Source organism: Cyanistes caeruleus, chromosome 3 (assembly GCF_971803275.1).
Source record: "Cyanistes caeruleus chromosome 3, bCyaCae1.hap1.1, whole genome shotgun sequence".
NCBI lineage: Eukaryota > Metazoa > Chordata > Aves > Passeriformes > Paridae > Cyanistes > Cyanistes caeruleus.
The window spans coordinates 97,845,303-98,318,557 of record NC_141703.1 but is presented as its reverse complement, the minus strand read 5'-3'; the positions used below and the strand labels follow the sequence as shown (position 1 = coordinate 98,318,557).

At 38.3% G+C, this 473,255-nt stretch overlaps 2 protein-coding genes and 2 long non-coding RNA genes across 27 annotated transcripts; 2 read left to right on the top strand and 2 right to left on the bottom strand.

Annotated features, from left to right (window-relative positions):
* Positions 1-19,922: 19,922 nt before the first annotated feature.
* On the bottom strand, positions 19,923-78,190 carry NECTIN3 (nectin cell adhesion molecule 3). 2 transcript variants are annotated; one of them, XM_086883284.1, is made up of 9 exons: positions 77,682-78,024; positions 55,126-55,464; positions 47,749-48,045; positions 45,865-45,982; positions 43,588-43,739; positions 29,680-29,818; positions 28,221-28,302; positions 23,380-23,442; positions 19,923-22,884 (listed from the first exon to the last, which is right to left on the bottom strand). In XM_086883284.1, exons 1-9 carry the CDS (start codon positions 77,884-77,886, stop codon positions 22,708-22,710), a joined length of 1,572 nt encoding a protein of 523 aa, XP_086739410.1. In that variant the 5' UTR covers positions 77,887-78,024; the 3' UTR covers positions 19,923-22,707. The 2 variants fall into 2 exon arrangements, with proteins under 2 accessions (XP_086739410.1, XP_086739409.1); XM_086883283.1 differs by lacking the exons at positions 19,923-22,884; positions 23,380-23,442; positions 28,221-28,302; positions 29,680-29,818 and adding an exon at positions 32,617-35,492 and having other exon boundaries at positions 77,682-78,190.
* An 81,024-nt stretch (positions 78,191-159,214) lies between these two features.
* Positions 159,215-223,904, bottom strand: LOC147654385 (uncharacterized). Its single transcript, XR_015285110.1, has 3 exons — positions 223,664-223,904; positions 161,082-161,135; positions 159,215-160,987 (listed from the first exon to the last, which is right to left on the bottom strand). It is a non-coding gene; the product is annotated as an uncharacterized LOC147654385 (long non-coding RNA).
* Positions 223,905-243,308: 19,404 nt separating this feature from the next.
* On the top strand, positions 243,309-436,596 carry LOC111940482 (uncharacterized). 22 transcript variants are annotated; one of them, XM_086883282.1, is made up of 12 exons: positions 276,978-277,740; positions 280,725-280,785; positions 308,044-308,119; positions 342,296-342,432; positions 353,293-353,371; positions 353,837-354,039; positions 390,454-390,505; positions 422,754-422,831; positions 424,547-424,626; positions 424,849-426,501; positions 432,244-432,498; positions 433,617-436,596. In XM_086883282.1, exons 1-5 carry the CDS (start codon positions 277,707-277,709, stop codon positions 353,348-353,350), a joined length of 366 nt encoding a protein of 121 aa, XP_086739408.1. In that variant the 5' UTR covers positions 276,978-277,706; the 3' UTR covers positions 353,351-353,371; positions 353,837-354,039; positions 390,454-390,505; positions 422,754-422,831; positions 424,547-424,626; positions 424,849-426,501; positions 432,244-432,498; positions 433,617-436,596. The 22 variants fall into 22 exon arrangements, 1 of the variants encoding a protein (XP_086739408.1); XR_015285090.1 differs by lacking the exons at positions 276,978-277,740; positions 342,296-342,432; positions 422,754-422,831; ... (2 more) ...; positions 432,244-432,498; positions 433,617-436,596 and adding exons at positions 243,326-243,417; positions 243,987-244,052; positions 306,452-306,596; positions 388,309-388,418; positions 394,018-395,946; XR_015285096.1 differs by lacking the exons at positions 276,978-277,740; positions 342,296-342,432; positions 353,293-353,371; ... (4 more) ...; positions 432,244-432,498; positions 433,617-436,596 and adding exons at positions 243,326-243,417; positions 243,987-244,052; positions 257,665-257,784; ... (2 more) ...; positions 306,452-306,596; positions 394,018-395,946.
* An 11,418-nt stretch (positions 436,597-448,014) lies between these two features.
* Positions 448,015-451,119, top strand: LOC147654384 (uncharacterized). Of its 2 annotated transcripts, none has more exons than XR_015285088.1 (2): positions 448,015-448,750; positions 449,011-451,119. It is a non-coding gene; the product is annotated as an uncharacterized LOC147654384 (long non-coding RNA). The 2 variants fall into 2 exon arrangements; XR_015285089.1 differs by having other exon boundaries at positions 448,025-448,750; positions 449,014-451,119.
* The last annotated feature ends 22,136 nt before the right edge of the window (positions 451,120-473,255 follow it).

Below are 473,255 nucleotides of genomic sequence, written 5' to 3'. Positions count from 1 at the left end.
CTTTACCATTTCTAATTTCGTGTTATTGATCCAAAAATGCTAGAGATAAAACACCGCTGGAAAACTTCCTGGAGATTATGTCAATACACACTGAGTATTAATACAATAACTTTTAAGAAGCCAGACACAATGATTAATCCCTTTTAACACATGCCTGGACTTTGCAATTACCTTTTATGACTTCCTTATCATTATTTACACTAACTGAAAAGCTTACCTTTCTCCCAAAATATTAATTTTAAGTTTTTACAGGAAAATCTATTCCAGCCTGAGCAATGGTTTTCCAAGCAGTTTCTCAAAGTGCCCAGATCTAACAGACTTTGCAACCACACAGGCAACTACATATATGAGTTCCACGTCTGGCATTTTTGGCAAGTTCCCCTGTGCTACAGTTTTCTCTTGATCCAGCAACACAATGGAGATCAGTCAATGCAATCTCTGGGTTTTATTGCCTGTGGAATGTCTGCCCAAGATAGCCTGGGAGGAGATTGGGGTGACATTCTACATTGGTGGAAGCCATGGTGTTTGGGGAGAGTTTTGGGCATGCTCTGGAGCCAGGGTAGCCAGGAGCTCTGCCTTCTTTTAGGGACTGCTTGTTGGCTGCTGAGTGGCATCCAAGAGGCAATATTCCAGCTTCCAGTCCTGTTTACAGGCATGTTTCACCTACAATTTGGCAAGGCAAATTGTCATCTGGCACGCCAAAAAGATTGCTGACCCCACGTAGAAGCTACTTTAAAATGCTTTTATGCCAGAATACTTTTTCCTCATTTCCATTTCTACCAGGGAATAATTTAATGCAAAGAGAAATATATTGCCCTACTATATTTCCAGAATAATTCAAATGGGGATTAAGCCAGCATCTTCACAAACATATCCTTGTTTGCAAGCCCAGCATATCAGCAGTACCTTCAGAGTGCCAGTGAAGTTTAATTGATGGCATCACCCTCCCCAACAAGGCAGGAAACCTTCAAAAAACCTGTAGAAATTCTGTGAAATCTAATTTTTCAACAGTTTGCTTTCAACAGCATTGATTATTAATTATTTTAGCTGATACTAATACAAAATTTTCTGTTTGCCAGCTCACATGGTATTAACTCCATCTACAAGAACTCCTAGCAGCCTGTGATACCATGATGAGCCAGGGCTGCCTGCACACTTCACAACAGCTTCTGTGTGCAGATCAGCCTCCCCAGGCCAGTGTCCTGAGCACATGAGTTTTGAATGCTGCCAATCATCACTCATGCTCAAATGATGGCACAAAACCTGTAAGAGCTTGGTGCTTTTTTCTTGCCCCCCTCTCCTTCAAACGATGTCATTTAAGCTCTGTTTTTAATTCAGTCCTTGGTGGTGGTACAAAGCTCAGCAGGAGGGTGATGAAGAAAGGTGCAGCTCAGTCCTGGACCTACCCTGCTGCAAAACACAGGAGCACAGTTTATGACACATTACTCAGGAGATCACCTTCCCAAGGGCCCCACATTCCAATATCTTATTTGAGACACACAGCAGTCTCTGGGACACATCTATACACTGTGGAAAATTTGTCCCTCCCTCCCACATGTTGAGTAAGGGAAACAGCATGAACATGCTTGATGTGCAGGGAAAATATATCATGTTATTCTGCACAAGTGACACACTTGGGCTGTTAAAATAGGGTTTAAAAGTTCTAATAGAAAAACACCCAGGATGACATTAAATGGACCTATTTTAAGTCCTAAAAAAGCAGAAAACTAGTCATCAGGTGCTGAGTTCAGCCCAAAAATTGTTGGAACAAGCTCACAATGACAGAACACTGGATAGGATTCACAATGGCAGCATCAATTTTATCCTGAAAGGCTTTTCTGTTATTCATTTAACAGAACTATCAGCCAGATCCCAAGCCATAATTTCAAGTGAGACATCAAATTTAGTTTTCATGTCGGACTTTATCTTTCACAGATGCTCCTTCCTCGGCTTTTCTCTGCAGCCATCACAACCACATCATGAGAACAGTGACACAGATCTACCAGCTCCTCAGCCTTTTGCAGGATCCAACACTTGTACAGTTGCTATTTCCATTCTGAGCCCAAACCCATCACTTCTCCACACCATATTTTCCTCTTGCCTTTCTCCCAAGTTCCAAAGGAGATGGGAGGAATGAAGATCTCCTCTTCCAAAACATCCTCTTTCCAAGGAATGCTAAACTGGATGTGGGCAGCCTGAGCACTTCCTCAGACTGAACTGTTTCCTTGACACATACATGACAGCACTGGATTTCAAATGAGCAGCTAAGTGCTGGAATTGAATAAATAATTCAGTAGGAGAGATGGCAAGTGTGTCATTTACTAAGATTAATTTTATTATGAAAGAAAAAGTTCACAGGAGAAAACTTCTTGGAGGAAGGATTTTCTACCAGCCAGTGGTTTGTGCAAGGACTGCATTGGTTAACTTGTATTTTAGAGCTGTTGACAAAAGTGGCTCTTTAATGTGCCTGGTTGCATGTTCACATTCCTAAAATGCTGCGCTGCCGCCATGAGCAGCACTCGGGGGTTCATAATTTCCTGTTCAACATGAGCCACATATCAGGTTGCCTTGAGCTCAAGAGATCATTCTGCTAAGCTTAAGGAGAGATAATAGCTGTTACAGAGTCTAGCCTGAACAAACCAAGTTAAGAGATTTATTTCCTTGGTAAGGGAGGAGATTTTAAATCAAACTTTTACAGGTAGCAACCTTATGTTCAAACCTGACATCTATGCATCAGAGAACGTCACCTCATGACACTATTGGACTCTAAAGAACTTTTCTATAATTTCCAGTGGGCTTTACTGTTTTCATGGGCAATAAATCTGAGCCACTGACCCATGTTTAAGTTTTCTGCAACTGACTCCTGTGAGAAAATGCAACAGAACATCTGAAAGGGTTCAGAATTGCACATGGAAAATTAATTTCTCATCCCACATCCAGCTGTCTGTGCATTGTGCAGTCTCTTTTGACTTGATACAAGGCTTTGCACATCCTGGCCAGATTCTCACCTTGGGAACAGCAACATGAACCCAAACTATTATATCAATGGAGCTGGTTTACTTTGAGTAAAAAGCTCCACTTTTAGCCCTCTGAAGGATTACCAAAGTATGGAGTGTTCTCAATTTCTAGCAGAGATAGATTAAGTCCTGAAAGTTTACGTAGATTAATGTGGTCAAGATCCTCCTCTATTTCTTTCTTTCAGTAATTACTGGTCACCCTGCAAGAAAGATTTTGAGGACCAATAATTCCAGTCAGGTTAATTAATTTGTGTCTGGTCTTTATCAAGAAACAGAAATAAAGTCTCTAGATTTACACTATTGCAATTTTACTCATTATATCTTTTCAGTTCTATGTGAATACATGGTGTTAAATTTTACTGGTTAGAGCTTTCACACTGAACATGCCTAATCCATCCAAACAGGAGGCTGCTGCCGAAGGCGTGGTCTGGCTAGCCAAATGTGCCTTTTGCTGCCTAAATATTCTATTTCCCATTGACTGGATTGAACAGTCAGGTGGCTGCAGTGCAAACCTTGATCCAGCCCGAAAAACACCACCTCCCTAAAATACCTATGATCAGCCTGGAGTGAGCTCAGCTGTCAGTGTTGGATTTGACCCCCAGTGCAAGGAAGCAGCTGGGGACTGGTGCAGCCTCTTTGAAAAACCAGTCACTACACAGCTGAGTTTAAACTACTGTTTTGTGTTGTGGCAAGTCACAAGGTGGAGAGGCACTGGGTGGGAGTAGGCAAAACAGGAGGATGAGCAAATCTTGCTGAGCTGTTTAGTTCAGGGAGAGATGAACCTGCTTGGTAAAAATGTGTTGAGAGGTTGGTCTTTGCTGAAGCTGCAGCAAGACAAGTAAACTGAGCAGCCAGAAAGCTCCATGGGCAAAGATGTTCTTGCTCAGCAACTTTTACTCCACAGTTCCTTTGGCCTAAGCAATTTAAATAAAAAAACAACCCACTGGAGAATACACCTACTTCATGAATATTACCACAGAGTAGATCACAATTGCACTTCATGTATCAGAAATTCTACATTAGAAGAAACTCCAACATTATTTTTAAAATGAAAAAATAGCAACTTCTATTAGTATCACACAGTCAAGTGAAATGGGGTATTTTCTCATAAATATGCAGAATTTTGAAACAGGACAGATAGGTGAATATCAGAACTGAGAAGCCATTGCTTGATCACAGAGACAAATACCCCAATGCTTCAGATCCACACTCGACCTAAGTACCTTTATCTTCTCCACTGAAAAAGCTTTTTTTGCTTTTCATAAAAAGGGGCGAGGAGAGGTCGATTATAACTGAATTAAAGATGACACTTGATAATGAAAATTATGTCAAGAGCCAAAAGAAATCACCCTGTTAACAGGGAAAAGAAACCCCACTACATTTGTACCTTAACATCTTAATGACTTCACCTGTTCCTCTAAAGAATTTCTTTCTGCTAATACCAAATAGCCCAGGACTCTCTTCAGCTTTCCTTGCCTGCTGGTACAAGTGTACTCCGTGCAGAGAACAGTCTTTGGAAAACATCCATGATGGAAGGCCAGGTCTAAACATTCTGATGGACTTCCAGTTCCTGAAGAAGATTTTTATGGGCCTGCTAGCTGCTTGAACTGCTTTGAGGCATGGTGTGACACAGGACAGGAGGTCCTCAGGAGATCACTCTGGTGATCTGCAGCAAGACAGTGATGAGCTCCTCTTAGCCTCTGGAACTCAGTGTCATGCAAACCCCTCAGTCTGATCAGGCAAGACAACTGCAGTCACTGTTACCTGCATTTGTTATTGTTCTATCATGTGGCACTGTATGACTTTCAGATTCAACCTTTCTGTTGCTGCTTTCTATTGGGAGCTCACCTGGTCTAATTCCAGCTCTGAATCCAACAGAGCTGTTCTGGCAGAGCAAAGGCTGCCTCTAGGTAAGTGCTTTCCAACATGACCTTGGTTGGAGCTCCTATTTATTTATTTCACAGTCAGTAGAAACAGTCTATCCTAGCAATTCAGTTTAGTACAGGTGCAACTTTAGTTTCCTCATTCCTCTAATCTATGCATATCCATTTCTATGCTAATTTGACTTTTCACTGTTCCTTAACCACAAGCAGCAGCCTCTCATAAATTTCTTGTTCTGTTATTTACTCATCTGCATTCAAACAGAATGTCTTATGACCAGAATACTCTCAAAGTGTTTCAATGACTACTAGTTTTTTCATTTGTTTACAAGTGCTACCCTTCTCAGTGTTATTCCAGGAAGGGATACATTAATGTATGAGCTCATTGCTACAGAGAATAAGGAAGAGGAATCCTGTGCAAATGCACTTCCATTCAGCCCTGCTGCAATAACTAGGCAAAATGAGCAGACAACTATCAGAAAGGAGTCTACTGTACTTCTTTTAAATGTAAAAAACATTTTTATAGAAGCAAGATGATCTCCAAGCAGGGAGGTCTGCTGTAAATGCCTGCTCTCTCAGCCTTTCCTCACTACAAATGCACTAGTTTTCCAAACACTGGTATGGCAGCTGGTCCTGAGAAAGCACCATTTGCCTCACCAGTTCAAACCACTGGTTAACCCAGCCCAGTAACTTCACTGCAGTGTCCAAACAGCAGCTCTGCCCTCCCTGCTGAACGTGCTCCCCCCAAATCCATGGGCTAATGGAGGCACAGAGAAGTCAGTCAGGAGCACACCCTCCTGCCTGCCTTCCAAATCACCCTTCCCCATGTGCTTTTAGCCAACACCAACCCACAGCACCCAGCTCCCCTCCTCGCCCGGCCAGGCAGCTCCTAATTGCAGAAGGGGGGCAGGAAACACAGCCAAGCCCCCTCATTAGTGCACTGCTTTCCTACTTAGAGCCACCAGAGAACTGGGACGGGCCAGCACTGTTTGCAGGGGCACACGCAGCTGGAGCTCAGGCAGACCTCATTAGGCACTGACAAATCTGCCTTTAGAGCCAAAAGTGAAGCTCAAACACTAAAGTAGCCACAGAAATGCATCTTCAGACACTCTGGGCAAATTCTCAACTTACCCAGCATTTTAAGGAGCCCTACAAGCATCCTACTCAACATGTCACACGGCACTGTGAAGGATTTGTTGTGGACCTTTGGATTAGTTAAAACTTTATTACTGAGTAGAAGGTCCAGATGTTGGTTTTCCAGATTCTGCCACAGTAATTACAGACTGACATTGCTTACTGAGGTGCAGGAGGAGACAGGCAAGTGATATAACCAGACCAGGACAAACATGACAGGTGCCACTTTAGACTTATATCCAGAAAGGACTCGTCCCTGCATTCTTCTAAAAGAGCCTCAGTCTTTGCTTCAGAGGCATTTCTGAGCACCAGGTAAAGAAATGCTCTCTGCCCTTTTCTGCAGAGACTGAGGAGCCTGCATGTTCTGAGCTGCAGAGTATACTGAAAGGGCATCCCAGCTGCCATCTGACACACCAGCCCACTGCTGTTTGTGGCATCTTTCATTTTCCCACAGCCATTGCAAAGGCAGGTTCCCTCCCATGCTTAAACTGCCTTCCTTTATAACTAAAAATTCATTTTCCAATTGCAAGCAACTTGATATTTTACCTCTTTCTCCAGTTGTTTGACATTCTTAATGTGCCCTTGATATGAGGCTGATCAATGCCTTCAAGCTAGCAAGATTTAAAGTAGCACTTTTATTTAAACCTTTAATAATGGTCTTTAATAATGGTCTTCAGCAAGCAGCCTAGGACAACAGATACAAGGCTAAGGCCTTTCCTAGACAAAAACAAAATGGGTAAGCAAGAACAAAAGAGAGGGAGAACAGTTATGTAGAAATCCCCTGGCAATCAGAAAGCTCCTTGCATCAGAGTATCATGTTTTTACTAATGGTAAAATATCAAAGAAAGGAAAAAAAATTCTGTATCTTCAGTTTGTGCTCCAAATGTGCATAAAAGATTCTTCATTTTCCTATACCCACATCTGCAGAAATGAAGGCAGAAATCAGATATATCATAACTAGCTGAGCATCCACATTCTTGGTTACACATCTATCAGTGCCTAAATTTTCATATCATAGTTGATTAGCCAGCACTACATTATGCTGAAGGAAATACTGCTTCCCTGAAAATGGCTATTTGAGTTTAATGGTAACTGTTTTATATCCCAGGGGAATTATCACTACTGCAGTCAGATTTCTGCAATTAATTAGTTCATCGTCTGCCCTTGATGACGAGGAGGCGCTTCTCCATGGCAACATCGATTTGTGAAGTTTAGTTTCAGAAGGAGAAGAAACCCACAAACCCTCAGATTTCATCTACAGCAGCAGTGAGAGCGCTCAGGCTGCAAATCCTACGAGCCAGGAGCTGCTTGTCCAGCTTGTGCTGTGCCTCAGTGCTCGGCAGCCTGAGCGCTGCCCGGTGCCTCGCTGAACCTCTGCTTCGGCTCATTAGTGTTCACTCATTATCTCAGACCTGTGAGAAAGCCAGCCAACAGGATACAACTTATCGGGTTCCATCCTCATCTAAGCAGCTGAGCTACTGGGGAAGGACCATTTACTTTTTGCTCCTTTACAGAAGGATTTGTTTTAAAACATTTAAATGTTTAAAACGTTCCCATTGTTCGGCTTGTGCACGCCCCTGAGATCTAATACTTTGCAGTAATAATAAGAAATAGAACCTAGGCCTCGGACTGCTTTTCTATGTTGGAAGATCCTAAGACTGTCTGTACATTTGGTGAAACACATTCAAGACATCTAATAACATTTCCAGCACTTAAATCATCCGAGTTGCAGAACAATAGAGGCTTAGCAGACATCAAAGCTGCCACAAAGCATTAAACTCACACAGCAAAATCAGACAGAATTACCACTACTCTACCTGGGTTGTAAAGAGTTATTAAGGTTGAAAAAGTAAAAAGCTGCAAATACTTCCTCATTAAGTCAATAAATTAGGGACCTGTTGCTATTTTGTAAGAAGACACAAAACCTCAGGAGAATTAATAATTAATATGAGAACATGTACTATGGAGTCCAAAATTTTCATTTTCCACACAACTTACACAAGTGTATGTGGTTGCTAAACTTCAGGATTCATAATGGCTACTCTGTTCTAGTCTGGCTCTGAACATCCCCTGCTGAAGATTTTCTGTTTTGAAAAATTAACTGGAGCATGGACAAAAGCTTTGCTTTCTGCCCACCAAGTAGCTTAATGAGGGTGGTTAAATTCTCTTGCCTGTGTAGCAAACATCCCATTATTTGTACAAAATAACAGATTTAGGAGACGAAACCTTCCGCATTTCAATAGTGCTCCTTGTAGCTCATCCCCTGCCCCTGCCAGGAGGAGCCACAGGATCCTCACAGCTCCTGGGAGCGCTGGCTAACCCCTGGATCTTCACTGGATGTACCTCTACTGTGAAAAATGCTGGGGCTGGGGAGGGCCATTTAGATCCCCTGTGCACTGTTAACAGCAGGGCCTTCGAAGTGAGTTTCAGATCTTTCAGACTGAGTTTCAAATCTCAGTGAGTTTCAAATCTTTCAAATTTCACAGTTTCAGATCCTGCTGCATGCTCTTGAAGTCAAGTCTCCTCCAAAGACACCGTTGCTGTTAGAACCACCAGCTTCCCATCCTCATTGCTGGTGAACAAAGTGTATCTATAGAACTACAATCTATTCCAAATACAAAACCATGCAGGCTTTAAAAGCAGCACAAATCAGCGAGTAAGCCCCTGGCAGCAGGTGCCTTGCAGGCCACAGAAGAATGTTGGGTGGGGGCAAACAGGCAATGACAGCTCCAGCTGTGCCTGACTTAAGGTGCTGTACTGAACCAGCAGATCACCAGGCAGCGACAGGAGCAAGGCCCAGAGAGCTCACAGCACTAATTGGTAGGATTTCAAGTGCACTTCAACTCCGCTCTGCAGGACTTCCTGGCCACTCTGATGGAATAATTTCATCCTGATGCCTCATTGTTCACATTATGTATCCTCCTCCTCCAAATATAGCATTTCAAATGATTAAAGTCAGGTTAATTACTCTGTCAATCACTGGGAACTCCTAGCATGCCACCACATGTGGCAAAGGAACTCCATGCAGATAAAAACCTCATACTGCTTCCTGTGTGTCTGGAGGGAAAAAACCCTCACCCTTTTCTGCATTTTAATAAATAACACTAATTACAGCATGGGTGCTATGTGTGAGATTTGATGTGGTATCTGGTGTGATATTTAAAAGCCAAAGTTACATGCTCACAACAAAAGAGGCCAGCCAAAGATTCAGGAACTCTTTGTCTTTTAGGGAGTTACATGAAATAGTCTGGGGATGCCAACAGAGAGCTGAACTTCCTTAACTCAGCCCTGTGAAGGGCAAGGGAGAAATCCAGCTGCTGGCTACAGAGGCCATAACACCAGGAAGGAAGAATTCAAACTGAAGACAGTTCATCATAAGAGCAAACAGTATGGATTTACCAAACACACCTGTATGCTGGAAATCAGGATGTCCCAGCCAGCAGAGCCATCACATGTTTGAACAGCCTTCCACAGAACAACAGCTTTACACGTGAAGCAATGCCAGACAGTGGAAGTGAATATACGAGCAGCTAGAAGTGACAGTAGGGAAGCTTACTTTCACAGCCTGAGATATCCTTCTAGTCTTAGCTTTACGTTCTTAAGAACTCCATATGTCCCAGCAGATTTACTGGGACATTTTTCAGACACCAATGTCTCAGAGCTCAGGCATTTAACAACAGGGAAGCACTTCATTCTCTAGGCTTTTGATCTACCCATCATCTAAACCAGAGAGATGAAAGCATTTCTGCTCTCCGGGAAGCACAGCTACTACTTACTTAGGATTTCTACAGATAAAATATCTGGAACTACACAAAAAATTTCAAAGTCACAGTAAGCACTTTGTAGGGCTGGAGAGGTACATAGCGCAACATCTGTTACACCCAAAGCAACAAGTAGCCTGTGTTCTCTCTACTTTCTTTATAGCTTGGGCAATTCAGCAGCCACGCTTTCATTTGCTGCTGTCAGTTCAGACAGCATTTGTTCCCAGGTTCATAAATGTTACCTAAGTGAGTTTCCAACAGAAGTCTGCTTGGATGTTTAACTAGTAATCTAAAACTAATCCTTGTCCCTCTTTCCCTGTTCATCACATCATTCCAAAGCTTGTTTGCACTGTCACTTTCATGCAGCCTTAGTAAAGTCTGGCAAGAGCCATCTTCCATGGCTAGCATTACAATTGGGATGAACACGTCTCCTTAGACTCAGCCACTCACCCAAAGTAGCAAACTGCACCTCTTACTCTTCCTTTGCTGGTCAAAACTTGTGTTCCAGAAACTACAGAATGGATCAACTGTTAAGAATAAAAAGCAGTTCCAAATTCTACACTTTTTTAGTGGACCCTTGACATAATTATCTATGAAGCCAAATAGCATACAGTTTGTTCCCCTACTCCATCATGTTGCTTTCGGGGGCTGTTTCCTGGGACTTGGGGTGTACCATATTGCTATTTATTATTTTTTTTTTCTACTAGACTTTGCACACACAAAGAAGTACACCAGTCTGTATTCTGAGAAATAGTGAGCTATGTCCATTTTCCACTCATAGCCCTTGGACTTCCTTTTCCATAAATCCTGAATCTGGGTGTTGCAGTGACTCTGAGAGCAAAATCCACCGGTGGCTTAGCCCAAACCAGATTATATTCAAGTTCTGCCAATAGGGAAGGATATGTAGAGGACACAGCAGAATTCATTGGATCAGATTGCTTTGCCTTTCAAGTACCTCCACCTTTTAGATCTGAGCACAATAACCAGGCAGATTGTGTGAAAGATGATTTCATTGTACAAGGAGCTTAATAAGCCTGCAAGTTAGAGACAGCTTCCTGAACACTGGGAAAAATTGGCTAAAGTATCTAAGTTACAAATTAATTACCTAAGATGTGTGAAAAAGGTAAAAGACCAGTTTACTCTTCATATATTCAACTATATATATATATATTCAATAATATATATATTCAATACATATATTAGAAGCTATCCCTGTTATGAACCTCCATGTAAGTCAAGCTAGGTGATCACTTGCTAAAGTGATTCTGTCTTTACAACAGAACTGCAAAGAAATAAGGGCAATAAATTACATCATTGCTCCTTTTTCTATCTACAGATAATGATTTATTTTTATTGTTTTGAAATACAATATTTTTATTGTATACAGTTTATTGTATTTTTATTGTATTGAAATACAATCTCCAGAGCAGGTCTCTGGAGATATTTAAGTAATATTAAAAGCACTATAAGAGACCAAGCTTGTAGTGCAACTACACCTACCACAACTGCTGGGTCGCTGACAAACTTTGATTCATTACCATGGCAGCAGAGTAAACCATGCCCCTGCTGTGTGGCAAGAAAACCACAAACCCACAGTGTGACCAAACACACAAAGAAAAGTTTCCCTTTATGGGAGTCAACATTTCGATCAATGTTGAAGTTCAGTGAACACTACCCATCAAAACTATTATGCACAGTACAAGTGTATCAAACCAGAAGCTCAGGTTAATCAATACAATAAGAAATGCAGGAACTGGAAAAGCCCAGAGAAGAGTTGGCCTCTGCAGGAGAACATCTGGGTATGCTGGTGAACTCCACCTTGCAGCAGTGTGCCCTGGTCAGCAGGCCAAGGGAAAGGGACAGTTCCTCTCTCTCTTTGTGAAGCCCCTTGTGGAGCATTCTATCTCGGCCAACACAGAAATTGGCAAGTGTCTTCTAGTGACTGTGGGTGACAAAAGATCCCAGACTTCCAAAATGAAGCAAGTGCACAGTTGGAGCTAAAGTAGGACACTTTTTTTTCAGAAAAACCTTCCCCTCATTTGAAAATTCACACCATCAGTTCAGTCTTGGGAGGCTATTCTGGCACCATATAGGATTCTATCTGAGAAAAGGATCCCATCAGTTTCTCCTGTGTTCACTAAGATGATCATCATTATATTTTAAGCAATTCCTTAAGCAGTCAGGGAATCTTTAGTCATTTGGAGCTGCAAGCAACTGCAAAAGCAGTAGTGCCTTAATTGCACTCACACTCCATATGGTTTAGTTTCAAAGGCACAGGAGCAGCCTGCCAGAGCTGACAGCTCATCCTGGCGTTCAGCAGGGACGTGTGGGGTGCACAGGGCACGTTCAGTGCTCGCACTGGTGACATGCTAACCAAAATCACCTGCTAAGCCACCAGCTTCAGACAGAGCCACTGAGCTGTCTCACACAAGTGTCTCACCTGAGACAGACCACACCACACAGAGGAGTACATTTCTGGGCACAGAGAGTCCCTTGCAGTACCATTTGCAGCTGCTGAAGGTGCTCATCCTGATGCTTTCCTCAGTGCACTCTTGCATCTCAAGGTCCACTCACACAGACAAGGAGAAGTGGCATTATCAACAAATATGTAATTAAAGGGAGATCTATTCTTTGGCTAGACTGTAACTATCATTTACCAGAAAAAAAAAAAAACAACTTATGGAGAATTTCAGAAAGAAACCCCCTTAGTTATTAGGAAATATTATAGCTGAATAAATTTCTGAGACACAGCTATTAAGGGCAGAGACATGAGTGATGGAGGATACTGATGAAGAACACAAACTTGATACAGCACAGAAATAAACCTAAAACCTACTTGTGTTGCAGGACATTTTTTTTTCTGGTAATCTGATACACAAAATTTGCAGAAGACTGCAAAATGCAACTAGGTTTCACTTCACAATAAAAGCATGCTTTTCAGATTTTACAAAGGCTGAATAGAAGTGTAGGTTCTCTTGAAAAACTTCAATATCAGCTCAAATTAGAATTTCATCTGTGTTTTTTTTCCAAGGTTTGCAATTTGGGAAACAAAGAAGTGTTTCAGTTTTGTCTAAGCAGCTTCACTGTACATGGAGTGCTCTCTCAAACAGGAAAAAGCAGGAAAAAGCTGTTTCAAAAGAGAAAATTCACTTGAAGGGGCACAGCAACATTGCATCACATCATGAGGGTCACATCATTTTATATTCCCCTGTATCTTCCAGATGACTGCACAAATGTTAAGCTGCACAATAATTACTCCAGGCAATCACAGACCTAATGAGGGCAGCAGCACTGACCACCTACCTGGCAGTAACCACCAGCTTTCTTCTTTGGTAACCAACTGCACAGGCCTAAGGGGAAGCACAATCACTGTGTCCTGACATTTATGGTTTTAATTGAAGATACATAAAACCTATCATAGGCAGCCCCACGTGTTCACTGAACATATTTTGTGAACAAGAAGCATTTCAGTAACAGCAGAGCAATTCATAGAGGGAAACACACAAAAAGGTACCTTTGATATTTTTATCTAAACAAAAGACTTCAGTTTGGGCACCTGCCCAAGGCAGGGGAGATCCAAACAGCAGGACAAGCAGCTCACCTGTATTAATGTACCAATGGCTCAAATACATTTTACACCTAGGCTGAACTCCATCTTTAGCCCTTCACCAGCTGACTTCAAATGGTGACTTTCTAGAATTTCATCCTTATGGAAGAGCTGGCCCTACTAACCTTAGTCTCTATGAATATCCAAAATGCATTTACAAAATGCATTTACAAAATCAGTGTGTACTTATCCTGGTATTAGAGCCAAACATGCATGCAAAAAAAAATATTGGGGACACAGCATTATTCTTTTATTTTATTTACAGGAACATTCAGTTTTGAAGACAGTTATTTGACAGTTTTCAAAGTATTCAAGAACATTTCTAATGAAGAGAGCCTGATTGTACTTTAATTATTTCCTGCTGCTAATCAGGGTGAGATACAAGCTCTTAATACAACGGAAGCTATCTTGAGATAGGCTGAGTGCTATCCAGATGCAGTGTAGTCCTCAACAATCACTATTCCCTTCAGCCTTATTTGTTTAGTGCTCCAGCAAACAAGTAGGACTTTAGTAGCAGCCCTTAAAACAGTCTTTTGGCACTTAGGTGGTACCATACACCAACATCCAGTTTGGTAACTTTTTCTGATGGGGGTTTTTATTTTCCCCTTTTCAGTTTCACCTCCAGAAATGTCAGGTGTGTAAGTCTAAATTAACTGTAATTCAAAACCAATACACATGCTAAATGCATAGACTAACAGAAAATACAAAGCTCAGTAAAAATACTTCAGATTCCAAGTCACAAAGGGAAGGGGACAGGGGACAAGCTTGAGATTGAGTTGTCTTGTTTAGAACTCGTTAGTTATGTCAGTCAAGCTTGGGCAAAAATGGCCTTATATTTAAAAATTAAATTTCCATCTCCAAGTAAACAAAGTAATGCTTAATTAAGTGCAAAGGAGTAGCAAGCCTTTGTAAGAGGAAGTAGTAAATAGACTTCAGAAGAAATATGAAAAATACTTAGATTTCCTAGAGAATACCAAAATTCCAGTTATAAAAGCCAGCAAACATTTTCTGTTGGAGTGTGCTATTATTGATACAGTTAAACTCATAAGAAATGTCAGGATAGAGTTTGTGACAGGGAACAGACGGTTTCCTGAACTGCATCAATCAACATGCATCTCATCATATACATATTGTGTGTAGGAAGCTTACAAGAATTTTCTTCTGCTTATTTCCCTGAATCTTAAAAAAAACAAAAAGGGAAAAAAAAAAGGAGGTTACTGTGTGATGTAGTGTGACATCAATGAAGTATTTTTTTGCATAAGCAGCAACTTGGCCCACTGGAGTTAGGGGAAGTTCAATGTAATGTAATTTAAAAAACTTCCAGTTTTTTGCAAGGTTTGGAATCTCTATAGCTTGGCACATAATGTTAAGTGCCCAGCTTGTCTGAATTTTGTCTAAACTATCAGTGAGCTTAAGCATATAAAATGTTTAAGCATAGCCCTTAAGGTGTTCATTTCAGATTCAAGTTTACTTGCATATCACCTCAGTGGGTTTTTTTCCCCTCTTTACCGAATGTCTACTCAGACATGAACTGCATGTGATCAAATTAAGATGCCATCTGCCTGTGAGCTGTAATCAAACATTAACAGTGGAAAAAAAGCACTACCACCTCAATGATTCCATGGGGTTTCCTAAGGAAGCTCTTCCTTTCAATGCATGTCAGGACTGTTTCAGACAGTACTTGTCAAATGGTGCTGGAGTAGGTCCATAGCAGCTCCAAACATTTCAGGGCATCCTTTAGCCTGCTACTACATAATCACACCATGGTCTGCTATAGTTTGTCTAAGTTACCATCTCAGAAGCTCACCAAACATCAGCTCCTTTAACTCTTTGTCTTTAGACACAAAAGGTTGATGGTTTTTCCAAGCAAAGGCTTGCAAAGCTCTGAATCATCTTTTGTCTTCTATCTTGCTGTCTTCTTGCAAGAGGAAGACTTATCTGAAAACTGAAGCTTCCATTACAAGAGAAGCCAATGCCACCACTTGCTGTGGCTATTCAGTTGTAGTTGTTTTCTACTTTCAGCTGGCACTTTGTGTTCTGGGTTGTCAATAGCAGCTTATTCCACACCCCTCCCTCAGCATTCTTTAAAAGAATAGATTTTCTTAGTTAAATTTTCTTCGGTAAAAAGGCTAAATTATTTCCCAATACAGTAACTCAAACTACTTAGTGTATAATCAGTGCTTTTAGATACAACTATCCACCAGGCATTTTATTTCACAGATACCCATGGGGTCAGTTACACCTGCCGTGCAAATCACACATTTGAGTGTGATCAGTGACAATAGAAATTCAATTATCTTTGGCTTTCTAGATGAATCTTTGGATGGACTAGGGCACAGCTATGTGGCTAATTAATCTGTATGCAGATCCCATGTTAAGCAGATGGTGAAAGTTGGATGTGATTTCATAGTAACACATTTGAAAGTGACAATTCTAAATCTCTCACTTTGTCTCTGAACTGGCTTTGGAATAGCCTACTATTACCTGCAACAATCAGCTAAGTAGCATCAACATCCAAATTAACCAGATTCTTCCAGCTATTAGGACACATCTGAAACTGAGAAGCTTTCTAGACAGTGGTTACCTTTTGTTCATTTAAAAGTGTTTCAGAAAACAGAGTCACTGCTTTGACAGAGAACAACATTTTTCTGTTTGTTTGCTGATTCCTAGCCCTACTATTATGTTACTATTATACTTGATTATCACCAGCTATCCTGTCTCAAGAAGGCAATAGGCAAGTAGTCTAAATGTCACCTTTCTGTATATGCAGGAACTGTTTCCTCCAAGCTCCATTCCATGTTTGGCTTTTTTCTTGATTACTCTACATCACGTATCACCTGAAAGTCAGGTGATTCAACCATCTGCAATGCCACATCATCTTCATTTGTCCAGCTATAACGAGACTACCTGATGTTAAAAAGTTTCCCATTTTCCACTTTGAAAATTTCTTGGAGTTAAACATAGACACACCACATCCCTCAAACTGTTACAGAACATGAAAGAGGAGAAAAATAATTCAGCAACACTGAATCTCAACCACTTCCATATAGAGTTGAAAATTAACTAACACTGTCCCAAAAAGCCAGAGCAGAAAGGTTAAGAGACAAATATAGAACAAAATATTACCTACTCTACATCTTAGAACGGCATTAGGCATTCTCTTGTTAATAAAGCCCTGACTAGGTGCATTAGTGAGAAATAATTTACCCAAGAATATAAAAGTGAAAATCCTATGGAAGAGATTGCTACCTCTCCCAGCTGGAAAAGAGGGATATGAGATGACTGAACAAAGGAAAACCCTAAGGACATAGTAGGAGCAAAGGTATAGGGAAGGGATAGGAGACAGACAACCTGCTGAATTAACAGAAACAAGCAGGCATTTTTAAGATGCCTGACAACTTTTCAATGGGAAATACTTTCATTATTAATCCTCAATAGAACTGAATGAAACACACTATGAAAGAACAGAGGCAAGGAGAACTTGCAAGTTCTGGTTTATACCATTGAGTGTACAAAGCCAGAGGACACCAGGGGCTTTGCTGGCTGATCAAGTAACAATCCCACAGCGAGAGATTCTGGAAAACCATATTTCTGTCCACACAAACCTTGGTAATGGCCACACCAATTCTAGAAAATTAGAGACTGCTCAATTTTGTTAGATGCAGTAGATACATCTGTGCCACGTGACTTAAGGTGTGAAGTCCACCCAGGAAGAATTCAGGGTAGGGGGAAGTGTAAAGCAGAATACTTGACTTTTTAGTTAAAGCTAGAGGGACTTAAGAACTAATCTTTTAGTACTCAGTTTTAGAACTTCTTGAAGAATCAACACAAAACACATCCAAACAGGTGAGATGTTTTGCCTTGCCCAATATTTGTTTCTTCTGCCACTAATGCAGGGTCATTAGCGGTATTTATGGCCACAGGAAACGGATCCAGATGAAAGTGAGCAACACACTGAGATGTCACAAGCATTACTAACAAAGCACTGCACTCTGAAACAGTGTGTTCCTTCCTCTGGCCACCTCTTAAGCCTTTTGTCCACTTGCTTAGCCTAGCTAGATAAACCAATCTACATTTGATGCTATCCATCAATCTGAATTTTAAAGCTAATACAAAGACATTTTATTTGCCCATAGCCATTTCACTCTTACCTCTCAGTTCACATCAAAGAAGCAAAGAACTTTGTTAGCTGTGGGATTAAAGTCAGGCTCCTTCAGTTTTTATGCTTAATAGGTGCAATCACATCAGTGGCTGATGTTTGGTCTTACAAGAGCCAGGTTAGTCAAACACAACACAGAAATCCAACTGCTCTACTTGACAACGAATTAAGCTTTTGCCACAAATAGTGCCTGAAAGCAATTATTCCCAAATTATGACAGCAGTTCAGAAAAGTTATTTATATCTCTGAATTCTTTTTCTTGTGAGTACAAAACACAGTAGAGACCACACCTGGACAACTGTCTGCTGCTCTGCTGACCAGCCAGAAGGCAACTGGCAGGGCTGAAACATCTTCTGTGGGTACGCTGCTGCACTGCACACAACCTCCTACTGCATATAGCCATATGTCAGCAGGGAAAGCATCATTTTCTGGAGTTGGTTATAAGCTGAACTGCGTAAACAACACTGGCCCAAAATATTTTGCTGTCAAGGAATGGGAGCTGTTCAAACACAGAATATCTTGTCAGACAGAGGGCTGTAAGACTTCTTAATAAGACAGACAAGATGAGGTGTCAGGGAAACTGAACCTGCAGGCACACCTTCCTAGGAACAGGATCTAATGTGGCAACACTATTAGAAGTGATAATTCAGAGATCCAAGACAGTAATAAAGAAATAAAATCTAACATTGGGAAAAGGACAAAAAAAAAAGACAGTGGAATCTTTTATAGCATATCTTAAACTTCTTCCTCTGACAATCAGTATTGGATAAGTTATTTCCTGTTAGATAATATATAAGATAATAATATACCTCTGTTAGATAATAAATCTAATTTAACCTAGTACATTTCAGACTGGAATATAATAAATCTGTGGCTAAACTCAGTCAAATTGAAATGATGTTTTAATATATTTAGCACACTCTATGCATTCTGTGTGTAGCCCTGCACAGAAATGCAAATTTATCTCAGTTGATGAGGAAGCTGGAGTCTGCTTGATTTTTCAACTTGGTCTCAAAATAGTGAGGTGAATTCCAATTTACAGCCTTGATTAGTAGTCCCACAAAGGGGTAGAATAGTCACAGTTTTACTTGTAGGCTTTTAAATAAAATTTATTTCCTAGTGACAATTGAATGATCTAGATTTAGATATAGCATAAAATCAAAACTAGGATCACAAAACAAGTACAGAAAAAATTTCACTGTGGGGCTGTCAGTGCAGAATAAAATGCTTAACACATCCTACTTGAGTTTCTCACGTTTGAATAATTACTACTAAGATTCACAGTGTAATTTTTTGGCATTTTCAATATAATTCAGCTATTAGTATGAAGCCATTCATCAAGAACCATGTCATGCCTTTTAATAAATGTGGAAATATCACATCTTTACCTTCTGTCAGAAAGTCAAACCCAGTCTCCCACTACTCTGAACATGTACCACAGGTGGACAAAAAACCCCAGGCCACCTCCCACAGGGCAGTCAAGGAGCAAACTACACAGACATTTCTTTTTTCACCTGGAGCTTTACCTGTCTTTGTCAGCAACCCCTGAAGTGGCCCAAGTTGTCAAAACAATGTTGTCTGCTCTGCAACTATCTGTTGGTACAGCACTCACTCAGCCTTCACACAGCACAGTGGTTCAGATAGAGTAGTTTCAGTTCTGTGGCATTAAAAAGTTACTGTAATAATATGGGTTTTAATCACCTATATAACAACATAGCACCTGAACCTGTGTCCCTCAGAGGACAAAAGAGAAGTAACATTGCCAGAAAGAAGGAAAAGTTAACTCAGAAGGTGAAAAGTTTCCCTTCATTTTTCATGAATTATCACACATTTTTATTTTGCTTTCCTTGAGCTCAATACACAATACAATAGATCATTTGTGACTGAACAGTGGGAGTCCTTTAATAATACCTTGTTAAGTGTTTCCTTACTTTTAGTTGTACAATTTCTTAATTTTAATTTGTATTGTATCCACAGTAATTTTGGACATATGCCAAACATTAAATTTTTATAATTAGACTACCTTGTAGAATGTAGAGATATTGGGCAGAGGACAATTTACATTTACCAATGCTAGAGATGAGAATTAATCTTCCCCTCCTTCCCTACCTCCCTCACCAGTGATTCTGGGTGTTCAGTTCATCTAAGTGCTGGATTTTCACAGTACTATATGCTTCCTGCTATGTAAGATGAAAGTTGAGAGGATTTCAGCATGCAACACCACACTATCCCAAAGTGGTACAGTTAGGAAAAAAAGCATGCTCTGCATATACAACCACAGATGAGACATACCACCAAAAAAGTGTATGCATTTTACCAGACTTTGCATTTTAAAAAATCTTAAATCTAAACAACAGAAGAAAATTTTATATTTTGTATGTTTTTATTCCAATCAAATTACAAATAGAAGCATTTGAAAATGTACAAAAATAAAAAAAGACATTTTCTACATCTTAAAAAAGCAGATCAAACTTACTTCTATATGTACAATCCTTTCAGTGAGAAAGCCTAATCAGCAGACATTTTTTCTGTTCTCTTCTGAGCAATCTATGCCAAATCCCCTTCCCCCAAATCCAGCCACATTTAAAACTAAAAGCAACATTTCAAAAAGCTAATACACTAAATGTCCCTGAACAGATTACAAAGAAACCATTTTTCACAGGTAATAAACCTGCAGGTGATAACGTATTTCCCTAATGACTTTAGGACAAACTACATCCTGATGAGTAGTTTGCAAATCAAGCTTTCTGTAGTTTGTTGATATATAACTTGGACAACACACTCAGATTACATTTTTATTTTTAAGCTATTTACACAAATTAAAAAACCAATTATAGCTTTGTTGATAGCATTCTTCATTCCCCCAAAGTTTTAACTCTTCCAAGAAAGGAAAAATAAAGTATCTGCAAATAATTATAAAAAGCAGTAGAAGAGGTCTGAATCCAAAATAATTGTTTTCTTCAAAAGGGATTGCAATGATCACCTGCTCAATACCACATTGTACTAATGAATGCCGAGGAAGCGCTGCCACACCGAAAGTTTTGAACCATTCTATAATGTCTAGTCAAATATTTTTGGTATCAAGTTTTGCTCAGTAATATTGATCAAAATATCTTAAGCAGTATAGTTAATCTCAGTTAATCTCTGTCACTCATTTGGCCAAGACACTGTTTTCTTTCAGTGTTCTGACAGCTGATGCTTTTGGAGCTGCAGTAGTGTAAGGATAGGTGAGGCAATGCTCGTGTAAAGAGGTAGCTACTTAAACTAACATTATGGAAAAACATTTTTGGGAGACATAAGCCCTTCTTTAGGTCTCAAATACAGCAGGAAATTTTAAAATTGAAAACAGTTTCTCAATTTACATGAATGTGCCCAGTTCCTCAGAGAAGAAGCAAGGTGACCATGCTTCAAAGATAGCTCCCACAAAGCAGGTTTTGTCCAACCTTTCTTTTTGCCATTCCTTCAGTTGTCAACTTCAACCACACCATTTAACAGAAAGCTGCTTAGCAAGAGAATAGTTATTACCTACTTCTACTGTGTCCAGAATACAGGCACCCAAGCCATAATTTCCTAGCTGCTACCTGTAACGAGCTAGAAGCATTTAATTTACCTGGCCCTGTTGTGGACAGGGATCTCATTAAATTGTACTGTGATGGAGATGAATGCAGGTTGAATACAGGTTTAACAATGGCTCCCTGCCTGCAGCACACTCACCTATGCTAGCTTTCAATTCTGCTGCTTCTAAAGCTTGACTCTTACCTCTAAAAATTCCAAACATCTGCAGAGAAACACACTAATATCCCAGAAGTAATGCTCAGTTCTGTACAACAGATAGTTCAGCATGATACAGCCATTCTTAACATTTGGTCCTTCACATCATCTGACTGAAAATCACCATTCAGTACTTGTGTGCATATGTACTTAAAGAATACTCAAGTCTGTTAAGTTTCTCTGGCAAATTTTAGACACAACACATTTTTCTACTGTCTTAAAATATTTTAAGATTGTCCTATAAGCTCATTTCAGCACCAACACATTATAACTAACACATTATAGAATTTTTTACTTGCTAAATAGTTACTTTTTAGTTGAAAGGAAAAGTTATTTTTCTGGAAAGATCCTGAGCACAATTTTAAGCATTACTACAGACACACAAAGATTCATGTGGGACACTGTTAGCACTGGTAACATCAGGACATTCTCCAGTTACTTCACACTACTGGTTAAGATTAAAGGATAGTTCTGACAAGCATTTGAAGTTGACTGAAGTTTTTCTTTTCTTGCTAAGACATGATGCACAGCTTTGTCGCAAACTGAGAAAAAAATAGGGAATGTATTTATTACGAAGGAAAATAAACTCTGCAGCATCTAAAGTAGGAGTCACTTGGGAAAACAGCTAAATAGCTGTTTAAGGGTAAGATGTAGCTTCACAAAAGACACAAAAAGTTCTGTCTGCCTAGTCATCTACCTCCTTTAACTAAGTTTCATGTAGACCTAACTGTAAAACCAAAGCCAGCAACAGGCAGAACCAAGAGACAATAATAAGCTTTTGATGTAAGGCAATTGCTTCACTTTTAACAAGGTGAGAAGACAAACAGTGTAGTTTATGGACCAGCCAGTCAGTATTTGAGAGGTAGTCTAGTCGTTCATTTGACTGAGAGAGGTAGAGATGGTTGAGAAATCAATAGCAAAGGCCAGTCAAAATCATATCTCAAGTTTTCTGAGATGGAAAAAAAGATGTCTCAGCCTGAGACTGCTAATGTCACAAGGCAGTCAGTTGTCTTGTTCATATGTATGGGTAAGATTAGTGTAAAATATCCAGAGATTGCTCCCAGAGATAGTCAGTGAAAAAGCTTAACTACATTTTGGCATGTGCCAACCAATTAATACAGGTTATGCATCTTATGACTGTGAAGGTTAATAAAGCTAAGTGGCTCTCCTCATTTGGCAGATCGATACTACTACAATAACAAAGACATACCAAAGACTAGAAGCAAGTCTCAAATTCCATATTGTTTACCTATATAAAATTCAATTTCTTCACACATGAAAGAAACCCAAATAATTTTAGAGATGAAAGCCAACAAGACGTGAGGGTCATACAGTCAACAGGTAATAAAACCCTTGTTAAAGACATCTGGATACAGAATCATACATAATGCTCCCTTGGATTGATGTAGACTCTTCCAGGTCCTGAGTTTTGTGGGTATCTGTTGCTCCAATTTTTGTAGTAAGTTTGCTGATAAACAGGATACATAGGCTGAAGATCCTCTTGCTCCTGTGGCTCTTCAGCCCCACAGGTAAGTTGCCTTCCATTCACACCTTTCTAAACACACACAAGCAGTAATAAGTTTCATAGTTCATGTATAGGACCTGCAATTACTATTCTTGGTAAAGCTTTAAGCAAAATCAAAGATACAAGATCTCCAAGACAATCCTAAGAGTAAAGAAACAGGAACTTAAAAATTCCACTAACAGACAGAGTTAACCTCATATGTTTGTTTCAAATGAAGTTGGATTCTAAAGCTCAATAAATCTAAAGAGCAAACCACCAGCTACAAAAATGTCTGTCAACACTCCTCTGCTTTATGTTACTCACCAAGAAATGAAAACTGGAGTGTTTAAGTATTTAAATTAGTCAGCAAACTACTATAGGATATTAAAATGGTGCTGCCATTTTTCACTTAACCCACACAACAGTTATTGACCAGGATGGACAAATATTTTTTTTTGTTCATGAAAACCAACATTATAAGTTTATTTTATGGAATAAGACGGAATCAAAGCTTCAATCAGGAATTCAAGCCATCTTATTATTTACCATGTGCTGCAAGTTTCCAGCATCTCTCTCTCCATACTGGCTCTGCAAAGCAAAATGTTCTTTCTGAAAGAAGAAAAGTTACAGGGGAAACAAGTTAAGATTCAACACTGCAGAACAGTTTTGGTTAAGACAAAAAACACCAGTCATCCCAAAATAAACTGTCTTAGGAAGTGTCTTAACTGATTCTCATTTAGAATCCTTCTTACAATCCAATGGCTGGTAGAAAAAAGAAGAAGATGAATCAGGGTCACTGTCACAGCTGTGTTCGCTCTCCAAATATCTTGTCTCCCTCCCAATCTCCTGTGTACACCTCAAACCTCTCTGCTGGCAGAATAGATCCTGATGCTGTCCAGCAATAAAAAACATTCCTGAGTCATCAACACTATTTTCAGCACAAATCCCAAACATGGCCCTATAACAGTTACTACAAAGAAAATTAGCTCAACCCCAGCCAAACTGCCAACTGTAAGGGATGAGGCTCAAGATCATCTAAAGAATCTGGAGGTGAACAAGTTCATGGGACCTGATGAGATACATTTGCAAGTTCTGAAGACACTTTCACAGGAAGTGACCAACCCACTATCCATCCTATATTAGTAGTGGCAGGCCCGTAGTTCCCATTGTCTGGGAAAGGGGAAGTAGGACCCCCATGCCTAAAAATGGAGGTAAAGATGACCTGAGAAATTCCAGGTCAGTCACACTTCAATACCAAAAAGATGAAGGAGCAGATTCTCCTGGAAACTATGCTAAGGCATTTGGAAAATAAGGAGGTGGTTGGTGACTGTCAACATGGTCTCACTAAAGGCAAATTGAGCCTTACAAATTTAGTGGCAGTCTATAACAGGATCAGAGTGTTGGTGGAAAACAGAAGAACAACTGATGTCACCTACCTGGACTTGTGGAAAGCATTTGATGCTGTCTCACATGACATCCTTTTCTCTAAACTGAGGAGACATGGATTTAAGGTGGACCACTCAGTGGATAAAAAACTGACTGGATGGTCACATACATGGAGTGGCTCAAAGTCCAAGCAAAGACCAGCGACAAGCATCATTCCTCAGGGGTCCCTATAAGGACCAGCACTGTTTAACATCTTTTTGCAATGTGACAGTGGGATCAAGGCATCCTCAGTGAGTTTGCTAATGACACCAAGCTGGAGGCAAAGGGATGCCCTCCAAAGGGACCTTGGCAGGCTTGAGAGGTGGTTCTGTGTGAGCCTCATGAAATCCAACAAGGCCTAGAGCAAAGTCCTGCACCTGGGTTGGGACAATCATAAACACAGGCTGGGCAGAGAAGCGATTGAGAGCAGACCTGAGGAGGAGGACTTGGGATTATTGGTGGATGAGAAGTTACTTCATGCAGAAGCATTGAAATCTCCCTTCTTTCAAATGTATTTTTATCTTCACCATTATGATAGAAAAACTTCATTTGGGCTGTTTCCACACATCCAGTTAATCACCAACTGCCTGAATTAATGGCTGATCTAAATCACACCAAGTAATGCCATCTAGGAATTATGATTTAGGGTACAGTTTGTACTGTCGTATCATCATCATCATCACTCCTAATTAAGTTCTTCATTTATGCCACACTTACTATAGGACCACAATAGGCTAAAGCAACATCTTTGCACAATTGTATGTATATTTTTTGTTTTGCAGTTCCTTCTTTTCCCAACAGTCTCACAGTGGCAGCAACAACACAAAGTAGCTAGGTTGCTGATCTTTCTGCAGAAGTCCCTCCACAACAAGTATTCATACAGGTAAGTAACATTTGCAGTGGTCATACATCCATATTCTTATCTTCAAGAATTATTTTGAAGAGAATCTGATCTCAGTAATATTTCATTCTTTCTTACTTTCTCCCCCTTCCTTAACTTTTTACCTTTCCACATTTGTTTAATTAAAGTTTTGAAGCAATTTTGAGTTAAGTTTTAATATGACCCCCAAATGCATTGTAAAATTACTTAAAAAATCACCTAATATTTCCTAACCTTCTCCACTCCTCCAACAGTCATTTTTCATCATCTCCACGGGTCTATTTTTCCAAATTTAGTTTGTCAAACTTTTTGTCTTGTAATTCCATTTAAAAGTGTTCCCTCCTGCCCTTAAAGTCACTGTGATTTTGTTTCTCAAGTCCTAAAATGCAGTCTGCATTTCTGAGAATATGTGATTTACCACTTAGCAGGCAGCACTGTTCTTTCATACCTAAGAGCTAAGAGCATGAGTTCACCACTCAAGGAGGCAAAACACACACGGGGAAACAAGAACAGTCCCATCTCCACCAAAAGCTAATGTTCTTTAAACAAAAAAACAAACCAAATCAGCAACAAAAAAAATTTGCCTTCTTGAAAAATTCTACCAATAGTGGATGTGGACTTGATTTAGACACACACTGGAAACCAGAGTAGCAAATTCCAGCTGGTTATTCAATTAAAACTGTTGGTCAAAGGAAATAATCTCTTGGCTAAAGCTAGTATTTAGACATTTATTTCCGTTAGATAAAATGAAACTCTTGCCTCAAGCATAACAGAGCACATACTGATTAGAGGCTGTACTGGCTAGGAAGACAACCTCCAGCTCCAGGTCTTTTCAGCTCTGGAGTTTCACACAGAGAAAAAGACAGGTACGCTAACAGTGTTATGCCAACATCCATTTCTTAAATAAAGCCTAGTTAACACCTAACCTGAAGAAGAATCTTTCTCCTCCCAAAACAACTTAAAACTCTGTTTATCCAACTTTAGGAAAACAAATATTCAATTCATTCTCTATGTTTTTTTTCTCTATTTACAAATACATTTTCACAAAACATTTAATTAAACATTCCAACGCCACAGTCAGCTTCAGCCATGTTCTTTAGTACCCATTAACAGAAGCCACAGTAAGCACAACCTAGAAAAAATTCAGACAGCAAAGTTCTGAAGAGGAAAGTAATAAGTTACACACTCTCTTATGCCTACCTCTTTTATAAGTTGTTCTGTAAAGGAAAAATAATTTAATTTCTTAGTTTTGTCATTTTACCATCCAGCAGCACAACATATGCACAAATATCACAATAGACCACATCTTTTGATTCTATAAGAGAATATTTTTTCAAATACTTTAAGCAGGAATATTAGAAGAAGAGTGATTCATCAAAAATTGCAGTTGTTGAGTACTGTAGAAACAGAAGAAATAGTTATGATGCCCAACCTGAGCACAGAAAAGCACTGGTTCTTATGTGTCATCTTTGATGCTATACCACCTTTTAGGTAAGAAGATGAAAACCTATTATTATTTATGCCAACAAAATGTTTCCTACCTTCCCAATGTTATAATCATCAGGCTGCTACTAAAGGCAGCAGTGGATCTCAGAATAGTTTCCCTACTTCACTCAGCAACAATACACACAAGTATTACCCATTAAAACGTTTACAGCATAAGGAATGCTTTAATCAGCAACTGGTATTTGGTGAGCTTTAGTAACATCAACCACAATCTACAAGGATATTTTCAATGTTATTAAAAACTCCATCAAAATTCTTCTTAAAAGTAGGTGAAGACTTTTTTTCCCCTTCTATGAGAAAGGACTTTTTTAGGTCTTTAAAGCTCCAAAGATACATCATAATATTGGAAAAATGGTATCTCTTATTAAAAAAATGATTGCTTTAATTAGCTCAGTGTTATAGTTCAGCACCGTAGTGGTTAGAATCACATTATATATGGTATGTACTGAAGATGGAACAAAAATTTTATTAAAAACAATTACAATTCTTACAAATACTCATAGGTCATGGGAGTTTTCTTCAATGTAAACAGAAATCTAAAAAATCTGACTGATTAATTTAATAGAAACACACACACAGAGAAAAGACACCTTAGGGCCCATGGCCAGGGTCTATAACTGACTAGTTTATTATATGAAGTGTAATAATCAATGATAGTAGCTTAAGTCATCTCTCAAGAACAGATCTCCTTTATAATGCTTAGTGCAAGAGAAGCCTGAATTCACCTGGAGTTTCCCAAGCAGTCCAATCCACCTCAAAATCATGCTGTAAAGAACGTAGCCTTACCCTTCCTTGCTCCCCGCTTATTCAAAATGTTTCATTTGCTAGAATCATCTTTCCATCTTTTCTTCTGTGAGCCTATTTGATCAGACTACACCCACACAAACACTAAATGCTAGTAAAGATGCTTTTTGCCTATTGCTGTCTTCTTTGGACAGATTTAGATAAGAAGCTACCCCTGAAAGTACACTAAAAATTCAACTGTTTGTCACAAAATTGGTATGGGTCTTTAACTGCTGGTAAATGCAAGAAGATAAAATTAGGACTTACATAATTGTAAGTATTTAGAAGTGATTTAGTCATCTTCAATGAGAATTATACTCATACTTTGGTAAATTAGCCATGTCAAAGCCCAAATCCCAATCTATCCCCACCCCTCAAATACTAATAACTCAAAAGAATGGCAGTTGTTACTAGCAAAGGAGCTGATGTTAAGTCACTTTTTATGCTTACCAAGCATAATTTTTCCCCCTTATGAAGACTGCTTTATAAAGCTATATATATTCTCTCACCACAGAATTTCAACTATAGGTTTTTCTAATTCAAAAGGAGCTGTGTCTGTCAAAGGCTGTTAGAAATACAAGATGATCTGTCTACCAGCTTCTTGACCTCTAGGATGACTTTAACATCACAGAAAGAGATTTGGATATCACATACGTAGGGAAACAGCTTGGTTGTGAAACCATTGAGAAGCTCCATATATTACCAGGAAACATAATCAGACCAAATTAACATAATAAAGCAAAGTTAACACTTTCCTTAAGTCAATTTAAGATGCACATGAACAGTTACTCACCTGAAGCATAACTTCTTTCTGTGGTACTGATAGTGTTCTCTCCTCAAACGAGGCTGGTTTGTGAGTGGGTGGAAGATCAATCCTGTAGTAAAGAGGGAATGAAATATGACACATCATGTTTGTGAAGTCCAAATGAATGATCAGATATTAACTGCCAAATCACCCAACACTCAGTACTCAGGAACAAACACTTTTCAGTCAGCAATGACTCAGATGTCATATATTGTAATGGACCACTGGCTATTATTCAGCCATACACTTTTTGTAGAAAAGCACCATCCAGAATTTGTTATTTGTTGCATCCTGTGTTAAGCAGGCTGGACTTTCCCCCATATACTCCAACTAAGGAGGATTTGACGCTACTGGTATCTAACATATTTCTAAGTTACAAGATACAGCTTGAACCACATTTTTAACTATAGCTTTTCTTAAAAAGCATTTGAGAAAGCCTTACTAGCAATTCTTACATGCAAGACTTATTCTATTTTAACTTTCTCAGTGAAAGCAAATGGGTATAAAATAATTTAAATGTTAAAGATCATTCACATGAATATGCTTCAGATACAGAATTTAAGAGAAACAAACAAGAAACAGCATTTCTACCCATGTTAGAAGTTGTTCAAAAGAAGACTCTTGACTCATCTTGCTAGCTCAATGCAAATGAGAAAACTTATTTTATGCTAAAGGCTCTAAGATATTTCATTCTAGTTGTCATTAACTATATATACAGACATGAGCAACATCTCTCATTCAGTTTAAGTATTAACTGTATATGGGATATAAGAAACTGTATATGGGGTGTAAGTAAACTCATATTTATAAATATTCTAACCTCTTGTCACTTTTTTATGCACATTCCAAACAGGATCTAACCACCATCAACTTTAACTGACAACATCTTTACAGAAATTTTTGTTTCCTTTTTAGTTTGATCACATTGAATAAAATAAACTGCATGTCTGTGCCAGACTTGAAGAAACAACCAACATTCCAGAAAGCACAAATCAGTAATTTCTAAGCATGTATCTGTAAGAGCTTGCCTAATTTTACAAACATTTCAGGATTAGTTTTCGGGGGTCTTTATATCTGCAAAGCATGGCCAATTTACTTGCAAGTTAGACTTGCAGTTACAACAAACTAGCACTAGTCACTGGCATCAGTCAAGAGGGAACTCTTCTTTGCCCTCCAGTTAAATCCATGAGTAGTTTTCTTTCAAAAACCCCCAAACTTCTCAAAAGATAAAGCATTATATTACTTCTGAAGTAATTCTTACCTTACTCATTTCTTTTTCAAATATGCAAGTGTGATTTCACATTTGTCTACTCTGAAAATAGAGCCTGTAAATTACAAAAGCTGAATAGCTGCTAAATAAAGTCAGACACTTAGATTCCTGTATAGAACAAATGCTTTCTGCATATCGCCTTCAGCTGAATAAAAAAAAGGTCCAACACATACTCACACTTTGTCAAGATAGGCTGGCCTTTTCTTCCTTGGGGTCAGCAGCACTGTCACAAAGATGGTAATGATAAAAAGAGCAAGGACTGCTCCAATCACAGCCCCTGCTACAGCAACAGAAGATGTCTGCTTAAAGGGCACATCTGCAATGTGATAGCATAGATTACAACTTTAAGAAGTTCATATACTTTCAAAACTCAGATAAGCTACTTCAGTGTTGGTCTGAGAAATATTTTTTTTTGCATTGCCAAATAGAAAGCCTTGTCCTGCACTAGTGCTTTTGCAGTATTGCCTCAACTTACCCAACTAAAAAATAACTAAAAAATGGGGAATTAAGAGAGCTCATGAAATCAAAATCTGATTTAAAAGATTTCATGGACTACTTTTATTAAGTACTAGCAGCATGCTTTCATTGTCAATTTGAAGGTAAGATGACATTACAAAACATATGGTTTGCACTTAAATGATCTAACAAGGTCTTAATTCAAAAACCTGGGCAACCATGGTTTAATGACAATCTTTCTTTAAAGAAACTTAAGTCAGCAGAAAGCAAAAAAGAAAAACTCAAAATCAGGTAAAAAAACTCAATATACTACTAGCAGCAATGAACACACAAACAAACATTAAACACTTGGCTAACACTTGTCAAAGTGAACCCCAAGACTACCTATCATCTTTATGACTTCACACTTCAAGCTACAAGAAAGTAATTTCCATAAATATATTTTAATAAGGGGAGAGAAAAAGCTGTGTTTTCTTTGTTTTGAAAGAAAAGACGTTAGCATTGTCAAATCTAATCCTGAACAACTCTCATTCTGATTTAATAAACTTGTCAGTCTTTAACGGCCACTCCTTTAATGATTCTTAGAAATCAATTTTTAAGTCTCAAAACTGAAAAAGCTGCTAACCTATTTTAACTTAAAATCATCAGTGCTTCAAACTTGTACCAATAGGATCAACAAAAATTTTCACAGTTGGAAAAATTCATATCAGCTGCAATAAACACTTACCTACAAAATTTAGGCAGTATACAATAATGCTCTGATTTACATTGATTACTGAATCAGAAAATTTAACAGCCAAGAAATTGAAAATTAACACAGTTCTGTACCTTCAATACATTTCTAAAGCAGTCTACTTCAGCTATTATCCAAATGCAACACAACCATTCTCTAATCTCTTATCCAAAGAAATTTTGAGAGCCTCTTCAGCTGTATGTTCTGTTCACAGATAAAAGCCCTGAAACTATGCAATGTGATTTATCAATTCCTCAGATTTCTAATGTTGTTCTGTCTGTATGCTGGAAAGCTGAGCAAAATCCCTCAATTAAAATAAACCTCAAAATACAACACTTGCACTCTAATAAAGCAATTGCTGTCTCCTCACTGCTTATGAAAGATCTGACATGAATATTCCCCTGGGATCACACTCACAAAGGTATATTCAAGTAACTTGAAAAAAATGGAAATAAGCTTTTTTTGTGCCTTTCTTAATGCTAAGGAATAAAGTAACTTGCAGAAGTTACTTCTCTCCTCAAGATGAAAGCAAAGTAACACTCTTGGTTTACATAACAGCTTTCCTGGCATAAGCTTCATGTGTCCATCAGATACCAGCCTGGACACTATAAGCTGTCTTGGCTTTGGCTGGGATAGAGTTAATTTCTTCTCTAGAGCTGGTACAGTGGTTTGGATTCAGAATGAGAATAATGCTGATGATCCACCCAAGTTTTGGGTTTTGCTAAGTTATATTTATCCTAAGCCAAGGACTTTTATTGCATATGTGTGTGTGTTTCATGCTCTGCCAGTGAGGAGCTGCACAAAAGAAAACTGGGAGGGAACATAGTTGGGACAGGTGACCTGAACTGGCTGAAGGGATATTCCACAGCACAGAACACCACGCCAACTATACAAACTGGGGAATTCCCCAGATGTAAGTATTGTGAATCACTTGTTTGTTTCCCTCACATTGCTTTCATTATCCATTACTATTATAATTATATTTTACTTTGTTTTTAATCATTAAATTGTTCCCATCTCAACCTGCAAGTTTTAGTTTTGATTCTCCCCCCCATTCCACCGGGGTAGAGAAAGCAAGCAGTTGTGTGGTGCTTAGCTGTAAGCTGGGCTTAAACTACAACACAAGCATAAATCATAATTTTTCCTGAAGAATGGGCACATGAATCAGTGGAAGTCTCACCTAATCACTGCATTTTAACTGGCTTAAGTTTAGCTTATACTGGGTGTCCTCTTCTTTAAGTGAGACAGTCTCAACTAACAAATATACATTCTTAGGTCCAGAATTCTTGAAGATGCTTTGGTCTTGTGATTATATCAGAAGAGTTTCTTGACTGCTTCATCCTAACTCCACGGTGCTTTTTCTTCTAGTAAATTCTGCTATAGTGTTAAAATATCATAAAGTATTACACTTTCAAAGTCCACCCACTGAGTCCCCTTTTGGGTGACATGACAATAAGCATCCATTTTCTTCTAAACACCAGGAAAAATAGTAATACCCCATCACACTGACACACAGGAACTGAATTTGGTTCTTTGAACTTCTTTGGCAATCAGTCTAACCAGCAGAATGATCATAAAGCTAGACCACCATGGCAAGCTGAACAAGCCAGAGAACACCTATGGTGCCACCTACAAAGCATTTTAACCACCAGATGGTCAGAAATAGATGGGAATTGATTAACTACAAGAAATATGGTTAAAGCAAACAAGGAAAATAGAATGAAAAAACAAGACTATTTTGAAGTATGCAATTGCTAGTTAGTTTATCAGCTGTACATGAAATGAAATGTTTTGGACAGCACTCTCTTCCATTTATCATTCTCTTAATCTTCTTAAAAGAGTTTCTGAAGACACTTGTTCTATAAGCTTAGGGTCTCCAAGGGGAAATACTGAACAGCCCATCTCAAAGAGCTTAAACACTTTAGTTCATTCTATCCAGCCTCTGGGTTTATTGTGCTTTTCCATCTCCACTTTTTAAGAACATAACTATGAAACATTTTTAAACACTACCTATGTTCCAGAATGTAAGAAAAAGTTTATTCACACAACAGCCATTTGTACGTACAATCAATTCTTTTTACAGTAGACATAATGTACAAAACATTGCAATGCGCGTAAGCCCTATCCCTATTAATAACTTCAACTCCAGAACATTTCAACTTCTTAACCCATAGGAATTAAATATATATATATATATTTTAAAAATCAAAGCAAAAAATCCACAGAGACAAAAGCAAGATATCCCATGTGGAAAACTGGTTTATGGTTATGTTTATTTCCAAGTAACACCATCTTTTAAAGATGATAGATCAAGTTTTTATTTGAAGAGAGGTATAATCTCTTTATTCCAGAGATAATTTGGATCAGAACCCTCTGCTTGAAATGTCACTCCTTTTCTTGTGTTTGCACTCAAACTACAGATAACCACAATATCACTTGCTATTGTTTTTGAGACTTTGGTCAATCATGTATCAGTACTCCATTAATCCAAACCCAAACTTAAGTTGTTTAGGGATGCTTTTCCATTTGAATTTCAAATAAAGCTGTTGCCTTAATCTTTTTCAAAGACATGCAGTCATATGCAATCACAGTGTATTGTCTACAACGCTCAATACAACTATTTTTGTGAAGCTCTAAATGCTGTAAGCTACCAAACATCATGAGGATAGAAAAGAACTTCCAGCATCAATGCTCATGAAGCAGCTGTAATTATGCAGCCTATTTCACGTCAATGGTAGCAGAGACTTTTCCCTTTTCAGGTTTCAAATACTAATAGCCTTATCAGCTTCAATTTCCTCAAGCTAAACACTTAAAAATGGCACTTCAAAAGATTCACTATTCTATTTATGAATTTATCATTGTTCTGCAAGTCATCTAATGGTATTTCATTCCTCCTCATATAATCAGCAGATTCAGTTTGGTGAATCTGCTCAGGACAAAGTAGAACTATTTCACATGTTGGACAAGATTTTCTACATATAATGTATACGGTGTCATTTTAAAGAACATGTAAAATCAGTATGGATTATTTGCAGGGAAAACAAATCCACTGCGGTACAGAGACTGCACAAATCTGAATTCCTGTTTCAAAGACCCTTTAGTTGCACCATTGAAGAGTGCTTTTTCAATACCTGAAGTAGCAGTGCAAATGTCCACTTCCCTACTAATAATCTGAAACTCTGGTTACCCTCTTCAAAGCAGGCATTGTAACTTAGTCAGAAGCAGCGTAAAACCGCTGTTTTAACTTCTGGTCATAGAAACTCTAATGCTTTTTGGCACCTGGGAAAATAAGCACATTCACATCAGCCTCCAGCTTCGGAATCTGTATGGGTGTTTTCTCCTTATAGTTGTGTCCAATTAACCAGCTTTTAAATTCAATGTTAAGATTCCCACAAAGCCTCCAGAACAGGTCTCAAAAATTGCACCCTGTGAATTTGCAAAGAGCATCTTGTATGCATTAATGAGTTTTGACATCCTGCCAATTACAGGCCTAACAAAACACCTTACTGTATGTATATATACAGACACTAGAATAAGCTTTAGAAATCAATGACTATAAAAAAATAACTTTTCATCTTATTCAAATACAAGCCTTTGACCTGTTTACAGTTACTCCTCAAAATGTTGTTCATAAGTTAGTTTCAGTGCAATGACTTAACTTTTAAGTATATAGTTACAAGAAGGCTCATTAAAATGCTAAGAGGTATTCATTTTTAAGCAGAAAAAACCCTAGAAAATAAAGCTCTAATTCTGCTGTAACTCATTTTAATTGGCAAAGTATTTGCTATATAGAAGCATCAAGTTTACCATGGATGGTACCTAGATTGGAGTAAGTCAAAGCCCCCAAAGATTATATTTGATCATTGCCTTGGGTAAACTTATTTTTAAATCAGAGAGCCAAGACAGTCACTTTTTATTCTTAAACAATATTGAATGGCAACTTTAATTTAGCCTTTTTTTTTTTTTTAAACTCTGACATAGACCAATATAAGCACTCTGTGTTAAAACTCAAATCTTAAACAGTAGTACAGCATTGGGAAAAAAAAGCAGCTCATTTTCCCCCAGATTCAGTATTTCCATTGTGTCAAGTCACAATATAAAAACCTTCAAAAAAAAGTTTCAAAAAGTTTATTCCTCATCTTGTGTAAGTATAAACAATCTGAAAGTGACCAGCCAATGAAGTGAACTGCAGGTACATGTTTAGTTTTCAGTGGTTACTACACATACCACTCCCTCCGAGATATTACCGCACCATCTAAGTGAGAAACAAAGTCATCATCCTCATAAAATTCGCCATGCATAAAACCCATTCCAAATGTTCCACCTTCATGGTAATCCATTGATCTTTCATGACGGTCCTGGTACCTGTTAGTATTGTCTATATTGTTCAACTCAGGTTTTCCAGGGTCTTCTAAATAATCTTTAGATATTAAGTTCATTGGGTGCTTTGTTTCTTTTTTTATACTGCCAGGGTAAGAACCCATATCATCTGACTGAAGAACATCTATTTGGGACTCTTTTTGCATATCTGATGGTGGAATGTAGCTCTTAGCAAAGTAGTCACCGCGGAACGTCTTTCTTCTCTTATAGTAGACAGCTCCAACCAGAGTACCAAGAAGTAACAGTAAAAGAATCCCACCCACCACACAGCCGACGACGATACCCCAAGTGTCGTCCTGCTTTGTTGGCAAGGTTGATGTTGGGAAATTTATTATTCTAGGTTCTGTTGCTAAACCTGTGGTGCCATCAGTCGAAGGATGCCAGGGAACCGTGGGCAGTCGAGTGGTAGTAGTAGGAGGATCTAATGGAAAGAGCAAAGAAGTAGACAAGACACAGAAAAGGCACAGAATGTCAATGCAAGCTAAATCAGTTAAGGGTTTATAAGAAAGCAAAGTTGATGGGTATGTTCTACAAGAATAGTTTTTCATTCTCAAGTTCATGGCACTATAAAATCTTAAATTACTCACAAACTTTGAACTAGCTTCCTTACACATGGTTTTGAGTTAAGCTGCAGCAGGACAAAGTATGGGGAGTGAACAAAATAAAAGTACCCCTCAGGTAGACAATTTGCTCTCCTCAAAGTAAGGAGATGGAGTTTTTCCACTCAGATGTTGACTGTTCATTATTTACCTCCTCCAAGGAGAGAAAACCCCAAGCAGTCCTCTAACTTTCCATCCAGCCATAGGGAATTCTGTATCAAATTGATTATGCCACAGAGTCAATCATTTCACATTAAATTCCCCCTTCAGAAATAGTTCAGGGCACTGAATATAAGAATGAAAAACTATGAGTTGTGTGCTCAGTCACATGAACTACTGAATTTTAAGCTATTCTCTCCAAAAACATTTGTTTCATTAATAAAACTTAGGCTCACCTTGGGATTAGTGAAAGAAGCATAGTTAAAAATGGCATGTATTAATCTCAAAGTAACACTTATGTTGAGCAAGGAGCCTTCAGGTTTTTAAAATAATAAAAAATGGAACATTTGAACCAAAAATTATTTCTATGCATTCCTTCTACAAGCCATTTGATCCTTCATGCACAAAGAAATTTCCATATTCATTCCTCAATATAAAATGATTTCCTGTCAGGTTATGCACGTAAACAAGAGACTGCCAGATACCAAGTTTCTCCAGCATGCAGCTTTTTCCTTTGTTCTTTAGGTCTACTGGATATGTATGCATCTGTATTGCAGACAAGGTTCCAAGTGATGGGCTGATGTCACTGAGATTATACCAGTCAATCACAATATAATACCCAACTCCACTTCTTATTTCTATGCCGCGCTGGAAAGAAATTACTTCTTGCCTTGCCCAATGCAAGCTAATTATTTTAAAATCAAAAAAGCAATTCTAAACATATTATTATAGCTTGAATCTTTCAGAGAGAATATTACATGGACAGCCAAGTAGCTCATTATATCATGTTATTTAGTTAAATGCCCATAAGCAAGATCCATGAAAGCAGTACTACCACCACATTAGAGGCACCCTAAATTTACCACCACAAAGAGTAAACCAGATAGAACTAGAGCTCTGTCAAGCTTTCAGATAGTTGACAAATCACAATTAAATAGCCATAAATATGATTTTTAATCTCACTATGCAGAGACAGACATACAATTTTCTCATAGTAGACAGAATTCTCACATTTGTTGTGATTACTACACGTCTTGCTGCTGAATGCAACATTTTAAGCATGACATAAGTAAAGTTTTACACAGACTTTCGAAGAGCATAATTGTATTCCTTAACTATGTAAAAAGTGATGGTTCGTTAGGGAACTATACATAAATGGAATTAATTTGACAGAAGACAGGAAACTAAACAAGAAAGATGCACTACCAAAATGAGTAAGAGGAATTCAGATTATGATTTTAGTAAAAATTGATTTAAAAGTGAGTTTGATAATTTAACAAAGAAGTAGAGATTGAAGTATCCAGGGTTCTGTGTCCCCCACATCCCTTGGTCATGAAGTTCAAATCCCTCTTCCTTGAAAAGGTATTTGCTTTAGATACAAGATTTGCAACGCTAAAACACAATTTCAAACAGTACCAGCAAAATCCTTCCAGGCTATATATACTTGTTTGGATTTAATTAGCTGGCTTTGTAATTGTTTTGCCTCTAATACTGAGGTCTTAAGTCCTATCCCTCCACATCCACAAGTATGTAGCATTTGCATCCTGGCAAATGTAACCATTGCATACATGAAATAAGCACAGTGGCAATTACAATCTTTATTTATAAAATTCGGTGTTTTACAAAGAATTTTTCCTTCAGAACTTCCCATTCATCCACCAGTTGTCAGGTTGTCCAGCTGCATTACCAACAAGCACTAATTAACATATTAAATCAATTGTAAACACAGGATCAATTAAGCATTTGTTTATATGTACTCCTGAAATACATAACCATGATACCTCTAAGGATTATTTGTTTCAGTACCTTCTGTTGTTCAAAAATGACAAAATGAAAACTGTCCCTTCTTGTTTATAAGGCAAATTGCAACTAAGAATATATGAGTTCACTTCTGATATCACCCAGAGTTTTCTAAATGTAATTTTTTTTTTTTTTTTTTTTTTTTTTTACTTCCTGTACCAAGCAATTTTCCCAAAGAGAGAACATGAAGATTGGGAGTGCCAAAATTTTATGTCTACCTCATAACATTTTGCTTGCAAATCACATCTCAAATGCCATCTCCAAAAGAAGAAAATGCCACTCTTATCTGTAGCTATGAAAAACATTATTATTTCATTTCAGTAAATTCTTTAACTATAATATTTCACAATCACTGATATGTGTTTGAGTTCTTAATTCTTCCCACAAAACATTAAGGCCATAATTTAAATTTTGTTTCATATGGCACTTTATTCAAAAGCAACAATTTCTTACTGATGACTTCCTTTAATACTTTACTTTGGATCCAATATTTAACAGCTCTCATCTCTTTCACTGATGTAGGCTTCTGTTGTTGCACAAAGCAAAGTGCATTAAAATATCCACGTGGATCAGGGAGCTGAAAGTAGCAGAAATTCTGGAAAATATTTGCATTTAGTTTAAATGCATCTTGATTTCAGTTTTTGTCTCTTACTATGTTCTGGGCCCTGTGCAAATCCTGTTGACATGTACCCTGTAATAATGATGAGGATGAGAAGACCCCAACAAAATTTCTTCTACATAGCTACCATCCCCATTAAAATAAGAGACGTAACTGAAGAAAGCTAAACCCAATTTTCTGCTATGAATGTAACAAGTGAATTGGCTCTTTCCATACAAAAAGAAGCCAAGTTTTCCTAGTTGGTTTCAAAGCCTTTGACACAGTTTTCTGCCAATAAAAGTAAGACTTGCTCTTGACTTCAAATGAAGCTCTGATACTACCTCAAATTAAAGGACCATGGTCCCTGTGAACTGATTAGTTTGCACACTCTTCATTATTTTCCAGATGTTTCCTATCAAAGTCAGTACCAATTTTCAACAGTGTCAACTTAATATTTCTGTTTTTCCCTTAAATTATATACTTTTCTCAGCTCTTACAATACCAAGAACTTATCCTAGGCAGGGGAGTTTCAACCATTAAGTTTAGTACAGGCATCCAACCAACATGACATGTTTCTTGTTCCAAACACTACATCCCCTTGCTTCATTCATCCTGCAGTACCACATCCTTCAAATGTCTGGGACTCACCTCTTCTTCTGGTGCCAATTCAAAACCAACAATAAGCCAAGTGTCAGAGAGATGAAAGTAGAAAGGGATGGATGAATCATCTCTGAAAAACCAGACCACTATCTTTAAAGTCTTAGGTTTAAGTCTTGTCTTGATATTTTCAGCTTATCATTGTAAAAAATCAACTACAGAACACAATATTCTTAAACCATAAACCATTTTGGACTTAGCCCACTATGAAGGATTTCAGAGGTAAAGTGACCAGCTCTACATCAGGTAAGATAATTCAATACCGGCACAATTTCCTTGGGTTCAAAATTGTCGTTTAAGTATTACGGAAACAAAGTTTTGGAAGGAAAGGTTCCCTGGAGAGCTGTTGTGTGTGTTAACATAGTTAAAGTCTGGCTGGTTCCAAAAGCCACAGAGTGGCCAAAAATAGCTCCCCCTATGTGAAAAAAACAATCCCACACCATTCAAGATAAAAATGTACCTTTTTTTGGCCTCCTACAAGACAAGGACCTGCTATCAATTACTTCTAATCTAAAAGTGAGTTGGCTTGGCACAAATTACAAGATCTCTCTTTGCACATGTCATTTTATTGAGTGGCAAGTATCTGCCTGTGTATGTATTATTTGTATATTTGCATGGATACATACATACTATAGTGTCTTAACTTGCTCTTCTTGCTAAATTAACCATAGAGGTTAACTTAAATAATAATTCTGTGCAGCTGGGTCTCAAAAATTGGCTCTTTCTTTCAACTGCTGAAAAACTTATAGTAGCAACTCCTTTATAACAGCAGGGAAAGTCAGCTTTCCATGGAAGAAGATTCTGAATATTTGAGAGTAAAGAATTTGGAAATTTATAATTCTTTCTTTCTTTCTCCAACCATTGCTACTCTAAGGTCAAATAATAGGTGAGGATACTGCATAACCCTCTCCCCACAGTGTCTTGCCTACAAAGATTCCACACTGGAGCTAAATATTTTCCTTTGGATTATTTTCAGTGTGTGTATCCCCACCTCTTATTTGGCAGCATAATACTAAGATTGGTACCAACAATTTCTTTCATCAATCATCCATTTTCAAAGTTCAGTGTGCTTTTGTGGTTTCTAGCTGGGATTTTCTTACACCAAATAAAAGATTTTGGTATTTTTTTGGGACACAAGAGAAACTTATTATTAACATAACCTCTGGCAGGGAAGAATATACAAGAAGACCACTGAAAATTCAAAGCCTACTAGCCCAGGGAGAAAAAGCACTTTGCTAAAGAGCAGTTTGTCCACATCCCTTCCAATATATAATTTAGCAAATAAAAGAGTGCCTGTATTCACAAGGCACTCTCAGAACAGAGGTTTATATACAAAGCAGCCAAAACTAAAACCAATGATCAGTCTCTGCTATGTTAATCCTCACAATGTCCACTCTACAAAAGGGTGACCCTGTACTTCCAGAAAACACCTTCCTAGGATTGCTGCCTAACAAAGTCTGGCTTTACTGTTAACAAAAAAAGTAATCTCTTCCAAAGGCTGTCATGACAGAGGCCTACCTTAATGCCAGTCTCCCAGCTCACCTCTCCCTTGCAAGGGGAGAAAGGGAAAGCCTCGGTAAACAGCATGAAGGTGAAGGAACACAGAGCCAAGAGAACAAAGTTCAATTCCTTGGGTAAGAAAACTGAGTAAATCAATGTTGTATGAGGAAGGATATCGAGCAGATAGCTTGTTTTGGAAAACTCTTATTCAATGCTTGAACTCCATGAGGAGCATGACTTGCTTTTGCTAGACAGCTATAAAAAAAGTTTAATTTTACATCACTGAATAAAAATAGCAAAGATAGCTGTGCCTTAAAAGCAATATAAAAAGGCGTATCAGGCTTCAAACACCATTTGAGTATTTCTCTATCCCAATAAAGATGTAGAATCTCCTGAAACTGAAAGCTGAATTCACCATTTAGTTCCTGTCAACTATTGCTCTTTCATTTCTGTTTTCGCATCAAGAATATTAACAAAGTTCAGAAGCACAACAGAACTTATTAAAAACACCTTTGACTTTTGAAACAGTGAATAGCAGGACCAAAACAAATTTTTTGCTCAGCTTACATTTCAAATCTACAACACATTTCAACTTAATAGGTATTTTTTTCTAGCATTTAAAAAGCTTAACAACTACCAGCATGGTGACTGTTCAGAAACATTAACTTCATAAATCCTTTTTGACAGGTTCATAATTAAAATTTGAAAGATGGTGCGGTCATACAGCTTTGTCCATTAACTTCCAAGTTTCACTTTACATTTTATGCCAAGATTTATACAGTGGACAAGATCAAAGACAGACAAATAATCTAATTGATTATTTCAGCTTTCTGTTCTACAGTACATCAGTGTCATGTTTACCATTGATACCTGCCAAGTTAAGTCAAATATTAAAGATGGTAAGTGGATTGATTACTAGTCACTTGCCCATCCTCCATCATTTAAGGACATTTCAGTTATTTAAAGAACCAATCACTCTGAAAAGTTAGTTCTTAAGAGTTACAATAAAATGTGCTTAGTATTTGTTTCTAAAAACAATACAGGTGTTACACTAATAATTGCTTCACCTCTCCTGCTTTTATCAAGTGTCTTAAATATGAATTATGTGTCTTAAATACACAGTGTTTTTCATCATTTTGTCACAGCATGAGAAACATAACACTTGAAAAGACTGAAATTTACTGTCAGCTAAAACCTTTACTGTTACTGATGCGCCTAACTGGCAGAACCATGACCCTGTATGATTCTGCACTGAGTAAGGCTCAGTTTTGTCACTCCCTGAAAACAGCTAAGGTTTGCTAATTGCAGTTAAATCGCCACAGTACAACAAAGTTGCTGAGCACAGCTGAAAAGCGGCACACATATAAACAGTGCCCATCAGTTCACAGCAAAGGCCAACTGCTGCAGCTTAACTATCTCTGCACTGAGCTGATTGAAACTCAAACAGAATGTAAACCATCACACCACTGCCCAACTAGCCTGTATGCCTACCCTGCTTTTCAAAAACTTGATTCATTTTAGGAAATATTATCTATGATTTCCTGGTTGGCCTGGTTTTCTTTAGTCTGTTGGTTGAAAATATAATATGAATGACAGCCTTGAATTTTCATGCATGACAGTCATGGCAAAAAGCATAAGGTCTATTTACAGCACATGATATTCACAGAACTGACAACATGAATAATAGTGGACTTGAAAAAACTTATCCCCACTCCTTAGAGGTAAATAGGGCTGAGAACAGAGTTATAAACTGCATTGTTATTTTTTGAGCAAGTGTAGTTGTAAGTTATATTCTAGTCAAACATATCACCCTATTTAATGATGATATTCTAATTTTTTGAATTGATATTACTTAAAATGTGACAGTTTTTGTAACTGTTTTGGGACTTTTATGCAGCCATGAATTCTTCTCCACAGAAGCAGCATTAGAACCAAAACACCCAAAATTAACTTGCACAGAAATAACTTTCATAACAATTGGCAGCACTTGAAGTCTTTTAAATGATATAAAATTCTAGCTATTAAGTTGTTTACAAGTAATTTGACTGTCTCAAACTTCATAAATTTCCAGTTAACTAGCTCATTGACTAGACAGTTAATTGTAACTTACCAGCTATCCACAGTGGCCTACAGTGTAGTTATATCACTCACTGCAACATTATCATTCATTATAAAGATGCAGACAACTGTCAGAATTGAATTCTGACTGGTGTGGTTTCAAACATCTTAAAGTTTTAGTCTTGAATTCTCATTTTAACTCTTAAGTGCTCATATGGAGTTTTAACAAAGTCATCTATGTTTGTATCCATCATCTCTGTATCCTCTAACAGGCTAACATGTGCTCACTTAATTTGCTTAATGAAATAACTAATGTCAAGAACTTACTGAAAAGCAGCAACACAATATTACAGAATGAAGTTTTAATTTTCATGTCTATTGTCTTCCTTAAAAATCCCTGTAATATTAGCATTTATTCATCAAGATAGAGATTAAGTTAATTTACTTAATTCCTTATGGAAATCTGAACAGCTTTATACAATTATACATTAGAAGTATTCACGCTTTCTGTAAGTCATGCTGCTCTTTCACAAAAGAGGTGTCACAGTAAAACATTAATTATATTGTGTTAATGATACAAGGATGTATGTTCCAATAGCAGTAGTGCTGCACAGACATACAAATTTGTGATATGGTACTAAGTAGATCAGCAAGAGTTCTGATGAGGTATTTAACTTGATCATCATTGGGTATCTGCACTTCGAGAAAATAACACAAGTAACTGGTGTAAAATGCACATATTCAGAACATAACCCTAACTTCTTTAAAAAAGAGCGTTTTTAGCTTTTTTCCACCAACATCCTGTTTTCTCAATTTATTACAGACAAGGTACCATTTATTGCAGTCAGTATGTCTTGTCAAACACGTTAACACTGCAAAAAAATGTTAATTTAACTACAAAGAGAAAATAATCATCTCAAACAACTTAATCATAACTATATTTCCACTGTATGTTGCTATTCAAGAGTCACTTTAATCAAAAATGGTGCTGTAGATTTAAAATCCACACTTTCAACAGCTTTTCACACAAAAATCATATATATTTCATATATATCATGCAGCAACCGGTTCTTCAGTTTTCTAATTCAATCACTGGCAAAGAAAAAGTTCCAAGTTAACATATTTTGCTAAGAAGCAAGCCTTACCTAATATGTAGATAGTCTTCTGATCACTTCTCTGACCAAGGGCATTAGTCACCTTACAGATGTAAGTCCCAGTGTAGTTATAAGTCAAAGGGCTGCTGAACTGCAGAGTATTGTTAACAGCCAACAATCCTTCAGGCCATTGTCCATCCAACCTAAAAGAACAGTTATATTTCAAATGTGTATATTTACAACTTACTTACACAGAAGTAGTTTAAAATAATATTGACAGTAATCTATAGAATTAATTTTTCACTGTGCTCTGACACTTCCACTGGGCTTTCTTTTGATATTCTCAGTGTACACCTGAAGGTTTACCTAGTATATAATTTCTGGGCCAAATCCTTTAAATGTCAGATCTTCTGGAACTAGCAAGCTGTAAAAATCAACACTACAACAGCTAAGAAAACAGCATCTCAAAACAACTTGGAGGAACAAGACAACCCAAGCTCTGAAAACTAACAGTCTAACTAAGAAGCATTTCTGCTGTCAGAAACAGCTGCCAGTTCATTTGCATCCAGTAAATATTTCTGTCCATAAATGCTTAATTTAGAGGACATTTTGACTAGAACTTCTGAACAAGAATTCAAGCAGTTTCTCCTCTCCTGATCTGCCTTTTCTCATCTACCATCACTTTTCTGTCTAAATTGGAGCACAGAAATGGAATGTGGTACTTGAATACACTTGAGGAAACAACTGGTTAAAAAAATTAGTTTTTATCAACTGACTTTTCCAAGTCTATCATTTCTCTATACAATTCTGCCTGAGATTGCAGTAACAACTGTGTAAACACGAGAAAAAGGGGAAAGGGCAAAGGCCCTAGAACTATTCTAAGAGCTCTCAACTGCCCATTAAACACCTGTGTCATTTCATGCCATTGAAACCCATTTTGATTTATCTAAGTACCTATTAACAGCTAAGCAGGCCTAAATTAGTATTCAAATTAGATCACTGGATGACAGTATCTTGAAAACATTATGCAAGTGTGATTTTTTAAGTAGTATTGAACAAAAAGGTACCCATCACTTTAGAACAGGTACTCAAAGAAAAAGAAACAAGCACTTCACAGTTAATACTAAATACAATCTTCAAAAAATGTGGTTCAAGATAACATTCCTACTTCCTTGCTGTGATTATTGCCCAGAATTGCTTCAGCTATATAAAGCTGATAAAAGTCATCAGGCACATACTTGATAATTCATAGTACCAGAAGTATTTATTTCAAGAAACATTATGAAACAGTCAATTGGTTTGAAAACTCTGCTCTAATAAAATTCTTATACATGCAGCATTTAAAAATATCACTAACCATGAAAATATCACCATCCCAGTAAATACAATGTCAGCTTGGAATCCAAGGGGTACAATTGGTTGGTAAGGTAGTTCTACAACTTCTTTTAATCTGCCACCAGTCAAACAGCACACAGTACTTCTAATTTCTCCAAGCTCAAGCTACACTTCTTTTACATGGATCTCACCCCTCCCTCCTCCACAAAGTTCCTCATTCACCAGTACTCAGCTTTTTGGATGGGTTTTGTTGTTGTTCAGAAAGGCACACGAGCTTTATTCCAGAAAATTTAGATTTCCTGTAAAGTTTGTTCCATTTTAAGTTTAAGAAATCCAGCAATGATCTCTGCAGTTTGAATGGCTTTAAATGTATTTAAATAGGTTTATTTCTTCTAGAATTGTGAACAGTAGTAGTATTGATTAGTTCTTATATGTGTTTCAAATTCAAATGAAAGAACTGAGAACTCAATGCATCTGAAGAAGCAAATGGTACTGCTGTTAGGGGTTTTTTTAAACATAGGAATGAAATGTGCTGAAATTTCTCATCACATAAATTTTGAGCTAAGCCTGGGATGGGCATGGCAGTCCACAGATTCATGAAATATGGATGCTATGTAAGCTTTTAATTTTTTTAATTTCATTTTATTTTCATTATTCTGTTAAATAATAGTTGGATCCTTACTAGATGTGTTGGTCTTTGCTCTACATGCTTCAACACACAGAGCTTAGTCTACCTTGAGTAACTAAAGAGACTTCGCCCTCAGAGTAATGACAAACTGTTTAGGCACATAAATTTACAAGATACCCACTCACTTGTATTCATACAAACATACATCTTGTATTCTCCTTTTCAAAAGCTGGATACAGACCAAAACCTGGACATTACGACCAATACAAATCATATACTCTTTGTTTTCAAAACATGCATGTACTGTAAGCAAAGTGATTATACCACTTGAATCATGTGGCAAGTCCCTTTTCATAAATATTTACCTGGTCCACATAAATTCCATAGGCAATGGATTTGCATCAGCATTACATTTGAGCTGAACATTTCCTCTTCCAATGAACCAATTTCCATCATAGCCAGTTACTGAAACTTCTGGGGCATCTGACAAAAAAAAGATTTAATCTATGAACAATCACAGTTTTTACATTAAAAGGGAATTGTGTGTAAGACCAATAGAACAGAAGGTTGCTTTTTTTCTGTTTGTTTTTTTTTTTAGGAGAATGTATGCTTTAGTTGTTGGTTGCCTTTTTGTTTTTAATTTAGAGACCACCACCAAAATATACAGAGAACTTGATACAGCTCCAAGCTACAACAGTAATATGCAGCAGTGAACAAATTGTTTTAATTGGTCCAACTTTCCCAGTGTGTTTTCAGCAACCACACAAGCACCCTGAGGAAGTGAGAGGACTTCAGAAAAAAGAATCAGTTTCATGTTTTTGGGAAGTGAGGAATGGTAACTTAGAACTACTTCTCACTAAAAAGATACAGCAAAGGATCAGAAACAACCTTGGGAGAAACCAGGCAATTAGGAAATCACCAAAAAGTTCACAAATGCCAGCTATAAAGATTAAATTACTCACTGGCATCAAAATGTAGAATTATCCAAAAAGCCAGGAGGTGATTTTAGAGAGGACTTGAAAAAATATTCAAAAGCCAAGGAACAGATGAACCAGTGCAATTTGGGATAAAATCTGAAGCTGAGATGGATAAACAGCTGCAAAAGCCAGTAAGTGTCAGGGAAGACTGAGGATCACACACTTGTTATCACTTGCTGTTATGCATAAACAACTTTGTTAAGAAATTCTGAAACGTGCATTAACACTAATCTCAGAAAAAAATGTTAATTAAATTTGCATCCTCAACTTCATTTTCAATAGGAAACAATTATTTTTATTCACTGTTTGAGACAATACAAATCCTCTTTAGTTTTGTTTCTGTATCACTGGTCCTTCAATCCAGAATTTCACTACAAGATCAATAAAATTAAGCAGTGCTAATTACTATTTTATGCCAAAATAAGTGATTCTTTACCAAACAGAACAAAACCAAGCCAAAATCAAATTCTAGTCAAATCAAAACAGCCAAGTCTATTTTTTCCAGCCACTACATTTGTTCTACTTGAACTGACAGAGTTCTGTGATTTAGGAACTTTAAAGCAGCACACAGCCAAGACACGACACCAAAGGAACAACATGAATATAGTTGGTTTTGTTTATATATGCACTAACAGAAAGGGACCACATGCCTAAAGCTTATTTGTCTTAACTGCTTTTAATTAAGCGACACTGTAAGCCACTTTGCTTTGTATTCATGTCTTTTAAAAGCCATACATTTTTTTAAAGAAGCCTGGTATAAATTTGAATTGTATGAGCAACCTGAAGCTGAATAAGAAACGCTAGGTATGTATATATTATGTTCTTGTTTCCTTACTCTAGTTAGAGTGGACAAAGCTTGGTGAAAATAACTGAAAAATAACTTATTGACCACCACAAGACTTGTTTTCAACTTAGCATTTCAAACATGAATTGTCATTAGCATTCTTTTTTAATACTGCTTAAATTGTAAGACACTATAAACAGCTTATGGATCAACCCTCACGATTACCCATGATTCAATATCTAAAACAGCAGAAATGTAACAGTATTCTAGCTTCATGAGTAGATTCATTCTAGCTTCTCTTTTCAATACAGAGACCCTAGGCTTTTACTCCTGCCAGACCTGCCTCTTATCACAGCTTTTCTATAGTTTCCATTTCCTTTATTTTCCTGAAGCAGAAAGTGCTCATCTTTCTGCATCATCAAGGTATAGAGATTAAGGGGGAGGTTGCAAGATATATACCAGGAGTAATTACCTCGCAGAATACTTACACTGTATGTCCAACACATAAGGGTATCGTATCTCCTTTTCAAAGGCAGGGTGCCTCACAACGCAAGTTATGTGTCTTCCTCTTGCAAATCGCGTAGGGACGATCACATAGTGGCTTACAACTGTCACTGTTTCATTTGGAAACAAAGTAGAGGTGGATTCCATTTCACCAAGGCCTCCTTCCCAGTCAATCTGTGCAGCAGGTTTTCCAGTGGCTGCTGTACAAGTGGCTGCTATTGTCCTATTTTCACCATCTATTAGTGGGTTTGGTCCTTTTGTTAAGCTCACAACAGGTTCAACTAAGGAGGGGGAAAAAAAAGAAGATTTAAACAAAAACTCCATATCTTTGAAATTGTCACTACTTAAAAGTTAGACAAGATCTAATCTATTCACAAATGCTCTTGCTCATTAGACATCCTAGATATAAAACCACACATATCTCAAGAGATGATAGCTCCACAAGGCTTTTGCCTGCTGACACTACCCCCCTTTGTCCACTCATTCAAGTTCAGTGTCATTCATTCTCTATATTTAATGCACTGACAGTGAATTCCAGAGTGGTTAGGTCCAAAATGTCAATTTCAGTGCTCTAGTTGCAGTGTCTGACAACAGAAAACTTAAAGTATTAGGTTGAAACCACACTGCAGTTTCTTTTTCAAAAAGCTTAGGTTCTGCTGCATTTTCAAGCATTCAAGAATTAATCTATACTGTCAGTTTGTGTCACTTGAACACCAAACATTAAGTTCAAGCTTTTCTTGATCACTACAATACAAATGACTTTCATGATGCATATTTATTATATATACGTACCACATATTATTATTTATACAGAATAAAGGATCTAATATGTACACAGAAATATGCAATTGTATATGCTGTATATATAAAATTTATCTAAGCTTTTGACATACAAAGTAACCTATATAAAAATAAAATTTCAATAAAAATAATCATTGATATATAAATAAAGTTTTGCCTATATATATGTATATATATACATTCTTGTGTATGAATCCATATAAAAGTTAAAGAAATTAAACTCAGTACTAAGTCTAAGACTAAAGAAATCTGCACATGGAAGGACGTGACCTCCTTGTAAAGCCACTGCTCACCCCAAAATTTTAAAAACCTGGGGAACACACTTCTTTCTAAAAGGAAGTTGAGTTCCTTGTGTATAAGTCTACTGCTGAGGGCCACAGACTAATAGGCTTTCACAAAATTTCCTTCAGATAGCAGATCTGTTTTGGTCCTGTACAAGCCACCCACCAGTTTCAGCCTAAGTCAGAAAAACTGCCTGGTGCTTTAGATACAAACCATGGCTGGGCTGTTTTAGAATGGCCCATTTGTGTCACAGGTCTGTAAGGGACAGGTTTGCAGTAGCGTACCAGCCTATTCCACAATCCTGGTCTTTTGCTCTAATCTGGCTACTGGAGTCCTCTGAAGGAAGGTCATTGCTACTCACCACAATGCTTCAGAATCTACCTCAGTAGATCAGCCCTCACTAATCACAAAGCAGAGACAAGTCTTGCAACTTCTGTGCCTTTCAGTATCCGAAGGAAAGAAGTTAGTTCATGGAATTTCTTTCCAATAAATTGAAGCTGACCTACAGGCACATCTTGTAACAGAATAGAGCAAAGTTCACTGTAGCTGGCAAGTTCTCCAACTACCTATACCTTCCAAAGGTAACTGGGTAAGAAATATTTTCTGCTTCAGCCCATTCGGTGCCAAGATCAGTTTTTGACTGTTTTCTGCTCAGTCTAACACTATTCATGTCTGAACAAGTTACTCAATTACACTAAAGGAAAAGGCAACTATTAAATGGATAACCCTATAAAAATGTGTTTTCTGTTCTGTGCTTAGAAGTGCTTGAAGAATATAAGTTGCTATGAAACTGAAGATTGTTTGGGCAGACACTGAGAGTAAATTATTTTCTACGTTGTTTCTCTGAATGCTTACCCTCTGAGATTTGTTAGTAACCCCACAAAATAAGCCAATAGCAGGTGTTTTCTGCCAAGCTGCACACTCACTCTTCTAGATCTGAAACATTTTTAACACCGCTTCTTTCAAAATCTGATTCTCTGATCTCCAACAGATCTAACCACCAGCAACAGCTAGAACTTTCTGCAGTAAGCCTGGATATCTGAATTGATGTACATATGAAGTATTATCTCATCTGCAAAAAAAGCCTTTAAATCCTAGTATGGAGAGTTTGACATTACATGGCTTTGTTATTTGACCCACAATTTGGTTCTCCTGATTTAACATGAACACTAGTGCCTTGCTCTCCCCAAATCACGGGCAGAGACTTCCTCAATAGCTTCTGTAATATTACTAAAATGCAGAAGTAAACACACAAATTTGTATTTAGAATTTTGCATGGATGAAAAATCCAATTTTTGCTGTATTCCTCCCTTCACAAGATTCCCAGAACAGTTAAATTCATTAAATTGCCAGCTATCATTACCATTTCATGCCAAAACTGTAGACTCCAATAATTTCAGCTGGAAATAAAAGCTTGACATGTTCTATTCCTTTGATTTTTCTTTAAAGAAAAATATGCAACTGTGCTAATTTTTCTTCCACCTCTTTGTGAAGGGTGAACACTTAAGTAAATAAGAACTCTTAACTAAGTTGCAGAGATGTCCAGATCCAAACTAGACTACTCAGTACAGTACTTTTAGACAAAGAAGTCTTCAAGTAGCCAGAAAGCACAATAGACTAATTTAAAAAAAAAACCTTACTTTCTCAATTGACACCTGATTTGTCAGTTTGAGCTCATTGTGCAATACTTGGTTTTATGCTTGTTAACTAGACACAAAGGTGAACTATTCAAAACTACTCAGCATCATAAAATACACTTATTCTCAGTCCTATGTATTTCCATGGTTTTTTTATGCATCATAAATGTTTAGGCTTCTACTGTCACATCTTCCCATAAACTGTGATTCTTGTACTACACACCAACTGCAAGATAACTAAATAGCCACACATGGAAAAATGGAAAGCAACTGCTGCTAGGATACTAATTTCCATAGTTTATCATTCAGGACTACTGTCCCAGCAACCAAAACAAAAACAGCAGAAGCCCAGCTACTTATTCTATGGCCTTTCTAGATGCTTCAGTCATGGATTAAGAAGTATCTGATGAATGAATCCGTAATTACAAGGGGCCATTGGCATCTCATCTCTCACAGTGTGAAACAGTTTTCCATTTTCAGTTGGAAAACAGATTAGCCAAAGTATGGGCTTTGGAATTTTTTTTGTGGTAGTCTTTTGTTTTTTGAAAGCATGACTTCTGTATGCAGTCCTCTTATCCCAGAACCATTCAGTGTGCCACATGAATGTGATTTTCACTTTCTCTATTCACAGTGGAGGATACAAGAGGTAGCTGGGACAGCATTAGAGAAGCTGCTACACCCAGTCAGTAGAAATGTTATGCTCTACATTCAGGCCAAATGAAAAAGATGGTGAGGATAATCCTTTGTGTGGAAAAGGAAGCCACTGATGCCCTAGGATCCAAAAGCAAGACCTACTTCCTACAGTATAAGAGTTCCATCTAAAACAACATTATGACATAAATTACACTTGAATATAAAAGACAGAATGGCTGAAACATGGAAGTTAGATGTGCAGTTGTTCAAAAGGTCTCAACTAATTTGCCAATCTGTGCTTCCCCTTTTATTGACTCATGACCACCACCTAATTTAACCCAGCTTATTCTACCTTCACCTTACCTTCAACATGGGTGTATCAGCAATCTCTTGCTGCTCAAGTCCTTAATACTTCTTTACAGGGAAAGAACATAATACAGCATGCACACAAGAGCCTTAAATCCTATGGCATTAAGTTTTGAGGCCAAAAAGCTGCTTCTTGGTTTTCATGTACTTCGTAAGCCTTTTTCAATTGCTTCTGTGAGTTTTAAAACTATTTTTCTGTGCACACTGGGCACAGGAGATCTGGATGAAGTTGGCATGATTGCAACACAAACAAGATTATTTCCTCCTGACATTAAATTTACTAATTCCTTAGCAATAGCAAGACACTGGGAATTGTCATCCCCTTCATCACAACTGTACTTAATTAACTTCTTTCCAAAGCAGTATTTCAAGTTTTTATTTTCTCTCACCTTAAATCAGAAGCTTTCTCCTTCTGTGTACTTTATCTTGTTTGCTAATTAATGCTTAATTAGTAACTTATTAAGGTTTTCTTGTTTTAGTAGTTTTGGGGGGGTGGTGTCAGGGGGGCTTGCTTGCTTGTTTTTTAAAGCCAGTCAGTTCACTAATTTGCCATCTACTTGATACTTTTTCTTAGCCCAGAGTATTCTGTAGTACTCAAGAACATGTACATCTCATTACCCAGCACTTCTTGACTACCATTACTTCACCAGAATTGTCTGATATGATCCAGTGTCTATAATGCCCAACATATATCATCTTTTAATTCCTAATTGGAAGGCTTTCTCCATAAGGGTGTCTGGGATCTAATTCAGGGTGACAGACCTACACATTTGACACTCCTCTGGACAATTTATTCCTCATTTCTAGTATTGGTAAGAGCTAGGCTGCAGAGGAACAACACCTACTTAATCAATACCCACAATGAGAAAGCCCACTTAGCAAGACAGAGTCAAACCAAACCAAGTACTTAAAATAGTCATGGACAGCACTCAAGTTAATGACATAAAAATTATGTCAGCTCTGCAAGCTACCTTGTGATAAGCCATTTCTTCTGCCCTGAGACACCAGTTTGCCTCATTTAGTCAGCTTCCTGGGATCTTGGGGAAACCAACTGCTTGACACAAAAATTATTTCCCATTTTTTGCACAAGATTAACAAGGTAAGTTTGACAAACCAAAGTTTTAGAAAAGTTCAATGTATATGTTTGACCCTATAAGCATTTGCATATCTCCACTGTCTTAACCTCTTTTACAGTGCACTTCCTTAAGACATGAAGCACTGAACAAGGTACTGGGAGTGGGCAAAGTCACCAAACATGGCTAGTTTGTTAAACTTGGGGCACATAAGAGGTTTTAAATATGGTCTTAAATGACCAGTGCACTGTGGAAAACCACAGGGCATTTTATCTTGTAGTTATTTTTTTCTTCCATTCGTTTTCAGTGTCTCCACTTTAAAGTGTACAAGCATCTAGTACATGACTAAGTATGTCCAGTACACGTGGGAAGGAAACTAATTCTTTGCTAAATAAAAACAGACAGGGACTAGGGAAAAAGGCAATCCTGCTTCAACTGGAAACAGCTTCAATTAGGACAGGAACTTTTTTCCTTAAGGGAGAGTTTTTAGACCAGTGGGAGAATGCAGTCAATGCATCATTGAAGAGGATTTTAAGTTACACCAAGATTTAAATTACAGCTATTGCATGTCTTAAGATTCTGATGAGTTTGGAATTGCTGAATTCAGGCCGGCAAAATTCACAAGTTATTAATTTACAAGCATATTCTGAAAATCATTACTTCCTCAGTATTTTGACTGTTTAAGCCTACAAGTCTGTATAACAAGAAGTTTCTAGAAGGACATAAAATACACCACTAAAGCAAAAAAACTCAAGTCCAGCAGAGGGCTGGCTACCTAGTGGCACATGCAAATGAAGCTTCTGGTAACTAGGATGGAAAAGCACCTTTACAAATAACAGCTGGGTTTTGCCACTTAGAGGTTGATACCAAGTCCTGAGAGACTTACAGCAATTGGCAACCATTTATATCAATGATGAATAAAGCTATGATCAGAACCACTGTATGCCTAATACTTCTTTGCCTATTTCAAGTGGATTTTCATAATGAATATCTAATGAAACAAGTTGTGGTCCTACTCTTTCAAATGTAGAATAATAAGGACATGGGACATACAAGTGCTTTCCAAGTTCCTCCAGAAACCTGATGAGTGCAAAATGGACACAATTACTCATGTTACCTGAAAAAAACCCCAATCTTAGGAAGAGGAAGTGACTAGAAAAGGTGAGGGAAGGTAGTAAGAACTTTCCACTGCTTACTGGTAAAGCAAAATAGGTGAAAGCCAAAAGACTGCTACAATAGCCACAGACATAGCCACTTGCAATACAGATAGAAGTCAGGTAAAAAAGAGAGCCATAAGACCACATGCTTCGTACATCACAGGATTTTGGTCAAGTTACTGGTTTTAAATTGGATTAAGCCGGTTGCTTGATGCATTTATTTTGCCCCACCTTGTGGTGAAAACCAGTTTACATACTGTGCTACAGCCATCTGATTAACCACACTGAGTATTCTACTGCTATGAAAAGCTGCTATCAAAGACCTAGAGAAGATCCTAAAAAGCACAAATGCTAACAGAAATAGTCATTGAAGACCACCTCAGCTACAGAAAGTATCATTTGACTCCTGGCAGGAGATACAGAAGTGCTTTACACTAGTACAAGAGGAATACTATTGTAAGGAGAGGGCAAGTTAATAACAGGCTTTCACATTTTAGGGTAATCATTTTACCTTACACTGCAGTAACACCTGAGTTACTCGCACTTCAGCACTAACTCCTTATGACAGCAATACTTAGCCCTCTACAAGAGGAACAAAACTAGCATAAACAAACCCCCAAAGCTTCACATTATGCCTACCCACAAACAGTCAAGAGCTTAAATTGACTATTTCTTCCCACAACAAACAGCAGTCATCAAGATAGTTTTGTTTTTCATTTACACTGTGCAAAGAACGGTTTGCATCACCAGACCCAAGCAGCTATATTAAATTATCACGTTAGCAGCACACTTATAAAAATCATAGAATTGCATTGGAAGGGACTTTTTGAAGGTCACCCAGTCCAATCCCCTTGCAAGAAGCAAGGACATCTTCAGCTATTCCAGTCTGCTGCAGAGTCCCATCCAAATGTTTCCAGGCATGGGGCATTGACCCTCAGTGGGAACTCTCTATTACAGATGATGGACTATTTCACTGAGACAACAGGGTTAGTTACCAAGACGGTTTAGAAATACCTGCTTTTTCTGAAGACCAGTACTAGCTGAGGGAGTTTAGCCAAGGTGATAGCTAAAGCCAAGTTCAGCAGCTTCCCAGCACATACACACAAGTCCCTGGTATCAGCATAGTCTGTCAGACAAAGCTCTAAAACACTGTACTAATTCAAACTGAATGTTTGTTTTAGCACAATGCCTGAATAGAAACTGGTTATTTATTTTTACTAACTAGACAGTCAAATAACAAGTTTTAAAGAAGTAAGGCCCAACAGAAGTCTCCTCTATGACATTAGTAAAAATAACACACCTGTAATGAAAGTCCTGCAAACACATATTTTGCATTTTCTTTGGGATAAATGGTAAAATACAACCTATTAATAATTTTGCAAAATTTTCTTTTCAAAAAGAAGATTACTTACCTAATACTGTTACAGTTGTTGATGACTGTGTATTTCCAAGTGGGAATGTAACTGCCTTGCAAACATATTCTCCTGCATCAGAAAAGCTTACATTTTTTAAGATGATTGTTGCATCAGTAAGTGAGTAATTTTTAAATGCCACTCTTCCTTGGTATTCTCCTTGAACAGATATTCCATATTCAGGGTGATGAACAGCAACAGTCTGTGAATTTTTACCATATATCTTCTCCCAAGAAACTTGTGTTATTGTTTCATTTACATCAATTATGCATTTCAGTGCAACCTTCTTCCCCCAAACTGCTGTCACATGTGGATCAACAACTGGTCCAGCTAAGGCACCTAAAAACAAAGCAATTGTTAGTTGCTACACAAGAAAGTTACATTGCTTGGTTTTCACAGTAAGCTTTCTTCCACAATTACCTTACCCTTCTAGAAGAGAATCCCTGTTTTTTTTCTGAATAACTGATTCACAACAGTGTGGAAATACCACAGAAACTCATTTCAAGCAAAAACATCAAAGATCAATCATTTTTTTCAGACAATACTACCACTAATACACAATTTCATATAAAAATGACCCGACAATTGTGTAACTGGTGTAAAAGTTTTTTGGGAATTTAACTAGATACAAACATTTAGTGAATTCAGATTTACCAAAAAAACAAGACAGGGTACTTTTCAGCAGTCTGGTAACTGATACAGAGCATCAAGCAAAAACTTAAGTTAAACTGCTGCACTTATGTGTTTGTCCTTAAATAATCTTTATTAAGTTGCGTCTTTTATAAGCAGAAATAAGTAAAACTTTCAGCACTTACCACATCAGTAAATATTAAATATATAAATAGTAAATGTATAAAAACAAACAAAAAGCCATTATCAAAATCCCACAAACCACTCCACGTTTACAGTGACAGTCACTCAAAGACCTCAACTTGAACTTTCCTACCCTAGTTCCTGATGAAGACATGTACCATCATACGTATGCCATCTTTCTGCTTCAGTGTACTGGGGTGTCATAACACAAGATCTTCTCTCAAGACAGCAAATATGCAAGAGTAGTCAAGTTCTTGCTTAGGATTCAGCATATTTCCGTTTCTTACCTAAAATGCCTTCCACACTAGCAACTGCATTCTGAGCTCAGCATTTTACTCCACCCTCCTTTCAAAAAGGGAAATCCACTAGGACAAAGCAGTTCAAAATATAGCACAGGTTCACAATTTCTTTTGCCAAACAGATGCTCCAGCAACTTCACTCAGTAGTTCTCTAGGAGCAAACTAACCTGATGAAAAGGAACCAAAGTCTTAGTCCACAATGTTATTTCTTTCTCCTGTGCTCAGATTTTAACAGAGCTATTTCAAATTCTCTGATTCTCTCTTCAGATACCAAATCAGTACTCAAGCTGTTACTGAGGAAGTTCACCGATGAAGCAAAAGTTAAGTAGAAATTTTATAAGCCCCATTCTCATAAGCATGAAGAAGTCATTCAACTTGAGACATGAGCTGTCTTTTCATTCACCAAGTTCACACAAAAGGCAAGCTATGTGTTCAGGAAAGAAGTCTTTATATGCCTTTATCTATGAGTCCATTGTTAAAAGCTTTCCGCTTCCCATCAATTGATTTTTCATTGTTCAAACCGTTTCTGAGTCAATGAAGTCACCCAAAAAAGTGATTTAGCTATGGATTTCTTCAGTATAAAACTACTGACTAACATCAATAGTATGAACACCTTAAGTTACACAAATAAGTCAAGCTAAGTCAGAAATTTAGACCAATATTATTGATACATCAAGTGCGCCTGGTGAAGAGACAAAAAATAGCAAGAAAAGTCAAAAAAACCCCAAACCATAACATGTTTCATATAGAGAATATCTGCCATGAGAAGTAGTGCAAGAACATTCTGTCTATTCTCCTCATGCCTCTTACTTGACACACTATTGTGACAGACACTGGAAAGAGGGCAACTATTTGCAAACTGACATGCACAGAGTTCTACCCAAGCTTTGTCTCCACTCGCCATTGCTACATTTAAACATAAGGTACAATGTTCCCTAAAAAGTATTTGACTATTGCTTTCTACCTCATAAATAAGGCTCACAGGTTACATTTGTGAAATGTATTTCAGAATGTACAGGATATAGCAATTCTGTAATGTAATTTAAACAAAAAAACCCCACACTTTCATTCAGGAATCAGCTTTTTGCAACAGTTAAATCTACAGAATCTTAACCTATATTAAACTTTTACATAGTGATTAGCTGTATATAACCCCAAACAACTTAGTATAGAAAAGCCCCATAAGTAAACTTACAAAAACTGCTCAGAGTAATGGTGAAGGTAACAAACTGAACTGAAAAAACATCCCAGTTAACTGAACACATCTCTTTTGCTTCCTTTTACTTTATTTTTTTGACAAATCTGCTCCCAGTAATTGGAGGCTTTAGTTACATAAAGATGACCATTGTATATTCCAAAAGTCAATACTGCACAATTTTCTCACCAAGGCATACTTCTAACAGCTCATTTGTGCCATGAGAACATTGTGCTCTCACATGAATTACATGAATATTTTCAGAAGCAAAACTTTTTCATTGCTACTATTTTCAAGATTTACAGACTGAACTGAGCAGGACCCACATATATTTATAGACTTAAACACACTTGCAGCTATAGAATGATGATCAGTTAGATATTTTTCCTTCACCTTCTCCAGCAAGGGAGGTAGAGCTAACAGATCACTGCTCCAAATTTTACATTTTTATCTCATCTTCTGATATGTGTTCAGACTCTGAAGAAAAAAAAAACCAACCAAAAAACCAACCAACCAACAAAAAAAAAAAAAAAATCAACTTATCTATGCAAATTATTTAACTTGAACTTACATATAGCTTATACAACAGTATATAGACTCCAAAGTGTTTAAAGTGCTAGAAATAGTTTAAACCTGAAGTGTTAACTCCACATATTTAATTTGGAACAGTATCTCGTTTTAATCTCCATCCATTATTATTTTACTAGCTGTACTTGCAGAGCAATCAAGCTAATAGTTCAAACTAGCAAGCTAATTATCATGCAGATATTTAGGGTTCTCCAAGGCTCAGCCTTCTTAAGGTAAGGATTTCCTTTGACATAAAGGCTTCCACTCGAGAGTCAGTATTCTGCTCACAGACTGTAGTTCAAGAACAAGTTACATGTCTCCTCCAAAATCACACATTTAGAGGCTTACAATGCTCAAGGTTCAAGACCAAGACACTTCAAGACCACACTAATCAAGTTCTTAACTGATCCAAAGCACTGGCACATAGGACATACATTTATTGTTTTAATGAATCCTAGCCCTCCTCCTCTTGAAATCTGACCTTCTCTGCTTCATGTTCATAATACTCGTCTGTCATTCTCAACAAACCTTAGGGATACACTTTGTATTTACTTAGTAATCAAGATGTTTCATAAATTCTCAAGGCAAACACAGCATCATTGCTTACTTTTTCCATATATTTGTCCAAGTTTTTACAGACCTGCCTTCCCTTTCCTTTTTTGCTCCCTTGGAATACATAAGATTGTCCTGTACTGTTTCACATGCAGCCTGATGAGATTGCCATCTCAAGCATTTTAACATGATTCAATTTCAGCTAAGTCCCTACTCACTAACTGATTTTTGATCACAGTGATCCAATGCTTGGCAATAAAGTCAAGAATCTTGCCTGTAAAAGCAAGGCACTGCCTCTACTCATGTAACTTGACAGAGAGTTTAAAGAGTAAACAAAACAAAAAGATCCCTAAGGCTCACTTGCAGCATTAAGAGCCACAGAACTAGGTGCTATCAAATACTGACCATGATAACAATCTTCTCAATATCAATTCTGAATTAAGTTTCTACCACTAACTGAAAAAAGGATACTGAGGAATTATATGACAACCTTCTTAACACAACAAAGTATTCATGCTATGGAATGACAGAATACTTTCCACATTTACATGCTTGTTATTTGTTGCAATAAATAGCAATTTAGATTTTCTAAATTAAGCAGCCATGCACAAGTCTAGTTATAAAAGAAACGCATTTTGTTACCCACTTAACAGCACAGTTTGGCAAGACAGAGTGACCATACTGACACTTTTGAGCCACTGATTTCCCACAACCTGCCAACTATTTCTGCAAGACAAAGCCAAACTACAGAAGAGCATAAAAGTGAATTTTCCCCCTCTATCAGCAAGTTATTCAGCTTATGGGTATATGTGGCCTTAGCACACACTAGTTGCAGGGAATTCAGCAGAATTCCAGTCAAGAACGGAGCAAAACAACAAGAACATCCCATGATGCTGACAGCAAGTTGCTATGTCAGCAGAACTTGCCATGGAACACTCTTAAGGTCATACTAAGCATTATTGTTTGTTCACTTTAATTTCAGCTGGTATCAGAAAGCTTATCCTCACACTCCTCCTCCTCCTGTGTCAGCACTCATCAGGTACCTAAAAGATCCCTACCTACAAAAACTCATTCGTTCTCTTCCTGATTTAACTTTCTGAATTAGCTCAGTCAATTACAAGTGGCAATGCAAAATAGGCAATGAACACAGCTCCATAAATCTAGTGGCATTTTCAGATTTGTTTAGCTGGAAAAACAAATCACTAAGACACTGCAGACAACAAGATGAAACCTCAACTTGAGGCTTTGTAAAAATATATGCCTAAATGACTGGGAAGAAGTCAGTGTGTCTTTTGAGCACCAGGGCACAATCAAATTACTATGTCAAAAAAAGATCAGAAGCAAGGAATGGAAGAGATTTAAGATTAAGTAGTACAAAATGCCTCAACACTAGCTTCCAATTAGAAGTGCTAAGCAAGTACTTGGGAAAAAACCACACTTGCATCAAAGAGATAGTACTATAACCTAGTGTTACTCTCACCCAAGGATCTGCTTTGTCACAATCCTTGCTTGAGGTGGAGTATCAATTAGTTTTTCTGGGGACAAGTGAGCTGGGATCAGGAACAGCATGAGATTAGCTTCTATAAGCATTGCATTTACAGGACTCGGCTCAAGTTCCCTTTTTTTTTGTACAGTACTTGCCTTATTTTTTTAAGGAAGAAAAACATTACTTCCATCTCAGAGAGCAAAACTTAAAGCCTTGTTCAGTGTTTAGCACACTCTATAATAGGCATACAAAAGCCTACCAGAATGTAAAAAGTTTTGGTGAAATGAGGCATAGCAATTCCATAGTCTGAAGCCAAGACTACTGAAATTCTCAGGCTTTCTCAGGTTGCTTTTTCATTTTACTTTAGCTCAAGGGATTCTACCTTCTAAACCAGAACTCAACCTAATACCAACAGGAAAGTAAAAACATTATCATGTAGCTCGTGCAAGTCCACCACTTGGAAATGGTTCTATTAACTTGTGAATGTTAACTTTCTGCACTTGCAAATGGCCCAAAATGTGGTTCCAATCTTGACTTGGTTTATCACATGAGCAGCTCTCCTCTAGGTGACTACAGCCTGACTTCTTACAAAAACCGTAGAAAGGGGAACATAATTTCCAGTTGAAAATTATACAATTTGCACAAGTTGTATCTTTTCCAAGCAACCTAAAAATCAGACTAACAAGAACTACATGAAGAGGTCAGTCTCAATTTCAGTGCTGTCTCAAAAGTTAGCTGTTGCTGAAGGGTTTTACTAACATCAAGCTCCAGACAGACAGATTCTCAGTTAAGTGCTATCACAGGATGTTCTGCAGAATTCTGAAACACTCTGAACCTCCATCTGGCTGCTCCTAAGTGTACAGCTGACAAGATATCACACCATTCAGCCAGGAGGCTTGTGTTACTCTGCTCCTTCATTCCCCACAGCTGATGGAAGATACTGTCAGTTATCTCCCTCTAGTCGCTGAATCAACATATACATCTACACAGAGGGAACAAGGAATAGAAATAATTGTTGGGAAGACTACAGTTACCATTCATAAGACAGCATATCACTGCCTGTTTAAAGGCCAGGAGGTAATGCAACACTGGACAAAGAACTGCCATCCTTGCACAAGGGAGTCATACAACAAAGTATGCAAACCTCTTCAGCTCCACAATAAATAATTATCTACAAGACTTAACATTTGCAACACAGAAAGCAAAGAAACTGATTTCAAAAAGACACCTTACTCCAATGCAACACAGAGTCAAAGTAGTTACAACTCAGAGTTTAACATTAGCTTGAGCCCAACTCATAGTCATAGGGAACTGAAGCTTTAGAAAAGCTCTGCCCTTGAAGTCAGACATGGCCGTTACCCACCATTCTTATTTCAGAATACCATTTTCTCATGTGATCTGGTGCTTCTGTTCTAGTTTAACTCCACATAAGACAGCACTTGTGCCCCTGCATACTCTGCTTCCCACCATGCTGCACAGAGCTTTAGTAGCAAGAAGCAGGACAATCCAAGACACCAGAGGAAGTTAAAAAGGAATGTTAGGCTCATGATTCAAATGGAATTGGGAAAGACTCTTAGAAAGCAAATTTTGTAAGGTTGAAACTTTAAATCAAACTACTCACTAAAATGTTTACAAAATCCCATGAAATTTAAAACTTCACGTAGAATTTCAACTTAGACCATATTAAAATCAATGTCTATTTTACATGTTCTTACATTATAATCTTTTACACATATTAACACATAGCAAATTAAGACACACACTTATCTTGACACTAAGATTTCAGATGTTTATAAAATATGTTGAACTAATAAGTAAGGCATGCTATGAGGCAGCTGGAAGTTCTGTAACAGTTTCACCAAATCTTCCAATTCCACCTCCTTTAAAAGGAAATAAGCAGGACACTGAGGTATTCTTTTTCCAATAAATGGGCCAGGCTCAAAAGGAGGAGAACAATATCTCATTTCTGGAGAAGAATATCTCATTTCCAGTCCCACTCCCTCAAAAAACAAGTAGTAAGAATAAGCAAATAGCTCAAAAGCTATCCATATACACACTACTACTGCCTAGCCACCACAGAATTCTTCATACTCCCATTTAAATAAATTCAAATCCCTAAGTATCAAAGCAATTGGCATAAATACACAGAAGAGATTGAAACAATCAGTTCTTAATGTAACTCAAACCTCTTAATGGAAAGTTTTTTGAACAGTTACAGATGATCTTAGAAATCTTTTGAAACACGTAAGATGAGTCAATAGTTCTCACAAACTAATCTGGTGGGAAAGGTTGAAGTCCTCCATGTGGCATCCAGCTTAAACACAAACAAAATATTTAACAGAAAGCTAGAGGTCAAAAGGAGAGTTGTACATCTGAGTCTTGGTGGGGCTGATGTCTAATGCATTACACACAGAGAAACAAGTGAAGTTATACTTAACAAACATTTCCCAGTCAGGCAGAAAAATACCTTCAAGCTGCAGTGGGTCCAAATTAGACTAGCAGCCGGCAGGAACAGGTCTAAGTAACACACTGAGGATGTAAAACAACTGGTTAGAGAGCAAAGAGTGTTCTGAAAGCTACAGCAAGTGTACAGTGATTACATTTCAAGAACTGAAAGTGACACTATAGAATATGCTAATAGAGAAGTATATGCTCTAGCCAACATCAGTGAGGCTCCATCTGGAGTTGTTCAGCTTGAACAGCACACATTATATATTAGCCATCTAGAGAGTCTGAAAGTGAAGTGTGCTCAAAGGCCTAGAAAACATGACCTACAAGAAAGGACTGGAAGAACTCATTATTATTCTCATAAAAGGTAACCTGATAAAGGTCTGAAAGTACTTACACAGCAAAAAGAGAATGCCTGCAAAGATTAGGAAGGAGATAAACCAGTAAAAGAGTAAAAGCAGTAAAAAAAACCAAAACAACAAAAACAGAAGCACAAAAAACAAGCAGCTAAGCCCACTGAAATAAAGAAAATCTTTGATGCTACAGAACATGAATTCCTCAAATGAACACTCTGGCCAAAATGACAAACCTCTACACCCTTTAGAAAGGTTTGGTATTTAGTAATTAAAAAAAACAAAAACTCCCTAACAAACCTAAGCTGATCCTGCACATGATCATTTTATTGGCCTTGTTACTGCAAGATTAACAGACACTTTCAGCAAAATAATAATCCAGTCTTCCTTAAAAATCTTGTTAGCTGATATGACACGCATACTGAAGGACTTAATGACAAGTTCTCATTTCAGGAACTTACTTGCAACATTCCATCCCATACAAAAATAACACTTATACGACCACTGGGCTCACCCAGACCTTGCTGCTGTGGGGAGACTTCAGAATACACTGCTTTTATAAGTTTTCCCAGTTCTCTTCCTAGAAACCTGATATTTCTTCAACTGTGTTTAAGACTATCTTCAACTTGCTTTGCAATTCAAGAAACCAACCAGCTACACATGAAGGAAGAAAACACAAAATAGAAATTAACACTGATGGTATCTAGAATGGCAAATCCATTTCATTTTTAATGCTCAGTACACAGAATTTGAAATATATTATGAAACAGAGCACCAGTACTTTCAGCTAACATGTACTTAGAGCACCTTCAGATACTTTTTTCATCCTCAGGTCAGCTTGCATCTGGTTTAACTTGAATATTGCAACTTGTTAAAATAAATAGCTACTTTCTTATTGAATGTATTTCTCATTTCCTTCTATTTGTATCCTTTAGTTACTATTTTTCAGTTAAGGTTCTCCTCGTCATCACAGCCCATGACCAGTCTCCTCTATGACTTATTATTTTTCATTCTGATCCAGAAGCACATATTCATCTTTTGTCACATATTTTGTAAAAAATCTTTTCACTTTTCAAAGTTGTATATTTAACTCCCCATGAAATCTCTGTTAGCCTCAGTTTGTCCTCAGCTGAGTCACTCAAATCACTCCTTACAAACAAGTCATATTCTCAGCAACAAATAAGATTTGGGAGAAAGGACAGCTTTCAGCCTTGAGAAAAGTAGCTCATTCTCAGCATGTTCAATAATGAGTTATAACCTTATGCTTAGACATAACTCTAATGCTGCTTGCTTAGAATTTATTTTAAAAGCTCAATCACTTCATTTATTTTCAGGGCTTGTGAGTTCAAGGTGATGAAACTCCATAAGATATACAGGAACACCTAATCACCTAATTTTAGTCAGCTAGTGCTTCAGCTTTTCTGACTTCTATATATAAACTGCCTCTCATAATACAGATGTCACACATTACACAAAAATTGACACTTTTTGGACATCAGTTTATTCTTAAAAGGTTTCAACTCTAGTACACTCTTCAGAGCTAAGAAATTTCAAAGCTGGCATTACTACAAATTCAAAGAGGATGCCAATACAACATCATGACAGAGGAAATGCTTCCCCAACAGTGCACTGCCTAGTTCAGACCTTGTACAGGCAGCTCCTTCAAACCAGACTTCTGGCAAAGCTCACAGAACTGACCCTTACATACTCAAGGCCGTCTTTGCAATTATACAAATATTATATATTTATAGTAGTTCATGCACAAAGTTCAATGCTCTCCTCCACAAAGGATGCCTCACGGACATCACTGAACAGCCATCTACACTTCAGCTTGCTTAACTATTCAATCCCTCAGTTTCTTAAGGTACTTCAAAACCCTGAAACTCATCTTTATTCCAATTTTCTCTCAGTAACTAGGAGCTATATATAATTAGGGCACCTCATACTCCAGGAAATGCAATAGACAATATCCTACTATTCTCCAGCACCACCTACAACTACAGATTCCACCACATGAATTCTTCCAGAAAAAAATCCCAGACCATGGTGACTACTCAATGGTCTGGTCAGATAAATACCCTGACACGTCCTTCCAGACTCCAGACCTCACCACTCCATATTTAGAAAAGCAATTTAATGCTGTTACAATAGCCACGTTTTTTGTTTTCCTTTTTTTTTTTTTTGAGGAGAAGAGAAATTGGGGATGAAGGATTGAGTACTAAATATCACAGAAGTCTGAGGAGTTACTGACCATCACTTCTGCTTCATTTCAAAATGTGGTAGTTACCAATGACATAGCAGCATATTCTGTTCCACCTAGCCACAGTTGCAAAAACATGGGTTGGTGCTCCTGATGCCAAGCCAGTCCAGAAAACAGCTTTCCTTCCAAGTTAAATGGCTGTTGTTTCAACACTACCATATAATAAACTTGCTGTTTCACGGACTAACAGAAAAAAAACCAAAGCAACTCAATCAGAAGCCAAAAATACAATACAAAGCTTTCAGTATAGGATTCTTGTCACTGCTGTTTGTTCTCTTTCATTATAAAGTATCAAGTCACTTTTCTGCTACACAGAGGTATTTACATAAGCTGCCATTCTAACCATGAGGGTAACTATAATGTGCATCTTGCTAGATTACCCAAAAAGCTCATGTCTACTCAAGAGACTAAATTATGAGCATTATTAAGATATTCTTGACTTAGTCACTCTGACTTCATTTGTCAGACTGAAGCATTCAGATGCATTCCAAGTCACAGGAATCACTATTCATCAGTACCAGAGGAGAGGGAAAAACCCAACCAACCAAATTTCCACAGAAATCCTGTGATATCTCCAAAGTGTTCAACAGGTCATGTCAAACACAGATATAAACTATAGGGATCATTTGAAACCAGGTCAATTACCCAGCAGTTACCACAAACACAAATAAACTCCTAGGCATAGGTTTCTTCACAATGCTAATGATAACATTAGCAAAGTCAAACAAGCTCTAATATTGGCATATAGAATAATAATTTCATGAAAGTAAAGGGGGAAGGGACCTCAAGAGGCCACTCAGTCCTGCTCAAAGTAGGTCCAGTTTTATCAGACTGCTTAAAGATTCATCCAGTCAAGTTTAGAGTATCACCACTGGACATCAATTCCTCAAATATTTTGGGTACCTTCTCCCTCACAGAAAAGTTCTACTTCCTTACATTGGCTCAGGATTTCCCACACTCCACTTTCTATTCCCTTGTGTGGGGAATCTCTGAAGAAAGTGTTTTTGATACAGAGCAGATAAGGGCTCCTTTCCTGCAGCTTTCTCTTCTCCAGGCTGATCAGACCCAGCTCTTGAGGCCTCTGCTTGCACACCCTGTGCTCCAGTCAACACAGTGACCCACTTTGGGGCTTGCTCTGGTAGCTCAGTGTCACCTTGGTACCATGAGCCACAAACTGGACACAGGGCTCCAGTGATGAAGAGAGGTTAAGGACCCCTTCCCTCAATCTATTGTCATGCTTAGCAGAGCCCAGGATGAGGTCTTCTTTCCTTGCTTCTTCAGTGAGGACAAACTGCTGATACTGCTCAACTGTTGCTCACCAGGGCTCTATACCTGCACCTGCCAAGCTGCCTTCCAGCCCCTTAACTCCATTCACCAGCATAGGTTATGGTCTTTCTCAGTCCAGATGTGGGACTTAAAAATCAGACTGGTTAGGCTGGAAAAGATCACCTAGTCCAACCACTAAGCAGACTGCCAAGTCCACCACTAAAATAAGTGTCCAAGTGCCACATGTACACATGCTGAATGATGGCACTCAGTATGATCTTATGCTCCATAACCTTCCCTGGCACTGACAGGCTTCTAAGTCCCCTTGGTCCTCCTTCCAGCCCTTCTTGTAGCTGGACATCGCATTTGCTAACTTCCAGTGAACTAGAACCAGGACTGCTGGTAAATGATTCACAGTGGCTTGGGGAGCACTTCTGACAGCTTTTTCAATAGTCTTGGGTGGATGGCATCTGGCCCCATAGTTTTGTGTATGTCTAAGTAGCACAGCAGGTCACTGACCATTTGTCCTTGGATAATGGGGGCTTCATCCTGCTTCCCATCCCTGTCTTCCAAAAGCTCAGAAGTTTGGGTATGCAGGGAACAACTAGTCTTGATACTAAATACTGAGGCCAAAAAACTAATTATGTACCTCACCCTTTGTCACTGTTTCACCCCACATTCAATAAAAGATGGAGATTTTAATTTGCCTTCCTTTTGTTGCTTGTGTACTTGTAAAAATAATTTTTTACTTTCTTTTACAGCAGTAGACAGATTAAGTTCCAGCTGGCCTTTGGCTCTTCTAATTTTCCACCTGCAAACATCACATCCTTGTAGTCCTCCTGAGTGGCCTGCCTCTTCTTTCAAAGCTCAAACTCTCATTTTCCTGATTTCCAACTCTCTGTTTAGCCACACCAGTCTTGTTCCAGCATTCTGGACACTCTTCTTCACCATGCTGGCCTGCCTTTCCTGAAAGACACAAATCGAGCTAATTGCATGATTCCAGTCATGAAACCTATTCCACAATATTGCTGGAATCCCAATGAGATCCTAAGTCTGCAATTCTCCTCATTTGTGCTGCATTCACAATGGAAGGGAGAAAAACAATTTCCCTCATATGTCCCCCTTGGACACTTCTTGACTGCTCCTTGCATCTTTGCTTTTCCTCAGATTAGAGAAAAATCAGAGGCCATCTCAACACACATAGTTTAAAACCCTCCTCACAAGCTAGCAATGCTTTTAGAAAAGAACCCTCAACCTTACTTCATCAGACAGACCCTGCCTGTGGTTCAGTAGTCCTTGTTCCTCAGGGAAAGTTCAGTGACTAGAGAAGTCAAATTAATTAATACCTGATCTTCCATGCATTTCACAGGATTTACACCAGGCAGCACGGGAAAGCTGCAATGGTCAGCCAGAATCTACATATTAATTATAAGACTGCACAGCACACATGCTGGAATGACAGTCAACCCAGCTGGCTGGGAGAAGCAATGAAGACATAAATAAAGAATTAGCATATTTCTGTGCCTGTATTTACAGACTTGTGCAGTGCTATATCAGTACTTAATTATTTTGTCACTCAGTAACTTAGTTTTTCATATGCATATACTTTCTGTTCTTCTGATACTACACTGCACTTCTCAGACTCCACCTCTCCATTCATTATCAAGGCAAACTTAAGTCTACCCAGAGAGCAAATTGTCAATTTCTGAGTTTCACAATTACTGTTCAACTCTATGTTCAGACATAAGGTCTAATAAAAACGTGATCACATTCAAGCTACATGTCCTAGAACAATGCCATATTTTACCTACTCAAAGGTAGGGGTGCAAAGAAGGATTTCTGAACTGTTCAGTTCAGATGAATGAAGTCAATGAAGTCAGAGCACACAGGTTGCTTTCCTTTGTCTTAGATCATCCAGTATAAACAAAACACAGTTTAAAAAGTCAACAAAAAAACCCCAAATTAATTCTGACAGATACCACCACAAATGCTGGCTGGTTTTGACAAGCCAGGACTACAGACATTTAAAGGTGTGCCATACTGAAAAGCAAGGTCTATGAAACTCCTAACCTAACGAAGAAGTTTTAAGCACAAACCTCCTGATTTGGCGTAACTTTAAATAAACAAAAAACCCCACCACAAAATCAGCTATCTAGGGTATTTCAGCCATTTTGAGGAGAACAAGGCAAATGAAAAAATACTGTTGTAGTAACATCTTTGGCTTTAGTAGAATATTACTTTTACATAGGAACAATAAAGTAAAAGTTCAAGTCACATAGAACTGAACATCATTTCAACTGTAAATGGAGAAAGGGACATGGCAGAATCAGAGAGATTATGACACTAAATGTCCACTGTATTTAGTGGTACATGGTCCACATAACTACCAAAAACTTCTGTACAAGCAAAGTTTTTGAATTGCTTTAAATTAACACTCTGTTATCAGGACTTTGGGTTCTGGCAGTTTCTCTTTTGGCTTTTCTGTGGAATCAGTAAGCAGTATCTGAAATTCTAAGCATTCAGTAACAGTTGTAAAGATGCAGCATTTCCTGCATCATGTACTTCCTACAGTGAAAGCCATTAAAAACTGGTCAGCAGCACTGATGTGTGTGTGACGTCCCTCTAGAGGAAGGAACAGGACCTTCAATCCCTAGGAAAGCCCCGACTGCCTTTAGCAGATCACTCCTTCCCGTTTAATATGCCGTCTTTCCACACTCTGGGGAGAATTGAAGTTCTGAGGGAAGAGAAGAGAGGTTGTACTTTGCACTATGTAAAACGGGAGGCTTTTGTACTTTGCACTATGTAATGTTGCAAAGTCTTAGACAACTTCAGAAGGACAGCTAAATATTAACTTCACATTTTCAATTACCTGTAAAGTTTTAGTGTTACCAGCCAATATTGAACAACTGTAGTCATACAATGAAATATAAAACAAACTTTTGTCAGGAGCAGCAAATCTCAGCTGTCCATTAAAAAATCTGATGAGTTACCAGTTACATTACAAAGTTATGGGATGCCTGCTGCCCCCTGCATTGCTGACACTGCTGGCTTTTTTTAGCTCTTAAGGCCAGCTCCATGCAGGCCATTCCAGAAAGTTAACCCTTCTTTGTCCAGGAACTGCATCGTGACAGTAAGCCTAGGGAATGCTGCTCAATAACTACTCAATTTACTGCTAAGCTACATTTTCAGTGTGTCTCACACCGTCACCCAGCTCTGTGCTATACAGGATTGTTCTTATTGGCTGTTTATTAACGCAATAGAAAAGCTGTAGCCAGATTTTCATTTGACAAATTCTCTAACAGACTTAATTTACATTAGGAAGTAACAATGAGATCAAATTTTGAAGTAAGTTTTTAGCAGTCAAATTGATTTATAGGAAAAACTTGTGTCAGACATTACTTTGACATTTTAATCTAAATAGACTTCCAACTACTTCTTACTTTTCTTCCAGGGCTAGCAACTATAGCATACTAGCTCCTGCCTGCCCATGCACACTGTGAGGCTCATTTAGACTGAAAGGGACTTCTGGAGGTTATCCAATCCCATCCCCAACTGAATGCAGTGCCAACTTTGAAGTTAGATCAAATTGCTCAGGGGTCATACCATAGTCAGGTTCTGAATATTTTCAGGAACAGAGATTCCACAACCTGTTTCAGTGCTTCATTCTCTGTGTGAGAAAACACACTGCTAACACATTAAAGTGATTTCCCTTGTTGTAGCTTGTGTCTGCTGCCTCTTATCCTTTCCCTGTACATAGCTAAGGAGAGTCTGTCTTCATTTTCATTTCATTTTCCCTCTCACTGCCTACTAAACAGTGCCAGCAGCAATTAGGATGCCCCACTTCAGACATTTCTCAAAGCTGAACAAACTCACTTCTCCAGCCCTCTTCATACATCATGTGATGGTTCCCTACCTTAGTGGCCTTTCCCAGGCACCTCAGCACCTGCCTCATATTTGGGAGCACAAAACTGTGCTGGTACTTTTGATGAAGTCTCATGAGCTCCAAATAATAGAGGTCCAAGTTGCTTCTGATACTTTAAACAGCTACACAGAACTTCATATGCTTCTTCCTATTGACCCTACCCTGGATAAATAGCTATATTACTCTTGTTAGTTACCAGAGGTAGATTTTTTTATACTACCTCAGCTACCAGTAACACATTGAAACTTTCAACAGGATGCATTTAAATTTCCCTAAAAGTGATTAACAGTATGGTCACAACCATCAGTTTCTCATAGTTGATTACTTTAGAACTACAGGGTATTTTTAAATGATACAGTGCCTTCATGAAGTCATAATAACATTCCTTCAGTTTCAAGGAAGTTTAGCAGTTGAAATCAACAATGCATTGAAGTGTTCAAAACACAGGAACAGCATCACTTGTAAAGGGCTGAGAAGTGGGTTTTTATAATGCAATTATCAATCTTTACAAATATTTTAAAAAATTATATTAAGCTTAACAGCTCTTGACTTCCCTATTCCAACCATTAGCAATCAACCTTAGCAGAGTTAGTTAGTCATTGTGGCAAGGGTCAACAGATGATGTTGGAGAAACTAAAGGAATTTGGTAAAGAAATTATCCCCAAGTTGCATGAGTCAAAAGCCTTGCTCCCACAGTTAATCTGTTGCTATGAAGAAGTTACTTGGTATTTGATGTAATTTAACTTATACTTGATTAAAGTTACTATTTTTCTACCAAATGATATACACTGAAAAGAAATTAAGTTACCCATCTAGAATACCTTCTTATTCTTTCTCTAGCATCTCTTCATCCGATAGGCTGGTTTTGGTTATGCCTGTCCCAGCAATAATTAATCTTCAGCTTATACCAATATAACACATGCAGCATGGGTGGTATTTCAAGTAAAAAAAGCAACAGAAGTGGGCAAAGAATGCCCACACAATACAGGATTAAGAAAAAGTAAAATCCAACACTAATCTGCAATCTTCTGAGTGGCTAATAATTTAACCAATAAATTGATCAAGCTAGCTCATTTGTTTTTTTCATACTCATCTGTACACATATCAGCTATGGAGACCTCCTTAACTAGTCTTTATTCACCTTTAGCAGGAGATTGCCATTTGAATGACCCCAAATTTTGTACATGCCACTGCATTACACTGATAGCACCTGCCAAGTACTCAAAACAAGTCATTTTTGGAAAACATTCTGCTCTGTACAAACTAATCCCAGGACTAGTTTAAGAGCTATCATGTTATACAAACCTTGACTAATGGAAAAGGAGAAAACAATGAATCCCTGTAGACATATAACGTTATCTTAAATACCAGATAATGAAAATCTGATGTGGGAAGGGGGTTGGGGAAGGGAATTGGGCAAGAGCTGTCTACTGCTGCAGATAATCTCAGTATCCCTGTCAGCTCAAGAGTTGTACTTGACTAGCCTTCACACAGAGTAAGATGGATGCTATTTCACATTATTAAAAAATTAAAATTGCTCTTACTCCTGTACACTACTTGAAAAACAACTGAAAAGAAGAAAAAATACAGAACAAAAGAATGCAGCTATGATAAAAGAGGATTGTCTGGAAGCTTGTTACTGCTTTTCATTACCTGAACTAGAAGTGACCTTGATAACATGATAAACTTTACCTGCCTTTACCATCCTCATACACTTGAAAAAGCCAAAGTAAAAGGATAGAGGACATCAACAGAAGCTTTAAGACCTTGAAGTTTTTTTCATTCCTGCTGCCAATTTTCTTGTTTCTGTCCAATTGCTAACTTATGGACAGAAAGAAAAAATTTTGGGTCCACATTTGAAACAGTCCAAAGTCTGAAAGTCAATTACCTGAAAAGTAATTCCTGAAGCATTCGTGTATGGGATAACACAAAAAGTTATGGCGTTTTCACCATCACTTGGAAGTTGTGCTACACCTCAAAGCCTTTCTTCATGAGCTAATGTACTAAGCTGTGTAATAAGCAACCATAGGCCAGCTTTTCTAGAATCAATATAAATATAGTCCATGAGCCCCCTCAGGAGCCTCACTCATACACACATCTACCTCCTTTTAACACACTGTTTTACACCTTCACCATCCAGGACATCCAACAGAGAAAGACAGGCTTTCACTCAATGGCTTTATCATCTCTCCCCATGACAGAGACAGAAAGACAATTATTATTTCCCCTCACACCACCTTTACTGCACGTCACTCTTTAATTTGCCTCATGTATTTACTTGCATTTTTCCCCATTCAGCTATTCCCACCTTTTCTTTCTTAGCTCTTCTTCCCAAATTTCTTGATTTCTTCCCAAACTCAGATGATACTCTTTTCTAGGCAATCCTTCAGCTTTCTAACCAGGAATAAAGAATGCTAGTAATGACCCCTTTACCTTTAACAAGAAAGCTTGATCAACCTATTTCATGCCTAATCAAAAATTCATCATCTCCATCCTCTCAATAAAAATACATCACTGCATTTCTGATACCTGTGAACCCTGTGGCACTGACTACAATTGCCTTTCAAATAAGTACTGCTCAAAAATCTAGTTTTAGACAGGCCAACCCCACCGAAAACAAGCCATAGGAACACAGAAGAGTTTTGGTAAAGGGTGGCTTTAAAGGCCGTACATACCTCCACCTCCAACAACCACAAAACCCAAGAACATGGGGCATAACAAAGTAATAATAATTAAATAAGCGCACCTATACCTATTTTTCACTTAGCAAATCTGATCACTCAATTCCAGTTGTCAGTTGCCTTAGAAAACTCCTGACAGAAACTTCTGCATAACAACCCATACACCAATCAAAAGAGAAGTCATCGGGAAAAAACAAACAAACAAAAACAACCAAAGTTCCAATAAACCTCATTCAATACAACACATTCATCCAAAGCATCATCTTGGAAACAAGAAGTAGAAACACAAACAGTGCCAAAGCAAAGCAATCTGTCATCACAGAGCCACCTTTAACCTCTTAAAGTGTATGGGGGCTCCAGATCAAGCAGACAATACACATCTCAGCATTCTCACTTCTTTGCACACATATCCAGGCAGTCTGCCACCGTACCTTCTGAGAAAGAGCTGTTGGGACAAAGCTGAATTCAGCCACCCAGCAGCAGGGCAGGCCACCTCCACAGCAACAGGCTGGTGTAACACCAGATGCAAAGTTTATTGCTCTTGAACAGATTCAAATCAACACTAAAAAAGGACAACATTTACCAACAGCACTGCAGGCAGCTGGCACTTTTGATTCCAACTTATTTTTCCTTTGAGCTCCACAACTGCTCCACTCACTAGCCCCACACACTGCTTTCTGAAGCAACACACTCCCACCTCCTTTTCCCTTCTCACATCAGATTGTGCTTACCTTAAAAGCTCTACTACCAGCACCTGAAGGGTAATCAACTGGTACAGGTGCTCTATAAAGGTTACATGTTTTTGCTTCTCCTGCTAAGGAACAGTCCTTTGTTTCTCAATATTACCCTGTCAGCAATACTACATAAAAGGGTTCAGAAGGAAAACAACCTAGATTTGACCATATTTCTAAACAGGATACTTGACTCTCTAATCTCACAAAAAATAAATCCTGCTAGAGCTACCTTTTGTTCACTATCAAACAGTATTCATATTCTGTGACAAAGTTAAGAAGACAAAGAGAAACACTGTTTAAATCAAGTAACTTTTCAACTGCTATGTAGCACAAGTAATTAAACCATAACAATTCTTTTATGATACCCCAAGCATTCAGAGCCTAACTCAAATAACATTGTAGTTCATTCCCATATATATAGAAGTTCTTGCACACCAAAAGCATCGCAGTGTAACAGTAGCATTGAAAATGACAGACTTACCACAACGAAACAGCTAAGAATTCTTTCAAAAGATCACACCTCATATTCCTACTAGTCCTCAAGTACAGGCTGGACAAACTTCTGGCAACTTTTAAAAAAATTTTTGTTAATTATCAAACAATCCAGATTCAAATCCTCCTGTTGTTCATACCAGTGCAGCTGCTATGTTTCTTCACACAGCAGTTTCATACACTGCCCAACATACTACATGGTTCACCACTATTTCATTCCTACTTTTCAAATACCTTCTGCAGCATTTCTATTCCTTCTTTCACTGTTGTCACATTGCTTCACCAAACACTTGTTCAAATGGGCATTTACTTCCATACTATTTTCAAAAAATAAATGCATATTTAGACATGGATTTCTAAACTATTAGCATAACATTTAACATGCAACAACAAAAAAACACATTCTGTTATCTTTCTAATCACTCTACTACATCTTCTCATTTACAAGTTAGTAACCTGCTTTGCTTGACATTCCAATCTGCCATGAGATAACCTGAAAAATTAGTAAAAATGTTTCTATTCAGATTGTTCTCGTCAATAATTACTTCGTAATTTTCTTGTTTTAAAATTATTTTTATATATGGTACACTGCACACTTATATTATCTACACCTTTATAACCCAATCTTTCCAGCTCTACTACTAGCCTGGAGTTCTGTATTCCAGGTGCCTTTAAGAAAAAAAATTCCTTGGGATCTTAAAAGACATGTACTTCTTTGTCTAGCCTTACTGAGAAACTTAACATAGCCAGCAATTTAAATTGAAAGAAATCGAATTATTCTTTGACAAAATACCTTAAAAATGCATCTTGTACACCTTCTCTTTCTATTCACCTCTCTTTATTTTTAATTCATGCTTACATTCAAAAAAATTTTGCAAAAAACTTTTCACTCTGTGCAAACTAACGAGGTACTGCAATGATGAGGAATTCATTATTTAGTAGCACACAGGTCCTCATTTACAGCACAGCTGAAAAATTTTTGTTACAATGCAAAATAAGTTGCTTTATAGATTAAAGTAGATTTGATGTTGCTTCTTATGGATGCCATACATGTCCCCTAGTCCAAGGTTACACTGTTTGATCACATAAGTTTAGTACGTCCTTTGTTACATCGTGCACTGTTTGACTGGGAAGTGGAAGAGCACTTGCACATATAACCTGAAGTAGTCTTGCTTTCATAAAAGAAGCAGCATTTATTAAAGTAGGTCTATTTTTACTCAAAAATAGAAAAGTTGCTGTTAGTTCAGATTTCTGATATATTTTCTCTTTCCCCCTTCAGTCTTTTGGTGCGAGGGTTGAGAGGTTTCTGGCAATATTTCTCTGAGGAACTACAGCTCAAATAAATCATTGTTTCTAACTGTCAATTGAAATGACTAGATAAAAATTGATTTGGTTTTGTAGTGACTTTATTCTACTAGGGTTGAGATTTTTTTTGTGGTACCATTTTCAAATCTTCCTTTTGCTAGCATTATCAGAATTGGCTGAGTAGCAGGAGAAAACACAACCAAAAGTAATATGCAGTTTTGGTCTCCACCAACATGTAAATATGCTCAAAATATATTTAAGTGCAGTCTTAAGAGCCACAGTAATAATATTTTTCCTTCACATGTTACAGGTACAGAAATAATGAAAACAACTGCGGAAAATTTCAAGGTGAAAAGTAAAACCCAAGATATTGACAAAAAACCTCTTCCCCTGCTGATTACCTCCAAATCCAGAAGTCTGTAGCAGTTTTTTAAGCTTTCCCTTTTATCCAGAGATTATACTTCAAAACTTTGTGCTCGAAGAAGAAAATTATTTCAACACAACATTGCCGCTTCTGGCAGATGTTCTGAAGTGTTATCAGTCAAGTTCACTTATGCAAAAAAAAGAATCTGAGAAGACTGACATCCGAATTACACTCATCAAGACTAAAATGGTTGAGTCGCTGTATGACACTAGGCACAGATGCTCTTAGCTTCATTGTTACTATTAACTTCACATTTAGATGTAAAAATAGCTTGTCAAGGTTATGTCAAGTCTGCAACTTCATTTTTTTAATTGCAAAAGAGCAGAAATAACCCTGAACAAAGGGAAGGGAGAAGAGTGCTAGTGCAAAAAGTTTGCCAACCATATGAAAACTAAGTCTTCAAGCCTTAAAGTTTGAAATGTGATGCCTTCTCAATATTTACAAACTTAGTAACAATCATCTTTTTTGAAAGCTACATCATTGCCAGAGGGGGGAGACTATTACATGCACGAGCACAATCCTAGAGCGCCTCAACTCCCTCCCTGAGAAAGCACTTCTCAGATACTACACCAGTGTTTTACGGCGGCATGGCTTGCTCGTTCCTGGGTATTTTTATCACATGAACCTCCAGAGACTACCTCCTCTAACTTGTTCCTCCTTCATTAAAGAGGGAAGGGACACAGCGTCTCCTATAATAAAACATCCTTGCCAACTATTCATTACTGCATTGGGAATACAACGGCAGGATGAGGGTTTTTGATTTGCTCTTGTCCAAGTCTACTTTTATCCCCTCTCATCTTCCACTGCTGTAAAATAAAAATAAAAATGACACTACACACACTACACCGCATGCAGTACAACACAAATAAATAAATAAACAATAAATAAATAAATAAATTCTTGCTCCGTTTCCAACTGCTACGTCGCTTGCAGTTCCCCACAGGAAGATGAACAGGAGGAGGAGGGGGGGGGAATCGGTGATGGCATTTTCCTGCGGGTGGTCACGCCAAGCCCGGCGGGGCCCCGCACCGCAGTGCCCCCGGCAGCAGCTGCTCAGGATGCGGGTGATGTAGATAGAGCAAGCACACGACCCCACCTCACAGCAGCGGAGAGTGACCCAACCCCGAAACCAGCCCGGGTTTCACCCTCAGTGAGAGGGAACAACAACACATCGCCTCAGGCAAAGCGCGTACTATTCCTCCCCCCAGGCGCACCCTGGTAACACCAAGATCCTTCTGTCCTTCCTACAAGACGGGAAAGGAGAAGGGGGGGAAGCGCCCGTGAATTCCCGCAAACAAGCGAAATTCCTCCGCTCAGGACGGGAATTACAGCGGATAACCTGCCGTCCGCCGGGGGAAGCCCCAGCCACGGAGAATAAACTTCCCCTGCTGCCCCACCCGGCCCGCGGTCACCCCAGCCCGACCGCCAGAGAAACTTGGCCTCCCAGGACAGCCGCTCTCCCGGCGGCGGCCGCAGCGGATGTTCCTGGGGGAAAGAGTCCGTGGGTCTCCGCGGTGAGGGCTCCGGTTCGGACCCCGCCTCGCATCCCTCCCTCTTCCACCATCCCGGCCACGTCCCGCCCGGTTCCCCCCGCGCAGTGCGGCCGGCAGCCCCCGCCACCCCTCCCCGCCGCCGGGCGCCACACAAAGTTTCCCTCAACTCGGCCGCGTCCCCCGGCGATGCTGGGGCTCGGGTTTCTCCCCTCCTCTTCCTCCACCCGCCCCCTCGCCCGTCCGCCAAGGGGAAAAGTTCCACTTACTGCAGCAGAAACGAGAGAAAACCAGACCCAGCAGCCCCAGCCCCGGCCCGGGAGGCACCGCCGAACGCAGCAGCCGCCGCCGCCGCTGCCACCACCGGAGAGAGGCACCGCCACCAGCCGCTAGGAAAAGTTCCCGGCGGGCGGGAGGAGACGGCGAAGGAGGGAAACCAGCAGCAGCCTCTGCAGCGGCTCCAGTCCCTGCCATGCTCCGGGCTCGGCTCGCAGTCGCCGCCGCTACGACGCCCGGTCAGTCCCGCCCGGTCCCGCTGCCCGCGCCGCCGGCGCCTCCCCACACGGTGCCTGTGTCACTGAGCGGGGCGGGGCGCGCGGCTCCCGCCCTCTCAGAGCGGGCCGCACCACCCGCCGCCGGGAGGGGGACCGGGGGAAGGCGGGACGCGTGTGCCGGGCGCCTCCACCGCGACCCCCACCACCTTCCCCCCGCCCAGGGGCGAGTCGCCTCGCCCCCGCCTCTCCCACCCCCCTCTGTGGGACTCCCAGACTCCGCCCGCGCATCAGGGGGTTCCCGTTGGTATCAAGGGCGCCGTGGGAGGCTGGTGGGAGGGGGCGTCACGGCGTCCTCCCCCGGAGGGCTGTTGGTACGTCCCGCCCCGCCCCAACCGCCACCGCCCGAGCGCGGTCGGGGGCGCCCGGCCGGACTGGGCAGCCTCGCCCGCTCTCGCCGCTCCCCCTCAGGCTCCCGCCGCCCCCGCTCCCCGCCGCCGAGCCGGGGTGGCTTGCTCGGCCACTGCCCCGCGGGCTGGGGACCAGCCAGCAGCGCTCTCCCCGGGCGGGGAGCGGCGAGGGACCGGCCGCAGCCCATTCTGCCAGTCGCCGGGCGCGGACATTCCCGGGAGCCGAGAGGTCCGGCCGGGGCCGCTCCCGGCGGCCGAGGGGGGCCGGCCCGATTCCTCCTCGGCGGGGGCGGCTGGCCGCTGGGCTGGAACCACACGCCGGGGCCGTTGGCCGCGGGCGGGTAGCCCTTGCCCCGTGGTTTCGCCAACAATAAACTTTGCCGGCGTTGTCCTCGCATCGCTTAGGCTGCCCTTGGCAGAGCCCCGTGCGGGGCGCGCAGCTTGTGCCGGGCAGCGAGGGGCCGGGCAGGGGCACCGCTACCACAGCACCTCCCGACGGGGCTTGTGCCGGCGTCTGGGCGGCACAGGGAGCGTGGAGCGCACGGCTCCCAGGCGGTGCCGAGCCCGCGAGAGATGGCAGGACCCGAGGGCTGGAACCATGTGGGAGCGGAGCGAGCCCTGTGCAGAGCTCACCGAAGAATACCAAATACGGCCCTGTGCAGCCCGCGCACAGGGGTCCGGGGGCAGCAGGCAGAGTTTCTGTCACGCTAATGCCTGCAGGGATTCTTGGCTGTGGCACAGCACATAGCTTTGCTTTGGGAAAAAGCTGCCCCGCGCGGAGCGATGGTGCCCCAGCCACGGGCGGAGACCAATGCTGCGAGTATTGTCAGGGCAAAGTGGCTTCGCTCGAGGTGAAGAAGGTATTCGTGCCTTTTCCCAAGGTCCCGGGAGTCCAGCTAAGGGCTGTCTCAGAGTTAGAGCAGTCTGTAACCAGGTCGCAAAAGTAAAGGTGACTTTTCTAAGAAATGCTGTTTCTTTGCTGCATCTCGGCGCTGATCATCAGCTTTTGGGTACGTGGTGTCAATGGGTGTAATCCCCAGATGAGACTTTCAACAGCAAAATACAGAACCTTAAAAGAAGTGGCTTGAGAGTCTTGCCTCTTTACAGTCTAGGTGTGCCTTTTCATATCAGATGCACTATTCTTACAAAACCTCAAGGAAAATACTGAATAGCTAAAAATACCATATTTGCTGCTGAAACATCTGTGGCGAATGGGTTTCACATATTCCCCAAAATAGTGTCATATTTCCTGATTTCTTCTGACAGTGGACATGAAGAGCAGTTGCTCTCAAAGATATGTATGGCTAAGCTTATCAGATGCTCACAATAGTATGTTCATTCGTTCTTCAGCCACACTCCCCATTAGCTGGCCTCATTAATTTGTAACTGTGAAACGAAACAGAATTCAGGCAAAGAGTTACTAGAGAAGCAAATTGCTGGCTATGATGGATGTTGGACATTCCTCAACATTTTGCTGTGAAAACCAACATAACTGAAAGGACTCAAAGTTTTATGAAATCAATGTAATTTTGCCAGTCTGAACCTCCTCTAGTGCAAAACTGTTTTCCTTTCAATTTGCAGTAGGGATGTGGCTCGGGTGGTACACAGGGTGCTGTCCAAAGGATCACAGACGTGTTCATAGGGCAAACCTTTTTGTTTAAAAAAGGGTTTCGCACTCTGCTGATACTTTTGATGCCTGGTCCTTTACTCTGCTGTTAGACTCTGCCTTTTGATTCCATGGTAACCAATGTATTCCCCCATGCCAATAAACCTGGATAAATATAATACTGAATTAATCATTAGAGACCCATTTTTATTTATGATAAGAGCCTTTTTACCCAGGAAAACTAATGAGAATAATTGTAGCAGAATAATTTATACTGCTATGGCTTTGCTCATGTAACATCCCAGGTAGATGTTTTAATTGGGTGTAATTATTCCATTTCCCTGTATAGACAAGCCCTATATATAAAAATCCCATTTTATAGTTAGCAGTCGAAACAAATTACATTTCATAATTACATTTACATTGAGTTTAAGGCATTCTTAGGATGGGTAGGAAATATAATGGGGCCACAGTGTAATTGAGAGTGCAACCTTAAAATCCTGTTTGTGACAAGTATATTCAAATTGCCATCTGCTATATTTTTATTCCTTCTCATTCCAAAACAACAAAAAGCATTAAGTCTGTTTAAAATAAAATGTTTTGAAGGTCTAGCACCAAATTATGTACATCGATTCATGCAGGCTAAGGAAGCAAATGCAATTTGTCATATTTAAGCGGTACTGTGCCCAGTCTGTAGGTAACATCTTCCAGTGCCAGATTCAGCACTGTTGTAACCAGGCATCCTGGGGACTTTGTGGTACAAAAGGAAATTTGACTTCATGATATCAAGCCTAAATTTGGCTCCCTGATGCTTAGAACACTCCTGAAGGCATGATGCTCCAAACAATTAATCTTGCATAATATGGAATAAATGCGTATAGGACACACTGGCTCAGTTCTTGTAAATCCGTTGTCACTGGCATATTTTTTCCATAAAAAGATGGTTTTCCACAGTTGGCAGCAGTCCTGTTCAAAAGCATCTTTGAGCTTTAGAAATACAAAAGATTGTACTTTATTTCCAGTCCCTGTTTCCCTCTCTCTTTCTGGCCATTGTCCACCCACCTGCACATCCCCCCATGCAAAAATAAAAAATTAAAAAAAAAAAATCCCTTACCCTTAGTTTAGACCAGGGAGTTTGGCAAGTGTTTCCTTCTCAGTTCTTAACCCTTTTGGTAGTTTGAAAACAAAGCCCTGAAGCAGTGTGAAATTAACTTATACGCATAACATTTGAAGTGACGGCACAAATTCCCACTGGAATGAAGGGCTATTCACTTCAGTGGGAATGGGCAAATAGATTTGTGGCAGAACAATGTGCTTTTCTCAACACTCTCGCCTCCATTCCAATGGATGGGACAGGGCCTCCCTGGCGATGCTTGTGCACCACCACCCGTTATGACCCTTTAAAATAAAACCACACCAAAGCACCCCCAAACAAAAGTTGCCTCTTCTTATTTTTTCATGTGCATCCAGCTGGATGAGATATTTAGCCTGTTATTGCATGGAGTTTCTGAGATTTACTAACAGGTGGTTGCGTTTCTGCGTCGTCCCTCCAGCTGAAGTCAGAGTAATTGTCTCTGGCTGTGCCTCAGCAAAGCTGCTGCCTGAGAGACTGTTTTCTGTGCTGTATGGAGAAAGGTGCCTGTCCAATTCCTTGTCTAGAAAGCAATGGAAAAGCATCTCTGTAGGCTGTGCAGCAGGCGTGACTGACAGCAGTGCCAGCAAGACCAAAGGACATGGTCTGCATATTTATGTGCATGCGTTTCCTGACCCAGTGGTGGACTCCTTGCTCTGATCATTCATGGATGTGTTTGGGAAGGGCTCAGACAACACCCTACAGCACACAGTTTGGCTTGGTAGAGTGTGTTTTTAATACTTTTGAATCATTGAGGAATTTTTGGGGGAAGTATGCTCTATAACCATGACTGTAATGCAGAAATTATTAAAACTAGGAATATATTATAAAGCTAGATTATTCTTATGTTTCCCACTCTTTGCATACAGTATAATGAAAAACAATATGTGTTGTCACCTCATAAAATATCTATCATAATATTTTGATGTAAATCATAAACTAACTTAGCCAAGAATAACATACAGTTGCATGGTATATGATATTTTTAAAATCTATTTGCCAATCCTATTAAAGATGACATACTTAAATCTTTTTTCAATCAAATGCTATCCCTTTAAGGAGAAATAGGAGTGTCTGACTCCTTCTGCATTACAAAGTACAACTAGAAAATTGGTTCTCTTACTCACAGAGTGGTCAAGCTCTCCGTGTGTCTCAGAAAAGTTCCAGACCTCAGGCTTTTTGTCACAAAAGAGTAATGCAGTTACTGACAGTAATCACTCTCCAGCATTGTGTTTCATACCAGTGATCAGGAGCACATATCATCCAATCTGCGATGCAACTGTGATTCCTGTTGTCTCAGCCAAGAGATTTAAAACTCACAGCCAGCTAAGTAAATTCCTTGTACATTTCTGGCAGACAAAAAAATAATAGGTGAGGAAATGGTACACTTTCTAGTTAGATCTGTTTCCACTTATCTCATTGACAAAGAGAACAGAAAACTTCAGGATTCCTCTCAGAAGCACATTTGCAAGACAATGCTTCCCTGTTATCTTTCTGCTCTGCTTTCCTTTACAGTGGTCTCTTGCTCTCCTTCTGTATGCTTGTTTTCTTGCCTTTCTTTCTTCTTCTTTAACTATTTATTTGTATTTTTATTGAACTGTGATATTTTATACTAATAAATACAAAACGTCCTTTCATCCATTCATACATGTCTATTTGGACAGATGCACAATTTGCATACTTGTTTCTAAAACTACAACCTTTCTGGGCACATGCATTATATACCTAAGATGAGCAGAAAGAGCGCAGGAAGGCAAGAAGAAGAAAAGTGAAGGGAATGGGTGGAGAAGAAAGGAAAAGGAGAGAACAAGTGAGTGAGGGCTTGTTATGGTACTATGACATTTTAAAAGCAGGTGTGTGGTTAGAAGTTAGAAAGAGGGGAAGAAACCCAAAGGACCATGCCCTGTTCTGTAGCTGGGAGTAGCTGATGCAGCAGGAGGAGGATGCTAAAGTAGTGTCATTCACCCTGGGGCTGCTCCTGGCTAAAACTATTAACCAGAAGCTGAATGTGTTTCCAGTCTGCTTGCTGCCAGTTGGACATACCTGTACTGCAGTTCCCTGCCCTTGGCACTGGTCTCTCCAGTGGCCAAGCATTCCTCCAGGCACACCTCCACAGTCTGGCTGACTTCCTTCACCAGGGAGAGATGCTGACCCTCTGCTTCATCCAGACCCTTCATCCAGACTCTAGTGGTGGAGGAGGGATGATTATCCAAGATGGTCCTGGTCCAGCTATGTAGGAAAATTATTGCTGTCTTCACAGAGGTTTCTCTCACAACTATAGATAACCAAAATCAGTCTTCTTTTCTACAGTGTCAAAAAGAAGAAAGATGACTTCCAAAACAGAAATGTATATTTCAATGAGGTCACAATTTTATAGTGCATACCTACATTTTGCAATGATATTTTCATTGTGCCAATTCACTGACATGATCTCAGCCCCAGCAGGAGGTTAGTTCCTGATTCAAGGAAAAGGAAAAGAGAGTTTTAACATTCATTTTAATGCGAACATTTATTCATTTTTAGTATCTGCACTGTTACACTAGCTTCACTTAATTATGGGAGTAGAAGCAGGTTTAGAATTCCCTGGAGGAGCTTGCTCTTTTTTCTTTTTAGACTTACTCTCTTCATCTTCTCAACTGCTCCTCCCTTAGTCTTTTCATTTTCCTTGAGAGTGCTTATTCTTACCCTTAGAAATGAGCACATCTTGGCAAGAATTTAACAGCTAAAAATGGTGTAAACTTTGTTTTTCTTCTTTTCCCCTCTCTTTTCCTCTGTGGATTGATAGTTAAATGCAGCAGGTTTTCCACAGTGTGATAAGTGGAGTGCATGAACCCAAAGGTTATGCCTGCCTGTGCCTTAGGGATACGTCTTGGAGATGTAGTGTATGAAAGATGCATCAAGGTAAAGTCACAAGGTAACTGCAGTAACATGCTGTATTCCTGCTGCTTACATCCATGTTTGATACTTGAAACCATCTTAACTTCTGTGGATATAAAAACCAGCATAAGACTGAAACATAGCGTGGTTCAGTTATAAGAGGTCACATTACTATACCTGTAGATTTCTACTGTATGAAGCCTGTGGACATTGCATTTTCTGTTCTGCATTTTTTTAATATCTAGAAAAATTGATGTTGCCCTGAAACTAAGTGGAGGTCTCAGTCTCTGAATCATTTTTGAGCACATTTTATCTCAGATCAAGTATTTTAAAACCTTGAGTGACAAAGAGGAGTGCATATTAATTTTAAGCAGCTTTACACTTTACTTTTACACTTTACTTTTACATATGTAATTGAATTCTGAATTTCCCCTTCAACTTTCAGTGTGAAAAGGGTAGCCCAGAATGCACCTACATACTTTTTGATCCTTTGAGAAAAAAAACAAACCCAAAAACCTGAAGGAACATATTAAACTTGAAAAACAAGTCTCTGTGCACACTTCATTTCTACACATCTTTTTAATAGATGCTGTTACAGGCAGACCAAAAACCTCAAAAACTCTGCTTTAACCTGAGATCTGTCCCAAGGTATGTCTTTGCACCAAGAGAAGCAATGCTGGTACACGTGAAAACATCACTGAGGCTGGAGTTTTCATCTGTGTAAGTATCTTGCACCTCTTTGATTATTCCCATATACAAGACAAAGCTGCATTTCTGAGAAAGCAAAAAGCCTGATACCTGTAAGGAAAAAACTCTGCCTTTATTGATAATAACTAAACCTAAATTGCAATTATGTAACTGTTTTATGTAGAAATCACCTCCTGATCAAAATCATTATGTAACAAGCACAAAATCTGAGTAGATCAAGAGCACATAATAGTGGATTTTTTTATTTGGTCATCCAGGGAAAAATGTAATTTGAGTTGTGCCAAAAAAGAACATTGCTCAATTTTTTGGCTTTGACAGACATTTCTGACCCCTTCAAATTAGGTCACTTTTAAACAAAAGCATAATTTAAATGTGAAGTATCAGTGTTTCATTTCAGAAATATTTACTGTTTCCTTGTTTCAGTCCTCCAAAATGAGACATTCTGCAAATTTCTGGAAGCTGTCCCAAATTCACAAATGTTTTCAGATTCTGCAAAAATGAGGTTTGGATTTGTAATATTTTAGCTGGTGGGAGTGGAGGGTGGAGTAAGGGTACACCTACACCTTATTTAAGTGTTCACAAGGCCTGAGGTTTTTCTCCCTTAATTTATAGCAATCCACTCAGAAAGGATTAAGTTATCCAAATCAGCCCATCCAGTAACAGAAATACAAAAGTCCTCTTTTCAACTTACATGAAATATATCAGTTTAAAGGAATATTCTACATGAGGAGTACAGTAACTGAAACACCTGACATTCTTGCAATGTCATCATTTATCAAACATGATCCATGAGGAATAGAGGCTTGAGTGGTAGAACACACTCCTATGTGACTTTAGGAATGAGAGGAGCCCACTTAAAACTCACTCTAAGTGACATGTAGATGTAAATACCTTGAGAAACACAGGCTGTAAAACATATTTCTCCTGCCCACAAACTCACACCTGCTAATGCCTCATAAAATTAGTTGCATCCTCAATACTATCCTTCAACAGCAGGTTTTAAGGCCTAGCTATATATTTAATTATTTATGTTTTGTCAGTTCCTTTACATCCAAGCACATTCAACAGCATATGGGATCAATTCTTCAGCAGTGATTTTATTATAGTTTCTATATAATGTCACTTTGGTATATCCACCCTGTTCCCACCCCTGAGCATATGGTGTCTCTTTTTTTAATACACATGAATTAGAGAAAAGCACCAACATTAAATACGAATCTCTTGGGTTTTGATGCTTGCCAGTCATCGAGTTGTTTGCAAATGTTTTTAATATCAATTTCACTTCTGTACCACAAATGTTTTGTTAACATCTGTCCTGCAGCAGATGATCATTTTTATTTAGTGATTTAGTTACGTATCTATATTTTGGTGTGAAAACATAATAGTCACTCTTGGGCTTTAATCTGTGGAAGGGATGGAACAGAATGAAATGCAGTCAGTCATGCTTTGCACTTGAAAGGAACAACGCCATTGTTTCTTTGTTTTCTGCTTTAATCCTAGGTATAATGGGCAGAATGGCAAAAATAAATTGAGGTCTTTGTTGCAATTCTCCCTCTCTCAGCCAAAGCAATGCTTTCTCTCACGTATGTGTACATCGTCTATCAAATATTTAAGGATCTTTTTGCACCAGCTGCTGTGCTGTTTCACTTTTTACTTCAGTTAAGCTCTCTAAATAGTTTGATGAGCAAGAAAAATGATGCCAACCTGACAAATTCTGCTCTTCAGATTTTTCTCCTGAAGTTACTTGATCGTGAAACACAATGGTGGCCATATTTCACTTTTGGGGCAATAGGAGCTGTCAGCCCTCTTATCATTGAATCATGGAATCACAGAATTGTGGAATCACAGAATCATAGAAAGGTTTGGGTGGTACAAAAATCTTACAGATCATCTAGTTCAAATCCCCCTGCCATGGGCAGAGACACCTAGAATGACAAATCTGAGAAAAGCCAGTACCTCATGGCTTTGCGGGGCAACCACATGGGTTTTTTTGTCATAGTTTCTTTATTTCTCACCAGTTTATGATAATATGATCACAAAAACTTGTTAATATTTTCAGTTTGGTTGTGTAAATGATTTAATGCGGTTCAGGAAGGGCAACATCCGGTTCATGAACTGTATTTCCAGAGAAGATTACATGTTCCACTATAGACTACTGCCACCAGCCTTGAGTGGGCTGGATATTTAACTTACCCATTTCAAACTGTAAATATTATTTTATGTTATTTTTAGCGATTCTTTATTTTTAATCAGTTATGTTCTTTTCTGGCAAACAGTTGAATGAAACTCACAGTAAGTAAAATGGGAAATACAGAGAAGTAGCAGATAGTCCTGGTCATCCTGAGCCCTTATCATGCCAAATCTGACTCTTTTGAACATAACAGAAATGGATGGTTTGTCATGAGCTGATAATGATGCAATGCTTTTATTAGTATGGGGTTTAAATAAACTGCATAAATAGTTGTGGTTATATCAGTAGCAGAGTGATTCTAACAGATCTTGTTGGGGAGAGGCGGTGTTCAAGCACAAATGCCAACAGCCCCCAAAAACATGTAGCTATTCAACAAGAAACTAAGCACATTTTCACCAGGACAGAAAAGTTTCTCATTTTGATAGCAAAAAATGTATAGCCAATTGTCATCAAATTTCTAAGGATTTTTGTCTGACTGATCTAAAATACACAGTCTAAACCCTGACAGCAATTTTTAGCTGCATTGTTTGTTGGTTGTATCACTTCAATTTCCCGTGAGGCACCTCCATCAAGGTTGTAAGTTCTCAGAAAGGCAAATGAATAAAAAAGCTTCTCCAAAGTGAGACTCACTTGTATTATTATTATTATTATTATTAGTATTTTGATTAACAGTCTCAGAAATGGGATTCATAGAATCATAGAATTCTGGCTTGGAAGGGATATCAAGGATCATATGGTCCAATCTTTTCTGGCAAAAGCATAGTGTGGAAAAGATGGCCTAGCTGAATCTTAAAAAGTGTCCAGTGTTGGAGAGTCCCTGGCAGGATTCCAGTGGCTGATTATTCAGTTTGTGAAAAATTTTCATCTTGTGTCTAATCAGAATGTCTACAGGAGTAACTTATACCCTTAAGGAACCCATGAGGGAAGAAAACAACTTAAGTGAGGCACTAATAAATAACTTCACTTGTAAGGATGTGAACCCTGCATGAGAACTGGGGTGTTTGAAATCTGTCCAAAAAGGTGATTTTGGTGCTTTGTTCAGTCAATAAACAGAAGACATTGTACCCTCCACTGTATGCATGGAAAATAGAATACATTATGTATTGAACAACTCCTTTCCAGGTGGAAAAATTGTATAATCCTTAATTTTGGTACATTATGTGCAGAGCTCTATGCCATTAAATATTTATATGTCCCTGACCAGTAATACATAAATATGTCTTTTAAAAGTTAAGGTCACAGAGGTAGAAGACAGACAGTAATTTATGGTTTTCTAGTTGTATGTTACCAGAGGAACATTTTTTGTGTTCTACGCAAAACAAGATTATAGTTGCAACCCAGCCATCATTCTCATATGTTGCATCTTTCTGCCTGTGAATGAATCTATTTATCTAAATAAGTGTGTTAGATGCAACTTTTCTTATGAGTAACCTGATCCTGCAAAGAAAATGCATGTGCTTTATTTTATATGCCTGGTATGACCAAAACAGTGGCACATGTAGAATTCAGCCTATGTGTTCATCTTAACAGTACAGAAGCGCTGATTTGACTTGATTACAGTGAATTGGGAAGTTACACCAAAATCTCTTGTTCTAATCAGAAAATGTCAGAAAACAAATCAGATTTTCTCACAAGGGAGCATACACCATTTTCAAAAAGGCTGGAATTTCTGGTGAGAGTGAGAATCACCAAGACTAAAAGTTATCTGAAACACGTAAACCCCTATATTAGCAAATCATGTTTACCACATTAAACATCTTCAGGAGACAGAGAATACACCATGGACCCTGATAAAAAAGAAGTCATTAAAGTACTGATGCAGGGATATGTATTTGAGACTCAAATGAAGACTCAGGCAAGAGAGGAACTTCAGCCTGGGAGATGAAAAAATGTTTTACATGAAGTGCTGGAAAGCTTTTAGATGTAGCTGTGGACCACTCACAACTCTTAAATGCACACAGGTTGGAAAATACCTACTGGATTACTTTTGTGAAACAGAAATATTTTTTCTTATTCAGCTGTTATGACTGTGTCTATTGTTCTTTCTCCATTTTGCAGAGAATATTTTTACATCCTTTATTGTTGTAACAGCAGGGAGAGGTATTTTTTTATCAATTACTGTGAAAGTCACTGAAAGTACAGTTTTAAAGTGACCAAAATTGTTCACACAAATGAATGTAATTTGGCAAATAATTACAGCTGAAAAAATATGGAAGCAGTGTAAAAAGATCTGAAATGTTTCATTTTAAAATCACCAACTGCTTATTTTGACATATTTTAATGAATCATTTTGGGTTTCTTCTTTCAAACAACTTTTTTTTACTGGCAAGTGGTCTATATTTTTTAAAGACAAAATAATTAGAGGCACATAATCTGAGAACAGAATGCAGCATTACAATGAAAAATACACAGAAGAAGTTCATTTCTATTTCAATGTAGAAGATTTTTCTATATTTCAATGCAATTATTGAACTAAATATAATCATAATTTGCTCTGATGTATTAGTAATAACTGTAGGTGTCAATAACCCAATGTATGGATATCAATTAAGACCCAGTTACATTTAGGAAGAAAAAAACCACCTCATAAATGTGTGACAACGCAATTAATTTGTCTTTCCAGTGTTCACAGGTAACACAATGGACTAGAAGTGTCTAGACCTTGTGTGAATGCATGACCAGCCTATCTAGGTCTTCAGAACTGAAGTATGTTAGAGCAAGGAGTGAGGTCAGGGCTGCAAATAGGCCTGGCTTAATTCAAACTGTCCTCTGAAAGATGTACAGGCTATGACCAGCCAGCTTTGCAGAAAAAGCCTGCCATGGTAAGAAGCTCATCAAGAGCCCACAGAGTTCCTTGAAAAACTGGCTTAAGGTCATCCTGCATAGCCAGATATAAGGGGAGGCATGAGCTTGCTTTATTTCCTGAATTCATGGAGATCTGCTGAAGAAGCACAATGGGACAGCACCAGGAGCAGAAAGCTTGTGGCACTCACAAGTGAACATCTACAAGATGTGTTTGGAACACACCAGACCCCAACTTCAGAGCTTTGGCATGGAACACACAGGGCTCATAAAATGGGCAGAGAAGAGTTAGGATACATGGCACAATTCCAGGGTGTACAAGTGTTAACTATTAAAAGAGCTGTGCTGGTGCAAAAGACATGAAGGATTTGGATCATGTTCTTTCACTTATTTTTTTCTGAACTGATGTAAAGCTGATCCAATAAAACCCCACCAAGCATCTGTCAGCTCCTGGGTGCAGCACAGAAATCCTCAGTACAAAATTCTCCTCGTGAAATGATGGGGTTCAGGCCTTTGTACAGAAGACCTCTGATCCACCAGTCAGTTAAGAGCCACCACACTACAAAGTTTAAACCTTTTCTCCTCCATTACAGCAACACTGTAATGGTTTTCTAATTGCTTATGCAAGTACCTTGCTAAGTTAAAATGGCTCTATATCCCCTTAGCTTACAACTAGTGAATTAAAGTTTGCATGTGCCAGCTTTTTCACATTTTTGTGAAAGAGCAACAGAGGGGAAAACTGAAGGGATTAGAGCTAAATAAATATTTACTGAGTTTGATTTTGCTGTCATTTCATGGCTAATGTTAAGTACAAGGTGACTGCAGGACTGCTGAAAGTGTACAAACAACATTTATCTGCTGGTTTTCTCCTCATTTTGAAATGTATCATAGAATCCAATTTCATGGCATGTTTTGCCTTTATATATGTATATCCCTTCCCAGGTGGAATACCCATTTTTTGTTACCTGTGACACTTTCATTTCTCGTGTATGCTTCTAAAATTCAAGGCTCTGTTTCCTCATTTAGATATGCCTTTATGCTAAACTGTGGCAGAGATTTACTGCTGCAGCAGCTACTTTTTGACTCTCTCAGGCAGCTAGCTATTTTCTACAAAATCCTCCCTGTTACAGGATTCCAGACTACCCATAGATCACTCCAAACAGGAATCTGGTTTGAACATTCAAAACCAGATCTCCTGCTAACAAAAGGAACTTTGTTGCTCTCTATGTAGAATTCAGCTGAAAGTTAATTAGATGCATTCAGAGTAGACAACTATATTAAAAAACCCATGTAGGTGCAAATATGTAACTTTCTGATATTTTATTTGAGTAAAGATTTCATGAGACTAATAAAAAAAAAAATAGAACAATGTTTCCTACATTGTTTGCCTCCATGCAGAGTAACTATAATTCACAAAAATTTGCAGGTGTAGGCGAAGATGACAAATTCATACACTGTTGTAAAGCGTAGCACCTTCTGCTGACTAGCTTCAGACATTTACAAAAGAGAGGTTCATGCCACTCTACTTTTTTTGCCTCCAGACCATTTCCAAAGTCAGCTGAAGGCCTTAAACTTAATCCTCAGGCTAATTAATGGTTGGAGCCCCAGCAACACAACAGATCCAGTTTCAGCCTCTGAATGGCTGAGGCAGATTCCTCTCCCTGGAGAGAAGCGCAGCACAGAGCTGGGGAAACTGCACTTACCCATGGACTGCAGCTCTATAGCACAACCAGCTGCCCCTAGGAAACCTTCTGAAGGTGCTTGGCCATGCAGCCACAGTTTATGGCTATTGGCCTGTTCACATGGTTGTGGCAACCTCCCTTGAAGGTATATTACATGGCTTTGTGGAAGTCATGTGAGAGTTGGTAGCTTCTTAAAAGTTTAATAATTCAGAAAGGATTTCTCCCCTTCTCCCATCATAACACTCCAGAATAAAAAATTCACAGCAGACAAAACAAAACAAACACAGACAAAACTCAGCTAAGGTCATTAAACTGTCACACAGATTGTACATAAAGACTGAGGCACAGGATGAACCTATGGACACCTAGAGGAAGTGTCTTTTACAAGATGTTCTTTGACTTGAAAAACATAGAGGGATTAATCTGATGAAAAATATACATTTATTATTTCCAGTCTCTATTTTCTTCAAAGACAGTGCAAGGCATCTTTGTGGTGCAGTACATCTCATCCTAAGTGCACAATCAAAATAAGGTAGATGAACATATCTTTGAGAGTGCTTGCTTCTAACTTTGAGCAATTAGAAAAGCTGAACTAACTAGCTCAGGTGAAGGCACCGGCATTGTAGACATGTAAATTAGGGAAAGGGAAGTCTTATGAATATATTTTGGGCTGAGATTCATCACAATTTGAGCAATTCATTTATGTATGAAGTTTGCACCTGAACAGACTTTATATGACTGGAGACAACCTCAGTGTCCTCTGCACAGGCATGAAAAGGAAATTGAGAAGTGTGTGAGAATTCTTTAAGTGAAAACAGGCTATGTTTTACAAGGCAAAAGGAAGAGATGCTGCACCCTCTCTGACTACCCCTGTTACAGCCCTCTCTGGTCATTGCTGGCTGTGTGTTAGCCACTGTGCTGTAATGCCAGTTGTTGGCACCACGCTGTCACCAACCCAGACTCAGAACAGCTGCAGAAGGGAAGGTGCAGGATTTATTGCCATTTGTGTCCCAGAGCTGAATCTTTGAGCAGCTCCATAGTGGAGTAACAAATCCACTAATTGCCAGAAGGGACTCCTGTTTTCTCACGGGCACAAGGAATACAGTAGCTCTACCTTTTTGAAGTTCTGAATTTCCTTACTTATTTCTTCTTATCTGAAGTGATTATATTCTTGTCAGGGTTATTTTTATTTTTATTTTTTTATTTTTTTACTGTGCCATAAGAACATAAACACTATTGGCATACAGGGAAGCTATTGAGAGCAATAATTTAATGGAATACACAAGAAGTAAGGAACAGCCTCTGTTGAAACCTTGGAGGCTCTAATACCATCAGTCTTCTTTCCATACTGAGGTTTTGGCTGACATGAATCCCAAGCATAACTGTGCATATGCAGATCTTGTACATGCATCTTTTAATGTGACACACATACAGGGACGTCAGGCTTTAAGGGACACAGAGGCTCATTTGGATGTTGGTATAATCTGTGCTATTATTCTTCTCTCCATGTGTATGAGGCCATAAATGTACACATGCGTATGAATTCATGTCTAAAAGCACTCTTTTCAAAGGTTTACCCTTGATTAATTATAAAAAATGGTGCTACAAACCCATTTTCCACTCTAGGACTTCTCCCTTCAGAGGCATCCATCTCAAATTTGAAATCTGGATGGTGTTTTCTCTGTTTTCTGGCACCCCACAAGGGAAGTAATTTGCAGAACATACCCTTACATTTTTAATCCACATGACAAACCCTTTAGTTCCGCTGAAGGATATAGTTAGAGAGAGCTTAACATTTTGGAGACCTATGCACACTAACACACAATCAAAGTAATTTTTTACCGACTTCCTACTGATTTCTTTTCCAGCTTACCTGCCATACACTAAAACTTCAGTCATGACACTGAGCTGTAGCTTCTGAACCTGAGCCATGTAACACTTGTTGGTATTATGAAATTATGAAAATTTCTTACCCATATGAAACAATAGATTCAGTATCAACTGACTCCATTGGCTGTTGTAACATCTCTTCTGTACTTTCCAGAGGGAACATTTGCATCATTTTACCACAAATAAGATTAATATAGAGACAGACAGTGATATGCCTTGATATTTTAATAGAGTGCAACTTTCTGTTGAAGGAAAAAAAAACAACCTACCTCCCAAAAATAATAACAGGAACCAAATACTAATTAAGATATCTTTCCAGATTACAATCAAACATGGTGATGTTTCACAGGTGCTCACAAGACTTCTTCAAAGTTATGACATATCGCTAGAGGACACTAAAGGATTCACATGAACACTCTGTGTCAGAACAAAAAACCTGTCACTTTATTCTCTGACTCCAGTATTTATGGATTCTCAACAATGACCAGGGATGGGACAATTAAGTTACCACCTTCCCAAGAACACTGCTCATCACGTCCATCAAAGATGTTTCTTAGAAGGAATGTGATAAACAACTTATGTTTATAGAATTTTCATGGGAAAGTAACTAAAACTATGAAAACATTATCAGAGGTTTAATTTTCAGGACGACAATGACTTCAACTTAACCGTGGGCTATGGGGTTATAATTGTTGAAGCTGTTGAGGCTTATGCTCACCAGAAGGCCCTGTGGGAAGGCCCAGCTGCAGGCTGCATGGTTGGAAGTGGGTTTGGGTTGGGAGGCAGTCATGGCTCGTGGACAGCAGCGCTGCAGCTGAGCCAGCCAGTGGGTGCCCTTCTTCTGTCAAGTCTGGGTTTGTCTGGTTGAGATTAAAAAAGGAGTGTTTTTTACAATAAAGTGATTTCCTTTGCGTGCACAAGGGGTCTGTGTCTCTTTGTTCCCTTTTGCTATACTTAACCAAGTGAAGGCAAGTGTGTTTGGAAGGGATACCATGGTTGAGATGTTGTAAAGGAGTGAAAATTAAAACCCCAATGGAAAATTTGAGAGGATTTAATGGAAACATATATTTCTAAAATATGATTTGGCCAGACTATTGAAATTTATGGGTGTAACTAATTCATTAGGCACTTTTATGATCATTAATGATCAGAAGCTTGAGTCCTTTGGATAAGCTTGTCTAGAAAACATGGTAAGTTAAGCAGAGATGATCTCCTGTTGCCATGATAGAATTAATTAAATACTGTCTCAGAATGATGTCTTGGTTGAACATCTTATCTGTACTTATATATGCTCTAACATATTTTATCCTGTTACTATTTATGGTCACTGCTTACTCAGAAACCTAAAAGATAGGCCAATAAAAAAAAAATAGAGAATACTGGTATATAAAAAGATACTGTAGTCACTCCAGAGTTCAAGCTAAATCAGTATCTTGACAAGGTGCATTAAAATGTTATGTTCATCACCCCAGATGCTTATTTGCATTACTTCTATTTGAGTCATTACTTCTCATGTATAGGAGGTAAAAATCTTTATTGTCTAACTGATATCCGCTTTAAATAAAAACATTTTTTTTTAATGTTTCTTACTGTTCAGGGTAATGATGGTACAATCTTCCACACAGGGATGCAAAGTGAAAATAAGAAAGTGCTCTGGTCATAAATATTATGGTGAATACCTCTGTAAAAACTGTGAGTCTAATTTGTGTTTCTTATGATGAAGAAATGTGTGGCAAAATTACAAAATGACACATTTGAAAAATGAAATTTAGTGTCTAGTCCTGCTTAATGCTCATATGTATTAGAGAAAGAAGTGCACTTCAAGAATACAATTTATGTTCCTTTTTGCAATTCTTGTGCAAAACAGCCATTGCAGTCATTAGGTTTTCAGTGTTAGAGTTACTCCTGATGTTTATCAGACCTTTACTGATATAACTCTGAAGCCCCATCAGTACTAAACATGATCTCTACCTTGGATATATTGAATTCTAGCCAGACTGTAATTTACATTGCCATCACTATCAATTATACCACAGGTGTGTCCAGGACTTCAGAATAAGCATAGGAAATATAAGTGCACACTCAAGCACTCTACATGAAAACATTCTATTATCTTGCCATTCACTGACACCCCGGAGATGAACAATGCAGCTTATACAGTGTGCAACAGTGATAATATTGGCAATATTTCCTGCATCATGGAAGCATGAGCCATCCTTTGAAATTCTCCTAGGAGACATAAATTTGATAGCCAATCAAAGCATCAAAAATCTAGGATGTGAGCCCTGTAACAGATCATGTTTTTGAAGCAATCCTACAGCTTTATATAGTCATAGAAAAGACAGTGCCCCCCACCCCTTCTGATTATCATTTGAATGATGTTTGCTGCAGAACTAGTACCTAAAGAAAGCAAACCACTTAGGTAAATTATCTGCTAGATGAAAGTCATTTATATTCACCATTCAGCATACTGTGACTCGATTTTCTTGATGGAACCTCCTTTACCACCTTTCTGTGGGAAACAGGATTGAAGGGAGGACAAAGTGGCCCAACATAAGAAAAAGTATAAGAATATATGGAAAACCTTCTCTTTAAGTTTTTCTGTACTGGAAGTCAGTGGGAGGGAGTCTGCATATGGTATACATACTCACATTTATTTATGCAAATAATGATGTAACTTGAGATTTCTCTTTCACCTAGTAATATTTGTATGTAATTCCCACATTTTCAGTATCCACACCATTGTAATACCATGCTAATTTGTACTCTGTCTCTGAGTCACTTCATTACATCTTACTGAAAAACATGACTGACCCATGTTTGCATTCCCATGACTGAAATAGCTTTGGAATCTGTGTGCAGGCTTCTCATTGTCTTTGCTTGCTTTTGTCTTCTTAGACTCCTAGTAAAGGACATTTTTGTAAACTGCTCATGGTTTCTTCTGTGCCTGTGCTACATTATGCCAATATTAGTTGAAAATTACAGATGACTTCAGTGAATGCATATGTACAGACTGCTAGGAATTTCTGGTCTTTGTCTTCTGCTGCAAAGTGAGCCTGTACAAGTTTGTGTGACACGTGAACTGTGCAAAATCTTTTCTGAGCTTTTTTTAAGCTCTGGTTTTATCCATGGGAATGCACGGCATTTTATTACTTCAAATCTGAAGCTCTTTGTTGTAACGAGGACAGAAAAGCAGAAACCAAAAGCTTAGTGAAAGAATTTTAGTTAAAACAACTAGCTAGCAAGGTCTCTGATCACCTTGAGTTATAGCAACTGCGAATATAAAACACATAATAGAAAATGCTTTTGTTCATAGAATACAGATGCTAAAATAATAAAAGCATATTTTCAGATACACATTTAAGTCGTCTGTGTTTTTCTGATATCATATTAGTTAACTCCAGCAAACTTCATCTGGTTATTTGAGGTGATTTGGTAAATGATGAATATAATTTCTTTATAGCTGGGCAAACACAGACATGTAGAAAGTGAAATATTGACAGTTCAAGTGACTTCTTTTGTGACTGTGTTACTGATAGGTTGAGATAAGAATCACTTCCAATAGGTTTGTATTTCAAATGAATGCATCCCATCATATGGTGCTGGCAATTAGTAGAAACAAGATGCTGATGTCAGGCTCTGTGAAATCCCAAATAACACTGTACACAGACTAATGTACTATTCAGGAAGTGATTGCTGATTCAGGAAGTGACTGCTGCAGGAGGAAGGAATGGAGTTATTCCCCAAGAACTGTATCAGGAATATTTTTATACAATTCCTGTGACAATTATTCTTGCTTTTTTTTTTTTTTTTTTTTTTCTTTAAACGTTTTATTTTTATTAGCTAACCCCAGAGTAAAATATCACTAATTTTCCAGAGAAGCTATTGGGCATTCTGATGAACATTTACATACCTGTAAAAAGACAGAGCTGTCTGAATACCTATAGTTAAGACTTTGTAATTTTGATACAAATCAATCATACAATTTTGAATAGGAAGTGTTGTTTGGCTATATGTGATTTACATGAGGTGTTTTAATAAGATAACAGATTCTGTGAGCTGCAGATCATTTCCACTGAGGAGCTGAGAATTGTAAATTCATGTGTCAATCAGTTAATATTGAGAATGTTCATGCATTTGCAGAATGTGGATCTAAGGAGAGAGGTTCATATTATTTCCCCTTTCTCTACATCTTTCCTCTCATTTTAGAAGATGACTGTCCCAAAGAACATTTACTGGAATATCTACTGTTGAATTATATCATTGCTGATAGCTTTCAGTGAACATTGCTGTTGTAAGTAAAAATCCTGTAAAGCTAGGATAAAAGCTTTGAAGATAAGAAAGATTACCATGGGAATGTCATTATTTGGAGAGAAAGAAGTAAATGCACTCCCATAAAAACCTTTAATGATTGTTTTACATAAATGCATATCAAAAGGAAAAGTGCCAGGATCAGTAAATGATCAGGGTATTTTTTCCCCTTGTTTTTAGTTGAGTCGGGCTTATATACCAATTTAATCACCTCAGTTTAGATTCTCATTTAGTATAAAGCATAGCAGTTTTCCTAGAATAAATGATAGCACATTCAAACATGTAGAAAATGTCTTCTCCTCTCCCTTCCTCTCATCTGCCATCCCTTCTCCCTCCACCCCTAGTTCCTCTTCCCTTCCTTCACCTTCTGTTCCTTTTCCCTTCCCTTCCTTTCCTTGCCCTCCCTTTTCCTCTCCCTCCCATCTCCTCAAACCATTTTCTGGTTTTACATCTTAGAAATGTATTCATTATGAAATATGAGTATCAAGGGTAATAGACTTTATAGGATATTGTAATTCTCAAATATGAAGAAGCTCACTTCATGCTAATAAATTATATCTCCAGTAGAAGAATGAAGACTGAATCTGAGTTTTCTTTCAGCCTGGCAGAGAGTTGAAAAATTCAGTATATTTTAATTAAAGCAGCCTAATCAAAGCCCAGATCATGCTCTCAATTCTTTCTTTTCTCAGAGCAGAGGAAATAACAGGTGTGCTAGAACTGTTGTCTTCCCTTCCAACTACAGAAGTCAGACATTCCAACTTACAGCTCAAAGTCCAGTTCCCCACAGCTACCCTGAAGGAGGGCAGGCAAATATCCAAGTGATCATCCTCCGCTTTGGCTGATAAAATTCTTTGCAAGTGAGACATTCTAATACAGACAATTGTTTATCATCAAGAGCAGGAAAACTATTTCACATCCTTACCCTCCCAGCCAGGACAACTAGATGTGACAAGAGCTATGGGATCTAATTTGTGAGTTATAAATAGGGAAAGCAAGCTTGTTCTTTAGTTATTATTGTGGTGCAGTTTGGTCACAGGGCGCCTGTGTGCACGCCAAATCACTAATTTCTTGAGGGGCTCAGGAATATCCCAGCTGTCTCCTCATGGAGGAGATAATGGACAAGCTTGAGACAATGGACCAAACTGAACAAAGGGATTAACTGGACCTTCAAAATGCAGAGTTGACTGATTGTTACCAGTACCCAGTGGGAATTGCAGACTGATCTAGAAATTGCCCTGCTAAAACTAATTTCTGTGCCTAAATGTGTTTATTAATATCCCTGCTGGAGTGTACCAACACATCCCTGCTGCTGAAGTGATTGGATTGTACATAGATAAAACATTTGGAAATAGACAATAGGAACCATTCCTCCAGAAATGGTCACTGTGGAACATCTTATGTCTGTAGCTATGATATTTAAGAAACATTTTCTTTGTAGGGTGTCAGAGTAGCAACAACTTATGCTGTGCTGGTCATGTAGGACCCTGGCCTGCTGGATTATAAGAACTGAGCAAAACTGGGGGTTCAAAGGTCTGTCCTGTTCCAGGGGATGATGACACTGCAAGGACCCTTGCAACAGGCACCCCCACTGCTGCTGGCCAGTGGCTCGTTGTCCTGCTTGGTAGATTTGATTGCCCATGCAAACCCAGCCTCATGCCAAAATCCCAGTAAATCATTTTTCTTTTTAGCAAGAGAAGATCTGCTTGTGTGCTAGCCAGGAACTGACTAAAGGAGAAAAAAGCTGATTTCCTGAAGTCCTCTGGCCGGTGAAGGATAATGAACCTGAAATAAGAATGGCTTCCAGCCACATGGAACAAAGTGAGTAATCTTAGGTCAGAGTTCTTCTGCCGCTTCCCCGCTGACTCAGCTGGCTCCCTTCTTCCTCCCCTCTCACTGCTGCTTGCTCTTTCCAGAGGCTTCTGGGTTTCAATAAACCCATCCTGCAGATTCTCCAACTTGCCTGCTCCTGTGACTTTGGAGCCAACTGTAAGAGACCTGATTTGATTATATAGGATCCACTGACTTGTAAATCTTAAACTTTGACCACTAAACAATTTCCCCAACTTAATATTTTCGTAGCCACTTTAATCTCCATAGACTTGGAAAACCTTTGAAGAGATAGGTTGTTTTGTAATGAGATCCATTTTTAGTCTCAAACTGAAAATATAAACATGGTATTTAATGGATCACAAGGCAGATTTTTGGTTTTTATTTAAATTAAAAAAAGGAAAAGGAAAGGAAGACAAAGCAGTGAATGCAGAAGTTGTCAGAGGGGATAGGCCCTGTTAAACAACTTTCATCTTTCAGCAGTCAACACACACAAGCTGAAAGTCCAGTGCCTCTCCCAGGAGCTTTACCACTGCCAGGCATTCTTAAAGGAAAAGTATGTGATTTTTCACAGCTGGGGGCAGAGTAGACCCCCCTGTAGATGATGCTTACAGGTTATGTATAACTGCATTTGTCAAGTACTTGAGGCTGTGGTGAAGTGCTATAAACTTCTGTTTCAGGGTAGTACTTTCTTTTCAGAACAATCTCTAAAATCACAAAAATACTAAATAGTGAAAATCAATAACAGGAACTGTTCTTTCCAGAAACTGATGTTTCACAGAAATAAATGATTTGGCATCTCTTTTTTGTTGTTGTTTAGATGATGAAGATGTGGTATACTACAGTGCTGTAAATATGATTGAAATTGAGATGATGAATTTGCTAACCAAGCTGAATCCTGAGTAATGCCAATTATGTAAATGTCTCAATTACTACCTCTAGAACAGCAAATATCTGTAACCCATGTGAGTGTCCCAGACTTGGGCACACTTGGTCACTGCTGAGGAGATGAGCAGAGGGAAAGCTAGGAAGTTTGCTTTCTGCTCTGCTGGAAATTATGATCATGCTAATGTTGAAGCCTTGGGAGTTTTGGCACTTTTTTTAGGAAGAAGTAGAGCATTCATGAAGAATTCTGTACCTAAGTCACAGGAGGGATTCAAAGGAGAGCCAGAAAGATGTGAAGTCAAAGCACTAGTGTTTCCTCTCCACCAGCTTTAGACACTAACACCACCTGTACCGGGGGCTTTATAAAACATTTGCCATGATCTTCCAGAAATTATTTAAATAAAATAAAATAAAATAAAATAAAATAAAATAAAATTTAAAATAATCTATTAACAAAATAGGAACAGAGTTAAAAAAAATATCTGGAGGAAAAAATCCCGGAGGACCTGATTTCCACATGTGGATATTCCCTGTTTTTACAGTATAAGAGGTCCTCAGTGTGCACTGGTTCAGTGTGCAGGGTGCAGACATCACAGCTCCCGTGTGTTGTTTGAGAGCTGATCTTACAGTCTTCTCTGGCCAATTTAATAAACAGTGAAGTGCAGAATGCTTGGCATAAAAAGTAGCACCATCTGTTCTCAAAGCATGGATCCTTGTCTCAGGGAAAGGAGCTGCTGTTATTTTTCATGAGAGGGTAGGTAGTTGCCTCACTGGAGGTGAGGCTGACCTGGAGTTCTAAGACTATTATTTACAGTAACAATTTTATCATTCTCCACACTGTTCCTCTTCTGATAAGCCCCAGAAGTTATTTACAGTTCAAATCATTCCAAGGTTGCTGGCTATTATAGTAAGAGAAGAGATTGTGAGGCAGTGCAGTTTGCATGGCGCAGCAGCAAGACATTTCTCCAGGTTACTGCCCTGTGGGGCTACATTCATTAAAGCAAAGGCTGGACCACAACTCCTACAGGGCAATGGGTCATGAGCTGTTTTCAATGATGGTGTGAATAAAGTCGGCATTTTTGGTGGGCATTTGCTCTTGTTCCACCTGAAAAAGAAAAATCCTTTCCTGCCTGGAACAAGGCTGGCCAATTTCAAGAATCTTGAATAGACATACCGTCTTAAAAGGTAGTTCAATTCCAACAAATGTAATGAAAATAAGGGGTCACAGGGGTGAACAAGACCCTTTTTGTATTTTTTTACGGTAAATCCTACCATTTAAGATCCAATCTTAATATGGACATGAAAATGCACACATAAAGGGTCTCACAAATTTCTGTCCATGGCAGAAATTTCACTTTGGTCTCAGAATGAAAAAGCCAAGGACAGTCAGCCATGAGACAACACTTCACAGAAAATGAAGCCTCATTAGTCTGGTGCTTGTGGAATCTCCTGTGCAATGGACTTTTCGCTGGGGACCTTCTTCAACCATTGTGAGTTTCATCTAATTTACAGATCCCGTGGGTAAATAGCCATGAATAAATGCAAAGATTGAGAGACAGCCAAGTGTTAAAACAACAGAATAATAACAAATGCTAGAATTTATGAGTTCTCAAGTTGTTTTTTTAAAAACTAGTAGCCAAGTTAAGAAGCCTGAGTGCTGCAGTCAGTATCTACATGGCATAAGTGAGTGGGACTTGTTTTGCCACCTAGGGTATCAGAGGGACTGCACATACTATTTTTTAAAGTGCTCATAAATGTAGGAATTGCTATGGTATCAATTGCACTACAAGATTACCAAGAGCCTTCTATCCTGAAGTGTTTAGCAAATTAATTAAAAGATCTGAATCCTCATGGGTCCAAAAATTCTTTATTGTTTAAAACCATAATCTTCTTGTTATAAATAAGGGGTCCAGTCACACAAAATAATCCAAAGCCTTTTGCAATGCATAATCCAGTGAAAAGACTGTTTTTGGTTCAAAGTTGGCTAAGCTATTTGTAGCAGGTAGGGACAATAGCAGGATTTGAAAGTGGTCAGCTGTTTGAAAGACCCTCTGATAGAAATCTATGAGGGAGAGCAGCAGTTCACTGTTTGGGAGGACTTTGTGAAAAGAAAGTTGTTCACATTTGTGCATTTAAAGAGAAGCATCTCTGGAATGAGGTTTTTATAGACCTCCTGTCAGAAACTGCAACTCCAATTTGCACCTCTATTTACATACATTTAAATACAAATAAAATTGCAAATCATCTTAGCAACAGCTGAGGATGAAGCACAGATAAGCCAAGGAAGGGTGGACAACTGTCATTAATATTCATTTTATCTATGTTGCTAAATCACCACTTTTAAAATAAGGGTGGGAAGTCAAACAGAGATGTTTAATTGGGTAAATAACTTCACTGCTTCCTCATGCTGCTGAAAGGAAATTCAAAGGATTTCCAGACATTAATCTTTTCATTAATCCAAAGGAAATCCCTGGATGATGAGAAACACTTGCAAAGTGGACCTCAGGGACTGCGTTATGTAAACTGTGGGACTAATCCAGGGATTCCAACGTGGATATCATGTCCTGACTGTCTATTCAACTGGTGCTTAAATTCATCTTGCAGCTAGTTACACTGAAGGATATTCAGTGTGGCTTTTAATGCACTTGTGTGGATAATGTCTCTATCAGAAACCTCTATCAGCTATTTACAGGACAGTTATACCTGCACTTCAGACTGCTTTGTTCTCTTCTGGTGTCCTTCATTTTCTCCAGCCCTTTTCACAAAGAGATGTTCAAATGCTGATATGTAAAAGAAACATGTTAACCTGGACCTTTAAAGGATGGCAGCAGATGTGCCCAGATGTAGAAGCACCAGTGTAGTCTGCAGTGTGAACGCTGCCAGCTTTTCATTGATCAAATGCATTATGCTCAACAAGGTACTCCTGCAGCTTCATAACTTCCCTGAGCTCCTTTATAGCACTGCCAGGAGCCTGTAAGTCAACTATCTTCTCCTAATTTGACAAAAGAATAGCTGTGTGCTCAACACTCCTTGTCTAGCACCGACCAATATTTTTTTTTTTTATCCCTCAGTTTACCTGTTTTTGACTTTAGGTAGCTGAGCATTCCTCAGTGATTTTCAGATAGATCAATATTAAAAAGTGTTGAGCTGGACAGTGCCTTTGGATAAACCTTAGAAATTCCTTAAAAAAAAGCTTCATTTTTTTTAAACTGAGGCCTTGTACTAATGAGGAAAATTCTAATGTTCTAATGGGAAAAACTCTTGAGTCAGCAAGGAGTGATGATAAAATCTTTCTTACAAATAGCTGTATCCTAGATTTGAACAACCCACAATTTAATGAGGTAGAATAAATCAATTATAGTTGTTTCAGGTAAACTACATGATACTACTTCTATCTTGTTTGGTTGGGTGAGATTTTCAATATTTTCACTTAATTTGTTAATCATTCCATATTGCAAAAAGCTTTTCCTTTTGAGCAGAGGAGAAACATACATGAACTTTCATTCTCCACAGAACAGTGTATGTGAAATTCAGGAAAAAATATTGCCATTTATTTCTTTCCTGAGCTGTTTGCTGCTCATCTGCATACAGAGAAACAGAAGAATATTTAAGGGAATATTAAGCCTTGGACCCCAGTGCAGGGCTCCACCCCCAGCCCAAGCTGCTTCTCACTCAGCTCTGGTTTCCCCTCTCCTCATGTGAAGCCTGTGAGGTGTGTCAGCAGCACAGAGAGAGTCTGGCCCATGGGATGCACAGCACAACAGTGGTCCAAGGCTGGCCATCTCCACCCAGCATTGTCCCCCTGCCTGAGCCCAGCTGTGGGGTGGGACCAGGCCGTGCTACTGGGGACTAATTTCTCTTGCCATAGGTGCACCCTGCGATTTTAACAGGCTGGTTTTAGGGTGACTTGGTGGGTTTGAGAGAAAACCCACTCAACAAGGGACAACATCCACTTAGTGATGAAGTAACACATAAAATAATCATCCAAACAGTTTAACAAGAAAAAAAGTTGTTGTATGTATGGTGTTCTTCTCCAAAGCTTTGCTCTGAGCTGTTAAGGTTCTCACAGAGAGCCCAGCACTATATTTTGTGGCCAGACATTTTGTCTTGGCTGACTATGGCCAGGCTCCTAAATCCATATTTTGGCAGCTAGCTGGGAACTGACAGAGCACCAATAAGCCCCACTGAAGTCATGGCTTTTGAAAACCAGTCTTCCTTCCTTTCTGTGCTGAAAATGGACTTAAAAGCCTTCATTTAACCACCTAAAATTGAAAATATTGTCTAAAAGTTTTGCACTGACCACAAATTAACTAGAACTGTCAGCCAGCAACAAAATAAATGGAACTCATTCCCTGACCTGACCAAAGTTGCTTTTTCTCTTAAGATCTGATTTTAAAAGTTCTGATTCCTTGTTTGGCATGTGCCCCCTGAGCAGTTCATGTGTTTTCAGAGCCCAGGCTTGTTCTCCTCTTGGCCCTTTCACAGCCACATTGGAGCTGTGCCATCAAGGAATCAGCCAGAGCTTATGCACTCAATGGCAAAGACAGGCAATTAGAATATAGCAATTTTCTTTTTAATCCTCCTGCCTTGTCATCAGTGTAGCAGCTTTTTAGCATTTTTGGATTTCTATTGTCCTATTCCTGTGGAAGGCATACCACATTCAGAAAGCTCTTTCTTTTCCTTCCTTCCTTCCTTCCTTCCTTCCTTCCTTCCTTCCTTCCTTCCTTCCTTCCTTCCTTCCTTCCTTCCTTCCTTCCTTCCTTCCTTCCTTCCTTCCTTCCTTCCTTCCTTCCTTCCTTCCTTCCTTCCTTCCTTCCTTCCTTCCTTCCTTCCTTCCTTCCTTCCTTCCTTCCTTCCTTCCTTCCTTCCTTCCTTCCTTCCTTCCTTCCTTCCTTCCTTCCTTCCTTCCTTCCTTCCTTCCTTCCTTCCTTCCTTCCTTCCTTCCTTCCTTCCTTCCTTCCTTCCTTCCTTCCTTCCTTCCTTCCTTCCTTCCTTCCTTCCTTCCTTCCTTCCTTCCTTCCTTCCTTCCTTCCTTCCTTCCTTCCTTCCTTCCTTCCTTCCTTCCTTCCTTCCTTCCTTCCTTCCTTCCTTCCTTCCTTCCTTCCTTCCTTCCTTCCTTCCTTCCTTCCTTCCTTCCTTCCTTCCTTCCTTCCTTCCTCTCTCTTCAAACCAAATTACCTTTAACATGAATTGCTGCCTACTCAATCTTTGTTTCACTTATCATCTCCTTTGTGTTATACCCCAGAAATGTGAACTTCTAATCTACATCTTGCTGTAATTCTATTACATTTTCTTCTTAACACATGTGATCCTAATTCAGTGCCCTTATTTTTGGAACTTTCTAGCTTTCCCATGCAACTCATTTAGAAGTCATTCATCATTTTCTGACTCAATTTCCCTCTTTATATCTTCTTTTCCCTACTAAAACTAAACCATGAACAAAGAAGGAAAGAAACCCAAATATTTTAATCAAAAAAGCCATTTATTTTGTCGTAGGTCTTAATGTGAAGTGGTTAGCAGAAAAATATCTGTTTTAAGTACAACATTTGTGCAAGTGAAGTGACATGTTTGTCTTGCAGTTGTCTCATTTTAACATTTCTTCAGTCTGGAAGAACAAATCAAAAGTGATATGTCAAAAAGAGTCAAAAAGCACCTTTTCCTTTGCATCCCTGTGCTGAAATGAATGATAAATACTAGTTCCTGCCTCCTGAAAGCCAGCCTTTAGCAGCCAGACAGCCATTTCAGAGAGCTACACGCTTTGTAACAGCAGCAGTAAAGCAGGGAAAGTTCTGTGCAGATCAAAACAAAATACCAAAATCTCTACCTGTGCAGGTTTATGTTGGTGATGTTGCTGAGAACAGTCTGCACCACCTCCAGCTTGCAGGGCAATGTGCCTTTTCCACTCAGTGCAGGAAACAATACAAAGAATGAGGCAGCAATACCTGAGTGCAAACAGGAACACCCACCAAAGCACGGGGAAGTGAGTGCCTGCAATGCTCACCAGTGCCCAAGGACTCTCCCAGCACAGAAACACTGAACATGGTGACACATGAAGGTGCCCGTCTTCTCTATTTTCTCTTGGGACTTAAGGAGAGCAAACACCACCAGAATAAGTAAAAATACTTTAATAATAATAAATTCAATTAATAATAATATTATTAGTTAATAATAATATTAAATTAATAATAAAGTAGAAATTCTCACTTACTGCTAATGAGTAATTATGCCTGTCCCCTGTGACTGCCCCTGCCTGCTGTCACAGCCCCTGAGCTGCCCTGACTGGGGACTGGTGCAGCAGGAGCTGCAGGGCCAGTTTGGCACAGGAGCTCCAGCATCAGGGAGACAGGGAAAGAGTGGCCTGGGAATGATCTCCCAGGGGAGCCATGGCATGAAACTGAACCAAGCTTTCCCTCTCACATTTCTTTTTCCTGTCTTGTGGATTCATCAGCTTCAAGTTGGAAAGGCTCTTGGTGCTCACTGGAGGTGGTACTGTGTGGATGTGCCTGCATGCCAAATATACTGAGATTTCCTGCTGTGGAAGAAATGAAGGAAGGAGAGGACAAAAGAGCACACATGTGTATTCCTAATAAAAATAAACACCACAAGTGGATGGCCTGATACATTTGGATCACATTGATTTGACAAGTTCCTGCCAGCTGTAAGAATGAAGGAGAAGTCAGCAAAGTGGCATGTGCATATGCTTACAAACCATTTTTTAACTACGTCAGATGTTAGTCCTCAGGCTACTCTTGTGAGGATGATTATTTTTTTTTAATTCAAAATGTGCCCAAAATGTTTGGCAGGGGGGATCATCTTAGCTTCACAACTTGCATCTTAACAACTGGCAACATCTTCAGCAGTTTCAGGTATAAATAGGAGATCCTCAGACTTCTTGCTTGTTGGGTTGCTTTGATGCCTTAAGTTTTAGCTTTCACATTTTCCAGATTCTGTACTGCATTAGTATGTAACTCTGAGCTTCATATAAAGTGTTAGCAAGTTCTCCTCACAGTTTAGTTAGACAAAACAATCCTTTTCCAGCCCTACAACCAAGGACACCACTGTAGCTTCAGGCCCAAAAAGAATTAACAACAGTGAATTGAGGAGAGCAAACTGGGATGGAACTTCATAACCTGAAGCTCTAATTGGACAATTAATCCCAATATTGAAATGGACCAAAACTTATAAAAGTATGAAAACTTGTGACCCCTTGTCCATCTTGGGTGTAGCCTCGGCCAAGCTCTTGTACTGCCCAAGGTGTGCTCTTGAAAGGCCTTTTTAATAAATACCTACTTGATCCCTTTAACTGTCTAGCCTCTGCTCAAGGTGGCCTCTCAAGGCACCAACTTGGCCTGTGAAGACTTACAACTCCTGCCCCATCACAGGGCTGTTTAAGGGTCTAATTTATATGTTTTCACTCATATCTGTTTTGCTCTGCTGAGCTGAAACTTGTAAACTTAACAAAAAACTTATTGTCTAGGCCCAAAGCTCAGCTTTTAAATCATGACCAAAACCATTCACCTGATTCATGCAATGTGACTATCTGACTTTACAGCTTCTGAAGACTGAATCTGGGAAAATTCTATGATGTCATTATCAGTTTAAATGAGACCTCTGGCTGATAGATGCAATGCCATTTATCTGATGTTCTGGGGTAAGGAGACCAACTCTGAAGCCTGTACAGGAAATAGTCTTGGGTTCAACAATGCTGTTGTCAACTTTCTGACTTCACAGAATTTCAGATACAAAAGCAGATGTGGGAAAGGACAAGATGAAACTTTCAGGTTTGGATTCAGTTCAAAACCTGCTTCAGATTGCAAATAATACAGAGCTTTATTTATAACTCCAGACTTGGATTTTTATTCATCTAAGGTGCATGGAAATATTTATTTGTGTATTGCTCTCCATTTTGAAAGATTTGTTTGTGTTTGCCACTGATGTAAATCATGTTCAAAATCCTTTGTGATGACATACATAAGCACTGACACACCCAAACATAATTCCCATACTTGTGCTCAAAGCTTCAGGATAAACCCCATCACCTTCAGAAGTGAGACATATCTTACCTGTGGGAGTTTGGGTTTTCTACACAACATGGAGAAAATCCTGTTGTGGATAGTTTTGTTAATTTTTATCTAAGCATCTCAAAGAAGCCATCAGCTCTCAGCATAGAAATACTTTGCAATCCTAAGGAGTGCCATCTTCCTGATGTCTTTGCAGAAGTCCCAGCAATATACCCACAGGAAACTCCATCAATACCACTGGTTTAAGAGACACTGATCATTTTGCAGGTGTTTGACCTTTGTTAGGCTGGTTTTGAGGTCTCTCTTGAGCCTGATGAAAGAACTAGAAAGCTCAACACAGCAAGTGTTAAGCAGCTAAGTGCTATTTGCTTAAATAAGCAAACTTTCTATGTGGAAGTCTTTAGTACTCCATACACTTGATAGAACTAATGGAACAGGCTGTGCTTTTGGATACCAACAGCAAGTCTCTGGAAATGATAAGCAGGCATTAATTACTCTGAGCATACTGAGCACATCTACTACCTTTTACAACATAAACATCAGAAAAATGAGAAATTAAGTAACACTAGATGAAACCTGACAATACATTGCATTTATGCAACCTTTTTTTCTGAAATACCTGTTGCATTAGAGATTTGTAAGTGAAATTCAGGCTGCTTTACAACTTTCTTCTCCTGACTCCTTGTGTAGTCTCTATCCCCTTAGAACCTGTCCCTCCGTGGCTGAATTCCCAGGTTATCCAGAGCTACCACCCTCCTTCTAGGTCTTCCTTTCTGCTGCCAGCCCAGAGGACACATCAAAAAAGAGCAGGATATCTCCATTTAGGGTAGATTCACTTTGCTCAGAAATGAGCAGCTCATGTTAACATCTCTGAGGCTATTCTGATGCATGAGGGTTGAGACCAACCGTGATGGCTCAGGTCACAAGGTAGGTTAAAACTCACTTCAAACAAGCTGAGACTATTCTCTCCTCCCTGCTGTTCTGTCTACAGCAGTTTGTAACTGCTTTGGAGGAGTTCTCAGCTCAGTATTTCAACCTTTTGAGCCCATTCTGGTAAGCACAGCTCATTTTTACTGTTGATAATATCACCACACACTGCATTAGAGGATGCTGGTTATTAGGACATGTAGTAGCCAAAATAAAATGTAGTCAAAAAATAAAACATGCATGTGCAGGTAACATGTGAATATTTGGAAGGCAAAGTTCATAAATGGTTCTGGATCTAGCACTACAGATAACCCTTCTACAGAGAGCTGGAAACAGCTGCCCTGACAACAGGACCTTATCTGATGGTGGTTGCTAACTGGTGAGTCACTTAGTGGCTGGTCTTACATCAAAGTGGATTAAGGAGGAACAATTCCAAGGTTGCTGATAGAATTGAGATGAGAAACAGTAATGAAAATGGACTAGATCAGAAAAGAATGGGTATCAACCTCTGAATCGCTGAGCAAAAGGCTGGACATGCACACTGTGTAAGAATCAGCTGGGAGGTGTAGAAACCCAGTTTTTCACACAGGGATAAGATAAAGCAGTTAAGACCTCATAATATTTGTTGTTTCTCTAAGAGAGAAAGATGTTTCTTTGTGGCTAATAAGGGTTCTGAGCCCTACTAGTATCTGTTATTACAACACCACAGAAAATGAGCCCCACCTGTCCAGCTGGGTTTCTGGCATTGCTTTATTATTGAGCAAAGAACACCTCCAAAGGCACTCTGCAAAGTGAGGTCTTAATACAGTATGGACTCAAGGAAACATGAGACTTGTCAAAGGATATAGCAAAAGTTAAAGTGTACAATGTGGATTCTTGAAGATCTCCCATCTCAGCTCACATCATGCCCCAGGCTGCCAGCCTTTGACATCCTAGGCCTTCTCACCATGGGGCACTGACAAAGCTGTTGCAAAGCTTTTGTGTTGCTGCACACCACGAATGAATCACAGAGTCTGGTCATTTGAGAGGGCTGAGTAAGGTTTTTTAGAGATATGGACTGCTAAACAAAGAAGAACATTTAATGAAAAACTCATGTTTTCTTAATATAATAAACACAGCAATTTGCAATTACATAACACTTTTCATGCCCTCCACAGCTTAGAGCTTCTTAACAGTGAAAGGTGATTTTTTTCCTTTACTTACATTTTAAAGGAAAAAATGAAGCACTTGGAAATGACTTGCACAGAGCTGAGTCATCTCTCTGGTCAGTCTCTTGCTGTCATTGTCATGTGTTGCTGCATCCTCCTCACTACCAATTCAATAGTTTATTGTTTGGGTTTCTTTGCTGTTTGCATACAGAGGATGAGTTTACAGCAGTTGTAGAGTGATTTGCTACTTCATTATACAGGTTTGTTCTGCAAGTTTTGGAATGTAAAAATTCTTCCTGTACTATCCATTGTAATTTTCAAATATTTAGGGCCAGCTTTATTAGAAGTAGTAAAGGATGAACAATGAATTTGGTGCAGCACATATTTTTGTTTTGGCATCACCACTGTCTTAAGTAGCTCTCACTTTGTTCCCTTGTATAACTTTTTCATGGTGTTCCATTTTTAAATCTGATTCACTGCAAAAACAGTTGTTGATTCACAACAGAGAGAGTGGTATGTAGGGAGGGAGTGGCAATGGGCAGTGAGAACTGCCCTCTCCAGCTTTGCTTGTCATAAAAAATACATGAATATTTCAGTGAATTAGCTGTGTCCTGGACATGCTGGATATAAAGCAAGTATGGATTTCAAATGCATAACCCAGATATTACAAAGGTTCAATGAAAAACATGTAAAGTCTTTATCTTCAGGTCACAAGTTCAAATCACAAGTAAAAGATCTGAGGTCCATTTCTTCGCAGAGAAGCGCTAATAGCACTGATTTTTGCTCTTAGTTCTCTTATTAAAGAGGCGAGAGCAGAGGGAATGCATTACCCACTCTGCCCTAAAGGCAGGTCAAGGCTGAGCACACCGGCAGGTCTGCTGCTAGCTTTGTCCCTGTTGAATAATGAGGAAATGAATCCCTTGGGGAGGGAATGTGGCACCCTCTGACACCACAAATTCAGGCAGATGGAGGGAAAGGATGCAGTGGCTCTGGATTCGTGCTGCATAAATCAAACGCCATTCAGGAGTAATTTGTATTGGACAAGCACAAAACTGGTGCAACACAGAGTCAGGCCAGCTCCTAGCTGATCAATAAGAATATTCAGTAAAGCCATCTCAAATGCCCAGCTTTTAATTGGCACATAAAATTTTATGAAACGGAATCATCACATAAACAGTGACAACATATAAAAGCTGCACCAAATACACCACCAAGAGCTTAATAGTAATTCTGGCTGAATGTATTTCATAAGAACCTGTTTACCAATGATATCCTTCATGAACTTCTATTGAAATAAAGGCTATTAAATTGCAGTCAACCCATGAAATTATTACTACAAACATTCATTATTTTATGAAGCAGCCTATTGATGTTCCTTAGCCCGCATGAAGAATTATGAACTCTTGTTACACTGGCACACCATGGCTTGGCTTTAGATTACAAATTCATCAATGTGTTCATAAGCTCTTGACAGTGTTTCTTTGGTTATGTGTAAAATGTGTACACATTTACCAGCCTTTCTAGAATCACAGCTAGATAGAAATGATTATGTTAAAATGCCAGTGTCTGGCACTCATTCATGTGCAAAAAATGAAGCTGTTCTACTGAAGATGAATTACAGGACTGCATAAAAACAAGGCATGCTTTATCACTATGTTAACAAATGAAGTTGAAATCCATGCATGTATAACTGTACTGTGCTGGCAAGTCAACCTATAGTCCCATGAGTTTTATTCACGGGTTTGAGGTCCCAGCCTGTGCTTACCTGAAGGGTTCCTAGGCTGCTGATGCTAAGTTTTCCAAAGTTCTCATAATCATCAGTAAAAAAAAATGACTCTAAATAGTCAAAAGTGGGAAGACAGAAAAAATCTGAAAGATCACAAAGATTCGCTCTGGCTCTAGGGAGACCTAAGGAAGAAAGCAAAGAATAATGGTGGTTCTGCCAGCCATTTACATTTTCTTTCCATGTTCTCCCAGAATAAAACTTCTTCCTAGACCTTGTGAGTAATCCCACAAGCAGTTCTTATTTTATCCCTTTTAGTGAAAAGTATCCTGCTCTGTCATACACTTCATCACTGAGTGGCAGGTGATGATGCTGACCAGTAAATTAGGCATTTTCCTTGTCTACCAGTTTCTTGGTTATGGTTTACACTAAGCAACATCTCAAATGAAGTCTTAGAAGAGTAGGGGGCTCAGAGTAGCAGTCCCTCTGCTGCAGCCACGCTGAAAACAGATGGATTGCTGCTGATGTACAGTAGCAAAATACTTTTCTCCTCTTGTGTTTTGTGAGATACCATATGTTCTCACACAGATAATAGAAGACAACACATTATTCCAGGATCCTGGAGACTTCTTTGATGTGAACTGATAAATCAGGCCTGATAAGAGCAAACAGCTCAAGTCCAAATGGAGATATTCAATTATGTGAGATTTTTCACTTGTCAGTGCATTCTGACAGATCCATTTATTATGTCAAATCTTTTTAAAATGGACCTGAACATTGCTGACAGCATAAATTACATTAAAACTTCTTTTCTGATTTGAGTTACTTACTTGATCTGTGTAAGTCTTGTGCATTTGGGGAGCTCTACTCCTGCTACTTTGGGAAGGACACTTGTGTAACATTTGTTTTTCACATTGTTAATCCAGGACATTAAAACAATATGACTGAGTTCAGCAGTGGAATATGGACTTTCCACATCTCACTGCATGGGTAAACAAACTTACATGTGCTTTGCATGAGGTCTGGGTGAGGTCCTTCCTACAAGCAAAATACAACATTGCTATGCTCCCATTATTACAAAGGGAGTCAGGAACTTTCTTAAAAAAATGTATTCAACTCTTCATTCTCCAAGAGTGTTCTAGTTTTTTGTTTGGATGAGGAATTCTCCTCCCATGATGAATCATTTTGTGATGAAAGAGTCTTCTTTCAATTTCTTAGTTTTTTCTTCAGTCCTGTCAATGAATGTAGTGTGCACTTGTTGAGATTATTTCTCTCCTAGGAAAGGACGTGCTGCCTATTGTACTTGTGCCCAGTTGACATTCTCCTCCAGTTGCACATGTTTAACTCCAGCAAAATTAGAGGGACAGAACCCTCAACAGGTAAAGTATTTTACTTATGGATAGATATTTGATATACTATCTTTAGAGAGGTAACAGTATATGACATTTTCTTCCACATTTGAAAATCATTGGTATAGTGCTGCTGACTTACTAGGGGAAAAACAGAATCCAATATTGGTTTGTTACACAATTTTCACACTTAAATATATATATAAAAGTTTAGGCTAACAGACCAGTGAGGTGCTTCTCATACCACTGACACCCCTGGATCTTGAGGCTGTGGTGGATAGTCAACACTCAGAAATGAGTGACACATCTGAGCTGGCTGGTGGAGACAGCACAAAATCACTGTTTTCCCTAGAAAATCAGAGCAGCTAAAACATAAATGACTCTGAGAGAATTCAGTGATGCTATATTTGCAAAATTATTTCCAACTGCTGCATTAATCAGAAATGCAACCCAGTTTTCTGACTAAGTAGTTATACAGTCATATAATATAAACTGGAGGTGAATTAGTTGGCTCCATGGTCTGGGTTCCCAGATGTAAACATTTCGAAATTCTGTGATGAGAATCTCTGCTCTCAGTCTGTTTGGAAGGTATGCTCTAGTTTGGGAAATACATCCTTCAAAAAGACAGAAATGTTACCAGAATCAGAAACATGTGTTGATTTTAGTCCCAACTTAAGCATTTGTTTGGGTACGTGCGTGTGTATAATTCAAAGACTGTCACAAAGACACTATAATTAATTTCCTTCTAATATCCTTAAAATATTTTCTTGTGCATTGTAAATTTTATTATAAGAACAACAAAGCTTCTAGTGAGATAGCTGCTTGTTCAAACATAAAAGTTTATTTAGAAAAAAAAAAAAAAGGAAAAAGCATTTTCATCCCCTGGAGTAAGAAAGGAAAAACATATGTGTGTGCTTCATTCTGAAAATATTGCCTAATTCTCATTGGAAGTCAGCTGATTTAGAGTAAAAAATTTATCCCAGCATACCCTCTGCAAAACTGTGCCTGTTTCATTGAAAATCAGACACAAAAAGAATAACCCTTTTTTACAGAACAGGTGTAAAAATCATATTTGGAAATAGAAGGGAGGAAAACACAGATGACTTCTTGTTCTTTTCCTTAAAAATTATCAATTTCTTCATTTCCCATTGCTAGAATTTTCAAAGCCTCAGTGTTAAAATCAAAGCTCCAGTGCACAGATTTGTGATGGGATAACTTTATTTCTGGGAGGGTTTGCATGGTGACCGGCCTTGGAAAGAGGTCAGTTTCTTTTCCTCTCCTGCCAAATGTTTTTCTTTCATTTTCTCTTTTTCTGGGGTGATGTTCAAGACCAAGATTCTCATACCAACACTGTAATGCAAAGAACAAAGTGAAATTCTTCTATTAGAAAAAGAAGGAATAGTTATTGGTTAATTTTTATTGCTTCATGTAAGCAAATGCTAATAAAATATAAACCCATGCAGTAGTTCTTTTGGGGTGGGGGATTAGATGATTAATGTGAGCCTCATGTGTAAAGTTATCTGGTGCTCCTGGCAACACCAGAATTGGAATTCTGGAATTATTGGAATGCAATAACAGAAAGAACACTGCTCCAGACCTTTCAGCTCCCTAAAGCCTTCATATTTTGAATGTATGGGGTTTTACTGTCTTTGATGGGGCATTTTTATTGCCATTTAAGTGATAGTTGTGTTAAAAGTGCTGACATAATATCTCAAACTTCAAGACTTTTCATGAAATGACTGTAAATAAATATTGCAACAGTGTTCTTGATAAAATGCTACTTTTGTTTGAAAGTGGACAATCTTACATGGTGTAATGGCTGACTTTTAACTGAAGATTTTAATTACAGATTTTTGTTTGAAAGTTTCAGGTGCCTCTAGAGATTTATGGTAATATATTAATATTCCATAAGAGATGTTGTTACTTGGTTATTGATGAGAAGTGTGAGCAATGAGCAGGCTTCTTCAAATGATCAGATTAAAAAATCCTAGAGAAAGCTCTTAGTCATAGATACCCTTCTATGTTTTTTTCTAACACCAGCTCTTTACAATTCTCTAATCTGTTCCACAATGCTCCACAGTGTCACCTACTACAGGCATGACTTTTACAAACTCAGGTATTTTTCAGTCATTGGTTATCTTGGTAACTGCAGAATAATGTAATTCTCCTCTTAAAGAGTGCTTTTGTCCAAAGCCTGAGAATTGAACGCATTTGAGCTCTTGCTAGTGTGTGACAAGAGGACAAAAGAGACAAAATCAAGAGGCACAGCAGTCAGGCAGGATGTGCCAGTTTGCTCTGCTCACCTGGAACACTGTTGAAGCCATGTCTGTGTTAGTGGGGGCACCCTGTTGGTTCCTCCATGGATAACAGACAGCAGCATTGCAGGTAAACTGAAAACTGATAAAAAACACCTGCAGAGAGGTCTCAGCTGCAGCCTGACAAAGCCTTTCTGCAACAAGGGTGACCAAATGCTTTCCAGCCTGCTTTAGTCTTAAGCAAGATGTCCCAGGGACAAAACAACAATTTATGTCTATTTAAAAAGGACAAGGAGCCCTGATAAACTAGGATGGATGAAGAGAGGCTGATTGTTGGTGGCTGGAAGGAAGAGCTTGCTAAATAATCAGCTTACCAACCACTGCATTTCTGCTGAGTTACACTCTGACACAAATGGAAAAATTTATAATGATCTTGTAGCCCACTACAAAAGAAATTTCACTATTAATAAACACCCCTTCCTCTTAGGCTCCCTGAAGTTCCCATTTCTTCATTTGAAACAGGGTGAGAAGCTGGTTTATCAGTGCTGGGAGCTGGACTATCAATACTTACATTTTTTTTCCATGAGACTGCAGACATGCAGTAAGCATAACTATCAGTGATATTTGATGCAAAAATAATTACATTGACATGGATGTTTTTAATGGTCATTTCAGTTCACATTGTTCATCTGGAGCATACATAATGTTGATAGCAAGGTTTGAATAAAGTGTGGTTAGCAGAGACAGCTGAATGATTATTAAGAGTTATGAAGATGAAGCCAAAATTAATGAAAAAACAATACCAAGCCCATAGAATTGTTCAGAGTGGCACTTTTTAATGAAAAGAACAAGCCTTAATAAAAGATAGTGGCCTTTGTCTGTTGTTTTAAGGAAACTTGAACTTCAACGTATAAGTTTACCTCTGTAAAGACAAACAAAGTAACATCATCAAGAGAAGCCTTATCATGATAAGGCTTTATTGGAGGTAGGGGAAGGGAAGGACATGTTATAGAGTAAATCAGTTAGGATTACACTCTGATTGCACCCATTTAGCACCGGAAATATGAAGAGGACTACTGTGATCTCACCGGTGTTTGCTGACTATTACTCTGACTGATTAATAGATATGCACCTTTACCACCTTCAGTTTTTCCTTACCCTCTTTACAGGCAGAAATTTTGATCCCATAAAGTAAAATTTGATGTTAATTCTCCTAGCAGCCAATAAAGATAAAATGTATACTTAACCTGTTTAGCCTCTTGCTGTTGAGTTGTCAAGACAGATTGCTCAGAGACCTGATTTGGTCAGAGCCAAATGGGGGTCAGCCTCAGAATGTCTGTGCATATGAAAATATAAGCTCATACTTCTATAAGTACAGGACATATTACATTTATCTCTATACATCCTAAGGGTGTGATCAGCAAGAAATACAAATGAACTTTCATTAGTAAGCTTTTCATGGCATGTTGTATGCCACAATAATCTCCCTAAAATTGATTGTCTCTTATATCAGTAGTCAGGGGTCAGTCCCACCAATATGAATGTTGGCATTTAAAAGGGAAAAAAATGTGCACAGGTTCACCATGGACCGTAGAAAAAGAAGTCCCTTTTCTAGTTTGTCATATGAGATATCTGCACATTGTTTTGAATGTAGTTGACCATTGAAGTGACTGTCTGAAATTCAAGACAAATTTCAAAATACAGCTTAATGCAGAATTGGTTTATGAATATCTACATTAGTGTAACAAAATTATATTGAGATTGTTTACCAGTGACCCAAATTACATCTCATCATTCTCTACAAAATCTTAATAATCTTCAAATTATGACAATTGGAATAATTTATGCATACCTATATATTTTAAGATTATACTCACTGAGCAAAACCCCGGTTAAGTTAATGCCTGTATTTATACCTCTTTCAAGAACTCCAAATGATCCCCACAAAGAGCAGAAAGAGGGTCTGTGGTTATTGATACTTGGCTTTGCCTGCTCTGTGTAATTTCCCTGTGAAATGCAGTACCAGAGCCTGCTCTCAGAGCAAGTCCCCAGGATCCTCAGTGAGTTTCCATCCTGACATGAAACATCTACTGATGCTGCATGAGATGTGCCTTATTTTCCTGCAATCACATTCTCTTTGATTTTGCTGTGTAGACCTAAATTCCATTTGGGTAGGAAAGCCTGTGGCAGGGAACAAAGTGACTCTTTCTTCCTCCCCAAATGGAGACTTTTTTTCTTGGTTTGAAGACTGTAGCTTTTTGTTTGAAAGACATTGAAAGCACTTGGCTTCTTATCACGCTTCTCAAATATGAGAGTAAGTTGTGACAAGGTGGAATGTAGAATCCACACAACTTGAAGCAAAAGTTTTCTGACTTGTTGTTAATTATTAATGCCATACATCTGGAAAATAGAGATCTGCTTGCAGGTGGCAAAAGAGCTTTAGAAGAGAGTATTTGTGTTTGTCTGTGCAGAAAAGGTTCCCTGAAGCTGCTGATGGAACAGAGGCACGAGACAAGTGATAGTCAGATGTGGGGGGAGGGATTGTTGGCTCAGGCTGAGCTCTGCCTTTGGAGTGCAATGTACCTGTCACAGGCTGCTCGTGGCTAACAGCTTAATAACCTGAAACTGCCTGCTCTAGGACAAGCAGGGCAATACAGCCTTCACTTGCTTTTTTTTGTTTTACTCTCCCTAGGAAATCACCTGAAAAATAGATTAGTTGTATTAATGGAGGACTGCAATTCTTAGCTAACTTCGGGAAAAGAAGATAGAAAAAAATTAAACTAGCTTCAATAGGTGACAAAAGCATGGTAATATGATGATATATTGCAAATATGAACACAATAAGATATTCTGTACAGATGAGGTTTTAAAAGAGGCAGTGGAAAAATAACTTTGCAGTGTGGTCTTAGTAGTCCCTGCAAGCATTAAAATATAGTACTATATTTAGATAGAGGTTAATTTCCTCTGGTCTAAGGCTTTCTAGGGCCAGAGAAGGTTACTGTGATTAAAGAAGAAATAGAATGATGGGTAAATTATATTAAAATTATGTAAAATTGTTGTTACTTACAACCCTGCTCATTCACTTATAGTTCAATGTCCACAGTGGTGGCTTCAGTGTACAGAAACAACCTTAAACTTCCTCCTTGAATAGAGGGGACAAAAAACTCCCCAGTGTTTCCTAGTATTGGAGCTACCCTAGTGTTCCCACCAGTGAACTCAGTGATGGGAAAAGGAGAGTGTTCATCATATATGAAGGCACAGTTGTTTGAAGCATTTGGGCTATAGTAAAAATAATACAATCTTCTAAAGACAGCACAGCTATTAAACAGTAATGAAGAACTGAAAAGCAACTCTGCATAATCACCATTCAGCTAAATGATGATTTCACAGATGGAAGAACAGATGAAATTCAGCCAAACGATTTTAAGGGCAAATGAATAGGCAATAATGTACTTAGGAAGCATTAGCCTCTCTTCATTCTCAGAGACAGTGACCTATTGTTCACAATTAATAAAGCCCTGAGGCACAAAGGGGACAGGGATAGTGGCTGCCTAAGATCTGTTCAAATTCACACAATAAAACAAGCGTAGAAAACCATATGCAGCACTATAAAGCAGAGATTCAAATTATTTTCATGCATACAGATTAAAATACAAGCCCTGCTAAGTTTTGGTAAGTCACAACTCCCCTCCTGCATGTGGTGAAAGTTACTTTTGCTGTTAGATGAAGGATTGTTGGTTAGGAGTAGCTTGGCCTTCCTTTGCTCACAGGCAAAAGGAAGGCACAAAGCAGCGTGAAAAGGAGTCACCAGCTCTCAGACACCAGCTTGTCCTTGAGAGCTGAAAACTCAGAAATAGTGCACTATCATCTGCTGGTAATAAAGCCAGTTAAAAACAAGGAATGTTTTGTGTGGGCAAGCACCTAAGCCAGTGAAAACCAGAATGGGTGGCTTCAAGAGATGAGTAAATCCTTTAAATTTGATAACTGCTGTACCAGCAACTTTGAAAAAGGAAAAACATCCAACTGCAAACAAATATCCTCTGTGAGGAACATCCAAAGTTAGCGAGTCCATTAGTTCATCTTCATAAATGAGCTTAAAGACATTTGTTACATTTATTCTCTGGGAAGGCCAGACATAAAATTTGGTCATTTGGGGGGGGTTTTGTTTGTTTTGTTTTGTTTTGTTTTGTTTTGTTTTGGTTTGGTTTGGTTTGGTTTGGTTTGGTTTGGTTTGTTTTTTTTCCCAGTGTAACTATTACTATTGTAATTGAAAAAATACATCATTACATTCCTTTTGAGCATATTTTAGCCTCCAGTATGTGTCAAAACCCAGTTTGCACACTAAGGCTATCAGGATATTTGTCTAAAACCTGCCTTTTATTTTATTGTGCTCTTTCCCTTGATGTTTTCTACCTGTCACCATTGTGTGGTGTTTTCTTCCTGGGCTTTTAATCCCATATTCAGCTGGGGTTGTCCCCAGATTTGGGGCATGGCATCTTGCTGGTGACTTTGTGAAGTCATTGCATTCACACAGTATGTGATGTCTGTGTCCTGTGGGAGTTTGGTTCCACCCTCAGAGCCAAGGAGGACACCAAGTTCTGCATTCACTTTTCATTGTAAGCTTGAAAAACACACACCAGAAAAGTTTGCACCCAACATCCTTGGTGTCTACCTTGGGGCACTAGCAAAGAGCCAGGAATTAGTTGGCTGCATACACTACCTTCAAACATTGTGTGTGACTCAGTCTCTCTCCAGATGTGAAGAATCTCTACAGAAAAAGTAAAGCAGCTGATGGGATGGGGATGGTGAGAGGGTGTGGAAGATAACCTCTGCATGCCCAGCACAGGAGCAAAAAAGGCAACAAAATGGCTGTGGCATTGCAGCCATTGAGCCAAAGCTAAATGTGGAAATACTCCCTGAGTTACTCAGACCTGAAATATTGCAGAATTGCAACAATGCTCATGCAAGTATTCTAATTTATTGTGCAAATATGGAAAGTGGCAAGCCTGTAAGTAAGAAAGCTTTGGTGTGCCTATTGTAGTCCCTTAGATGGATCATGACAGATCCATTACCTGAACTTCAGAAAGTTTCCAAAAGTCCAGAAGCATTAAAAGAATTTTGCTGGAACAGGGAGAAAGATCTTGGAGAAAACTTGTGCAATAACAACTTAAGACTCTCTAAATACTACAGCTAATTAGATATATTTCACATGCGAAAAAAGCAGATTTCTGAAATAAATACCCTAAACTTGCTTTGTTGTAGTGACAAATACAGTGTGTCATTAAGTGGATACCAAAGATGGAGCAATACCAAATGCCAAGATACCTAAGGTGTGGTTTGCTGGTTTTGAGTGATTTTGATTTTTAAAGAAATGGAGAAAAAATGCTGAGGGGGTGGAGGATGAGTTATTGATACTTTTGGCTATTAGACAAGGAGAGGTCATTATTGTAGGACCTAGAAATGGCATGAAAGTATCAGCAGAATGGGCATGCACATGACAAAAATAATCCTTTCAGAGATAAATGCTATTAAATGATCAAGGCATGTTAGGCATATTGTGATCTAGTTTGCACAGAACTGTATTAAAGATTAACAGAAAGTATCAGCAAATACTTAAATTTTATTGAAAATTCTGGGGCTGTGCTGTAATGAATGAGCAGTATTGAAATTCTATTTTGGTCACACCTGAACTAGTTGAAATTTGGATTTATCATGTTCATTATGCTGTTTTGTTTTTTTTTTTTTTTTTGACTTGAAGGCTTTTGAAACTTAATATTTCCAGTTACTTTGAGAGAATATTCCAATAAGCCACAGTTTCACCACAAAATAAATATCAGAAAAAATTTGTATTTCCCTTCCCTGAAGGGCATGAAAAAACAGATTAAACAGATTCTTTTTTCCTGTATTCTTGCATCTCTACAAGTAATAGAAGAACCATATGGTTTGGCTTTTCTGTTACTTAATAAGAGCAAAAAAATGACTGCTGCTGCTGCTGCAGTGAGAGGAGAAAATTGTATGCTTTAATGCCCAACAAAATGTCACAAAAAATATGACATAAGGCTGTAACAGAGGTTAAACTGGAAGTTTAACATTCATTGCCCTCCCATACCATGGAGCTATGAAATTTAAATGTGACTGTTTGTGTAGGCAAATTCTGGGAAAGGTTAAGAATAGAGCTTTGTGCATATAAGTAACACAAAAGCGAAACAAATTGACCACGTATTAAAGAGCAGGATTGAGGAGAGGGCAAACATTTTAAACTTCAGGATACAAAAGAGGAATTTTTGTCAAAGTTAAATTGCCCAATTTTAACTCTTGAAAATGACATACCTGGAGCACTTGAAAGCTGCTAACAGCCCTAAAAGCTGTACAGGGGGAAAAAAAAAAGTTGCCCTTGAGTTTATGCCATTAGCAAAACTAAAGCAAAATCCTTCAGTATAAACATTGCTGCATGTGAATAACAACTTCCTTAACATAGCTCAGAGGGTGGTGAGAAATCTATAAGAAAAATTAATGAAGACTGACCACTAATGGGAGTAGGTAGCTGACCATCTCTGGGGAACATCAGTGTCTAGAAACACTGAAATGGAAGAGATGATGGAATTTAAATTGTGGATCCTCCTGTCCAAGCACTAGCCCAGTCTTCTGGGAAAAAAGGACTGCCAGGATCTGTAGGCAAAGGAGCTCAGAGAGCTCTCCACACTGCTTGTCTTCGTGCTTTGAGTGTAATGGGAGCACCTCTGTGCAGCTCCAGTATCCTAACTTTGGCTGCAGTTTTCTGTGTCACTTGTTAGCTGTCAGGGCAGAATCCCTGGGCTGTGGCATGGACCCAAGTCCCTCCCCACCTCCCCCTCTGACCTGGAGGGCAGCACAGCCTGGAGAGAAAAAAACAAAAGATAAGGAATCAGGATGCCTATGGAATGTTCTAGTATCATCCAGGTTTCCAGAATTTGCCAATTATTGTCCTTCAATGCTCAGCATAAAAGCTGTGGGCTACAGCAAAAGAGAAAATTAGACTAGTTCTAAGGTGAGATGTTAAGGTTGCCACAAAAAACTAAAGATTTATGTTCTGCAAAGAGCCACTAATTTAAAATTGAATACTAAAGTCATTGCTCTAGGAAAACATTCATGATTCTGTAAAAAAGAAGTACTGGTCAGGTGTCAGACCACCAAACAATGCATATTCCACCATTGTTCTCTGGTTCATTCGAGTATGACTGATCCCATTGTAAAGTTTAGCACAAGAAGACAGAATAGTACTGCCAGAAAGAAAGGAAAGCAGGCTTGATCCTGGCTTAGTAACAGAAAAGTTAATCAATCAAAGAAACTGAAAAACTCGCTGAACAGGTTTTCTGGGGCACACTGTAAACCAAGAAAAGCAACAATAAATAGAAGAGCTGTCCTGGGAGTGAGGAGGACAAAAGAATTGAAAATGGAAACCTCCAGTGTTTATCACACACAGACTGCATGATTTGCAGTAAGATATTCAGCCCAGAAACTGCAATATTTGTGCACAAAGTACATAGATGTACATGGCATGCCAGGCAGGGAGAACAAACCTGGCAGAGACCATCAGTAATGTTTTCCTAGAGTGGTGCCCAGGGTTACAAGGGAGGGAGACAGGATGAGCCAGAGTTAGAAGGAAGTTCCATCTGCAGCATGTGGCAGGAAGAGTGAGGAAGTGCACCATTGCTGCTGTGTGGTCATCCAAGGCACAGAGAGCAGGCAGTTCTGGTTGTGTGCAAGAGTGAACGAGAGTTAATATATCTGGCAGGGACCCCAGCCTGCTGTGACCCTCAGAGGAAAGAGTTACAGAATAGGTGGCAGGATGGTCACTTAGTCATTTCCACCACATAATGATTAGAAATCCAGTAAACATTGAAATGGGTCTGCCAACAAGAGTAAGGCTTCTGCTTTTGTTTTATGTTTTCTGTTGAATGCACGAGGCTCCACGTTCATCCTTCATATAAAATGCTGAATATATAATTGTGATAGATTGAAGAAAAAAACACTTCTATGGAATAGTTCAAATGTACACATGGTATGTTTCATGTCAAGAACAAGGCTTTGTTGCTCAAAGGTGGTTATTTCCTCCAATCAGAGGCTACAAAGACACAGGTTTGAAAAGGAGGTTAAAAATCACAGCATGATGTTCTAAAATGGTATCTGCATTTGTGGTGTCCTGATAAACCTGAGACAGATCTTCAGTAAGACTCAGTTGATTTGTGTGCCACACTTCAATAGTTCAGAGTACTGTTTTGCTTAACAAGTGTCTACATCATGTGGGTGAGGTCTATTTGTCTGAGACATATCTAGAACAGATCTTATAATGAGAACCAGCTGTACATAAAGCTTTACACAGTCAGTGGAAATAGGCAAGGTAACTCATGCTGCAGGTTGGGATTACAGGAGATTTAAAGGAAAAATTCTTGACAATAACCAAATATTTGATACCAGAAAACAACTTGTATTGGAGTTTTAATATGATGAAGAATTCAAAACTGTACACTAACATATGCACTTACATAATTTGATTGACTGAGCATCATTTGCTTTGACAAAGTGTGAAATTTATTGGATTGACAGAATAAATAGTTCTTTAAAAGCAGCTTTTAAACTGATTTATACTGGTTTGTAAGGTAGTGCATAACTAAGGACACAAAGAAGAAGGTGAATGGAAGAGCAGCCTGGCAGTAACCCTCATATAGCCTTTGACTATGGGAAGCATTATAGTTCCAGACAATAGGCCATGCAGTGACCCCAAGAGGAATACAAAGATGTTTTTCCTCTGAATACTTTGCTTAAAAGACTGAAATAATGATTCACATCAGAAGTTTTAAGATTTATTGAGTTCCTATTAACTCTCTAAACAGGACACGAACCAGTTTATTGTTCTGTTTGAAGATGAATTATTGGATGTTCTTTATTCCTCTTGGGAAACATGTAATCCTTACTTGGAGGGTTTGATTTTTTACAGCACCTTGATGTTTCTGAGTTGCATGGAGGTTTTTCTTCACAGGCATCCAAGACCCTTTTATGAAGCACTTGTTTTGTGAAGTCTTGTATGAAAAGAATATGATATACAAATATCGTTTTAGAGAGAAATTCTACCATAAATTTGAGTGTTGTTATCAAAAGAAAAGTCTTAAATTCTTTCTAAAGAAACAGTAACTCCCCAAATCTTACCAAATAACCCACTGTCTTTCCAAGCTGGGTAAGAAGTGGGGTGGTAAAGCTGAATATTTGAAAGGAAGGTTTTTCAGGCCACTTTTGTGCTGCAGTAGCAAAGGAGTGAATTTGGGTTATTGCAAGCACAGGGCAGTTGTCAGCATGCAAGAAGACAAATCAAAGAAATCAAAATGATGTGGAGCAGAAGAAGATAGAAATTGGTAGAAGAGTTAAATAAGCAATCCTTACTAATGAGGAAAAATAGAGACTGTTAGAAATTTCAGAGGGATTTAACTAATTATGTTTAGCAAAGATCTGTCATGGGACCTTTAGTAAATATGTATAATGAATAAGATAGGCAAAAGTACTAAGAGCATGGTAATAAAATGCACGAAGACAAAGCTTGGGGGCATCTTTAATAGAAAGCAGAAGTTGAATATCTTGCAAAAAATTGATATAGTAAAAATGGAAAAAAATTCGCAGCACAAAAGGCAAGGTCTTGTACTTGTGATAGGGGATAATGTAAGCTGGTAGTCTCAGCCTATTATGGCATAAAGAGACAAAAGCTTGGCTCTAACAAAGGCTATTATAGTCAATTCTAGAATTGGCCAAAGGTGTTCTTGGTAGAGAATGAAGCAATAATGACACTGTACATTGCAGTTAGGAGACTTCTTCAACCTCATTTAGAGAAACTTATGCACTGTTGCTTCAAAAGGGGGTTCATTTACACAAAGATAGGGATGACCAGCATAATGCCTGGGAGTTTTATTTCATATACTAATGAAACCGTGCAGAAATAATAGGATTAGATGTCTCTATGTAATGCACAGGTACATTTAAAAATATACCACAGGAGAGAATATAAATGGGAAAGGAGAACTGGATGTTTTGTGCACTGTGTCTATGATAGTTTATGCTGAATTGGATGCCTGGAAGGGTTTTTTATGATGAACATGGTGTAGAACACATTTTTTCTCATCATTTGCAGGAAACAGGTGGAAAACAATGGGAGCACAGAAGACATACCAGTAATGGTGGATTGTGTAATAACCTGGGTGTCACTCTGCTCAGTAAAAGTGCATTGGTACTGCTTAATCCTTATTTAATTGTAAAAGCAAGGAAAAAAAATACCAAACATGGTTGATATTAAAACTGTGTTGTTTGTAAGGGGAAATTCAGAAGACTTCTGCCCTTCGGCAATGCCATGCTTGTGCTCTGTTTTGTAGGCAGGGGTACACATCTAGAAAACTGAAATCTTCAGCCCCTTGCAACAGTCAGCTTTGGCTTGTTTAGTTCCAGTACTAGAGAGGTATTCTGAAAACCAATAGGCATGGACAGAGCATTCAAACAGCAGCAAAACAAAATTCTGCTTAGATTTTTGTTCCAATTTGGTTTCAATTAGGCTGTGATTATGGATGAACAATACAGAATACATTGAAGCAGAGATACATTTTTTCAGTCAGCTGTTTGTTCTTTAGTATCCACACCACATGCTTCAAATAATACGAGTTTTAACTTTACTGACTAAAGTGTTCATTTGACAAAGTACAATAGAAAATTAAATCACAGGCATCAGAAGGCATTTACCTTTACCCATTAAGTGAGAATTAACACAAGCCTATAAGATAAAAATAGGAGAACCATGAACAGAAAAAGAGTGCTACTTGTTGAGAGGAAATAATTGGAATTGAGTAGCCAGAGCAGATATGTATTGAGGTGTGTCATAACAGCTGGGATGGAAGTATGAAATAACAATAAAGCAAACAATTGTTTTTAAGGAGGATTGTTCTTTTGTAGATGTTTGGAGCTGACTATTTAAATGTTGAGTGTCCTGCTGTATTGCCACTTCTCAGCTGAGCATTGCCAAACCAAAAATGAGGCAGGGTGAATTTAGGAAAAAGGAAGATAAATTCCTGGAGTGAAAGTGATGATTAGAAATACTTCCCAAGGAAATCTGCTATACTGATGTAGCTCTATGGTATAAGGTTCAGTTGCTCTGATTTCCATGTTCTTGCAGACCCCTGTGGTGGAAGGAGCTCTGGGAATGCAGCAGCTTAATGAACAGGGAGATGAAGGAGATAAATATCAGAGCAAGCACTGATGGTGTGCTGAGAAACTAATTACATCTGGTGTCTGTAATCCAGAATGGTAAAACTTTCAACTAGAGAATGCCAAATAGTCATAAAACTTGTTCTTGATACTAAAGTATGCAGCAGAGGAGCCCAAACCATCAAGCAGAGGATGGCTGTGTCTGAGACAGGGAAACTGAGGAGCACCAATGCCAGGAACGGAAGTATGCAATGTTTAAAGACAGTGGAAGAAACAACAGAAGAAGTTACTTGAAATACATTCTATAACAAGTTAAATACTTTGTGGTTATTTAAATTATTCTAAATTACTGAAAGATTAAGGATCACGCTTAAGCTGAGTACTTCTTTTGCACAAATACATTAACTCTAGCCAATTAAATTTGCCTAATCAAGCTTAACAATGTTACACACTGTTTCTCATTAAAAAGTAACTATTTAAAAAAAAAAAGGCCACTTGAAATGAAATGGTAAGAAGATTCTGCAGGGATCTCCAGCAGTGCACCCATCTGACTCACTGGCTTAAAGAATATGTTGATGCCACTGTCTAGCACTTGCCACAGGAAAAAATGTAATTTTGCTCTTGGTAATCTCTTTCTGCTGCTGAAATGCATAAGGAAAATAAAAGCATCTTGAGTAGTACTAAAATACTTCTGCTCACGTTCAGTTGACCAGGCCTCCAACTCCAGCCTTCTTAGGGTGGGTATTACTTAAGCCTCAGAACAAAGCTCAGCTTGAAACATGAGGTCTGGACCAATAGTGTGAAAATTAGTGGGAAATTCAGATAAAGACTAACCAAACTTAGGATTTCTGTGCTGAAATGATCATGACTTAATACAGAAATTACAGCTCATTTTAAAGGCCTGAGATCTTGATTTCAAAGTTCACCACTGCAAACACTGAAGGCTGCAGGATGCTTACTAAATGGCCTCAGGCATGGCTCTACTTCCCAAGAACATTTTGAGTGGAAGAGAGATAGATCTCTGCTTATTGATGAAACACAACTCACCAGAAAGACGGTAACTTCTCAGGTGTTCTTTAGGACTTTTACCATAAATGTATAATGCAAAATGGCGAAGTTGGTAAAAGTGGTTTTACCTTGTGCCTGCATGTTGGGAATACATCTCTGTTTCTCCCCAACCCTACTCTATGAAGTCACTCAGAGGATCGCTTTTCACATTTATAGCTCTGGTGAAGCAGGCTGCTGAGGGGCAGGGACAGATCTGTTAGGAGCAGCCCACCATCTTTATTTGTGTTCTGCCTGTTCAGAGCAGGGAAGAGGAGGGATATCTTTGGATTTTGTCACAGCAGAGGCTGCCTGAATGTTTCCTGGAATAAATGTTTAATTTAGTGACCAGATTTTTCAATTTGCTGATAAAAACAAGGATGTGTTTAGGGGAGCTAGAGAGCTGCTCCCCATGCCTTTTCAGAGATCCCTCTATGCTGCAGAGCCACAGGGGATGATGGAGAGACAGACTGAAGACCCAAAGGAGATCTTGCTGATATGGTATATGAGTAGCAACTACCTCCTGAAGTAAGGTAGGTGCTACTCATATAATGAGGCAAAGTGGATTTTAGGAAGAGAACAGCTGGTCTCATAATTTGATATAAGAAGAATATGTATATGAATACAAGGCAAATTTACATGTAGTGACAGTAGCATAAATTAGCACCTTAACTCCCTAAAATGATATAAAGCAGTCAGTCCTGACTAGTGTTTTTTTTTTTTTCCTTGAGTGTCAGATGTTTTTTCAGTTAAAGAAAAACCCAAACAAAACCCTGGCTCTGATAATGTGTTTCTTCATTCATTCCAACACAGTGTAAGGTGATGAAGGTATATTTTAGGTTGGAATCTACAGAAGAAATAAACATGTGGCCCATAAGCCAATAGCTGGAAAACCCTTCCTCACTGTCTCAGTAGTTTCAAGTTTCTTTCAAGTTGGTGGAAATTACTTGAGCTCATACACTAAGCTTACCAAAACCATGCTTGAACTAGGAGGGTTTATGAGCATGGAGCTGAAGGGAGGTGTGAAATAGCTTCTGGCACTATAAGGTGGAGCCACCAAAGCCAGTCATCTGTGAGTGCAGTGAAGTTCATAAGAACACATTCATCCTCTACAAATCTGCTCCCCTGATCCCAGGTTTTGCAAGAAAATTCTGCCTGAAACTATGCTAGCAGACACCAGTAACCTCCTGTCCTCCTCATTCAGTAGGAATCCCAAGATTTTAATGGAGAATCAACCACACAAAAAGATGAGTGATCACACCACACAACTGTCCAGAAAGGTCTGAGAGATGGAACCTGAGTCTTAAAACACAACGCTCCTGAATGAGTTTAGAGCATTTAGCTACATCAGACGAGATGCACAAATATGGTCTTGGTACCTAAGCAGAGGAGACTTTAGTGCTTTTAGCCATGCTTCTAACTACACAACTAGAATGTTCACAGTTAGCACTAACAGACAGTACTTTAAGTAGTACCTAAAAGAGGTGAAAAACTTAAAAGTTTGTGTTCTAACCAGCAAAAGTTAATAAAAGAGCAGGTTTTGTTTACTATGAAGAAACAGTAGTGCTTACTTTTTGAGACTTTGCCTAAGTGACAAGTGAGTAGTTGAAATGAAGATCAGAGTTATTAATGAGCTTTTATTTCAAAATTATTCTTGCCCCTTTCTGGAGAGATAAACCATATTTAGAGAGCCTCTAATTTCTTTGAAGTGGACAGTCCTTTAGGGTTTGCATTTTGTAGTGTTGGAAAAACAGAGAACGCTTACTGCCTGTCAATTTTATTTTAGTCTGTTTCCTACATTTACAAAAGCTTACAGTGAAAAAACTCATATTTTTTGCTAACAGAGAGAAAGGATTAGATTCTTTATTGCACAGATTAGAAAATATTGTCCTTCTGTTACTGTCAGTAAAATCATCACCTGAGGCTCACCCTTGGGTCTGGTGAGCAAATGAATAATTTTCTGACCTTTTCCCTGATCAGTGGACTGATGGACACTGGTATTTTTCCATGGCTATTTTCCTCTAATATAAAATTTACACAAAACTTTTGCCTGCGCTGAATTTCAGTGATCTCACCAGGTTCTCTAGTGACCTCCTGCAGTAAATCTTTAAAAGACCTGCTGACTGTGGACAGGAGTCCCCTCCTCAACCCAAACAGCTCTTCAGATCTCAGCCACACTCTAACCCTTTTGGATAATTATCCTGATTCAGCTCCTCAGAAATCTTGCTTGCAAATGCCCTAGGTTATTTCTCTGGGGCCGCTGCATCAAGGGTGATCCTGTTGACAGCAGTTGTGAATCAGTGGTAAGCTCAGGTGAAACTTGGAAGTAAAGCAAAGTCTGCTAATGTGGCAATAAGTCAAATGAGCCAAGAGCTGTTTATTGGCAATTAAAAGCTTAAAAGCTTAAACTAGGCCCATAATCTGTACTTTTCCTAGAAAGTGCTGCAGGTCATACAAAATGAAGCACTTGTTAAACAAAGTGGGGATAGTTAATAGAAGTGAGACTTGGGAAGCTCTGACTGCTCTGCAGCCATGGATGCTTGGCCACTTGCACCTTTAGCCCAGGCAGCCTTTTGTGGTGGTTCAGAGCCTCTCTGGGCTTTCAGAAAACTCCCTTTGTCAATTGAAAACAATCTGGATATTGGACGTGTCTGAAATAAACCCCATCTGCTTTCACTTTACGTCCATATTGTTGGATAAAGATAAATAGGTATCTTTTCTTAAATAAAGAAGCTTGAAGTCCATCTTGTTATACAAACAAAGCCAATTAGATTGGATTTAGAAAAGCCTGAATAGCCTTCATATAAAGAAAGCCAAGGGCAAGATCAAGCTCTCTTGTGCTAGTAGTACAGACAGCACCAGCTGCCAGAAACCTTCTGCAGTAAAATGTGTCCATATAGAAGAAGAGCAGAAGAAACCAACATAGAATTTCCTATTAACCCTGATGATTTAGGATTAATACACTGCAACCTGTGGAAATATGAGCTGCACTTATACAAGACATATTGGATAAAATGAGAATGTTTATAATAGAAATTTTGATATATTTAATTTAAAAGTCTGTAACTGCTAAATGTACTGATAAAAGTGTTAAAGTACTGGAAGCAAGAAAATAATTTACATGTGAAAAATAGAAAAAGAACCTTCAGTTAGTGAAATGTAACATAAAAAACTCCAGTGCAAGCAAGCAGGCACAGGATTGAAACTAAGAAAGGGTCGACAACAGCTCTGTGTATCTTTTTACAGGATAAAAGCAGTCTTGAGTCAAATTTTTAATAAAAATATCGTTAAAATAACTTTCTGCTTGTGCTCATCAATGTCTATGCTAGTTATAAGTTTTGTTATCTCCAGTCTCTCTCCAGTCTTCTCAATCTGAAGCATTTGCAGTTGGCTAAAAAACAAAGGAGACAGAGTAACTTGGAGAAGAAAAGCCAGGGTATTGTCCCACAGTTCCTCATTCAAATATTTTAATTGTCTTAATAGTGAGGTTTCAAGACATCACATCCACAAAATACTATCAGGTCTTTAAAGGAAAGAGGTTAAATCTATGTGCAAAATCATGTATGCAGGAAAGGCCATTCGCTGTATATGGCTTTTGATGATGAACTGTTTTAAATATGAGATGTATTGCTGTCATTTATTTTGCTATAGTGGTGATGAAACTAAAAGCCACATGCTGTTTAAAGTACTTTTCTTTTTGACAATGCTGTGATAATCTGGCCCAGTCAGAATAAAAACAAAATATGTGTGTTCTCATCCATATTAGAATAAGCAATAAGGAGAACAAAGGAGCTAGTAATCACTGTAGGATACAAGTGAATCAAAGGATATCTTGGATCAAAATAGTTTCTATGCCCTTCACTACTAATTTATAATTTCTTTGTAAAAAAGCTGCAGTAATGAACTAAACCAATTAAAAGCACAGACAAGCACAATATAGAGCTGTGTGGAAACACACTTGAACTTTTGACTTCTTTGATGCCTTTTGTTTGCTAATCCATGTGTCAGAAGAGCATCCAGGATTTCTGAGCAGAGTCCTGGGATTTAGGCACACCTGACTGACTTTTGGTCTGTGTGGCCACATGCTTTGCGTGCATGACAAGTCAGTATCTCAGTGTTTTATTTAGCCCTCTGTTCCACTGTGGGCACTGGTCTTCAGAGGAGCAGTCAGATAATTTGATAGTGGCTATCCTCTTACACATTCTTGGTCATGCTCGTGTAATGGTCCCCAGCGCACTGCAGCATACCTGCACTGATAATTTAGGCACAGCTAGGCCTGCCCTGTGCTGGAATCATTTTGCTCACAGGCGTGGGTGCAGCGGTAGGAGATGATGACAATAAAATCCATCGGCTGCAGGTGACTCGTGGACTGGTAACCTCCAGAGCCGAGACATCACACCCAGCTGTCCATCAGGGCCCTCTGGGGTGTGCACATTTCTATGGAGAAACTGTAGTGCCTCACCTGAGTCATTTATCTCTGCCACATCAGCAGGAGATCCTCATGTCAGTCTCACTTTTAAACATTTCCTCTCCTTTTACACCTAACATTCCAAAGACTGCAGCAGGACTTTCGGTAACGCTCTGAATACCAGCCAGTACTATAAAGTGCTAGAGATCAGTAAATGTTAGCATAAGTTGGAAAACAACAAACAGCAGCACAAGGGGATGGTTGCTCTTCTCTACAGAGGTTGGTGTGCATATGCAGTTGGTGCACCGACGAGTTCCCGCAGTGCTTCAGTCCCCGAAGCCAGGAGAGAAGCCAGCTCTGTGCTGCAGTGCAGCTACAGCAGTGGCTGGGTGCTGTCAGGAGCTGCTTATAGCCAGGAGTCCTTCCCATCTGCTGCCTCCTCTCTGATGTACCTACCACCTCTACCACCACCTTTCAGCCATAATAGCTTTATTTGCAGTACTGTTCGTTTCCAGCTCATCCTGAGCCGCATGAGAGCTCTTCTCTTTTCTTCTTCTGACACAAGACGCTCATTAAAAATGACACCAACAGTGAGAACCATGAAAGATTTTAAAAGCATGTAGCTTGACATTTACCCACTACCCAGTGTGTTTTTTCCCATACATGCAGAAGCTCAGGAGACTATCCTGCCAGAGAGATGCAGTCCCTCCTTCACTGTCCCATTACTTTCCTCAAAGGAACCTATCATGTCCAGAACTCTTTCACTCTTTCATATTACGTTGTTTCTTCTTTTTTTTTTTTCCCCCTTTTATATTTTCCTTTAATTGTCCCTGCACTCATGAATTCAGGGGAGAGTTTGAAAGGGATGTAATAAGTTGAAACTGCTTCTTCTCAACTATTTAAGCAGTCAAATAACCAGAGGAACTTTTGTACAGGTCTGCAAATCTAGAACATATTTGAGACACATTTGCTACATAAACTCTGCAATAAGCTAGTCTGCTCTGGTTTATTGATATTTCACTGCAGTACTATTCTGAAACAAAACACTAGGAGGTATTTCTGAGCATCACCAGACAGCATATTGCCTTCCTTCAGCTCCACACATCTTACCCTGTCTTTAGTGCACAGCGGCTGCATGAGCAGTGACACATCACATAACCTGCCTGAGGCTGAGCAAGACTTTGAATAACATTTTCACACTCTAATTTCATTCTGTAATTGACAGACAATTAGGAATAGACAGATAAGTAAATATTCAGGCTCTTTGCTTTTAGCTGAAGTGGGAGAAACAATTCAGAATTTACCGGTGAGATTTATTCTTGGCTTTCATACTTAGTAGTTTTCATTTATGGAGCTAGCTAATTTATTAGTTCCCTAGTCCTGTGGAGAGATTTAAAAAGAATACTTTTATGAGCCTGTGTTAGTGACAGGTATTATCTCTTAGTTTAATTTTCCAGCTAAAGAGATTTCCACTGCTGGGGCCCCACTGATCAGGTATCTGATCCTCAATATCAGCATCATTTGAAACAACATCACGCGGGCTTCTTTTCCCTGAGTTGTAAATAACAAAGAGAGAAATTGGGCTAAGCAGTTATGTGAGCCATGACTCAGCTCTATTGCCCAAATTAGAAGAGTGTTAGTTCCATTAAATAAACAAGGAATTTGGCCAGTTTTCATGAGCTCTCCCCACAGTTGAAAGCAAGTGTAAGAGTAAAGGATGAGGAAATAAAGCATACTTTGCTTCCTAAGGCAATATACATAACTTCAATCTGACAATCAGAACCTTGCTAGGGAAAGGCTGAACATTTCTCCCATGCCCAGATACAAGGAGGATTTTTCCATTAGAAAGGAAGTTTTAAGTTGGAATATCACATTAGAGAATTTTTTTCCTAGAATTCCTAGTGGGATTTGTTTTTTCTTAAATCCATACTAGTACATCCCCTGCAGTAATCCATCTATATCACCATTGAGGAAAGATTTGCATGATCTCACTGTGCTGACAAATTTGACAGACCTAATGTACTACATTTCTAGGGTTTTCTTCCCACACACACAAAAAAAACCTGGAAAAAAATTATTCAAACAATTTCAAAAATATTCTATGCTCCTGTCAAATTCAATGAATTAGCTTCATTTATACATTAGATTTTTCCTATATTTTGCTCTCAACTTTTATAACATATTTTTTATTAAAGGTAAAATTAATCTACATTTTCCATTCAAGAAAAATTGTAAACTGCACAGTTCTAAGCAACGGCCTCTTTAAGGTTTGTGATGGCAGAACTGAACAGGTTCGACTCAGATTTCCAAGATGCAAGAGCAAAAAGTGCCTTATATTCCTAATTTTAATAGTTTGCAAGTCAGGAACCTGATATTCAATTTTAGCTGCTACTTTATCTTGTCTTTTTCTTTAATACATAAACACAGTCACATGAATTAAATTAAGACTATTTTCCATTGCGCTTTTCAGACACTTTTCTCGTACTCTGTTGCTTAGACACTGGAAACAAGAATACCTTGTCCCAGTTAGGAAAATTTAATAGATTCAACTAAGCATTTCTTTGCCTTCCCTGCATCTGCTAAGAAATCAAATTCTTTGCTACTTGTTCTGAGCAAGCTGCACGCCTGCCTTGTTGGCAGGCTCAGAGTTACATGGCTCAGCAGTACACAGGAGGAGCTGGGGCCACTGCTTTTCCACTGCCATTCTGAGTCACTCGAGGACACCATGCAAACCTATTTATCCTGTTTGAAAGGACGGTGTTGAGTCTTCACTCCTGCATGTGGAAGACAGATGCCAAATGGAGGCAGTGGAATCAATTTAAGAACGCAGCAAAAAAGGACATTTGAAAAAAGCTGAAAGAAAATCACATTTCTGGGGCTCTGTCTCTCCTTTAATTGCAATCACCAGTCAAGATCCTAATCAATGCACATAAATTGTCACAAGACTATCAGGGATGAATTTTGAAGCTGCGGCTTGGGGTTTACAAGGGCTTAATAAAGAATTAACACTTATCATTATTAATTTTTTTCCTGAACTTTTCCATTAGCATTCCACCTCAAGGTTGCCCAATGCATTCATCTTCTTAAAAAACTGAAATATTAGACTGATAAAACCAGACAGCCTGTGTGCCCATTCAGAATCTTATGTTGTTTTTCTGATTCTTTTCCGAAGAACCCCTGGGTGATCTCACTGACCAGGTCTGTTGGATTCATGGCTGTGTCAGCTCTCCTGCACTCTTAAATAAGCAAAAGTTTGCCAGCTGCTAACATGGCCTTGGAAAACACAGCTATCTTATTCTACTTTTTTCCCACTTCCCTGTAAGTTTTGGCTCAATTTCAGAGTAAAAACTGTTTACCCAGCTTTACTCAAGTGGATATCCCTTCAGGTTGTTTCAACTTGCCAGATCTTTACTCTATTAATTTATCTTTTCCAACTTGAATTCTCAGTGCTATGCACATTTAAATACTTACTTTATTGCCGCCATCTAACAGAAGATATGTGATTCCTTTGCAATCTGAAGAAAAAACCATTTTGGGTTTGCTGCTGTATTACACCCACTTGGGAGAAACAACTCACATCTCCAGAGACCTAGAATTTCACTGGATTATTCTTCTTTTATCTTTCCTTCTGAATGCATTACCAGATTCTTATTGCATTAATTTTCACTGCCTTCCCCATAGTCATGCCTTCTTACAGGAAAGAAGAAATTATAGGTATGTTGATTTCGATGCAAATAGGTAGCACTTTCTAAATGTATCTTATCTTCATATTAAGGTAAATGCCCTCCTCATTTAGGAGGTAAAGCACATCATTTAGGAAGGTTTAATAGGTGAGGACTGTAAAGCCCATTTGAATTTCATATTTGTGCTTCCCCCTGAACTAGCTTAATTATGCTAACATCTGAAGGCAGTGCCTGCTTACAAAAGCTAGCTAATGAAATACTGATATTCAAACTCCTACAGAATAAGCAACAGAAAATTTCTCTCAGAGCAAGTATATAGGAAAATTTTAGTTAAGAATCTTCATATGAGCCCATTTCTGAATAAAAGCCTCCTTTAGTTCAGTGATTCTAGTCTAACCATACTACTTTAAAAGACCATTCTGTACTTTTCCCTCTTCAGTATTACCTTCAGATTATAGCCTTTATGTTCCGTACTTCTCACGCTTGAGGGAGTCACGGAATGACTTTAAGAAGGTGACCCTTTAGAAAGCCACTAAACTTTCAGAAAAGCCTTGCAGTATTATGTTAACTTCAGCCTGTAATGAAAGATTATAATGGTGCTTTAGCAGCAAGGAGGTGCTGTAAGATAGGATGGAAAAAACATACCCAAACTCTGCTGTTTTTCTACTGTGGCAAATAGCATGACCAGAGAGGAGGAGAAACTCTTTTTGGGGTTCATGTAAAGTTTTAGACAGTAAAAACAACACACAGGTAAATGCCTTTTATAGATTGGATCCAGTTTCTATTTTAGTTCAAAATCTTCAATAATATTAAGAAATACTGAATATTTTTGTTGCAATTAAAATGTCTTAAAACTGCTTCACTATTTATGTACTGTGTCCTAAAAGCTGACATTTTTCAGTCAAACAAAAGAAATAAACTTTTTCTTTCTAGCTTAAAAATGTAACTGATGTACCTGCCGCTAAATATTACAGAATTATCAAGATATTCATTGCCATTTATGAATATATCAAAATCACCTAAAATAGAGTACCTAGAAACCAGAGAGCTACCATGGATATAATCAACTGAAAGAACAGTGAAGCAATCCCAAGCATGCCATTAATAAAACATGACTTCAATTTTATTGTAAAAAATTGACTCATCTTTACTAGTTAGAAGATTTAAACAGAACTCAGGGAGGCTTAACATAATACAGTTGCCCATCAAAAAAGGAGGTTTTCAATCAAAACCTCTTCTTAGATATGATTACACTGATTTATAACCAGGTTGGAGCTGACCAGGAGTTGAAGGTAGGTCAGCTTAAGCTGTGGACATGCAGGAAGCTGCTGCAAGGCAAGTTAAGCACACTACCTTTGGCCCCTGTTATCTCAGGCACAGGCTAATTGAGCAGCACTTCCCTAAGCTCTTTCTCTTAGGTGGATGAGAAATATATTAAGGGTGCAGGGTTTCAGGGAGATAATAAGCCATTAGGTGTCAGACAACTGTAACTTAGAAGGAAATGAGAAAAAATATCCATACCATGAGAACACACAGTTATGAAGTGAAATTTTAAGAGAAAGGAGCCAAGGAAAAAAAAAAAAAAAAAGCAAAAAAAAATGCAAAAATGAGATGAGATCTATGGTAAAAAAGTCTTTAAAATGGTGTTAGTTACTCATCTAACTGGTGGTATGTTTGGCTCCTGTGAAAACTAGTAGACAAAGGAACTGAATCTCCTGTAAGAAGAGAAATATACCATGCAACTTGCAAATTGTTAATTATAACAGGAATGTTGTAGTGTCACAATGAAGTAGTGTCAGCTGTCTTCCTAAAAGAAGGTAAATGTGGGAAGTTGTAGCAGAATGCCAAGCATCCCTCTCTCTATGAAAGAGGAATCAGTCTCTGACAATCTTTTAAGAGTATTGCCTTGGCATACTAACACATGCCAAGCAGCATTTGAAAATCTGCCTGCTCCCATTGCAATGAAAACCTATGACCCCAGACAAATGGGAGCTATAAAACTGGAGCTGGGGTCCCACGCTAAAAGTAGCCCTCTGAAGGCAGACTGCAGTTGAGTTGGCCATGTATTTCCATGGCTAAGGGGTGTCTCAAATGGAAATAATTGCTGGAGATTAATGTTGGCTATATATTTAGGTTACCCCTAAGCAAGAAAGCACTTTGAGGCACTTTTGTAATGTTTCCAAGCTGTGATCAAGAACCCAGTCCCCTGTGCCCAAGAATAAACACAGCCTCAAGCGCGCCTGGCGTCCTATTACCTGGGGTACCGAAGGCAGCAGAGCCCATTTCACTGGCATTCACTGTTTCTGGAGAAACAGGAGTTTTGGAGAAAATGATCATTACTGCTTGCTATCCCAGACAATAAAAGAATGGCAAGGCAGAGGAGTTTTCTCACCCAGCTGTGCGAGTGGGTGCATTGAATGCCAGGATCTGGAGCAATATTTTTCCAGGTGAAAAACTTCCCTGTGCTGTCTGATAAAGTCAACTAGTCAAAAGATTTCCAGGAGGCAAGGAAACATCAGCTTATTCTCTGAGGACTCAAGAACTTCATGCCTGTAGGGCTTCAAGTATCAGTAGTCCACGAACAAAAAGCAATGGTTTAATTAATTCTTGTCTATTTCTTGATGTAGTTAAGTGGAAAAACTCACTGTCAGCAATTGACATTAAAGTATAATACTCTCTGGACAATGAAAATGAAGAAGCTTTGCAAGGTCTGGTGCTGTCTTTACTTCTGAAATAAACTATCCATGTGAAGCATTTTAAACAACTCCCTATGCCAGTTAATAAGCTGGGTTGCATAGTTGTCTGTACATCTCATAACTAGGTTCATAATTATTCTGCTATTTTGATACAGCTGAACATTATGTATTATGTGATAGATCTTTGTCTTGATTTAGTCTAACAATTTTAATAGCAACATAGATTTTAATGTATCATACACCTCAATGAGAATATAATACTACTTTACTGGAAAGTAGGTCCCAAAAAAGTTGCTAATGACAGAAGAAAAATACCAATTAAGTTCTTCATATTTTTATCCTATTATACTACTCTGCTTTTTGTGCATGTGTTAATGAGATGCTGGCTGAAAGAAAATTCTGATTTTAAAATGTTACTTGGTTAAACAAGCATACTCTTTTCTAACTGACAAAGTTCTTTTTATTAGCAAAAGATACCACTCAAATAACTGCAGGAAAGGACAATTTTTAGATTAAAGAATTAGGAAATCATTCAGACCAACAGAAAATAGGTATAGGTGGATTGCCTGGGGAATAATTCATGCACGTTCACCACTATTTTTGAAATTCTGTCCTGGTTATTTTCAAGTCAGCCTTAGCAACCTGTAATCACACACTCTTTTTGTAATAAACTACTCTTTTTCTACTCCACAGCCTTGGGTGAGAGTAGTTTCAAAACTCAGCCCAACATTCAGATATTTTAAAATTATGACTATAAATGTAAAGCACAATTTTGCTAAAGTATTGAAATTATTACAATTACTATCTTCAGGCTCCAAAGACATTAAAACTGGACAAAACACATTAAAATATATATATATATATTTGCGTATTTGAAAGTAATTTTTCAAAATCTACTTTCATCACAAGCACTTGGAAAAGGAATCATTTCAAAAGAAGGAAAATCTAATCTGAAAAATATTTTGGTGAAATTTATAAAGTGTAAGAATTGCTAAGCTTGGTATGCACTAGTTGAATAAGAAAAAATTGCCCTATTCAGATAAAATTAAAATTTGCATTCAGGCTAAAGAGTGAAAACTAAACAAAGTGACTTATACAAAGGCTGCTCACTTCTACAATTAGTACCACGTAGTAGATGCTACTGCCATGATCATGAAATGAATAAATGATGTCTCATTAACTGTATGCTTCTCAACAAGTAAAGTAAATGTGGAAAGACGTTCAGTTTAATGAAAACTTTGCACAAGGCAGAAGCCAAATGTTTACCTCTTGCAGCACAATCACATGTCTCAGAGACCTTATGTCCTGTAATCTCCCAGTGAAACAAGTGCAGTGCATAAAAATATATAACACACACAGCTTTAGGAGCTTTGGATCATGTAGAAGTTACAGGAACATTCACAGCAAGGAGCTGCTGAAGTGGCTTCCTTCCACCAGTTGCTCACTGATAAGCAAGGCAAACTAAGTATAAAATAATTATGATCCTTTTTTTTCCCTTTTCTCATCCTTCTTCGTTATTTTTATTGATTTGGTACCCACATATGATCATGGTCAGATACTGGATGCTGAGCAGGCCCTTTCTCTGAATTACTATTATCATGACTGTGGTCTTAGGTCTGTTGAATTATCTCTGTTGACTGAAGTCTGATAGAGTTTGTGTAACACTGGGTGCAGACTTTAAATCCATGGTTAGGCTCATGGACATGGTGTGTTCATTCAGTTTGTCACTGGAAGAGTTAAAGGTGATGCATTCAATGTTTTGTACTGAAGTAGGTGTGTAAAGTCTGTGTAGGTGTTCCCAAATCTGCTCTTATCCTGAATTGTGCCCTGGAGTAGCATTGTTTAGATTAGTATTTCAGTAATCTGTTGGTTCCTGTCAGGAGAAGTAACTGTGTTGAAGAGACTTTGTTTGTTTGGGAGACAAAGAAGCCAAAATAAATTTCCTACAGTACATGAATTTCCTCAGGTAGTTTCTAATTAGCATGACCTCTTTGATGATTCAGATACATGTGAAATTTGTGTGGTCAGGCCCTTGTAATTATGGCTCCAGATCTGGTGTTTTGGTTTTTTGGTTTTTTTTCTATAGTGGCTTGTACTAGCTGGACGTGCTTTAAATGGAAGAATTTCTGGTTTGGTAGGCAATTAGATAGCTATGAGATACCATCAGTATGCAAACTAAAGGGGACCATGATTATTTCTATTTTGGACAATCTTGCAGGGGGCAACCCTAGATTCTGAATGGAGAGTTCACTCTTCCTTTCAGCAACAAGAAATTACTGATGGAAGAAATGTATGCAAAACCTAGGGCTTTTCAAAAGTAGATTTCAAGCCTGAGGTGGAGTAGGCTATAGGGAAACTGGAAGGGCAGCGCAGTTTCTATTTTCTGTCAGGTAACTAGAAAACCACTGGCAGCCCTATCTAAAATTAATTGAAATCTCTCATAATGGAGGTTCTTGGAGATGAACAAGGATTGGAGCTCTCTCAGGGCCTCAGAAGTGAGGAGGGAATTCTTGGCCCCAGCTCTGCTCACTTATGTATTGCAGACATCACTTCTCATCTTGTTTGGCAGAGGCAAGGCTTTTTTTGGAGCAGCAGGGGCACAGATGCTGCAGCTCTGCCAGCCTGTGAGCACGCACTGCAGTCCCTGCCATGGGGAAAGCCCGTCTGCATTGCCCACAAGTGCAACAGATTTGCTCAGAAATGGAATCTCAGAAACATTTATCAAAAAGGCATTGTTTCATCAGGTCTGCTGGAGCTCCCAAAGCCCAAAATTTGGGCACTGTTGATCCTGTTGCCCAGTCCTCAAGCTGCTTGGAGCATAATTTTAGCCTGAGGGATGGCAGGAGAAGACATTCCTTGGGCAGCTGCCAGGATGTGTTCTTGGGGAGATGGGTTTTCACAGGGTTACAGATTCCCTGGCCAGCACCCAGGCTGCTGACACACCTCTGGGCTGGCCCTGGTGGAGGGGTGTCCCAGGGCAGCTTGCTAACACACCAGCCCCATGAAAGGTGACAGCAACTTTAATGAAAGGCTGTTTTGCACTTCTGATGCTGGTAGTTCGCAGTCAATCCCCCTGCAAGCTGATGCCACAGGCCTGATGTTGTCAGCTCGTGTTGGCAGATATTTGTTTAGTTACACAGATCATTTTTCTCCCTTTCTCCTCCTTCCTGTGTATATGTAGAGGCCCTAGGTTTAAATCATTTATCTCCAGGAGTATTTGCCATATGAAATCACTCCACTGGGAGGGTCTATCAGGAAAGATCTAGACAGAGATCTTTCTCCTGCAAACTCTTAACTTGTAAATTCCAGAAACAAAATCAAGAAAGAGAGGTGCAAACCAATAGCTAGAAATTTAAGACATGAATTATTCTCATGCCACAGAGCCTTGGTTGAAGCTTGAAGAGGTGGATCTTTTACATCATGCATGATATTTTCTTCTGAGCAATAGAATAAGCAGCAAAAAAATAATCAGTTCTGCTTCCAAATGAGGTGAGTCTTTTGATGCGAGGTGTTCTTAGCTGACTGCTCAGACATGTTCCCAGATGATAAGAACACAGATCAAAAATCTTGCACAGAAATGAACTAGAAAGCCCTTAGGACCAGAGCAAATTCTATCTGACTAGAAAATGAATTCTGATAGGTTCCTATCAACTTTAATTACTTTAAGACTATTATCCGTGTAAGAGGCTTCTCTGGCATTTCTAAGGAACAGGTATATTTAATAAATGAAGAACTTAGTAAAAAGTATTCCCTAATTACACTCATTAGAAAATTTAAGCTACAAGAAAACCAATAAAGCTTCTGCTGTATCTCACACAGACAGCAATTAATGAACAGTTATCTTAAGGCTGAATTAGCAAGCAACCTTTGCTTTCTTGAAAATGATACCCGAGGCATCGTTTTAGTGAAAGAGGATGTCTTATACATGTTCTGAGTAACTGTCCTCAGTCTGCAATTTGAAAACCATGTTGCCATTAATTAATGATGTACTGGTGTCAGAATTGTAACAGATGCGGAAATGAGCATTTTGAAATGGTACATGAACCAAAAGAAAGGCAAAAGACAAGCTATAGAAATGGGCATTTGGATTATTTTCTTTGAAGAACTCCACAAATTAAATAGTGCATGAAGTCACTTGCTGTCACACAACTTACCACATTAAAGTGGTAAGTGGTCTGCAGTAAAAATAGAGTTTTTTTGTCTGCTTTTGCAAACCTCCCTAATCATTGTCTTTCTGGACTGATTTCTGTAAATGCAACTCTATTCTCTGGAATAGATGACACATTGAAGAAATATTTCTATTGTACACCAAAGAAACCAAAAAGAATTAACATTTCTGTATTTTATTTCTTTACCAAGCTATACCTAAATTCTCTGCCTCTCTTAGAAATGGGCAGGCTCCTCTATTGCATCTTATCCTCAACCTAAGCTTAAGGCATGCAGGACTTTAGTGTTAATTAAATATGTTATGAAAACTATTCCCTATATGAAACACTGTCCCTAGATAGCAAAAAATATTTGACTGTTTTAAAGAAATGTTAGCTGTGTACAGCAAGAAACTCTTCAGTTAATCAGATACCTTATGTTGCAAATGCAAAAATAAATAACTTAGGTTGAAAATGCACAGCTAAATTCTTGAGTTAATACTTTGGTCAGTTAAATGCTGATAAAAAGTGTCTTAAGTAAACTGTTGAGACAATGTAATGCTTAATAGCATTTGAATCAGTTACACGTGTTTCCCTTCAAGCCTTAAAGTAAATAACCTCTCACCTTTTGGTTTGATAACCTTTCTCCTCAGTAAAAGGTCATTTAAGGTTGTTGCTTTTCCTCCAGTTTGGTCCTTTGGTCCCTCTTGGAAGAAATACAGACTTCAACTCTCCTTTTTGTAGGTTATCTAAGACTTGCACAGGAAAGGTCTGTTCAGGGCAAAGCAGAGGCACGAAAAGGTCATCCTAACCTTTTCATCCCTCTGCTTTGCCCCGAATGGAGTGGTGTTTTGTCACTGGGCTACATAATTAGGGCCTCCTTCACTTCATTAGATCTCAGGCACCCTGTGGGGCTAGTAACAAACTGAACCAAGTTTCCAAGGAAAGCTCTCTCTCCTGTGTGTAATGTCTTAATTAAAAAATTAAGTCATTCTGAATTCTGACTTGGACAGGTTTAGCTTTGATCACAAAGAGACATGCAAAAAGAATTGCCTTTTTCTGTAGGAAAACTCCAAAAAGTACTGGAAAGCCGTATCAATCTGCCCCACTGAGGAAAGGCTCCTGAGTGTTGAGAGAGAAAACTCTGGCATGACTGGGAACTACAGCATCACTTGCGTAGGCTTCACGGTAATTAGGGAAAATTGTGAAGAGAGGGAAAAAATAGTACCCTACTTCCACAACTGCATTTTCATAAACTGCTAATTACAAAATGCTACAGAGTGAAGAGGGAGGGCAGTCAGCTTTAACCAAGATCTCTTTTTGTCAGATATTGTCCTTTCTAGTTAGAGGCTGATTTTGCAGGAGAAATTGAAATGACGCTTTAACAAAGAGCAAGTAAGAGTAATGACACTGATTATGAATGCTATTGCTAATCAGTGCTGGATGGAAGTAATTTTTGTGCTTGTGTAGTTGACAAAATGCAGGTCTGGTCCAACAAAACCTGTAATCCTCCCTTGGGGAGTCCTGTGAGCCAGGATGGCAGCACTGCAGTGCAGAAACAGCACTGCAGTTTCCATTGCCTTCTTCACTCTCTCTCACCCACACTAAGAGTCAGGACAAATCTACCCTGAGTTATTAATAAAGAAAGAAGATACAATAATTGCAACCAACTAGAGACTTACAGATTATTACCCTTACATTTTATGCCTTTTTCCATAAATTGTTCTATCAATGCAAAAATATTTAATATTCAGAAGAACAATAGAAATTAATAGAAAAAAATTCCTCTTAAGAGAATACTTTGAAAAAACACTGCACTCACAAGGCCTGGAGGAGTACACACAAAGAATGAAGTAAAGGTTAATAGTAAAGGTTAATTTTTCAACTCCTGTCTGCTATATGAAAGAACACAGTAATTTACACCAAATAACTGGGAAAAAATGCCCTGAAAAAACAGAGTTAGGTAACATGTCCATGCTAAAGAACACACAGATTTTCTCCAGTCTAGATGCTGACGTCACCTTAAACAGAGTTGGCTATGAAAGGACTTGCTGTCAGTAACTTATTCAGCAGAAGATAATGGAGATTTACAGCTTGTGTACACATTTTTTGTGCTCTTCACGTGCAGCAAGTGTGATGTGGGAAGCATTGGGCCCACTCCTTTTGGTCATATCTGCACTGGAAAAGCTGTAAGGTTGAGCTCAAGGGTGGTAATGAATCATGTGGGAAAGGGGAGTGAGGAGTAAATATCAAAGTTATAATAAATTAATTGTGGCGAGCATAGAACAGAAATAATAGTAAAAGCTAGTCTAGGGCAAGCACCTGCAATCTGGGGAATTGCTACAGATTGGAGAAAAGGTCATGGAAATACTGAAACAAAAACTGTGTATTGCAGTACAAAATTTAAATATGATGTTTAGCTGTGGAATTCTAGTGCTTGCAGGACTAAATGTTTTACCTAGTTTAATCCAAATGTAATTAACATTTGGTTGGACTAATAATTTTTTCTTCCTTAACAGAAAGGTCATCTGCCTTCAGGAGCCACATTTTAGAAATTATATTCTCAGAATTTGTTTTAACAATATTGTATTATTTTTTAAGGCAAAGCACAGTTCTGAGGGAATAGGATGAGACAGAGGAGATAAATGTATGTCAGCTGAAACCATTTAAATAAGCTTGGCCCAGCTGGGGCGGATTAAATTCCCTTGATGCAATAAAACTTGCTCTCTGTATATGCTCAGAAGGGTTAAGTTTTGGTGTCATCAATATGACAGGCTTTATAAATCTAGAAATGTTTTTCTAAGTTCAGGATCAGAACACTGGGAAGGTAAGGGTTTGGTAAGATTCACCAAGTGTTTTTGTGATTAAGAGACTTTAAATAGCAGTTCTGATGAACTTCCTAATTATGACAAGGGTTTTAATTTTTCCCATTTTCCCAAAGACAGTGAGCAAGCTTTAGTAAGATATATATATGTAACATATATATAACAATTGCAACCCAGCAAAATATTTATAAGCATTTGGCTGCCAGCACAAGTGAGGAAGATGAGAAGGATTAGGCAGTGTACCTGTACAGACTGAGGAAAAGCTGGAACTCAGCTGGATGGATCCCAAGAGTATTTGCTATCGGTCAACTAAAGGCTTAGGTTTTAGACTACATCCCTATTTTGTTGGTCTGGCATTTCATCTATCTCCCAGCTAAAGAGAAGATGAAAGGAAAAATACATGAGTAAAACTTAGAAAAAGTTGAAAACAGGGCAATTAGGAAAGGCAGGCTATAAAACTGACTTCTCTGTGTCTATCATGCTGTGCAAATGTAGGTTGCTCCTGGATCTCTTGAAAAAGCTCAAGCAAGAGCATTAGATCAGATATTTCAAAGGATCACATATAAGAAAATTGTTTAAATATACCTAAATGAAGTTAGCTTTACTCTGTTTAAAGCTTGAGAGCTCCTCTTTAGGCCTGCATGGAAGCTTTAAACTGTGTCAGGTTGCTATGGCATTAGGCAGCAGTCACATCAACATCTGAGCCACTCATTCTGGTTTTATTTTTGGTTTTACCTGCTATGAGCAGCCATTTTTCTGCTTGACAGGCACAGATATACGAGAGCCAACAATCACACAGGGACTCTTAGTGAAACAGAGGACTGGGACATGGGTACACATGGCCATCAACAAGTTCTTGAGGTATTTAACTGGGGGACCTAAAGGTCTTAAGAGGCCAGGTCAAAGGGATCTAAAAGAAGAAAAACAAGTTATGGCATGGTTAATGTCACCTCTGCTCTGTGTGGCTTACCTGAAAATGTAGCGTGCTGAAATGAAGTGTAAGTGAATTAAGTAAGGCTCCAGCTGGCAGGGGGTGGCTGCTTTTCTCCTTTCTCCACCAGCTCTTAAATGACTCAAGAATTTGGCCTCATCTCTCAGGTTCAAATGCTGTGAACCTGAGTGGGTACGCATTTTACGTGAAAGTACAGGAGGAGCAAAGCCCTGAGTCATGACAGGGAGGCAGAGTGACAGGTGCTTGTTTCCCCAAATCCTTGCTGAGCCTTGTGTTTCTCACTGATGGGATTTCCAGAGGGGCTTCTAGGAGAGACCAGCAGAGACCTGGTGCAAGAATAGCAAAATATAACAAAAGGTAGTCCTCAGCTGTGGTGAAACTTTTACAAATGCTTAACACAAAAGTAAATTTTCTTTGTTTAAACGTTGCTATAAAAGCCATTGGTATGACTCATACTAGCCCCAAGACTTTCAAAAGCCCTTGGAATACAGCAATAGAACTCGCACTGCATCCAGAAGTTGAATCTTTGCTTAAGACTTCCTAATCCCTGCAACAGCTGCAGCTTCAGTGCTTGAGGGGGTCTCTTGTTGACCCACTGAACAAAATATTGCACATGAAATGCTACTTTTGCATATTTGTGTGCCTTTTATATTCACACCATAGGAGAGGGGCTGCACGTGCTTGACCAGTGTGCGACAAATAGCTGCAGAAGTTAGTTCAGCATGTAGGGAGCTGTGAAAATGTATTCTGGTTGGGAATATTGTGACAGCTACGATAAAGATGCGTTACTTAACTACCTTTGAGCATCTGGCTCTTCCCACAGGGTACTTTGTTTGGGAATATGATCTCTACAAACAGCTTCTTATTTCATGCCCAAAGAGTGGTAACAGAACGTGCTCAGACAAATTTACCATGAAAGTATTGTATTCCTTTTATCTTTGGGCAGAGGAAATTCTTCAGGCAATGTTTCTTTTGATGGGTAAATGCCAACCCAGCAGCCTGCTGCTGCAGCAGTGATGAAGCTGTAGGTATCTGTCTCTTCTGTCTTGACAGCATGGCCTAAACCAGAGATGTATGAAACTCGTTCTCCAAGTGCCTTGACAATGCCAGCCAGGCAGGAGGACAGTGAAAACAATTGTTGCAATGCTGTTGTCTAAATCTAGGGAGGGGCAAGGAGGCATGCTCATAGCACACAGCCTGTGGGACAGTCTAGTGGGACTGCGGTGGGAACCCAAATTAAATGGAAAAATCCTCATTGTCAGGGGGCACAGTTTGCTTGCTTTTATCAGTTCCCTGATAGAGCAGCAGCATTTCTGACACCCAGCTAAGACTGATGATGTAAGAGTAAAAGCAGCATGAATCACAGTCAAAAGTCTAAATAACAAGAATTTGGGATTAATAATCCCTGTTTCTCATGGAAATATGGATCTCTTTCTCCAAGGTCTGCTGAAGGCGTCCATCTCGTCATGACAAGCAGTTGCACTCTGTTTTAAGCATGATTATCCAAATTTCACAACTTATTCTTGATATAAAATATATTTTTCCAGCCTTACTCTAAGACACAGATATTTGCCAGGTGAGATATTCTATAGATGGGTAAAGTATTATATTATCCTACCTGAGTAATGAATATACTGGGACTGGTTACTGTTCTTCCTCGCACCAATGCACTGCTCGTACTGGTTAGGAAATTTTTCTTGAATTTACCCTCCCCAAAGGCTTCAAACCAAAGCTGAGTCACAGTTCTGGGTTTAGAGTCCTTGTAGACCCAAAATGTTTAAAAATCAAAAGGAAAGGGAGACGTGCAAAATAAATATATGCCATTAACTCTTAGATTACTTAATGCATTTTATAAGAGTTAGAGTGTATATCTGTTGGTAGTTAAGTGTTTGACAAGTGACTTCTAATGAAGATTGAAAATAATGATTTTCTGAACTCCTCTTTTGGGACAATGAAACAGCAATGCAGGGGAACATTCTAGATGGTATTTTTCTACCAGGTTTGATGGAAGTGGCAATATTCCTAACACAGGAAGGCTTCAGAGAGCTCCTGGCTGAGCTGGGTGGAAGGAACTTGTCTCTTCTCGAATGTCTCTTCTCTGCAGCCAGTCAGTAACTGTTGATCTGCTTCCTCAGTCACAAATCTGCATCTCATAAGTGTGCTCATAGCTAAAGCTGAAGTGAAATATTAGAAACTTTGAGATAACAGATGACAAGAATCAGCTGCACAACATGATTTTGCAGAGAAAATATCAGTTCTGAACAGATGGTGTTATGTCCTGTTATCTATACTAATGATAGTTGTCAGAAATGTATCAAAATCTGGTACCCAAAAAGATGGGAAAAGTGGTGGGCACACTGCTAAAAATCCATGAGGAGGTAGCATGTGTGCTAATTGTACTGCAGGAAAAGCAAACCTCTAATCAATAAAGAGATGCTAGTTCATTTCAGGATGAGCTGTGGGTCCACCAGAAAGACACCTCAACCCATACCCATGGGTGAAACACTTCTGTGCCACAGAGCTGGTGAAAACTGTTTGGTGTTGTGTCATGGAAAAGACCCAGGGCCTCTGGCTGGTGATCTCAAAACTTGCAGGAGAACTGGGCACTGGAAAATGAAACCCTTGGCCATCCCTCAGTATCTCACTTTAGCTGGGCATTTTAAATTTACAGTCTGTGTTGCTGGTTTTGAGAGATAACTTGCCATGCCATTGTCATAACGTGAGTCCTTCATATGCTTGGGTGAAAAAGAAGAGCACCTGTGAATACCATTTAAAACATTAAAATTATATTAAAACTGAATTTCTAGGCCAAACACTCAGCTCTCTATCACTTTTATTTCTTTATAATGTCAGACTGAAAACTTACATTTGAATTGATGGACCAGTACATTAAAGGTATTTTAGGATACAGAAGCTATCAAAGTTAGGAAACTCTTGCTCAGATAGCAGAATCATCACAGTTCAGACACCTTTGCAGAAATGGAAGTTGCTTCTTTTGGTTAAAGTCCTGTGTGCTATAAATACAAAAGATGAAAAACTGAATTTATACTGACTGTGAACAGAGACAGAGTGATAAAAAGGTTTATATTAATCTGGATTTCCCTTTCAGATTGCTAGAGCCAATGTGGCCTATTTTCAAGGACCCTGGCAAGACCTACTTAGCTGTGGCTGTAGACAAATATCGCTTGACACTTTCAGCTGTGATTATATTTCCATTTCAAAACAACATGGATAGCACTCAGTCACTCTTTTTGTGGTTCTCTCCCGTACTTGACATAGCCTGAAATCAAGCTGAAAGCTTAAATTTAAACACTTGCCATACAAGAATGCCCTATATACACGTCTGCACGTGACAGACCCTCCCTTCCTCACTCCAGCCAGAATATTGTCATCTCCATTAGCAGGAGAACGGAGAGTGAGACATCCTGTGTTCACTAGGTGGCTCTTGAACATTGGTGATCAAACACAGGTGGGAGCTGAACTTTCATGGAGCCAACGCAGACATAAGGACGTTTCACAGGAAGTGTAGCTCAGCCTTGGAAGGCTCTGGAAAATGGGAGTGCCAGTTTGGAGAGCTGCATATAAATTCACAGGTTTCTGAAGGGGAGCTGCAGCTCAAAAAGTAGGCAGCACTGATTGACCCCTTGTCAATCAAAACACGAGTCTGTAGCAGATCTATAGACTTTGAACTTTGTGAGAGTGGATGTTAAAGTTAAAAGTTATATGAAAGAATGCTGAATTTACCAAGTTATACCCTCACCCTGGTAGTTTCCAATAACATTAAAAAGTTTTGTCCACGGTTTAGCAGCAAAGATCAGGCTCTAAGGATGGCAAATTCTTTCATACCGCTTAAAGAAAATTATATTTATAAAGGCTTATGGTGGATAGAATAAGAAAGTGCACTCAGTCTTTTCTTGCCATACAAGCTGTTGGAAATTAGTGCTACCACTCTTGGTGATTAGCCACCATTAGTTTAAATTGTAATTAGTTTAATAGTTGAACTATGGATTTAAAATTTTGGTTGTAATAATAAAAATAATGGAAAAGCCTCACCTCTTTTAAATGTTGACTTAGAATTTGAGAGATAGAACTTAAATAGACACATGGAATTTCCTAATGAAGTTTTTATTCTACCTCAGTGCAAATATCTCTACACATAACTGTGCCAAAGGATAGAAAAACTTTGCATGTTTGAAAAATCATTACATGGAATCGAGACCCAAGGAACAATTGCACCTCAAAACAGAGAGGGGAACTCGCTAATCTAACTAATGGAGGAAAAATGTGGACACAGACTTAAATTTATTAAAGTTGAGTGGAAAAGTTTTAAAATGGTAATATCAGAAAGACAGGTTTTTGAATCCAATGTCCATCTACAAACTTGAGGAAGCAAAAGTTTCAACCCAGAGAGAAAAGGAGGCAACTGCTGTGGCTGCATCTGCAGCTTTTGTATTTACACTCCAGGTCCCCTCTGGCCTGTGAGTGATTTCACTTGTGGCCATGTTGTGCAGAGAAAGGCTGCACTGATACAAGAATAAAAATTTCTTCTGGCATTGCCAAACACAGGACACAGAAGGGGAAGAAAGAATGCAGTAATGAGAGTGCAGTTGGGGTGTGTTAAATGGGTTTGGAGCTGGGCAGGGAGGAACCCCCTTGTATTATAACATTACCTGAAGGCTAACCCTGCATATTGAGCTGTCAAGTCTGAGAGAAAAGACACATAGGAAGTCATTTTTCTACTTGATGTGCCATGGTAGGATTGAGGAATGGAAATGAAAAGCAAAATTAGATCCAACCAGCAGTATTTAGGAGGTAATGCAGTAAAAATTGGAAGGGTGCTAGCAGCCTTTAGGAAAAAGATGAGGGCTCAGTAACACAGGCCATTATTTGTGTTCCTTGAAATGTCTACATTTCTGTGATTCTACATTTTTCTCTGACATGTTTATTTCTATGGTACTTTAAAACACTAACTGCCTTTGTAGCTGGTAAGAATTGCTTGCAAACATAAAAGCATCACAATATCAAAGTAGCCATTTAAACAACAGATAATGAACAAGAGAAGCAAATCTATCTTTGAAGAAGTCAACAAAAGGTGAGAAAATTATGTTAATTTTGTGCAACTGACAGTACTTTTACTAACTCATAATGAAAAATTGGTATAACATCAATAATTACATTCAAACAAATGTTTTGATTGTTTCCTAGTTAATTGGTTGCCTTATCCAATGTTTTTTTAGGTTTTTTTGTTAACCTTGCAATGGTTGATACATTCTTAGCCATCAATTTGTTTTGACCATTCCTCATTTATGCAACTTCTAGACTACCACATAAAAACAAAATTTGAAATCTTTAAGATATAGAAAGAAAAGAAACATAATTTGCTTTAGGAGAAATAGTAATGAATGAGATATTTTATTTGATAAAAATTAAATAATATAGCTGGATCTCTATTTTTCACTCACTCAAGCCACCTTCCTTCCTAAACTGTGAAAATACTCTTACAAGTGATTTGGTCACATTGTTATTATGCATAGCCTTTCCCCACCTTGTTAATCAAGAAATGTAATCAGTATTTACTTTATGTTCTGGGGATTAACTACATACTAGAAAAAAATATTTACAGTTTGTTGCATTGAAGATGAAATTATTTAGATAAACTAATCATTGAATAGATAATTAGGGATTTCTGGTGAAGGTGAAGAACCAAATGCCCTTATGCTCACATTGTTCTGATGCATAGTTTTAATACACCTGGTCTCAGGAAAGTTTTCTGTAAGTATCATTCTGAAGTGAAAAATCAAGTAATTTTCTTGAACACTTTTATTAAGATGATGTCTTCACCATTCCCTTAATACACACAAAAAACCCCATCTGCTTGACTGTGCTTACATTATTTGCACTGAAGATGATTTCCTCTGGTTCAAATCAAACCCTCTTTTACCATGGATGTGATGGCAAGACACAAAAAAATCTTTCCTTTGTATAAGTGAAGGAGTGCATTATTGAGATATGTGGTTTTGCACATTTTCTGCAGTTTTTTGTTTGTTGTGAGGTTAAAAATCAGCTGCTTGAATCTGTGGTTGTGACTTGGAAAGGATAATAGAGTAGCATAGCGTGTGTTTTCAATAGATTTTCAATAGATCAGCTCATCTGCTTGTTGTTCAAGGCTGGGAAACAAGTAGTGGTAATCTGTTTTTCTGCATTTGTTCTCTGGTTTGTGAGGAAAAGTTGTGTCTGAAGGGTTGAACAAATTGCAACCATCTTGTCAGATAATGTTCTGAAATACGTGCAGTATCCATCTTCCCCCAGTCCCTCATGGTTTCAATGGGAACTTCAGTCTTGAGCTATTTCAGTGGATGCCCTATTTAAAGGAATATACAGCTGAGAGTGGGAAAAGAAGATGTAAAACCTACCAGTGTTAACCCTAAGTGGGCTCATTTGAAATTTGTTTTCTTCTAAAATGTAACAGACTCCACAGCTTACCTTGTATTCCAGGGATTTCTTATCTATGCTACTCTTTCTGATCACTTCTCACCAACTGTGATAAACAACTGAGGGGATATAATTAAGCTTTGACAAGGGAAGAAAGCTCCTTGAATTTGAAACCCAGAAAGGGAGAGACTGAGCTGAAAGGGGAAAGCAGACAAGATGTTTATTTCATTGTGCACAAGAAAGTGCTCATTCAGATGTATTGATGAAAGCGTGTACCTCACCACCCAGCCCTGATTAGGAGCTGCCTCCTTGCTTTTCTCTCTGGAAGCACTGCACACCTTGTGCCCCTCTGCTAGCTGGGGAGTGCACTGCCTGGCTCCTCAGTGCTTGTTGTTTCTGCCTTACCATGGCTCTTGGAAAAGAGATTAGGATTTAAACAGGATTCCTCTCAGTCCTGGTGTCAGCTGGAGCAGAGCTTAGGGGGGAAATATTTGGTACCACTAGCACTATTTACATAAGATTTACTATTTTTACAAAATAAATTGAAGATATTCAGACACCTGCACTTTTGAGCTTGCCTAGGTATGATGCTGGCCTTAAAGGATCTAAATTCTCTAAAATATTCAAATTATCAGTAGCTCAATTCTTGATAGGTAATCAAATAGTATTTACCAAAATGGGAACCCAAAAGATTAAAGGCCTTTTTGCATTTTAAAATAATATTTCTCTCATCTAATAAAATATTAACCAAGTTAGTTTTTCATTTTAGAGGCACTGGACCCCAGGACTTTTTAAAAAATATAAATATTTCAAGATTCAACTAGGAAAGAATGCCACTGGTATCAACTTCTTCTTACTGCCTTCATATGCAATACACTGAGACTACCAAAATCTGTAATAATTTTTTACACAGTGCTGTGTCTATAAAATATAAATCATTAAAATTATGCAGTTACTATTTCCTTTCACAGTACTATACTTGCAGCTGGTAGTAGTCACATCTATAGCTAACAGATTTAGAGCTTTAACTTTTTTTTTTTTTTTTCTTTAAAGGGAAGAAAAGGGGATTGATAGTGCTGTCATATGTGTTTGCTTAGTACTATCTGGACTGCCTTTATTCTGTCATGCTGAAGAAATAATGCTATTGGCAGCTCTGAATTCTGCTTTTCCTGAGTAATTATTGAAAGGGGTTTGACTGCCACCTTGCTCTGTAAGAACAGGAACAGAAATCTGGTGCTAAAAATTATTAATGGGAAACAAAACTCATTCTTAATGCATTTAAATGAGGAAGTGAGAAGCCATTTTGAGTAACTTTTAAGATCTCAGTTATTAGTATTATAGGAAGCTCCTCTTGATGTAAAAAATTCAAATCAAAGCTCAGTTACTTTGAAGACTGGAGTAATTGTAGAGCAGCACTTAAGACAACCTACAAAAGCACTTGTTCTTCAGTTACTTTTTCTGTAGCTTTTGAGCTATGATTCAGTTACAGCTGGTCTGCGATGGAAATAAAAAGTTGGCTCACTTTTTCCTTGTGGGTAGGTTTATCCAAAGCTGGTAAATTCCTAGGTAAAACTGAATTTGGGAGAAGTAGAAAGACATCACAGCCCTTCTATTGTGAGCAGTGATAGGGCAGGCTGCTGCAGGAGAGAGTTGTTTTTAACAGTGATGTCTGCAAACAACCCCTCCTTGTCAGCCCTCTGGAGCTGCATTCTGGAACGGGCTCTGAGGATGCCAGGTGCTCAAGAGCATTTCCTAGTTTATATTTCTCTTTCATTTGGCCAGCTTAACATGCTTCAGGCATGGACTAGGCTTTAGAAGGTGAAGGCATCTGTGCTAATTTCCTTATATTCATGAGGTTGGGATGGCTGAAGCTGCTGGGACTCCCTGCACTGGGATCAGCAAACTAATCCAGCTAGGGGGGAAGGAGCGTAAGAAAAAATAGTGGTCCATTTTGAATATTGCTGCCAATTATGAGCAACGAGGAGAGAGGAAGTTGTTACAGTCCTAATGAAATAAAACATATCCCAAACTGGGAGTGGGAGTCTCACTCTTCTTCCCAAGCCAATTTAGCTTTTGCTGCCAAGTCCTCTGTCTCATACCTCTGGTCAGCTTTGGAAAAGCAGCATGTCCATTTACTTTATAAAGGATGTTGACTCTCACTTGCAGGGAAAAAAATATTACCAGACCCTTTGGGCTGACCTGGCCAAGCACATCAACACGGTTTTAGTGAAATGGCTTTTGAAATTGCAAATCCTCTGCATAGACAAGAAATGTGGGTGTACAATTGGTAAAAATAGGTGAGTTTCTATTCTTTTGAGATCATATCAACCACAACAAAAAAAGCTAGGACAGAAAAGGAAATTATCTTGCTTTGGATTCATGTGACTTTTCTCATAAGAAGGCAATAACTGATAGCTACAGAAAAAGGAGAACAAACTTAAGCTGCTGATGACATTTCAAAGTTGTTTGTCAGTAAGAAGGTACATGCAAGCTGATCTTTAACAATTCTATATGGAGCAAATAATTTCAATTTGTAATATCTTACTGAGTATAAGATGTGCATTGATCCTTTTTAATTTTGTTTTTTATGGAATGGTGCAAAATTCTTTAACAGCTATCTTGCAGACATGTAAATTAAAATTAATATGTGAAATGACTTAAAGGATGCTAAGGCCACTATCCTGAAAACCTGCAGCTATGGTTTTTCTTAGAGAAAATATTTTTATTAAAAAATTTGTGCTTTCACCTCACTAAATTGTTAAATTTTAAAATTCTTAAGATTTTAACCTGCTTTTGGATATTTTATTCTGATGAAAATCAACTGCAAACACTATGCCAATTATGCAAACAATATGATTACAATAAAAATATTGCAGTCAAAGTGTAGTGGAATATATTCTAAAATAAAATCTTCTATAAACCCAGGTGTCATAAACTTCCAAAGCACACAAATAATTAACAACTAACAATGAGCTACTGAGTGAGTGACCTTGAAGTGGTTCAGCCTTGAGGCTGAAGTGCTGACAGACTAGCAAATGTGAAAGTGATTAAAATCAGCATCTTGGACTTCTCTGATGAGTGCTTCTGGTGGACCTGATAGATCTGCTGTATTTGAAAACATACATAAAGCCTTTCTAATTTGCAAGTAATATATTGTGCTTTCACTAGGTGAAAAACTGGGTTTACTCCTGCCCTTGTTCAAGCAAAACTATATGAATTGCAAATTTGTCAGTGACATTACATCACTGCTGCATTTTTAAAATTGATATAGATGTCACACATTTCTCTACATCTCAGGTCTACTCAATTCTGCAATGCGATGACCGGGCTATTCTTTTATTTTTTGCTTATTCTAATGTAGCGATTTTGCGTGCTAGGGAAGGAGAATGCTGATGTCTCTTTACTAATCTACTGTAGATCAACGTGTGTCAAATAATATGCATGTATAAATTAATAGGGACAAGACAAACTACTTATTGAATTAACAATCTGTGGGTTTAGATGAAAGTTTTATACTACAGGGTATTGAAACTTGTTTGAACCATCTGCCTGTCCTTGGCATGTTCAATCTACACTACAGAAATGACTCCTTTTGTGTCTCAGAGAGTCATAGAATAGTTTGGGTTGGAAGGGACCTCACAGATCACCCAGCTATAATCCCCCTGCCATGCTGACTTGCTAAGTCAGGTATTTTAGAGCCTGGCCTGAAACCCCTCCAGGTATGAGGAGTCCATAGCCTCTCTGGGAAATCTGTTCCAGTGTCTCCCCACACTCACAAAAGAATTTCTTCCTAATATCTAAACTTAGCCTAATCCGTACCTAACCTTCTTCAGCTTATAAGGCTGTTCTCCCTTGTCACTACCTGCACTTGTAAAAAGTCTCTTTTCTGTCTCTCCTGCAGGCCCCTTTAGGTACTGGAAGGTTCTATAACATCTCCTCAGCCTTCCAGATGTAACAGCCCCAGCTCTCTCAGCCTTTCTTCACAGGAGAGGTGTTCCAGTCCCCTCATCACTTTTGTGTCCTTCCTCTGGACTCATTCCAATAGATCCATGTCTTTCTTGTGCTGGGGACCACAAGGTTGGTGGTGGGATCTCACCAGAGCCAAGCAGAGGTGCAGAATCCCCTCCCTTGCCCTGCTGGCCACGCTGCTTTTGGTGCAGCCCAGGATGTGGGTGGATGGCTTTCTGGGCTGCCCGTGCACTCTGCAGGGTGGTGCTGAGCTTTCCATTCACACACAGGCACAGCCAGCCTGAGATCATGCCTGGGGCTGGCCTGACCCAGGTGCAGGACCCTGCAGTGGCCTCTGAACTATTGAAGTTTGCATGGGCCCAGCTCTCAGGCCTGCCCAGGTGCCTCAGGATGGCATTGTTTCCTTCCAGCACATGGGCTGCAGGACTTGGTTCAGCTGGCTGTTTTGTTTTCAAACAACTCTGCTCACAGACCCCTTATAGGTTTAATTTTGCTAAGATAGTAGGGGTTTGATTTTGCTTGGATAATCTGCTTTGCTTGACAGCATGGTTGAGTGAAAGCCTAGATAAACTCAGAATCTCAAGGAGTGTTCATGGTTAGAAAACAGTAACAATTGCAGGGAAAGAACTAAAGTATAGCTTCAAAAATTGTTATGAAAATCTGTTTTGATTATTGTTGCAAATTACTAGATAAACTGTACCTACCTAACAAAATGTAACCTTTGAACAGAGATAATTTCCTACCTTGATTGAATTAGTGATTCTGAAACCCATACATTGGAAAAACAGCACACTACAGACACCAGCTGTCAAAAGGAGTTAGCAAGAAACGCTTCAAACTTCCTTACTCTTAAAAAGCTCCTTACAGCACTCCTTACAGGTGCTATCATACGTAATTAGTTCTGCAAACTGTCCTACTGTCGGCATCTGATAGCTCATATCACAGTGGGTAGACTAACTGCTTAAAAAACATTCATAGCTTGTGACCTGAAAGCTTTCAGAAAACTTGCATAAATTCAGCCTGTGTTTTGTCACCCTACCTCCACAGCTATGGAGAGCTACACACATTTTAAAGAGACAGAAGGAATGGGAAAGAGGCAAGTGTGGGACTAAGCAAAAACAGTCCACAGATGAGGTGTGAAAAGCATTTATTTTCAGTTGGAAGTGTGGGGTGAGGTTTTACCATATTGTGTGTTTAATATAATGGGAAGCAGTTAAGTTGCAGCAGAGCACCAATATGCCATGCAATGCAGTTGCTGATACAAAAACACTTCACCAGCTTCTGATGGTACTGGTGCACTTTGTATGCATGAAGCCATCACTGTCTACATGTGTAGCATTCTGATAAAGCTCCTAGTAAACACTTAATCACCATCTGCAGGACTGTGAATAAATGGAAAGGTCAGTAAAGACCACAGGTGGAGGGCTAGCCTACCATAAAATGGGAGAGTCCTTAAAGCCTTGCTTCGTAGTGAGACTTTTTGTTTATTTGCTGTTTTACCTTGAAACATCCCTATCTCTCTCCCACCTTGGAAGCACTGGGGCTTTTGACTACGAGGACAGAAGCTGAGAGAAGAGGGGTAGTCTGCTCATTTTTGGGACTGCTGTGCCTTGTCCTGCCTGGGTCAGCCACACATGATAGATGTGAGGCTGCAGAAGAGACTCAGTAACAGCCCTGCTCTACCCCCTTCCTGCTCCCTCCATGGGGCCAGTGGGGATTGAGCAAAGCCCAGCTTGACCTTGCTGCTTCTCTTCACCAGATATTAAAAGCTGTGGCGTGTCTTTGCTCCTCTGGCAGCTGGCAAGGACCAGCCTGAGCAGGGAGAAACAAAACAGAACAAGATGGGCCACCCTATTCCTATCCCTGGAAAGATAGCTCCAAGATTTCTGGGACAAATGTAAAAACCCTAACAAGAAAGTCCCTAGAGCTTGGTGGCCCCGTTTCCACACCTGCTAAAGTGCCAGGTGTACCCAGATGCCTTGGCTTTTCCCACAGGAGCAACAGTTTTAAAATAAAGAATGGCTTGAAAATTCAGCAAGGATGAGAAAAGCTTTAAGGACTGATTGCCTTGACCAGTCCCAGATAGTTGAGGTGAGTTAATTTCTTGAACAATCTTTCCTAGCCTGAAATCTGTGCTTATTTTATAAAATAAATGTCAAACTTGAAAATTAATTATTAGGTTAACAAATGGAAGGATTTTTTTTTTATTTTCACTGTTTTATTTTGGGTTTTTTTCCAAGACTTTATTCTCAATATAATAAGTGGGAGAGAAAGAAGGAAAGCCAGGATTAATACAAATGAAAACGAAGGGGTTGACTGTGTACAAAGCTGGAATCATAAAAGCAGAAGAGATGTACCTTTTGGTCCTTACACTGTATTACAATAGATGAGTTGATAAGTCTGAGGGGTGGGGCCTCCCTCTTTCCCTGGAGCCCAATGCTGTGCTTAGTCCCTTATTTGTCTGTAAATACTTTAAGAATTGTGCCACAGTCCCACTGTGGGTTGACCCAGGCCAGGTGCCAGGCACCCACCCAAGCTGCTCTCACTCCACTCTGCAGCTGGACAGGGTAGAGAAAATTTAACAAAGGATTCAGGGTTTTAGATAAGGACCAGGAGAGTTCACTCACCAAATACTGTCATGGGGAAAACAGGCTCAGCTTAGAGATATGAATTGAATTGATTACTACAAAAATTAGAGTATGGTTAATGAAAAGTGAGACCCTTAAAAACACCTTTCCCCCAGCCCACCCTCCTTTCCAACTCTACCTCCTCCCAACAGCAGTCCAGGGAGAAATGGAGCTTAAGGCCAGTTCATCACATTTCTGCTGCTCAGGGAGAGGAGTCCTTCTCCTGCTCCACTGTGGGGTCCTTCCTGGGGGAGACATTTCTCCATGAACTTCTCCAGTGTGATTACATCCCATGGGCAATAGTCCTGCCCAAACTGCTGCAAGGTGGGTCGCTCTTCCACGGGGTGCAATCCTTCAGGCACAGGCTGCTCCAGCTTGGGAGCAGGGTCCCTCTCTCCACAGGTCTCCCACGGGCTCACAGCCTCCTCCAGGCATTCACCCACTCTGGTGGGGGCTCCCTCCACAGGCTGTGGGTGGATCTCTGCATCCCCCATGGATCTCCATGGGCTGCAGGGGCACAGCTGCTTCTCCATTGTCTTCACCATGAACTGCAGGGGAATCTTGGCTCTGGCACCTGGAGCACCCCCTTCTCCTCCTTCTCCAATGACCTTGATGCCTGCAGAGATGTTCCTACCACATGTTCTCTCTCCACTCTTCTGCTGCAATTACAAGTGTGCAGCAACTTTTGGTTTTCTTCTTAAATCTGTTATCACAGAGATGTTACCACCTTTTCTAATTAGCCCAGCCTTGGCCAGTGGCATTCACACCCATCTTTGGAGCTGCCAGGGACAGGCTCTGCTGGACATGGAGGAAACTGTGCCTGTGCCCAGTTCTGTTCCTGAGCTGTTGGTTTGTCTTCTGGGGTTGGTCTCAAAACTGGCTGCCTGGTCATCACCAGCTCTGCTGTTATCTGTCCTGCTCAGCTCAAATTCCCTGGGACAGTGCCCTCTTGGTGATGTTTTGCATTTGCTGGGGCTCCTCTCACTCCCAGTTCATCTGTGCTGGTGGGCTGACCTGCTCCTGTGCTTCTGTGATACTGTCAGCAAATTCCCCAAATGTAAGTAAGCTCCTGTGCTTCCTTTCCAAATATGCTGTGCTTATGTTTTGAAATGCATGTAGTCGGTGCTCCTGATCAACCTAAAAAAATGTAGGTGACCTCAAGTCTTCAATTATCTGAAAAATGATTTATTTGGGAGATCTATAGTCTCCTTTGGGCAAGTAGCTGCTCTGCCTCTTCAGATTCCTGAGGGTGACTGCATTAAGCATGTGGTTCTGACCATAGCAGCAGGAGTAGCAGCTCCAAACCAGTGCAAAGTTGGGGCTGAAGATCAATGGAGAGTGACTACAGGGGAGGAAAAGGCAGAAGCTGCATTATCCTTCCAGAGAGATGTGTCTGTGCTGTCACTTCCCTGTGACTCTGTACTTCCTTTATTTACCTGGTGAAGTGCATGGCTGGATTCATATGCTGTGGGACTGTGTCTGATGGACACCTGATGGGAAAAAACAGAGTGCAAATTAAAATATTTACACATATATATATTTAAATATATTTATATATAAAATATATGTCTTTTGGAGCAAAGTGGGTCTTTGATTATTTGGTCTTCCTCGGATGGAGGCTTTCTTTGCAGCCAAGGTTGCAAATCTGCCCCAGGTTGTCCTCTTTCTTTGGCCTGCCATTCATTTCTTGTTGACCTTGTTGGAATGAATAGTCTCCAGTATCATCATGAGGCAAATATGAAAACATATTTATCTTCAACCTCTTCACACTGCAGTTCAACTCTGTTGCAACTAATTTAAAATACAGTTGTCATGCTCATATGGATAAAAGGGGACTTACCAAGATTCCTTTTCTTGGAAGGAGACCTGCAGGAAAGATCTGCTGTCAGAAAAGACACGGAAAGTGTTGTCCTTTTGATAGACTTTAAAGAACATTTTTTTTTCTATATTTTTCTATAACCTAATCCATGCTGCTCAGTGCTGGCAGATATATTTAGTGGGGTTTTAACATCAATCAGAGGTAGAAGGTGTCTTTCCATTGGACAGCTAATGAATCCCATAGAAAAGGGGAAAATGAAACGTGTAGTGAGTAATTTCATCATGTCCTGATAGTGGTACACCAGTGAGGCACACAAACCCAGAAGACAAAGGAACCGATGAGCTGGGAGTAAACTTGTCACATGGTATCAGCAACCTGTGTGAGCTGTGGTTAATCAGGGCTGTGTGGTTGGAATTCTGGCTTTGTGCTTGATCCAGAGGCTCCCCTCACTCCAGCTACACCCTGGGCTCGGTGCTGTATCTAGACAAGCTGCACTGTGTTCATTTTTTTCAGGAGGCTGTCAGAATGCTCACCAGGAACTGCAGTGAGACACTATTTAGCCTCTATAATAATAGTTACATATATACTGGATAGTATGAAATTCAGAAAAGAAAATAATTTAAACATTTTGTATATGGGTTGCAAAGGTTTAATGCAAAATTTTGGCTGTGTGAATGCTTTAGGAGTGCAGGATGTATAGCACATATTTGAGGAAGTTAAATTCATGTAAATAATAGTTGTGACAATTTCCTGAGAATTCACTGCAGAGGAATGTGTACCTGTGTCCTTGTTTGTTGTCTTATACCCTTTATATGAAAGCTTTTATTTTTTCAAAGCAGGATTTTGAATGAAGGCCTTCAGGGAACCTCCAGTCCAATTCTATTTTCTGTGGACTGAAACTCTTGCAAGAGTTTGCTGTCTCATTTTCAACTAGAAATTTTATGAGGTTCTTTATTATACATTCTGAGAAAGCCCATTTTCTGTTTGCTTTTATTTTACTTAAACACTGTTCTGAAGCTGAGTTACAAGTACAAAAACAGAAGGCTTGGGAAGACAATATATTTTAACACATGAAGCCTCAAGCCTGAAATCAGATCCATTGTGTTTTTTCAGGTGTGTGATTTTTCTTAAGACACCAGCAGAAGTTCAACTGCTTTGAGATCTGCAGGGAGCTTTTTGTGAGCATAAGCTTCTTCAGGCTGAATATACTGCTTAATCATGTGTTGCATAACAGGCACTGATCTGCAGGGTTTGAACAGAGCTTTATCCTGTGCTGTGGATAAAAACCTGTAGTCACCATAAAGAGCTATCTTCAGTAGAGGCCACTTACAACTCAGGGTGGCTCATCAACTTTCTACTGTTTGAAATCAACCTATAATTTTATGCCTGTGAGGGTAGATGAACTGCAGAATGAAGGCCAGCAACCCTAAAATAAAATCCTTTCCTCTTCCTTGCTCTTAAACACAACTATTAACATCTCCAGTTATCGTTTCCCTTTGGAATTGCATAGTTCCTTTTTAAGTGATATGTTACAAACCTCTATTTTGAGAAAGGCATGTGTGAAAAAAAACCAAAAATCTACATGTTGATTTGTGTCCCTGACTTGGAAAAAAATTCTCCTTTTTTAAAGGCTGTCAAATTTTCAAACACAGCACAAATTATCTTTTAAAGGATGTTCAGGTATTTTTGTGCTGCAGGAAGAAGTGCCAGGAGGATGCTTTAGGAAAAAGAAAAATAGTACACTTGAAATTCTGTATTTAAATCAGATAAGCTGTAGTATGAGGAGTATCTACAAGGGTTTGTTACTGAAAGTCATATGAGTGTCCCATATGAAGGACCAAAAGGAGATATGCATCAACCTTCACGTTTCATAAGCTTTAAGTATCCATGGAATTGCGTGAGGCTGATGAAAATTATTCGCCACTCTGAATACTGTATACATGTGCAAAAGATTAAAATAGTTGCTTTGAACCTGCAGGAAAGGATATGCTGTGTAAGAAATATTTTGGTTATAGGTGACTTAATGAAAAATAACTTTGGTAGCTTACCTGCATTCTTTCAATTAATATTTTGATGAGTCTTAGATATTTTCAAGTGATCTCATACTCAAAAACTAAGAAGAAGTTTGTTTAGTACCATCAGTTTGGATTTCTTAGGAGGAAAATATTTTCTGTACAGCTATAAAGACACTGAGAATTGATTCTAAGTAGCATATTGATATATTAATATTTTGTTTCTTATATTGCAACAAATTTCAGTAGCTTCATGGTGAGCTTACTCACTTGTGATTGTCTCTTTACTTGTTCTAATTTACAGCAACCACAAGTCTTTGACTATAATTTTACTCATAAAGATAAATTAGTGATAAGGCAATTTCCAAGTACTAATTTTTTCAGCTTTGTGTGTAATGGTCTGGATATGTTCCAAGCCTTAATTCTGATAGCACTTACTGGTGTTTCATACTGACCAAAATGTCAATGTAGGTGAAGAAATGGATATCTAGGATTACTAAATGGATCTTCATGGAATCACATGTCTAATTCATGCAGTTAGAACTTACCAGGTAGAAAATTTTTCCTGGGGGAATATACTATTACAGATCTCTATTTTTGAAATGTCTTAACACTTCCTGATTCCACTAAATTGCTTTTATTTCTGAGTTTTGCAGGTAACTGCTAACTGGTTTTTCTCAAAAGTAAAACCACGGTATCTTCAGCTCTATTTGGGCCTGTATGTGCCTAGTTAGGCTGTGAAGTAATGAGTAAACAATGTCATTTTTATTCTGCCAATCCCAAAATTATTCATATCTGTCAATACATTCAAAACAAGCTTCTTCTCTCCTAAACCTTATTGATGACTTTTCCTTCGCCAATTTCCCTTTAAGTTTATATACATTACTCATCTTCATGTCTGCTAGAGGAATACTGTTAAAACTACAGTAAAATTTGTATTATTAGGTAGCTTAACCTTGAAGATATAATGTTCCCCACCAGCAATGAGTGCAAAGAAAAAAGTCATTTATGTGCTATAGACTGCACAATTGTTAATAATTGCAGATTGTTAAAAGTACCCGCCAAATTACATGTCTGTAATCTCCTTAAATGATCTTTATAAGTATCAAGAGATCACTATTTTCTAAATCTTAATTTGTTCAATTGTACCAAGGCAACAGGTATAATGATAGTTTTTGAGAATGCATGCTCACTGAAAAATAGACATGTAGTTTAATTCTTTTTTGCTAGTGTGTAATATGGACTTGTGAGTGCTGAGTGATGCTCTAGGGTCTGCTGTGCAAGGAACAGACTACTATGATCTTTTATTTGAAATTGGAGCAGAGCTATCTTTTCTCCAAGCAAATTTATTTCTCTATACTGATTTTTTCCTTGGGTCTTAAAATTTGATCTTGGTTTTGGAGCTTCTCTATCAATCTCAAATGAAAATACCTCTAAAACTTCTCCATGTTTTTTTAAATCCACTAGTACACCTAGGGATAGAATAAGGATAACTCTGTAGCAAAAATGTTAATATTGGACATGGGGGTTGCTGTAGGAATATCCTTTTGGCACTGACACCCAGCATGGTACCCGAGGCTGTCAACACATTTGGTTAATGGGTTTTGTAACAGGTGGTGTGCAGAGCACTGAGGGCTGAACCAGCTTGAGTTGTGCTGCTGTCCCAGAAAAGGTATTAACACCACACAGTACACAGTATTTTCTTTTATTTTTTAAAGTCAATAATAATAGAAATTCTTGAAGGTAAAACAGTGTATTTGTCTTTGGTTGGGGTTGGTTTTTTTTGGTTTTTTTGAGGCACTGTCAAACCTTGCAGGTCAACTTTATGTGGAGATGTCTTAAGGGGTGGGGCATTCACTGGGTGTAGTGGAAAATGCCCAAAGAAGATTTGATGCTTCAGCAGGTTCAGTGTGTGATTAGAGGAGCAGCAAGCAGACATTTCTGATGCAAAACTTTTGATTTGCCTTCAGTGGAACTGATGATTGCCCATGGATTTCCTCTTGTCCAGTTAAAATGTGAAACAGTCCTAAAAACAGCTCTTCATATCACAAAAGAAAAGAAACAGTAAGTCTTGTTTCTTGTGTGAAAATATATGAAAATATTCTTCTCTTCCTCTGACACTTTAATTCAAAATCCCAGAAAAATCTAAGTAAGAGCCTTAGTAAATAAAAATGGACATAATGACATGTGCATATCATATAGGCACATAATAATCACTAGCAGACATAAATAATGACTAGCAGAAATTTATATATGGTGGTGGTATTTGGTGGGTAAGTCAGTTTTCTAAAAAGAGCACATCTCTGTAGTATATCAATAATCCCCAAATTATTTGAGTATTAGAGGTAGCAAGATGAATTTGGGTGTCACGTACCAAGGTGACAATATGTTGTCTTTTTATCTGCAGCTTCCTTTTCTGCATATTAAATAGTTAACCAACAGTGTGTGTTTTTCTGTAGCTGTCATCCATTGTGATTGTAATATTTTTTTTACATAATTAATTTATTTGGATACCCTAAGCACATACTTGAGGTCCTAAATTTAATGCCATCACAGAACTGAATGCATTGAGAAGGGCACTTGGATGCTTCCCAGTTTGCATATTCACACCATGCAATGCTCTGTTAAAGAGAGCAGATCACGTGTGACGTGAGCAGAATGAGTATAGTCATTTGGACTAGAGGCTCTAAAATGTTTAATAGTCAGTCTTGTTTTTTAACCCCCAGTGTTATTTCAAGCCCTCTGTCCTTCCAGGTGAGCTACTAAGGTTAATAGCTTTCAATATTTATGTTTCTCTTTATAAGCAGTCCTTATAGCTGCGCTAGGTTCTAGAGACAAGGCAGGAGAGCACGGTTAGCTCTGTGTCAGGCTTGCTGCTGGGCTGGGATGAAGGATCCAGCTCCTCCAGGGAGACATGCCCAAGGCTGGGGTGAATCAGTGAGGGGTGGTGGGGAAAGCAGGTCAAACACCTCCATGATAACCAAGGAAATAGCACGGCCTTCCTAAATCCCAGCCTAGGCAAAGTGTCTAAAATGAGCTAACTGCTGTCCCCCAGAATTATATTAATAAGCAGAAGTTGTTCTGGTTGAAAGGCCATATCAGGCCTCCAATCAAGGGCTAGGACTGTGATCGCTGTATCCTCTGATGTTTTATGCGAACACAAAATCTTACAAACACAGTAAATATTTTGTAAATAGTTTTGGTCTAATGGCTTTTGACATTTCTTATGTGCAAAAGGAAACAATTAAAATAATTGTACTCTTGTTCATTTGATTTTTGTCAAGATGTTGATAATAGGATTAGTGTGTGCTGCAGTTGCTGGGTTTCAGTGGACGAGCATTATTTTCTTCAGTTCAGCCTGGTCTGTTCCTTGCCCTCCCAGCAGTTGGCTGGAGCAGTAGAGTCGTGTTTCCAGGGTGGGGGGAAACTGCAGACATCTGTAAAGAACAGGTGACTGCTATGGGAAGCTTTCAACTGTGACACCACACTGGAACACAAGCTTGTTCTGCACCTTGTGCCAGCTGCTGTTATGTTATTTGATGTGAATGCATCTTTTCCCTGAGTTCTTAATATAAAATTAATTTATTTTAATTAAATGCTTTATGATTTAGAAACTGGGACAGTTATATCAGTTGCTTGGCTGGACCTGCAGACAGAATGATGTGGAAATCCAGTATCAAGATGTAAAATCAGTATTGTATGTAATCTAATGCCTAAGCAAGTCTTATTCCAAAATAAAGCAGGAGGCTTCAGATTAAACACAACTTCGTGAAAGTATTCTAAATAGAAAGATCCAAAGAATTACAGAACTGAGGGTAATCCTGCATATGGCATTTAGTAGTACATATTAAATAATAGAATAGGTACACATGGGTGTATGACATGGGGAGAAGTGTTACCAAGGGCCTGGGTGCTCAGATTCCCTGAGGGAACCATGGCTGAATAAATGTGATGGAAGGGTACAAGGTCAGCCAAGTGGGGTGTCAGGGAGAAGGCAAAGAAGATGGAACAAAGGAAGCAACTGGAATTTAATAGGAAGAAGTGGATGACTTCCTACAAAAGTCTTGGCTTCTGCTTCAGGTTCCCTGAAAAGGTTGATACAGCTTCAGTAAGAAGGCAAATTAAATACTGAAGTCAGTATTTCATGAAATAGCAGTAAAATATATTTTCTATTTACTTTTTTGTGCATCATATTACATACCCTCGTTCTGAACCTTGTGTGCTCTTTGAACCCCCATTGTCTTGGTCTCTGTAAATAAAGTGCAGAAAAGGGCAATTTTCATATAATCAAGTGAAAGTCAAATGTAAATTTAAATTATAGTGAAATTGAGTCCCTTTATGGAATTTAAGTTATAAGTGCAGATGTTTTGCATATAGTTTTACTAGAGCTGCTACTACCAGATAACTATTTTCCTGGGAGGAGAGGTGTTCATAGCCATCATTTTATGTACAGGTATTTTATGTGCATATGCTATACTAATAATATTAATTAAAAAAATTGTTGATGGTTGTTATTGGAGTGATGCTCAATTGGACTTAATACAGATGTAACTATGGGATTACTGTGAACATGTGAGCTGCAAATCATTTACTTGATTTAGTTGACTAAACAGTGCTTGAAATTTCATAAAAGATATTTTTACTCTTTGTGCCAGCTGTCTAATAGCAATGTGGAAACTCTTCAAATACTAAATTCTTGTTAATCTGGGCTTGACTAATGAGTAGGAAACAGAGCAGTGCTCAGATTGCTCTAATTTGAGTGAGTCATTATAGCCAATTCGTTTGCCATTGCCTGTACACATCAGTCCTGCCATGGACCTTCAGATACTGAATTCAAATTTGCTTCACTCATAGATACTTTTACTTTCAGACAATGCTGAATCTTTCTTGATCTGACAGTTGAATTACTTGTTTTTTTCCCCCATGTTTTTGTGCCAGTAGAATTTGTACCTTATTGAGTCTATTATAAATGTTGAAGAATTAAATTATATCAGGGGATCTAAGATCATGAAAGGATCATTAGTAGATATTCCTTTAGATGGTTGGAACCAGTAACATTTTTTTCCTTTACAAAATGTCAGACTTAGTATGTGACAATAAATCTATTGGACAGAATACTGGCTCATAAAAAAACTGAGGTTTTAAATATTCTGTGTGAATGGGAACAAGTGTAATTGATATATGGCGTAGAAAAGCTATACTTTGGTCCAATATCAGAATTTATTCAGAATTCAAATTGAAACTGTTGTATTTGAAAATGGTTTTCTGGTGGGAGATTGTGAACTCTGTTTAGCTCTAAATGATTAGAGGTACTTGGGAGTTACTGTAGCTTTCCAGCCATATTCTAGTATGTTCTTATGTGTGTTCTAAAATGCAGAATTATCCCATGCACTAGAGGTCTGGAATGATTCTCCTGAACTAATAATGCCCAGACTGGTATTTGCCTTGTAATGCTGTAATGTTTTGTTGCTATGCAAGAGAAAGCAGCAACTTGCTAATTTAAGCCTAACATTCAGATACCATTCTTCTTTTGTTCTTAACATAGGTCCTTGACTAATCAGGCACAGTCAGATCATTTGACTTGGATGAAAGTTCCTGTAATTTACTGGCTTCTTAATTTAGTGCTATAAAACTGCATAGTACAAGCACTTGTCTCATGAATGTGTAGCCTATTATATTTCATAATTATTATATTTGATTTAAATAAGATAAATTTTTTAATTGAAACTCTTCGCTGAAGGCAGTGTGAGAAGCAAAAACAGTGTTCATGGAGGAGCTGTTACTGGAGGGTTTGTGTGACTCTCCTGGCCAGTGGGATTAGGTAGCACTTATCAAAGTTGTTAGACTAAATTACAGTAGTGATATCTATGATAAGCCAAATCTTTCAGAGTGGGTTTCTAATAACTTACCCTTTTTCTGTATTTCCTAACCCTTTGTTTAATTATGAAGGGTTTGGAAGCTCAGTTGTTTGTACATCACTATTCAAGTGGAGCTCTGAGACAGCATGTGATTAATATAGCTATGTTCAACTCTGGTCTTGATTACTGTTTCATGATAGGGCAGGAAATGTTTGGGACCAAATAAGCTGGTGGTCAAGTTCTTAGGAGGACTTCAGGCCCTGCATGAGATGTGGTTAAGTTAATCCAAGTTTTCATTTGAAACTAGGCCTCATGTTTTAAGTTGCACCTTCTAATTAGTCTGAAAGAACACAGCCCGTAATTAGGATGGCAATTAGAATTAAGCAGTCAGACTGCATGTTCCTGGTTTCTGTTCTGAGCCAATCTCTGAATTCCTCTATGTATCATGAAAATACATGGATCAAGTATGATCAAGTGAAATACTGGTAGGTAACAGACATTTTTCTGGTGACAGTCACCAGAACACAAAACATAGGAGCGAATAAAATAATTTTTGTTTATCTGCTTACCCCATACAGGGAGTTAGAACCCTACTTGTGACATTGGGAAGCATATTGCATTCATAGAAGGATTTGGCCTTGATCTTAAATACTTTCTAGTTCACTCTTCTGCCTTGGGCAGGAATATCTTTCACTAGATCAGCTTGATCAAAGCCCCATCCAAACTGACCATGAATATTTCCAAGGATGGCACATCCACAACTTCTCTGGGCAGGTTTGTCCAATGAATTTCCAATCTCATCATAAGCACTCCTTCCTTAGGTCCAAACTAAACCTACACTCTTTCTGTTTAAATTGATTGCTCTTTTTCCTGTTATTATAAGCCTTGGCAAAAAGACTGATTCTTATAAGGTCTCTTTTTATATTGGGAGGCTGCAGTAAGGTTTACCTGGAGCTGTCTCTTCTCAGGTTGGGCTGAAAAACCCCAGGTTTGTCCTCATAAAAGAGATATTCCAGCCCTCTGACTTCTGTGACTCTTCTTTGGACCCACTATATATCAGGTCCATGTCTGTCCTCTACTGAGGATGCCAGAGCTGGATGTAGCACTCCAGGTATGGCCCCACAAGAACAGAGAAATTTAAAGGGAGAGAAGTGGGGGAGTGTTACAGATAACTAACAGCCAGGCTACCAAGTGCAGAACTAATTCTAAATGTGTAGTAAATGCCTTACCATTACGATGCACAGGTTTTCTTGTGAGATGTGAACAGCCAAATTAATGAACAATGAAATGAAGCAATACCATTAGACTCCAAATGTTTTCCATTTTATTCTTGGTTTCTGGCATTTCCCCTATCCATTGGCCCATAATTAACTTATTTGTTTAAAATTCAGTAGGTGCCTAGGGATTTAAAAGCTAATGTGTCCTTAATCATGGTCAGTAATTCTAATCCTATTCTCTTTGCAAATGGAAGAAAAATGCATTAAATGTTATTTAAAGAAGAGTCTGCCTCCTTCCACCTTCCCTCCCAGGCACTTGTCCTGTGCCTATTGCTTTCTTCTCTCTTGTATCAGGAAGGTCACCTCCATGATAGATGGAGAAATGACTGGGGTCAGTTTTCCATATCCATGTCCATGTTTGTCAGGTGTGCTTTCTTTAACATGGATTACATTCCCAGCTGGATTTATTTGACTGTCAGAGTTGGCTGAGGAAGTGCAGGGGAAGGAGTGGAGGCCTGAGGGGGAGTGGGACAGGAAGAGAGGAAGGTGTCTTTCCAGGGTACATACTGACCATAATTGCTTGTGTTGCCTGTGCAGAAATAAACTGATATCTCCTGTCAGTTGTCCACTATTAAGTGACAGAGACAAGGGGATAACTTTTCATCTCCTTGTTTCTCACTCCTGTCACTTCTATCTCAGGTCTGTCGGTTGCCAACTGCAGGAATATTAATATGACTGAGTCTTACCACCTGTCCTGGGACATTTTTGGTAGGACAGACATGATTTTCCTTCATTTTGAGTAAAAATAATTCCCATAAGTATATCCTGTCCTTCAGCTAAGAGAGGTTTGGCTGTGCCACGTGGTGTTTATGATGACATGGCCCACTAAGGGTAAGGTGGTGTTTCTGAGGTGCAGGTTTGACTCCAGGGTGGGTATGTGGGCTTCAAGCAATCTGATTATTTAGAACCCATAGTTGCTGTCCACGGCATCCATTTCAACTGAGTTGAAGTTCCTACTCTCACCTCCTGTCTTCTTTCCACATGATGCTGATGTTTCCCATGACCATCAGGTAGTGAGGAAAAGAAATCAAGAAATCCCAGCTTGAAATCTTAGCCACGTGTTCAAAGAGGTGTAATAACATTGTTCTGTGTTGAGGAGATGTGTTGAACAGTGAGGACAGCAATAACTCTTTGATTAGGACTCCTTTCTGCAGGGGTCTGGGAGAAAGGACTGATGGGGTGTTTTGTCTGTTCTACAAAATAGGCTTTGGTCTGCCTTGATGTCATCCAGGCTGTGCACTAAGAGGTAACAGTAAGAGCACAGCTCTTCATTTAGTAGAGGAGAACTTAGAGAACATATCTGCAGCTCCCCAAAGGGCTTACAAACTTACTGAGTAAATAAAAGAATATTTAAATTTAGGCTTAAAGCTACAGTTGGAGAAAGACTTCCAGAATGGGACAGGGAGTACCATTTACTGATAGCAGAAAAGGTTGATCAAATATACATGAAGTCAAAAAAGAAAAATGAGATAGTAACCTGGGGATCTCCAGAGTTTTTCTAGTTCAGAGCCCTCCTCAAGACAGACCGGTTTCAGTTGTCTTTTGCTTTCCTATAATTTGTTCTGGAAATGATTAATGGGACTAAGCACAATTTAAAATGGTAAACTTCTGCCTTCCAATATGGGTAGCTCTTTCATAAAAACAGTCTCTGAAAGCTTTCACAGGCAACATTTTGGGGGCTTTAATCAAGGTGGCAGAGATCTAACTTGTGACCAAAACTTTCCACATGTACTTCTAAGAAGAATTTTTAGTTATTAATAATTTCAAAAGTTTTGAAAGACTTTTCCTTTTTTCCTATGAATCAATAAAGAATTTGGAAAGAGACTCTTCCACATTTTGTGATCAGATGTTTTCCATGTAGCCAACAGCTGCATCCCTTCATGCAGACCCAGCAGATGAGCATGTGTGCTTTACAGGGACGTCAGTTCCATGGCTGGCATTACAATGAAAGCAGGCACTAGTGGAAGAAGTTACAATGAACTACCAGCACACACATTTTTAAGTGACAGCATATGCATGCAGTGAAGTCTGTGGTAGCTTGTGCATGCTGTGTGTTAAGGAAGTTGCTTTCAATAGACAAATAGGTGCTTTAATGACAGAAATGGAGCAAAGTGTCTTGAAACCAGATAGGGAGACTGTAACAGCTGTTCAGCTATTTCTTAAAATGCACCCTTACTACTATGGAAGAAATGCAAGACACATGGTGAGACTGCAGCCACTATTTATACACGACCCCTCAATCCCTGGAGAAATTTCTTTCATTTATGAATATTGAAGGTTTGAAAAAAAAGCCAACATATTTCATGGGTTACATTTATGTATTCAGAGTTGTGAATGTGTACTATCATTGTGCAGTAGCTGCTAATCCTAGACTTAAAACTTCTGTTTCTCTCAGGTTGGAAACGCATTATTCACATCTGGAGCTCACTAGAAAGAGGCATTGAGAGTTTTTTGGCAACTTGCATACATAATTATTTCAGTACTGGGAGCTCCAGTACAGGAGCCCTAGTAAAAGGGCAGAGTACCTCAGACTTCCTGTGGATAAAGCTCATGTAGATGCAGTGAAATATCTTTTATAGCTTGTGTGGAGTATGAATAGCATAGCTGACATTTATTAAACATGTAAACTGTTATAAGTGCTCATATTTAAAATTGTCTGTCCTCTGTCGGCAAAAAAAAATAAGTTTTAATTTGCCCAAATTAGGACCAAGTAGTGAGAGAACACTAGTCAAGATTATTTTTCCTGAAAAGAATAGACTGGTTTAGATATGCTTATTATAGGTTATAAATATGCTACATATATATGTTATTATAGGCTATATATATGTTATTATATTCTATATATTATATCATTTCGCCTTCTGAAGGTACAGGTGTTTCAGACACAGCAAGGTCATTCAGAATGTAGCTAGAAAGACAAGTATTCTTTGAATACTATTGAATTTCCTTAGGAGCCTTCCTGAAAGAAAAACTGACTGTATTTTGTCCATCAAAGAGCATGTGGCTCACATGTATTTCAGATTCTTGTATATGCCCTCTTCCAGACATAATTTACTAGCTGCTTTAAAACTGCTTGGAAGTGCCTTTTAAAGCATTCTAGATTGCTGCTCTAAGTACATTTAAGTGACTGACTTCTGGATTTTATCCTGATTCTCTTTCCTCTGCCTATTTTTAGTGGCCCAATTAGACTTTTTTAAAATATAACCTCAGTATCAGGCTATTTATTGCACTGATTTAGATATTCCTTTGTATTTGCACCATTAATATTATAGGTCTACCTTTTAAAACCTTGACTCTTTGGTAACAAGTGTTGCAGACAAATTGAAAAATTTGCATTCTGCTTACATGCAAGAGAAGACTCTCCAGGAAGTATATTTTTCTGCTTTAAGTAAGATATTCACAAAAGAATAACAAGAACTTCAACACTTCAGAATTTAAGGCTGTGGTTTATAGGAAATAGTAATTTCCATTAATGTCTCTTGTACTGCAAGAGACTAGTCAATCATGGATCTCATCACTGTGCCTTCAGAAAGTAGACATGCATCTATTACCTATCCAAAATCCTATTTTAAAACTTCAAGGGACCTCCAAATAAATCTTAAAGTTTTGTCAAGCTTTTGTGCTTGTTGTGTCCACTGCAGTCCCTGAAGAGAGAAGGCTACAGGGTCACACCTGTTCCTTGAAATGAATCGTATAATTTATGCTCAAGTGGCCTTGGGGTCACAATACAGAGATACAAAATCCCCAAGGGACAAAACAAATTCTTTCATCTGCATGATTTAAACAGGTGTTGCCACCTTTTTTTGCCAGCTGCTAAATCTTGGCAGAAAGCAATGCTAAGGAATAGAAGATGAAAATAAGGCAGCAGTATATTGTCCTGAAGTGTTTGTGTCACTGCTTGGCTTTTATTCCACGTGGGACTTGTAGAAGTGCAGAGATAGGAAGGAGATGCCATTATATTTGAAATATACTTTTCTGACCCTTGGACATACTGAGTGATAGTCCTGAGCTAGCTGGTGAATAATCACTCTAGGCAAAAGAGTTCAAAAATGCTGTATATATTTTTGAGTGGGTCTCTTACCAAATTAGAACTGAGAGATAAATGTGGATTGGGACTAAAAAAGAGACCTTGGTTTTGTTTTCCAAAAAACAAACATAGGTAAAGGCAAGAGTTTGGCACAGAATTTGCAATGCTATGAAGTTATAAGTTCTAAAATCAGCTGGTGTGACAGGTCATCCTTATTTCCAACAAAAAGTTTCTATATGAATTGTTAGTTAGAAGTACTGGAGTAACATGGGTAACAAAATATTTTGTTTACAGTGTGCATTTATGAGGAATTGCAGATACTTCCTTTTGATCACAGAAACAGCACTGCCAGCTCAAATCCTGAAGAATAAGCAAATGTGATATTTACAGAGATTTAGAGCTTGTACAGCTGATCTATATAAAATTCTTAAGGGAAAGAGGAAAATCATAACTGTACAGTTAAACAGAAAAGAGACCTTTCTAACTTAATCATATGGTGAATTTTTCAAGGCAGAATTTGAAATTGGTATGAAAAATCTTAAAAATACATGTAAAATAGAAAAAGTAGGTAACTTTATTACTACTGTTGTCATCTACTAAAGAGTACATAATTAGAATTTCATGTAAACCTTGTTTATTTTTATTAAGAAAAAAATTCATTGTAACTGAGTTGGGTTTGTAACAGGAGCACTGGATGTAGAGGAGCATTATGGCTCCTCATGTGGATTAGCTGAGATGAAATGACAGCTAGAGATAAGCCCTTAAAGAGGATGGACAGAAGACAATGGTTTTTCAGGCCAGAATAGATGGGCCAGGATGAGTATGTCAGTACCAATGCACTCTGAACGGGCTAAATGTCAGGTTATTGATTGCTGGGAGAGGAAGTTACTTTGTGTGTGATGGGAATGTCATGCACTGAGAGGCTCAGTGCTGCTCCTGGGTTTGTGGTTGCAGCTGTCCTCTCCCAGATCACTGTGTTCTTGACTCAGTATGATGACAGGCACAAGCTTAAATTAATGTGTGGCTCAGTAAATTTCAGGTAGTTTGTGTGTGATGAGGGTGCACTTATGTTTCAGCCTATCAACAGGCCAGTGCTGCTCCTCAGCAAGCCCATGGGTGTGATAATGAAAATGAGAACACTACATGTCCGACTTGAATCAGGAAGTGAAGAAAGAAATTAATCTGCCAGTAAGTGAATGTGTTCCCCCAGAAACCAGGTAGCCTAATCACAGTTAGGAAATCAAACTTGACACCTTCATTTCTGTGGAACTTGATGTACATCATGAAGTTTGTGCTGGGTTAATGTTCCAGTCTGAGGTGACATGGGAGCCTGTCCTGTGTGACACTGCAAACAAGACTGTATCCTTCTGAGAGCTGAAGTTTCTACTTCTGTCTAATATGACTTCAGTGACTGAGCAGAATGATTGAATTAAAGTCAGCATTTGAAAGGAATAATAGAAACCTTTGATATGGACTCAAAACTCTGTGCACTAATTAAATATCATGTCTATATATATATATATACACACACACAGAGGTATTTAAATTTATATCCAATATGTGTGAATTACTCTCTTTTGCTTCCCAGCTCATGACTTCCTTCATTAGTTTGTAGAATTGAGTCTACAGAACATAAATTTAACAGCAAATATTCTCTGTAAAAGTTCTCATTAAAAAAAACCCAAACCCAACAAACATTTTATATAACAAAAGAGTATTTGAAAATAAAACAGTGATGCAAATCTAACACCCCTAGTGTCATATGTAGCTACCTTCATTTGCTAGTCTGTGTTGCCATTTCAAACAGGTTCATGAAAGATGGAAAATGGAATTTGTAGTTACCCTGGTTATTTGTGGAATTGATTAAGAAACTGTCAACAAATGACATCTCTCCAAAAGAAAACCAGCCCTATTTGTTATTTTGTTTTGAAAATCTTGTTTATTTCTATTATTTCAAAAACATCAGCTCTACCATGGTTTCCTCAGTTACAGAATGAAAGATGAATTTTTTTCTTCTTTTGAGCTGAGTTAGGCGAAGCTGATCTTTATGGTGAATTAAAGGAAATGGGCTTGTATACATGGGGGATTTTTGTTTTATGTTTTGGGGGGTTCTTTCCCTTAAGGGAAGAATTGTCATGATGCTGTTCTGGAGAAAATAAAAATCTTTGATCAGGCTGCAAACTCTGCTTTTCAGAGGAAATAACTAATAGGATTGTCTGAACACAGAAAGAATCTGGAGATGATACTAGTTGCTATATTGTTGGTTCCCAAACTTGGAGACTTCAGATATTAGCCATTCCAAGGCCTTACACTTGACACAAGTTTTCTCTAAATGTCATGTCACTGTCTTGGTACATGGAGTTCACCTTATTAATACTTTTGATGAGCTGCCATTTCAATCTTCAATTATTTCCTTGGGGGAGAGGGCAGAGTTGGGGGCAGGGAGGGAGATGGAAATTTCTGGTTCTGAATTGGCAAAATTCCCAAATGCATAAATTTGTATGAAAAAGTGTATGAAACCGTAAAGGATTTCTTTAACAGTATTTTAACACTCTTAATAGTCTTAATGTTGTATCTTAATACTCACTAGCCATGTTTCTCTTTTTCACTTCCAGTTTTTTGAAACTAATTAGTGTGACATCTCAGCCTGACTCAGTAGATTGACTGCAGAGATGTAACCTGAAAGAACACAGTTGCACTGATAAGTTTGCTGTCACAAAATAGAGGTAAAAGTTGCACAGTTAATGAATGACCTGAAGTTTGGACTTTCAGGGTTGCATCTCTTATTGACAGCCTGGATACTCAGGTGCAGAGCATAGCGGATCACGTAGCAGGCTTTAAACAAACAAGAAAAATGTGTCTTATAATATATAATTATATAAGAGTTTATATAATTATATGTAATATATTATAAAATATATTTTTACATCATAGAAAAACAAATTAAGACTTTTCTTTTGCTCTCTATAATTGAATTTTTTTCCTCCCGCCAGTCTCTAGGAAATATCATGGGGTGATGGGGGTTGAGTTGGGTAAGAATTCTGATTTCAAATGCATTGTCTTTAAAGTTGGAAACTAATTGGATTCACATTTTTTTTCTCCAGTTGCTTACAGCTCTTAAACTCTTAGTAATAATTCAATTCTTCTGAATGTTCTCACTGGAGAAGTGTTCAAAGGCTCTTTACTATGAATTAAACAGCATGGAGGCATTGGTTAAACTTTAATATTTTTTCATTAATTGAAATTCCTGATGCTTTCGGTAGTCTTGCATCAGAAGTAAAACTGATTAGCGGTTTAAAAAAAACAAACAACTTCTTTGTCTTGTTTAAGAGAGTTTGTGTAGAGGTTGGTGTGAAGATGACCATGATCTGGGCACCCTGCTTCTAGGAGCACTGCTGGATTTCTGACTGTCGATAGACAAGCCTTGGCACAGAGAGAAACAAAACCTGAGCAAGTCTGAGGAAAGCACCTCTGAGGACTGTTATGTAACAGAAAAAGGGTTTTTTGAAAATTTGCCTATTACATTTTAGGCTTTCTATATTGGAATTAGCAGAATTCTACATTCCCTGTGTGCTTCTTAAATTTGCATAAAACATTACTTTTTAAACACTGGTTGTAGTGTCTCATTGGAGCCTGCTATTTAACCACGTGCTAGGAGGGTGTGCTGGTACAACCTGTCTTCCCCTATTTCTTGCAGTAGGTCAGACATAGTTTTTGAATACTGAGTCTTTGAATTTCCTAGTTGTCCATTCCAAATTCTTAGATTGCATTATAAAAAATATCTTTAATGTTTCAAAACACTAGATGTAAAAAGTATTTCAGAGAAAAGAGGAAAATAGGCTTTAAACTATGTTACATCATTTGGTACTTCAGGAATGACCATAAGGGTTTCCATTTTTTTCAGAACTGAGGATAAACTATTAATAAGCTAAATTATATGAACCAAATTCCAGATTATTAATCAAGCTCTGATAAAGTGCATTTCACCTTCACCAACTTAGGCAGCCTACATTTAAACTAATACCTTGTTTAGGAGAAACTGCTAATACAGAAACCAGAATTTTATTCTATTCTTGATGTCTTAAGTGTCCCCAGCTGTATGATAGACAAGACCATATCTGTCTTTTGGTTTTACAATCAGATCTTAGAGACATTGGCATTTGTGCAGAAATCATCATGCTTACCCAGAGCTGGGGTTTTTTAGGTGCTTGAGAAGCTTTATCAAAAAGAAGTTTTGTGTTTTTAGCAAACACAAAGCAGCACCTTTATATGGAAAGCTATACAAGACTACTTTTTAGGCATAGCTAAGGTGCTGCTGGTGGAATTCAGAAAGTGACCTTTCACTTCAGTAAGAAGAGCATGCAGCCTCCCAACAGCTTGGAGAGACACAAGTGCCTCTTGTGAGCCTTTTGGCAACTTCACTCCATGTTTAGTCATGCTAGTTAGGCAGGGGTTTGGAGAAGAGAGGCATGGAGGAAGCTTGTATTAGAAGGAAATATACACTGTTGAACAACACTCAAAGGTCTCTTGTGTAGCTGCCTGGTACCTTTGCCATATAATATATCAGGTAAAGCTTAAGCTGTTAGGGAGAAAACCCTCACCATCAGAATGAAATTGATTTCATGTAATGCCCACACTGGCATTCCCTACATAGCTCTCAAACCCAACATGTAATTTTATAGGTGGGATCACCACCAACTAGACAGTGAGATCCACTCACTTTTCTAGAGATGGAGTGTGTATCACTTGAGAAACCACAGGCCAGAGGATCCAATGGTTTGTGTGTGCAATGCTTTGGATGGCAGTGTTGCACTTGTAGCTCCCTGCTGTCCTTGCCAAGTCTGTCTGCAAGAAGCTGGTTAGATAAAAGGGCAGGGAAGCTTCCAAAGTCTGTGGGAGATTGTCCTGTCACCTTCTACAACTGTCTTGGTTACTCTGGCCTGAGCTTGAGGCAGTTCTTGCTGGAGCATGTAACTACACACCTTCTTCTGGCAGCTCTGACCCACCACCCTGGCTGCCAGCACGTGGGCTCTTCGTGATGCTGGGGCCCTCTGCTCTCTCTAGAGCTGTGTACTGTTTCCTAACCCACTGTCTTCCTCCTTCCCATCACTTCTTGCAAGGGAGGTAAATGCAGCTCAAGTAGCCAGAGTCTGTGCTGTGTAACAGCTCTCCTTTTCCTGCCTGAAGAGGAAGCAAATTGTTTGGCATTGACTCATTTAAGCATTTAAAAATGTTTTTGAAGCAGAATTTTCTTGGTTGACCTTAGGTTAGAAACTGATCACTTAAGCATTGTTCTCCCTGCTTTGAAGTGGTTAGATCGTACTTTTAATAATATACACTTGGATTGCTACTGTACTTCAAGATGACATTGTGCTTTCTTGGAGGTTTATAGGTGTTTCCTATTGTTAGAAGACTGAAATGAGACAAAAATTCCACCATGTGCTTAATATGAAGTAAACACACTTTATATTTCATCATTTCTCAGAGATTCATTTCACCTGCTCAAATTTGCATTTCCAACAAAAAGTGTATGCATGGGCAATACAGAAGTTTTGCCACAATATAGCAATTCAATTAAAAAAATCTGTTTCTTCTATCACTTCCTGAAATTAGCAATTCCTGATAGTGGCATAAATATAACTATGTTTTCTTTTGGTTTTTGGATAGGGACATAGTTGATTTTTTTCAAATTGGTTTAATTTGCTTTAACTTGAATTTAATGAACTTTTGTGAAGTATTATAGAACACAGCTATGCCACCTTGCCTTCCAATTTACAGTCTTCACGAGTCACAACTTTCCAGTGTTTTGCTGAATGCTAATAACATTTCATTTGAGGTTAGTTGGAGAATATGTGGTGCTTTCCTTTCATTTATGATGTCTTTTTCATATGTTACATTTACTGGTTTTGTCAATAAAGCAGTTCTGTGCTCATATCCATAGATGCAGAAAACTTAAACATGCTGTTTAGCTCACAGTGGAATGGAAATGCAATTGCTACTTAACCACTGCTGTTATTGCTCATATATGAACTAATTCAGTGGTTATCTACATTGCATTCTTAAAAGGGGTTCAAGAAACAGAAGCTTCACAAAGAAAGAAGGAGTCTGATGGATAAAGTCAACCACAACATTTTACTCTGTAAGGTAAGGGGTGCAAATTACCCTTTTGTCAAGAGCCAGAAGGGCTACAACAAATTGCTCAAAAATAGTAAACCAGTTAATCAAGCATGTTGCCATTTTTTGAACAAAAAAATAGAACTTGAGTTTTGGCATGTGGACCTGGACATCTGTGTATTTCCTTACCATCTTTGAAACCAAATAGATTACCTCCTTCAGTGACTTTTGGACAAGAAACTATGATTGATTTTGGTTTTCTGATAAATATTTTACACGGTGTGGGAAAGAATTTGTAGCAACATAAGCAATCCTAAGAGTTAACCAGGAAAGCTTCTTTTCAAGTCTCTTAAATGGTGTAAATTGTTATCACATGTGTAGGAATAACTGCTAAGTTTTTAATCCCATAAGTGACAAATAATGAAACAACTGATGCTTTTCTATTTTGAAATGGGCAGATGGTGTTGTACATCTAAGTGTAATTGCAGTGTGGGAGACTTTGTTTTGTTTTTGGTTTTTCTCAGTTAGAAACTAATACTTCATACAGTTTTCAGAAGGGGGATAAAAAGGATTTTTGTCAGATTTTATTTTTATGTATCTTAGCAGTCATTGCTTAAATGCTTTTGTCTGTATAGCTATTATAGCTTGCTTTGACAGATAATGGAATTGATACAATGGCAAAGGAAATGAGTGGAAAAAAAATCCTGTGTGGGGATTTTTTTTAAATGAGAATTTATTATTAACTTATTTGCTCTTGAATAAGGCTAGAGAGTGAGAATTAGGCAGTTCCTCCATGGCTGTGCCAAGCTGAAGTTACCCTGCACCTCACATTGACTAGCTTTTGAGAGCTGCATTTCTGCTTTTAGGAGGCCTTATGACAGTCAATAAGTGCTAGGAACCCTCACTAGTAGAAATGAGTAATTTATTAGTTTGATTTTTGTTTTGATTGATCCTTACAAGTTTCAGTTGACATCAGAAAAGGCTTTTTAGTTGTGTCAAGGTGTGAAATAATTTGTTAACTGCTCCTTAGTGGTTTTGGAAGTGTGGAAAACGTATAGGTAGAGTCAAAGAAAGAATTCACAGTAAGTATTTGTAGTATAAGTATTTGCAAGTATTAGAAACGTGTTTTAGTGAAAATCTGAAATAGACCTGAAGTTTGAGGACTTGAGGAAAATTAATTGCAGGATATCATCAGCATGTGTGAAATACAGCTTGAAGAGAGAGGTTTTGACTGGAGGTTTACTGTTGCTGTAAAATGAGTGTCAAACAACCAGCAGTCCACCTTGAAGCTACCTCAGCTCTGAATCATTCAGCCTGATAGAGGTTAAGGAGAGTGAAGTATTTCTAACCCACACTCTTACTGAAGACAGTTTTTTTTTTAATTTTATTTATTTTTCTTTTCCACTGGCATACAATATTGATTTATTCCCAAAATAATTTACAGGGCTGTAGAACCATATCACATGATGTTGTCCATTTTGCTGACTCCTTTTTTCTACTTCCTATTCTACAAAATTGCTCCTTCTTTTAGGAGAGGATGTAAATATTAAATTTCCCTTTATTTAAGATGTAAATCTTTAGAGCTGTCAGATGACAATTACAGTAACAGCTGGTCTAATTGTTTTAAAGTGTGTGAAGTCACTTTAGCCCTTAAATCGTGTGGAATGTGTCCCTCTGCAGGGAAACAAAACTTATTGAAAATTATTTCAGAATCTCAGGAAAGAGTTCCTCTAAAGGGAAAAGGTGGGAGTGTAATAGCAGGAAGTTACTAATGAGGTTCATTGCTGGTTCCTGAGGGTGGTATAAGATAAACAAAATAACCCAAATAACCAAACAAAAGCCCTCAGTTTTTAATTTCTGAATGGAAAGTACTCTGTGTTTATATTTTTAGCAGTGTAGTCAGTGGAAAAATATTCAGTACCACTTCCTCCTCTTCTCAGGTGTTCAAACTGCCCTGCCTACTGTGGACTACATGTTGCATAGAAAAGAGACCTGGTGCTTATATAACACCCAAATGCTGCACCTCTGCTTGCCCTGGAAATACAGTTCATTTAAAAGTAATGTTAATTTTCACAGGATGAATCACTAACCAAGGAATGACACAAAATGTGGAAAGGCTCCTGCACAAGAAAGAGTTTCTCCATGCAGGAAGGAGATAACAGACAAGGTATAATAGCCTTGAAAATCCTTGGTGAAATGTGCAGGATGGGTGTGGGTTTCTGACACAAGAAATAGGGCTACAATCAAATGAAACTTGAAAATTGGTCCAGTATCTCAATAGAAGATTGGAAGACTACAGAAGATTGCTTTAAAAATGCAGGATATTATAGTCTCAGAAATTGGAAAGTAGTAGAAATAGAGTGAAAAGGAACTGCTACTGGTATCTGGACTGGTTTTAACAGTCTTGAAAAGCTCACCTTATCTCCTTTAGAAACAAAACCTACCATAAAAGCTCACTGATTTTCAATAAGGCAAAAATTCTGCATGTAGCCCCTTCTAAATTAAATACAACTGAACCTGTCATTCAAGTTCTGTGGCTTTACACCTTTAGAGAACTCCTGTCAAGCTACTGCTGAATGGTTTTTGCTATTTTAGACTTTTTTGTACAGCCAATGAATTTAAAAGTGCACAGTCTGGTTCTTGACTTTGTGAGTTGCAGCCCTGCCCATCGCTGCACCACACCTCTGAGATCAACTAATCTGTACAAATTGATACAAAATACCTGCTTACTGAATTGCAGTCTAACGTTTTGAATGCTTCAATCATGTTTTAAGGTGGATAATTGACTAGGAAATGGCTCAGTCTTTTGGTGGCCAATATTTTCTTGTGTGCCTTACATTTTTATGAATCCCTTCAGGAGGATTTTTCCTTCTTTAGAACTTTAGATAAGATAGCTGGTAATTTATCTTGTCTCCATTCTCAGAGTATTTATCTACAGAACTAGCTGATAGTGCTTTTCCAAGACTTGTCAAAAACTTGAATTAAAGTGGGATCTAAGTGATATTTCTCTTAAATAATTATTTTTGGGCTTTTGCACTTTATTTTAAGTTAATAAATGCCAAAAAAATATCACACTGAATGTTTTTGGTACTACAGTCTTAAAAACATTAGCAGGGGCAAGGCTGGGGAAAATACTAGAAGGAAACCAGTTTTCTGTGAAACAAGTGCTGAGAGACTTATTTCAATGTGTTTTCCTGCCTTTATGATTGTGCTGAAGGTGGTGGTACTCACTAGGAAACATGGACCGATTCCTGGTCTGTGGAGTGAGAAGGAACTGCTGCTCATGTATCTTTCTTCAAACAGGGGTGTCCTGAAGGGCTGCCCACAGCTTTATTTTTAAAAACAAATGGCAATTTGCAGGTATCAGGTGCTGTGTGGCTGTGAAGGGTAAGAGTCCTGTGCTGCAAACTGGGGCTGCAGCTCAGGGAGAGTGGCAGGGGAGGGGTGATGCTCCCTGGCAGGTCAGGTACCACTCCTGCATTCCTGCAGCTTTCAAGTAAGGCAGTCCTTGCTGTCATTGTGCACTTCACAGGGGAACAAATGTGAGCTGGCTGAAGTCAACAGCACACAGAAATAAAAAACAGGAGTAATTGTGATGCCTAGACAGGCTTTAAAACCTCAGAAATACTTTGAGCCTTAAAGAGCATCCATAACCTTAGATTTTGAAACCTGGCATTGTGTTGCTGATGAGTGACAGGGAAATGTAACAAAGCAGGACTGATTTGCTGCTGTCAAGATGTAGGAAATACCTTGCTACTATGTCTGGAAATACACTACAATAAGCAGAACAAATAAATAACTATAATTTTTGGTTGCCTTCAAAATGGTTCAGCTTATAGGCAAGGTCCTTTACATTGGTACTCCAGGTGGAAGCTGAAGGTGCCAGTTCAACAACTGCATTTGTTGGAAAAAAAATGACTTAGAGGCAAAGCCATACACTGAAAATTGAACAAAAAAGTTCAATAAGTTTTAAGGTGAAATTGATTTTTAAATGCCAACCTGTGTTACTGCTACATTGCGAAAAACTTCCTGAGTTCTACATGGTGAGGAGTGGGGGTTCTCAACTAAATCTAAACCTCACTTAAAATGTGTGATATGTAGATATGTTTTGTGTTGTTTAATTACTAGAAGGAAAATGACCACAGTAAATTGTGATAGGAGGCATCAAGAGTAATTGCCAAAATACTTTTCTACTTACCTTTTCATTTTTTTTTTCAAAACTGCCACTTGCTCTGAGGGGAAAATACCTTTGGTGGAGAACTTTGGTGCCACTGGTAAGCTATCCTAATTTAGTGCTGCTCAATTATGTCCTATAGTGTAATTCAAGAAGCAAAGTAATAGAAAATCAGATCATAATTAGACAAATGCCATAAAAAAATGTCTGTCTATGCATCAGCTTTGGATGATTTGAATATGTGAGGTGCACAAAATTGGAAAATATTTCCTCTGAATGAGCAAAGGAGTAAAAGAGGTGGAAAATGGGAGCTTCTGTGGATAGAAGAGTGGAAGGGCTGCAATGAATCAGGGGTAAAGCAGTCACTTTGGAACAGCTGGTTAGAAAGGGAGAGAGGATCCCCATAACTGATGACATTTGAGGCTAAAAATTGACCATAAAGATGTTAGACAGCCTTCAAAAGTGATTGTTATTGATATGACTCTTGGTTTATCAGCAGTAATAGAAGCCAGACTTAACTACCTCTACTTTCATCAAGAAATTTAATATGTAGTGGTAATTTGAATGTGCTGTTTTAGCTTAATGAATTACCTTGTGCTGTTCAACACTTGTGCCACGTCCTCAACAGAGTGTTACGAAAGAAGCCTTTAATCAGAACTATTTTGTTTTAATTTTTCTCTTTAGTCTCAGTCCTTGACAGCCAAATCTTTGCTGATGTAATTGGGAAATGTTTTAAGGCTGCTGTCTGTTCACCTAATTAAGAAAATGATTGTGTCCCCAGAGAGACACATCTCCCTAGGTGAAACAAATGAAAGAATTGCTCTCCTGCTGTAGAAATGCCAATAGGAACATTTTGAGAATATCTCTGAGATCAAAGTATAATTTTAATTCTCCTTTGTGCCCCAGCTGAGCTAAACCAAAGAGGAGAATAGCCCAAGATACATATTTATATTGAAGGAAATGAACCACTATGATAAGTCATATACAGAGGGGTTTGTGGCATTCACAATGAGATATTCATCCCTCCTGTGCATGATGAATAAAAAGGTAGTCACTGGTCTCTCAGACATATTATAGTGATCACCTATAGTGCTTCCTTTCACTGTTATTGGCTTGTTTTTCAGAAGATGTTAATGATAAAATGTAATTCCACCTAATAATCTACACACTGAAAAGGCAGGCCAAAATTTAAATGCTGTGAAATAGAGGAAAACTCAAATTGTTTAGTAAAAATTTCCAGAACTCTCACTGAATTTTGTTTAAGTTCAGGAAGTGTGTGCATTATGAAAGTAAAAGTACTAATATACCATTGAATCTCACCTAGTTTAAAACAAAACAAAACAAACAAACAAAAAAAACCCCAAACCAACCCAAACCCAGGAAAGCTAGTAACAAAAACCTCCATCTTAATCTCATGCATGAAAGTAAATTATTTTTCCTCTTTATCTCAGACCAGGACAAACTGTTTTTATCCATGTTCAGCACAATAAGCAGTTAAGGGAATAAAAGCATGCATGTGTTACCGTGATGTTGGGAAGATGGACTGGGAGAAATGGAAGTTACTAGTAAGAGCATTAAAGCATAAACAATGAGATTTCAGTCTCATATCACAAGGAAGGTTCTATAAACCAACATTATTCTTAATTGTGTGCTCAACACCCAGAGGTATAAAATAGCTATGGCATATGGCTCACGCTATGATTAGTCTCATTTCTTGAAATGCTTTAAAAATAATCAGCAAGATCTGTGTTCCCTCTATCCATCTGGATAGTAAAATTAAGCAGAAAAGCAGTCAGACCTATTTCAGGACTGTGGCATTTCTCAACAAGAAGGGTGCAGCTAAGGAGCATTAGGGATAATCAGTATTCAGTTGTTAACAGCCATCACAATCCAAGTCTTCATATTCATCCTAAAAAAAGAAATCCAGTCATATACAAACAGCATTACCTTCACCCTGTGTCATTGCAAATAAAGGTCACTTAGCCAGTTTCCAGCAACTCACTGGAAAGCTAATGGCAACCATGTTTAAATTCCCAGAATCTGGGAATTTAATTCTGTCCTTGCTTTTTGGCTACCTTTAATCTGACTGTTCAGATGACTGAAAATGCAGAGTCTAACTGTGTAAGCAGCAGATTTCCAAGAACATAAAATTATGTACTGGTTGGGAGCCTGCTCTTTCTTTCTCCACCCAAACAGCAAAAAGCTTTTGTCTCTGTTTGGATGGAACTGAAGGAAATGAATGTACAACTTCAGCTGGTGCAAGGCTGTATTGCTGTTTTGAATTATCAAAATATCATAGGGCCATCAGATTACCCTACTGATGTTGTTAGATTTTAACATTACTCAAAAATCTGCACTTGAGGAATTTAGTTATAGAACAAAAGAAACTGATTTGCAAATTTAAGCCTCTAGTGAAAAGAGACACTTTGTGAAACATGCATATCTGACATGCTAGGAATAAGCGAGTTTTATTCTGATTTTTTTCCAACTTGATCCCCTGGCACACTAGTCCTTAAGGAAGATGCAAGAAAATGAGAATTACTAATGAACAAAATATACAGGCAATATTCCTGCATAAAGTTTTAGGCTATTTTAGTCTTTAAAAGTGTATTTAAATATACTTCAGGGAAAGAGGGAAAAACCCCAACTCTGAAAGCTTCTATTTTGTTGGTTTTTTTTCCTAATTTTAATACCAAGTACAAAAAGAAACCTATAAAAAAAGTAAAAAAGATAGCTGGGAATCTATAGAGCATAATATTGTTCAGGGAAAGTAGTTTCACAAACCAGGTTCTTGTAATTTTTCTCTCTGACATATCTGGCTTAGTATCTTTTATGGTATAAAATCACTTCATAATTTTAATTATAATCTGCCATTTTGTGATAATCTCTCAAAATCATGGTGATGTAACTAAAGTAATTTTTTTTCTTTTCATGAATGCTAGTAATAAATACTTAATGTAATATCATCAAAAAGCTGGAATTTGCTGGTTTAGGATCCTACAGAATCCAGGTGTTGAAACTGTGGTTAAATGATAATGGGAACTATGTAAACTTGAATAAGAGTCTGATGGAGATGAATAAACAAAGGTGAATTGTGGTTAAAAGGCAATTAATGATGTATCATTCTGGACATAAAACAGGATTATTAGTATCAGCAAGTGGTGTGCTTAACATAATTTTCTGTTTATTTTTTCCTATAAACTACATAATGTGTTGGTTTAGATTGTTTACTCTCTTAAATTGTAAAGGAGACCATTCTTTAGAAACATGGTGGACTGGGGTGACAAAACGGTGTGCAGCTAATAGCTAGATAACTCTGAAATCAGGGAATTTGGATAAATCAAAGAAGTTATAAACATGTACCATATATCAGAACCAAAAATAATTTGTGTTCAAAATTCAGCTACTTGATTTTTACATAGTATAGGAGTGATTATTACTCATAAAATGTCTTTCAAGTCTCAGGAGCTTGAACTAAGATGGTTGCTCTCTCACTAATACTGGGCATAAACAGCCCAATGCAACTAGGTATTTCTATTTTATTTTGAAATATTTTTGGTAGCTTCTTTATTTCAAAACTTCTCATCTGCAACAGAGCTGCATTGCAGAATACTGAGATCAGCTAACTGCTGCATGATTCACAAGCCTTAGCTACAAAAACCCCCAAACAGATCAACATACCTTCATCTTGCTTGTTGACTGGAGTTGACAGCTCTGGAATTACAGGTTGTGCCTCTTCTGCTTCAGTAGCACTTTGTAAAATACAAGGCAAAAAACTGGGTATGGACTCTTTCTCAAATAATTTCTATTTCTTTGCTCAAAATGTACAGTGCTGGAGGCTGAAAGCATCCAATATCCAGAGGTTTCTAGATGGACTTGAGAAAATATTGGTGGATGAAGTAGGGCCTGTGCTTAAAGGCTGTAAATGCATTATTAATTCTGATCAGTATAAATCATGCTATATATAGGTTTTTTTATGATTATTAAAGAAATGGATTCAAGACAAAAAAAGCAACACAGATCAGTCTGTGAATACAAAACACTGTATTCTAGGTTCTATAAATGATTATTTTTTTCCATAATTTCAGTTATGTACTACTTCTAGCAGTCAGTAATTAGGCAAAACCTGTGGCATGGAATTAGCAGGTGTACCAACAAAGTCAAAGACAGTCCTGTTTGGAATAGGAAGATGAAAGGCAAGCAGTAGAGAGAAAAGTAAATATATTAGATAAGTCTGGAATGCATAAGGCAAGTCCAAAATGTTTAAATTCTGGCCTAAAATCCCTGAATCCCAAATACTGCAAGTAGAAATTTTAGGTTTAAAGCTGTGTGAAATTTTAAAAACAATAAATTCAATTTGCTATACAGAGGCACATTTCTGAAAGAAGTGCAGCAGAGAACACAGAATTGCTGATCCAACAGATACACATGGTTATCTTGGAAAGATAAGCAAGCTTGCTTTCTGAAGAATAGGTTTTTAACATCAGTGGTGATGTGTTTTGGGGCATGATCCCAACCAGTATCCAAAGGACTACTGGCTCGCAAGTGTGTTAATTACTTGAGTGGCTACTTCACTTTAACTGGATGTCCCATCTGGAGATTCTAAGTTACCCTTTTTACACCTGATAATGTTTGGCATGGATTGGGTCCTTCCTCCAAAGAATGGGCTAAACAAGAATTGGTTACCCCATTTGCTTAGAATTTAAGCAGCAAAATTATGTTGAAGGACAATGACTTGAGTAGGAGTTTTTTCTTTTTTTGATTTGTCTAGAAGAAGTTAAAGATATAAGCTGTCTGCCACCTTTCCCTGGAGGCAGGAGATGTGCCTCTGTTAAAACACTGGCAGTATAGGACAGGAGGAAGAAATTCAGTCTAGCCTATGCTCTGTAACATTGACATATTGTACTTGGCGTTGCTGGGAGGAGATTTGCACCTGCCTGTGTAGTCATACCTGCAGATAGAATTGTCTTGGCTGACTTAAAAACTCTTTGTTAAACATTAAGTGAAGAGTAAGAAGAAATGAAGACCTGACCATAAAAATTAGAAAGAAGCTGGCCTTCAGGGTGTGTAAGTGATGATTAGCTGCATCACTGCAAGGTGTTTTCCACACACAATTGCTGGTGAGAAATTCTGTGGTGAGTTCCAAAGGCTCTGTATAACTGGGCAGCTTGAGACACCTCCTGCTAATAACGTGGCATTTGTGTCGTGTCTACAAATTATTTGAAACATTCAATATTCCTAAATACAAGAGGTAAAGTGATGTTAAACTCAGCAATTGCTTAGTAGAAAAAGTCACTGATTTTGTTTTGCTTATCAAATTTTAGGAGCAGGTTCTGTCTCTCCAGTCTTTACCACATTTCATTTGTGCAAGAAACTACAGAAAAAGGGCAACATCTTCAAAGTTAAATATGGGATGATGGTGAGCCTCTGGTGAAATGGAACCTAAAATATAGATATGTCTCTGACACAGTTTGGAGTTGCTATGATTGTTAGTGAGCTCTTGATTTACCAGCACAGAATGCCTAAATTTTCTGCTGAAATGCACAGATCCCTTCTGATAAATGATGATGTTAGAAATGAGAAAGGGGGAGTAAGCAATTCAGCCAGTTGAGCCTTCTAGGAAAAAGACACATGCTGCAAGAAATGATGAGTGAAGGCTAATCTAAGGTGTAAAAAGGAACCCAGGCTTTTCAAATTTATCAGAAAGGAAAAAGAGAAGGACTAGGCATCCTATCTATCACATGTATAACTTGAAGACTAAGAGGCTTGGCTCATATTTCAAGCCTAATGAAGAAAGTTTGTTCAGTTAAGTGGTAATGAAGATCTTGAGAAGGTATATTACATAATGGTGAACACTAGATGAAGATAAAATGGGGGAGCTTGAAGATATGCAAATGGCTTTCAGTTTATGGCAGTGAAATTACATTATAGACTCATTAAGTTGACTTTGGATTACCTCTATGACAGCAAAATTAAAAATAAACAAGAAAAATAGTCTTATGCAGTACTTGAAACATCAGTGATTTAAAAGGAAGAGCATTAAATAGCCTTGTAAATGTCTTAGAATATATTGTGATTTATAGCATGGGCAAATTACACTTACAAAAAATAATGCTGACCTTGCTAGCTCTCAAGCTTCTAGGAGACAAGTAGGATCTGTGGAAAGTCAAAGCTTTTTTATACAATTAACTTGTTCTTCTGGCATATATTTTGGATTTTTAGTAGAGAAGTACCTACAAATCCTACTAAGTAAGGGATGTAGTCTTCTGTGGTGCTACCAGCTGCAATAAACAAGTGGGAAATTATGAAGCAGTTGAAGTTATTTGAAATACTTTTATTTGTGATTTTTGACCCTCTTTTAGAAGCATATTTATCTTTTGTTAGGACTGAAGAGAATGAAACTTGAACATTTGAGATACTTTTGAAAAGCTAGAAAAGTCTCTCTATAGTTCTATTCAATGTATAATAGTCAGATATGAATCTTTTATTTTCTTTTGAGGAAAAATATATGGAGGAGGAACACATGTCACTTTGTTACTAGTGAAGCAGATTATATCTTCCTAAATGCACCCTGAACTCAGAGGAAAAAAAGCTGTCTAGGAACAGTCAGAATGGGACACAGAGACTGGGAATTGGATAAATTGCTATAGTACTGAGCAGGCATATTTGATGCAAAGTTTCTTTGTTAGCTACCTGAATGAGTCATTATCTCACTTCAAAAGATGCTTCCTGAAAGCTGTTTGTCCTGTTAGGGGATATCACCACGTTTCAATCCCTGTGCTAAATTCAGCCTGGATTCAACAGGCACTCAGCTGCACGCCCAGCAGAGAGGTGAGGCTGGAAGATGAGGATGTGGTTACCTGTGCCATGGTTAGCCAGCTATTCAGACCCAGCAAGGTCCTGTAGATAAAGAAGTGGTGACAAAAAGACGGTTCAATCCATTTCATGGATTCAGTTCATCAGACAGTTCATTCCATTTCCCAGGGTTTTGTAAGTTGTTAATATTGGTATAGCTGGAACACCCACAGAGACAGAAGCCAAATGCTTCTTTCAGGCTGTGGAAACCTAGAAAAAGGTTTTACCATATTGATACTCATCTGGATAGAAAAATGTCTTTAATGGAAAGTATTTAAAAGCAGCTGTCTAATCAGTATTTCTAAGTCTAGTGAGTAGGCTTTGGATAGAGAAGAAAGTTAAAAGGGAAAGTAAAAAATAACAATGTTTATCTATTTTAAAGTTATGATTTGAAGTTGCAAGCTCCAGTGAAGATCCTTGTAGCCAAGAAAAGAAAGATTTAACTTAGAGGAGAATATTCTGTCCTGTGTTTACTTTTGCCCAATACTGTATGTATGGCGTTTAATTCTATATTATGCTGAGTCATAATTCTATATTGTGCTATTGCATACCATGCTACACATAGAAAAAAATGAAATTATCTGATGGTAGACCTCTACCTATCAACTTTGTTTGCCCAAAGTTATAGTGTATAGGGTTCATATTATGTCATTAAAGTAATTTCATAACTTGTGGCAAGTCAGAGGGAGGTTTGTAGAAACTTAGGGGGGTAGACAGTCATACGCCTTAAGGTGTGTTGAAATAATATTTATCTTCACATGCTGCATCAAAGAGCAGCAAAAAGCAAGAAAATAGGTTGGAACCAGTCCTATTAATATTGTTCAAATGGTGTACAAGTATCACACAGCATGAGCTGCATGTGAGCATGCCCAGTTAACATAATTTCTATTTGCAGCCTTTTTTTGTGGGGAGGAAGGGGGTGAGGGAGAAGGAACCTGAATGCAATTTGAGCTGTAACCAAGAGCATTGGCTGGAATAGCCCTCTGTACTTGCATATATCTTGTAAATCCACAAGCTTACCTGTTCTGTTAATGGAGCATGAAATGAACTGTGACTTCAGGTATTCAAAGCAGGATGTGCTTAAATACCTGCTGGTAAAAGGGAGGTGAAATTCAAATTGATCTGGACTGATGATATCCTCAGGAACCAGTGGGCTGCTTTACAATAAGATAGACTGAAGAGATGAGAGAGCAGTGGCCAATGCATGGCTGTAGTGCATTAAGCAGCGTCCTAGGGTACAGAAGGAAATACTATGGAAATTTTTGATTTTTAAATCAGCAGCGAATCTGGAAAATTCAGACAGTCAAAGTGTTTTCTGTGGTATCTCTGTTAGAGTGGCTTGTGTGAAGAGTGCAGCTGGATGAGGACCTTAACCTTGCACTCTTGAGTCAGTGTGATCTCTCAGTTGTGTGAATCACTGTAGGCAGCATCTAAATCAGAAATATGGATCGGAATGACCACACAGCAAAAAGGATTTCATCTTGCTTGGTGGTCTGAGACAGTGCAATGTCTCTGCCAAGGTCAGGCTTGCAGCAAATGAGTTGAATCCAAAACACAGACCTTATTTTAATGTTTCAAAAACTTAAATCAGCACCCTCCTTGGCATTGTGTACCTCATTTTGTGTTTATCTGATGGTTATGTGGGAAGAATATTCTAGAAATGGTCCACTTAGCAGAGCTTCATGTGATCATGCTCTTCTGCCTCAGTAGGAGCTCAGCAGGGAATTGCCCTTGCAATGTGACATTGTGCCATTTAACAGCCAATAAAACTAAAGAAAAATGAAAGCAAAGCATTTAGCTGATCAAGCATGCAAAGCTTCACACCTATATTTGGGTGAAGAATATCCTTGAGGGCCAGCTGCAGAACTGATGTGCCTTTGCAGAGCCTGAAAATTTATTTTAGGTGATCCCTTCTCTGTGTAGAGAAGGAAGTCCCTTCTTAGCATCTACTGTTAAGTCCTTCACAGCTCTATGGCTCTTGAGTACAATAAGAGGACTCAGTGGTACTTTTTGGTGGCTGGCTGTGTTCCTAAACTCCCTGAATATCAGAATCCTTTAATCAGGATGTTCCTGATGCTTAATGACCTAGTCCAACAATACCTCTCTTGCTAGTGCCTGTCAAGGGATCTTTTGCCATGTGTATTTCCATGAGCTGTACTGCTTTTTCCATAAATTTGCCTCTCTTCTGAGGTAGTCAGATTATTTTCTGGTGAGATAACAAATGTCTGGGAGATGTAGCTTATTAGGTTTCTGCTAGTATCTGGAAAGCAGACAGGTCAACACACATATTTGAGAAGGGGATGGTAAAATATGAACAAACTTTAAGAGACAAGAGGAATAGAAATGAGCAAAGCTAAGAAACAACAGTAATAAAATCATTCAAGTTCAGAATATAAAGGAGATGGATTGCAGGATTAGGTATCTTGAGTAGGACTGAGCATGTACTCAGCTTTGGGGGGAGGAATATGCAGATTAGTACTTCAGTTGTCACATTAAGAAATCAATATTATTATCAATTTTTAAAACTACTTGTTACAACTTTAATAAGGAGACCATTGGGAAAAGGTCAAACCTTTTAATGAAGCCTTAGAAATTGGTAACAAAAATGCTTTTTAGATAATAAGCTGTGTGTAAAGTAAGAGCATATTGGACCCTTTGAGTCTGATGTAGGCTAACCCATTTGTCAAACAGAACAATGACAGGTTTGTCACTACAACTCCATATGTGTGTACCCTGCAGGAACAAGATTAAGGAAAGGTATGAGGTGAGTGTCCCAAATTCTTAATGTCACTGAGCTGACCTGTCTTGCTCTTACCAAACCATATTTTGTAATTAAGGCAATACATAATTCAGTTTTCCTCTAGCCTTTTAAGTAGAAATGATGCTGGTTCAAATGCTGGACTGGCAATTAGGCTATGGAGACAACTTTGTAAGCATAATGTGGGACGAACTGAGTTTTTAGAAAAGAAGTGCTCTAGAAAACTTGAGTACAGATGAAATGCCTTTTTTAATTTTGCCACTCAAAGACACACAAGAGCTGAAGCCCAGGGGAATTAAGGAATTAAAGAAATTGAAAGTTTAAGCACATATTTGTCCTCTTGAAATATTGAAGATTTCTAACTAAAAGGTTTCATTGTTTCCTGTAACATCATTGAAGTTACCAAATAAATTACTAAGGCTCTAGGACACGGGAGAAGTCAGTAGCTATTTTGCAGACTTGAAATAGGATGTTCTGTAGCATCATGACTCTTTTGACCCTAAAAAGCAATGACTCTTGACCACAGATAAAAACATGCCACCTGACCTGTTAGGAAAACATTTACAAACAATCTTGTAACCCATTGTTGTTTGGCAGCTTGGACATGAATGGTAGAATATCAGATTATAGGAAAAAATGCTCATTACCATGATAGGGAAATTGGATTGTTGCCTGCCAGGCCCTGTGGAGGTCATGCTGTGTATTCTGAAGCCTGAATCATTGGCACAAGCTTTCTGACTGCCTGGGGTGCTCTGTGTGTGATGGAGTAGGAGGATGGTGAGTAGCTCAGTGGAAGGCAAGTGCCATTTACTAAAAATAAGGAGAAGAGGAAATACCTGAATGTTGTGTCAATGTCCCACAGCTTTGGCTGACAGTGGTTAGTATTTAGAAACACAGCTGCTTGTCACTTAATCCGTGTCCATATAGGTTACTGATGCTTCATGAAAGCCAAACCTACTTTTGCTGGTCATTAAAACATGTTTGTGGGGAGCACTTCAAGAAGAAACTATCCAAAAACCCTGCTCTGTGCATGCTGTAGGTTTTACAAAGTACTGATTGATGCAGCTCAGTGTAGAGCTATTGATGTGTTTTCCCAGAAGACATAATGACAAGTTGGAGTTTTTGGCACCTCTTTGCAGCAAAAGCTATGACATGAGGATGAAAATCTACAGATTAGGATATAAGCAATACAGTATTAGTCATCCTTATTACAGGAAAGTAGTACAGGTGGTAGGTTTTGGTGATGTCTTGCTGCCTTTGTGCAGTGCTGGATTCAGCTAACAGATAATCAGCAATACAGCAGCTCAGCAGGGAGAGACCTGCTGAGTAAAATACCAGTAGTGTGTGAATGTTGCAGTATGGATTTAATTCCTTGTGCTCAATAGAACTAATGAGCGAGGAAAGAACAACTAGTAGCCTCAAGGGAGTAGCAAGATTTTACTTAAAGTTATTTATTAGACACCTAAACTCAAAAAGATTAGTCAGTTAGAAAATGATTAATGCCATTTTGTAGCAGTTTTTCTACTACTGCAAAGGTCTGACTTCTTTCTATTCCCATATCCCTACTATTACTTTAGGTTATGCCGAAACAGAGACTTGCCAAATCTCTTTAGATTACTGAAAAATATTTGAAAATACTTTCTTTTCTGTCTTAAACTTTTTTGGTATCTTAGGTGAAAAATTTGCTAGTATTTTGCATTGTACAGCTTGAAAAAATTAAAAACTTGGAAATGAGAATTATTTCTGATGCTTAAGTATTAGAAGTAATGCACCACTCTTTATTCAGTTGATTTGTGATGGAAAAGAAGTATAGAACATCCTCAGGGGAGGTTTAGGTTGGATATTAGAAAAATGTTCTTCTCCCAGAGGGTGGCTGGGCACTGAACAGGCTCCCCAGGGCAGTGGTCACAGCACCAGCCTGACAGAGCTCTAGAAGTGTTTGGACAAAGTTTTCAGGCACAGGGTGTGACTCTTGGGGTGGTCCTGTGTAGGGCCCAGAGTCAGACTCGATGATCCTTGTGGCACCCTTCCAACCCAGCATATTCAGTGATCACCTCCTGGCCCTGCACAGGACAACCCCAAAGGGAAGCCCCCAAAATTACACCATGTGTCTGGGAGCAGAATGGAAAATTTTGAGGAAAATCCAGTGAAAAGCGAAAGTGATGATAGAGCCCATGGAATGGCAAACTTCAAATTGTCTTCTCTTTGTTCTTTCAGGGCATATTATGCTCTCTCCCCTACCCTTGCACTACAAGCATACTGTTAACTTACACAAAGCCAATGGAAAGGCAAGGAAAAGTTGCTTAAATTGCATTTTATTCTGTCAGTCTGACCTCTTCACAAAATCTGATAGATAAATGACTTGTGTTTTTTTCTGTCTAGAATTCCTCCAATCCTCAAATGGTGTCCTTAGAGAGTTTCCTGTTGCATTTAGTTCTGAAAAGTGCTCTTAAAGTGTTTTTACTGATTGCTGTTATTGTACTGAGAAAAAAGCTTTGACCACAAATAAGACTTTTTCCCTCTCAACAGGTTTCTGGCATAAGCAGCTATAGTAAAATTATTTATACCTTAATAAGAGGAGGTAAGAAGGGAGGACAGGGTAGGAACTACCCTCCCTCTGTTGGAAGCAGAAGTGTACCTTCTGATGGACAACATAAATAGTTCATTGTTATTTGTTACATGTAGAACCTTCATGTGCGATATCTGCTTGAAAATACACACTGAGATGATGCTGCTATGGCTCAGTTTTCATTAGAATGGAAGAAAACCTATGCCATTTGAAGATGTGTGTTGTGAACAGCAGTGACTGTGCTTAGATGCATGTGGAGGCCAGTGGGCCCATTAACAAAGAACCCACCAGTCTCCCTTGGAGAGAAAGCTCCTAGATGAGTTCCTTCTTGTTGGGGCAACAAAAGGAGTCACCCCCAGCATGCCTTGCAGCCCATGCAAATTTTATGTACCCCATGTAAATTCTATATACTCCATTGGTCCTTCCCTTTTGCTCCACCCCTGAACCCTCAGCTGACTAGTCTTGATGCTCCTATATAAACCCCTGTTTCCCTCTGACTACCCAGAGTCTTTTGTCCCTGACCCTTTTGTGGTAGCTGGAGTTCTCCTCGTCCCTGGACCGAGAACAAAGGCTCCTTGCAGAATACCACACCAGGCTCCTGTCCCTCCTTCCGTGTCACTGGACGTCACCCAAAGAGCTGCAATCACTCTCAGGGAGTGCCTGTGTGCCCAGGAGTGTCCTTCCAAGGCACCCAGACCACTGCCCAGGCTGTGACAGGTACAGATGTCCGACCTCTTCCACAGTTCATCAAAAGCTAAACATGTGTTTTACACGGGGCTTTTCCAGTCATCATGAATGCTGCCCCTGTACTCATCTGTGATGGGTGAGAGAAGGAGTTTGGTGTTGCACTCATATCTTTGGGCCTGCTGTATACAACAGTATATATACTTCATGTAAAAGGAACAAAGAACAGTTTTTTTCTCTCTATCATTCAGCAAGTGATCATTTAGATGCTCACTTTTTCTGCAATAAATGTCAAAAAAATTGCAGCCTACTGGAGCCTTGGAACTGCATTTATACATAGAATTAAACATTGATACTATCAGTTGTTCTCAACAGGATTTTTTGTTATATTAATCTTGTCAGTTCTATTTTGCCTCATGAGCTTTTGCAAGTAGAAGCTGGTAGAAATTTTCCTCTCTGATAGTTGAAAAGGTTTCTGAGGTTCCCTGAGCTCTCTGACCTTCCTATATGCCTGTGGAATAAAAAAGGTATAACAGTTCTAAAATGGAAAAAACAAACTGCTGTGTGATAAAACTATCCTTTTTCTTTGCCATTACCTTTCAATTGCTTTTGAAAAGCCAGAGGAGTGCAGATATAAAATAACTGGGCTGAAAGACAAAAACCTATGTTCTGCTACTTGGCCAAATTATTGTGTGCTAAAGGTAAATTTCTACTGTTTTGTTCATTTGAAGACTGATGGCTACAATTAAAATGCCAAAACAGCATTAACTGTAGGAAGTACTGTGAAGATGACTGTAAAATGTTTCCTTTAACTATTTACTGACACAATAGAGCTGTCCTATTAAAATGATTAAGACAAAAATAATCAGCTTTTGACAGTAGTGGCTGAGCAGAGGAGCTGCCTTGGATCACTGCAGTAAGGACAGCAGCTAGAAGTGGAATTGCTGCTGCCAGCTGCAACCTGAGCACTTGAACCAGAGCTTGAACTTGGCTCTCTTGCAAGACTTTTGCCATTAGACTTCAGTCATTAGGAATGACACTAGATTAGCAGTGGAACACCAGGTGAGGCTTCTTTATATAATTGAACGGGATTAGAGGTGTCTTGGAAGAGACACTTCCAATCTCATTAAGTTACATGAGGATATAATTTAGTGGGATTACTGGTTTACTAGGTTATATTCTGTTTCTTTCATGCTGGAGTGTTTATTGTCTTCAGCACAACCTTTCTGTATTTGCAGGGAGCCCAGTGCTCCAGCCAAGGGTCTCCAAGCTGTGTTCTAAAATAACTTTTTTGTCTGCATCTGATATCTCAGTGAACTCTCCATCAAAACAAGACCCTAAACAAGACTGAGGCCTTGCTTCAGTGGAGGGCTGCAATAATTGAATAGCATATGGAGGTTTTGTCTGGAAGGAAGGAGATGTGGATGTCTTTGATTGGGGTATGTTTCTTAGTCTCAAACCATTCTCCATTTCCCTAAAGACTGTGGAAGAATTCACTATTCCAATAAAATATGGCCTGCTCCAGCTTAAACAGTGCCTCTTCAGGGTAACACTAGGGTCTTTCCTCAATATCTGATATTCCAAATTATTAGTCTTTTGCATTTCTTCTTAAACTGGAAGTACTTTCTTTCACTGCATGTGACTTGAACGATTTTTTTGTAATTGTGTAAGTGTAATTAGCTGCTTTTCCCAAGTGGCTTGCCACTTCAACAGTTTGTGTGATTATGGAAGAATTGCTTCTAAGGTGAAATAATCCTCAAGGACAGGCATCATGCCACTGAGGCAGCTGGCTATAATCCCTTTATAGTCACTAATAGAAAAAAACAGTTGAAAAATGAGATTTGTCTGATCCTTACAGGCACACTTACCTTAGATGAAATAATCAATTCCTTAGAAACACCTATATTTTTTCTTTGGCTGTTAAAGAAATTTAAGTGACTGTCTAAAATTGCTAGCTATTATATCTACATTGTAGGTGTAAAACAGTTTGACAAAATTGTAGAAATAGTGCTTACCTGGAATGACTAAAATTCATTAGGAAAATTGTTAGTTATTAAAAATACACATAGATATATCTTGTATGATTAGTCTGAACTCTTTGTTACCATGTTAATAGTCCTAGCAAATTATTTCTATATACAAAGCCATTAGTGTGCAGCTAGTAATTGCTACCTATCAGCATGCTTTAAGACTTAAGCACTAGCATTTAGAAAAAGGTTGTATTTTTGCCTTTTCTGTTCCTCTGAAGTTTCCTGTGCTGGTCTAGTTTATCATCTGTGCTTACAATTCTCTAACGAAAACTCTTTCAAAGAATGTATAATAATTTTTATGCTTCCTTTTGATGGCATTGTTAAAATAGTTTTGGACCAAGAGTCAAGAAATAGTTCCATATTATTACTAGTTTCTGCATAAAATTTACAATTAAAGAATCTACTTGATTGTTTGGGTTTTTTTTTGTTTTTTTTTTTTGGGTTTTTTTTTAATCCAGTGTTCAGATCTTATAATAGTTTAGCAGTATTGAATATGGCTCTGAAAGCAGGTTGCATTTTCTTTGGCTCTCTTTGTGCTGGCTTCCCCCACAGGAATTCAGTTGTGAAGAATAAGCAATGCTCACATACTCTTACTGGAGTCTTTTCTCTAAGAATGGGTCTCAGAATAGTGTGCAGGAACTGGTATTTCTTAACTTTATGCTGTGGGGGGGTTTTGGTAGAACGAATTAAGTATGGTTATGTTGAACTTGCTACCTGTATTTTCAGGGGGAAAAAAAATAGTCTTTGATATGATTTATGGAAAAAAAAAAAAAGCACCATCTAGTATTTTCAGAGAACAGATGAATTTGTGTTATAAAATCACATTGACTATTGTGTTAACATGGAACTGAAGCTTTACAATTAAACATAAAGCCTGAAGTTGCAGGAGGTTTTTTTGTTGTAGTAACAACATTATTGCTCGTTGACCTGACCTGTAAATTACAGCGAGGGTAATGCAAAGCACACATTTAATTTAATGGTTGTAGTCTGAGTGTTCATTAAATGATGAATAGGTGCTGCTAACACAGCCAAAGCTTTATCATTTGAAAAGAGTTCATCTCAGATGCAACATTTCAAGACTTGATTAAGGTAATTGTTGTAGTTGACTACATTAACTTGTTTGATGTATTGGCTTTTTATGTTTCCTTCATCTTAATTAGAAAATATTTAACTATATCAACATTGTGTCTTTGAGTAATGGGAAGGAAGACTTGCCAGCTGCAAAGCTGTCTTGTGTTGCTTGCAGCTTAATTCTGAGAAGCATATGGCAGCAATCACACCAAAGGGCTTTGCCCCACTTGGGGTTCTCTCCTTACTTTAGACAACTTAAGATACCACAGAGACTCAAGGAAGGCCTGGAACTTATGCTGCCTCTTGGCACTAGTATTAGAGAGCAGGGGTGACTGTTGTGTTTCATGTGCAGTGTTGGTTTTTGAGTTTGTTTTGGTGATATAAATAAATATATTTAAGTTGGGTCACTTTTCAAGCCTGATAACTGAAGAAAATACTCAAACTCAAGGTGCTTGTATTATGGAAAATGTGTTAAATTAGTGAGCAGATTTTGTAGTTCTGTTTATATGCAGGCGTTTAGGAAAAAGAAAGTCAATTTTTGAAATGCTGCTACCAAGAAAATATATTTTCTTTTAACTTTTATTTATTTTTTTTTGTCTCAAACTAGGTGACACATTTGCTGCTGTGGCAGCTGGAGAAGAGCAAGGAGCAGGTAAGCAGCTAGTACCATATAAAGCTGATTAAAGAGTTAAACTGAACTTTGGATTGTAAAATGATCTCAAACTGGTAAGTACTAGAATTAGTGTAAGATTAAAAAAGTCATCCCAACATAGCAAAATAAGCTCTCTGGGGTACAGCTAATGTGTCATCTTACCCAAATGATAATAGCACCTCTGCAGCATAAAGATGTGTGCAAGAAAAAATGAATTCCCTCCAAACTTGTACGAACTCAGTGTTTTGAAGATGGGGAGCAAATGTGGGAGAAGAGCAATTTATACTCACCACAGAAGTATTCATGATGTTCTTCAGTTGGTGTTTCTGGGTTTAGCCACTTTTCCTTGAACAAGTGTGTCCTCACATTATAAGGACAAATTTGATGTGCTTGAAAAGCAAAAATAGGGCAAAAATATCCAGTGGTTTACCTGACATAAGAGAGAGCACTTGGAAAAGAGTACTACAAAGACTTATGGTTCTTCTGTGGAACTGTCTCATGGCTGCCAAGTATAAACAGTTCTTCAAATATTGTGTGAACTGTTATTGATAACCTAAAATCGTTGAGCTTAACAAAATAAGGCCTTTTTTAAAAGATGAAGTATGTCTGGAAGATAATTTTAACTGTAAAGCAAACCTCCAAGAGACAAAACAGGTCTCACAGAAAAAAGGCAATATTTTAGTTTTGCTGGTTTCTACCTCTTTACTGTTTCTCTGATCTTAACACAGAAGCCATTCTTTTCAAGTGCTTCTAAAGTGTTTGCTAAAAACAGAAATTGAGACTTGGGACCTACAGTCATATTCAGCCTGGACCACATGAATGCTGGGCTTGCTGTTTGAAAGTCAGGACAAGTTGGTGGTACAGTGAATTGCGTTTATGGGGTCACATTGGCTCGAGGTGAAAAGCACAGTGCATGTTAACATTGATGCAAAATGGGTCAGCTGCCACTTGCCACCTCTTGAAATCATCCTGGAGATAAAGCTATAAAGGAAGCAGAATCTGATTAAAAGCAAGAAAGCACATAATGTCAGTTTTGTTACTGGAGTCAGTTCTGCTCTAAAAGACGAAAAGTGTCAGAGAAGTTCCTGTCAAAGGTTTGAATTATACTGCTAAAATCCATCAGTAACAACTTAGGGTGATTAGAGACAAACTCAGATGGAAACCTGAGAGAACAGTTATTCAAATTTGTTCTCTTTCCCTAAACAACCCCTGTGAGAATGCTTAGTGAGGTAAATTAGGCTGTTACAGTCTGAACACTTTTGTACTTCACTTTTATCCAATTCTCCTTAACTTCTGCATAAGTAATACCTGTAAGTTGAGTTTGTGCAGTCATCACAGTGGAACATATGAATATCTAGCTCCTTAAATTTTCAATCTAATCAGCCAGCTAATTGCTGATGGAAAAACTTCTTACACTCCCAGCCTTAGGCTGTATGGTTTGAGCAAGGTATGAGTTATCTGTTCAGCTTGACTTGAAGTTTTATTTTCTGAAAAGCAAAATTTTCTTTTAATCTCTTCAGGCAATTGTATGATTAGATTTTATTTAATGAAAAATAAAAAGGAAATAATTTTTCTCACTGCTGTGAATTAATGTAAACTATAAAGGAAGAAGTTCTTACACAAGGTAAACTGACCAGAAAGCAAAAGCATAAGCTTTGTGGAATTAACTGCTTGAAAGAGTTCACCTACTGCTCAAAAATGCCAAGGAACTAGTTCCTAAATTTTATTCATGTTCATAATTCTTGTATAACTTAAGGAAGTGAGAGTGTATAACTTAAGGAAGACTAATAGAAGCAAAGCAATATCAAACAGGGGCCTCACAAAAGGCTAGAGTTCAGGATTTTTATTGAGGTTGATGACTATTTTCCTTTTGGTGTAACATCTCTTAATTAAAAAAATGGGAAAATTCAGTATGCAGTAGAAAACATGAACAGAAGAGACTATCCATGTATCCAGTTTTGTTAAGTGAAATAAAATTGCTAAAATTTTCACTGAGCAGCCTGAAATGAGGGCTTTTCTAAGAAAAGAGCCAGGCTCTTAAAGATGAAGGAAAGAGTTACGGATTTACAGCCTCTAGCCCTGGTTCCAATTGCAGTAGAGGACAGGTGGTCCTGCCACTGGGCTCTGCTTCACTCACATTATTTAATGCTTAACTCATTAAATGGAGAAGGCTGATGGAGCTGGCCTGTCTCACAGGCACTGGTGTACTCTGTGGTCTTGGCAAGGTGTTCCTGTGCCCAACAGAGCATTCTGGTTTTGAAACAGCTATTTAGAGAATATACAGACTGTTGTGTTCACAATAAGACTTTCAAGTTCTTTTTCTAAAATATCCACTATCTTAATTGATTATAAAGACATATCTGGTTGAAAATTCCATGTTGGGTGTTCACTAAAAACATTCTTGGTGGAGAAGAGGCATGCCATTTCCTAAAACATGTTTTGATATAGCAGGACAGATCTGGGCAACATGTCCAGAAACCTGCTGAGTGTACTGTGTTCTTTGGGGTGATTGGCACTTCAGGATGGATGAAGGGGGAGGAGATTCTTGATTTTGCAAGGCAAGATGAACACTGGGTACAGGGAAGGAAAGAAGAGGTCAAGATTGTCAGTGCTGTAGTGTGTTTTTTCTACTTTAGTCATAGAATTATAGAATGTTAAGGATTGTCTAGTCCAAACCCTCCACTAGGGCAGGCTGCTCAAGGCCTTATCTACCCAGGCCTTGAACACAATGTCTCAACACCTTCACAGTAAAGAATTTCTTCCTAATGTTGCACCTTAATTTCCCCTTTTTCTATTTATACCCATTACTCCTCATCTCATCACTGCAGTTCTGGATGCAGAGATCCTCTCTGCTTTCTCTGGAACCCCCTTCAGATACTGAAAAGTGCTAAGAGGTCTCCACACAACCACACAGCTCTGGCTTTCTCTGCCTGGAATACTGAGTCCCCTTCTGGGCTTGGGGAGTTGCTCCAGTCCTCTTACTAACTTTGTAGCCTCCCATGCACCTGCTCCAACAAGTTCCATGTCCTGATTATGTTGGAGATGCCAGAACTGGACTCTGTATTCCAGGTGGTTTCTCAGAAGGGCAAAGTAGAGCGGGAGAATCACCACCTTTGACCTGCTGGCCATGGTCCTTTGGATGCAGCCCAGGAATTTTTTGGCTTTCTGAGCTGCGAGCACTCACTGCCAGCTCATGGTGAGCTGTTCACCAACCATCACTTGCAAGTCCTTCTCTGCATGGCTGCTCTCAATCTCACAAAAAAAGTCTCTTCCCAGACAGGAGGTGTGCTGGGATTGCCCCTACCCAGCTGTGGTACCTTGCACTAGGCCCATTTGCATGGGCTTACCTCTCCAGCCTGTCCAGGTCCTTCTGGATGTCATCCCTTCCCCTTCCCCTTCCCTCACTGCTCAGTATCATCAGTGAATTTGCTGGGAGTGCATTTGGTCCCACTCTCCATGTCCCCTACAGAGATGTCACTCTGAAGCTTTTCACAATAGCTTCAGAGACTTGACTTATTGGAACAACCCTTCTCTGAGTTAGGAATGGACTGGGTCAGGAATTTAACCTGGAAATGAGGTCCTCCTACAAAGGCCTTGTGCAGCCATCCTCTGCAGGTCGTGTTGAACAGCAGAACAAGTCATGTAAGAAAACCTCATCTATTATCAACTCCCTCACAAATTTATTTTAATGTTGTTTTTTTTTTAGAGGGTGAATACTGATGAGCATGTCACAGATGCTTGCAAGTATAAATTAAGATCACACGAGGTCTAAAATGTTCTTCAGAAAATGAGTTTGCCAATAAGGCAGTGGAAGGCCTGTCTGAGCAGGAAAACTGTACAGCTAAGAGATGCACACAGGCTCCAAGTCAAACCAGAGACAGGCTATTCAGATAACAGCTTCTGCACAGAACAATTCAGTTTATTAGTAAGTTTTCAATTTAAAGTGTTAACCAGACACTCACCTTCACCTGTTCAGTTTATTCTGCTTGGCTGCAATTTTGTCCATAGGTAGTACACAGTCAGTGTTTGAGAATGCTCTTATATTCTTCCCATTTGGGAAGAGAAATAAATGTTTTTAAAGACCAAAGGACATTATTTGCCATGTAAATTGGTTCAAAAAATGCATAAAACAGAAATACAAATATCTTGCCATTTTGACAGAAGAAAACTTTATACAGGGCTGTGATAGTGCATTTTCCTCTATCTTGCACAAAAAACCCTCAGCCACTGGTATGCATTTTGCCACACACTTGTAAGAGCCCAGTTTCACCACCAATTCCAAGTCCCACACTTTGAGTGGTGTTTCTGCCCAGATAGCAGCAAAAAGACCAATTAGAAATCATGAATGAGGAGGAGGCTATTAGGACATACTGAAAAAACAGGGGTTTTGAATAACAAAAAGACTGAGGGACTTTAAGGCTTCAAATGAGTGTAAAATGCTTTTGGGGAGATGAAAGCAATGACCTACTCTTTCCCTGCACCCATGGGGTAAAGAAGTCATGATCTAGAACCGCAGAAAAGTACATCTAGGGTAGGACTGAGTTAAACTTTCTAAGGATTAAGCTAGTTACACATGGAATTAGGTTTTCCATGGAGCTGGTACAATTTCCAGTGGTGGGAGATGAGTTTAATTTCCATCAGCATGAATGATTTGGATCATTTTGGCCTGCCTTGAGGTGAGAGGTCTCCTGGCACAACTTCCAAGGCTGTGTGACATATCTTTTGCAGCTTAGAGTATCCTCAGCAAGATCATGGTGTCTGTCTTGGGCCGAGCTGAAGGGCTGCTCATGGTAATTATAACAACCACATGCATTGCCTTGCTTCCTACCTTGAGCAATATATCCTTATGTACGAGACACTGATTAGTTTTTTTCTCTAAGGTCTTCCCTTGTTCAAACCTTTTTTCCTGGTGACCTAAGTAATGTAACAAGTTAAGCAAAATCTCTTGCAGTGTCTGTGAATAATTGATTGAAGAAAACTTGACAAGTTCAGTAACTGCCATTATGTATAGAAGAAAGATAAGTGGAGATGAAAGAATTAAATTGCTATATTACAATGATTTAAAACATTAGGAGGGTCTGTTTGCTTGTTTCCATGAAATTCAAATAGGTTTGTAATCTAAAAAAATATTAGAAACTTGAAGTCTAGCTGAAGCTTTATTTTAACACTTCTTGTTGCATAACTTTTTTTCTTTTTTTTTTTTTTTTTTCAGTTATTAGTAGTAAATTTTACTGCTCAGTTGCATTTTCCATCCTTTTATGGATATGGTAAATGTTATGGATATGGATATGGATATGTGAATTTGGGAAAAACTTCAAGTTCAGTATTTAACTAAATTTCTTATAGTGACAGGGCACTTCAGAACCTAGCTGGAGTCTCAGTACCAAGTAAATGAACCAGTGCTTGAAACTTGAATGGCTCAGAGTGGGAATAACCAAGCCTGCATCATGTCTATTTGAGAGCTCAGTTGTTGCTCTGCATTCAGTGTATTAAAACTGGGAAATTGAGTCCTGCCTGGGACTCCTTCCACAACCAAGGACTGACCATGCTTTGTTTGGAGGTAGACAGATGAGCAGAACTAGCTGTCTGTGCCAGGGTTTGGCCCACAGTCCTCCCCATGTGCAGAATTCCTGGTTTCCTGACAGCACTGTCTTTGTCTTCCCAGCTCCTAACTTAACCAGTAGAACAAGGTCCTCAAGAGCAGGATTAGCCAGGACCATAACATCCATCCCTAACCTGTTAATACCTTGGTACAAACTGCCATGTACCTCTCTTGTTTTGTAGCTGGAGTATAAAACTTTGATCAAAGCTTAAGTGTACAAGTTAAAAACTCTTGCCATTGATAAAAAATGGCAATTGGGAACTATTGAGGTAGAAGCTGTGGATTTTTCTTCTTTGAGTGTTTTAGTGACTTATTTTCCTGCATCAGTTTGATCATGCATGAAATATGTTTGTGGTCCAGGTCAAACAAAGAAAAGCTCTTTTGTAGCCCTGAAATATAAAGGAAAAACCTTTGTTTTATGTAACACTATTTAATATTTCAGAATTAATATTGATGCAACTTTGTTCCAAATTCTAACATAAGCTTCTCAGGGATGTCTGAATTGTGCTGAATCCACTAGAATAAACCCCAAAAAACTTTACCACTTGATTATTTTTGTATCACTTTGCGAGAAATTTGCAACTCCTAAATAGATATTCTTGGCTTTAGAACAAATCTGAAATATGCATTGGTAGTGACAATATTTCTATGAAATAAATTATGCTGAATAGTTGATTTACATAGTCAATAACTTTTTTTTTGCTTTTAATCTTCAATAAGGAAGAGGTTAGGAGGCTGGATTTAAGGTCACAAGCCAGATCTCTTGGCTTTGACGTGCTTGTCATGTCTTTCTAACCTGAATTTCTGCATTTTTTTCATCAAGAAAAGAGTCCCCGTGCTCTGTTTAAAGTATTTAAGAAAAACATTTGGACTTTATTTTCCTCGAGTCGGTTTGCTGCATGTGGCCCTTTTATGTTGTATGTATTTCTTCAGATGCTAAATGTAAGGTGCAAATTTCATGTATTGGTTTGACAACGTGCACCAGGCAAATTTTAGTAACACAGCAGTGTTACTTTTAATAGTAGTACAGACAAGAGCATCATTGTCAGCAAGTCCAAGGGAATAATGTGGAAACACATGCTTCTGACTGTGTTTGCTTGAGGCAAGTGAGAACATTGTATACAAATAAAGCTTCTGAGGCTGTACAGGAGTTGAAAATGTGTGTATGAATTATGTTGATACTAAAGCCCAGCATAACTAGATTTTTTGAGTAGCTACATAACTTCTAGTGCCCATAAGGCAGACTGCATTATACTTGAATGAGTACATGGAGTACTTTGATCCTCTGCTACATTGCCAGCAGCCAGAAAATCTGGGTTTTATCTGTTGTATCTTTCTATGAAACCACTTTAAGGCCTGTTCAGTAACCAAACATTGAAAGTTTTGTGTCTTAGTTTGAGCTATATCATACAGACAGACTGTTTCTTTATGGGTTTTCCACTGGACAGCGTAAGGATAAATATATTTAAAATAATCAGAGAGAACTGTTCTGGTCATAGAAGAGGAAAAATGCAGGAAAAAAAGGAGAATCAAAGACCTTTATTTATGGGGAGGAAAAATTATTCATTGCTTTCCCGTCATTTACAGAAACACGCTTTATGTCCTGTCCTGCAGAATTTTATCTTGGTTTAATGCAATAGGCTGTGGAGGCTGCTACTGATTAAAATGAGAAGCATATTTATGGATAGCTAGGTGTAATCTAAGTGACTACTAAGAAATTCTATGCTTTCTATATTGATTCTGTGCGATGGAAACAAAATGTGAAAAGAGAAAATCAGCACTCCTGTACCTGGACTGTTGCAATGTAAACAGTTTGAATGACATCCTTAACTCAATTATTGACAGAATTAGAAATTTTGATAATGGCAAATAAAAATTAGATGAGCTTACAGCTTCCAAGTATACCAGAAAAATCATGCTTATTACCAGGATGTCTTCACACAGTTCCTTAGGTATGATTATTGGAAAATTATATTCTATTAATTGTTCCAAACTTGTGTAAAGCTACCTATCACCTAGTATAACAAATCTGCTATATTTATGGTGGTGGTGATTAGGTGTTTTTTGCAAAATGGCTATGGAGATCAGCATGAATGTATTAATTGATCTCTTTGTACATTCACTTCTCAGTTCAGTCCTTTGACTTGTATTAGGAACTAATAAGACAATGAAGAAAATGACTGTATTTCTAAATTTATGTCAAATAACTTTCCATGGTGACAAAGGTGATTTCTTTTTAGGTAGTGGCCCAGGCTGTTAGGTTGGCATCAAGTAAATCCAGTATTATTGACAACTGAAGGAATTATGAAATACTTCTTGTAGAGACCAGTGAGACAAAGCAGAGATATTTTTTATTGTGCTTCTCACTCTTTAGTAGATTCATCTAAATGTCTAAAGACATTTTTAATAAGTAATAAATTGTTAGCCAACTTGAAACTAGATTTAAGAGGAGGTTAAAGTTTGCAGATAAAATTTTTTCTTAGGTATCTTTTTTTGTTTTCCCCTGAAAAAGAATAGATGAGATAAAGCACATTTTTTGCATTCTTTCAGATGATTTTTAAATGTTTTATCTTCTTCTGGACTTCCTCAATATAATTTCTGGGGTTTTTTGTCTCTGTACAAGCTATTAATTTAACAAAGAGGCCAAAAATTTGACAGTTACCTGTAGCATATACTATATATATCAGAGTATATATATTTATATTTATATACTATTATCACAGGATAAGCACAATGTCAGGTTTGACTGCTTCTCTCTATAGCAGTAATAGTGTATACTGAAATAGCATATAATAAAATTTAAGTACAACTCAAGTAAATTATGGGGAGTGTAAACTAGACACTTGAAAACTCTTAAAGCTTATTAGTACAAAATAGGTCAAAATACTTGCATCAGGTGAACTTCCTTCTCCATCAGAGAATCCTGATATGAAATGACACATGGGAGTTCATTATTTCTATATAAGTGAATTTGAAAGAACAAATGTGATGCTCTAAATGATATTGAAATCCACTTTGAGAGGCCAAGCAGTTTTTTAACAATCTGGTTCTGATGCTGGGTGTGGTTTCATCTTGATGTGATTTAAGACTGCTTTGTCCCATGCTCCCATGGAGTTTTCCTAGTTGCTCACCAGTGAGGTAGTGAATTTTATTACTTTGACACAAATATATGTATTTTTAAAATTGTTAACTTTCACCTAATATAATCTAGTGGTTTGGCACTTCCCCTCTGTTTCAAATGGAAATATGCCTACAAAAGACCAGTTAAAAGCAATATTTTAATGCAGTTCTGCTTATTTGTAACTTAGTATTTTGTATCTAGGGATATAATTTACTTCAATGTTTTTTGTTATTCTTGGATGTTGAACATGGTGACAAAAACTCCCCAAATATCAAACAATTTCATTACAGTTTATATCACATAACATGAGGGCATGTTTTCCTTTTTGACAGTCTAGCAGGTATTGGTAATCCAAGTTTGAGGATTTCTACACAATGAGGATAATTCCTTGGAATTCTCATTTTTGATTTAATTTCTTTGCTCTTTTAAAACCCACACAAAATGCAATGGAAATGAATGAATGAAAGCAACACTAAAATTGAGAATGAAACATGACTAGTCTTGAAATACTGAAGTATAATAATACTGAAGTACTAATAATCTCATTCATTAGAATTTATTTTGATTAAGGCTTGTCTTTCCTGAGGACAGAGTCCGACCAACAGCACTTAATTTTAAAATCTGTTACATTTTTGGCTTCCTGGAACCAAGATATGTCCATGTTAATGAGAAGAAGCTGTCTGCTCAACATTTCTGTAGTTTTGTTATTTTTACTCTTTGAAATAATAGGCATTGAGTGGGAGTATATGAGATCCTGCTCAGAAAATAAAAAAATCTCAGTTACCCACATGAGAACCTTTTAAATAATAAATGAGATAGCTGTGATTCAAGGCTTTTTCTCCTGATGCTCTAAGACACCTTCCTGCTATCTTCTTTTTCTATCAAACAGATACTGCTTTTTCAGAATGCAAAGGCCCTTCAAGGGCACTTAGAATTTACTGACCCACTCCTGATTTAGGCTTCTGGATACGTCAGCAAGTCCTGTGTTGTTTTGGCTAGTAATTATGGAGTGAGGGAAGGAACCAGAGGTGTGCCACCCTCCCCTGAGGATGGAATGAAGCTGTGTTCTCTCAGTCTGACCCTCCCTCCTCTGCTCGCAGTAGGAGCAGAGATCTGTGGGGTCAATCTGGGTGCTATGGAAAGGTACTGATAGCCAAAGGGCTTGCACAAATGCTCTCATGTTTGGTGTGATGATGCATCAAGATGTGGCTCTTCTGATCTCTCCTGAGCAGGTGAGAAATAAGGGCAAGAGCCTGCTGTTCATGCTATCTAGTATAAATATCCATATGATTTAAATGGTATTACTACAGCTGAGTCCTAGATGTGACTTAAAGCAAGCTTCCTTCCTGACCACATCTATCTTTCTGAGAAATTCAAGCCATTCTCTATTTGTAGTAGCTGGTATAAAGTGAATCAGCTGGATTTAGCATGCACAAGTCTATAGATCAAATTACTGCTATGTGTACTGGAAAAGTAACAAAGAATGCATGGGCATTTTGGTGAGCAACAGGACAAAACTACCCCAAGCTTTCATCTGAATTATAGCTCCTAGTTTGAAATGTTCATACAATATGTAATACTTTCCAATATCCTGGTCCAAGAAATAGTCTCAGTTTCAGAAATAATACCATTTATACCATTTTATACAATTTATACCTTTTATACCATTGCTTCATACTGCAGGAAAAAATAGATAATGGAAGTACTTGCTTGTACTTACAGCAACATTAGTTGCTGTAGTGACATCTTAACTCATTGCTTTGGGACTATTTTATGCATGGCAACTATGATATTCAGCACTGGTTTTACTTTTCTACTGTGAAGTTGTTTGATACTGTTTAACTTCCTAAAGGATTATTCCCTTTCTATTATTGCAGGTTTGATATACTGTTTGCCCAGCTTTTAAATAGTTTCCTTCATTTGAAAAGAGTAGTTGCTGTTTATCTTGGATAGTTTCTCATGTTACAGTTTACAAAGCATCAGCTCTGTTACAAATGACCAGAGGACACAGGACTATTTAAATATCTTCAAGTAACCTCTTAAAATCAATATATTTTCAATCCAGGTGAATTTCTATGATAACGAAGGCAAATGTAGCTGAATATGGAAATGACCACAGTTTGTACTGTAAATAAGGGAATCTCAAATTTTCCAGGAACTTGTTTGTTTGGCTAAGAAGAAGATACCAGATGAGTTGTTGGGAAATGGAGGTTTCAAAGCACAGAAATAAGTTGCATGCTTTTGAAACTTTAAAGACTAACCTGAACAGAAATATTTAAAAACACGATGTGAAGAATTTAAAACTACAGAGGATGGTCTATGTTCTGGCTTGCTAGAATAAATCTGTTAACCTTAACTGGAATGGAAGCTTTTACAGAAAAGTTGATTTTTGGATACCATAATCTTAACTGTAGAAACTGGTGCAGAAATCTTTGGACATGTTAATATATGCTTTAACTGAGAGCACAGTGTTGTTAATTAGGCAGATGAATGAGAATGCTTAAATCCAGCATGTTTCACTGCATTTATTGTTTCCATATTTTTTAGTAGAATTTAACACCTTTCCAGTTACTTCCTCCTACAGATATTTCTTGTTTACTTAATTTTGAAAAGATATGAGTTGATATTGGGCAGGTTGAATACGTTAGTCAGCTGGGTATAACAGAAGGCCTTCAATAAAAACAATACTGAAAAATACCTTGAGCTTGGCTTACTTCAACCTTAATGTTTTTATAAAAACTCTCTTCAGTTTTGTGTAACATTAGCCATTACCACCCCTCATACTGGAGACCATAAATGATCTAACAGCACTTTGTTGATATTCTTATGATATTTTAGCTGAGCATATATCACTTCTTCACGAAAGATCTCAGCATTTTGCTTTCTTTTTTTCTGACTTGTAGTGGATATTGAGTCTGGAAAAATGATGTAAAATCTCACATGCAGTAAGTCTGCAATTCATGCACTTAGGTAAGTAAATGATACAGTAAAATGTGTGCACAGTTGGGTTCAGAGCTTAATGCTTGGGCTATTATGCCAGTAATGAGTGTCTGAAGTAACATAACACAAAGACTTGAAATACTGTATTGCTTTAGAAGGGAGGCTGCTTTTCTTTTGTAGTTCAGGAGTGTTGTCAGTCTTTCCTAAGTATCATAAAGCATCTAGTGCTAAATATAATCACAAGTAGCATTCACCTAAATAATGTCTTGCATGTTGATGGGGCTTTTGTGCCATGTGCCCAGGCAGGGAGCTAAAGATTAAGTTATATAAGTTTTCATTTCAAGGTCTGACTGCTTTGTTTGTATATCATTCTAAAGAATTATGAGTAATACATCTCTTAAGCCAGAGCAATTGAAAGGAGATTTCAGTAGCTTAAATCCTGTAAATTGTAGCTGAATAAAATTCTGATGAAGCCGAAGTGCCTCATCAGACAAGGGCTGAATAGCAAGAGCAGAGCAAAAGCTCGGAGTTGGGGAGGTAAGTGAAATAACTGATGGGCATGTTAGGTGATGACACAGCATGAAAAACTTGAACAATAATTTTCTACTTAACAAATAGTTTTTTACTGTCTGGTGAGTAAGCAGCAGTTTATTCTATTGCACCATCTCACAAAAAAAGGCTTTTTTGCCTTTTTTACAGGCAAAAAGGCTAAAATCTTTGGGGTTAAAATGCAATTTGAAACAAAATCAGCCACTCTGTCCTGTCATGACTTTAATGTAGCAGGAGAAGGTCTTTGTGCTTTGTGCTGTTGTCATAAGGGCAAAGAGGGAAGAAGCAGGGAACAAAAATAATAAAACCAGTGTAAGATTTGGGAGGTGGAATGATCTTGAAAGAATGGGAAGACATTTTTAGCAGCTTCTCCTCGGGGAAACTTGGGAACAGTGAGGCCAGGGAAGAATGTACAGAAGCAATCAAGTCAATCAAGTCTGTGGCTGACACTAAGGATTTTCCCATGTGACCCAGGAGAGATCTGGCTCTGAGTTTCCTGTCCATATGTGGTACAGATTCTAAAGAGCGAGATAACATTTGGATAAGGAGCCAGAGGGAGATACAAGGATAGTGACCACATTGGCTGTCTTGAGTTGTCATTTCACAGGATGGTTTGGGTTGAAAGAGGCCTCTAAGATCACCTGGTTTCCAACTCCCCAGTTTCAATGAAGACAGCTTCATCCAGGATGTTTCTCAAGTTCAAGCAGTTATAAAATTTGGTCAGTGCAGTCTCTCCATCTTCTCTGAAACAATCTCCTGGTAAGTACAAGTCTTTCAAGAATCTAAACTCTCATTTGCACTAGAAACCATGCAGATATAATTTTGATGCATAAATGTATTTCACTTCTGACTGCTGTTGGACTGCTTTGGATACCAAAAGTTCACAGGAGAAAAAATGAAATATATCATGTTTGATAAGTCCAAGGAAAATCCGGACTCAAATGGCAGGCTCTTTTAAAGGGACAGTCTGAATTATGAAATCTTACCTCAATTCCTACTCTGTGTTATTGGGGTAGTACTTAATTTTGCATAGTTGGTTTTTTTTATAAACTGTATAAGTAGTTGGATCAAAAATCTGTACTCAACATACTTCTAAAACTCATAGACCAAATTAGTCTCATTCTCTCCTGATTGTCCTGTTAGTAATTAGAATTAATGTTGAAATTATTTCCTGGATAATCATTTTTTATATAGCTGTAAGTTGATTCAAATATCTGTACTTCAATATAAAGAATTATTTTTTTAAGTTTTAGGGGATAAAGAAGTATAGCTAGTTTTTTGAAGCATGAAACAAATTTGATAAACTTTTGGATCAATTTTTAACAAGTCATGAAAGAAACACACAGTAGGCTGCTTCTATACCTAAAAGTTCTCTTTCCTTAAAACACTGCCTATTGATTTATGTAACCTGTATTTGGTTTGTGCTGTCAATACAGTATTTTGAATAATATAATTTAATTTCATCTCCTTAAGCTCAGATAGTTCAGCTGTAAGATCTTCAGACATCTAAGAAATATGCTGTAAAGAGCTGCAACATGACCTTTGGTTTTCTGCATTGCATAGACACTTTGTCTTGGCAAAAGTATGCATGTTAGTGAAAGGGACAGTTCTTTTTGTTTTAGATATTTTCAGATGTAAGCAATCCTTTTACATTCAGTATTCATTTAATTGTATATTTCAAGCTTGTTGTGGTAGCTGTGTCGTCCTCATCTCTGAGCTGATGCACTGAGAGTTCTGTATTGCTTAATTTTTCATGCCTTCAAAGCCTTCTGTGTGTCAGAATGAGGAGGTTACCACGTAGGGCTGGATTTCACAGTAATAAATGCTAGTAGAAAAAAGAGTAAGATATCAGTGACCTGACAAAGCAATTGCATAGTGCTTTTTATAAAGGAAACCATTAAATTTGTTCTATGATTTCTTCTCTAAATTAATTTCTTGCAAGTTTCAGATGAAATGTCCAGTAAATTGTAGTACAAGTACTCTTGAAAACAATTTGAAACACTTGATGAAGGGTTAGGGAGAGCTTACAAGAGTGATTATGGTGCAAATACTGTCTTTTGCTGAATGGAGGCTGAAGAGAGGTGGAACTCTGTCCATTCCCCACTGGTCTCACTGATATGTGAAAAAGTGCATAACATATGAGCAGCCCACTGCTCATAAAATACATAAATATGAGCAGCCACTAAAGTGCCAGCACTGTGCCTGCACTGAGATTATCACATCTCAAGGAACAGTGATATTGCCTAAGGTTTCCAGTTCCTCACCAATTTAATAAGAGTCAAGTCACCTGTTATCCAGGTGAAAGATTACAAAGATGTGTGGCCAACCTGGACAGACTGGGGATGAAACTCTGGAAAGCAGCGCCAAGTAAAGGGACCTGGGGTTCATGGTCCATGGCCAGATGGATGTGTGCCAGCAGTGCCTTGGCAGCCAGAAGGGCCAAGCGTGTCCTGGAGGAGCAGCAGGCACAGCATCACCAGCTGGGCAACAGTGGGGACTGTCCTGCTCTGCCCTGGGGCAGCCAGGGTGTGAAGAGCAGTGAACCAACCAAGAGCACAACCACTCTCCCCTGGATATGAACCCCACTGGATTCAGCTTGTCACCCTCCCCTGGGGGTTTCTCCCAGGTTAGCAGCCTTCCAGCTGTGGTGGGAAAAAGAGATCACCTCCCAGCATGCTGGCAGCCCATGTAGATTCTAGGTATCTCACTGGTTCTTCCCCCTTGCTCTGCCCCCAGCCCTCAGGGATAGAAACCTCTGTTTTCTCTGAATCCCCAGCTATTTGTTATGGATTTCCTGGAGGAATGAGCTGGCTAAAAACCTCCTGACAGATCTATTCCATAGCTCTGTCTCTTTCTCCTGTGTCACCTCAAGAGCTGTATTTCACTCAAAAGCCCTTCTGAGGGCTCAGAGCTGAATCACAGTAGTGGCTGCAGAGGTTCCTGGGCTTCCAGGATGTCCTGTCCTTGGGATGGATCCCTCGGATGGTCCTGGCACCTGACTGCTGCACCCAGCCGTGTCACTGGGGGAGGTTTTGGGAGCCACAATATAAGGAAGAGATAAAGCTATTAGAGACTGTTCAAAGAAGGGGTATGAAGATAGTGAGGGGTCTAGAGGAGAAGCCATATGAGGCATGGCTGAGGTCACTTGGCTTGTTCAGCCCAGAGGAGACTGAGAAGAACTTCATAGGAGTGGAAGTTTCCTCATGTGGAAACAGAGGGGCAGGCGCTGATCTCTGCTCTCTGGTGAACAGTGACACTCCCAAGGGAATGGTCTGAAGCTCTGTCATGAGAAGATTAGGTTGGATGTTAGGAAATGGTTCTCCCCCCAGAGGATATTTGGGCACTAGAACAGGCTGCCCAGGGCAATGGTCACAGCCCCAAGGCTGCCAGAGCTGAAGAAGCATTTGGATGATGCTCTCAGGCATCCAAGGGTGTGACTCTTGGGGATGGTGCTGTGCAGAGCCAGGAGCTGGACTTTGATAATATTTGCTGGTCCCTTCCAAATCAGGATATTCCATGATTTTATGGCATTTTTAAGATGTTATAATTTTTCAGCATAGTGTTTCTCCTCAGAAATGATCTGTAGGGATGTTAGAGTGGTTTCTATTCAATTTAGCCAGATACACTAAGAAACTGGGAAATAACTCTTTGAAGTGTGCCTTTAGCATATTTTTTAAAGAGAGAGGAAATTTCCATCAACTGGAGAAAATAGTTTCATTTCATTACTTAGAGCATTAGGAAGGTATTGGATAGGAGGCAATATAGGAAAAATCTGTAAATAAATTTCTTGAGAACAGTAGTAATTCTAGACAATATGCCTCATGGAAAGTAAATCTTATCAAGCACATGATTGTTACATAGTTGTAAATACTCTTAAGGCAAGGCTTAGCTCATCTGACTTTTCATTAAAAGGCAGAACAGGCTAGTGACGCAGTCCAAATTAAAAAACTAAAAATGTTTACATTATAAAGGTAATAAATTATTTTAAGGATGGACTGAAGTATATGTCTAGTATGTGGTTTTGTAGTAGATGCTTCAGCTGTGGGCTCTTGAATGGTTTAGATTATTGTTTGGTCTTTGAATGCTTAATGTTAGAAAAGCTTACAAACACTAGGCAGACCTGGGGGAGCAATAAGTAAATAAAAGAAAAAGTTTGTGGGACCCATCCACAAGAGTTGCTGTGGGACATCACTCTGAATTGGGCTTTGGTTTTTGGACAGCAATTGGAAGTGGCACCATCCAGCCCTGCAACAGTTGTTACAGGCTTCTGGAAGGACTAGCTCCCTTTTTTGTGCCACTACTGAAAGCAAAGGGCAACTCTGTTTTATATAACCTTGTGAATATCAATTGTGTTAGCTCTACAGGTACAACAACATCAGGAGCCTGGGGGGAAAAAAACCACCCAAGACACAACCAAAGCTGCAATGCATTCAAAACAGAATGAAAGCATGGTATGCCTTCCAATGTGGCTGAGATGTATTATTTGAAGGTGGTGAAAGATGAACTTGTTTTAATCTAAGTATTTTTGGGAGGAAGAGTCTTTTGATTGAAGACTGCTTTTTAATATAGCAGTAAGTGATGAATTCTGCCATTGAAAGGTGAACGTAGAAAAACTGTATGGAAGCAAGGAATGTATTTAACAGTGTGAGCAGCAAATCATAGAAATGTCTTAGCCATGGATCTGCTCACTTTAACATCATTTGACCTTTGAAAAATTGTTTATCTCAGACATTTCTTTGAGCTGCAGGTTTGACTTACAGGCTTCAGGCAGAAATATCCAAGTCACTTGGCTTGTACCAAAGAGGTCAGCTCAGAGTTTTGCAATGTTAGAGCTTTTAGAGTATAGGAATCTGTGTTACAATACATGGTTAGATTGCTTGACCCAGATCTCAGCTTGTATGCATCCCAATTATTCTTCTGTGCTCATCACTCAGGCAAGAAAAATTGACTTGGGCTGTTTCTCACCTGTGCAAGTGTTAAGCTTTTTTCCAGTAAAGTGTTCAAGGCTTTTGAGATTTTTATGGTTCATGGGATTGCAAAGGATGTCAAGTTACTCTAATGCAAGTGCTGAAAGAAGTCTGGCAATTAGTGCCATTATGCAATAAAATATGGAATATTAAATGAATCTGTTAAATGTTTATTTAAAGATGTTTATGTAAAGCAAAAGTCTATCATGACTAAATATGCTTCATGTAACTGTGTTTAAATGACTTTACAGAGCAATCAGTTCAGGGAACTAGCATGTTGATCAAAGAAATTCATATTGTCATGCTTTCTTGATGAATTGCATGAATAAATATGGTAGCTTGAGGAATGCACATAAAAATATTACTGATACAAGATAAAACCAGAATTAAATCAGTGACATCTCTGGTTTCTCACACAGTACTTTGTCTGCAACATTGCTAATCCATGGCAGTCTGTTAAATCCATACATCTCCCAAGGTTTTCACACCCACTGGCTTGCATTTTCCATGAAAATCTATACAGAAACTTGGAATATTCAAGTTGAATCCAGTTTAATTTTTAATCTGTAATTAAGTCTAAAAGTGATACAAGGGATTGATTCTTCCTCTGCAACTTGCAACTAAATGTTAAAATTACATGGAATAACTATAAACCTATGAAAACTCGGTATGCAAGCAATTTAAATATTCAGGTTTTTTCCTTGTCTTTAGAGTTTTTAAAATCAGGCCAAGTTTTTATTTGCATGTGGAGAAATTTAATAATTATAATAATCTTCATTGTCATCATCATCATCCAGTGGGATTTCTGCTTTTATACTGATCTAACAATATGCATGTCCATGAGTTTGACTTAAAAGCTGCTTTCAACATTTTTCAGCATAAGCCAAAATGTTTGCATGTCTCATGGTGACTGAAGTACTGAATGGCCCTCAGTCAAAAGATACAGTGTGAGACAGTCAAAAATACCAATACTGGAAAAAGTGAGATATTTGGTAAAGACTGAAAATGTGCATGTCTTAAGTCAGGTGAAATCTTGGCAGCTGTGATTCTTAAAATTTGTGAGATAGAGATGTCCCTCACTAGAATCTGTAATCATAAAAATTAGAGTTTTGTATCCCTTAGTAGTAGAGTTTGTATCCCTTTTCCAGCCTTAAAAGCATCTTGAGGTGAAACACTGATCACTGCTGAAGGCTCCCCAGGAGATCTGGACAGAAAGAACTTGAAGAATAAAAAAGAAAAGACACCAAAATATCCCAGACCCATAAGTATACCAAGGCAGATCTAAAATGCCTATTCCTTTAAGTTTCTCAAATTTTGCTCTATTTCTTTGTTTGGTACAATATAAACTTTAAAGCAGTGACATGGTTAATCTCATATTAAATGTACTTTAATTCTTGATAAGTGTTTCCTGATGACAATTCTTTATTACAAAACTCAGCTTGGTTTCTCACTGAAACCAACTTTATCTGAACAACAAAAGTAGCTTGATAAATTAAAAATTGAGCTTTAGGACTGGTGATTAATACCATTAACCCTGGTTCAGTGAAGATTTCTGATGAACAATTTCAATTCATTGGGTCAACTATCGTTTGATCTAAATTATGTGTATATTTTGTAATTGTCATTATAAAATTGTTCTGAAGAAAGTTGAAGACTTTGGTAGTAGGAATATAAATCTTAATGGAAAGCTCTTGGAATGGAAGCTGACATGTCTAATAAGAAGCTTAAAGAGGGCTTTCTATATCACAGTACCTTTTTGTCAGAATTGAGTGGGCTCACTAGAATTTCTAGAACACATTGCCTCAGTATGCTGTCAATTATTAGTGAATAATGAAAATACATAAGTGAAAAAATGTAAACAGAGTCCTATGGAGATTTTTTAGCCTAGAATTGATTTCTCCCCTTGCTAATGTAGGCTATAGTAGCACTCTGCAACATCACCATTACAGGGTGGGATTTTTGGTGGGCTGGTAATAAAAGGTGCTGAAAGAGATTTGTCTCCTAAGACCATTATCCACTGGCTAATGCACTGGGTTGTAGACAGCTAGTGAAAACGAGGTGTGGTGAGCCCTGGAAGAGGAAGAAGAACAGAGCAGAATTTTACAAATACGTGCATCTGAAGGAATTGTGCTTAAAAGAAAAACCCAGATTTGAAATTAATTGAAAATTTCTTGAGAGCTGTCAAATTATTGTTGATATATGTAGTCAATTACTGTGGAAATTAGCATGTTTCTTTTCTCTTCAGTCTAATTTTGGCCATCTCTTGTGTAAGTAGAAGAGTAAAGCTGAATCTTAATCTAAGAACATACTGCAAGTCAAAATAATTAAGCCAAAAACTTGTTTCTAAAGTGACTGCTAAATATTCATAAGTGTTGTAACAAAATTTTAAAAAGTGAATTTTTTACATGATTCTCAAACTTTTAAATGGCCTAAATAATCTTTGATACTGTGATTGGGGCACTTCAGAACATTTTCCTGTTAGCTAGTAATTACCTAAAGCTAATTATTGAATATATATTTCTATATATTCAATATATATATAATTATAGAATTATAGAATTATAGAATTATAGAATACCTTTAGGTAGAATACCTAAAGGTAGAAGCTATTAGCAGCTGCCAGCCTTAAAGGAAAAATATTTACCAGCAAATTGAGAATGAACTACTTGGCTAATGGACAGTATCTTCACCAGGATTGCCAATAGCAATTGTCTATCACATGTAAACCACAAACAAGATTAATGATGTTGAAATTGCATCATGATTGTTTTCAAAGTTTATAGAAATTTTAGGTTTTCCTAAGGGACATGTCTTTAGTGATTAGTGATTATTATTTTGGGGGTGGAAAAAGCTATTTTTCTGGTTCAAATATATTTCTAGCTCTTTCATTAGCTTTCAGTATGCAAACATGAGCATGAAAAGTTTTGTTTGGCTATTGCTCAGAGAAGGTACAGAACTAGAAGAGAGCTCTGTATTTCAGCATGACTGTGCCTTTGTTCTGTGTCTTATGAGATGAGCATCTTTTATCAATTAAATATTAGTTTATATAAAACATCTTTAAGCTATCTGGAATACAGTTTTGGTATATCACCAAATGTCAGACTAATAATTACTATGTGCATCTGGAGCAATTCTCATTATTCTTACTCATATTCAACCCAGGAAGAAATTGGCTAAACTTCTCCTTTTTTTTCAGACTACCTAAAAACCCTCCAAGTGTTAGATTGTTTCAGACTGTATCTAAGAGCATGCTAGATTGCCAGAGTGATAACTGAAATTTGGCCAGAAAAACTGAAAATCATGGAAAAAGTTTGTTTTGAAGATACTTAGCAAAATACTCAGACTTTTCAGACCATGAGGGATAACATAAAATACCAACAGCTGCACAGGTAATACACAGGGCAAATGCTGCTGTCTCTTTACAGGAGCATTTTACATCAGTGGCCATCACATTTGAGAATAGGGAGTTACAAGATGGGTGACATAAGATCTGTTGCATTTTGAGGATGAAAAGAGCTCCAAGAAAACCCTGTAGGGCAGCACTGCAAGAAAAGGACCCATGGGATGGGCTGGAGAATGTGGTTGTGTGGATGCAGGCAGATGTAAGCACAGACTCCTTGTAGGGTGGCTGTCTCCCAGAGCTCTGCTTTCAGTCAGGATCCAAAATCCAGGACTGCTTCCATGTGGAAAATAAAGGACTACTCTTTGAAAACCCTTTCTGTAATGCAAAATGAAGTCATGCAGCTTTCAAATTTGAAGGATAGCAACCAGGGGTGGTTCAAAAGCAAATAATTCCTACAGTTTTTCTATCCTGCTAACTCACTCCAGGTGTTAGAGCAGAGGGACCATTATGAAAAATATATGTCTTGTCACATTCTAAATCCTTTTTCACTACATAGTTTATGAAACAAATGTTTTCCTGACTTTAGGATGCTGTCAGGCTTTTCTTCTCATGTTCATTGATATTTTTCCTAGATGCAAATTCCAGTGACAGGATGATACTTATGCTAACTGAGACAGTTGAAAGTTCTGTCTCGTGGGGGGAAAAAGGAGTGATTTTTCTGTTGGGGGGAAAATTAGATCCTGAGCTTCTGATTAAAACCTAGTAAAGAGTTGTAGGATTTTTATTTTTGTTTCTCTCTAGGTAGAAATATAAAATGTTGAAAGAGAGTAGTCTGAAGACACAAGTGGTAAATATTCTGGAATCCCAACAGGAAGCAAGAAACCACAGTCTTGGCAGAGTGGTAGCAGATGGAGATCTGTCTTCACCTTTCAAGCTGACAATAATTTTTCTATTAAAGCAAGAATTGCATTGTAAAACCTTTTCAGAGTCAGACCTACCAAATACATTTCATATCTTATCTTAGTACTTTTTCTCCTTAATTTCAACATGGACAGAGTTGGATCACTTCAGCTGGCAGATGTGGCAGTACTATAGGGCTTTAGATACAAGGGATAAAGTAAAAGGGTCTCAGCTCACTACCAGCTTTTATCACTGTGATACAGAACAAAATGTCATCAGTTTAAACTATGTTTGCACTCAGTCTGATATTGCTACCCACAAGGCATCTGCTGCAAGATTTAATTTTGTCACACTGGTAAGTGTTTTTACCAGGGGAAATAGTTGAATGTGTGCAGTTAATGATAGGACACGTCTGCTGTTGTGCTGTCAAAAACATCCATCTAAATGTAAATATTTTACATAAGCTTAAAAAGACAAAGGCTAACATGATTTCTGCTGTTGGTAGACACATCAGCGCTGCAAAGGGTAAAACATCAGTCACGTTTCTCTAGAATTGGCTAGGGATATGAAAATCTCTAATAGCTCGCTACTCAGATTGCAAGCACATTTCTCCTGGCATCTCTTCATAAGAAAGATGCAATCTCTACAGGGGGAAAGAGATAAAAGACCAGAGAGAGTAGGAGATAACACACTCACCTGTTGGAGAGTCAGAGTTGGTCTTCAGTTTTTCTTATGTGCTGTAATGGATCCTGTTCATCAGACTAAAAATTTAATGGGTGTGTGAGGCATACAGGGAAATAGATACCAATTAAGTGAATAAGGCTTGGGACTGGAAAATCATTTGAAAAAAGGTAACATACTATTTAACTAAAGGAACAGCCAGAAAGTCCAGCAGAGAACAGGCTGTGTTCCTAAGTGACCATTTGCTGTTTAAGACGTGCAGATCAGATCACTCTGTGCTCTTGTTGAACTGTGCATTGGCTTTGTCCTTGGCACTTTTATTTTTTGTGTACTTCAAAAGCTTAAAAACTGAAATTATGGAAACAACTGGAATATGGGGCTTTTCTTCTTAGCCTTTCCATTTTCTGTGTATTTATATCTATATCTATATATTTGCCCTTTGCCAGTTAATTTATATCTGAAAACAATACAAAACTTTGCAAAACAATTTTATGTTTTTGAAGGTTTTTTTTATCATGAACAATTTGTTGTCATCTTTTAAGGGCGTATGGGCTGCTAAAATTTGAGTTCCAAGGTCTTGTGCTGGGATCAACTGCTGGAACTATTTTTAGGCAAGCCCCATGTCAGCAGGCTAAAGGGAGATGTGCACCTTGCACTGCAGCAGACCTTGGTGCACAGCAGCTGCCTTGGCAGTGATTAAACCTTCCAGGACATCACTGTGTGCTGCAGAGGAACACATTCTGGGAGGCATGTTGAGTAGGAGGTTCCAGTGTCCCTTCCTCCCTCTCAGATGAACCAATGCATCTCATACTTGGCTATCAGCACTGCAATTTTCTCCTGCTGAATGTTCCTAAGACAATTTTATTTTCACAGTAAACTGGCACTTTCATGTTGCATTTATTCTTTTTGATGAATTCTTGCAAGTTTTTTCCTTCTAAAACAACTACTTTATCTTGAAATAGCAAGTGTTAAGGAAGGTTTAAAAAGGTAAATCTAAAGTCAAGAAAGCTAGAAGCCTGAGAATTGTGTAAATTTGTGGTTTTGATTCTTTTAATATGCCCACTGTTAAGGAGAGAGAAAATGGAATTCTCCCACCTATTTTATATACTGGTAAAGATTTGAGACAAAACAATTTTTTATTTTTTTATTTTTTTTTAATGAAACTGAAATTTACAGACAAATTGAGGGCAGCTTCCTTCTTTCTTCCCAGTCAAATGTACTGGTTAATATGAAAATACAGCTTTGAAATACCTGTAACCACAAGACTCCCTAATCAGTGTGGTGCTCTGCATTGTGGTAAGGACTTTGTTGGTATAAAATAGGACTTTTATTTTCCTTTTCTGTTAGTTGGAAAGACACGTGTACTGTCCCGTAGGAACAGCACTGGGGGCCCTTAAAAGGATACATATATTCATGGCATCTGCCTGGTTTCAGGGTTTTTCTTTTTTTTTTTTGTTTTTTTTTTGTTTTTTTACTTTGTGAAGATTTTAGCACATGCCTTTCATTTCTGGATATAAAAAATGTCTGTTCTTGGCTCTTTTCCTTGACTAGTCCACTTTCATTCCAACATATTTTTGTGTCTCCCAAGGACATTGCATTGGTAACTTCTATTCTAAACCTCATGACTTTTTTTTTTTTCCTCCCCTATTGTTAGATAGTAAAAGGTTTTACATTTGTTATTAATTTCACACATTCCTGGTAAGGAAGAATGGCTGTCATTGTTCTAAACATGAAGTTGTATTTTTTATTTATTCTGCCTTTTCATGCAGGGCTTGGATGAATTAGTGTTTGTACAAGTGACATGACAGGAAGGATCATTATTTCTATTGCTGCCCTCTGGGGAATTCACAAAATTGGATGTGAAGATTGTGATATTTTCAAGCTCAAGTATGCTGTTCTCTTATGGCAGTTGCTTCTGCTCTTTCTTTCTCAATTTTCAGTTTTTTTCTGTCATGAATGTCTTTCTGTCCTCTACATGTTCTGCCAGAAAATGCATGTTTGCACTAATGTCATGTTTCACAGCATCCAAATATGTAATCATTTTACTTACAGAGCCCAGGCTTCTGCTTATAGCTCTGAAAGTTGAAGTTTTTCCTAGATTTAGTAGGGTACAGACTAATTTCTTAGCATTTAAACTTTCTGTTTGAATCACAAAATGGTTACGGAGTAATATTTCATCAGGTGACAGGAATACATCTTCCAGTACTTGAAGGGCAAGGGTTCAAACACAGCCATGTGATAATGTTTTTTGGGTTAGTTTGTGTTGGTTTTATATTTGTATTTCTGGTGGGTTTTTTAAGCAGTAGTTTCCTTTAGTGGTGGCCTTCACTAAAATGGGCTGTGGTAATCTCTGCTTCGTAACACTTTAAACAAGTCCAACCTTCTATCTTGGTTTCAGTTTTCTTTTTGTCTATGCCATGTGAAAAAATAAAGTCTAATAGGTCTGCTACAAAACTGGCTTCAATATCTATTTTTTTTTAATGCCACTATAATCCTCAGGTTCTTCTGGTTCCTTTTTTATTATGTATCTATAAATGTTTTCAACTTATTTGTACTGTGAAATAGAGGCTTAAAAATAAGTTAGCTTGAGAAGAATTCCCAAATTTAAATATATGCTGTCTGAGGGACATGGAAGTGTTTCTGCTAACTTTCTTGACAACATATTCACAGGCATGGACAGCAAATAATCATGAGCTGCTCTTGTGTTCAAAGAAATCCAAAAACAATCTATTGCCTTTGTGTCTTTCTTAATGGTGATGTGCTGTATGATCCTTGGCTCTTCTGTGTGGTCTTGGCAACCTTATGAAATACTTTTTTTTAAATAAAACCTGTATTTGAATTTAATCACAGACGCATTATGATATTTTAAAATTTTGCCATCCTTAAATGTGAGCTGTGTTTTCTTTAGTAATGATTGGTAATGGGCATCTGTGATCATGACATTAAAGCTCACCTTGTGGCTATGCTCTTAGATGCATAAATCAAATTGATTAAATACTTCCTCAAAAATAAAAGGAAAAAAAATACCCAAGCAAAACCAAACAAAAAATGTTCTAGCAACTCCAAGCCCACCTTCTGTGCTCTGTGACATAATGCCACAAATTGTTTTGAAATTTATCATAAATTAACATCCCCATCACTGGCCATCTTTAACTCAAGATCTGTAACATTTCTTAAGCTGAGCTTTACATTGCAAATTCAAACTGGCTTTTAAGGTTTTTTTAAACAAACAACCTCAGACAACTGTGTTCAATCTGAATAAGTGATTGTATCTTCTTGCTTTGTGCTTGTTCTACTAAAGAATTAATGTATCAATATTAGCATGTGCCACTTTCAATAGCCTGTAATACTGTTGTGATTGAAATAATGATGCTTGTAAAACAAGCTGCAGTCCCTGGATAGATTAACATTTTTATACTGACTTTTCTGTTTAGCTGTGTCATCCTTACTTGAAGTCCCCACAAAGGAGGTATTAAATTTCAACACTTGCCATTTTTTGCCATCACTGCCTATCTTCACTTAATCCTAAAGGTATTTATGGGAGATCTAAAGTTATGCTTTCTGAAGGAAGAATGCTAAATATTGTTCTGTCTAACATCAGTGAATTGTTGATTTGGGAATGAATTGAGAAGTTTTTAAGTATTTGCCATGACATTACTTTAATTACCAGAATTATGGGTAACTGAGCTTCTTGCAAAGTCAGCTCAAGCTTCTCCTTGGCTTTCTGGGACATTACAAGATCCCAGTACTTTACTGCCTCACTGGTAGTATCTCATGATAAAACTTCCTCATGGCAATATCTTGTGATAGGTTCTTGATCCTAGCATTACCTTGAAATAAAAGTGTTCTGGTGCCCTGAGCATCTTTTAAGAAAGGAAGCCCCAGCAGAGCAAACTTTCTAAGCGTGTTTCATGTCAAGCCTTTAGCATTTGTTATATCCACACTTAAATACCTAAATTTTGGCTAAAACACCCCTAGCTTTCTCTTGAAGCCCCTGCCAGGTGGGAAGAGGCTCAACACAGTGAGGAAGAGCCAGTAGCTCCTGGCTGAGATGCACCTTCTGAACTGTCCCAGGGAAGTTGTCACTGGGCAGCTGTTATTTCACTAGAGATGAGGAGCCCAGAAACTTGAGTCATCCTGTGATTGGTGCCTGGAGGTGGCAGAAGCTAAATTAACCTACAGAAACACTGATGTCTGCTGTATGTTTTTGTCTGGCAGCAGCTGGGAGAATTCCTCTGAAGATGTTAACTTTTCTTTGGAGAACCTTTTACTCTCCCTTGCACTAGCACGGCTCCAGGAGTGGCCTGGAGCAGGCTACTGCTCATGCACTGCTTCATGCCTTCTTCTCTTTTGAATGATGGTACAAAGCCATACTCATGGAGTAAATGCCATACTCATTCCTGCAAAGCTGACCTTGGCACATTGACGTGGAAAGAGATCATCTGGACTGAAAAAAATGTTTGTTCTCAAGTTATCTTTTTTAGAGTCTTGCACCAGCTGCAGTTTCTGTAATGTGTATGAATACAGGTAACATTTCCTTTGGTAAGGTCTTGCAAACAGCACACCCAAGAATTTTTTCTTGACTCCTGAAAAGATCTTTCTGTGCTTTATCTGCAGTTCTAGTTGCAGTCCCTTGTCAGCAGGCACATGTTTTCCATGGCAGGCACTTGCTGCTGCTTGCTGTCCTCTCTGACTGGGGTGTGTGACACCACCTGCAACCTGTACCTGTCTTGGAGGTGAGGTCCAGCCACAGACTAGGCCAACACACAGTGCTATTTGTGGTCTTGTTGATTTATAATAATGCTGGAGACTAATGCTTGAAAAGTTGTCTGTAATGCAATGGCTACATAATAAAAAAATACCAATATGATTCCTTGCAAGGTGACCTAAAATGGGGTGTTCTATTAGTCTGGATGGGATAAAAGCAGATTGAGTTTGGCAACGAGTCTAGAACTCTGTAGTTTGAAGCAACATCTTTCAGTCTGACATTCAGCATGGCTAGAAGTAGAAAATAAATAGATGCATTGAGGATTTAGGCATTGAGTACTATGCTGGATAACTTAAAGTTATAATTGATTCACACTGTAATTTTCCACCTGGACAACTAGTATTCTCTACCCTACTAGAAAACTTTGAGCACTCATCTGCCTGTGCTTCCCTCTCAGCTCTGTCCTTTGAGCATTCAGATGATGTGACACAAACTTTTTAACGTAATGAAGGTCTTGAAAAGAATATTGTCCTGAAATGCAGTTGAATTAATGCACGGAATACTTTTAGAGACAGCTGGATTGAGTGAGTAGTGAAATGAGAACTCAAGGGCTTGGACCATGTTGAATGAGATGTGTATCCTGCACAGTAAGTCAAGGTAATTTGATATTATCTCCCTTTGTTATTGCTGTGTTTATCTTTTCACAGGAATCAGTATTACACCAAGCTCAACAGATTTATGTAGTATAATCGAAAACTTGACAACATCTATATAGTCAACAACAAATTTTCAAGTGCTAATTAAATGGTATCTTTGGTGTCTGACTGGTATTTATTTCAACACCAGAGTTTTGTATGGTGATTGGTACTGAATTCCAGAGTAGTGAACCAGGGAGCACAGTTTTATGCAGACCTTGCCTGGTCTATGCAGATCTGTACCTTGGCTGAGTTCTGCTCACCCAACACTGCCTCAGTGTTTATTAGTGCACAGCTGGATGCTGCAACAGGGCTTACCCCCAGGCAGACAATTAATGAACTTGGTCTAAGCTCAGATTCATTGTCTGTACTAGAGAAATTACTATTCCCTGGTACGATTTTGGCATCTAACAACTAGTCTGGTCAAAAATTTGCTGTCTCAACTCAGATCTGAGCTTGGACAGGGATACTTTCAGCAGGCATTTAATGAGATTTGGAGCCAAAGGAAGTTTTCCAGTATAACTAGAGGATCTTTTATGCCAGCTGGCATGTTTAATTTATGTCCCTGGATATGTTTTATTTGCTAATATAGATAAAACCTTTTCATGTTAAAGTTATAACCCTTACCCACTAAAAATAGAGACTTACAGGTCAAAGTGTTTTCAGACTACCTGGGGCTCCACTGAGAGATTAAATTCATCTTTTTGTCAAGTTGGATGGTGGGTACATAAAACTTTCCTGTCAGCTGGGATGGGAGAGATCATGGGCTGAGGACTGTCAAGTCTGTACAATTGTGGGGTTTTTCTCCTTCTTCAGATCATATGGTTTATGTGTTTTTCCACTACACTAAAGCACAGGAAATAACTGATTCTTGAGGAGCCCTGAAATTATATGACCAGAAACTGGTGAAAGATGAACCTTTGGCTCTGAAAGTTCTTCTTATCTGTCTAAAGATCCCTTATGCTTTCAAAATCTTGTAGAACTAAGCACGTTCTTAACCCCTTGTTTTTCTGTCTTTGAAGATTTTTAGGTATCTACATTGTAGAGTGGCACTGTAGGAACCATCCCTGATTTGTTGGACCTTTATTTCAGAAGGTGTTGGTCATAACATTTAGGTGGTATTTGAAAAGCCAAAGGCTGCTGGTGGTACATCCATGGTCCACAGGTCTCTTGACATGCAAAAGAGCCGCTTGGTAGTCTGGAGGCTGGCAAGCTCTCTGACCGCGAGTGGCTAAGCAGAAAATGATGGCTTTGCCATCTGAAGGGGGGCAACTGATGATATCCACTTAATATTTTTATTAACTTTGTGAGAAGAGCAATCAGCAAAACAAAGCACCTTTGGAGTAAAAGGCCCATCCACTGAAGTATCTCTTTTTGGTGAAATTTTTTAATATTTTTTTCCTGAAGCTTGAGGGAGGGTTTGATTGAATGCATAAATGCTTTTCTTTGTGTTGGTCTTCTGTTCCTTTTGGTTTGGGATATTTTTTTCTTTTGTTAACATTTCTGACTGTCCACCCACAAATTCAGAAATGGCCAAATGTTTTCATTTAAAAAACTGTTATGTCACCTATCCTGACCAGCATATATATGCAGTCATATATGAAATTTGGTTAGTCTTCAGATAGAATGAATATTCAAAAAGTTCTGAAGATGTCTTAACTGTATGTAATTGATTAAGTGTGTTTTAACTTGTAATCAGAGCTCTGTTATTCAAATAAAAAAAGACAATCTTGGTTCAACCTATCTTTAACTCACCCTATGGTGTTTATGTTGCATGTTTAAAACTTTGGGCTTTTTCTAGATAATTGCATGACAAGCGAAAGAACTGTCATGAAAATAGATGTGTTGATATTTTGATAGGAATATAGTAATCTCATAATTAAATTATTTAGTTAATTATATGTCATGCTGTAAATGTATTTGTACTTGGTACAGTACCCTGCTTATGGAAAATACTTGTACCACCCCTACAGGCTACATTCCCTGGGGAAGTGTTTTCCTCCATAGTATGAAGTACTTTTGTTTTCTGTACAATATTTTCCTTTAATTGAACTATAAGTTTTTTATCAGCAGGTATTTATTTTTCAGTTGGCTGCTGCTGCTATTGCAGCCTTGAAGAACAAGCTAGCTCACTCAAAGCCTTATCTATTTTCTTGCAAATTATATATATATATATGCATATACATAATATTATATATTATATATTATATATTTATATTATATATTATATATTATATATTATATATTATATATTATATATTATATATTATATATTATATATTATATATTATATATTATATATTTTATATTTTATATTTTATATTTTATATTATATATTTTATATATATATATATCAAATTATATTGTAATCAAAGAGATCATCCCTATTTGCAGACCCTGTCTTCCATAGGGAAAAAAATCAACACTCCAATGCACCTAGGAAGTGTCACCCCTGAAAGTTCCAAAAGGTGACTAGAGTCATGCAGATGAAGAATTTACTTGATGTGTGAAGTTACTCTTGAAAGAATTTTGCCATTATGACCCTTTTATAGGTGAAAGTTCTGTAAAGAAATGGGTGAGGGTCTCATGTACAACATGAACGAGGGTACCAAAAATGATTTTGTGCCCAGAAAGAAGCCTGAAAGACAGGTAGTTATTTTGACCCTGCAAATAATGTGGGGGCTGCTTGATCTCCAGAAAAACAGCCAAGGCCTCACTAAATCCTTGTCTTCTGTATGATGCAGTTGGCATTTTCTGCCTCAGCTTCCCTGCTGTGGCTGCTAAAGGCACAAAGGTGTTTCACTACTGGTGACTGAGGGTGTAGTGAGAGATTAATTTCCTGCTCCTCTTCACAACAAGCTCTCCTTAGGGTGATAACTTAGAGGTGATACTTTTGTATGTTGGATTTAAACAGGCAGCTATGCTGCAGAAAGGTTAAAAAAAAAAAAAAAAAAGAAAAAGTTGGTTTGTGAAGTTAAACCTACTTGGGTACTTAATGCAGTGGATCAGTGAATGCACAGGCGAGATGAGGCAGGAAATGACAAGACAGCATTGGAGGTAGCTGAGTATTCCCTAACCATTTTACCAGCTGATAGCTATCAAAAAATGATGTGGTTTTTAAAAGTGATAGCACCTGACTTTTGTTACATTTATAGTGGTCTCTTAAGTGAACTGCTCCAAATCTATCTTGTATTTTTATATATAAAGTAGATTTATCTCTTTTGCTTGAGACTCACCTATTGTCTTAATTCACTTTTAGGGTAGAAAATGTTTTTCCCTTTCCTTTTCTAATAAAATATGGCATTCCTTCCTTATATAAAACTGCTCTTTTAGACCAATAAGTCTCTGCTGACCTCAATCAAAGTGGACATGCTTATTCAGAAATTCATATGGAGATAAAGTATTTTTAAATAGAAAAATATGCAGTGCTGGCTCTTGGAAAAGAAAAAAAATCTCAAATCTAATTCTGCCCGTTGGTATAAAATATCTTTGTGATACCTTGTCCTCTCTGTTGATGAAAACCTGAAATGGTATGATTGTAGGATGTGCCTCTGTTTGGATCTTAGAACAGGACTTCTCTGTCTGTAATCTCCCCAAACTTCACCCATTTGAAATAGAAGCTGAATAACTCATTGTGATGTTTTTATGTTCCTTTTCAAAAGATGTATTGCTTGCTGTTGTAAATCATTTATGGTACAAAAAAAAAACCAAATCAAATTCTTGTTTATAAGAAGTACTAAATAAGGTATCCAATATATTAAAATTATTTTACAACTGCTTATGAGTGGCACCTTATTTGGTACATTTTTTTGATTAAGTGTATAACAGCTGTGGATAAATATGAAATCAGTAGTCAAATAGGATAAGTAGGCAATCAGTAGTCAGTTATGGTATTTTCCTCTGAATAACATCTCCTGAAACCTGAAATATTGAGATGTAGTTTTATGTGTTGCAAAGTTTTATGAATAGGCTAGTAAAAAAAATTTTCCTAGGATAGCTCTTTAGATGATTGAAAGATTATTTTCATGATTTTAATGGTTTATTCTTTTTTATATATGCTTTTCTTTTATTAAATCTGGTGAACTGCAGAAACCACAGCATTTCAAGCAGCTAGCCTGAGGGGTTTAATATAAACCATAAAAAGAATAGTCAAAACTTTGTCTGCTTTTGTGATGTCATTGGAGTGCCCTATGTGTTGTGATTATAGCTATTTACGTTAGTCCAAATATTTATATAATGCACAATGTGAAAGTATGAGGTGCTAAGTAGAGAATTACCATTTTCTTCACAAGAGAGGTGTTCATTTCTATGAGCAGATGATGTCTGCATGTTTTTAGGGAAATGGCTTTCAAGCTTCCAAGATTTTCAGGAAAACATGCCTATAGCACAATATACAAGGAGAAGAAACATTTGCTCTTTCCTTTTAATTCGCTCATCTCGTGCTTGTCAGCTGGTCTTAAATGTAGAACAGAACCAAAAGAAGCAGCTATAATTGCTGTATTAATTCCTTTCTGTGGATTAGAGTGAGCTTCCCCATCTTTAGTGTAGTCCAGACATATTTCTGGAAGAGGGGGTAAAGCTGAAAACACCTGTGGCTCTGGTGGGCCAGTCAGCATGGCCAGAGAGCAGGGCACCACTCAGAGGCTCTTGTCAGGTGTTAAATTCACACCTGGTTAGAAGGGAGTTTCACTAACCCCTCTGCTGCAGTGTTTTAAAATCAAGGTAATCAATAAACAAATGTCTCTAAAAAAGCCCTGCACATTATTCAGTACATTGGAGCCTTATGGTTTTTAAATTTCCTTTCCTCTTTTATTTTCATGATCTCAAATTGCACTGCTCAGGCAATTATATCAGCTCTATCACACACCAGAAAACAAATTCCAGTAGTGGCAAACAAAATACATTTTAACAAAATCCTTTGTAGGTCAGAAGGGAATAGAAAACACAATAGCAGTGCAAACTAGGTCCTATTGGCAGTCCTTGCTTAGGGCAGCTGGGTCTTCCATTCCCTTCAAACACGTTTTTGATTACTAGAGCTTGCCTTTTGTTTTCTGCATTCCCAGACACATGTCTGAGCCTTGAAAGGTGGCCTTAATACAACCATTTATATACTCCTGAATTCAAATGTCCATTTGAAAATGCAGCAATAAAGCAGTGAAGTACATCAATAACTGTGTCAGAAAATGAAGAATTAGATGATTGTTGATGGATGATTATATGATTTCGATGACTTGTACGGAGATTGCCATGTTCCTGGTGATTCTTATTTCAAAATATTTATGAACAGGCAGGAACGATAGGCTTTGCATTTATGAGCAAACAAAAATGTCAGCTGAGTACTTTTAAGTTTTATTGCAGCTTTTTTAGAAAACCAAACTCACTGTCCAAGCTCTTTTTTTCTCTTTGAGGCTCCTGGGATAGAAATCAGGTTGCACCTGTTATGTGGGCAGGTGATGTTTGTGATGGGCACTAATTGATTTGATGGGCATATTCTGAAAGACAGAAGGCACTTTCAGGAATTTAGTGTTAGTTTTCATGCAAAATAGATGAAAAGACATGCACTGTTGTGGGATTTTTTGCCATATTGGTCGACATTGTTAACTTCAATGAATTTGACTGGGAATTCAAAACAAAACTTGAACAGACTCAGAATAGATTAGAATAAAATCAAAGACAATACTTGCAGGATGCCCTTTGAGGAAAATCTGTAAACTTTCATACAGTTTTAACTGACAGAAATCCTGTTCTCATGCTAATATAGCCAATAATGAAGAAATGTGGGAAAAAAAAAATACAGTGAATGTGTTGTACAAGCAGAATTGTGCTGAACCAGGCTGAATAATGGTGTTCTCTATGGGATGCCAGCCAGCCCCTTAACGCTTACTGCTGCTGCACAAGCTCTTGCTAATCCTGCCCCAAGAATTGTTTCTCTAAATCATGTGAGGACTTTGATTTCATTGTAATAGATGGAGGCAAGGGGAGCTTGTGTCTGAGGCTGGGGACAGACAGCGTGTCCCTGTGGAATGAGGGCGCTTTGTGATGGTGCGTCATGCTGGAATTGCAGCTGACAACAGCCTGCACAAGGAGCAGTGGCTTGCAGGAAGCACTGCCTAATTCCTGGGCTCTTCTCTCACCTGGGAAATTTGTCTACTACAGACCAGGCTAATGGTGATCTTTGGGACTCTCCTGACTTGAATGCCTTTTTAGTTGCAACACAAAAAGGTGACAGTTGTGTTAGCACTGTATGAAAGGAAGAAGGAAACAACAGCTAGTCTGGCTGCCAGCATCTTGAATTTCAGGATTTAGCAACAACATCTTACCCTGCCAGGAACTTCCCTCAGAAAGCCAGTTTTTAAGCACTGCAGATAGAAATATGCTGGTTTCATAAGTTAGATTTCGAGAAGATCTAGCAGAAGACATGCATTCAGAATAGCTTTATTTTTCCCTTAAAATCCACACTGAACTCTGTTCTATTTTGTTAATCAATAGGTAAATATCGGGATGGTGAAAGGAACAGTTTTATTTAGCACCAAATATGAAAACCTGTTTGCATATGTATCTTGGTGTAAGAACAGGGATTTCATAAGAGTGACAAATAAAGAAAAGCCCAAGTGTTCCCTGCTGAGATTTCTGCTTTTAGATTAGAGAACATTAAAACTAATGAACTATTCCTGTAAATATGAACTATTGCTGAAGACAACTGAGAAGTTTTTTAATAATGCTGAGTGCATTTGGAAGTACTTAGCTCTGTGGATGACTTGTAGGAATTGATCTCTCTGCTTAGTGGAAGACAGGGTGGTTCAGCAAACACGACTGCCTGGCAAGCTACCTAGGAAAGGCATCAGAATCCTTCTCCCAGTCCTTTCTTTTGTCCACTTCATTGCTTTTTAATGCCTGTTTCAAGGGAAGGTGATCTTTTGCAAAATTCTCAGCAACAAAGCCCAGCTGAGGTAGGCAATGATGAGCAAGTAGTGATTTCAATCAGTTTTAGAACACCAGTATAACTTTCTATTAAAAATATGAATCCATCTGAAAATCCCTCCCAAAGATTATTTTATTATATTTATTATTTATTCCCTGGAAATAGCAATCATGGGCTTCAAAAATCTTATTTAATTGAAAGCTATAGAAGTTAAGCTATTTAGTTTTTGAGAGATGTTCTGCTGGTTTGGGTAATTCCTGAGTGGCTTTTGCTAGTTTCAGTGTAGACCGTTTCTTAGACCACTGTTCATTTCTCATCAACTATGAATCCTCAGATACCCTTTTATCTGACTTGGGCATCTTTATCTTGTAGTCAGGCATAGAACTGTATAGCTAACATTATTATTCATAAATTGCTTTTAATTAAAAGTCTCTGGAAAATCAAGACTGAAGTATCTGCCTGTTATGATTATAGGTAAGTTAATAAATGTTCATTTGCCTTGCTCCTTAAGAGAACCAAGTGTTACTGCACAGCACTTTTATAATCACAGTCTGAAGCCCACAGAACTTCTTCATAAATCAGATTAAAAAATACTTTCTTATAAAGCTAAGTGACCTTATAGATCAATGTTTCCAGATAAGATCCAGCATAAGCTACTCCAAAGACAGAGAGCATCAATCTTAGGTGATTCATTTCCTCAGCTACTCCCAAAGCAATTTAGGGAATAGACAGTCTGCAATAAAAACTTTTTCCCAAAAGGCTGAATATTTATACTAAGATGTTCTTAATAAGTACAAAAATTGCATCATCTCATGTATAAGAGCTTTGTGTAATGCATTTGAAAAATCAAATAAGAAAACTTAATGAACACTGTGTTATTATTCTTTTTTTAATGAACCATTTCTCTATCAAAAAGAGAGTTTCTCTTTTTCTTCAATATGAAAATCATAAGGTAACCTTCTTGTTGTGGCATCAACTAGTTTTACCAGTACTTCAGTTTTCTGGGAGATCCTTATTGTCAAATTTACTGCATGCACATTCACAAGCATGTTTAAGAGTGATGACTTTTACGTGCCCTGGCTGAAGGACCAGGAAGTGTGATTTGCATGAAAGAACTGAAAGAACTAGAAGTCAGGAGTGATATTTTTTCTTTTTCTTTTTTTTAAATTTTTTTTTAAAATATCCACTACTGACTGCCTCTGTTTCCTGAGTAAAAGATAGGGAAAATAGTTATTTATATGTCAGGAAATAATTTTAGGAATTTGAATGCAAAGTGTTTTGGAAATCTGAACTCAAAACCTAAAACTGTGAAATCCCATGTGGTCATTTCTTTTTATTTTCCAAAAAGGTAGCAGAAAAAATCAGAAAATACTATGTCACTCTTCTACTGTAAAATGCAACAAAATTAGATTTGTGGAAAGAAGTGTGGTATCTGGGAGAATCACTGTTTGCAGTCTTGAGACTGAAGGTGGGGTTCAGGAGTAGGGAGCGCTTTGAGTGCAGCCCCTTGAAGATGGGCAGATGTGGCAGAGGGCAGCAGGAGAAAAGTTAGATTTCCTTTGGTCTGTATTTTGGGTCATGAAGGGGGAGCAGACAAAAGTATACGTGATTTAGGAACCAGGGTAGAATGAAAGGTCATGGAAAAAAGGCTGAGCAGTTTAGACATTAAAAGTTATTGTTTAACAAGGTAAATGACATTTTGTTAGGGTTTTTTTTTTCCTTCTCTAGACCACTGTGTCAGAGCACATCCAGTCACTCACTAGTATGGAATCAAATATACAAGGTAGCAGTTGGTATTCGCTAAACAGGCAGAAGTCTTTGCTTCTGAGAAAAGGCTTATTAACTACATTGGAAATCATGAACAAAAGCTGGCAAATGAGCTGATGAGCACAACTTCAAAACAGGAGCTACTCAATAGCAGTGATTTGATTGAAATGCTGGTATACATTTAAAGCACCAAATAGTTTAATGTTTGTCTCTGGGTAATCTCAATCCTTCTTACTGTGTTTAATTTCCACAGCCTAATTCAGAAGTTTCCCAAGTATAAATTAAGACATAATCAATATTTTGGTAGGTAACTGAGTTAGGGAGCAGTAGAAGCCATAGTTAGTCACTACACTGGGCAACAAAGAATTTCCATAGGTAGCCTGTGTCACTCAACAAACTCAGGTAATGGTTACTTTTACCTTATAAAGGACATTTTCCTACAACAGACAGAGCAAACTCACAAAAGCTGGTTAGAAGTGTGTTTGTGAGAGCAGCTCAGAAAATCTGCACAAAGTATGGGAAAAATACCAAGAAATGTAGGTGTTGAGTTAATTTGACAGGTTTCTTGGAGCTATCCTCTTCAAATAGCTAAATTGTTATCCTTCAACAGTTTAGTATTTATGTATCAAACAGTAAATATCCTACCTAGAAATAATACTTTGCAGCCTTTACATATCTGATCTTATTATCTATGATCAGACAAAAGATGTGCAATTTAGATCTTGATCAAAATAGAGGCTGGTGTGACTCTCTTGGCCTGTTCCTCTGTCCTTAGGGCAGAAACCAACCCTGGATTTGGTTGATTTACATTTGCTGTGTGTTGACTCTGGGGATGCTCAGAAAAAAATTAAATGAGAAATTTCTGAGGCTTGTGGCTTTTCAGCCATTAAGACAGCAGTTTGGATTACTCTTCCTTTTGAGACTACTTGTTATCACGAAGTGAAGTGATCTACATGCCTGTAAAATTCCTACCCCTCTTCCCCATTGGGCTGTACCAGCCCAGTAAGAGCAACAGTTCCCAGTGACCCTCTCAAGTTTGGTTTCCTTGAGTAGCCAGAGTGAAAATGGGTTCTGGCTTTCTGGAGTTTCATGAGTAAATTATATGCATAACAATTAATGTTTTCTGATAAACAAAATAACCTAAATAAATACTGCTAATTGCTCTCAGCTTTTGAAGCTGACTTTCTGAGCTTTGTTTTATTTTATTTTAATTTCCTTGGGAACAAGGTAGAATTGCTTTCTATGTAGTGAGTTGTTTTTTGTTTCCCAAGGTAGTCAATTGCAATGATGTAAAAAAGATTGGGGTATTTTTCTTCCTTTTTATCATTCTATTGTTAGCTTGCTTACGACAAGAATAAAAAAACAGTCGATATTTGGTAGTGATAATTGCTATGAAACAACATCAACAGACAAATGCATTGCAAGGTTTCATGCTAGCATGCCGCCTGTCAGTATTAGATGTGTTTACTTTTCAGAGTTATTGTCACCTTTAGCTGTCCAGAAGGAAAAAAAATAGCTGTTAGCTGAGGTAATTTCCAAGGACATAACAATTAAGAGGAGGTGAGTGTCAGTTTGTAAAAATAGGTTTCAATATACGCTATTTTTTTAACATTAGCTATTTCTCAGGCAAATTAATCATCTAAAGCACAGCTTTTGGTATTGAGCATTGCTGATTCAATGGTTATTTCCTATGAAGATGATCATAAATTGGGATGCTGGGGAACATGCAGTTTAGGGTTTCCAGTACAGAAACAGCTGTTGGCAGAGAGTGGTCGTGTACACCCTGTCAGGGAGCATTTACTGCAGCCCTGGGTGAGCTATTTTGGCATTCCAGGATATGCAGCTTAATAGCTGCCCAGTATTTAAACAAGGGGAACAGCTTGGATTTCAGGCCCTGAAAGCTCTAACATTCCTTTCTTGCACGGTCCCAGAGGGCCACGTGGTGCCTTTAATTGTGAACAAGTAAACATTAGTCTGGTGGCTAGAGCAATTCAGGAGATGAAATGAGACAGAAGTTGTCTCTGCAGGTGGGTTAACAGCTGCTGCCAAGTGCCTCTCTATCTTACTATCTCTGAGCAAGCCTCAGAGATGAGCCTGAATAATTTCCAGTGTCGTGTGAAAGACTGGCAAGCAGCAGGAGTGATTTGTTCTGATTCTTGTGAAAAAGATTGATGTAGTGTTTGTTTCTGAAGATTTGAAACTGAGAGAGAAAAACTCCACTATTTTGGTTCTCCAGTCATTTAAAATCTTAATATAGGTATGCAGATTCCAGCTCTTAAAAGTCTGGTAGCAAGCAGTAAGCAATTAACCCTCTAAATGCACGTCCCCATAATTTAGCTATCAATTAGCTTTGTCTTAGTGCCTCACAAACTGTTACAAACGAGATGTAGGACAATCTGTCAGAAACAAGTTGCTTGGAAATGTAATTACCTGGCTTATTTGTAGATGAATGTTTTTGACAGAAGCTTTAAGGAGGGAAAAGCAGAAATTCATGTGGAGATATCTCTGCAAAATTAAAGCTACTTCTCCCACTTCAATCTTATTAAAATATGAGGATCCTCCTACTCTCTCCTTGTTTTTATCTGCAGGTTTACAAAGTTATTGCCCCTGCTGATATATCTTAAGCAAAAAGACAAATTATGATATATTAAGTAGAAGACAAAGAGATTTCTTTGGGAAAGAGAAACTATTCAGTGTTTAGCTGAGTTTTCTTCCTTCTTCAAATGTCTCATGGCAAACTGACTTTTCCAGTTCACTTTTGTGCATCTCAGTAATTGAAAGAGGGATGCATTTCCCATCATCTATACCTTGCATGCATCAGTAGGCCATTTCTGTAGGTGCTGGTGCGATGGTAGAAAAAGGTTTGTTTTCTAAAAATCCATAGAAAACAGATCAAATATGTGTCCTCTATGCAACTGAACCCTGAGCTGGGATCTAGCTGGCTTTTATGAGCTAATGAGGGTCACTGTGGGTCAAGACTTGAATGAGAACTTCCAGGAAAAATAAAAGTGTAGTAGGAAGTACTCTTTACTGCATCCATGAGAGGTGCTTGCCCTTTGACTGAGTGATACAATATAGCTTGAAAGATATAGCTTGAAAGATACTTATAACAGTTTATGAAGTCTTTTGGGTTGGTGTCTGAACAGATCAGTTGCTTTTAGTGTGTGGAACAGCAGCTTCCCTCTGGAAGGTCTGGCACAATGTAATGAGTGACAGGGCATGTAAATATCTGGTACTTCCAATGGGCAATAACACAAGCTGGGAAAATAAAAACTCATCTAAACACTCCAACAATAAACCTGCTTGATGAAAAGATTTTTCTTTTCTTCCATAATTTACAAACGGTGAACATATATTTGTACAATTAAGAAGTAAAGAGTGGAATATATTCTAAGAAGCTGAAAAGGCCACAACAGCAAATGGATTGAAAACAACAGAGTAACTTCATGAAGAAATTCACATGTGGCAATAACATATGAGATTTGAAGGCAATGTCAGACCATGAAAACAGCTAGTTTGGCAAATCTAGAGAATACACCAGAAGAAGGATTATTCTGTTCATGCTTTACTTCCTAGGCTGGTTTTCCTCAGTGCCAGCTCTGAGACAAAATGAATTTAGGGGATATTTTCCTAACCCCACCCATGCAGCCATTCCTACAACAATATGCACAGACAACAGAAGGGCTGTTTATAAAGCAGAATGAACTTTGTTTTGTTAGTCCATAGCTTTGAATAAAACAAAGAATTATGAAGAGCTGGGAATTTGTGAACTGGCACTGGAACAAGGGAAGTAAAGAAAGCAGAAGGGCAAAACACAGCATGTCAGAGAAGATTTAAAGTTCTGTCAGTAGAACTTTATCTTCATCACAAATCCATTTATACCAGATAAAACTACATGTAATTAACTTCAGTTAACTTATATTGTAGAATAGATGGATTTCTTTTAAGCTTTAGTGGATGTCTTTTTTTCAAATCCTATTGCTGAAATGTTCAGTAATCTCAAACCATAACTATGGTTTCCTATTAATGCAGCAGATTTCCAGGTGACAAGGACCTGGACCAAGCCCCAGGTCTCACGTTGTAAATGCCATTCTGGCAAATGTGAGTGCCCCTCTGCATCTGAGGAAGAAAGGCAATTGAGGAGTGTTCTGTTTTGTCCTTGGTAATCATCCCTAGACTACTTCAATTTCCTGGCACCTTGAAAGAATTGCAGTGTGGAGTATGACTTTCATCATGTTGTGGTGTTACCAGGCCAGCATAAATGTTGCATATAAACTGTCAAAAAAAAAACCCCAAAAAACATTGAATGGAAGACTTGTACCTTTGTTTGGAAACAATGATTTAATCTTCATTTTTCATTCTTTGCATTCTAGACTTACACTTTCTCTTGACAGAGAGATTTTCAAAGTTTTAACTCAAAAATCTCTTCATTTTTGTATTCAAAATAATGCATGCTGAAGTGAAAAACTGAACATGGTGAAGACAGACACTCTGAAATTAAAACACTGAGATTTAGATTAGTCCAAGAAATTAGGCATGAATGCAGTTTTGTGAAGAGTGCAAGTTCTGAATTATGTGCTATTATCAAAAGTTCTGGAATAACTCAATCGTATCTTTAAGCAGTCTTTCAAAAGACTGTTCTAATTTCACTTGAAGTTACAGATTCCTATTTAAAATTAAATTTTTAGACTTCTCATCACTACCTTCAACATGTAAATGAATTAATGAAACAGCTTCTGGTTTTCATACAAATTAATTTTAAGTCACACATGGAATCCCCATGCTAGTCCTGAATTTTGTCCATGGCAATCTCTTCCTTCCCATCTCTTGCAACTCCCTATGAGTACTAATATGAATAATTGCATTAAGTTGGTCAATACAAATAACCCATGCATTAGTCTACTATGGAGCAGACTTACATTTCCCTTGGCAGTGTTAGGGAGCACACAGAGAGCAGCAGAAGCACTGATTATGTATTTACAGAGCTCTAAGTACAGAGGGAAGTTTTACAGTAAGTCAGCAGGAGCACTCCCCGAGAGCCCATCTGAGCTGCTGGGGCTGAAGGATGAGAGAGTTTAGCTCCAGGGGAGCAGGGCTGAAACTGATCTGTAGTCTTTAGGCTGAGGTAGCTTCCTAGTGCTGATGTGTAGAGGTGAGCATGGAATAATTGCCCACTCTCCTCCTCAAATAAATGCAGTGGTTAATGATATGGGCATATATCTTCTGTACACCTTCCTTTTAGTCACGTGCTAGGAGCCAGTGCTACCTGCAAAGAACAACCTTCTGGGGACTTAATAAATAAAAGTGGGATTTTGTTTGCCAAAGTACGGGTTAATGATGAATTCTTCTTCCTTCTTCAGAAGATAAACCTCAACCTTTAATTAAGATGGTGCACTCTTGCCCTTTGGGGCTTCCAAAAACAGGGCTTCTGTGGGAGGTTGTGGGAGGAAAAGGATATCGCTGAAGGTAGTCTTGCCCCTGGTGAATTGCAGCTGTGTTAATTACCAAAGAGTGGGAACAGCTATGTCCTCACAGCTGTGTCCAGTAAGGATGGAGTTATAAAAGAGTGGGTGGGGTGGTTGAGCTGGAGTCTGCTGGCCATGCTGTCAGGGGCACTGAATGTGCTGGCTGTTGTAGCAGGACTGAGATGAGTGCTGAGATTTGACCTGCCACCCCGGTACTGCTTTGGGCTTTATCTGTATTGTGGATTTTTGGGGGTGCCATCTCAAAACAGTGCTTCCACTGATGGACTTTAGAGGTAGTGTGATAGTGGACAATAAGAAGAAGTGCACTGTGGAGTCAGATGAGTTTTAAGACACCACCTATGGGTGCAATAAAAAGACTGGGGTGAAGTTTCTTAAAGATCTACTTTGTGTCAGTTCTGCTCTGACAAGGACAGGAGGTTAAGAAGAAGCTTTCTCAGACAGGTGTTCTGTTAAGTGAGAAATAAAAACTGACCCAAAGAGCCTCTCTTATGCTGGCCAGCTTCACTTAACATAGCTTTCTCAATAACATTTAAATAATGATGAAAATAAAGGACATAGCACTGTGGTAAGTGGAAAAAGTAGATAAGGTGTTTATTTATAGCTGCTTTGCAGAGCTTTTAATCTATTTTGTCAACCTATACATGCACAAATGTTCACCTGTACTTGTAGATTAAAAGTGCTGACACAGCCCTCTAGCTTTGCCAGCCCAAATTTTCATAGACCAGTATGTTATGTTTTGTTTTTCACTCTCTTTCCACAGCTCCTCCTGTTGTAAACAAAAAAGTCTTTTGGGGAAATTCTCACAGTACAGTGGAGAAAGCACTAGGTAAGGCACAAGGAGAATTCTCTTCCTTTTTAACATTGCCCACCTAGTTGTTAAGTGTTTGATACCTCACAGGTGCCAGAAATGTTTGCATAATAATTGTGTGTCTTTTGAGGAAATATAAGTACTTTTCATAAGCATGACATAATTGTAAATCCTGTGTTTGGGACAAAATGTACCTATATGTATATAAATATAAATTGAGTTTAATGAAAATGATTTTCTGGCACAGATGTATGTTTGCTTAGAGATGTGTGCACATTGTAGCAGAGGCTATACAAAAGTTAATTTTGTGCCATTCTGTAGGACAATTGTGTACATGGTTAATTTATTAAAACCTGTGTGGGGCTTTTTTAACTCTTATTTTTGATGAAGAGTCATGACCTCTCAGTGGCACATACAGTGCTGTTCTCTGTACAGATGAGTACTGAAGCCCTGAAGAAAAGAGGATTTAAACAAAAACGTTGCCACAGCAGAGCTAGCAGGAGAAGCTATGAAGTGACACATTTAAGATGCTAGTTTTCTCAGTTAGCAGTCAGATGATGGGGTCCTGCAATGGTATCTGTGGAGGGGAGTTAACAGCTTCTGTCTCCTCTTGGTGGATGACCATATTAGAGCTGATTCCTCAGGCACTGCTAATTAGTGTATACAGAAGAATGAGGTGCAGAGGATGGTGATGCTTGTCATTCTTGGTGCACAGCAATGTTTAAATCACAATTTGATGGTGGAATCCCCAAATTTATTTTCTGTGTGTCTGTGTTTGTGCAAAGCTATCAAAACCTCTGTCTCAACCAGATGTCTCTTACTGTTTCTTACCATACATAAACCCCAAAATTAATTTGTTTACTACTGCAGAAACAGCAAGAGGTATACAGAAATGTCTTGGAGAAAAACTTTTCATTCCAATTCTTGTGCATACAGAAAAACCCCAACAAACCTAAATAAATTATATGCTAGAAAGGCTTCTTATGTCCCCTGCTGAATTTACATGTCCATGGGTATCATAAAGAATTGCAACTTCAGTATGCATGCTCGATTGTGTATATTACAGTTCATTAACCAGCCCTCAGGCTGACTAATTGTGCCAGATGGTATAATTTCTGTGTGTACTTGACTTGCCATGAGTGTTACTATCTTGATTCTAATATTTGTCTGTAGTAAGTGTGTGTGAGGGGGAAGGGTTTCTAATTCACAAGCACCTTCCCTGAAAAGACCAATTGCAGATGGAAACAATTTAATGAGTTGTGATTCCAGATATATCAACATGAATGTGAACAGTCAGCATTCATCAGGGAAGATACTGAATAAAATTACAACCTTCAGAAAGCTTCTAATCAGCCTTTGAGCATCCTGCTTTGGAGGTGAGGGGAGGCTCATGGCCATGCTGAGGGCAGGCAGGAGCAAAAGAAATCATGTTTCAAAGTTTAATGATAAACCTCTAAAATACATAATTGTATTTTGTTTGGTGTTGATACATAGATATAGTCCATCCAACTTTTGCATTCTCCTCCAAGGAACATTGTTCCTTAGCATTTGGAAAATTTGTCCCTTCTTGCTCACCTTCTCTCCCCAGATTCATATGTGGGTAAATTTTGTCAGGATGAACATGAGATTGCCTTCCTTAGGGACTCAGTACAACATTGTGTGTTCCCTTCTGGCTCTTGGATGAGAAGTGTTTTATTTATGTAGGTAATTTTTCATAACAGATAAACAAGTCAAATCAATCCCAGTGAAATTTCTAAAGGCAGTGAGTGGAACCACTTCATTCAGCCTGAATCTCACTAAAGAAGTGAGTGCAAAACCTGGTAGGGCACTTTTGTTGGAATTACTCCTCCAGTGATCTTCACACAGTTCAGAGGCTGTGATTTCAGATGGAGAGAATGATTACTCAAAGGGTTCCTTCTGTAAATATGTTTTGTTGAGGAAAAAAGTAATCTGAGCCAGGGAAAAAGCCTTCAATGTAGAGTAGGTAATAACAGCAGGATGCTCCTCTGTTTCTTCAATCCTCCTTCATGTTTCTTTGGCTTATAGAACTTTATTTCCTGTTTATGAAATGGCTGTATTTTTATTGTGTAGAATATACTTAACTGTGTGAAATTCAAAGAAATCCAATGTTTTATGCTCTTAACTTCCTCCATAGGCTGTTTCTTTAACAATGTGTCATAGAGCTAAAATATTAGTATGCAAGACTTTGAAGCTGAAGAGGCAGAGAATTTTGGAAGCAAAGTTTATACACCTCTGAAGACACTGGAGACACTTAGAATATGTATTGAATAATCATGTCGATAGGCACAAGATCCTGAGCTGTAGTGGGATTGATTTTTACTAAGCACAAATAATCTCTGATTGTGATACTAAAATAAACAAATAAACTGCTGTATTACCACATTGTTTCACAAAGAAATGGGAGTTGCAAGAAAAAAAGTCTAAAATAAAAGCTAAACTCTTATTTTGCCTTCTGATGCCTGACATAACTACTTATACCATCAATAACTGACAGATACATAGATTTACAAAAGGCGTATTAAAAAGCAGATCTTCCTGCAAGCTTCTTTAATTGTGTCATTGCACAGCACTTATCGTTTAATTTTAGCGGTAATTAAACCCTTTCTCTAGTGCATCTGAACAGAAACGGCACATTCTTAACAGCTTCTTGAAACATGCTGTACTTTTTTTTTCTCTTTCTTTTTGGGTAGCAGGCAAGGCTGGATGATTTAATTTATTTAAAAAATGTGGTTTGGACTTGTGTGCTTGGGAGGCTTGTGTGCCTGTTGCTAGGTTTGCCTTTCAGTGCTATGGCAACCGCCGGGAAGCGCGGCGCAGCAGGAGCTGGCGGCCGCGCTGAGCATCCCGGAGGAATCCGTGTCCTTGGGGTTAGCAGACAGACCCACACCCAGGGGTTTGAGGGGAGATGAATGTTTTTAAGATCCTGCGGCCTCAAACCCACCTGCCAGTCTTGTTCTCACTTTTTCTGGGGGCTGGAACTGGCAGCAGAACCTAGGCAGCAGCTCCTCAGTGGAGCAAAAGACATGGGCAGGGAGAAAGAGATGGGTAGGATTTTTTTAAGCTCATCAGAAGTACACATAACCTTACCTGTCAGCACCTTGAATTGTCCAGAACTATGTGCAAATGCAGCTCATGCTATTTGTACAAGATGCCTTGATAACTTCCAATATTTATTCCAAATATTAATTACTGGCCTTCTGGCTGATTGAGGTGTTTACTTTTCTGAGTGCAGTCATTTTCTATGAAAAGCTGTGTTTTTGAAATTGTTGCCTGAAAAATAGGTCTCTGAGCTGTGAATGTGCCCCTGAGTGAATAAGGGACAGTGAGCTTGAGCACAGAGCTCTGGGATTCACTCACTGCACCCTGCCTTTTTCCAGGCTTCGGTGTTTGCCTTGGACATACTTTGATTTGGGTACCTTGCTCCCTTTGCTTTGAGCTCGATTGCATGACCTCATCCTGTTGGTAAATGTTTACATACATGCCATTCCCAAAGGAAATGTGGTTTTTACCCCTGCTGCAAAAGCACGTGAGCTCTGGTCCCCACACTTACCTTTGCCTGGCAGCTAAACCCCTGCAGGCCTTTCCTCTGCCCCTCTCTGATGGCACCTAGCAAGGTGCAGTCACTCCAAAGCCTGGCTGGAATGGGACACACAGCCATGGGCACTCCAGAGAAAGGATTGCAAGATGTGAGCCAAGGGGAGTTAAGCATTCCTCGCAGCCCCTCTGTCTGAGAAGGTTTTTAATTTAGAGGCAGTAATTCTTGGCTGAGTATGGATGATTGCATTGCTATATTAAGAGCACTTGTTGCTCCTCATTTTTTACTTTTGTGTGTGGTTTTGGTAGGTAAGGATCAGAAAGGGATTTGGTGCTATTTTGGGTTTGTTTGTTGTCAAAATATGTATGACTGGGTTTTTCAAGGTCCAAGATAATGCAAGCACTGACTTCTGTGATGTTTTTTTCACTTGGAAATAGACATGCATTTTTTCTACTTATTTAAGGTACGTGTCTGTTGTGGTTTGATATTGGCCAAACACCAGGCACCTGTGAAAGTTGTTCGCTCACCCTTTCTTGCTCTCAGCTGGGCAGAGGAGAGGATAAAAAAATAAACAATGGACTCGTGAGTTGAGATGAGGACCAGGAAAAAACACTCTAAGGGAAAAACAGTATAAATTTAATTTATTATTAACAGAGCCAGAGGAGTAAAATAAGCCTTTAAAACACCTGTTTTCCTCCCAGCCCCTTCCTCTTTCCTGCTGACAGTGTGGGGAGATATGGTGTGGGGATTTTGCTCATCGTCATTTTGTCACCCTAGATCTTTTTCTGTTCACTCAGCGAGAGGAAGCTTTCCTCTGCTATGCCATGGGGTCCCTCCCACAGGAGACAGTTCTCTGAGAACTTCTTCAGAGTGGCTCTAATTTCACAAGCAGCAGTCCTGCCAAAACTGTTGCAACATGAGTCCCTCCCATGAGCAATCTTCCCAAAACTGATACGACATGGGTCAGTCGTCCATGGGGTGCAGTCCTCTAAGGACAGGCTGCTCTAATTTGGCAGCAAGGGCTCTCTCTCTGTCTCTGGAAGCAAGAGCCCTCTCTCTCCATTTGGTCTCCCCCTGGATCACAGCTTTCCTTGGCATCAACTGGATCACAGTTTTCCTTGGCATCCACCTGCTCCAGCACTTTCCCCATGGACAGCGAGCGGATCTCTGCATCCCCTGTGGACCTCATGGGCCGCAGGGGGACAGTTTGTTTCACCATGATCCTCACCACAGCCTGCTGAGGAATTTTGGCTCTGACACTTGGAGCACCTCCTCTCCCTCTTTATTTCCCACTGACCTTAGTGCTACCATGATGTTTACTCTTACGTGTCCTCACTTCCTCCTCTGCTCTGACTAGAAGAAAAACTGCTGCTCACAGGTACCATTGTCAACAAGTTCCCCCAGTTCAAAGATTCCTACGGGATCCCTCAGCACTGAGAGTTAATCTCTCCCTCTAACTCTCTGTGCTGGAGTCACTCGCCACATTTTCACTGCCGGCCATGCGGCCCCGTCTCCACCGCTTGGGCAGTGGCAGCCACCACGGCATTGACGCTGTTTAACGCCTCTCCTCATGCAGGGCGCTGGGAAGGAGAAGCTGCTGCTGCTGCCCCTGCCCTTCTGCCTGCAGCACAGCTGGCCAGGGACAGCCAGGCAGGCAAGGCTTGCTGTGGGCCATGCTGGTGGCATGGTGGCAGCCACTACAGCATCTTCCCATCCCTGGAAAAAACTGTGTGTGCATTGTTTTGATTTTCCCCTTAGATATATCATCACAGAGGTGTTACCAGCCCCTCCAATTGGGCCATCAGCATGTCCATCTTCAGAGTCATTAGAGACTGGCTCTGTTGGACATGGTGGAAGCTTCTAGCAGCTTCTCACAGAAACCGCTTCTGTGACCCTCTCACGCTACCAAAAAACCAGGCCATGCCAAATCAAGTGTCCCTGTGTAGAAGAGGTTTCAAGTGGCTGCTGCAGCAATCTGATTTGAAGCTTTCTAGTTAGTATTACTTTTGTTCATAAGCTAAAAAAAAATCAAAATTCATTTTACTACCTATGTGTAAACTACTAGGTTTATATTTTCTAATACCTTTTTAGGTCTTAGTTCATAGTTGAATGTCAGCTCCTGAAAAACTTGCCAAATATGAGTGGCTTGTGGATTTTTTTTTGGGTTTTTATGTCTTAAAGCTGTGGTGTGTGTACCCCCATTCAATAGGCTTGGATTTTATTAACTAGGCTTATCTGTGTGTAGTCCTGACACTTGCAAACCCTCCATATGTCCAGCAGCTAACTTCCAAGGCATGAGAACAAGGGTTCCATCAGTTTTAAAAATTAATGTATAGCATTACTTTTAGAATTGCATATTCATCTTGGCTTAAATTTTGGGCAAATCAGCTGCCCATGTCACAGTCTTGATTTTGATTTTCTTCTCATTTGTCTATCTTGCTTTCCAAGATTATCTGGCCATTGTGAGTCATGACAGAGGCAGCAGGTATAAACTAGAAGGAAACTTTTCCTCACTTTGAGGCCCCTGGTTGGTACAAGGAACAGCACTGGCTGCTCAGTACTTTTTCCCTTGTTCATTGGACACTTATTGACTCGCAGCAAATTAGCACAGTTGAATTAATTCTGAGTTACAGATGAGGGAACAGTGTCCTTACACTGTTCCATTTCAGCCACTTGTAGGGGCTTTTAATCTGTTTTCAATACATGGTCAAAACCCCAGGAAGGTGATGCAGCCCTCTCTTTGTGCCAGGAGGAAGGTAATAGCAGCAGTGCCAGCAGTGGTAGCAGCTTGTTCTGTGCTGAAAAGAGCATCAGGGCTGCAATGAACCTGTGACTGCCTGATGGAGCTCCTGGGTGACTGAGGCCACCAGGCTGTGTGTGGGGAAGGACCAGGTGGCAGCAAGGGCAGACAGCTGTTGGAGAGAGCCAAGACACCAGGAAACAGCAGCTTTGCCAACCAGACCATCCATCACCAGCCATAATGCCCTGCAGGGGTCTTGAGCACTGGTAACATGCAGCCATGTCCTCTGTGTCCCCCTGTGCTATTAGTGCATACTGGGACTGAGGAAGAGACCCAGAAAGAGTTCCCAGGGGAGCATGCAGCTCTCTAGACTTCCAGATGCATGATGTGCCTGGGGTATTTGTCTGAGATCAACAATGACAATGTCTGTGGGAGGTGTACACAGGTAGAAGAGCTGCTCTGCTTGTTGACTGAGCTTTGGGATGCAGTAGACAGGTTGAGGAGCATCTGTGAGTCTGAGAAGGGGGCTGACTGAGGGAACCCTACTGTCCTCTCTGGAACAAAAATGTTAACTAGGTACAACACCTGAAAAGGAGTATCTTGTACTCTCTCTCCAGGTAGAAGGCACTGACTTGAGGAACTGAGGTAAAAGGAAATCAGTCTCTACTGGGGCCAGGGAGAGAACCTTTTCTTTGTCTCCTTGCCTCTCCATGTTACTCAACAGCTATCAGGCTCTGCAGTTGGATGGACTGGGATATAATCTGGTTGAAGAACACCTTCTTGAGGCGTCATCACAGTCAAGTTGGCTTATTTCCCTTGTTGAGAAATATATTCAGTGCAAGGAGATCCATTTGCAGGCTGTGGTGAGAGCCACAGTGTGGCACCAGCCAGCTGAGGGGACACTCAGAGACATGGCAGGAGCTGACAATCCCATGCACTTGGACTGCAAGGGTATGAAAAACAGGGTTGCAATTGTTTAATGTCCCTCCTCAGAGCCACCCAAAATGTTTGAGTTATGTTGTTATTTAGTTATTGTACCAAGATTAAATTATTTGAAGGATCTTTGAGATTCCACTATGGGAAACCTACAGTCAAATTGGTGAGAAAGCCTGGTCTGACTGTGAGTGTGGGGTGTGGAGCTGTGAAGGGGTTTTAATTCCATCTCAGATGGTGCAAGTGGTCCTGGGTTACTGGACAGACAAGTTTTCTTGACACCCCCATCAAGATTGCCTCCCTGAAGAAACAAGTGTAAATTTATGAGAGGACCATCAGGTCTGATCTATTGACCAAACCTACCTTTAAGAGAAGCTTGCAGCTTCTCTGGCACTTGTGTTAAAGATATTAACAGGAGACTTCCTAGCCTGATACATGCTTTTACATGCATGTACCAATGAAGTTGTAGTTAGAAGTCCAAAGGTTATCAAAAGAGAGCTCAAGGCCTTGGTTAGATTGGAAAAGGGACTAGAAATGCAGGTAAGATTTTCCTCTGTCCTCCCAGTTGTAGGGAATGACAATGAAAGAAACAGGTGGCCTATCAATGCCTGCATCCTGAATGAGGGTGTGTTAGTGTGGGCTTTTGTGCTGCACCATAATGCAAATGAGTACACTGGAGCAAACATACATGTTTGTATGTGAAGGCAGGCAGTATGTGGGACAAACAAAAAGATATGATAGCTTTGTCTCTGTCCCAGAGCTAAGACATCACTGTCATGAGTGAGACTCTGGAAGAGTCCAGTGATGAAAAGCTGTGGTGTTCATAGGCTCCTCAGGGAGAGGTAGGTGGGGCAGGCAAGGAGGAGGAGGGGTGCTCTAGGTAAAGGATGACTACACAGCACTCACAACTAAAGGTGATGTGGCTGAGAACTTCTGGCTAAGGACCAGCGAAAAAACTAATGAAACAAATATTGTCAGAGTTTGCCAAAGGTCCCTCTACCAGCAAGGTAACAACAATGTATTATTCTTGAAGGAATTAAGGCAAATCACTACATCAGTGACTCCTGTCCTTATGGGCAATTTTCACTTCACAGATATTAGCTGGGACTATCATACAGTAGGCATTGAAAAGGTTTTTCATCCTGAAAATTCAGGATTTTCCTGAAACACTTTGAATATTACTTTTTGATACAGGTACCAAGGGAGCTGATTAACAAAAACGCCCTGCTGGAAGTGTTGTTGTTCTGTGGATGAAATGATGTTTGGTGTCTGTCTTGGCTCCAGCTATCACAAAGTGGTAAAGTTTAAAATCTGTGGTGATATGAAAAAGCTCTGTTAGCAGAGTAAACATCCATGGCTTTTGGGACAGCAAACTGTTGGCTGCTCAAGGATTCAGTTAGTAAGGTCTCATCAGAATCTGCTTTTGAAGGAATTTGGGTCCAAAAATGCTGGTCAATATTTAAGACCACAGGAGCAGGTAATTCCAGTGTATCAAAGTTTACGGGCTTTGGAAGTCAGGTCAAGTTTCACAGGAGGATCACAGAGATACTGCCACTGCAGGCAGAAAATTCATATGGCTTAAAACTCCATTGCAATTGAAAATGGGCAGTAAGATGTGGGGTCACAAAAAGGCTTTAATCATGTTATCAGCAAAAAGAGGACTCAATAAAACATTGGTGTGCTACTTGAAGAGATTGGTTAGCTCACAAATAAGAATGGAGATAAAGCAGAGTGTACTAAAATAGTCGATGTTAGATGTGTCGATGTGCAACAAGCATCAGTGCCAGGTTCTGCATCTGGGGTGGGATCATCCTGGATGTGTGTACAGACCAGGGACAAGGGGCTGGAATGTTGCCCTGCAGGAAGAAATCCGGGGGTTTGGTTGATGGTAAGATCAGTATGAGTCAACAGTGTGCCCCGGTGGGTATAAAGGGCCAACCCTACCCTGGGGCAGGAGCAGAGGGGGAAGTGGCCATATCTCCCCTCTGATGTCTGGGGATGAAATGGCAGCACTGCACTGGGGGAAGTTCACATGGGATACTCTGACCACTGAGAGGCTGCTAAGCACTGGAACAATCTCCCTAGGGAAGTGATCAATGCTGTAAACCTGTTGATATTCAGAAGTGTTTGGGCAATGCTCTTAAACACAAGGTTTAACTTTTAAATTACTCTATGGGTAGCCAGGAGTGTGACTCGATGATCCCTGGGGATCTCTTCCAAGTTAGGATATTCTGTATACTTGTTTTCTTCTTCCAGCTGAAAGAAGATGATGCACATTATGATATTTATATAGTAGTGTAAATTACATTTGTTTGTTTTTTCCACATGCCTATATTTATGAAGCAAGGAAGCTGTATTTCATATTTTTGTTTGCAATATCATGGAAATAAGAAAGATCTGGAGAGAAAATATCCTGTTTCTAAGTTTTCTCACAATAGTTTTTAATGCTTTCATTCTTTTCTTACCCTCTGCCACTGCTTAAAAGAATAAAATCTGTTAACAGGCATATGTGATCAACAGCTCCTCCTACTTCAAATCTGTCTTTAAGCTTTGCTTTTTGGGAGTCCATCCTACATTAACCTTCTGCTAGAGTTTATATCAAACCAAAAATGCGGTAACTATGGTGCTTTGCAAATGTGTGTGTTTGTGAAATTGTGAACTTCTGCATTTGCTAGTCTGTTGATAGGGTATGGCTGAAATCTACTGGCAAAAGTACAAACATAGGCTCTGTGAAAATTGAATGAACAGTTACTTGGAGACGCACAAAAATTGAACTTTCATCCATTTAGGAAATAAAGCATTCTGATTTAACTGGTATTTTAGAATAAAGCGACATCTTCAGATTCTGAGGATTCAATTGTTTCATGATATAAGACAAATAAAAAGATGGTGCTGAATGAACTAGTGGCTTAACTGAAGAAACAGTGTGGTCTAATTCCATTCCTTGATTGTTAAAATTTATCCCTCTTTTGGATAGGGTTTTATGGAAGGTTTTGTTTGCTTCATTACTGGAAGGTTTAACATTGCTTTTTCTAATGCTGGTTTTTAGAATTCTCTTCAGATGTGTGTGCTCAAGGCTTTTAATGACTACTGACTGATTCATTCATTCTGGTCCATTTTCAAGGCTGTGCCTCTCTATCACAAATGTCAAATATATTTGTATCCTGAGGGATCTCCATCACTCTGAGATTTTATTTTATTTTTTTTATTTTATTTTATTTTTTTATTATCTGAAAGGGAAAAGGATGTTGAAAGCTACAAAAATAAAAGATTTAAAAAGAAGCAACATACCCACAGGCCATCTCTGAATGATAAGAATTCAAGAGGCTGAGCTTTTTTCCTAGTGAGTGACCAAATGAAGCTTTTCTGTTTGACATTCTCTTCTGCTTCTTCACCTGTGCCACACAAAGACTTTTAGTCTCCATCTGCTAAATAAAATCTATTTCTAGGTCAGGCACACCTCACACTGGAAAGGGAGAGATGTGGCAGAGATAAAGGAAGGTTCAAAGCTCTTCTGCTTTTACTCCCAGACATTATATGGTTAATCTGTTTACTAGGACAGGTCTGAAAACTAATGATAATTATTTACTTTCTAAAGTAAATGCTACTCCTCACCTTGAAGTCATATCAGAAGTGATTGAATATTCATGAGTTGTTCTTCAGAGTGGGATAAAGGCTTCTCCACCTGGTTGTGTTCTTACCGATATTCAGGAGAACAAGGAATATATCTTGCAGAGCAACGAGCACCCAAATTTATTTTCTGCAGAAGGAAATAGCATGCTGTGTGAGCTGACAAAAAAGGAAACCTTGAACAGTTTGAAGGCCACCCAATGTACATAATTCTGGAGTTCAGCTCTGACAGATGCGTGAGACTCACTGTAACTCGCTGGCTTCTAAACCCTTTTAAAAAAATGATGTAACCAAATATGACTACAGTGTAAAAATTATTGGTTTGTTGTTTTTTTGTTTTTTTTTTTAACTAACATAGGAAAGAGAAAGGAGAATTCTACATAAAATCACAGGGTGGTTAGGGTTTGAAGGGACCTTGCATATCATTTAGTTTCAACCCACCTGTCAGAGGCATGATTCACTAGACCAGGTTCTTCAGAGCTCCGTCTCATACAGCCTTAAACACTCCAGGGATGGGGTATCCACAGCTTGTCTGCACCACCCATTCCAGTGTGCATTCATGAAAATGAATTAATATTCCCTTACTCCAGATAGATGTTCAGATAAAAGGCAAACTGAAAAGAAGGCTGTGAACCTCTGCCCTTCTTTTTCTTTCCTTTTCTCTTTCCTTGTCTTTTCTTCCTTTCTATCTTCATGCTGCATATTCTTTCTTCAGCTCCACCACAGCCTGGTGCTGCCAGGTGCCATCCAGTATCATTTAACTATTCCTCTTTGTAAAAGATCAGGGTAGCAAATGCTCTAATATCTTTTGTAATCACGGATTTTAGTCAAGTTTAAAACGGACATAAAAGCAATGACCACAACAAAGAAGATTGGGTTGGTTTTTTTTTTTTGGGAAATCACACTGCTAATACCTGTTAAAAGTTATGTGCATTTCTGGCTTAGCATGGAGTCCTGATTCTTGTGCCAAAGACTGAGAGTGCAACTCTTTGGAGAAATTAAAAGGTTATCTTGAGTTTTTGATGTATGGGCTTAGGGAGGTTGAGTAATTTTTGGTTCTGTTTTGGAGTCTCTTTTACACATAACTGATACTCTAGGATCCAAGTTTGTCTTATTGTCTTTCAGGCTTAGGAACAACAGTAAATCAGTTCTGTTAATTCACCAAAAGGTGAAGCATTACTTTAGAGGATTCTTTTTTTCCTAATCTGGATCAAGCAAGGTTTATCTTATAGACATTTTATATAGATGTAGTTATACTTCAGTTAGTAGAGAGACATTGATTATAGGATTCTTAATTGTTTGAATTTGATTCAATCAGCTGTATAAAAGACAACCGTTGAAGATGGAATTTGCTTGAAAAACAGGGAGGTCGATTTCATTTTGAAAAGGGAATTCTATATTTTTTGAAGCTTCTAAAGAGTAAAAATATAAGAATTATGCCTTGTTAGGATAAGATGGTTTAAATGCATAGGACATGTGGCGTATGTTTTCAAAAGTGAGGACTAGGCACAGTTTGGGACTATTTAAAATAAATATTTTAAAACCATATCAGGGACTTACTCCATCCTGTGCTGGCATGAATTACAGTCCTATTTCCAAAGTACTCTTCCCAATAGTGCTGAATACTAGAGGCAGTTACAGAGGAATACTAACAGAAGTTGGATGTAATGTGCTGTCCTGGCTTCTGCATCTCAAGGCAGGCACAGGAGATTTAATTGCTGCTCTTGTAACTAGTCAAAATGACAAAGGGAATGCAGTAGCTGAGACAGAAAAATCTGTGACTCCAGTTTGCAGCAGAGATGTCTGTGGTGGGCTATGATTGAGGTTTATAAAATTGGTGAAGGCAAGAGAACTGCTATTCAGCAAATCTTACCACAGAAGAGCTGGGAAATGAATTGAAATAGATTTGAAACAGATAAGTATGCTTCAATACTGTGCATAGTGGACTTCTGGATGTTGTGGAGGTGGACACATGTGAACAGATGCAAAAAAAGATGGACAAACTGTGAGGGATGACTGGTCCATAAACAGATAGAGGATAGGTAGGGATACATTTTAGCATTCATAATCCATTTCTTGTAGGTGGTAGGGGAGCACCAGAGTGATGGACTCTAGGCAGTGTTGAGTATCATGTGTCCTCCTCCCACTGGCCAAGGCTCCCCATGGCTCTGGCCAGGTAAGGTGGGTTTTGTGTCCTTAACACAAAACAGTGTTAAGTGGAAAACAAACAAAACAGTGGAAAATTTCATGTAGTGATCACTGGGCTTTGCACTCCTCGGAAGGAAGGGGTAAAATCCAAGATGCATTTTGAACCTAATGTATAGTTTCAGCTTGGGCCCCAGCTTGCTTACCTTAGCTGTCATTACTCTTTTGAGCTGAAGCTGAGCTGCTGGCTTGTGGTTTGAAATCCAAGACCTAAAAGTGACATCCATTTTCATGAGCAGTACTGACAGAATGGTGAATTGCAGCTGTGGGCAGGGGCTACTGTCAGCCCTGTACCTGCTGCTGTCCTGATGTAATCAAAGTCAGGTTGCATGACTGGTTAGTCTCCTGCCCTTTTACTGGGCAGCAAAGGAAACCTTTGCCTTCTTTCAGCTGAGAATGATGTTGCTTGCTGCTCTCCTTCAGCCAAGGAGAGAATGAGGAGAAGTCCAGGACTTGGCTGGAAGGCAAGACTGCTTTTGCTGCCTCCCAGCTGAGATTTTCTTTTTTTTTTTTTTTTCTCAACTGTGTGAGTACATAGTTCAGAATTGCTCTCTTTCTGCTTTTAGTCAAATCACAGGGAATAAAGCATGATGGGAGAGGAGCTTTTGGGCAAACACCTACCTCACCTGATGATGATGATAAACACCAGTGGCTGGAAATCTCTGTTGAGACCAATGTCTGCTTGTGTGAGTGCTTTACTGATGTGCTAAACTTGATTGTAATTATTGGTTTGAGTGGAAAAGTTATTGCTGCCAAGAATAGTTATCTCTCAATAGACCTGACCTTGGCATTGGCTGTAATTTGGAGACGACATGGGCAAAATAATTTTGCAACATGATCAAAATTATAATATTTACCTAAGTATTTGAAAACTTTGAAGTCTCAGATTGAAAGGTATGCATAATTCTTGGGGTTTAAGCAGTTACAATTTTTTCTTTCTTATTTTTTTGGATACCCAGTGTAAAGTAACCTACGCACAATTTAGCTGCTCACAATGTTTATCGCAGTACCAAAAGATAGGGCCTGAACAAGGAAATATGAATTGCTGTTAGTGTAGATGATCATTAAAAGTCTTTCATCCTAACAAGCAGCAGCATGAATATATTATTTACTTAATTTTAAAATACTGATGTGTTGGTGAAGAAGTGTTTGAAATGTTGAGTAGAACTGTTTTTATTATCTCTTGTCATTGTCAGTTGTTGACCTGAATAACACCTTCAAATCTGTTGCAAAAATAATCACTATGTAGAGTATACCATGTAGATTGCTTGAACAGAAGAATATTATTTATTCAGGAACCCAAATATCAGAAGATATTGACGTAACAAAAAAAGGAAATTTCTGCTAAAATTGGTCAGAAGCAGAAAAGCTTACGATGGAATCATATAATTAAGGTGTGGAAATCAGTGCTGCTAGGTGTTAAGTTAGGTCTTCATAATGTAGAATCAGGAAATTAAATTAATATGGCTGGACCTATGAATTATGATATTTAGCTACAGTAGTAAATGACAAAAATATTATGCTCTCATTTCCATTTCTGAAAGTGCTGTTTGTTGGTGCTGCTTGTTCTTTGGGTGAGACTTGGCTGCTGGTTGTACTCTGTGTCTGCCCTCTGTGGTGACAAATTAAGAGTCGACCAAGGACAAAGGTCTGTCCCTAGGCAACATTGTTATACTCACAACTACATTTTATAGACAAAAGCAATTGGTTTATTGGCCCCAAGACACCTTTGTCTGTGTGGACGTAATTTTTGTAATTGAGATGTAATCTTCCACTTTAGAATGGTCTTGAGAACTGTATGCCATTTGTGACACTTCATTTAAAAAATAAGGTAAAGTTTAGATAAACAAGGCTGCTGGCAGTGGCTGGAACACAAAAATCCACACTGTGGATTTTGCATTAGAGAATTAATCCTTATAGCTGCTTTTTGTTTCAGGTTTGGTTTCACATTTAAGTACTCAGCTGTCAGATATTGATATGCACAATCCTGAGTAACTGTTTGTACTGTCCCTGTGTGACAGGGACTCCTGTTCTTTGCCAGCTCAACATCCTGCTGAAATGATTTTGGAAACTCTTGAAGGTTTTTAAAGTAATATGAAGCTTCAGTCTTCTTCTTCAAGTACCTTATATAGAAATTGTTATAGGGCTGCTGGAAACTAGAAATCTTGCAAATTGAAGTGGTTTATTTATTTATTTATTTCCAGAAGAGACTGTCACTTTTTTCTAAGGACTGAGTAAACAAAGCAACCCAAATTTTCAGAGACATTTGTAGTTGTAATTGACAAACTCAGCTTTTGAGGTGGATGCTATCTAGAAATCCTATATAGAACAATTTGGACATTATCGTACCCATGTTTTGGAAACTGAAGTAGCCACTATTCACCTGGGAAAAAGTCCCAGCAGTATTTGAGGTAGAGCTGATGTACTCATGCACCAAACAGAGGTCTTCTGCTGTGGTCTCTGCTTCTGTAGAGAAAAAAACCCACAAAAGTACAAAACATTTTTTGTAATGTTTCTGCTTATAGCTTCATCACTTCAGATGCTGTGATAATCCAGATGCAGAGAAAGGGAAGCAAGTTCAGACTGTTTTCAGGTATTTTATAAGCCCAAGATTTTCTGGCCAGCCATTGGCTCTTGCATATTCTGCATATTTTTGCATATTTTGCATATTTGCATATGAACCAACTGTATTCACATTAACCACATGTTCTCTTCTTTTTTTTTTTTTTTAGCAGCTTAAAAATTGGAGCTTTTAGGTTGGACTTGATGATCTCAGAGGTCTTTTTCAACCTAAGTGATTCTGTGATTTTTCTGATAACTGTAACATTCACTTCAGTTTCTATCTCTTCAAAAGTGTTGATATTGAGGCACAGCATTTGGGATTAATGATAGATGAAGTGTTTAAGTGTCTCTGAAAATGAAACTCACAGAAAACATCCAAAGTGATTTTTAGAAGTATGACCATTAGTCATGATGTTCTCATTCTCAAAGGTGTATATTTAGGAATTCCATTTGTAAAAAAAGGCTATTATCACAGCTTGAAATATTTGAACTACAAAGGATAATTGCTGGTGTGACCAAAGTTTTAAGAGGATAATAAGTCTGTCCCTATGATGGCAGCACATAAGCTATCCAAGATTAGTTGTAAAACAATTTATCAGCCTACTATCAATCTGTATTTCCAAAAATCCTACTTGATGTGAGAGCAGCTAGATACAGTACAGTGAGAGGAGTTGAAGTAACTTTGAGATTTATCCACTTTGACCTTAAATGTAGGCCATATATGCTAGATTCCTAAAAATAACTTTAATATCTGCATTAGACTAGTTGTCAGACTGTGTTCAGCCTCACAGCCTGCTATGTTTCAACATGACTTGAATAAGCTTTTAGATGATGGCTTTAATCCCAGAGATTTTGAAGTAGCACCAGTGTGTCTTTTAAAATGCATGGCTATGAAGCAGCTGTTGGAAATAGCATACCATGGATGAATAGACTTCTCTGTTACATATATGGCACTTGCTACCATTTTTCCTTGAAAATGCATTTCTGCAATGAGCTGGTACAAGAAACATGGATTGATTACAAGGCATGGCTTAAATCAACCATGCAGTAAAGAGTGTGACTATCAGCTAATCTATGGGTCCAACTGCCTGTAGATTAGCTTCTAAAAATCTTCAACATATGCTTATCACCTTCTCTTCAGTGTATAGCTTTTGCATGTGAGTAAGAGCCACACATACAGCTGGAGTGCAAAGTTGATACTGGTCTGGGGAAAGGAGTTCAGCTGGTGCCTACATGCTTTGTATCTCTCAGGCTGAGCCTGCAAGCAGGCAGGCTTGGGTCCACATTCCCAATGAGACACAAAAGAAATCATGGTATTAATAAATTCAGAGTCAAATTTGTCAGAAAATAAAATATAGGAACATGAATGTACAAGTAGATTTGGACCTGCTTGGTTTCCATTTTTCTTCACTCTCTGTCTCTTGTTATGAGCAGACCTCACACAGGATGAAAAGCTTTCATTTATTATTAGAGTCTTTAGATTTATGTGTATTAATAAAAAGGGGCTCTTGACTCAAAAGCTCAGTAGAGAATAACTTACTGCTGTTACTCCTAGAGTGAGTCAGAGGAATGACAAGTGCCTGCTGCTTTTGGGGGGAAAAAAAAAGGTTTATAGAGAGACATCATTATCTTGGATAAGCAGCAGATCATCAAGTGCTATCAGCAGTTTCTGGCTTTCTCTAGGTGCTGGTGGTTGCCCACACAAGGAGAAGGCATTATCATGCCTAGAAGGAGAATTCCATAATCATAGAATCACATAAGGAACAAGGTTGGAAAAGAACTTTGAGATCATCAAGTCCAACTTATGGCCTAACACCTCCTCATCAACTAAACCATAGCACTGAGTGCCATGTCCAATCTTTTTTTAAACACCTTCAGGGATGGGTGACTCCACTACCTTCCTGGACAGATAATTCCAGTATCCAATCACACTTTCAGTGAAGAATTTTTTTCTAAACTTCCCCTGGACAGCCTAAGACTATGTCCTCTCATTCTATCAGTGCTTGCCTGGGAGAAGAGACCAACCCCCACCTGACGACACCTACTTTTCAGGTAGCTGTAAAGAGTGATAAGGTCACCTCCTTTTCTCCAGCCTAAACAACCCCAGCTCCCTCAGTCATTCCTCACAGGGCTTGTGTTCCAAGCCCCTCACCAGCCTCGTTGCCTTCTCTGGAGGTGTCCAAGTGTCTCAATGTCCTTCCTGAACTGAGGGGCCAAAACTGGACACAGCACTTCAGGTGTGATCATTCATTCCCATTCAATATTTACCATGGGTATTGCAATCCCTGAGCTATCATGGGTCCAGTGTGTTCAGAAGTGTTTGAGACCTGACTGGGTGGCTGATTGAGCCCTTGGAACTATTGCAGGCTAGAGCTCCTGCTGGCTCACCCTAACGCAGGGCTGGGCACATCTTTGTGCTGAGTGACCCTTGCACCTTTGGTCTGACCTTCTTCAGCAAGTGTACTGAGCTGGTGGATGGCTGGGGCACAAGCTGAGAGATCTGCAGACAGTCTAAATAAGTGTGTGCTTTCTGCCTACCCCTTTCTCCTTTCATATCCATGCATGTGAGGGTGTCCTCTTTCTGTTTCTAGGCATGATGAGCAGGTCACATCTCATTCTATAGGTGTTTCAAAGCCATATGCATGTGCTGCTTGCTCAGCTGAGTCAGCCAGACTTGAAAACAGCTCAGAGCTCTAGTCATTCCCTTATTAGAAGCAAAGACTTGGGCTTTGTGTCCTCTGCACAGTATCAAATTTTCTCAGAACATGTAGGATTTGCCTCTTCTCTGACAAATGATGCTGAAATTTCCTAATGAGAGCAAAATTGTTGGAGAGATCAGGTTAAGGAGGAGAATTAGATCAATACTTCAGTCTTCTAAGTAATCTTTCCTTAGGACCCAGTCTTTAAATAACCTTTCATATCTTTCCCTCATCCTAGAGAAATGTGTTCCAGTTTTCAGTCTTGCAGCAAAAAACCACTTTGCTTTCATGCTGTGTATTGAAGGATTGCTTCAGTAGCATGAGTCCCTGTTGCCCAAAGGAAGGCCCTGGTTCTGTTTCTAAACTTCACAAATTAGGCAGGGTAGTGTAGGAGGGAGGAGGGGGAGTCTTCACAGGCAGACCTGTGAAGCTAGTTAGGAACCTTGGACTTGAAATCAATGACTAGAATGCTGAAATCTAAAAAATTCACACTTATTTTTGACATAAATTCTTGGATCCAGTCCACTTTTTGAAAAGCTTGATTCTGCTTCTGATTCCAAGATAAAGTATTTAAGAAATAAGGTAGGTACCAACATGTATTCCCTGGATAATCTCAAAGTGGAGTAATAAAAAAACAAAGGAAAGAATAAAGTTTAGTTCAGTTGAAATCAATACTTTTTGTGCCAGAAGGTTCAAATGTGCCTGCACTAGAATTATAATAGTTTTTTTTTTTGTTTTTTCCTATTGTATTGCCATGGGTTAATTGTGAAGTTGGCAGTGGAAAGTTTTGAAGTAAATGACTCTCATCTTAATTTGATTTTTGATATATTGTCTTCCCACTGACCCACTGTGAAACTTCAGGTATTTTAGGAAACATGGTTGATTAGTTCTGTAACTTTTGATCCATCATTTGTATATTTTTCAAAACCATTCATGCAGAAAGCAGATCACGCAGGCAAGTTTTTCCTGTTTTATCAACTCTAGTTTAAAACAGCAACAAAAATTAAGTTATGAAGCTTTGTTGATGCAAAACAGAGATGCTTGTTTCTGCTAGGTTAGACTTGCAACCACTCAGCAGTATTTGAAAATCAGGCACTTGAAAGTATGAAGTAAATTAACCATGAAACAAGGAAAGCTATGGCTTGGTTAATAATTCAACAACATAGTTTTGTTACTTATCATTTAACAGCTTGGAGGACAATGGTGTATGAGAAAGAAACATCAAAAGAGCCAATTTTGTGAGAAAATTCCAGATTGGTATATAACAGCCTGTTACATCATCTTTGTAAAATGAAACCAAGGGGTTTGCCAACTGTGCCAATAATTCCTGTTTCTGCTTACAGAGAATAAATAGGGACATATTTATTGTTTTTAAAAAATAAATGAAACAAGTGTATTCAAATATATTTTATTGCTTTTTAACTTTTTTGCAAAAGAGTAGCTAGATATGTGTGGTAAGACTTAATGAGACACAGTATCACAGGGAATTTCTTCTCATGACTTCACAGTCTTGTTGACCTGAACATTTGACCTTGACCAAGAAGGGTATTAAAAACCCACTTATATTTCGTTTGATAATTTGAATAATGAAGTTACCTCCTGGGCATCCTCTTCATGACAATGAACTACCCAGTGCTGCCCAGGACAGTCATGCAGCAGGTACTAGGAACACACTGGAACAGTGGGAAGGTGGATCAAGCAGTTAGCCAAAGCCAGTGAGCAAAACTACAAATTAAGAAAAAGCCTTACTGTGAGAGCTCTCTGGCTAGGGATCAGTGCTGCTTTGCACACTGAGCTACTCTGACCAGTTTGAAATTAGTGCTTGACATCCACACCCACTGTAAATACAAAACAAAAACTGTTTCTTTGCAAAACATACTTGCTCTATGTGACCCAATCATCTTGTGCATGGAGCTCCTGTGATAAGGAGGTCAATTACACCAGGTGTCTGTCACCTGCCCTCATTCAGGCCAGGACAGTGTGGGAAATTACCCTTTGAGACAATTTTGAAGGGATAGGGGATGATCTCTTGAGTTTTTGATGAGATGTTTACAAAGCTCTTTGAGTGTTTGTAAACTATTCATGTATTTCCCAGACAATCTTCCCTGACACATAAACCATCTATTTGTTTTCACAGTCATGTGAGCCTCAGAAAAGACAAAATGGATAAAAAAGAAAAGTATCTCTAATGGATTTTATTTGGGCTCAATTAGGCAGGAGTAAATCATAATCTATGAAATATTTAAGTCATATGCTACCAGATAATGGTATTACACTGCAGTAAATAAAATTAAAATAAGTCTGACAGTTTATATGCTGGTAAAAGTAGTGATCTTAATTTGTTTCTTGAGGGCTCTTTGTGGACCTGGATTAGCTTCCCAAAGAAAATTTAGAGGAACTGGCAGAGTAGCTGTTGGTCAAGTGTATCGAATTGACCAAACTTCTGAATGTAAACCAATAAGGAACTATAACTACTTGCTGTCCATTTGGTAAGGAAGCTGGAGCCTAATGCTAAGCATTATCTTAATGTTGTTTAGAGTGCTGGAAGAATTGGATGACATTTGGGCTTTGACTCCTGATCGTGACTCAAACTATCAAATTCTTTTTTAATATCAGCATCATACACTGTACATTCCCCATACATTCCTACTATAAATACTTTTTAGTTTTTTTATCATTAATTCTTGTCTGAATTAGGCTGAGTTCTCTTGTAGTCATTGTATACATCAGTGTGAATGAACACATCTGTTTTAAATGGACATGGGACATGCTTACATGGGGTTAAAGGGGAGGTACTACAGTTATTTCTCATTTTTTGTTAGAATTACATTTAGCTCATTGATTACATTTAAGTAGTTAGAAGCTCATGATTTAACCAAAGAAGTTTTGGTAACAGATAGATTGGCTAGAGAAAAAAAGAGTGTGTTTTGTAAGTAAGATGAAGTCAAGCCCATATCTTAAATGTTTCTATAATTTTTCTTGGTACAAAATAGTACACTTGCTGGGATTTTCACTTTCCTGTGAAAATAGGAAGGCTAACTCTAGATTGTCAGAACAAAATGGTAATCTATGTAACTACCTCAATGGAAATAGCTCTCCTTAGGTTTAATTTTGTGTACTTTACAGATTAGAGAATTCTGATTTTCCACTTGGCATCTCTATCTTTCTTAATATCCAAATCAATCTCAAAGGTTAAATCAAGCCTTTACTGATACCTCTTCTATTCCATTGTTACCTTTGTGGCTGTTTTTCATGTACCACTTGGTACAAGTCAGAAATGTAGTGACCAAAGTTACAGATGCATATAGAGACCAAGAATATTAAAGGCAAAATATGTGACAGTTTCACATGAATGTGATTTTCTCCTCCATACATAGGAGGACAGGAGACACTAATTAAAAAATCAGCTTGGTTCAGACTGAGTTGATGTTAGAACATGGGGGGTTTTATGAGGCAGAATACATGGGTAAAGGAGACATCTTTATTTGAGCTGCTGTGATATTGCTGAAATAAGCAGACAAATTTTTAAACACTTTTAACTGTGGCTGAAGGTTGAACATACAGGTTTCTTGTCTGGATGCTGAAGAAAGTAACTACGGTATTAATATTGCTGTGCAGAAGAGTTTTGCCAGCAAACAAGGAACTGTAGGACAAAAATAACAAGTAATGATTTTTGTACAACTCTACAGCAGACCCGAATGACTAGTACTCTATTCTAATAGTTTTTCAGAGAACCATCTGCTGCCAGAATCAATGAGGTAAATAAGGCCTAAGTGACCATCTTTCTCCAAAGTGTGTGTGTGTATGAACATGTGCACACACTGGTCATATTTGATATATAATGTGTTCATAGTCAGTGTTACTCTATTGGATATAAGTACTTGCAGTCAAAAGGTCATTGATACCCTGAAATTGTCTGAGATGTGGATAAAAAAAGGCTTCACTTAACTGATGCTTCCCTTTTTCTGAACAAAACCTGAACTGCAGATGCCTCAGAGGGTGGATCAGCACAGCCGTCGTGCATTAGCTCGCAACAGTGAAGTGGGAAGTGACAACTGACTGCGACTCATGGAAGGAATATATTTGTAAACTGTGGGGTTTTAAAACTAAATTAAGTTGATATTTGAACAGAACTCGACAATACCCTTGGTTATGTGAAAGAGCCATGGGACCTTTGACCGGAACAAGAAAATAGCTGTAAAAAAACCCTCTAAATGATAGCTGTGCAGTACTGTATAATATAGCTGCACTAGAAGAGTTGGCTGGAAACAGATCAGAGGTGGGGGAAGAAAAGCACTTCTGCAAAATTCAGCACCATGTGTGGAGAAGGATTGTTAGCTAAATGGCAGTTAAATAAAGCAACAGGCATTAGACTTGAACTCCTGAGAGAAAACTACAGAACAGTTGCAGCACCATTACTTTTACTCAGCTCAATATAGCATGAAGATTTTAGATCAGGAAATTCTAGTTAGCAAGTGAATTATTCATCTCACTAATACTTCTTAGAGAAAGATGGGATCAGTGGTTGAATTCTTCACTCAGCATGTATACGAGCATGCATGTGATAAAAGCTGAATTACTAGGAAATAAATCCAAAAAGGCTGCTTTTTTACCCATTTTATGTTAAGCATAAGAAGGTTCATTTTGGAAGTAGAGAAGGGAATATAGGGAATTTCAGTTCAAGTTCTAAACCAGTAATTTTGCAATGGAAAAAGGTAAAATCCTGAAATATGTCTGACAATGGGTCGCCTCAACAAAGCAATAGGAGATATTTGCATTTACCTTTTGATTTTTAGAGGACTTCATTTCTCTGTCAGAATTTTGTTGGGTTTTTTTTGTTTTTTTTTTTTTTTTTTTCAAATGGAATTCTTTCTGAAAGGCTTAATACTCATTTTTTGTGCAGCTGACTCATAGCCCAGTTCTGGCACAAAGAGAAATGCTCTGTTTTGAGTACTAAGGTGATGCATCACTCTTACCCTGTGCACAGAGCACACTGAATATTAATTAAAACAAATGATCTTATTTATTTTGCATTCTCAAAACAAAAAAAGGTGTAGGGGGGAAGTGGGGAAGAGAAATGGACTAAACTAAAAAATCTGTTAGCAGAATAATGATTTTCAGCCACTCCCAAATTTGAAACTTGGCACGCTAGTTCTCTGCTTAAAACGTGCTATGACTTTGGTGCTGAGAATCTTGTCCAAACTCCATTTTTCACAAATATTAAGTAATTAAAAAACGTATTTTAAGAATATGGGTGCCTTGAATTTTGTTGTGATTATGTGTGAAACCTGGTGGTAATGGGTGGCTTGAATGGGTTTTCCTGTAGTGAGGGGGCAGATGATTAGAATCCAAGGAAATGTTCGTCACAGCAGCCTGTGGACAAGTCAAAGTTTGTGAGTTAAATATAGCCCTGCATAGCCTTACTGCTTTTTACTTTTTTTTACATGGGTGGTAAACATATTTCTGTCACTATTTTGCTGATATAGGGTCCCCCTGAATAGCTCTGCAGGTGCAAATGAACTGGTACTTATGTTCATTTTACATTCTTCAGGAGTGTAAATAAGGAACAGCTCCAGCTCAGGCCAAAGACAGCAACGAGTGTTAGGAGTTGGAGAAGACCTAGGCCTTTAAGAAGGGCATCACTCATGAAGGCCTGAAAACCCAGTATACTGGCAGCAGATGGAGATAAAACAATTCTTGCCAATTACTTGTGCTACACCATGCTGGGAGAGATGCTGTTATGTGAGTGTCTCAGTCTGGGGAGGGGGTCACATGAATAAGAACAGATTTGTCCATGATGCTTTCAGCTTCTTGAAACAATGGACTTGATTTAAGATTGCTCTAGCAATTCTCTCCTTCCTCCCTTTTCCTTTTTGTGCCAAGCATCATTAGCTCTGTGGTTTTGTTTAATTTGGTTTTAGTGCTTATATAGAACCAGAAACATTTTCAGACTCTTCATGAAAAATGTGCAAGTTGAAATGCAGAGAAACTCTCTTAGTCAGTGCACATTGCCATAACTTGCCAAGAATAGTGATGTCTTGTGGAAAAGTTTAAGTCTCTTAATTGACCCTGGTTTGAGCTAAGGTTTGAACTCTATGACCTCCAGAGGTCCCTTGCAATATGAATTTTCAATGTTTTTATGGTTTTAGCAGTTCATCAAACAGGCCAGGGATGTTTGACTGGTTTGAGATGCAGGGTGTTAAGTAGCTGGGTCAGAATGTTCTGATCTGTCCCTTAGATACAGTCTCTGCCATGGGGTTCCATGGGGTTTGGTTGTCCCAAAGTCCTGGAATTATGTGGAAGTGGAGTAATTGTGTGGTTAATTATGCTTTCCAATACCTGCAGGTTACCTTTAGTGCACAAAGTTCTGTAAAATGTGCTGCCAGTCAGGATATTTTCTCCTCAGTGATGCCTCTTATATACTCTTGGAAGGAATTGATCCGCTTTGATATCTTCAATGTTTGGCCTGAATTCAGTGTTGTGGCCACATTTTTATTATTTGACTGCAGATGAGCAAGAGAAAGTAGTTTCTTTCCACTGGTTATTTCCTTGTGTTTCTAACTTTCTTGTTCCTCTGAAATTCATTGTTATTTTATTAAAGTGAGCTGACAGGAAGGATATGCTGAAATAACATTTGAGATAGGCACATTACAAACGTTCCAACTATCTATAATTTACTGGAATATTTTCTAAGCTGCTCATTATTGAGTAATGCAAAACTTGTGTTCAAACAAAATATATGCATTGTCAGTGAAGGCCTTCTGAGTGGTTTTTATCAAGATCCTTATATTTTATGGGAGATTTAAGCTATGTGGCCAAGAATTTACTAATGAACAGTAAATCCATTATAGTTTTCCATAATTTGTTAGGTTTTTACATATTACCCCTTTCTTATAGATGGTGAATGCAAGAACAAAAATAGACTTTTTTTTTTCCTTTTAAACATAAAGGTCATGGAAAGTTGGTGTTCTAATTCTTAAGTGTGAGTTAGCTATATAAAACACACAGTAGTGTTATGTACTTTATTCACATTGATATGCTTCTAATTGAGTTTGGCATAGCAATGAGTCGATCCTTTAATTTTAGTGATTTCAGTATGGCTCTCAAAAGAAACCTGTTTTACAGAGTCATGCTATCTTAGTCTCTCCTCTTCCTGGTAACTTTAAAATGTTTTGACCAGTTTTTTAAATTTAGGTGATTCATGACATTTTATAATGTGAAACTGGGTGGGAAGAAAAAAACCATTAAATATGTTAATCTGAAAAGCATACACGGCATAGTTAGCTCACAAGATTAGACAACCAAAGGTTTAATGAAGCTGAACATATTGAAACATGGCTTGATAGAAAACTGAGCTTTCTTAGGCTGGAGATTAGAATGAAATTCCTGGAGCAAAAAGATGTAAAGCTTTTAGTGAGAGAAACTGTAAAAATAAGTATGTGAAAGTGAAACTATGGCGGAATTGATTGGTAGTATTCAATGACTGTAGATTGTACCTACTAATCTACATTTTATTCCCCTTCTGATTTGATTTGTTTGAAACTTGCTGGTGCTATAACTCAGTGAGATTGCAGTGTGTGTCTATCAAGCCTGGGTAAATGTCTTCTGTAGATTATGGAAGCATTTGCATATTATCAAATCAGGGTGGTCTGTCACAGGGTAATTTATGTAAAATACATTCAGCCATAGAGAAAGGTTGGGGTTAGAGGAGACTTCTGAAGGTCATCTGATCCAAACCCTCCACTCAAGCAGGGCTGCCTAAAACACAGAACCACAGAACCATGCCCACATTTTCTGCAAGATTTAGATCTATTCAGTTTTATATGCGTTATATTTATAATTTATAAACTAATATATTTTATACATATATATATATAAATGCAATATTAATACATATATTAAAAGCATAATAAAGTCACAATTTTTGACTGGATGCATTACTTCAGGGAAAGTTGTTGGTAAATCTGGAAAACTACTTCAAGAAAATGCTAATTGCATATTGTTGTTGCAAGTAAACAACCTTCTAGGGCCTTCAGACCTTTTAAAGAAATATTATAATCACTATTTTTGTCTCTTTTCCTATTTTCCCTTCATAAATACAGCTAAGATATATAAAATTGCAGGGATCTCTTTCATTTAAAAATAGCAGCTTTCAGAAAAAGACTATTTTTGGGCACAAAGAATTGTGAAATATTTTTTTATAATGCATTTGTTAGTAGCAATTTTAATGCAATGAGCTGTGGGTGGTAACTTAGACTTCTTGTTTCTACTGAATACAAAAATAGAAAAGAATGTATACAAAAATGATGTTTCACAGCTGACTGAAGAAAAAGTACACAGAAAACAAAAGATGACCATAAAATTGCTTTTAAGGACCTTCTGTGCTGCCAGCTTCCAAGTCCAGTTTTCTTCTCCAGCAGGCTCCATAAATCTTTTCTGTAGCTATTTTGGTTCTTGTATGAAATAATAAAATTAAGGAGAAAGTATTAGCAAATGGGTTAACTGTAGCCCTGACACACTTTTTTTTTTCAGACTGAAATTTCTCTTAAAGACATTTCAATTTAAATCTAGAGAACATTCAAATTTTTTAAAAATCAACAATTCTCTTACCACCTTCTAAAACTTTATTTTTTTTTTTAAACCAGGAGGATTGTAAGATTTAGCACACCTTTCTGTTTAGTAGTAGAGAAGTGGAATGTTGGTCATCAGTTTAACGTGACAAGAAGTGTTGAGGTAGTCTTTGCTGGTTGCTTAATTTGAACAGTGTTGCACTACAGCTTGGCTTTCACAGAGTACCTGAAGGTGACTGCTCTCTTCTGAAAATATTTCTTAATTGCATTTATTGGGGTTTATTTTGTAATAGCAAAGTATGAAATTCTTCATCTACATTTTCCTGTGTTGTAAAATGGAAATTTCTTTTCCTGAGACTCAAATATATATATGTATTTATGCCCATAACTCATATGATGTCTTGAAGGTTTTTGCAATAAACATTTTATGGACAGCTACAAGAGGCTGTAGAGCACATCTCTTAAAAAGGACTTGAGTGATACTTGTAATTTTGCAGCCTGTTTTTTTACCGAATATCATGATCTGCAGGATAAAGAAATTGAAACCTTGCCTAAGTTAGGAGGGTTTGTTTATCTTAGTAATCAATCCTCTGATCTCCTTGCCCTTTACTTCAGTTTTCCTAGTTCTTCTATCTTGATAAAAGTCACATTAATCTACCTTGATACTGAAAGAAACAGTTGGTTTTGCATTTCATAGATGCAGAAACAAAGCTGAAAAAAATATATTTATCCATCAATGTTTTGAAGTATTTTGCAACACCAACATTTGCTGTAGTTGTACATAGGACTTTTGTAGCATTGCAAACCTTGAATTATTTTCTCCACTCAGAGTATCACTCACAGGTATTATATTAGAATCAGGAAATTGCTATTGCTTAGTGCAGCAGTTTTTCTTGATTTCAGTCATAAACTAGTAATGATGAAAGTGTACTCTGAAGAGCATGGTCACTGGGAGCTAGTGTTAGAACTAGTCCTGGATTTGTAGAGCTGTACTACTGTAATGCAATTTGTTTCATCTCATAGCTTTCTTACCTATAATTAGAGATTGGATAGTAACTGTTTATATAGTTTGTAGTTTGGTGAGGAAGAACTTAATTAAATGCATCAGACTGTCTTTTAACTACTTGGGTAGAAATAAGAAACAAGCTTATTTATTATTATAACTATATATTTATTTCCATTATTATTTCTATTACATTATAATTGTATATATTATATGTTATATAGAATATATATCATATGTTATCTATATTACATAGAATATATATTATATGTTATATATATTATATAGAATATATTTATATTATTGTTTCTATTAAATATATATTTATTTCTATCAAGCAAGTGACATAGAACCATAGATATTTGAACTTTTCTAATGGCTGAACTCACTTCAGTGTCCCTGATTTTCCCTGGAAGCTTATGTACTTTCACAGCAGCTTCTTCTGAAGAATTAACTTTTGCCTTTGGGCCAGAAAAAAATTAATTTATTCCTATGTTTCCATGTCCTAGCTGTGGTGCCCCATAAGGATGATAAAATGCCTGTGGTTGTTACACTGTGTATGAACTGATGGGCTTTTGGAACAGCTTTCATATATTGCAACTATTCCAGATTAGTTTCTAACAAACTCCAGGAATTTTTTATTTGCAGTCAACTTTCACAGTGTCATCAGGGATCAAAAGCTTAAGTAGACACTGATGAACTGATTATGTTTACAGTCAGCATGACTGATGTCGAAACTTGCAGTTTGAGTTTCTTTATGTTAACCTCCTAAAAACCAGACTGGATCCTCAAACTTCTAATTGTAGGAGTGACAGCACAGCTATGTAAATTGCCTGCAGTTTCACTAAGAGGTGTTGAATGTTACCTTAAATGAACTCCATGATAGGCCTATAATGTGAAAACTATGGTGGCCACGTGATTTTTCAGTATTAAATTAACTGAAGCTAAAATTAGGCAAGTGTGAAACAGGACTGAGGGAACATTAGTTTCGATAGTGATTGGTCACAGGCAAAATTCAGCTTTGTCTTTTTATGGAAATACATTTTAATGTAAATGATGTATTTAGATTTTTAATTTGTTATGGAGTGAAGTCTGTGTGTTTAATTTGAGTCCAAAATCTAAATGTGTCAGAAAAACACCCCAAACCAGAACCCAAAAGAAATAGAACTCTATCTTCCAAGTCACAAGAATTATCACTATTTATATGCATATACATGTGCTGCTCAGAATTGTAATGTCTTTTGCCACAGTTTTTTTCTCCCCCAAATCTGTCTGCTCCCAGTGTGGTGGATTAACCCTGACTAACAGCCCAACTTCAAACCAGCTGCCCATTCCTCCCCTCAGCTTCCCTTGACCTTAGCAGGATGCAGCAGAGAAAATAGGATGAGAAAGCTCAGAGAGATTGCTCACCAGTCATTAATTTTGCCAAAAGACTCATATTGGGGAAAATAATATGTTGCCCTGTAAAAGAGATTCAGGTAGTGAGAAACAAAAAAATGGGTGTTAAAGTATCCCCTTTTCTTCTGCCTTTTCCAGTCTCATCTTCTCTCTACTTTCAACTCCTCTACACCCAGGTGTGTTGTTTAGCAGAGAAAAAGGTGGGGTCAGTTCATAATTGTTTTTCTCTGCTGCTCCTTCTTCTTCCCGTTTTCCCTTTGCTGTGGTGTGGGATCTGAACAGACTTCTGAACTCTGCTCCAGTGCCTGGAGCTGCTGCTTCTCCTCTTCTGGAAAGTCATCTCCCTTCCCCATTGCTCTACATCCTGTGCATCCACAAGTGACAGACTATTTGTTTTATAAAACCCATAAGTCCTTTACCAAATGGGGAGAAAGGGTTTATTCAGTGTATTTTGAGAATTGTTATCATGTACCAGTTCAAGTATCAATCTTGTGTTTTGCTCAAGTTTCATATTTTATCATGTTAGTGTAACCTTCTACAGTGGTAAATTTGGGATCATGTAAACTGCTGATCATCTAAAAAACAAGCCTCATAAATTAATATATCACTTAAAGACTCAGTTGTTTCACAAAGCTTGAACACCAACTGAATTCTACCTAGTAGAGGTTTGCAGAGACTAATATTAATCGTAAGAATCAGTCATATAACTTGTGGGTCACAGATTTCTCTTAATGACTCGGAAATTGAACTGTCTAGACCTCAGGACAAAGAGTGTAACAGATGCTTTGTAAAATCAGAACTTCAGCTTTTCAGTAATTTCATACATAAGGGTTATAACATATCCATATAACATATCCATGTTATAACCCTTAACATCTTTTAAAAAAAACCTGATGGATAAAGCTTGATGCTGTCTTGAACCAAGCTTTAATGTGTTTCTGTCCCATTCAGAGCCAGAATACAATATTTTCACTATTGATAGAAAGTTCTGTAATTTGGTTATCTAAATAAGCTAACGTTTTAGGGGGAATGCAACCCCTTTTGTTGATGGTGATTGTTCTGAAGGACTTCTAAAGGGCAGAAACTGTTTGAATAGCCCCTGAAAGACACAAATTAATGTGCTGAGAATAGATTAGACAACTAAAGATGTGATAAAAAGAGAATTAATCACTAGGGTGTCTGTCTACTGATACACAGATAGAGACGTGATCATTGCCAGTTCTAGTCAAATACATTATCTCACAGACATACAGAACTCTCTCTACAAGGTAATGCCACATGCTAAGGACTTCCTGCAAAGATGTTTAAATTGTAGAAATCATTAGGCTTACAGTTTCTTTGGCATCCTCAGCTGCATTTGGCAGCTTCATTAATTGTTCAAGTTGAGGGAGAGGGATGCATGGATGCCCTCCTAGGCTTCAGTGCCATAGATAGAGGTTTTACAGACCCCAAATGCAGAGGGAATTTCTTTGGAAGGTTATACTGCTGCTGATGGGCAAGGAACACAAGCTTCTATTGCAGTGCAGGTAAGGGGATGATTTCCCACTTAGGGTTCTTTGAATTACATAAGTGGTAAAGAAAAGGAAAATTGAATACATTGTGCTGATCTACGAATGCAAAATTTTCTAGGGAACTTTTAATTCAAGGATCAGAATTGTTTTAAGGACTACCCATTGAAAGATGAAAAAATAACCTGCTATAGTTGGCCTGGGAACTCAGGCTGAAAGCTGCATTCACATCTTGTACCCTTCCCTCAGACAGTTGACATGGAGCTAAAAAGAAGCGGCCTTTAGCTGTGCAGGACAAAGAGCATCTCCAGAGTGCCTGGTGCTGAGATGGAAGACCCGATTATTTATCCACACTGAAGAGATGGGTGGATTGGCAGAAAAACAAAGTTATATTAGAAAATTTTTTTGGGTTTTAAATATTTTAAATCAGTAATTTTTATTTTTTTTTCACAGATGGATCTTGATCTCTTTCACCAAAACACTTTGCCAGGGAAAGACTCTGCAAATGTAACTTTTGTGTTAATAAATATTAAAGGCACTTCCAAAGTACATCAGGAGAAATCATTCTCTATGAACCACCACCAAAATTGTTAGAATTGGCTATATAACTCTGTAAGTTGGTAGGCTACTGCTGAAAATACTGAATTTCTTTTGTTGTACAGTCTTATCAACAACAGTCAGATAAATAGATTATGTGGAAGTTCTTCATCTTTGATTTTTAGTGCCAGAACATAAAGATAAGACCACCCACAAACTTGTTGCTTACATTTCAATTTGTCATCTTTTTGCTCATGTATCTTACTGTGTTTTTAATATCTTGAAAAGATAATTATGCTTCATAAATCCTTTCAGTAACTGAGAGTTAAATGCCCATGAAAATGAAGGCTTGTCACTGTACTTATCAAGTGGAAACTAGTGACATTGGGAGGAAAGAAAAAAACTAAAATTTTCATGAAAATTTTTAGAGAGTTTAACATTTTTTTCTGTCTCAGAGATTTCTGTGATAAGTATTTTTCCACATGAATCGACAAAGAATGTTCTATTTTGCCGATTACTGTATTCTTATTCTGTGGACCATAATGTCAAATAGCTGTAATAGAGAGTCCAGCATTAACTATTTGAGTCCTTCTGGTCCTATGAAGTTAGTTTTTGTATAGCTTGATACTATTATTTGTTTGGAGGGATATAGAGTTAATTGTTATTATAAAAGTCTCATATGAAGTAGGAGATTGCAGTGGCTGGGGTAACCCTCCCAAAACTGTCCGCAAAGAAATTGTGGCACCATTTTTCACTGCAGTAGCAAAAAATATAGTTGATCTCACCTCTACAAAAGCTTTAGAAAATGTTTTATCAATATTGTGTCTAAAACAGGAGAAGATATTTTCACCAGACACCTCCATTTTGTACTCTGCTTCTCTATATAGGTAGGATCAATTTGGGTCACGTATCACATACTTAGCATAGGAGAGAAGACTTTTTTTAACATAAGAAAAATATCTGGGTCCATAAAATTTTAAATTATGTAAATTGCAGTCACTTTGTATTGTATATTAAATTTGTTATTCTAGCATACATTTGACTTGAGATCTGGTAGAGACAGTTTTGCTTTTCTGGACAGCAGGAAAGTCTATTTTTCCCTTCACATCTAAACAACTTTAATATTTCATGTCTTTTAGCAATTGATAAGATACATTTGTGGACAGGTATGTTTTACTTGTTTCAGTGCTTGTGTCTTAAAATATACTTATGTAAGTACTTGTTTCTCATTCACTATAACAGAGAAGGGGAACCCACCAATGCACTTCCCGACTAGCCTTGTTTAACTTTCCCGTGTGTAGGAAAAATAATCAGGGCTTCTGTGCTGGTTTTGCATGGATTAACATTTGGGGAAGAAGTAAGAAACCACCAATGGAAGTGATTTCTCTCAGAGAAGTTGCTGGGAGCTTCCTCTGTGCCTAGGAAAAACCAACGGCTGGCTAGTTCTGAGACAGACAGCTGATTGAACCATTTGGAAGTTGGATCCACCTTTTGTGGGAGCCTCATTTTAGGGAACAGCAAGGCCAGGAAAGCTCTTCTTTTGCTTCCAGCCTCAGAAGGTGTCAGAGCTGTGGTGAGGCCGGCCCTGTGTCCCCACGACCTGTGCGGCCTAGAGGGGGCCAGGATGGACCCCAGAGCTCCCGGGTGAGGGATGGAGGCTGCAGGAAAGGCCCCAGGCTGGGCCGGGACACGGCTGCTGACATCTTGCTGACACTAAACCTCCCCAGCCTGTGCTGAGCCAGGGTGTGCTGGGCTCCAGGCTGAGCCAGGCCTGTCTGCCTTCCCCAGGCAGAGGGGCCCAGCACAGCCTGATATCCATCATCATGACTGCCACAGCCACTGCCCATGGCCATCTGCAGGCCTGGCATGATCCTACACTTCCACTACACAGATGAAACCTGCAGACTTGATCCTCTCTTCAGGGAGAGAAAAAGTGTGATGACACATAGAAAGACAACATGAAGACACCAAGGTCAGTAATGAAAGAGTCAAGCCTCAGATGGAAGGAGAATGAGAAGATGCACTAATAGGGCTGAAAGCTCTTTTGATAAGGCTGTGGAGATGGACAATGATACACTAAAATATCCCCTTTAATTCATGAGAGGGTATGAGGGGATAAAGTGTTCAAACTGTAGATCTGAGCAAATGCACCCATGACGAAGCCAAGCAGATGTTGGAGTAGCTGTGATCCCATGAGAAGCTTGAACAGAGAGATATGAAAGTTGATGAAGACCCTTTGCCATCAGGGAGAGAAGAAGAAAACCTCTGTTCCCAGAGATGATGATGACAGAGATAGATTAAGAGAACAACTCATCCTTAAAATAATACCCCATGAGTTCATGGCCCATGGACACAGCTGTAGGAGGTCTGTTAAAATGGGAGGAATTTCACAATTGCAGAACTTTCCCTGGGCACCTGCTATTAGTGGAAATGAAAAGCCAGGAGAGAACTGTTTCTTGTGGAGAAGTCTCCATGGCATGGCAAGAGAAACTCCTCTCCCTACAAGAACTGCTGAAAGACTATTGCATAGTTGGCAATTGATTTGACATCCCAGGTTTTGTCTCTATGTTGTTAGTTGGGAAATGAAAGAAGCTAGGCAAGGGGAGGAAAAAAGCATTCTGGAGGTTTTATTCTGATTCTCCTTATTCTTTTAGTTCTATTAATGAAGTTTCTTTATACCTTTTAAGGTTTGAGTCTGTTTTGGCCTCCTCCTAATCCATATCTCACAGCAAGAGAATGAATAAATACACTGGTGATTTTACACAGCACTAAACTCACCACATTACTTGGTGCATTGGCCAGAAAATTCAAATTGGTGAATCTAAACCACTACAGCTTCCCAGTGTGTAGAACTCAGCAACACTCTGTCTTTCAGGTTTTTGTACTCTGAATGCAGATACAATACTTGCGAAGTTGCTCATAATACAAACAACAGCAATAATCTGCCTGTAGTCTAAGAAATTAGGAATAGGAGATAGCAAGATTTTGATATGGGTCTTTGAAAAAAAAAATAGGAGATATGCCTTTAATATGAGGGGCATGATGCTTTAAGTTGAGGTATTTTTGCTGAAGGAAGTATGCACCCCAATTGTTCTATTGTGCTCAGGTTTTGTGGGATGCTATTGAAAATAGGGTGCCTGCCTGGAATTTGTAACTTTGGTTTTATTCATCTGCTATAAATTAACTTTTTCTCTAGTTAGCTTTTAAGTAGACATTTTATTTTGGTCTCGATTTTACTTTTAACAAAAGCTTTTTTAACTAGTAGTTTGCTTGGGTAATTTAAGTATTTTAAATATACTGAATTTAATCATAAAGCCCTCTTTATATTGCAGCATAATCTGGCTGATGAAATGCCACAATTGAAGATAATTCAAAAACAGCTGCTATACAAGAAACCTGGACAAAAGGCAAATGGGGGCCTTGTCTTTGAAAACAGGGAGCCACCAGATTATTAACCAGTCATAGCACTACTTGAGTTTCTAGAAAGAATATTGTGGCAAAACACAAAACAAAATTTGGACATGAGCTGGAGCCATTGTGTTTTTTTCAGGAGTTTGTGTTGGAGCAGCCCAGTCTGTTCACAGGATGACTAAAGGGCCTTGTGTGTAGAACAGTGGTAGATGTCTCTGAGTACAGAAAAATGTTCCATTGAGTACAAACTGCTCTCAGAAGAAAGATTAAGAAGCACTGGATGGAGGAATAGTAACCCTGACCCTAATGTAAGCAGGCAGAGAGAAGCACTCTGTCCAGTCTCCTGGTATGAGTGATGCAGTGGGCCACAGTGACAGCCTTGTCTGCAGAAAGGAATTGCTGCCTACTCTAAAATCAGAACGATGTCAAGCATGAGGGATAGCAAATGAAATAACCCTATTTTCCTCCTTTAAACCCAAATTTAAATCAGTTTCTAAGAGTTTCTCACTAATTTCTCAGTCCCCTAATATTTTAAATATAACTTTGCAGGTTCTGTTCTGACTTCTTAACTTAAAACTAGTAAATCAGCTGTGAAAGGCAGAGTCACGTGTCTTCATTTGCACTCAAGTGTTCTCCTGACCATTTTTTATTTGTTAGTTCCCCTCTATTTGTGTTAAGAAAGATAGCATATGTTTACTGTATCATACTCATTGTCCTCATTAATCACCATTTGTATTTGGAGAATGAGATTTCACTGTCCATCAGGAGGCCTGTACTGGGAGAGCATCTTTCCAATTTCACCAATGACGTGTGTGGTTTCAGATTAAAAACAATGATGAGTCACCCCTAGGTAGCAGCCCAGTGATATCCTTGGCTCAGTCTGTGGCAAGGGGACTAGAGAATTAATCAGTGGGTTCATTAAAGATAGCTGCTGTTGTATGTATCCCAAGCAGAGCTTCTAACTGCTGAACTCTGCAGAAATTTGTGCAATTTTCAGAACACTAATAATTTCTTACTGTAAGAACCACTTCTATCAGATTGACCTTAGTGACCTTAGGAAGGAACCTGCTTCTGGAAATTGCTCCATGTGAATGACTTGTGGTTGCTCTGACAGTGTCTTTGGTTGACCCATGGGGCTTTCAGATTATCCAGGTCATGCTTGACTGCCAGTTTATGTCAGGAATTTTTCTGGAGTGTATTGTATCTAACGCACTGACAGTACATTAGTACATTTGTACATGGATGAGATCTCAGGTAGAAACAAGGACTTTTCTCCGTGCCATGATTTAAAGTGGGCTTATCTAATATGCTTTCCAATATGCCATAAAGATTGTGTCAAATGCACAGCTGAAGTGTTTTAGCCATTTACATCCTCTGCTACTTACTGTCCATCTTCCTTAGAGATTGAACTTTCTGCTTTTCAACCAAGCTCTTACCTCGTTGAACACAAGTGTGCAGACTTTAAACCCAAACATAGAAAATGATTGCACTGATTTTGCCAAGGTTCGCTCAGTGCAAGGCAGGCTGCTGCTCACATGTTTGTCCTGATTTAAGAACAATAAAAATCAGTCAGGAGTCCTGAAGTCAAAATTATTTGCCTGTGTTATAAGTTTAGTAAGGGTTTCTTCTACATGTAACCCTTGTAATACTTTTCCAATACCTTGGATTTTATTTGCACAAAGGAATTGGCAGAGCAAGATGTCTCAGGATAGTTCCTTTGATGCAGAGGGTTGAAAGCATAGGTGTTTAAAGTACTGAAACATGGCTTTTGCTATAGAAATTTGTTTTGGCTGAAAGAATAAATAAAATTGAGTAAATAATTTTGTTTGAAAGCCTTTTGTATCAGGATTGGTTCTAATTACACAAATCTCAGCAAATATATTCTGTAGTTGTTTCTGGCTTGAAAATAATTATTTCTTTTTCTTTTGTTCTGTGCAGGTATGAGAACCAGATGCAAAATTTTGGTATTGATCAAGTCACGCACTTTCTTTATGCAGAGGTAATTTATTACTGCTATTATTTATTCTGAGACAGGTAGGGCAGAGTATCCAATTTGCATGTTTTCTCTGCTGAAAAAATTCAGTGTTTATCATTTATCTACTTTCTATTTTCATATATATGAAGGTGGTTCTATTTTTTTTTTTATGTGTTTGGGTCTAATTTTCTTGAATTACCCTTCTCTTCTAATTTCTTTATTCTGGAGGTTAGAAAATAAGTAAGAAATACTGTTTCTAGTTCTGTTTAGTGTACTTTTATTTGTATTTATGCTTTAATTTAAATGGAGTTTGGAAGCTCAGAAAAGATACAAATTCTGTAAGCAATGGTAATTCTTCACAAAGAGGCTGCCTGGTGGTCATAAGTCTCAAAGGAGGTGGCATTCTTATTATTCTATACTAGGAAGTGAAACAGCTCCAATTCTGGAATTTGTTCTTCTTAAAATGGGAAAAAAGAAGTATCCTCTGTTAATATCTGACTTAGTAGCAAGTATTTAATTTATTCTTTTTCCTGTTTCTGACTTTTCAGTCAGCTCTCAAAGCCAGACCAAGAAGTAACTTCTGAACAGGTTTACTTACAGAAGAAATCCTAGGGCAGAGTTTAATAACACTTGTACTTAAAGTATTGAGAAATGCAAGGGGGAAAAAAGCAAAAATATGAAAACAGGGGCTGTCAGTGAGTTTTACCTGAACGTATAAAATCTTGTGAAGAACAATAGGGTAATGAGATGTGAAGTATAACCTGAGGGGCTAGAAAGCAGAAGTCAGGTAAAGAAATTTTCCATATTCTTACTTTAAAGTATACTTTCTATATCTTTATTTTACCAAAAAGAACCCAAACAAATGCAACCACACAGTCTGTGTATTTTTATAGGGAAATGGTCCTCCCTCCAAAACTGTTCATAAAATCTCATGAAAATGGAGCCTTTATTTGAAGGCCAGTTTTTGCTAGGCAAATACACACAAATTTGTATATTCTAACTAACTTCAAGGACCATAACTGGTGACTCTCTATTAACTATACATAGAAAGTCACAGAAAATAAATTTTAAACCTTAATAGCTTTGAGCTTGATCTAGGGTTGGCTCAAAAAAGCTGTAGGACTGAAATTAGATTAATTAATCTGTTAAAAACTAACAGATGAATCTTGTAAGGGAAGACTGAAAAAAATGAGTTAAAAACTGTATTTAAAGGTGGTGTTTAAATGTAATTTAGATTACAGAGGAAAACCTGTTGGCTTTAAATATCTCTGCTACAACTGGGTCTCAGCTTCCTTATAATTTAAAACAAAAGTGGTGAGTGGGGAAAGGTTTTGAGTTAGTTTATTTGGTTTTAAATCCTAATGAAAACCCTGTAAAAGAGTTCTTTCTGCATGACTAAGTAGGCTGAGAAAGCCTCTATGATCTTGTGCTAAGATTTGCTTGCCATGTTAAATGTGAAAATGACAATTTAAGATGTCTTCAGAGCTTCACTTTGGAATAATTAAAGTTAACTAAGACAAGGCGAATTCCTCCTCCATGCTCCCTGACAAAGGATAGGTGCTTGGTTTATAAAAATAAGAAATAGTAGTAATTATTGGACTATGCTGAAGGAATTTTGCAAGAGTGATTTGTGATATGGAAGATTTCAAAATCTTAAAGAAAATACTGCTTTTAAAGCAGCACAAGAAGACACTGAGAAGAAAGTTTCAGAATAACAACTGTGCTTACTAGAAAGAAACCCAAAATTCATTGAAATGGAAATTCAGTCATGTTTGCTTTTGCACTTGATATGAGGGTGTCTCTTACTATGCTTGATGTCATGATTTCATTTCAGTCTTGGGATAAATATTCATAATGGACTAATTTTTCCAAATAGGCCCTTTTTTTCCCGAAAGATACATCACTTGAATTTGATATGGCAGATGAACATTAGTAACATACCAGGTCTCTTCCCTCATGGAGGTGTGTTATTGTTTCAGCATCTGTAAAACTGCTGGAAAATGGACATGAAATACTTTTCTTTCCTCTTAGGAAAGTTAAAAGAGTCTTCATTTTTACTTTTTCAGTGCAACTCTTTCATTGTGTAACCAGCAGCATGTTCAAGCTGTTCTCAGAAGTTTTGTACAAATTTTTTGAACTTCTGCAGAGTATCTAAAACCAGTTTTTACAGAACTGTTGTCTGGAGAAAGCAGAGAATATTGCTTAGAATTGCTGCTTATCTGATTAATTTTGTTTTAAGATAAATTAATGAAGTGCAAAGACCAACTGTATGAAAATGTCAATGTCCCATGTGGTGACCATATGTTAATTGCTGGAGTAGACTCACAAATACAGATGTCTTAGAGTAGCTTTCCTGTACTAGAGAGCTAGAGAAAAACAGTACTTGGGGTTAGCAAATTCACACATTACTAGCAGTGAGTAAAATTCCAGATTGTCTTTAATGGGGATGGTTCCTAGCTTATTTTCTAGCTGATTACTTTCTCGATTCTGATGTGGTTGACTTTCAGCCTACTTCTTTCACATGACTAAACCAAGACATTGTGTTTGCAACCGAGTAATTCTGCCACTTTTCTTTTTTAATGTCACTAAGTGTTCAAAAGCCTAGACTACTTGAATGTAGTGTTGAGTGCCACTTAATGATTTTTTTTTTTTTCTTCAGAAGTATATCAGATCTATAATCATACTGGTAAAATATTAAAACACTCCTGGGAAACTTATACTGATATAGGAGTTACTATCGAATTTGGTCCTAAATATGGTTTTTTCTGCTGTTTCAACAGATTAGAAATGGATTAGCTCATATTTATACTCTGTTATTATTTGTGATTGTGTTAGTACAAAACATGTTTAATGTTTTAATTTGTCTAATATGGACAATTTGCATTTCCATGTGCTCGCTATCTGCATTATATTAAAATACTGCATACTAACTGAAGATCAGCCAAAAGATGCCTAATTTTAGAGCAGAAATTCTCACTGGAAAATGTATAAACATTCAAGACATCATCTGATTTTCAAGTCTGGCTTTTTCCCTATGGTCTCATACTGAAGGTGTCCTGACATCATTTAATGCTTTCTCTCTCTAGTGCGGACAGCTCAGCTAAAACTCAGCAAGTCAAGTAACCATAGAACTCAGACCAAGTAGTATGACACTCTTCTACTTCAGGTAACTACTTTTTATCTGCTTTCTCTGTAAATCTGTACTGTGATTTGCTACAGCCATCTCTGCCTTTCTTCATAAGATGATGCAGAGGCAAGAAATACAGGCTACAATACGTTAGAGCTCAGTTTGGTCAGTGGATTGTTTCTGTTTTACAGGAAAAAAATTCCGTAGTGTACACACCAGGAAAGGCGTTATGTCCGGGGATGAGCAGAAGTCTGAGGATAAATATATCTTTTAAGCTGTGATTGCAGCTGTCTTAAGTTTCAAAGTAGGTAGTTCCAAAGTCTTAGGGAAATACATAAGCTTTGATGATGCCCTAATGAGCTAACAGACACATGCACTGGCTTATGAGTAGGAAGTAACAGTGTCTGTCCCAAAGTATCTGTCAGCCATTTTGCTTAGTATCAAATGCTGGAGTTTATTTTGGTGACAGATTTGTGGTGCCTTTGTAGTACACCACACTGTGGGATATGTTACTGGTGGTAATACCCTAACTGGAAAACTCCTGCAGGCACATACAGGACTAATGCACTCTCCAATGTCTTTAACAGGATGGTGGTCCTCCTGAAAGATGCTGTGTCTCCTTCTTGCAAAGGGAAACAATACAGTTGGAGATGCTTTGGTCTGAAAATAGAAAAAAAAAAAATCTTTGAATAGTTTGGGGCATTTGGGACACAGCAAACAATACTGTGTTTACTACTGAAAGCTGAAAGTGTATGAATGTACTATCTGATTAATTTATTAAATATAATGATGTGGAGTGGGAAATTATGTATGGTCTGAAAAGTGAGGCTGAGGGGCTACATTTGATAAGGACATAAGAAATAAGAGTAATGGTGCCTTAAGCTGGTGTTTCTTGCAGCACAATAATCACAATTTCTTCATTGTACTATTATTACTATTATATTACTTTCATTATATACATTGATGTAGTTTATTCCCGAGGTCTGTGGAAAAGGCTGCTATACATGTAACACACTAACTAGACAAGCATCATTGGATGTTATGAATGACAGTAAAACTAGAAATTAACAGGGCAATAGGGATGCAAAGAAATAACCAAATCCAGGCTGTGGTGGAGAGATGGAAATAAGCAGCTGGAGAAATAAATAAAAATAACTTTCTCTTGGAAGCCCCAACTTTCAGTCTTTTTTCTCATGTCTGAAGTGACAGCTCTGTCAGTTGTCTCTGCTGATGTTCTTATCCTTGGGGATTTTTTTAAACTTGACTTGTCAATCTCCTTTGAAATGGTGTGGTGTTGGATATCAAAGGGAATAACCTTTTGCCACACTGGTCTCTGATCTGCTGTACTATCACATTCCCAATCTTTTCCCAGTTCTTTAATATTTTGACAAGGGATGGAAATCCTCTATTTTATGGTTTGCAGGGGGTTGCATTACTTATATAACCCTGCTTGAAAAGCATGGTCAAATAATCATGAGTAGGATGGTAAGGAAAATCCTTTTTGACCAATGTGTGAGAACTTCGTACAAGGTCAGTAAAGTTGTTCATATGTTGAAGTGAAACAACTGTCACGGAGTGTTTAGTAGGAGTTTTTTAGCCAATAAAACACATTGCTCTGAGGTTTGCAGAGTTCCCTAAGCAGAGAATGAGTCTGTTAACTTGGTAAAGTTCTGATGGTTCTGAAATCAGCTGACAAGAATTTTAAAAAAAAAAATCAAACAGAAAAAACAAACCCAACTTGACTTGGAGTGCTGTCCAAATTTCTACTCTTTGGTCACATTAGAGAGTCACAGGGTGACTTTATAGTCCTGAGAATTTTGTGGAAAGTCTCTGTGAAGAGGACTGTGCAGCAGAGAACTGTGGAAGAAGATTCTTATTCATCATTGCAAGTTTCTCAACTTATGGGAGAGAAAAATAGTAAAGTTCTTAAGAGTCTGGCCTTGAACCGTTTACTGTGGGTGGGTGAAAAAACTATATGGTAATACAGAAGTTTTATTTTATATCAGAAAACTTGCTAGGGCTTGAAAGTGTTGGAGGATAAAGTAGAATGTTCTGTAAAACCCAAACTATGTGGCCTTGGGTCTTCAGCTCTATTAATGGATGTCAAAGTCAGCTTTTCAGTTCCAGAAGGTGACCATTGTCCATTCTTAGAGGTGAGTGTTACTTAACTGCAGTAAATGTATGCTCAGATGGCAGCCTCAGAACGGGGTCTTAAATTAACAACATTAGGAAACTTTTTTATATTTAAGCTGCCAGAAGACTTGTGGGCCTTCCTGTATGGACCCATACTGCTCATTTCTGTGGGCAAAGGAATGCTGGTCTGAAAAAATGAAATGCTAACTTCAGAGTATTTGCAAACCTTACATCTTTCTTGGCAAGAGTATGAATCAGCATATAGAATGCTTGAATGACTGCATAAACTTGAAAATTGGAAGATTAATCTTAGAGTTGGAAGGGGAGAGATTTGGAGGTCAAAAGTGAAACAATACCGTGTGATTCAATTCATCACTATGTAGTATAAAAAATGGCCTAATAATAGAGTGACTAGCACAAATACTTTTGTAGCTCTTGTTGATGTTGTTCTTTTTTGTAAAGAAAAATTTGCTATAATTTACTTATATGTCATGAGAATTTCGACACATTTCTCTAAACTGTAGGTGTCAATGTCTTGCCATAGTTATAATCTTGCAGTAAGGTGTGTTTTACCTCTCTGTTCTTGTCATAATATTAGCTAAGCATGCTGAGCTTGGAAGGTGAGTTAGTCTAATTGTTGCATTTTTTTGGCTTCATTGAATGAGATTTTTGTCATTTCTGTATGCCTTTATGAAATAAATATTCTTGGCCATCAAGTGCCAACATTACTGCTGAGGACACACCGCAGAGATATAAATGCACATTTACTAAAATGCAGTTTTTAATTTCCCTGAATGTCTACTGGGAAAATGTTTGTTCAGAAGGGACTATATGTCTTACTGGCTGTGAGTTTTCTGATGAGTCAAGTTTTGTGGAAAACTGTAAGATTCTATACTCTAGATTCTAGCCATCAAACATTCTGGCTTTCCTTCACCTCTAAAGCATGTACAGATATCCATGTTCAGGGAAGCCCTTGGGCTCAGAAGCATCCATGTGTAGATGTCTTGCCTTCTTGGATTCCCCTTCAAACATGAGTTTCCCTGGTTCCTCCCAGGCACTGCATTATAGGTGTTTGAATTAGATTAACTCCAGGATACAGCACTCACTTGATGGATAAATCCCATGAGATAAAATGATAAATAAATATCCCTGGACACAGCCAGAGTCCATACCTGTACATGGACCTGAACATGAATCAGATGTGGTGGTGGACTCTCCTTTGAGTAGGAGTAGATCAGATGTTCTGTAGAGACCCCATTCAACACAATTTATTTTCTAATCCTATCATCCTTCCCTGGATTTAAATTTGCACCAGGAAGCACAAGAGCACCAGAATCTTATATTGATGCTGGAGATTTGCTTTGGGCTTCTCAGCAGGAGTAAGTGCTGCAGAGCATTGGTCTGACCAGAGACTTGACTGCAGCTGGCTTCTCAGACACAGCAAGGTGGCTTTGTGTTATTTCTTCTGCCTTTGTGGAGACAAACTCTCTAGATTTCCTTGTGAAATTGCAATAGTTGGCATAATTTTCTATTTTGAAGCAAGTAACCAAGACAATTTTCTTTTCAGAATTAAAATTTCCACAGACAAAATTTCCTTAAAAAAAACAAACTAAAAACAACCAAAAAAAATCCCCAACAAACTCCATTGAAAATGAGCTAAAACTTTTTCTTCAAAATGATTGCATTTGTTATCTAAATTATATCAGTTCTAATAAAAGGTGATGAATCAGTGATAACATATATTTTACAAAACCAGTAAGTTATGTCCTGAAAGACCAGTACTAGATTTTTTCTCTATTTTAACTACTTCTTTTACTATGATTCAGGAAAGGATTTACGTAGATTAGGCAATGATCCTAATTTTTGATTAACTTTACTTTTGCATACTCCTGTTTTCTGGAGACTTTTCCTAATCTACTGTGTAGTTTTTTTTCGTTATTTTTTTGTTTGGTTGGGTTTTTTTGTTTATTTTGTTTATTTTTTTTGCTTTCCATAGAAGAAATATGTTTGATTTGTAAAGTTTTTTCTCTCCTATGAACCAGAGAACTTCTTTTAATATTTCCAGTTTACAAAGTGTCAGTTTAGAGATGGAATATTTCTTAAATGTGAAACTCAGAGTTGTTTATGCTAGACAGTACTGGAAATGTAATATGCTTACTGTAACCATACTGCAGCAAACCATCAGATTCCTATAAACTGATGTTATGTCAGGTAAAACAATGTTTTTTTGTGAACAAGAGCCTGAAACAAAACTCTTAGGAGAAAATGTTTGTTCTTAAAAATATGTTAGTTACTAAGCATGTGCTGTGAAGATCAGTAGCATGTTTGACCCCTGTAGTTTTACTTTTTTTTTTTTTAATGTTACATAGAATTCATGTGGATAAGAGATGGGAGGCAGAGCTTTGACCTTGATATGTGCACTTCACTAATTTCAAATTAACAACACCTCAAGAATCTCAAACAACACCAGAATACCTCAAAAGGCAGGTGAAATAATGAAAGACAAACACAGCTAATTATCACTAATATAATTATAACTATATGAACTATAACTAATCCCTCCTTAATATTTTATTACTGTTTCTATTTCTTATTACCTTTACTTTAGAATTGAGAATAATGAAGAGATTAGTTTAACCAATTCAAAGACCTGTACTGCTCTGCTTGCCAGGTCCCTTTCCCTTGCTGCAACTTTAGTTTCCAAGCAGTAAACAGTTGCAGACTGAGTAATTGTAACCTGTCACCACCTTTTCTTTTCATGTTTGCTTCCTGCAATAAAGCAGATTTAATTCCATTCATTTATTCAGTCTGACAGGTGGATTGCATCAGTACAGCATGAGAATGGGTAAAACATCTTTTTGCTGGAAGCCTTGCAATCTAGGTAATTTTATTTATTTTAGTATAATAAACATCTAATCCATGGTCAGACACTGCCTGGAGCCTCTGTTTATCTGCAGTGTTGGAAGGGATTTTATTCATGCCATGTGTCTCAGAACCTTATGAGCCTTGAAAAAGACTGTGAACCAGAAACAATTGCAAAATCAATTCTGCAAGAACTCCTTCCTTTTTGGAAAATTTGCCACTTATCTAAGCTCCATATTTGAATAGTCAAATGTAAACAAGCCTTGGGTTTGAGTTTCTGAGCTACTATCAAAACAAGTTAGTCAAAAAAGAAAGTATGGGAGGTGAAGGGAACTGGAAATTGAAAGTCTTTTGTGTTAAATATACAGTACTGGCAACTTAGGAAATGTTGATGCTGATACATTGTGTCTTTTCAATGATAAGTGTTGTACTATTCCTCAGCTTTTTTAGAGCTGTCTGGCATATGGCCATACAATCACGTATTTTTTTAGAAAAGCTTTAAAATTAATCCCCTTGAAATAAGTAGAAAAAAAAATCTACTTTTTAAATAATTTGGAGTTGCTGTGTTGGTTTTGTTTCCCTGATGGCTCTGATTCACAAAGAAAGATCAAATAGAACTCGCTTATTTAGCTGGTTAAATAAAACTGGTGATCATCCTTTTACTGAGACTTTACAGTCACTAGTGTCTGGAACAGAACTTTAGTTCACTTGAACTGGAGACCTGAGATGTAGTCTACTCTGCCTCAAGAAGTCAAGCTTCCCCATCCTGCATTATGCTTTATTTCCAAAAATTGGGGCCGGCTGTTGTCTGTCAGATCTGTGGTAGGCACATCACAGCAGTCTCTGCCTGGTCACGCTTCAAACCATGAAGGAATAAGGCAGCCACACCTTGGGTTGGATTACTCTGCTGGTACTGGGAAGATGAAACCCTTTTTGTCCCAGATCAATCCCATTTCTTAAGAAAGCTGTCTCCCTCTCACCATGCTGGCAGCTATTCTACAAGACATTTTCCATTTCCTCTTGAAACTTGTGGTGGATAGAAGTGGGTGTTTGGGAAGGAGCTGAGTGGTTTGCAGGTAGATTGAGTTGTAAAAACCTCTTTGCTTAATCATCTTTTATAAATGCTTTCAGATAGAAAAATAGGCAATAAGGGCACTTCTGTACATATAAAATATATCTATATATCTATATCTATATATGTATGTATATACTGCCCCATCTGCACCTCTTACCTGGGTGAGGAAAATCTCTCTCTCACCTGGCCACCAGATGGGGGCATTGCAAAGATATTGATTAATTGGCAAATTTATCATCTCAGTGAGCCATTTGCATATAGAAAACACCTCCTTTTGTCTTTTATTCCACATTTTTATAAGCATAGAGCACAGATGAAATGCCTCATGAATTAATTTGAAATAACATGAAAATGCCCTAAAGAAAACACCCGATACAATTTCAAAGGATTGCTGCAATCATAAAGGCAGATTTTTTTAAGCTTTTTTGGATGTTTCTTGGTTTTGATTCGTACTTCTCACTGTTGGACATAAAAGGCTTTTTTCCCTTATCAGTTTTGTCATTAGTTTACCAGATGCTGCTTTGGTGAGCATTACAAAATCCTGCTTTTTATTGCTTATGAAAATGTAGTGTAGGTTGTGTTTTTCATTTGATAGCCACCATCCATTTTCATGATAGGTTACATTATCCCACTATGTTTCTTAAAGAGAAAGAGTTTTATTCTGTTTTGATTTTGTTCTTAATCCTCTAAGGCAGCTGAACAACTAGGAAATTTCTCTGCAAGCTAAAAAAAACCCATTATGTTTTCAAGTTATTTATATGTGAAGGTTGATTTAAATATATTAGGAATGGGGTTTGTCCAGTTATAAACTAGAAAAAAAAATCTAAATTTGTAAAATACATGGAAACTCATTAATGTAAAAGTCCATTCTCTTGATTGAAACTTTCAAAATGTATCTTTGAAGTAAAAAACTATGGATTTCTACATTAATTAATTCCATATTAAGCATGTGGTTACTCAGGGTATTTTCTCAAGATTATCTTTTTCTTATTGAGCAAGACCTTCCTTAGAAAACATCCTATATGGAAAGATATATGTTCTAAATAATGTTTCTAAGTAAAAGGTAGATTAATTATTTTACTTAGCACCAAAAATTTAATGAATTAAAAAAACCACAACAAACTCACAAACTGATATTCCTTAAGTAGAAGCTGGGTAATTTTTAGGCTGACATTAATTCATGCCATGTCTGTAATCTTTATCATGAGAGATAAGATAGAAAATGTCCTGCAGTTAGTTGATCTGATAAAGCAAAAGATTTGATGAAAAACAGCAGAATGAAAACTGATAAGATCTGCTTTATGGGTCTCTTTGTAGTTCTTCAATAAGGTAAAAAGGGTATTTCTGAAATTTTTGAAGGTTAGAGATAGCTCTTTAAATTTATTTGACAATAAACTTCTGTTTCTTATACTGAGTTGCATTCTGAATTCTCTTTTAGTGTGAAAAAGGTGTAATATAACTTAGTAAAAAGCATCTTTTTTGTTGTGGGTGGAAACAAGCATGTGAAATAGTTTTTATTTCAAAAGTTGATTTTTTTCAGGAACAAGTGGGGAAATTGAAAGCATAGTTAGTTCCTTATGGCATAATTAGTTCCTTATCTTCCCACAATTTATCTTCCCACTCTGAATAACACTGTTTGCACATTTACATTCAGAGTATAAAAATTCACCCACTTTAGTCAAGCTGTCTTTCTACAACTTGCTTCTGCTCTCTTAAGCAGGTTGTCTTTTGTCTTTGAATTTCTGTCCCACTTTTAAATGTTTCCTGATTTTCTCCCTTTGTTTTTCATAGAGAGGCCCTGACATGGACAGCACACACACATGACTATTTGAAGAAATAATACATGCTGTATATATTTTCTATGAAGGTGACTGTGTCACTATCTATCCATCCATCCATTCATCCAATTCTGTCATCACAAGAAGCAGGAGGTTTTGGTTGGTTTGTTTTTTTGTTTGCATAGGTTTCTTTGCCATCATATACAGAAAACACCTGTTTTATCTTTTGGCCCAGGCACATTACTGATACATAAAAAATTGTGAAATATCTTATAGGAATTATTAAATCTAAGTCCTCAGAAAATATTTTCCCAGTTACCTTTCTGTATCTGATAATGGGTTTTAAACAAGGGGGTAAGGTGCATAAAGTGAGGAATTATACAGAGCAAATAATGCTAACAGTTATGCTGAGCTCAGTATCTCAAAGTTATTAAGATGCAAATTTTTATTTGTTCGTATTTCCATTTGCATATCTTCAGAATTGCTTTTTCTATCCTTTTCACTTGATTTTGCTTGAAGAAAGATAAAAGCCCTTAACATGTAAGACAAAGGATGTGATTTGCAGCCCAGTGCCAATGGACCATAACCTCTGTTTAACAGCAGATCCTGAACTAATATTAAGGCACTACAGGGGGTCAGTGACATCCCTAAATGAAATACCAGATAAGTGAAAAAGATTCCCAAGTGTAAGAAAAGAACACCTTTGGGATCAGAATGTCCTGATGTTTTTTGTGGGGGGTGTTACCTAAATTCATCTGGCTTGACATGTAAAAGTTCTAAATCTCTGCCTCCTAAATCTCTGCCATATTAAAAAAAAAAAAAAAATCTTTAAAAACCAAATTAACACCTATAGAAATCTTCAAGAAACAAATTCTCTCTCCCCTCTCTTTTTTTTCTTCTGACAGCTAACCCCAGTGTACTGTCGGCTTGTCATCTGATGCCAGCTTTTCTGGAGAGGGCAGTGATGCTCATCCTTATCCTCTCACTCTTGTTTACTATGCAGGTGTTTCCCTTACTTGTTGTGCAGCTGGGACACATAGAGGAAAATAATCTGTAGAATATAAATGATTGTGGTAAATCTAAAATGGGATTCCAGCTGGATAAAGCACAAAGTACTTTCAGGTATTTCTGCCAATTTTGGCTGACGGAGGGATCTTGCTGTACAAGTTACATCCACAGAATAGGTAGGGAAGTAAATTTGTAAAAACAGAGTCTTGCTAAAAATTCTCATCTGTAAGTCCACATTTTTGTATCTATTCCAAGGCATGAGTAATGGAGTGACAGGTAATTTTTAGCTAGCAGTTGCATTTACTCCCTCAGAATTTGTACAAACCGCTGGACAGAAGAAAAAAATGCCAGTGAATTTGTAGTGCCAGCCACTCCATCCCAGTTACAAAGAAGAGTTGCAGAGAGATTTAAAATTTTTTTTTTTTCCTTTTCTCCTCATCCTAGTGGTCCTTTACCTCTGATATTGACTAGTGTTTGTATCTCTGTGTTTTTCTAGATTTTATTCTGGCACTTTCTAGACGTTAACCAAAATGCTAATAAAATAATTAACAAATTTAACCAAAATGCTACTTGTATCTTAGTTTTCCAAAGTATTTATGATGCATCTTTGTAGTAGAAATTATCTTCAAAAACCTCATTCCCAGTGTGGTTGATTTCTCATTTATTTTTATCTTGTGGATAGATTTTTCTGTTGTCTGAGAAGGCATTTTCTGATTGAAGTATTTTTCTCTGACTTTCAAAAAATTTATTCTGGTGTCATGGAAAAGTTGATCTTCTGCTTTAGTCTGTGAAATCTCTTTTCGCTGTTTAGGTATCTAGTTTGAAAAAGTAGGAATATAATGCTTTATTACTGGTAAGAGTTATTTTATCAGTTGGAATAAAATTTAGCAATGAAGTTAGAAATGTCTTGGGAGACAAACACAGAGGCAGCCTTACTGCTTAGGTGTTAGTTTCAAAGGGACTAGGCTTAAAAAGGTTTGACTTCTCTTATAATCATAAAATGGTGTGGGTTTTAAGGGACCCTTAAACATCATCTCCTTCCAATTTCCCATGAGCAGGAAAACCTACTGGAGGAGGTTGCTCCGAGCACCATCCAACCTGTTATCGAACACTTTCAGGGATGTGGCATCTACAACTTCTCTGGATGACCTGTTCCAGAGCCTCACCACCCTCACAGTCAAGAATTTCTTCCTAATATCTGACCTAAACCTACCCTCCTTCAGTTTAAAGCCAATCTCCCTTGTCCTATCACTGCATGCCTGGGAGAAGGATTTTTTGCTCTGCTCCACTCCCAATCACCTGAATATCTTGTGCAGCTCCTAAATCCCCTTCTGTCCTTTTGAAAGGCTGCACAGCATTTCAGAATTTCAGCAAGATGCTCTAATGATCTCCAGGACAGGGTTGAAGGACAGATGAATAAATGAGCCCATTGAGAGTTCCTGAGGTCCCCCTTGCAAAGCACCTAAATAAAACTGTGTTAGTCCATAACACTCCAGGAGCACATTTAATTAGTACACAAATTAAAATAAAAAAATGAAGCTCAACCCAAAACTTGGGTGCCTGAGTCACTTAACTGTGACCATGCATATGGAACAGGGGTAGTGCTTTTCTTCTGGCATGAGCATCTCAGGAATCAGCACAAAAAAACTTTACACCCCAAGTGCAGGGAGTTTAGTCCTGGCTAGAGAGTGTTATAAGATGAAGAAATATGTAATGAGGGGATGGATTACTGAGACTGGGGAGGAAAATTGGGGTAACATGGTTCCAGTTTTCTTTATAATTTATGCTAAAGTTTAATTTAAAAAATAATTCTAAAACTAGCAAAGGGTTTGAGTTGTTTTGCTTGGATCTAAAAAACAATTTTTTCAGAGCTGTCACACAAATGCAGTATTAAAACTTTTGGGATCAGAGAAACAGGAAAAATAACAACTTTCTTTTTTTTCCCCATGGACATTTCAAATGCCCAGGATAAGTATTTATGACACATGCAACCATTCCTGAAATCAAAGGCTCATTAAAGCTGCAGATAAAATGCACTAATTAAATGGTTAGCTGTAAGTTTATTTTTAACGTTCTTTTTATGTTGATGTCCACAAACAAACTCAGCTAGGGGTTCCTACATTGCCAGTGCTGTAGAGATTTAAAGCAGCCATTGCTCTTGGATCTGTACCATAAAACTTGTGTTTGCTGTTTAAGATCTATTTTTTTTCATCATCCAGACTAAAGGATCTACTGACACTGGGCAGTGCTGTTTTCACTTTTCATGTCTGTACTCTTTGCTCTCTGAAATAGCTTTGCTCTTCTTTTTTGTTGCTAAGAGAAAAGGAATGTTGCTGGGGAAAAAGTGTCCAGACACAATGATATGTCCTCCTTCAGATGTCAAAAGCATTCCTCCTAAATATTTTCATGTGCATACAGCGGAAAAGTCGTAAACATGAGGGAAAGGAAAGGTGGAATCCACCAGCCTTGCTCTTTGATGTTCAAAACACTACTTCTAAATACTCTGTAGTGTTCTTCTTTATTTTTTCCTAGCCCAAGCAAAGGATAAAGCACCAGACCTAAAACCTAGGAGTATTTTTATCTTATTCATTTAGAAGTGACGTTTGTTCTTTCATGTTAAAATACCTCATGTTAGTGTTATGTGGTCGGGGTGTGCAAAAAAACCTCAGAAAAAAGAGCAGCCTGGGGCGTGGCTGAGGCAGTGGTTTGTTCCTCCTAGTTTTGCTCTTGAAACTGTGAGCATCCATCCCGTTGCTGGGGGCTCCCATGGTGTCTGTGGCACATGCCAGGAGCAGCAGGCAGAGGTGTTTAGTGGGTGGTTGGACTGTCCTTAGCTATTCACTTGGATCTACTCCACGGGGTAGAGTTAAACCTTCCAGTTCACAGATTCTAAATCGCAGGAGTTAGATGGCTGAGAATCTGCAAAGTGAAAATCTCCTGGGGGAGGAGGAGGCAGTAGTCCCTGTACCATCCTGGAACCAGGGCTGTGTGCTCTCAGTTACCTGCAGGATATTGCTGGAATATGGGAAAGGCATCTCTGGAGCATGGAATACTCTTCCTCATTAGACATCCTGTGCTAAGGATGCTCCAGGACAGGTTGTGGTACCTTACACTGTGTGTGCTTGCACTTGCACTCATTTCATCAGTGCCTTTAGTAAAGACTTCAAACATAGTTGGTGTTTTCCACTAAGCTGATTTTTGGCTGCAAGCAACATGGAATGATGTTGAGAATTAAATGTAGGTAGGTAGCACTTGGTTCAAGAAGTTGGTAAAGGCTGATGTTTTAAAAAGCTAAAGAAGTTGAAAGGAAATGGATAAATGTTATCACAGTTTTATCATGCTATTTGCATAAAATTAGATATCCGGTAGAGTTTAGCCTATAAAGACTTTGTTCTAGCATATCTGGGTTATTGACCTAAATTAGCATTTCTGTTGTCTTAAAACAAAGAAGAAGCAAAAATAGTGGATTCAGAAATAATGATGTACAGCTGTGTGTTCGTATAGTCTCTGCAAAGTCTCTGGATTGGGTCCTTATATGGGAGAGTTGCATCCCATGACTTCTGCTGTAAGGAATGCTTTGAATCCTCTGGTCATCTACAAATCATCATGAACAAAAGGGGAGAAAATTAGCTGTATTTCTCCCAAGCTATTCTTAGGCCTCTAGCCTAAGCCTAACTTTGGTCAGGAGACAACCAGAGAAAGGACTTTAGACTTTATTTCCTAGAATTTCTGTTAGCTGGTTTCCAACCATAAACAGTTTTCCTTTCTATTTTACCTCTTAACTAATTTAAAATTGGTCTTCAAATACCTTTGAGTCTTGAGGTAAACAACTCACTTCTGGTGCTCTTTTACTTGTCACAGCTGCATTATGCAGTATGGTTCTAGAGATCCCTGCCTGTGTTCCTGTCATGTTTTTTGCCTTGTCAGAGCAGGGCTGTGGAGACCCAGTTCACATCTGGAGCCAGCAATGTCCTGTTAGTGCAGGGAATCAGCCCAGTATCCTGCAGTGATGCTGACCAGCCGTGCTTTCATCGGTGCTTCGTGTGAGTACCTCAGCTCCACAACCACAGCCTGCTTCAACTCAGCTTGCAAAACTGTTTCTTGGAGAAACAAAAGCAATAAAAGTCAAAGGTGCTTCTAATGATAAGAAATGCTTATGAACAAATCAAGGTGATTAGGGAGTTTCAATCACACCCTCCTTTGTGTTGAGCTCATTGTCTACTGTGGAATTGATGGAAACCATAAAGTTTACTATTCTATTTTCTGTGTCTTGCAAAACTCAGCTAGTATCTCACTCACCTCTCTCAAGGATTAAGATTACAGCTGGGTGTTCTCCACTTTCATTTTAGAAACTAATATAACTTGTAGAAGATATTATTTTCTCTTGTCTTGCTAGATCTGTGTACAAACAGCTCATATTGTCCTCAGCTGATTGAGTTTGTTGAACAGACAATTGTCAAAAGCAGAAATGCACAGATAAAATGTTCTGCAAATTTTAACTATTACCTGTGACACTCAGGTGAGGTTACTGTACTGTTCTTGCCTCATACAATAAAAAAAAGATTGTCTAAAAGTCTCCTGCAGAAAAGAGTAGTGCATACACAGTTTTTGGAAAATGATATCCTCCCTAGAAATTCATACTCAGAAAGCAGGAGTCCCTTTTCATGAACTATATTCTGCGGGTGCTTGACATCCTTTTCATTTGTAAAAAGCAAACAAAAGGAATGTGGATAGTTGTGAACAAATCTTCATTGTGTTATTTGTTCCTCAGTAGCATTTCACACAGAAACAGAGACTTGCAGTTTAAGTAATTCTGATGATGAGTGAACAAGAAACAGTTTCCTACATGTAAATGAGATTTGCCTTTTAAATGGTTTACTTCTTCTTCCAACTTGGTATTTAGCAGCACTGTAAAAAATACTAAAAATTAATTGACATTAGTTGTGCTTTGCTTGAGCAAAACAATTTCTTTTTTAAGAAATGTTATTCAAAGAAATGTCCTTTCAGTCTCTAATATCAAAAAGTTAATTTTGTTATGCCTAAACAGACTTTCTTTAAGGTTATTGAAATTGTTTGTAATGTAGTGAAAAATGGTAAACAAAACTGACTTACAGCTGGAAATTTCCTTAATAAATCTGGATGCAGTTCTGCCTGGTGCCATACACAGTACTTTTTTATACAAAAAAGCAAACCTATCCTGTCTCAAAGATTTAATTGATCAAGTATCTGAGAAGATACTGAACAAAAAAGCAGTTAGGGTTTGGGGTTTTTTTTGATACATAAGCTCATTTTTATGTGATTGAAATTGCTTTGGTGATTTTTATTCTACAGTGTAATGCTTAGTGGACTTATCGAAATAACAATTTGAAGTGAAGATTTTGGCTGTGGGAAGCTTTGTTTTGTAATAGCATGCAAGGGCCCTTAAGAGTATTTTTTTAGGCAAAAAAGAAGTTTTTCTTGCTCTGTGATTATAATAGAGATGGTCTAAACTTTGTGTGATTAGCAACAAAAATTCTGGGCAAGTCTGCTAATCTTTTCCTGTAAAATGTTAACCTCTTCCATTAAGAATAAATGGCAATATATTATTTTATAGATATATTTTCTCATTCATTTAAGACACTGTCAGGTTTGTGGTGCAGGACATTATGTTCTAAATTCTCAAGTTAATGCCACCAAATAGTTACTGTTATTTATGAAGTTCATTACTCTCTAGTGATTTCTCAGTATTTTGCTGCTTTTGTTAGCATTATTGCTGGTTGTGAGGCACTATTAATTTGTTACCAGTCTTAGCTTCTTAATGAAAGTCTCTTCAGGTAGATTTTAAGCTAGATATTTGAAGATGCCAGAGAAAGGATGAAATTAAGGTCAATTTTCATGGGATCTTGGGACATTTTACATATCTTCTTTTAAATTTTCAATTTTCTTTTAATTTAGAAACAAATTTGGATAAGCTGGATTGATGCATTGTGATGCCTACAATTTTTTTTCCAAGTCTCGTGAAAGAGAACTTGATTTGATGACCTTATTGAAAGTTAATTACTGCTAGTTGATTGAACCACTTAATAAAATAAGCAAAGAAGTCTATAACTCTCTCTAAAATACTGGTTTTGATGTAGGTGAAGACGACTTTGGACTATTCTGAAAACACAGAGAAGAGCAAGAAATTTTGCTTTTCATTAAGGTGAATGTTAATTTCTCTTCTTACAAATGTGAATATTTGAGGTCCATTTTTATATTTTGATGATATATGACTAATAGGAAATGTGTTATCTTAACACTGGTTTACATAATCTCTGAAACACTCTGCATTTTAATATTTTGGAGGGTGATATAATTGACAGATGGAAGTAGCAGCCAGCCATAGATCCTGTCAGTGTGTGGATGTAGCATGCTAGGACTAATGAAATGACAGATTTCAACATGCCTTGGCACGCAACACACCATGGATTATTTGCTTTCCTAGGCACAAGTTATAGGTGAGGCAGTAAGCTGTAAATATCAAAGTGCAGCTTTGCAGTGTGCTGTGAATAGCTGACCTAATCATACACAATCTTTTGCTGACCCAGTCTCCTCTGTATGTTAACTGTATGTTCTCACACGTGGTACTTCATGTATTTAGTCAGCAGAGTGTCCTGGGATCTTGGTTCTCCATCAGAACTCCAGAGACCATCTCCAGTCTCATGGCATGTGGGAGGTCTTGTGCTAGGTCTGTGTGCTCATGAGCTGAGCTATCAGTCCTGTTTTAGAAATGTTGGGAGCTTGGGATAGTGCTTGGCCAAGAGATGGCTTTACTGTAATAGATGACTTGCCTTTGGTCAGTCTAGAGTTACCTACAGAGAGAGGAACTTTGGCAGGCTTTTTTCTAACTTGAAATTAGGCTGTGCTTTTTTTTTGGTCCCTGATAGATTTTACATCAGTTTCCTCATCATTACATTTTGCCCTCTGCTGCTAACAGAATTTGATCTGTTTGTACATGTATTGAATGCGACATCACCACAGCACTTGAAGTTTCAGATTTACCTTAGACTTTGACTTATTTATTTTTCTGTAGTCTTGGGGCATTACTTGCTCTAGTGCACCAAGTCTCAGGCTCTTTGCCCAATGCAGAATCAGACAGCAAACTGTGCTGTGTGATGTGGCCAGCAGCCAGATATGTTTGCTTTCTAGTGAAGTCTGTGGGTAAGGAATTTGGGAATATGATATTAAAGCTGTAGGGAGCTGCCTCATTTTCTGCAATGGCAGCAGTAGTTCATTGAGCTTGACTTCAGGTCCAAGGTTAACTGGTCTCAGGGGACCAGGAGGAATGAAAGTGGATTGCAGGGTTTTGAGAGATCAGAATTTTCCCTTCATGACAGGGATGTAGGAATGGACACTTGTGTGAAGAGAGCAATTGAAAGAAAAAGGAAACCTGTTTCTCTGCTGCTGTTTTAGTGTGCAAAGTGCACAATAGTTCTCTTTACCAGATTTATTTGTTTGATCAGTTAGTCCTTTTTCCCTTTCAGTTTAAATGAATTAATAATAGATTTAAGCAAGAAATTAAAATTACTCAAAGTAATTAATATTTTTCTGTTAATCATCTCTAAAATTTTCCTTTTGAAATTCAGTGATTGACCTGCCATCTCAAGTCTCTTGCTTTAACTGGAGATGTCTCTGTTTAGGCAGCTCAAGTCCTGGCAGTGCTCTGTTCATCTGGCACACCTGCTTTTTCCATAAACTGCTGGTGCACAATCTCCTTCTATGAGTGGAAGGAACGAAGAGAGTAACACAAGTAGGAGGTGAAGAAAAATTTGTCACTCAGTTTCTCCTGCTACTTTGTCTATTTAGCCAGTATGTAGTGCTTTCTGTATGAATTGAGGACTGGGTTTTGGACAGGAAAGTGGCATTGACTAATAAATAAATGATCTTGAATTAGAACAAAACAGATATATTGGAATAATTGCTCAGGTGCATGTCATCAGTATACTTTTGTGTGTTTGTTTACACATCAGTGTGCTTGTGTATTCCCCAGTGGCCTTTGCTCTTTTCCCATTTTGATCCTTCTTCATAGTACTCCATCTTCTTATCTTATAGCTTAATCAGGGCAAAGTTTTGATTGTAAAGACAGTGAAGGATAAGTAGAGTCAGAAAAGGAAAAGCACAACATGAAGTCCTTGTGGACTATTTCCTGCTGTGTTAAAACAAGCTGAGAGAAGAATGTCTGTCACAATATACTGCAGATAAAAACAACTATTCAATATGAACTGCTGCACGTTATATTTAAATGGGTCCAAACTTTATGCATCTAATCACATTTCCCTCTGATTTCCCAGACAGAGGTGTTCACACTGTAACTTTACAACTGCATTTAATGCCTTAAAAATACCCCCAAATTTTAATATTTCAAACCCCAAATCACCTGCTTCACTGTGTGTTATTTAAAACAGCTTATTGAAATGACAGGTCATATTTCATTTTGTGAGCTATTGAACTAGAGTGCATTTCTGCTTTTTTTTTTTTTTTTTCAAGGAAAAGTATGAGAACATTAAGTAAGAAATAGTTGGAAAATACAGCTTATAATAATGTGGCCTTTCTGCATTTAAACCATTGCATGTGAGGATAGGTAGTACCATATTACAGGGACCAAATAAGGCAAAGGACTTATATATGACCTGTGAATCTTTGTAGGATGTGCATAGTGGAGAATGGGATCCTAACTCCAAATCTCATGACTAAAATCTTTAAATTTGGAGCTGTGCTGTACATGCCCTATGAAACTGCCAAAACCCAATGTATAAGACTGAGGGAGAGGGTAAACTACCTAGAGAGTCCCTTTAAAAACTCAAGTACTATCCTAGAAGTAAAGAAACAAGATGTTAAATCTTGTGATTTTGTTGTTTCCTACTGCAATATATGCTGAAAATCTACAATCAGATTCAATAAAATCAATATCAGGTAGATCAATAAACCTGGAAGACCAAACTGCAACAATTTCTTCTTCTTGGGAAGATTATTGCAGTCCCCAAAAATATTTCTAGCCTTCTGTGCAGTAACATTTGAATTTAGGTTTTCAGTATGCTAACAGATTTGATGAGACCTGAATTATACTCTGAAACTGAAGAGTCTGTGGGTGATCTGGATTTGGGCCACTGTTTAATTTATTTGTGTCTCTGTTCTTTCCCTGAACTCAAGTTTTTAAGTAATAGAAGCTGTCTGTGTATGACAAATGAAGATGATTATAAATGTGTGGAATTGGATTGAAATCAAACCCAGCAATATTTTAGTTATTTGTTATTCCAAAATATAGTCACCAAGTAAACAGGGGAAAAGAGGAGGATTGAATTTCTAAATTTTTGATAGAATTACTGTGATGCCCAAATGTGTTTTGGAGTACCTGAGAAGAGGTAGAGAAGTAAAACCTGTTCTGTTTAGTTGCCTCTGGTGCTTGGGAAAGGGATTTATTCAAGGCATGAGTTATTAATTGCATTGGGTGAAGACTTCTGTTCCTGTTATATATTTCCATTCAATAGTTCTGAGATCCTGTGAGAAAAAGGTAGGACCTGCTCAGCAGATATCAGATATTAGTTTTCTTTGTCTGCAGAGCAAAGTTGCCTTTCAACAGTTAGGAGTGAACAAACCTCAGTATCATCATCACTGTATACCTGAAGTTCCCTGTTTGGACAAGTTGTTTCCAATGACAAGCAACTTAAAGTGGTAGATTTTTAATTTTAGTTTAACTGAAACTTCACTACCACTGCTTAGCATAAGACATGTATGCTGCTCTTTGTTGAACTTTGAATAATGCAGGCAGAAATTCTGCCCTTGATTTTGTCAAATCTCATAAAAGTCTTCGAGATTTAGAGTAGGTCCTCTTAGAACTCGGTGTCTTCCCTAGATGACAAAAGATTTTTGATTTTTGTAGAATGATACTTTCACTAGAACTGGTATTTTTCAGATACCAACTCAGATATTTCTATTTTAGGATGTTATTTTTTCAGAGAATAGGTTCATTGTTTGCCCTTCGGTGCATTCCATGTTTTGAAGTAAGCTATTCAGATACCTCAGGCTGCACCAGTTATAAATCAGTAAAGTGTATTCTAATGAATATTGTCACTTTCCAAGGTTTCACAGTGAATAATAAATATAAATACAAATTTATAAATATAAATTTATAGATTAGTCCCAGGAAAAAAATTAAATTGGTACATCTTTCTAAGAGAGCAGAAAATGTAAGAAGGCCCTTGGAAGCTGACCTGCCCACATTGAGCCATTTGAACTCTCTGAGTGAGACAAAGGCCAAGGAGAGACACTTTCTAGGAGCCAGTGCTATGTGAAGGGTATGGACATAAGGAAGGACAGGAAAAGGCTGAATGGACATAAAGAAATAGAGAAGATGAGGGTGGAAACTTCTTACAGACATTGGAGAAATTCAGAAAGCTGGCGAGGTGTTTCTTTGGATAATTACAGTAGGCTTCCAGGAGATATAAAGCTTACAGTTAATTTACAAAAGGATCAGATGCTCTGAGTGATGCCAAATCAACTCCTCAGCTGCACTTCCTGTGATTTTGCAAGGCAGAGAAATGTATATCTCTGCTGCTTCTCTGCATCTAGATTTAACCCACACTTTATTAAGTGCTTGTAGCTTTATCTCCTGTCTGACCAGTAAAAGGAGAGATTTGAGATTCCCTTGCAGCACTCTGAAATAAGAGATGTTTTCAGATATGAGTAGTGCAAGAACTAGTGTGTCAGAATGGATGGCAGCTCCTGACTTCACAGGCTAAATATCTGCCTGCAGCCATATCTTCACTAGAGAGCTGCAGATGCCTAAGTACAAGATATATAAACATACTGATAATTTTTGCAATCATTGCAGAGATGTAAACTGTGTGAAGGTTTTCATTATTTTGTTTTATTTTATTTTATTTTGATTTATGTTTTTTTTATTTTATTTTTTTTATTTTTTTAATTTTTTTTTATTATGCATTTTCTTTACTTTTTGGGAGTTAGCACTTTTGGACATTGTCATTCATACCATGGTTACCCTACTGTTTGCTCTGATTATTCAGGCACTTGCATGGATGTGTGGCAGAACGTGACTCTCAGACAGTTTCCCAAGCTACCATCTGCCAGCTGACACCTTAAGTAACTGTGTGCATTCCTATAGCCCAGCATGGCTGTAAACCTAAATGCATTTTCAGCCTCAGTGTAAAAGTTAATAGCAAAAAAACCCATTCAACCAAAGACCTCCTGTGCTATTATTTCCCACCTTTTAAAACTTTTATTAAGAACATGTTATTTATATTTGAAAATGTAATTGTGAGCTGGCATGGTGTCTGAGCTGGTGGTTAGTGACTAAAATCAGCAGGACACAATTTTTTGGCTGTCTCCATGCACCTAATTTAGGATGTTGTTGTCTAATTTTTTTTGATATATTGATATCAAGCATCTTGGGATCTAATTCTCATATGTGAATATGGTGATAAATAATCTGGTATAGGGCTGTGTCATTAAAAATGTAAATCATCAGAGTGAACACATTATCCCGGTGTACCAAGGGTTTTAAGAAGAAAACCAAAAATGTCTTTTATTTCATTATTCATGTTGTTATTTTTGTTATGATATTAGCTCTCTGTTGGTGATACACCTCTGCAAACAGACAAGCTCTTAGCTGGAGCAGTGAGGCAATCACCTCAGCAGAACAAAATTTAACACTGTGCTTATAATGGCATCTCCATGTCTGATATGCTTTGAGTAGAAGCATATGTTCTGGTTTGTTTGGTTTTGTGGATTTGAGTTTTTTGTGATTGTTCTGTGGGGTTTTGATTGTTTGTTTTAAATACTGAAGAGCTAATAATTTAAAAATACATAAAATACTTGACTCCTTTCTACTCCACAATTGAGAATGCCCGTATCAGTTTGAATACCAGTACAAAACATTGTAACATTTCACCACGAGTGGAAAACATGCAAGATTTCATCTGTACCCCTCTTGTTTTGTTGTATACTCCTCTGTGAGGAATACTGAAAGATTTTACTAATAGGACTGCCAGTAAATTTCTTAATATTTTGTTCATAATTTTATTTTGGGTTTTCTGATATTTGTTTGGTCTGTTTCTGATACTAGCTTCTGATTTTTTTCATTCCCTCATGCCATTAAAATACTACTCTAGATATTGTCAGGCAAAAATTCGCTCATAATTACTCATATAGCACTCTATGCATTGCATTTTATCTTGTGCAATTATTTAATTAAAACACAGTTATAGGATGCCAACTTCCCAAAGCAGATAGATGAATCCAAATTTCACTTGGAAATACAAAACCTTTGAATTTAGCTGCAGAAAACAAAAGACTTATTGACTGTAAAAAAACCTGGCTTTTGGGAATGATGCTTATCTGCATCAGTACGATAAATGCATTTTACTTTGAAAAACTCCCCAGAGGGTTCATGAGGCTTGTTTGTTTGCTTTTTTACTATAAATCTGGTAGGGCTCAAGGGTTCCCATTAAACCAGTGTTATGCATACAGCTTTCTGGTGGAATTACTAAAAAAGCTTTTCAGGTAATATTACAAATAAAATTGCAATTGAGTTACTACTTATTTAAACTAACCCAGGTGCTGGCAGAAGTTGAAGTTCCTTACTTAAATTTTTCTTATTCTTTCTTGCATCATGTTGTGTTTTTTCATGCATTTTGAAAATAAACTTTCTAGAAGCATCAAAAGATTAACAGAGACCACTAAGCTGAGGCAGCTAACAACTGGGAGATGAGAGAGAAACCTCACACATTGTGGGGGGTTTTTTTGGGTTTTTTTGTTGGTTTGTTTTGTTGGTTTGTTTGTTTTTTTTTCTTTAATCTGCTGAGCCTTTCTCTGCTCTACCTTTGGCCTGGAGCTGTCAAGCATTTGGTCATTTTGGTGCTGGAGTTTAGATTTCTGGCTTCAAAAATATGAATGTGAAGTGAGTTAAAACTCAGCTTTGGTGTCATCAAGCTTAAAATATGCTTCATAAAAATAAAACTGATATCCAAGTTAATTGTATATCCATTTAATAAATGGGCTGTTTCCTTTTGGGAAGTCACATTTACAGAAAGAATGTTCCTATCATTTAGCTGAAAATACTTGCCCCAAATAAATTTGTTGTTCATGTAACAGAGATCCAAAATGAAAATAAATCAGAACTGAATTAAATGGTTGGATTTCTTCCAGGAAACTTACAACTGTATTGGAAAAACTGAATATGCAATGAGAATTAAGGAAGGATTATAAAAACGTATTAAATTCAGTTAGCAGGATAATTTAATAAATTTCTAGTCTAATGAAAGAGTAGAATGCTGTCCTTTCACCACTTTTATTAACGTTACTAATCTTTACTCATTCATATGATGCTGATCCTTTTTCTGCTAATGAAATAACTTCTGGGATACTACAGCATTAGGAGGATATGTTAGCCTGTGGAAAGAACTGTAAGCCTGAGATAAAACCAGAAGACAAATACTAGAAGGAGTGTAAGTCTGATGCAGTTTCCTTCCCATCCCCAAGTTCTCCTAAACTGCCCAGGTCAGTCCACACGTGCACATGCTAAGCTCTTGGTCCATCAGCATGATTTAACTGTACAAATCTGTGTTAAAAGCAGCGAACAAAGCAAGATTAAATCCATCTGTTCTTGCAACAAAATGTTGGTGTTGTGAAGATGTAGCGATGTCATCCAGAGAAATGGTTCTTCATGTGCAGGGCTGGGCAGTGAGGAGACATTTGGAGGAGGAGATGGGCACATCTGAACTGCAGAGACTGGCAATGAATATCAAACCTGGAGCAAACTGAAGGCACAAGCTTATCAATGGAGACACTTATGCCAAGCTCTTGTGAAATTATTTAGGTAGGGATTGGCTTTTTTTTTTTACACATTTTTAAACATATGTACTATACAAAGTAATTTAAATTGAGGTGAGTTACACGAGTAGGAGCATTGTGATATCTGTAATTCAATATTTTCTGTTAGTTTTTTAATGAAAATATGCTGTACTGTGACAGTATTTCCACGACTGAATTTTTCAAAGAGCTTTTAGCTCTTCTTCTGTGTCACCTCTGCATGTCAAGCCTCAGAGCCTGAGGCCGATGTTTGAGCCCTGGCACATTGAGCATGTCACACAGCGCCCCACAGAGCACCTTGCAAGCAGACAGACCAGCCAGGAATGGGATCCAAAAAGGGACATCTCCTGTTTGTTTCCTGTTCATGTAAGTTGGGCTGGGAGCTGAGACTTTCATGTTTCCCAAGAGGAGGGAGCTAAACCGCTTTTGAACAGTTCTCTGTTGCCTCTCCCTTATCCAGGGACTGCTACAGCCAGTGAAAATAGCTTACAAACAACACAATTTCACAGTAAACTGAGTTTGTGTTCTGCATCGGTGTAAGAGATGCTAATATTTTCCAGAGGACTTGCTGCTCCAAAATACAGTATGACCCCCCTGTTTCCAGGGGGCAGTTGAGATGAATGGTCAGAAATTTCCTCTGGAGATGAGGAAGAGAGGTAGATTTTTAGTTTTAGAAAGGAATTTTCAATATGTCTGAGTTTATTTATTGAACAACTATTCGAAGTACTAAAAATAAAATTTAATAATTTTTGATAAATTTAAAAAATTGAAATTAATTTTTTAATTTTTGATAAAATTCAATTTTTGATCCTTGATTTCAAGCTCATATACTGCAGGTAAGCCCGAGAAAATGCACTCACTGACTGTCAGTTTGCCCATGTGAACTGCAACAATGGCAGCAAATGCTGTTTTCTTCCAAAAATATTTCTTCCTGTTTGTGTTCAATGAATCTTTGTTTCCACAAAAGCATATTTTTATATTAATTATTGCCTTAGTCTTTTCACAGAATTTTCATAGGCTGTGTAAAGAAAGCAGAATGATTTCCTTAAGAATAGAACAATAAATAAACCAGTTAAATACAATTTAACAATTGCATCAAAAAACATGTTCAAAACCAGGCACAACCTATTTTTTTTCTCCCTCTAATCTCTCTTCCACCAAGTGGAATATCAGTTTCCACTGCTTCTGGAAAAGACTGAAATCTCCTCAGTTTTTAACTTAACTCTTTCACTAGAAAGAGTTCACAAAACAGTGAGGTAAGAAAAGAAGGAGTGTTCAAAAGTGAAAAAAAATAAGTAAACCAGATGTTTTAATGTCATCTTATTTTCATATGTGATTTTTTTGTTTTTAAATGGTTTCTAATGTTTCTCCACATCAGAAAGCAGAGTGGGCAGGAAAATATCACATTATTTTGCAAGAACATGAGCTCTCAGAAATGCTTTATGTCTTGGCAGGTCTGGAGACAACCCAGTGTGTAGAGTTCCCTCCAGAACCAGTTCCCCCAGTTCACGAACAAAAGTCATTCAGCAGGTAGGTGAGAATTTGGCTCTCTTCATTGTTTCTTCCCAGCAGCTGGCAGTACAGGAGGCAGTCAGGCCAGTTTCAGCCCTGGCCTGGCAGTTTGGGGCTCCTTGGTGTTCGAGCACCACCCTGGCAGGTGCCCAACAGCTCCAGTGTTTCCCTTCTCTGGTAGCTGTAATAGCCACATTCTTAGGCAGGTGCCTAAGTTAGTATAAATTAACCAGTCTCTATCATTAATGTGCTAAATGAGATGTTTATCACTATGTTTTCTCTGATTCTTCTCTAAAAGCATGTGAAAATATTCACTGTACTGTTGCAGTGGCATAAACACCTGTGGGACGCTGGGGTTGCAGCTCCTGACAAAATTGCAGTGGGATGCTGAAATTCTGGGGTTCAATGACAGCGCTTTCTGTCAGTCCCAGAATGCAATGACAGCTTGTAGCTCTGAAGGGTATTGAGGTATAAAAGTGATTTTAAAATGGCATGGTTAAGAGACACCTGACACTGACAGTTGGAAAGGTCTTTAGGTGACATTAATGTGGTTTAAAGTAGTGAATTAGAAAATCAGTGATATGTGGTAAAGCTTACATACATTTGATTTTTTAAAAAATGTTACTGTGCAAGTCACTGATTTTGAATGATAACTGTGATGCTGCTTTTGAAGCAAATAAAATTATATGTGGAAAGCTGGAGCAAATCAAGTAAATATGATTACCGCTTGAAGTCCTCTTCAGAGGCATTTTATTTGGTAATAGTTTAAACATAAGCTAAAGTGGTTTTCTAATGGATAATGCAATATTTCTGACCTAAAAGTAAGAAATAAAAACATTACCCGTTGTCCAAAAGTATCCAAAATGTATTAGGCTATTGAAGGATTGTTGGAGGTTTTTCTCCTCAAAGTGCACTTGAATATAATATTTAATTATTGTGATATCTTTCATTTGGACTGTCTGAACAGTCCTCTGGAGCTGGTGAAAGCTGGAAACAAAGAGTTTCCTAGAGTTGTCCTAGTTTTGAGTTGGCCAAAGGAAACTAATGGATGGAACTGCCACAAACAGTCATGGGATGGTTTAAACATAACCAGAGGAACACACAATGTAAAGAATGGCATTGGGAGGAAAAGTCATGCGTGCTGGTTGATGCTGACAAGGAGGAATCTAGCAATCCTTCAAGCTTTGCTGAAGGATTCTGTCTCCTCCTACTTCTGCCTTCATTTCTCTGGACATTGTTTTAAGAGACACAAAACTGTATGAGTAGAAAGAGAGTGCTGTTCCTCATGGAGCTGTACTACAGTAAAGAAAAGTAACTTTTCCTTCAGTCCTGAAGGATCATTTTAATAAACAGTAAAGGGGATTGATACAGAGCTTGAATTTACATATCTGCACAAAGGGCCTCTTACATCTGAACACTGCATCTCTTAAGAGTAGAGATTTTCATAGGAAGTTGAAGGAAGGAATTTTAGCAGAGCCATCGAAATTGAAATTCACCACAAAAGCTGGTTTTATTTTTTGCTGTTTCAAAGCCTTGATTTTCTTCTATAAGTAGTGCTTTGGGGGATTGAGAACTGGGATAAAACACAAGCCAGTAAACTCTCTACAAAAATCACTTGAAGCACTTCCTCAAAAGTGGCCATAAATAGGGTGGGATTTGAATGTGACTTTAGGATGTTGTAGAACTTAGCAAGAGAATGACGTGCTGGTTTTCCTTCTTTACACTCATTATATTTTCTTTCCTAGAAATTTTCTTTTTTTCTGTGAGTTTTATACAGAAACTTATAGGGCTCCCAGTTTTTTTGCCAGAAATATATTTTTTAGAAGTACAGCTTCAATCTCTCTGCCACAGCCATGAAAGCTGGTCTGTCATGTATATGAATTAGTATGTTAACAGGACAAGAGCCAGGAAAATATATCTTGACAGCTTTAAATTGTGTACTGAGAAATAACATGAGATAAGGAAAATTAATGGTAGTAGCACATCAGCTGGTATAAGTGTGACTGGCAATTTTTATTTGTATATTTCTGGTTCTGAGCCACAGAAATTATGCAGAGAGTAAAAAAAAAAAAAGACAACTTGAACAGCTGCCTATTGAAATTCAGTGCTTGATATTATGAAATTTGTAGATTGGTTTCATCCTGTGATTTTACTGGTCATCATTGTGACATCTGCTAAAAACTCTCATGGTAGATATTTCTAACACATTCCTCTAAGAGCATTAATGATTCATTGTTTGGTCTTGCTTTTAGGGCTTTTTTTCCGTGCTCCTTGCATGTAGTTCTTTCACAGGCTCATTGTCAAACTTCTGGGGACAAACTGATCCCTAGTGGATCTTCCTCAAATCTAAGCTGAGGGCAGGAGGGTTGAGAACAGCTAATTGCTCTAACACTAGGAACAACTATTTGCTGGTGTCATATTGAGTCCAAACAGAACTACTGGATGTGAATGAACTTGGAAAATACTAGAAACTTGCTTAGGAGCCCTTTTGTCTAACTTGCACTCACAAATTATCATATTTGTAAAGGCTGTGTGCTAGATTTCTACCTAACTTTTGAATTTTCTATAGTTTTAATTGATCCCTACTCATTTATCATTTTATCTCAACATTCAGAATTCTACTTGTCTGTGGATGCTAAATGCAAAAAGCAAGCAGGGAACACAGAGCCTATGTGAAACTGAATCACACAAGCTTCTCACTCTGGCCTGAGAAAGCATGAAGAAGAATCCAAACAGTCCTTGAAGAAAGCAAGCAACCTTTTGCAGGTGTTGTTTAGGATTCTTGTTGTTGACTTGTAAGAAACAGTCAAGGGGTGGTGTTCCACTTGACCAACTATAGTGGTGTGTAAGTTTAATGACCAATGAGAGTTTTATCTCTCGGACTTGTCTATAAATGAAGATCAGGGATAATAAACTTTGCTCCCTTGGACAACGCAGCTAAGAGAGTCTGTGTTGTACTTCTCACTGTTCCTAATATAGTGTGACACTTCAATCATACTTTGATGCTGACTAACACTGCTTAAATTTTTTTGAGTCCTACCCTTTTTTGACTGAGTTACATGAATAAGCCACACAGGAGGAATGTGCTTTTACCAGATCAAGAGTACTTTTTTTTCCCTGGTGTATTGTCTTTCTGCTCTGCATGATAATTTGTTGGTTCACAGTCAAATGGATGCAAACCTGATGTTTTATTTGGGACTGGATACTTGAAGACATATCACATCTGAGGGTGAAGAATCAAGCTGTTTGTACCCATGTCTTGACACAACCAACCATAAAGCATTTAGTAAAGATATATTGATGGGGTAAGAAGTAACAGATATAATAGCAAAGAGCAGAAAAGTCCTACAAGAAGGATCAGTAGAAATTATGTTGCTCAGTAATCATCTATTTCAGACTTGCTTTATAGCTTCTAGAGTCTAACTGGTGTAAATTAAGGTGTTCTTCTGTTTCTAGGGATTTGAGCTTGTTTTCTTACACTTGCTAAAGATCCTTAAGGCTCAGCTTTGCATGTCCCCTGATGTACAGCAGTGGTGACATGCCAATATTCCTACTGTGCAAACAGTTATATATCACAAGGAAAAAGTGATTTGTTTTAGTGGATAGGGAAACCTCGCAAAAATATTTTGTCAGTAATTAACTTTTTGAGGGCTTCATTCATGTCCTAATATTTTCTCCTGGATAACTGGGTATCTAGATCTGTTTCTTATTCACTGCTCCTGGTATTGTTTCATTCTGCCATAAATTCTGCTCTGTTTTCTCTCCAGTCTGTGATGATTGTTCTCCACATGTTTGTTAATTTGTGCTTCTTTCAAGTGGCACACTAAATTTTACCTAATGCTTGGAGGTTTACAGGAATCTGAGACATTGTATACTCATTTTATTGAGGATTCACTCCCATGCAGTTCATTCTTACCTTGAATGTGTGTGTGAGCTGAGCTCTATGCTGCTCTCATTTTGTGAAGTCACCTATCACATTCATTGCAAAAGTCTGAAATATCAGACAGAACACTGAGAAGTTGCCCATATTTAAAATGCAATATAACTGATGACAGCCTTCTCTAACTGGCCTCCATTCTTTAATCGTTCTTGAGCTATTATGCTTCACTTGGAACATAAAAAACCTATTATTATTATTCCCTAGCACTCTAGGCCAGTTTCAGGATTTAACAGTTAATCTGGATTTGGGACGGGGTGGGGGGTGATTGTTTTATTTTGTGTGTTTGGTTGGGGTTTTGTACATCTTAATTTTGATGAACCCTCTTTTAGGCAGTTTTCTGTGCATCTTCCTAAATTTTACATCTTTTAATATGTTGCCTTAGAGTATTTTTCCTACTTGAATCACAGTAGTTCCTCAGTCTTCCATAATCTGAATTTAGGATCTGGTTTTTTATTCATTATTTTTGGTCCAAGCCAGAGGCACAACTCTGTCTCTCCCATATCCTGTCTGAAAGGAAGCCATTTGGCATTGAACATAATAAGCCTGTGTAGAACAGGTGTTTGTTTTGTGAGAAGGTGAGATTCCAGATCTAGGAAATAGGAAAGGTGGTGTGGTTTAGCCCCCCTGGCAACTAGGTACCATGCAGCTGCTCACTCACTCTCCCCCTGCTCAAGCAGGGAAAAATCAAACTTCATGTTTGCAATAAAACCATTTTAATAATAGAAACAAAATAAAATACACTACTACTAGTAATAATAATAAGTGTAATGTTAGGAAAAGAGACATACACCTGAGACAAACAAGTGATGCACACTACAATTGCTACCCACTCTCTGACTGATGCTCAGCCCATCCATGAGCACTAAATGGGCATTTACAGCCAACTTCCCCTAGGATATATACTAAGCATTCCATGATGCAAATATCCCTTTGGCAAGTTAGACTCAGCTATGCTGGCTGTGCTCCCTCCTGGCTTCTTGTGCACCTGCCAGTGGGCAGAGGATGGGAAACTGAGAAGTCCTTGGTTTAGAGGAAGCACTACTCAGCAGCAACCAAAATATCAAAGTGTTATCAACATTATTCTCATACTAAAGCTAAAACACGGCACTTTATCAGCCTACTAAAAGAAAAATTATATCTATTCCAGATTAAATCAGGACAGAGGGTTACAGGAAAGAGAATTCAAAGCATAGGGTTGTGTACTCGAGAGTATGAAGAGCTGAATTCCAAGTGATTAACAGAGGGTAAGAAAATTATCAGAGCACCTAAACCCTAGTGTTGTGGAAGCCTGTTAACTGTTGATGTTTTGATCCAAATATTTTCTTGTTAATCAAACCCAGTCTACCCTCCTGGTCATAGGATAATGATGTAGTAAAGCTTAGATCATTAAAACAATGCACCTTTTTTGCTCTCAGGATGAGTACATGCACAGAAGAGCAATTTGCAACAGTAGATCAAAGAACCAATTAGGTTTGAAAAGACATTAGAGATCATTGAGTCCAATCTGTGACCTAGCACCACCATGTCAACTAGACAGAGTTAAATCCAGACTTCAAACATTCAAATTTAACAAATGGAAATGAATATATTATCTTGAAACTTAGCCTTCCATCTGATTTGCTGAGTTTACTTTGATTGATTTGAACATGTATTAAAATCTTCTGACAAATCAAAAGGAAAAGCTGAGAAGAAGATGCAAAAATTAGGTAACTTTACATAGTGGAGCCAGCACTATTTCATGTACAAGCAGTTACAATCCCAGCTGCTGGAATTTTCTTAACTTGCAGCTGAGTACCTAAAAATGGTGCCTTAAAGTTGTGCTCTCAAGTGATGGTGCAAATTGATGTAGTTCTGTCACTTGCCATTGCATTTTATTCCTGTGACTGAACAGGATCTATTTTCACTTGACTCATTTGAAAAGCCTCTCCCACTATGCATGATAAGTTTTGGAGGCAGAAAGGATGTATTTTTCTTCTTAGGCCACCTTACTACCAGCTTTTGATGAAGGCAGAGCAGCTCTGTCAGTAAGAAGATTATTATCCTCTAGGGTTTTTCCCTCTGTTGTTTTGCTCTGACTGGTAATGAATTTAGCTGTTTTGTGACAGAACTGGTGGTGACATGGCATAGGAACTCTGTTTGCGTCTTCTGATCCAGTAGAAATGCATTGGTTGAATGATGCTGTAAAGGATGTGGTTTCTCTATACAAACACTTCAATCAAGTTCAGCACAAAATGCTATGGCTCAACAGTCATTAAGAGATGTTCACATGTCTTAAAAAATAAAAATAAAAAAAAACAAGTCAAGTATATTAAACTTCATGGATTTACATGGCATTTGGCTTATGCATTTCTTCTGGAGCTGCATATGAAAGTTTAGGGCATTTATTTCTCCATCTACCTCCCCTCTCCAATTTCTCACCAAACTGAGTTATTCTAACTTCTAGATGAGACTACTACTTGATTAAATTGCTTTATTGCGTTTGCTACTAGCTAATTTATTGTCATTCAACAGAAATTAGTTTTTACTGATTGGGTGAGTATTTTAAACCCAGCAACACCTACTACCAGCTCTATGACAAATTCCATCATAATTCTGAAGCATGAGGAATATCACTTTACTGGGACAAGTATAAAACAGTTCCTGGTTTTAGCTATTTAATATTATTTGTTTGTGTGTCACGAAGTAATGATCTTGTTACAGTCATCTGGAGTCTAAGTAAATTTAAGCTATAACTTGAATTCAGTAGTCCTGTAGCAGCTTTGCTAGTTTTGCTTTTGCCAAGATAACTAAACTTATTTAGCATTGAATCAAATTCACTCTTTTCTGTTTTCATTACTCACCTTGAATGATTGCCTTGAACAATGAATATATAGACTGAAGGTTAATAAAAGCCAGCTTATCAGCAGAGGTACTTTTATTCTGTCTGAAACAAGGCACAGCCTGTGTGTGTTTGGTAATTTGGCATTTATATTGTGTAATAATTCCTCTGGAATGGTTGAATTAGATGCTGAGTTTAATTTGATTTAAAGAGAAAAAAAATCTTTACGTGTGAATAAGGAAGAATAAAATAATTTATTGTCCACGTTTCTGAGACAGGTTCTGAAATTGGATATATCTGAAAACAGAAAATCTGTATGTGCTTTATGTGCTGTTGTGTCATTGCTTTAGGCTTTCTCTTATATATAGTTAAATATTAGATTAAATGCATGACATTTTTTAAATATACTGATTATTTGACATGAGGAACACCTTCCTTTGGAAAGTAAGCTCTGGAGATAGATGTAATATGTTGGCTTGAAGTCCCTCATTAGACAGTAGTATAGCAAGGCAGAGGTGTTTATTTAAGGAAACAATTATTTCCAGAAAGAAAAATTAAAATCCTTCTTGAAGGTGAAGAAGAGAATGCATCTGTTTACTGTTAGCAGACAAAATTAATAGTGTTCCAGCAGATAGTATTTTGTACATCTGTTAATGCAATTACTACCATAGTGTATGTGAGCCTAATAAGATTAGATATAACAGTATCTTTGTGAGGCATTTGTCTCCTTGCTGAAGTGTGTTTTGCATTTATTTTTCTTTATGCTAGTCTATTATGAACAAATAATATAGTTTTCTATAGGTGGAAATGAAACTGGTTTTCATCTCAGTAAATGGCTCAATAATAGTACCATGTTTTTGCTTTTGCCTGTCACCATATGAAAAAAGAGCATCCACTGCTCTGGGTAAAATTGGAGTTTGAATTAGGCTTGCCAACAAAACTCAGTAATTTTGTGAAAATCATGGTGATATTTTCCCAAAAAGATGACACTAGTTCTCATATAGGGAAGTACTACTCTAGTCACATTCATATTTCCACTTGGAATAGTGCATAAACACAGAAGCTAAATGTGAGCTAAATGTTAATACCAAGCAATATTCTGTGGCATATTCTTGAACCACATTTAGATGCTTGTATAAGGAAACAATTATTTTTCTTTGTAACACCTGCCTAGCAAATAACATGGAAGCATCACAGATGTGAAAAATGCCTTCAAACCAAGCTTTGGAATCCCTGTCACAAGGAGTTGTTCTTTTATCTAAATACCTCTGTAGAATTTTTCCTGAATTAATAACTTTTGATTTACATTCAGGCTTTACTTTTGGGCTTTTCTTCTACTTGATTAGTAGGGTAAGATTAAATGGATTTATTTGAAACAAACAAGTAAGCAACAATAAAAATGAATCTGGACAAGAATAAGTAGGCCTATTTTGGGTTTTATGGAAGAAGGCTCTTAAGGCAATACTGATGATGTTTGCTTAGAACAGAGGTGGTCTCTGCTCTCTACAGTGGTCCAAACTGAGAATTGATGTTTTTATCAAATTTTATCGTACTAGCAGAAATTATGTCCTGTATTGCCTTCTAGTATCTTGTTTTAATCTATAGATTGATATTACATCAAGGTGATGTAACATCCCTAGTGGAGACACTCAGCCCATCTCAAATGTCAGGAAATGTGCAACTGTTAATGAAAGAATTGTTTTCGTTGACCATCACAATGTCTATCACTTTGGAATTTCTCCAATACCAGTAGTACCAAAGGACTTTCTAATTCCCCCACACCAATGTTATTTTACAGCATTGCTTTTTATTCACTTGTATTTACTTTCTACCTCATGAAAAACCTATTAGGTCATGACTTTCAGGGAGAAACTATACACAGAGCAATATACTGTAGTTTTCTGTTTAGTTATATTAATTTTTAACATGCAAAGTAAATCTCTGAAGACTTCATTCCTTCAATGTACATTCTTTTATTTATACTTTAGAGTATAATGAGTTTGCAAAGCTGTGTTTTAACCTCAGCACACGCTGCTGTAGAAATTGAACCCTTTATTACAGCTTCTTTGAAAAATCAAGCTTGGAAAGTTCACCAGGACCAGAACTCTGTCTTTAAAACCTGTTGCTTTAGATAATCATTAAATGTGACAGGAGTAAAAAATACTGAGGCAAAGAAATATATCGATCTGTGTGTTAACTCTGATAAAACTGGAAAATACCCTCTACCTACAATTCTCTACCAAATTGGTCAAAACAAACTCTCTGTTTATATATAATTAACCCTTGAATTCATGACAAGTCTAATGCATTCATGTATAATTCGTAATCCTCCAACAAAACCACCAAACCTAGAGCAGATGCCACTTGAGGGGGAGGAGATAGCGTCACCCCACACATTACACATGAAGTTCAGTGTAAAGCACCTTTGAAGCAGCTGTTTTTGAGAGATGTTTTCTGCAGACAAAGGGCTACTCTATGAACTTTTGAGGCCTGAGGACTGATACTAAAGAGTAACTTTCATGTTTGATCTTGCTATGGTACTTGACATACAGATAAAAAGAAATCTAGAGATAAACATGTGGAGCACAGCTGTGAGTTTGATCTGCTTAGAATTTCTTCCCTGATGTCTCTGGATGGAATTGAGTTTGGGCAATTATATTTTTTTTTCTGCTTAGGTTGATGTTTAACTGGGGATTGAAATGTCAGGTGTATATAAAGTTTTGCTTTTACCTGTAGCTGGAGGTAAATCCTCTCAGATTTGTTTTCCGGTCATTTGCTCCAATAGCATCTCAAATTTGAGGGAAAATATGTAGTTGAAAAGCTACATAGCAGGACCTTAAGAGAAGAATTATAGAATTTAGACACAGCTTTTCTGAACTATAGTGAAAACAAGCCAGGATATTCTGATGACTTAATGCTCCTTAATTTGAACAAATTAACACCTGCCTGTGTGAGAGGCCTTATTCAGCACTCCTAGATAAAACTCAGATCTTCTTGGTTTCACCTGGAGAAAACAAGTAGAATAGGTGGTGTCTGAGAAAGGCAGAGCAGGAGGTGAGGGGTCAGTCCTGTGCATGCTCAGATCTGCAGAGGAGAGCTCCCTGGGTTAGGCTCTCCTGACTTTTCTGTTAAGAGTCTGGCAGTGCTGGGGTCAAACATGACTAGTTATAAACATTAAGCTTTCTTGAGTTTTAAGGCTGTCTGGAAAATGTCTTAGCAAGCTCTAAAGTGAGTTACAGGTGGGGAGATGGTGCCCTTTATTACAGCTATTACACACATACATGTTCAAGTATACTTCAATTGGCTTGGCAGTGTGTCTTACTCCAGGGTTCATCAGTCTTTGCCAGTTCTATAAACCACTTTAGGGACAGTTTTAGTGCACTACCTTTCTAGTTAATTGACTACAAGCTACCATTAAACCATATACACATTTGTGTATATGTGTCTGTATGTTTCATTCCATAGGAGCTCTTTCATTCAGTCTTTTCTGATTTAAACACTTTAATCTTTTATCACAGCTTCAGTAAGGAGAATGCTGTTTGGAAAGGGACAGACATCTGCTGTACTTGTGCATGTATTATTTAGTAAGTGTTCTCAATGTCTTTTAGAAGGCAGAAAGCATACAAAGTACTTTGCAATCATCAAGCAATTTTGTCAGGAAGAATCAGACCACGTTCCTATCCTGTCTGAGAGCTACTTGATCTGTGGATGGCTCTTGTCTTGGTCTGCTGGACATCACATTGCTGTGCAAGCCAAATCTTACTGACTCCATCAGCCCAACCAGGGTGATTAATAGTCATTGATGAAAAGTAACTTCAGATGCTGTAAAGTTGGGGTTTGCATTCCCTAGATAAATGCACAACTACTTGCTGCCTTGAGTTTCAAGAGGGCCTCAAGCTGCACGGAGTTAGAGCAGATTCTGGATGTCCTTGTGCTGTGGATCTTTAAATTGCAGGATTTAGCCTCATCTTTGCATTTCAATTATTCATTCAAACTAGAAAGCACCCTTTTAAATATTCAAAAACAAGTTTTGTGGGTGGAAGTTTGTTGAGACAGACTAGTCTCCCAGAAAGTCAGGGGTTTATCTCTTACAATTCCAGATTTATATGTAGATATTTTCTTTTGTGGACAGAAGGTTTCATTCCTAAATAGCCCTTGGCAAGCTAAAGAAAGTAAGGTAGAAGTGAAATTCTGCTCTTTCAATTCTGTGCTCATAAGAATGCTCACCTACTGATTTATGCAACCATATTTGACAGTTTCACATGTGACAGATTTTATTGTAAGTGGAATCTTCTATGAATGTCGAGGTGCTAAAGTAAGAGTAGAGTATTTTCTGAATCTGGATGTCTAAGAATTTAATCTGTTTATTGAGGAGGATTGTTCTCATAATATAATGTTTCATTTATTGCCATTAAACCATATCTAAATCATGAAGAGAGACTAAATTGTCTTGTAATGTGTTTTGATTGGGGAAGCCAAGCAGTAGAAGATTATAATAATAATAAAACAAATGCTAGTGAGTTGCTTTCCAGAAAGGTCATTAAAATAAAATGAAAAATTAATTGAACTGTGAATTCCAGATTGGTGTTATGATGAATTTCAGATCCAGTGCAAAGAGTAAACTCTGTGTATTTGAAAAATTATGCCAAGGTTGCTCCCAGCTACACCAATGTAAGAGAGGTTTAACATCTTCCTAGATGGAACTGTGGAATAAGGGACTTAAAATAAATATATCATCACATTAAATATTATCACCAGTGCTGAAGAACTGGGATTAAAAAAGTTTACACATAGTAGAAAATGGATTAATTTAAAGACAATGAGCCAAATTTGGGAAAAGATTGAATTCTCATGTGGTGCCTTACCTGAAGAAGGTTATACCTGACTGGTTTTGGTATTTGCCCCTTCTGTTGTAAAGTGGAACCATTTTCTAGGATTGTAATGCCAGTAGTGTGAGAGCAATGTTGAGGATGAGAGAATGGTTTGTCACAGAGGAATGGGAACTAAACACCTTGTGTTGGCATTTTTAATACAGAAAAATGTAAAAGTTTAGAAAAAAATGCTTAGGGAGATTCTTCAGTGCATGCACAGAACTTTTGGGCTTTGTTGCGGAGGGCACTGCATGGTGAGCAGAGAATCTGAGTTCTGCTTTCTCCTGGACTTGCCACAGATCTGCTGAATTACTGTGGTTTTAAAGCCAGTTTGTCTTTCTACATCTATTCTGCCTTTCCTTGTCTTTTCCTGTATCTAACAGTCCATCTAAATGTACATACAGTTGTTTAAGTTGTTGTTTTCCAGTTTGCTTGGATAACACATAGTATAAGGGGATAGTTGCATGCTTCCATATTAAATTACTATTCCTCCAACATAAGCAGAAATATGAGATTTAATATGACAGTACTTCCTTAAAACTGATGTATATTTTCATTCAGTGTTGGAGGATGGAACTAACTGTAAGCAAAAACCAACCTGAGAAAAACCTGTTCCCAGTTTTAGAAGTTTCAGAAAGCTAGGAATGAGCAGGAAGTTGGGTACATGATGTGTTTCTGAAACACTGGAACCATAGAGAAATTAAGAAAATCCCACAGCTGATAAAATATACAGAAATTCCTACTGATAAAAAGCCTTTCTCCTTCCTGTAAAAGATACTTATCATCCTAATTGAGGTCAAACAGCAGGGAGAAAGAGTCTAGGAAAGGGAATTTGTGGAAATGTTTGGCCCCAGTATGAGTTGTTATTGAGACATAGATATCATCTTAGCAGACGCAGTAACACTGAAGGTTCAGCAGAGACATCTGTGGCAGCTCAGTCCAGGAATATCCTGGCACACTAGCAAAGCACCAGCTGAAGTACTGCTGCGGCAGATGAGGAAGCAGTTTGCAAGCCACTACTAATATCTAACTGCTAAACACATGTCCAGAGAGGAGATCTCACCAGGCTTTGCTGTAATTCCAAACCAGAGTTTCAGTACTGGTAAAGAGTAAAAAGAGACAATTGAATTGGCCTAGTGGAGGATCTTTCCAGAAGTTACTCTTGGCAAATAGCTCAAGCTACATGCTGATATTTGGCATGTGAGAAGTGCCAGTATCTAAAATGAAGGAAGCCAATATTTCAATAGTTTATGGAAAGTCTAAGAGGAACCTTCTGAGTTACCATTGAGAGTTACATTTTTTTTTTTTCCATGACAAACAAATAGTACAGCAGAGGTGGAGTGGCTAAAAGACCTGCTGGAGGCCAGAAGTCCCCATATCTCACTAAGTAAACACCAACAGAATGTATGTTTAGCAAAGTGCTTTGTGAACTTCACCTCAGTAAATTTTTGTGCAGCAAGGCTTCATGTTTATTCTTACATATAAGCATAAAAGGTGGGTCATCTATGTCAAAGTGAAGTGAATTAATAACCAAAGAAGAACTTGATACAGTCAGTCAATACTGTGCTTGTGTATCTTGTTGATAATAGAAATGTTTATCGTATTTAGTGAACAGTACAGTCTTAAAAACATACCTTCATCTTGAGTTATTAAGGCTTTTTTAAAAAACCCAAGGAAAAGAGATACTCAGAGCTTTGTGCTCTGGACTCTGACTTTAGAGTTTGGGACTGGAAAGGGACTTTCCATCAGGTAAAATGATAATATGTGTGTTTAGGGGCATGGTTGCAACATATTTCTCTAAAACTGCATTTTCTACACGAAGTGGAGAAAAGTGTGTGGGAATTGGTGATGGGTTCTGACACCAGGAGTCTGATCTGCTGTGTAGTTTTCACCCCTACATGGTGTGGAGAATTGATCCTGGCTGGACACCTGGTGCCTAGCAAGATGCTCTATCACTTCCCTCCTCAGCTGAACAGGGGAGAAAAGATAAAATGAAAGGCACTGGGTCAATGTAAGTGCAGGGAGAGATCACACACCAGTTACCATCTTTAGAAAAACAGATTCAACCTAGGGAAGTTAATTGAATTTGTTACCAATCAGACTAGGATAACGAGAAATAAAACATTCTCAAAACACCTTCTCCACCCCTCCCTTTTTCCTGGATTTAACTGAACTCTCAAATTTTCTACCTTACCCTCTTATTGACACAAGAGCATGATGGATGGGGGCTGCATTCACAGAATCACACATTGTCTCTGCTGCTCCCTCATTCTCAGAGGGATAACACCTCACACTCATCACCTACTCCAGCACATTTCTCCTACTCCTCACACAGTTCTTCACAAACTACTTCTACATGGGTCCTTCCCACATACTGCATGAACCTCTCCACTGAGGGTCCCTGCCATGGGGGACAGTCCTTCAGGAACAGATTTTTCCAGTTTGGGATCCCTGCAGGTCCACAGGTCCTGACAGTAATCTGCCACAGTGTGCACTTCCCACGGGGTCACAGCTTCCTTTGGGCACCCACCTGCCCTGACATGAACAATTCCATGGGCTACAGGTGGCCATTTGCTCTATCACAGACCTCCATGGGCTGTGGGGGCATAGTTGCCTCACCATGGGCTGCACCTTGGGCTGTAGGGGTATCCCTGTTCTAGCAGCTGGAGCACCCCCTGCCCCTCCCTCTCTCCTGACTCTCAGAGCTGTTTTTCTCACATGTGCTTATTGTTCTTGTCTCTGGCTGCACTTTCTTGTGCAATAACTGTTTTTCCCTCTTCTTGCATTATCTTACATTATCCCAGAGGAGCTGCCACCGTTGCTGATGGGCTCAGCCTTGGCCAGCAGAGGGTCTCTGAAGCCATCTGGTGTTGGTGATGTCAAACGTGGAGGAAACTTCTGGCATGTTCTCACACAAGCCAACCCTGTGCCCTTCCCAATACTCCAAAACCTCGTCACTTAAACCCAGTACACAGGGTTATCTGAATGGGTGCTTTCTTGCACTACCCCATCAGATCACAGTTGCCATTGCTTCTGAAGAGGTGTAGTTTTTTCATATACAGGATGACTTTTCCTTCCCAAAACTGTTGTTTTCTTCTCCCACCAATGACACTCTCAACAACCCTCACCATCTTTCTCTCAAGGTTGTGTACTTCTTCATGTTGTGTCAAACCATCCTTCTTTGTCAATGACCTGAGTTTCTTCCAGCCAGATTTGTCTGCAGGCATAATAACCCATCCCACACAGCAAACACTGTGCCAAAGTCTTCCTGCACAGCAAGTTCTGGTTCCTGAATGCCTTGGGGTGATGCTGATTAAGTATGCCAATTTGAATAAAACCAAGCCAAATTTAGATCTTATGAGACCTTAGCTTTGTTTATGCTGACAAAACTTTGTGACACCTACTAAGAACTCATGAAATCAGTTAATCCTTAGAGCAATTGATGTGTTACCATTTATGCATTAGCAATTTTCAGTAAAGCGGCGGATCTATGTAGCAGTTTAGAGTGGCATCCAGGGGTTAAAAGTGCTAGAACAAGAGTCATGCTCTGCTCCATCTTCTTCAAAGATTTTTCTAGGATGGAGAAATTGCAGCAACCTGATCAGGAACATCACTTGTGCCCCTATTAAATACTAATGATAAGGAGAGCTGATGAAACAAAGTACTTTTTTCCTGTACTAAAACTAAAGTTTTAGTTTCTGTTTTTATTCTGTTTTTCTGTTTTATATTCTTTTTATATATTTCTGTTTTAATATCTTTATTAAAATTTCTGTTTTATATTATTTCTGTTTTAATAGCCTTAATATCCTTAACCACTTCCCTACTTTTCTTGATGCTTCTCTGGAATAATAGGAAAAAATAAACCAGGGAAAAAATAGTTGAAATAAGCAGGCACACTCATTTCTGCTGACTGTTGAGGTTCACCATAAAAGCCTACAAACCCCAGCTTGCCACCCCTCAGCAGAGGCTGGAGAATGAAGAGATTGAGAGCAGCCCTGCTGAGAAGGATTTGAGAATGCTAATGGATGAAAATCTGTCCATGGCTCAGCAATGTGTGCTCACTGCCCAGAAAGCCAAAAGCATCCTGGGCTGCATCAAAAGCAGCATGGCCAGCAGGGTGAGGGAGCACCCTCCCACTTCACTCTGGTGAGTCCCCACCTGAAGTCCTGTACCCTGTTCTGTTTTCCCCAATATAAGAAAGAAATGGACCTGTTACAGTGGATGCAGAGGAGAGCCACATGAGTTATGGGGAGCTGGAACGGCTTTCTTGTAAGGAAAGGCTGAGACAGTTGAGGTGGTTCAGACTGGAGAAGAGAATGCTCTGGGTGCCCCTTCCAGTACTTAAAAGAGGCTTATAAGAAGGACAGGACCTGATCTTTTAACAGGTTCTGTGGCACTAGAACAAGAATTGGTTTTTAAATGGAAGAGGTTCAATTCAGATTACATATCAACACTAAACTTTTGTGATGGAACTGGTTGTTCAGAGAGGTTCCATCTGCAAAAGTATTCACGGTCAGGTTGGAGCAACGTGATCTAGCTGAAGATGTCCTTGGCCATTGCAGGAGAGTTGGACTAGATGACCTTTAAAAGTCCTTCCCAACAGTTCTGTGATGTTCAGAAGTTGACTCACAATAAATTTTGAGGAAACAGTGGTCAGTACATGTACAAGTAGGTATGATATGTACACTCCTGTGAAACTTATAGACAGTGATTAGTTTTTAGGTAAAAGATGTAAAGAAAACTCAACCACGTCTTAGAGCAGAGGATGTCTCAGAGCAGAGGCTGCAGTAGGTTGTGAAACAGCAGCAGCATGGATCTGTTAGCAGGACCTTGTCAGAGGTGAGCTGTGCCAGTGTTACCTTGATTATCAGGAGGGTTTCTCAGGGCCTGCTGAGCTCCACATGGACCAGCTCAAGGCTGCTTCAAGAGCTGAGCTGAGGGTACATTTCACTACCCATGGGCACACTCTCAGAGAACAGGTGGTGTCAGTGTACACAGGTAGACTTCCTTGGAACTTGAAGATGCTCTGGAAGGTAAATGCAAAGCTGTATGGAGTATAGCTGGCTCTGGGAAAATCTTGCTCCAGTGTGTGTGCCGGCAGTAGGGCACCATTTCCATGGCTCTGGTATATCTGGTTCTAAGGTGGTCATAGCTTTACTCTCTCACCCTTTTTCCTTCTGATATAATATACCCTTTAGGCTTTGAAACATTCTCCACTAAGACAACACAGACATCTCAGTTTGGGAGAAAACATGGTAAACTCCAGGATCATTTTGCAGATAAATCAAGCCTTTCTGAGAAGTGTGTGTGAATAACAGCTATTGAATGTTCTCTGAAATATATGATAAGGATATTTTTTATTGTTGTTTTGATAGGGTTGGGGCTGCTAGTGCCTTTATTTTCCATTGCTTTTCCCTTCTTCCTTAACTAGCTGAACCCTTTATTCTGTAAAGTTTAGGTGTATGTGTTTGATGAACACTGGCCTACCTGCATATCAGACATATAGCTGATATATGCATATCAGACATACATAGCTGTCTGTGGCAGTTGGGAGAATATCAGTGAGTGGTACCCCGTGCTATTAGATTGTCAAAGATAGAGTGGGGTGGAGAGGGTGCTTATATTCACAGTTTATTTACAAGTGGAATGTATTGCATTTTTTAAGCTTGTCCTTTCTACTGAAAGGTTTTTTTACCATTTTTCTATTTAAGAGATTAAGTCTCTGGCAAAGTGTGGTGTAAAATTTTAACCAACTTATTTTCAAAAATCATAGGTCTCTAATTGTACCTTTAGTGCTTAATTAATTTAAATTCTTTATTTAACTCAACCCATTGAGTCTTTTGCTGAAATAACAAAATGCGTATATGCAGTTTCTTTCTCACCTGGGATAACATAATGGAAAAACTGGAGCATACTATGCCAGGAGAAGATGGTGCTATGGCATGCTGCCATCACATGTCCATGGCTGTCAAAGTGCTTGATGCAGTCAGTTTTTTATCACATTCTGTCCATGTATTGATGTGCTCTTAGGAACACTCGTGTGTAAATGGGGAGGAAAGAGCTCCATGTACTATTTCTATAGGGATCTAGTAATCAACCATTTGCCTTCTACTCAGCATTGAGGTTCTCATCCTGAGAATCAATTGCAGACCTCAGATGATATGGATTGTTTTTTTCAGATATGGAGTGTCTGCATCAGCAGTGATCTTAATACACACAGCAGCTTAGTCAGAAATGAACATAAGAAAAGACTAAATCAAAAACACAGCCCTTCCAGTGATCTTAGCTACAAGTATCAAAAGAAAGTAATGTCTCCCATTTAATGTGCCTTGTGCCTTCAATTAAAGCAGATATATAAACAGTTTATGTGACCTTGGCTGATACAGTGGCAAGAATAACTGCAAGAGAGGAAAGAATTAAAAGAGCCAAGGACAATCTAAACTGCTTTTCAGCAGACAGTGCTGACAGCAACACAATAAAAACATTCCCTCCTAGAAAAAATCGATCTTGAGAATCATCACGGAAGATCTAATCTTGACTCCTTTTGGTACGCCTACGACTGGGAGACTGCTGATGCACTGGGGTTTCTGGGCAGAACTCTTTACTCTCCAACATGATTATTTGCCCTGTGCCTGAAAATTTCATGGAAAAAAACAGGCTTTATAAGAGTTCATATTTTTCCACCTTGTTTTCTAAATGAAAGGATGAAAAATGTGCACATTGGTACTTCTCCTTTCCTGTAGACCATTTTTTTCTTCCCCACCCCTGAAAAAAATTCAACTGATTTAGAGGACAGGTAAAAATATGCTGGGATGAACAAAATGAACTCCACTAATGGAAAAACCAAAAAATGTCCTTTGATTTCATAGTGGTTTTGATAGACTGGTTTTGAGGAACAAAGGGATAATTTATATTTGGTACTGCTAAAGATGAAGAAAGCTGTTGGGTTTTTTTTCATTTTAGATAAAGGTGGTAACTGTAAAAGAAGACAATGAACAGTCTCTAAAACTGATTTCTGAAAAGTGTAAATAATTTTTATGAAAGTCCTTCAGAGGTTTTTTTTTCAGTTAATTATATTATTAATCTCATATTTTCCAGTAACTTGAACCAAGAAACTTTATTTTAAATTAAAATACTGTGTAAGAACTTGATATTTATGCTCAAAAATACTGCATATCTGTCCTCAAGATTAAACTGTTTATATTTAAGGAAATAATGTGTTAAGTTATAGTAGTTTAGCCTGGGATTCTTCCATATCAAAGCCAGGTTTGCAGCATCTGTATTCTGTGAGTTACAGTATTCTGTATGGTGTTTTAACTTGGATATGAAGGAGACAAGCTCATCAATAGGGAAATGGTTATTGCAGTATGAGTAAGTAAATAATGGGAAAAGGAAGATAAGGAAGCTCCTTCTGACATCTCCCCTGGCCATAATCACCTTGTACTGATATTCTATTTGCTCTTTTTCACTCCTGCTTTGTACCTTAAGCAATTCATGAGGAAATTTTAGAAAAAGATAATCTTCAGGCTGACAGAGAAAGTATGACCACCTCTATGAGATTTATGGAGTTTATGTGTTTTTCGCTCCTTTAGTAAAAAAAAAAAAAAAAAAAAAAAAGAGAAAAAATGTTCTTTTTGTAGTGGTTAACACAGAATAAAATGAAAAATCTTCCCAATCTCTTTCTGATTCCCTTGTTATAAAGATGTCCCTATATTAAGTCTTATCATCTGACTGTAAAAGACCTACATGTATCCCCCACTGACAGGCATCTTTGTATAATAGGAGAAGAGGAATAATTGGAAATCCTTTGATGATGCTTGATTTTCCCTAATGGAATAGTTGTAGAATTCTTCAAGATGTCATTAATAATTGTCAGTATGGGAAATGTTACTGCCTGAAAAGCCCAGGAGCATTCAAAGATGTAATGGCAGCATGGGCAGCCCTTCCAGCATATTTTTCATATGTCAGGAATACTGCTGAATTAGCTGGAAAGGCATATGGACTTTTTTTTTTTAGCATAAGCAATTGTTTTAACAAAATCTAAAACTGTGAAAAATTGCCATTGAAGTTAATCAAAGGATCTTACAGCAATAAGACCTGAAGGATTTAACTTAGGAGCAATTTACGGTTTCAGTCTGACTACACAAGATGACCTTGGAGTTTTGCAAAGGTTGTCTTTGTAATCAGAATTGGCTGCTACATTATAAAAAATGCAGCAATAAGTTTGTGAGGAGGTTATCTCAGAAACAAATTTGTATGGCAAAGAATTTTATTTAATTATACAATTAAAGACTAATCAGGGAAGAGATTTAATATATATCCAAAACCAATTGGTCTGTATGCAGTCACAGTGACCTTGGGTCAAGAGCCATCCTCTGAGGACTCCAAGTTTTATTCCCAGTCAAGCAAGAGGCATTTTTATAAAGTAAACTTTATTCAGCTTTAACTAAAAACAAGTGTAATCTACATGATACTTCTGAAATCCATGTTCAGACAATGATGTAAGAATACAGTTGAATACTACATTTTACTTACGAAATGTGGAAGAGTAAAACTTCTTTGCTGCCAATGCTGCTCTGGTTTAGAAAGTAAGTTGTGAGTGTGGGTGTTTATATTTACTACTATCAGACCATATAAATGCTTAGAAAAAAACAAAAAGTCACCTACAATCTTGAAATGACAGTACATGACATTTTCAATCATGAAAAGATTCATTATTTGAGACTATTAGGCTAAAGAATGATCCTTGTGACTGACTGAAACTTTTATAGTTTGATGATGTTGCCATGTGGAAATATTACATTTTTTTATTTTCTCCACTTTATATAGATAGATAGTGATACTTTTGTTATCTATCAAAAGAGTGGAGCTTTATGAATGAGAGCAAACAAAATATGGCACAAATGGCTTTTTACAGACTTGTCACAAATGTTTTCAGGAATATTAATTATAGTATTAATTTTAAATAATTAGTGCTGCAGATCTCATGATGATATTAATTGGTGCAGAGGGCTGGAGTGGAAGGAAATGTTGACAAGCAGTGAAGTTTCTCCTGATGTGTAAGTGTCCCTGTACACAGACAGAGTGTGCATAGTCTTCAGACATCTGAGAAAGTTGTCTTTGCCATTGGCTACTCGTCTTGAAATTTCTCATTTCTAAAGATGAAGTTTACTTAACTGACACTTGACAGCACAGTCTTTACTTTTGGAGACCACTGTTAGGACCAAAAGGTGTGGTGAGGAAGAAGAAATAATATAGCTGTCAGCTCAACTGTGAACTTCACTAGCTGAGTGCTTTGTACCAAAACAAAATGAAATGACATGTTCTGTTTTTCCCAAAGCAACTCACTTATTAGAGGCAAAAAAGCCCCAAAACAACCAAAACAAAAACTCACTCTAAAACTGTAAGCATGAGTGCTGCTGGAAGAAGCTAACACTAAGGTATTTCAGTGAGACAGATTTCCTTCAGGAATCTCAGTACCTCAGAAGCAATGGTAGTTTAATGGAGTGTCCATCTTATGTGTAACCTGTAGTCAGAAAAAAGGGTCGAACAATATGAGGAGGAGTATGATGAGTAGTTACCCTGACAGAATGAGTGACATAATTTGTTTCAGTATCAGAATATGTGTTGAAAATGTATGAAATAGTAAAACATGGGGAGATATTTTTTCTTATTGCCTAATCAATCTAATATATGGTACAGCAGCTTGAGATTTTAAAATGAAAAACATTATTCAGACAAAGGGATATTTGCAGTAAACATTCATCTTCAGCTCTGCCATGTGTGTGTAATGTAGCCTTTGAGAGATGACTTAAGACTGTAAGCAGTGAATAGTGTCATCAGATAGTGCAAAACTGTGGAGAAACTGAAAGCTGTGTCTGTGTTGTAGCTAAGTCAATATACATTTAAACAGCATCGCTATAACTGCCTGAAGCCAATATGAAAGTATTACTAGAGTCTGGATAAGACAAGTGACATTTTTCAGCATTGAGCTCAAAAGTTGACATATGAATAGAGATGAAAAGAGGAAAAAAGGAAATTCTGCTGTTCATCAAAAACTGGAGAGCACATAAAACTGTCAGCTGTAGGAAGAACAAAATTGGCTATAGCCTTCCTTTTCAGTTGTTGCTGCTTAAGAGCCTGCAGACTAAATATTACCCACCATCCATGAAAACACTAGTGGAGCTGTGTTATATTTAACACAAGTAGATTTGGTATCTGGGATTGGGCTGTTTGCAGGTGGAATGTTAAAATTCCAGACTGGTACAGAATCATTCCTCCAGGTCTGCATTGCTGACCATTTTGAAGGCCTCTTTACAGTGAGATCTCCCAGTTACTCTTGTTAGAAGAGCAAAAATGTATAAGAGAATATTTTCTTTGAAACCCGTCTTATCTCATTATTTCAACTGAACATGGAAGTATTTAAGACTTGGAGAATATTAAAAAAGGTAGTGAATATTAGTGAAGGGAATGCATTGATGTGATCTTTTGAATCTGGCTGGATTCCAGGTACCTTCCATAGCCACCCTATCATTCTTCTCAGCTGGACTGTGGAGAGTAGAAGATATTGTGGTTGAAATAAGGTCAGGGAGGCCACTCACCTAATACCATCTCAGGCAAAGAAACTCAACTTGGGGAAATTAATTACCTTTATTTCCAATCAAATAAGACTAAGATAATGAGAAATAAGCACAAACCTAAACCACTTTCTGCCCACTTCCCTCTTCCTGGATTCAACTTAACTCGTAATATTTCCCTACCTCCTCTCTCCAAGTGGCACAGTGAGATGGTGAATAGGGGCCATGGCCAGTTCATCAAACATCTCTGTTGCTGCTTCCTCCTCACACTCTTTGCCTGCTCCAGTGTGTGGTCCTTCTCAAGGGAGACAGTCCCCCACAAACTTCTCCAACAGCAGTCCTTCTCACAGGCTGTAGCTCTTCATGAACTGCTCCAGTATGAATATCTTTGCACAGCTGCAGGTCTTCAGGAAAAGGCTGTTCCAGTATGGATCCTGCACAGAGTCTCAAGTCCTACCAGCAAGCCTGCTCCTCCTCTTTCCATGGCTCCACATGTCCTGCCAGGAGCCTGCTCCAGTGCCACAGGGTCACAGCTTCCTTGGGCATCCACCTGCTCTGTATGAGATCCTCCATGCACCTCCTGCCTCACCATGGTCTTCACCATCGATTACAGCACGGCCTCGGCTCTGGCCCCTGGAGCACCTCCTCTCCTTCCATCACACACCTTGGGGTCTAGAGAGCTTTCACTCTCATGTATTCTTTCTCGTCTTTGTGTTTGTTTTCACACAGGGATTATTTTACCCTTCTTAAACACATTACCCCAGGGTCAATACATCTGTTGCTGAGGGCTCAGCCTTGCCCAGAAGTGGGTCTGTCTTGCATCTGGCTGGCACTGGTTGTATCAGACAGGGGAAGTTTCTGTCCTCTTCTCACAAAAGAGAAACCCTCCCCACTCCAAAACCTTGCCACACAAATCTAATACAATTGATGAAAGTGAATGCAATCGTGCAGCTGAACTCAAATGAACTCAAACTTCCTCAATAAGACTGGACAAAACTGATGATCAGTCAACTGATTGTCAAGTAAATGCTGAAGCTGAATCCTTCGTGATGGAAAACCAGAAGAGCATAGATGAGAAATTTGTTATTTAATGAACCATCTTTTTAAAATAGATTCCCTCAACAGGAGTTGAAAACTGTTCAGCCATTGCCTGTTCAGTTGTGCAATGTGTGGCACATGAGACAAGACTGATTATTTCAGTCCAGTTGCTGATGAACAGTTGCCTGAATGATGAAAAAAACCCCTGATGTTCAGGGGTGTTGTATGCCATCTTAAGAGATGTACCCAGAACTGTATGATCTCCTGTGCATGTTTGTTCTTGCTCTTTAGAATGGTGAGGAAATAGGGGATCAGCTGAGATGGTATCAGGGAACATTATTTTATCATTTCAGAAGCAAAACTGCTTCTGTGAAGAAATACAACTTCAGCTGGTGAGCGTGGGAGTCTGGATCTTATTTTGAGTTCTCAGAGATTCATGGTTAAACTCAAAAGCAAAATTTAAAACTATAAGTACTGTACAAAGTCCCTCTTGTGTGTAGAACTCTAGTGGGTTTTAGAACATTATTGTTACTAAAAATCTTGCTACTATGTCAAAAAAAACTGATAAATCAGAAAAGGGGAAAAAATACTGAGCCTTTCCCTGAACTTCTAATGCTGAATGTCTCATTAGGGACAGTACACAAATCCTTGCAAGACTTGTAGCGTAGAAGTTTACTGCCCTAGTCAACAGCCTGTAATCAAAAGTATAATTCCATTGACTTTACAGTGCTTATCTCAGGCATTTCACAGAAACATGTGTGTTAAAATTAACATGGGCCTTCAACTTTAAAGAGGGCCAGGATTTGGCATTCATTAAAAAGGAAAGATACTACTTGAGTACTGAGTATTTGCATTGCATTCTGCTCCAACAGATTATAGACACATTGGTTAGGCATTGTTCATATGATTAAAGGTTTATATTGCTAGGGATTAATTGCTTTTCATTAGACTCTGCCAACAAACAACCTTGCTTGGGACCATGACTTGAAACAAAATGGTTGATTTCATGTGTCTCTTAACACACAGGAGAAAAGAGAAATGTCTCAGTAAAGGAGCCTGTACTGCAGATCTGCTATCCTATAAAAGAGGCATCAATGTGTAGCCACTATAAAATGCTCTGAACTTTGATATCTGACTCTGATGTTATAAAGTCTCATTCACTTTATTGCTTGTTGCACAATGCCAGTCACATTTGAGATCTCTTTGCTGCTTGTGTGAGGTGATTTTGTCTAGTTGTTCCTTTGGGTTTTTTTCTTATTTTTCAGTCGCCAAAATGACAAGTGACTTAGTGTTTAGTTTCATGTTATCTGCCATCACTAAACATTGCTTGATTTATTCAGTCATTAACAAGGAAAAGCTACTAAGAGAAAAAAGGTGTTAAGGAAACCAAAGACAAGGAATCCCCTCAAAGGTGTATAGACTGAATTATTTTTGCTCTCTCCTGTTATTTCTGTGAAGCTCTTATATCTACTTGAAAAATCTCATCAAATTGAGCTTGCTTTTAGTTGACAAGACTCATGCATTTTGACACACAAGCAAGGTTTCTTGCACTTAGAAATTACTGTTTTGTTTGAAGGAAGCTCAGGGCTTTCACATTTCAGCCACAATTGTGAACACATATAAAATGTATTCCTCTATATCAGCAACAAGCATAAAGTTTGGTAGCAGAGGATATGTAGTCAGAGATTCTGCTATTCACACAATTTTTTGTCCTGTAAATCTAACACACCTTTTTAATCTTGTTAACATCGCTACTTTGCTAAGCTGGACTTGGATAGGGTTTTTTTCCAAGGGACCTTGGTTTCATACAGAATTAACTCCCTTGCTCCATAATAATAATGATCATATGACTGAGATCATACTCTGATGGCCTATTTATCTCTTCTTCTATTTATTTTAACATTACTACTGAGCTTGCGTAAAATAACTAGCCTATGTGTCTGCTCTAGTATTGCAGTCTGAGATGGTAAGACAAGACAAGAAATGAATACATGAATAAGATACATGGATTATAAATTACCCCTACCACCTATAAAGTGTTGAAATGAGCATTTTGCTGTCTATATTTGAAGGGTTTATTTGCTGATATGGTCCCTGACAATTACTGAGTTGCAAGAACCAGGGGCATGGAACTTAATACCTGAGTGCTGCAGAGAAATAGTTCTTTTTTCTGTCATGTAAAAAAGGAAGAAACATTGCTTTAGTTCTGTGTGATTATTTCTCTGCTTTCTCTTTTGTGGTAACTGCCCTTCAGTTTCTGACAGCTGTATGCCCTTTCCTCAAAACCTGGGCAGAGGCAAACGTTTTTTGCAGGAACTGAGGGAAAACATCTTTTTGATTCCCAGTGTTTAAGGATGATAGTAGAGAGGTCATATCAACTCTATAATCTGTGCTCTCACCTAATCAGACAGTTTTGAAAAGAGGGCTGAGCACAAAGGAAGCACAACTTGTGACTTCCCTTGGATTTTCAAACTGGAAATGTATTTTTTATTTTTGTCATTTTTGGTTCCATATAATCAACAAAGCCTGCCTGGGCTCACTCTAAGCCAACCAATTGCTCCTCAGAGGTAAAGAACATTCTCATACCACGCTAAAGAATTAAAGTTTCCATATTCTTTGTTAGTTAGAGTAGAAAACCTTAATTTAAAACAAACTTATTTGTGAGATACTACTGAAACCTGGTGTCTGAGGCACTGTTGCAGAATGAAAAGTCATGGGCAAACTTTAAATTAAAGATCAAGTTCTAAATCTAAGCTTACCTTCAGAGGAAACAACATATTATGTAAATAGCATCAAGATTAACCTGATCCATATGCCCAAAGAAACCCAAAAAAGCTCACTTTATCCATATTGACATACGTTTTGCCATGTTATCTATTCTGTCTATAAAAACTGATCCTAAGTAAATAGACATTTGCATATTAATCTGGATTGTAGTTTGCCTGAACAGCAAAAGATAACATTTTAAAAGTTCATCACATTTTGGCTTATGCCAAGGAAAACTAATCTTAGTATAGCCAGGACACTTGCCAAATGCAATACCCATGGAAAATGAAGAAATGTTTCTTAGTTGTCTTTTGTTTGCCTATTATCTGCTTTGGGTTTGGTTTGACTAAACTATGAGTTGTGGACTTGAGATGTGTGGTATTTATGGTCACAGCAAAAGCTTCTCTCTAAGCACTTGGTAGTCCAGCCACGTGTTTTGCTTTTGAAGAAAAGTGTCCTTTTCCAAATCCAACATCCTTTACCATGAACAATTCATACATTAACATTTGCTAATAGCTTAGTTGATATTTCACTCCAGTGTTTAGATACTCTGATATGACCTCTTCGGTTCCTCCAGACTTCTGTGTTGTTTTTCTCATTTCTCAGCCTGAATCAATGTGAAAGTGTTCTTAACCTCAATGGCTCTGTAACAGCACCAAAGTTACTACCATAAGTGCTTAATATTGTATTCCCAAATTTTTCTGTTTAGCATTTGATAAATGCAAGTATTAGGAAAAAAACACTTTTTAAAAATGAATAAGCAAATAATATTTTCTATTGAGATACTTAAGTGAATCCCCTCCTTGGACTTTACTTTATTACCACCTTTGGAGACTCTATGGCTTTTATTTATTAAGTTGGCAAGATGTGCTGCATTAATGTCAAACTTCACTAAGACATTCACATTGATTTTGGACTGTTCCTGAGTTATCAGGGCTCTTGCCTAAGGAAAACAAATACTTTCTTGAAAGGATTTGAAAACTTATTTCAAAACAACATTACAGCACTGTTTTGTGACCAAAACCACATTCATCTCACTAAGTTAATACATCTCTAAGTCGACACACTCTTTTGTAGATTAAATTTTATTTGTTGGAACCAATTTTTCTCTAAATATTTTAAGATATACTGACTAAAAGATGGCAGGTGTTCGTACTGTGAACAGCTCCCTGGAAAAATAAAGTATCTCTGTGTTATTTAAACATACTTCCCAGCAGTGAAAGCAAATAAAACCAGTAAGAAATAAAGGTCTGTAGCAGAAGAAACTTAAAATTCTACACATCAGAAAGTACAGGGAGCTCCATGTTCCTTATTTGACTTTATTTCTCTGAAACAGCAAAGTTCTCTGGCAGTCTAGATCTTTGTCACTTTACTCACCTGCAGAAACCAAGCTGCAACACATACTGAGTTTCCTCGTCTAGACACAGAAACAAAAAATATTAACTTCCATGTTTGTGTGTAAGTTAATGAAGGTATTTAAATTGTCAGACACCGGATACTTTAGGAAGCAATCTTCCTGTAGACCACAGCAAGTTTTCTTGTTTCCTTAGGTACTGGCATTTTTAATATATTTTTCAGCTAGCCAGAGGGATCATTCTTGTGAGTTGGGAAACAAAAGGGTTGCACCTGCTGGAGAATCAAAACCATGAGCTGGAAGGCTTGACCGTGCCCCGATAGTGCTGATTTTTTTGAAGACTCTGAAAAGCTCTGATGTACACTAGAAAATACGTGTCAAAAACTTTTTCTTCCCCCATTAACTGCTACTGAAGTTAGAAAAAGACAAATAAAAACCAGCTTCTGCTTTTGACTGAGAAGGAGCTGTCAGCCTTCTGAAGCTGTGTTATGAGGATGTACCTGAGCAGCTTCAGGAGCTGGTTGCTTGGGGCTGGCAGTGCTTCTCAGAGGGATGAGCCAGAGGTTGCAGTCTGCAGAAAAACTGTGGTGAGGAAAAGCACTGCAGGTTCAACAGGCTGCTGAAGATGTGATGTAGAGCCTCACAATGTAGCTTTTTGTATCTGAATGCTTGTAGTCCTTCTGTCATAAATTCCATGGGGAAAACCTTCTGCAGATGCTATTTTGCTGTTTAGGGTGCACAAGATGAGAATGTCTTTCCCATGTTGGTCGTATGGCCTAGTGGACTGAAACTAGTGACCTCCTCCTCCATACCTTAAAAACTCATAGTGGTGACTGGGATTGAAAAAGACTGGAAAATAGGCATCGAGCTCCTGACTGGTATTCTTCCAGTGCATGCTGCTCATCTTGTTTAATAGACAGCAGTAGAGTGTAATTGATCAAGAATAGCACATCCTTCCCCTAGATGCAGGACAGGAATTATATTATCTGGAGAAGGAACAATTTACAACAGCTCAGTTTCATTGGTTTTGTCTTTGTGGAAAGCCAAAAAAGAGGAGGATGCAGAGCTAAACAAGATTTCTGTGCTTGTGGTGGGATCTTGCTTTAGTCCTCTGACTCTCTGAGTTCAGAGAGTTCAGCTTTTGGCAGTAGGAAAAGGCTGGCTAATAGGTCTCCTTTTCTAGCTTTTGGATTAGGGTTAAGTAGCTCTTGATAATAAAAATTAGATGAGAATTTTAAAGAGTTGCCTATCTGAACTACAGGTTCTTTCCTTTTAAAATTCCCCAATTTGTTTTTATCCTAGCTGAGAGAGGGTGTTCCTGTGAATTGTCAGTACTTTGTTTCTCATTCCTTCTCTCCCTTAAGAGTGAAATGTTTCTCATTGATTGATTGATTCTTCATTAAGTGTTACCAAAAAAAAATCTCTGAAATAGTTTTTTAGTTTTTCCTGTTCTCTTTAAGTTAAAGATTCTTTTAGATAGGCTCAGCCTTGTTTAAGGATCTGCATGCTCTAAAAGAATAACACTTTCCAAGTGTATCTATGTACTAGTGATTGGGTACATCTTAAGGCATCAGTTTAAAAATTATACACACAGGAAATCCATCTGAGAGCTGCTGTGTATTCCAGCCTGTAAAAATGGGCCTAGAGAAAGTGATTCATCCTTTTAACACACTGTGTAACTAGCCAAGTTGTATTTTATTGATATTCTAGTCCTAGGAAAATGCTGTGTTAATTCCACAGTATTAACCTGCTGAAGTTAAATTGACTCTCAAGATTTAACTGGAGGAGTGCAATATGAACATTAAAGTTAAGCAGATGCCTCTGTAAAGATTGACCTAATTATGCTGAATGCTGTTCTTGTCTTAGAGGAAACTGTTTTCAGCTTTTCAGTCTAACCAATGAAAAGAGTGACTCTTTGATCAGCCTGGTGTTCGTATACATAGGCAAATCTAGATCATATGCAGTTGAGCATGTAACTGCATGCTGACATTTCCCAAATCCAGACTTTCATGCAAACATTACTTACTTGAGAACCCTAGGAAAAACTTGAGAGCTCATTAGGAGATCCTGGAAGTGCAGTGTTACAGAGTCACCCTTTAAAAAGCATTGCTAAATTACATTGTATTACTTGCAGCATTACCAAAGCGCTAAAAAAATCCTTAAATTATTATTTCATTATCTTAATTTAATTTTTCAAAAACTGAGTCATTTCTTAAAACTCATAATTTTTTATTCAATCTATAAAAGTCTATCTTGGTGTCCTTTATTTTTATAAATATAGGATTACAATCACTGCTTAGCAGCAGAATAAAAACAGGTTGGTTTTGTTTTGTTTTACATGTTACATGTTGTTTTACATGTTACATGATGTTCTTCTCCTGTTCAGGAAGGCAAAAAAATTAATCCTTGAAAGATCCTTTTCTATCTTTTTTCTTTCTTTTTTCACTGGGCATTGTGAGTGCCTGATTTTTTTTTTTTGCTTTGATGGTCTGTGTAGCCTTTCCTGTAGCTGAGTTTTTTGGTCACTAAAGGGCAAAGAATCCCCTTCTTGAGACTAAATTCACCAGCTCAGTATGTGGTATTCTCCCTTAGAAGAGAAAGTTTCTAAAAGCTAAACCTATATAGAGAACTTTGACTGCTTCATGTGACCACAGACTTCATCATATATGCCATGATTCCAGGAAGAATGAAATGGAAGGCAGGTCCCTAATGTGATAGTTTTTAATTATTTACAATGCTGAGTGTTTTTTAATAGGACTTATGTACCTCTGCTCCAAATCATTTCTCCATCTCCTGCCTTCAAAACTCAACAAATAGTGGGGTTGTAGCAGAGTTCAGCACTAATACCCCTTCTTCCAGCTCTTAAAGACTGATGATACTTAATTGGAAGATGTGATGGATAATCAGACTTGACACCTTTTAGTTTCTTCTCTCTTTCTCTCTCTATTTTTTTTTTGTTTTTTTTAATGGACAGTTTTGTTGCCCAGTTGGAAAGCTATGATTCTTTTACCCATCTCTGCAATGCTAACAAGTTTTAAAAATAAAATAATACTTAATCATCTAGTAATGATGTAAACCTTAGAAAATGAGTTTTTCTAAGCTGTTGTGTTTTGTTGTGTTTGTGAGTTTTTCACAGCTGTTGTGTGTTTTACTTTGGGTTCAGCTGAATATACAACTCCATCCAAACTGCAGGCCTTAATTTGTGAAGGGTTTTCCTCTGCTTTTCAGGGCTTCATAGGCAAAAAGAAATTTACTCCCATTGTTCAAATTCATATATATCCCTCTCATATACATTCTTTTATAGGTATTTTTTTAATGCTCAAAGCCCAGTAAGGAGAGGAGCAGTATCAGCCTCTTACAAATGAGGAAACTGAGGCACAGAGCATGGTAGAGACCAGCAATCTCTAGCAGGGATGTACACAGGTACAGGGGAACCAAAGTTTCCAAAGTCCCATGAAAGTGATCTCAGAAGTGAACCAGTCTGAGAATTGTTTTTAAGAAGAGCACTACAGGTTGGCCAGTTATTAAAATAACATAGTAGCTATGCTTGCACTAGATTCAGCTGGTTTCCTGAAGCATTATTTACATGTGGCTGTCACATAGTACCTTGGCTTGCTGGAAATGAGACCTTAGGACTTGATATGGTGTGTTCTGCCAGTTTGGGACAAACATGAAGTCACACAAATATCTATGAAGAAAGCAAATTTAAAAAAAAGAAAAAAAAAAAAAGGAAAGTGATCTTAATGTTTCTTCCCAGGGGGAAATTAGCCCATATTCCATGCTGCTGTACAGTATAATTGTTTGCTTTATGATTATTTATGTATGACACAGAATGTTGCTTCTTTTCACTGACTCACTGATACTTGAGGAGGACAGCTACAGTAATATATTTACATTTATAGAGCATTATAAAACTGTGTCAAACACAAATATTTCACCTGATTGTTAATGTTCCAAACAGTAGGGTGTGCAGAACAGTCTTGACAAGAAATCTGTGTGGCTAATGTGAGTTTTATGGATCTCTGAAAATAAATAAATAAATCTCAACATTAATAATTAAAAACAAACACTAGAACATAATTCAGGAGGTGTCACCATTTGCAGATAGTGTGACTCATGCAATAAGTAATCCTTATTTAGCTTTTTCAACAAAAACTGCACAAGTTTGAATTTCCCTTCAGAAAATCAAATAATATAAATACAAATCTGGGAAGAAAATAAATAGATCCCAGAGCAAGAAAGCTTGTCTTTACAGCCAAATTGCAGGCACTGGGATGCTCAACAGGCTATTATTTTGTACTAGAACATTTGGGGAGCAGAACAGAGGAACTGAAAGGCAGGTGGCTTATTCTGTTTCAAGACCATTATTTGGATAAGGAAATTTTCTCCTTGTGCAAATGCTAACGCCTGCTTGCTTGAATTTTGTGCCCGATTGACAAGGGTGGTGCTTTCAAAGTATTGTCATTCCTTGCTGTATTTTCTACATGTTAATTGAGCACTGGTGTAAAGGACAAGAATCTCTGTGCAGTACAGAATTGTTTTGCCTAGGTGTAAGCTTATAATTTTTCAGCTGTACCTGCTCACTACTTTCAAACACATCTTTAAATGCCTTGTGAGGGAATACAAGCCTGTAGTCTAAAATCATAGTTATTTTGAGGTATTTTGCTAAAAATGGGTATTGAGCTGCTGTGAAGCAAAAAGAGTAATTGAATGAACAACATTCAGTTAAACTAAAGAGGTTGTGTCAGTATTCTAATTATTGTGGGCAAAACTGATTAACTTAGTCCCATACGCTGGACATGTATTTATGCAAATTGCAAGAAGAGGAGAAAGGAATCCTTTCTCTGCAATGAACTCATCAGTGCAGGGAAGCTTGCAGTGGTGGATTAGTCTGGAAAAATTAGGAGTCAGACTTGGCTATATTCTTTAATGGAAATATAATCAGCAATACATCTTGATGAAATGTGCACTGCCATCACATAATACCCACTTGGAGGTGAGGTAAGGGCTGGAGGCAGTAGTCCAAAACCATTAACATCCCCCAGGGTGAATATAATAGGATGATAAATGCTCACTGGGAAAGGATTCATTTCAGTTTTCAAATGATTTTGAAAGTAGAACAGAAAGTCAGTAATTTTATATCAATTTAGTCAGCCCATACTTTAATTCAGTAATGAAAGACTTTATGTCCATCCAAGCTCAGTGTATTTGTAATGCCTGAGTTAGGTGTTGGCATTATTTTTGTTAGCTCAGTTTCACAAAGAAAGGTGCCAGGTTAGGAATCCTTCCAGTGTACATCTTGATTCATTCTTCTACAGCACAGCATCAATTGACTGGGTTTCTGTAATGGAACAGAGTAGAAAGGCCCAGTCCCTGGACAGATATTTGGGTCAATGGACTTGCCCTGACAGCATCCTATCTTTTTATTTCTGCCAGCTGTGAAAGGGGCTGGGATGGATCAGAAACAAATGTTCATCCTGGATATTTTAAAACCCTTTAGAGAAGGAAAAAAAATGGCTTGATTATTTGGTTTTTTATATGAGGAAACAGTGCTTTAGCAACTTATTTTTCAATGAAAATAAATTAATTATGCAAAATATTTGGAGGTGGTATAGATGTTGGGGAATCTTAGTGCTTCAATTTATCTATTCTTGTTACAGCAGTAGGCACCATGTGGATGAGAGCAGAGCAAATATTTGATTTTAGCTGGATCTCTAAAGTGTCATAAACCCCAGTGGATTAAGTTTTCTAGAATACAGACTGTATAGGTCATAACATAGAGAACCATATAATTGTGTCATTTGATTTTAAACCTTCATACTTTTTAAATCATCCTCCTCATTTTAAGGGACATGAAAGCAGAGAAAACACTGTTTCTCTGCTTCTGGATGGATATAAGAAAGTGTTATTACTTTGTCTGAAGTATTGGGCTTTGAGAGAGATATTAAAAATAAAATTACCTTCTCATGAGCTAATAAATTAGTCTTGCTAATAAATCAGTCTTGTATCTATACTACTCATAACTGAAAAAATAGGGAATTTTTTGACCTTCCCTTAGTAAAAATATGCTGCTGCAGATGGATCCAAATTGACAAATATTTATGTGTATAAAATTAGCCACTTAGATTTCACCTTTCCATTATTGAGGAGTTTAGTTCTCCTGGGCAAGTGCATCATGGACTATGCAGTGTCTCAGCACATCTGAATCCTTGTAAGAGCAGATCTGTCCAGCATGCTGTTACTAAAGTAGCAGCAAACAGAAATCTGGGACTTCTTACCTTTGACTTAGAAGAAAATAGACAAGCTGCTTGAAGTAAGACATGTAGGAGAGATGGCACTTGTAGTACTCTCTACCTTTTTAGTTTACTGCCATCCTGGATAAATTCAATAATGTTGTTGATGCATAATATTTGTATCTTACTACTACTTAAAGTAGTGTCCTCTTATCAAAATTTAGGCACAACTGTTCCCACAAGCTCAAATTCTCTCTTAATGGTGTTCTTGTACATCTGGAAAATAGTGAACTTTCATCAGAGATTTAGGAATGCTTTAGCATCTGGCTAGGTATGGTATAAACTAGAGCTTTAAAGGAAACAGTAATGAAATATTTTTGTATTCAGAATGGGCATCAAGTGTTGACTCCTAATGTCTGTCATTACAGTATTGGAGAGAAATGCTAATAATGAGATAGAGTGGAAGCAAACAAGTTGAATATAGTAGCTTCCTATATGGATACTTAAGGTTTTTTGTATTTGGATACTTGGTGGATAAATGAGAATCCTTCTTAACATTGTATGTATGTGTTGCTCATGTAGCCAAATGTTTTGCAGACTGTCAGGGAGTGGACAACTCCGCATGGTCTGGAGAAGATCAGTGAAGTGCAGGCAATGTGCCAGGCAGGCATGAAAACCTCAGTGTCTGAGGCATGGAGAAAAAGGGCATGTGGTACGTCTCATCTGGAGGAAAGGCAAGTCTTGCTGGTTGTAAAATCCACCAAGTCAACATCACCTGAAAGTCCCTGTTCTGAACCCTAGCCAACTTCAGTTCACCTAAAATGCACAAATACCTGGTTTGGTTCTGGAGTCTGAGAGCTGAGCCCAAGGAACACAAGGATGAATAAAATCCAGGTGTGCTGCATATTTCTTTCATTTGCTTTGTGATTGAGCCTCTTTCTGCTGACATTGTGGTCAGAAATTGCAGGGTGGTTTTGCTTTTGTTACTCTTGTACTCACCTCTTGAGCTTCCAGAGGTCTGGAGGGAAATGGTTGCAGAATAAAAGGTATTATTATTCCTTCATGAGGAAGGAATTCTCTTTGTTAGGCATGTCTCTGCTCAAGCCTTTTCAGGAGAAACCTACTGATGAGATTCAGGATAGTAGCTGGCATCCATTTCAAAGGATTTGCTTAATCCCTGCATTCGCTGTATGACATCCTTTAGTATTGCTACATCAGTTTCCAAACAACTGGACTAAATACTTGTCTGTGGCATGTCAGAGGTGCCTGACAGACTGCCACTGTTAAATTACTCAAGGCAGATACCTACAGTGACCATTCTTTCTGTTTGGTGATACAGGGAATGTGTTGTGCCTGGCTGAGAAAAATGTCAGACTTGTGGGAGAAGCAGAATCAATTGCCTACAGATCATGTGTCTTTCATTAAGGAACCTGTGAAAGGAATTGGGTCCCCCTTCAGAAATTCTCTTACCACCATTTCCTATTAAGCCTCTTATCCTAGAGACAATCCTCTGGGAGGACTAATTGTGTGTAAATGTAATGGAGCATAAATCATTCCTTTTTCAGAGTGGTAGATGACTTGTAAGTGTAGTGAATGTGCCAGGTGAAGTATAGTGAAAACGGTGTGAGGTTGTACATGATCTGCCTCCAGAGCCAAGGGTAACTTAGGTTCTTGCTAATAGGTTATTTGGGGTGGATTAGAATGAAATGACACTGAGTGATTGGTGTTCATAAATAAATATATATGTGCTGGTTGCAAAGGAAAGGGGGTATGCAGCTGGGTGTTTTTATTATCTATAGAAATATAGTAATATCAAAGCATAAAAGAAAGCACTTCAGAAAGGGCACAAGGAAAAGAAGGAAGAAAAAAGGGTAAGAGTAGATAGCAGAGAGGAAAGATATCACCACTGTAGCTCCAGTGATGAGACTTGATGTTTGCAATTTTGATGTCTGTTGGTTGAAGTGATGTCAGGGGTGGGAGAAGCCCATGAAACACAAAGTTCAATGGGTTAATATACACTTAGTTTTACATGGGAACACCCAGCTACCTCTCCTGGGGGGCAGTTTTACACTGCCTGATGCAACACTGTCGATCATGTGGAGTCCTCTTTTGGAAGGCCCCAGAAATGAGTCTGGGGGCACTTCAGGGGTCTTTGATGCTTTATGACCCCTTCTAAGGCATGAGAGCTGCCTCACTGAGCCAGTTATGCCCCATCAGAAGGGATGAATACCTTCAGGCCTGCATGTGAATGTCCTGGTGCTTCCCCAGGGGAAAGTTTTACATCTGAGGCAAGTGGATAAGGGAGGAGACATTGGCATGATAAAAACCATTGTCCCACCTAGCAGATCTGTCTTTTACTCGTCCCTTATCTGGCTCAGCTTGTTGCTAAAGAAAGGTTGGTTTGTTGAGGTCATTCTCTGGTGAGGGATGTTCACCTCCTCTGTCTTATGCAGATCAGAGGTTTTGCCACCACACAAAAACTCTTCTCCCTCTCATTTGAGGGGTGCAAATCTGCCCTCAGTAAAGCACCCTCTGATTTTGCAGATGGCTGAGTTTTTGAGTCCTTAACCATTAATATTTCAGTGTCTCTCAGATGTTTACTCATTTGCCAAGAGACAATAATAAGAATTGTTGGATAGCCAGCAAGTAGAGAAGTGGTTGATGTGATTAACTGCTTTTTCAAGTGATTTAGATTATACAAGTGTGAGAAAGGCATTTTTGCTGCCGTGCTCTAGTTATAAAATCTCTTTCAAATTCTCCTTTATTAAAATAAATAAATTCTGAAGAAGAAATAGCTTAATATATCCTTAAGAGTATTTGACAGTTCTATGCTGATTTTCTCATAATGGCATTTTGCAGCTGTAGCTTTATGGAGCTGGAGATGAGAGCTGGGAGAACTGTGCTGAGGGTCAGGCTAAGAGAATTAACAGAATGGAATCTTAAAGTAAAACTTCCCTAGGCAAGTTTCAGGTCTGAAAATGCTTTTTAGCCTAGACTTTACTATGGGAAAAAGAGAGAAAGTTTTGTTTCAACCAGAGCCACTCTGGTCTGTACCGCTCCAGCATCATGGACTGGAGGAAAAAGAAAGATTACATCAATTTTAGATAGCATTTTAGACTGCAATGAAAATTAATTTTTTGGATGTTCTGGTTTTAATGGTGACTTTTTAAAACAAGGCAGTCCATTCTGTGGAAGGACACTGAGGGAAGGATTATCTCCTGGATTGCTAAAATCTGTATAACAAGTGTTATTGTAATTTTAAGGTTTGAACTAGGCAAGATACCAAGGATTGTTGTCTGCTTTTTTCTCAGAATTTTGACTGAATTTGAATTTCTGCAAGTTCAAAACCCCAAGAATTTTAATTAGAGACTCTTAATTTCTCCCTCATTGGTCTTTCATAATTTCTGAGCTTTAAAATGTAGAGGGATTTAGGGGTATATATATTTTTAAAATTTTTTTATTGTGTTCTGTTCAGCCTACAAGTAAACATTCAAAGACCTGTTTTTACAGATGCAGTGCTGAATTGTCACTCAGAGTAAGGAAAACAGCTGAATTCCATATGAAGATTGCTATCAATTTTTGAGTATTGAGGATTAATTTAATACCACTTGCCTTTATGTTTTAGTCAAGCACTTTTAAAAATATAATAGACTGAAGTGTCATTCTTAAAACAAGAAGCTGTAGAAAAGAGAAAAATATCTCTCAGGTTAAGAGGAGAAAAGAGGTATGTGTCATTTTCAACTCACAATTAGACTTTTGCAGCTCTGCTGTAGTCATGGGCAGGAGTCTAAAATAGAAAAATGGCAGCTCAGGAGGAACAAAATTATACCTTGATGACTCCCCCAAGGATAGTTGGAGCTTTAAGTCAGGGCAAAGAACACTGATTCAAATGCAAGGTACCATATCTCTCCCCCTTTGTTGTATATTTCTCCTCTGAGATTCCTCTTGCTTCTGGTTTTTGTAAGTGTGCTGCATTTCTTAGTAAAACTGGGGATAAAGACAAAAATAGAAGTGGAAGAGCAATGGTGAGTATTTTATGTTAAGGACCAAACTTTGAAGGGAGAACATAGCTGAGAATGAAAATGTGGGGGCTGGAGCTCATTTCACCCACAGTAAAACACCTTCTGCAAGGTAATGATGAAAATGCTTTGGACTCCCAGGATGAGGCTGTGAGTCAGCTAAACCCTCCTGTTCTGATCTAATAGTTCTGTTGTAGTCTTTGGCTGTGAGCCAGCTGTTCCACACAGGGGGCCCAAATTTGTCCTTCTCGAGCAGTTGGGTGCAGCTTGCCAGGCAATGGTAACATGGCTGGGTGAAGGGCCAGTTTGACGATGCAGAACAAATGAGTCCATCAGACTCTTTGGTTTATTTGCTTGAGTTTCTTTTCCAAAGGACAGTCACTCTAAAATGTGTTCCATTTCTAATTATGTGGCCTAAAAGATTGAAGACATCTAATCAAAATATTATCTTAATTACACTAATTACAGACCCTTATACTGAGAGAAATCTCAGGATATTTCTAATGTGAGGAGCTAATTAAGGTCTAGTAGAATAATGACTGTTTAATTGCTTATGTTTGTGTGGAGGTATCAATTTAGAAAAAAACTTGAATATAACCTGCTATAATGTGGTAAAAATAGTAATATTCTTAAGTGCACTTAGGATAAAATTACAGGTTTTAAATTGGTTTATTATTACCAGCCATCAAGGGAAGTATCATTAACTTAGGGTTTTTTATTGAGAACTACTTTTGATAGAGCGTGCTTCTAGATCAATATGAGGTACTTGATTTGCAAAATAGGATAAATAAATTTACCTATTTAATATTACAATTAAAGTATTGAACACTATTTATCACTTGAAACGATACTTTGCAGTTTAAAATTTTTGTTAAAGAATAAATTTTGAAACCTTGGGAAGACAATGAAGACAGACCTCTGATGACTTGTGGTCACTCTGACTTTGGGAACTGAGTTTAAGCATGTCAGGTTTTTTGAGAAGAAGGTTTGTTATTGCTCTCTTTATGCTACAGGATACACAAAAATTTAGTCAGCATAAACCTTGCTGGAAATGACATAGCCACAGGAACATGTGATAAGGAGATAAGGAATTGGGTTTCCTTCAGACCTCTGCCTTAGTCTTCAGGCATTGGTCAGGGACAAGTTTCCTAAATTGGAGTAGGAGCTTCTGGGTCACTGCCTGCTGGTCATCATGCCCAAAGATTCTATTCATGCTTAAGGGCAGAATTAATCCAGATTTTTGGCTTACAGGCCACATCAAAAATTTGCTTTGGTTTAGAGGAGGAGAAGCTTGACTGTTATTTTACTTTAATTCAGTTCTTTAGCTTTAAGCTGCTTTCCAAATGTAAATTTAGTAAAAGGACAAATATAGAGAGTTATGGTTAAACAAGCTGCTTAAGACCTGACAACAGCTGACTGAAATGGTCCATGGCTCCTTTTAGTCACGGTAGCAAGATGAGTAGCTCCTGAAATCTTGGCTGCCAGGAGTAGTTTGGCTCTGGAGCCATCCATTGGCTTTAATTTCCAAGTCCAGCCTCTCCTGAGAATCTCAGGGATGACATTTTGGTTCGGCTGTGGCCCTTATCCACCCCTGAGCAGAGTCAGGAACCCCAGCCCATCTGCTTGGCTGGGTTCCTTGGGCACCAACCAGCTTGGGATCCTCAAGGACTGTTCCTGGGGGAAGCTGTGCCTGGATGAGCCCCCATGGCAGCCCTGCTCTGCTCTGCACCCTCGCAGCAGGGGTTGCAAAGCGTTATTGGAAACATCTCTCTGCTTATTGCTTAAAGAGGGTGTGTTGGAGCCTGAGTAGGAATCTACTGCTGACCAAACTTGGGGAGAAGTTCTTTAGAAAGAGGCTGCATTGTCTTGGAGCAAAAGTTAATGCTGTGTCCTCAGCTGCTCAGGCAGTAATAAAAAAATTAAACATCTTACAAATCTGTGCTGTGAAATAATCTATTTTCTGGGAAGATTAATACAATGCAGGCAAAGGCCTCTCCTGCCACAAACTGAGAATACTGACTATCCAGCTCTGCTTTCTTTTTGTGTCTGCAGGAGATTCTGCCCATTGTCATTATGAAGTTGTTTAACAAAGTCATTTTGATCATTGGAAATTGATGCTTACAATTAGATGGTTTTATCTGTGAGATTCTTGCAGGTTAGCACAAACCTTGAGAATACGTGTGGCAGCTCTTGGGTGCTGTATACATGGGTGAAAATCACCTACAGAAATCAAAGAATCACAGAATGGTTTGAGTTGAAAGGGACCTTTGAAGGCCATCTAATTCAAATTTCCTGTGATGAGCAGGGTCATCTTCCACTAGACCAGGTTGATGAGACCAGAAAAGGGGCATCTACCACATCTCAGAGAAACCTGTTTCAGTGTTTCACCAGTCTCATTGTAAGAAATCACTTCTTTATAACTAAGCTATAACTGAAATCTTCAGTTTCAAACCACCACCCCACTTTCCATCACAGTAGGCCCTGCGAAAAAGTCTGTCCCTATCTTTCCTATAAGACCCCTTCCAGTACTGGAAGGCCCCATAAGGTCTCCCCAGAGCCTTCTGTTCTCCAGACTGAATGACCCCAACTTTCCAAGCCTTTTGTCATCTCTATGAGGTATTAATCTGCAGAACAGTTGAGCACTGGTGAGAATGACTGGGTTTTCTCTTTCAATGGATGTAGCCCTGAAAATGATAGGTAAATACTTGGCATCTGTTTTGTGTAGGGATGAAGCCAGGAACGAAGAGGTTTTCCATGAATTTTTAAATTATATTTCAATATTTTTTTTTTTCTCTTTGTTTCATGAACAAGTTACCCCATTTATGATTGTAAGAGTACTGTCCACTCAATATTTCTGAATTAATTTTAGTAGATAGCGCATGGTTTGGAATAAACATTCACTCTGAAGGCCAGCTGGGCAGAACAACTTTCAGGCCTGCAGCAGTAGATGACAAAGCCATTCAATATCTGTTTAATGACTCAGGGCAGCCCTCATGCTGGGAAAGAGGGGCTCTTCATTGGAAGGAGCTCTGCCCACCTAGCCTCCTCAAAGCTTTAGTCTCAGCTCCATTAACACAGAAGTACTCTATTCAACACTACATCTTCCAGGAATTCTGCCATCACCTTTCCCCGCATTTTGATTGGATTCTGTTATATTTCTGGCCTTGCAGCTGAACCAAACCTACTCACACACTGTCATCATTGATTGCAACATTCCTTTTGAAATACTTCAGAGCCTGTTTTCAGGTTCAATTTTGTGTCTCTTGGACATAGTCTTATTGAGTGTCATATCTTCTACGCTGAGAACAATTCAAAGCTCAGTCCTTAACTTCAGCTTAATCCTTAGCATCATCTTTCTTCATTGTCACTGTCTCCATGTATGATGTCTCCCTTCCTTCCTACAACACCTTTCATTACTCTCCAAGATCAGAGCTGTCTTAAGGGAAAACTGTAGTCATTTTTCTTTGATTTCTTAGACTAACTAGCAATAAAAGCACAGGCTGTGAGCTGGATACTTTCAGGCTTGATTAGATTTCAAACACAGAATTTTTTTAGCATAGCAGCTGGAGGAAACAATAGAAGCTGCAGAGGTAAAGGAACAAATTGTTCTGATAATATATTTAAAAGTATGGTGAGAGTGCCTGTGAATGTAAAAACAAACAAAGCCCTGCAGCCTTCTTTTACAATGTCTACATCAAGTCTTCTTTCTGAGGTAGTGTCTTTCAGCTATTCTCAGTCCCTCTATTTATATACAAAACAACCAAAACTGTTCTTGTCAAGTGTAGAGCTTACCTCTATTCATAGTGGTGTTGTTATTTTGGGATTTCATGGATTTTAGTATTCACAGAAGCAGTTTATTCTCCTCCAACATCTTTCTAGATTTGAAAGAGTGTAAAATTATCAGTGGATAGAACTTCAGCTGTGAAGGACCTCAAATTGGATTGGATGCTGGGTTAAAATCCAATCTTTCATGCATAATTCAAGTAGTCTTGGTAGTGTGATGGTTCCTTGAGGCTACATCCTTGGTTGTAACTGACACATGCAGTTGTCACTTACATACTCAGCTTTTCATGATAGAAATGCAATAGAACATTTTGGAAGTCCTCTAGTGCTAATCTCCTCATCTTATTGAAATTTCACTTTTTCCATGACTGAAATGAACGTCAGGAGTGTGAAGAGTAGGGTCATTAATTGAGAGTGTTCATGTAACCCTGTAGCTCCATCTGGCCTGTATGTTCCTCTGTTGTAATTTATGGGTACCTTGTGGATGATAGGCCTGGTCTTGGCTCTTGGAGAACACATCATCAGTAACCAAATTGCCAGAATTGTTCTTACAGCCACAGCCATATTTCTCTTCATTTCAGAAGGACTGCACAAGAACACTGTGATCAAAGAGAGCTTCTGTGCAGGCTGGATCTGGAGCATGTTCCCTGAGCTTGCTTTTAGTACAAAAAATGGGAAAGTTTTTCAGAGCCATATAGGACATTGTAGTGTCTGGGCCTCCATGGGATCCATGGTCTCTATTCTGTGGAGTGCTCCTGTTATAGTAAAACAGATAGCAATGCTTTTACTTGACATTTCTGATAATCAGAAACTTTTTAGCATGCAGTAAATAAAAGGTTAAATAGTGAGCCTCAAAAATAGATAATTAGGACAAAACCATCAATCTATTTTGTATGTGGCTTTCTCACTTCATAACATTTCAGTGAGAGGCTCAGCATTATTGGCAATGTGTTTAATACCATGTCTTTTAAGTTTTTTCTTTATACTCTAAATTCATAATTATGACAACTGAAATTATTCATCCAGTTTAATTTCATCTGTTTTAATACACTGGAGAATTTATTATTTGCTTACCCTCACACTTGTCTAATTTAAAAATTACAGATAACTGAATATTTCTCTATTTGTGGTCTCTACAGTTGGGTGATGTCAGTTCTCACATTCTGTGAGATTTTAATAAAGGAATTTAGGATGAAGCTTGTTATTAAGTGTGGGATGAATCTTGCTATTAATATCAGTACTATGTTACTTTTGCCAAGAACATTCAAGGCAACAAACCTGAAAAGAACACAGGAAAATGACTAATAGGTAAGCATGGAGTTGTTAAAAAAAAATTTGTCAAACTAATTTAATTTTCTTCTCAAATTCTCCCAGGGTAAGAGGCATTGTGGTTAGAAAAGAGATGGTAGGTGCCGTGGACCCTGACTTGCTCAGATTTTGTACACTGTCCTATATGACAGTTTAATTAGCAGACTTGGGAAACATAATATGGAAGAAATTAATAAGGGGGATGAAAGGCTGTTTTGAAAATTTTTGATCACTGTTGGTGGTTAGTTGTCAAAATTAAAGAACTGACTGGGATTCTGCAAGGACTTGCCTAAGCTATAATACAACTCAAAATAGCCTGTGTGTTGCCAGATTTGAAGCTAGGATGGACTGCAAGAATGACAGAAGACGAGGTCAAAATTGAAAATGATCTTTACAAAATGAGAACTTGGCTATAACAAATAAGATGCTACTAAAGAGGGAGGAATTTCTTTGTAGAAAAATGAATGATCAATCCTATAGCATGATCTTGGAGGGGTTCACAAGCTGAAAGGTAATCAACAGTTATGTTGATGAGGAGAAGACAAACATCTCCAGTGGTGTATAATGAGAGTTGCATGTTGTCAGCTCAGCACTAGTAGGGTCCTGAAGGGCAGGAAGGTTTCAGGTAGACATCAGGAAAACTACTTCTGCCATGTAGATGTTTTGCACTGAAGCAGATTTCCTGCACAAATTATGGCAGACAGTAAGTTTTTCTTAAGTAGGAAGCAGAAGGAGCTGCCAATAGGGTGGGAGGATGGACATATGAAGGATCCTGTCATCTGCCCTGCTCTCCTGCCTGTTTCTGGCATCTCTAAGGGAAGCCTGCAAAAATCAATTACCTGGATCAGGGCCAAGGCTCATCATGCTAGCCATTAATCATAAGCTAGACAAAACTTGTGCCACAATTGCCCCAAAGATATGTTTTACCTCAGCTTGCTGGTCATGGAGCTTCCCAACACTGGAGTAAAAAAGATCATCCAAAGTTTTGTAGGAAATGTCATATGCTGACAGTTCATACGTTCATGGTGACAAAAGCATAACTGAAGAAATTCCCTAAAATGAATTCTGTGATGTTTCAAATGCTTGTTGTAAATGCAGTGAAAGCATAATTGGAGATTTAAGAGTTGAAAAGTTGAATTCATGGCAAATCAGGTATTTCTGTAGTCTTGAGTTGTGTAGTCAAGTAGGTATCTGATGAAAGAGGGATCTTCTCTCCTTAATCATTAATTAATCATTAATTAAGTACTGATGTTACTGGGTTGTCTAATATCTTTAAATGATATACAGGGCTGATATATTACCCTTTGAATTTTCTTAGCTTTTCTTAGCTTTTTGAAAGTCCATTCTCTTTTACACTTTTTATTGCATTATTAGAACAATGCACCACACACATTTTCCATAAAAATGTAATTGTAATTATCCTTAGAAAAAAAAACTAACAAAACTCACATAAAGCAAAGTTTGTGCTCTGTGATTTCAGCTGTTGGCTTTGAAGTTGCCTTTGGTTGTAGAGCTGTATAAGCTGTGTTCTGGTGGTGGTGGCAGACAATACACCCCAGCACCCTCCTACTGCAAATGATAAGAGAAACATCCCCTTCTTTCTGGCTCTCAGAATGTCTCCCAGCCTGAAGTGCAGATCACCACACTGGTCTGGCTGTGTTCACCCTTGCTTTGGTGTCTGCAAGTGGATTGTGATTTAGCTGTCTCCTAGAATACAAATAACTCTCCATGACTGCAGGCATGGCAGAACCAAGGGCATTTTAATTAACTGATAACTAACAAATCCAGAAATAAAACCAAGCAGTGTACTTGAGATGATGATGTACTATAGTATAATCATAGAATATTTACTAAACGTGAGTATAATGATCAGAGTATCTTTAGTCCTACATCTGAGTTTTTTGAAAGTTGTAGAAAAGGAAAAAGTGACAGGATTTTCTACTATTGCTTTGACAATGCACAGATCAGGATTTTAGGATTTCTGCACCATGATTATAAAACCCTGTTGACTTTTGAGATTAAAAAATTAGAAGAAGAATTTCCTGCAGTTTCTGAACAGGCTGAAACAGTTTTAAATATATACAAAAGATATACTTACTTAAGAAATTGAAACTTTTCTCCAGAGTATGTCTTTATCTTCAATCCCATATATTTTAAAACATTTTTTAAAATAATTAATCCTTTGAAAACAAAGGGGGTTGTTTTTGATGGGCCATCTGATGGGCCTGTCTATGCCTGACATACAATGTAGTTAATTTTATATGTGAGTAATGAATACCAGTTATTCTCTTTGATAATTGTGGCACATATACGGAGAAGACTTTAATGTCTTAATTGCTTGACCCTGAAATCAGCACAGGCAGATGGGCCTGAGCAGATAGTGAAGCTGGCATGAGGTAAAAGAAGAGACCACTAATGAAGTCAGTAGCATGGAGTGTGTGAGAAACTATTTTCTTGATTGAAATAATTTATTTCTCTTTCCAGTCAATTTCACTCTTCTAATATCTCACGGTTGGCTGATGTGAGAAGGATACCAACTTAATTCTTTAACACCTGTAATATGGTAAGTTGGAATGATAAGGCTGTAAGGTAAATTGTTCTCTAGTATCTAGAACATAGAAAAAGATATTACTTAATTATAAACTGAAGTAGAAACTTTATTGTGGACTTTCTTTGTACAAAGAAATTGTTAATTGCCTATATCCCTGAGTATGTGGGGAAGAAGATAGTGTTTACTTTTGATTTTGGATTTTACGTAAATTTTAAGCTGTCTTTGTTTCAGAAATGCCTTGTGTATAGGTTACATTGCCTTCAGCCAACCCAGACAATATCAACAACTTCCAGCCTTTGCATGTGAAGTAATTCAGCACCAAATGTCATTTGCAGTCTATGCCATATTAAGAAGAGGAAGTTGATTGGGGATTTGGGGGAGGGAGAGCAGTTCTGTAATAAATGTGGCTTTGTAGAGGCTGCTACTTGATGCTGGATGTCTGTCTGACTGCTTCGTACTTGCACCTTCTTCTGACAGTTCCTCCAGGAGCTGCATCACAGGAGAGAAGCAGCCTGTTGTTGGCAAAGATAGTCTGACCTCATTACGGGGGCAGACAGGTGTATTCTTTAATCACAGCCCTAAAGCCTCAGGAAACCCTGGAATTTTTCCAAGATCAGCTGGGATTAGCCTAGCCCTTTGATGTTGCTGTAGACATCCCGCGGAGACTCCAGTGGAAGAGGGTGAGTGAATGCTGACTGGCTGCGCTCCTGAGTTTCTTAGGCGAGACATCTGTGAGAATGATTTGTGTGGGAGAAATTGGACCAAAAAGGAAAACTGTTTCATGCTAATTGCAATTTCCAGTGGTAGACCTGGAGGTGAGCTGCCACTGACAGGCTCTTAAACTAATTAACCAAACAGTCCAGTACCCCATGCTGTGTAATGTTACACAACTATGCATAAACAACTCTGCTGAAGATTTATTCTGACTCCAAACTTCCAACAGGCTCTGCCGAAGTTAAACAGGCTGTTTGAAGTGTCACGATGATCTGCAGTCCTCCTGTCTGATGCACTACATGCTTGACTCTAATTAACAGTAATCAAATAAGGAAAACCCTAATCAGCATTCGGCAGCTATTACCTTCAGTTTAGCAGAGAGAAAATATAATTTCAGAAGAGAAATAAACACGTGGTATGGTGTGGAACTATAATAAATCCTTTTAAGTGGCTTTGTAAAAAAAATGTGTTGTTGTAACATGGCACTAAACAATGAACTAAGGCTGTAGGGGATAAAAAGAAGGGCTTGGGGAGGAAGGAAATACCATGATATCCAGAGTTGGCTTCTACTGAGTCCTGTTTTTGGAATGTAAGCAGCATTTTCTATTTCTCTTTACTTCGGACATAGAAAGCATCAGTTATCCTGCACTCTTAGGAAATAAAGGCAAAATGTTATTTTATAAAGAATTATCCTCCTCTTTCTTAAAATGGAATCATCCATAGCTCATTGCAATCTATACATACTCATGATTTTGTGATGGGGCTTAAGAGGAGGGTTCACACATGTATCAGTACTCACCACATCATGATTTGATCTCTGTGCTCTGCTTCTCACCTTCATAGGATCTTAAGGAGCCTTTTAAAACTATTCAGGGTGGTGGAAAAGTGCTGTATTAGATAATGTTCATCCCTGGATATGAGCTTTGAGCTGAGCCCCTGCACCTTTATGCTGTACTGCTCCTTGATGCTTGGAGAGTGCCCAGAGAAGAGAAAGATTCTCAGCAGAGGCCTATGGTCACTACGGTTCCCATGGTCTAGAAGACAGAGATGTTTAGAGGAAATATTTTTTTCCTTTGAATGACTACAGATGATGAGATTCCTGACCTGCCTGGGCATCCAAAGAACATGGCCTTTGATTGTCATTTGTTCATTCTCTGCCCACAGGTCTATACTCTTTTTACTGTATCTGAACAATTGTTTTACATCAAGTTCTTCGAACCCACTCTCAAAAAGACATTGCAGATGCTTAGCTTTAAGTTCTTTTTCTCCTTTCCCTGTGTTCCCAAGGACATAAATGGATGCTCTGTGACTGAAGGCCTTTATTTCCTCTTAAGTACCATGGGTTTGTGCATAACTGTAAGCAATTTCTCTCCTGACTGTGCAATTTCCCTTGGTGATGTTTAAAGGAACATTTTTAAATTCTATTTTTAAACTGTTAGAAATAGCTCTCCAGAGCTTCCACTGCTGAATGCTAATAACATTTTATATTAGCATAAAAGGATATCTTTATCAAGATCACCATTTTAGGGGAAAATGGTAGTATATGCATCCCAAGAGGCATGGGGAAGCTGTTTTAAGGCTTATGAAGGTTTTTGTCCTTTTTTTCAACTTCCATAGTTTTGTTAATGCTAAATTGAATTAAATGTGCCAAAGGAGCTGTGGTGAGCTTTTGCTAATGTGCATGCAAGCCTTATCAGAGGGTGTTAGAGAATGCTGATTTCTCACAGATGCTTACAATTTTAACACCTGTTCATCCTGAAACTTAGATTACTATGTCCTAGGACTATTTATAACTGAAGCTGTTGTTGGTGACTTTGGTATATTTACATGAGCCCATATGGCTGCAAGGAACTGCAGAGACATGTACATAATGGAACAAAGAGCAAATAATGGTCTGGAAAACCCAGACTGCTGTTCAATATGTCTGGAAAATTGTGTAGCAGCAGGCAGAGTTCAATTAAATCATCTTGGGTTTGTGTAGGAAAAGGATTTGCAACCACTGACTTGCCCCTCAAAATCAGCTTTCTTGTTTACTGCAAGCATATAACTCATTCAATAAAACCTAAGGTGATATTGGGAGGCCTTCATCCATAAAAGCTAAGCAGTCCTGTCACTCAGGAGCTCTGGAAGCTGTACCTGGTGTGACCCTTTCCCACACAGTGTTGCACAAGTGATGTGAATCTCCAGCTGAACCCAAGTACAACTGAGCAGGAAAAAAATGCATCTTCTCTTGTTCAATCCAGCCCTTGCTTTCAGGATTCCTTTAGAAACAAGTTTTGTACAGTGAGCTGCAGAAGTTAAGGAATGAGTTGAATCTGCTAATATACTTGGAATATTTGAAATAATTATTTTACAGGTACATTACAGGACGGATATTCTCAAACACTGCATATTTCCAGGAACCTGTAGGACCTAAACACATTCTTTACTACTCCTCCTTCATCACACCACTCAATTTTTTAAGATTTTGAAGATAAGTGAAAACTACTCCACACATACAAAAATATTTTTGGCTTTTTAAATTTCTCCTCCTGCAACCCAGGCACCTGATGCTTCTAGTCTGCAATATTTCAGCGTGATCTGAAATGTATCTGATGCGTGATGTGGTCCCAAGGAGGAGCTGAGGCTCTTGTGAGTGCCATCTGCCCGTGATTGGTGGAGTTTCACTGCCTAGTAGCAGAACAGATTGTCAGTGTCCCCTCGTCTGCTGAGTTCACATCCTGGTTGAAATAGATGGGATTTGAAGGTAGCAGCACCCAGCTATGAAATGTGTTGGCACAGCAGTGGCTGCACGGCGGGGACTGCGCCGTTACCCGGGCACGCTGGCACGGGGGAAGCAGCTGGATGGCCTGACTTCTGCTGCCACCACTGACAAGCTGTCACATACCATGAGCCAACACACTGTGCTTCTGATCTGTGAATCCTCTGACTTGAACAAAAAAACGTAGCGTCTAGTACCTCTCATCGCAAATTTTTATGAAGCAGCACGAGGTTCTAGGCTGGAGGGAGCTCAGAAGTGAGAAATACTGCATGATGGGGTTTTTTTTTTTCATCTGTTTCTGTCTTTTTTTCTCCTTTTTGCTGGAGTAATACATTTCCTCAGAGATGAAATATACAATTACTCTTTGTGCAGACCTTTCAAAGCTGAAACGTCGAAATTGATATGTAAATATCACATACTACTGTTGCATTAATTGATGACTGAAATGCATCATTTTAGTCAAATTGTAGCTTTAATTTTGATGAATTAGGTTTTTAGTGCCTGGATCTGGAAAGCCCTTAAACACTACATCAGCCAGATGCCATAGTGCAATACTACCCCTGTGATAATATTTTAATGAATTAAAGTAAATCTAAGACTTCTCTTCTAGCACCTTAGCTTCCCTTATTTTGTCAGTAAGTATTTCATTCTATGGTTTCTAATATTCATAGATTAATATGGGAGAAGACCTATGACTGACACCTTTTAAGATTAAAAATGAACAATTTAAGCATATTTCTTAAAAGTGCCCATTCTATTCTTTCTCTGTTTTTCTCTCTTTATTGTCCTTATTCCCTAGTTCTTTTGATGCACTACAAACATTTAATTGGTCTTTGAGAACTGGCAAAATATGGAATTGTTTCTTTCCCCAATGGAGAAAGAGTGCATGTTTTAATTTTCAATCTCAATTTTATTACTCTCTGCTGCTTTTGGCCACAAATACTTTTTCATTGCTCTTTATTGTTGTAAGTCATTGTCAGCATGAATTGCTTCTTTCATTGATATTTTAACATGACTGCATGAATCATTCAAATTTTAAAAAGAATCAATAGCTGCCACTATAATTCATATTTTCTTACAGATTAGAATTGTATAAATTCTATGTTTTTAGCTGAATGCTGATCATGCTAACCTTACTCCCTACTGCAGAAATTTTAGGATTATAGACTCCTTAGTCTTTTTCCTCTGGTAATGCAGAGAATGAAGCATCTTGGGAGGGTAAATCAATATTTCTGAAATTTTGAACAATCTCCTGGAAATGTTTCTTTTATCTATGTAACAAGCCTGAAATACCAGCTCCTGAGAAGAAGCTTCTTAAAGCCAGGCCAGCCCAGGCATCTGTGCCACTTGTCTCAGCTTTTGTGGGAGTGCCTCTTGTGGTACCTCACTCTTCTCATTTTTCAGGAATAGTTGTGCCCTGATGCTTACTGGGTGCTTTATACAGCTCTGAATCACTGAGCTTTCCTTAACGTAGGCTGATCAGACACTTTACCCTGGGAGCTGCAGTATTTTGGAGCACACCTCCATGTTTCAAGTCTGATAAAGATCAGGTTAAAATAAATCTGCTGCACAGCTTGCATCTACCCCAAATTCTTCCACAGTGGTGGCGTGTTTCTGGCAAAGCAGCAGTGAAGTGTCCCTGGCCAATTGCTACAGAATACGATATTTTCAGTGTCATAGTGTGACAGGGTTATTGTGCACACAGAAAGTCTAAACTTCTGCCCTGTTTGTTGCATTTTTTTATTTTTTTTTTACTCTAGAGAGACTGCCTCTGAGAATAAGGATGTTTTTTCAGTCTTTTTTCTGCTAAGGCTTGCCACAAGGGTAAAAATACTGTGTGTGATGGACTGTCTCTGTTCCACAGAGAATGAGTAAACTTTCTCATGTGTTTCATACGGGCCACTGTCATGTTTTAAAATGAAACTGAAACTCTGAATTAAGAGATTCTACTTAAAGAGGTATGAACCAGTTCTTTTGCATTGGTCTTAAACACATTCCAGACTTTGTTTAGAAGTCAGATTTGATTAAATAGTGATATTTCCATTAATAACTTTTGTTTGATCTGATGTAAACATATTGTAGCTGGATAAATTCTGTAGCTGCTGGTAAGATTGTGTTTTGATTAAAAAATTTCAGAAGTATAGATTCCATTTTTTTTATTGTTTTATTTTTTCTCAGTCAAGATCCTTTATCCATTGTAACATCTGATCTCTTAAGAACTTGACAAGAAATTTTTCAGTGAAGGATAAATTCTTACCTTCAGCATCATAAGGGAGATTAATTTTTCTTAGCATCACTCTTTAGTTCTACTAAAGGATGTCAAAATGTCTGAATTTCAGAATGAAAGTGTCTATTTTATCAGCACAACAGATAGTGTACATGCAGTAGTGCTTTCAGATTTTAGAAATGTCACTGTATTTTTATTGCGAATTATCATGGGCATTGACAGATTTGATGTTGAGAGTTAGAAACCAAGATATTAGAGGGGAGAGTGTGTCTAAATGAGATGATGTAATCTTAAAATGTGAGTAATTATATGGTAAATTGAGAAGACTCCAAGTAATTCAGTTCAAGGTAAGACTCTTCTGAACTGTGATTATTTTAACACTGAGCTAAGTATTTTGTTCACTTATTTTAAGTCGTATTTGGGTGACAGTCTGCCTGCATATATTACTCTTGGTTGTTGCAGAACAAAGAGCATCAACCATGTTGACACACAGGTACTCTTGGGTCATCTAAAATCCCTGAAAGGATTTTGTAGCTGTGTTTACTGTGTATGATTTCCAGCCACAGAATAAGGCACCCAAAGTGTCGTGTGAGTGCCTCCAGCTGTCATGTTTCCAGAGCCACAACAGCAGGGCAGAGCACTGGGCTGGAGAAGTGAACCAGCCATTCTGTGCTCTGCTTCCCCTGTCCTGTTTTGCTAACTTGCCTGCTGACTATTGAAATCAAAGCTTTTGCCAGAGATCCACTTTGTTGGTTTTTTTTGGGTTTGGTTTTTTTTTTTTGGTAGAAAATATCTGTTGGTAAACAGTTCTTTTTTCTGTACAATTCAGCTCTCATTTCAATACATTTCTTAGAAAGATAAAATATACAGTATGGTTCAGTTCTATGTGAAATATCATTATAACAGGAAAGCAAACTTACCCACTTGGTTTCTAATGGGAATTTTTTGTTCAAAAGGCATGTTTGGACACTAATCAAAGTTTTGGTCAGCAACCTGGATGCTGAGGGATTCAGACAATACTGGTTTAATCAAATGAACACACTGCTGAATAATTTAGAAAACTTAATTGTTTTCTGGGCTTGTGGCCTATTGTGACCCGAAGATCCAACTTCTGAGAAAACAACTGTTAAAGGAAGCCATGTAGAACAAAGACATAATTTGATTATTTTTTCACCAGAGTAGTCTGTTTTCACAAAAACTATAACAGGGAGGGTGCTATGAACTGAAAAACTTCTCTATCAAACCAAGTCCTAAGGATCAAGAAGGGAAAAAAATAAGGGTTAAGGAGGGAGGGAACTTCTAAAGCAGATGAGGGATCCAAAGTAGAAATGCCATTTTCTCCACAGAGGAGGAATCCCTACAGAAGACAGTTGATGGCATATTGCAATTAAGCCTGGAGGGAATGGATGTTTAGCAGCATCTAATACACTTCAGTTGGCTGCAGCTAATGGCCCTCTGGGCTAGAAGTTTCCCAAAACAATGAAACACAAAATTCTTCAAATAAAACATACTGTGTGTCACTGGCAGTTTAAGCACCCTCTTGATAGCAACTCTGAATGTAAAACTCTTCTAATAGGATTATTTGTGCGACAGCTGTCACAGGTGAACCTCTAAAACATTAAGTTTAAAACACTGCACCAGGTTTGTCTTTGCCAGAGTACAAACAGTTTTTCCATTTCATCTGACATACAGGTCAGGGAGCAGAGGTGCTTTTTTTGTGCTAGGTAGGTCTGTTGTTCACTGGGGAAATGGGTTCTGTCAGGGAATATATCTCCCTGAGGTTTTTGCTGGCACACAATGGAAATTGGAGAAGGGAGAACTGTAGCTGTAAATTGGCTGCATGGGAAGTCTTACAGAGTAAGACTCTGGGTAATATTTAGGCATGTGATAAAGCTCTCAGACTTCCAAAGAGTTCCAAAATTTCAGTGGCTTCTGTGAAGCATGTGAGCCAGATTCAGAATCACTCTGCTCTGGACCAAAGCATTATTTCAAAAAAATGGGACTGCTAAACTGCTAAACTGTTCTAACAGAGAGAGAGAACCATATTTGTTTTCCTCACAGGTCTTCTAAACTCTGGTCTGGTTGAACCTTAGGAAGTTTATTAAGAATAATGTTGTTTTATTGAGCTCTAGTTGTTTCTGCAATAGCTTACTCTGTCTTCTCATCAGGTGTTTATGAGAACTTAAAGCAGTTAATTCTGTTCAGGCACTAAAATATTAAAGTGGTATCAGCACTCCCCATTTGATTTGTTCATCACAGCAAGACAAAATACTACTGGAAGCAACTGTAGTTCTTAAAATTCTTTTCATCTGGCTGCAGGGAACTGGAGGTATCATGTTTGTGTTTAGCAAGCTCTGTGTCCCTTCTTGGCTAATAACAAGCTTCTCTTTCACACCTGTAATAGCTGACTTTTCAGTCCTTGGGATTTTTGCTTAAAGGTAGATTTCTGAGAGCCAGGAGGCTGAATCTGGCAAGGTACATTTGGTGTGAAAGGTAATTCCCTTGACTTTGGCTTTATGGCTTTGCAGCTGCCCTGCCCTCACCCTCCCAGGCTATGCAGCAGGGCAGGACCGTGTTGTCCCAACCCTGCTGTGGTACCAGGAACCCAGGAGCATCCTGGAGCTCCACTGGGCATAAGGTTTGCCCTCAAGGAGTATCTACACATCATTATCTGCTCCATTTCTAGCAGGACACTTGGAAATAAGTTATCCCATCTGCCTCTGCTTGTTTGGTTGGTTCTGGTTTATTTTTGCTTCCTGGATGAAGGAAGAGTAATCCTGAGATGACTGGCCTGGCTTGTTTGCAGCCAGTTTATTTTTTCCCAACAGCATATTCTGGATTCTAGGTGTGTTTTCAACATTAAATTCTCTTCTACTTAAGGTACAGTGCCATGGTGCCATTGGATTGTCTGTCACACAGCCTGTTTCTTAGTGCTATTTGGAAGATCTCTCATGCATTATGTGTATTTTGTTGGTTTAAAGATCTTTAGCAACTTATTTATTAAAAGAGGGAGAAAAAACAAAACACACATACCAAAAAAAAAAAAAATCCCAAAATCCATCAACAAACCAAAACCAAAAAAACCCAGTTTTCCTAGCACCTGCTACACTGATGTTTTGTTTCTGTGTCAGACTCAGGTCCTGGAACTAACTCTCTGTCTGTGTTGATTAGAGCCTTAAAGACTTTCTGATTTATTTATTTTTCTCTGCTTCATAAAACATATGATTGATTACAGAAGACTCTGACACACAGAAATAGCTGGAAAAAGTTAAAGTGCTGGTTTTGGAGCCAAATCTAAAACCTCATGTGTAATGCTGAGAGTCAGCAGTATTTTCCAGATTTGCAAACTCTAGGATTACCAGAAAGGGGGGAAAAAAAATCTAATGTCTGCATGAGAGCAATTGTAGAGATGTTGCAGGCTGTACAAACAGTTTTCAGGGTTACTTTAAAAGAATCTGGAGTACATAAAATGAGTAGAGCCTTCAAGGAAAAGCTTGTATCAGATGATTGGTGCCACATTGCTATCAGTTGTGTCAAGGCTGTTTGAAAAATCATTTTGCTCTATGAATATCATGATGGTTAACTACTGTGCAACAGCTGTCAAAATGCATATTGATGAAGAAGCACAAATTCCTCAAGATTTTTCAGATCCCCTCCTCTGCTTTTTTACAGGAAGTTCATTAATTGTTAATTGATGGTTTAGACTTCTAATCAGTGTGGCACTTAATTATAAAGATGCCACCTAGAGTTACCAAGATGCCATTTTTCATGTTAGTTGGCTTGTTCCTTGGCTCTGTTAAACTCCTGCTAGGATTGCTCAGTGTGTATTTACAACTACTATGATTGCAAAATGGGCATAATTTTTCATCAGCTTTTGTATCAGTTCTCCCCAAGACGAATTACATGCCAAAATGCAGACCTTGTAGTCTTGCATCCCTGTGAACACATTGACATGACTTACAAATGCTAACATGCACAAATTATTCATGTAACTGTGTGTATTAATGTAATGATTTGATTTTAATAAAGTAGGACGGAAATCTAAAAATAAATGAACAAAAATGACCAAAAAAACAGTAGGGATACTTAATGTGACTATTATTTTCCTATCAAGGAAAAAAAATATTGCTAAATCCATCTTCTGCTTATTACTAAAAAAATATATAAAAATTAAATAAAATTTCAATGTTTTCTGCAGCTAATATATAAGAGAATTTGTCCCGTTTACATATTTTTTACCTCAGCAAAAAGCTGATCTCCCATGTTGGATGTCCTATGAGAAGTTTCTAGTGGAAGCTTTGTTGAACTCATGATGATAAGGACAATGACACAGAAAAGCTATGAAAATAGAGCTGATCACTTTTAAATATGACAAGCTTAACTTACTTTGGAAACAACATACAAGCTATCAGGTACACAAGCTGCTTGTCAGCTTGCAAAAGGTAGTAGCAAGCTCCAAACCCTAATACATGTTGGGAACAATCCTCATGATTTCCACTGGGAAGGCAGTAGGATTGATTGAAACAGAGTAGTGTTTAATACCTGTAGAGCACAGAGTTGTGGGGAAAGGAGATGAAGTGGTTGTCTGTATGGGAAGGATAAAGTTATGATTTGAAATGCCCAGTAGAACTGTGATTTATCACTCAGGAATGAAAGACCAGGAAATGGAGGGATTGTTTTTGTTCCCTCACTGGCAAGTAGATATTTTTGCTGTATGACTTTACTCTTGTTTGGAATGGTTGTTCAGATTAAGACACAGAAAATTCAGGATGGGACCAGAGGCTTTTACTTAAGTTCTTACACAGTGTTTTGGTGCTTCTTTCAAAATCTGTCTTAATTCCTCACATGGGGGCTGCTGTGTAATCATCCTTCTGGTTGTGAGAGGACTTCTCAGAGCAAAATGAAGTCTGAGGGTGTAGTTATATAAAAGGGATTTTCTTTAGGGATGCTCCAGCTGTTTACTGGGTTTTTAACAGGAGTAGATATACTTTCCTTTGGGTTTTTTTTAACTATTTTAGTGTCTATTGCTGCTTTATACAGCCATTTTGGTGGCTGGTCATGTTACAAGAGATATTGATGGTGATAAGGGAGTATACTAAATTTGCTCATACAGAAGATGAGTTTCCAAATATATGAAATAAATTAGTGTTAGAAGCCAGGCTTTTTGTAAAGATAATCAAAATGTCATCTGATTGTGCTAAATTTACCACCAAAGATGCAAAACTTGTCCTTCAAAGCAGGTGATGTAAATGTTGTTATATTTTGGGTCTCGGTGCTTCTGTGTCTTACCATATCCAGTTCTATTCTCTGCATAGGATGTGCCAAAGAAAAAGGTTGGAATGATCTTCTCAAGAGGATAGGATGCAGTAATTCTGTGATCAATAAATTTAATTCCTTTTAAAGAATATGACTTTGTACCAGTTTGCACTGAGATTGTGACTGTCAGTGATAGTGATGACTATTAGAGATCAGCAAATATTGTGAGCTGTTATTAGTTTCTCTTACTTTTTTATTCTTGTGCCAATGGCAGAACTTTCTGTCAAAGAAGTGAGTGCTTAGCATGATCATGGCCTTTAGCATAATGGCTCAAAATTGTGTATCATCTTGTTCATAGGCAGCCAAAAAGTTCACATAATATGTAGCTCAAAAATATCTCAGAAGCATGCTTGAAAAGCTCCAGATTACCTTTTTCCCTTTTCTACCTTAAAACATATATTGTGTATTCATTAAAGTTAATCATACAATGAAGAACCATCACTGGAACAAGCAGTCAAAACATTGAGTTCCACTTATTGTGAGTTGCAAGAAAAATAGATGCAAACAGGGAAGAGAAGATATGTTGGAAGAAATAAAGCCAGGTATAATCATATTTAGCACTAAAAAATCTCTGTATGACTTATTCACAAAATTCCACCTGTGAAAAACAGGCTTTGCTTGGGTTTCTGGCTCCTCTGACATTTGATTTAAGTTGGAATTAAGCAACCCTTATTAGAACTTCGGTGGAATGAATTATGCTTAATAAATGTATAGTATGTGTACCTGATATGCACACCAGCACTGTACACCTGATTATTAACATCCAATTATGTTGATGAATAGCAATTTAAAGCATAATTTCTTAGACCCATAAATTTTCAGTTCTAATGGGCTGCCACCTGTAAGTTTGCTGTGTTTGGAAGCCAAAGTAGTAATGTGACAAGAGTGGCTCAGTAACTACCAAACCTGTGACATGACCAAGGGAAGGGGTGACTCTGGGTCTTGGTGGCAGCAGGAGAAATAGTGGAAGGAAAGAGAAGCAAAAAGCATCAAGGAAACATGTTTTAAAGTCTTTCTGTGAATAGAGTTCTTTAACTAAAGATGTTTGTGGTTTAGTAAGCTCTCAGGATGGATACGTTCCTGCAAAACTGTAGTGCAGCTGGAAATACTTGCCACTGGGCTGTTTTTGTGTGTTTGGCAGGAAGCACTGATTTAGGTTTCATCTTCATAATACATTTTTATGCAGGGTTTCAAATTAAAGTCAGGAGTAAAATAAAAGCATATTGGCTTTGATTAACTCATGTAATTTTCTGTGTTTCTCTCTATCTTGAATGATAGAACAAACCCAAAATATGCCACTATCAAGGCATTCACAAGCCTTTTAGGTTTCTGTAGGTTCATCAATAACCATCAATCCCATACCTATTTGGCAAAAATTTTCAGGTCTGATGAGAAGTGGACAGGGCCTTCCAACAGAAGTTGTTACTGTGGATTTCCATCTGGAGCTGTGGGAAGAAATCTAGGATGCTTGAGCACATGCTCTAGTTTCCACAGTGACTAGCTGTCATTGTCTAAGGAAATAGAAGGCCCAAGAGGAGAATTAGAGAGGCTGGTTCTTTTTTCTTTTTTTTTTTCCACATTCCATTTCCATATTCCTTCTCTTTATGAATGGTGAATCTCTCTTGAAACTTCATTTCTTTGGAAGTAGATGGCAGGAAAAAGTGTCTGGCTGCTCCCAGGATGAAGGGTCTAACTGGGTGTGTGTTTTTGAATGCATTATCAGCAACTTGAGCAAATGGGAAGTTTTGGCTGACAGATTTTCTGTTGGAAATTAAATTTTGACTATAGAGAACACAATGATGAATAGCATCCCTGCTTTGTGAATTTTATTTAAATACTGATTTTAAGTACTATTTTTTTTTAATTAAATGAAAAATAATTTTTGATCTTGTGACTGAATGTGTCCCAACTAAAATAAAATATGTTTTAGCTAAACTAGTCAATAACAAATGTTGCCCTGTTCTTTGTGTGATGCCTATTGGAAGCTCACAGGATATCTATTGACTGAATATAATTTGGCTGGATATCACCTTCTCCTATATAGTCATAGGCAGGACTTCACCCATAGAAAAACTGAGGGCAGGTGAGAAAGAAAGGTGCTGTGCCTTGATAACCTGTAAATCAATTCTACCACATCCTTTAGTGGAGGGTCACAATTAAACCCTGTAACAAATTGATTCATGGATAAAAATAAACATCTGCAGAAAGACGGTGTAATAAAATTAGCTTAATTTTTTTCAAGATTCACAGTAGAAAGGGAGTAGTTCCCCAGGAGTTTGAACAATTTCTGTTATTGTAAGATTTTTTTCATAACAAAATGTAAATCATCTTAATGTAGGCTACTAATTTTAATCACTAAAATAATCCTATTTCCTTTAATAGAGTTTTATAAAGCATTCTGAGCAATGTGAAGAGAATGAGACCATTTTGAGTTGCAAATTAATCCCTTTCAGTAATTGTTCGTCTTTAGAGGTAGAATGTCTCACAGGATACTTTAAAACTGAGAGTATGAGCTAATAATGTTCTTCTCACTGGGAAGAACAGGTCTGCTGTCTTAACACTAACTCCTTGATTTGTCTAAAAATGTAATAAGGTCTACTTCATGCTGCCCTTACAGGCTTTTGCTTAATCTTAATAGGTTTCTCCATTAGAGATTTATGCCCCAAAGGTATTATAACACATTTTAGTATTGCACTCTAAAGGAAACTGTTACAGTACTTGCATACAGCAGTATATTGAGGACAAAGGTACATTTTACTATTTTTTGTGCAATTAATGTGAAGCACAGAATAATGAGATAATCAGGCTTCCGATTCGATAAGTAACTGTGATTCAAAGTTGGGTTCTGTTGGATTTTATGAAATCTTGTGGGGTTTTAAATGTTGTCTGGGCTGACTTTTGATATGAGCAGTGCCAGTGAGTCACTGACAGTTTTTGTCATGAATTGAAGCGTTGAGTATATTTGCTTTTAGTCTCAGTTTAGTACATCAGGGGTTTCAGATCTCATTTAAAAACAAGGTTCTAGATCTGATGGGTGCAGACACAGCTTAGGGACCAAGCCTAAAGCTATGAGTAAACAAAATCAAGCAACAGGAAATAATTCATTTTTCTCTTCTGTTTTCCTTGGCAGATTTTTTGGACATATCTTATCATTATTATTAAGGGTTTTATTACCTTCTGAGTTTTAACTGCTCATTTATTTCTGCTTACAGATTGCAGTCACCTTTTGGTGAATTGGAGAACTTTGAGGTTTTGTATCCTTCACTTTTGGCAACCCTCTTCAAAAAGTGTTAGAATAAAGGCTCAGCTGGAACTGTGTGAGATTAAATGACAGTTGCTGGAACAATTATGTTTCCACAATTCCAGATAATTTGGCACAATGGCTGTTTTTTGTTGCATTTTGCCAATGTAGAAATTAACTTTTTCATTACTCTTCTGTCCTTGGGAGCAGCTGCCCCTCCTCTGTCTGACTCAGTTATCTGCTGTAGCAGGGACAGGGTGAGTCCTTGTGTGTGATATTCTAACAGGTCTTGCAGGTATTTCGGTCTTTCTCCACCAGGAAGAGAATTTCAAAATTCAATGAAAGTTCTTGACATTTTTGAGAGGGGATAGAGAACCGCTGCTTTAAAATATCAGGGAGTTTACATTTATATATACACATATACACAGACATTTCAAAGCTCTTGCATAAGCAAAACCTTCACTAGGATTACCTTCTACTTGCAGTTTGGTAATGAAACTCATATTTAAAAATACTTCCCCAGAAGGCTGTGAAGACACTGAGCATGATCTACTAGTGATGAATTACTCCTCATTTCCCTCCCAGGGGGAGGCCTTAGAGATATGTGGAATTTTTAGATTTTTATTTTTATGCCTTATAGTTTACCTGAAACCGAGAAAATGTTTGTCATAAATTAAAAAGACAAATAAGATCTCTACAAAATATAGCAAAGGATATAATTATATTCTCATCATTATGCAGGGGAGGCATTTATGAGTACTTGGTGGTTTAAGTGAGCTGTTATGCTTGCCTCTTTTAAGTGTAGCTACTTTATAGAACAGCTTCAAGTGTGGGTTTCATTTGTTTTTTTAACAGCAACCTTGTATTTCTGTAATTTTTCCTGTGAATATCTGCAGATCATGTCATGGTCTTAAGCTGAAAGGACTGTGACTTGTCCTATGAAATCAATGCAATATTTGTGATTATCAGCATGATTTTACAATTAGCTTTTCATTTTGCCATTGCATCGCTCTTGCCGTTCCGGTTTCTGAGGCAGCATTGAGGTCTGTTTCTGTTGTTGAAAATCCAGCTATTGTCCTTGGAGGCTGCACATCCTATCTCACACTCCTCTCATATTTTCAGTGTGCCATCTAAGCTACTGCTTTGCCCTGTCTAGATGTGCTGGATCTACTGACTTCCTTTGCTCAGTATTTACTGCAGTTAACAGAATGAAATAAAAACTTCAGTTGTAAGTACTTGGCGTAAAGTTTGTCCACTACTTTGTCTTCTAGGCTTTTTGCATTTCTACTTTTAAAATAAATCTGACCTTTTCTTATAATTTAAAGCTGTAGGAACATATGGTTTTGCTGGTAAAAGTGTCTTATGTCTAAATATCTTCTCTGATATCTGAGCAATAATACTGCCCAAGTGTTTCAACAATGGATTCTGAATTTGTAGAAACATAGTTGTCCTGATTTCACACTGAACTACTTGGACTGAGTACAGGATTTTCAGTTGCCCTGTATTAAACCACACAGAAACAAAGCTGTGTATGTCAGGTTTGCTATCTGCCAGTGTAGGCAGCAGTGAATTACTCAGTGGCTAAAAGATTTGGTGTCAATGAACAGCAATGGAAGTAAAGCATGCTTTTCATACTAAGTATTTCATTGTGGAAAAAAAAGCAAAGAAATCATGTATTTTTGTTCATAAGCTCTTGACTTGAGTTCAACAGAAACAACATGACCAAAATGTTGTGGCAATTTCTGTCACTGGCTGTTTTGATTCTCGAAGTGGCATAGCTATTTAGAGAAGAAGTGTTGAGGAAAAGCAACTGTGCACCCTAAGGCAAAGTGGCTGGGTTAAGTTGTTTGGGTTTAGGGGTTTCGATTTTATTCCTACTTGGGAAAAACGCAGACATGTAAACAACATTGGGGTAGAGTATAGGGCAGGACAACTTAATGCTATTTTAAACACAGCACAAAACTGGCTGAAGCTGGTGGCCAGGCTAGCTTCTTATGTCATCATGAAACTTTTGATTTGTCTGCTCCTAAAAGAAAGATGACACATTTTGAGTGTAAATGGGAATTGCACAAAGACTGCTTTTCTACTTGATTCTGGAGTCAACCACTGCTACCTAAATAGTAGAAAACATGGTAGCTGCTTTTGCAAAGATCCTCAAGGCCTTGCTTGCCTCAGTGCTTACTGGAAGAAAAATTTACGTACTTTACGTACTTTAAAGCTTGTCAGTGGGTTTTCCTCTCTGTCTCTCTGTATTTTCTACCTTTCAACTCACAGGCTGCCACAAGTCTGACAATGCTCCTGCTCAGTCTGAAGGGAAAAATGTACCTCAGCACTGGGTGAATGAAAAAAGTGATCAAACTACAAGTTTTCTGTTCAAACTACTGTGGTTGTGCATGCATATTCCTATGACTGAAAACAACCCCCAAACTAAACTTAATATAGACTTATCCAGGTGCCTGCATGGTATTGTTTTTTGATAAGGAGTTCAAGGCTGTTGTGTGTTAGCACTTGGTAAATCCCAAGTGCTGTAAATTCTAACTTGTTTCAGGTACGGTTGTGATTAAAAATAATGCTGTGAGGTTTTATTCAGCTCTTCAGAACAGAAGAGAGAGAACTGAAAAGCCATGATTTAAGATAAAGAGTGTGATTGAGCAGCAAGTACATTTGACTATGTTCCTGTGGCTGTTTAAGAAATATAGTGATTTGGGAGTTGCTTTATTTTAGCCTTGAAGTCAGTATCCAGATGCCAAATTACCTAATTTGAAACTGATGTGTGCAACTCAGGGAAGACAGATCCACAGCAGCTCCTCTGGTAGTTTCCAAATTCTATGAGATGTTGGGATGTAGAAATCAGCTCTCCAGTCTGCATTCAAACTGTGGTCTTTCTGCTGGGACTGACAAATGAGAAATGTTTCGTGCTCTCAGAAGTGAGCTGAGGCCACCAGTTCTTCCCATATGTCACTGAGCTGCTGCCAGAAGTTAATGACTTTTAGCCATTACCACTCCGAGCTTCCTTTATAATGAGCAAATAGTGACAAGCAACCTAGCTCATTAATCCTAGAGCTATGAACAGTCTTTTTTAGCTGTCAGAATAATTCTGTGCCTTTACCAGGAGCATTTTCCTGCTTCCAGAAGGCTGAAGGATGTTTCTGAAGCAGCCTCCTGGAAGGATGCTAGGTGAGCAGAGTTGTATTCAGTGTGGGTTGGCTTTTTAATATTACACCATGCAACATAGTTACAAGTGAGGAAATATTAACTTTGTTCAGTGCTTGGATTAGTAATTATTAATATTTTCAGTTCTTACTTTTAGAAGGGAAACTAAAATGATTTTAAAGTAAAATTTTAAAAAGTCTTTTGGCCTTGAGTAGTGGGACTCCTGGCATCACAAGGGACAGACAGAGGGAGGATGTACTTTCAGGTCACAAATATGCTCCAGAAGACATCAAACTTGCAAACCTGCACATCATAGACAGGAAAGTATGTAACAGGGTACAGGAACTCACCCATAGGGAAACCAAAACCCAAACTGCTTCTTTCAAGTACTGGAACTAGCTAATTTCCAGCTGTGTTTCTAGAGACAATCCTATTCCTTCCCCACCTAATTTTTCTTTCTTTTTGGATGTAATATGATAGATTTCCTTCCTGTGTGGGCAATACTGATCTGAGCTACATGTTTGCTCTCAAAAGCTGTCCCAGAAGCCCATTTTCACCTGAATCTAGGGGGTGACAGTGGGAAACAGACTAGAGAACTACACCTTTTTGAATCATTAGATCCATGTAATGGTCCGGGGCTCATATTTGTATTCCTCTGTGATGGAGTCTACTGTGAATTTGGCCTCAAATACAAAAAGAATAATTAGTGGAAATGCTTCAGAGAAACAGATTAATCTCTGTATAAGTCCATGGTGTCATTTAATCAACAAATGCTTTGCAAAAGAGGCAGGGGAGCATCAAAATTGTGCCATTGTGAATCACCAGCAGCAGAAACCCATACCCTGTTTCAGATTTTACTTGCCCCTCCTGGGTTCTGCTGATTTTTTTTTTTTTTTTTTAATTTATTTTCATCCAGCTAATTGATATTGCTTTTAAACACAGTGTTAGTAGCTGAACTTCAGTGCCCCAGCCCCACTGTGTTAGGTCATGTTTGACTTCTGTAGTAAGTGGGTCAAAAGACAGTTCACTGCAGACAAGATAGTTTCTTACATCTGTTATTAATAGCTGACATTACTGAATGTTTTAGACAAGGTCTCCTTCTCCTAGATGCTCTCATGTGCTTACTTGCCCTCACTGTTGCTCTTGCAATCACTGTTGCTTGCCCTCATGCACTTCCTTGCTCTCCCTCATGATCTTTCCACTTGCTCTTGCTTCCTCTTCTTGCTCTCTCCCCCTCTCATCCTGTCTCACTCACCCTCACTCTTTCTCATGCCCTCTTGCACACTGTCTTTTACACGCACTGCCTTTCTCTCCATGTCCCCATTAAGCCGTCAAAACCAGATTCCTGATTTCCAGCTGCCTAGAAAATCCTTTAAATATCTTCTCAATTCACTTAGAGATGCACAGTCATACCCACACTGTAGGTCTGTCTCATAGGCTCAATTACCTTGTACATATTGTTACTGCAAAATGTTTTTTTAAAAAGCAAGACATATTTAATTGGATTGTAGACTGACTCACATTTTACAGTATAAGCACCCACATTTTATTCTATAATTACTGTACTGGAACACTTTCTGTTTCTTCTTTGTCCTGTGAACTAAAGCTCAGTGTGGACTGTGCATGAGATTTTTGCCTTTAAGTAGCCCCCATAAACTTTTCATCAGTTTCATCTGTCTGACATACATAAAAGTGAAGACCTACTTTTAGAAAGTTTTTTTGAGATTTTTAAGTTCCAAAACTTATTTTCTTTATTTCTCGTAAGAAACACAAATGTGAAATTACCTCGTTATTTGTACTTTCTTCACCACCTTTTTTTTCCCACCCCAGTAAACAAAATGAAAGAAGACCAAAGGCTGAACAGTTTTTCATTTTGTCAGAAATTGGCTCCCTTCAAAACCAAGCCATTTTATTCATTAAAATAGTCAGACAGCTCAAAGTCACTTGTGTGGGTGTGTTGGTTCAATTTACTTCATAAAGTAGGCAGCATCAAATTTAATTTATTTTGTAAAGTAAGTTTTAGATGTGAAACCGTGTTTGCATTCTCAGAGACATGATACAAGTGACTTCTTACGTGTCTTTTTTTGTTGAGGGAATTCTCAGGACACACAGACTGAGATCCCACACAGAAAACTCCATTTCCTTGAAGTGTCACATGAAAAGGAACCACTTGTATTAGTGCATATCTGTGATTTTTTTCTGCCTGTGATTATTCATTTTGTAGGTTTTGTATGCAAGGGACATACAAAGAAATAGGGAGGTTAAAAAAGGGCTCACAAATTATAGAGGATACTTTTTCAGCTGAAGTTAAAAATGTGTCCAACTCACATCAAATTAGTCTGACAGAGTAATTTACAAATGTCAGTATTATAAGTTTATACTTGAAGGTCACAAGTTCTAATCCTTGTTTAAAATCTGGCTATACTCTATGCATGTGTTTAATTCTAAAGCCTTAGGAATAAATCTTTTGGCTGATTTTCATAGGCTGTGGCTGGATCACTAGTAGTAATAAAGGTTGTGTCTTTTGCAATAAATATTGGAAAATAGTTTTTTGGGCAAGCAGACAAGCTAAATTTGTGTCAGGATTGGTTTTGTTTTCCCAAAACAAGTGAAAAAGCTAATGGGATTTTATAATTTGCAGTTGAGTGCTTAGCATTTAAGACTATCCCAAGCTGCAAATACCCCACTGTTCTGTTTTCCTTGCTGAATTCCAGAGTACACACATTTATTTTTTTCTGCTGGAGAGCCACAGGAGCACAGGATGCACACCTCAGCAAGATGTGCTGGCTCCCAGAGAGAAATAGATGGGATGAGGTTTTCTGAATAAGACTGACTAGAGACAGGTTGGTGCTGTTTCTAAATCTCTATATACAAATTGCATATAAGGGCAAGTAACTTTCCTTTCATGCAAACATTGTCTTCAGAATTGAAGACATATTCAGAATAGACAATTGCCTGTTCAGCTTGTAGTTAGCCAAAACATGTTTGAAAAAACATGTGAAAAAACACTTTGACCATCCTTAATGATTAAATGTGGCTATTGACATAAAAGAGATTAAATAATTACATGCTATAGCACTTTATACACAATTACCTTCTTGAGACCATTCCTTTTTGGTGCAGGACTGTGTGACAGATGTCAGCACAGTTGTTTTTATAGATATTTTTAATAACTTGAAAAAATTATTTTGTTACATTCCTGGTACTTGTGCACAGGTTTATAAGAAACACAAGAAGATGCAATGTGTTTTTATTTTATATATTTTTTTCTGTGTTGTGACAGTTGAATATTATCAGTATGCTGTCCGTTAGCCAATATTGTAACATTGTCAGCAATAGTTCATATACTGGAAATATTTCACTAAACTCTAACTTCTGGTTCTCAAAAGAATTCAAGGCTTCTGGGGTTTTGTTTCTTTTTTTTCAAACTAACTGTTGCAGTCCTTTTCTACAGTGGCAAGCATAAATGGGTACTTGAAATCACTACAAACATAAAAGCTAAATTGTCTTGACATCAGATGTTCTGGGGTGGATTTTTGACAAAAATGGAGTGTGGACTGTTTTGCTAGCCCTAAAGGGATGATTTAATGAGTGTATTAGTTTCTGGTATATTTTCTTCAATAATGCAAGCAAGCAGGTTTTTTTGTTTGGTTTTTTTTTTTTTTTAATTACTTGGTTGAAGATAAGTCTTTCCAGCCATTAAATGAGACTAATCTGCATGTTCCTTCTTTGTAAAAACAATGAAATCTTGTATTTTCTCATGTGATCAACAGTTTAGCTTTTTTTTTTAACCAAACAAAACTATACCAAAACAAAACAGCAAACAAAAAAACCCAAACCACTTCTGGCACATGAAGATGAATTTCCTAAAGACATCTGGAGAAAAGAAAGTCATATTTGAGAGTAATTTTTAATATCACTCTATTGTAGTGCTGTCATATTGGTTTTTTGCCTTTTCCATCAAAAGTACCTGTGGAGCCCTCTTGTTCTTGGAGAGCAGGAGATCATAGATGACCACATTTCTCCTGGAGTCTGACACCTGCCTGATTTTCTGCCTGTTCTTCATTACCACCTGGCTTTTCTGTTCCTGAAGCAACTCCATGAAATACAGCAATAGTCTAGCACAGCAATGAGTTTGCTTCCTAAACAAGATGGTCCCTAGAAATGTTTGCCTTTTGTTTTCAGCAAAATCTTTACTCTAAGCAGATGTAGAATTCATCTGTAATAATGCAGTGTGTATTTAAGATACTACAAATATCAGTGAACAGCCTTTAATAGGACATAACAGTTGTCAGGATGTGTTGGTAAAGGTTTCCCAGAAGAGACTATATATCAGCTAGAAAAGGGCAAAGCTGCCAACATATTTTGAGATTAGAAGCACAATCAGTGGGAATGTTCCACCAACTGCACAAAGAGATATTGAAGATAATACGTCATCTTCAGATGAAGCATTGCCCTTTCTCCAAAGTAATATCTAATTATTAATGCTTGCTCAAGAATAGCTGTGCTGTTTCATGCATTTCACCTTTTTAATACCTGCACTTTTAGACTTGGTCTTTAGGAATGGTAACATCTACCATAACCTTTAGAGTTTAATTTTTGGTATAAATTATGTAAAGAAAAATCATTTATTAACCACTAACAATAGAGCTAGCAGGTCACCCTTGACAGTGACTAATAATCTTCAAAGAGAACACCATGATGAAAAAACAATTGCTGAGACACCAGTGGCAGCAAATCAGAAACTTATTAGCACACATCATATTGTCACAGCAAAAACAGCATGACCAAGTCTTTGTTGAGAGGGTAAGAGATTTAAGAATTTAGGGGAGATGCATTCAAAAAGTTTGGTTTTCTCACTGCAGGTAATGGGTATGGACAAAATGGTTGCATGTGTCAAAGGAAAGAAAGGACACAATTATCCATTGTAAACAATCTTTAGTGGAGTTTTGTCTTCACTTGATATTTTCTACTGGTGACTTTAGCTGTGCAATGGGACTTGGATGAGCAAAGCACTGACATTTACAGCAGTTATAAAGAATTAGAGAAGAACACAGTATTTTGTAAGTTCCTGCAGAACTCCATGCCTCAGCAAGTGTGAGCAGGTGGTGTTTTCAAATATCAGAGTTATCTCTTCCTCTGTAAGACCAATGATCAGAAGGTCTTGGATTCTGAGAGTTTGTGTCCATGTTTTTTGTTTATAGGAAATCTGTTCTTTTGGCTCCTCAGTAGGTGCAGGAGAGCTATAAAAAGCTTTTTCTTACTGGAACATGAGGTGTTCAGATATTTCTAAGCATTAAATAGATGCTGTGTTTATAAAAATTGAAGAACTTGGCTAACCTTGAGGATTAGTAAATGGATGCACTCAAACTAGACATATTTTCATTTGGTGTCTCCATCCTACCTTTGCTGTAAAATTATATGTCTTTCTATTCAGTTATTACAAGAACATGCATATTGTAAGTTACTTAACCAAAATGCTCTGATTCTTAGTTAAATTACAGATGTGCAAGGCTCCAGATGTTAGCTTAAGGCTCAGATTCACAGTAATTTCAAGCAGAAGCTCTCTGTTTTGTACAGCAGAAGAAAAAGAAGACTTTTTTCTTTTCATCTTAAAGGTCATGTTGTTTTTCAGAAAATGTCTTCAATATTTCTCCTTTAGTCACATTGGGATATTAACCTCTGAGGGAAGAAACACAGTGGGCTTCCTTCTGTGGTCTAATTGCTCTTCATCCCTATTCATCCTGATGAGCTGTTTCCTACAGAATGGAGGAGCAAAATTGAAAAGATTACTATGGCCAAACATCTTGTTTCAGCACAGCCAATTCACGAGTATTCATGTTACACTCTGTAAGGATTAGTTGCTTCATCCTTCTAGAAACAGAGCTGAATCAAACCTGATTTTTTGGAGATCCTGGTGTCTAAAATGTGGCCGAGAATAGACAAACAGATGAAACAATTTATTAGACAAGTGGACAGGGAGATGGAATGGAAAGAAGCTGAACTGCTGGCCCAGCACACTGTGCTAGTGGCTTGAAGCCTGGCTGCAGGCCAGTCACTGGTAGGATGCCCAGGGGTCAACACTGGGTGTGGTACTATAATTTCTGACCTGGACAACAGGGCAGAGGGCAGCCTGAGACAGTCTGAAGGAAATGTGAAAGGGTGAGGGGTGGCTGGTACACCAGATGTCTGTGCTGCCATCTGGAGGCATCTTGACAGGCTGGAGAAACCAGCCAAGGAGAAGCTCATGAAGTTCAGCAAAGTGCAGGATCCAGAGGAGATTAACTCCACACACCAGTACAGACCAGGGCCTGAGAAGTAGCTTTGCAGAAAAGATGTTGGGGAGCCCGGTGGACCAAAGCCATTAAATGTGAGCATGAGCAATAAACCCTTGTGGCAGAGAAGGCTGCACTAGGAAGGAAGAGCATTGCCAGTTCGAAAGAGGTGATCCTTGTCTCTAGTCATGCCTGCCACATCTTGAGTTCTGAGTCCAGCTCCTTCTTCTCCAGTACAAGAGGAGACATGGATATACTGGAGCAAAGGGCACAAAAATGATTAAGGGAGTAAATACAGGGACATATAGAGAGAAGCTGAGAGCTGGGATAGTTTACCCTTGAAGAGAAAGCACAAGGAAAGCATTTTTCTACAGGGAGATTCAGAACACTGGAATAAAGAGAAACTCTAATGCCTGGAGAGCTTGTGGAGCCTCCAGCTTTTGAGATATTCAAAATTCAACTGTTCATGATTCTGGACAACTTGCTGTATCTTGAGCTGAGGGGTTTGGACCAGGCAAGCACCACAGATTCCTTTCTGAGACAAGCTGTGATGCTGTAAACTTGGAACAATCCATGAATCCCTGGTACAGTGCCAAATGGAAACCATTACACCTTTTCATGGAGCATGAGGCCAGTGGTTATTTAGCCTGAAGGTAGACACATTCTGCTTTTCCTAGACTGAGCTGAACAAATGGGAAGAGAACTGCAGTTTTTTGTGCCAGACCTGTTTTCTAGCTGTTTCCAAAATATTGACCCACTTAAATGGAGAAATTAAATTTCAAGTGCTGAAAATATCCAATTAATAGAGATTGCTGAGCAACTCTTTTGCAAAGCTCCTAATCTGCAAACACTTTTCTAATCGATAGCTACTTCTGTTCAATATAACCCCAAGGTGACTGTATTCTGTCAGCTGAGAGTGAGGCATGGGGCTCTTGAAAACCTGTAAAGATTCATGTCTTTGAGAAGAAAATAATTTTTTTTCCAATACATCATATAGAGTAGCATGAAATTCAGCATTCCTCATTCCCTTCACTTATTGGTATAATCATCTCTTAGTTGCACAGTTTCCAAAACACTCTTTTTCTACTGTTTGTGCTAATGATTCAAGGGTCTCTGATGGGACATCTGTTGGTGGGTAAATGCTCACACACCTTCCCCAAATCTTTTGTGTCCTCTCCTTCAGTCATTAACTGACACCAAGCCAGGAAGTGACATGTCTTGAGAATTTCCAGTGGTGCTGAGTGGATTGAGATATATTGGCAAAATTCAAGAATGTGCATTACAATATTTTTTTGCTGTAGTAAATTTTAACCCGCATTTCACAATGAGGAAAGTTTCTATGAGCTCATCTGCAGTAGCAGGTAAGCTCATAGAAATATAGTATATAGTGGTCTGACTAATGAATATTCCTGCAGAGAAAATGGTGTCTGCTCTGATGGACAGAAGAACAGTAATTGGTTTCAGGACTGATGAACGTTTATGTTGCAGTCTACCCCAGACAGTGCATGCTGGAAATATTAGCATCCTGCTTCCCTTGTCAAAGCTCAAAATGAGTGGAAACAATATTTTTAATTTTTTTTTTTCCTGTACAAATTGAGTAAGTGACAATTGCTAATTTTACACCATTTGTCTGCCAAGTCTCTCTCTAGGTGGCAGAATATTGTTGTATGTGGTGAATTTCTTAGTGCTGTCTGGGAAGAAAGTGTCACTGGTTCAGATGATGCTCCTGACTAGAATGGAATTGCTTTTATTTTATTTCAGGGTGCATCAGAAGTATCTGGTTCTCCTCTATGACCCTGATCAGAGAGGCAGCTGTGCTCAGTACCTGTCACTCAGACAGCTGGAGCAGTAAAGCTTGTTCAGCTCCAAAAGGAGCCACAGTCACACCAGGACCCCTGAAATCCCTCTGCCCATAAGATGCAGATAATTAAACAGAAGAGGAACACCAAGGAATCAGCCAAATTCACAGATCCTTGAGGGGAAAAAAAAAGATGGATAAATTTCATGCTTCCAAATAGATCCTCTATTACATCTTTCATTTATTGAAGGGAGGTATCTGTTCAAAAAGTATTGTAGAGAAAGGAATAAATATTCAGGCAACAACAATATGCTACAACCTGCAAGACAGAGATATCTGTTACAGGAATGCAGTGGAATTTCAGATTGAAAGGCTGAATTCTTGCATCCAAAACTGAAATGTTGTGTATGAAACTTGTTTATTTGCAACCTGGTTTTCCCCAGATGTATCAGTATTTCAAGGGCACTTACTAAGAAAACCAGATGGATTTACAGATGGAACAGGGCTGTTATGGATTTGATATCATATTTCTCTTGTTTGAAAGAAAGTAGGAAAAATTGCCCTGATATGTAAAATTAATATCTAAGCCCTTACATATGACAATCATTGGGTAAATCACTTTATTTTACTGCAGAGATTACAGAGAAAATGTAACACACAGAAGAATTTCTGTTATTTTATCCACATAACAGTGAAGATATGAAATCTTTAAAAGGGTGAAGATAGACTGCATAAGTCTGTCCTTAGTCAGCTTATTCTTAAATATAGTGGGATCACATTTAAAACCAATTTTAGCCTATTGATCAGGTGGAGGTTGAGAGATGAATAGATTTTTTTTTAATCATTAGAGTAGCAGTCCTTTGTATCTGGCACTTACCCAATAGTCTGCCCTGTGCCTTGTGAACATCATTTCAGCAGTTCTTGCAGGGCAGCAAAGCGGAATTATAAGATGCTGTTTCTTGGGCCAGAAAAAAACTAAACCCTCAACAAAATCATGTTTTGTGAGTTTACATGCAACACAACCTTTCTGAGCCTGCTTACTTCTCTCAAGTCTGGAACTGAAATATTTTTCTTCAAAGTGGGGAAATACATGCAGGAATACATAGCTCAGGAGCAGACTACTCCTTTCTGTGTATGCCTGTGTGCCTGGGACTCTGATTGTAGGAAAAACCCTTTTTCCTTTTCATGGCTCCTGAGATCTATGCAGTTGGCAGACATTTCAAGTTTTAATTGTGAGTTGCTGGATGTTAACCCAAACACTTACTTTCTTTGCAGGCATGGAATAAGCAATAGGGGGGGAAAAACAAAAGGGCAAAACAGCTTGCTTGGTTATATAAACAAATCAAGTGACTACTGCTGCCCATCAAGTTTTTCACGGCAATAGGAGCTCACTTCTCCTGGTGAGTTGCTGGTGCCAAGACAATTACATGTGGTACTTATCATCAAATCAGCTTTCTATACTAATTAAATCTCTTCAAGTTCTCTCTTGGCATCTCTTGTGCAGACTGGCTGTGGCTTTGGACATAGGCATAAATATGTGGTTGTGTCTGTGTAAATTCTCAGTACCATTTATTTTGATTCCTGGAACGTGAAAGAATAGGGCTTAATATTTTCAGTTTCTTTCTGCTACTTTAATTAAAATCAATAACTGTCACTGTGATAATGGATGGTCTTCCTGGACAAGCGCTATTGGCCTGATTAGAGAGAATGGAGTGAAGGGAAAGGCATTGTAAGACTGTGAATTGTCTTTCCCATTAGATATGATGTTGTGTTCTTTCAAAAACTCGATTTTTTTGCATTTGCTATTGAAAGAAAAGGATAGGTGAGAGTGGATAATATTTAAAAATACAAAACTGACCAGGAGCTGTTGGCTTTTTAATGCAGTCTCAGAGCTGAATATGGAGATTCTAAACATTGCCCCTGACCCTGACTTTTGTTGATGCCTGTATTTTCAGTCTGAAGGGATTTTCAGAATAAATGGGAATCACACAGACAACTCTATCACTGCTTAGGCTCCATCTTGACAAACAGTCTTCATTCTGGGTACTGACCACTGTATCTCCACAATTCAGTTAAAGATTAAATTTTAAAAAGTGTATTTGAACTACAGGTCTCATTTGGGAATAAATGGAATTTATGTTTTAAGGTACCATTTATATTGTTTGTTTTGCACCAGGCAAATGCAGAGAGTCTTTCTGCATGTGGAATTGTTTAAAGTGCAGAAGACATCCCCAGTATGATGAATGTAAGAAATGAATATATCAAATATATCCCGTAAAAAAAGCAATATACTCTATTTGCTGTGTCTTTCAGAAAAATAAAATGCAGCAGTATCAGAAAAAATTTGTTTCTTCTTTTATACTATTCCTTTTTAGTTAGGCCAATCTTTTTTCTACTTAATTTTTCCCACAAAACTCAGCTTATCAGTGTAACTTTTATGGCCACTTTCTTTAAGGCAGCAGAACTTCCATGAGTGAAAATTACTTGCTTTAGGATTTGGGGCTGTAATGCAGGAATGGTCTAAAACTGTATAGTAATGTAAGTGTGTCTTGGAAGGGAACCAGTTTGTACTCATGGAAAAACAGAAGAATGAACTTCCCAATAAGGCTGCCACAAAGCAACACAGCTTTTAGTTTAGAAAAAGATGCAGAAGACAGAGAGCATAATTTGGATGCCAGTTAAGAAAAATCTACTTAGTTTTGTCTGAAGTTCATTTAAACTTTATATTAGCCACATAAAAGAAGTTACTGATTAAAAATTGAGTTGTTACCAAGCAGTTCTTAAGCAGGAGGCTCAATTCCTCTTTCTGGCTTTCCTGTCATCATCTGTCTTCTCTGTATTCCACACAATTGGTTTTTTTTATTCCTGCTAAGCCAGTTGTAGCATTTAGTGAGTAAAATCTCATGATTCAGTGTGTTGATACCACCATGACTATCTTAATATTTTGCTTGATAGGCAGGGCAGCTTCTGAGGGTAGAGCTATTGACAGAATAAATACAAGGAGAGTAAAAATAAGGAAAAAAATATGGGAGTATTGGAATTAGAGCTGTCTGGAAATCCTGGTAGCATAAGTCATTAGTTTTCCTTATTTGTTTCTTAAAGCCCTGCTTGACACCTTTGTCTGCATGTATGCAAAGCTGTGGGTAGGTTGCTGTACCCATATGGGTATGCTGTTCTTCTTTGGGAATTTCTGGGAATATTGTACTCAGCCTGGCCTCTGTAGTGAAACTGAACTGAAACAGCACAAGTGAGCTCCTTTTTGTTACTAAGACAGCAAGGCTTGAAGTAACATTACTGATTCTCACTGGGCATGTTGGTGGATGAGATGGAAAATTTGGTCTTATTTCAGAAATAATGTGAATGTGTAAAGAAATTTAATTGAATATGATAATAGATCTGTTCATGGATCTATGCCCCCCCATTTTTAAAAAGACAATGATTTTTTAAATCAAGTGTTTTATCAGGTAGCATGTAAATTCTTTTAGGATATAAACTAGGGAAATCTAGACTAACAGTGAGTAGATTTGTGTTAACATGCAGCAATTGCATTGGTTGAATCAAAACTGTTCCATTTTACATATGTTTCTATGTTTAAAACATTTCAGTTTCTGCTTCACTCTGTCAGAATATCAATATTTCTTGGACTGGTATTTAGTAGGATATACAGTAGTGTCTTAGTGTTAACTGTTACTTCAAGGAGGAGGTAAGGGTGTGTCTTCTTGTTAATGATCATCTCCTAAAACATTGGAGATAAGTGGGCAGAAGATGGAGTCTGGGATTCATTCTGTTTTTTGCTTAAAAACATGCAACTGCATTTTAAAAATTATCCACCATTTTGAAAAAAAAAAATAAAAATGAGCACAACATGATGTAACTAAATCACTTATTACCAGGTCATTACATATGGAAAAAAAATCTTACCAATATGTTTTGGATCTTGATCTTTGTGTTCATGCTGAACTCCTGTCCCTGTGCTTTTAGCTCGGTTCTGGATGCAAGCTAGGAACCTGTTAGACTTTTGTGTTTTGTGTGGCTGTGATTGAAGTCATGTTACAAGTTTCAGCTGTGATTTCAGTTTAGAGCCCCAGGGAATGCTTGAGCCCTGACTCTCTGGTCACTCATGCAGCAGAATTCATTGTCTTTCTCCAGTCTGAAGTTGTCCAACTGTCTCATCTTGTCCTGTAAAAACTGAGTGTTTGAACTTTTATAGTTGCCTTTAGCACGAGCATCTGGGACCTCTCTGGTTTTTGCAATGTACATGTGAGGCCAAATGATGGGAAACTGGGATTAAAGATAATTACTCACATTTTTGCTGTTAGGAAGTGGACGAAATGGAGAAACTGCAGAGTGTCTTGGCACTTCCCTGACTCTTTTCAGACTTGTCCAGCACAAAGTTCTGTTGTTATCTTGTACCTACAGTGTTATTCAAGTGCTGCTTTAAGAAGCCACCCTGAAACTGGTAGGGATTGAGGTGGGAGCAATCACTGGGTAGGATTAGCATGGTGATTTTATCCATGCAATATGTTAGTGATTTATAAACATTCTGTATTCTTGCTAGTAGAATATGGAGAACAATGGGGATGATTTCATGCATCAGAGTGTGCACATAATAAAATCCCAGGAGACAGAATAATTTTGGGGAGTATGGAAAGTCTGGAGCAGAATATGATGTGTAACTAGGGCTTACTTTATGAAAATAGTTCTCAACAAATCATACAAATATCTGAAGACTAAAGAATGAAATATCCTTTTGGTTACATAGAAAGAGGGAATTTTCACTGAGACTGGCTGTTTGCTGACATGGCCAAATACAAACATATGAACAAAATATGAACATAATTTTAAATATGAACATAATTTTTAAAATTATTACAGGTGAAGTGTTTTGTTTTCCACATATTATTTTTCTTCCTGGATGCCATTTTGTCTACTGTTAAGGAGATGCAGAGCAAAAACTGAGTTATTGCAGCCATGTACATGGTTCATGCTGCTTAGCTGGTCTAAAAGGGACTAAATGATAATTACTTGACAGATTGAGCAATAGATTTTTTTTTTCTTAGTCTTTCTAATTTCATGATTACATAACATTCTCTTACAACACAATCAACAATGGCATTCATTGGTTTTTGTTAGAAATTTAGAAAAAAAGCCTGAAGAATTCAGTAAAACCCATGTTTTGTGCCTTTACATGCTCTGGATGCAGGTGTTTTTCAAGGGTTTTCTGCTAAGCCTTCTTTTCACTTTGTTATTTTGCACAGTTTTTCCTGAATGAATCTTTGTGTCATAAAGACCTTCCCTGACTGCATTCTGACCACCTCTATTTGGAGCTGCTGTAAAGAAAGGCACAAGGCCTGTGGTGGTAAGGATTGGACCACCCCACCTGGAAATGAGATGCTAAATAGTTTTAGGGTTGTTTTGTGAGCTCATACTGATTATTATTTGTCAGCTCCCCATGAACTGGATTATAATTGTGATTGCACATAAGTTTGCAAGGTCTCTTTTTGTTTACCCTAAGAGCAGCATGTTTCACCTTTCATCAGAAAGAGCAAACAGAATCCAAGGCTCTTATGAAGTTCAGCAAGTCCAAGTGCAAAGTACTGCAAAATCCCAAACATGAGACCAGACTGAGAGATGAAGTCATTTGAGAGCAGCCCTGCAGAGGAGGACTTGGGGGTTCTCATGGATGAAAAGCTGGACCTGAGCCAGCAATGTGTGTTTGAAGAAGCCCTGAAGACCAAACACATCCTGGGCTGCATCCAGAGCCCTGTGAGCAGAGGGCAAGGGAGGGGATTCTGCCCTTCTGCTCTGTCCTCACGAGACCTCACCTGGAGAATTGCATCCAGCTCTGGGGTCCCCAGCACAGGAATGACGTGGACCTGCTGGAGGACATCCAGGGGAGGGCCATGAAGATGATGAGGTGGCTGGAACATTTCTCATATAAAGACAAGCTGAGAAATTTGTGGCTGTTCATCTGTGGAGAACACTCTGGGGAGAGCTTAGAGAAGCCTTTAGGTACTTTAAGAGATTTTACAAAAAAGAGTAAGAGTTATATCTTTAATGGACAGACAATAATATTACAAAAGGGAATGATTTCAAACTCAAAGACAAGATTTAGGTTAGGTATAAGGAAGAAGGTCTTAACTGTGAGGGAGGTGAGAAAGTGGAACCAGTTCCCCAGAGAAGTTGTGGATGTCCCATTCCTAGAAACATTGAAAACCAGTTTGGATGATGCCCTGAGCACCCTGGCCTAGTGAGTGGCATCCCTGCCTGTTACAGGGAATTGGGAGCTAGATGAATTTAAGGTCACTTCAAACCTAAGCCTTTCTATGATATGATTCTATGACTTCCTAAATTCCCAATTCTAGCTGAAAAATGTTTAGCCTCAAACTAATAGTTTTTTGGGTCTTTTTCTAATCAGCAATAACTATAATGCTTTCAGAGTATGTTCCTGAGTGCATCTAGTTATGGAGGTTTGACAAAAACACATTGGATACAGCAATTTCTGAAGCATTGTGATTTCACCTTCTGAATGAATAGCTTTAAAGTGTCATAGCTGTCTTTCCCAGTCATCAGCTGCTTTGTAATTCATGGCAGTTGATAGCATATTGGATTCCCGGAAAGCAATTAGACAAGACTATTTTTTGTATTTTTCTCCTCATCTCTCAATCTGAACCTGCCTCTTTTTCATGTTAATTTTAATGTAAACCTTTTTTGTTTGGTTGGTTTTTTTTTTGAAGCTACGTAGTGTCTGCAGCTCGATGCATTAGCGGTGCCCTGCAATCTGGGGCAGACAAGTTCCACATCAGTAATTTAATAAGTCGTACATAAAACAAAACAACATAGATTTATTTTATTTTAAAATTGAATAGGGTCAGCTGTGTGAGCAATGTATCTGCCAACTACTGTCATTGTCCTGCCTAGGCAAGCTCATTTATCTTCATTAGTAAACAACTTAAAAGGCAAAGAAGGTGGATAGCTTAAGGGAATGTTATTAGGACACAAAATCTCTGATGTCTTGCCTAAATCCAAGCTGAATTACTTATTAGATATCTACCACCAGTACACATTTAGGGGATGCAGCTAAATATACAACTGTTATTAGCAGGTGACAGTGGAACAGGCAGTTGTCACAGCTGGGAGGTCAGCACAGTTAAATCAATCACAGTCAGGATGCCTGTGGAGAAAACAAGGTGCAAGCTTGTAAATTCTGGCAATCACCAGCATTTGAGGTGCATTCATTCAGTTGCAAAGCCTTAAAATTTAAGGGCCACTGACTGGAAATCTTAGGCATAGGTGATGAATCTAAATATTTTTCCTTTTTAAACCTATATTCTTTGCTTTATGTTCTCTTGTGGGAAACTGTGATTTGTGATATATGAAGCAGCTCAAATAAGCAGTTTTCAACAGTAAAAATTAGTGAGCAAATTGTTTAGTTTTCCAGTCACTTAATTTCCCATACCATCAATTCAGTAGTCCTATGGTGACTAATATCACACAAAGCAGTTTAAGCATGAATACACAAACATGTTGGATGCTGGTGGGGAAGGGCATTCTCTACTGAAGTACCGCAATAAACCCACTATAAATTAAAAACATATAATCTGCCTGCATAAAAGCCAGCATGAACTTGCAAAGCCTTTCTGGGGCCATTAAAATATCTGTATTTCCCAGAAGAACTCATTACCCTAAGTGCATCCCTGTGGACTCCAGGAACACCAGCTATACTTGAGAAGTATCTCAAGGGCAACTGCTTCCTCTGTGTCTGAGAGGAGCATGGTTTTGTTCTTTTTCTAAAGACAGTACACATACTTGTAAAGGCGTGTTTAGAGGAAAAAAAGAAGTTATAGAATAGAGCAGGTGTTATGTCAACACCTGCAAACCTGCTTGTCACTTCAACTGTAGAATTTGGACAATTTTATTGTGAAGAGGTTTGGAACACTTGAATGATAAAAATTGATAATAGAAAACTCTTACTGGGGTCATGTACACTTCTCAGTATTCAGACTGCAATAAATCTTTCTAGTGCTATTGTCCCTTTTTTCATTGAAGGAGAATGTTTCCAACATTCTTCTCTTTTGCTCCTGAAGACTGTTTCACAATACATTATACCATACTGTTTACCTAATGTCTGAAAGTTTTCACTTTGTTGCATAAAGGACAAGATATTAATTTTTTTGGTTTTACTCTTTTTTTTCTGTGAAATTTGCAATGATGGGAATGTGCATTTTTTAGATGAAATTGAGTACCTGAAGTTACGGAATTATGGCTCATGTCTGTTCTGTAGAAATGTTCTTCAGCTTTGCACATAAAGAAATGCAGTGAGTTATAATCCTTCTGCTTTCTTATTCCTTGCAACATGGAACACAACGTATGGTAAAAAGTTGATCAAATAGAGGTCAGCAAAGAAGTCTAGGAAGGCAGTGAGAGGTTTTCCTGAAAAGCTGTCAAAGCAAGGAGTACAAAGTGTGGCAAGGGCAGGTGATACCTGTTTGCTGTCTTTCTAAAGCTGTACACATCTCATAAGCAGCAATTCTTTTCTCAGTGTTCAAGGCATCAGAGTGCAGCCCCTTTGTTGGAAGTTGGTGGCATGGGTACAAGAACATATGAAGGCTACTTGCAGGAAACTCTAGGAACAGCTGAAGATGCTTTTCTCAGGCATTTGGAAAATCAGAACTAGCTGAATAGTTGTTTTGCTGTGAAGTTGACAACACAGTGCTGCTTAGACCCTTTCTTAAACTTCCCAAGACTCTCTCTCTCACACACCCCAGAAAAGGATAAAAAACAGTGCTGATCTGAGCTTGCTCTGTTCACTGAAAGCATTGAGGGTTTTTGGAAGATAAGTGTGGTGATGACTGTAAGAACTGTGCTGTTTCCTGGCCTACCAAAAGAGCAGAGCAATGCAACCAAGTCTCTGCATGAAGAGACAGCACAAATTAGTATCAGAATTCTGGGGTTTATATTGCACAAGACTTAAGCAACTAAGGAAAAACAATTTGACAAGAATTTCCCCTCTTAAAGAAAACAAAGTGTGCTTGCACAAACAGGGAGAAAATAAAATTTAAAATATGTTTTGAAGTATCTTTGCCATGAGTTTTGTCTAACATTATTACAGGGAGAGTATTTCTATTGAAGCACTACAGGTTAATGGCCAAAGATCAAGTGTGCTGTAATAATTTTTTAAACAAATTTTTAAAAATATAAAATATTTAAGATTTAAATTATTCAAAAGTTGTAAGTATTGCTTCAGTAGATATTTCTGAGATTACTATTAGTAATATTAGTTTTGACTTTATTATTGGATGAGGAAGTAAATTAACAATATCACTGTTATTCTAAGAGGAAAAAGTAGAGACCTCGGTTCTTTTAGCAGTTCTGCTGCTGTTTCAGTATTTCTCATTTTGCTTCTCTGACTTCTTTGTATGAAAACCAAAGAGACATGAAACAACAGGATGTTTCCATTTCAGTGGATGATGGCATATGCCAGTAACTACTGTGTCAGTGATAACACAGCCAACTTATGAAAGAAGAAGCAGACTTCCTACAAACAGCAGTGAAAAGTGAAAATCTTTCTTAGGTAAGGGTTAATCTGCCAAATTAATAGGCATAGTTGATGTTGATGTAGAGTTAAAATAAATGTATCAAATATTGAAGCCATTGGTTGGTAAAGTAGGAAGCTCCATGAATGAAGGAAAAAAAAAATGCAGTTTTTTAATGTTACCTGTTATCTCAAAACAAACTGTGAGCACAATCAAATTTATGAAGGATTTATTAATACTGTTCTCTAAATTCTTTCCTTAATTGTTGTCCTCATAGGCAGTCACTCAAGGAGATCAAGTTAAATGTGTCCATAGTCTGACCTTGTAACAAGTTGGAAATATGTAGAAAAAAAGGGTCAAAATTTCCTAGCTGTATGTTATTCTCCTCTGTGATTTTTTTTAGGCTTTTGGTTTGGTTTTGGTTGGTTGGTTAGGTGTTTGGTTGTTGGTTTTAAGTTTTTTTTTGCTGGTGGTGTGTTGTCGTCTTTTTAACTGTGAAAAGCAGTTGATGGGAAGAGATAACCAGAGTTTATCAGTTCTCTGACTACTGTGCTCTGTGGGAACTTAAGCTGTTCACTGAGAGGAGTGTGTCTTGGTATTTTATTTGCATAGTTCTTAAGAAAGCACTTAGCAAAAAGAAGAAGAGCCTAGGCCTACCATAGATAATTTTGTTATCTGTGAATACCTCACTGGAGTGAGCCCTGCAGTCAGAGAAACTCATGGTTCTTAATAACGATATAATTCTATAATGCTTGCACATTCAGAGTGAAATGATCAAGGTACCACCCGCTTTGAAACATTCTGCAGGTGGGACTAATAACCTGAGCTAGAGTTAATTAGTTCGTTAGTTATTAGAGTTAATTTAGTGTTAAAAGCTTGATGATAACCTCAGAGCCAACTGTAAAGATTATCTCTTAGTTCTTGTGAGGGGCTGTTTTCCAGACCTTGTCACAGGGTTTCTGATGAGCACAAAACAGGTAAATTTTTTACTAGGAAACTTCAGATTTTTTCAGGATTTCTACACACAAAGTATGTTTTAATGCAAAGTACTATGGCAACAGCTATAGCTTTTTAAACGAGGCTTTTCTTCTGCTTTAGCCTTATGAACTGGTAAACTTCAACACTGCAGCAAAGCAAAAGGGCTCCCTAGTGTCCTGGGAGAGCAGCTGGGCTTGCTCATTTGAAGAAAACAAAACCAAAAATCTCTAGTGCAGCCTTCTCACTAAAGTTCCAGCTGAGAAAAGCTAAGGATGGCAGCATGCTGGAGATAGAGAGGGGAAGACATGTGATTTCTGAGAGCTTTCTTTACCAAGACAGGAGATGTGAAGAAGCAAGAAATTTGGTCCAAAGAAGGACTCCCAGTTTCTTTGCTTAATTACATGAGGCTACCCCTGATGCCTTGGCATACCTTAAATAAACCAGCTTGAGACAGCACTTAACCACAGCAATTGCAGGGCTGGTTTGTCTGACCTAGAAAACAGGGGAACAAAAACACTCTTTTACTCCCATTCCTGACCAAAACAAAACCAATCCTCCCCAGTCCAAAATGCAAGACCTAGAAGATCTGATCGTGCTCAGATTAAAGAAGCAAATTGTTTAGACAAAATAGTGGACAATTTCCTCGTGTTATATGTAAAACTACACTATATTTTTTCTCAAATATTTGTAGGTGTTTGTGTGGGAGCAAAAGGTATCACAAGGATCCAAAGGGGGTGAAGAAGGTCAGGGCTGAAGTGGATTTCAGGAGACCATGACTGTCTTCCTGAGATACTGAGGCCTGAACAGAAGAACAATATCTGTCTTCCTTTAGGTGTTTTACAAGGGGGATAAGGTAGAACTGCTCCCAAACCCCGAGCTCTTATGTCTTGTGAGTTTTGTTTTTTCTGCCTTATTCCATGGAAGGTGCCCAGATGTGCAGATGTTTGTTAGTTCAATTACAGATTAATTTCATTGTCATTGGTAAAGGTGGCTAGAAAACACCCTGCTGCAAATGACAAGTTTGTGAATAGACAATATTTTGCAAACCTTATATGTAGGCTTACCTGACTTTTTTTTTTTTTTCCTCACAAATAGCAACTTTGGATACAGAATCCAACCGTGGAGCAAGTCAGCAAGTTCTTAAGAGGTAAAAAGATACTCTCCATACTATATTTATGGGGAAAATCTTCTAGAAGTTGTCTAAAGGTTGATAATTTCTAGCTTTTCTCCCCCAGGTTCTGCTCTTTCAATATCCATCCATCAGGAAAACTAGAATTATTTAAGCTATTGATGTTTCTTGATTCTAGGGACTATATGACTCACTAAGGTTTTCTTAGTTTTATTAACTAAGAAATAGTTATAAAACTAAGTTTTATTACTCAGTGGCATTTTTTTTTCATTTTTAATAACCAGCTTCTTTGGAGAGGGTGGGGTGGAGTAAGGAGGAGGCTCATTACAATTTTTGATAATAATAATCCAAGTTGTGCTGCATAAGTGTTAACTAGAGTAAAAATTAGTTGCTAAATGTACATGTACTGGTATGTAAATGTCCTTTGCACCAAGCTCAACACCCCCTTTCACAAACTGGGGCCATCATCATGATGTTATTTGTACAAAACACCTAAGATCAAGAGTAGAATACCAAAGAGACTGCTAAGGCAGCTGTTGAAGATAAAAACTGATTTAATTTCTTAACTATAGCACAGTTTGCTACTTCATTTGCTGTAACACTCAGCTCCTGGGGTTACTCCTGTGGAGGCACTTTCTGTTGTGCCAAGACAAAACCACACATAAACCACATGGAGGATACAACAAAAATCTCTTATTAATATATACAATAACGAGCTGGGACTATAATTTTTGGGTGGAGATTTTATGTTCTCTCATCTGGTATTTTCTCTCAATGAGTCAGTACTGGCCAAACATCTTCCAGTCAGATGTGGAAGGCATCCGTGGCAATCCATGGCATCTTGGGATGGAATGTCCCAAGTTTTGCTGAGCTGCATTTGTTTCTTTCTCTCAGGCTTTTCTATTTTGTCACAATGCTGTCACAGTCTCACTTGAAAACTCCTAGTAAAGTTTCAGCTCGGCCCTTTCCTTTCTGTGTTCTTTCTTTATGCATTTTCTCTTCCAGGACTTCATAACTTCAAAATCTCTTGCTTTCTGACTGAGGTGAGACTACAGCTATGGTTTTGTCATTAAATTTTTTCATTAAAACCTGCCCAAGTCACATATTTCCTGTCTTCCACTACATATTTAAGAAAAGTTCCATTAGAACTACTACTTATACACCTTATGTACATACAAATTGTGTTTGAAACTAAGCAGAAACTTCTGATTTCTGAAATTTTAATTGGTTACCATGATAGCAATGGGGTTTTGCTTATATTTTTTACATTTCAACAGAGAATTCAGTCAAAATTTAGCAATAATAGGCTGCATAGAGGTAGGAAATTGCTTCATCTTTTTGTAATCAGACTGAATTAATTTCTTCTTTCAAAGCTATCTGGATTCAACAGCCTTGGCTGTAATTTAACAAAAGCAGTTTGTCAGTACCCTGCAAAAATGGTCATTCTGCTCTCCAGCTGTGATTTTGCTAGGTCATAGAACCATGTGCATTTCAGTTTTGACATGCAAAACTTAATACCTTTTCATTTTATGTCTATTGAGCTTGTGGAGTTTTTTTTATTTTTTTTGACTTGGGTCTATTGTTGCCGTAAATAATAAAATGTAAGAATATAATGTCACAGTAGGGCAAGAAAAAAAGAGGTCTGCAGAAAAAAGAAAAAAATCTTCCACTTATGATCAGTGTTGGTTTTGCCAAGGACTAATCCTTATAAATCAAGGAAGAAAAAAAGTCTTAAAACTTTTGCTCTTGTGGCATCTTCATCTATGTTTTTTGATTGCCTGTATTTTAATATTAAAAAACATAAAGTTGTTACGTGGGCCCTAGAATACTGAGCTCAATTTAAGGAAAGAATGGCTAATTTCAATGCTGTCTTCTCAGGCCATAAATTTCAGAGATTATGAGTGTGAATAGCTGGAAGCAATGTTCTCTTTCTCTTTAGATTTAAATTCCATTGCTGTTCTTTTCATGGTGTCATTCTTGCACTTCTGAAAGGAAAGAAAGGGAATACTGGCTGTCACAGGAAAATTCTCTAATGCCTCACGAAGGAAACATATCTATTTCTCTTGTTCTTAAGATAACTAATTTGGGGGCTTTAAACCTTCTTTTGCATGCTGCTCACATCTATTCATAATTTTATGAGTGCCTTTTTTGGTTGCCTTCCTTAAAATATGGTTTTCTTTGATGATAGCATAAAAGGTTTTCAAAACAGAACACAGTCCATTTGACTGCTGGTTGTCTGTTGGCTGAGTAATGTAATGTTCAAAGCACAAGAAACAGAGCTGTGGTATGCAGCACCTTACTTAGTGTGCTGGAAGGCTTATTTTCCCTGAATGCTTTGCACAAGGAAACAGTGGAAATATCATCTGTTAATTTAAGCAGCGTTTTGGAACCATCTTTTTTTCCTTCAGTCTCTATGTTCTGATTCTTATTTAAGACCGTGGCAAAAAAAAAATCTCTTACCTTGAAAAGGGAATGGTTTCAGCTTTGTCCATTATGCCCATATTCTTCTTCAGTCTGAAAGTCTTATCAGTGCTAGTGCTAAAGGGAGGAGCTTGGCAACATGATGTTGTATTGCAGGGTGTTTGTGAACAGGGAAATTTCTTTTAGTTTTTGTTAAAGAAAAAGATAATATGGTTCATTAACAAATTCACCCAAATTGCTCTTTGCTGTGTTGGTCATACCTGTACAAACCAGTAGTCATGAAGAGCTGATCCCAGAGGAACACTTGTGTCAGCTCTGAGGTCTCTGGTCACTTAACTCTCCCAGGTCACCTCAACATTTGTGTCACCTTAGTCTACAGCATGGTCATGAAACTGGAAGTGTTTAAGTATTCCAAGTTGTTAAAGCGTGCTGGTTTGACTCCTCAGGAATCTGAACCAAAAGTATGACAATGTCACCAGATCAAATCCTGTTTGTATTTGTGTTGTACCCTAAAATCTCTATCAGGCTTTGTGGCAAAGCTTTCATATTCTTGCTAAATTATTCTGGACTTGGTGATAAGAAATGAATGTTATGTTGCAGGCTTTACACAGCCAAAAATGTCTGTGGTTTGGTGCTTTGTCTTCACTTGCTATTTCATGCCTTTTTTCCCTCAGACCAGACACATGAATAAATACTTTTCTAGTTATGCAGTTTACTATGCTTGAGTTTCTCAGCTTGTTTTTTGTCTTCTTCCTGTAGAAAGATGAATCTTTGTGAATCCCTGGCTTCCTCCTAGGAGTTGTTTGCAACTAATGTCTTCCCTAGTTGTTTTTTTTTTTGATGTGTATTGGAAAGGGACTTCATTTTTAAAACTACTGTCATTTCCTCTTCTGTTCCTCAGTGGATTATTTCTCTTTCTTTTTCCCTCTCCCCTTAATATGGTTGTTTTAAATATTCCTTTCATGAGAGTTCTTTACCCAAGTTTTTTTCAAAATATGTGAATATTCCTTTTAAATACTCTCCAAATTGCTATTCAAAATGTACAAAATGTAGTATGCCTCCTTTTTGATAATTTTCTGACTTCTTTTCCCCATTTTATTTCCTTCTAGGCAGAAGTTGTGTTGTTTGTTTAGGTCTGAAAGAGTGTAATTCCTGACCAGATGCCATTGTTTTACTCAGGCCTTGGGAAGATTTGCTAATTATCTGTGCAAATAAAGAAGTCTTGGTCCAGATGGAGTCAGATCTCTGATACCTGGCTTTTGAACCATAATGTGGGCTACCATCAGGTGTGGGCTTGCAGAAAAATGTATCAGGGATGTAGCAAAGGGTAAAGTTTGTATCTGCTATTTAAGCATTGTTCTTTATCCTTGGTGATTGCTTCATGCCACAACTGTAGAAATGTGTGTCCTATCTAATTTGTGTATTTATCTTTCTATTCTGCTGACTATCTTTTGTAGTTTAAGTAGAAGGGGATATTAAACTGTTACTCTTGCTTTTTCTATTGTTGTAGTTTTATAAAATACAAACACCTAATTTCTCTCTCTCCTGTATATCTGAATCTGTGATCTGTGGCAACTCAGCTAATCAGGGCAAAAATGAACAGCTTTGTTTCATGAATTGGAGTGGAAAACTTGTACAACTGCTTGTAATAGTCTCTTCTGGTCTCCATCCCCTTGCCAGATCTCTGAAAATTTCTTTAATAATCACGTTACCTTCATCTGATATTTTCACTTATTTGGGGAAAATGAAGAGAAAAATTTCCTTGGGGATTTAGTGTCCCCTTCTCAAATAATGCAAAGCAGAGTAATGGGATGCCATAACAAACCTATTTGTTTAAATATCCTTAACAGCCACCAGGAACACATTTAATGATCTGAAACGATCACTGTTAGTGATGGTTCTTGTAAGTCTTAGGGGATCATGTGTGCTGTTCACATTTAAGGGTCAGATGAAGCTCCCAGACCAGACAGGACTCTGAAGAGAGCAGAGCACAGATTTCTCCAGAAAACAAAAAGTGATAGGACTGATTTCTGTTTTCCTGGTAATAAAAAAGATGCCATGGGATATTATCCTTATATTTTGAGTGTCTAAATTAGATATCTAAAGCCAAAGCAACAATCCCGATTTTGTTTTCATATCCTCATTTTTTTTCCTCTCCCCAACATTGTGTGCTTAATTCTTAGTACGTCGAATTTGTGAATGTATATAGTAGCTTCTTAATTCAAGCATAGCTGGTAGCTTTTAGTGGTTATTTTTGGGCCATCTGGAACATGGACCTTAATCTTCCTAAGCTTTATTTTAAAAGGGCTGATGGACTCATTTGCCAAAGTTAAATTTGACAGAAGAGTGGTTTTATCTGTTCTATCAATTAAAGCATAGTCTATTTGTTATCAGCCAACAATATAATTTATGAGCACTGTAACTGTTAAATGCATTATGTTGCCCACACGGTGGCTGTCCTGTTGCCTCTCTCTTCAAATATACTATTTTTTTTTTAACTGGAGAACCTATTGCTTCTGCTAAAAGCATGCTAATCAGGCATATAACACTGAAATATAACACTGAAATATAACACTGAAATATAACCAGGAACTCAGCCCACAGAACTCTGATGAGTGTGGAGGCTTAATGTAGCAGAACAGAAAGCAAAATGGAATCACTGTCAGAATCACTAAAACCTTATTATTTTCAAATTTAACTAAAGAGAAAGAATTGTTATTGCTATTTTAAACCAATAAAAACATTTTGACCAGTACATATTCACTTATCCCGAAAAATTTGTTTCCAGAGAGCAAGATCCTACTTTGTATAACTGCATATCTCAAAAAAATAATTTGGAAGAAATGTATGTATTCTTTAGCATCTTTCATGGTAGGGAGAATATTGTTTTTAAAGTATGTTTATATTTTGTAGTTGGAAGCTTTCCACAAACACATTGTGGAAGTCTATTTTGGTGCCAGTCCTACAGAAATGCTTTGAAGTGAACTTCCCAGCATTACATATAAGTAAAAAGTAGTACTGAGAACAGTAACATACATTTTACTCTCATTTTCCTGAGCTTTTCCTGAGCCTCAACAATGCCTATTGATGACAGCAGCTATGAAGTCTCTGTAGGTGCTGTATTTGTCCTTTTCTACTGTGTCATCAGTATTTGCTCTGTACTGACTATTCCTAACTATCGTGAGGGTCAGCCAAGAGTGACTGGTACTTGGCCACTGAAGAACATGCCCACAGTGCAGGTCTCACAATTTCTGTCTGTGAAGTTGGTGCTGATGAAGATTCATCAAAAGGGAGAAGAAGGATGCAATTAGAGGACTTCCCCTCTCTTTGAATGACTGTTTTTTAATAGGTTTTATGAGCTGTGCAGCATGCTTCAACTCTGTGGTCAGGAAAATATATGAATAGAATTTGCAGTACTGAACCTTCCAAAGGAATATGGGTAACTTGGAAGCTCTCAGAAATATTTCATCCTTTTAATTTAACTCTTATGTTTTCTGAAAGGTGATCAGTATCAGGGAAATTGCACTGGGCTTTGGTGTGCCAAGCACTGATTTGTAACCACAGTGTCTCACAGAAGACTGTTAGTTTAGTGTGCTCAAATGTTCTAAATATTTGAAGAAGCAAGCTGCTGACAAATTGAAATGAAATTGTAATTGTGATGTTACCTTGATAGTAATTTCTGTACTTTTTTGCTCAAGAAATAGTTCCAAAGCACTTTGAGAAAATGAAGGCTACATCAAATTAATACTTGTTTCAAGCCACGTGCCTGATTGTCCATCTGGAATCTTATTTTCAGGCAGTCTGTTTGGACTTCCCAAGTTATTCAGGCAGTGAGGTACAAAGACTTGCACGCCCAGCTCCTGTAGAAGTGGGGAGCTGATAGCCTTGTCTGAGGTCAGACATGCTGTAAATGGGCAAAAACCTCCAGAGAGTTTTGCCACTGTACCTTATGTTTGAGCTATGTTCTGCCTTGGCAGTCATTCAGAGTCATGTACTGGATTTTACATATGCCAGGCCATTTGCACCATCTGCAGCACAAGACTCTGTTGAGTGGAAGGAGGTTGGACACTTGGGTAATTGATGTCAGTCCATTTGGAGAAGGAACTCTTATTGAAGCAGAAAGCTCAGGAGACTGAGATTTTGGCATTTATGTCAACAAGAGCAATCACAACTAGTGCTGTGTCCTGAGCCTTAGTAACTCTCATTTAAAAAGATGTACAAGGTGTAGGGTTCATAGGAAATTCCTCCAGAATAGTGATGGTGTCTGTAAGAGGCACGGCAAGTGGCAGTGCAAAGGGACCTCTCATCCTAAGAAATACATGAAATCAGGTATGTGCTGTATTGTCTCAGCTGCTTGGTGCTGGAATGTGGGGCCCATCTCTGCAGACTGAGTACTTTATATACGCATTTGTCAAAATTAATCTTGTGGCTACTACATCTTGAGAACGTCCTTTTTGAACTCTGATAAATGCAGTCCCCAGGGCTGACTGTGGTGGCAGTGAAATGACTGACTGCAGTGCTTACCATCATGACAAAATAGCAAATATTTCAGTCTGGCAGCTGTGATTTTCCTTAACCCTTTTGCCAGCAAGTGTAAAATTCAGTCAAAAACAAAACAAAACAAAACAAACCAGCAAATAAAACAGCTCTGTGGCAGCTGTATTGTCATGACTTGACTCTAGACCCTAAACCTCTATCTCATAGGGCAAAGCATTCCCTCACAGATCCAAATGTGGTCCTGGCAACAAAAGAAAGTCTCAGACAAATTGATATAATGCTCAAAATATTGTAGTGTTGACACAGAAGGTCTGATTGGATACTACAGAGTAAATTAAGGCAAAAAGTTATGGGTTTGGTCCCAATAAGAACCAGCAGGGCTTTACAGTGCTAGTGCAGAACTCGTTTTACAGTGAGCCTAACACTGTAAAATTTGAGAATTGCCATGCACCATGTTCTTCATGGATTAAGTCCAAGCATAAGTGGAATTAGACCACAACCCACCCAAGCTAGGTGAAATTAAATTCACTGAACTATGATACTCACTGTGAAGATGTTGTGTTATTTTTGGGTTTTGTATCAGCCATTTACAGAAATGTACCAGTTTAGGATTACATAGAAAGTTATCCTTCAATTACAGTTTGGGAGGAGGATGATGGTGGTATGTTGTCCAAAAATTTTAGGAATACCTAATATTTTTTTGGATGATGCCATTAAAATGTTACTAATTCTATACATCTTGGGGAGTTAAATTACATCTTTTCAGGTATGAAAAAAAATTATGGTTTGAAGAATCTAGTTTCATAAAATCTCTCCTCTTACTGTGATTTTTTTTATAGTTTCAGTCAGAGATGAGCAAAGCAGCAACCTTTGCATAACACCTGCTACCACCCATCAGGCCAAAGGCAGAGGGTGAGCAGAGGGGTCCAGGGCCCTGACTGAGAGCATGGATGCGAGTTCTCCAGCCTCAGTCACGCATCACACAGACCTGTAAGTGGTGGGTCCCAAACAGAAACAGGCTCCAGCTGTGGCTGTGCTGTCCTAGCAGCAGCAAGAAAACTGTGTGTGATTTTGCAGTGCTTTGAGTTATCAACTTCTTCAGCTGGTGCTTCACCTAAACTAAAGAGAAAAGCACAAATATATAGACACACACACAGAGATGCAATTGTACATTTGTCTGTCCATATATACACATCTATTCCTGTATATATGTGTACAAACACATTGCACACATAAATCTGCATTGGCAGAAATATGGATATCTTATATCCTGATCAAAATACACTACAAATTTTCATCCATGCTGTTGTGGAGGAAAGAAATAGAATTAAACTCAGAAAGAGGTGAAGAGTTATTGAAGGATCCTGATATGATGGCAATTTTCTGTATCATACTGCTGGTATAAGAACCTCTGTAAAATATATTTCTGTAGAGTACCCAAAGATTACATTAGCCTGTTTAAAATATACCTTAATGAATCCTGATTCTTCCTGTATGAAACCCAAGAGCATTTACAAATAGTTCTGTCATATTGTGTCCTATGTTTTGGAAAGAAAAAGCTGAAATTCAGCTCTCTGCCTTCTCATGAGCTTGCTAAATTATCTTTAATTTTGAGCATTTAGTTTGCGAGTGAGTTTGGATAATTAAAGCATATTCCATTAGCTGAAATGCATAAGCATTGTTACCTGCACAGCTGTGTTCCAGGAAAAATGTTTTTTTTTTATTTTTGTGGAGAGCTCTTCCTATTGCAGAGGAGTTTTCTAGAAAAAATCAGCACTAGAAAAATGTGAATATTTTAATATCCCTATAAATTGTTATTTATCCATTGCAACTTTTTTTTTTTCATTCAAATACCTCACAACTTTGCTGTGTTTTTAGTTACATTTGCTTTCTGTTTTTATATGTTTGGGTTTTTTTCAATAGTCCCTATTTGAGGAGATAAGGACTTGAGAAAATGAGAAGAGGCACTCTGGCTTTGTGTTATAAATAAAAATATTTTACCTCTTTTTCATGATTCTAATAATTTTTGGAAAGCTGTCTAGTATGAAGACTTCAATAGTTCCTTTAGCAGGTGTTTCTCAGAAGACCAAGCTGGAAATCCTGTCCCAGTTATCTCCCAATATGGATCAATCTATGGCCCCAACAGAGCCAGTAATGTGCTATATGCATTGCTTCCACCCTGAATTAGCAAGCTGTGGAGCTATATGGGAAAAGGTGAAGGAAATTTGCCCGGGAGCATTTCTCATTTCAGAAGGTAAGAATGATTTTCCTTGGAGCTGGTTAACACCTTGTGGAAGTGTTAACTAAGTAGGGCTCACCAATCTGAGCAAGTGCAAAATGTTTGAACTATATTGGCTCTTTTTCCCAAGATACACCTACATTTTTCCTGCTTTGTTTAGACACAGGATTTTAACAGCAGAGAAAGAAGGACTTACTTTGCCCCTCAGTGTTCTACTCTCTCTTCTTGTGCTTCAGTCCCTTAAAACTGTCTAGGTTGTAAAGTGCAGTCATGTTCTTTCAATACAGCCCTGTGAGAATTAAAAGAAAAAACAACAAAAAAACCCCAACCAAACAAAAAAACAAGCAAAAAACCACACTAAAAAAAAAACAAACAACAACAAACAAACAAAAAAAACCCCAAGAAACTTGATGACCAGTTCAGCCCTATGGCTTCTGAATGATCCCTGGGCATTTCAACAAGAGATGAATGGGAACAGTGTTGGTTTCAGAAAGCTTTCCCATTCCAAGCAGAAAGAAACCAGGGTATTTTAAAGGTTTCTGTAGGGAGATGGAAGCTATACCAAAGACTAAAGTTTAGTGGTTGGGTTATTCCCTAGGATGTGGAGTCTGAATTGCTATTAGATACGGCCTTGCCTCCTCCCAGGCAGCTACCCTGATGTGATTATCAGGGTCTTCTTACCCATGTTCAGGCCTTTGAGGCATGAGCAGATTTCTAAAGAAAACTTTGTACTGGAAAGCTGTTGTGTTCACATATGTGCTTACGTTTGACAGAATATTATTAAAACTAAAATATTTCCCACTCCAATTTTTCACTTAAAAAAAGAATATGAGGGTTGAATATTTCCACTGAGCACACCAAATACTTGGAGGATAGCACAGTTTGAACTCAGCCCTCAGGAGAACTAAAACCATTGCAGTAGCTCAGGCCAGTGGGCAGCACTGGATGTATCTTTGCCCTGCACAGGGCAAGAAGAGAAGCAGCACAGCCAGTTCAACATGCCACTGCACTTGGGCAGCTTGGTACAGCTCAGTTAATGCACCCTGGGGTGATGGCTCTGCTCTGCAGGCTCCTGCCCCACCTTCTCCCTCTTGGGGCATCTCTAACATCTCACCATCCTGCTCATCAGAGGCCCATAATTGTTAGTTGAGTCAGTAAAACACTTGAGCCTGGGCATTACTTGGGCATTAGGGCACAACTGAGCAAAGCATACTGAAGTGTTTACAGATCTCTCAGTTCTCATAAACTTTCCCTTGACCAAAATTACTTGTTCTACCCTTTTGTGATACTCAAAGCATGTAAAAAAGTGAATATTTATAACATCATGTAATGGCTCCTAACTCTTCTTTCCCTGCCTCAAAATTTATGGTAACATATTTTCTAACTGCAGCAATTTGCCACCAACCTTTAAAATGATGTAGAATATGAAGCACATATTAAAAAGTGGGGCTAAATCAATCCCAGATGATCAAAAATTATTATGATAATTGTATAAAAGTGTACATTCATATGAGACAATTAAACCTGAAATGTGTAGCAAATTTTTCAGGCAGGAGAAATGTCTGAATTCAAATGGCAGTGCAAGACAAGGGAGCTTCCTCCCTGCACAGACTTGATTTTAAAAAGGCCTTGTATTTTTGAGGGTAGTTGCTATTTACCAGCCCATACTAAACATAATTCCCCCTGCTGTTTGCCAAGAGGCAAATTCTAAATCAAAATCCTAACCAGTGTGCTGGGACAAAGAAACACTTTGCATTTACCCCAGTGCAGGGAAAAATCTGGATCTCTTCTGACAGCTGCCCATATACCTTCCCAAATTTATCCTGGCCTCTCTCCATGTCCCCCCAGTAGCTGGTGGGGCAGAGACATGACTTATTTGTGTGTTTCTGGCCATGTTTAGCTCAGTGCTGCTCTGAACAGGGATTTCTTGCCTCAGTGACCAGCGTTTTGGGATCTGTCTGAGCTCCTGCTGCTACCATAGAAAAATTTGATGCCATGTGTCACTTACTGTGCCTGTGACTGTCTGGTGGCTTGGAGGAGTCCATCATATCCTCAGTTTGGGTGACCTCTTCTGTTTTCCTGTGTTTGTCAACAGTGCTCTGACTTTTTCCCTCTACTGCAGGACACAAGGATGTTTTTGCATTGTACCTTTGAATAGTTGTACGTGAATTTCTGATGCAAATGCCTTGGTCATTTGCACTTCTCACACGAGTTTAGTTCTCATGAAAAGGAATCAAAGAAAATCCTGTGTGCAAAATGCATCATAAAGAATAGGCAAGGGACATAGTTAAAATATTTGTTTAATAACAGAAAATCAAATAAATTTAAATACCATCTTCCTGATGCTACAAGGTGAAATTTTCTTCCCCCCTCCCCCAGTTTCCTTTCTACAGATGTATTGTGATTTGACATTTAAAATATTTTTTTATCCTACTTTTGGTAGGGAGGGGTTAGTGAGACACTGTGATATCAAGTTCCCAAAAACCAAAATTAGGCTTAGGAAGGGTGGGTGAGGGGTGAATATGTGCTCATATAAAGCCAAAGACATTCCAACTCTGCTGTTACCTTAACAGGAAAATACCCTCAGCTGTGTTTGTTTATTTATTATCCTACTCTTTAAATTAATAATTTTTATTTTTTTTTAAGAAGTAGCTCAGGAATCAAGGCACTCTGCTAATGTAGATAACAATTATTTAATGATGAGCAGAGCTTGGTCTGAGAAACTTAGTTTCTTATGAATATATCCACATTTATATATATCTATCGTTAATAAGAGGTGGTTTAGGAAGGTATTTATTTTAAGTTCATAAGATTTAGTGTGGACTGGGTGAGCCAGTATCTGCTTTGGATTTATCTGAAGCAGATGTTAAGCAGAGAGGAGACTGACATGCCTATAGTGGTTCCATAGCTGTCTGAATTATTGTTAAAATCCCAGCACTGGCACATCTCTAATTTAATACATGTTTCAGCAGTGACTGTGGTAATAAAATCTGAAATGCCTCGTTCTCCTTTCATTAAAGTCAGGAGAAAAAAAAGAGATCTGTATCAATAGGAACAGAGGTGTTCCTGACCAACATGAAAGCATCCTTTTATGTAACAAAAAAAAAAAAGACTAATCTCATTGTTCTAACAAGCTATCTATTGCAGGCTGTGTTTCTTTTCAATCAAATGTTATGCTATGACATAATTCTTCATGCCCTCAAATGGTTAATTGCAAAGTTGAGTTTCCAAAAGACCACGCCTTACTTCGGAACTAAACAGCTGAGCTCCCAGGAGAGAGACAAAAGATGAAAATGGCTTGGATCTGGAATTTAGGAAATGAATGAAAACAGGACCAAAATCGTGAGTTACAGACTGCAAAGCCTGTCTGGGTTTCGAGGACAGAGAGGTCTGTGCTGCCCTTCAGTGACCCACCCAGGCATCCTGGGGCAGGCAGTGGGGACTGCAGAGGACAGGTAACATCACAGGGTGGGACACAGAAAACACCCAGCACGGGTTCTGCCTCAAGCAGGGGCTGGATCTGCTCAGCATCTTGATCTTAGATGGGGTTGCCTTTCCCCATCTTGCAGTAATAAAAGGGGCTAATGCCACCTCCCTGGGATGCCTTCATTTAACAGGTATCTCAGACTGTTCCAGCTGCTTGCCAGACAAGCATTTTAATTTTGTTTAAAGATACCTCCTGAAACAATGGGTTTTAGCTGACTTTTACAGAAGACAGGTTTGAAATCAGTGGGAGATAGAGGCTCTTTGTAAGTCTGCAGAAGCTAAAAGTTAATTTTCTTCCTAGTATCAAAACAGGGATTTTACCACTGTGTTTTGTAGTAGAACCTTCTGTAGGAGGTCAAACATCTGCTCAGTAGAGCAGCCCACCACCAGGAGTGTGTCTGATTAATCCTGCTGTGCTGTGAAGGGGCATCAATCCTATCAACCTCTTTGGACAGTCTTGCACTTTTTTCAACAATTATCTGCTGCTAAGTTACTGTAGTAAGAGTTGATAAAACAATAGGGCTGAAAAAAAATGGGGGTTTCTAGGACATATATTTGTGAATTTGCTACCTTAGCATCAAAACTAAGCAAGTTTTAGGATTCACCTATAATGCTGCAGGATGAGAAGTCATCATTTTGATGAGGTCTAATTACACAGGTAATGCTGGTACAGTTATCCATTTATGAATGCTTTGATCACTTGACACATGGCAATGCTCAGATTTAATGTTTTATGCAGTACAATAAAACTCCCTCTCTTGTATAAGAATATACAACTCAAGAAGGTTAAGCTAATTGTTTTCAGAAACAAAAGAAAATTTAAACTTTGGGGCTAATTAAATTCTCATCAATTATTTTAACTACACTATACAGAATGTAAGTAGACTTTATCTGCTTTTCATTAGGAAATACTATCATATAAGCACAGTAAAATCTTCCAATGAGACATTTTTCCATTAACAATAAAAATAATCCATTGAACCTTGTTATGTTTAAAATTATTTACTATAGGGGGAGCATGTGCAAAAGTCAGAATTATAAATAAGCACAACTATCCAAGCAAAGAAAGATAACATAGCTGGAGAAGTATTCATTGTTATTTTGTTTCTCTTGAATACATCTCTAAAAAAAGTTCTTCATCAGAAATTTAGGAAATTTATTATTGCCTTGACACTTATAAGACTGAAAAAATGATGAATTGTGTGCCATGATCATCTGGAAGAGTAAGGAAACATGTTGCCTTAATAACACTTGTCTATAATGCCTTTTAAAAGTTCTAAGTAATCCTGCCAGTTTAGAGACTGAAATAGTTAAAAGTTGTCCTTTTTTCCTATGGAAGATAAAAAGAAGGAAACATCTATGATGACTCACATACACTAAACCTAATTTAAAAAAAAATAAACCAGACAGAAACAAATGCACAGCACACTCTGTGACATCCTGCTCTATTGCAGCAGAAGATTGAGTCTCTCTCCAAATTGCTTTGAGCTCTTCTAGAGAGAGAACACAAACATATGTCAATGTTTTGGTGAGTCACTTCCTAGAGATAGGCTATACTCTCATCACATGGTCTGTCATTAGCTGGCAGAGCTGGAAAATGATAACACTTTTTTCCCTAAGCATTTTTTGGTTTTGATTTGTTTGTTGGATTTTTTTGGTCAAAGGTTTGAGAAGTTTCAGTGCTTGGAAGAAAGAATGAAAATATGTAGTTCTTATCACAAGCATCCCATCAAGTTGTCTTTTTAAATTTGCCCTCTTCAGAAACTGCTTAAATTTATTAAATTTTCAGTAGGACTTGCAAAGAAAAGAAATATTCTAGTTATCAGTGGAAACTATAAATATAAGCATAATATATAATAGCATATATATAGCATAATATAAGCAAAGAATATTGTTAAAGTTAAAATTCAGAACAAGATAAAAACCTAATTTAAGGCAGTTTTGTAATTTGGAGATTTTGAAGTATACATTTTGAGGTTCTGCATTGAGGTTTTGCATTGTCAAAGCATCTTTTGTCAAGTTATACTTAGCAAGAAACAAAGCAAAACAAAAATGTTGGTAAAACATACTTGCTGGAACTTCATGTGCTCCTTCTGCTGTGGAAATTTTTTGTTGAAGAGTTTTTTTTTTAGTTCCACTCATGAGAACAATGGGTATAGAATAAATTTTCAACATTGGAAAGACACAATTCTTGACACTCCTGGTCTCCAGTAGAGAACTCTCTCACCTACAGGGACCTTTGGCCATAGTGGAAAGGGCTTCTCCCTGTATTCTTGAAATTTAGATTGTGTATGTACAATTTTAAGGGTTTTAATGGGAAGGAGAGGTAACTAATATATTTTTTCATTCTGCAGCCCATTATGTTTTACTAAAAGTGTCAAAATTTTAAATGTGTATGGGCTTTGCCTATTTCTACACATGGCTTTTCAGGAGTCTAGCTTTTTCATATTTTCAGGTTTAAAAAGCAAAGCTGCCTCAAATGACAAACACACGGTGGGACAGAAATAATAAAAGTACTGCCAAGGCAACACACATTTCTCATGGCAAAACGTTAACATTTTAGTATACAGTAGTAACATTTGTGATTATATTTTTATGTACATGTTGTGAGATGAATTTAGTTACCTTTGCAGAGAGGAGCCAAACTTGTGAGCACAAGAATAGTCAGTGATATTTGACTTGAATCTAGAGAGGCTGTTGAGTTAGATTTACATTTCTGTAGAAACGTCTTCATTTTGCCTGAAGAAGGGCAACTGGCAAATGGAAAGATTCAAGTGTTTGAATTAAGGGCCTCATCAAGATTAATGCTGCTTTTACCTATGAGGCATTGCTGGTGCAGATATTTATATAAGTATTTATTAGATTGAGTAAAACCTTTATTAGATTGAGTAAAACCTTATACTTGACAGATCTTCTCCTTGGATGGACCTTTTCAGAAGGGGCTGTCTGTGTAGATGAAGTACTGGTAAGGAATTGCAAGGACCTGTGGATAACCACTCATTAGATAAGTATTCCAGGCTTCAGTTGTTAATGAATAATTCAGTTTATTATTTTTTTTAATATAAATTTTAACTTATTTGTGTTCATATAGCAATGTGTTGATGCATTGAAATAGCTGGTGACCTGGAAGTTGGTGTCACATCAATGGCAAAAGGAAATTACCTCCTTGTTGGTGTATAGACTAAGCTAATGGTTTTGTCTTGCATCTTCCTTACTGACCTGCTTGTTGGCTGTGACCAATTCACTTATCAGGAAAATGTGATATCCCTCACATCTTCTTCTTTGATTTATGTGCATGTGGCTTAGAATGCCTGTCTGGTTAGCTGTCAAAATTCAGATCCCATGTTTCACCTGCAGGCCCCCCAGTAAATCCACTTGAGTAACTAGAATAAAGAAATGAAGGACAGGACCCTTCTCTGTTTGATACAGCCTGTAGATGAGTGTTCACTCTGAGCTGACACTGAGAAGTTAAGACATTCTCATTTTCTCCTTCCTTTCTGTTTCACAGTGAAATGTGATGGCTAGGAAGCCACACTGAAAGGGCTGCTAACCTGATGAAAATTTCAGAAATGTCCCTATGCTAAATCAGGAGGAAGTCAAGACCTTTCAGCTTGTTGTGAGAAATTGGAGGGAACAGCCTAGTGGAAGAACTATCACCTAAGACTGGGAGGAAGAAGAGTTAAATTAATTGCTTGAGAGTCAGGACTTGGCTAATGTCACTTGAATGACAATAAAGTAATAAAGAGTGATTAAGTAATGCCCTTCACATGGGGTCATTGGCTATGTGAGGACAACATTCAGTGCCTGAATCACTCCAATATATGTTTTCCAGGGCAAATTTCCATCTAGAAATATCATAAAATGATGTTTGGCATCTTAAAATTTTCTCTAAATATTCCAGTGAAAATTTTTCATGCGTTATTGTTTACTTTCTGAAAAAGTACTATCCTAGAATGAGACATTTTCCACAGGCAAATTGGTTTTATTTTATTTCATTTATTTTATTTTATTTTATTTCAAAGGACTAGAATCCAGTGTTTGGCTTTTTCTTTTCCCAGTTAGCTTGATGGTTTTTAACGTATCCATTATTTGGCTGATCTTGAAGTGGCTACAGAATGATTTGCTCATCACACAGATGTCCATGGAGGCTCAGCAGTCTGGCTGTGATCACATACTACAATGTGTTAGCTCAGTGACTGACTGGGGACCGTGGAGTTTCCCTTCTATGCTGAAAAATTCATTAAGCAAGAGGATGGAGGCAGCCTAATCTTTTAATAATAGTCCTCTTAGGCTCTGTTACAGACAAACTCTATTAAGTAAGAAATGCTTATGATGAGCATGAGCCATAATCTGATCAGAGGCTGAAGCCTGCTCTCTATGCTGAGCCCTGGGTATCCCAAAGCAGAGCAAAACTTCATGTCTCCAGTATGTGCTAGGGCCTCCTCCTGATAGCACCATGTCAAAATAGTGACTGCACTTCTGAATAGCATGGTTTCTTATGATTAAAGTCTGGCTAGTTCCCTCTCTCCTCTTAATGTGTTTCTCTCGCTGATTTCTTACCTCTCAGATCAGATTCCCAGCTCAACTGGACCAGGTATAACTTCACTTAGCAGGCTGAATGTGCTAATAGACATTTCACAAATATAACGCCTGTTATAGTCAAATACCAATATTAGAATCAAAAAGAAATTAATGATCTCCTTTTCACTTGAATCATAGCTTGGTTAATGCTACTAGCAGTGCCAATGTTTTACTCAGGTTTATTTCAGCTTCTAAGGAGCAAGATGTGAGGCAGAAATAACTTTTTTTTTCAGAGTATCAAAGAAAGGACTTTAGAATTTACAGAAATCCTCTTTTTCTTTTCATCCATGCTTTTAAAAATGATTTTAAGCTTTCTTCCCTTGAGTGTGGCACAGGAAAATCATCTCCATAGCTACTGCATGTTTCTCAATGTTTGCACCTGTGCATGCTACCGGGTGCTGTTTAAAGCACATTTAAACTATTCCTACCCTCAAATGTCAGACTCCTAGGTAGAGCTGGCATCCTTCTGTAAATCCTGGCCCCCTTGTCCCTCTGAGGGGGGCTCATGACTCCAAGAGCACAGTCAGAGCAGAGGAAGTGTTCCAGCCTGTGCGCTGGCAAGGCGAGCGGGAGCAGCGGAGGACACGGGAAGCCAGCGCTCAGCCCCGGAGAGAGGCAGTGCAGAGTGAGAAGCAGCAGAACTGCCAGCAGCACACTTGAAAGCAGAATACAGATATGTTTGTACATGCCTTCCTGACTTCTGTCTCCTGACCTTCCTTTCCCCATCCGCCCATGCTAGAATTACCATAACCCACTTTCAGGGCAGACGCTTCTCCTCTCCAACTGACTAGTCACTTCAGGAGAGCTTCGTTGCATGAATACAAAGTTAGTAAATATCTTCCTTATTTCCACTTCCCCCTCCTGCTGCCTCCCAGCTCCTGTTCTAACACTTGGCAGCCCTAAGACTGTGACACCTTTTGCCTTGCCATGTTGTGCTCCCTTTCTTAACAGCTCTCGTTTCTTCTATGGTGCTGAACTCGGAAAGCAAATAAGTTTTTCTAAGAGATTTCTTTTTTGAAACCGAAAATTGTCACCACCAGTTTAGCAGCCATTCCTTCAGTAGCACGAGCCTTCACGGTTCACAGAGGTTCAGTTCTAAGAAGGAAATATATTGGTAGTATAGGGCAATTATTATGTTTTTCAAGTATTTATATCTGGCAAGCATTTTAAAATCACGTGTACTATGTGCCTTTGTCTTTTTGTGGATTCAAATCTCTTCTCTTCCCCAGTTATTTCTACTTCATTAGCATCTGGAAGCCTCAGCAATGGCCTGGGATCCTTTAGTTATATATACTAGGGAAAAAAGGGTACCCTTTGAGGAAATCAACATGAGCATAGCAGAATTCTGAGAACCTTTTACTTGTTACCACTTGGTTTTCTCTGGATGTGTATTAACGGGAACATGAATGTCAGCTGTTGGAAGTACATAGGGGAATTTTTCATCTCATAAGACTTTTATTATTAACCTTAATTCTGAGGGAATGTATATGTTTAGGTGATGCAGACTGGAGAGTCTTAACTAGAAACATTCCCTTAACTAGAAACATTACTGAGGTAGCAGCTACTGTACAATTTTCTGCAGCAAAACACATGCAGAAAAGTACAACATATTAACTAAATTATTTCAGTGGAAGTACATAGGCTTTTTGCTGAAGACAGGTTATTCTTAAAATGAAATTATACACACACACACGGACATATGTAGAAATGCTCACATAAAATAGTCTAAAAGCAAGAACAGCCATGGCAATTTCTATTTGCAAAGTAGAATTGGAATCTATAAGCAAATCATCTTAGCCTTATAGATGCTGCTCTTGAAGTAGCCCAGCAACTTAGTAAATAGGGGGAGCATGAGTGAAAAAAATGGAAGGAAATGAGACATAACTGCCCAAAATTAAAAATCCAAAACACTTTTTCTTTGGGGGGTAGGCACTGACCCTAGGAGTAACATCAACAATTTTATATCATGCTTAGAACCAGCAGCAGAGCATCACAAGTGCACAATATGCTTGCCCTCCAGTAAATAAATCAATGAGAGAATAAATAGCATGGCAGGAAAAAACAGAGTGAGGCACATTTCCTCCTGAGATGCAAGCTCATCCTTTTCATAAATTAAGAGGGGATTAGAGTAGGAGAAATAAGTGGAACATCCTACTGCTGAATAAATGCCTTAAATGTTTGTTACAAACAATGCTAAAGCAGTCACAGGAAATATGGGGCTCAGATTGAGGTATTCAACTCTCCAGATGTGTACCTAAGAGGAATTTTTATGAATTATACTGTTTTGTTGGGTTTTTAAGTCTAATGTAAAAAAACCTATACAGGCTTATTAAAAGTGGACTGAGGTTCACCCTTAAAACAAACAACACAAAAAATAAAATTAAAACTCTCGTAAACTGCAGTTAATGTGAGAACTTTTTCTGCTATTTGCTAGACTATAAGCTGAGGGAAACAGCAGGTACTCAGTGTTTAACCAAAACTTAAGTTTAGGGTGTTAAGTTGGCACATCTGTTTTGAAATCAAACTTGACAAACATTCATCTGTCTTTTTATTTTACCTTTGTTGATTTCTAGACATTTCTATCTGTATTTCTAATCAGACTCACTTTGATGATGAATGTATAAAAGTTGGTTGTCTTGTATCTGTGACAATGGCCTGAAGATGCAACATTATCCCAAGAAAGAAAGAGTTAATATTTCTTATTTAGGCCATCTGAGGGGGGAAAAACCCACACCAGTTTTTGGCCTCAACAGAAAAGCTATATAACTAAACCTTAAAACAGGGGATGGGTGCCTTTGTTTTGCCTGTGTTTTGCAGAAGATTTTAATTGTCAGATCTGCTGGTGAGTAGATGTGCTCGAGCCTGAGAACGTGCCTGTTTTTTCCAGCTGGTCCCATTGATGCACACTATCTCTGGCTCACCAAGACCATCTCCTTAGATATAAATATTTAAAGGGAAAAGGTATTTTTCTCTGACGTTTTATTAATAATCACATAGTTCTTGTATATTGTCCTCAAGATACTAGAAAAAAACATGAATCCTCTCAGCTCTCAACAGTGGCTGCATTTTAGGTCAGAAAATGCAAATAGAAGGGGAAAAGTGTGCTACCACGGGCTTAATTAATTGAATATCACTGATTCTTGGTTCCAGTCTGTCCTTAGTTTGTTGTGCACAGCCCAAGCCAGCAAAAGTGAGGAACCAGTTTCCTAAAAATAATCATGCAGCCAAAAATACCAATGCACAAAATACAGTTGGACTACATACTTGAAGAGGGTGAAAGAGTGTGTTACATCTATAGAATGAGTCTTGATCATCTTCCAGAGTACATATAGGAGATTTAAGTTCCTAATTAAGGCAGTTCTCCACAAGCTTCCTTTATATAGTAAGCATCTTTCAAATCAGTAATGGTAAACCTAAATCAGAAAAAGAAAAGCAAAAATCTAGTATCTGTGTTCAGCTACTAAAAGCTCTATTCTGCATACATTATTTCTTATTTTAATGAAATATAGATTATCAATTTTGTTAGCATTTTTCTACTTTGATTTGTATATTTACCAGGTTCTGATTTGTATCTCAAGGTTTCCCTTAGTCTCTCAGCTTAGCATTAAATGGTTTTAAAAACGCTCAAGTGACCTGGCAGGTAAGCTGTTGAAGATGGTCTCTTGAGAAAGCAAGTAGGTGCTCTCCAACCTCCCAGTTGAAAGTGAGGATAAGTCATCAAGACAAGCTAGATGCTGGGGGGTTTTCTGCCAGTTACTTCTATTTGACTGTCATCACAAGAAGCTTAATATCTGAGTATTTGCTAGTTATTGATTAAAAGTATTGTTTAACTGCAAATGTTACTGGGGTTAATACAGAACTTGATACTTCTCCTAGGCCATGAGGAATCCTGTAACAGTGCTTTGAAATTGCCAGGAAGTGTTTGGTGAATGTGGTAAAGAAGCAATGAATCCAGGGAAGGGTTCTCATTTGAGAGACAAGTGTGGAGTGAGACATTTCTCTCTTCAGACGTGGGGCTGCAAACAAGCACAATTGAGTAGAATAGTCCTGGCAAGCCCTGTTCATCAGGCTGGTACCATATCTTTCCTTAGACATTACAGTACCATACCATGGTCAGATAGTATATTCCATACTGTATTCTATCTATATTCTACATGAACATAGGAAAGAAAACATTCCTAGAAGTCAGGAACTAGTCTTCTGATCTGTTCCATCATCAGAAATAAATGACAATAAAGTGAACAATCTCAGTAACACAGGAAGGCTTTTTCGAGCCTATAACCAGGTCACAGCAAAAATGTTAGCTAGGTATTCTCTAATTTTTAACTATGCACTCAGAAAATGTTTTCTAAACTTTGAGACAGCTGTTCATTGAGCTCAGCTTTGGACTATCTTCAAGTGAAGTATACATAGGTCTGAGGCTAGTTGCTCTTTTAAAAGTTGTGTGCTCTCAAGTCATGCAACCATTTTTTAATCCTTTAATCTTTAAAAAAATTATACTGGATCAGAGCAGGTGGATCAGCAAATCCAGAGTTTTTTCTCTCAACAAGTTTGATGAACTAGGAAAGAATTCAGAGTAGAGGAGAAGGAGACCATGCTTACGACTGAAAGTTTGACAAAAGGACGAAAACCCTGTCAAAAATTAAATAATCAGTTCCTTAAAACATGCTGTGTGTTTTTCTTCATATAGAAACTTTTACTTAGCTATGAAAATAATTTAAAAAACCACTTCCTGCCTGCTATCTAAAAAACCCCAACACCAGAACAGCAAAAAAACCCCAAAACCTCACAAACCCATAAAGGATAAGGTCATATGCCTTAAACAACTGTCTTTATATTGGAATTGCAATGCCATGGAATAATTCTAACATTTTGGAGAGCAAAGCAACTTTTTTTACGTCATACTTCTGTTTATACATCAGATTTTCATCAAATTCTCTTTCTTCCTTAATTCCTCACATACAGCTTTCCACCATCACTAGAAAACCTAATCATCTTCATCTGCTCAAATCCTCTTCTTTCCCTTTTCCCTCAAAGAAAACCCCTCAAAGTTTATTCTTTTTGCTGGAAGCTTACTTGCCAAGAGAAAGGCAATTGTAAGAAATAGCATAAGTACTTTCTGGGAGTAAAAGAAAAGCGGTTTCTGGTCCCTCTTAACTCTTTCAGAATATAATAAATTGCTTGCTGTGAAACAGGTTTAAAAGAAAAACGGTTTCATGTGCACATATTTAAATGTTTTAAGGCTTCTACTTTTACCACTTCTCTCTGTCTTGAATGAGTGTTTCTTTCTTAATTATGATTTCACCTATTAGATACCATTGATGGTCCATCAGCTCTAATATCTTGTCTCTCACAAACATCTGAGCTTAGTGCTTCAGAGAAAAGTGAAAAGTCTGTGATGCCTTTGAGAGGCTGAGATATACTCAAAAGGAGCAGGCATTTGACTCTTGTGTCTACAGTCCTCATCCAGCTTCCTAAAATATCAGTTGGGATTTCTCTTACCTTAGTAAAAATGATATGCATTAAAGGTAGTGCGAGTAATCCATCACCTTGTAAATTCATAAAAAAGTTGGATGTAAGAAACAAAATACAAGCTGACTTTCAGGGGATGAAATTGTAAAATGCCTTCGTGTTTCAAATTTGAATTCAGTAGAAGCTGGGGTTTGTGGAGTTTATGAACTTACAGTTGATTTTTGTACTTTATATTATTTGTAAGTGCTCTCAAGTGCTGTAGATCTGTAATCTGTTTTCCTTAGTTTGCAAAGAATTTTAAACCTTTGCTTTGTGAAGGATTTTCTAAGAGCTACATTTAACCTGTACTGTATGCAGAAATTCATCACCACAGACAAGGGAATTACTGCTTGTGGAGTTATGAGTATTAACCCTCTCTTTTGGAAAGTACAAGTTCATAAAAAGTATCCCATATCTAGAGAGCTTTGTGGGTATTTGAATATCAGAATTTGATGTTCAGATGAACATCAGCATGATGTTCAGAAACATAGCATTATTATCTGGATTTTTTTTTCGTAGCAGAAAATTATAAATAACATTTATTCTGAATTTATTTGGTGAAGTGCACCCTGATTACAGCAAAATCCATGGTTAGTACAAAAAAAAAAAAAAGAGGCTTCATTTAGCTCTTGTTGACCAGTGAACTTTTTAATACATAAATGTCTAAACACATTTTCTAAAAGCTTGATCTTGTGGATTTCAGGTTAAGAAAGAAATGCTACCAGCATTGTTTTTGTGTGTGCTCAAAAATTACACCGATGGTCTCATCTCCAGCAGTGGTTACCCAGTGTGCCGTACAAAGTGAAAGTTATATAAATCACTTTATTTTAGGTGAGTTCTCTTTCAGTATGACACTCCTAGATCAGATCAATGACAGGTCAGAGATAATGCTAACACTCTGCACTGAGAAGCAGCACCTGCTTTAGTGTCGATTTTCATCGAATGCATAGCTGGGTGGTCGGTCAGCAGCGTGCTTTTGGAGAACCCTCCAGTGCTATAACCATATCAACCACTACACAAACCCTCAGAGACATTTGACCTCAGATAAAGCTTTACAGTGTATATTTATAGCTAGCACCTGAGTTAAATGGGTTTTAAAATGGATTCATGTAGTCATGCTAGGCTGCTTCTGAGGTTATCAGTTTAGCAGCTGAGCTTGTTTGCTTGTTATTACTGTGAGCAAGAGTTATGAGCTTAGTTAAAGATAGAGCCAATCCACTCCTGGTCATAAACCAGGGTGGATAGGCTCAGGCTTTCAACAGATCTCCTGCCTTCTTCCTCTGTGCATTAATAATGGCTTCTTTGTGTCAAGCAGGCATGTTGTTTCTTAAAACGTGTCAGAAAACAAGGATCAGAAAATCAGAGCTTCTCAAAACAAGAAATTTTCTTCTTGTTGGCACAGACTTTCTTTTAAAAATACAGCAAAGTTGTTGCATGTGTGGTGTCACTTTTAAAGTATTGTTATATATTTTCAAGATGGCATCTACACTGAGGAAAAAAACCATTTCATACTGTAAATGAAATTGCCTTTTTCCCACCCTCAAATTCAGACACAGAGCTAAAACTTGTTTTTATCTGAGTGGCAAAAGCAAAGGTGTGTTCTACTTTCCTGCATTTCCTGCTGCTTAGCCTCTCTCTGGTAATAGATGTGCTGGCATGCTGGTGCCTAATTCTTCTACATCAATTTTTCTACATCTTCTAAGAAGATGTACCTTATTGCTAATTTTGGATATACTGTAACTGTGAATAGTTACATAGTTTGCAAATGGAATGAACAACCAAAATCAAGAAATTCATATTCATAGTTTGGAGAGGTAAGTTTTTCTCTATTACGTCCAATTCTTGTGAACTGTGCTCTGGTAATTGATCAAACTCTTTAGGATGACACCCTCAGTTGCTTGAAGTATTTGTGTGCAGTTTACATTCACCTTTGCTTGATCCAACCTCACAAGAACAGAATCAGATATTTGGCTAAGTTTCCTCCTGAATTAGAGTCTTAGACAGTCCAAATACCCTCAGGTGCATTTCATTTCAAGCATCTGAATTTTTTCCCCATTCTTCAGTAATGAGTATTTTTAAAAGTTTAGCTTTTTGGGCTTTTTTTAAGGTGGAAATGTCTCTCTGTTCTGATAGTATGAGTATGGGTTCCTCAGACTGTTTTTGCATTTTCTCTCTTGTTCAGGCAACGTTAAATAAATTATTGCTCCATGATATGTAGTCTAATCTAATAGGAAGTCTCATTAGAGGGATTTCCTGTGATTTGACACATCCCCCGAGAGTTTTGGTCCTGTGTGTGGTGTGTTCCTTCACAAGGTGGAGGGGATACATGGGCACACAAGTGTCATCTTCCTCTACATCACTTAGACACTCAATCACTCTTCTTCCATGGTTGCAGAGATCTCAGAAAGGTGCAGAGCATGTCCAGCACACAGACTGAATCTTGAATCAATCAATGCAAATGTTCTACTAGTTAACTCCAGAGACTGGAGTTGGACTGTTTGGCCAAAGCAAAAAGGAGTGCCATGCCAGTGTGCTTGACCTGCATTTACCTCTAAGTATGTGGAAAATTCAAGTCCCAGATTTCTTTCGTGATCCTTCCGCAAAATTTCTTTGATCAAAAATCCACAATACCTGTGTCATATCTAATGGTTATTTATTTCCCTTTGAGTATGTATCACTGAAAACCCCAATTTTGGAGTCTGTGATGCAAGGACATACACACAGCCAAGAAAATTTGGGTTGAGAACTTCCTGGGAAGGACAGTGTTGATGAGAGATGGTTGCAGTGAAATGCTGATGCATGAAACCTTAATATTACGAGCTCTGGCAAGTACATCGTGCTTTGCAAACTGTGATGTGCTGACCCAAGGGTCATGCAGACAAAATGTTAAACTGCTCACTTCAGTCAAAGTAATGGGAATAGGCATTATTGATATGCCATCAAGCTGCCTCTCTAGCACAATCTACACGTCAATAGAACAGGTTTACATGAGAATAACCTTCAGAAATTATTCACATTATTCCTTTCCATTGGTATATATATCTTAGGAATAGTTCAACCATAGTGTTAGGAATTACTTGGACTGGTCACAAGATAATTAAATTCATATATGTGGAGATTTCTTTAGCTGGCTACTTTTTGTAATGGGATAGAGTACTTAGCTCTTGATACTTCTTTTCCCTAAAGAAAGTGTGAAGTATAGTCTAGAATCAGGAATTCCTGATTCCTGCACGGTTAAGGCTTGCTCCTTGGAGCTATGAGAGAAAGATTTAGACTCTAGAATTACTCAAATATCTGGAGGTGGGAAAAGTGGTTCAAATAATTACTCTAACCATTGGCTGTTTATTTGAGCCTCTCTTCTCTCTGCACCTCTAAATTTACCTGTGGTCTCTGAAATCACAATAACAGTTTTGCTGGAGCTGAAACATCACTACGAAAAGAGAAGAGGCTTTTTTTCCCCACTTTTTGTATGAAAAATGTTATGACCAAGTCTGTAACATATACATCTAAACCTGATCTTTAATGCAAGACTGTGTTTATACTAAGGCTGTGTTCATTTATATTGTTAAAATGATACAGAACAACTTACATTAAAACAGAATAAAATATGTTAAGTCAACCACAGTGCAAATTCATGGTCATCATATTACACAGTGACAGCCCAATATGTCTTGTTTTGTCTAGTGACTTTCAGTAAATGTAGAAAATGTTAGAAATTAAAGCTGCAAAGTTCATTGGTTACAAAGCATCCTTGCTACATGTTGATATGGAACTATTCTGTGCCATGGATATGCTAGTGGTCTTGGAAATGCTATCAGGTATTCAATACAGACTGAGGTGTTTACAGAGGATGTTCAATATCTTAAAGGAAAAGTCTGGAGTCTTTTAGTTAGCAACTGCAATTCAAATATGTTCTTTGCTAATGCCTTTGTTTAATGATAATAAGTAATTCATCCATTGAGAACCATAAAGTTAAGGGTTTGATACATAGCTACTTATTTAACTTTGTACAACTGTATTAGACAGGACAGCTGTTGTGAAAGAGATTATGTCAAGAACACCTATTTGTGGAGTGTGGCAGAAGTATTGGTTGTTTAAACCAGTGAATTGAAACACAATTTAGCCTTCATTCATCTCGAAATGGCACCTCCCCTTTAGCAGTCTCCTATTCAAATCTTAGAATCATAGAATAAAGAGGGTCAGAAGGGACATTAAAAGTCCATCTAGTCCAACCCTTGCAATGAGAAGGGACACCTTCCACTAGTTTCCTCAGAGCCCTGTCCAAGCTGGCCTTGAATGTTGCAGAGGATGGAGCATCTACAACCCCTCTGGGCAATGCATTGTTTAATACAAACTTTAGAAATGGGAAAATTCAATGCCTATGTACAATGTTGCCTGTCATGGCTTGCTTTTGATATATCCTTATTGTTGTTTCTACATATTAATTGTATATATATCTAAGAGGAAGATCAAAAAATACTTTGTTATCTGCTGTGAAAGAAGGAATTTGTGCGGGGATCTGGTAACAGGATTAATTTAAGAAATGAAATTGCTGCAAAAATTATCAAACTAGATACATGTATATGAGTTCATTATAGTATTGCTGGGGGAGGGGTTTCTGAGATAGCCAATAGGAAATTCTGCAATAAGATTGTCCTCTCCCTTACATACGTTACCATAAAACAAATGTAAATTTCAAATTATTATTCATGCATGGAAACAGTATCATGAAAAGATTCCTAATGATTGGTATCAACTTCTTCCTCTTATTCAGAATTCCTTCTCATCTCCCAGCATGCCGTAACTGACATTTCTAGTTTGGGAGTTGCAGTTATTCAATGTCTTCCTGCTAAATTGTGTGAGACATTTCTATGCATAAAGACTTTTGGGGTGAAGGCTTTCCTAAATGGGTCTGATTGGGCTGAGCAGCTACTTCTGCTCCAGATTGAGTGGCATAAAAGACTTCCAGCTGTTATTAATTCAAGCTCAGCAGCCCCCAGAATCAGACATAATGTTTAATGTATGTTTTACAGAAGTACTTGTATAAAGGTATTAATTGAAACTGTTTGTAGAATCTATTCAGAGTGAGACTTGGTACTGATGATGAATGGCTTCATTTGGCTAGGTCATTATGGTTCTAAGTAATTTTGTTAGTTAGTACTTTTCCTTTTATACCTAAAAATCAAATAATAATGATGAATTGCAGAGAAATTAAAAAAGGTATAATTGGCAAAATAGATTATTGCACCCTTGACTGGAGGTAATGAATTGTAGCAGGAATTAAAGAGAAAGCTTTACCAGTTAAACTGAATTTAATCTGTCTAAGTAATGAAATAGATATATCTGTAAAGCCATAATCTTCTTGGGTTATCTAAAGGTAATACGAGGTCCACAGCCCATACATCTTTAAACTAGTACTGTTCAAGGGGTTTAACCCTAGAGGTTTGAATAATAACAAGTATTAGGTCATGACCAAAAGGGTTAAGTTCAAAATCAAACCAGAACCAAAATCAGGCCCTGCCCAAACGTGCTAAACAGGCTTTGTCATTCCTTCTTCATGTACAGCCTACCTCCAAAGACTTATCTGGCAAAAAAAGAGTCCTATTCAGAGCAAAGAAATGGCCTGATGGTCAATTCTCAGCATCCCTTAGTGCCATGATCAGAACTGTGCAAGTAGGAGTTAGTAAACTGGCAGATATTTGATGCGGCCATGGCTCAGACCAAACTGAGTATGCAAGGAATGTGTACATTCATCCTGTTCCTCAACATCCCCACCCCACCTCCCTTTTTCTGTAAGTGCATAGAGGTTTAAGCCTGTGGTTTGTAAAATCCTAATACATATAGCTGGAGAAGGAGAAGGACCCATTTGATATATCTTTGTGAATCATTGAATCATTCAGTGATACAACAGTATCTGAAATGGTTGGTTTGCATCTTTTTAATGTTTTATCACATTCTTGTCAACATGTGTTAATAAGGAAAAGGGCTAAAGAATTCTACAAATAGATAAGGTGATTAAATTCTTTTTAAAATTAGTCACAAAAATTGATTTTTGTTTGTTACCAAGGGAGGTAAGCTGTACTTCCTTCATTAATAGCTGGGAGGACTTGCTACAGAGGAAATTTCTTAAGTATGGATGCTTTGTTCATATTGACTTTCCCCTTGCAAATATATTCATCTGCAGTCTAACAATTTTAGTCTTTTAGCTCTCTAAACAGGCTTTAGAAATAATTCCATGCATTTCTTAGCAAGGAGCCTGTTAGCTAGCTTTCATTTACATTGTGTCCTTTACTTTTCAATTTCTTTTATCCATTAAAAAAAATAAAAATGCCCCAGCAATAGAGCTCTCTGAATAAAATCATTCTAGGAGGTGTAAAAGTTTGAATTCACAGTACAAAAGGAAATGTTTCCCATGCAGGGATTGTGGAATGCTAATAAACCTGGCACATCAACTTGCTGCAGCTCCTTACAAGTCCTGTGATTCAAAAAGTTCACCTTGAAGTCTGCATTTAATTTTGCAATTCATTGTACATGTAACTTTCATTCTTAATACTGGCATTCTTTTTTCATACTAATGAGACAATCAGGTTTCAGTAGCAGCCTTGTCAACACATTAATTTCTTTTCATATTTTTTTTTGTCCCCATGTCTCTTTCTCTCCCTTAAAGCTCATTTAATGTGATATAAACTTATTTTATTTTATTTCTTCTATAACTCCTGCTATTGTCAACACATATTGATTTTCCCAGTTAAACACACTGCTTTCTGAACTTTTTTGTATTTCAGCCCAATTGGACCAATCTTCTTTCTTTTACAGCACTTAAAATATTATAAATTTATTGGTTTGGGTTTGGGTTTTTTTTATAAAGTGTTGTTGGGTTGTGTTTTTTTGTTTGTTTGTTCGGTTGGGTTTTGGGGTGGTTTTTTTTGTTTTTTGTTTTGTTTAGTGGGTTTGTTTGTTGTTTGTTTGTTTTTTTTGGGGGGGAGGGGGGTTTTTTGATTTGGTTTGGTTTGATTTGCTTGTTGGTTGGCCTTTTTTATGGACAGCATGTAAAGGCAGAGGATTGCAGCCCTCTACACTGCTCTCAGAGCCATCCAGCTCTGGGTGGATGTGCTTCCCCAGCACAGAAAGGACACCAGGCTGTTGGAGCAAGTCCAGAGGAGGGCCATGAAGATGATTAGAGAGAAGGAACACTTCTGCCATGAGCAGGGTTTGAGACAGTTAGGGTTGGTCAGCCTGGAGAAGAGAAGGATGCAGGAACACCTAATATCACCTTCCAGTGGCAAAAGGGAGCCTACAAGAAAGGTGGAGAGAGTTTTGACAAGGGCAGGTAGCGAAAGTACACTTTCACAGGGGGAGTGGCTTCAAACTGAAAGAGGGCAGATTTAGATTAGGTATATGGAAGAAATTCTTTTCTTTGAGGGGTGGTAAGGCACTGTAATACGTGTCCCAGAGAAGTTGTGGATGCCTCGTCCCTGGAAATATTCAAGGCCACATTGCCTATGGCTGTGAGTAATGTGATCTTGTGGAAGGTGTCCCTGGCCATGGCCAGGGGATTGTTAACTGAATGGTCTTTAGGTTCCCTTCCAACCCAAATCATTCTATGATTCACTATTTCTGTCTACCCACTGTCTCCTCATCTCCTGTGCTAGGATCCTGAATGTTTCAGATCAGTCACTGTGATGCTTTACCTATGAAGGTTTACAAAATCTTTGGGATAGTCTATGTAGGCACTTGCCATTAAATGCAAGAATGGAAAGAAAATACACAGATAATGCAGAAAAGTGTTACAATTAAGCATTAAAATAGTTTTGTACCTCTTTTATTTTATTGTTCTGGTGGCTGAGGAATACATATTATTTGAGAAAATAAACCAGGAGATTTGGAAAAGTGTTTCCTTATGAATTTAAATTGAATGTGTGAAATATTTCCAGGGATCCCCAGGTAACAACCTTTACAGTTCTTTTTGTCCCTTCTTGTGCATTTTAACTGTGTGTATGAGGAGGTATAAAATGCAAAATCATAGAATCATATATATGCATATTCCTGAGCTGGAAGAGACTCAAAAAGGTCATTGAGTTCAACTCCTGGCCTGCACAGGACATCCCAAGAGTCACAGCCTGTGCCTGCGAGCATTGTCCAAACACTTCTTGAACTCTGTCAGCCTGGGTGCTGTGACCACTGCCCTGGGGAATCTGTTCCAGTGCTCAGCCACCCTCTGGGTGAGAAACCTGCTCCTGATATCCAACCTAAACCTCCCCTGGCTCAGCTTCATGCCAATCTCTCGAGCCCTGTCATGGTCACAAGGCTGAAGAGATCAGTGTCTGCCCCTCCTCTTCCCCTTGTGAGCATGTTGAAGACCACAATTAGGGCTCCCCTAATTGTCTCCCCTTCTCTAGGAATGACGAGCAAAAAAATAAATTAAATTTTTTTACAATGAAATATTTATTTAATTGGTATTTAAAGACACTGTGAGGGAGGCTAAGATATCAGTCTGACTTGGAAATGAGTATGTATCCAAGTAAGGTGTAGTGGCATGCACAAAATAATGTTTCATGTGTGTTAAAAGACTGGAAAGTTAATAATTGCGGTCTAGCTTCTGTGGAAAGGTAAATGAGATTTCTGCAATTTTAGTTTCCTTCCTTCTTCTCCCCCCTGCCCCTGTCTGTTAGGCTGTCTTGCATGTAAATGGTAAAATTTTCACATGACACTTTCAATAACAGTCTTAAATTTTGAACAATGTGTATATCTCCCTGAAAACATAGTGTGAGATATAAGCATATAAAAAGAATTTGAAGCAAAATGAATTCATCTGACTAACTTCTGTCTGAAAAGCATTTAATCTTTATTTGCTCCTCCCCAGAAGACAGCTGGGTGCAGGGAGGGAAGATAAACACCCCTGTCTTTGCTTCTGAGCAAAATATCTCAACCATGACCAAGAGGGATTGCCTAGAGGCATGAAAGAAATGGCATAAAACATCTATTCAATCTTTGTCTCTTCCACCATCACCACTTAGGGCAAATTTATAGTATGTGGCATTTCATGAAGATGACTTTTCAGGTGAGAACTGGGCTGAGACTGATTTGCCTTTCTCAGCCCACTGGAGGGGCATCTGTCAGAAGGTAACCATCTCTGGCAGTTGTTGTTGCAGTGTTGAACTGCACAGTCTAGTGCTTTGTAGCTCTACATCCACTGTCATGAAATCTAACAGCCTTAACATGTAAAAGCCATATTGTATTACCAATTACTCTCCTGCTTCATCAATGTGTTTTTCTCAACCAGCACCAACCTAGGTGCTAAGAAAAATCTCCTCAGCCCCCACTAGTTGTAGCAGTTCCTCAGCTTTAAATATTTTTGGGAACAGACCTCTTTCTCTCACCAGAGCTGGGCTTCATATCCTGGCTGCAGTTACAGCACACACAGGAGGTAGTTATGGTCAAGCTGTGTCCACAGAAAGGCCTCACATTTCAGGCAAAACACTTCTAAAAGACTGAGGGAGTCATTAATTAATATTTTCTGCCTGTCTACAGAGAACACTTCATTTGGGATACAGTCTGAAGTCCTGATCCTCTGCAATCGTGGAAGGTGAACTGTAAAAAAAAAAAAAGGTGCAGAGATGATTTGGGAGGAGTGTCTCTCTTTAAAAGGATGTTGGAAGTCCTCTATTTATATCACTTGAAGAAAGTGAATGAAAGGAGTGAGAAGAGTAAAACCCAAGGCCTAAATGAAAGGAATATGTACAAGAAACAGTAGGTTTTTCAGTGGCTCTGGGTACAGTTGGGCTGGACAGAGGAACATGATGTAAGCTTCAGGTATTCAGGTATGCCTTTCCATGGTGTCCTGGTTTAGGACAAATTAGGAAACTCCCAAAGGGGTCCCTCCAGAAAGCAAATTCAAGCAGCCCCTTCCCCAACTGGTTTGGGGAAAGATTTTCTTGGAGAAAAGTGGAAAACACCTATTTATTTCACAAGCAAAGTATTCACAAGCATAAAGAAATGAAAAATATTAAACAATAAAACCTCTCACATTTCTGAAGAGATGGCACATTCAAAAAGTCCTTTTCATGTGGTGCAGCCCAGTTCACTCAGGTTCTTATCAGTCCCTCCTGCACTGCAAAGTGCCGAGGTCCAGGCCCTGGTGGGACACAGGCCTGAGCTCCCATGGTTTGTCTGGGTGTTTTTCAGTCCAGAGCAGGTTTGAACAGATTCAAGAAAAAGGGAAAAAAACAGTGCAGGGAAGTCCTCTGCCTCAGCTGGCCAAAACTAACTAAAAGCAAAGGAGAGCTCTGTCCTGCTGTCTGTCCGTGCTGCAGACACCACAGTCCAGGGCAGTGAGTGCCATTTCTGAACATAAACTGCAGCTTCTTCTTCCCCCTTTAACTCTTGGAACCAGTCTGAAAGGTGCAGAACTTAATGTCCAGCATAAACAGAGCAGACAACTGGGGATACAGACATCATAAAGTCACCCCAGGATATATGGTAATGAGGGATTTAAAAAAAACCAAAAAGTCTACATAAAATGAAATAGAATATATTTTTTGAGCAAGATTGTATGTCAACCTTGTTTATAATAGCAGGAGACCAGATTTAGTATACCTGAAAATCTCATATTAGCCCTGTGCTTTTCAGTTGCCATTAATATAGCCATCAAAAGTAAAAATTATATTTGAACAAATTCTCAGGAGTGTATTTAACTACTACTGTTGAAATCACTGGGAATCTAAAAAGCTAGTTTGCTGTTCTGCCCAGGAATTTGTATAGCAGAGAAGTGTGTTTGATGATAGAGTATTACAGCACTGTAGATGGGACAGCATGGAGCAGCTCACTTGTTAGGGTGTGTTTCTGACACAGTCTGGGTATGAACACTTGATTGCCCCTGGAAAGAAAGCTTGCAGGAAGCAGATTTGTGTTCTTGTCTGCAGAAGATAAAGAAGAATAACATACATGTGTTTGATATAATGGGAAAGGCAAAACTGTCTAAAATATTCTCAGCAAGGCTGCGCTCCAGGAGCTTATTAAAAAGGAGGTAAAATAAGCAAATCTGGTTTTACAATAGCTGCACATTGATGGAGCTAAGTTGTTGGAAGGAAACTAGTGGAAAAAAATGATAAAGCATAAAAAAAGTGAGGTAATTGTGTTGTGTTGATAGCATGATTGTGTTAAAGGAATGATAAATTACCATGTTTAAGGTGGATGATCCAGTGAAGGATAGGAATTCAGAAACTAAGGGAGAGAGGGGCTTGTGCTTCAACTGAAGGCAATCACAAATGCTGATTTTCTCTTTAGTTAAACATACCATCTTCTCATTTATTCTTTTTAAATAGGAAGAAGCAACTCACTTGTCACAATGGAAAATGAAATTAAGTTTTTTATTCCCTGACTAAATCTTCCATCTGGCAGCAATGTAAGTACATCATGATAATAAATATATTCTTTCTAAAAGGTCTCTGACATCTCTCTACAGGAACTCTCTGTCAGTTAAAGTTCAAATTTTGATACTTTAGCTAAGTAAATCTTTTGTGTAGGATTAAAAAGCACAAGTTGTCATCCTTTCTTGCATAAATACTACCTAACACTTTCTGCAGTTATTTTTAGACTTTCAGCAATTCAAAATATGTCTTGGCAGGACCATCAAGTTGTAACCAGGACCACAAAGCTCAGCTGAAGACTTCTCACCACTGGAGTACTGCTGAGGGCAGCAATCCTTCCCCAGTCTTTGGCCCTGGAGAGGCTCCACCTGGAGCACTGTGCCCAGTTTGGGGCTCCTCAGTAGACTGAATAAGCTCAAAAAGTCCCTTCTGTCATAAGCTCTTCTACCTTCCCAGGAAAATTCAGTTATCATTCAGATAAGGAAACATTTTCTCATACGTCAAATGAGTAAGCTGAGGCAGCAGTTAAATAGGCAGCCTAAGGTAACAAAGTTATTTAGTGGCATCAGATTTCAGTAAATGTTTGCTTTAAACCTTTGTTATTTCTCATTTGAAGTGTTCCTTCATATATTTTCTTAGAATATGTGTTTATCCTAATTTAGTGTGCCGGCTCTTTTTTTCACAGACTACTGATCCGTTCAGTATTAGCAATTCTGAATATACAACTGTTTATGCACTCTTCCAGGTTGTTTTTTCTTAATTTACCCTTGCACATTTTCATCTGTTGCAGTGTCAGGAAGGCATGACAGTTTCATTGCATGTGTAAGTGAATATACAAGGGTTAACCATTGCCTTTAAGCAGACAAAAGAAAGACATGTGAGTATACATTCATTGACTCCAGATGACATCTAAGTTTTAAAAATTATTATTGTTCAAATAATTGTGAGGAGAAAAGTAAGCTGATTTTATACATGTACATACTTAAGTATATATATATACACACATACTGGACTGATTTGTTAAAAAAACCACCAGCCTATAGGAAATGGAAGATATTGGCTTTAGGGAGCCCCTGGGGGAATTTGCATTCACTGCTCCTCAGCCAGGCTTCATGCTGGCACTGAATTCCTGACATATCAGTCAGCTCCTGAGAAACAGGTGCCACAGCCTGCTTTGTAGGTGTTATTTAGTGCCTTCTACTGCCCTACAAGTGTGTTAAGATCACCTACACCAATTCAGCAAAATGGTAGGTTAGAGCCTTTGTGTTTATATCTGAAGGCATTCCAGAGCCTCTAGTAAAGCGTAACAGCCTCCAGTAGCACGTCGAGCATGTTACCTGAATATAAACCAATGACCATGCTCCTGAGAGTCTTGAAGATTTTGCTGTGCTTCATACCTCGTGTAGCAGTGCTAAACACTTGCAAATTTAAAGATGTTGAAAGCATTTGCAAGTCCTACACTCCTTCAAGTCTGTTAAACTGCAGGCCAGGGTTTCTCTATAAAAAGTCAGTCAGAATTTGTCTCATCCCACTTCTATTTTTAATTGAAAAATTGTGGCTCAAAGCAGAGATGAAAGAGTCAAATTGTAGTCCTTTTACTAGAAAGAAGCTCATGCTAGTTATGACAATAAATTTTTCTTTAAAATACAAGAAAAAGCTTCTGGTAAGTGCACGCACGTAGCACAGCTGTAAATTCTTGTTTATCTGTGGTGCTGCAGTTTGTGCATCCGCGTTTCTTGTCTTGTGATTATTGAAGAATGTTTTTTCTTTATTTTTCGGAGCTCTACAGTGCTGGCATTTATCAAGAGAAGACACACAGCACAGCCTTGCATAAATAATGGCACTGGGCCAAGTACAGCTGAGGTGGTTGCCAGCACAACTCCATTGAAGTCAGAGGAATTGCACCATGGGTGAGTTTGGCCCTTGGCTCAGGTCATGAAGGACTTTAACATGACAGTTTTCAGTAATGCTTCAGCTGTGTGAGGTAGTTGAGTCTGGGTTTGCTCTTTGGTTGAGTACTGTCTTTTGTTTCAAATAAAGGAGCTGAACTTCTGCTCAATGGGGTGAATGAGGCTTTTGTAAGTGGACTACTTCTGCAGTTTCTGTCCTCACTTAATCTGCTGTGAGTGCTAAATAACTCAATTTCATAAGGTGTCATGACAATAGTACTGGGGTCTAGTGAATTCCTGGGAAGATGCACTGTGCTGAATATTTGGTGGGGTTTGCTCTAATCTTGTGCTTAATATATTGCATTTTAAGTGACAAGATGCTGCCTGTTGCCTGAATGCTAGCACTCTTTTACACGGGTTAGAAACCTTCAAAGAGCACTGATTTTTAATGGTGCCTGGTTTAGTTTGTCTTGTTGGCTGTTGTATGCATCCACTTGTATTAATCAGCTTCACAAATAAAGAATGAATTAATAAATAACTTATAGTGTGCAAAGATGGAATAAACTGTGCTAAGCATGTAGTAGTAGGGCAGGTCAGTAAGTTTACAATACTGTTATAAACACATAAAAAAGCCAGAGACTTATCAGAGGAGGCCAAAACAGATTTAGGTGTTAAATTTGGGGGTGTATGAAAGAATGGAAAACCAATCCAGACGTCAGGTTCATAATGCTAAGCCCTGCTGAATCAGTATCTCAGCATTGAACAGAGGTGCCTGTCACTTGAAATTCATAAGAATTCAGGCCTGGGTTTAATTGATCATTGTTAGATCATGATAGCACCACATCTTTTTTAGCAGTAGATGTTTTTCTTAGAGTCAGATCTCAGGGTCATGTAGTGAAGTGAGAAATTGTGGCACATATTTAAATCAAGTAGACCCAGAGATATGGACTTAAAAGAAGCTAAGTGCCCACAAAAAGAAACTAGTGAGCAAATATAAAGGATCTCAATGACATTTCAGGGGTTTTTGTTTTCAAATATCAGATTTTATGCCAATATTTTCAAGCTTTGTTGGAGAGTAGAGAAGACAGAACTAAGATCTTGAGAATAAAAACAAACTGTAGAAAACATTGAGGCAAAGAGAAATATAAAATGTAATCAAATTAACAGTTCAAGCTCGTGCAGCTTTGTGTCATATTTTACATTTCATAAAATATTTTTTCCTCCTCCTTTTCCACCTTTTTGGTTGGTGGAAAAAAGCCAAGCCCTTTGGAAATAAAATGTCATTTAAAGCAATAAATCTGTTTTTGAATTTATTACAGTACATCCAAAATTTGTATTTCAATTGTTTTAAATTTTAAATATAAAATTCTTGCTTGTCACTAGACAAATGTTTTCTATTATCCTGAAGAAGAATATCTGTCTCTAAAGTGCATTTGTAACTAGTTCTCTTAGCCTAGTTAATGATTTGGAATCAATTGATAACTCTAGAAGAAATGCATCTAATCATAACATTGGAAAAAGTGAAGTCAAATTTTTGAAGAAAAATATTTACCTCTTTTACACAAGCAATAAAAAAAACCAGAAGTATGCTTTTTTAGAAGCACATTGTTAAATAATAAATATTTGTTTTATTTATTGTTTTATTAGCCTAATTTTCACAAACTTTTGCTATGAATATTCTCAATAGAGATTTCTTTGTGGGGGAAAAAAACCTGACAACAAAATACAAACCTTCATCTCCTTTTATGTAAGAAGGAGTAAAAACATTACTAAATCAATGTGTTATTCTATTAATGGATAAGAAAAACATTAAGGATTGGTTCTGGGGGAAACACATCCCCACACCTGTTCATTTCCCTGAATGAAATTGCCTTCATGCTGGGTGATTCCATGCTAAGAGACAGCCCAAGCGCTGTTCTGCCATACAGGCTGTGCCTGTACAGGCTCAGAGAGTCTCACAGACACATCTGGCTTTATTCAGCTTTCCTGTCAGCCACAGTCTGGATCTGCTGTTCTCTCTCACCTATGTCAGGGCTAAAAACCAATGCTGGACAGGTGACTAAGCAGAAATGTAGCATGTTCTGCAGTGACAATTTGTAATGAGGTTTACCAAGTTACTTAATTTCTAATATAAATGGAAAATTAACCCTGCTGATATTAATGGACAAATTACAGGGAAAAAACCAACCAACTATTTAACAGTATATAATCTCTCTGTGATGAACTGTAGTAGGTGAGACCTCCAAACAGGAGAAACTAGGTGGTCCTTTCTTTGACTGAAGCCACTGTTGCCAATCTACTAAGCTAAACACACATTTCACAGCTTGTTGCTTCTTGAATACATTCAACTGAGTTCACTTTGTGTGCCAAGTACTTGTTCAGAATATACTGAACATAACATCCAGTTTTTCTGCCAAAACGGCCTCTGTCAAGCTTCCCTCCTGCATTTAGCCAGCTACAAAAGCTGTTCCTTGCTAGTGAATTCCAGCACCATCAGTGTTTTCCCTGAATAATTATAGTAAGTGCCCTTCTTTCATTGCTTTACAATGTGAGTGTTCAGCTCCCCAGTTTTCCAGAGGAGACAGCAAGGCTATTCCTGCCTTGGCAAAGAGAAGCCTTGGAAAGGATGCGCAGGCTAATACTTTGCTTGCCTTCTGTTGCCTCTCTTCTTTAATATACTCAGGTTTGTGTCAAACAATTCATTAAATCATGTCCTTAAAATCTTTCCAGGGAAGTGGGGAGATTCCTTCTGTTTATGGTACGTGTGCAGCCTTAAAGCATCTTCCTTTTCAGGCAAGTCTGCACCTGCTTGTCTGTCATCTCCCTGGACAGTCTGGAATTATACTTGCAAATAGAATTGTCAACTTTTGCAGGGATTTGAGCACAGTGACATGAATGCTAATTCTCCTGTTGCTTCTCAGCCTCAGGATAAATAACATTAATTTCCCTTGAATCGTTCAGAGGAGCACTCAGTGCAGGGCATAAAGTTGGGTTTGGTTGCTCATGGTTAAAACAATAACTTTTAACGCTTTTATTAATAACTTTTCAGAGTGTGGTTGCAGTGTGCAACAGGAGATACTTTTGGGGGTTCTAGCAGAAATGAGAAAGTGATGCAGTTTGCTTAAGCTCTGTGAAAAAAAGCCCTAGACTAGATCAGGAAAACAATTATATTAATTCTTTGATTGCAAATGTGAGGCAACTGTATATTTTGGCAGCAAAGAGAAATCTGAAATCATGAGCTCATCCTTGCCAAAGCTGTATTTCTAAGGTCTCTTTGTATCTAGGTGCCTAGCTGCAGAACCATACCAATGCACTAACTTTCAAGTCACAAGCAGTTCCCATTAGTAATTTTTTTTTAAAAAAAATCTTGGTTTACATTCCAAATATATACAGTTCCCTGACTTACAGAGAGGCAACAGAGGTTTGGCTCCACAAAACAACATTTCCACCTTAAAGATGATATCATCTCTCCTGGACCCAGAGCTGTCATGTGAGGGTGGGTGACCAGACCTTTATTGGGTCTGGTAAGCCCAAGAGGGGTGTGATGGTGCCCTTGCAAGGGGCCACTGAGGTCCAGGGTCTCTTCTGAAGAAACAAACTCATTCCCAGCTCCACCAGACACTCATTCTTCTTCCCTTGTGCTGGTACCAATGGTGGGTTGGCATTAGGGAAGATAGTTCAAGGAGTTAAAGCAGCAGAAAATTAACCCTACCAAAAAGAAATGGAATAGTCTTCTGTTTAATAAGTGTTTGAGTCTGCAAGAAGAATGTCATCACATCTCAAGGACAGCTTGCAGTTTAATCTCCTCAAAAAAGTATTGTTAAGTAATTTGTGATGAAATTATAGGAGTTGTGATTAGCAGGTTCAAATTTACTGGGTTCCAAGTCTATAATCATCATAAAGAAAATATTAAGAAATGCACAATGGGCCCTGCTTTGGCTGCTAGTATTTATCTCAGATGAGTTTTTGAGTCTGGGTGAGGCAAACAAGACAGAATTTGTTTATCAGCAATCTAGAGATGTCTGGCCATGCTATAAGTGGTTGTCATTCTTCTGCCTCTTTCCTTTGCTTTCTGAGGATGTTTAATTTCTCCAATTATTTATCTTAACCTTTACTCCCCTGTTGGCAAGGCACACTTGAGTTATGACTTTTAGAGCATCTTTTCAGTAATAAGTTTTGGTTAGAACAGCTCTGAAAACTCTGTGTTTTTCTGAGCAATATCAAGACATCTAGACACCTTTGTACTTCTGTTATTAGACATGGTTTAATGGTGAAGTTGTAATAAACCAAATACAAATTGTGGAGGAATGTTACATTCCTAATTAGTTTCTAATGTACGAAAATATTGTTATAGAAGAACATAAAGCCCCAAGTTTGTCTGGCTTTCCCCAGCTGCTTCAGTTGTACTAATGGGATTTTATCTTGGGACTCTTCACAGGTTTTGCAAACAGTGGCTTCGTAGGGGCTTCAACAGTGGCTGATGAACAAATAAACAGAGACCTTGCTTATGGTGAATCAGGCAAATTCACTGATGAGCAGATTTAGAAAACAGTTCTGCTTCAAGGAGAACTTTTATCTTCATGTTTCAAATCAAGAAAAACCTTTTTACAAAAAAAAAAAGGTCAACATCTCATTTCACTGTAACTAGTTTAGCCTATTCTGTGAAAATATTATCAGAGACATTAAATTAATTGGAAGGAGAAGATTTTGCATGCTTAGGCATCTAGGTTTGCATACCCAGAAGGTGGGAGTCACCTCCTTGCTGGGTGAAGTATCTTGAAGGTTGCAGTCTTCTCTGAGCATCAGAGTTATTTATGACCCTGAAATAGAAGAGAGATTAATCAGATCTTTTTGAAAGGCATTTCAAAAGGAGTTTTTATCTCAGTCAGAAGAAGTTCAATAAATTTATTGGAATGAAAACAGTGCAAGAAACTCTGCTGTTTGCCTGCCACAATGAATTCAGTGAAGCAATTATCAAAGAGTTACAAAGATTTGAGGGCTTTTGCCACTCTGGGAATTCTGTTGAACTGGCTCAGCCTACAGCACAATGAGGCTGTTGCCAGCTCAGCTCCACTCTCTGCCCCAACCACCGTGTACAAAGATTTTGTCTGAGCTGTTTTACACATGCATTTTGAAACACTGATATGAGTCTCAGCCACAGACACTCGGGCCTGGTATCACACTAGTGGTATGCACAGCATACTGGTTTCCTCTCCTGTAACTCCTTTTTTCCCCTCTGGATTTTACTCCTTGGGCTGCAAGAAGCTTGTGCTTTTACTTTTGGAAGAGAGCTTTTGTCTACCTCAATTTTATGTTATTTGGGGTATTCATGTGTTAATGCATGCATTTGATGCATGCTTACACTTATATTTATATCTATAGACACATGCAAAAGTTGATAGCATGTATAAAAGCTTAAACTCTTTTTTTTCATTTTTTTTTCTCTATTGTTTTTTAATATAAACAGTTATATATGCTGGAAATCATATCACAGTAGTGTGCATTGCCAGAGCACCTGGCAGGAGTTTTTGGTTGCCCCATATTATTTTCCTTTTTATTGTGCACTTCCACCTCTCACATTAGCAGTTCCAAGAGACTCTGATTGCCACCATCTTCTGCAGGGCAGCTCTGTTTGACAGCAGGTATTACATGTGAACTCATAGGCACTGCCAGCTCTGCCTTCAAATTTAAAATGCATGTGCATTCACACTGATCTGCTCACTTTGCCATGTCTTGTCTCTCTTATCTGCTTTGTTTCTCCAGGTATTGCCTTCTGCCCCATGTGGCCCCTTCCCTTCGAGACTACAAAGGTGTGTGTCAAAGAAGAGGGAGCAGGTAATGACTGCTGCTCTGTCGTGGAGAAGCAAAGAAGGCCACTGTTCTGGCATGTCTTGTACACGTTTTCTTTGATAAGTCATCAGATTTTCTTGATGTCATTACTTGTTCCTACCAATGGATATGTCTACTGACCGCTTAATGAGGTTTTGAATGACAGTCTCTGCATCCTGAACAAAGGGTGTAAGTATTTATAGTATTTGAATAAATATTCAGCAGATCAGGAAGTAACTAGGGCTGGAGAAAGGTGTTCTCTCTCTCACACACATACACAGTTAATCTCACCTTTTCTGGGACCTAGAAATATGTTTATGTTTAAATCTTGGTGTTTTTCACTCCAAAACTCTGATTTTACCAATCTTAAGAAGAGGTCACAGAGTCTGGCTTGCTGTAACTTGACTGTGTAATTCAGCCAGTAGTGACCTTTGAACACAGGAAATGTTATGGTGAATTTTGCTTTGAAAGGTAGACACAGGTAATGGAAATACAGAGATTTTGCTGTTTGCTACAGCAAAAGTAAGGCAGTGAAAAAATTAAACCTTTTATTTCTTCATTGTCTCTCCTTTTCTTTTGTTTCTTTCCCTCATACCCCACCCCAGTGAATTTGTACATGACAAGAAACAGTAATTTGAACTGCAAATTTCACATCAGTTATTGAATATAGGCCAATACTGATGTCATGATTTGAGTCTTGTTCAAGTCAAAGTTCTGCTGGCTGAAAACAGGTTACCCTTAGCAATACATTGGAGCCAGAGGCACAGAGAGTGTGCCCTTATCTCTGATACCTGGCTCTGACATCCAAGAAAGCACTGAATTTCATATAATATTCATATGAATTTCCTGAAAACAACTGTTAAATAGAAAAACTACAAGTGTAAGTGTGTAAATTAGAAATTTTTCTTATGTCACTGAGTGAAAAAGTTAAAGATTGGAATTTAAACTAGTTTAGAGAACAGAAGACAAGATGAAGGATTTAGGGTGTTGTCTCTTGTTCTTCTTCTTTCTTCTTCATCTTCTTCTTCTAGAGGTTTTTAGGTAGTGATAGGTGATTGGATAGAGAATGCCGCAGTGCAGCACATAGGTTTTGGGTCACTAAGAAAAATAATTTACTTGGCATTTGTTAATTTGATAAATGAACATATAAAAGACCTTGAAGAAGTTCTTTGTTAGCCATTTTGCACCTTTCTCTATCTTAGTGCATGTAGCTCCTTGTACCTTGTGTATATGTAATACAGATAGGAGAAGAATAAACAACCGAGCCCGAACAAGAGAAAAAACTGCCTCCTTCTCATCAATTTCAGTTCAAGGGGAAAAAGAACCCAACCACGAGTGTCAAATCAAGACAGACATAAGCTTCTGACCTCTCCCAGCAGCAACAACAAATGGCAGCAAAATAGAAACTTCAGAGTGCTTTTTCACCCACTGATTCCCATTTCCAGGTAGTCAGGTATTGTGAATTTGACTGAAAGCAGAACATTTTTTCATGGTTTTTCATGGTTTTTGGTCTTTCAGCCCCCAACTAATAAGTGGTCTTCATTGTCAAAGGGGAGAGAACCGATCAGCTTGCTGTACATTGACCAATTCTCTTATTTCTAGCCCAAGGTAGATGTTTCAGCATGACTATACCAGTGCTTTAGGATGGAACAAAGAAGGGTCAACCAGGTTGTTGTCATCTTAGTGCAAAGTCTGTGTTTGCAGAAAGCTTGGATAATTTGATTGCTATGGTGCTGAAAAGGCATTATTTCCCCAGGGCACCCAGAAATCAGCTGCTATGTGGTCAGTATAATAACTGATTAATAATAACTAATAACTCCAATAACTAATAATTCTGCTGGGCTTTCAGACAATTTTAAGAATTATGCTTATTTAGTATTTAAATTGCATGGGTTTTGATATTGTATGGAGGATAGAGATTTTGATTTCTAGAAAATTGAACTGGAGCTAAACTGAAACTACGTTATTTAACTTTTTTTGAGCATGAGATTTTAAAGAGTAAACAAGTAAATTTTAAATAGAAAAAGTTGTATTAACTGCCTCCTAAAGCTGTGGCAGCTGCCCTAGAAAACAGGTTCTAGACCCAGAGGAGATTGAAAGCTTCCTTAAGCGTACAAGGCAAATGATTTAGCAGTGACATAGATTATAGCATGGACAGGCTATCCTTCTAAGTAAAACCCTCTTTTTTTTCCAGGAAATGGGGGCAAATGTGGAAAAGAAGGAAATGAACCCATTATGTCTGTGATAGCTTCCCAGGATCAAATGTCCTCCTGCATGAACTTTTGCAGGTATTTAGGAAATGGCATTTTTCTTTGACAGGGCATAAATGAACTCAGCAGCTCAGTTATTACTATGCCAGAACTTTATAACATGCTTTATGTGCTTCTCAATATGATTGTGTATTCCCTGCCTCTATACCTCTCTATGTGTAAGCATCAAAACGTAATTCTGCTGCTATTGTGGCCAATATCAGCTGGAATTTTGTCATTTACTTTGAAGAAGTGAGGTCAAATTCATATTTTTTACTGAGAAATGCTTCTTCACATAATGTGTGACCCTGTGCATCACTCAGTGTTCCTGTGAAAGAAGAAGCATCCCCAAAATCACACATAGTCAAAGGCAGTAGAAAGAAATTCACTTTGTAAGGTTATGGTCTTTTCTACATCCCACAGTGGATCTTGATGTATTTTCTGCTCTAAAATCATGTTACTAAAGGACACATGTGAGACAGCAGGTCAAAATGGAAGAAATGCACCATTTAGATCTGAAAAGAGCCTTCAGCTACGGTGGGGTCAACACCTCAGAATACAAGAAGAAACATTTTTATAACAACACTCAATAGAATTTATCATTTCTTTGTAATTCAAACCAGAACAAGCCCAAAAGGAAGGAGTGGAAGGGAAAGAAGAGTAACAAATGTGAGAGGAAAAGAAACAGCAGGAAAGCTACAGAGGACACAAGTTGAAATAGTGTTGCACAGAAAAAAAAATATGGTTCTCTGCAACAAATACAGCAGGAAGCCTAACAAAAAAAAACCAAAAACAAACACAATAGCTTAAATGAGCATGGCTGCAGTACAGAGACTGTCCATGACAAAGTGTGATGGGACAAGTAGAGAAGATACAAAGACTCAAAAGAATACTTAATATCCTTAAACTTTCTAGTATTTTTCTTGTTGATATGGTATTGTCAGAATTTTGATCTGAAAAGGCTTATTTTTTCCATTATTTATCTGTTTCAGCTTGAGAGAATTTTGTTTCACCAGTTGTAAGAGGTGTTTGTAGTGCTGATCTTTCTGTACCAGCCCGATATTGTTACAGTGATAATGCCATTAGGAGCATCCCCAGTTTTTGGGGGCATCATGTGACTCTTTCCAAGGAACAGAGCAGTGGAGGCTGAAGGAGGTTACATACTGAATCATGCACTATGGGTGTGGAGGAAATAGTCCCATGTGTCTTATTCCCTTTCTGCAGATCTACCAGAGCCAGGCAGGCCAGCTGGAGGGATTTTTTCACCTTTTGTATGCCTTATTTTATCCTCCAGCTAAATACTTCCCTTAAAGCTAAAATTATTTTAAAATCCTCAGGTAGTAAATGTAACATATTCACATGCTAAACGTAATTGAAGGCCATAGTCAGCACCATTGTAAAAGCCACAGCACTTGATGACCCTTTTTTAACAAATGCATAGCCATTCCTACTGGATTCACCCCAGCAAGGTGCTCTCAGAGTGGTGTTTTCCAGAAATCCGTCCAATTGGTTGGTAACTGCCTGGGATGCTGAGTGCTCCCTGCAACCACTTAATACTGATGTTAGGAGCAAGATGCTTAAAAATGCATGGCAGATGGCTCACAGCAATGATGTGAGAGGATTTATCCTCCAGGAGACAACAGTTTATTCCTGTTCTTTTGCTGGTGACTTCTGTCATATTGAGCAAGACAGCAAAAGCTAGGGCAGAATGAAATATGATATCTTTCCCATGAACATTTCAAAGCGTGCTTGAAAAGGTTTTTGTTTTGAAAATGAATTATTCAGTTTTGCAATGTAAGATGGAGGTATTTTATTCATTTGGATTGAAAACTGGAAGCATTAATTTTATTCTTTTACTTTTCAAGACTGGTTTTTGAGTTACTTCAAAAAATTAACTGAAGAGTAGCTGCAGTCTTCCTAGAACCTACTGAACTGAAATGGGCATATATGTATTTTTGGTGTGTGTAAACACATATGCATAAATTTATACAAATATGTACAGTGTATGTAAATATAAATATATAAAAATATAGGAGCATGAATGCATGTAGTTATAAGAATTTGCTTGAAAAAATAGGGAATTACCCCAAGTTCAGCTTCTCTATTCTGAGAGATTCTGAAATGTTAGAGAGGGCCTGGATTTATCAGGTGTGATAACCTTGCCATATATAAAGTTTGCCTGTTTATCAGTGTCTCCTGTGACCTTTGATTAAGAATGTTACAAGATTTCAGATGGGAAGAAAAGATGTGAGAAGTCAAGTGGATAAATTGGAGAGGGCTCCTGTACACCATGTCATATGATTAGTCTCTCAGCCAAGTATCAAGACAGTAACTATTAAAGCAGAACTGTGCAAACAGTCTTTCTGGTGGAATGATTCCAGTTCAGCTTAATTTTTTGGCTGAGAGTAATACATTTTCCTTCTGAGCTCTCTGGTGATAAAGGACAATTGTCATCCATGGAGGCTGAACTTTCCACCTCACCTTAAAAGCCATCAGTGTTTTAATGGATTATACCTTAAAGTCCTTTCTTTCTGCAGACCTAGTGGAGAGACCCAGAGTGCAAATAACTTCTCTGTTTGCACTGTTTGGTTGAGTTTTATTAAGATTAAGAAAACAGGTACTCTCTCTGCAGTATGGCTCTCCATGCAAATGCCTGAGAGGTCCCTTTGTGCTTTTTCCTGAAGCAGCAGTCCCATGCCATGCATGCAGCCTCTCCTCTTTCCCACACCTGTAACCCAGGCACTCTCTGATAGAGGCACCAGATTCCACTTTTTCCAGACACCAACCCTGAGATGCTTAGAAAGTGAGTTCTCAGCCTGCCTTACTGCTGGTAAGGCTCAGAGACAATTCCTGTCAGCATGACTTTGTCAGCTGGTCTTTGAAATTCTCATCAGTTTTAAATATCAAACCTAAGGTGTGCAGACAAGGGATTACTTGAAATTTATTAAATGTCAACGAAAAGTTGTGCTTTAGGCAAATAATGTGTCATTATTAAGCTCACATTAGCAGAGCCAGGGTATTGCAATATGACAGGGTAAGTCAGGATGCTGGTCCTTCTGTTGCTTTGGGGTGTGCACAAGCCAACATGACATTCAGAGAAAACTTCTGCTCCTGATGTAAAGCTGTGTGGAGCCATCTGAGACTGAGTCACCCATTTGTTGACATCTGCATCTTCCTGTTTCAGTTACAGGCTGAACAAAGTTTAGCTATCTAGGCAATTCCACACAGGATTACAAAAGGCAAATGTCAGTTTAAAATGACTCCTTCAGCTGTGATATATCATCTCATAGTGAAATAGAAAGTCTGAGTGTGGCTGAAACACTCAAAGTAGACAAATCCACTGAGTTTAGAACTGAAAGGTGTAAAACAAGTAAATTCACCTGGAATTAATACAGTTCTTTTATATTAAAATACAAATGATCAAACAAATGGAAATTTTGCCACTAAAAAGAATTGGGAAACTGATCTCTGTGAGAAACAACAAAACCCCAACTGCCTAGTGTTTTAGCACAAATGGGATATGAATTAGAACATCAGAAAGAACTGTATCCTTTGCACTTCAACAACACAGTAAGCATTACAAAAGTAATTGCATTAAGGGTTGCAACTGGATTGGGGAAATGTGAAAAAGACATGTATTTCTCTTTCTCTTTTATTTTTTTACTCTTGATCTCAGGTTGCTTCACTTCCCTTTGATATAGTCTCAGTGAAGTTCAGTCGTTCTTAGGTCAAGAACAGGACTCTCCAAATTTAAGAGAACACCTTGTGTTTACTGGCATCTTTAGCATGAATCCAGTAGGAAAGGAGCTCCCTAGGCAGGATATTTGCCACTGGGTGATTACACTGGGAATGGATCGTGCACTTACAGCAAACAACTAATTAAAACCCTGAAGATAATGTGTAAGGGTCTCTGACAGCCAGCTGGCAAAACAGGGGAGTGTTTGGATCTTTGCCTAGAGCCAAGGGGAGCTGTGTACAGCCAAAGCATCTGCAGTAGTGGGAAAGATTTGTGTCTGCAGGTGTGTGGCACCAGCCTGTGCCAGGGGCTGATGTCCCACCATCAGCGTCTGTGAACACAGCTTGGCATGTCAGTGTCAAAGGCCTGGGGCAGCAGAGCAGCAGGACTTGTCACCTGGGTGTCTGAGGAATGCTCTGGGGTTTTCTTAGTCCAGTTTTGGTGATGGAATGGTAAAAAAGCAGCATGAGGTAGGAACAGTAACACCTTAAAACAGCAGAGCTCTTGTGGAGAGGAGCCAGTGAAGATCCCATGGCTTGGCCCATCAGCATCAGGAGAGTGAAAAGAAAGGGTACAGGAGAAAGGCTTTGGCCCAACCTTTTTGTGGCTAGCTATGTACAAATGTGGAAAAATGTGTTTTTGTAAATAAAAATAAAATTAGGAGCTTTTTTAAAATACATTGTTAATGTTTAAACTATTTTCTGTTTTGGGCTAGCCAGCTTATTAAAGTTCCATTTTCTAGTTCTGAAGTCCAAGTCCCGAACTGACTATGAAAGTGTACCCCAGAAGCAGACTGCAAAGCTAAGTCTCCACATAAAAATCAATCATTTAAGATGCCTGATTTACATTCCCTTAGCATTTGGGAGCATTAGAACCTGCAATAATATTAAGGGTTTTCAATGGATAAAATTAGTCTGTACTCAGTTCTGATACTGCCTAGGTCTGGAAGCCTGGATTTACAATGTGTGTGATATCTCTTCATCAGAGCCTAGTGTGAGGAGTTTTGAATGCTGCACCTTGATCCCAAAGATTCAGAGGAAGCTGAAATGTTTGTAAGTTCCTAATTTGGCAGAAATAGGAAAACAGAGAAGAGGTTGGTAGTTTTTATAAATAGTGAATAAATATACAGCTTAATAATTCTCAGCCTCCCAGAAAATGCCTTATCACCTCAACATAAATTAGAAGTTAACAATTCCTTAAATTAAGTCTCTTTTTACTTCTTTTTAATTTGCTTTTGATTTCTACTTCACTAGTAAGGGCAGCTACAAAACTTTCCTTGGCTACTTCTTCCCCAGCAAAGCAGCAGTTTTTTTAATTTTTTTTCTGGTTTTGGCTAGCAAAGCCTTTGTGTCCCTTCACTGGAATGTTTCCCTGAGACACCAGTCTGTCTTAAGACTTTCAGGAAGTGAAGCAATTAAGGGACATAATAAAAAGGGGGAAAAAAAGCAAAAATTGAACTGTCTTTTAACTCTATGCCCTATTAAACTTCTGGCAATCTCATGTTCAAGGCCATTGTCCCCTTGCTCCCATTTTTCTCCCCGTGCACAACCACATGTAGTTGTAGGCTGCAAGGTGCTGTACTCCACAGCCAGCATCATTTTCACACACTGTTATGGTCTGTGGCTCTTCTGACTGCCCACAGATGCTTTTGAAAGTGAAAAACACTTGGTTGCAGTGAAAAATAATTATATTCTAAAAAAGAAGTCTGACCTGTCTGAGTTGAAATTAATTATTAGGAAGGCCAAGATGAAAGGAGTGAAAAGATGAGATCTAAAGCTGAACCTATTACTGTGCCCAGGGGCCTATTGACCCACAGGAGTTGTGGGTCATGGCAGGATGGTTCACTTTTGGCTAGTTAGAAATCATGTAAAAAAACTTACTTAAAAGCAATACATTCTTTCTAAGCCTGGAGACTGTGAGTTATGTTGGGAACAGGGGAGTCCAGAGATTGAGAAGGGTTTTGGACATCTAATTGAGAGCAAGAGAGAGATTTTAAATTAAGCATTGAGCAGACTAGTAATACAACAGTTAGTTTTAATGGATATTTCTGAAAGAAAAAAGCAAGAGGATGAATGGATGAGAGAAATAAATGTCCATATTGGCTAGCAGAGGAAGGAGGAGCAGAGCATGAAGGGCAGCCAGTAGGGGGTAAGGGAGAGAGTGGAAGCAAGGGATAGGGAGTGAGTGGAAGGGGCAGGGAGCAGCTTACCTGCAGGGCTAGCAGCACCTGGACCTGCATTAGCAAGTCCTGCTGCTTAGCAAATCCTGCCAGCTCTGTCAGAGAGCAGAGCATTACTGTGTCATTCAGTCACTCCTCCTGCCTCAGCACTTGCTTTACCAGAAAAACAAAAGTCCTGGAAAATTGTGGTGATTACATACTGCAACTTGATCATATGCCTTGCTTGAATATTTCTGCTTTTCATAAAGTCCCAGTTCTTGATTGATGCCTCCATGCAATAAAAATGAGCTGGTGAAGCAGCAGAAAGGTCAGTTTGATTTTCACCTGTTTCTGGGTGAGGCTGGAGCAGGTGTTTTATAGTGAACTCTTTCCTCTCAAACCCGGTCCTTGAAGCTGCAGAATTCTTGACAGAATATCTTCACTTATGTCTTAAAAACAGTTGGAAAGTTTAAGTTTATGTTGCAAGCTGACAACAAGAGTGCTGGACTCTGTGGCTTTGCACTATCACACTTATTTGCACTAAGGAATTTAACAGGTTACAGTTGAAATATCTCACTGAGCCTTCACCAAAAGCTTATGTAGCCTCCCTGCTGTGACTCTCGCTGAGTGAGTCAGGATCTAAGCTGGTGTCCTTTCTTAGTTTGAACTGTTTTCAGATTTCTTCTGAAGAGCATATTTGTCCTACTAGGTAAACTGAGGCATAAGTCTGGGGAAAGCCTTTTACACAAAAGGTCATTTTCTCCCTGTTAGAAAAGATTACTGGAGAGTATGTCATGTTCTCCCAGCAGGTACTGTCAAAGGCTGATGTCTGCCTCTTCACAGGAGGCACAAAACAGTGTTAGATCACAGCTGCCAGAAAGCTTAGGCTAAGGAAAGGGAAAATAATCACCAAGTACCTTTTTAAATGCTGCATCGACCCTTGCTGGAAAGCAAAAACAACCCTGTCCTGCAGAGCTGACATTTGAGGGGGATGTTTGGTTTTCAGTGGGCTTTATGGTATGAAAATGCCTTCCTCTGCCCTGTGTTTTCTACCTACCTGTCAGCTGCCAGGGTTCCTGCACCTGCCTGCCTTCTTCTGAGCCTTCTTCTGCTGAGACTTCACATTTTCAAAAATATTTGTGTATCTGGTTTGAGGGATCTTTAAAAATGGCCTGCGATTTAAGATGATCCTGGAGAGGCAGACATTTTCAATTTGTCAAGACCCATTTAATTACAGGATGCCAATAACCTGGAATTAATTTTTCCCTCCCACCTTCACCACCTTGTTTTAAACTCTGCCAGACAAAGGTCTCTCACCCTTTCCCCTTGAGTCTCCATATTTCAATATGCAGTAGAGCCATGTAAGCAGTGTATTGGGGTGGTAAAAAATCTATCCTTGTATTGGGAGGTATAACAGCTTCTCTTGGGAGGGTCCACTTATTTACTTGCTGCCCAAAACAGAGTAATGAATCTCTGAAGCACTCTGCACCTCAAATGATGCTTCACTTCAAAAGTTAGAGCAAAAGTAACATTGGAAAGAGAAGAGCAGGGAGGTAGAATCCAAAGTCAGCAGTCCATGCTGCTGTTGCCTCCACTTCCCTGGGGTACTTTCAGTGCAACACCTGCCTGCTCTGCAAATGCAACAACTGCAATTTTGTTAAGCACAGAGAATGTTTGGGGCTAAGACCTTGTTTTCCTGCTGACACCACAAAATGTCAAAAATAAATTTTTGCTTTTTTTTTTCATTTATTTTATGTTTTAATGTTACATTTTTGTTTACAGTCTTTATTTATTTTATTTTGCACTGGGAAATACTGCAACACAGGACTGCATGGCTAATAAACATCATAAAAATTAGGTGAAAAATATTAGCTTCTTCTGTGGCTTTATTATTTTTTTTTTAGTAATGCTAGCTGAAGTGCAGTCATTAAGATACATATATACATGGATTGAGTATGAAACAGGTGTGGGAGAGAAATTTGTAAAGAACCTGACATTTTTGCAGTTTAATATCGATGGTAAAGCTTTTGACTTTTGTGGGAGCAGAGTTTGGCTGCTGTCAGGTGCTTTTTTAAAAAAGTCCTTTAGAAGAGAATGGAACCAATTTCATGCTGACTGTTCTCAAATGTATCAAAATAGGTACTATTTAAGACCTTTTCACTCCTCAACCTCCTTGCTGAGAGTACCAATGCCTGCCTGCCTATTTGGAACTACTTTGAATTCACCAATGAATCAAGGGGGACCTGAGAAAAATCTTCATTATTTTAGAGAACCTTACACTTAATAAGTGTCCAGCTGTACAGAAAAACAAGTCTCTTATTTCTGAAGAGCTCCCAGCCTAAACAGACGTGGCTGCAAGTGGAGCTGACATAGTAAATGCCAAAGCTAAGTGACAAAGGAGGGAAGTGGGATGGCAATGATTTACTAAGACAATTGGTGAAAATGTATGCCTGTCATGATATTTTATGGAAAAAACCCCTATAGCTGCACACAAGATTCATGTCCTTCATGGGCTGATTTTCTGGTGATTAATGGAGAAAAAGCCACAGCAGCAAGGAACAGCTGAGGAGAGAGGTGTGAGGAAGGGTAAATGCAGGAGTGTTTGCAGGACAGGTAAGTTAAGCACCATCAGCAGAGGTGAGGAAAACCAGGAGACAGTGCATGGAAGTGAGAAAAGGATCAGTCATAGAGAACTCCAAGGTGAAGAGATTGGCACTGCAAAACCTGGCACACTGGAAATGGCCAGCCAGGTTGGGACTGTAGTTATGTAAAGGAGTTATCTCTTTTACATAACCTTCACTGTAGCTATTTCTACTGGGACAGTATTTGTCATCTGTCTTTAGAATTCTCCAAACTGGCTGTTACTGTCACAAGACAAATGATAAAGAAAATGCTCCTGGGGAAGCTCTGCATGTGAGTAGGATATTTGCTGCTGAAAAACATTCCTAAAATTCCTTTCCTGGTATTTAAGTATTGATGTGACCCAGTGGTGTCTGACTGCCCTCACAATTGTGTCACCAATATCATTTTTACTAAGGATCACAAGGGGCCATGGCTGAGGAGCCTACGCTGTCTGGGTAAGCTCCTGTCAACCGCAAAATTCATTTCCCTAGCCTCAGAAAAGCACAAATTAGAAAATGTGATGCATGGCTCATGGCTTCCAGCTCTTGCCTGAATATGAAGAGTTAGTCATTTATAGATCTGTGATTAATTTCAGAATTGCTTTTTCTTTGTTTTGCTGGCACGATGTTTTCTGCTGGAGTTACATGCCTGCTTCATCCTTTAACTTGTATGGTCCCAGGACACACGCACTAAGCAAAAAAATTCTTGTTACCATTACAGAAATGGGAAATGAACACACAGAAAACCCTCAGCAGTTTGCCCATATTCACAGAGGAAATCTGTGACCAAATATTGCATTGTGTAAGTGCAGTGACCAGATGTGGAAGGCTGTTTAATGTGAGGAGGTCTATGTCAAGTATGCTCTTGCGAGCTGCTCTGTTAATTGCTACTGGACTCAACACAGGTGCTTCTAAAGCAGAATTGGTGGAGTTGGGTAGGCCAGAACACATTTGTTTTGCACATTCAGATTAGCTTAGGCTGTTCCTGGGTTTTCAGTACATAACACTATACTGATAAATATGAGAAAATAGACCTTTTTGGTATTTTTGTGCATTACACAGAAGAGTCCTTTATACACTTGTTTGCCTAAAAATGTTGAGTTTGCATCACAATTTGTCATGAAAGTCTCCAGTGTCTTATTAAAATCTGACAGATAAATTAAAAATTACTTAGATACCTCACATTTTCTACCTCACAGAAATTTTTAATTTGAACAAAAATATGTTAAACAGAATTTTCAAGGAGGTAAAAATTCACAGGTTTTGACTAACATTGTTTCAACTATTTTCTTTTCTTTTTACCTTCTGCTCAGTCATTCTTCCAGGGTTTTTCTCTCTTTTTTTTTTTTTTTTTTGATTCCTGTTTGCCATAAAAGTTTCTCAAGAGCTTCATTTTGTGAACAGGCCTTCTATCAAATGTGTAATTGGATTCAATGAGATATACTTGCACTTTGAGAAGATTTCTTTTGCCTTCCCTGTAATTATAAACCATCTCTGCTACAGTGATCAACACTGATTGTGGCTGGTGGGGTAGCAATGTGTAAACAGGAGTTATCCCTTGCCCACGGCTGAGGCAGGTGCAGAGTCCCCAGGTGGATTGCTGAAGCTGAATGATCTTTAGCCTTATGGTGCTTTACTTCAGAACCAGGACTAATCTGTTTTGCTAAGGAAACAAGTGGATACAGAGACTCAGAGTGGTTATTTGACTGGAGAGAGAGATAAACTTCAGATCTTTGACATTATTCCTAAACAGATTGTTATATTCTGAAGAGAGAAGAGGATGTGGCTGGATCAACAAAAATTATGTTACAATAATATTTACTACTTTCAGTTATTTTTCAACAATTTACAGTTCTTTTTCACTTTTACATTGTTATTGTCTCAATCAGTTTTTACTTTAGGACTGGAAAATCTGGTATATATACTTTCAGTATAAAAATAAAAATATTCATGGGCATATGGTCCCTTGGCTATGAAAGCTTTGTTTTGAAGAAACCTGTTTATGACAAACTTCTTGACCAACTCTACATCCCCCTCCTTCCTATATGCATTCAGCAAGCCTAGAATGCTTCTCTGAGACAAGGTACTTTCCTTGCTGCTTCTTTTCATATAATGTTGATGTCTTTGGCAGAAGAAACTCCAGCAGAGAAACACAAACTGTGGAGTGAGATTGGAAATTTCTTGAGTTGGTTGGATGTGAAAGCAGCGTATCTCTCTGACTCAGGAGAATTTTGTGGAAGTGACTTGAATGTGCTAGTTTGTTATGAATTCAACAAAGCCCCTATCCAAGCAATGCACACTGTTCAAAAGCAGTCCAGACACTACCAGAATAACCATCTTGAATGCAAAAGAGGCTGAGACAGACAGCAATGTACAGCTGCCTGTATCCAGTTTTAGAAGGTACCAGAAGTGATACCTTTTCTATACCCATCACATCCACATTTACCATGGGAATAACCATTCCCTTACTAAAAACATATCAGCACTGCATAAAATTAGTCAGGAAAAGAAATGCCTTTATCAAAATAAAGCCTGCTATTAGAGATTAAATTTTAATGGGACTCTTATTTTTTCAAGCAAACCAGATCAAGCACTAGCCCTTTTATTAAAGCAGTAACTCCAGCTATGAGAGCTGTAATTAAAGGCATGTCAGCAGCCCAAAGAGTTGTCATCTGGTGGATTATCTAGACGTTTTACTAATGGACTGAGAGTAAAATAACTTCCTAAGGTATTTTCCCTCTCCCTCCCAACATGAGTCAGCTTTCCTCTCAGCCAAGGTGCTGCTTGTGGTGTTTATCAAAGGTTTATTATCATGCTGGAATAGGAAGGTCAATATCCATCTTCAAGTGAGGAGAGGGGTCAAGACAAGAGTTGTGGCTGTGTGAGTCTTGCCTTTCAAATGCCTCGTGCATTTTCATTTTGACTGAACTGGAGCTGCTGCAAAGGTTTGATGTAGTGAGGGTTGCTTGCTAAGGGGCCTCTTCTTAGAGAAAGAGAGAACCCTGGAACAACATGCAGAGATGAGTCTGGATAGTCCTGATCTGCCTGGAACTACTTACAGAGGGCAGGAGTATTAAATGATTCCATTGCTGGGGAAGGAATACTGCATGCTAAAGGAAAATCTTCCATCTTTGGGATGCGGCAGCCTAATTGTGGCTGATTACTGGTTATTTTTTAAAAGGAAAAGCTTCGCTTATTCTTTTGGCTTCTTCCCTTCAATTACTGTTAGATTTGATTCAAAATTTGTTTCTAACAAACAGGTTTCCTACTATATTATCTTTCCTCAAATGTACTTTTAAATACTACCATATAAATATTTAGACCATCTTTCCATGACAACTAAATTGTGTGATGTCATCTTAGACTTTCTTATCCAATTCTCTCCCAAAATCATGCTGATTTCCCATGTTGCCTTCTTGGCTTGTAACAAAATGTCATATTTTGAAGGGGAATCACCAGGAAACAGCCAACTCAGTAGCTGATGTGCTTGAAACAAGTATTTCTGGTGTTACCAAAACTGACAGGAATTGTATGAGTACTAAAGCAGCAGACAAAGAATTTCAGAGAAACTTGAGAAATTCTGTTTCACTCTGTTAAGATTTGCTTCTGTCATGATTTACAATATATTTTTCTTTATTTTTTTTTCTGTGCAGTAATAGTTAAAGTGAGAACTTTCCCACAAAATGGTCTGCCAGGTCTCAGAGTGTGTAACACTGGAAGTGGAAGAATGAAAATTCCTTGAATAAAGACATCTCCCAGATACCTGTGTCATATCTGTGTGGGTGGCTTGTCAGCCTCCCTTAGCAGCCAATGCTGTTTAAAGATTAATCTTTCCCTAATTCAGAGCAATCCTTAAAAAAATTAAGAAGCATCTTCCAGCTACTTAATAGATTGACTATGATACAGTTAATGGAAAAAATATTTGGCATTTTAAGAGCCTTCAAAGACTCAAGAGAGACATGAGTTTAATTCTTCCCAAGCCATATTGATTCTTACCTCGCGCTCAGTTTGGATTGATCTGTTTAGAATGAAGGTTTGGCACTAAAGACAATTTCAAAATGTCAAAGAACCAGTGTAAAAAAAAAAAAAAAAAAAGAGTGAGAAAATGCACATAGAGAAAACTGTCATCAGTACTGAAAAACATTGTCTTTCTTTTCTGTACTGACTAGGCTTTATTTGGTATTTTTAAAAATTGGTTGCACGCATTTGTTTGGAAAAGCATCTCATGAGCAGCAGAGGGGAAAGATTCCCAGTTACCAGCACCAAGTGAGGAATTTCTGGCAGCTGCTGAAAGATCACTTTAATCCAGATGCAGGAAAAGGGACTTGCTCCCTTTATTAGAGAAATAAACCCTCAATATGTTCAGCTCATGACCTACAGCAATCTGACAGGGCTGGAATGGTGCATTCCACTAGAGAAGGCTACAGTAGCTTCTTTTTAAAGGTTGTCTCTTTGGCAACATTGGTTTTACACTGCCAAGTTACTGGGATTTTCAGGCTGCAGTGGCTGCCTTGCTATTTCCCTGTGGCTCTTTAGGACAAAGGGGTAAGTTTTAGTGTTTTGCAAAGTCTTTTCTGCTTCTCTCTCCTCTTTCCCAACAACACACACACTCAAATATGTGTTGCTTTCTTACACGCCTCCACAAATAGAGCTGATTGCTATTAACCTCCTGACATTTCTGAAATGGTCAGTAATTCTTTCTGCATATCTGCTTGCAAGATTAACTAAGTGTGACTTTGGCCTTTCTCCTGAGGAGACCTCTCTTTGGGCTGTTTGGAATTAATAGTGGGATACACGCCACATAAGGATGAGGGGAGAAGTTCCTTCATGCAGGAGTGCCTGAAGACCTGTGTCAGTGAAACAGGGAGCAAAAGCAAACAGCTGTGAAGAATGCAGAGCAAGGGGAGAATCAAGAGTAATTTCACATGGGGGATTGCAGTTGGGCCTAGAAGGACATTTGCAGTTTTCCTGCAAAACTATTTATAAAGGAAAAGCAGAGAGAGGGAGAATGTGAAGAGGTGAAGAGACGAGGGTAGGGGAGAAGCCAGAAGCAGAGACTGGAACATGCAGCAGTTGTTTTAAGTACAGACACCAACAGGGAAAGCAAAGGATCTATCCAGAGCATCTGGAGCCTGCTGGAGGAAATGGAGGGAGTGGATGTGCAAATATGCAGTCTGAAGGAATTTATGTGCACCTCACCCTTCAAAGGGCTGTTTTAGACCACAGAGAATGGCCATCGCCGTCAGACTGAGGTGACTTGTGTGGTAATTATGCAAAGTTCCTAGCTGAAAAGATATTGAGTTGACTGCACTAGCTCTTTAGGTTTTAAACAGCATATTTGCACACATCTCTGAAAAAAAGCCACCTGAAAACCCATCACTGGTCTGTTTTGGAAAGATGGATACAAGGAACAGCAGAGAATGACTTTTCCATAGCACAGTCTCCTCTTTTCATGACTTCAGCCTGAACTTGCTGCATTTTTTTCCAAAAGAGCTGTTGCTGCTCAACAGAAACTGGCAATGGCATTGAATCATTTGGCTCTGCAATTGTTTACACCAGAAACTTTCAGCAATACAGGATTAGGAAAATATATTGTTGAAAGACAGGGGAAAATCAAGTCTTCATTTTACAGTCTGTCAAGATTCCCTTGTTACTCTTTTTTTCCTCAGATCATATGGTAATGAGATTATTTTATTATCTCAGTGCAAATGTTGAAAATGGAAAGGGCTGGAAAAACTACCTTTGTGTTTCTGGAAAGCGTGATGGGATTTATTCATTAACAAGTTCATCTTTTTATTAGTATTGTATTTTCCCCATCAGAACAATCAGGCTTGGTTCTAAAACCAAATTTCTTTGAAGGGAAACCCTCCCAAGGAAATTGAAATGGTAATTTTTATGTCTATTCATTAGGATTTATTATTTTCATTTTGCTTTCAGCAGTTGAGGACACTTGAAGATGCTGGCTCCTTGAGCAGGTGGCGGTGCTGGTGCCGGGAGGCAGCGGTGTGTGCGCTCCCTCTAGTGAGCTCTGTTCCCGAGGATGGGGATCAGCCTGCCCGGGGCCTCTGGCCAGCTGCCAGGGCTTCAGCTGCAAAGTGTTTTCTTCCTCAGGTGGCATTCATACCAATTCTGCTGTTCTGCCTGTGGAACCTGCTTGTACAGGCTGAGTCACTGCTGGAGAGGGGGAACACAGGGGAATCCAGGTCTGCCACACGTTTGCTGAGCAGGGCACTGTGCTCTGGCTTTCTACAGCTGTATACAGTGTTTCTGAAAATCCTTTTCATCTTACTTAGACAGCCTTTTAAACCTTCTTTCGGTGAGAAGCGAATTTAAAGTAGGGAGTGAGAGAGCACTGGCTGACCTCATCCCTGGGTAACACTTTGAGATGCTCAGGCAGAAGGAAACCTTAGTGGAACGTAGTCCCTGAAAGAAAGCAGTCAGTGGTGGAGCTCTGCCAGTGCACTACAGCTCCAGTCTGATGGTAAATTGCTCAGTGTAACCTGCAGCTCTGCTGCTTGGCCATACTGACTCTGTAGTAACACTTAATATATTAATATTGAAGGGGGAGGGGAAAGTGTGCAAAATCCAGTTTTTACTGGGTATTTCTGTATCTGAGTGGTGTAGAGATAAGCATATTCTCTTAAGGAGAACTTGGGATTTAAATATCACATATCAAGTAAGAATTCAAATGAGAAGCTATAAAACCTGCATGTTATATTTCAGACATGTTCCCTCCCGTTTCATGGTCAGTAGGAAGGGTATAAATGAGAAGGAAGGGAAATACATGTTGGTTTTTTCCTAGTTTATCCTTCAGCCTTTAAAACATGAAACATAAGAGTAGAATATCAAATTATTTAATAGTTGCTTGTGATTATTCACAAGGTTATAGGCATCAGGGTCTGGGTATGCAAGGAAGGATAAGGATTCTACTGAAATGGTTTCTTTCTTTTTTTGGACAAATATGTACCTTCTGGTTGCTCTCATCACAAAGTCAGTCTTGAATAAGATAGCTTGAGAAATACAGGCATAAGAGGGAAAGGAGTGAAATATTTGTTTGGAATATCATATGAAAGCCCCTATGAAATCTGGATTTGGATAATCAAGTTAAGAGTTAGTCAGGGAAGTAGATCATGACTTTTATTTAAAACATACCAGTGACAAACCTGTTCCATAACGCACACAAATTGCTAAACTCTCAATGCATCTCGAGCTCTGACCTGGAGGGAAACAAAAGGATTTCACTGCCTTCCCTTTTGGCTTCTGAAAAGGGCAAAAACTGTGTAGCCTGCAGAGGAAACATCAGTCTTGGCAGCTCTGCATCACCTATTTCTGTTCAGACTGTAGTGAATGGAAAAGATGTTGACCTCTAAGCACGAATTGTCCTTTCATCATGATGCAATAGAAATATCTGAATTTAGGTTAATAGTCACCAGAGTGTTATTTGTCTAAATATGTGTATATGTTTATATCTTTATTTAAAGTCTTTAAAACACTTTGGTTATGGGCATCTTTTCAAATTTTTGTACTGGAGATCAGGCATATCATTTATGGATATTGGAGATTATGAAACTGTTGTGACCACTGGTGTATATTTTTTTAAGAGTAAAATACGTGTCAAGCTCTTTTAGTTTTCTTACACCTGTTACTTACAGAAATTCTGCTGGCATGTATATCTTTGTACAAAAAAAGAATTTAATAAACTCTCAAGTATTCTGCGCTATCTTTCACCAGAAATAATTTAGAGAGAGGGAAAGTGTAAAGAGAAAGTCAAAAATCTTACTAGACAAAACTTTCCCAAATTTCAGTAGACATTTCATTCATGTACGAGACAGCTTGACTCTGAGTAAAATTGTTTCCCCCCACCATTTTTACTGGCAGGAAGTTTTGCAAAATAAAGTTGAAGCTCATTTAGTTTTACCATCTCAGAAATCTTTACTAAAAGGCATAAGATATCTATGAATGGCAGTAGAGTATAAAGACTTCCTGATTCTGACCACTGACAGTACTTCCATAGAAGAAACTAGGCTTATCCATGGAAACCAAGTATTCTGCAGAAGAACTCCCTCCTTCCCCACCCCCTTTTAGCCATACAAGGAGTAATTGTGGTGTCAGCTGCCACAGGAATGCAAGGCATGTGTCTGGTGAATCAAAAGAATAGCAGCTGCTGTCAGCAGCATTCCTGTTCCTCATCCAGGATTGATGGCACAGGGAGCAGTTTACACAATCTTTGCCCTGCTCACAAGGAGGGGAGGGGTGTAGCTTTTTAATGTTTTTTTAAAAACCTTTCTTTCAAATACATCTCTGTACACATGTCTGTATGGCAACTACACTTATTTTTTCGAAGCAATATAGTATTTGTGTTTGCCTACTGCTGGCTACATTCTCTAAGTGTGTTAGGAACTTTAGATATTTGGGGTTGCAATGGTGCTATTTCCTTTTTACTAACAGTAGCTCAAATTTGCTTGTAATGATGTGGAAGTTCTGGTGACTAAACAGAAAATGACTACTGTGTTTGAAGTAGGAATATTTTCTCTGCTCCCTTAGCTGAAGTGCCACTCTTTGATGTGTAATAAGCTAGGCACAAGTCCAGCATTTTATCTCAATTCTAATATCAAACTTTACATTAACTTGTGAGAGAGTTGCATGTCTGGAAGGCCACCAAAACTGGGCCCTAAGGCTTCAAGCCAGCTGCAAACCAAGACAGTGGTAAAAACTGACTTTTGTAGTTCAGGTAGTCTAAACAGAGCCATCTAATGCATGGAAAAGAAAGCCTGTGAATATAGAGCTCCTATTGTGTGCACCAGTGTTTCATTCAAAGTATGTACAAATCGAAATGAGACAAAGTTAGTAAATAACATTAGGCATGAAGAGACAAGTCCTTGATATTCTACATGGTTCATTTTGATGCTGTGGTTAAAAAAACCAAACAAACTCAAACCAAAAACAAACAAACAAAAAAAACCCAAACCAACAAACAAACAGAACCTGTAGTTTTTTCTTATCCAGAATGCTCACAGAGCTAAATTTTAGTGCCTTGTTTAGATAGATCACTATGAAAAAGAATCCTTGTTGCCTTTCCAGAAGATTAGAACTGGTTCAAGAAGATGGGAGAAGCAACAACAAAAACTTTTATTTGTGATATTAATTTTTATGAGGTTTTTTTTAACTGCCAAGTCTTACTCAACTGTATTGTGTATTATGAACTATATTGCATTCACTTGAATGCACTCAGAGCTGTAGGTAAGACAACTGGATGCAAATATATCCCCACAGAACAGTTTGTAAGTGCATACCTTTTTATTTCTCTTTCCCTGATTTAGGTGGCTGAAGATATCTGTTCCTACAAGCAATTCAAGAGGCACAACTGTGCTTCAGACAATTGCTGAGACTTTGAAGTTAGGAAAGTTGCCTGTGCTATAATTTTGTTTACATATATGCAACATACTGGATTTCATTCTGAGGAGGGGACTCTACAAGACACTTGTCCTGCCTTGCTTGTGTGTAGGCTGCCTCCATTTCCTCTGTTGGAGGGAGAAAAACTTGTACATGGTGATGGGGCAGGAATTTTTACACACACACATTTTGACAACTAATACCTGTAAAATAGTGAGGTTGTGGACAAAAGTTGCTCTGACAATTTTAAAATGGCAGCCCTGGGATTCAGAATCTTAAATTTCAAAAGGTGAACATTCAGTTTCACAAGAATGGAATTAATTAATGTTCTTCTAAACCAGTAGGTGTTTTTTTTTTATATCCATGTACTTCTACAGTAATCATTCTGGGTTCATAGTGATATAAATCAGAATGTTATGTTAGATATTATATATATAATTATATATAATATTAGAATATTAGTGATATAAATCAGAAAAGCACTTTCCTTCCTTCTTCAGCTGGGATCTGCTTTTTCACAAGTTACTACCTGAGCTGAAGATACACATCCATCTGACACATAAAGCCTTACTGTGCCATATGAGGTCTTAATGTAGCAAAACTTCACAACAAAATATAAGAAAAATCAACAAACACACACTTCCACCATCACTCCTCATAGCAAAACCCTGTTCCACTGCAAACAGTTTATAAGATTTTTGCTTAGATGACAGGTGCAGGTTACATTCATAACAGTCAAGAAACAAAACAGATTAAGTACACTCTGGACACTAAGCTTTGCATAACAGGGCTACTTAACAAAATTAGAAATAGGAACAGTTGACTCATTTTATCATTTTAATGAAGAAAAAAAAGCATCAAAAATTGGAGAGCCTAGTAAAAATTTTGAAGTAATAATTACATTTAAGTACGCTTTAAGGACTGCTAAAGGGTCCATTCCACAACCTCTGTGGTTTTTAGCATAGATTTCAGTTTCTGGAAAACAGAAACAATCTCTACAGCCTACACATAACATTGAATAGGATGTTTAGAAAATATTACTGAGAATGAAAAGCATATTATTTCTTTGTTGATTATATTATTTAAGGTATGTAGTATGAATTATTTAATCCTGACAAAAATATATAGAGAGAAATGTTTTCAGTTCTCTTCAGATCATGTTGCCCCAGAACATAGCATGAGGGAAAACATTATCAAGTCAAAATTTTACTAGGTTTGTGCCAAAATACTGAGTTATGAACTGTAAAAATGATCTTGATATGTTTTAAGTTTCTTTTTGTACATAATAAAAGTGATAATTAAGTGCATAAATCTAAATTAATATTTAAAATTTATTTCTCCTCTAGGGCAACAGTAAAATAATGTCTGAAACACTGTGTACAGTGCTAGTCATCTAGGTCCAAGGAAACTGAACTCTTAATTACAGCAGGAGAGGAGAGACTATTGGAAAAGTTATGTGGAAAGGCATTTTCTTTTCAAATGAAAACTTTTAAAGGTTGACTTGTTTATCTAGCAAAATCATGACTGCAAGAAGATATTTCCTAGAATACATGGAGCACTGTGAGAAAGAGACATTAAAAAAAGAGCAGCGTTGTCATGAGGATAAATCAGCTATGAATTAATCTGGGCTGAATATTACACAAATTTTCAGCAAGTTTCAGAGCATTGGGGTCACAAATCTTTGACCTTACTTGATGAATGAAGCAAGGAATTTTGATGAGACTGCATGAAATGAAAAGAGCCAGCAACAACTTGACCCTTGTCTTCCTGTAAACAGAATAAAAATTACCTGGGGATCTATTCTGAATTCAAGGATTCTTAATTCAGTTCACTTTTCCCACTTTCTCTTGGGTTAAGGCAGTTTGATTTCTGAAAGAGACTTTTCAAGTGGAAGGGCAGTGAAGCCAAGCCACACCACTCTCGACGGTTTCAATGTCTGCTGTTCCTGCTTGCCTTGTGTCTGCAGGAACAGCTTGGGAGCTCTTCTCTCATCCAAAATGATGCACTAATAATTCAGTTATGCTACCATCCTCTAACAATAATTATTTCCCTTTTTGCTGAGAAAACCTTAAGCTAAATCTCAAACTGAATTGCCTTGAATGTTACATTGCAGCTTTATTAGAGTTTGAATGCATGGTGTCTCCTAGGCTGTTTCTGTCAGGGTTTCTGAGTGCTTTAACACAGGTGGGTGAAGGATTTCTTCTGTTGAGACACGTTTTTCTGTGAGCAGTCACAAGTGTGAGCTCTTGGTAAGAATGGCAAAATCAGTTCAAGTATCTTCTGCCCTTTTCCATTTTAATACTTGGAAAAGCTTTTACAAATTTATAGTTCTATTCTGTCTGACCTCCACACATATTTTTCCTTCCTGGAGAGGAAGAGACTGCAGTGTAGGAAGTTTTTCTGGCTTGTTTTTCACTCTGGTAAGTTCAGCAGTCTCACCTCAGAGAATCACCTTGGAACAGTGAAGAAATGCCGAAGCAAATCTGGACCAAGCAGCAGAGAACTTCTTGATCCAGCTTTGCTGCCAGAAAAGTGTTTGTGTAACTATAACATTAACATGGTGTTTAACCCAATGCTATATAAGACCAATTGGATAGCTGACAGGTAATTAAGTGAGTGCTCAAAAGACTGGGGACAGCATGTTTCCCAAATCCAGAGGTAGGGCTATTCTGGGAACTTGCTAGAATCTCCCTCTGGTGGGTATATCCATCTATTAAAAAGCAGCTGTGTACATTTGCATAGTTTTGGTTTGTTCTTGTAGCTCAGGTGGAGAATTCCTGGGTACAGCTTATGATATCCAAGACTGATGGAATAGGTGTGACTGTAACACCATTAATTTTCACTGGCACTAACAGCCCTCTGAGAATGACCTGGGAGCAGGAGACTGCTGGCAGGAAAGGAATCTGTCCTGTTCCTGGTGTTCATCATATGCTGGTGACAGGCTGGATGGGATCACTCAGATTTGGCCCTGAAAATTAGGGAGAGCCTTTCAGCATGTTTGCACTTGATATTATTGGGAGATTCCAGCTGAAGACAGGCCTGAGCCTGGTTTAACACTTTATCTCCACAGATAAAATTGCAACTGAAAAGGTTTATTTTCACAGCTGCTGATTAGGCAGCACATTTTTGACTGTTGGATACAGCAGCCCTAGGGCACAGTGTGTGTAGATGTTTTCTTTTGAAGTACATCTCCATGGGTGGTGTTTCATGGCAGTCCACAATGACCCAGGTTAGCACTGGTGTGGCTCTGCCCTGGGAGGGGGTACACACTCCTTGAAAGGCAGAGCATGAGTCTGCCTTTGTATGGCCTTCTCATACATCTCCAGTGCTTTCCTCTTCAGCTACACAAACTAGGTAAAGACAAGTAAGGACAGTTTCTAGGAATCTGGCTTGGACCATAAAGAAAGGACTGAGTGGGACTGTGTAGCCCTGTCATTACACCTGGGGGCAGGTGAACCTTGGACACCCCATGAGAGGTCACAAGCCCATGTAGCTGATGGGAGAAGAGAAGGACTTACACTGAGCTCCACCCATGTCCCACTTTGGCAGAAGAGAGATTTCCTTAGGTGAAAATGTCTGGATAGTCCCCAGTAAGAACAGCACACACAGTACCTTAAAGGAAGGTAAGGAGAGACAGCTAAAAAGGTCTCCTCCAGTCTTGCCACGGGAGCAGAAATTGTCCATCCTATCTTCAATGAAGGAAATATTACATAAAAAATAATTGAAAGGTTTTGAAAAAATACAATTTTGTGAAAAGTTATTAGTGAAGAAACATATTCTTAAAGGGAAGCTATGCATTCCTGCTCCTAACATTTGCAAGTGTATTGGAGGTGTGCTTTGCCAGACTGTAGAAGTAGTTCTTCAGAGAGATCAGGAATACTAAACAACAGAGTTCATTTAAATGAAATACATTTTAATATGAGAAGAAATCAAATAATGTGTCTAGAAACCTAGAACAACATAAAAAATAGGGGGAAAGAAAAGTAGTGATTCTGAAAAAGAGATTAGAGGGGGCATTGGATCAGTGTGACAGTCCCTACAATGACAGGAAAGGTGGCATACTCTTTGGAGTAGGGAAAGAAAAATGTATGGAAGCAGCAACATAATTTTATGTGTGAGTACAAGTTAGAACCTGGAAAATGTTTCCATTTCATACTTTTTTAAAGGATATTAAAATTGCAGAGTCTGAAGAAAGCAATAGTAATTACTAAAGAGGAAGAGAAAACGCTGTATAATGAGATACTTGCAGATCAAATTGTTCTTTATACTAGAGCAAATGGAGAAATTACTTGATTTGTATATAAATGTTTCATTGGAAGAACAAATGGATACACAAGTGCTCCTAATTTAGCAGAAAAATACACAACAAGAACTAATAGCTGGAAACTCAATGAGACAAGATCAAAATTAAGTAGTAGGCAGGGAGTTTCTATTATTATATTTATTTAGCTGTTATTAACCACTGGCAAATTTAACACAAATCAACAAAACCAAGAGTGGGATAGCTTCAAATTAAGAGCTGACTTTAAGCTAGTCTGCTTAAAACAGCTTAAATATAAATACAGGCTACAGACATAGATTCTTTCTGTCCAAAACTTTGTTTTAATGATCATGTTGTATTTAAAACAATGTAAGCAGTGAGGAAATATTCTTTCACTCCTTTGTTAATATCCTGAAATTACCCTACCTGCAGCATTTTTAAATTATTTTCCATGTGTTTAGCATGGTTATATCTAGTTACAAATTATATTGTTTGGAGTGTGGTTTATTATTATTATTATTATTATTGATGTTAATTGAATAGATATCAGGCTTTCTTATTGCCTCATGTAGTACACTGAACTTCCTCTGAGCCAGACTTTGCTAATTCAGTAGTGTATTAGATCACAGTTCACCTGGTTCTGTTGCTGTTTTTTACAAGGTAGTGGAAGCAAATTTGAAGGACAACAGAAAATTAAAGGTGTTAGGGTTTTTGTAACAAATGAGAAAAGAAATTCAGAGATACTTGTTCCTCTGGATCTGAGAGAGATGCAGGATTGCTAAGAGCTCTAATTGTTCCAGAGCTGCCCAAATGTTGTGTCATCTCTTCATTTCTAAAAAGTAGCATAAGCATCAGTGCTATGTAAGACTCAGGGGACTGCAGTCTGTGTATGTTTTGGCTGGGATAGAGTTAATTTCTTTCCTGGTAGCTCCTGTGTTTCGGATCTGTGCTGATAACAGTGAGAAGTTTTCATTATTGCTGAGAAGCACTTGCAAGCTTTGAGGCCCTTTCTGTTTCTCTCACCACCCCACCAGCAGCTGGGCTGGGGGGCACAAGGAGCTGAGAGGGGACAGAGGCAGGACAGCTGGGCGTGGGATGTCACACACCATACAGCATCATGCTCTGCATGTAAAGCTGGGGGGAGAAGAAGGAAAGTGCTTGTTTTCCTGAGTCATCTGATCCACCATCCTGATGGAGCCCAGCTTTCCTGGAGATGGCTGGACAGCTGCCCGCCCATGGAAAGTGGTGAGCAAGTTCCTTGGCTTGCTTTCTTTGTGACTTGGGATTTTGCTTTACCTACTAAACTGCCTTTATCTCAGTCCTTTACTTTTTTAACTTTTATTCCTCACATTCTCTCCCCCATCCCACTGAGGGGGAGTGAGCAAGCTGCTGTCTGAGGCCTAGATGTTGGCTGGGGTTAAACCACAATACTGACTTAGTTACTGAAATGAAACTGTCCAGTATTTGTAGCCATAGGCAAAATTATGTGGTAGTGGATAAGCAGAGCTCCATCTGGTCTTAGAGATGGGCAAAATTTAAAACATGGGAATAATATAATGACATAAAGCTCAGTTACTCAGCACTCTTCCTCCCCTTTAAGTGCTGTCATCTGCAATGCAGTTATTTCTCTACCTTTAGAAAAAAGTTCTACCTTTTTTTCTATCATTAGAAAGGCCAAGTTCTCCATCACACACATAATTTTCATTTTGAATAGTCTCTGTGCTTGAGGTTTTTCTGTTTTCTTCTGGTTCTAGCTACAGTTTGAGCATGTCTGGGTAGCTTTGGTTCTGCAGTAGTCAAATATCCCGTGACTTGTCTTCAGTTGTCACATTTCAGGTCCTTCCAAAAGGCACATTATGTGCTACTTAAAACTTTCATTTAGCTCATTAGTAGTTCAAGTGTAGCTTGATGCTATGCTAGATGCTCTCCAGTTCAGAGAGACATATCCATCTGGGTGTGACTCACTCCTATGAAATCTGCTTTCTGCAGCACATTTCCTCAGACAGATCAAATTCCTTCATGGCCCTGAAGAACTGATTCAACATCCCTTTTGTCCACTTTGCAGGGACTTGTTGCTGCTTTGTACTCTACTCCCAGCCTGAGGCCAGGGCACGCTGGAGGGTGAGTACTGGGGCACGTTGGTGTGGCCACTGAGAACAGGTTGATACAGATATCCCTGCAGGGTCTCAGGGAAGATGGGTGAAATACAGCTGCAAAGCACCCTCTTGCAAGGTAGAATCTTTTAGGTTTAAAGTGTATGGACAGGATCAGCAGTCTTAGATACTGATTTCACTGAACGTTCTTTGTCCTTAGCAACATCACCATTGTGATACACCAAGTGTGCTATTTGTGAATGGCATATTTGATGCTATTATTCCTTCTGCCCTTAACCAGTCAAGTAAAGTGGCTTTCTCTATATGCTTCCCCAACCAGAAAGGAAAATCTTATGTTTGTACATTCATATACTTAAGGAAATGTGGTGCTGCTCCTTGTTTCTTAAGATTCAGAGCTCTTCTAGACTGTATCTTCTGTGTAAATTTCTAGGGGAATGAGTGAGAAAAAGAAATGGAGGACAGAAGAGAAATCTGAGGATATTTTGGCAATCTGTGAAATAATCTGAGCCCCACAGGTGTCCATGTGACACTCCCCATCGTTATTTATATCCTTTTTGCCTTTATAAGCAAAGAGGGTAGGAATGCACAGGGAGATTAAACCAGCTACTTTCCCATGCCTAGGTGTGGTACTCCAGTTAATGGGCAAAGATACTGGGAAAGATTATTGTGAAAGCTTTTCATAGGGAGCAGGTGCTCTCATGCTCCTACACTGCACCTAATTTTTGGAAGAAAGGTGAGGAAAGGACTTTCAGCTTCCAGATTGGTCGCTACAGAGCCTTTAATGAGAACTACAATCAATCCTGAAAATCCTTCTTTCCAAAAGCCTTCGGGTATAATTTTTTTTCATCATATACAAAAATATAATGAATGTATAAAGAGTTCATACATGAGGTTTCACATTGGATTTTAAAGCTAAAGCAGTGCCAGACTTGGTGTGAAAGTAATTTCATTAATTTTGTTAAGTAGCTGATCAGTTACAGCATTTATATCTGCATCAAGTTTGGTGAACTGTAAACTTATGTGGTAAATTGGTGAGGTAGGACTTTTTAAACTATGAAAAAACAACATTATCTGTAGTGCCCAGTATGTCTGCTTACTGTATTTGGAAATTTGCCAATGCTTTTAGCTATTTGCAGCTATTTACAGGTTGTATTGCTGATGGATTATCATAACCAAAATAATTTTGGATGACCAAAATTGGGAAGTGGTACACGGGATACATATATTTTTGATAGCTATTTTCTGTTTACTGTACCTTTATTTTTTTCTCTACATTTTTCTCTACATGGGCTGTCATTTGAAAACCAGATTCACTGCCCACCCTGAAATTTTGCTCTTCCTTGGCTTCTTTGGCCTCTGTCTCAAGAGAAGGATGCTATAACTAAAAACAGGGTAGGCACCTCAGTTGCTCCAGACTCACAGAGTCATTAAAAGGAGGAGAAAGCAAATTCATTAGAATACAAATTCAGGGAATGCTATTCCAGGATGAACTCTGTAAGAAAGTCTGGGTAAGACTTGTGTGACTGTGGTGGCTTATGATCTAGAAGAAAGCTCAGAGAGAAAGGTGTACATAAAATGGCACTCATCACACATAAAATGGCTTTTAAGCCTTTCTCTCACCTCCTCCTCAGATGAACACATGTACAGCAAGGAAAACTGATAATGGATTTTGAATTATTCTGCATTAAATTTTACTTCCCTTTTGATTTGTAGCTACCTCCTTGTTACTTAAATGCTGTAGAGAAAGTGCTCTGCAGACACTAGCTGTACTGACTGGCTCAGGTGGTTTTTAAGTTAGCTTTAATAAATATGGTACTTGCTTCAGATTAGCCCAGTGAAAAAATGTTCTTCTAGGTAAGAAAGTCACCTTGCTCAATAGAAGCTAAATCATTTTGGATATTTTCTCAGGAGTTGTCTAAGTCTTGCTCAGAGAAGACTCAGTGTCCCTAGTGATGGAGAGTGCCACTGCAATCTGCTGTGACAGTGACACTCCTGCCTCTCTCCCAGGCTACAAAACCACAGAGCATCGTGATGCTGTTCTGGTGGGGGTTTTGCTGGGCTGGCTGGAGTCTGTGGAGCCCAGCAAGAGAAAGTTTCTTAGCGAGAGGAAGAATCTCTGCTCACTTCTGCAGAAAATATATGCTGGTTAACTTTTTTTTCTTGTGCCCTTCAAGTACAGGACTTTCTTGCAGATGGCAGTTCCCTTCAAGACCTCAGCTGGCTCTCCCAGCCAGCAGCTCTGCTGTGCCTACACAAATCCAGCGTGGGCATCTGATAGAAAGGCAGAAAGAAAAAGTGAGAATTTGGTACATCTCTAGCACCTCCTGCTTCACTTTCTTGGAAGAGAAAGGCTGTGCAGTGCAAATGCCCATGTGCCAGCAGACTGGAAGCAAAGATAAAGCAAGCAGGACAGGCACTACTGTCATCATCATTGCAGAAATCACGGCCATGAAGCACATGGATGACTAAGTGCACCATTATCCTTCTTCTGACTCACTGCACGTGGTGTCCCTGCACAGCAACACATTGAACATCCACATTTGGTTTGGATCAGGTGTTCCTGATCACCTCTTTGAGGTGAATGTCTTTATCATCTCCCCCTACCACGCTTTGCTTCCCCTTGCCTTAACAGCAGATATATTCCCTTTTGTTCTCTCCTATTAGGATGATTTACGTGCAGGCGTCAGGAACATGTACAAGAAATTAACCGTGTTTACCCAGTTTTCCTCAGAGAATTGATTTATGGTTTACTCACCAGGTTTCTGTTGTTCCCAACTTGCCTTTCCCCTTCTCATTGTCTTCTGCTTACTACTTTGACTGACAGAGTCCAGTCAGGATAGGAATTTTAAAAATTCTGGTCATTGTGTGACTATATGAAAATGAAAGTTGAATCTTATTAGAAGGTCAGTCAGTTAAAATAATCAATTACTTCTCCACAGATAATGTGATTTTCTCTGGCCTTGCAAAATGTGTGCAGACTACTTGACCTGATACACCTTGTATTTTATGCCTCAGTGTGTAATGATCATTTGCTTCTAACAATTAAGCTGAGGATAATCTCTATCAATCTTCACAATAATCTTCTATTATATATTGACAAATGAGATGAGAAATTATACACCCTCATTCTTGTATTAGTTCTGTGCAGATATCTTTTTAAAGTTCTAAATTGCACAATTCAGCCCAATAACTACTAACTGCCTACAAATGCATGCTAAGGAACAAGTATGTGAAAGCAGAAGCACTTGTTTCAGCTCACAAGGTTTTTAAAACAGGAGGGAAAAAAGCCCTTCTGTTAAAGTGTGGGAAATCAGCTTGTTGAAGTGTTATAATCTATCCATGGAAAGATTGGGAAGGATGATTTACTTGAATCCTCTGTAGAGGCATATTGTAATCCTTACCAACTGTTTTTGAATTAACCATAGCAGTGAGAAATGGTTACAGCCCAGGCAAGACAGATAAGGCATGAACACAAAGAGATAGGCTTCCTCTGAAGGGATGATAACGCTATAGCCTCAGTTACATTGTTGGCTAATTCCTGTCATGCTGCCTCAAGAGTGGGGGAGTCAGTAAAACATTCCTGTCATGGACTAGAGGCTCATTTGTATTACCCAACAAAATCAATCAAAACAAAAATTTCATTTTCTAGTGGCCTTGATGTAGGTTACTCAATCATTTTCTCATTAGATATTTCTTAGATAACTTGTGATGTTCACTGGGGAACGACTAAGACATTTTACACATGATGTTAAAAGATTTTTCTCCTGGTACTATCAGGGAACATTAGGACTTTCTAGGCTCTGAAGCATGGAAGCTATTAAAGCATCAGGAATCTGGAGATTCTCTCTTTGGCAGTGTAGTAAACACACTGATATCAAAATGCTGTGCCTAATGCTGAAGTCATTAAAAAGCAAGAATGATTTCTTCAGTGAAAGCATACAATCCTAGGTAATAAATTGTCTTTTGCCTGTCAAACTCATGAAAGTTTTCCATTACTCTTCCAGAAAGTGCTTGATAAATATTTTTAACTTCATTTCTGATTGCACCATTTAATGAACTCTCTTGTGCTTGGTTGCTTCCCATTAAGTTTTGTAGGCTGTGTCACCTGATTAGGTCCTTTTTTTACCTAGATGGTTCCAAAGATATTGGCAAATTACAAGTTTATGGATGGCTAAATTTAGCCACTTGCCAGTTTTATTTTCTCACTCATATGTTATTTAAAGAAGCCCTCGTATTTTTCCCACATCATGCAATAGTATATATAACAAGTAGATAAAATTGCTTCCCTTTCACACTGCACCAGAGCCTTGATTCTAATAGGACCTGTAAAACTGAGTCAGAAAACATTAGGGTGACTTGAGAATCTGGGGGTTATACTTGGGTCAAAGTTAGTAGATTTGTTCTTTCTGGCCCATTACATCTCTGAAGGAAGCTCCATGAAGGTGATACTCAGGGGGATTACTTTATAAGTGAGAAAAAGTGCATACCAGGAAGGACTGGGTTTAAGAGATGTCAGGAGGACCTTTGGTGTCAAACCTGAATATTTGGGCTCACAGTGGTGTCAGCCCTTAGCTGTTCCATGGCCTTCCAGAGCAAATTGTGAGTGAGGGTGATGCCTCTGTTTTTGGTAGTGGCAGACAATGGGAAATTATAGCAAAAGGATATAGCCTAGATAGAGAGTCTCTGGCAAATTGATCTTCACTGAGCCCTTGGTAGTGGGAACACAGACAGGTTCTTGAGGCTGCCTCAGCTCTGGACCAAGAGCAGTGTAAGGGAAGACCTAAAATCCCAGATGGACTATTCTGCTGGATTAGCTTCAGACTACACATAGTACTGCCCTGTCTCTGTGCCCCAAGCCTCAAAAAGCAAAAGAGGAAAATGCTGCAGCTCATGAGCTGCTCATAGAAATGCCAGAGGATAGAGCTTGAGCAGCTAATGGGAAGAACTGAAATCATGACAGTGAGCTCTGATCTGATATAGCTGAAAAGCGGGCATGGCTTCAGAAGGGTGGGGACAGGAAGAGTCTAACAGTTCTGGCTATGCTGAAGCTGACTCAGAGAGACTTTTGGGGGGAGACTCAAGTGTTTTTTGTGACAAGAATAGGATCATTTTAGTAACAAGCCTTTAAAAACATTTCTTGCCAATTTTCCCCTTCCATCCACTGAAAGGACTCTACTCATCTGCATCCATCTCCTTGTAAAAGGCTGTCTCTGTTTAATGACTGTGTTCCACTTCATCCAAAGATTAATAGCAGCACAATTATTAATTGTGAATCTATAGCCTTTTGCCAAGGTAGGGAGAGTGTAACTGCTCATAAACATTAGCTCCAGATGAAATGCCAAGTTCAAGGTCTCAGCTGTGAAGCTGTGCTTTTAATTAATTTTCAGATTTTTCATTCCTTCTCAGAGATATCACAAGAATCTGCAAACACTCATTTAATCTCCAAGGGTTGAACTCTTCTTTCATCCTCCTGGTGATGGTTTGTTTGCATAGATGACTGCATTCTTGAGCCCACTGGCACAACAGTGTCAAAGACCTTTGAAAACTCCATGAGCCTTTTCCACAAAATCAGAGGTCAGAGGGACCTGCTGCCAAGCAGCAGGATTTGACTGCAAAGACTCCCAGCCTAAGGAGATGCAGTAGGGAACATGGCTCAGAAAAAAAACAAACCAACATCTAAACACCTTCATGCTGAGGACATCCTTTAGCCTATGTTGTTAACTATTCCACTGGGGTTTTTTTATTCCTGCTAGAAATGGTTACAGAATAAAAATCTGCAGACTGTCTGATAATTTTTTCACAGTGATCAACATTTCTGAGTTGATCTTCAACAAATTGAGATGAGTTTTTGACACTGAATGTTGCAGGGTTTTCCAGCTCCAGAATTTTCTTTTTCTTGGCAGTACTCCCATCTATTGGAATTGTTCCAGTTTTCCATGATTGATTATAATATAAATAATTTATAAATGTTAATGAATTGGAGAACCCTTCAGCTAAGCAATTTTAGGCATTGTGGGGTACGAGTAAGTTGCCCAGACTTGTTGATTACTTATACCCATGTTTAATCTTGGCAGATGTGGCTTTTTTAAACACTTTTACAATGTTTTATATTATATAAAATAGATTCATTCTCATTTTATAATTATCTTTATATAATGTAAATATCTAGTGAACATTTTAAATTTTCTCTGGTGTAATTCATTATATCTCTCTCCCTTGAAATGTATTTAATCCTTGGTCAGGTGCTTCTTATTAAAAATTCCATCTTATTGTTCTTAATTATTTTGCCTGTTGAGATTTCACTGAGTTTTTAAATTAACGTACATTGCTCACACGACTTAGCTGCTTCTTCAATTTTCTCTTTCTTTAAATATTCATTTCCTCTATATTCTTGCAGCTAGGTCTCCTTATCAGTAGGATTTTTTTATTTTTTTTTTTTACTGGTAATGTTTTTTGGGTATTTTTTTCTTTATATATAAAGTGGTGGGGCTTGGAGGTTTCTAATAGCGTATCAGTAATTTGTCTGTTTCTTTTTCTTTTTCCTTTTTTCCAAACTCAAATATTGAATTCCAACTTTTTGAGATGTGCAATGCAACCTTTCAGCTTAAAATCAGCTATGACTTGTTCTTTCTGCACATTGTAATTGGAAGTTTAAGGAATAGTTTGTTTAGTTTTCCAGTGGGATTTTTCTCGACTGGGATAAAGCTCATCCATCTCTTAATTTTACTTTAATCAGTTACAACTTTAAATCTCAAATGTTTTAAATTTATTAATCTGATTCAAATTAAACAGATAAGTGCTAAGTATGGTGGGCCCCAGCTTGCAATGTTGCATTGGAAAATGGAGATACCATGTGCCAACATAGTAATATGTATTGTTGGTTTATTTTAAAGTGTGTGGTCTTTGTGGAAACACAGCATCTTAATGATAGTGGTTTCCTTGACATATTTATAAATTGTAATCAGGCTATGAAAAATGCAACAACGAAAGTCAGTGGTGCCAGGGACAAGGAAAAACAGGCAAATTCCAGCTCAGTTCTCTCTCCATCGTAGCGTGAGAAATCCGTATGTCAGGTTTTCAGACAGGCCTGAAAAACATTTCTGTTTACATATTCACATGCTCATCACAACTGGTATTATATTCCTTTAAAATTAAATAGTAAGGGGAATGTGCTTGAAAATTGTTTTACATGTTTTGATATTCTGGTCATTCTCAGGTTATGCTGGAGGAAAGGTTCCTTTGGCCTGACCCCAGTCTGATATGCAGGTCTGTATCTCACAGCTGCCTCTGTGGCGCCAGTCTCAGCTGCCTTCAGCATGCCACAGCTCTCTAAGCCTTGGTAGCAGACAGGAGTTAAGGAAAGCCTAGGAACTTGTGCTTCCCTGCCTTTTTTCTTAGTTTGTGTGTAATTATTTCATCTAACCTCCTTGCTTTGGCAAGATTAACTTGTTTTGCATTTTTAAGCATCTCAAAATGAAGCCTAATAGGCACTAGGGCCCCCTATTTTCTTCAAAACAATAGATTCAAATAAATTAGAGTTCCAAATAAACCCATCAGGGTGCCAGCAGATGAATCTGGGCATCCCAGAAGCTGGAATGTGTTTCCTTGACACGGTTCAAGAGCTAGGGGAAGGCTCATAGCATGACAAGCCAAAGGTCTGTGGGGGTGAGGTTGCAGAGCTCATTCCCTGGCACACAGCAGAGCATGGCAACTGCAAAAATAACCTCCTCATTGTGGCAGGTTGGAAGTAATCAGGATGCCGTGACAGGTAAATCACCAAGACTGTTCCTTCTCATTACATAGTATGGGTGAGCCATTTTAATCTTCTCATCATACCAGCAATTTTTTGTTAAATCAGATCAATTTATTTCCTTCATATATGAACACTGGTAGCCCTTTTTGTTTCTTGTCTGGCCTATGTTTACATTTGTGTGTATATGTGTATATGTATATATATATTTATATATATATATATATATATATATATATATATATATATACACAGGCAAGCATATATATGTGTATGTACACACATATTAGAAAAACATGTTCCTTTGTGCTTAAAGTTACTGCATATATAATGTTGTGAATCTGACACGTTTTGTGTGGCTGGACCAGTGCTGCTACAACTGAATCTTTTATTTTAATGGAGTTAAACCATTGGTTCTGGGTCTAGGCAGCCATATGTCCCTTACAGCCCCCCTAACAGCTGTGGCACCTTACCACCTTCCTAGATTTAGGTTGTTAGATGAATACTTATAAACTATGGCAAAAGTGGGCACAAATGTTGCTTTCCTTCTCATTGCAATCTGATCCCAACAGCCTTCTGAGGGATCAAAGTATATATAAGGTCATTTTCCCCTGTGTAATCCCAAGGAAGTGAAGTAATTTTTATTTATGCTTTAGGGAAGGGTGGCAGTGTCTATCCAGGATTTTTTCCACAGTTTGCAGGGTCAGAAAGGAGGCTGAAATAAAAGCACAGTATGGGTATTCCTTTTTTGCTCTTCCAGTCCTAGAAAAGCTCTTTGTGAGGGAAAAGAGGTTTAAAAGAGAGTGCTAAGATGTCTGTTTCTGAGACCAGATAATGATCTATGTGTTTAAGCTTCTGCTTCTGGAAAAACAGAAGCAAACTTTGATGGTTTAGCAGTTTTATAGATAGTAGCCAAGATCCTGTCTTGCACCCTCAGTAGCAGACAAGGTCTTGATGTTTGTTTTAATGTTCATATTGCACCCTGCTCTGGAGGCACAGGGTTCTTTTACTGAAGATGTGTTTTGTGAAAGGGCTGACAGCACCTGCTGGTGTTAAACTGAATCTCCTCCCTTTTGGACAGTAAGGCTGGGGGATGCTAGTGGTGGCAGCTTGATGTTAAAATGCAGTTGTATGCCTGTGCAATCACTTTAATGTCCAGGCATGGTTTGGTGCAGGCTCCTGCTCTCTGTGCTAGGGAGGCAGTGAATTCTAGCAAGACAGAAAGCAGAACTCTGGGCATTTAAATCTGCTCAGCCAGTGTATTTGCCTGGCCCTGCATAGTGGAGCTGCTGGTGAACCACTTTCCAGAGCTGTTCCTCTTCTCTCCTCTACACATGCCCTACGTTGGTGTACCCACTAAGCCAGGAGATGAAGGAGGTGTTTGATTTCCTTGTGAGAAATTAAAGAATACACTCAGCTGAATCTGATCACTCCCCACTGAGGAAGTATTTTTTTCACAGAGCTGTCAGCAGAAAGCAAGAGTGTTACATTCAGTTTGTGAGCAGTGTTGCATCAATTATCCAATGTTTTTGGTGGTGGTGTGCCAGGATTATGTATCTTGGTTTGCATGGGTGTGACCAACCTTCCTGTCTGTGCCACCCCGAGCTTTGGACTTATTTTGCTTTAAAATTCAAGCTTGCTTTAGGCCTCCATGAGCAAGAAAGATGACAGCTGCATCAATGTCTGTCATTAAAACCTGAGAAGCTGAGTAGTATGTTGATGGCAGTAGGGTTATTTTCTATTTTTCGACAATGTGAAAGAAAAGTCAGATCAATTATGCAGCTCACTCCTACACTACTAATGGATGGACAGACAAAGGGTTTTTTCAGCGGACACCTAGTGTGCTAAGTAAAGAGATTATTCCCCTCAGTTTGATTCCTTCATGTAATGAATGATAAGTAGATGAATCAGTGGGGTAAAATGTGTGACAGATAACAAATAAGTTACTCACTGTGATTTTGTGTGGATGCCCTGACACATGGAAATAGGCATGTGCTGGTGTGCAGACTTGGAGGCACTGATTGTGCCTTAATGTTTAAATAAGTTGTGCCTCCAACTGATTTCCCAGATGTTCTTAAAATTTTAAGATCTCTTCAGGGTATAGAAAACCCTTGATAAATCTTCTAAATGAGCCTAAGAGCTGAATTTAGTGGGTCTTTGATTTGGTTTTTTGTTTTGTTTTTTTTTTTTTTTTCTCAAGGAATAACATTCTATTACAAATTGTGATATTCTCAGTTATCTCCTAGACTCCCAAGCACTGCTTTGGCTTGTGGGGAGCTGCTCTCAGGTGACACAAAGGACAGGCAGGTGTCATGCAAACCATCTTCTTGATCACTGGCTGCAACAGCAAGGCAGCAGCAGAGGCAAGGCAATTTTCTTCATTGCAAATCAATATTGCACTCATATCAATAAATCACCTGGCTTTTTATTTACACCAGGAGTGCTGAGGAGGAAAGGTAATAATTTTAATTTCTTTTTTTTCTCATGTAGTCCATGAGCCAATAATGTTCTGTGATTTGGATTCATAGCCATGGATTATTGAAGCTCTATTTAGTTCTTTGTAAATGGCCCCTTCTCAAAGCATTGGTAGATTGATTCTGACCAGCAGAAGTTATTTTCTTCCATTTTCTTATTCTCTTGAATTGTTCTCTTATAGGTTGGTCAACAGCTCTGCTAATTAATCCCTCCACTGACTCTCTTTAGGAGTACAAAAGTAACATAATTTTTAAAAAATAATTTTATATGCAGCATCTATTTATTTTGGTTTTACTAATCCAAAAAAGAATAGCTCATAGTCACGGGATGTAATTTTTTTTTTTTTTTTTAAGTCAATGGATTTCAAAGAATTCTTTAAAAATGTAAATAATGATTACAAGTAGCCACCTCTGGAAGAAAATGTCATTAGTATGTGCGGAGTAGAGACAGTTGATAAGGCAGTTACCTTGCTAAGGGAAGAAAGAAAAAATAATTTATAGTCTGTGGAACATGGAAAGGTTAGTGGAAGGGAAAGGAAATTATACCGTGCATTGAAATCAATATCTCTGTTGAAACTCTGTTTTCTGGTGGCCAGTATTTCAAACTGTAAGTTCTAGGCTCACCTTTGGAAGGCATTTTGGAGATCTTTAAATATCAGGACTGTGAGATCAAAGGCAGCATGGTTGTGAAAAGTGCTCTTTATATAAAATGGGGATGTTAAATCTGTGTCAAGAGTCTTACACAGCTGAAACTCAGAAATATTTCATTCAGCACTTCTAGTCCTTTGGTGTGTCATGCTGAGTCCCAGAGGATGAACTGGAGATTGGAAAGGATCTTTTAGGTCAGACGCATGTTTGCTTTTGTCTGCACTTGAGCAGATAGTGTAATGTATCTTGTTAAATGGGATTTACTCTGGCTAAGTCTATTGACATCTCCCTTTCATCTGCAAGATAGCTGTACCTAAGTGCTACTGCTGCTGTGCTCAAATCTTCAAGTCTATACAAAGTTTTTATTGACTTGTTTCTGAATTTCCATGTTCTTAAAACCGAAGTCGATCCCCTTCACTGTGACAGTACATCCCAAGTGGGCAGGGGAGTCCTAGAGCACACAATGCTGCCCCAGTCATGAGATCTGCCCCTGGCATGCTGTCCCTGGAAATAATACTTTGATTAGAATAAGGACTTCTTGACCCCCTGGACTGATCTTTCAGTTGCAGCCATGCAACCTGGCTTTTTCTCATTCTGTGAGGTTCCCTGCTCACCCTGCATCTCTTCCACTAATTTTGATTCCTTAGGCCTGGAGAAATGCCATGGTCAGGGAGATGCTCAGATTGCTCATGTTGCTCACTGGTTCAGGTTGCTCAGAGCCCCATCCAGCCTGGCCTTGAACATTTCCAGGGATGGTGTGTCCACATCTTCTCTGGGCAAAGAGACTCATCACCTGTGCCAGAGCCTCACCACCCTCACAGTGAAGAATCTCTTTCCCACTTGTCCCATCACTTCCTGTCTTCGTAAAAAGTCTCTCCCCAGCTCTTTTGCAGACTCCTTTAGATACTAGAAGATGCTATAAGGTTTCTCCAGATCCGTCTCTTCTCCAGGCTGAAAAATCCTGTTTGTCAGTAATTGTAAGAGAGGTGCTACACCCTCTGATCATCTTCAGGACCCTCCTCTGAAGTAACTCCAACAGGTACAGGTCTTTATCCTGGTATCCTGGACCTGGATGCAGCAGTCCAGATGGCTTCTCACAAGAGTAGAGGGGAGAATCACTTCCCTTGCCCTGCTGGCCACACTGCTTTGGATGCACCTCAGGATGCATTGGTTTTTCTGGGTCATGTTGAGCTTCTTGTCAACCAGCACCTCCAGATTCTTTTCAGCAGGGCTGCTCTTAACCCATTCTCTTCCCAGGTGTGTTGGAGCTTAATGGACCTTCTTGTTGCTCAGCTGTGTCTTGGGCTTTTCTCCCTTCCAGAAGCCCCACTGCTCCAGGGCAGGTCTGCTGTCACCACACCTTTCCTGGCTCCTACATGCAATGGATACTGAGAGAAATAGCCATATCACCTGTGACACCAGATAAATTATTCTAGGTATGTCATTACAGTTGGGTGACAGTTAGTGGAAAATCTGGATACCTTCTTTTTACCCACACTCATTCTGGAGTTAGCTGTCAGGAAGGTGGGGTGACAATTCCTTTATTTCTTATTTCCTTCTCCTTAAGAATCTTCCTGCTCTGTGCTATTATTCAAGAAGGTGTGCTCACCTTAAACTAACAGCCTCTCTTTGACAGCAGCCACTGTGGGGTGTTTCAGAGGAACCCATGGAACTCCAAGGGTTGATATCTCAGTGAGGTTCTGTCAGTGCCACGTGGGACAGGTGTTTTACTGAAACTGTGGCAGGCTGTTTCTCCCAGCAATGGTGAAATGAGACTACTGAAGTAATTAAGAAGTTGTTTTATCACTCTGGTGATCCCTAGAGAATCTATTGCCATTTTCACGTTAAATAAAGGACAGTCAGATCTGACATATTGTCTTTCTTCAGAGTTCCTGCCTGAGATGATGACAGTGAACAAATTAATCCCAGTTTGATGCAGTTTAATTAAACCATCTCAAAGTTGTTGTACTGGCTTGAGTGTTTTGTTCTTGTTATTATTTTTATTTATTGCAACTCTTGCTCTGCCTTTTACTAGAAATACAGTTATTTAGTTAAACTTTATATTCCTAAATGAGAGTCTGGGATACATTAATTGAATAGTATTATTGAGCATAGATGGTATAAATGAAGCTGGTAGAGAAACTTCCAATATAGGTTTGCAAACATTTTCAATCAGGCTCTTACTGCTCTGTTCCTTGGGAAACTATGATTGTGATAAAAAAAATGTCACACCTGGAACATTTCTTGTTCTTTTTTCCATATTTTTTGAGCATGCCTGATTATTCTTTCATTACTGCATAACTACTGTTATTACCTATTCTTTAATAAGTTAGATTGAAAGTACAAAATTATTTTATTGAAATATTTTATACAGTTTTGTAAAGATGGAAACCTTAATAATGAACTAATCACTTTGGCACACTCATACAGGTTAATAATTCAACAGTGCATTAGTTATGCCCATGTTAAAATAATTCTTTTTCTTTCATTCAGCAGAAAAGGCCTACTCTGTCCAATTTAGTAGCTTTATATTTATTCATATGGTTATTATGGAGCCTGTTGTTATTATAGTTCCTGAAGAGGTTATTTCAAGGCACTTTGAGTGCCTTGAAATCAATACTGCATATTTACTCCAATAAAACTCAATTGGTTTTATTTCCATTCTATAGACAGAAAAGTGAAAAATGTCAAACCTGTAATTCTTAGGTGGTCCACCCTCTGTCCACGGGTTTTTGCCCATCTTGATCTGTGACTTTGGACCACTCTTGATGACACAGGATAGAGAAGTTGAAACAGCTTTTTGTTTTCTCCTGCTTACGTGTTGGACAGTGCACAGCAGGAATCCTCGCTGTGTATCAGGTGAGTTTCTCACTTGAGCAGAACTCAGACATTTCTGAAGACAGTGCTTCCTTTATCAGCTAATGAAGGTGCAGGGAGCAAAGCTGTGCACAAGGGTTATCCCTGTACCTCGGTCCTGGACAGGTAGAGAAGCAGTTCCCTAATCCTGCTTGTTGAGTTTTCCCAGGGGCTGGTGGGACTCTGCAGTCTCCCTTTGCTCCCACAGAGCAACACAAGAGCTGTGACTCTGAAGTTCATTCCAGTTAGATTTGTTACAATTATTTTAAACCACTCTATTTCACTACTAAATTTGGGTTGCAATTGCAAAAAAAAAATAAAAAAGGTAAGGCTGAATTAATAAATCAAGTCCAAATATATTGTTTTACTAGAAAACAAGTATTTTCTCTGTAGTAAAATTCTATGGTTAATGTTATTTATCCTATTTTTCAATAATATTATTTCACCTCAGCAACAAAACTGAAAAATCTGGTTTCTAAATACAAAATTGCCAATCATAACACTTGATTCAAAACAATATTTTTTAAATAAACATTTTTATTCAAGGTGAGGATTTTTTGCCCCCCAATTATCTTGTTTCAAAAATATTCCTTGGAATTTAGTTAAACTCATGCAATGTTTTGGTCTGCTCAAAACTGCACATTTCAGAAGACTTTATTTACCAGAAAAACCTCACTCAGCTCAAA

Excerpts from the sequence above, each read along its gene's own strand:
- NECTIN3 (XM_086883283.1), bottom strand. The coding sequence starts at position 77,886 with ATGGCAGGGACTGGAGCCGCTGCAGAGGCTGCTGCTGGTTTCCCTCCT. Across the intron at positions 55,465-77,681 it reads TTTCTCTCGTTTCTGCTGCA|GTGCCTTAGCTGGACCAGTT; the intron begins GTAAGTGGAACT and ends CTTTGTTTTTAG. Across the intron at positions 45,983-47,748 it reads TTATGTGTTGGACATACAGT|ATGCCCCAGAAGTTTCAGTA; the intron begins GTAAGTATTCTG and ends TTTTTTTGTCAG.
- LOC111940482 (XM_086883282.1), top strand. The coding sequence starts at position 277,707 with ATGAGTTCATGGCCCATGGACACAGCTGTAGGAG. Across the intron at positions 308,120-342,295 it reads GAACAAAAGTCATTCAGCAG|ACTGTCAGGGAGTGGACAAC; the intron begins GTAGGTGAGAAT and ends AATGTTTTGCAG. Across the intron at positions 342,433-353,292 it reads ACGTCTCATCTGGAGGAAAG|TCAATTTCACTCTTCTAATA; the intron begins GCAAGTCTTGCT and ends TTCTCTTTCCAG.